Source organism: Pogoniulus pusillus, chromosome 7 (assembly GCF_015220805.1).
Source record: "Pogoniulus pusillus isolate bPogPus1 chromosome 7, bPogPus1.pri, whole genome shotgun sequence".
NCBI lineage: Eukaryota > Metazoa > Chordata > Aves > Piciformes > Lybiidae > Pogoniulus > Pogoniulus pusillus.
Window position 1 is genome coordinate 17,778,732 of NC_087270.1, and position 485,371 is coordinate 18,264,102.

A 485,371-nucleotide genomic window follows, 5' to 3' on the forward strand; every position below is an offset into this window, starting at 1 on the left:
TGGTATTAAGTGACACACAAAATAACCCTGTAAATATTTAACAGTATTTTCATATAGTGAAATCTGTCAGTAATTTCATATATTACACATAAATAAACCCCCTTTTTTATTTTTTACCAACAAAGATGTGTTACTCATGTTTCCCTCTCTCAAATTTACAACAGAGATGACAGGTTTCTTTCTGAGTAGCTGTAGATATAAAATACCTAGCAGCAAAGTGGCTTTTAACTCATTTTTATAGCACTGTAAAGCAGTATCTTCCTAATAGCCTTTTTTCACATCACAGAAATACTACCATTAGAGGTGTGTTGTGGCTGTCTGTATCTCTTAGAATGAAGGAAGACTTCCACAGAGGTTAAGACACTTCATTAGAGTACTCAACTTCATATATTCAACCAAAAAAACTAACTTATATTTCTTAAGCTTTGAGAGGTTTAAAAAAATGATGCAGAAAATCTTCTTGAAGCTACACTGTGGAAGCAGTACAGGCCAAATTCAAATAGCTATTGCATGTTCTACCCAAGTATGAATCTTCCCCTTGTGCCAAAATATCAAGTATCTCCAGATACAACTCCAGTTACCTTAACAGGCATCTTCTTACTTTAAATTGATTTGTGAAACAAGAAAACAAAAAAGCAAGCACTTTGAAAAGGTAACAACTGTGCATTGTTATGACTAAAACACTACCTCCTGGTGACTTTGAGTGTAGCCCTGTCTTCCTTTGTTCACCTTGGAGTACCAGAAGGCAAGGACAATTCACAGTATCACAGTATCACAGTATCATCAGGGTTGGAAGAGACTTCACAGATCATCAAGTCCAACCCTTGACCACAGAGCTCAAGGCCAGACCATGGCACCAAGTGCCACATCCAACCTTGCCTTGAACAGCTCCAGGGACGGCGACTCCACCACCTCCCCGGGCAGCCCATTCCAGTGTCCAATGACTCTCTCAGTGAAGAACTTTCTCCTCACCTCGAGCCTAAATTTCCCCTGGCGTAGCTTGAGGCTGTGTCCTCTTGTTCTGGTGCTGGCCACCTGAGAGAAGAGAGCAACCTCCTCCTGGCCACAACCACCCTTCAGGTAGTTGTAGACAGCAATAAGGTCACCCCTGAGCCTCCTCTTCTCCAGGCTAAACAATCCCAGCTCCCTCAGCCTCTCCTCGTAGGGCTGTGCTCAAGGCCTCTCCCCAGCCTCGTTGCCCTTCTCTGGACATGCTCAAGCATCTCAATGTCCCTCCTAAGCTGGGGGGCCCAGAACTGAACACAGTACTCAAGGTGTGGTCTAACCAGTGCAGAGTACAGGGGCAGAATGACCTCCCTGCTCCTGCTGACCACACCATTCCTGATGCATTCATTTCTGCTGTCACCAAACCTCACTTGTATTTTGAGGCCAAACCAAAATTTTGACAGCAGTGTGCAGAATCCTGAAGAGGATGCGTCTCTCATCTGCTGTAGATTTGCCATGTGTTTCAACAAGGCATGTCTTTTGATCATCAGTCTAATATTTGACGTACATGAATAAGCCTAGCCTTCTGCATGCATGGTTTTAGGTCAAATGGGGTTTTTTTTAGCCACAGGCTCACAGCTGAAGTGGAGCAGAACTGAGCTGAGTGCAGAAGACTATTGCTTTGTCATAAGGAAGTTAATTCCAGCATCTTTCCACTCTGCCTACAGCATGGCCACATAGATTCTGTTTTTTCCACTAGGTCCAGAGAGGTGATAGGTGCAGGCCACAGGTAAGAAGTGGCTGTGGCAAGGGTTAATTGATTCCTCCTAAATGAGAGAGAAATTAAGAACCTATGGATTTTTGTTTAGTTTGGGAATTAGCTGCTAGTGGTTTCTTAAACTAACAGCCTCACAACTGCTCTCAGTTGTGACTTGTTTATTGGTCCATGCTACAGTCCAGGAGACCAGTTTGTTAAGGGCAGAAATGAGTTATAAGAGGCTGGCAAAAGTAGCTGTAATCGACCTGGAAGATTTAAGTATTGCAGAAAGACAAGTAAGTGTTTCTTCTGTTGAAAATTTATGTTTCAAATAATTTGATTTAGAAAGTGAAGAAAAAAAATTGCAGCAAAATGCCTCACAGTCCATGCAGGCACACCTTGGGTTGGACTTGATGATCTGTGAGGTCTCTTCCAACCTCAGTACTGTGATGCTGTGATACCTGTATGCTATAGTCCAAACATAACATTTTTGTGGCTTAATCTAAGTAGGAATATGTGCATGCATAGACAATATCTCTATGTCACTTCTTTTATCCACATGAAAGGAAAAAGCTTATCAATTCCCTTTCTCATACCTCTGAAAATACCTGAAAACTGTGGTTATAGCCAACATTCTTGTTAAAAAAACCAAACAACCCAGTACACTGAGGAAATACTATCCCATTTGTAAAGGCTGTCTGCATGAGAGCAGAGAGTTGGGGAAAAAAATGCTTGGCAACTTAAAAGTTCACAGTCAAGTCTTATTGGAACTGCTATTTTTCTGTGGAGTGAACTACATTTCTTGGATCACTACACTTTTAGCTTTGGTGGAACCATTTAGAAACACACAAGGTATCTAAGAGTACACAACACACTGTCTTGCCAGAAGCAAGCAAAGGATCCTACTGGCAGTTTGCTGCCCAGCTGTCCCAGGCCTTTGTACACAGTGCCTGCAGCCCAGTGTTGTCTAAAGCTTGTTGAACACAGCGCCTACCCACCCAGGGAAGCCAAGTTCCATCTAGCAAGGCATGTGAATACAGTATTTCTCAGTTTGGTACAGAACTGAGGAATAGTGATTTTCTCATCAAATGATAGTGAAAGATTTCAAAGCCCATCAGCTCTTCCAAGGCTAAGTCTGTGGAAATCCATTATCGACCAAAGAAGCTCCAGGAAGGAAAGCAAGAAGACTATGGCACCTGCATATCAGAAGTCAGCCATTTTTTACCAGAGAGTGTAAAATGTTAGGGTATTTATAGAGTATCCTGCTAGGGGCTATATTGAAAACAGTAATTCTTGACTCTTTGCAGTTTTGTTTGAACTTGCTGGTCACAGAATGACAGAAAACATCTGGTTAGAAGAGACCTCAAAGATCATCCAGTCTAGTCTTTGACCCAGCACTGAAGGGTAAATACTAAAACATGTCCCTAAGCACTGGGTCCACATGCTGCTTAATTGCCTCCAGGGACAGTGGCTCCACCGCTGCTCTGGGCAGACCATTCCAGTGTTTGATAACCCTTTCTGTGGTAAATGATTCAGGGCACTCTGTGAAAGTGTTTCTAAAGATCTTTATATTTTTATCCCCACTGCATCCCAATTTTGTGTATATGTCACAGGTTTTATTATTTTATTGCTGCCATTCAGTGAAATGCCTTCTCCACTGCATGTGTTACTCTGATCATGTTTTGTGTTACCTGCTATCCTAACTGTAAGCTTTATATCCAGCTGAGATGTGTGCTGTTAAGGAACACAGCAAAAAAAAAAAATCATTATCTATCCATGAACTTTACAATCGCCACAATAATACTGACATTCAGCTTGTCTTCTCTACAGGTTGCATTACCTTTTCTGTTGACTGTTTTCCATGCTCATACATATAATAACTGGAATTTTTCACCTGTATTAGCAGTCTGGTATTAAAATATTTCTAGTACAGAATGTGATGATCTTATTTATGTCAAGTATTGGAGCATGAGAATGGGATGAGATGTACATCTTCTTCCTCAGTGTAGGAAGGTACTGAAAACCTAAGTGGGGAGATCTTAGGTGCAGACTATCCCCATAGCAGAGACAAAAACACAGAATTGATGCTGAGGGCATAGAACCTGGGGACTAGGTTCCTGACCATCCTTCCCTGTTACATAAGTAAGAGGCCCTGCTATTTCCACAAAATGACTGGAGTGAGAGAGTTTTCTGCTGGGAAAGCAAACTATCCCCAGCCCAATGCTTGCATCTCCACTGCCAACATTTACTGGCTTATGTTTTACTACAGTAAAGCTAGACAATTTTCAAGCACCATTCTATGGTGTGATTAGGTATTAATTACAGCTTGTAAGATGCTTATCAGGTTATACACATGTCCATTTTTTTTAGATCACTTATTTGACGTGGGAGAAGGTCTTCAAAAGAATAATGGTGGACAATGGAAAGAAGCAAGGAGCTCTGACTCTGAAATTCCTACCTCAGAATACAAAGCCTATGGCATACAACTTTGATGTAAATACAGTCATATGTTAGCGTCTTGCATGTCCTATCAGAAATAAATGCCCATCATCTATTTGGCTGTCAAGTGATGGATTTTTAAACAGAAGTTGTCCCTATGCTAGGTGCCTTTTGAGTTCCCATGTCTCATTTCCATCTGTGAAAATCAAATTTCACAAACTGACCCCAAGAAGAAATCAGAACCTACAGGTCTATGGAAATCATTGAAATGCTAAAGAAGATCACTGCTGTGTGTGATCAGACACTTTCATTTGAGGTTCTCTTGAAGCAGGACTGACACTGCTTTGGCTTTGTAGCGATGAGCTCACACCACTGAATTTTTTGTGACTTTGTTTGAAATGCCAATGTATAGGATTAACCCTCCAGGGGGAGTAACCCTGAACCTGACCCTAGGTGGTCTTGACCACTCCCCAGGAGTGGGTCTGAACACCACCAGGTGATGGTTAGCCCACTCCCCCTTCCTGTCCCATAAAAGCAAGGGGACTTGCTGTTTCACTCTCGCTCTGCATTTCTCTGCTCCCTGCACACCAGCATTACCATCAGTTTCTGGTTTCTCTTTGTTTCATCACGTGGCCATCACCCACGAGGTGGACAAAGCCATCACAATCGGGTTGTATTTATACATTTTGTATTTGCTTTCCCTTCCCTAACCTTTTGTAACTTCCCTACCTTGGATACCTTTTTAAGTTATTGTTAAACTTTTCTTTTAAACTTCCAAATCGATTGAGATTGATTTATTTGGGTGTGCTTACCTTCCTCTCTCTCTCTCTACTTCTAATTCCCTTTTTTATGGGAAAGGAGAGGGAAGAGGGAAGGGACCTCTACAAATTGTTATTGGTTCTATCAATTTATCCAAGTCTCTGGAAATTTAAATTAGAACCGAGACAGCCAAGCTGAAGGCACATTTCTGCATTTCTCCTCTGCTCTCTTTTATGCGCTTTTCCTGAACTGGTCTGCAAAGTGACCACGTTTTAATTCAAATACTTCTTCAAGAACAACCACTACTGTGTTAGTTTTCAAATAGTAGCAATGGTTAGAATTGTATTGATACACTTGGTGTCAAATAATATTAAATGCTAACCATCGATTGATGTTTATGTAAAGTTAATCACAAGATCCTTTTCCCCACTCTCTATAACTCTTTTTAATTCTTGCTATTGCATCATATCTGAAACATCTCTGTGTTTTTTTTGTCAGTGCTGTGAGGCTTGTAGAACAGAGAAACAGTGTTTGATGAGGTTTCTTGGAAATTTGGACTCAGTTCTCAGCTTGTCTAAGACTTCTTTTAAGAGTGTGGTCTCTTAGGAGAGCGATAAGACACACTCTCAACACACTTCCTCTCTTTGTCCTTGTTGCTGACTTAGTAATAAACAGTCCTTGTCCAAACAGCTAACAATGTGTATGTGCAAAATGAGGTTATATTCATGGCTGAGTTCTTTGGGTACTACAAGATTTTAAGTAACTTGATATATTCTTAGCACTGTAAAAGCAAATAATGTCTGTTTTTCTTGAGTGTTCTGTTGAATAAACACAAAATACACTTTCTTTAATTGGCATTTACCTGCAAGTTAATTTTGTAAGCAGATAATCTGCATGCAAGATGATCTGTGAAATACTGGCAATTCTGCTGGTGGAAACAGGAATTCAAATTAGTGCACATGCCAGATATTCCCTATGACTATTGCATTGTGTTTAGAGATTTAAGAGTTTTTTTTTAATTATAGCCCATTCTGCTACCTTTTAGATTTGTTTTGCTTGCAGTTCTGTATCTGCTGGCTTCTCTGATACATGAGATTTCTCTATAACAATTGTTTTTCCTTATTTGAAATTACATGACTTTTTATATATTTACAAGACTACTGGGAAAATGAATGTGGAATCCTAAATCAATCACCAGCCATTTCATCAAAACTGTTGCATAATCTCATAAAAAGCTCTTTGCAAGATAGTTTATGTTATTTGTGTTCAAAGGAATTACTTCAGCAATGGATGGAATTACTTCAACCAAGATGTGATTGGACCTTTCCAGTTTGACTTATTCCTTATTCTCCTCATCTCTCTTTTCCTGGAACAAGATGACTTTGGGTATTGTGGAGCTTAATGCCTGATGCAAAATGTGAAGAGAAAATGGAAGTAAGAGGACCAGCACTGTTGGTGATCTTGTATTGCTATGGAATAGACAGTTATTGGCTATTTCTTGCTCTCCCCCAATAGCTATGTTTTGCTCATAAATACCAAGATGTAGTCTCTGGTCTTCTTTAAGAAAGGCATTTTTTTTTCTCCTCTGTTTAACCTCCTACCTTGCCTAACATTGCCTTTATACTTCTAACAACATCTTCTATTTGGGAGGTTGATAAATGTTGTTTCTGATTGCTCAGCAGGCACCCTGTTAGAGCAGATTGCCTCCCAGATAGCCAAGCGGTTTTCCTGTTAGTGTTTTTCCTTGCCATACAGTGATAGTGTCATCAATGAATGATTGAATGGACTTGTATTTCTAGCTTCATAGCTTTTGCCTAAATCCTAGGCCACTGTAGTATCTACTGTTGGCTCATGGTGAAGGGTTCTCTGTTTTTCAAGAGAATGCACTAAATCTTGAAAAAATCTACTAAAATCATTAATGATTAGCAGCAAAACAATTTGGATAGGTCACAGTAGTTTTTGCTTATTTGGTCCAGCTTAGTTTGTCTGACTTTGGAAGTTGTGCTTAGACTGCTAGCTGATTGTTTACTTAACTTGTCCTATCTTCCATTGGATATGTTATTAGTGATCAGAGGGTTTTTTTATTAGTGATGTTAAGTAAGAACTGACTTTCATTTAAATCAGTTTCTCTGAAATGGAACTGGGAGTTGGTTATTTGCCATTAAGTTACAGTTCATTCTAAGAGATACTGTGGTTCAGGATTTACATCACAATAAAATTGCTCCAAGTCTTAGAAATATAGTTGAGAGCAACTGTTTTCAACTACGTAAATGGTGTTCTGTTGCTTTGTGACTAATGTTTTGTCAGTTGTGGAATTTCATCCTTTACAACTGCGAGATCTGTAAAACAGCCAGAATGCAAATCAGAGTCTGTGATGATTCAGAATAGTGTTAATTATAGAAAGACATAAAATTTGAAACAAGCTGCTGCTTTATGTCAAGATAAGGTATATCATTGAAATATTTTTTGCTTTGTTTGTGAAAAGTACTGAAAGACACAACAGCACTTGGGAAATCTAAAATAAACCCCACAAAACTATTGAAATATATCAAATTGCCAATGTGGCAAACTCAACACAAAAATCCTCCTTAACTTTTTATCATCTGAAGGAGCTATATAACTCAATCTATAAATGTTTAATGGCAATGAAGTACACCCACTGGTGCATGGACCCTTCATTTTTAAGCTATGTACCAACACCTTGTGCTATTAGTGATCTCTAGAAATCTAGTCCATGAATATGCTGGGCTACTGGCCTTAACCAACTCAATGTCAAGAGTCATCTAGAAGGACCTGAAAGATTAAGTAATTTATGCGAGTTTAAGGAAAGACTAGGGCACAGCAGAGGACTGAATGAACTTTTTCAGGCTCATGATCTCACATCCTTTCTAAAGACAAACCATCCTGCCTCCAGCCCAATGTATCAGGTTTTCTAAAACTTGAAATCTAAGCCTAAATTCATTGGCTTCCATGGGACAGAACTCCACCGTGGTAATGGGAAGTACAGCTGAAGGCTATTTTCTTTTTTCCTAGAAACAGACTACTGATCTGTCATAGTGATACACATAATTGTTTTGTGGGAATAATGGAGATAAATCCAGAGATTCTCACATTGTGTCTCCAAAAAACTCTGCGAGAGGGTTTCTGCAATTTTAAGGCACTGCAAGAAAAGCATAAACCAGGCAGCCTGCTCTTTGCAGGAAGTGCAGAGGCACCTACTTTTTGGTTTCCATAAATTTGGGGCTTTTTCCAAGGGAATCTCTGCTTTGCAGCCAGTTTAATTGCCTTTTAGTTCAGCTCACAGCTAAACTTGGATCTAAGTAAAATCAGGTGAGACAAGTTGCTCCTATGCAGCTAGTTCTAGTCAAGAACTAGAAGGAAAATAAGGTGGCAAAGGTGCAGACATTCCACTGGTATAGGCAAACACACAGCTTTGAAGTCAGTGACTCTCTGACAGTTTACACTAGCTATGATCTAACAAATCTGGTAGGCCTTAAAGTTAAGAGTTAACTTCATCATTCTTAAACGTGTTGTATATTCTATGGACTGGTTTTAACAATCTGCAAAAATGTATTCTGCTATAAATATAACAAGGAAGCAAAACCAGGTTGCATTAAATGAAAAAGGGTGAATTAGGTTTTTCTAGGGAACACAAAGATGGCCTTCTTGACTTGGGATTCTAACTGTGCAAGTGTTGAATTAATGTAGTGGTCTTCTGGTGATAGTTCTTTTAAATGCAGAGGTTAAGTAAGCAGTGTCAGGACACCACAAAGACTTTGGGTTCTTGTGGTCCCTGTGGCAAACATGCCACAGCCTGTTAGCCCGTGGACTGGGACCAGCTCAGTGGGTCCATAGCTGGCAAGGGCTATGATGGAGCTGAAGACAAGAAAGGCATCCTGCAAAATTATTGGGGTAGGCACTGACAGTCCTGGTGAAAAGCATGTGCACAGAGCTACAGTAACAAGTAATGAATCCTAACATGGCATGAAAAGAATCATGGTGGAGGTCTCAAGTGCCAGAGTGAGGAATTCTGTTCAGCTGCATCTTCTGTCCAATTTATCATGATTTTTTTTAATCCTTCATCATATAGGGTAATGTTTTGGAGAAATGTGAACTGTTCCCTGTGGCACAGAGATACATAGGTGCCTGCTGTGCATCAGGTCAACCTATCCACAGCAAAATACAGGCCCAGAGAGCACAGCAGTGACTGGGTCATTTCTTATACACAAAGACACTATTTGTGTTGTAGTTTCAAAGATTGTGTGTGAATTTTTATTCTCTCTGTGGTTTTGAGATATTTGTGATGCTGATACAAAGACTAAAAAAATTATAATATTCTGACAAGAAGCAGACTTTTCAACAAGATACCCCTCCCTTCCAATTTCTTTTTGTGCAGCAGCTGCTGTTGCCAGGCTTTGTTGCTATGGTGGTGTTTTGTGTGCCAGAATTTTATATTCACTCTTGACGAGTCACCTGATTGAGAGGCTGCGCCACGTAAGTTCTCAGTCTCATTCATAAAGATAAAGGATATATCTAACTGCTGTCATTAAGTACATATGACATCTGGTAAATGGATCAGATTAAGTATAAATCTATTCCAGTGGCCACTGGCTGTGAGTTTATGGAAGTATTAATTCAGTGAATCCTTTTAGTAAATGAGTGACTAAAGTAATTGTGATCTCTCTTGGGACTACTGCGTTTGTTTGGTTTCATTTCTCAACACAACAGTCACACACAAGGCAGTTTCATTACACCTTGTGGCACTTGTTTCTCATTGCTGTCTGCACTCTTTGAAAGATGCTATTCTTGAAATGACTGAGCTTTTGTTAGAAAATCTGATCCTATCTTTCTGTATTTCTTTTCCAGAGAAGTTGTTCTGTAGAACTCAATGATCCTGCTCCCACTGAAATTATGCTATAATTTGGCCCATTTTTACGTAAAGACAATATATTTCTGGCAAAGCTAAGTTTATCTTTAATCTCAAATCCTGCAAACACTGCCTCTTATGTTCAACTCTTAGTACGTTAGGTTCACCTTTGCACTGAAATATTTTCAAGGTTGAGGCTACTGCTTCTTTTCAAAACACTTCCTTATAGCAGGTATCATTGAGATATTTCACATATATTTCTCTGAAATAAATTTTTAAAGTGTAAATTTAATTTTTAATGCATTTTCCCTGACACCTCATGATACAGTCTTTCAGTATAGCTTTTCCCATATGTTCATTTGACCTGACTGTGATTAACAGCATCTGGTACCTATATCACTTATTGCTTCTTTCTCCTATTTGCCTATATACATTGACATGTGTGTATGGAAAATAGATTGTGTATTCCTTCAGGTTATTCCCCTGGAAATAAAATACTGGTACATAAGCATATTATATAAACCATAATGTTTTACAGGTATATTGCATTCAAATAACTGATATTCTTTCTACAACACCATCATTTATCTGTTCAGGCTGATATATTAGAACCTATAAAAGATGAAAACATTCAGAAATCAGTTCCTACAGCAACAGAAGACCAGCATGTATCACATCTGACATGTACAATCTTCAGCGACTAAGTAAGCCCACTGCTGAGTTTCCTTCTGATAGTATATCTTCAATTTCTTGGAACTAAAAGGGCTGAGTCGAGAAGAAATAGAAGATATGCATAATACTTTAATCTAGAAAGGCTTACTTGACATTTGGAGAAAGGTGGCTTGCTCCAACCCTTCACTGATATGATACTCACACTCTTTCTGGATGTATCAGTCTTGCTGACTGCAGTGTTTCCAGGTCACTGATCCCATGCTGTATAGAAAAGAAAGCCTGAATTTAGACAATCACCAAATTCAACCATTTGCAAGATGTACTACGTACCAAGAAACATATTCTTAGCTTGAGCAGATGCTAATTAAGCACTAGTGCTAACACACAAGCTAGCTATCTGGGTTGAAACTCAAACTGCCACTTGTTTCACTGAGCCCAGGACTTCAGCAAAGGCTGAATCATAGGCACTTTCCAGAACTGTGTAAAAGGCACAGTCATAATGCTATTTCCTTTTGTGCTGCTGCTCCTTCCTTTTGAGGCAAAATCCATTAGATATCTGCCATTAAAAAGGCAGGTTTCTCTTCAGCCAAATATCATAGGATTAAAATACTTCAGCTTGAAAAGCCACAAAATGGCTCCAAGCAATACTTGGTATTTGAAATGCCATATAGCAGTATCAGAATCTATACTAATGTACAGGATAACCTCTTCCATGTTCAGACTAACAGCTTGCCTAGGAATCTATGATATCAAGAGGTATCTTCAGGAATTAGGATTGGCTTTCCTCATGAAGCCTGTGAGGAAGGCCAGGCCAAGTGAAAATGCATGATGGACTTGTTGAGAACTGCTACAGTGGTGCCATCATCCAGGAGAGTTCTTCATCTTTCACACTGTTGATTTTAGTAGACTGCTGGATGATGGATTAGTACTGTACCACCGGTGCTCTTTGCTCTTATTTTCTGGGAGATTTTAATATTGTTATTTAACTTTTGTTCTTTTCTATACTATATAATAGGATGAAAAAGCAGTTGTGAAAAATCTCTCTTCCTCACTCCAGCACAGAGCAATCCTGTCCTTACATCAGTGCAGTCAAATCCTGAAATTGTTATTGCTTCTTTAAGCCATGGGAATTGAAGCTCAGCAGTAAGAGAGCAGACTTTCAGCCTGACTGATGTGACACCCACATATGTGTGGAGGTTGATAAGAGTGAAAAATAGATCAGATGTATTAATTTGCCTTGGAAAGTGTATGCTGCCTGCTCTGACTATTGTAAAGGCATAGATTCACCTCCCACTGAAGCCAATGAAAAGTTTCTTATTGAAGGGGAAGAAGTTGGAGTAGGCCCCGAGGAAGAGCTTTAACAACTTTGTGAGAGCAGGAGCAAATCAGGAGTCCAATATGCCAGATTTGTAGCTCTCTAACAAAAAATCCCAACCAACTGACAAAACCCAAACCAAACACCACCACCCCCCCCCCCCGAAAAAAACACCAAAAAACAACAACCAACAAACCAAAACCCCAAACAAACAAAACCTCCCAAAAAAACAAGAAAAAAAAAACAAACCAAGAAGATCTCTCCTCACTCAAGTTGTATATATTTTTGCCTAATATTTTTTGAACCATCTTTCCCCTAAAACTACATCAGTTTTTTCTTCAGATATGTTCTTTCTACATCGTTTGCTTTGTCTGTAGTAGAAGTTTGACCTGCTGCCCCTAAATCATAAGGGTCAGTTGGAAACCTCTCCAGATAAATGAGAAATCTCATGTGCTATGTCATCTGAGGCTTTACCTCTGCTGTGACTGCGCAGGGACTCTATCAAGAGAAGTCATTCGTGGAGCACATTTAACACCGTTCTTCCAAACCTTTTTCTTAAAACCTATGTATTTAGGATTTTGTGGGACGAGAGGACCTTTCGCTATCTTCATGCCTTTTGAGTTCCGTATACCTAAAGCTAAATTAAGGTCATGTGTCTGTGTTCTGAGTAACACTCTTCATCTTTTAAGAGCAGAAGGCTTTGGTAAAGCAATTTCTGTGTAATTAAAGCACGAAACCTTGATGGGAATTGCATTCGCCACTCTCTTTAGGGGTCTTTCCTCTTTTGGCAACTTTTTAATTACTTTCATAAGGGCGGCCAAAGGTCTCCCCCCAGGAAAAGAACTTCAAGCCCTGCGCGTCCGCTCCGCGGCACCCTTTGCTCGGCCCAGCGGCTCATGCCGCTCCAGCTGCCGTCAGCAGATGGCGCCGCAGGCCGCCGGGGCTGTGCTCTGACCTCGGCGCGGGGGAACCTCGGGGGCCGAGCCTGGCGGGGAAGGAGGAGGGGCGGGCGGAGGGGAGCGGAGCGGAGCGGGCAGCGCGGCTCGCGCTGTGCCCCTGCTTGCGTGTGTGTGTGTGAGGGAGAGAGAGCGAGCGAGCGAGACCGGGCGGGCGGGCGTGTACGTGCGTGGCGAGCCGGCTGTATATAGAGGATGTGCCGCGGCACAGCTCGCTCCGGCCGCGGGCGCACCAGGTCCCTCCTCGGGCGCCACTGAAGCCTCTCGCCCTCGCCGCCTGAGCAGCCGCTTCGCTACGGGCTCCGGGCGCACCGAGAGCAGCTGCTGGACTCTCTCCTGGGGCCGTTTCCGGTGCTTCGGCGCCCCTGCTAAGGCGGCCGCCGCCTCGCACAGCTTCTCGGGTCCGGGGGAGAGAGCGTCAATGCGGTGCAAATGGCCGGGGCACAGCCAGGGGTGCATGCTCTCCAGCTCAAGCCTGTCTGCGTCTCCGACACCCTGAAGAAAGGCATAAAATTCGTCAAGTGGGACGATGTAAGTAGCTTCCCCGCCTCGCTCCTCCCTGCTCCCCCTCGCCTTGGCCCACACGGGGCACGGCGGCAGGGGCACGGCCGGGTTATGCAACGCGCAGGGCGGCATCGATCGGGCAGGAGGGCTCAGCACACATGTTGCGGCCGGCCGGGGCTGCGGCTGTACTGGCCCTGCCCTGTGCAGTGGCGGGGAGCCGCGGCGGGCCGGCCCGCGGGCGGAGGGGCAGGTGCGAGGCGGCGGGGTCGTCCCGCGGCGGAGAGGTTGGCGGCCGATCGGGTCCGGTGGCGGTGGCCGCTGTCCCCGCTTTGGGCGGACGGTCGCGTGTGGGGTCTGAGCCGAGAGGAAAGGCGTTGTTAAACCTCCGGTCGTCTGCAGGGCAAACTTTCTCCAGAGGTTCTCCTGGCTGGATTCGCCTGGCCAATTATGAGCTGTTTTGAGCTGGGTGCTCTGGCGAGCCGCATGTTCTGCTGCCCGCCTTGCCTAACTGTGCGCGTTGTCATCTCTCTCGGCGCAACACAGTTGTTTCAACATGTTTCCTATGTGTCTTGTTCCATCCCCTGTTTTATTCTCCGAGCCTCTCTCTCTTTCTGCCTCCTGCCCTTTTCATTGTCTTTTTGGTTACAGTGGGCTTGTCAAGCCCGGGACATGTTCTCCCAGGGCTCGCTGTTTGGGGTATCCCTGCTCATCTTCCTTCCTTCACGGAAGGCACCCTTCTCTCTTGGCCCGTTAGGACTTGAGACTTGCCTCAAAGTAGCATCTTCTTTCTCCTTTTCACTTGCTGCTTTCCAACCCTTTACACTTGTATTGCGTGGCATAGGAGAGGGGTTTGGATTTCACTTCGCTTTTAGTAGTAGCATAGATATTCAGTAGCTGGAATTGCTTTTTTTGCTGGCCGTGCTCTGGGCCATTTGAGAGAAAGGTAGCCTTTTGCAAGTTTAGCTTTCGTCAGTGCCTGAAAGTAAGCCTGATGTGCTGCAGAAAAGGAAAACAGAGCAAGTCCTTTGCTAGACTTGCTCCTCCAGTACATCATGTGTTTGTGTCTAAGTTGTGCATGGAGGAGTGGGTGCCTCAGAAATTCTTGACTGCAGATGGTGTCTGGAGACATAGGAGTGTACTGAGACCTGTGCTGTGGTAGAGGAGTGGTTGGAAAAAAAAGGGAAGCAGTTTGAATGTCAGGACAATTGTTGAGGATAACTTGTTTTGAGAACCTTAATGTAGCTCTTGTCTTTACCACAGTTGAATTCATCGCAACAATACATCCGAAGCAACAACTGGAGGCACAAGTTAGAGAGGAAGGAGTAGTTCATGTATCTTAACAACTGTTCTTGCCTTGTTCCCTATCTCTGTTCTGCCATTGTGTTTAGCCTGTCTAGCAGCCAAATGCTTGAACTTGACCTCTATAAACCTGTGATAAACGCTGTCAAGGAGAGAAAGAACAACAAAACAAACCCTGAACAATTTCTAGTGCGAAATTTTATTTACACAAATAAACTGATACAGTTTTAATAAGCTCAGCAGACTGACCTTGTCTGCAGTAGTAAACATTGGCTTGATACAGTTTATTTATGTTCAGGAACTAACCTTGAATGACTTGAGAAAACGTTTTCCTTCAGTTGCTGTTTTCCTTAGTATAGGGAAAGGCAACATAACCTCAGCCTCGTCACTGCAGTTATTGTTTTATTTTTGGTAAGTTACCAAGAAATTTCCACACTTGTATGCAGAGGTCAAGTTAACAGTGATTTAAGTCACTGAAACTTCAAGCAATTAGGCAGCAGTTCTAAATGCTATTTCCCAAGTAATATATTGTATATACTGAATTTGAAGGAGAAGAGGTGTTCTCCATGCACAGTAGTTGTTCAAGGGCTAACCTGAAGGGCTAACCTGTCTGCTAGAGACTAACTGAAAAAAAAAAAAAGATTATCAGTGTTAAACCTAAATAAAATATGACTAAATTCTGGCAAAAGGTGTACATTTCAGGGTAAAGGTGATACACAGGTATTAACCTGGAATGTGAGACTGAGATGGGGAAGTCCTGTTGTGGTTAGTGAGAGCTTTCATTGGTAATCTTGTGGAAGTTAGTGCATATTTAGCTGCACAGTGTGATGAAAAATACTAGCATTAACCCATTGCTGATCATGCATTGTGTATATACATAGAGAGTTCCCATCTCCCAGTCCCCCTGTCTTGCCTATAGTAATTCTCAGCAGTGACAGCCCCACAAAATGAAAGATTAGTGTGTAGGTTAATCTTCCTCAGTTATGAGGTCTTCAGACAAATGCGTGCACAGTGACTTTGAAAGGTATTTGCCACTAAGTATCCAATAACCACTTCAGGGTCTTTGTTTTCTATCAAATTAATCTGCTTGAAGGGTTATTAAAAGTGATGATTCTTAATGTGAACCTCTGTGGTCTCACATGTAAATAGACACACAGAAACTCTGCAGTGAAACAATAGCCTGTAATGAGAAATAGTAAACTACAAAGTCTGACAGTGAAATAGAATTGACCATAATGAATTTTTTGGCTCTTCTGTGCTAATGGGACTGTTCAGAAAAGTGAGGCTCACAGACTGATGCTTATTGTGCACCATTGTCTATTTACTGTTTCTGAGTGTGAACAAGGGTTCGTGTCTTCCTCAGCTCCTGTGCATTGGGCAGTATTTGTTCCTGTCCGAGGCATACCCTTGTAGCATGCTTTCCTCCTTTGTTTTTCCTATTTGTTTTTCAGTTTAAAGGTGGCTCTGTTGACTTTGCTTCACGTTTCATAAAGCAAGAGAGTGTTTTCAGTGAATTCCTATGACTTGTACCAAGTTTCAGCCCAAAGCAAATTTTTTCCAGCTCAGTTACAAACCACTGCAAAGTAATGTATTTGTTTTATGGAAATGCTGGAAGGATTTAAACCAGAGCATAAGTGTGTAAGGAATTTCATGGTGTCTAGAGTAATAGTTGTTAAAGAATGTATTTGCCATCTTTCAGAAGGATGCTGCAAAGTGATGTGCAGAACAGGCTGACAGGAGCTGATACAGGCTTTAAAAGCAGCCCACCTCTGGGCTTAGCATCCTGAGCAGTTCTGTGTCTAAATACTAATTCTGAAGCTGCTGATAAGCAGATGTGGCAGTAGTGTTACATGGATCTGCTCTCCAAGGAATAGCAGTGCAATCTGCTAAGTGTTGCCCATGAACCTCGTCCAGAACCTATGCCCTGTGCCCCCCTTTGCAATGGTGATCTAGTTTGAAAGAGAAATGCCTTGCCTGAGCTTTGCTAAGCAAAGGGAAAGAAGTTATGCCACAGGCAGGTGGAAGGCAAGCAGCTCAGGAGGCTTGAAATTCCATTTCCTCTGCAGACCATCTTTAGCTTCTAAATTGTGAAAGCATGGGCTTAATTAAAAAGTTGCACTTTTGTGCCTCAGGACTGGATGTAATATCACAACATCCAATCCCTAATACAGTCTATTCACAAATTCCATTTTGGATCAAAATATAAAGCACTGAAATCAAATAGATTATCGTTGTCCTGTAATTTTGCTTTTCCTCACATTGCAGGTAGGGAAAATGAAGTTAGAATTAACTCCTAGTGTTGATGTGTAGATTGGATTGACAAGGCTCTGAGCAGAAAACACTTGATTAGGTGAAGGATAAAAGTGACTGGTTGTTTAGGTGTATGTTTGGTGATTTGTTTTTTTCTTTGGAGTGTTTTTGTGGTTTAAGATGCTAGTTTGCTGAGCACTTGCTTCTTAGAGCTATGTTTCTTCATGCTGCCTTCATCTGGGCCTTTATAACCACTTCCTTGCTACTGGGAAGAGACTTATAGTCTTTTAAGTGCTGGTCTGGTTTTGAGCAGATGCACTGCTCTGTTCCTAGAGAGAAGCAATAGCTGTGAGAGAGGAAAGGCTTAAGGAAGATCTGACTTAATCCACTCTGCTGCAGCGAAACCCAGGTTATAAAACTCTTCATGAGGAGAATTTTAAAACAGTTAAATAGGAAGGATGCAATTAAGTGTGTGAAGTTTTTTTTTGTAGGAGGTTAAACTTAACATATAAGAACACATTGCAAGCTGAGAAGGTTAATGAAACTTGAATGGCAACTTCTCTGCCATCTGAAGAGGTTGAAACCTGCCTTGACTGTTTTTTCCTTCGTTGTTCCCTGGCTTGAAGCAGAAACAAGAGGCATTACTGAGGCTACAAATAGCTCCACAGCTGAACTGATGTTTTCTAAGAGCAGTAATTGGCATACTGAAGCAAGTTAATATGATGGTGTATATTCAAAAATAGATTTGTTTTCAGTTCTTGCTTAGAGGCTTTCTTATCTTCCCTAGTGATAATGTGTACTTTGCATAAAGAATCTGTGGCTAACAGTATTTACTTTCACTTGCAAGTTAATGATATCACTAAAATAATGTAACCCTACCTAAACTGAGGGTCATGATTCCAATTTTATAGACATATTTATGTTTGAAAAATACTTATGCACTGAAGCAAACCTCCTGGCAGGTGATGTTATTTAGTGACTATGGGACTTCACAGGCTATTCTAGAGAGAAGCAAAAATGGATCTGAGTCTTTAAAAGTTCTCTTTTAATGCCTTTCTTTTACAGCGCTTCAGGCTTTATAAAACATTTCTGAGCACAGACAGTGAGCACTGTGTCAAGTTTCCAGGCTCCTTTATTTGTTTAGACTCTTTTAAAGAAGATTATCAAGAGTATGAGGTACATCCCCTTACAAGTAAATATACATCTCTCTTACAAGTAAATATAACATCAGAGTATCTTTATCATGAATAAGCAGAGAATAAACAAATTAAAAACCTGGAAAATTTCAGCAGTGGTTTTAAGATGTTGATGTTCAAGTGACTTGTTTGTTTTCTCCTACTTTTGTTTTCTTTTAAAACCGCACAAGTCTGTCACTGTAGCATATCACTGAGGTGAAAAATGAACAACCGTTGTTCTGTGCCCACAACATTAAATAAACTAAAAGGAGTTTATTTTTTCAGTGTGTTTGAAGTCTGAAGAGAAGAAATTAGTCCAGCATTCTGGAGTTTTTTGTTGATTTGTTTGGGTTTTTTTTGATGTTGTTTATTTGATATGATAGTCTTTATGTAGTAAACAAATATCATCTCTGTGCTATATACATACATTAAAAATGTTGAAATGAGAAGAAGTTGTGGGGTTTTGCAACATAGAGTTATCAAATTGAGTTTAAATTTTCTCAGCAATTGACAATAAAGGGGAAAGCCTGAAGTTGGTTGAGTCAGTTGGAAGGCTCTGGGTAGCTTTAGTTTGGGAGTGAAAAAAAGACTTGTAGCCCTTGCCTGCCTTGGAAGACCTAGTGTGATGGTTTGGATGTTACCTGCCCCTCCCACACTTAAGAAAGTCACCCAGACTAGGCTCAGTCGATCTGGAAATTGAATGAAGCTTTATATTTACAGCTTAGCACAATATACAAGCAGTTATTTACAATATATGCAGAAATATACAAGCTAAAAAGTAATGCAGAAACACAACACCCCTTCCAGAAACCTGAGTCCCCAGGAGGGCCTTCCAACCACCCCTCCACCTTCTCCGCAGCCCTCTACCTTACCCCAGACTTTGCCTTATGTTCAAGGTAGTTTGGAGAGTCGGCCAAGGAGGTTAGGAAGCAGATGGATTAGTCATGCAGCAGGTTAGGTTAGAGAGAAGTTCAGCCCCAAAGACAGAGAGCAAACAGCTGCCTTCTCTATGTTTACATTCTTGTTCCTATACATCTCAACAAGCCTATGAGTGGAGCAGACATAACCATTTTTTCCTTTTCACAGCCTATAATCTAATTCTTCTCACCAAAATATCCCAGCTAGGCTCAAACTAACACACCTAGTGAAGACTTCACATGTGGAAGTCACATACAACATCTGTTTTACTGTAGCACCTGAGACTTTTGGAGTGTTGGGAGATACTGCTTTCTGGTTTTCAGTTTTCCTCGTGCTTAAATGCAGAATGAAAGGGAAGCTAACAGTAAATTTAAAGTGTGCATTGTATGCTTTCTTTGCTTGAATGTTTGAATGCACAAGGTTTTCTTTTAAACAAAGACTGTAATGAAATAGAGAATTAGCTAATCGTTAATGAAGTCTCATCTACTATAAGTAAATTCTTCATAAACACATCTACATTTATTTTCTCAAGACCTGTTAGGTGACAAAATGTATTCCCAGCTGCACTGTTGTAGTTCTAAATAAAGACACCAGCATAAAAAAATAAAATACTTGTTTTTAATCTGTGATTGGATACTTTGGACCTAATTTTGAGACTGCATAACACATACAGATTTTTCAGAATGCCTTCCTGATGACTTCAGATAAATCAAGTCTCAAAATCTTGGAAACTCAGAAAACTAAATGTGGACATAGAGTTCTAATATTTCCTTAAAATCAGAACATGGCATTTATGCTGGTGAACAGACTGATTTTTCTCAGCCTCACAGAATAACTTGCTGTTAGAGATAAAATCTTCTCGGGTGGCATTGGGCTGCTTTTGCTATGAAGTTCTCTCTATTCCTTTCTTATTGCAAGCTTTGCAACATATACAGCAAATAAGGACTCATGCAGACAAATCAAGACTACATGGAGTAAGGCTCTAAGTGCAAGAGTATTGATGTCTGAGAAAGGAGACAGGGTGATAGTCCGCTGTTGAGAAATAAATCAAGATGGCTCCTTGAAACTTGCATTATGATGACCTCTGTCCTGTGGTGCCATCATCAGAGTTTCTGTAATAATGAAGAATATTTTCCTGCATGTTCCTATTGAGGTAGGAATTTCATTTTATAAGCCCTATAAAATTATTTTTCTTTTTTTCTGTGCTGCATCCAGCCTTGAGCACGCGTTTTGACTTATACAACATCTCCTTCTTGCTGTGGGTTCCTTTACACAGCAGATTTGGTTCTTCGTCCCCATTAGAAGACAACCTCTTTACCCTTCTGGATTATTTCAGGGGTTCATTGCAAAACCAGTCGATGGGTGTTCTCTCATAGTCCAACTGTCAGCCTAAAGAAAACTCGGTGGCAATAGCTTGGGTAATATCACTTAGTGCCAGACTGAGTACACCCAGTGTATTACGGAATTTAAGGGCTAATGTATCTGCTGACCGTGTGTAAACTGTGGTTTTGCTAGCCTTTCTACCTTGTTCCTTCTCCAGTGCCCCAACCCTGTAATGCCCCTGGTTTGTGGGGTGGCAAGAAAGCATTTTTGCAGAGACTCACTCCACGTGTTACCACAGCCTTACACCTTTGTTCAACCAAGGCTCAAGCATTTTTCCTCAAGCAGAAGGAAAGTTGCAGAGTATTTTGCCTCTGCCAGAAAAAAATCTGTGCTTTGTGTTTGGAAGCGGTTTGGCAGGAATTTTCCAGGAGAAGGTTCAAGTAAATGAAACAATGATATGTGTAGAAGTTTTTGGGTTGTATTTGGGGATGTTCAATGTCTCTAAATGTCTGAGGCAAACAGAAAACAAGGGTCTGGCTTAATAAGGCGATGCCATGAACCACATCTGTTTTAAGAGCTGAAGATAACAACTGGTCTGCTTTACTTTTTAAAATTTGTTGATGTGAATTTTGACTGCAGCTATTTTTAAGAAGTATCATGATTATCTATATATGATTTATTAAAACCCATAGTCATCTGACTCATGGTCTTGCTAGTTGACAAGGTACATACAGATTTTCATTCCTTTGAAGGTATTTTAAAGATGCATTAGGAACTTTTCACCTGTGCCAGGAGTGGCCTAATATTTGCATTGCAGGCACACTAGTCTTAGTTGGTGATATTCTCTGATCATTTTAACACTGAACTCTGCTTGGCACAAAACACAGTGGCAGTAATGTCACACCCTTGCCTCAATACATAGTGAATAAAGTACAGAAAGTTCTGGGAACAAGGGCCAAAGCCCAGGACATAGGTGACAGAGCAGTGCACCTTTATGTATCCATTCTTTTTCACCTCATGTCTCTTCAGGTTATAGCTGTGACAGGTGAGGAGCAGGGCAGAAGGCTCTGTCCTTCGTGGGTGAGTGCACAGCCTGTTGATTGGGGTGCTCTGAGGATTAGAAAGCATGGGTGTACAATCAGAAAGGAACTAACCCAGGATTTCCACCCTCTTCACTGCTGGGCTTTATATGGTAGTCTCTATTGGTCAGTAACAGTCAAATGGAAGTGACACTTTTTACTTGCTGATGATGGATGTAGTCTGGGGGATGCGCACTTAAAATCAAACTTGGAAATGGTTACCTGTCAGGCACATCAATGTGGATTTGTCCATTGATCTTCTATGTGGTTGGTAAGCTCCCAAAGTTCTCTGTGGCACTTTGTGTGCATAGACTTGAAGCTTCTTGGTTTACAAGTGTAAGATAAAGAATACCGCTAATGCGGGATCTGAGGTTGTACAGCCAATTAGGAGGCAGCTTAATGGAATAAGTGTAGAACAACCACGTTACTCATTTGAGGCTGTGAAGCTGGAGTAAAGTAGAGAATTGGCCCTACACCAACAAATAAAAAGGTGGAAGGCTTTTAAAGATGAAATTAAATGTCCTTTAGGAAAGTTATTCACTTAAGTTTAGACTGGTGTAATACGTGGCACAGCGAGAATGCCATCTTAGGGCCGCTCTTAAGCCTTTCTATTTGAGCAATTTGCAATAGTGGTCTGTCAGAAATCAAGCTGCTGCTTGGCACAGGCATCTTCAGCTGGCATTTAAAAAGCCTGATAAGCCATGATAATTTACATCATTGACTGCTGCACTCTTACTGTTTTTCCTCACTCCGTCCTGGTTACAGCTGATTTTTGCCTTCCTCACCTCCTCCTGCTCGTTTTCTTAAATACTTGGAAGTGTCTCAAGAATCAGGAGTTTCTACTCAAAAGGCTGCTTGCTTTGTTGACATCTAGAGAATTGCAAGAGCTGTGCTCCTACTATATACTTAAATGTTAATTTTCAAACCCATCAACTTTAGAGATGCACACTGACATCTCCCCTCCCCCCACCCCCGGTGTTTAGTTGTCGTGTTCTGTATTTGAGTGGGTTAGAGAACAAATGAACATCTGCTCCCTATTTGTTTGTCCTTCGAGTTTTGTTTGGTTTTCCCTCTGTATCTGTTGTGTCCTGTCCATTACCCTCTTCAGAGTTGTGTGTGGTTGGTAAATCCGCTCAGAGGAGTTACAAGGTAGGTCAGCTCTTGGGTAAAGCAAATGGAATTAATGGACTTCAGGATACTCTTCTGAATTAGTGCAGGTGTGTCTGCTGAGAATTTTATATATATATATGTGTGTGTGTGTGTGTGTGTTCTGTAAATAAATTTTGCAGAATCACAGAACTTTAAGGGTTGGGAGGGACCTCCAGAGATCATCCAGTCCAACTGCCCTGCCGAAGCAGGATCACACAGTAATGCATCCAGACGGGTTTTGAAAGTCTTCAGAGAAGGGGACTCCGTAACCTCTCTGAACAGCCTATTCCAGGGCTCTGCCACTTTCACTGTAAAGAAGTTTCTCCTCACGTTGAGATGAAACCACCTCTGTTCCAGTTTGTAGACCTTGCTCCTTGTCTTATTGCTGCTGACTACTGAAAAGAGCTTGGCCCCAGCCACTTGACACCCCTCAGATATTTATAGACATTGATCAGATCTCCTCTCAGTCTTTTCTCCAGACTAATCAGCCCCAGGTTTCTCAGTCTATCTTGGTAGGGAAGATGCTCAAGTCCCTCAGTCATCTTCCTGGCTCTCTGATGGACTCTTTCCAGCAGGTCCCTGTCTCTCCTGAACTGGAGAGCCCAAAACTGGGCACAGTATTCCAGGTGTGGTCTCACCATGGCAGAGTAGAGGAGGAGAAGGACTTCCCTTGACCTGCTGGCCACATTTTCCTGATGCATCCCAGGATCCCATTGTCTCTCTTGGCCATAAGGGCACATTGCTGCCCTATCCAGAACTTGCTTAGTTATTATATAGAATCATAGAATTGTCTTTTGAAACAAATTTGTATTTCAGAGCCTTGAGCTACTTTTCTTCTTGAACGTATGATGCATAAAGGGGTTTTCACATCTCTTTGGTTGCCCAGATTGATGAGACAAACCTGATTCATGTCACAAAGGACTTTATGTTGATGTGGTGTGGGGACAAGGACTTGCCCAGCCAACTAGGGAAGTTTGTTTCCATTCCTCTACACCCAGAGCTCCAGGGTTTGGCTTTTGGTGGCACAGACTTCAACAAGTTAACTTGTAGAACGTACCAGACATTCTGCACGTGGCTTTTGTTGCTGCTGACTGTGTGCAAGAGTTCCTAAGAGACTTGTTACACAGTTACATGTGCAAAGTTATTCTCAGATCCTGTGTTTCTGTATACAGCTTGACAGCATGGGGTTCTTGTGTTCATCAGCATATTAATTGTGCTGTGCTGAACAGCAGCCCGACATAGTTAATTTAGAAAGGAAGCATAATGCACTACTGCCTTTTTTAGATTAAAAAACACCCAAACAAAACCAACAAGCAAACAACTTCCTGGAGCACAGAGGATCTTAATTAAGATTCATCATTATCCCTGTTATGATGAGGCTTTCTTTTTATGTCACCTAATAGATAATCAAGGCATTTTTCCCTCATCCTCCACTTTCTGAAGTCCGATTGGTGAGCATTTTACAATCTGCAACTACAAGAGTATTACTTTTGTAACTGTATGTCAGCAGCACAGGCAGACAGATCCAACAACTTTTGGGTTGAAGAACTAATACTAATAAGAAATAACTAACCAGCAAAATAGACTAATCTCAGACATAATTGCTTCATGCCTGTGTTTCCCTTCTCTTCTTTCCTGGAGATCTGTTGTAGCTCATCTGGAAGGCAGAAAGACAGTCTTTTCCATATTTATACGCAGGCTCATAGTGAAATAAGCTAAAGAAAGCAGGTTGAATTTTCAGAGCAGAGTTTTTTGGTTTGTTGGTCATTTAATTTTTTTTTACTTCCCCCCCCCATCTCATTTTTGAATGACTGTGATGGTTTGGGTGTTCCCTGCCCCCCGCTCCCCCACTTTGGAAATCACCCAGATGAGACTCACCTGGCTCTGGAAATATGAATGAAGCTTTTATTTACAGCAACACAATATACAAGCAGATATTTACAGTATATACAGTTATATACTGAAATATACAAGGTAAAAATGGTAATACAGAAACACAACTCCCCTCCCAGAAACCTGAGTCCCCAGGAGGGCTCTCAACCACCCCTGCACCTTCCCCCTCCCCCTTTCAACCTTACCCCAGTCCCAAGGAAGAATGGAGGTTCGGTCAGGGGGGTTAGGGAGCAAAGTGGATTAGTCCAAAATGGAGGGTGAGGTTAGAGAGTAAGAAGCAGCTCAGCCAGCAGCCCCAGTGAGAGTGATTATCTGTGTTTGGATTCTTGTTCCTATACATCTCAGCAAGCCTATGAGTGAAGTAGACATCACCATTGTTTTCCTTTTACAGCCTGTAATCTAATTCTTCTCACCAAAACATTCTAGCCTGCTTCAAACTGACACAATGACAGAGGTTTACGAATGCTTCTGTAGGAGCTTGTGGCTACAGAGAGGCAGTCAGCATCCCTTCAGGGCCAGATGTATTTTAAAAATGAATTTGCCTGTTACTCAAACAGTAACTGACTCTCAGGCGCACAAGATGCTGGAAACTATGGAGAACCAGGGAAAAAACCAGAAATGGTACAAATTCTGTATGCCTATTCCCTTAGGGGAGGTGGGCACAACAGAGTTTTCTTGTGCTGAAGAAAAGAAAGGTCTCTAGTGCTGTGTGAAGGGGCTATGATCCCAGCTAGGACACTCCCATAGCACTGCCTGGGTGCAGCCATGCGTGTTCCCACCCTCAGAAAGCTCGTGTGGGTATTGACATACCTGTGGCACAGCTAATGCACAGCTTGGATATTCCAGTTACAACAAGAACTTTTACTCCCATTTAAAGGTTTGGATTTCTTCTTAGTGTAGAACTGGGAATCATAGAATTGTCAGGGCTGGAGGGGACCTCAAGGATCATCTAGTTCCATCCCCCCTGCCATGGGCAAGGACACCTTATACCAGGTCAGATTGCTCAGAGCCCCATCCAGCCTGGCCTTAAAGACCTCCAGAGATAGGGCTTCCACCTTCCTGGGCAACCTATTCCAGTGTGTCACCACCCTCATGCTGAAGAACTTCCTAACATCCCATCTGAACCTACTCACTTCTGCTTTTGCTCCATTCACCCTAGTCCTATCACTATCCAACATCCTAGAAAGTTCCTCACTAGCTTTCCTGTAGGTCCCCTTCAAGTACTGGAAGGTCACAATAAGGTCTCCTTGCAGCCTTCTCTTTCTCCAGACTGAACAGCCCCAACTCTTTCAGCCTGTCTTCATAGGAGAGGTGCTCCAACCCTCTGATCATCTTCATGGCCCTTTTCTGGACACATTCCAGCATGTCCATATCTTTCTTGTAACTGGATGCAGTACTCCAGGTGGGGTCTCACTGGAGTGGAAGAATCACCTCCCTTGACATGCTGGCCACACTTCTTGAAGCAGCCCAGCATACCATTGGCTCTGTGAGCTTCAAGTGCACACTGGTGGTGCTCATGTTGGGCTTCTTGTCCTTCAGCAGCCCAAAGTCCCTTTCCCTAGGGCTGCTCTCAACCCAGTCACTGCCCAGCCTATACTGGTGCTTGGGATTGCTGTGACTCAGATGCAGGACCTTGTTCTTGGTCTTGTTGAACTTCCTGAGGTTGGCTTGGACACATCTCTCCAGCCTGTCAGGGTCCCTCTGGAACTTGCTCTTTTAGTATTTCTCCTGTGCTGACAAAAATATGCTTCACACTTGACTCTGTTTAATCTTATACTTGTTCCCCAACATGCTTGCAACTGGCACCAGGCCTCTCACTCAGCTTCTCTGGGTCTCGTTTTTTCAACCTGTAGATTGGGAATGGTTGAACTTCCCTGTCTCAGGAATGCTTGTTGCTGGGATTTGGGTTACTCTGTCACAAAGGGCTGCACTGGTGACATAATCGTAGATGTGCTGGCTTGCATTGGAAACAGCACTTACAGTTAGTTTGGTTTTATTTATGGTAGTGTCACTTACAGTAACTTTATTTGCACTGAAAAAACCTCCCACAACTAAATACATTTTAATTAAGTGTGAACCTATTAGAGCTCTTATTTTTCCTTACAGGAATGCAGACTAACCTCACATACTGCCTGCCACTTTGGAAACAGGTGAATGCTAAAGCTGTAAAATTCCTGTAACATTTCAACAGAAATATACATCTTTGAGGGCCAGTTCTGTGCCTAACCTGGATTCCTATGGAGATAAGGCTCAGACAGTTTTTCTGTCTGCCTGCCTTTCTCCTCTTTTCTGTGCTTCCTCCATAACTTTTAAATTGAGGTAGAGGTCTCAACAGTGTTTTTACAGATGTAATGAAAAATAGAAAGGAGATACCTTATTTGGATCAGGGTGCATTGATGCCAGTTATTGTTAGGAATCAGGGAATCACAGTGGGTAAGAGATGTAATGAACTCCCACCTGCAGAAAAGATTTTGGTTAGAGCCTGTATCTCCTAAGCCAGATACCTGCTGTCAGTCAGAAGATAAGAACATGTATATGACCAGAGTAATTCATGTACAGTACTTCACAGTATCACCAAGGTTGGAAGAGACCTCATAGATCATAAAGTCCAACCTGTTACCACAGAGCTCAAGGCTAGACCATGGCACCAAGTGCCACGTCCAATCCTGCCTTGAACAGCTCCAGGGACGGTGACTCCACCACCTCCCCGGGCAGCCCATTCCAGTGTCCAATGACTCTCTCAGTGAAGAACTTTCTCCTCACCTCCAGCCTAAATTTCCCCTGGCGTAGCTTGAGGCTGTGTCCTCTTGTTCGGGTGCTTGGTTTGAAATGACCTGAGCTATGGATGTTACCAGAGCAGATTTGAACTGATGTGAAGGTGGGGTGGAATATATGTGCTCCCATTGCTAAAGTCTCCATAGTTTGATTGTACAGAAAAATGCTACTAGGAAGTAACTGATGGAAGTCTTAATGTAGTGGATGGTATTCTAGGCAAAACACCTATATCTGGAGTCTAACTTGGATCAAGGTAGGCAGTGGACTTCTGATGACTATAGTACTTTATTGTGGGGGCTCTAGTTTGACAGTTAGTGTGTTGTGTCTCTTTTGCTTCAACTGCTGCCACCTTCGCTGGAATAACTCTGTGTTGATGAGTCTGGAGTTACTTAGTGCTGTCTTTTCAGTAATGGAAATATGTTATGCCATGAAAGTGGGGATTAGGTGGATGATATTAAATTCTTGTAGTGACATCATGCTGCTGATACCTTCAGGGTAATTCCTAGATGTTGTAGTTCATTAGTATGGTGGCAAAGGAGCTTAGTGCGTAATTATGTGCTCTGAGTGATGACATGGATTCTTTTGTTTGTCTTTTTTTTTCTTCTTCAGGACTCCACTGTTGTGACTCCAATTATTCTCAGAACGGATCCACAGGGATTTTTCTTTTACTGGACAGATCAAAATAAGGTAAGAAAAAAGCTTCCTGTTCCAGAACGATTCTTTGTGTTTTCTTTGGTGTGGCAGGCAAGAATCAGGAGGCTTTGCGTGCCAGTCCTGGCAGAAACAGGCAAGCATTACATCAGCATATGTTACTCTGCTCTTCTGGGGAGCAAATACAAGTGTGGCTGTTCCCTGGTGACAAAATATGGAGAGATAGATGGAAGATTTGGTCATTTCCAGCCATGTTAATGATCTGATGACCAGTGAGGGGTGTTTGTCCTGGTTTATAGACAGAGATCCATTTAGGGGGCTGTTGTGGTTCATAGCTGTCTTATGGTTTCTACGTTTTGCCTTCAGTACATTGAGGATTTTGGCCATGGGGCATAGGGGCAGACATAGAATTCCCAGAGGCCAGAGGTCCCTTTGAATTTTCCTCCTAAACTGCAGCATGTTCCCTGGCCATGCCTGTTGGACCACAACACCAAGTTTCTAGTAATCCTTGCTGGACACTTCTAAAAACATTCCGGTGTGCTGAGGTCACTGCTCTGGCTGGGAAGATGTTGAGAAAGCTCATGGCCTGGTTCACTGTTGTGTTACTCTAGTTTCACATCTGTGTCACCCCTTGAAATCAGTGTTGTCATGTTTCCAACTGTTGGAGACTGTGGAGTTGCTGACTGTGGAGTGACATTCTGAGCAGTTTGGTGCAGATTCATATACCATATCAGACACATAGTAGAAAATTATTATTGAGATTTGTTACAGCAAACTATTCCCTAGCAACTAGCAACTATATGAGCTCTTCCTTTTATTACAGATGAATTTTCAAGTAGTTATAAAGTAGGTGCTTGTACCAGTTTCCCTTTGAGAACTGTGCCAGTACTTGGTACTGCTTGATCTTTGGCCTTCTGTTGGAGTAACTGCCAAAGTGAGTAAATACCTGCTTGTAGTATTATGGCTGTGGAAAAGTGGTTTACCAGTGGCATAGCTGGTTTTTGGAAGTTTCTGTTGATTTTATGGTTAGATACCAGTGAAAAAATTCCTTGAGGAGGTTGCAACCATTATATGTGCAGGCTGCTCACAGCTTGGATGGGTGGATGCTTCACTGGTTCAAAAAGTGGCTGGATGGCCAGGTCCAAAGAATGGTAATTAATGGCAGCTGGTCAGAAGTGATTTTCCCCAGGGCTTAGGTTTGGGGCCAGTTTTCTTTAATATCTGCATGAGGGAATTGAGTACACTCTCTTAAGTTTGTGAATGACTCCAAATTGGATGGGAGCATTGATATATGTGAGGGTAAGAAATTTGGATGGGGCAGATTGATGATCTGAGGTCAGTTGTACGAGTTGTAATGAGGCCAAGTTCTGGGTCTGCACTTTGATCAAAACAACCCCATGCACTGCTACTGGCTTGGGAGAGAGTGGCTGGAAAGCTTCCCAGTAGAAAGGGATCTGGGAGTGCTGGCTGACAGCTGTCTGAACATGAGCCAGCAGCGTGCCCAGGCAGCCAAGAAGGCCGACAGCATCCTCGTCTGTATTGGGACTAGTGTGGCCAGCAGGAGTAGGGAAGTGATTGTGGCCCTGTACTCAGCACTGATGAGACTTGTAATGGGTTGGAAGCTTTTTTCCCCTCCCACTACTTGAAATTACTCAGACTAAATCAGATGGTTTTGGAAGTAAGATGAAGCTATCTTTACAGCACTGCAAAATTTAGAAGCGTGTATATATATATACACACACAATATATACATCTATTTACAATTATAAACAAGATATAAATAATATAGAACTCCTGATTTCCCTCCTGGACAAAAGCAAACTACCCAGAAGTGCTCAAGGCTAACTGGCCTCCCTTGTCTGTTTCCAACTCCTCCTATCTCGGAAACCCACAGATAAACAAAGCGGAAACCTGTAGCTTACATCATTAGATGCTGGAGTCAGAGGTGAGGTGTCAGAGCAGATGAGGGTTAGAAGAAAAGATTATTAGGTCAAGCAATGTAGAGTCCAGACAGAGAAGTGAACCAGGACAATGTCCCAGGAGAAAATAGCTGAACATTATCTAGGTTTTGACTTTTTTATCCCACTCAGCAAACCACTGAATGATACAGACGTCATCATTGTTTTCTTTTTACAACCAATAACCTGATTTCTCTCATTAAAACAGTCAAGTTAGCCTCAAACCAGCACAGTCTGCACCTTGAATGCCACATTCAGTTTTGTAGCCTTCACTGCAAGAAAGACATTGAGTTACTGGAGCGTGTTCAGAGAAGGGCAACAAAGCTGGTGAAGGGCCTAGAGAATAAGTCTTATGTACAGTGACTGAGGGAACTGGGATTGTTTAGTTTGGAGAAAAGGAGGCTGAGAGGAGAGATGTTATTTCTCTCTACCTGACAGGAGATTGTAGTGAGATGAGAGTTGGCCTCTTCTCCCTAGTCTCTCTGGTTAGAGAACTAGATGAAGTGGTCTCAAGTTACATCAGGGTGGGTTTAGACTGGCTATCAGGAAGAGATTCTGTACTGAAGGAGTGGTCAGACATTGGAGTAGGCTGACCAGGGAGGTGGTGGAGTCAGTCATTGAAGGTGTACAGAAACGTGTAGACATGACACTTCAGGATGGTGATGTTAGGTTGACAGCTGGACTCGATCTCAGAGGTCTTTTCCAGCTGAAATGATTCTATGACCAGGCAATTTGCTGTTTATCTTCCTATACTTCATTTTCAGAGGAAATGGAGCACAATTTTGACTTAGTATACTTGGAAATCCTGTTATGGAATTTTAACAAAAATCTTGTCTGAGCTTTTGCTTGTACAAGGTATTGGGGGGCATTAGTACATTCATCTGTTGACAGTTCAAAGTTAGTAAATTACTGCCCAGAGAGGTACAATGAATGCCCTCGGAAGCTGAAGGCTGTGACTGATTTACACAAACCCAGTAGCTATGCTAGAGCACACTGCAGTCTTCTGTTTTGTTCCTTCCCTTTCAGAAACTAATTGTATAAGCCAAAAAATAACAGCTAACCTTATAATAATAAATGGAAACCCAGAGTTGATTGGAGAGTTCTTAATTTTTAATGTTTTGGCACTAAGGCCTCCTTCAGTTTCCTACTGTTGTCTGTAAAAACAATGTCTTAAATCAGCTCTGTGAAGAATAGCTATTTATAGAATTGTTGTTCTCATATTAATGAAAAAATGTATTTAAATGCTCAGAGCATTTTTTGAAAGGTTGGGTATTGGTATAAGAAATGTCTCAGATTTTTAAACTGAAAAATGAAGCTTCTGTAAAGGACAACAAGTTTGGTTTTTTTTGTGGCTTATAATTCAGGACAACTAGGTGAAGCTTGTTTCTAAACTCCATCCTAGCAGTGGCTATTTAAAGAAAGTAAATATATTTCTGCTGGGCTGCTGCTACTGCAAAAAGCAGGAAGGAAATTCCACTTTCTGCTTCTGCAGGGAATGAATGGTTAGGTTCATGTTTATTGTAAAGTTACAAATATATTAAAAAAGGAGGTTTTCTAGGATTGTCTCTTAATTTCCTTCTCTTTGTGTGAAGTGATCCTGTGTTGACAGTGGAACTGTATGAAGAGATGATATCAGGACAGTACAACCTATGTGGTTGCAGTCTCCTTTTCCCCTTAGTTATTAGCTTTTCAGCAAATGCTTTTTTCATAACAAGGGCCTGTTATTTTCTGTGTATGGAAGGACAGAATTTGCTAAACCAAGTGATGAACTGAGAGAAGCCTGCTTGCTAGCATCCTTGGTCAGACACATGGGAGCTGACTACAAATACATGTGGAGATGAGGCATGAGTTTTCTAGCCATTTGACTGTCCTGCTTGCCAGACACTGTGCAAAGTAGCAAATCCCTGCCTGGATAATGGCATGACTTTTAAATTAGCAATCCGACTCCTTTGGATGCTGTTGCCTTATCAGTAAAGTTACACAGAAATTACATGAGTTGTTGAGGGGAAAACAAAACAACCACTCCTTTTGTACTTTGTTCTGAATTTTTATTTAACTTGGAGAACTGGTGGTTGTGGCTCTGCAGCTTTCTTCCCTTCCTTTTCTGTTTCTTCTCTCTTGCAGAGAAAGGAAGATAATATGTGGCATCTGCGGTCTAGCCTTGTAGCTGGGCTGTCTTTTACATTGTTCTCTTTGCAGTTAGATCTCAAAGGATAAAGGTGCCTATTCAGTTTAGCCTTCCATCACTGCTCCCATCTCTGAATGAGCAATCTTCACAGGATTTACAGCTCAGTCAGCAAGTCTGGATAATGCTGGAATCAAGCAGATGATAGGTCAAAAAGGCTGCCAGTGAAGTAATTCTTACCAGAAAGTTTTATATGTGCTGTGTGGCCTCTTAATTTGTTGTACTGTAGTTTTCCTCTGTAACTTTCTAATAAAGAAGCAGATTTCGTAGTTAGCTTGTAGGAACTGTATGCTCCTAATAAATCATTCTAGGTCTGTAGTTCAAGCCCTGTGAAGATCTATGCCACTTATGTTGTGCCACGCAGGAAAGAATCTAAAGGTGGCCATTCTTGTACTATCAGACATCAGTGGCAGCCAGGTTTAGCTAAGCCATCATCTCATTGTTTACTTCTAAGGGCAGGAACACAACTTAGAAGGCAAACTGAAGAGAGAAAGAGCCCCCAGAAGTCTACTTTGCAGCAGTCTCCATATGACAACTTACAGACAAGGTCAACAGTAGACTAATTGCTCAAGACTCCTTCAGTGTAAAAATAAGTATCCACATGCCTTGCTTGATTCTTCATGACTGTATGTGATTTGACCAAATAATTAAGTTTGGGCTGACTCAGATGTCTTCTGCCAGGTACCCATGTCCAGCACAACTGCCTTTGGATGCTAATAAGAGCTTTATTAAAAAGTAATTGATGACACTTACCTGTTTGAATGACTTTCATCAGCAGAGTAAAGCCTGGAATGGAAATGGATGCATGTTCTGACCAGATGCTGTGACTCTGAGTTTTACATGCTTGGTTCACCTTCACTGCCTGTCCTTGTGCAGTCATAGCTGCAGTGAAGTTCTGTTAGACAAGTTCTTTATCTTACAATTTGTTAATAATAATGTGGTATCTCATTTCATTAGACAGCATGAAGTGGTTCCTTGTGATAAGAGGACAGAATTTTTCAGACCTGGAAAGTACTTTTCTCTTTTGTGCCCTAAGGTGAATACGAATTTCTCTGCTTCTGTAAACCTAATACAAATTGCAGAGTGAATGTGTAAAGTGGAGCCCGGGGGCTGTAGGTAGCATTCTATAGGATTAGACTTGACTTCAGCATGTTTGTGAATTCTGTGGCAGTCCCATTGCCCTCATCCAAGTAGAAAAGGATGTGTTTTTGCCGTTGCTGAGGATTCTGGCTCTATCATTTAAGAGTTTTTTGGTGTCAGTTTTGAATTGGGCTTTTAAACAATTGGGTCAATATTTGTACTGACCTTTGGGTCAAAGATCTTTTCATTACATCAGTATAGATTTTACAGTACATTTGACAAGCACACAAAGGCTGAAGGGGAGGAAAAAAGCTAAATAATTCAACCCTTTGAAGAACTGAGATTGTAAATATAACTACTTGAAAAGATGGTGCATGTCTCTCCACTTAAAGCTTTTTTTCATTTTATATGTTAAAATCTGACTCTCCTTCCTCATTTTTTAATCATCTCTTGCTTGTCAGCATTGCTTGCTAATTCTGCTTGATAATTAATATTTGCTATATGGGCCTCTATATCACATAGCTCATTGTATGAATGGATTTGCCTTTTCTTCAGCTGCAAAACACAGTCTTAGATCTGTGTACCATGCTGACGTTCTACAAGGCACTGAAAAGATTTCTGTATTTAGGTAGTGGGGCACTTTTGTTCATGAGCAGCAAGTTGATTTCCCATTGGAATGGGCTGCCCAGGGAGGTGGTGGAGTCACCGTCCCTGGAGGTGTTCAAGAAAAGACTGGATGAGGCACTTAGTGCCATGGTCTAGTTGACTGGCTAGGGCTGGGGGATAGGTTGGACTGGATGATGTTGGAGGTCTCTTCCAACCTGGTTGATTCTATGATTCTAGGTTCTGTCTTACATGGCTTGTGTTCTGAGTGCTCTAGTACTTGTGGTCAGATCCACACCCCCAGGAGGGTTAACCCTTTGCACATGGAAACTGTTCAAGGCCCATTATGGAGATAGTACTACATCAAACACAGAAGATCTATAATATGCATTCCCCACTGCTAAATGTCTCCCTTATTGCTGTAAAAGAGGCTGGAATACAAAATGAGGTTTGGGTTTAATCTGCAGCATAAGTCCAGTTTCTGAAACAAGCCAAAGGAGCTTCAAAAAGGGAGGATGACTCTGGAGTCGGCCAAATTTATGAACTGTTCAGTTCTCAGGTGCTGAGAACAGCTGTAACTTATTTGGGGATATGCAAGTGTATCACCTTTGCTATCTAATTGAAAGTGGTTTGTCACTTTCCTATAGAGATGATAGCGTAGGTTGGTTTTTGCTTAGATGGGCTGAAACTTTGTAAACTTTGACTGTAGGTAGCTGTAAATGTCAGCTGTTAAAAATATTGTAAACTTGAGTTCTTGTGCAAGAGACCTTTACGGTCTGGCTGCTGGAAACTTGTTTCATGGTTAATGTTTTCAGCTTAAATATTTCAGGGAAGGACACTTTTGGCCAATGTATGCTTTTAGGGAACAGCTGGGAGCTGGGGGACCTGGGTGCTTGCTTGTCTTTTCTTGGTTGTGCTTTGCTCAGCAGTGGGCTGCTCTGTTTCCCATCCTACCCTGACCTTTTTTTGAGAAGCCCTCTGTGAGCAGTGCTGCAGCAGGGTCTTCCAGAGTACTCCAGATTCCTTTCTTCTTACCCCCACTGAGGATTTGAGGGGGGAGAAGGAGAAGGCTCGAAAACCTCCCCCACCCTGCAGGCTGGAAGGTGGAGCAGCAGGAGGCACATTTCTGCACGTGTGCCGACCTGTGTGGGAGCCCACGCTGAGGTCAGGCTGGTGATTGACTGGAGAAGGTGAGGGGGTTCCCACCTTGAAAGAGTTGCCATATTGACAGAGTTCCTGACAGGACAGGTTCCTGCTGTGACAGTTCTCCTTTTGGAGTGTCCCTGCTTTTGGACGGCTCTTACCTTTTTACACAGCTCTTGGTTTTACACCGTCCCTGCCTTTGAACTGTTCTCCCCTGCCGCTGCTGAGGCAGTGTTGCTTCTGCAGCTCCCTGTCTTGAGACGTTTCTGAGTTCGGTGGCTTTCCCACTCACCTTGGGCTTCTGCTGCATGCATCCAGACTATTGGATATTGCTTACAGCATCGGCAGGCAGTCGAGCCACAGAGAATTCCAGCAAGGGATCACTGCCAAATACCTATCTCAACTCCGTTGAGTAAAGCCTGATGCTCCCTTAATTTTCTGCTTAGCCTGATTGATAGTGGAGTAAAGCTTAGCTTTCTCTGTTTCCTGTCTTCCTCAATCTCTAAATTTGCCCATAACATCCTTTTGAAGAATTCCCAATCAAATTAGAATCTGTAAATAAACCTAAACTAGCTTTATATAGTTTGGGGGCAGGGTTTTCAATAAAATAAAATAATTTCATTTTTTAAATTCCAAACTTGGCCACATTAATTCCCTGCCTCCATGACATGGGGACAGCCTGGTCCTGCTGAATTAGCACTTAGAATCATAGAATCAACCAGGTTGGAAGAGACCTCCAAGATCATCCAGTCCAATCCATCCCCCAGCCCTATCCAGTCAAGTAGACCATGGCACTAAGTGCCTCATCCAGACTTTTCTTGAAGACCTCCAGGGACGGTGCCTCCACCACCTCCCTGGGCAGCCCATTCCAATGCCAATCACTCTCTCTGGCAAGAAATTCCTCCTAACATCCAGCCTATACCTACCCCGGCACAACTTTAGACTGTGTCCCCTTGTTCTGTTGCTGGTTGCCTGGGAGAAGAGGCCACCCCCCACCTGGCTACAATGTCCCTTCATGTAGTTGTAGACAGCAATGAGGTCACCCCTGAGCCTCCTCTTCTCCAGGTTAAACAACCCCAACTCCCTCATGGAGAGCATGGTTCCGTGCTGCAGCACATGTGCTTTGATGTTGGCAATATTAATGTCTTCTAGCTGAGAAGGGTGTGTTAAATGGAGACAGTGGTGTGTGGTAAGCCAGGCTTCAGTGTCCTTTCTCTCCCTTAATTAAAGTCTCCTGTGTTCATGCCCACAGCTTGTACATATATTTGTTTGAATATGCAGTATTGGCTTTGCTGATTGAACTATTATTAGCATAATTAAAAAATTGGCTTCTAGGACATCAGCTTTCCTGACTGTTGGGAGGATAACTCATCTCTCGATGGGCCTGTCAGATTGCTTCTCCTGATGCAGCCCTGCCAGTTCAGATTCTTCTCTCATATGCTTCCCCTCCCGACTATGTGTTTGGTTGTTTTTACACTCACCCCCACACTCCTGTTTAAGAGATTGTGCTCTGAAAGTGAGGATCTTTAAATAACAGACATTCTGCCTCCGTATATGCTCTCTTCCTGTGTGAGTGTATACAGTCCTTCGTAAGTTACAGGTTTTGTTTTTGTTAAGGAGCTTGAAAAATGTTCTTGAAATACAAGTGACTAGTGATAAATGTCAGTTTTGTACTTATACTGGCTTTTCTTTGCTTTAAGGCTTTTTACCAGTAAAATATATGTTAGTGCATAAGGACAGAAGACACTCTGTAAGGTCTTCTTTTAGAGAATCACCTTTTAGTCCTGCCTTCTTTAATGACAAGTTTCATTATATGTCCCTCTACTGGTAAGAGGCACAATCAACCTCATGCTACAAATCATGCAAGTTTTAGCTTCACTGTGTCTCTGTGGCTGTTACTTTTGTGTGTCTCTGACTATACTGATGCCGTGTACATGGCCAGTCTTCTCCAAATGTTCTGCTGGATTAGAAGGTGTGTAAAATCTGCAGGCATCCCCTACCAGTCGTATGTGTATATTCTCTTCTCTCCAGCCTGGCTTTCCATTTTCCTGGTGTTTTGTGCTGCTGTATCTTCTCAACAGGCAGTGCTTTTGCCACTAAAATTCTGAACAAGATCTAGAAGATATCAGACTCCACCAAAGAGGGGGAAACTGTGTTTGTAGTGGCTATGCCTTGCTGTGTTGCGTACATGTGTGCATGCATGTGCTGTCAGTAGGCAGACCTCCATTTTTGCCTTTTCTGAGTTAGGTGGGAAATGAGTATTCATCTTTGGTGCTTCTCCTAATTAATCTTTCCATGTAGATGTGTTTGTCAGTGTATTGTAAGTTCTTGATGTTGTTGTCCATCCTTCATCTATTAAGACAATAATAACATTTGTCTCTGATACCTAGTGTGATCTTGTGGCTTCACTGATGTGGAATGTCATGCACTTGTCCTGGGTGGGAAGAGTGGGTGCTGCGACATAGAGGATTTAGGTTTCTGTCCTCATTCACGTACCAGGAAAAATAATTACCATTGTCTGAATTTTCCAGAGTAGAGATTGAGCCTGCTTTTAAGACTGTCTCATGCTTTTATCCAAGATGCAGTCTGCATTGCATGAGAGAATCAAGATCTATTATTGTACAAGAAAACTGAAAGGTTGAAGAATGTATTGAAATCCTTTATCTCCAGGGTGTGTTAAACACTGGCTGTTCAGTTAGCCCAGGAAAAAAATTGTCTGTGGAGCTATATGTAACATTTCTGTTTCAAGGCTGCAGTTATACCTCAGAAGTGCCATTCTACCCATGTGCCACATCCCAAAGAACTCTTGTACTGCCTGGGAGCTGGCTATTACTAGAATCTACCTCTGATCTTAAGGCCCGTCACAGTGTGCTTGCAGGGCTTCACTGAGCCTTTTGATGCTGCTGTGGCTGCAGCATCTGTGGGTGCCCTCAGACTCATGGTGTGCTGCTGAGTGCCTAGCAGGACAACCCCGGCAGAATCTACCTTAGAACTGCAGCAGTCCATGGATTCTTTGCCAGTGCTGCACAGCTGTGGTGCCAGCCATTGCAGATAGTGTTTACTGAAAAGGCAGTTTGCAGCTGACCTAGGTGAGTGCTGCCCTGCTGATCACAGTATGTTGAATAAACTGAGTTCTAGTGTATTTACCTGTGCGATATGTCTCACTTAGGAGGACTGTGGATAATACAGACAGGTGGCTTACTATCCATGAAGCTCATAATCTCTGATTAATAAACAGCAGTAAGTGCTGTTTAACAAGAGTAGTAATAAAAATATTGATTAGCAGGGTACAGCTGTCAGGTACTAAATGATGCTCATTCAGGCCTCTGTTAAAATGATAATGAAATTTTGAAGGAAGTTTTTTGTCTTTTATTCTATCTGCTCTGGCTTTATTTGGGATGGTTAGACATAAGGTCTTACTTAATTAAAAAGTACTATGAAGTGGAACACTAATACCTGAAAGTTAGGAATATGGCCAAAAATTATGCAGGGAATGCCATTAGAGAAATGGGTAATTTGTCTTGGGCACTTTCAGCTTTGCAACTGGAAAAAAAATGCTTGTTATTTAAAAGATCTTGAAGAACAATACAGCATCTTACAAAAGGTGGCTTTGTTCTGTGATTTCCATTGAAAGAGAAAAAGGGAAAAAAAATTAGGTGATTTTTCTGCTTTTGATGGAGATTTGCTTGCTAAGTAGTACAAGAAGCATAGGGCTGTGTTGTTAGTGAAGAACATCATTCCAAATGAAGGTAAGACAGGACTTCATGAGCTGTTATTTCCATTGTCATTGAAGCCTGTGTTGCAGTGGTGCATCTCAAATGTCATCAGCCAGTCTGCATACCCAAGTCTTTACTCCACCAGTTCATGCTGTAATTAAAAGTTCCCAGACATGCTTGAAGGGAAGCTGGCATCACACGTGCTGAGCAACAGCAGTGCTGTTCCAAGGATAGTTTGAGTCTTGCAGTTGTCATCCTCTTAGCAGTCACATAGCCCAACATAGCATTAGACTGGATCATTATGTCATAAATGCTTCCTGCACCAGGAAAAATACCTGGTTATGCTTATACTTTTGGGATTTGAAGATAGCTAGAACCTTGCCTTTCAGTTCCCTAGCTCAGGGCTTTTCCTTGAAGTTGAGTTGTCCTTAGATGTGGATCTCCAGTGGCTTTTACTAGCACTGCTTCAGAAGCAATGTAATTGGTCATAATCATACAATGGTCTATAATTCAGTGAGGTGGCTAGTAAGTAACTAGTACTTGGCAGCAAAGAAAAATGCTTTAGCAATTGTTATAACTAATAGATGTCCCTCAGTGCTCTGTAAAAATGATATTCAAAGGAACGTGGCAGTGCAAAGGTATAGGTACGAAGTACATCCTTCTTCAGTGTGTGGTTTAGAGCTGGTTATAAACGACTCATATGCAGAGCAAGTTGTCTTCTTCACATTGAATGTTATCAGTAAGTGTCACGGTCTAAAATTATCTCAGCTAAATCACTGGCTTTGCACTGTACCCTTTGCAGACATACCAGGAGACTGAAGCCATAAGACACTTTTGCTAGTGAAAGCTCTAGGAAGAGCCTGTCAGAGATGCTGCAGTAGTACTCTTGGAGTGTAATGATGTCATACGTACTAGATGGATGAGGTGGAAAGCATCTCTCATTAGACTTGCATACAGTGTATTTTAAAATGTAGAAAATCAGTGTGATAAGTGGCACTGCTGTTCTGTTGCCAGTAGTAGCTTTTCAGTGTACTGACTGCAGATGTATCTTGTCACTGACAGCTCATCCTTTGCATATCAGAGTGTTGCATATCCAGATTTAGATTCCTCTTTAATATATGTTGAACTTCCAATCAATATTTTTACTGAAGTCAACAAAGCTACACAGGAAGGGTGTATAGATAAGGTAAAGGAAGCTGGAGGTCAAGTCAGCCATCCTGACTTGCAGATTGAAATGTTTGTACATGTTTTCGTAGTGTTCCTGCATTTTGCTGACTAAAAAAGAATCATTTTGGCTTCATAGCTTTTGTGTAAGGGGAGAACTATTTACCCTTTGCTGTTACAATGGAGGAGGAAGTATCTTAGCCTCTTCAGAAGTCCTGTTGCAAAGCTGATTGTTGAAACTAGATCTCTTAATTCCTTGAACATGCCTTTTCTCTTAGTTGAGAAGCAGCATAAGTCATTTCATAATGTCATATTTTTTTTCTCCTGACATTTCATTCAGGACTTACTAGGATTCAGGCTAAAATCATGTGTCCTTCACATTTCATTGCTTCTCCTACCTCAGATTCTGCTTTGTGCAGAAGTGATGGGGTCAGTGTACATGATTCTCTCTTGACTTGTATTTGAGTTTCCTGGGCCTCTCCTGTTTTCCTTGCTCATGCAGGATGATGACTTTTGCTGTTTGTTTTTGTTTTGGTTTCTGAATGGACTCTGTCGTACACACAGGCTATGCAGTTCTGATACATTGATATTATGTTAAGAAAGCTTTTCACAGATACCTTTCAGAGCATGTTTAAAATATACAAGAGATTTCTGTGTGGTTGGACTGGCAGTTATAAACACAATTGTATATGACATGTCACTTGTATGTCCCCTTCTTTAGAGTGATCAACACATCTAATATTGTGGGCAAAAATGTGAGCCTAGAAAAAATAGGTCATTAACCACAGCAGTCCATCCAAATCCTTTGGGTTTATGTTGATAGTTTGTCATGGCCACTCAGCAACTTCCCTGAATTTCTTCCAGGAAGATGGCTAATGGAACAGTCTTTTTCTGATCTGTTTAGCTAAATGGCTGTAATAATGTGGGATATTAGAGTAACAGATGCTGTTGACTATCCTGCAGTAGATCAAAGTTTGTATATACAGGAACTATGCACTTCCTTTCAGAGTCATGATTTGGAGCTTCTCATTTGTTGCTATGGTATTATATCATCAGAACAATGAGAAACAGAAGTGGTAATTTTAATGAATTGAGCCAAAAGTGCCAGTTTGCAACAGCCTCAGATTGGAGCCCAAGTAATAGTTATTTTTTTATTAGTTCTGACAGAAAATGGTGCTCTATGGATGACTTGCAAACATTGCTGGCATCCTAGGATTTCAAAGACTTTAAATAAGGGGCCAAACTTGCTAAAACAATTCTGTGTCATAAGACTTAAGAAATGTTTGGCTCACATTACCGGTGCAATTTTGTGTGGCCTCAGATTATAGCTCCTGAATTGCAGATGACCGGGACCTGGAATTGGCATTTGCATCCCAGGCTTCTCAGGCTTGAGTCTGACATTCCATTTTAACTGCACAGTGCAGAGAACGGTGGTGGCTGGCAAGTCACACCACCTGCTTCCAGAGTGGGTTGGGAGGTGAACAGGAAGAGAGATGGAAATGAAGCACCCACCTGCTGACTCGAGCTAGGCTTTGTCCTAGCTTTTGCAAGTGCAGAGCATACTTCAATTTTCCGGTTGTTTAAAATAACTGACCAATATGTGACTGACCAGTATGAGATCCCTCAGAGTCTACAGAGTCTAATGCCCAATCTCACTCTGCTTGATTCAAAAGAGGGATTTGAAGTATGAAGCTTAAATATCTCTATCTGAGATTGGTGAAATTTAGCAGTTTCAGCTGCATCTATTTGAGTTTAGTCTAAGTGATGATGGCACCAATATCTGAATCATGAATGCATTAGAAATTGACAGTAGATTCCTCAGAGACTGAAAAGATGCCAGTTCCATGGATATGACTGAAAGAATAAGATCTAGGGGAATTAAAACACTTCAGACAATCTTAATGAGATATTTCAGAAATTGTAAAATCTGCTGTTGTTATAATACCCTAACATCATTAGATATGTTGTTTAATTGGCTTGGCTTTATGTTCAGAATATAAATTGTTGGGTAGTCTTAATGTTCCTATATTGATATCATTAATAATTTATAGAGTTGGCCTGAGAATGTGTGAACAATCATGTTACTAGCCATAGAGTCATATGCCAAACAAAACAGTCTTGTTTCGAGTTCAGACTCGACCTAAAAAGGCTACTTTGGTCCCACTGTAGGTTTAGTAAATTTCTTGAACAGCTTGTGTCTTGTTGCCTTGTTGCTAGCTCAGTAAAGCCCCTTTGTCTCACATGTGTTTCTTATCTGCAAAGATGGGGAGTTTCCTTGTCACTGGCTGGGCAATGAGCTCATTGTAAACACTGTGCACATACATGAGATATGCTTGAATACACCGGTATATAAGTGTGGTGTATCTAAGGAGAAGTTACCATGCTTTGAAGTTCAGTAACATCTGATAAATGACAAAACTCAATTTAACCTGAGTGTTTCAGCAGAATGGAGACGAGGCTGAGTAGAATTATCCATAAACATCAAGAGAACTTCAGCTAAGGGTCAAGGGAGTTATTACCAGTCAGTTGACTGTTCACTTCAACATCTTGTTTTCTTTTATTCCCCTTCTGCTGGCTTGCAGGAGTTGGCACAGCAGTAAGCTTGTGTGAGTACAGCTCTCAGGGGCAGTGACATGATTGCTTGCTGTCATCCGTTATTGCCCCATAAGTTCTCAAAGAATTTTGCCAGTCAGCCTCTGAGTGTGTTCTGAGGACTGATTGGTGATTAAGGATGCAATGTGCCACAGATGTGGCTTTTGTATTCGTTGTGAAAGACAAACTGTCTGACCTGTCAGCTTGGGCTGGTGTTGTATGGACCAAGCTGCACATGGCCAGAAAATGCACACAGGCTGAGTGGGACTAGACTTGACTTGGTGGTTGTGGTAGGGAGACTATAATTATCCCTCCTTTAATTAAGGGGACCCTGGGGTTATTGTGTTATATACTCCAGAAAGTTGTATGGGCATTAAAGGAGATGGGACAGCTACTTACAGCTCTGACTCTTACCTGCCCTGTTTGGTAGGTCTGTGTGGGAGCTCACTCTTTTTGAGACTGGGTCTCAAAAACAAATATGTGTGCTCATTTAGATAGGGTTTTTTAAAATTACATTTTTTCATACTCGATTCTGTAAGTGATAGAATCACACTCATTAATTTCATTATAAGGAAGCCTCTTCTCACTAAATAGGATGCTTTTGGAACTTCTGAATGTCATGTTTGACTTCAGTTCTAGTCACAGGGAGTAGGAATAGACATTGAATATTGTGTCCAGTTCTGGGCTCCTCCATTCAAGAGAGGTACTGGAATGTGTCCAGAGAAGAGCGACGAGTTGGTGAGAGGCCTGGAACACAGCCCTGTGAGGAGAGGCTGATGGAGCTGGGGTTGTTTAGCCTGGAGAAGAGGAGGCTCAGGGCAGACCTCATTGCTGTCTACAACTACCTGAAGGGAGGCTGTAGCCAGGCAACCAGCAACAGAACAAGGGGACACAGTCTCAAGTTGTGCTGGGGGAGGTATAGGCTGGATGTTAGGAGGAAGTTCTTCCCAGAGAGAGTGATTGGCATTGGAATGGGCTGCCCAGGGAGGTGGTGGAGTCACCGTCCCTGGAGGTGTTGAAGAAAAGCCTGGATGAGGCACTTAGTGCCATGGTCTAGTTGACTGGATAGGGCTGGGGAATAGGTTGGACTGGATGATCTTGGAGGTCTCTTCCCACCTGGTTGATTCTGTGATTAATATCTGCTTGCTGTCATGTGAGGCAAAATGCACAATTCTGATTTAAATCTAGACTTGCTTGTATTTTGTTAAAGACCAATATTGTGATGTAATTTCTATGTACATCTGCACTTTCCCTTGTACTTGGTAATTGAGGTGACATTGCAATACTAACCAGAATTTGGTTGAAAACAGGTAATGTTCTAATATGGATTAATAAAACTATGTTCTGTAAAGTTTGGAGATGTATCCTTTCTTTTGTGTCTAGATGTGCCTTTTTTTCCCCCCAGAGTTTGTATAAAAGGGTATTATGGAGCTTTAAAGGCCACAAACACAGACCTGTGCTGCCTGTACATGTGCTTTTTATTGTTATCTTCACCACCTAGCCCACCTCTAACTCAGAGGTTAATATACCTGTGAAATGAATGATGTCCCAGAGGAGGCTGGTATAATTATGATGGCAGTGTTTGCTCTAGAGGCTCAGTTCCAGTCACACAGCTACTAAGTAATAAACAGTTTCATAAATTAACAAGATAAGAAATCCCACCATATATTGCAAGATCCTGTGTGATCTGGAAGCCTTACTTTTTAACTATGCATTCTATCAAACTGATCATGAAGCGAATGACTTGCATTATTTGATGCACATGAAGAATGTAGAAAAAGCCTTTTGCTATTTAATAAAGTGTCATTTTGACCTCTCTTCTTGAACATCTTCTGCATCACCTACTCCTCTATCTTATCTATAAAGCAAGCGACTTAGTAAATGTGTATAAGAGATGCTTTGGTAAGTCAAAACCACGGTGAAGTTACGAAGTGACAGATGGTGAAGCTTTGGACTGCTGGTCTTGGTCAGAGCGCTGGTATGCAGTGATATTGGGGATGAAGGAGCACTGTGTACCTAGTGTGCTGGTTTAAGGCTCATTGCAACATTCTAGTAAGAGGCAGCAATCTAGTAAGATTCTAGATCATTGGTTGTAAAAGAATAATAATCTGTATCATTCCTTGGTTTGCTAAAACGTATAAAAAAACCGAAGTATAAACAATTCATCCCTCTTTGCTTCTCTCTAATGTCTTCTAACTAGGCTAACCAGATAACATGTAAGCTTTGCTGGTTGTTTTGTCTGAGAGACAGAGGGTAGTATTGGGCTCCTTCTGGGCTGCTTCTTCTGGGAAGGAAGTTTGGATTTCTGTATTGTTTCTAAATTGTATATAATTGTAAATACATGTAAATGTATTGTGTATATATACTTGTAAATTAAGCTTTGTTGTAAATATAGCGTTATTTACTTCCAATCCATCTGAGATGCTCTGGTAAATTTCAACTGAGGGGGGAAGAAGGTTCCTTGACCCACTACATCTAGCAATCTCAGAACTGTAAGCAGATTTCTGGTTTGCATCCATCTGAAACTGTTATGCTGATGATAAAGAGCTTTTGGAATTGAAATCTTAGATCGGGAGGCAAACTAATGAATAATGCATAGAAGTGAAAAAAAACAAACATCAAAAACCAGCCCCAAACCTCCCTACACAAACCACAGAAAGATAGCTTAGAGCATTCTGTTTGAAGTTTAAAAACCACACGTTTTAGCTTGACTACTTAGAAAATAGTCTAATTGAAAAAGATTCTGGTGTTCAGAGTAAGGTCCTTCTCTGAAGTAGGAAAATGTGAAGTAGAAAGATGGTTTTCTTGTTTATTTGGTTTTTTTAAGCAAGAAGTATAAATTCCTGTGCCTCTGAATATTTGAAGTCATGAGTATTTAAGTGAGTTCATGTTGTCAAGATGTCAAGCCAGTTTTAAGGCTTGGTTTTTGAAGCTGGATTGGTTTCCAGAGATTTCTTTGTGTTGTACCCAGAGATTTCTTCTTTGTAAGGGACCTTCTTTATAGAAGGGAATCTAAGTGATAATTCACAAATGTCCACATCATGAACACACATGGGGATAGAAGTCTGTGTCCTTTTGACCTTGGGATTGTTCAGGTTGCTGCATGAAATGAGCAGAGTTATGCTCAGGGGGCTTCTGCCTTTTGCTGAATTTGCAGTGTCCTGGTACATAAGGAATTGTCTTGTTTAGTGGTGGTTGTTTTTTCTAACATGTACGTGGGCTGTCTAGCTTCTAAGTCTTTGTACCTGTATCACATCCTATGAGGTACTGGTCATGAACTGCAAACCCTTCAGTTATAGCTCATCTGTGCAAATTAATTCCCAGGACTCAGGGAAAACCGTTAAATGCTCCTCTGTAGCAGGCTTTGCTTGGACCTCACCTGAGGTCCAAACAACTCCCTACAAACTCATGTAGGTCAGAGGAGAATAGCTTGGGTGATGTTGGCTCTAGAGAAAGTGGCATGTGGGAGCAAGAATGAAACATGGCAGTAGGACAACTGGAGCAGAGCGCTTAGAACACGTCCAGAGAAGGGCAGTGAAGCTGGTGAAGGGTCTAGAGGAGCGGTCGAGAGAATTTGGGTTGTTTAAGCTGGAGAAGTGGAGACTGGTGGGAGTCTTGGTTGCTCTCTAACTACCTGAAAGGAGGTTGTAGTGAGGTGAAGGTCAGTTTCTTCACCAGGTAACAAGTGAGGGGATGAAAGGAAATGACCTAAAGTTGTGCCGGGGGAGGTTTAGGATATTAGGAAAAGCGTCTTCACTTCAAGAGTGGCTAAGCATTGGAACAGGCTGCCCAGGGAAATGGTATTCAAAAAATCATGTAGATGCACATGGATGGTTTAGTGGTGAACTTAGCAATTGATGATCTTGAAGGTCTCTTCCAACTTTTGATTCTATGACTGTGTGTTGCAAAATTGCCATGGCAGTACCCAGAATAAACTAATGGCCACAAGTGGAAAACTGGAACAGCCTTAATTCTGTGGCTGTGTCTAGATGTACAAATATCACATCTGCAAAGGGCATCTAACATAGTTATGACACTATGAGATATGTTAATTTTGTTGTAGATGAAAGTTACAGGCAAGGTGTTGAAAGATTTCCTTAGTGTCAGGTGCTGTTTTTGTGGAGTCTCTTCCAACCTGGTTGATTCTGTGATGCTATGGGTTGTGCCAGGCACTGTTAGGCACACAGGAGCAACGTGTGGGCTCGCTCCGATGCAAAAGCTGGTGCTGGCACCTGGAGCTGGGCTGCAGCAGTAAGCTTTCCTGAGCACCTTTATCTTGATGACAGAAAAAGTAACTAATTCAGTGTGGAGATGTATCTTTAAAACAAGATTCACTGCATTTGGAGAAGGAAAAAGGATTTGCTTTTTAAAATCTTTGGGTTTCTTTTGGTGTGTGTTGGTGGGGTTTTTGTTTTTGTGTTTTTTTTTTTTTTTCCAATCCCACTTCTTTTGGCTTTCCCCCTGAAGCCTGCTTATCAACTGTGTGTGAGCAAGGCAACTCCTGCCTCATCCAGCTGGCTTCCTTGAGATAAGTTCTTCACTGGGATTGATTCTAGCAGCAATGCTTCATTCCTTGTCCACTTAAAAGTCAATTAAAACAGTGCAGATATTGATGCAAATTTCCTCATCACCTGCAGGTGTCTAATTGTGGAGTGACAGGTCAAGTGCTGACCTTCAGTAGTTTGAAGCTCTCAAAGCAGTGGGCTAATCTTTTTTTTTTTTTTTTTCTTCTTCCTTCTCTTCCTCGTAAATCCTGTTGCAGATGTGGGAAAGGGGAGGTCTGATGAGGCAATACAGAGCATACTAAATATTAGTAGCTTTTAAAATGCTGAGTATTTTTTGCTAGGCTGCCTGTTTGATTTTTCTGTAGGTAAATGAAACTTGGCTGTATCTGTCATTTGTCTTTTGGTAGAAGGGTGAGATGGGCCACCAGGCAGCCTGGAACAGAATCTTGAAACCCTCAGACAGAAGCTAAATATAATGGTTTCCTTATGGAAACAGTTTCTGGGAGACAGTGCTTCTCTTCCTTTCTGCAGAGTGAAGGCTTTGCTTTGCTGTCTCTGGGCTGTGCAGGCAGCATTACAGGCTCCTGGGACTGGGAGATCAGGTTTTCCTATCTGAGATGTTGGCACAAAGTAACTCTTCAGTGTCACTGAAGACACCACTGTACTGCTGCTGCAGGAGCAGACGATGTTAAATAGTTTGGAGTGAGCACAGTTGCTTCAAGGGTGGCTGGAGATTCTAGAAGGTGGAAATAACATCTGTGCTTGGGAAAGCAAATAACATCAAACTGTGTGGTCTGGTTGACATGCTGGAGGGAAGGGATGCCATCCAGAGGGAGGTAGACCCAAGTCAACCTCATGAAGTTCAACAAGGCCAAGTGCAGATGGGGCTGGGTGAGGACACCACCTCACCCAGCCCCATTCCTGCACCTGGGTTTGGACAATTCCAAGCACAGATATAGGCTGGGTGAGGAAGAGAGCAGTCTTTAAGAGAAGGATTTGGGAATGTCAATTCATGGAAAAACTCAGCCTGAGCTGGCAATGTGAGCTTGCAGCGCAGAAGGCCAACCATCGACAATATCCTGGAATGCAGCAAAAGAAGTGTGACCAGGATGAGGAAAGTGATTCTCCTTTTCTACTCTGCTCTCACAAGACCTCACCTGGAGTAATGTGTCCAGTTCTGATATCCCTAACATAAGAAGGACATCAAACTGCTGGAGTGTCTTTAGAGGAGGGTCACTAAGATGATCAGAAGGCTGGAGAAAACCTCCCTTGTGGGGACAGACTGCACGAGTTGGAGTTCTTCAGCCTAGAGAGAAGGTGGCTCTGGGGAGACCTTATAGTGGCCTTCCAGTACCTGGAAGGGGCCTACAAGAAAGCCTAGAAGGGACTTTTTACAAGGCCTTGTGGTGATAGGACAAGAGGGAATGGATTTAAGTTTGAGGAGGACAGATTTAGATGACATATTAGAAAAAAAAATCATTACAAAGAGGGTGGTGAGACACTGGAACAGGTTGCCCAGGGGAGATGTGGATGCCTGCTCTCTGGAGGTGTTCAAAGCCAGGTTGGATGAGGCTTTGAGCAACCTGGTCTAGTGTCGCTGCTCATGGCAGAGGGGTTGGAACTAGTTGATCTTTAAGGTCCCTTCCAACCCATTCTGTGATTGTATATGATTCAGACACCAGTCTGCAACCCATTCTGTGATTGTATATGATTCAGACACCAGTCTGAAATGATCCAAGATGTTGATGTTTTCATAAGGGTGTGCCTTGTTTGGTGGAGTATATTTTCTGGCTGTATCACACCTATGTGGGTAATCATTAGCTTTGTGTCTGAATCTTCTCCGAAGGGCATTCTGCATCCTGTTTCTCCAGGGGAATAGAAATGAGGCATAATGTAGCAGAGGAAAGGATTTCTGCCAACTGTATAGAATCCCCACCTGCTATTACCAATGTAATCATTAACTTGGCATTTTAAAGTAACTGGAAATAATTATCAGTGGAGAGGATATTAGGTGCTAACAGAACTTCCAGGCATGTGGACTTCTTTCATAGTGATTTTATGGCTGATTGTGTGTAACCCTTGAGACTTGTTGAAGAGTTTTGTTCTTAATGATGCTGAACTTACCGAGAAGTGTAAAAAGCAAACCGAGAAAACTTGTAATCCAGAAAATTACTTAATCTGGTGCTTTCTATGTAATGATTGCTACCACAACTTTCTCAGCTGCTCAGATCATTTTGTCACACAATTCTTTTGCAGTCGAGGAAACTGCAAAACACACAAATTGCCATTGTGTAAGTGTTGTGGCAGCAAAGTTAAGGAGTTGCACAGATGAGACTGCAGCCACTTGAATAACATACACATGGAGCTGAACTTGATGGTAAATTATGTGCTGAAATTATGCCTTTGAGTCCTCAAAGTAGCGTAGATTCTAATGCTTTGTCCAATGAAGTAATGCTATAGTTAAAACCAAACAAACAAACCCCAGAAACAAACAACTCAGAAGTTTAAAAACAAAACTAGAGCTCTGCTGGAAAACACAGTAACTGTAGCTTTTTTGGTATTGTCATTCCTTGGAGAAACAAAGAGATAGGAATGATTATTTTTTTTCTTTCTTGTTTGACATAAAAGTATTTAAACTTTCTTAAAAAGAGAGAGCAGTCGTAGATTTAAATCTTACTAATGATTGCATGAAGGAAGAGTTACAGAACTGGTGATGTTTGCTACATGACCAAGAACCATTTCTAAAGCTCAGGATGCAGCCCACTGCATTGACTGAAGAAAAATGCTGGAATAAATTAATGAGTATATTCATTTATTTTTAGGATGAATGTCTGGTTATTTGCCTGGGTAAGGAGATTGAGGCTGGGTCCTGGTAAAAGGGAAAGCTGTAAATTGAACTGTAGAGGGTTAGGAGAAGAATCATGTGAACAAGGTAGATCTTGCTGGATTGCTGCTACTTTTTGTCACTTTGGGACAGAATTGTTCTGATAGTCAAATCCTAGTTCTGCTCAATATCCTGACATGTAGGCCTGAATGTGAAATGTTAACGTTGGTGTATTTGGAGGCACTAATTTCTATTTGGAAGTTTCTTAGTAAATTTAGGCCACTGCCTCAATCTACCTTTGGTGACGCAAAGTAAAAATATTAGGTAGAAAAGTTGACTTTCTCCTTTGTGATTGACTGAAGTAATTAATAAAAGTAAATGTCTGTCATTAAAGGTGACAGAAATATAATCTGATGTAGTCAGTTTTGTTGACATACTTTGCAAGAGACTGAAAGTTCTGAGATAAAACTCTGTAATTGTATTCATATGAAACCTACAGCATTTATCTTTAGATCACCCAACAGTGTCTCTGCATGGTTTCTGCTAGCCTCAATATTGTAAGGTGTTTGTATTTATAAGGCAAAGTGTTTGTTTTTTATAGATTCTTAGCTTGGACTTGAAAAAGTGTGAAAATTCATGACCTGTAGCTCAATGATTGAAACTCAGTTCTTCCAAGTGTTCATAGAATACTTGTGGCAGATACTACTGTGTTCTTTTGAACTACAAAAGCTTTTATTGATGTCTGTATAAGAGCTAGGGCAACAATATTTTTTTGCTTTTTGTTTGCATGTTAGTCTGATATTAGCAGGCTCTTCAGTAGTTAGAAAATACTTTGCAGACCTGATACTTGTTCATTCACAATGTTGATGGTCTGATATGGTGTCATGTAGTATGGAATTCCAGCCTTTGTAATGCAGGCCTTGAAAATTCATAGCTAAACTTTACTCAACAGAAATAAGATTGAGCTTGTCCCTAATAGAAGTTCTGTCCTTTAGATGAAATATTAAACCAAGGTTTCTTTTGCTGTGAAGGAACAGTTTCTTTAGAAAGGAGAGGTTATAACTTTGGCAGATGGACCAAGAGTCCCCTTCTGTCAGGTTGCAGTGTTCAAGGCTGCACAACAAGTAGTGTAGTGCTGTTCTCCTGCTCTCTTTCAGTCCCAGCTGTAAGCTAGTTGCATGCTTGGGAGGGCAGGTTCCTAACCTGTAACTGGGCATCTTGTGCCACAGCAGGGTAAGTAATCAGAGGTTTTTTTAAAGCAGTCTCTAGTGTGTTTAATATTTAAAGCCTGAAGCCAAATGTAAAAAGCTTTCTTAAATCGTTGCCAGCTAAATGCTTTTTTGTTGAGGATTATGCTAGTTTTAGCTAGATACAGTGGAAGTGCAGGGGGTGTGGTGCTTTCTGTTATGTTTCTGTTTGTTGTTGTTAATTCTTTAAAATGCCTTTCTGAAAGAAATTAAGTAATTAGTTGGAGGGTGTAGTAGGGTATAGTGTTGGGGAGAAATCTTGGACTTATCCAGCATTTCCATGTAATCATTACCTAAATGATATCCTTTCAAGAAAGCAAACATTTTTCCAGTTCATGCAACATTTTTGCTTTTTGCCTTTTCCTGTATCAGCTCTTCCATTAGACTCAATGCATATTTCTGGTTATAAAGCATGTTATTGCATTTTGCAGAGAAAATCATAGTAAACGAATTACTGTTGCCTTCTGTTATGTATCACCTCCAAAAATTTCAGCTGTTTGAGCCCTCAGCTTGTTTTACTGTATGTATTTGCTTGTGTTGAACGTGTTCCAGCTCTTCATTTCCCAGGGCATATAAAATTGGTGAAATTCCATGGGAAAGGGTTGTTTGGGGTATGTAAACACACTAGTGTTTTTAGAGCTCTGGAAGAGTGAAGTTATGGGAGTCAAACCCATCCATATAGCATGTTCATGCACCTTCCTCTAGGCCATGTGTTGTGTTGGGACGTCAGAGACTTATTTTTTCAGAGATTAAGTCTTCCCTAACAGTATTATTCATGTTGATGTAGTCAGGAGAAAACAACTCTGCTGTTATTTCCTGGACAATATGTATTTACCTCCTAGAAAAGTTGTGCAAGAAATAAAAGGGGATTTGCCCTGGCCAAGTTTGATGGAAAGTTCCAGAGGAAACTGTATGCGGCTGGTGTTCTTGTTGCACTTGCTAAGAAGAGAAGTAGACATGTAAACAAACAAGCTTAGTCAAGCTAAACATAGAGATTTATTTTCCAATTAATTGCATATTTATTATGTAATGTGTAATTAGCAAGTAATTCTTGCATGATAAACAACAGCTATCAAGGGAAACAACACATTTTAAGTGTATTTGCTACTGTGCCAATCATTGCATTTTCCCACATGTGTATTGTCCTTGAGCCAGTAACCAAATAAGATGACATGCTAATTTAAAGAACATGTTTTGTCTTTTTTGTGTTCAGGAGTTCTTCAATTTGGCTGACCCAGACCAAGTTTTTTCTGTGTGCTTTCTGTGTATGGCTATCTAGCCAGTAACTAGACATCAACAGATGTCTGATGGTATATTATTGGGTGTGTTGTACTGGTAGCATCTGCTGGGAAGGATGACTGAAATGGAGTGGGATGAGTGGTCCCCCACTCAGTCACCCGTACATGCATACATTGTGGGCGAGTCTGTCTCTTCGCTGGGACATGGTGAGGAGCTCCACAGAAGTAGCTACTTCCATTGAAGCTCTCAATCCCAATTACTTAAGGAGCAGAGGAGGAAGGATCCCTATGCTCCAAAGGCTGTATCTATAACCAACAAGCAGAAAAATTCAGCCCACTGGCTTTTTTGGGTATTGTGAGGGCTGCCAAATCCCTGCAAGAACAAAGAAAGTTTCTTTTAATTTTGTCTGTGTGGTGGTGGTGACCCCAGTGGCTGTTTGCCTGTTTGCTTTTAATAGTGGTGAAAGGGACATGCAGAAAGGCACTTAGTCTTATGAAACCTGCTTTTGCTGAGAGCCCTGTAAGAAATTGCCATAAAAGTCAGTCTGCTTTTAAGTCCTGCTTCCCACCATCCTGCTGCCACTTTCTTATTTTTAGAAGCCTTTCCCAACAACCTTCTTGCAGTTCCACCCTTAAATGTCTTGTATATGTGAAAGTGCTGGAGAGACAGCACATGCTGCCCAAAGGACAGGGCATTTTGCTGTTTCCAGTCTCTACCGTCCTGGATGAGAGGAGTCTTCTTTTATGATGCTTTTCATAAGCTTTTGGGAAGTTTTGTCCTCACTCATGTCCTTTAATTTTATTTATTTATTTGTTAGTTTTTCAAAAGAATGAACTTTGAGATAAGTGGACCTTGAAATTAAATGATTATCTTTCAGATAGCATGTCTGAAATAGATGTGTCTGTGTTCAGAGAGTAATGCCTCAGATGCTTAACATTTGAAAATGCCATTGTAAATAAACAGTCCTTGAAGTGTTTCCTGGAGATGTCACTGCCAAATTAAGGTATAAAACATGAAACAGGCTGGCTGATTCGACTGACAGGCAGAATGAAGAGATAGACCTTTCTGTGATTTTTTAAAATCATGTTTATTTTTTCCCCCCAGATCTGGAAGACTTTGGTTAGCTCTCAGGCATTTAAAGGTTTTGACTCTGTGTGCCAAAGTACTCACAAGTGGCAAACTTAGTGTATGCTGAGAAGGGGGAAGGAAAAAATAGATAGTCCCTACCTTAGGGATGCTCATCTATTTGCGGTAGGTGGCATGAGCACTTAAACAGGAACTCCTGAGGTACTATTAACAGGGAACTCCTTCTGGACTATTTCCAGAGGGTTTAATAAGGTTGCATGGGGATATTCCCTGGGGGGAGGGGAAAGTAGGATTTTTAACAGGCAGATTAGCTTAAAACAGCAACAAAACATAGTTTGAAAAGGCAGAATGAATGTAAATAAAGCACACATGAACCTGGCATGATCTTTTGAAATGTAATGGGATAGGAAATGCAGCGTGAGAGTCCTGACATTCAAAAGACATCCATGTCTTTGGTTGGCAGCAAATGCTGTCTGATTCGTGAGTGTTTCAGTGGATTTCAGATATTTGTGAATAATTTCAGAAGATATTTTTAAAGCAACCACAGCAATTGAAGGCATAGCTTTTACTAACAGATTTCCAGGTAAATTTTCAAGTCAAAATGGTTAAAGTAATTGTTTATAGTAGCATAAAATTGTTGCTATTTCCTGGGAAGCTTAGTCATGAATATTTTTAGTCATCTGATAGCTCAGGCTAGAAGTGCCAAGGCTTTCAAAGCTCTCTTACCCCTTTGAGTTGTATGTTGTATCGTTTGTATCTATAATCCTCAGCAATGCCAGAATCAAGCTTATAATATACATCTTCAAGTACTTTGAACAGTGAGTTCTTGTTTACTGGAAGAGAAGTGCTTCTTGAGTGTCTACAGATTTGGAATGGATGTGGAGTGCTAGATTTAATGCAGTCTTGTACTAACACTAATATTGCTGCCAGAGTCTCTGCTGTCTTTGGTAAGTCATGTCAGACAGGAGAGGCGCCTGGAGACTGGAGGAAGGCAAAATACCACTCCAGTCTTCCAAAAGGGTAAGGAGGAGGACCCGAGTAACTATAGACTGATCAGCCTCACCTCCATTCCCAGGAAGGTAATTGAACAACTTATCCTCAGCACTGTCCTTAGGCATATCAAAGACAGGAGGGTCATTAGGAGCAGTTTTACCAAGGGGAAGTCATGTTTGACCAACCTTATAGCTTGTAGCCTTTTATGAGGACATAACCAGATGTTTAGATGGTGGTAGAGCAGTGGATGTGGTTTATCTTGATTTTAGTAAAGCATTTGACACTGTTTCCCACAGTATCCTTGCAGCTAAACTGAGGCGGTGTGGTCTGGAAGATAGTGAGGTGGATTTGGAACTGCTTGAAGGAAAGAAGCCAGAGTTGTGGTCGGTGGGATGGAGTCTAGTTGGAGGCTTGTGACTAGTGGGGTCCCACAGGAGTCAGTACTGAGACCAGTTCTGGTCAATATATTCATCAATGATGTGGATGAGGGAACAGAATGCACTGTCAGCAAGTGTGCTGACAGCACAAAGCTGAGTGGAGTGGCTGACATTCACTAAAGGTTGTGTTGCCATTCAACAAGACTTAGCCAGGCTGGAGAGTTGGACAGGGAGAAATTTGATTAAAGTTCAGCAAGGGCAAGTGTAGAGTCTTGCACCTGGGAAAGAACAGCCCCATGTATCAACATAGCTTGTGGACTGACCTGTTCAGAGCAGTGAAAGGGAAAAGGATCTGGGGATCCTAGTGGATGGGAGGTTGACCATGAGCCAGCAGTGTGCTCCGGTGGCCAAGAAGGCCAGTGACATCCTGGGGTGTATTAAATGGGCTGTGGTTAGTAGGATGAGAGAGGTTCTTGTCTCTATCTACTCTGCCCTGGTGAGGCTGCATCTGGGATATTGTGTCCAGTTCTTGGCCTCTCAGGTCAAGGACAGGGAACTGCTGAAAGGCTCCAGCACAGAGCCCCTGGTGAGGCTGCATCTGGGATATTGTGTCCAGTTCTTGGCCTCTCAGGTCAAGGACAGGGAACTGCTTGAAAGGCTCCAGCACAGAGCCACAAGGATGATTAAGGGAGTGGAACATCTTCCTTAGAAGGAGTAACTAAGGGAGCCGGGGCTCTTTGGAAAAGAGGAAACTAAGGGGTGACCTGATAAATGTCTATAAATATGTAAAGGGTGAATGCCAAGAAGATTGAGTCAGGCTCTTCTTGGTGATGCCCATTGACAGGACAAGGGGCAGTGGGTGGAATTTGAGGCAAAAAGGAAGGAAAGAGAAGAACTGGGAAGAGATGTGCAGTATTTTAGCGTCTGTGTGCTCCGAGTGTAGGAAATGGCTACTGTGTCTTAACTGATGAGTTCTTTGTCTTGTGGCATTGGCAATGATACTTTCTAGGTCAGGCTCTATTAGAGCTTCAGTTCATGTTCTAGGTTTATAGCAACTCTTTCACTCAAGGCACAGACAAGTCTTGGCTTTTTAAGACCAGCTGTTTTATCTTTAGAAAGAAAATGTTGTCTTGGTTTGTGTGGAGTTGGTGGGGTTTTTGTGTGTGTGTGTTTGTTGTTTTTTGTTGTCTGTTCTCTTACTTGCCTGATACTTCTGGTCTGTAATTCAGTTCTTTCCTGTTGTAGCAAAAGCAGCCTGGAAGAACATGGGTCATTGCTTTCCGGATGCAGCATCAAATCCTTTGCCCTTGTATGTAACTGTAGTATTAGTAACACACAGTCTTCAAATTGATCAGTGAATCCACTTCCATGATCCCATAATTCTAGATGAGTCTCATGCCCAAAGGGAAGACAAGAGATTTGCAGTTTTGGTGTCCTGCCACGTTTATGGGGATGAAGTAAAAGTGTTTGCATAGCCTGAGCTGCTGTTCTGTGTAAGATTGCATGTATTGTGGATTTCAAAAGGTACTGAAGTGGCTGATCATCAGAGATGGATTTCAGGAGTGTTTTTGAAATGTTTCAAATGCATCTCTGTTAGGTTGTGGCCCTTCTGATCTCTGATTAATTAGAAATGTTGAACTGTTCTGGTTGTCAGCATGTGTCTCTTCCTCTGATAGCCATGTTGCAGTTATTGCCATTGTCCCTGTAACATTTTGGAAAACTCATGCTAATGGAGCTAGACCTCGGAGCCTTTCCTTTCTACTGTCTGATGCATGGTACTTGCCTAGCTATGTAGTAGCAATCACATTCCATGTAGCTCAAGAGGTAAGTAGAATATTAACCATTAATCTAGAACTGTGTTGGAGACATTTATTGTCATCCATGAGGACAATATTGGATACCTCTTTTAAGTGCATTATATACATGTAACACTTTCCTCGTTTGCTCGGAAGGATATTTATCCTGCTGTTACACAGCCTGTGTAGCTGCAAGGACACCGTAAAATCGCATTTTTCAATGTGCTTTATGGTCTTTAAACTCTGTAGCTTGCACATGCAAGCTGTCTTGAAAACTTGCTGTTGAAAGCATCTGCCACACTAAAATTCATTTGTCAATTACATGATTATTAAAATGTCCTGTACAATTAAAGACATTCTGTTCTCAGATCGATGTTACGGACTTTGTAGAAGTAACATTTTGGGTTTGGAGCTGCTTCAAGAGCAAGAAATGTAAGACCAGAGTTGATTTGAGAAGCTGATTTGAGTAATTACTCTTTCCTGTGAAAACTGTATTTATATCCAATAGGCACAATTAAAGCTGCATTTATTGGAATGAACAGCCTCACTGCCATACAGGTATAATACAGCTTATAAAGACATATGTGATATTGTAGTGGAGCCCTTGAGAATGAATGATCTAATCAGTATTAAATCAAATTATCTGGGTGCTGTAATGAGAAGATTCAGATTTGCTTTTATCCCTCCAGCTAACTGGGAAAAGTCTCCACTGCATTTTGCAGTGAAAGGTGGTGCTATCACTTGGAGATCATAATAGCAGCAACAAAGAGAATGTAAGCTATCTCCAATTTATTTTGGCCACTTTGTCCAGCACTTGATGTATCTGATATATTGTTTACACTGTGAAATTAAATATTTCATTTGTTTTGTTTAAATGAAAATAAACATAGCCTAAAATGAGGAAAAAGGCGTGGTAGGTAAATACTTGGGGAAAAATATTGCTCTCTACTTACAACACTTTAATAGAGAAGAAAAGAAATGATGCTTGTAACACATTTTTGTGATGTTTCTTTTGGTTTTTTTTGTTAGCTGCTTTGAAGAGTGAGTTAACACAGTGCTGAATTCTAGAATCCCTGCTGCCTCATGGAGGGAATGAAATACAGCATTTTCTGTGCTCTCAAATGAATTTAGCCTATAGCTGAGAGCCCTATAGCACACAAGAATTGGCCTTTAGAGAGGTAACTGCCAGTCGTACCTCCTGTCTGCCCTGATTTCTTGTGAGCACCATTCTGAGACTGAAGGTTGGGTGCCTTCCATTTGGCTTTGTTTTGGCAGATGAGTCAAGTGGGACGGGAATCCTTAATTGTTGAAGCCACAGTTCTGATTTTTGCTTGTGGCTCTGAACATCTTTCATGCACTGGACAGGTTCTAGGACCTCCTCTTGGCCTGTTCAGCTTCTGTCCTCAGGCAGGGCCATTGATCACACACTATCAGTCCAGTGGGTTGTGTAGCTTTTGCCATGAGCCAGGGCAGAGGGCTATTAATGCTTGCTATTAACTCTGGAAAAACAACAATTTAATGGATATCATTATATGAATATAAAGAGAACTCTGTAAGATTTTAGATGCATGTATTCTTCACAATAATTGCTGCTTTTTAACTTAAAATTCTGAACTATGAGTATTGTAACTTTCAAAAAAGTCTCTTTCCTCCTGAAATACGATTGAGATATTGAACAACATTGAATGAATATGTTTGGGTATGGTATTGTAAAAGGAGAACCCTTCCCTGTTTATTGCAGAGAAAGATATTATACTTCACTCTCATTTGTAACTCGGATAACATTTTTAAGCATGAGGAAACTGAGACTTAACACTTTTATGTATGTTGTGTCAGCAAATGTCATTGTCAGAGCTAGTGACTGCTTTTTCTAATGGTTAGCTCTCTTTCTGTAAGTGTGAATGGTGTTGGTGACAGTTTTTCATCTCTTTCACCAAACACCAAAGCTACTTCAGGGGTCCCAGCAATCCTATTTGGTGTTTTGTCACATCAGACAGAAACACCCGTGGAGGTTGCCTGTAAACACAGTGAAGCTCTACATCTGACATTGTGACATTTTATTCAGACGAACTATTTAATAAGAACTTAACCTGTACCAAGTAAATATTTGTTTTCTGGCTGCATCCAAACCACCTGGGTAGTTCCTCTGCTTAATTATTTGTAATGTTAGAAGCACCTCCAACACCGATGTACATCAAATTCAAAGCTTTCAGTGGGGTTGCCAAAAATGTGATAGTCTTCATCTAACAAACATAGCATGGGAAAAAGTGAATCTGAAACTTGGCAGCTTCAGCTGTTCAGTTGCCAAGTATGTTTCACACGTGGCTTGGGGTATTAGCTTTGCTGAGGAGGATGAAGGAAAAAATTGTGAAGGGATCAAATTAATTTATAGTTCATTGTCTCCTACCATAGACAATATTGAATAGCTTATATTGACTCTGTCACAATGGTATTTGCTTTAGTATTCGTAATGAAAGTGGTTTGCTTGTAGAGGAACACTCTTGGCCCTCTTTCATCTGATGGTTTCTGCTGATCTCTGTTTAAAGAGCTGGGAGGATCTGAAGGTGAGAAGATATAAATTATTTTTAGAAAGCCATCCCACCCTGGCCTCAATGTAACATATTAGCAAAAAAGTATGGATACTGAGATTATATAGATTTAATACTGCAGATTAACTTTTTAAGATAAAATGTTAATATTTTTGGACACACTTGACTTCCTCAGAAGTGGAACTTAAGTAATAAGCTGTGATTAACAAGGCTATACAATTCCAGCTCCTCTATCAAGTCCTCAATTTTATACAGCTTTGACTCTACAGAGAATACTGGCAGTGGCTTCAGCAGGGGGTGTGGGCATGGGTTGAGGTTTTCCTGGTTACTTCAGACATGGCCTAAACCCTCCGAAGCTCCATTTACTAACTCATTTTGCTTTGAAGCCTGCTTGGTTTTCTGCTGCAAAGTTCTTTGCTAGGTTTGGTGGAGTCCTTCATGCCAGGCTTATGGAAGACAGTGTAATTTTATGTAGCAATTTCATTAGTACGTGTCATGTCTTTGAGGTACTGCTGCTGTCCGTAGAACTGTCTTCTTCTCTGAGCAAAAATATGCATGTGGTGTCTTCAGAACCCACATGCCCTCTAAGCTTGGAAATGAATTGCTAGTTGCAGCTATAGGCTTAGCCACTCAGTTACAGGCCTCCCGTGTTACATTTGCCTGCTGAAATACCTGGAGCCAAACCTTCCTAAGTCATTCCAGATTTGTTCCACAGTGAACTTGGCTTACTTTCCTTTCATAATTGATAATGAACTCTTAAAAGAGAATGAAGTGTGTACATTTGATAATTATGGGATGGGTAATTTCTGCAATGCCTATTAATGGGCAGAGTGTACTTAACATCTGACCTTCAGGCTGTGGGATCTGTAAGGCTTCAGTTATGTAGCTGTTTTTTGTATTGATGAGTGTAGCTTCTGGTGCAACTGGGATTTCAGTTCAAAGACTGAAACGTTGCAGTTCAGATCTCCTTTCTGAGAATCTTCAGTAATTCCAGGTGAATTCAAGATTTCCATCATCTTCAAGCACTAGAATTGTTCTCCTGAAGTGCCAATAGAAAAGACAATGAAGGCAAGCCAGGCCTGGTCCTCTGAGCTTGAGAGAAGACTGAAGTATTCCTGTAAGCAGTGCAAATGAACACCTGAAATAAGTTTAATTCTAACTCTCTTGCATTGAGTTTCCAACTATTTCTGAGAAGCTGCTGCTATTCTAACCATTAATATTTTGTGGTGCAGCTCTGATGAGGTAAGTCTGCTCAGTCTTTGGTAAGCTGATCTCAGAAGACTGAAAACATAGGCTGCAGTTGGTCTGTGCTGGACCTGAGCTAATCAGCCTCTCAGAGAGACCATGTACTTGACAGGGTTGGGTACAGTGCTGGCAGAAGAACCTCTTAAAAATTCAGATACATTCTCTGGAGGCTGCATAGGCATCCCTTTAGCACTGACCTCTCAGGAGGGAAGAAGGAACGTGAGGATGTGAGACATCTTTGCACTTCCTGCTCCTCATGTTTAGCAGAACACTTGAGTGGAAATTAATGTTATATTCTGGAAGACCTTAAATGACTTAGCTAAGGATCACACAACTTGGACTATGTCTTCAACTGATTGTGGATCAATTTTATATAAATGTGAACTTTTTTTTAAACATGTGTTTGTTTTCAGCTGACAATTTTAGTTACATTAGTTTCCTTTTGTATGCTTGATGCGTGACTCTTCGTGCTGGAACGTTATTGTTAAGCTGTTTTTGAGGAGGGCTTCTATTGCATATCCACTTGGTTATTGAAATTATTTGTATGGCTTTCTTCTGATCTGACACACTCAATAAATCCCACAAGATGTCCAACAAAACATAGCCTTTAATACTCTGAGGGCACATGGCTTTCATGACTTCAAAACATGCTTACACTGTGAATCTTGATGCTTGTTTTCATGGATCCTGCATTTATTTTGCATTCTTTCCTATATTAATTTGAAGAACTCTGAAAGGCTGCAAAGCAGGCTGCAAATGCATAAGCTGACCCTGTGAATTTTATGGTCTGGAACTCTGTCATTTTTTGCTGTAAGAACAATTAATATGCACATGAAATAACTTTACCTCTAGAAATACCTCAGTGACTGAATGAAAAGATTCAGGTCCATAGATGCTGACTGTTTGATAAGCTTCTTCCCATGTGCAGCTGATAGATTAAAGAATAGTAATTTAACTGCCCAGGCATGAGTGTAATATTTTCTGAGGAACAGTTAGTATTTTAACACAAGATCTAGGAAGGTTTTGGTCTGTGGAGTGAGGCAAGACCTCACACTGGCTAAGAGGCACCACTTGAATAGAAGAAATGAAGGGTGAGAAATGATATGAAGTAAATAAAAGACAAGTGCTGGTAAACTTGATAGTGTAACAGCCTGCGTAACTTTTCTTCAATCTTTTAATGCCTGCAAAAGGGAAGAAAACGAAGACAAGGTCAGAAATGGGCTGTAGCAAGTGAAAGACAGCAGAGCGAGCAAGTGGCGTCTGTGATATCAATGCACATCTTGAACTTGTTTATTTATAGCTCGCATGTCTTGTCTATTTGGAAACAGAAGAACTAATTGGTCACAGTCCTGCAGTAGCACATGCTTGGTTAGGTGGAATAGCTTAGTTGTTTAGAGGTTTAAATTTTCGTTGCTGTTGTTTTTTCCCTCTTTGTTACTACTGGTAGTTTGTGACAATTCATTATTTTGTTTCTTTTGAGTGTATTTCTCTTGAGACTGACAGATACATGCTGTTTTAAAGTCTTATAGACAGCTTTCATCTTAGTTTTAGATCCTAATTGTGGGGTTTCTTTTCTTCTTTGGCAAAGGAATAACCTCTGGACTGCGTTCAGAATCTCAAGATTTTACCATATCTGGATGTCCACTTGCCTGAGTTTGTTTCCTTTTGGCTTTTGTCTTTCAACCGCTTACTGGCAGCAATGCTGAAAGAAACAGCTAATTTTGAGTGGCAGACATGCAGTGTTCTCAGCACGGGCTCCCTGAACAAGCGAGTACAGCTATTCACATCAGAAGTTTAATTTCCTGAATTTGTCTCCTTCACTTGGAGAACAGGAATGATGCTTTAGTGGCTATTCAGCTGATTAAAACTGAGGCCACACAAATTCAGAGATGCAGACAGCTTTCAGTTGCCAACTGAGTTAAAACAGATTGTTAGCCTGCTCTCTGTTGATCTGATTAATGACCTGAATCAGTTGTTCCTTAGCAGTTCTCTGCCAAAGTGCGCTAAACAATGAAAACAGGGAACTTGTGTGTCTTGAATCTCTTTGCTACCATGGTGTCACTAGACATGAAGTGAAGGCTTTGCTGTGTGTGGATAAGAAAAGGATATTTAAAGACTGATTATACGTCTGCCACACCCAGGCCCTGGATGGCTGAGGGATGTGGGAACTGGCAAAGATCTGTAAGGAACCACCTGCTTCCGTGAGATTGCAGGCATATATCTCAGCATTTGCTGTCTGCCCCCACATATGTTTCCTGCTCTTGGGTTTGGGACTGCGAAGAGAGTCTGGCTGTAGAGGAAGGAATTTCAGAGTTGCCCACAGAGCATCTCAGAGTTGCATGTCAAATATGCAGGGCAGCAGCACTTCCTTCTCTTTCTGTTGTGCCAACAGGGAAATAGAAGGGGAATAGAACACAACAGGGAATGTATCCTACTTATGACAGGTACTGGGAGCAAGTAGAAAATAGGAAGATGAGGAAATCATGTTTATTGGTTAGGACTGTACTAGGAAGTTTGTACCAGCTCTTGTGCAGACCTTAACCTGAGAAAGTTTAAAGTTCTTCTTATGCATAATAAGCAAATACACTAAATTAATACATTATTCCTATGTATATATCTAATGGTAAGACAAATAAGTCTGCTTGCTGGTAAGCCAGGACAAATTAATTCACAAAAGAACTGCTCAATATCTTGCTAGAAGTACACTGAGCACTTTCTTTTCCCAGAGGAGCTTTTTTGTGAAACCAGATCCCTGTCAGACCTGCCTGACACCCAGCTTTCCATGCACAGGGTGGTAGCAAGCAGCATAGTGGAGTTATTCATCCCAGTAACAGGTTCCTCCACACTCAGGTGACAATTCCACTTCCAGGGTTTTAAGCAAAATATTCCTCCATTTTAGGTTTTAATAAAATATTTTCTTCTAGTAAGCTTTAATGGTCTTACTGCTAATTTTGTTTTTTCCTCTAAATAAACCAATAGTTTGAATTGATAGTTTACACAGATACATATGGCTGAACCTTTCTTGGTGCTCTTGTAGGAGCTGAGAGCAGACAGGCAGTAAAACAAATTGTACAGGTTCAGGTGGAGAACATTTCCCCACCACCAAACAGATATACTTGCAATTCTCCTGATATGTTATACAGCTGTGTAAATACTCAATTATTATGTGCTGCTGCTTATCTGGTGTGCTTATTTTAGTTCTAAAAATGTTACACTGATCTTCATTCTGTGTGATGTTTCCCTTACCAACTGAAACAACTCTTTTCCCTCAAGTTCATGGTTTTAATTGCGGCTTTAGATCAGCTCAGCTCTTTCCATTTAATGTAAACATTTCTGTCAATCTGGATACCTACCTCAGATGTTGTATTAAGTATGCATCTGTCACATGCTAAACATTCAGTTCGAAAAACTTCTGTAAAGCTGAATTTGCCTCCTGCTTTCAATTCAGTGAGCCAATAAGATTTAAAGAAAGGAGCTAGCAAAACATCAGTTTTGCTTCTACTGTTGTTTTGGGTGTTATAATATTTTTAAACCCACTAGTTTTAGTCTACTTCTTATAAGTGCTTCTAATTTCTATCATACTCCAGAGACCAATTGTCAGAGCACTTAAAATAGCTCACAGATCTGTCTGTTTGATAGTTTAGGCTTGAATGTGGCTATTCTGGGAGCATTTAAAGGAAATGCAGACTTCTGTGATGTACTTAATTATGTGCTGTTGTGCCCCATTTCTTCATGACGCAAAAGCATGTAACCAGTAGATCTTATCACAGTAATAGTGAGCCTAGTCATGTTCTGCTGAGAGCTGGTGTCCTGCTAGAAGCTGTGTCTGGCTTGTTCGGGAGTTCAAGGGCTAGCTGAGAGTACTTCATTGTTACTAGCTCATCTCTGATAAGAAACATAAATGTCTTTAAAACACATAGCATATGGTGCAGTTTGAAACTGACAGATGTGTGCTGTAATAAGGTACTATAAAAATGCATGTGTGTATATATACATGTGTGTATATGTGCCATGCATGTTTAAAATCTGGTTTGTGAAGAGATGTTTCTTTTATAGCTCTACTGTGAGACCTCTCCACCTTCAGTGCAATGGATTCTGCAGCCTTTCTGAGCAAACATGATGGAAGGGAAGGTATTTCACTGAGATTTAAAGTGCTCTAGGAAAAAAAGTAGATGATACTTCTGGAGTGCTAAGAGATTACCTTAACACTCATTCTGGGTTCATCTTCCCTCCTCCTTTCTTTGTCAGCAGAGGTTATAAAATACAGTATCTGCTTGTTTTGTACTCTTGAGATAGTACAAGTCAAGTCATCTTTTCAGCCTTACCTAACTGCCTTGTCTTCTGCCTGGAGCTGTTTGATAGTGATTTATCCATGATTACTTGACTTCCCTTAATTAGTTTGTGTGGAAGACTGCATAGTATGCTGGATGTTGTCTTATAGCTGGAAACATGCTTTGTATTTGTAGCTGTGGAACATGCCAATGAGGTTAGCCTGCTTAAAACAAAAACCTGAAGATATTTCAAACCTCTCTTTCTACCCCATGAAACACCACAATGGATTTTACTTATGAAGTCTTACAAATGGGTGTTTTTGCAGTCCTGTGGTACTGATGTACCACAGCAAAAGTGCTCTGCTTTCTGTAAAGATGGATGACATTTTCAGGGAAAACACTTTAATTTTTAGTGTTTTCTTCACAGTGGAATTGTGTAGCTTGATACAGTGATATTTCAGATGAATAATTTTAAAACTATAACCTTCCTAAAGGGTTTGTGAATGAATGGACACGTGGGATGAATGAAATAGTTTTTAAAGCAGCTTGCTGTACTGCATCAAAACTCTTTGTGTATGCTCTTTTTCACCTTTAAAATGGACTAATTCAATTTAGGTTACTTCACTTCCAAACTTAAGTAGTGAAATCATATTAAAGTCATTGTAATTCTGAAGGAAAGCATCTAGGTAGAGTTTAACTGATCATCTTTAGGTTGTATGTTAAACTAATGCCAGATGACTTCCCTGAGCATCCCTGCAAAGTTGTGCCCTGAGGACTTCTGTGATAACATTATTGCAGATAAAGGTGGCACTATACTGTTATAGTGTGACTAAAATGCAAATATGTCATTAACTTCTGTCCTCTAGATATGCTTGCTGTATCCTAATTTGGCTTAACACTGAGTTAATGAAGCTCTAAGGAAATGTTTGTCAAGTAGTATGTTGTAATAATTTGTTTCATCATTATGCATCCATTTGAAATGAAAATACATCAAAAATATTTAAAGTACATGTGCAGGTGAGGCAGAGTACCTGTTGGTATGTATCATTGGTTTGAATGTTGGTTGCAGTAAAGTAGCTCAAACCCATTTCTGTGATTGAGTTGTATGTTCATATAAATCCCAAACCAACAACACAAATGAAACAGAAGATCAGGCTCTATGTAAGTGCTTATTTCTTTGATTTGCATTATCTGAAGAAGCCAGCAAAATGCTGATGTGTGTTTGCAGGTCACTGGAGCCACTGCATTACTCTAACACACCATCTTCTCAATAGCAGTCAATCACAGCAGGTATTTTATGGAGAGGCTATCACTCAGCTTTCAGAGTATTTTGTATGTTTTGTTGGGAGGGAGGGAGGATGATAAACATGTTGAAAGGTATGAAGGGCTTCATGTAGGGTCCAGAAGATTGTTGTATCCATTGCATAGGTCACTTGGCCATGACTAATCTGCTGAGGAGTGTTAAGCTCTGATCAGTGTACACATCAGTTTTTTCTGTATTGTTTGGCCTGTGGCCAGGGATCACTTGTGGAGATGGGTGCCTGTTGCAGTACTGAAGCAGTGGCTGTGAAGGATGTATAGCAAGGGTCCTTTTACCACTTGACTGCACAGTACGTTCAGTAAAATATCAGCTGAGGTCTTGATACCCAGAAAATGAAAAAAAGGTCAAACCACAAGATACACTGCTTAATAAGTGCATTCATAAGTGTCTTCTGTTGGCAGGTAATGATGTGATCCAATGTGAGATTTTTTTTTTAAGTGTTGGTAGTGATGTCCCAGGACTGGTTAGCAGAGGACAGGCACAAGTTGGTTTGAGAAGTTGTGTGCAAGTGTTAAATTCACTTCAGTCTTTTGCTAAAGACTGAACTTAGAGCTTAACAAAGACTTGATTGACCCCAGCAGTATTTTTGAAACAGACCTCAAACCTCAGAGAAATGCTTGTGTTTCAAGACAATCCAGAAAGAAATAGCTTGAAAACATCTTGGCAGATAACATGTTGGAAGGATGTGAATGAAGCCTTCGAGGCATCCTGCTTAGCACAGCTGCCATTCTGTTTGGCAAGCGGAAATCCAAGGAGATGCTCACCATACTATGTGTGTCCTGATCACAACTGTTTTTGACAGCAGCTTTAGTTGGTCTGTGCTTTTTGGTTTGCATCATCGTGTTTTGCAGTTCCCCACTTCTAGACAAAGCAGTGTTGCAGAAGGTCTTCAGAGGAAAGGGAGGACACTGGATTCCTGTATTCAAAATGTTGACAGGAATGTTGGCTTTGACCTCAGCACCCTGTGATTTGGGATGGTGTTCTTTTAACTTTCTGAGTGTACAGGGTAAATGCTAGCCTAAAAATCAGTAAATTTTGGCCCCTGGTTTTCTGTCTAGGCAGTCTGAAAAACGCTATGGCAAGGAGGTCTTCTGCCTTATTTTATTAGTTAATTTGTGAGCTGAGGAGTTGTTAGCAATAATGAGATACTGTCCTGGAGATTAATCTGTGGATACTGTGTGGCACAGCATTTCCATGGTTTAGAGACAGTCATAGCAGTTGATCTCTGACCTGAGAGGAGAATTTACCACTTACTAGTATGTGCTAATTGCAACCATCAGCAATCACAGCTTCATCCATGGCTGACATGGTGGCCTTGAAAGCTTGAAATGGGTCAAAAGCTGTGTGACATAAAATTGCCTTTGAAAGTGGGAGATTTACCAGGCAAGTGGGATGAAGTTAGCATCTCCTCCTGACTTTCTCTCTACTCTTGCACCTGATCATGTGTTGTAAAAGTCTTTGCTCTTTTAATGGGATGGGTACCTGGCATTCTGGCATGTTCTGTTTACCAGACCCCATCCACTGTAGCCCCATCTGGCAGCTACTTCTGCTGATAGTCTTGTCAACTCTTTGAAGAGGGTATCTATTTCTTGTTATGATGAGGATTCTCCTTCTATCATCCATCCTATCATCATGCTCACCCACTAACAGTATCAAGTCCTGACTGTTTCTGTTTATTTTTAAAAAAAGTTGTTCCAGAGTTGCCAGTGGAGACTTGGCATCTTCTGTCGCATTTCTTGGAGTTGGTCAGTTGTTTCACAGTGTGGATGACCTGATAACAGGGACTCTTTCAAGCCTCCCATTTCTTCCGGTTCTCTTTTCTGTGTGTTGAGCTTGTGGTGTTTGAAATACATGCTTTGTTTCTTTGGGCTAACAGTGCCACTGGCAAAAGTAGATGCCAGTGTGAAACACATTGCCATTAGCACAAAGGTGCATGATACTGGTGTTTTGACTTACTAGGAAGGATGTGTTTCCCCAGAAAATAGTAAAGGGGAAGAATGCTTTGCAAGTGATTTGTCGTTTGTTGAGATGATTATGTGTCATCTCATTATGTATCTTACCTTCAGAATGTCTATCCACTGTGACTGAATGTCATGCATTTCTCTGGATAAAAGAGGGACCTTCCTAAAGTAAAAGGTACAAAACTCAAATTGTGTACCTTTTAAAACTGCACTCTACCAGGTTGTGGTGGTTTTGGGTGTACCCTGCCCCCCCCACACTTTAGATGTACCCAACTAGACTCAGCCAGCTCTGGGAATATAAATGAAGCTAGCTATTTACAGCTAGAGCAATATACAAGCAGATATTTACAGTATATACAGTTATAGACAGAAATATACAAGGTAAAGGTAATACAGAAACACAACTCCCCTCCCAGAAACCTGAGTCCCCAGGAGGGGCTCTCAACCACCCCTGCACCTTCCCCCTGCCCCTCTCAACCTTACCTCAGTCCTAAAGAAGAAAAGAGGTTCAGCCAAGAGGTTAAGAAGCAAAGTTAGAGGAAGGCGAGGTTAGGGAGCTGCAGCTCAGTCCGAAGCCAGAAGCAGAGTGACACAAAATGGCTAGAGTGTTATCTAATATTTTTCTTTCTTGCTTCCATGCATCTCAGCGAGACTGTGAGGGGAGTAGACATCACCATTGTTTTCCTTTCACAGCCTATGATCTACTTTTTCTCACCAAAACATTCTACCCTGCTTCAAACTAGCACACAGTTTGAGTGTGCAAACAGATGAGTTTGGATATTAGGGAAGAAAACAAAACAACAAGAAAAATAAAACAACCAACCAGAATACCCCAAAACCAAACCATGAGAAAAAACATGGTTTAGCCAGTGGCCTTGTTACAAATATAAGGTTGCATATTGCCCTCAGTCCATAGCAAAGCTCCCACTACTTTTCAGAAGCAGAGGTCTGAAGCTGAACATGTCGTCGTATGCCAGTGGAGCACCTGGGTAAAGTGACTCTTTGTTCACCAATGTGGTTAGATGGTCATTCTCCATTTATTTCCGTGTTACAGAGACTTACATGCTTTCTTGCAAGAGGTGTGCACAACTAAGACTGGTTACATGTGGAGGGTGCAGGGTTACATGTATGGCATGGATAGGATGATATACAATAACATTCTACAGAGTCAGCCCCCAGGCTGGCTAACCCAGCCCCCATGGGCTGGCTAACTCTGCCCACATGCAGCTGGCACTCCACCCCCTGCAGCTGCATGTGGGGGGTTCTACCCAGCACCTGGTATCTTAACTCCCAAGACAGACTCAAGGACACTTCCCAGCACGGGTTGCTCATGTTTGTCATTTCATGTCCTGTTAGCAAAAATCTCTCCACAGTCATATTTTCATTTCAACTGCAGAGCTTTGGTTTCACCTTGGCCAATTCACCTTGTCTGTGGTGTTTTTCCCAAGAGTGGAGTGAAAGTAACTTTTTTTTTCCTGATGTAATTTCTAAGCCTTTCCAGACAGGGACTGCTCTTTACCCTGCCCAAGTCATCACTCACTACTTTTGTAAGAGATAGGAGAGCATAAGGTACTTTAACTTTGTTTTTGTCACCTTACCTTGATGAAAGCCCTGATGTAAACTTTGCTGTATCAGCGTAAAGATGTTTTCTTTAGTTTTTCTTGGTATAGCTTGTTTTGTTTTGCTGACTTGGACAAAGCTACATAAATAGTTAAAAGAAGTTTGTTTGTAATATGCATATTTCCTGATGAGGTGTTGTGGCAAAGTTTATTTAATACAGACTTCATCCAAGTGTGTACACAAAGCAGAATGCAATTAAGCTGTGTCATAGACAAAGCCTTATTATAATAACAGATGAAGTCTTGAAGCTGGTCTTGCCTTTAAAATGACACTGCCATGCTGAGCAACAAATAATCCAGTACTTCACTCCAGCTGAGGTGTTTACCCAGCTGTCTTCTCTCCTTCACGAGAAACTTTTTAAGGTAGGTGTGCTTTGTGTTCTGTTGCCAGAATTGATACAAGCAGGAGGTATCCTGTGGCATGAGATGCAGCATTTAGTGGGTTCCCCCCCGGAGCATTCTGCTGGCAGCACACTCTCCCCTCTATGTCACACTGCAGTCCAACTTGCTGACCTTTGGTTTTGCAGACAGGGTTTTAATCACATCTAGACTGGTCCCAGCTTGTTAGATCTCTAAATAGTTGCCTAACAGTTGACTGGAAGTATCGAGATTCAAAAGGAGAAGTTGTTTTTTGCCAATTCAGTAGGATACTGCACTTGCTAAGACACCAACCAGATTGCTGGGAGCTTCTGGGAACAAGACCCTAGGCTCAGGTCAATCTGCACTCCTTCAGTGGTTCCTCAGGCAGCTGTTGCCCAAAAATTAATATGCAGACCTGAAATGAAGACTATTAATATAAATGTTGCTCCCCCATGCTTTGGAAGTCTGGGACAAAGCAAACTCTTGCTATTCTGGAGCATGCAGATAGCATTTGTCATACTGGTAGCAGGCCAAATGTGTGGCAAGTCAGTGTGATATAACTCAGGACTCTTGTTAGAGTCTTCACGCATTTTATTTGTCAGTACTTATGTGGGAGAGGAAAGTACCATAATTTATTCTCCCATATGAGTGAATGTGGAGCAATTCTACAGGCATCCTTAGATTTGCCCCTTTTTTGTGGGTGATGCAGACAAAAAAAGCTGGTTTGGAGGTGTTTAAAATGCTTGGGGTTTGCTTTGTTGCACTCTGAGCTGAAGAGAGAAGCAGCACTGGTTAAGGGGGTGGAAGGCCGTTATTTATGCTGGAAGGACATAAGCAGTATTTCATAGGATTTCAGTACTTTCTGGCTTGTAACTTGTTTTCAACATTGAACTTGCTTACAGCTTACTGGATTCTCCAGCAGAAGTTTGTAAGGGTGCACTTAGGTAGGGATGCTGGTATTTTTATTAGGTAATGTTGTCATCCCTTGCTTACAAAAGTCTATGCTCTTAGTTCTGAATTTTCTGCTGTGCTTATCTACTGCATTTAGCTCACCAGAACAATCCTGTGCTCTCATTTCTAAAACTGGGTTCACTGACACACCTTTGATTTCCTCTGTGTGCTCCACTGTTTGTTGACCTAACACAGAGCCATCCATTCACTGGGAATATTTTCTTTGCAAGTAGAGACCTAATGAGAGCTAATATTTTAATTTTTATAACACACTGACTATAAAACAATGAACAGAAAAGATTGAGGGTGAAGCCTTGGCTGCGTCAAAATGTCCCTTAGAATGAAGTTATTGCCTGGAGCATCTGCTATCTTACTGGAAAGAGCTAGAGTGCTAAATACCCTGAGGCTGTTTAGCAGTCTCCTGAACCCCTTGGCTTTTGGAGGGGCTAGGTTAACCCAATTTGAATAAAAACAATTCCTGACATAGTAACTTGTAAGAAATGCAGTGAGCTGGCTGTCAGATGCCTACCCCAGCATTATGGCATTCTTTCATCTAACTGAACACCTGCCAATGGCCATGCTATGCTGTTTGTTTTAACCCAGTTTGCCTAACACAAATAAGCATAAACTGTCCTAAAGTACTTAAAATTTCTGGGTTTGAGGGGCCAAATAAGGACTTTTGTTTATAACTACAGTGATTGGAAGAGGTGGGTCTGACCATGAGCCTATGAAGTATGCAGGCACTATGGACTGCAGGTGCTGCATTTTTATCACCATGATGTTAACTTTTTGAATGGGACCCTCAAAATGAGGATTATAGTATTTCACAGTCTTTGAAAACTGTTTATGTGGGCTTAAACTTCAAAGTTAAATAGTACTTCTGTAAGCACAATTCATTTGTACAGTAGCTTTAGTTTATTGAGAGTTTTATGCCGGATTTGTAGAAGGACTTTTCCCAGTGACTTAGCAGTAATAATTGAGAAGAATAAATGTCCTAATTTAGTATTTACATAGGTGTCCTACTAATAGGCATCCTACATCCTAATTATATAAGGAAGAAAAATGTCACTGCTGGCACAAGATCATATACACTTGTAGGATAAGAAGCACAGATAGATTCTTTATCCCTTGTTTGCTTCCTTGCATTAACACATGACATGGACAAAATCCATTTTACGATGCATTAAATTACAGCTGTTTCATACACAGTGCAATACTTTGTTAAATAAGAGTCCATTGCCATCATGCTGAGAATTTCTCAGCTACTCTACAGACTGCACTGCTGCCTTCTTCACTCTTCCCCAAGACATTACTGGGGTGATTAGAGAAAATACATATCCACAAAGGATTTGTACTTTATTACACCTAATTTTCCAGCTCCAATATCTGTAGAGTTCTGTTTAATAGCTGATATCATACTTCTAATTATCTTAATTTTACAATCCATAGTTTTAATACTCAGAAAACAGTTGCATCCTGTGTTTATGGATAAAGCAGAAAATAATTAGCTAGATTCTGTTGGGTTTTTATATAGTAATTTTGAGATAAATGGGCCAAATATATGGGAGAACTTGTGAGAGAGGAATGTTACATACTTGAGTGTATTTAAAACCAGTAAATTGGAGGGAGTGAGCATATTTAGGGTTGAAGTGCTAACTGTAGCCAGGCATGAACTTTTGAGTCATTCTTAGCCAGAAGTATTTCAAACTTCATTTGTTGTGCCCATTTCTTGTAGGAAGATATTTTTAAAGGCACAAATGGATGTTTTCTAGGGAGTGTAGGCTGTATAAACGTCCTTTTGTGCCTTTGAAATCTCTGCTGAAGATTTTATGAAACATAAAATAGAGAGAATGCAATAAATTAGTGCAGTCTCTTATTCAGTAGTGAAGAGGAACCGTTAAATGCTTTTAGGGCACTGTGTTATAATAGACAACTATTGTTATTCTTTAATATCAAGCTGACAAATCAGAGAGTACAAGGGCTAATTATGAAGGATGGAAAACATTCACACTTTACAAAGGCTTTATGGCACAAGTTTGCTTGTCAAAGAAGACAGTCTAAAGTAGCTAAATGTTGTAGAATCTCAGGTACTCCAAGTCACGGGTTTTTTTGTGGTTGGGAATTGTTGCTGCTTTATATTTTACATAACTCCTTTAAGTCTCATGTGCTTTAAAATAATTGTCTTTCTTATAAGCAGTTCTCTCTGCTTCACAAGTTAAAGCCCACCCAGTGGTATAGAGCAGCTAAAAGGTTTCCTGCTTTTAAAGAGAATAGACAGAAATTTTAAGGAGGGCAGGATCTTTGTCAGAATAAGGATTGATGATTTGGTTGGCTTTGATTCTCATGTTTTTAGTGACTGTAATGTCCTGATTCAGAAATGCTTTCTAGTGTCATGTTGTAGCATTAGAGTGGAGGTTATATTATATACTTAAGCTGTCCCTGGGTAGGAATGGATGCTGTTGTGTTCATGGATGTTTCCCTGGGTGTAGCTGAGAATGAGTGAAACACAATTTGATTAAGCAGGTCTGGAAAGTAAGATGAATGCACATCATACCTCCTAGTTCAAGTGCTTTTTGCTCGTGGCTAAATTACAATATAAAAAGAATAAGTAATTTCACATGTCATTCTTCAGCAGTAACAGTACTGTGACAGTTGCTTTTTAAAAACTATTTCAATTTGTTTATTTTGAAGGAGCTTTCAGGGTGATAAGAGATCATCAAATATTATTACTTTGTAGCTTATAAGTCTGATGCAGCACCAGCCCTTGTCAGTGCTGAGAGGTGCCTGAACATGTGATAAATGTACTCCTCTGCCATGAATATTTCTAGCATACTTTGACTGCAAGGTTAATACTTTGGGTTGGAGAGGAACCTGAATAATAATAAATGGAAACTGGGTAATGTATAGTTATAGAATCAACCAGGTTGGAAGAGACCTCCAGGATCATCCAGTTCAACCTAGCACCTGGCCCTGTCCAATCAACTAGACTGTGGCACTAAGTGCCTCATCCAGTCTTTTCTTGAAGACCTCCAGGGACGGTGCCTCCACCACCTCCCTGGGCAGCCCATTCCAATGCCAAACACTCTCTCTGTGAAGAACTTCCTCCTAACATCCAGCCTATACCTTCCCCAGCACAACTTGAGACTATGTCCCCTTGTTCTGTTGCTGGTCGCTTGGGAGAAGAGACCAACCCCCACCTGACTAAAACCTCCTTTCAGGTAGTTGTAGACAGCAATGAGGTCTGCCCTGAGCCTCCTCTTCTCCAGGCTAAACAACCCCAGCTCTTTCAGCCTCTCCTCAAAGGGTTTGTGTTCCAGGCCCCTCACCAGCTTTGTCACCCTTCTCTGGACATGTTCCGGCACCTCAACATCTCTCTTGAATTGAGGAGCCCAGAACTGGACACAGCACTCAAGGTGTGGCCTGACCAGTGCTGAGTACAGGGGAAGAATAACCTCCCTCGTCCTATTTGCCACACTGTTCATGATACAAGCCAGGATGCCATTGGCTCTCTTGGCCACCTGGGCACACTGCTGGCTCATCTTCAGCCTACTATCTGTGAGCACCCCTATATCCCTTTCTTCCTGGCTGCTCTCCAGCCACTCTGTCCCCAGCCTGTAGCACTGCTTGGGATTGTTGTGGCCAAAGTGTAGAACCCTGCACTTGGCCTTGTTAGATCTCATCCCATTGGCCTCTGCCCACCCATCCAGCCTGGCAAGGTCCCTCCACAGGGCTCTCATACCCTCCAACAAATTGACACCTGCTCCTAGCTTGGTGTCATCTGCAAACTTACTGCTGCTGGACTCAATCCCCTTGTCCAGGTCATCATTAAAGATATTGAACAGGACTGTATGTGGATGTATTAATGAGAAACTCAGGCCCTATTCATCTTGGTACACAGAGCCTTATGAGCTTAAACCAGGCAGGCTTTTTGTTCTTGACACTGCATGTGTACCTTGATGCGCCAGAACTTTGAGCTGAGACAGGAGTGTTTGTATGTTAAATAATCTGTGACCAGGTGGGACTTTTCATTTTAAAACCGTAGTATAAATATATCATCCATGTCAAAATAAGATCTGAAGGGCACTATTTTTTCATAGAGGAAGAAAATCTTGCACATTCATTCCTAATGTGCATTTCCATTTGATGTTCCCAAGCTGCTCTAACATGTATATACACACTACCTAACACACATAGCCCCTGTGCTGCCAGAGGAGATTAAATCAATGCTGTAGGTCAGCTGAGAAACACTGTTGTTTAAGTGGATTTTTAAAGGTTTCCAATTTAACTTTACATTGTCATGGTAATAGACTCTACACAGAGAGTACTTTTCCTCTCAGGATCTTAAAAGTGCTCCAAAGTAAAGTCTGTGCTGCAATAATCTGTTAGGTTGTATTGGCATGTGCTGACTTTCATGAGAAAAAGTTCCTGCTATAAGAACATCAATTTGCTATAAACTTCACTCCTTTGCGTGGCCATTCCTATGGCACATTACAGATATGGTCACCTATGTTACTGTACTGAGGGCTGGTGGCTCTTATAGTAAAGTCTTCTGTAATTTATGTTGTGCCTTTTTTGAAAACTAAACTCTAAGAGAGAAGAGTAAGAGAAACATTCTGCATCTAGGTTAGGTTAATACAGACTTGCTAGTCATTGGTCCTCGGAGTCAGTGGGACTGTGGCTCAGATAGAGCTCAGCTATGCTCTTTGGCGTGGTGGCTGGAAGAGAAAAAATGTTTTCATGTTTCTCTCTAGGTAATTTTCTCAAAATAATTTTGCCTTTTGAGCCAGCTGTAATCCTACCCTGGACATACCATGAAACGTACTTGCTTGCATGTATATGCATGTATGCACAACACACACACATAGCGTAATGGAGTTGATGTAGCTCCATCAGCATGCACCACATCCCACCACTCCAGGAAGAGCTGCCGACTTTTGTTGCAATATCTGCTAACTAATTCTTGTGAAATGCTGTACTTTTGAAGCCCTTTACTCTGAGGTTACTCCTGTCTTAAGTTGAACTGATAGAACTTGTTCTTTCTGAACATTTGAGATGGTGTATTTGTTTAACAGAGATTGCTTGGTGCATCAGACAGTTTGTTTCAAAGCATTTGTTCTCACGAGAAACATGTGCTTCCACTGGAAGACATGTTCCTTTTTTTTTTTTGGGCCATGGAGACAAAAATGTTTTTCCATTTTCAAGAAGAAAATAATTTTATGTTAAATCTAACAACACTGTTGTTTTTATCAGATTTTTTTGTGAGTAAAACTCTGGCTTGCTTATCAACTCTTTCCCCTAACTCAGGGAAAGAGCTGCTTATGCTGCAGCTTCTCCTGTTATGTGCAGCCTGTCCAGAAATGTAAACGCTTTGAGGCCTGATGAACAGATGGGGATATCCTCCTTTGGCAAACAGATGTGTGCTTTGGTAATGTGATAGCTGGGAAAGGACGGGCTGTTGGGTACCCAGCCTGCTCCATGAATCTGTCCTGTCTGTACTTACAAGAAGGTTTTTCCTTTCCTGCATCCTCCAGTGCAACATCACTATTCCTACAGCAGTGAGGGTGTTGTGATGGTTTGGGTGTGCCCCAACCCCCACACTTTAGAAATACCCAACTAGTCTCAGCCATCTCTGAGAATATAAATGAAGCTATTTATTTACAGCTAGCACAATATACAAGCAGATATTTACAGTATATACAATTATATACAGAAATATACAGGTAAAAGATAATACAGAAACACACAGAAACACAACTCCCCTCCCAGAAACCTGAGTCCCCAGGAGGGGCTCTCAACCACCTCTGCACCTTCCCCCTGCCCCTCTCAACCTTACCCCAGTCCTAAAGAAGAATAGAGGTTCAGCTAAGAGGTTAAGCAAAGGTGAGTGGAAGGTAAGTTTAGGGAGCTGCAGCTCAGTCAGTGCCCAGCCAGAGAGTGACAAAAAATGGTGAGAGTGTTATCTAATGTTTACATTTCTTCTTCAGCAAGACTCTGGAGTAGACATCACCACTGTTTTCCTTTCACAGCCTGTGATCTAATTTTTCTCACCAAAGCATTCTAACCTGCTTCAAACTAGCACAGGTGTGTATCCTTTTTACTGGAAGATAATTGGGAAAAGTTAGTGCTTTATTAAACAAACTGTCTTTGCTTGATTTTTACAAGGCAGTGACTGTATGCTATCTACCTGTGACAGAAAGGAACCTTCCATGGCAGAGAAGACATAATGTGTAGGTGTAAAGCAGGCAGTAAATGACTTGGGAGGTGATATGCTGATGGTGTGGGTGGTGGAGATAGATCTGCAGCACCATTTGGCTGTGCAAGGAATGGGTATAGTTAAAAGCTGCAGTGAAAGCTGTGGCTTGGGTTAGGATGTGTTTGATTTTTATGAAATTCTTGGTTTGATCTTTTGCATTTTCTGGTCTGACATGTCCTTTCTCCTTCCTCTCCCTTTAGAAGGAGCAAGGGAGAGAGAAACCATTTAACATTTTAGATCCAGAAAAATCTGATTGGTTCTTGCTTTGACTTCCTGTTCACTTATTTAAGAAAATAAAAGAGAGAAATTGGCTTGGCAAGTGTGAAACATAGATTATGTTTTTCAGGTGGGTTCGTTTCTGTTGGGTGGTGGTCTTGACAATAGAGACTTGAAACATAGAAATGATTTATTTGAAAACAAAATAGCACTAAAAGTTTTATGCTCTGGACTTCAGTTGACTTTCAAAAGTCTTTTTTAGAGGAGACTTTGTTACCCAGGGTATACTGGTTTGGGCTGCTGAGAGATGAGTGTTGTTGTGAGGGTAAGGCTGGGGCTGATTTTCCAGAAATTTCTGAATTTATATTGTTCACAAGATAGTTACCTGCTCTTGGTATTAGAGTTGCATGGATGGCTGATGGGTATAGAGTAAAGTAAAAGCACTTGGAGCTCATCATAGTAATTCTTTTATGTTTTGCCTATAAATCTAAATATGAATAGGGCAATTGAGTGCTTTTGATGTTTGGTGTAGAGTGAGGGTGTTTTCTCAGTATCTTCAAAAGCTTTTCTTCTGCCAGGAGGGAGGAGGAAGGTCTAAGATGTAGTTCCAGATCTGTGGGGCTGAATATTGATTTTTCTGCTTCTGCTTGCTAGCAGGAAATAGTATTGTCCTTCTTTGTTTTACTCACTGTGGATTACTTTAAACTTACCGTGCTGCTCATTTTGTTGGTTTCAAAGAAGAGGTTCGTGGGTGCATCTGAAGAGCTGATGCAGGGATGCTCTGGCTGGTTCTTGGTATATTGGGCAAGTCCTGCTGATTTGAAAGACTGGGTAGCTGACAGGTGAATTGTATTTTTCGTATTTTCAGGCGAAGTCCCATCTTTTTTTGCTTATGAAACAGTTTATTGAAGCTGTTTATGCAACTAATGTTTTGAAAAACACTCTAATCAAAGAGGAGTTTGGGATTTCTTTCTTGGTTAGGGGAAGTAGTTCCAAAAGGATGGGAAGATGTGGAGACAATGAAACTGGTAGTTGCAGTAATAATGGGGGACTCCTGATGAATATGTGATGAGACCTAAACATTGTGTTCTTGAAAATAGGAATTTCATGGGTGGCTCTCGATTTCTCTGAGAGTTCAAACCCTTTAGTTAACTCAGATGCTTCAAGCCACAACTTGTCAATGAACCACTTTATTGAATGCAACTTTTATCTCCTTAAAATACTAAGTGCCTGATCAAAGTACCGTTATGTCAAGTGTGTAGCTACTTTCTTGTGTTCTCCACTTATTCATACCTTTTACACTGACCTGTTCAAGAGCAGAGAGAGACTGGTAATGAGAGGATCTTTAAGCAGTAATCATGAACTTCCATTCAGCCAGCACCTGTTAAGTTCACTTATTTATTTGTTCTGAAACTGCAGAATTTCAGATTACAGTACTTCTGCCTGTTTTTTTTGTGTCAGTGTTTATTTGCTTTATATGTATTTTTATAGATATATTTGTATTTCTTTTAAATGTACTATAACATTTTTTAAAGAAATGTGAGAGAATTTGAGCAATGAAATTGCTGGAGAGTTTGGAGCTTCTATTAACATGCTCCATCCCACAAATGAGAACATGTGTTCAGCTTCTTGAGTTAAAGTTTTGTCTGGGCATGAGACTTAAGAACTGCTAATTTATGTCCTAATCTTATATCTGATCCTATCTTAAACACAACTAGAGGGTAGGTGATATTCTAGTGTTAACAATCAGCTTCCCCTCCCTCTGCCTTTCTAAGAAGTTGCTGACAAGTCTTTCTGACAGTCTTTTTTAAGCAAATGAGATCAAGTATATTGAAGGCCTTTTGTAGAAACAACCCCTGAGAAAGACTAGACTTTGAAGTAGCGCTCCAGAAGGTATGTTTGCTTATGCTCTCCCTGCAAGAAAGTTGCAGCTTGTGCTGGTCTGTGTGTCCTAATCTTGAGGTACCTGAACTGAAGGAACAGGGATTTGCAGGCTCCATAAATTCCTACTTGCTGTGAGCATTTCCTTTTCCCTGGTTGTGATTTGAATGCAGAAATAGAACCTTCTGTTAATGGACCATGTCTCCTTTACTGCATACATGGCTACACTGTGTGTACCAGTGCTCTCAGGGCTTCATCTTGGTGTTGCACACTCAGCAGCATCACTGATTGAAGACCAGAGTGGGAATGTTTCAGGGCACTTCAGGCACCTAGGAGTGAGCCTGACAGTCTGCTTTGCCATGGCTTGAGATATGCCACAACAGAGAAGGCCAAATATGAGAACATCAAGATCTACTTGGCACTGCCCTCCTTGCTTTATAGATCTTGAATCAGATGAAACTGTGTGTTTCAGGGAAGCCATGACAGAGCTGGCTGTCAATGGTGTCATGGATGGTCAGCAAAACCCAGGGCTCTTGATCTTAAGTCTTGCTCTGGTCCTTTCACTCCATGCATTCTATGGAAATGGATACTATTAATCCACTTTACTGAGAATAAGTTGTGAGGTTTTTAATAAACAAATCCATTTCTGCATAAACCTAGACAGGTTTTCATCTATTCTATTGAAAATCTTTTTTTTTTCTTTTTCCTACTTTGTTGTGATTTTGACTTGTCCTGTGTATAAACTCTTGCATCTGGATTATGTGGATCAGTGATGATGTTCTAGGTCATTTGAAGGATGCAGAAATTAAACCTTTTTCTTTTATTACCAGAACACGAGTCTCTGTTTGACAAAGCTATTTCTTATTGTTTTCATGTTTTTGTGAAGTTACAGCATTTCAATTCCTTAACTCCTTTATATCACTGAAGTTAACATGGGAGTATGCTAGACCACAGTCTGACGCTTAAGTTTATATGCTGTAAAAGTCACATTTACATTACTTTGCGTCATTGATACCTGTCAATTCACAAATAGATGCTGTCCTTGGTAACATAAATTTATTCACCTAACTTAGAACAGTCTGTTTCCTATCTCAGTTCTATCCTGCTGTGCAATTACAAAGGTTCATCTATTCTAAGCCTTCATTTCAGTGTTGTGTGCCAAGACATCAGGAATACCCAGCCAAGAGTAGTGGTACTTGGGTGGACGTTAAGTTAGGTGAACGTTTGTCTTCGCTTCTTCTTTGGCCAACATGGTGATAAAATGCATCAAACCCTGTTACAATTCCATGTCAGGTTTTTCACAGAGCTGATATCCTCTGCCTTCATTCAAACCACCTCAGATTCTCAGTGGTGTGTATTTTAAATTTGGCCAGTTTGTATATGTATACTCTAATGCCATGTAAATGTCCTTATTTACCTGCTGTGAGCCTAGTGGGCAGCGATGAGAAAGCAATTCCTTTCCTGAACTGATTGGCTGGGGAGCCACTGTTTGTCTTTTGCCTTGATTTCTTTTTGAAAGAAATCTGTGGTGACTATATATATACTTCTATAAAAGTACTGGCAAACAAGTCCTCAAATTAAAGTGTGTTTCCTGATATGTAAAATTTGTTTTGTAGGTTTAGAATCCTCAAGGAATTAATAGAAAAGTTCAGAAGTGTTTAAAAGGATTAATTTTAAAATGGCACTTGCATAGCATGGGCATTGACTTAAGCTTTACGAGTGGTGATGCCTGAAAGTCTGCAAAGCATGTTCAGTGCTGTTGGATCATGTCCAGAAGTGACTCTGACTAGGTTAAGGGTTTCCATCCAACCAGAGAAACAAACGTTGCTGACGATACAGAGCAGAGCTCAGAAGCAGTTTTGGATGCACACTGATTTGGCAAGACTAGCTGACCACTTCCAGGTATGCAGCAGCTCCTGAGCAGCTGCCATAACAGATGCATTCCTTGGAGCGTAGAATGTGCCTTTAGCATTCAATGTTTTCGCACACACACACGTACTTTGAACTTGAGTATATCTGCATATATGAAGAAACATCACCCTGTAGGCTTTTATTCTCTGTGTGGTGCACAGGGCAGTAAATGTCTAATTCCTGCTGATTTGGTGGTACATGTAGCAGGTAAGTTGTAGGTTTCAGCACTGCAGCTGTTACTTCACAGCCAGAGTAAATGCTGTGTCCAGACCAACTTGAGGAGGACTTCAAAAGGCCTGCTGTTAGGTCAACAGAGGGTTAAAATTCTATGTTTTCTAAAAGGAGGATATATGCAATTCTTTCTGAGCTATAATGCATTGACACCAGTGAGGCATTTCTCTGACAGGGGCACTGAAACCAAAAGAATATGAGTTTATTTGTTTCTGTCCTCTCAGGCCAAAATAGCTGTGCCTGCCAACTAATGACAATGTTTCAGTTTAGAACTAATTTATATTGATGTAGTTCCAACCTGGCTCTGCAGTTCCCTTGTAAAGCTGAAAAATGTTGTAGAATTCTAAAATGTTACACTTTCATGATGGGTATTGCAGACAATATCTAACACACATTAACTTCTATAATCATTGAGGAGAAACTCACAGCCTCAATTCTGCAGTGGTTCCTGAGAAGGTACCTGCACTTCGGCAATTCCTTGTCAGCTCTCCAGATGAACTTATATCACTGCTGTCATCTGCCTGGTTGCCTTTCCTTTACCTTTAAACCATTTATTCAGTGGGTTTTGCATCGCTCTGTCCCTCAACAAAGATAAACTCATAGAGTCACAGCAGTGCAGCAAGTGAAACATGTACTTTGGGGAGATGATAACGTATTTGCATGTGTGGTGACAGGAGAGGATGGGTCAGAAAAGGGCCAGAAAAGACAATTGAAAAGAAAATTTAACATAGCTTTTTTGTCTAGTTTTTTTTTCCAGCGTACATCTGTGCTCTGTCTTCTATTATAAAAGATGTACTGATTTTGCTGCGTGCAAATGTTGAACTAAAATTCCTGTCATCCTTTTTCACTTGGAAGGAAGTCTGTTTTGTGGCTAAAAGGCTGGGCTGGAAATTACAAGATTTGGACTTGTTTTCCAGGCTAGATAGAGATGTCTTGGGTAAACAAGGAAGGTTCACTTAACCTTGCTTTGCTTCAGGTCTTGATCCCCAGTGTGAGGATTAATAGTACTTCCTTTCTCCCTTAATGTCTTATCTCCATTTATACTTCTTTGAGGCAGCACTTAGATTGATTTAATTTGGGTCTCATGAAGACCTTGTAGTCATAACTTACAACAACAAGAAACCACCACAACCCTTATGTCCAAAAAGCAGAGAAGCCACTGACTGTCTGGGCAAGCAGAATCTGTTAAAAAGTTCATATAAAAAAAAAAACCCAAAACTTTGCAGCTTTTCATAACATGTGGGAGTACCATATGCCAACCCAAAGCTTATCATTTGAGTATGCCAGACAGCATCTTCTAGATTGTGTCTACTTTGTGGATTTTTACTTGTATTTTACACTTCATCAGCTGTTGGCCAGTTGGAGTGAATGCTGCTCAGAGATGCTGACAATTTTCTCCTTGTCTTCTGTTTGCTCGATGCTGCTTGTGCAACTGTTTAAAAATAGTGGCCATCTGAATTTAGCCAGTGGAGTTTTCTGACAGATTCTTCATTGGTTTTGCTACTTTTATTGATATAGTTGAAAATACTTTAAAAATATTATTCTATAAGATCATTGTCCTTCAGTTGATTCTGAAAGGTAGAAAATTGAAGCAGCAGCAAAGCAATTTGCAAATGCTGCTGTGCTCTAAGCAGTGACCACACAGCTGTGGCAGACAGGGCCCTGTGACAGGAACTGGCATGCACTTTGTTGGTGGAAGTTTTGACAGACATTAGTTATCAGTTGTAGTGCAACAGCAACGTTGCCTTCAGTCTAACCTTCAAAACAACCAAGGAACCGTGTTATTGTTACTTTTAGCCACATTGTATTACATCTCCAAGTAATAATATGGCCATGGTTTACTGATAAAACACAGAATGTAGTTCTTAAAAACTGGCTATGGTACTGTGACTAGCTAAGAAGTGATTTGGAATTGATGCTTTTGGTCTGCAAAACCTTTGAAAAAACTTTAGGAAGTTTTAAGGATCTAATGTGGCTAATGCTGGGCTGCAACAGGTCGTGGAGAGCTATGCTAGGAAGAAAGTGAGAGACTTCAATTGCCACTGGTGAGGATTCTGTAGCAAATATTGGCAGCTCACAAAGCAACATAACCTGGGAATATGCAGAGCAGCAAAGTTGTGTATGTTGGCATCCTGTATGGAGAGCAGTGTTGCACCAAGCCTGCACTTGTGACCTCTGCAGCATGCAAAACTGACATTATTATTAAGCTTTCACAGCAAGCTGTGACCATGGCTAGAGTCTGTATGGTGAAGCAGATGGCCAAACCTAGCTTTTATGATGGTAAACTAACTCAGTGATGGCTAATAGTGACATTCTAGCCTGGCTCTGTGTTGATGCTCTAGTTTCAAAGCTTCATTGTGCTGCACTTCTCTCTATATAGAGCTTTCTTGCCTGCAGAGCAAGGTGCGTGGAGTTAACTTGAGATAAGCTTTGCCAGAGACTGCTATCATTGTCGAAAGTCATAATGTGCAAAGGAACAGTCCTGCTTGGTTTAACGTGTGTGGAAAGTGCCTCTGCCCGCAACTGTTCTAAGAAGAATATGGAGCCTCCAGAGGAGGCTCATGAGTAACCATTTACGCTAGCAGGTAATAATAATAGGGTTTGCTGTCAGCTACCCAGCCTGGATTAGCAGTGACTGCCTGCAAGCAAAAAGCTCAGTGATTCACTGTTCATCTCCTGAGCCTTCAAATTCCCTCAAACTGTTCTTTGAAGTTGGTCTTAAATTTAACTATTCATAATTATCTCAGGATCTTTCTTTCTTCTGGAAGCTTTCTTAACTCTGCAAACATAGCAACAACGTTGCCTCTTCAGAATATTATCCAGTTTCTGAATTAAGCTTTTTTTTCTGTAAGAGATTTTGCTACTCAAAGCATTATTTTTCTTTGTAGAGTGTTTTCTTATATCCCTTTGCTGAAACTTAGAAGAATCTGCCCTGTGTTTAATTTTCCTTTCAGTTCTGAATTTGAAGTGAAACTGTTATAAACTAGAATCAATGTGTGTTTGTGTCTGACCTACAAACTAGTCCATCCTGAATTCACTGTGAAATATTCCTTCTCCCCGTTCATCTGGGATAGCACTTCAGGGTCACAGTTAGCAGGTGTGTTAGGCTGCTGTAAGTGAGCCCATCTCAGGAGAGGGGTTAGGTGCCAATAACAAACACTATATTGTAACTAGAAGCCGAACACTGAGCAGGTCAATTCAAGGACAGAGAGGCACTACCAGAAATATTTGAGTTTCCCACAGCTTGCTGAGAACCCCAATTAACTGGGACGTTTGTCAGCCAAGGTAATCCATCTGATCCTGACTTGGCACACTTACCTCCTTCTTTGGGCTCTGTTGAAGTGCTGACTGGCATAATACTTCAAAAATACTTTTTACACTGTGATCAGCAAGTTTAGGAAAAGCTGTCTGCCTTTAGCATTTCTTGTCCTCTTGTGTCCTTTTCCACCTGTCACAAGCAATCAGTGCACTGCAGTATTGAATTCAGGACCAAAGATGCTGAAAGACCTGCTGTACCAATTGTCAAGGAGCAGAGACTGAATAACGTGAATTCTGGCAGGTCGCGCCTGCTGTCATCTCGTGGCTCAACTAAAGCCTTTGTCTTGCACCCTGAGAGAGGTATTTTAATGATTTAGGAATTGAAGCATAACTTTATTTTCTTTCCCCTCCTTTTTCAGTTTAGTCTTTCCCTTTAATTCTGCCTTCATTTGAAACCTGATTTTCTGACAAAGCAATTCTTACTAATTTTTTAGAGTGTACACTACCTTCAGAGGTGATATTTTGTTACAGATTTGCAAAATGAGTTTTTCTTCATATGCTATCAGGTCTTGCTGTTTGCTTCAGGCTAGGGCAGACAATGGATTTGCTGAAAAATCTGCATCAGGTTATGTTTGTTTATGAGTTTGGTTGATGTGTAATGGTACTGAGTCAATACAATAGTTTCTCCATTGTCCACCAATTTGTGTTTAAAAACATTTGGAGCAGACACTGATGGAAACTGTCCAGTAAAGTTGCTAACTGTTCCACATGGTCAGACTACCTTCAGCTGGTGACAGAGGCATTGAGTTACAGGTTGTTACTGAATAGACTTGGGCAGCCGAGTTGCTTCTGGATGTCATGAAGGAGCACTGAGAGGGAGAGCAGAAAAAGCAACAGCAGCCAATGTGTTGTGCTTGGCTCCCTTGTAAATTGCCATACTCCTAGAAATTTGGGAGTAGCATTGCAGGAGCCTCCAGGCTTGCCTTATAAGGTTTAATGAATACCAAACACTTTAGTTTATGTACTCCACGTGGTTTTTCTAGAGAGGACATTTGTGCTGCTTTTTCCTCAGAACTGCTTTTCTCAAAGCTAGAGGGAGCTCCCCTCTCTCAGGGAGGTCCTCACTTGCTTCTGCTGCATTTCCCTGACTTGTAGATGCCTGTAGACACCTTCCTTTGGACTGCTGCATGGGACTTTCTGACAATGCATCTTGCAGTTTTTGAGGGGAAGGAAGGTTGGGAGGCCCGAGATTCACCTCTGCTTTCCCAAGTAGCTTTTCACTTGTGTTTTGTTTTCCTGTTACACCCTCTTGACAACTTTGAAATTAGTCAGATAGTACCACAATCTAATGATTTACGGGTAAAGCCATACTATAATAATAACTGTCTGGCCATCAGCACAGTCACATCTGCTTTCATCTCATGTTCTTCTGTCAGTAGCCTTAACACAGTATCACACAGGCAAGTAGCTCTTCCTCCAGTTGTAGAGATGAGATAAGTTTCTGGTTTGACTGTGATGTGTGACGAGTCCCCAGTACTGTTAATGGAAGCTGACAGTCTAACATCCCACTCCATCTGCTCCCTATTTATACCTTGAGATTTATTGTCTCTTGAGAAGATAAAGACTTGTGAAACAGAATGACAGGTTACTCTAGGGGAAGTGTAGCCTGCCTCCCCTTATGTACTTCCAAAGCCAGAAGGCAGAAGAAATGCATTTTTACATGAAACCAAAGCTCTTTTATGAGGTCTGGTAGAGATGGACAGTAGCCTGTCCATCACTCAGAGTTCATGATTGTAGTTTGTCCAGTGCTTGGCTTCAGGAACAGAGACTTTCAGGTCTCTTCTGTTTCTACACCTTGAACTTGGTAATTTAATTAATTTACAGCCATAAGTGATGAACAAATTATCCGGCCCAGAATGCCAGATGTTCTGGGGGAGACACCAAAGACACACTGCTTTCTCTAGGAATGGTTGAGCCTTGTGGGTAGGGAGCAACATAACCTCATCATTGTCCTTTGTCAGTGAGAAGCCAGTTCCCAGTATTTGGGGCAGTAGGAAAATCCTGCCAGGGTTTCAGATAGGAGATAGCAGCGAGCTAGCTCCCTTCTACCCTGTCTCTTCTCACTTGGGAACCCAGTGCAGCCCAGGCTGAGGACATCACATCAGGAAACTCAGTGGAACCTCAGCAACAAGATGGGTTCCTCAGCAAGCAGTGGTGACTGAGAAAGTTGGAAGCAGCAGCATCTGCTTCCATCTATGGAGCTACCTGTGGGCTGGGGGTCTGAAAGAATTACATGCTATTGTCAAGTTTATACAGCTGTAGGTAACCTAATGCTGGTTCACCTGTGGACTGAAGTCCTCATCTTGCAGCTGTGGCAAGTGCTGGTGAAGTTCTTGTGTGGTGGGCATGAAGGAGTCTTGCTGAGCGGCTCCAAATTCCAGCTTCCAGTTGTGTAGAGGGGAGGGAAAGGCAACATCAGTCACTGAGGACTACAGGGATAACAAATGAAAAGGGATTTGGTATGATAAGGGTAAAGGTGACGTGAGAAAGGTAATTGCCAAAGTTCTGATAAGTATCACCTCCTTATTGGCAGGACTGTGTTTTTGGCAGTTTGATTTGATGTGCATTTCAGAAAGAATAAACAGCTTGAAAGTAAAAACCTATCCAAAGCCAAAAAGAGGGGATGGGGAAATTAGTTAAAATGACCAAGCTAGAATTACCATATGACCAGGGAGGAAAAAATATTCACAAGAGAGGACATATGCTTGTCAAAACTTGTGATTTGTGCAAGTGTCAGATGATTTTAGAAGAACCTGCTGTTTGTATTAGAGCAGTGTGTGTTCACCCCACTTGCATTGCTTGTGTTGTGTGTGTTTGTAGTACTTTACTGCCCGTTATGACAGAATTTAAAGTTTGTCTGTTCTGCTGTTGAAAGTGAGCAAAGTTTCTATAAATGAAATGTTAGCTTTTTTAATGGCAGAACAACTTTGAACTTTATTTTGCTGGAAATGCAAGTTTTAAACGTGCAGATCTGTTTTCAAAACTTAGAACAAAAATCTGCATTAAAAGATATTAAAGATCTTTCCTGGTCCTGACTGGTATCTGGCTTGTAGTTTTTCCCCAGTCTTTGCAGCATCCCAAATGGGCTTATATGTTCAGTATTACTTTGAAAAAAAGAATACTTAGACTTTCTGACTTCATTTATTTTGCAAACACAAGCAGAAACTCTGGAGTCATAACCAGCTTGTTACCTGTCTTCCAATGAGAAAATCAGCCATCTTCTAGTGGTAAAATTAGCCATTACTAATGAGAAAAGTACCTTTAATTTTTTAAGTGAAACTGGGATATTTGCTCTAGAGCACACTTTCTTATCATTAAGCCTTTTTTTTTTAATGATGAGTTTGGAATATAAGGAATATATTACTGATACTTGATATATTATTCCTCTTGTAGATAACCAAGATCATCCCAATTACAATACATGTCCACCAGTAAAATGGGAAGTGAAGAGAGCACTGGGCTTCTGACCAGGCAAATCATTTTTTTTTCATGAGGCTGTCAGATGGGCAGCCCTGAGGCACACAAGTACTCCTGTCTCTCACATCAGTGGATTTCAGAATATGGGACCCTGGGGCTGATAAATGCTGAAATGTCTTTCCTTTCGCTTTGGGGGACATCTGAAATGATCCAGTAGAGAGAGCAAACCAGGAAACTGCTGATTCAAAAAGCCAGATTGGTTGAATAATTGGAACAAGATGCCCAGGGAAGCCTTGGAGTCACCATCCCTGGAGGTGTTAAAAATGGTGCTTTAGGACATGGTTTAGTGGTCATGGTAGTGTTGCATTGACAGGTGGACTAGATGAATTTGGAGATCTTCTCCAACATTAACAATTCTATGATTCTAATTACTTGAAATCTTGCCACTGGTCATTTCACTAAAATTCTATATGGTGTATAAACAGAAATGGTTAGAAGTCTCCTGTAGCAGTTCTGTGATGGTTTGGGAGTTACCCACCCCCAGGCACACGCACTTATGAAATCACCCAGAATAGACCAGGCCAGCTGGAAGTTAAGGAATGAAGCTTTATATTTACAGTTTAGCACAATATACAAGCAGATTTTCATGGTTTGGATGTTACCTGCCCCCCACTCTGATGAAATCACCCAGGCTAGCCTCAGCCAAGCTGGAAATTAGAATGAAGCTTTATATACAGCTTAACACAATATACAAGCAGATATTTACAATATATACAGCTGTATACAGAAATATACAAGTTAAAAAAGTAATACAAAACCACAACACCCCTCCCAGAAACCAGAGTCCCCAAGAGGGGCTCCCAACCACCCTTCCACCTTTCTACCTTGTCCCAGACTTTGCCTTACATTCAAGATGAGTTTGGAGAATTGGCTGGGGGGTTAGGAAGCAGATGGATTAGTTACACAGAAAGCAGGTTAGGGAGTGAAGGGCAGGCAGCCAGAGCCAGGGAGCAACTGTGTTATCTATATTTATGTTCTTGGTTTTATACGTCTCAGCAAGCCTAAGAGTGAAGCAGACATCACCACTGTTTCCTTTTCACAGCCTATAATGTAATTTTTCTCACCAAAATATTCCAGTTGGCCTCAAACTAACACAAGTGCTTAACTGTGTTGTTAGAGAATTTTAGTCAATGGCATGAAGAATGTAACTGAAGTGGCAGCATCACCCTTTTCTTTTGTTTTATGGTGAAAACCTCCCTTTTTTTTGTCTGTTATCCTGATAACTTGGCAGGTTATGATTTTTTAAAAAAGGAGAGAAAGAGGACACTGCCTCATTCACGGAAAGGCAAGTTTTCAAGTGAATGGATGCTCATTAGGGACCAGCCTATGAAAATGCCTAAACTCTCTGAATTTCAGATCTTGGGTCTTCTAAACCATACATATGTGCTTTGGGATTTATCCCTCACACCTTCTCTTGTGGGTAATTCTCAGAAGTTGTGCTGGGCACCCTCTGTGCCATGTACTGTAGCAGTTGGGTTTCTGGGTGTTTGCTGCACAGAAGAGCTTGGACAAATTGTGCCAGAGCACAGCATTTGCTTCCCTGTGTAGTGGTACAGAGCTGGTGTCCGGTGTGGCTGCAGGTTGCACAGTGTGCTGCTTTAGTTTTGAAAAATGTGGTTCTGAGTATTCAAGATGGGTTGTGCTTTTGTGTGCATCTTCCAACTGGGCAGACATCCATGGAGAGTGAGACCTGCCATATCCACCTCAAGTTTTGCTGGAAAAACATCTGGCTGGGCCTTTCCCTGCCTCTTCTCTGTATGCCCAGGGAGGTGTTGAAGAAAAGACTGGATGGGGCACTTAGTGCCATGGTCTAGTTGATGGGATAGGGCTGGGTGCTAGGTTGGACTGGACGATCTTGGAGGTCTCTTCCAACCTGGTTGATTCTATGATTCTGTGTTGCCTTTTTTCCCCCCTCACTTCCTCTATTTTGTTTGCTGCTCTCCCGTTCTGAGCTGATAGCATTCAGCGTTTGCTTTGCAGTGCAGCGAGTGACCAGAAGCAATGCAAGTAAGCAGAGGAGTAGCAATCCCTGAAGTCTTTGGTTAGATGTCACAGGGACCTGCGGGAAAGAGAAGCAGATGTTTGTGTCTGCATGGAGCTAGGGAGGAAGGCTGTCCTGCTTTCTGCCAAGCTCACTAGGGAAGCAGTCGTTTACAATTTGGATACTTCAGTTCCTCCTGGCACTGATTTGGAGCAAGTGGTTTGTTGCTGTTAAAGTTCAGAAGTGCATCAGGAGAAAACACCAGAGCTTCTGTTTCTTTGGGAAACAAAAGGGAAAGAAGACAATATATAGCTGTCTATGTTGTATTGCATTGAAAAGTGTAAAATTGCCATCTGTAGGGAGTAAGTAGGACTGCCTGTCAAAATGAAGTGATAAGGCTGAATCTGACTCTATAAACCCAGACTGCAGGTCATGCCACTGCCCCATTGTTATCTGGCCAAGCAAGTGATAACGTGATAGCTAATGATGAAGCAACAAATTTCTGCCCTGATTTTTTAAATACCATACTGCAGTATTAATGTGAGCTGCTCTGTGCAATGCAGTCTGTTTAAGTAATCCTGCTGACAGCTGTTTTCCTCAGCCCTTGATTCACTGCTCATCTGATGACTGCTGATCTGCCCTTGCTGCCACACTGGCATTTCTCTGTTTCCATGGCGCTGCTTTGCATATGGAAGCAGTATTGCAGTGTACACTTAATGTGTTTTTACTGTTAATTGTTCTCATCTGGGAAAGAGATACCAGGTCAACTGCTTAAATGAAGTTTGTTAGAAATGAGGTATGAATCAGTAACTTCAGTTGCCCAGAAGACTGATGCCAGAGCCTGGAGTCTTGCTGTGGTAGCTTAAAAAAAAAAGTCACAGTATTTTTTTCTTGCTACAAGCTTCTCTTTACTCTTTCCTACAGTTTAGAGATTAATCTGTAAGTTTAGGGTAATATTTTGAAGAATCTTGAAGACTTAGAAAACTAAATTACTATTTGAAAACTGATTTCCCATGCCCTGATAATTTAGTTCTAGGGTTTTATTTCAGGAATCTGCTTGATGGCACAGTACTGCGAGTTTCATCTCGGGTGCTTTGGTGAGAACAGCTGCGGGGCTGGTGAGCACAGGCAGCAGACAAAGAGATTAGAACTTCCCAACTGGAGAGCAGTATTTGCCATAGATGCTTTGTGCCTTCTAACTGTACCCCAGATCTTTCGTGTGAAGAGTGATGGCCTGACAGCTTAGGTACATACACAAAGTCTTTTGAAATACCCTTGCCAGTTAAAAAAAACCAACCCAAACACATGAAACTAAACCCAAAACATTTGAAATTACTTGGAAGATTGTTCAGTCAGTAAGTTAAGAGCTTTGTAACACCTGAATTTGAAGTTTCTTTGAGAACCTCCCAATAGGTTTCTTATGCAAAGAAATTAAGCAGGTAGCAGCCTCCCTTGGTTAAACGGGATCTTTCCTGGGACAGCTCTAGTTGGCAAAGCCTCGAGTGCAAACTGTGCCTGTCAGGTCAGGCAGAGCAGAGACACAGATGTGCTACTGTGAGTTTTAGGGGGCCTAGGAGAAGAAATCTTTAGATTATTAGAGAGACTTTCAAGTAATATCCTCTTCCCCTATCAGAAGTAGAAATTTTACATTAAAATGAAGCAAAAAGGCATTTGAAATGCCTTGTTCTCTGTGTGAGATCACCCCATAGATGTAGTCCACTTAATTGCAATGTGCTTAATTGAGAAAGCCACTTTTACTGGGACATCTCCCAGGGAGCCATCTTAGCCTAATGATTATCAATGCCAATGCCCGTTGCCTAATCAGGTCAGTGCCATAAATCTTGCTTAACAAGAATGCATTCAGAGAGTATCAAGTGATTAAACAGTGTTTAAACAGGTGTTAAATAAGTGCTGGATGCCATAGTTAAACCCAGGGAAAGCCAAAATAGAATGGAAAACAATAAGTGTGAATCTCAAAATAGTGTTATCTTTGTCCTCTCTTTCATTACTATGGAGCTTTCTCTGAGCAGTCTCAAATCTCACTTGGAAATTTTCATCTTTCCTCACAGAGTGAATGGTCCTGTGAACAAAAGCCAGCTGGATGCTTAGGGAATTGGCACTATTCCTAACTGCTCTCATTAGGTTTGCCACTCATGTAGGACCTGACTTCTCAAGGATCCTTAAATACTTCAAGAGTTTGTATATATTCTGGCGTTACACTTTTTCAGGGGATGTGTATGTGTTTAGTGATAGTTGTTACAGCATAACTGTAAAACAGGGAGATATGGTTGCTTTTGGGATAGCTGAATCTTTCTGCTGCTATGGATTGAGGAGTCTTCAGATAATGTGGGAAGTCGTCAGTGTGCAGGGCTGGTATGATACAGTATGGTCTGTGTATTTTACTCTTGTCTGCTTGCTGTGACCACAAACAGCAGTTGGTTTCCGCCTTTGTCCTCCTTTGCAAACGACAAGCTGGCCAGAGGAGATCATCAGACTGAAACCTTGGGAGTGTGGGGAACTTCATGACAACCCTGGGGGCAATTAGTCCTGTCTTCTGATGTCATGCCAGATGCATACAAGTCTCCATGTGCCTCTAAGACAGTTACCCACAGCTGCCTTTCTTCATCTTAGTCTTCTGAGAAACAGGCCACTCTTTTCTGAGCATTTCTATGGCCCTGGTTGCTCTAACATTTTGTTTGTAGACTTCTGGGTTTTCACAGTTGTCTTTCTAGCAACCATGCCAGCTTTGAGTAGTCATTTTGCATTTGTTCAACTGCAGTAGGAAAAGGAATCTTTGGAATTATGAGGGGAAATTTCACTTTTGTCATGAAGTTAGGTCCTGCTGCAAAATGACTTGATGCAACTCCTGTTATTTGTTAGTCAGTGGCTCTAGCTCTGGCCCCTTTGCAAAAGTTTGTTTTGCCTTTGAGTCCAATTTTATTCTCTGTGGTCTTCAATAATGTAGTGACTTTAGAAGATGAGAGAAAATTTCTGTCATTTTCTCCAGAATAATTCTTACGTGTCAAATCTCTCCACTGTAAGTAAGTAAAGTGAAAGTAAGATTCTCTTACTTTCACACAAATGCCATTTGATATTTGATGTAAGGTTTGGCAATTTTTTTTTTCCATTACACTATTGCTCATACTGATACTTGCAAAAACAAACCAAAGCAAACAACACCTTTCCCCACCCACATCCCTCCTCATTCCACAAACTAATTTAATGCATCATTAGAAGGTTTAAATATAAATAGCTCTGTATTTTGTTACATGGCAGCCTTGGTGTCAGAAGATATTTTGGAACTCACAGGAAGCGTGGCTAGCATTACAGCAGCTACTTTATTTTTGCTGTGCTTTTCTAGCTTTGTGGTGCACAGCCACCAAATGCAAAGGGACAGGTTGTGATAAATCTTTTATAAGAGACTTATTTAATATTGCAGAACTAAAAACTTGCGTAGGAATGATTCTGATGCCACATTCACAGCATTGAGGTATGTTCCTGAACTGAGTAAATTTCCATTCTGGTACAAATGGGAAAATTCTGTCATTAAAGTGTTGCTCTTTAATAGTATAGGACTGGGCTACGCAGCTTTTCTGATTTTTTTTTTTTTAAATGTATTTATTTAATTTCTAGTTACAAATTTCCAACCAAGCATATAACTTAGTCCTTAGTCTGGGAAGAAAATGAACAAACAAAACCCCACAAAAAGCAACTCTTACTAAATGACAAATCTGGGACCAAAGAAAGTATTATAATACTGTAAAGGCATATCTGAAGCGCAGTGCAAGTTGGTGGCTGTCCTGATGACTGTCCTACCAGAAGTTTAGTAAAGACAGAAAATGGATGTTTATCTGCTGACCCTTAGTCTGGTGCTGTAAGTGTAAACCTAACTTTCCTTTTTAATAGAAGGGCAGTGGGAATTAAGGATGCAAGTTCTGCAGAAAGTGTTCCCTTGCATGAGCCTGGCACTGCAGCCAGTAATTCCTGTTCAGAATTTACAGATGCAGAAGAGGAGGCCATCAAATTCCATCTATGGGTTTCCATGCAGTTGCCACATGCTTGGAGGCCAGCTGCCATGGCTCATGAGCCAAGCAGACTCTTTACCAGACACTGTCTTTCTTGTTGACAGAAGTGCCACTGAGGTGGGCATGCTTTGCCTTTCTGTCTTTGTGCTAGAGCTCAACATGCCTCAGCCTCCCTGGGAGCGTAGGAAGGACTCTTGCAAAACTTGGCACTATGTACAGGCAGTTGTCTATTTCTCTGTTCTGTTTTCTTAGTACAGTAGCTTCTCCATTCCCACTGTGGTCTAGGTCTTCTCTAGCAGAAAGTCATTCACAGCCTGCTCCAGTGTAATGCTGCTGTTCTTCAAAATACTTCTTTCCCTATTTACACCTGCAGTGTTTGCTTGTAGGAGAAGCAGGCTGAGTTAAACCTATCATTGGTTATGGTCTGATCACTAAGGGCCCATATTATGGGAGAGGTGAGGATGTGGGAAAGACAACACAAATCTATATGAACTCTGTGGTGTTATTTGCAGAAGCCACAAAATAACCTCTTAAAATATGCATAAAGGTCAGTGAGATAATGGAAGAGTTTCATTACCTGGGCACCAGAGGCTGTGTTCCATTAAAAAGGAAGTAAATGGAGAGGTATGTGTGTGCAACTAGCCTTGGCAGGCTTCCAGTGCAGGAGCACATGTGAGCTGGTGAAGGAGTGAGCAGTGCTAGTGATGTGGGGAATAATGACTGAGGATGTGAGACTAGGAGCAAAGCTGCAAAGGAGCTAACAGAAAAGTTTAACCAACTGGATGTTGAGTATACCTGAAAGCTGAGGTCAAATCAGCAAAGTCAAGAGAAGTGCAGAGTAGTAAGAGAAATAAATATTAACACCAAATTCTTCTACATCGAGTGGCTCTCTGCTGGATGTTGAGTTCTTGGGAAAACTGCCTCATTTTTTTTCCCCCAAGTAAGAGCTAACTGTGTTTTTAGAACTTTGGTCCCAGTGTTGGATGTTTTGGAAGTGGTATCCATAAATGGGATCAAAATCCTGTAGTTTATTTCAAGTCCAAATTCTTTCCATGGCAGCAGCCATCCTTTGGACATAACTGACTTGCTGTATTCCTTATAATCATTCTGGTGCAGCCCCCTTTCTGTATTAATATCTGTCTTCCTTTGTAGCTTGTTTTAAGGGCTTTATTGGACTGTTTGATGGTTCCCATCCTGAAGGACTGATGCTTTTCAGTTAATCTAGTCCAGGAGGTTCCTCCAGTACATCCTGGCCTGTATCAGGAACAGTGTGGCCAGTAGGACAAGGGAGGTTATTCCTCCCTTGTACTCAACACTGGTCAGGCCACACCTTGAGTACTGTCTCCAGTTCTGGGCTCCTCCATTCGAGTTGAGATACTGGAACATATCCATAGAAGGGCAACAAGGCTGGTGAGGGGCCTGGAACACAAACCCTACGAGGAGAGGCTGAGGGAGCTGGGGGTGTTTAGCCTGGAGAAGAGAAGGCTCAGGGGTGACCTCATTGCTGTCTACAACTACCTGAAGGGAGGATGTAGCCAGGTGAGGGTTGGTTTCTTCTGTCAGGCAAGCAGCAACAGAACAAGGGGACACAGTCTCAGGTTGTGCTGGAGGAAGTATAGGCTGGATGTTAGGAGAAAGTTCTTGCCAGAGAGAGTGATTGGCATTGGAATGGGCTGCCCGGGGAGGTGGTGGAGTCACCATCCCTGGAGGTGTTCAAGAAAAGACTGGATGAGGCACTTGGTGCCATGGTCTAGTTGACTGGATAGGGCTGGGTACTAGGTTGGACTGGATGATCTTGGAGGTCTCTTCCAACCTGGTTGATTCTATGAAGTGAAGATTGAGGGCAGCCTTGGCCTTAGCGATCATGAGATGGAGTTCAAGATCTCATCTGGCAAGAACAGGCTATCAAGGAGGACTACAACCCTGGATTTCAGGTGGACCAACTTGGGCCTTTTCAAGCAACTGTTTGGTGAAATGTCATGTAACAGGGTACTAGAAAGCAGAGGGGCCCATCATAGTTGGTTAACATTTCAGGACCTTTTCTTCCAAGCTCAAGATCAGTGCATCTCATCAAGTGGGAAATTGGGAATGGAATCCAAGAGACCTGCATGGCTGAGTGAGAAACTGCTAAGCAAACCTAAGTGGAAGAATAGAGGAAGGAGGGGCTGGCCACCTGGGGGGAGTATAGGACTGCTGTCAGAGGGTGTAGGGAACCAACTAGGAAGTCTGAGGTTGACCATGAGGCACAAATGTGCTCTCGTGGCCAGGAGGGGCAATGTCATTCTGGGGTGTATTAGAAGAGGTGTAGCTAGTAGGTAGAGAGAGGTTCTCCTGCCCCTCTACTCTGCTCTGGTGAGACCACAACTGGAGTACTGTGTCCAGTTCTGGGCCTCCCAGTTCAAGAGGAACATATAACTGAGAATGTGCAGTGCAGAGCCACAGAGATAATTAAGGCAATGGAATATCTCTCTTACAAGGAGAGCCTGAGGGAGCTGGGGCTCTTTAGCTTGGAGAAGAGGAGACTGAGGGATGACCTCATCAATGTTTATAAATGTGTAAAGGGTGAGTGCCAAGAGGATGGAGCCAGGCTCTGCTTGGTGATGCCCAATGATAGGACAAGGCACAATGGATGGAAGCTGAGACATAGGAAGTTTCATTTAAATGAGGAGGATTTTTTTTCCCTGTGAAGATGACTGAACACTGGAGCAGGCTGCCCAGGGGAGTTGTGGAATCTCCCTCTCTGGAGATATTCAGAACCTGCCTGGATGCATTCCTGTGTGATCTGGTACAGGTGATCCTGCTCTGGCAGCGAGGTTGGACTAGATCATCTTTTGAGGTCCCTTCCAGCCCCTGACATTCTATGATTCTATGATCCAAAGATTAAGACCTGATTTTGTCTGACTTTTCCCACATATTCTCATTGACAGGAAAGATACAACAATTTCTGCTTTTAGAGCAGGAGAAAGGTGACTGAAGACAAAATCCAAATAAAGTAAGAACAAATCCTCTGGCCTCAAACCTTACTGCATTACAGAGATTTATGTTTTGGGACTGTGTGGATAAGAAAGGGAGGATACTTTTTGAATAAAGGAAAGAACTCAGCGGGCAAAAAAAAGGCAGATAAAAAGGTAGAAGAGGTAAAGAATAGGTGCAATTAATGCATAAAAGAAACAAATAATTGGAACAGGAGGCTAGAACTGCTTGTTGGAAGCAAACACAGAATGAGATGAGACGATAACTCTTCCCTCCAGTTTGATGTGCCATCCAGTCTGTCAGCTGCGTTTCAGAAAACCTGGAAGGTTTTTGGCACCCAAAAATAAGTCTGGATTTCCAGCACTAGTCTCACCTGCATTGCAGATTTGCCTCCATGGCAGCTTCCCTGGTCAGGCTACCAGCAGCAACAGAACATTAAAGAACTTCAGACCAAGAGCTCTCATCTACAGCAGCATTAGGCTGCCATTTGTGTCAGATTAGGTAAGAGATGCTGGGATTTACAAGCTGCACCTGTTAGTGTGCCAAACCAGCATGAAACTCAATACTTTTAGAAGACCTCACTCTGCTAAGGGGGTGGGTCTTTTGAAAATAGTGAGACCTGTGCTGTTTGGATAGTAGCTGGTCAGGATCTTGTTGGATTTGTGTACGTGAAGACCGATCTGGGCAGGTTGTAGGCTCAAAGAAATCTTGGCACAGCTAAGATACTGGGTGATGTTTATGGAAACAGGTATTAGTTACATTCTCTGTGTTCTGAGTCTTGTGTTTATTTACTGGGCTTTTATCTGTAGTTTGTTGAAAATACTTTGAAGTACTTCTGTGCCACTAACACTGTGGAGACTCATCTTCATTGTGTTCTTGGTTTGGTGCCTCCTGGTCAATAGAAATAGAGTGGCAGTTAGCAGTGTAAATTCAGAGGGGTACACAGCCATGAAACTGGGCTGTTCTTTCGTGAAAAGTTTGCTGAGTCAAATGCTGGCTTCAGTCTTCTGGATTCAAACCTTTTCTTCTGTTTTATTAAGAGGAAATTGTTGAGTTGCACTTACAAGTTTAATTGCCTTTGATAGAATAATTGTAGCACTATTTTCTTGCCAGTGTGCCTTTTTTACATAGGCTTTATCCACCAAAAGCTGAGTAAATCAACTGGAGATGTACTGAACACCTCAAGAATAGCAGAATCACACAGGAGGCAAGGCTTATGTGAGAGCAGAGCCAAAGCCTGATCTGCCTGCTGATAGTGCACGTTTGCAGAGAGTTTAGAAAGTGGTGGGAGACAAGGATTTGGGCTAAGAAGAGAAAGTTACTTTCTGGGCTTGTGAAGAGAAGACAGTAGCAGAAAGGCTCAATACTGAAGCTGGTGGCCAGAATCCACATTTGCAAGTCACAGACTCATCTTCGCTGTGTTTTAGTCCAGTTGTTAGATATAACTATGTAGATGAAAGGGAAGAAATAGGGTGAACTGCTACCAGAGATTGGTTGTCTTTCTGGTGGATCCTTGATGTTCTACCTTCCAGAGAGCCTTTTGATATTTCTGATAGCTTATTCTTAGCCATGGAAACCCAGAATTGGGAGTCTGATGTCACCATCTCTGTGTTGTTTTTGTGATTGGTTTCCTACTTTTTCAGATCTGTTTTCGTCCTGTCTGTCACCAAATACTAACTAAAATAATTCTTTGTGAAGTGACAGGCACATGAAGACCTGAAAGAGAAAGCAAGTTTAGAATGAGTGAAGGTGCTGATAAAAGGCAATCAGCTGAAGAGAGAGCGAAGCATGAGGCATCAGGTGTGATCTGTCTGGCATGTGCTTAATTAGCGTGTGCCTTTGGGCGTGCAGCCCGGCAAGAGCTGGCAAGGTCGCTGAGCAAGTTCACTTGGTTCCTCTGCACTGCTTTTTGCAGACAGTGGGGAAAGGTGAAAAAGATATTCCCTAAGGTCAGCAATAGGACCCTGAAAGGTGATGGAGGAAACAAAAAGGCTCAGTTGAAGTATTGAAGCAGATAATATGGTAATTAGAGCTGTGAACAGTTGACAGAGCACTAGACAAAATGAATTGCATCCCCAAATGCTACGGGAGGATGAGTAAGAAACTAGATCAGTGTCTCTGAATGAATTGTCACATAACCTTCGTTAGTGTAACAGGAGTTGCACACATGCCATGAGAAGAGGTTTTGTCCATTTGAAGTACAAGGCTTCCAGACAGCTAGGAAGAAGGTTGGTTATAATGCACTTAGTTTACAAGGAAAATGAGGGAGTAAAAATAACAGAAGATGCCTTTGACCAAAGAGGAAAGCTAAAGAGAGAAGATGTTGCTCTAAGCTGATGACAGAATTTATTTGCCTGGAGTGGTACAGCTGCCATTGAAGTAGTTAAAAGGTCAGCAGTTAGGTAAAAATTATTTTTGTTCAAAATCTATATCCATTTGGCAACTATTAAATTGGCATCACTGCAGTTTGCATTCTTGAGTCTGTCTTGGAGTGTGTTTGTGTTGGACCTAGCCAAAGGCAGCAGTGACCAGGCACTTCTGTGCTACACATAAAAATAATCCTATCCATCCTACCCAGCTTTTCCTGACATAGTTTTGGTCTGAAGCAGCCCTCCCTTCCTGCCTATCACCTTGACATTACTTTGTATAAAAATAAACAAAAACTGCAAAAGAAACTTGGAAAAAAATCACCTGCAGAGATGCTGCACTTGCTGTCCTTAAGGGTAGCATGAGAACTCAAGAGTCCTTTGTTGGAGTCAGAATCCATGCTCTGTTTTTTCCTTCCCTGAAAACAGTTTATGCAGTGGCTTTTACATCATTTGCAGAACTTAAGGTAATAATCAGGTTGTTTCTGTTTGGAAAACGTGAGATAGTTTTCTTTAACTTTTAAAAAATACTGTATTTTATTTTCCTTAAGTACAGAGTATCAACACTGCACATTACTTCTCTGTCAGTATCTCCTGAGGTTTTTCAGGTCATGTTTAAGAAGATGCAATTCATTTATTACGAAGATAACCTTGACGAAAAAGTAAAGTCTGCACTTGCAGCCCAGAAGACAAATTGCATTCTGGGCTGCATCAAAAGATGAGTGGCCAGCAGATCCAGAGAGGTGATTCTGCCACTTCGCTCTGGTGAGGCCTCACTTGGAGTACTGAATCCAGGTCTGGAGCCTTCAATGTAGAAATGACATGGAGCTGATGGAGTGGATCTAGAGGAAGACCACGAAAATGATTAGGGGGTTGGAGCACCTCTGGTCTGAAGACAGGCTGAGGGAGCTGGGTTTGTTCAGCCTGGAAAAGAGGAGGCTCCAGGGAGACCTAACAGCAGACTTCCAGTACCTGAAGGGGGCTTCCAAGAAGGAATGGAGAGACTGTGGTGATAGGACAAGGGGCAACGGCTTCAAACTAGAAAAGAGCAGATTTAGATTGGATGTTACAAACAGGTTCTTTTCTGTGAGAGTGGTGAAACACTGGAACAGGTTGCCCAGGGAGGCAGTTGAGACCTCATCCCTGGAGATACTCAAGGTGAGGCTTGACAGGGCTCTGGGTGACCTGATCTAGTTGAGAATGCCCTTGCTTTCTGCAGAAACGGTCAGACTAAATAATCTTCAGAGGTCACTTCCAACCCAGATCATTCTATGATTCTATCATATTGTCTACTGATCAGATGGAAATGTACTTATCTGTGTGTTTATTTCTTCTGACCTGATACGACTAATTTGTGATGTAGTGAAGTTGCCCTTAGTCTCTTCTGATAAGAACAGATACCTTCTGTGAGGCAGAATGAGTGAAAGGGTTTCTGTTTGAGTGTTAACAAAAGTTGATTCAGCCTCATTAAGATGAATGGAAAGACTCCCATTGATTTCAGTGGAGTTGAATCAGGCTCATATCCTCAATTTAATGAAAAACATTATCCACATGACTCTCATTAACTCTGTTTGCTAAACAGACAGCAAGATATGACTCCAGATTTCTTCTGAGACATACGATGATAATGATGATGACTGCCTTGTAGAGCAGAAAAATATACCTTGTGTTTGGAGGAGGTTAATTTGCTGCCTGAATTTTGCCATTTATTTTCCCCCCATTACACCTGATTTCTTCTTAGGCTTGTTTCATGTGGCAAAGACATCTTTGATGCAGCTGCCATGGAGCACTCACATGAAGGTATGGACGGTGAAGTGTTAATGCAGGTATTGTTTTGAGGGTCAGAGCATCTCCCTGACAAAAGGCTGTGCTGCTGTGGGTTGCGGTAAAAGGCAAATGAGCTTTTAACAGCTTCTTATCAGAAGAGTGACTGATGTGCACTTTGGGGAAAGGGGCTGTAATATACTCTGTTGTGATTTTTTGTTTAGCAGTAGGAAACCTCTTTTCCTTTACACTTTTTTTTAACCTTGAAAACTCGTTTGCAAATTGTGTCTCTCAACAGGAGGGCAAGATGCCAAGGCATAATTGACTAACACAAAAGAAATGGAATTTAGGCAGGCAGTATGAAGAGTTGGGTAGTCCTATGCAAATCAGTGGTGCAATTCTCTTCGTATCAGAGGTGCTGCTTTTTTGACCTTTGACTTCACCTGCCCATTCAGACAGTCATAGATTCTGTGGAATTATGGCCTACACCTCAGCATATTTGGTGGTTTAAGCCCTGATTTCTGCAGTGCTACAATTATGTAAGGTTTTGCTAGTTAGGAGCAAGAAATCTTGCACTTCAGGTGAAAAGGAAATCTATCAGTATTTAAAAGAAATCAGGAACAAATAACAGAGAAGCTTAAATGCAGCGTTCTCAGACTTCTATCATACATTAGCTTGCTTAAAGATTTTCTTGGGCTGCTGGACCCTGCTACAAAATACAGTGTAGTGTAGGCGAAGCCCTGGTGCTGTGTTTTTCTGGTGAGGGGGGGAGACTATCCAAAACATTATTTTTTTGCAGCTAATTTAAATGACATCCTGGAAAGTTTAGAAGAAGTGGCTTGGCAACTTTTAACTACTGAGTTGCAATTCAAACAAGATTAAATCTCTTTGAAGATGACAAAATCAACCAGCACCACAGGTCTGCTGGCCTCAGGTTTTGCAGGCACATTCAAAAGCCTCACTGTTCTGGCTTTTGTTTTTTTATCCTTTGCTGACGCTTCTCTTAAGTGTCACAGGATTCCTCCATTTATTTTTGCAAGGGAGGAGTTATGATGTGGATTGCATGTCTCCGTTTATTATTTGAAGTGGCTGCCAAATGTTCTCTTCAAAGGTGATATATTTTAAGGAATTCCATGTTTGTTTGTTTGATTTGGGATCTTCTGGGGTGTTTGTGTGTGTAAGGAGGAGTAGGTTTGGAGAGGTGGAAGTGGGTTATTTATTTTTCTTTCTTGCTACAGAAAGAAATAACTTCCTCTTCTCTCTTGATAAATAACAATCTATCAAAGGCTGGGAGAAGTTGAAGCTGATACTCCATGACATGAATCATTGGTTCAAACAAACCAGAAGTATTTTTTGATAAATCTTTTTAAACACATGTGAGATTTAAGAGTAACCCACAAAGATTTTGGTTTGCCTGCCCCTGGCAGGACAAAAGGAGGAATTCAAGTACAGAGCCGCATGCTGTCATTTGCTGCACATTACTGAGGGCATGTTCAGAGGCTGATAGCAGCAGATCCATGAGGAAATGCACACTAATTCTGCAAAACAGCAACTGGAAGGAAATGAGCTGCTTTAGGGAAGTGAAAAGGAGAAAACAGGGTTAATTACTTCCTCATAAAGTGGTTGGTCCTTGTTAAAAGATAATGCCCCTCTAAGACCTTAATTTTAAGATAGAAGTCAGCTTTTTTTTCCTTGCCCTTCCTTTTTTCCAAGTGAATGTTCTGAAAATAAGATTATTTCTTCATGCTCCCAAATTGATATAGAAATGGCAGGAGAGGGCAGGTATGGGAGAATGCTTCTCAAAAGCCTTGTCTTTCTGTTTCTTGCTGGGCAGTCAGAAGATTTACTTGCCTCATCTTCATTTGTAATGACATAATAGATAAACCTGAGGTACTTGATTATGTTCAGAGTGAGCATCCTGAGCCTGAAATAACTGTGGGTTTGAGTTTACATGAAGGAGGGAGATATTTTTTTCGCATTGAGGGATCACTTGTGAAATTCTGCCTTGTGCACATGAATCCAGCACAAGCTCTGTGTGGCCAAAATTGCTGGCAGGGAATGTTATTGTGGTGTATCAAGTGACATAAATGGTTGCCAGCAAATCTGTTTGGCTGCTGTAGCTACTTAAAAATGAAATTGAACCTCAGACCATCACTACCCAAATGGAGATTCTACATCTGCTTAAGGGTCTCCTTTTGAAAGAAAAAAAAAACAACAACAAAACACAAACAACCCAAACCACCCCACTGCAGTAGTGTTACTGCTGCAAAGCTTCCCAAAGTCAGCAGAGGTGGGGCAGATGTTGAAAGCTCCCTCTACCGAGGACAGAAGAGCTCTTGCTCCCATGTAGGCATTGTAAGGGATTGCTTCTGGAGTAGGGTCAGCCCAGGAGTAACTTGGACAGGTTAAGGGGTGAAAGCGGTCTCCAGCTGCTGAAGCTGTGGAGCAGATGTGCTGTGCCCTGCTCTCAAAGCTCAGCCTTAGTGGGCATCTTAGCACTCTCCCTGGATAGGAATCTTTTTGACCTTTTGAGCACAGCTATTCCCAGCAATGGGATTGTTAGAAGGAAAGGAAACTACAGAAAGGGAGTGGCAGATAAATGGAAGCAGGAACTCCAGATTGCAAGCGGTAACGTTGTGCACTCCCACACGCTCTGAGCACAGCCGTTATGCTCTGTGGAGCACCAGGCTGTTAATTTTAACAAATGCTTGTTCCTAAAATTCCCGTGTAGCATTTGGAGGGTGTTTAGACCCTATCCATATATAGGCTGGCATAGCATCTGGTATTGAAGTTTGTAAATATGTGCTTATATTATGCTTATGGTTAGTGCTCACTTTTAACAGTTTTAGTGTTTGCTAAGAAGAGAATGGCCCTGAAAGTAACACTTACATTCTGTTGCAGAGCAAATTTGAACAGATATGTGAAGTAGCAGAAACAAAAATTTGGTCTTTAAATTCCTGGTTTTTTCTTGCCTGCTGCATGCTCAGGGCTTTGTAATGTGTTAGCAGTGTACTGAGGGGAAGGTGTTTGTTAGATGAGGCAATTAATAATACAGTAATAACTCATGGCTTTCTCCATAGGAGAGTATGGCTGAAGGTGTTGGCTGAACTGCTTTGAAAGTTCAAACTCAAGGGAATCTGTTGGGAATTAGCATTCTTCTCGCTGCCATTTTTGCACAGTGAAAAAGCTTCTGAATGGTCACTGCATATGAGTGATGAGGTTTACTTGGTACCAGTAAGAATAGCCCATGTACGATGTCTCTGCTCGTGCCTAGGTGACTAAACTTCCATGCAAGCCTTACCTCTGGCTTAATCCTATCCTGTGAGAAGCCATTAGGAAGCTGTGCAAAACCTTCACTTAACTCCCAGAGGCAGCAGCTGAATTCACCCACCAGTGCCACCTGAGGACAGGGGACACTAGGGAGCAGCAGTCAGTAGCTAAGGGAGGAAAAGGACCACCTCCTTCTGCTTCCCACGCCAGCAAGCCAAACTGATGCTACGTGCATCCTGTATGGAAAATCACACGTTTATCTTCTGGCTGCCCATTTGATGTGTTGTAAATGTGACTTTCACAAGAGGTCTCGCTGACACTTCTGTAAATGCATGAGAAACTTGGAATAGACCAGGGCTGGCAGGGTTAGAAAACACCTAAGGAGAAGCTGCCAAGAAAGAAGTTTTCCAGAGGGATGAGAGGAAAGGGACAATGAGGAGTAAGTCAAATCAGAGATGCAGTGAGAGACAAACTACTTCTGCTTGTGGAAGTACAGACATCATCTTAGGAAGGATGCTCTTAACCAGGAGGCAGGTCTGGCAGGGATTATGAAGTTGGGTCAGAATTTCAGCCTTTTTGGCCTTCAGCATTTCCCAAACATTGAGCAACAATCTAGGAGTGACTCTTTTACCTTTAACCTTTCCTGTGTTGTGGTTCAGGCTTTTTTTTGGTTTGGTGGTGGTGTGGAGTTTTTGGTGTAATATCTTTTTTGTGTGTGTGTGGAGTTGTGCTTTTAAAAAAAAACTATTTTCCTTTCCTAGCAAATTCTGACACTTCATTACGGGCAGCAAAAATGAAATGGAGATGATAGGATCTATCATCTCAAATGCCAACAAAAGCCTGCTCAAATGCTTATTTACCCCAGTTGCATAGACTTCTATTTCTCCCATTGGAGTGGAACAGATCATCAGGTTATGTGGCCTGTGGAAGCAGGGACAAGGACTGGTAGGTGCTCTCAGCTGAGCTTGAACGTGTGAGCTTGCAGTCTGTGGAGGTGTGGGAGCTTCTTTCCCAGAGAAGCTGTGAGATAGCTGTCCTGCCTGCCTGAAGTAGGTGTCTTGCAGCCCTATTTAGCAGGAACATCAACCTAGTTCTGCTGTGGCTGGAGGAGCTGCTCAGACTTTGCACCAGTGAAACACACGTGAATAAAGTAGCAGTACATTTCCTTCTATCATCTGCTTAAGTTAGGAGAAGCAGAACTTGCACAGGGTTTGTTGCGGAGCCTGTAGAACTGTGCCAGTCCACTCCCATGCTTGCTGCAGGACAGTTTTTTTTCTCCAGTTTTGATTGTTACAATGCTGCATGAACCCTGCGTGCCAGATGGTGCACTCTGCTGCCACTCTTGATTGTGTAAGCAATGGTAAAGTTATCTGTGTGGTTATGTGTCACCCTGCAATGCTTTGCTCAATTGTTGCAAAAACTGGGCAGTATTTCACTCTTCAACTGTAGAAGGCATGTGCAAAGATAAGTGTTAAAACAGGAATTCAAAGTTACCTTGGGCATTTTGTTAGAAATGTGTTTCAGAACAGGATGCAGACTTGTGCTGTATTTAGTGCACAGCTGAATTTTATTGCTGAAGCCTTTTTTGCTCTGTCATTATTAATTTACGCTAATTTTATTGTGATGCTGGCTTAGAGATGTTCCAAGTGCTGCTTTGCCAAAGCTTCTCTGTCCTCCAAGAGTCCTAGCAAGATAGGTACTTCGTACAAGCTCATGTCACAGAGGAATTATTCTTGGCTGTTTTCCTCCATTAGCACTGTTAGTACTTATACTATTTATTCCAGGGGGAGCTCAGCAACTCCCACGCTCAGTGCATTTGCAGTTCCAGCCTGAAGCTTACTGTTATTACTACCTAGAAGATGCTTGCAAAAAAGAGCATGTCATGAGCGAATGCAAGAGAGGTGTGTTAAGACATGGTTACTTGCAGAGAGCCCTGAAAACATGTACAGACTGAGTGTATTTCGTATTGTGCATTTGATAGTGAAACTGCTTTGGCTTCCACCCCTCCTTTTACCTTGTTGAAGGAGAAGTTTTGACTGTCCCAGGAGCAAAAGAGAGAAACATGGATATTGTTTGGTAATAAATTGTTGTTTGCCTAATCTGCCCTCAGCTAACCAGAGGGAAGGCTGTTAGATGGGTTTGTCATATGACAAGTCATATCATCTTCTTATAAATTTGTCACCCTGCTGAAATGCCCTGTCTAAAATGTGTCAGCTGTAACTCCATAACCTCCTGCTCAGTTGAAAAAGTCAAGCTGAATTTAACTTGTGAACTGTAACTTTTGGAGGAAGCAGATTTGCACTTAGGCCAGGTCCTCTGGTGGCAGAGCCCCTAGCCCTGCTGTTCCTCTCACCCTGGTGCAGAGCATGGCCTTTTTTTCAGGGACTCTTCATTCTAGCAGATGGCCAAGATGCTTTGCTACTCATCATGAGTATATTGCTCTTGGACAACAACAGGTTCATAGGCTTTGTTGTCTTGCTCTGGCAAGGAAAGAGTGGTTTGGCTGTAGGTGTGTGTATCAGTTCTTAAAGGAGTTTGTTTGCCTTCATTCAGATGCCTTGATTTTTTTTAACAAGTAATACCTTGAAATTTATTAACATTAATTAAGGTGAGTTTGTTTTCTCCATTGATGTTTATTTGGGATTTTTCACCAGAAAGGAAGTTCTAAGTAACAAAATAATGTAAGTGTTGACAGTCACTTGGTCCCCTGTCTCTTCCCTGGGGGAATTTGTTTTCTCCTGGTCATTGTTTGTCCCCCAGCCCGGTGTTTTTTCCCAAACCAGGAGTGACTTTTCCTTTCAAGGCACATCAGCTCCTGCAGTGGTGTTCAGTGTGTGTAACAGCACTATCCCATCACTAACACACTCAGAGGAAATACACTGAGAAGGCAGAAAAAAGTTCCCATGTTCTCTCTTCTCTTTTTGAGGTTTCAGATGCTACTTGCAACAGCTCTGCTTAGGACTACAGTTATGTTGTGTTTTTTTCCTAAGCAAGATGTGCAATATCAGTTCTGTGCTAGGTAGTGGCAGTACAAGTGGTATTTTCCAAAAGCAGGTCCAGGTAGCTGCTGGTTGCTATAGATTTGGAAGGCAAATGACATGAAATTGAGGGAAAGATGAAAAGAAGTATTTTGAGCCCACACAGAGGTTTTTTTCAGTGCTAGCTTGTCTGTATTTTCTGCTGGGAGAGAGATACATTACAGAAGTGGTTAGGGATGTAATTTCATACTGACTAGTATTTTTCTCCTGTATGTTGCATCTGCATCACTTACTAAATGAACTTTGAATAATTATATTCAATCCTATCTGGACTTGACAATTAGACAGACATACTGCAGCAGAAGCACACATACACACAAAAGCATAATTGTAAGTAATGGGTATTGGCTATATCTGCCAAAAGTTGCAATAAAAAAGTCTTGCCTGAGGTCAATTGTTCCTGGCATATAGACGGAAAAAAGAAGTCCAGCAATGTGCAGTATAATTTGAGCTGCTGTGCATAATTTGCCAGATAGGCTGTTGAGTTTTGGTTGTGGTGGGTTTTTTTCCCTCCTCTCTTTTTCCCTTCATGGTAGAGCTACTCTATCTGAAAGGCAGAGAGAAGCTTTTGAAAGCATTCAACCACAGATGATAGCCAGCACTTTCATGTTCTGTGGAAGTCCTGCATTTTGCTTACTGTTTCAAATAATACAGTGTGAGGTAATACAGGTAGCCAAGCCAACACTTGCTCTCCATCCTTCTCCTGAAAGGCAGTGCTTTGGGTTTAGTGACTGTAGTTAACAGAGCTTTTTCGTCGCCTGGAAGGTTTGTGTTTAAGCAAAATCAGCAGGTGCAAAGAGGAGGAGCACTCTGTCATATTCTGTGGGAGGTGGGGTAAGGACACTTTCCCCTTTGCATCTCTTTAACCTGCTGCAGTCCTATGACCAGTCTTTTTCCATGACAGCTGCAGCCCGAAGATGTGACTGCTCTCAGCTGCTTAGTGGGGCTTTTGGATCAGAAGCAATCCTGTTATTTCTTAGATGGGAATCAGCACTGGGTATCTGCTCAAGCTCTTGGTGTAGTCAAGGAGGCTAAAAGATCAAAGAGTCTCATTGACTGTATAGGCCACACTGTGGAGTAAGACGGTCATGATCTGGAGGAGGTTTTGCAATTGTTTATGCCAGACCTTGGAGAATAAGTACGACATGAAGATCGTGGTCTGATTTATAGGTCTAATTTCTGTGAGGTACTTCTGTGATGCTGCAGAGCTAATTATAGATAACTATAAATACACTGTTGGGGACCTTTAAAACATCTATTTTAGCACTTTTGAGGAAGCCAATACTAAGTTTAGTAGACTGGTGAATTATTGATCTAACAAATTATAACTGTGGACTACAGTATGGTATTGACATTACAGATTGTACTGCCATCTTCAGAAGACATTACAGCTTTTAATTTGGGGTATAATGAACTTTGAGGTTTAGATTGGGTAGGATATTGACTCTATAATGTACAAGACATATGTTAACCTGAATGCATAGCAGATAATTGTTAAAATGTCTGCCATAAAAGCCATGGAAATGACATAATAAATTAAAATCAGATTTTTGTTTTCCATCTCCTTGTACTCAAGGGGTTGTAGGTGCAGATGTGTGAGGGCCTGTGATGAATGGCAGTTACTACCATAATTCTTAGAAATAAATCTACTATGAGAAACAAGGGCTTGAGGTTTGTTTTTTTAATAAACTTTAGTATTCTGAACACAATTTAATTTTCTGAAATTGGAAGAGAAGAGAAACAGGAATTCGCTATGTACACATAAAAAGGAAGGAATGAAAATTGTGCAGACCGATAAGACACATTTTATTATCAAGTGCCTAGTTGGTTCTTGGACTCCTAAGCAAAGAGAAGCACAGGCTGTGCTTCTTTTAACAGCCTCTGAAGCTGTCCAAAGGAAAGGTTGGGGCATCACAATAAGTCCTATCAGCAGTGAATTGAAGAGCAGTTTGAGATGTACTTCCCTCAGCATGTACCACTCCTGCGCAGGACACACATTGATGTTTCATTTGGGAAAGCTCAGGAGGAATTGCTGCATCTGGTCCTAGAGTGAAACCCTTTTAACAGCAGTGGCCAAATGCAGGAACGTGCTAAGACAGTCCTGGAGAGGGTTTCTGTATTCCAAAGAATCTCTACTACGATTTATGTAGCCAAAGTAAATGGTAATCCTCTGGCTATTTCCAAAGTTTCCCTTCTAAATCCACTCAGGAAATGAGTCTTTCCTGTTCCTTCATACTGCCTGACATTTTGCTTCAGATTCTGAAGGAACCCCCTCAGAAACAAAATCAATCTGGCAGCAGACAATGTTGAGAAATACTCTCTGTGCTGCAGTTGTCTTTCCTTGGGATTTGTTGCTGGGGGGAAAGACGATGTGCAGATTTCTGTCCCTGTATGGCATGTTTAGAAAACACAAAAGTCTTCCATATTTCTGAAACAATGGAGTTGCTGTGCCCAGCCTACAGTTTTATTTAACTCTGAATTTTGGAGAGGGGGAAAATTGCATACCATCAATGGAATAATAGTATTACATCAGTTAGGCTTTTGCTAGCTAATGGATCATTCAAAGTCTTCTGAGACTGAGATGAGCAATAATTTGAAACGATCAAATGTAGATACTATATGCAGGGCAATAAAAGTTGAGATGAATTGATTTATTTGGTGAAGGTTAGACATGCTACTCAAATATTGATAGGATCTTTCTGACACAGAAATTATTTTGTTAAAGGCATAGCAAAAATTGTTTTAAAAGGGAAAAAAACCAGAAATTAAAAAAAAAATCCTACTGTTGCTGAATCAGCTCTGTGACTTTAAATGTTTTGGGCTTTCACAGCATCAGGTGATCTGCATTCCTCCTTCAGGGCCCTAATGGCAAAGATGTGCTGGATTGTGTAAAACACACTGTTGAAAAGTTCTGCCATCTTGGGTACATACTTGTCCCAGAAATTAATCTGAAATTTAATCTGATTTGAGACTGTGTCTTAATTTGGTTTGCTGCTACTGTAATTGACTAAGGTTTGCTTATCCATAAGAATAGTTGCAATTGTAATTTGAGGGCAATTTCAAGTTTAATAGAAACCTCCATCTCCTTATCTTTTTAATAGGCCACATTAGTCTGCTTTCCCTTAATTGAGATGGCAAATAATCCCTTTGGAAAGACTGTGACTACCAAGGGAGATTAAGTCTCTACCAGCTATACATTGTTAGAATTTCCAAAGACCTCCTCTATTGAAGAAGAAAAAGATAAATTCTGATTTGGACAGACATGTAAAGCCCAGTTTTCAGAGGAATTAAAGATGTTTCTGAAGGTCTTTTTGTGACTGGGAAATTCTTTGCATTAGGAAAGGAAATTGGCATGCTAGTACATAGAATCATAAAATCAACCAGGTTGGAAGAGACCTCCAAGATCATCCAGTCCAACCTAGCACCCAGCCCTATCCAGTCATCTAGACCATGGCACTAAATGCCTCATCCAGTCTTCTCTTGAGCACCTCCAGGGATGGTGACTCCACCACCTCCCTGGGCACCCCATTCAATGCCAATCACTCTCTCTGTCAAGAACTTTCTCCTAACATCCAGCCTGTACTTCCTCCAGCACAGCTTGAGACTGTGTCCCCTTGTTCTATTGCTGGTTGCCTGGCAGAAGAGGCCAACCCCCACCTGGCTACAACCTCCCTTCAGGTAGTTGTAGACAGCAATGAGGTCACCCCTGAGCCTCCTCTTCTCCAGGCTAAACAACCTCAGCTCCCTCAGCCTCTCTTCATAGGGTTTGTGTTCCAGGCCCCTCACCAGCTTTGTCGCCCTTCTCTGGACACGTTCCAGCACCTCAACATCTCTCTTTAATGGAGGAGCCCAGAACTGGACACAGCACTCAAGGGATGGCCTGACCAGTGCTGAGTACAGGGGAAGAATAACCTCCCTTGTCCTACTGGCCACACTGTTCCTGATGCAGGCCAGGATGCCATTGGCTCTCTTGTCCACCTGGGTACACTGCTAGCTCATCTTCAGCCTGCTATCCACCAGTACCCCCAGGTGCCTTTCTTCCTGGCTGCTCTCCAGCCACTCAGTCTCCAGCCTGTAGCACTGCTTGGGGTTAATATTCATATACCCAGAGTCCAAGAGCTGTTGGCACACAGATTAGTGTTTAGAGTCATGTTTGGAAGATCTTGGAGATTATAATCCACACACACAAAAAAAATTTACATCATCTTGTAACTATGTGTGGGATTTCCTTTGTCATAGAAGAGGAAGGTTTCATAACAGAAATGCATTTAGAAAATGTGCAAGAAAGAGAGTCAGGAGTCCCTCTGTGGGTTTGTTATTTTTTTTTTTGTTTCCTTGTTTTTAAGAGCATTAATAGGTTTTCAGCAAAGCAAAACTGTTAATATACAGAAGCAATATCAGAAGGAAGTACAAGCCACACTTATGTTAAAAAGTTTGGGTTTGGGTTTTTTGTTTGTGTTTTTTTTTTTTTTATCAAAGAGTCTCAGCCAAGATGTGTGTTTTAGGTTTGGTTCTATGCTAGCTAATTGCTCTGGAAAGCTTTGCATTTGAATTCAGAGTTGCACAGCCTTTTGAAATAATAGTTGTTGGCTTCAGTGAATGAGTGAGATTACTGAACAGCTCATATAAAATGGAGAGACTCCTCCATGGCCACATAGACTTGGATTCCCTTTGTCATATTGACTGACACCCTCAGGTTGGGTTCTGTGAGGCCAAAACCAGGGTTACTGGAACACAACTGTTTCACATACCCTATGATCCTGTCACTGTTTCTGCACCATTTATGTTTGCTCATGACTAAGTAAAACATGTTCTCTGTGGTCACCTTTGACCCTTCTATGAGAAACTTTGTGTATTTGCTAATGGCAATTTCATTTAAAATACAGTGCAGAAACATAAAGAAATATGATGAAATATGTCCTGTACTTACTAGTCCTTACTCATCAGTACCTGGGAAAAGATCATGAAAATCCTAGAGTCTCTTTGGTTTGGCTGGATGAAGTATTTGTCATCGGATGCACATAAAGGCCAGGAGGCACATATCTAAGTGTGTCTCTCTATGTATCACCCTCTGTGTTTAATCCTGTAATTCTCCTACAGAAGAGTGGATTTAGAAATACAGTAATTTAAAAATCACCAAATACAACCCTCAATTTCCCAATTGTCATCATAAAGCTGCGAGAACTTACCACGAAACATACAAATATGACCTTCTAGCAAGTTCCTGTTTATTTGCTGTCTTCCCCACCACGTATCTTTTAACAGCCTTAGTTGTCAGGCCAATTTCTAATTTTGACTATCCTGTCTTGTTTTACAGCCAGCCTAGCTGTGTGTTATGGCAATGCTTTTCAAGCTTCAGTTAAAATTTAATCAGTAAAATGGGTGATTTCACAGTATCACCAAGGTTGGAAGAGACCTCATAGATCATCAAGTCCAACCCTTTACCACAGAGCTCAAGGCTAGACCATGGCACCAAGTGCCACGTCCAATCTTGCCTTGAACAGCTCCAGGGATGGCGACTCCACCACCTCCCCGGGCAGCCCATTCCAGTGTCCAATGACTCTCTCAGTGAAGAACTTTCTCCTCCTCTCGAGCCTAAATTTCCCCTGGCGTAGCTTGAGGCTGTGTCCTCTTTTTCTGGTGCTGGCCACCTGAGAGAAGAGAGCAACCTCCTCCTGGCTACAGCCTCCCCTCAGGTAGTTGTAGACAGCAATAAGGTCACCCCTGAGCCTCCTCCTCTCCAGGCTAAATAATCCCAGCTCTCTCAGCCTCTCCCCGTAGGGCTTGATGTGTGTATGGATAGAGATCATGGTAGGTGATTTCACCGACCCTAGCCTCTATATCAGTTATGTTCTTTTTGTTCTCCTAAGTACGTTTCCCTTCTTTCGTTTGTTGGTTTTCAAACTACTATTTTTTTTTCTTGGAAAAAACCCACGTTGTGCTAATTTTGCTCTGTTTACTTTCCATAACTATAAAAGTTTCTTTGAAGATGTCGACAAAAATAGCTGTTTCCTAATCCATGTAATTACTGGAACAGCTTCCATTTTCTAAGGCTGTGAGGTTTCGTCCCTCCTTCTAGCTAGCAGGCTTTCTGCTGTTCTTCTGGAGACAGCCCAGCCTGCTAGTTAGCATTTGTGAAGAGATTATTGGGCTGCAAACCTAACCATTTAGATGTTATAAAATGCTAGAATAGACTTCATTTTAGTTTCTATAGGCATTTTGAGAATAATAATATCAACTTAGATTTCCCACATTTTTTTGTATTCCTTATGTGCAAACTGAGAGTTTCTGGTGTTCTACTTTGTCCAAACTTAGGTGTATTTTCACAGGTCTAGTAGAAAAGAGGCAACCTGTTTGACTATTAAGATCCAGAGGTATTTTCATGTCAGGAAAGCATCATTTCTCCCCACCTTCAAGAAGCAGTTGGTATTTTAAAGCATGCATAAAATATACTTTCCACACCATTTTGTGTCTCATTCATCTCCTTTGGAGAGATGTGCCTTATTTCAGAAATTGCAGCTTCACTTGAGGAAATTGGTAAAATCACCCTGGCTGCTATTTTAAGAAGAAAAACAACGAATCCACCCCAGCCCAGGCAATCATCCAGCAGGATTATTTCATGCTGAGTGGTTTAAGTTTGGCAAAGAAATGCTGAGCTGACATCCAGCTCATGTAACGGAGAGCACTGGACAAGTGCATATAGTGATGCAGTTATTCTGATAATATGAAATATAAACCTGTGTGCCTGGATGCTAAATGCATTCAAGGTTATAAGTTGGTTGTGCCCATGAAAATGCCCTTGAGGTTTTTTTGGACCCTAATCCTCTGTTGCAGTACCCTCTCAGGGTTGAACACTTTAATACTTTCTTCAGGATGTGTTCCTGTCACCTTCAAGAAGACAAACCATCTTTTGAAAAATCAACAAGTATTGTCATGCTGCTTCTGGGAGAAAGGTACTTAGAATAATTAGACTCTAGAGAACTGAAATGAGAACATTTGTGAGGGAGAGACTAGAAGATTGCTGGAAAAAGAAACATCATTAGACTATAAGACTAGCCTTGGGTTTGCTGCTTTGCGTTTAACTCCACGTAGTAGAATAAAATATAAACAGCAAAGAACAGAGTGCCCTGGCAGGAGAGAAAAATGTCTTTTTTGTGTCTGTGCTGCTAACAAGTGGAGTCAAGACCCCATAACAGCCCCCAAACTCTCAGGTTGAGGCTTTAGTACACCCCAAGTGTCACCAAGTTTTGTGATGAATTAGGATTTGGTTACATGCCGTGTGTGTGCCTTTCATGTTCAGAGCAGCTGGCTCCTGCAGGAAGGAGTAGCTGATAATTGAGGCTTGAGTGCAGTGTAGGGCAAAATATTTTGGGAAACATGGTTTGGCTAGAATTCAAGGTCTCCCAACAAGTTGCTGTTGACTTCGTTTCTGTTGTGTTTGCAGAATGACCCATATTTCCTTATTGAGTATAAATTTCAGTTTCAAGTACAGCTGCCAAGCCAAGAGGAATTTAAGGGATGCACATGCAAATACCTCAATAAAAATAATTACCCAAATCTATCTAGAGATTTATAAAATAATAATGAAGAGTATTATGCATTCAGATTAATAGAAGATAAATGTAAATTTTATCTTTAGATATTCACCCACTGAATCTGATCTGGGGATTCTCTTTTATTTTTGCTTTGATTTTCAATATACACTTAGCCATAAACCCTGGGAGCATGCAGAAATAATAATGATTATGGCTTGTACACAATAAATTAGCAAGAAATTCTTACTCCCCTCTAATTCCCTCATAAATGCCAAACAAATAACTATATCCTGAACTTACTTATATTTACAAGGTAAGCAACAAATTGAGGTAATGAGGGAAATTAAAATATGGCAGCAGCAGGTGAAATTAAATGAGCTAAAAGAGTGTTCTCTGGAATTGTTTGTCTGCCAGTGCAGCACAGTGTGAGCAATGTGGCCACTGAGAGTTACTGCTGAGTCACTACACTAGGAGCTGTGTACATTTGAAGAATTGTAGCATGGTTTGGGTTGGAAGGGACCTCCAAAGGTGAGAGAGGACCCCTGCAAGTAAATGAGAATGTCTTGCACTAGATCAGATTGCCTCTGAGCCTTGTTGAGCCTGATCTTGAATTCATCTCCAGAGATGGAGCCTCAACTGTCTCTCTGGGCAGCCTGTTCCAATGTTCCATCACCCTTGTGGTAAAGAACTTGTTCCTAACGTCCAATCTAAATCTGCTCTAATTTTAAATCATTGCACCTTGTCCTATCACCACAGGCCTTAGCAAACAGTCCCTCTCCAGCCTTCTTGTAGACCCCCTTCAGGTACTGGAAGGCCACTATTAGAAGTCTTCTCTCCCTTAGGCTGAACACCTCCAGCTCCCTTCAGCCTGTCCTCATAGGAGAGATGTTTCAGCCCCTAGTCATTTTTGTGGCCTTCTTCTGGACCTACACCATCAGGTCCATGTCCTGCCTGTGTTGAGGCCTCCAGAGCTGGATGCAGTATACCAGTAAGGTCTCACCAGAGCCAAGTAAAGTGACAGAATCGCCTCTCTTGGTCTGCTGGCAACACATCTTCTGATGCAGCCTAGGATGCAATTTGCCTTCTGGGCTGCAAGTGCACACTGTTGGCTCCATGTCCAGCTTCTCATCCCCAAATCCTTTTCTTCATGGCAACTCTCAAGAAGTAAAATATGATTTGCCTTATGACAGAGTGATGCTTTCTTATACTTGTATTGTGTGCTCACTTAAATGCTTGTCATCCATTTGGCTGTATGTGGACATCTTCACTTGATGCTGTATATGTACTTCATGCTCCTTGAGAGAAGCAAGCTATTGAAGATTTGACTAGGAAAACCTTTTCTGTCTGCATGTGCATGTTTTGCTTTTTTCCTGTTGTTCATGTAAAGAACCTTGAGGAATAAATCTCTGAGATAAGCCTCCACTAAAATTGTTGCAGTATCAAGACCTACAAAATAGGCCAGTTATACACTAGTATTTAATGAATTATTCTCTTATCTGTCTTGTGGTATTTTATCTGTAAAGCTATATGTGATTGGAATGCTGACAAGTCAAGGATTTACTTATAAATAAATATGATGCCTTCAGGTCTTTGCTTTAGAAAAAGGATTTTCAGTGTTAGTTCCCTGGGTTTAGATATTGTTCAGTGCATGTATTTTCATATTCAAAAACATGTCAAACTCCATTTAAAAAGTGATTGATTTTTGCTTTCAGCATCTAAAGAAAAGTAGTCCTAATTTTGCCCATACATACTACAATTTATATAGCTGTGTTCTTATTTCATTCATAGAATCATAGAATCAACCAGGTTGGAAGAGACCTCCAAGCTCATTCAGTCCAACCTATTACCCATCCCTGTCCAATCAACTAGACCATGGCATTAAGTTCCTCCTCCAGTCTTTTCTTGAACACCTCCAGGGACGGTGCCTCCACCACCTCCCAGGGCAGCCCATTCCCATGGGAAATCACTCGGTGAGGAACTTCTTCCTAACATCCAGCCTATACTTCCTCCGGCACAACTTTAGACTGTGTCTCCTTGTTCTAGACTGAATAGCTCCTCTTCCTCTCAACTGACTGTACAATGCATATATTTATAGACAGTGATCATACCTCTCTTGGCCTTCCTTGTGCTGTTCTGTGGAAACCAAGCTTTTTTAGTTTTCTGTAATAAGAGCATTCTTCCAGCTCTCCACACCCAATGACCAGAATCTTGGGTGATATGTCAATTCTGGCTCATGTGTTTATACAGAATTCAGACAGAGAAGACTTTCAAAGCTTTGTGTGCCAAGTGAAAAAATAAAATCAGCTTACAGATGATCTGGATAGCAAGCTTATGTGATCCTTTCCATTTTTGTCTGTTTACTGGTTTTTTTTGTTGTTGTTTTGCCCTCACATTTTTATACTCCTTTCATAATTTGATCTAAAGCTTTCCGTATCTGCCTAATGTGCCTACAGCTGCTGGAATAATTACTCTTCCTTTCCATTTTCTAAGCTGTAGATGTTGTTTTAGATTTTTGTTGTTCTCCAAGTTTAGTAGGCATTAGATTTATGATTACTGATAATAGATTAAAAAAATCCAGTGAGAAATCTACACCTTTTAACACTGACTATGCCAGCAAAATCACTGATCTCAAAGAGACTTTTGTGTCTTGGGGAGAAATCTTGTCACCATGTCTTCTAGTGCTGTTTCGTCTTGAAATGAATGCATCCTAGAAACCAGACCTTGAACCCATAACCCACAGATCATCTTTATTTGCAAAGCATAGTGAGTGAGTTTTTAGTCACTGTCTTTAATCCTTTAATGTCATGTTATAGCTGGAGTCTCCAGTTGGAAGTTGGCCTGAAATGTGGGTTTTCCACTTAAGTAATGCATGCCAGGGCCTCAGCTAGAGGGGCTGACAAGAATATACGTTGCGCTTATGTACACATTTTAGTTTTTATCCTTTTATCCTCCATGGAAGGCACAGGTGTGGAAGTAGGACATTATTGCAATGTTGAACCTGGATCTTGTGATGTATAGAGTGCAATTCCAAGTTGTAAATCTCCCAGATTTGTTAAATTTCCATGCATATTTTTTTTCATTGTTTTGCTATAAAACAATCAAAACCTCTGGGCATTTCTGAAAACAGACTTTCAAAGCTATTGACCTGTTGGCATTCTTTTACATGCATCAAAATTATGCTGCAGGGCTATAAAAGGACTTTATAGATGTTCAGAGATTCTGGTCTTGTTCAATTTTGGAAAAAAATCTGCTTTTCATCACCAGAAGATTTGCCTGAGAAGGAGCTACAGTGTCAGCTGTGGTGGTGTGGAGCAGTAGGTAGCTTTTGAACAGTGGCTTTTCCACCTGGGATGGAAGTCTCTGTTCCAGGAGTTCACTAGTAGGGGGCACTCTACTGAAAATAATACACTTGCTTCAAAAGAAAAAACGTAGTTGGGCTGTGTAGTCTGTCATCCCTTGTCAGCATGAGATAATGGCAGAAGAACATCACACCCAAAATGTGATAGGGCCCTTTCTGGGCAGGTGTCTAATCATCATAATCACACATGGTTATGACTTTATAGCGGAAAAGAGAAGCTTCTTAATACTGCAGTTTAAAAATCTACTGCTTAAAAACCTCAATTCACTGTACTTTCTTGTGACTCTAAAGCTAAAAATTGCCAGGTTTTTCTCAGTTATGTGAATAAAAATCAGTCAGGCACCATTAGGAAGGCTGCCTACAGTATGCATTGTGTTTTCTTTTGAAGCCAGTCCTCCCCCAGCTCTTTGCTCTTTTGAATGTGGCTGTACCTCATCAGTTCTCGTTTTCCTCCTCTTGTTACCCAGTTGTGCAAGTGGGATGAGTAGCTCCACGAGAGCCATTTGAGCAAAATCAAACCAGTTCCATCTGGTACGTTGAAGGTGCTTGTGTCGATGTAACTCCTACTGCTAGTTGCAAGAAACCAAGTTGTATGGTTCTACTATAGATGTACTTTTGATCCAGAGATATGCATGTGTTGCCCAGAACTTGAGAGACAGACTTTTGTTGGTGCAGGATGTCCTGCTGGGTTGTAGCATAGTGCGGTGGGGTGTGTCTTCTGAATGATTCTCAGACAAGCTCCTTGGAACATTTAAAACAAGAATGAAGGCTGCTTGACCACAGCTGACTGGTCATGGTAGGTAGCACACTCTAATGGGAAAGGAAATGACTAAGGACCTGTTTCTAGCTTTCCCAGACATTGATTCCTTATGTGATTTATGGCACATTGCTTGTCTGTGCACACATTTCTCTGGAAAAAATCATGTTCCTGTCACTATAAAGATCTTGCCTCTCTGGTATAAAAAGATTGTAACAAACACTGTCACTCCAGGACACATCACCTTCCTTGGAAAGGTAGAGCACCAGTTTGTAGGGCCCAATGCAAAGGTAGCAGCATGGTAAGGAGATTGCCCACTTAGTAACGTGGAGCTAGGATAGGGGGATACTTCTTCAGCTTTGCCACTCTTTTTATGTGCTGCTGGGAGGTGACTCCACATACCTCGTTTTCGTTTAATCTGCTTATTGTCTTGTGAACGCAGGCTGTGGGATTAAGGATTGTGGATTGGTTTTGTGGAGTATGTAACTGATTTTCTAATGGGAAATAATTATTTTTATATACTATGCTGAGTCTACACCCAATGAAGCACTGGTGACTTTAGACTAGATAGAACTGTAGCTTCAGATGCAGCTGAAGAAATGGCTGACTAAAGCCATATCTGTCTTTTGGAAACTTCCTGTTTGTCCAGAGCATTGCTTTTAAAATCTGAAATGATTGCTGATCATAGCATACTGACTCTTGAGTGTGTCCTTAACCAGTTTGTGCTGGTCAGTTTGCTGTGATGAAGGCAAGTGGCAAATTCTTGCCTCTGACCATTGGTCCTGCTTCCCCACTGCTTGTTTGTGCTAGGATTTGCATTGTGAAATCTCTCCACCAGTTTGTAGACCATTTAGCAACACTATCTGTAAATCCAACTAAATGAAATTTTCCGTAATGAAGCAGCAAAGAACTATATGCATGAAGATTGAAAAGACTTATTCCGCTTTCATTATTAAAAGAATACTTAGCATGTAAATTCCTTCCCATTTTTTTCCCCCTAATAGGCCAGTGCTTCATATAAATGGCAGACTATTTCCCCTGTACTAGGAAATGTTGCTCTTCTTATGTCTCCAGGGATACAACGAGAGGCTGAGCATTATTAAAGTAGTAAAAACTCAGTTTGTGCCTTACCCTTCTATAGCAGTGCTTGCTATGAAGGCCTTTCAGTAAGAATGCCATGTAACTTGGCACTTCAAGAAGAACCTGCAAGCAAACAAACCTTGTAAGGTGTCTGGAGCTCATTCACAGAGCAGTTGAGTCAAATCATAATTACTGTATTAGCCTTGCAGGTTCTGAGGTCTTCCAACTCTTCTTGAGTTAAAAATTGTTAATGATCACTTGATAAAGTGTAGCTCAGGTTCAGATTTGCAGATAATTCAGTTTGGATGGTAAAACCCCATTATGCTCAAGTGATTTTTGACAAATTTCCATTCCCTGTGATACAAACCCCTTCAATTTTTTTGGCTTTGAAAAGATCATCCACCATCCAGTTATAAGAGATTTTAGTTGTGGTTGCCTCATCAGATGCTTTTAACCAAGACAGCTGGAAGGACCATGCGGGGAGCCAGGTAAACCAGGGTCCCAAGTGCATTGCTCTCCTCCTTGTCCAATGAACCATATTTACTGTCTTGCAGAAAGCAGAACAGGAGAGGCTGAGGAAGCAGCCCAGGGAGAGCTAATCCAGAGAGGATTGGCTGGGCAGGTGGAACAATTGGTGTCAAAGCTGTAGTCTGTACTGGGCAAAGCACTGATATTAGCCATTTACTTACCTGATTTGGGGCTGAATGCCATGAACTGTAAAGAGGGTGAGAGTCTGCCTGTACTACTTTGTCACAAATGCTGTTCCAGACCTAAGGATCCTGTGTAGTAGAAGCAGTGTTTAAAACCATCCCTCTGTGTAAGAGAAGCACATGTATGTCCTTCCTTACATCTCCATCACTTCCTGCTTCAGGGAGCACTTTGTAGCACTGTAGGTAGCAGAATAAATGGCAGAACATCTCTACCATCTCCATGGGGAGACCTAGCACTGGTGATGACAAACAATTCCCAACTTACAATAATTCATGAGAGAGAAAGGTCCAGAAACTTAACTTACTCCCCTGTGTGTGAAGGCAGCTGAGTGTTTTCTATTTCACTTCTCAGGAACAGCTGTAGTTCTTGCTGCTTTCTTTCATTTTGAGTGCCAAGGTGGTGGATATGTTTTAGGCTTTGGATTTTGTAGTAGGCATTCAGAAGGCAGAGAATTCAGGAATTGCTTTAACCAAGTTAGAACAAACAAAACTTTTGAATAAACCTTAGAGGTGCCAATGGCTAATCTAGAAATCCATGTTGTCGTGGAGGGCCCATGGGCCCAAAAATAGGCTTATTCATGCCTTGTCTTGCCTGGACATGTTTTTCTGCCCAAACCAGAGGTAAACACATTAAATCATAGATCATAGAATCAACCAGGTTGGAAGAGACCTCCAAGATCATCCAGTTCAACCTAGCACCCAGCCCTATCCAGTCAACTAGACCATGGCACCAAGTGCCTCATCCAGTCTTTTCTTGAACACATCCAGGGACAGTGACTCCACCACCTCCCTGGGCAGCCCATTCCACTGCCAATCACTCTCTCTGCCAACAACTTTCTCCTAACATCCAGCCTATACTTCCTCTGGCACAACAGAGGAATGTCTTCCATAACCGTGTAAGAACAAAATTCAGTGGTTGGGGGTGGCAAGAGTTCAGAATATTGAAATTAATAAATGATATATTTTTACACCAGTTAATTTCTTCCCTCTGCCACAATTGGTCCATTACTTGAATGCCTTGGAATTGCTTCTGCATAAGCTCTTTGAGAAGAGCAGAACCTGCAAGGATCTAGATGAGTTCTGGTTGCTTTGGGCAGGTTGATAAGCTACAGCATTGATTTAATCAACAGCTTGAAGAAGATCTTATAAAAGTGTATAAATATCTAAGGGGTGGAAGTCATTTAGATGGTGCTGGACTCTTCAATCGTGCCCAGTGGTAGGTCAAGGGCCACTGGGTACAAACTAGAACACAGGAGTTTTCACTTCAGGAAAAGCTTCTTCACTTTGAAGGTGATGGAGGAACTGGAACAGGCTGCCCAGAGAGGCTGTGGAGTCTCCTTCTCTAGAGATGTGGTGATTTGGTGGTGACTGAGAACCAAATGCCCACCAAAGCCACTCTATTGCTCCCTTTCTGTTAAAGGTTAACCTTCTGTGATGGTTTGGGCGTTTCCCGCACCCCCCCACTTTGGAAATCACCCAGACTAGACTCAGCCAGCTCTGGAAATATGAATGAGGCTTGTATTTGCAGCTAGCACAATATACAAGCAGATATTTACAGTATATGCAGTTATATACAGAAATATACAAGGTAAAAGGCAGTACAGAAACACAACTCCCCTCCCAGAAACCTGAGTCCCCAGGAGGGGCTCTCAATCCATCCCCTCGCCTTCCCCCTGCCCCTCTCAACCTTACCCCAGTCCCAAGGAAGAATGGAGGTTCGGCCAGGGGGTTAAGAGGCAAAATGAATTAATCAGGGAGACGGCAGAGAGGCTAGAGAGAGAAATGCAGCCCAGAGCTCCCAAGCAGAAGTGCCTTATCTATGTTTGTATTCTTGTTCTTATACCTCTCAGGAAGCCTATGAGTGAAGTAGACATCACCCTTGTTTCTCTTTCACAGCCTGTAATCAAGTTCCTCTCACCAGAACATTCTAGCTAGCTTCAAACTATCACACCCTCTAGGGGTGGTCTTGGCCCTGACCCCATGTCCTCCTGGGGGTGGTCTTGACTCTGACCCCATGTCCTCCTGAGTCATCCCCAGGAGTGGGTCTGAACTCCAGGTGTAATGGTTAGCCCACTCCCACTTTGTGTCTAGCCCCCTATAAAAACAGAGGATGGGTGTATTTTACCTTTTCTTGTCTACATCTAATTCCTTTCTTTCCAAAAGGCGGGAGAAGGGAAGGCATCCTATAATTGTCTTGGTTCTGTTAGCTATATAGGAGTCTTTGGGATATTTAAACTAGAACCAAGACACCTTTTTAGATGAAGAGGGGAGAGGGCTTATAAGAAGATAGGAGCAATTTTAATAATGCAAGGCAAAAGCGAAGGCTGCATGGGGAAGCAAAAGCAAGCAAAGATGTTATTCTCTACTTCCCATCAGCAGATGATGTTTGGTCACTCCTGGGAAGCAGGGCTCTAATACATGTTGCAGTTGCTCTGGGGGACAGACAACATCAATGAATGTCCTCGTACTTCCTTCTTTCATTTGGCTTATACATCTGAGCTGACATCATATGGTGCAGAAGATTCCTTGGGTCAGCTGGCCCGAGTGTGTCCCCTCCCAAGATCTTGCCCACCCCTCAGCATACTCTTAGGTTTGGGGAATGTTGGAAAAGTACAGCCTGGGTGCTTGGTTCAGCAGTAGCCAAAACAGTGGTGTGTTATCAACACCCAGCTACAGCACTGCAGAACACAGCACTAGAAAGGTGCTTTGGTGAGGATGAACTCCAGCTCGGCCAAACCAAATGCAGGAGACTTTCAAAACTCACCTAGACCTGTGCAACCTCATCTAGGCAGACCTGCTCTGGCAGGGGGATTGGACTGGATGATCTCCAGAGGTCCAAATCCTGTAATTCTGTGGTTCTGTTAAAAAGAGTGGGTGGGAAGGCAATACAATATTTTTAACTTGTGAAGAACAACTTTCTGCAGGAAAAGACTTCGCTGTTGTCATGGAGAGTTTTACTGCTGACTTCAGGGTTTGTATGCTACTGTGCTGCTTGCTTTTTGGCACAGCCAATGATTTTGATGCCTGATAATTAAATCATGAGCTGCCAGGAGGAAAGATGGAGACAGTTTATTCAGGGACTGGCTCTCTCTAGTGGGATGCATCTTATGAATTATATAACAGGACTTTTCAGGGAAAAACAACACTACCTTATTTCAGCTCCCATTAATGTCATTGACATTGACATTGCTATTGCTTCTTCTGGCCATCAGCCTCGCTAGCCCTTCACAGGTTTCCTTTGAGATGAGGAGACAAACTGTTGTTTATTTTAATTTATTCTTAATGATAATGGGGGAAAATAGATGTTTTTTTAAAAGAAGGAGTATATGCAACATCTCCTAGCTAGCAGTGAAAGCACCTTTCCTAAATCAGCACTAAATATTCACTTTTATTGCAGAGAGCCTTGATCCTGAGCTTAATCTGAGTGTAGATGATTGACCTGTATGCTCTCAAAGGCTCTGAAACCTGAGCAAGAAGCTTCCTATAAATGGTTATAAATTGCCAAGTTGTGTACATATTTATCTGAATACATACGGTCAGACACTTCTTTAGTGTAACTTGTGATTGTTAATGATCAGATTCAAGTGGTAATTGTACTACTTTCTAATGTGCTGTAAGGAAACTAGTCACTTGTGGCTTTAAGTAACACTTTTAAAATGCAGAATAAAAATGAAAGTAACCCAGAACTGTATAATTTTTTTTGCTTCAAGAAATATTCATTGCTTTCATGTTCAGAAAACATTAAAATGGAGCTTTTCTGTGTTAAAGAAATATTTCATTATAGTTAACTGTTCCCAAGGGAAGATGTTTAAGTCTCCATTTGAAGTTTGTTTGAACAGAATGACCTTTTCCCTTTTGAACATTTTCACCAGATGTTGCCACCCAGTAGCACTAAATGGTGCCTGTTTACAAAACTGCCTGCCTTTGTCGAAGTTTATTTTGCCAGCACTGCGTCAGACAAACTTTGCACGCAGTGTTGTGTCTTCTATTACACTGACTGGCAATATCTAGATGTAAGAATTAAATAAGCTTTCAGGAACACAGTTTCCTTTTCTGATTTGAAACCAGAAGCAGCTGATTTCAAAGCTAAGTGGAAAATGGGTTTGTAGAGTTTAATTAGCTGTGCATCAGTGAGACCATATCCCGAAACAGTAATGGCTACAGCAACATGACCGTGAGAATGTAGTTCCACAGCTGCTGGCAGCATGCAGCAACACTTCATAAATGGGAAAAACAAAACAAACCAAACACACACACAAACAAAACCAACAAAAAGCAAACAACTGACTAAAAGGGACGTGGAAATGGAGGTTGAACAAACCTAGGTCAAAGCAATACTCATGCTTACTCAGCCACAGCAAGTAGTTAGAGCAGTGCAGAATTATTTTTGTTAGGCATATAAGTGAAGTAAGCAGATCTCTGGACCGACTAAACTGTGCAGCTGTTGTAATGGGTACCCACTTTTGCTATCACAGTATCACCAAGGTTGGAAGAGACCTCGTAGATCATCAAGTCCAACCCTTTACCACAGAGCTCAAGGCTAGACCATGGCACCAAGTGCCACGTCCAGTCCTGCCTTGAACAGCCCCAGGGACGGTGACTCCACTACCTCCCTGGGCAGCCCATTCCAGTGTCCAATGACTCTCTCAGTGAAGAACTTTCTCCTCACCTCGAGCCTAAATTTCCCCTGGTGTAGCTTGAGGCTGTGTCCTCTTTTTCTGGTGCTGGCCACCTGAGAGAAGGGAGTAACCTCCTCCTGGCCACAACCACCCCTCAGGTAGTTGTAGACAGCAATAAGGTCACCCCTGAGCCTCCTCCTCTCCTATGTCTCCTTGACCCAGTGTCTATAAAAATCTGCATGACACGTGATCCCACTCTCAAGCTGGTGGGTCTTCAGCAGCATCGATAAGGAATCCTGCTTCATAGATGGGGTTACGTCAGAAGCAAGATCCCAAGGCACTGTGATTCATTTGGCATCATTTTGGGCAGTTTAAAATAGGAGTGAGCCAAATCCTCAACTGGTATAAATTGGTGTTACTATATTAAATTCAGATGGACCTAAATATAAGTACTCTGAGGATTGTGCAATCTCCTGCTTTTGTGTGTGCTCACACACAAGTGAGATTGCACAATCCAGCCCTATATGAATGCATGTCTCTCTCAGCTGTTAATTGAAAACAAACATAGTAGGATTAATAATTTAATTTTCTGGAATTTCTATATTATAAATTAGCAGGGGGATCTACCACTCACATTAAGTGGTATTGCAAGATTAATAAAGACCCAATAGCAGTGGCTGGAAGTCTCTAAACAAGGAAGAGTTGAACTTGCAGAGCAAACTTGGTTGTTTGGGTTTTTTTCCTCTTTTTCCCAGTTCCTCTGGCTTTTGTGCCTCATGCACTATCAAGTGTCTTTTCCAGGCCTGCATGGAGGAATTCAATAGAGAAACTCCTGTTGACTTAAGCAGAGGAGAGCCTGGGCTGTTTTGCTGCACAGGAAATGAGACATTTTTCTGTCCAGTACTTAAGTGTGTTTTCTCTTTACAAAAGTCTGCCCATATTTTGCAATAGGGATATAGGAAATTGTCTTTTCTCTTATTTGGGAGGAAGTTGCTCTCTGTCCTCTTAATTAGTTATTTGAAAGATGAAAGCAAATACCCAGGAGTCAGGGAATTCCAGGAGGTTTGGTATTTTTGAACCAAAACACTTTTAAGAAATGGCATATTAGGAATTACGATTTATCCAAGCCCCAGCCTACAGAGGCTTTTACATGGATGAGTATCCTGCTCCTATCTACTTAATTTGGAGCATAGACTACAGCACCTATGAGGCTATTGCTTCTCTGGGTCTGAATATACATGTGAGAGGTACTTAGGGAATATGGACCCTTCCTTTCTGTTATCTGGCTAAGATTTTGGTCTTTCTGTGGCTTCCATAATTGCCACCTAGCAGAGAATCCCATCCCCCCCCCCCCCCCCAAATTGAATGGCCTTGGCAAATAGGGATCATAGAATTGTAAGATGCTAGGTATTGGAAAGATTGATTCCACCCCGTGTGCCAAAGCATGATCACCTGATCACCTGGACCAGGTCACACAGGAACAGGTCTTGAAAGTCTCTAGAGAAGGAGATGCCTGGACACATTCCTGTGTGACCTGGTATAGGTGATCCTGCTCTGGTATGGGACTTGGACTGGATGATCTTTTGAGGTCCCTTCCAGCCCCTGACATTCTGTGATTCTCTACAGCCCCTCTGGGCAGTCTGTTCCAGAGCTCTGGCACAGTAAAGATTTTCCTCATGTTTAGGTGGAACTTGCCTCAGTTTGTACCTATTTGCCCTGGTCCTATCACAGGACACCATTGAAAAGAAACTGGCCCCTTCTTGACACCCACCCTTCAGATGTTCATAAGCATTAATAAGAACACCTTTGAGTCTTCTCTTTTCCAAGCTCAGCAGCCCAAGGAGAGACACAAGCATTCAGAGTCTTCACAAGACTTTATTTCTAATTACCTTTTGCTGACCATTTTTGTCTCCTCCATAGAGGACCAAGTCACAGGGCAGAAGACAGAGAGGCATAGAACTTACCAACAGGTAGAGAAAGGATTATAGAGATAGTGTTATAAAATCTGTGTTTTGTGTCAGAGAGGTAATAGTGCAGCAAGGCCATATCAGGGTCAGCCTTTCCTACAGCCATGCCTGCTGATCTTGTCAAAGAAGGATGCAGACGTGAGCAGCAGTTCTTCAGCTTCCTTGTACTGTCCTTTAGGGCTCTGGCCCATTTGAAAGGGTCCTTTTATGTTAGAATCAATCTGGTTGCTTTCCTGTAATTAAATAAATTATTAAACCTGTTTGTTCTTTAGTTGGTTTTCACAAAAAAGCTAAAATGCCAGAATCATCCAACTGAAGAAACTTCTGGAATTCTCTCCATGCGTGGCTCAGTGTCTTTGTTGAATATCCACTTTTCTTCAGCATCTTTCATTTCTATCGTGTTTGCTGTCAAAGCCTTTATTTTTAGTGCTTGTTAGTCCTTTCAGTTGGCAAATCTTATTTAATGCCATACTTTTCATGGGCCTGTGGCTCCTGTAGAACATTTTCAAGTGAGCCAGGTGTCAGTATTGTTTGTTGTGGTAAATATAATCCCTGGCCTCTCATCTCAAAGGCCACTTTCTTTACCAAAGCCAGCATACCTAGACATGTCTGCCCTTGCTGACATGGGCCATATCTGAAGTGCTGTCATCTCAGTATTCCACTCTGCATTGTTTACTCTCTGTGGTTTTTGCTGATGGACTTTCAGCCTGTCTTTGCCCTGCCTCAGCTTCCCTTTGCTTGATTCTCTGTGAATATGCTGGCTCTCAGCCCCAGTTTTCTTTTCAGTTTCTTGCCTCTTGCAGTGGCATTGTCTGGTCTCCTCCTTGTAATTATGTTATGACTCTTCTGTCTCCTGCCTTGGTTCTTGCTCTGAGTACAATCAACCCAAGCGTAGCCCTGCCATGCTTCATTATTTCCACTTCTGCCAGTGTCTAAACAGCCACATGAGTTAACTCACAGGTAAGCTCTCCAGTCTGCCATTTCCCTGTTTGATTTAAAATTGCACCTGCAGCCATACCTTCACACATAGTTATTTTATAATCATGTATTTTCTCTTTTCTATGGTTATGTATATCCTTTGTAGCATCTCCACAAGTACTTAAGAGTATTGTGCTATGTTTTGGGTGCAGATGCAGCATGGACTAGATTGCAGAAGAATTAAAATACATGGAGACATTTTTGCACTACTCTGGCAACACTGAGGCTTGAGATGTAAATTCCACAGAGAGAGAAAGGATTATAGAGATAGTGTTATAAAATCTGTGTTTTGTGTCAGAGAGGTAATAGTGCAGTTATGTAAAACCCAGGGACAGATTAGTATTGCTTTTTCACCATGGTAGTCATTCCTTTTGGTGTAGAACTGGCCCTATCCAGGTCTGGAGACCAATCATATTGAGAGATGGAGAGCTACTGCTCACTGTTCTCTACAGTTCTCAGGAGTTCCTCATGCAGCTGTCTCATTGAATAGTGAGAGGTTGCCCAGGCTTTGATGTGTTAAGGGCTTTTCTGCGCTCAGAGTATTGAGCTGTGCCTTAACTCCTGGTGTTGGTTGTGCTCATGTCAGGCAGGGTGAGGATCATTGTAGTTTAGATCTAGAAGCAAGAACAATTTCAAACCGGACCTGAGCAGTTGGTTCACAAACCATCAGGCACTCCTGAGCTGCAACAAGGACAGCTGTAGGCAAGGTTTTATGAGTGGGCAGTCAGCCATCCATGTGAGAGGCTGCAGCACTGTCAGAAGATTGCTTGTGTCCATATGCCTAGTGTATTGGTGCAGTTTGGGTAATTTCTTAAGGAGGTTTGCAAAATGCCACCTTTTATGACCCTGCCCCTACTCCCTGCAGGCTTTGATATCCTTGTCCTCTTTAGGCAAGTAAGGGCAAAAAATGATGACCTTGACAGTGCAAGTTTCCTCTAAACAGGTTAGATAAAGAAGGAAAAAACACTCAGGCAAGTTCAACCAAAGAGACTTGGGACTGATGTGGGGAATGTACAGTCACATGAAAATTTGATGGCAAAGCTTAATGTGTTAGTAGAGAAGAAGGATCTTCAGGAGCCATGCTAGGGCAGGTTCTTTGAAATGAAAGGTGACTTGTGGGAAAATAACCATGAAAAAATTAGTTTTTCACTTTTCTTCTAGGTATTAAAAGCTGAAGTAGTGGCTTTATCCAGCACAGATATTTCAAATTCTCCTCAAAGTATTTGCAATTACTACTGGAAGGCTGAAATGCATATAACTGGTGTAGCTCTAATTGCTGTATGATCACACTCCTGCTGAAGTACTTCCAGGCTATATTTAGTATGTAAATTGAGCTGTGCTTACATGGGCTGTTGGTCCAAATGCTAGTGTAAATGAGGTGGACGTTATTACCATGTGCTCTAAGAATGTCAAGCAATGCTGAATCAGGTCAGATGTTATTGCCCTGTCTTGCAGAGCAGTTGATACTTCTCCTGGCAAAGCACATGCGATGCCACTGGGATGTGCATGCTTACAAGCGAGCTGGCAGCTGGCAGTTGCGCTGCCCCAGTCTCCAGTATGCTTTCCTAATGCTCCCTGCCTGTAAATCTTAAGGCATTCAAGAAAGAACCAACATATGAATGTCTGAAAATACCCTGTTGCAGAATGAGATTGGGGAAAACAACGCTGGCTAATGGCTATAATTTGCTGGATGTTTGGAAGGGTGACTGTTCATTGCTGGTAATACTGGAAGGGTGGGAGCATCCCACAGGGTGACATACCGCAGGCACTTTGGGCTCATTTTAGCCCTAACCCTTCTCATACTGATAGGCACCAGCAGGCAGGGTGGAGACCCAAGACATTAATGGAGTCAGGGTCCAGTATAGTCCCCCTGTAATCCATGAGGAAGAAGTAAGGGACCTGCTGAGCCACTTGGATCCTCACAAGTCCATGGGACCAGATGGGATCCATCCTAGGGTGCTGAGAGAGCTGGCAGATGAGCTGGCCAAGCCACTCCCATCAAGAGTCCTGGCTCACTGGAGAGGTCCCCAAAGACTGGAAGCTGGCCAATGTGATGCCTATCTACAAGAAGGGTCGAAAAGAGGAGCCAGAAAACTACAGACCTGTCAGCCTGACCTCAGTGCCAGGCAAGGTCATGGAACAGGTTATCTTGAGTGCCTTCACAAAGCACCTACAGGATGGCCAAGGGATCAGGCCCAGGCAGCATGGGTTTAGGAAGGGCAGGTCTTGTCTCACCAACCTGATCTCCTTTTATGATCAGGTTACCTGCCTGGTGAATGTGGGGAAGGCTGTGGATATGGTTTACTTGGACTTCAGCAAAGCCTTTTGACACTGTCTGCCACAACAAGCTCCTGGCCAATCTGGCAGGTCATGGCTTGGACAGATTCACTCTGTGCTGGGTCAAGAACTGTCTGGAAGGCAGAGCCCAGAGAGTGGTGGTGAATGGTGCCACATCCAGTTGGCAGCCAGTCACTAGTGGTGTTCCCCAAGGATCAGTGCTGGGCCTAGCCCTGTTGAACATCTTTATTGATGATCTGTACGAGGGGATTGAGTCCAGCATCAGTAAGTTTGCAGATGACAGCAAGCTAGGAGCAGGTGTCAATCTGTTGGAAGGTAGGAGAGCCCTGCAGAGGGACCTTGCCAGGCTGGATGGGTGAGCAGAGGCCAATGGGATGACATTTAACAAGGCCAAGTGCAGGGTTCTGCTACCTGAAGGGAAGCTGTAGCCAGGTGGGGGTTGGTCTCTTCTCCCAGACAACCAGCAACAGAACAAGCGGACACAGTCTCAAGTTGTGCCAGGGGAAGTATAGACTGGATGTTAGGAGGAAGTTCTTGCCAGAGAGAGTGATTGGCATTGGAATGGGCTGCCCAGGGAGATGGTGGAGGCACCGTCCCTGGAGGTGTTGAAGAAAAGCCTGAATGAGGCACTTAGTGCCGTGGTCTAGTTGACTGGCTAGGGCTGGGTGCTAGGTTGGACTGGATGATCTTGGAAGTCTCTTCCAACCTGGTTGATTTTATGATTATTAGTGGGAAGAGATTCTTGATATTGCTGTTACATGTGTCTAGGGCGGGACAGGAATTGGCCTAACAGAGACTGTTTTCCACATGCCAGTTTTGTTCCAAATATGGCATGCACTGTATAACCCACAACTGGAGAGTTAATGTCTGAGCTATGAAATGCTTGTCAGAAGTACATGTTCTCTGTTGAGCAGTAGTCAGTGAAATTGTTGGACCCTCTTGTCATTGTAGATATAACACTTCTTGGGGTTTATGTGCACTTTTCAAAATGCTCTGGCAACAATAAAGTAGTTTTTCTCTGTTGGTAATGTTGCTGTTTTCACATTGTGACTAGCATCAAAATGCTAAAATTGTATTAAAGAGAAAAAATAAAGCAGAGCAGCTGGTATTTAGTGATTCAGAAAATAAGCTTGACTCATGGCTTCTCTGTAGTCTGTATATTGCAGGAGACCTGCGCATTTTGAAGGAAACCAAGTTATGTATCTTAGCATTGCTATTAGAATAGCTGAAGTGCAGCAGAGCTCTAATTGAAACTGTTTTCAGTTTGGACAGGCAACATTGCAGACAGACAAGCCCTTGGCAAATGTGGCAAGTGGGACACTGTTAATATATTCAGTATTTACCTGTCTTGCATTTTTTCCTTCTAGGAGACTGAGCTGCTAGATATCAGCCTTGTCAAAGATGCCAGATGTGGAAAACATGCCAGAGCTCCCAAGGTAGGATTTTTTGCTGTGTGCTTACATGTTACATTGATGACCTAGATAAAACAGAATGGAAATTATGTGGAAGAATGAGTAAGTTCCCCTAGCTAGTAAGAAGTATTTTGTCTGTTCTCTGTTTGATGTTATTTCTGATGAGAGTTGCTGTGATTGTTGAGCTCTTGTCACTTGGCTCCAGATTTAAAATGCTTGGTTGGCAGGAAGGGAACAGAAATCTTAGTTTGCCAAGGTGAACTGACACAAGTTCTTGTCTTCCCTGATGGCAAGGAGCTGATAGCTGCTAGGCCCACGTTGCATTTTGTGCTGTCTGTGCCTCTTGAGGCCAGAAAGAGGTGTTTTTCTTGAACGGTCATCAGAGAGGTCAGGTACCATCTCCCCTAGGTCTGCTCTGATGTAGTGCATAGTCCTTTGCTATCTCTAAAGACAGTGGGTTGTACATATGTGTTCTATCTTGGTTTTTCTTTGGATGGACACTACACATCAGGTAGAAAAGACTGAAGCATTTGGCTCTGGGAGCAAGGTGGTGCCTCAGGGAATCACAGGAGTGATGGGGAAAAAAGGAGATCTCCTTAGGGGCCTGAACGTTTGACCTCACTGTCACTTAGATGCAGTTGAACAAGTGAGGTTGAGGCAGCCTAGAGAAATGCTTCTCTTACCCTCATCTCAGCTGGGTCCAGATGCCTCTCACTGGGCTTCCTCGTCTTTGCACCCAGCTGAGAGTCAGGGCACAGCTTCCTGGGCTCCTCACCCTCTTGAGGCTTACGGGTGGAAAAGATTGTTTCTGTGTGCCAGAATGCAATTGTAGTTATCTCTGAGCAGACTACTCAAATTTGGTTTTCAAAGCTTTCCATGTAGTGCTGGCAGCATTTTAAAGGCTAAGTTATAATTGAAATGCAGCAGAAGTACTTTGACATCCGCATTAATACCAAATGAGTTCACCATGATTAATGGTTCTGTGATGAATAGCAATAAAGTATTAACAATGGCTAGAACATTATTTTAAAATGCTACCCACTTTACAGAGGACATTCATGTTCTTCTAACAAAATGTTTTTAGCTGAAATATATGCATAGCTATTGCCTCGGTGACTTTTATTTATTAGGTTACATAAAGGCTGTTTTTCTTGCAAGATGTAACAGCTTTGACAGCAGTGGCATTAAATGAAGGCTATGAGAAAATCCTGACTTTTAGGGTGGTGAAATGCACCACCTGTGTGAATGAGATTTTTTTTTTTGTCATTGATTTGTGTGTGGGCAGAATGAAAACAGCACCTGGGTTGGCTGTTCATGGGATCTTCAAATGGCATGAAACAAAACACTCCTTTTTGGGGCCAGTCGTGTCAGCTTTACTTTGCTCCATGGTGTAGGGCTCAGCAAAGAAGTATTTACTGCAGGTGAATGAGCCTTGCAGAAGTTCTCTTTGTGTCACATCCACAGCAGATGTAAAATTGACACAAGTGCAGAAAAGCTTGGCTCTAAGTCAAGAAGTAGCAGCTTGTGATTGCAAGAAGGTTTCTAGTACTTGCCAAAGTTAGGAGCTTTTTAGAGGCTCTTTTCCACAGCTGTTTCCAGGTAGGAGCAACCTTTGCACTCAGGTGAACATAAAGAACAAACTATGGTGAGGGTAGTTCCTGTGTGGCAAAGTAAACATCTTTCATGCAGAGTGCAAAGGAATTATTCACAACCTGCTCATTGCACACTAAAAGCATGATGCCCATGATGACTGTTGTGATGGGTCTGAGCTGTATGTAGCAGCTTGGCTCTGGGTGGTTTACTGATACCTGCAGAGCCTCTTGCCCTGTATGTGTTACAGCCTGTGGCTTGAGCTGCAGATATGGAACCTCAGCACCAAATACTTCTTAATGGCATACCACTTAACATGGGTTTATTAGCTGTCCCAGCTGTTAATCTCTTGTGATCTGCTGGGATCTGCACTGGCAGAAAATGTGCTTCCTGTAGGAGCCTTGCCAGGTGGAAAGAACAGCATCCCACACTGTAAGCCAAGACATGTAGGTGATTTTATTCCACCGCGACTCCTCCCTCTGCCCTTAGTCTTAGACAGTTTTTGTACTGCATTAGGGGACTTATGTCAGTTTATGCAAATTTGTATATCTATTTTCAGAAATCTGAGAGTGGATTCTGTCTGTGAGTTGTCATTAAAAACTTCATGGGAATCTTTAAGCTTCATTTAGTGTATTTCTGTTCTGTTACTTCCTTTGGATAGAAAATATAGGGTCATCTTTAATAAGCCTTGGCTGTTCTATTACATTAAAAAAAAAGAGCTTTAATTTTTATTTTAATAGTAAACTAAATTTCAGAGTCATTAATGACACCACAGTAAGCTACCAGAACCTGTCAGGAGTGCTGTTACAGAAGGCCATCAGTAAGTAATGATTTTAGAGGACTACAAGCAGCAATAGTTACCATAAACCTCTTTTGTCCTCATCACCATCTGGAATACAGCCTTCTTCCCCATAGGCTGCCATATCCACCAGCAAGGATGTTTCTTTGGTATCTTAATTAATCTGTGAAGCTCAATCTTTTTGATGTCTAGAAACAGAGTGTATATAGGTTGTCTTTTGTAATGCTTGGCTACGCTGACATAGTTTGTGCTCTGGAGTAAAGTAGTATTAGGCATACCAATGTTTGGTATTACTCCCTAAGCCATAATGTGTGCCAAAACCAAGATATATAAATGCATTTATAGAATCATAGAATGGTTTGGGTTGAAAGTGACCTTCAAAAGTCATCTAGTCCAGTCTACCCTACAGTGAGCAGGGGTATCTTCAACTAGATCAGGTTGCTCAGACTCCTGTCCAATCAGACCCTGAATATTTCCAGAGATGGGGCATTTACCATGTGTCTACATTGTTCATAAGCTCAGAGCTTTTTCTTTCTGATTTCCCCATACAGTTGGTCTGGCTTCTATCTCCATTTCCTGTTATGTTTAGCCTGAAAAGTTCTCTTGGAGGCACAGGTGTGCGGCTCTCATGCTACAGTTGTGACATTAAGACAGAAGGAATAAGTTGAGATCTACTCAAAGGTAGTATGTTGGCACTAGGTTGCAGCTATGAAGGTGGTCAGCTCTATTTGGCACTTTGAGTGCAAAACCACTTCGCTTTCTTCAGCTTCAGGTTCATGACAGTTGATGACTTCTCTTAGAATCTCTCTCCTGTTCTTCCCGTTCCCTGGAGACTTTAGAGCAGAGCACATTAATTCTAACCATGACAGTGGTGTACAGGAGTAGCTCAGAAAGGCATATGCAAAAGAAAGACCTTCCTGAGCAGATCTCAGGTATAGCTTCCTGTAAGAATAGCACAGCACTAGACCACAATCCTAGAGCTTCACAACCTGTGTGTCTTGGTCAGAGAATCAGAACAGTTTTACAGCAAAGGGTGTGGGGCACAAAGACTAAAGGTTAGATCGGATTGCTTAGGCATCTGAAAATGAACCTGTTTCTAGCAGCTTAGGTTTATAATGGCGTAGAAGGGAGACCTGTAGTGGGTACCAAAACACTTGATACTTGGGGGATGAGGACATCATCCTCTAACCCAAAATCAGTAAGTAGTTACTCAGACGTGTTACTGAGAGGCTTCAGCAGCACCTTGTTTTTCCACGTTGTCAGGGATGAGTCCTCCTGTCTTCAGCTGCTATTTTGAGAAATAACAGAGTTTTCCATCCCAATGTAATATACATGCAAAACCTTCCAAAGAATAAGGGCAAGTCTTAGGCAGCACAGAGTGCTGCAACACAGCTTGAAATGAGAAGAAAAATGCAAGTAATGTTCTGAAGAAACCAGAAAAGACTTTTTAATTGTATGTTAGGAAAAGTGCCTGAATTCAAAGTACAATGAAGTTTTTACTGAAGTGAGGGAATTATAGGATGATTATCAGCATTTTGCCTTTTTAGTAAGAATTAAAATCATTTAGGAAGTGAACAGGACACATTTTGAGAACAGGAGGTTAATAGGGAGTCCATTTTTTTCCCTTCAGAAGATGTGACTGCACATAAATTCAGCACAGGCTTTTGGAAGCTTGACATGCCTTTTCTCACAGCTTTCAGGCAGTCGGAGCTGTCGTCTGGTGTTACAGCGTCAGGATGCTCAGGGCTCATGTCATTTGTATTTTGGAATGCTTAGTTGCAATGAAGCAATTATCGATCTGTTTTATTCGTGCATTACCTGGTAGCACTCTGTTGAGCTTTGTTTTGATGTGCAGACTAACAAAGAGTTGTCTTTTCCCTTGTAAAGTTGAGCGAAGAGGTCTGCAAAATAAAACAACACAATGTGCAATGAAAAGAATTGTAGGCTTTTGTACAACCAGGCACAGAAATAGCTCTGAATGTTCACATCCATTCTCAGAAGCACGAAGTGCCACTCAAAGAGCGTCCATAGGGAGATGTAGCTAAAAATGTCACGCAGCAGTAAATACTGGTGAAAGGTTAGATGGTGAAAATTTGGCAGCTGATAGCGTGCTCACAGGACTGGGGAAGTCACACTTTTTACCATCTTGTATTTATGTTAGCCAACAACAGTTTCTATGGAAACTTAAATCTTAATGCAACTGTGGGGTTTTTTTTAGTAGCAAGAAGAAAGATTAGGACGAGTTGGCAGGAACAGAGAAATAACCCCATGGCAAGTGTTCGTACTGAAAACTTTTGATGAGTTTGATCAGTCTGTTTTCCCTCAAAGATACCATAAATCATTCAGCTGGAAATGAATTTCTTGTAATGACATATGCTGTGGAACCTGTAGGAGATGAAATTATGAATGATGGAATACTCTAATGCCAAAATGTTTACAGAATGTAATCCCCAATTTTAAAAACACTTTCAACTCCCTTGCCCCAAATTTTCTCACTTTAATGACAAAGCTCTACAGAGAAAAATAATTGAGCTTTTTTTAATGTCAGGAATTTGCCAAGACCTCAACTACTAGTAATATCTTCCCCAGCCTCTCTGTTTCTAATGGTGCGTGTGTGTGTGTGTTTGTTTTAATGCTCAAAGCAGAGTGAGGAGATTCCAGGACTATCTCAGCTGTAATCTGAAAACTTTACACCTCTTGCTCCCTGTGGAGGGTTTGCTGATTTCTTACACCTCTGTACAGAAAAATCACCATTTCATGAACCAGACAGGCTCAACAACTAAAAGGCAAACTAACAAGGAAAGCCTAAATAATTACTTAATTGAAAACCTGGTATTTTTGGAGAAAGGCAGATATCTGGTTGAATTGTCAGAGTCTTTTGCATCTGCTTCTGTACTCCATTGTGCTGACTTGGAATCAGAAGGACATTACTGACATTTGGGTAACATTTATGCAGAGCAGCCGAAAGTAAGGCTGCTGTTATGTTATTGGTATTACCCAGTTTGCTTCTTCATTTGCAGACTTACTGCCTGAATTTACAAATGCAAGCAAAGAACTCTTTTGAGAGGGTTCTTTTTGAACCCTCTCAAAGCAAGCATAAACAAACAAGTAATAACGTTTGGTTCATTTGCTCTGACTTTTAATTTAAGAGTCCAATGACAAGAGTATGCCAAAATAAATGTAGTTTAGTCATTTGATTTCTTTGTTAGCTGAACTTAACTTCTTTTGCTGGGAAGCCATGATTTCTGTGATCAGGTGGGTGTTTTTTTTTTTTAATCAGGGAAGAAGAAGAGACCTCTGTCACTTCTGAAATACTTGAAAGCCAAGTAGTTATTAATTTCTTTCTCATAAAACCTGGACTGGGACAATTATGTTGTGTTTAGTAGCTATCCTGATTAGATTGTGTGTAGGAATGACAGATTTTTATTTTGTTTTGGTCTGCTCAGTAACTTCCCTGGAACAGTGCCTATGTGGATCACACAGGAAAGCAGCAAGCCTGCCCTTCACAGCACTGACTTCTGTTGCTCTACCTGTCTCAAATGCTGCTATTGCTGTTATTTTTATCTACTGATACATGCATGTTGCTTCCCCTTCAGCAACCTTGATGCCAAATTAGAAACTTTGGTAAATTATGCCTAAGCAGTGTTCAGTTTCTGCCAGAAAGAAATAAAGCTACAATCTGCACACAGCTCACCTTCTTCCCACGCACTGTAGGGACAGCAGTGACATCTGAAACATCCCCTTCAATTTGTTTGTTCTTCTACATGACTGATTTTTTTCATAATAATGATTAAATTGCATAACCATTTCTCTAGGCTGAGTTTTACTTTAATAAACAAGGTTAAGATTAACTTATTTGGATATTTGACCAGTGTTTGTGCAATCGCAGTTGTAAGGATAAAGATGTGCAAGTACTTGAAATGCTGCAAAGAGGATGGGACCTGTCATCACTGTGAGTTTGGCTTTGGACTCTCCTTGGGGGCCAGTAAGCCTTGGTCTGCCCTTCTCTACCCAATTCCCTCCAGCTTGGCATCCTCTCTTTTCCCCAGGTTGCACAGGCTCTTGCAAACTGTGTTCAGAAAAGGTCTGTCCACTGCCCACAGTAACATCCTGTTACTTGTTCAGGGATGAAGGCAAGTTTCTGTATGCCCTAGGATACTTCTGAGTTTTGGTGTTGTATTTTTTTAAACCCATTGGAAGCTAACTTTTTGGGAGAAGATTTTTATCTCCAAAGATAAAGCTGTTGGTGTTGCTATCAGGCAAGCACGCAAGACAGATCTTCACTTCTCCATCACCTAAAGAAATGTCACAGTCCAGAGGCATTATTTGTGCTATTCTGGCAGCAAAGAAAAGCTTCCTGAAAGTGCAAACAAAGCCCTGGGACAATAAGTAGTAGGCACTGTGGCTGTTTTCTTTCTGCTTTAGTGAGTCACAAGTCATGTTTCAAACATGGTGGCTTGCTTAGTGCACTGGATGAGCATAAGTAGTACCTGTGCTCTGAAACCTGCAGAGATCCCTCATCCCTTGTGGCCTGTGGTTCACTTGACTGCTCATGCCTGAGACTGAGGCCACCTCCAACATGATCAGCATCTCTCAGTGCATCGCTGGAATGCCCCAATATTGCTGAAGGTGATTTTATTTACAACTCTCCAATCCTTAGGGAACCAAGATCTTTTCAGAAGCCTGCCTTACAATGCATAACTTAGCTCTGTCTGGATAGTTCGTGGCAGAAAGCACAGGGTTCTGTCCAAGCCTTTCACTAGAAATCATTGCCAGTGAAAGGTTTTTGTTTCTACTTGCTGATGGTTTCAGTTAGCTGTCTGTGCTCCTTGGTTTTATGGTTTCCTTTGTTACATTTATAAAACATACATATTTTTGTTTGTATGCTTTTGTGAGAAGTACATAATACAAAGTGAAAAGAAGTTCTGGATTTTAAGAAGCACAAAGGCATTTTATAAATTTGACTCCAAAACTTGACATTTTATTTGAAAGGATAGATAGTGCTTAATTAAAGATGTGATATTTGAGTTGCTGAGAATGCCAGGGAGTATCGGCAAGGCTGTGCTTTAAATGCTGCTGAAGATGCTTTTGAGTAAACCTGCATACTTTTTTATTTTACATTTCCTTTTGCTCCTTTAGTTTGACTTTTTGTGTGATTTGGAAGAGAAATTGACAGAGCTTTGTGTGCTTTCAGACATGCATAATACTCCAAAACTATTTTAAATCCATACATAAGCCACTCTTGTGAACTTTTGGACTGTAGTGGTGAAGGATTGGAGTAGCAGGAGGACATGGACTCATTGTTTAACTGTGCATGTTTGTGATGCAGATGTGCAGTTCAGTGCTACAGCTGAACTGTGTAGCTGACTCCAATCACCTCCATGGTGTTTCATCTTGAAGATTTAAATTCTCTTCTTGCCTTTCTCTGCTGTGGGATAGGGCACATAGGAGGAGAGACAAGTTCCAAAGTAGCGTCTCTAGGCTGATTTATATTACTTCTGGTGAGCCTCATGGTTGGCAACTGTCACCTGTGTCCTCAGGTACCAAAATTGTGTGCTGTCACTCTCTCACCTCAGTGATGAGGCTATATCCAGCATCAGCAGCCTTTTGACAACGTTTTTGTTGCTGATGAGTATTACGGGACATGGATGCCTTATTCTGGCCTTTGCAACTAATTACATTAATGAGATTGAGAATGCAGGTGGGACAGTGTGTCCAGCCACAGCCATCACATAACCCCACACCCACTGTCCATACTGGTCAAGCTCACTCAATAAATTCTAGGTTTACAGTGGCTGACACAAAAGTTAAACATTGTTGGCACAGTATAAAGCTATTCTGGAGGTGTTTTTTGTAATGCTAAGATGTTAATAGTGCTTATCAATGTCCTACATTATCTGTTTGTTATCTCGTACCCCTGATATGTTCGTATCCACACACTTTTTGGCTGCACTCAGATCATAAAGATCTGGGAAAGTACAGTCCTTTTTTTCCCCAGTGTTGGTACAGTATCTAAAATAGCAAAGTCTTGTATCTTGAGTAGTGTTCCTAAGTGCAATATTAATACAAAAAGTATGAAGTAAAACATTACTTGCCATAAATATAAGAAATGCTGCTTTTGGCCTGTCTCATGAGCACTCTGGGGAGAATTTCCAGATTTTTCTTTGGAAGATGTAAAGGTACTAAATAACTGAATTGTACTTGTCTTTCCTTCTGAGTGGTGATCTCCATCTGGAAATAGCTCATAAATAGTAAAGTATGTATTTAGCAGTAGTGTGGAGCTGCGCATCCAGAGAGAGAGCTGATAGCAATGCAGTACCCTCAAGCTTCAAATGTGGAATCAACAGGCTCGAGTGAAAATGCTAAAGAAGAAACATTTTTCTGTGGTTGTTTGGCACAAATGATTTAAATTTTCCTGTTTATTGGAATCCAACTTGGTGATTTTCCATGGCATCTCTTATCTTGTAAATAACTAGTTGGAGGAAGTGACAACCTTTTAATTAGTAGTGAAGGTTTGATATACTTGTTATTATCTCCATTTAAATGGCTCAATCAGCATCATCTTATGGAACTGAAAGAAACCATTTAGGCTTAGAAAAGAGACTACTGGGAAGTGAAAGGATTAGGTGTGTGTCCTGAGTAATCATGACTGACAAAGATACCAATTTCTTCACAAGAAAGTGAAGATGGCTCCTGTACTCAGCTCTGCAGGGAGAAGCGTTTTGCTGGCAATGGGCTGAAGGGTGCTGAATAGCTAAGGAAAAACAGAGAGTGATGGAGGCCTTGGTAAATTATCAGCTGTGTTGCATAGGGCTGCTCATATGCTGTGATGGGTGTCACACTCTGCCTGGAAACCTCCAGGCAAACGGCAGGAACTGAGTAAATTGTGATTGAGTTTCAGTAAGTATAAACTAACTTTGGTCAGAGTTGTAATTCAAGACATCTAAAAGAGTCATATAAGTAAATTTCCTTTTATTCTGAAGTTATTTAGGCTTGCTCAACCTCCATTGAAATGCTTTTAGCTTCAAAATTTGTTATCTTCCACATTATATTAGGACTTTCCCAATCTCACAGCTAGGGACATTTTGGCTGTAAAACTGCGTAGTGACCTAACATTTGTAAAGTCACTACATGTCTGTTGTCAAGGACCGATGTCTAAGGAAAAATGATGAGAAGAAACTTGGTTTTCTGAGCTAAAACTTTGATCAGAAAATAATTACAATGCCTGCCATAAATAATCTCTTTAATCATTGTGACTTTTTTTGGTCTGCTTTTTTATGTCCCAGGGCATGCCTATGCCAGCCAAACACACCAGTGACTTAATGCCCACAGCAGACAGATGGACTGCTCTGCCTTGGAGTGACCCAAGTGTCCTGCAAAGAAACAGTACCAGTATCACAGGGAAATGTTTTATAAGGAATGTGCAAGTGAGACTTAACAGTCAGCTACAGATAAGGAAGCTGGTGGGGCCAGATAGAAATAACCAAGAGTCTGTGTGCACTATAAAGTAGCAGGAAAATGGCTGTTTCTGATGTAATAATATCAGTATACTCCTGTTAAATCTATGCTACTAATTTCCCAAAGTGTTACACAGAAGTGAGGCTGTTTTCTTTTGCTTTAGTCTGCTCTGGATGTACGGAAAGGTAGAGGCAAGAGCATCCAAATATCTGAGCGGTTGTTTTTTTTCAATACAGTAGACTATTCCTGAAAACAAACCAAATGCCTTTCTTATTTACTGATAAAAATGCCTACTCAGTAGCATAATCCTATGAATACACCATTTTAAAATAAATCCTGAGCAGTATTTGCATGGCAATAACAAAAAAACCCTCACAGCTGTATTGAATGCGAATTGCTTTTCTCTGGTTTTCTCGGCTCCACCATCTCCCAGTCTGATCCTAGTTAAACAAACAAAATTATCAGCTGTTGCCACTGGGGAGCTCAGACACTGTTCAGCTCCTGGGGTGTTAATGACCTGTCCACAGGGATGTTCCTGCAAAATGAATGACATGGTGACACTTGCTGATACGCAACCACGTGCATGTGGGAGCAAAATGTTTATCAGTGATAAAAGAATATTTTCTGAGGGCCAAAGGTTTGCTTCATGAATTTTTCACCTCTTTGTGGTTCACTGGAATAAAGTGCAGCATAGCAATACTGCTGGGCATTAAGGCTGATGCACTGCTATACTTGACCTAGCAAGGTTTTCCAGTGCATTGTGGATACATCCTCTCCAAGAAGATGCATTTCTTGCACTGCAAAGTTGAGTGAGTAAAGTGCCATAGCCCCTCCTTGACAAGTCTCATCTGTGCTAGTGGTGCAAACAGAATTATGGGCTATACTCTGAAAGCAGATATTCTTTTGTATGGTTGTTAGCAGGCATCCATTATCCTTCATATTTTGTCTTTAGATGACAAAACCAGGTCTCTCCAGAAAGTTGAAATCCTGTGCATGGACCTATGTGTCATCTGTGCTGAACAGAAATGATTCTAGGGCATGTGTAGGAAAGTAACTGAATTACACGTTTCTAGAGATTACTCATAAGCTCTTGAGTTCATACCCATGGAGTGTAGATGGATTTTTTGGCCAGCTATAAATGTTAAGGATTGTAATGAAATAGTGACAGTGTATCAGTGCTCTGGGATTGTGGCCTGTCCTAGAAAGAGAGTGTGCAGAAAGGCCACCGAGTGTGCAGAAAGGCAAGCGCTGATCTTGCATGAAGATCCAGTCTAGGTCTATTTTTAGATACTAGAACAATCTTGATTAAATTGCCAAACTAAGTGGGAAAAAATGAGTGTGTAATTGTAAACTACAGCGATCTATTAAAATGCAGCTTTGCTCTTTTGAAGGTGGATTCTATGTGGTTTAGGTTTGTGAGCTACTAAGTTACATTAACTTGGGGAATTTGGATAGAAACCCCCATTAATTTGGATAAAAAAATGTCCTCGGCTAGGAGTTCTTGGTGGTGGTATTTTTCAGTACCTTGTTTCTTTGGAATTTAAATGAAATTGCAAACTGGCCATTGAGGCTATGGTCTAAATGGTACCTGGTATTTTCCCACCCTATTATGCACTGTCTCTGTGTCTGGCTTCATTCCCATCAAGAGAAATACAGATACTAGACCTCCAATGATGGCTTATCACTATAACATTTGTTAAAAGAATGTGTCTTTTCCTTATTTCCAGAATGTGTCTTTTCCTTATTTCCAGGAGGAATCCTAAATCAAGTATCAGTATAATTTACCAGTACTAACATCCTGGAACATGTCCAGAGAAGGGTGACAAAGCTGGTGAGGGGCCTGGAACACAAACCCTATAAGGAGAGGCTGAGGGATCTGGAAAAGAGGAGCCTCAGGGCAGACTTCATTGCTGTCTGCAACTACCTGAAGGGAGGCTGTAGCCAGGTGTGGGTTGGTCTCTTCTCCCAGGCAACCAGCAATAGAACAAGGGGACAGAGTCTCAAGTTGTGCTGGGGGAGGTCTAGGCTGGATGTTAGGAAGAAGTTCTTGCCAGAGAGAGTGATTGGCCATTGGAATGGGCTGCCCAGGGAGGTGGTGGAGGCACCGTCCCTGGAGGTGTTCAAGAAAAGACTGGATGAGGCACATAGTGCCATGGTCTAGTTGATTGGACAGGGATGGTTGATAGGTTGGACTGGATGATCTTGGAGGTCTCTTCCAACCTGGTTGATTCTATGATCCTAATCTGGGCTGCATGAATTCTGCATTATCTCCAATAGTCAGAGTCTGTGCTGAGAGCAGATGTGCAGACAGAATAGTGAGCTGCTAGGATGATGAGCTTGCTTTCCAACAACCTGTGATTCTGGCAAGATTTGGTCCTATGTAAGGGGTCTGGGTTTGAATTTTTTGCTTTTCTTGCAGGTAAGCACCCAGTCCTTGTCCAAGGGTAATCTTTTCTGTTATTACTTATCACAGCTGCTAAATAATTTGGTTTAAAAAAAAAAAAAAAAAGTCAGAGGAAACAAGACCTTTCTGCTGTGTCTAAACACAAATATGGAAAATATCTTTGCCAGCTTAGTGATTGTTGTCACAAATGCTATGATGGAAGGTTCTGGTAGTTTAGGGGAGCTGCAGTGACTTTGCTTGTGGCTTGCAATGCATTCCAAGTGCCTTTTTCCTGTTTTGAAACACATCTAATATTGATAATGCCGTAACTGAAGTTATACAAAGATTTTCTTGTTGTCATTGCTCTGAGTTAACCTTCATCCTCCAAGATTAATGAAATACGGGGGGGAAAATCTATATGAGAAACCGTATGACGTAGTTGAGAATGTTTAGTAGAAATTACTTCAAAATGATGATTGCTAATGAAGCAGCAGAGGCAAGACAGCTGTGCTAGGCAGGGTCACAATATAAGGGGAAAAGGCAGTCACATTCATCTCAGAAATAATGGCAACAATTTGTGTGTCATGAAAATGTTTCCTTTAAAGGAAACAGCAAAATTAAACTGAGGCAGACTAAAAGAGACTTGTTGAACGGTTACCTGCCTGTGGAGACAAACACAAGAAAGTAGTGTGTCAGGATGGTTGATAGAGCCGTGAGAGCCCAGCCCTCCAAGGATAGCGGGAGTTTTGCTTTGGCTTTTGCTGAGAGCCAGGTTCCCTTCATCATGTCAAATAACATGCCCAGCATGGGCTTGTTCCCCGCGGGCTATTTTCAATACGAAGTTTTAAACCACAAAATGGGCGTTTGGCAGTTCAAGAAAGCAAGCTGATTTTAACCAACCTAGTTACTACAGTTTTGCTCTGTCTTTTTCTTAGATAAGGACAAAGGTGGCTTTCTGCCCTTCCTACCAAAGCCAGATCTGGAGAGCTGCCCTGGCTGCTGCCTCCAGGCCCAGAATTAAGTCCTGAGCTGCAGCTCAACCGTTTTTCTCCCTTTCTTTGTGTGTTTACATGCACTTCAGAAAACATTGTGGGTTTATAGCAGAGAATGCCACCACTTTTGCCAGAAATATTTTAATCTGTTTGTTCTTGACACTGGTAGTCTTTTTTTCACAGCCGTGGACTGTTGCTACCAGTGTAAATGCGCTAGTTGCTGCTGGCAGCAGGATGGTGAGGAGAGGTTGTTTATGTCTTAGGATGTGTGTTTGACAAGTCAGTGCAGGAACAACATTTTCAGAACTGCTGCAAAGGTTTGGTTTTGCTTAGGTTTAGCTGAAAGAGAAGTTGTGTTTGTTTTGGAATTGCTTTCATACTGTCCTTCAGAGTGGTCTGCTGCAAACCGGGGTGTTTTGGGAGCTGATGCTACTGGTGGCATAGAAAATCTCTTCTGCTATGGTCACTGCCTACACTTCAGCTTCTCTTCTCGTGGTCTACATGCACATTTTTCTTTTCACCAAACAACTTTGCAGTAGACATGACAGTGTTAGAGTTCACCTAGTATGCGCTAGAGTAGTTTAAGTTAGAAAGGTTTTCATTCCTTCTGGGTCCTATGAGACCTTAAAGCCTTTGCAGATAGTGACTGCTGATTTTCTGTAAGGGGTGAGAGTTGTCCTTGTTTGCAAGTCATCAAAATGGGTGTGTTAATTGCTGTATAATCTTGCCTACTGTCGTCGAAGTGGTGACACTTCAGTGTGTTTTGAAGTAGCTGTTGCTGCTGCAAAATTGTTGTAGGCAACAATGAATATGATGTAGCTCATGTTTAAGACGCTGATACATTTGTGACAGTGTTTCACTTGAGGGAACTTTTTTTGACACGCTATTTTTTTTACATCCTGCTAGAATCAGATTTTCTGCAAATTATGAGAGGACAAGTACGATTAGTCAACTGTTACTTACATAAGAAAAGGAATTTCAAAGCCGCTCTCAGGTCTACTCATATTTTGATGATGTTTGGCTTTTTCTTTAGGCTTATATTTGAAGTGATTTATTCTCTGGAAGCATAATCACTTGATATTGCTAACTGAATTTTTTGCATATGACACTTGCAAATTATGTCATTAAAAGAAACGTGTTACCCTTTTTTAGGTATCAGATACTGACTTGATGAAGAGCACTTAAATGCTCTTAATCAATGTGCTGTGATCTTAATCAGTGTATTGTAAAGGGAGCACCATGTTTTCTACTTTAATTGAAAACTCCTTTGGACAGATTACAAATGATAAGATAATTACCTAAAGCCAATGTAAAACTTACGGGCTGTAAACATATGTTATGCAATCTCTGTTAGCTTTCTGTCACCTGGCAAATCCTGATTACCCTGAGACAGGTTTGCATTCTTTACAACGATTCTGTTCTTGACAGTATGGAAAAATGGATGTTTGTAAGAGACTCACAGCTGACAGTGTTGCTAGGGGAAGTGAAGGTGTGGTGTAGATGATGGCACTTGTTGTGGGCTCTGATGGAGGAGCTAGAAGTTAGCCAGAGGCTTCTGTTTCTGTGTGGACTGAAAAGAGACCTTCTTGTAGATGCTGGGTCTCTGAGCTTCCCTGTCCCCTGCTTCATATCAGGTGCCTGTTGCTGGTGCTACGAATGCCCTCCATGCTGGCTTTAGGAAGTTTTTGTATTCGTAGACTGTTTGAATATTTGGAATAAATACTCTAATTATTTGTTCAGGTATCTGTGTTCCAGCAGTCAGCAAACTGAAGAGTTTGAGTTACTTCATGGAGTCAGGGAGCACTAGCATGAGCACCTCTAGCAATCCTAGACCAGTTTGCTCACCCTTAAGATTTTTCTGACATACAGTACCCACTGTGAACTCACTTTGTGATGAGAGATGACAAGGATAGCTATGGAATTGTTTAAGCTGAACCACACACATCCCATTTATAGGAAATGTGTTGCTGTCCTGTCTGCTTATGGAGCCTGATTCATCAAAGCACTTAGCATATGCTTCAGAAGTCTTGTTGGAAGGAAACCTGTAATGACCAAGTATTTGTTTTGCACATCCAGGAAAGGTGTGATCCCAGGAATGGAGAACTGGGAGACAAAGTGTTGTTTAAAGAGATTTCTGTATTTAGTAGCACGAAATTGAGACGAGCAATGTGAATATTAAAGTGTTGTCAGAAGCTTTCCCCCAAGTAGTAATTGTGCCTGTTAGTCATGCAGTTTATCCTGATGATAAATTCAAAACTATTTGCAGGATTATTTAGACTATGTGATGGTTTGGGTGTTAACCTCCCCACACACACGCTTTGGAAAATCACCCAGGCTAGATTCAGCAGCTCTGGAAATTGAATGAAGCTTTACATGTACAGCTCTAGCACAATATACAAGCAGATATTTACAATTTAAAAAGTAATACAGAAACGCAACAGCCCTCCCAGAAACCTGGGTCCCCAGGAGGGGCTCCCAACCACCCTTACCCTTCCTCACACCCCTCTACCGTACCGAAGACTTTGCCTTACGCTCGGAGTAGTTTGGTGAGTCGGCCAGAGGGTTAGGAAGCCGATGGATTAGTCACACAGATGGCAGGTTAGGTTAGAGAGAAGTTCAGCCCAAAGCCCAGAGAGAGAACTCAAGGAGCGACTCTGTTATCTATCTTTGTCTTCTTGTTCTTATACATCTCAGCAAGCCTATGAGTGAAGTAGACATCACCATTGCTTCCTTTTCACCGTCTATAAGGTAATTTTTCTCACCAAAACATTCTAGTTAGGCCCAAACTAGCACAGACCATAAGAAAAAACAAACAAACAAAACCCCCAAACTTCAGCTGCAAGTAAATTTGTGAGACTTACAATTCTAACCTGCTTATAAACTAGGGGAAAAGCGAAGAGAGAATGCTTTTATTTGTGTGAAAATAGTGGACCATACTGTAGATGCAGATGTATATTTCTCTTTCTTCCCTTGGGTGTACATAGTTGATTGCTTCTGGGAGTGGAGAATTCCATTGCATGCATATATAGTCCAGCCTGACCAGAATGCTGTACAGTTGTTCTACCTGATGAAAATATGGGGACAGAAAATAGGGAAGTAAAGAAATGCATGGCTTTGGGTGCCTTTCTATGTGGGATTATGCTTGAGAATTGCAACACTGCAGGTCAGGGACCCCCATGTATGGGTTGATGTAAGTTTTGTGGTTCAGGAGCATGTACAAAAAACCCCAAAGGGCACAGGGCCAAAGTTCTCATTGAAATCCATGCACCTAGTTTTGGACAGAGGGAGCAGGCTGCTCTGTTGCAGCATGGAGACAGTTGTTTATACAATCAAGTGAGTTTAGAGTGTTATCTCAGGCTTTAAAGCTAGAACTTATATCGATTGCTGCAAATTAGAGTTCTTGGGTAAAGCCAAAGTCTATTTATAGGATGCTTATCAGTATGACACCTGTTTTCCAGTTTTCTTTATGGCAGAGTGAGCCCACCCCCAAGATTGAATAAGGAGTGAAATGCATTTGTGCTGGGACTGTGAGCATAGACAACGAGCACAAGGCTTCCTTAGCTGCCTTCAATTCTTTGCTCTCACGTCAGTGTATGATTGTAGTTTGGCACAGGAATTAATTTTGTTTGGGTTTAGGAAGTAAAGAGCTTAGAAATGTCTCCAGGAAACAAACAGGCAATCAGTGGGCAAATCACCAAAGAGAAAAAAACCACCAACCAACCTGTTTTTTCAGTGTTATTTATTCTTCAGATGTGTGGCAGAGTTCTTTGAAATTCCCATCACCCAGAGGTATTTGATTGGCTTGCTTTTAATTTTGCTTCAAATAATAAATTCTTAGCTTGCAAAGCTGTCTTGAGTGGGCTCTGCACATCCAAGATCACTTCCCGAAGATGCTGTTGATGAACAGATATAACTAAAAGAAACATTGTCACCTTGCAGACAAACAGACTAATTTGTGCTCTTGTTTGTGCCTAAGAGAAAATAAGGCATGAATTAAGAACAAGAGATGTAATAGGTCTGAGGAAGAAATCTGATGGCTTTTTGTGTTTGAGAAGCTTTCTTGACTTGCAGAAATGCGTGATGTGGGCAGCAGCTGACTCTTCACAAACCCTGGGGTGAGAGGGCAGAGCTTAAGCTGGGCACACAGAGTCAAGCCTGTTCTTAATATTTGAACTGATTTTGTTAGTTTTAACCATAATTTGTGGATCTGTTCTGGTTTCATCAGGAGCTTAATTAAAAGTTTCATTTTAATGAACAGCCTAAGTTTTATTTCTAAAGCATGAGATGAGTGAATGAGCAAAAAATTCTTCTGAGAGTTTTTAGTAAACAGCATCAGAAGGGAGACTTGGAGGAAAGGTTCTGTATTTTAGAAGCAATAGCTCTTTAAACTAATTAATATTAATTTGTTGCAAATGTTTCTTTTTATTTGCTCAACTGAAATAGTTGATATCACCTGAAGTCAGCTGTGTTTTGCTAAACTAGAGACCATTTTACCCAAATTTTAGCAATCTTTATTTATTTTCTTTATTATAGGTAGGAGTCTTGTGATAAAGAATGAAGTCTACTGTCTAAAATATATCCCTTTAGAAATGTGGTAAATATTTGGGTTTTTTTTAATGTGCCAGTCTTGTATAAGTGACTTGGTCCTGAGCAGGAGAAGGGAGCAGTGGTGATCACATGAGCACATCTTGTCTGGTAGGAGTAAAGTGTCATCGTCTGATGATAATTATCTTAGCAATGGAACCAAAATACAGTGAGAGGACATTAAATTTTAATGACTAGCAGCTGGGGGGGACTGGGGGTGGGAGGTGAAACATGAAAGCAGCAGTAGTAGGGCCTGATGCAAAGCACTGTGTCAGGGAGCCCCTGGGGTGAGCTGTGTAGGGGAAGATGGAGCTCACTTCTGCTTTAAAACAGAAAGATAGCTCATACTGTTGGGAAGAATACTTTATGAACATTACTCTGCTCGCTAAATGCTCTGCAGTCCCTACAAGATGCAAGAACAAGGGCAGAAGTCTAAACTCCCATTCTGGACATTGTATGTTGAAGTAAGTGGTGCTACTCGAAGCCTCAGAAGCGTTTGTGTACCAAGGGATACTGTGCACTAAGGAGCTTCCAGAGCTGAAAAGCAGATGTGCTTTTCCCCCAAGGGTGGTTGCAGCTGGATTGTTTCCCTGGCTGCTTTTGCCATGCAGCCATACAAGTGTGTGCCTTGGCACAGAGCTCTAGAGAGCCCGCGAGGCTGGGCAGGGAGCAAAGCGGGGAAGTGGGAGAGACAGCTTCTCTGAATAGCGTCTGGCAAAGCCTGGGGAAGATGAAGAGGCAAAATGCACCCTGAGTCCTAGGAGAAATTTAGTTCTTACTGGGAAACAGATAAGCCAGGAACGAGTCCACTTAGCAGCAATTAATAATGCTGGTATAATTTTATAGAGTGGTAATGTACTTGTTTCTCTACTCTTTCTACAACTGTCTTTACTTACTCCTAGCTAGAATCAAAACAGTTTTTACTTTGAAGTGGTTCAAAGTGCTGTCTGAAGCACCTTCAATTACAGATTTCTGTTGATTTCTGTCACTTTACCTGTGCCCAACCCATCAGAGTATTTGGACTTAGTGTGGATGCATTTTTAGTGTATTTCCCTCTTTTAGAAAGTTTGTGTTTAGTCTTGCTTCTTCAAAATCGTATCTGAAATCAGTCTAAAACAGGAGCACAATTCAGTGATAGTCAGCATGCACCACTTGCATGTCTTTGAATAGGGTCATACATTAACCTGTAATCAGTTTAAATACAATTTATAGTGTATTTACAATTCTCTACCTATGACATGTTTCTTGGAAGAAGAAATTATGTTTGACAGTGCACTTCATGTTTGAGAGCTAAAATCCAGTTTGTCTAATCCTAGAAAGCTGGCCTTATGTTTCTATTAATAAAAAACCTCATGGCATCCTACTGTCCAAATTACTCAGCAGGAATGACCACTAACCATCTATTAACCTCTTTCAGCACATGTTCCACAGTTAGAGCACCAGCTAGGCAGCAAGACAGATACAAAGAAACCCCCCTGCTAGTCTGCTCCTTCCCTGTGAAGTACTACAACCTAATTCCAAATACTTTAATCTTTTGCTTGATGTGTTTAAGGGCTAAACCATTTTACTTCTGTAGCTGTATGACTTTTTCTTTACGTTATTTCCGTGATGAAAGAGATGACTTGAAGTAAAAGATCAAGATATGTTATCTGCAGTATTATCAATGTAGTTCTTCTGCTGTGCTTTGTAATAAACTGCAGGTTTCCAGGCATGGCCGAGAGAGTGTTTGCAAATGTGTATCTTGTGCTTCAAAGCCAAGGAGCAGAATAGTTAACATTTGGGAAACTGCCTAATGCAGTTTTCCAGTAGAAACTAATCATACAGTGCCCTCAGTATTTATTTGTTTTTTTTTTTTTACGATGAAGTGGAGATAGTGTGTGGGTATTGTAAAATCAGAAGGAAGCATGGAGAAATAGAAATGCTATTTACAAAAGCATGCATATTCGTTTAACAGGAGTATTTCTTCTCCATTACACTTCACTGACCTTTCAGGCCCCTTTCAAGTTTACATTTCTTCAATTAAATGAATTTTGTTTAAAAAAATAAATTCAAATTTATTCTTTTCCCCAACAACCATAAATTATGAAGTAAAGTACTTGCAGTCTTCTGGGTCAGAACAGTTCTAAAATGTTCTAAAATGACCTGCAGTAGAGCTTAACTGCAGTGATCAGTGCAGAATTTATGCAATTTCACGTCTGTTTCCATAAATCAAGGAGGCAAATCCAGACCACCTCATCACATTTGATAGTTGTGCTATTTTATTTTAATTCCTAACCTGGAATATTTTATTCAGATTGTTCATCTCTGAATCATCTGACATTTTTTTCTTGGAAAAAAGAGGGATTGTTGATAATTATGAAAGCCTAGGAAGTAGGAAGGCCAAAGGTTTGCAAAGCTATGCAGAAGGCATAGTTGTGACTGAACAATCTGTCCTGCTACATACGTACAAGACATGCAGCTGGTGGTTTGTGCGACTCCTTGGCTTTCTGTTCTTGGTTGTTTAATATCCAATGAAGATGTCTGGGAAAGGGTACCAGCAGAAAGGCAGTTTGCAAAGACAGCACCTGACACTCCATGAAATTAATGCTGTTCTCCTTCCATCCTCTGCACTTGAGGGTTTACAGCAGCTGAAGATCAGTAAATGATGCTATGGTTCATGCTACTGCACTGAAGAAATGGGCTTAGTGCAAAGCTTGTATGCCACTTTATCAAGAACGTGAAATGTCCTGGTAGCATATCTTTCCAAACTGCACTTTGCTTGTTACTTAGTTCCTTATTGGGAAGTGTTTTTTATGCTTAAAAAGCAGCTAAAAAGAGACAGCAGTGTTATACATCATTTGGAAAGGAAGCTGAGAGAAACTGAGTGGAGATTAACAGAATAAGAAACCTGAAATCATCAGCCTGTCAAAGTGTCAAGTGTGACACTTACTAATTTTCTTCTCCACTTTCAGCTCAGTCCTCTTTCTTGAACCTCCTTTTCTTAGTAGAGGTCTCTGCACAGCTGTCAAGCAAGTTTCTTCTCCCAGCATTATGGCTAGAGCACTTGTGTGAACGCCCCACCCTTCCTTGTCTGTCAGGGTGATGTTGCCTTTGTATAGAAGGCAGCAGTGTGCTTTTAATAAGCTATTTGACCTGAACTGTAATATTTGAAACAAGATGATGAGGCTGTATCTGGAAGCTAATTAGAAAGAGATGTTACAAAAACTCTCACGTGGAATAGTGGCTGAACATACCCTGCCCTGGGTATAGAGTTACAGGTAAAGTGTTCAGTGGGAAGAGATTCTTCTGCAAACACTTCTCTCTCTCAAATGTCCATGAAGGCGTTTCCTTTTTTGTATCACTGGGTAGCTTTGACTGAGGATGCTGCTCATTCAAGTGAGGCTCCCTATTATGAAAGGATGTGAAACCAAATGCTAATTATGCAGGAAATAGCAGCAATCGAGTGGACTGCATAGAGGGCATGGCATAAGGTTCTACTCACTGGCAAGGACAGAAATTGCCTGCTGCTGAAATTTAAAAACCTGATTAAGTTGTCAGCAAGAAGGTGGGGTCTGAAGGACTACACATAAAGATTTGATTTATAGAGAATGAGGATGGAACAGTAGTTTCTTTTGGAAATGATACCAGCTCTCTGCTTTTGATTATCTGATAAAGAATGTGGAAAGTGCAGCTGCTTGATTCCACTCTCACATACACGCTGTTCAATCACAGGCTGCATAATTCCTCTCAGTTCGGTTACCATTTGTGTGTTTTAAAAGCAAGAGGCATGCAAAACATCAGCAGTTTCAACACAGCTCTGATTTTATCCTTGAATTTTCTTCTGCCACAGTCCTGTCAATGGAGTGTGGTTCTGAAGCTTTTGAGTTTAAATGCCTTTAGTAGTATCTAGAGAGCCAGTTCTGAAGTACTAATAGATTGAAGAAGAGGTTTGGGGTTTTTTTTTCATAATTTCATTCCAAACTGTTTTTTCCTTCCTGATTTTTTATGTTAATAGTTGGTGGCTTAATGAAAAGATCTACAAGCAAGCCCAAGTTTATAATAGAAGTTTGGATAAGTAGCTGAGATACAGACATTAGATAAAATGAATGCTTACCAATCAGCTTCATTTTGTTTCAGAGCCCCTGTGTCAGCCACCAGAATTCTGCTCTTCAGAAATACTTAACAGAAATCAGAGCATGACTAATACCTGGTGGGAAATATTCGTGCAAACAAAAATTGGCTAGAGGAGGGCAGATCCCCAACTAAATACTTTAAAGAATAAACCCCAAAGCTATGCATACATCAAATAACCTTTTTCCCCTAAGGAATAATATCACGGCTTCAGTATAGAAGGGAAGCACAGCCTTTTAGAAAAACATCAGTGACAAAAAAATTCTACGTATTGGAGATACGTATGGCAATGTATATGTTGTTTATCAAAGTATCTTACTCATGCAGGCTTCTTTTTTTCCAGATAGATAAAATCAGACAGCTCTTAAACAGATTATTAAAATGTTGTACAATTAAAGCACATTCTTGGAAGTACAAACAATTAGTTCAATTTTATGTGTTGTCAGTTTTAACCTAGAGCATGTTTACACCTGTGAGGTTATTGTACTTATACAGGCAGTATGCAAAGCCTGGTTCCTGCGAGGAGCCACAACACTGTTAACTTTGCATGGTTCCTGTTGGAACAAGGATTTAATCTGATAGACTGTCTGAAGACGACAATGGATTTCAGGCTACCACAGTTCTCTGGGTGTAGCTGATGATGAGATTAGTTGTGGCCAGTGTATGTCACTATAACCAAATTCATCTGGTGGAAAAAGCCTACCCAAAGCATCTCTGAAATTATGTTTCTCTGTAACCTTGTACATACAAGCTCATGGAAGGAGAGAAAACTCTTCCACGTGAATTTACATTATATACAGGTGTGTGTACAACTCTGGGATTTGTCCAGTTGGGTGTCCCGAGTTAGGGCAGATCCCTCCCCCGGGGAGAAATAAACTCACCACAACACAGATTTTTTTTTTTTGAAAGTCAGGGAAAGATGAAATTGTATTTCTTATAGTATAACAGTGTAAAGAGAGATAACAACTAGAGAAGGAAGAAAAAAAAATACAATAACCTTAAGAGAGATGGGGGAGGGGTCAAGCGGCGGCGAAGCAGCAGAAGCAGCAGCAGCCAAAACAGCAGCTGGAGAAGATAGGCAGGCGCAGCTCAAGCAGCAGAAGCCAGCGGGAGAAGGGGCAGAACAAGCTGTGCTTCTAGACATTAAGCTCTTGATGCTCCAATGAAATTATATTAATTTATCTATTGTTGCCATTATATGGCCTATCCCTGGAGTGTTCATCTTTCCCCTATGTCTGAGCTAGAAAATCAGCTCAAACGGCCACATTGGGTTATAAAAATGTCTCAGTTCTCATTAGTAAACCCCTTTTTGAGGCTATGTGAAGTATAGGATTCTGGTATAAAACAGTGCCAATATAGCTGATTCTTTCCCCTTGATTTTGGTTTTAATATATACAAAAATATAGACCTTGCTTTTGCTGTTGTTTAGGCTCAATGTGTACATGTGCTTATGTTACCATTTCCTCCAAAGGAATTGGTTTAATCTAGGTTTCCTGTGCTTTCAGGACTTTTAACTGTAATATTCCTTTTCCCCACACTATTATTCCTATTGGCTGGAAATTGCAGGATGTATGGCTCCACAGTGAGTCTCCACAAGTAGCTGCACTTGACATCAATGAAGAAGTGTATGTGCTCACACTGTCATATGGCGCTCCTCCAGAAAGGACTTAATACCTCCTTGAGGACATGGAAAAGGAGCTGTGGAGTTATATATTTGCCAAGAGCTTGGGGCTTGTAAAAATTCCTCCTCAGGCTTCCGTAGCTATCAGCCCAATAACTCACCTGAACACAAGGCTCATCAGAAACCAGGAGGTTCATCTACTTCAATTTTAAGAGGTTTCGCTAAAAAAACTTCAGTAGTAGAAGTCCCATTACCAAAACAACCATTGAGGCAAAACAGTTCTTGTCCTGGCAGAAGTTTATTCTTTTCCTGAAACCATAGAATCAACCAACCAGGTTGGAAGGGACCTCCAAGATCATCCAGTCCAACCCATCCCCTGGCCCCATAACTTATTGCTCTCATGAAGCTATGTTTATATCAAGACACCTACTCGTGAAGCTCAAACATACTTAGACATGAGTTTTCGTAGAGAAGAGTCACCTGCAACTGCTGAGTGGCAGGAACTAAGAATTAGTTTCTGATATACAAAATAGGAGCTTGTGATTTATTGTTGCTGTCAGTTAAATGAGGAGGAAAATTCTGCAAGCCAGGCTAATGGAGTTGAGATACTGAAATTAAATTTAGGACTGAAAAATGCCCTGGCCTTAGTTAAATTTAGTGGCTCATCCACTCAGTGGTAATTGTACACTTGCAATTCCTTCATCTGGACTGGACTTAAAATATGTACTTTAGTGATCAAATTAAGCGAAATTTTAACGATCAACTGGGGTTAGACAAAATACTAATTAAACCTAGGGAAGTCTATTAATATAATTAGCCTCAGGGCAAGACAATTCAAGAACTGGAAACAAATTATTTGTAGCATCCTGTCATTTCTTAAGTAAAATATTCAACTCGAAAGAGGAGGGGAGTACTGGTGGACAAAAAGCTGGACATGAGCCAGCAGTGGGCACTTGCAGCCTAGAAGTCCAGTCATGTCCTGGGCTGTGCGGCCAGCAGGCTGAGAGATCATTCTGCCACTCGGCTCTGGTGAGACCTCACCTGGCGTAGCCAGCTCTGGGGCACTCGCACAAGAAGGACGTGGACCTGATGGAGCAGATGCAGAGGAGGGGCACAAAAATGTTCATAGGGCTGGAGCACCTCTCCTACAAAGACAGAGTGAGAAAATTGGGGTTGTTCAACCTGGAGAAAAGAAGGCTTCAGGGAAACCTTATAGTGGCCTTCCAGTACCTGAAGGGGCCTTACAAGAAAGCTGGGGAGGGACTGTAGTGATAGGACAAGGGACAGTGGTTTTAAACTAGAGAAGGGTAGATTTTGATTGTCCATTAGGAAGAAGTTCTTTACTGTAAGGATGCTGGAACACTAGAATAGGTTGCCCGGGAGGTGGTGGAGGCCCTATCCCTAGATATTCAAGGTCAGGTTTGATGGGGCTCTGTGCAACCTGATCGAGTTGGGGGATGCCCTTATTTGCTGCAGGACAGTAGGACAAGATGACCTCTAGATGCCTCCTCCAACACAGTGCATCATGATTCTGTGAAGTGCAGCAGTAAGTTTGTTTGATGGCAGTCTGGCCTAACGTTTGAAAACAGCACCAGAAACTTCCTGGAGATAGTAGAGAGATGTGTTGCAGTGTCAGATAGAGTTGAGGCAAAAAATGGGCACTCAAGGTTTGTGTTTACTTTGCCCTATTTTTAATTCTGCATTTTAGAGAATGTTTAACTTTCAACTGCATGATGAAATTTAAGAGAAGTCATTGAAATCCTGATTTTTTTATTGTTTTGGAGGCATGGCAGAGGATCAGTCTCTTCTCTTTCTGGTTTGCAGTAGTCTCTGGTATTAAACAGACAGATTTAGAGTCATACATGTTGTAACTTTGCAGGCATTTTCCCTGCAGTATCAATACCTCAGTAGAAGAGTTTATGTACCATCTTTAAACCTCTTTAGGGCGTTTTTTTTTGGCTCTTTGCAGCAAAGGACAAATGCATGAGGCATCTTAATCTGATCTATAACAGAAAATTATGAAATGTTTTATTTTAGTGCTGTGAAATGTTATGTCCTTTCACTTATGAATTGTAATTTTGCAGTTACAGTCCCGGGTTTTAAATTTAGATGTTTCAATTTGAAAAATGCCATTTTAGTAGCTTAAGATACAGTATAAAAGGCATCAGAATTGCTTACCCAGTATTCACATTTTTTCAACTGAGCAGAATGTAAAGATCATGGGCATTTTAAATCTCAGGTGTCTTGTCCGAGGATTAGTGTTTCAAATTCAGAACAAAATACCAGTGAGAGCTGCAGCATTTTGCAAATTGAGCTAACATTTAGCTAAATATCTCCATTTGGTCTTGTGAGGTTAATTTCAGAATCCTGGCTTTGTAGAACAGCCCCAAATGTATCTTTTTTAATAAGGACATATAAATGAAAAATGTCTACAGCTGTGTCATAGCCACATAAAAATTAATACAGCTTTTTGGGGACTATTTTTTGGCTGTTGTTCCTGGGCTGGGTTTTCTTTGACCTATAGGTTTGCATTCTGCACTCTAACGGAAAGGAGAAAGTGGATTTTGGTTACTATTACAGACTAACTTCAGACTCTCTGGTCTCTGTAAGCCTTGGCTTTGTCATTAGTTGATGTAGGATTTAAACTACAGAAGAAGAGCAGTTTCGTGGTCATCTGAGGAATAGCATTAGACAGGCAGAACAAAGACCTTTATTTCATCGGGCACTGCAAATAAAGTTGAGACTTGAATATGCTTGATGTGTGGCCAGCTGCCAATTAATTGTTTAAAAGTAATTAAAGTTGAACCTCAAAGATAAGCAGTCTGTTTAGAAAGAGGGCTGAAACAGCCACAGAATCAAACATTCACCAGAAGTTTTCACAACAGAGTGAAAAAATGTGTAACACCAGACTCCTTACTGCCCAAGCTCACCAGGAAACACTTGGTATTTTTTGACTGTTATTAATGAAGTTTATGAAGAACTAAAGTTTAAAACCAAACAGAAAAGTAATAATAAGAGATTTCCTAAATCAAATGTGTGTATATACGTACATTATATATATATAAAATATTTTGCAATTGCTTGCAAAAGAATCCTGAATTTAGAGAGGTTCAGTTCTTAATACAGTAATATTTTCTTAAGTTTGTCCTTTGTGGATAATTTTCCTAAGTGAGTAGGAAAAAAACAAATGACCAAAAATCTCATGCTCATCCTCTTTTGAGTATCAGCAAAAGCACCAGTCAGGTGCTTTTGTTGTCAGCATGTCTGTCTGGACTTGATGTCTTGGTGGCTCACCATTAAAAAAAATATATACACCGACAAGAAACCATGGCATGAATAGGAAAAAAAGCATTTGTTCTGCAGAGACTCTCTGCTGCTCATTGTGATGCTTTGAGTTTCTTTTATTAAGCATGAAGCTTGGGAAGGGTTTCTTATGCTGCTGATCTCCTGAAGATTTGAAGTTGCAGAGAATAATGGTACAAGATTGAAGAAACTGAGTACCAATCAGAAGATTTTTCTTGCTTTATCTTCAAAGCAGTGATTGGCATTTGCAAACACAAAACTTTGTTCTGCAGAAGCAAAACATGTTCAAGACTGAAGCAAACCCACCAGTTTCTCATGCAGGTATAAGTTTACCAACAGGTTAACATAAAAATATTGAGTGATACCAGGATGAGTTTAAACATATCTCTGGAATTAAAGTTGTCATTTTTTCTTATACCAGCGGTAGTGACTTAGATTTTTAAATAGCTAATTTAAAAATATGTCAGAGAGCAGTAGTCTGGAGAAAAATCTAGAGGTTACATTTTTAAAGAATCATGAAATTCTATGTAAATCATAGAATTCTATGTAAATAGTAGATATAAGGTATAAATACACATGTTGTGTGTATGCACACACTTTATGCACTTCAAGTTAAAGAGAATTTGGTGAAGAAATATACAAATTATTAGAGTATTACAATTACTGGCCTGTGCAGCAGCAGGAAATATTGTTTCTCACTTGGCTGAATAATGGACAAGAGATGCACCGGAGCTGGAATTTTTAAAACAAGCTGGAGAAAAACAATATCCTCTCCAACAAAAGGAATTCAAACACACCTTATCTTCCCCTCCTGTTTGCTGGCGGAGAGCAAGCGCCAGCAACTGCAGTCATCAAAGTAGGCAGCTCTTGCTGTGGACAGGATATGGTTGACGAAGCGCTAATTAAATCCTTTTCTCTGGCTGCCTAAGTCTGCTTTCAACACAGATAAAATGTCTTTCCTTTGCAGAAGCTTGAAGTCTTCTAAGTAAAAACAAAACTCTGTCAATGTGAAAGTTTTTTGTGGAAGTTTTTCATGAAATCATTCAGGAAAAGGATTCCAACTCATTCTGATTTCCTCATCCCCAGATTCAGGATGCAATCTCGCTGGTGTTTCTCACAAAGCTTAGTTTGTAACTAGCACACAGGAGCTTCAAGAGAGTCAAAAGGAGACATGTTTTTTTTTCTGCAGGCAAGTTCCCAAAGACCTGAAAGTCACAGTATCACAGTATCACCAAGGTTGGAAGAGACCTCACAGATCATCAAGTCCAACCCTTTACCACAGAGCTCAAGGCTAGACCATGGCACCAAGTGCCACGTCCAATCCTGCCTTGAACAGCTCCAGGGACGGCGACTCCACCACCTCCCTGGGCAGCCCATTCCAGTAGCCAATGACTCTCTCAGTGAAGAACTTTCTCCTTACCTCAAGCCTAAATTTCCCCTGTCGTAGCTTGAGGCTGTGTCCTCTTGTTCTGGTGCTGGCCTTTACACAGATAAGCTTGTTACCTTGACATGCCCCAGTGAGAGGCTCATCCAAGCGAGCTCTTTCCTAACAGTAAGGCCACGCTAGAAAGATAGGTGTTATTTAGGATATTAGAGATGTCCACGTACTGCCCTGGGCTGTGAGCAGCATGAGAAGGTAACATTTGGTTTTGCAGAAATGCAATAAACAAGACAGTTTTTGTATCTGCCACAGTTTTATTTAATTAACAGGCACTACTGCAATCATCAGTTAATTGCCTGAATTTTGGATGGTTCTTCATTGACTCAGACCAGCATAATGCTGTATTTTCTGTTGCAAACATAATGCAAGTTTGTCATCTATTTTATTGTGCAGGACGAATTATGTGTAAAGAACATCAGGCTATGTGCTAAGCTTTCTCCTGACATCTGTCCCAAGAGACTTTCCCTGGTCTGCCTGTCCTAAGTCACTGTAATGTGCTGTGAATTCTCATAGGCCCTGGTTCAGGAAAGCACTCAGGCATGTATATAAGTTGATGATCATTGCTCATTGACATCAGTGGGAATGTTGACATGATGAAGTGCTTGGCTGGGCAGGGGCCTGAGCTAATTCTCCTATGTAAGCAGATTTGGACACAAATTGACACTACATTTCTGTTTTATTTTATTTATTACAGGATTTAAAAGTGAAGGTAATTTAATCTCCCATCAAAGACTTCGGCAAACACAAACATCAGAACAAAACATTGAAATGTAATTATAGTAGAGCTTGTCAAAAACACTTTGCATCATTTGGTTAAGATGTTACTGGACCTAAGCTCTATTAGCTTGAGGTACCAGAGAACTTCAAGGAGTGTTTGAAAATAGATTATTAAATATAAAATAGCATCAGAAGAAAAGGTTTTCTTTCCTATGGTTAATAAACCTAAGGAATAATGTTTCTGTGTGAAGAAGCAAACAGAAGACTTCTTGTCTATTTAGCATAGAGAACAACTTCTTGCTGGTGCTGGGTTTCCTTCTGCTGTTCCTTTTGTTATCTTACTGTAAAAAATTGTTTTCTCCATTGTGTAAGATATGCTATAGCAAAACATCAACAAAGGTAAAGTTAGGAAGAATAGAACATGCTGAATAACTGACAGGTGCACTCAGTGCTGTCCAATGTTTTTGGGGTTTCTTTTGTCAGCCTCTCTGAGCAAAAAGTGTTTCGCTTGTACATTGGTAATCATCTCAGCTGCAGTCTCAGCTTTATGTTCTTTTCCTATACCAGACAATATTTTGTCTCCATATGAAGAGAAATGAATATACAAATATGTATGTGTCTTCTGTGCCCAGGTGGCCAATGGCATCCTGGCCTGGATCAGGAACAGTGTGGTCAGTAGGACAAGGGAGGTTTTTCTGTCCCTGTACTAAGTGCTGACCAGGCCACACCTTCAATACTGTGTCCAGTTCTGGGCCCCTCCATTAAAGAGAGATGTTGAGGTACTGGAACATCTCCAGAGAAGGGCGACAAAGCTGGTGAGGGGCCTGGAACACAAACCCTATGAGGAGAGGCTTAGGGAGCTGGGGTTGTTTAGCCTGGAGAAGAGGAGGCTCAGGGGCAGACCTCATTGCTGTCTACAACTACCTGAAGGGAGGCTGTAGCCAGGTGGGGGTTGGTCTCTTCTCCTAGACAACCAGCAACAGAACAAGAGGACACAATCTCATGTTTATGCTGGGGGAGGCTGGATGTTAGGAGGAAGTTCTTGGCAGAGAGAGTGATTTGCCATTGGAATGGGCTGCCCAGGGAGGTGGTGGAGTCACTGTCCCTAGAGGTGTTCAAGAAAAGACTGGGTGGGGCACTTGGTCTAGTTGACTGGCTAGGTCTGGTTGATAGGTTGGACTGGATGATTTTGGAGGTCTCTTCCAACCTGGTTGATTCTGTGATTCTATGATTCATATGTGTTGTCACATACTTAATACAAATTCCTGTATTCAAGCCATCACCCATCTGCATCATGGCAATTCAGAGCTTTTGGATAATATTTCCTGTGTGAAGAGCAGGTGTAAAACTAATCCACAGCTTTGGCCCACTGCCACTGCCAGCTTTAAACTATCTGTGGGTGTGCTATCTATGAAACTGCTGTATTATATCAAATATTGGTGTTGGAATTCATCTTTGACACCCGTCTTTTGCTCCATACATATTTCAGCAATGCCAAGGTGCTGTTGGTGGAAGAAAGACAGGAGAAGCTGAATGCTGGTGTTTGATTCAGTGCTCCATAAAATGACCACGTTCCTGTGTCTCATTGCTCCACTCAAGGTTATGATTACCTCTGAGGTGCTTGCATTTACTAACTGAGAGTGGGCTTTTGTTTAAAAAAAAGTATCAGAAATGTCTATGAGCAACCCACTTCTCAAGACACATGGGCAGTAATTCTGTACCAAACAAAAGACTGCCATAGCTGATATGGGCAGAAATCCATTACTAGAAAATACCAAGTGAGCTGATTTGCCCTCTTTCAATACTTAAAGGCAGTAGGACTCTACTGGAACTGAACGCTTGCTAAATGATTATTTTTCTCCCTAGCCATTTTTCTTGTTTCATAGATGGTTAGATAAAGAAGAGCTGTATTTGTCTTCACATCATTTTTGTGAAGGTTGTGGTACTCTGTCTTTATGATATTGTCTGAAAACAGAGCAGTCAAGGCTGTGATTTATTTTTAAAGTAAATGTATAAGTTGCCTTTATTCATGATCTCACTTTTTTATTGGTGGTACTTAGAAGTATTAGGTTTTCTTTACGCAATAGCACAAAGTTGTCTGAGTGCACAGAGTAGTTGAAGCTGTGGTGGCGTTACTGTTGCAAGCACCAAACATGTGCCTCGTTTAGGTGTTCGCTTGTTTTGTCCTGCAGACCCTCTGTCTTTTCTGGTAGCTGTTTTCAATCTATTATGAGCAACAGTGAGTTTAGTACACTTAGGCTGATGAGATGACCTGCAACTACTAGAAGTGGTGTTGATTTTTTTTTCCTTGATCATGCTCTTGGAAGGCATGAGAAATATTAACACTTTGTGACTCAGTGCTGTTCATGACTATATATTACTTCGTGGATCTTCTAATGATTTAGTAGTAGCACTTTGTCATACACCACGGGTTTTGGGAGAAGAGGACATTAAATAAAAGTATCTTATTCTCAGTAGTTTTGTAAACAGAATTGTAGAGGTAAGATAAAAGATTTAGACAGTTTCTGTCCTCTGAAATACATTTTTAAGCTCTGTGCCATAGGAGGTTCATGAGATGCAGTTTGGCATCTGCTTTACTACCTCAGGAAAGCTCTCTTTTCCAGAGTTCTATTGAATACATTGATTCTGGTTCACCATGTCAGCCCCAGTTTTGTGGCATGACAAGGTGCATTCAGCTCTTGCAAGTGTCTCAGTGCTATGTGCTTACAAACAAGAGAACCTGGTTGCTGTGGTGTCCTGCCCAGCCGGAGACCTGGAAATTCATCTTGTGATTCCTGTGCAAAACCCACGGTTGAGGTGGGTAAGGGATTTGAAGATTTAATTTGAAACTGCATTACTTCAATAGAAAAATTACCTATCAATATTTAATTGATAGGCCACTCCAGCAAGGAGGGGCTGGTGAGTGAAGTGAAGCTGAAGGGTAGCCTTGGCTGCAGTGACCATGAAATGGTAGAGTTTAAGATCAAGGCACCAAGGAGGGTGCATAGCAAACTCACTGCTCTGGACTTCAACTTCTTCAGGGATCTCCTTGCCAGGGTGCCATGGGGAAAAAAACTCTGGAAGGAAGGGGGGCCCAGGAAAGCTGGTCAATGTTCAAGGATCACCTCCTTCAGGCCCAGAAGCAATGCATCCCAAAAAAGAAGGAGGCAGGTAAGAACCTCAGGAGGCCTGCACGGATTAATAGAGAACTCCTGGACCCACTTAGATGCAAGAAGAAAGCCTACAGAGAGTGGAAGCAAGGACAGGTCACCTGGGACCAGTACAAAGAAACTGTGTAACCAGAGCTCAGGATAGGAAAGCTAAAGCACAGCTAGAATTAAATCTGGCTAAGGACATTAAGGGGAACAAGAAGAACTCCTTCAGGTATATTAGTGAGAAACAGAAGACTAGGGAGAATGTGGGACCCTTCCAGAAGGGAAATGGAGAACAGGTGACGAAGGATATGGATAAGGCTGAGGTGCTCAATGACTTTTTTTACCTCAGTCTTCAACAGCAAGGATTCCAACCACAATGACCAAGTTCCAGAGGGCAAAAGTAAGGACTGGGAGAAGGAAGATCTGCCCACTATAATTGAAGACCACATTCATGAGCACCTAAGGAATCTGAACATGCTCAAGTCCGTGGGGCCTGATGAGATCCACCCACAGGTCCTGAAGGAACTGTCAGATGAAGTTGCTAAAGCACTGTCCATCATATTTGAAAAGTCGTGGCAGACTGGTGAAGTTCCTGCTGACTGGAAAGGGGAAACATAATGCCCATCTTCAAGAAGGGAAAAAAGAATGACCCCAGGAACTACAGAGCAGTCAGTCTCACCTCTGTGCCTGGCATGATCACAGAGCAGGTCTTCCTGAAGACTCTGCTAAGGCAAATGGAAAACAAAGCAGAGGTGATTGCTGGTAACCAGCATGGCTTAACCAAGGGCAAATCGTGCCTGACAGATTTAGTGGCCTTTTATGATGAAGTCACAGCAACAGTGGACAAGGGAAGGGCAACTGACATCATCTACCGGGATCTGAGAAAGGCATTTGACTCTGTCCCACATGACATCCTGGTCCCTGAATGGCTGAGAGCAGCTCTGAGGTAAAGGACCTGGGGGGCTGAGTTGATGAAAAGCTCAACATGAGCCAGCAGTGTGCATGTGCAGCCCAGATAGCAACCATGTCCTGGGCTGCATCAAGAGCAGTGAGGCCAGCAGGGCAAGGAGGGAATTCTCCTCCTTTACTCTACTCTTGTGGGACCCCACCTGGAGTACTGTGTGCAGTTCTGGAGCCTCCAACACAAGAAGGACATCAAACTGTTAGAGCGAGTCCAGAGGAGGGCCACAAAGATGATCAGAGGCCTGGAGCACCTCTGCTATGAGCACAGGCTATGAGAGTTGGGGGTCTTCAGCCCAGAGAAGAAAAGGCTTCAAGGAGACCTTACAGTGGCCTTCCAGTATCTGAAGGGGGCCTGCAGGAAGGCTGAGGAGGGACTATTTACAAGGCCTTGTAATGACAGGATGAGGGGTAATGGGTTTGAACTGGAAGAGGGGAGATTTAAACTAGATGTTAGGAAAGAGTTCTTTACAGTGAGGGTGGTGAGACACTGGCACAGGTTGCCCAGGGAGGTTGTGGCTGCTCCCTCCCTGGAGGTGTTGGATGAGGCCTTGAGTGACCTGTTCTGGTGGAAGGCGTCCCTGTCTATGGCAGGGGGGTTGGAACTGGATGAGCTTTGAGGTTCCTTCAAACCTAAACCATTCTGTTATTCTGTGAAAGCCTTTCAGTCTTTCTACTTGAAGAATGGATCGAATGAATTAGTCACTCTGGTAGTTAATTGCCTGCAGAAACTAAAAGATGTGACCTTTTCTAGCATTTAGTCTAGTTTTGCTTTTCAGGCAGTAGCTTTTGTGTCAGGCTTCTGCTTGGACAGCTCTTGCATTTTGTCCATATTAGCTCCCATCTGGATTGCTGGAAGGAATAAATCAAGATTTGGGAAATGTGAACAGTATTAGTCTTTTGGAGAGGAATGAATAAAGTGAGGTGGTTATGGGTGCAGCTTTACTGTCCAATTTTTCTGTCTATCTCCTGCACTCCAGCAGATGGGAAAAATGAACAGAGAAACCACACATTTTTTCAGGGTGACCTCTAAGACACATTTTTACCCAAATGTGTGAAATTAGTGGTCCTGTGTTCCTGGGACAGGACAGATGTCAGCTCTCCTTCAGTCTAGCAATACTTATTAGTCAAAATATAGCCAGATCCAGAGCTCAGGTCAGGACAAATGGTTTTCATTTTGACATGTGCATATTCCCTTGAGATTTTTTTGATGTTTTGGAATATGTTCTGTGTGTAGCACTGTTCTTTTCCTACATGTGTAATGAAAAAGTGCAAGTAGCCACACTCAGTCAGTGAAATCTTTCTATTCCTTTCTGCTTCTTCAGTAATTTTACCATGGTGTCCTCTCCTAAGCGTTTGAGTTGCTATTGACAGGCAGCAGGACCCAGTGATGGTGTTACTTGGGCAATGCTGGAAATCAGATTCCTTTTTCAAAAACAACCTTTGAAAAAAACCTCACTTTTGGAACTAATGTCAGTACTAGACACAGATTTTGCTTGCCACTTCAATACAGAAGCATTTTCTGTGTTTGCCAGAGGACAAGATGCGTATCAAAGATGACAGCTGATGATTGTGAGGAGGACATCTCCTTTTTAAGGTGGGGTTTTTTATTTTTTTATTTTTTTTCCTGCTGGCAGTAGTATACACTGCCATCACTGGGAAGGGAGGCAGTTTGCCTGAGAAAGACTATCCAGTAAAAGCTTGAATCCCCTCAGGGTCATTTAGAATATTTTACACTATAGCGGTACTGACCCTATGATCAAAGCCTCAGGTTGTACTGACTTTTGCTCATACTGATTAACAGTAGTGCACAGGGGTCAAAATATCAAATTCTGACCTAGTTCTTGAAGAATACGATTAAATTTTCCACCAGCTATGTCCAGGTCAGCTAGATTTTAATGGACAAATATTCCAAAATGGATATGAAGAGATTGTAAGGTGTAAGCTTATGACTTCCCTTCTTTTGAGCGACCTGTTCTAGCGGGAGATGTTCCTGTCTATGGCAGGGGGGTGGAACTAGATGATCTTTGAGGTCCCTACCTACCTCCCTAAGCCATTCTGTGATTCTTTAAAAACTGTCCCGGGTTGAGGCCATAGGGTTAAAAAAGTTTTTCTGGGGACTAGAAGATTGTTATTCAATCCCATAACTCTGCTATCTCTTTATAGACTCACAACAAGGTCAGTTCATTCTCCTTTCCTCCTCCTCCTGCCCTGTGTGTGTGTGTGGGGAGCCACTTTATCGGGAAGAGCGTGTAAGCAGTAGGTCTCTTTGGATGGCAGAGGCGTTGGGGAGGGGGCAGGATTGGAGCAGTGGGTAGTGGAGTTTCAGTTTTTTTGGGATGGGGAAAAAATTCAATGGGGTTTGCCGTGGGTGGGGAAATTGCTTTGTAGTATCTATCTCTGCATTTCTCTCTCTATAATTCTGTATTTTCTCTCCAATTTGATTTGAGAGTTTAATTTCTGTTGGCTCTCTTTAAAAAACATGACAAACCCCCAAGATTTCACATCGTGCCTGAGTTGGGGGCTTTCCAGTACCTAAAATTGGTCTTTTTGTCAGGTACAAAACCTGTTTCATGTTACAGCATGGTTTTGTATGGAAATCGGATATCTGTCTTGTCCTCTGGCATACAGCTCCCTCCTGATTTACAAACAAACCCACAAGCAAACAAAAACTACCACCACCCTTTTTTAAAAATATGGTTGTAATTCTGTTGCAAGACATAGAAAGGTTTTCCTGTGGTTTCTCCTCACCAGCCTTCTGTGTGCTCCTGGTCATGTGGTAGAGGCAGAGGTGGGTACATAGCAATTTACACACTTGTCATTAGGCCATCTAGCTTTGCTGCAAACATGGACAGAGTTTTCTCTGGATGGAGTACAACACTGTCAAATTCTGTACAAACAGCCCTAATGATTGTGAGTCACTTTATTCTTGGAAGTCATTTCTGCTCTGGAAATGGACATAATTATGTGGCTAAACTGAAAGGAGCGAAAATAAAACATCAACCAAGTCCTGCAGGAAGTGATCTGCTAAGAGCCTCACCATTGCTGGCTTGTGGGAAAAGCAAGTACTATCAGGAAGGCGATGGAAAGAAACAAACAAATAAGGATGGTGAAATCTCAGGCAGGCTTGATATGCAGAGACAGCACATAGGAGTAAGTGCTATTGCAGCTGCAATAGTCACGGTGCTTCAGTGTGCAGGATCATAGCTGGGCACCTGCAGTACCCCTTGCACCGCTCAGCCTGAGTGCTTTCTCTTGCCTTCAGCCAAGACGTTGTGCTATGAGGCTCTCCTAGTGATGTGATTCTGCCTTCCACATTGTGGATACTTGCTAGGCGTGTTCTAGGTGGGAAGCCTTGGACGTGGCTGAGACACTTAAAAGCATAAATGCCTTTTGTTGGCTCATTTGCTTTACCTGAACACAAGGCTTGCTTTTTTAATTGCATCGTTGATGGCAGGATGTGCTTTGGAACAGAGGAATTGAGTGCATATAATTTTGCTTTGGGTTTCTGTCTTCCTCTTTCTGTGCAGTGTGTGCTCTGTTTTCAAGTGTGACTCCAGCCTATTTGTGGACCTTGAGAGTGGCATCGCAGTTGCTCAGTGTGAACTGTGGGAGATTTTTAAACCCCTCCATCTACTAATCTGATAAATGCAGGAGGTCAGAGGAAGGTGAAAAAGCAGGGAGAGCTGAAATGCAGCTTAAAAATCACAAGCTTTTCTCAGCGTACAAAGCAAGATCCTGGTTTTGTATTCTAGGGTCATAAGAAAAATGTTGTTCTTTAGAGCAGCCAAGCCCAAGTGTGCCTCTAAACACGCTGTTGAAGTGGACTGTCCTGCTCAGCAGTGTGTGTCTGGTGATTCCGTCCATCAGAAGAGACTTCCGTTGCCAAGTTCCTTCAGTAGCTAAAAGGAGGCGAGGCGGGAGCATGGCATTTGTCCATGCATTTATTTTAGCGTGGCCTCTTTCTTCGTTCCCCCAGATCAACATATTGGCAGCAGCTGTGAGTCATGTTACCCTGAACTGGCACTGGCAGCAGTAGGAGGGCAAAGAGGCGATTGTGCTCCCTCCTTCGCACCAGTTCCTCTGCCAATACGGCATTCAGAGCACTACAATGGGTTATTGTGCTGCCAGGGTTGCGTGCTACTGTTTTGATGGGGTGGGGAAAGGGTCATTATTTTTATACAGTGGGAGCTAGCAATCTGGAACAAACTGCTTTAGAAAGCGCCCAACTTTCCTTTTATTACCAAAATAAGAAATGTATTATGCGGCTGAGGGACTCCATGCTGCTTATGTTGGGGAGGGTTTTTTTTTTTCTTTCTCCACCCTTGTCAGATATTTTTTACCCAGCACAAAAGGCTCAGCAAACGCCTTAAGGGATGTTAGTGTTCAATCTTTTGTGGGGGGACTGATGTGCTAGTAACGGTTTGTAATTGCACTTTTTTTCCTGAGGAAATTCGCAAATCTGACTTCTTTTTCTTTCGGAAGGAAGAAATCCTTTTGTGTGTAGTTAAATGGCTGGCGCTTCAGAGCGAGACTGAAGACGCCTTGTTTTGGAACCAGCGGCTGTGAAAGGTGGCAGGCTAATTACTGAGCTGAGATGCCTCTAGAGACAGATAAGATGCCCATGTCCACGTATGACTTTCGAAGAAAATAAGCCATCAAATTTTTTCTTAGGAAATAAACTCCAGCAACTCCCAGACGCTTTTAATAAAAACAGAGATATCCGAGAGTGAGAAGTTTTAGCAAACAGAAGAGGAAATTCAATGTTGTGTTTTAGGGACACGATCATTGCTAACAGTCAGTCAATAGACATCGGAGCCTGCTGTGTGCAGAAGCTCTGTGCTGCCCGATGCAGGAGAAGCCAGCAAAGGTCAGAGCTGAGTGTACGTGTCCTAGCCATGGGGTATTGAACTTCGGTGGGTGCTCAAGGGAGACTTTTCTCTCTCCTGGTCCTGTAGCCCACATAGTTACAAATTAATTTGACACACAGAGAAAGAAATAGAAATTTAAACAAACAAAACAACCAAACACACACAAACAGCCCTAAACAACAACCAGAAAAGTGTCATTTTGTCATTGTTTTGATATACTACATAAAATAACATGCCTGCGGGAGTTGTCGGATGATAGTTTGTATTTGCTGGTTTTCCTATATTCAGCTCTTGTTGTAAAGTGCAGCTAAAGTGTAATTGAGCACACAGTGATTGCTGTCAGTTGTTCATGAGTCTTTGTGCATTGATGCATTCATTTGCTCATATCTGTAACCCAGCAGGACTACACATGTGCACATACATCAGTTCCCACTACCAGAGTCACCCTTAGCATGAACACTTGCAACAGGCTATTCTTTTCAGAGCTGGTACACATCTCTTTTATGCATGGATAAGGGAACTTGTTGTAACTCCAGGTGTCAGATGTCACTGTTTTTTGGCTAAGGCACCTTCTCAGTGTTGAATTACTGGTCAGCTTTTTATCAGTGCCTTGGTTCAGTGCTCATTCTGTTGTTCTCCACAGTGCTGTCATTGTGTGTCTGACTGCATTAATTTTGCAGCCAACAACCTGTGCCTCACAGGTACGCTTCACTAGCTCCTTTCATGCCCATAGAAGATTTGTGCACGCTAGGTCATTGAAACTGTGCTTCAAAGCAGATCTCCCTTTTCATGTTGCAGAGCACATTCCTTATACACAAACAGGCTGGAAATATCTTAGGAGCTCTGCTCCGGTGCCTACCTAATGTGCTCCCACCATTAGTGGGTGCTCATCTACAATGCTAAAACGTACTCCCTTCTCACCTCTGAAATACATGAGTCAAACATCAGGTTTTCAGCACCAGCAGCATATCTACAGTACACACCTGCTCCAAATATCCTTGCCTCTTGCTAATGTAAAGATAGCCAGGGTTATCTTAAGCTTTTTCCTTCCTGTTTTACATTAAGGCATCCTGTGCTAGACTTCTGCAATAAGTGATGTTAATCTTGCTGATAGAGCCCATTTCTTCTTGCTGACACTATTAGACACATTCAGTTGCCCTGCCTGTTGATAGTAAAGAGGGGCAGATCGTAGGGGCGTCAGTTAACTTTTATGCCATGGGAGGGATTCTGATCTGGCACCCACTGGAGCCATGATGATGACATTGTCTTTTCATGGATTTAAGATGACCTGGTTGAGACTCCCTGGGATAATCATGTAGTCAGTCAAACAAGCCTTCAGAAGTTCCTCCCTGAAGAAGCCCAGCTTCACTCCAAGCAGTTCTGTGAGTTTACCATCCACTTTTGTCTCCTTGTAAATTTGCAGTTTTCCTAGGGGTTTAAAACCACTTTTCTCCTTTCTATTTGCCAGTATGAAACAACAGGATTGTTGCAGGGGGAAAGGAAATGTGTTTTGACACCATTATGTCAGAGTGCCACTTTGAAAGCGATTTGTTTAACTTGGGCTGAGTTCCTGATGACGTTTCTTTTGGGGTTATTATCATTGTGTAAATATTGGAGTGCAGGCTGCAGAGTGACAACTGCTTTGTTTCATGTTAAATAAAAGATAATGGTACAGCCCGTTCACATGTCCTGATCTCCAGTATTGTTTTGCATCTTGGGGACCAGTATCTGCAAAAGACCGAATTTGTAGTAGGGAGCTCTGAGACTCAGGTTGGCAGAGGAATCTCATTCCCTGCAGAATCATGGTTCTGAAACACAATGGTGACAGCACGGCAGCTCCCGAGGCTGCACATGAGCTACAGGAACGCTGGGACAGTTCCTGGTTCTGGGCTTGCTGGCCTCAGACTCTCCTGCCTCCCTGGGAGGATCCAGAGAAGGCAGTGCCGTGCAGTACAGTACACCCTGCTAGAGGGACAAGGCTCCCATGTGAAAGAGGGAGGTCAGTATGTGTCCTTTTGCTGTGTGCTGCACACAGATCATGCACCACTGCATTCATGAGCCTGTTGGGTACCTGCTCAGAGAGCAGAACCGTACTAAGTAACTGAACTTCAAAGGATTTATGAGTTGATATGTTTTCCACGTGCAGGCTTGCCTATCCTATCATAAGGAACAATAGCAGACAGGGGAAGGTTATTTTAGTTCTGGGCTTATAACAACTGTTCCTATTTGTCTTCTTGAGATGGTCAACCATGCAAGCTAGGTGGCCCCTTCCAAAAGCAGGGGAATGTGATGCTCTCTCTTGCCCTCTGTAGTTAGTTGCATGAGGCTGACAGCTTTATATGTGTCATGCTGAATCCAGTGCTTCTGATCGGCGTTGGACTAAGATATGTTACAAGCTGAATAAATTCATTCTGCCTCCCCCTGCTTTATGTCATATAATGGTGACAGAAAAAATGGCATTAGGAAAAGGCAGCTATTGTTAAAATAATTAATCTGGCTGATAGCCTCTTCCTGAAGGGCTCTTGGGAAAGAGTACTGCCAAAAGTAGGCTGCAGGCTGGGTGAATTTGCATAGTGTGAAAGGTGGGACATGTAATAATAAATCTGTATTTGTTATCTTGGCCTTTTACAATAAAATTAAATTATCACCAGCACTTCGATGTCCAGAGTAAATATCCTGCAGTATTAGAGCAAACTAAAATGGATTTTCAAGGGGGAGATAAAATAGAACTGAAAATAAAGAAGCACAAGGCAACAAAACATGAGATTGTGGATAAGCTTGAAATGCTAAAAATTGTGAGTTTCTCTCATTTTTGCTTTCTGGAAGTTTTGAAGCCATTAGCATAAATTTGGTTACATGAAGGTTAAAGGTTATTGTTAATAAAGTGGGGGCAGTGAATCCATCAGAGTATAAATTTTATAATCTGCTTCTGCAGGTTTTCATTGGGTTCATGTTTCCTTGACAGAATTATCTGCTCTGAAGTCCAAATCAGCTTCTTGCACAGATCTTGGGTCTGTCACTGCTTTTTGAACATAGGTGGACTCTTAGAAAGGTACCCAGACTTAGCATAAAGACTCCCACACATTCAGTATTACATTATTTATTACCTGTCAATCCAGGCTTTATCTCTAAATGGCAATTAGTGATTATCTCATATAATTAGAAGTTATTCTTTACCAGTAGTTAGGCCACTAATTTTAATGGCTTTGGTATCTTAACAAGTGACACATTCCAAGCAATGAAGTTTATAGTTTTAAAAGGCAGCATTACCCAGCAAAGTTCATGTGGTTCATAAATGCAAGTACTATGTGACAACTCCGGTCTCCTTTTTTTGTGCAAATGAAGCCACAGGATGGTGGTTGTCAGCAACATATCTGCTATTGGTGTAGGAAAATGTAGGCTTTCAGAATGCAAAGAAATACTGCTTACATGAGTGCTACTAAGAAACACACTTTTCCCCCTCTCTTCTTGTATTCTGAACTTACTGAAACATTACATGTAAAGCTGTAATTTCTTTAAAACTGTAGCTGGCTGCTCTCTCAAGTGCTCTGTCCTATGCATGTGATGATTTTTGAAGCTGCTCTGTTACAGTTTATAAACACCACATCAAGTGCGAGCTTCCTGGCTTTAGTGCCTAACTGTATTGGATTACATTAACAAAGATTATGGGAAAGGCAGGCACAAAACAAACCAATGGCTCAGAGTGACCACTGCCCAGTAAGCAAGTCCAGATCTACAGGATAGTGTGTCCGTTAGTAATAGGGATGGACTGCATGTGGTTTTGGCCCTTGCTGCACAAAAAGTTGTGGACAGACCAGAAGTGTCCAGAGAAGGACCATGAGAATGATCAGAGGAAGGAAGACCTGCCATATGAGGAAAGGCTGGGAGAAAAGGCTTTGTTCAGCCTTGAGAAGTCTTAGGGGAGAGACCTCATTGCCACATACTGGTACATAAAGGATGTCTACCAGAATGATAGAGACTCCCTTTTTACAAGGATTCACATGGTCAAAACATGGGGTAATGTGTACAAGTGACTCTTGGGGAGATTCCAATTGGAATCTAGAAGAAAAGTTGTCACCATGATAACAGTTAGACACTGAATAATCTCCCAAGGGAACTAGTGGATGCTCCTATTTTGGTCAGTTTTAAGACTCAGCTTGGCAGGGTGCTGGGCCTTCTCATTTCAAGTACACTATCACCTGGAAAAGTTGGACTAGATGATCCCTTGTGTCCCTTCCAACCTGGCATTCCATGGTTGCATGTTTTCTAGCCTTCAGCTGGATTGCACAATCTTCAGTGCAGACTGAAGCCAGTCAAGCACAGGATATAGAGCAGGGGGACATGCTATCCAAGTATCAAGAGGGCAGTTTCAGATCTGCTGGCTAGACATGATCCAAGATGCATGTGAAAATTCCTATCTTCAAGTCTTTGTCAGTAACTGTTTTAACCCACTCTTGAGAATAACCATTGTTTTGATTTCAGCAGCGCATTCACAGCTGTTACTGACTGCTGTAGGGAGGAACTGCAGGTACTGACTCAGCCCAGAGGTTTAAGCACAATTTCTACAAAGGATCTGCAGCACAGGGTTTAGAAGAGAGGGTTGTAACACAGATTTCAGTGCCATATCACCGTATGTAGAGAGCTACCAATATTACTGTTCTGCTTGGTATTTTGCTACTGGGACTTTCCTCATCCTTTGCCTGTCTCTCATTGCATGTTGGTTTCCCTGGCCTGCTTCACTGGCAGATTTTTAGGGGCAAATCTTCAATGGGTGAAAACAGAGCTTTGTGCAACAGCCATAGTTTATACCAGCTGAGGATTGGCCACTTGTGCTCAACCTTAAAATACTCATCTCTGACAAGCAATTTGTTACTTATCAGAATAAATGCTCCTAGTCATCTCCTTCTCTTTCATAGTGGAAGTGGTGTTGTATAGTCTGTACTATAGCATGTTCATGAAAGAGCGTTTGGAATATGTATTTTATTTATACTTAAAATATTTTGAGGAAAACACTCTGAATTTTCATAGACTAATAGAATAATTTCAGTTGGAAAAAGACCTTAAAAACCATTGAATCCAACCATTTTGATAGGGGATATGTGCGTGCTTCCTACCTGCCAAATCTTCCTGGTTGAGAAGTATCCTTTTCACATTTTGGCAATATTGCTGGTTTCATTTCTTAAGCTTCGTTCAAGGAAACTTTAAAGAGTGAGAGAAGTTGAGTTTTAATGTTCAGATCAATGCAGACTCCTGATACTGACCTTTATTTAGCTTTGTAGATCTTAAAATGCTTGAATTTGTATACCCCGCAGACTGTGCAGTGGAGTTCCCAGAAATGCCCTAGCTCTATGTTAACTTGTAGTCTACATAACTACAAAATGATCACGTCTTTCTTTTAATACACTGCACAGTCATAGAAAACATTTTTAAAGAAAACCCAACCAACTAAAACAACAACAACAGAAATCCAACAAACAACCCCGCTTCAAAAAAACCCAACAGAACAAGGGCTATTTTAAGTGGGAAAGCTGAAGAGATGGAGACAGGGAGATTTGATACCATTCAGGATGCTGTTATTTCATTAGGTGAAGTCTGGCTTCTTGCATAATGCATTAGAGCTGACAGGCTTGCTGTTCATTCAGAGGCATCTAAATTGCATTGCACTTGCCCCATGAAGACAGGAGAGTTTCCACAAGTGGGCAAAGGTGCCTTGGTTTCCTTACAGTTAATTCTGGGGTTGTCTGGTTTGGTTTTCGTGGGTTTTTGGTTGGTGTTTTTCTTCGGTGTTTTCCATTTTGGTTGGCTTGGTTTCCCAGCAGTGAATTGCATCCCTCCATCAAGAAACAGGAAAAAAATCAAGAACAAATGCAAGCATCTTAATGTGGATGAGAAAGTGAAGCAGCTGATGCTTTCTCAGCATTGTACCTCTGTAGGAATAATATTGTAAGTTCTGAGTACCATCAGTGACAGCTGAACATGACTCTTGTGTTACTTCCTAACTGTTACTGCTTGTCCAACTCATCCCGACCTACTTAATAGTCATATATCATCCTGAAAGATAACTACCCAGGCTATCACAGTATGCAATAGCTGAACTCACGGTGTAAAACTTATCTCTTGAATTCAGATTTAGAATGCAAGTGGAAATCTGTTTCTTTGGTTTAAAAGCTTCCAAGGTTGTTGTTTTGTTTTGTTTTGTTTGTGGTTTTTTTTCTGTTTGTTGGGGTTTTTGGGGGTTGTCTTTTTTTTTTAATGGGGTAAGGGTAATGTACATGCAGCTGTTTTCACACTGTCTTCCCTCCATAGGAAAGTGTGTGCTTTTCCTCTTCTTTTCCTTCCTTCTTAGTCTGACCAGAATTTGCATCTGAGAGGATTTTCTGAAAGAGGTTATCTAACTTTTTTCCAGTGTGTGTGAAATTTTGTTTGTTGGGGGAAGATTGCCTAAAGGCTTTGCTTTGTTGAACTTAGAAGTCTTCTCATTTCTGACTGTGCTTGGACTGCAAAGGAATTGAAAAGAATAGCCCAGGTCTAAATCCTGTCCCTGAGTGCAACACTAGCTTGCGTCAGCAGCCCAAACATTTGCTTTGTGGTCAGGCAAGCGGATTAGAAATCAAGTCATTATGGAGTCACTGCAAGTATAAGTTGTATCTGACAATCCCATCATGGTATTATTTTGCTAGGCATTATTAGCATGCCAGCTGAGAACTTTGAGGCAGATGGAGTGCATTAATGGGTAGGATGCAGTCATCCGGTAAAGTATCAGCAACTTCTGAATGGAAAATGACAACATAAAATCCATTTTGTCTGAGTTGCCCAGCATATGAGAATGTCTGACAGGGTGGTGAATACATGATGTCATTTTCCCTGGAGAAGAGGTTTGCAAAGTGCACTGCATCTTTTGCATTCAGTATCTCTTCTGCTCCTCTGCTAAGTGTTTTTGTTACAGCACCCTCTTAAAGTCAGTTATTTGGCAACATAATTCTGATAACAAGGTAAATTTCAGATACTTAAATGAAAATGGTTTGGTTTGTCTCCCTGGGAATACGTATGGTTGGCTCTAATCAATGCTGAATAGGTCAACCTTTAGGTTTTGGTATACCAGTAAATCTACTAGTGTATCTTTCCTTTTGTGTGTGTATGCATTCATAAATTGGCTGACTAGGCTTATTAGTTTGTAGCTTCAGTATGTGCAGAATCTCACAAGACCAGAGAAATGGGTGGGCTTATACTTTGTGGAGAAGATGTTGAAATTGATGTCTGGGTGTGTATGAAGTTGCCCAATGTGACTTCAGTGTTTTCTATCTGATGGATACTATAAATGATTAGTTGCCCAGAACTAGTTGATGACATGTGATTGGAAATGGATTCTCTAAAGATTAGCAGTTGGTGAAATGTTAGAATTAAAAATTGTGGTTAATACTGTTCTCCTAATTCATTGACATCTGCATTCATCAAGCCTTTGATTCTTGTCCCCAGTTCAGCACCAGTCACGAATGAATATCAGTAAATACCCCCCCAGTTTTATCAGAGTGTGGAGCACATTTTAAATCAAATGGTGACATTTTGTATCAATGCCATGGTTGTTCTTTGAGCTCTGGTGCTCAGTTGGTTTAAAGCTGTGTTATTGAATGTAAAACTACATTTTTTCATCTTGTGAAGTATTGCACAGACAGAACTGACCTGCAGTTGAGATTATGTAACCGGGCATCTGCACCTCATCTTGGCATGGTATCTAAAATGCACTTGTACTGAGAGAGCATGCCCCTTGAAACAATATATTTGCCATAAGTTGCCTGTTGCAGTAAATATGGAAATGCTCTCAAAATGTACTTAACTGCTGTAGTGATTCAAGGACTCAGCCTACAATTTCCTACCGATGGCCAATCTCCCATCCCAGTAAGAAGTCAGGCAAGGTTGGAGAATAAATAATTTGCATGCATTGCAGCTGGTAGTCATGTTCTTGCAAAATGCAGCTTCAAACCTCCACTTGAGATGTGTTAAGCTGATTCCGCCCAGCTCACTGCGGCAGCGTGGCTGTAAAAAAAAAACAAGTGTGTGCTGTGCTATATAGGTTTTAGTTGTTTCCTCTCTATGTTTTACTTATGGCAATGTCACCTGCTGTTGTGGAAATTAATAGTCTGTTATGAATCAGGAATATTAATTTCTGCACGAATATTAATGTTATTATTAATATTTGAAAACCTCTGAAAAAATCGCTGAGATTCTTTGGATTTTCAGTTGACAGGAAGTAGTTGCACAGAATTAAATGGTTTAAACAGTCAGAACTTGGAAAAATAGGAATACAAAACCAGGAAAATTCTAACTATGCTTATGGAGTCTTGGCATTAGCTCCAACATATGTACTCATAATGCTTCCAAAACTCGCAGTAATGATCCCAGGATGAAACACAAAATATTCCAGGCAGAAGGAAGTAGAGAAGAACTGAGCTGCTGCTGCTGCTGAGCTAGTGCAAGGTGCATACAAGTGGCCGCCTTGATTCCCAGTTAAGGAGCAGTGAATGGGGTGCTGCTCCCGATGGAAGGTCAGGGAATAAAGGCTCAGTGCAGAAAGGTGTGGTTTCTAAATTGCCCTCCATTGAAAACATCATTTTGAAAATCAAACTGGCCAATAGGTACTAGCATCATTGTTCTGGCCAACGAGTTCAAAGCTTCATTGACTCATAGTCAAAGCTCTTTTGACTATGCAGGCACGTTGAGGGGCAGCACTAAACACCTGACATGCGGTGCTAAGCCCCTAGCCCTCAAGGGTTTGCTGTGAACAAACCCTTATTGTTTGCTCATCTAACTCCACTCCCAGACCCACAACAGGAGGAGGAGAGCAAGGGTGAAACTGGGCTGGTAGGATTTATGCCCTACCAGGATGCCTACTTGTCTTTTCTGTGCTGTTCTGTGGTTCTACTGACCACTTCCTACTTGCCATTTCACTTCTGAGTCAGGGAATTCTGGCCTGTGACTGCCTCAGCATCAGTAGAAGCTTGTTTTTGACCATCGTCTCCGTTCCCATTCTTTTTGCATTTCCTAGCCACGCATTTGCAAAATGGCTGGAACTTCAGCAGTACCAAGGGCATGGATGCTTCATGGGTTGTTATTGCAACAATTATTGTTTATTTTACAAATAATTGTCTTTTTTTTTCTTTTAGTAACATTTAAACTGCTAACATGTTTCTGGTATTAATAGGCATACAATAAAGCACGTACATGTCTTCAGATTGTTATTTACCAACCACATCTTCTGTGTATTCTATCTCAGTCTTTAATTATTTAATATCTTTATTCCTTCATTTTTTTAGTCAGCTGTGTGCTTTGAATTTCCCCCTTTTCTTTCAGAAGGGAAAACCATTTATTTGCCTTTTGAATGGCAAAAATATGTCTTATGGATTACATAAAAAAGGGAACTTACTGCATTACAACTTTTAAAGTTCCTTCATTTGTGTTGTAGGATTGATATTAAACAGTATCATACATTATAATGCAACCTTTTTTTTTCTTTTCTTGCCCACACAAAGTGTTTAATAAAAGAAAGGAAAATGTCACTGAATCTGTGAAAGTGTCTATATATATACTTGTCAGAAAAATACAGTAGAGTGGCGTGACGTTCGGGCCCCAGTCAGAGTGGTAATTATTCTTTCAGCAATTTAAGACTGTACCTGTTCCCTGCATTTTAAGTGGCTCCTAGAGAACAAGGCACTGCAAATAGACTAAATACTAATTGTGACACTGAAAATTTCTGTCTTGTATTATTTGGCTGCACTAATCCATGACCTGCATTTAAACATCGTGATGCCACTGCTTACGTGTGGTGAAAGCATGCAAGGTGATATTTGATGCCAAATCCTTCTATGACTGTATGGAAAAGTACATTTTTGCCTTTAAGTATGTCTTGAGAAATTGTTCTGTGTTATTTCTGCATGCAAAAATCATGCTGAGGGCAAAGGAAAAATTCTATACTCATGGTTTCAGCTCGCAGCTCAGTGGACTTTTTGTGGACAAAGCTCTGATAGTTTCTTTCATAGAATCAACCAGGTTGGAAGAGACCTCCAAGATCATCCAGTCCAACCTAGCACCCAGCCCTATCCAGTCAACTAGACCATGGCACTAAGTGCCTCATCCAGGCTTTTCTTGAACACCTGCAGGGACAGTGACTCCACCACCTCCCTGGGCAGCCCATTCCAACGGCAAATCACTCTCTCTGGGAAGAACTTCCTCCTGACATCCAGCCTATACCTACCCTGGCACAACTTGATACTGTGTCTCCTTGTTCTATTGCTGGTTGCCTGGGAGAAGAGGCCACCCCCCACCTGACTACAATGTCCCTTCAGGTAGTTGTAGACAGCAATAAGGTCACCCCTGAGCCTCCTTTTCTCTAGGCTAACCAACCCCAGCTCCCTCAGCCTCTCCTCATAGGGTTTGTGTTCAACAGAAGAATATTATTTTAATAAAGAATCTGGGTCAGTGCAAGACTTTCATGATAAAGAATATGTAGATTGTCCAAATATCTCTGCCACCCACATAGCTTTAAGGAGGTTCTGCAAGTGGTCCCTTATTGCCATGAGGGGCTTGGTACAGATACATGGCTCCCCACTATATTGCATTGCAGACAGTGTGCTTTAGGCAGTGTGAGTCCCTGTGGACAGGCAGCTTAGTCCCACAACATGGCTTCTGTCAACCAGCAGCCACGACATTGGGCTGCAAGTGTAATGTTCTCTAGCAGTCCATCACTAAGGCATTCTTCCCAGACTCTCTGAGGGTGTTCTGGATTAATTTTTGATTAGTACTATTCAGAAGTCCACAAAGTGCATATTTAAACTATAGCAATCATTGGTAATCAGCTTACTATGGATTTTAATGAATGGTAATATAGTTTTCACCCTGAGTGCAATAAAAATTACTTCTAATTTGATTTTACCATCAAAAAAGCTTTCCTATGCTTTAGTTTTATTTAGTATATTTTTAATTACTTTCCATTTCAAAGTGCATGATTTTGTGTTAATATACTACTGGGAAACTTGTTCTGTCTTAAAAATATTAGTTGTTTTAATATCAAAGTGTTTCACTTGGTGTTATTTCCACTGCTGGAAATTAAGGTATTTCCCCAGTTCTGGCATGTTTGATACCTTGAAAATATTTACCTCAAGCTATTTTTCCCATGTTGTTTTCTGTCCTGAGGCATTTCTCATGATGAAGGCAGTTCACATTTTGTGAATTTTAAAATATTCTGTGAAGATTTGAGTTTGAAGCTCTGAGATGTTTTCTAACCATAGGACAAATTATAGATGTGTATGTGTGTCAGTGTTTCATACACTTCAGTCTTTCTTATGTTTTGTGTAATAATTATGCAACATAAGGGCACAAGAAGTGCAGAAGTTCTGATACTTCGCAATATCAGCTTCTGAAGTGCCAGCTCTTTTGCTGTGCAATACCTGGCCCTCTTCTTGACCCTGGTATCACCTGTTCTGCAGCCACAGCTCCCTTACCCAAATCATCTCACCAAACTCTTGTTTCCAGTATTCCTCTCATTTCCCTCCATCCCATTCTTCCACCTGGTTAAGCTACTCTTTTAAATGCCATAGTCAAAGTCTTAAAAGCCAGCCCTGTTACCTTGTTTATCATCTGCATTGCCAGTGTCTCACATTTATTCTCCCACTTTATCCCTAGCAATTATTTTGTTCTGAGGCAATGCCTTTATAGCCAACTTACTCTTCTAAAACTAGCACAAAATCCTTAGGTTGTCTGTTCCCCCCCCCCCCCCCCCCCCCCCCCCCCCGCCAATCTAGATGTCTATTTTAAGCCACTTTTAGTTGTCAGTGTCTAAAGCGGAGGATTAAGCATGGAAATGCAAATGCAGAGACATCATTTTCTCAGGTCTGAGTGCTTCCATGTCACAGTTGCATTATGATGATGTTTGGCATGCTGGAAGATAAGGCCCTTTGGACAGACTATATGAAGGAGAGAAGATGACATAATTGGAGGAGAAAGGATGGATGGATTTTCTTCTAATTAGGGAGATTTTTTTTGCCAGGCTTGTGCAGTGGTTTATAACAGCAGAGTGTAGCAGGGAGGAGCACCATGCTGATAGAAAGCTGCAGAGATGGTGGTGGTGTTCTGTTCTGCAGAGGAGAGTGTGAATGAGTTAAGAGAGGAACAAGGAAGTCTTCAAGATGACAGAAGAAAATTTTGCTGTGCCTTCTTACTGCGTAGAAAATGTGTGGTATAAATAGGGACTGGCCCTGTGAGCTTTTCCCTGTTCCTGTATGAGAGATACAGCAGAGTCAGGGCTGGATCCTGAGAGCAGAGTCCAAATACCATGTACATTTGAAATGTTTATACTAAATAACCTGTGTTTCTTGCAACATCATATCTTCCACTGGAAAGGGAGCCAGAATTCCTCTTTGTAAACATTTTTTTATCCTTTTTGTGCTTATTAACTTTTTCCTCTCTTGATCTGTCACCAAAGCAATCCGCAGTGATCACCTATTCATGGCCCATTGCTGTAGTGGTCTTTTTTTCCCCATATTATTAATATAAAGTAGATGTTACATTGATTCATCAACAGCTGGTTAATAGTGATTCACTCCCACTGTTAAAATAGCATTTCCCAAACTTGCTCTGCTTGAATACAGAGTTGAATAGCTGCAAGCAAATTCTTTGCATGTATTTCTCTGAGTTTACCAACTGCTCAGTCATGGCAGCCTGCTCCTCAAAAAAATCTATCTCATTGCTATTAACTAACTACAAAGAACTGTAAATGTTCAAAGTGCTTGGACTGTGAGCCAAGGCAAGGACATGTCATATTAGGCATTACACTGCAAGAAATGGCTATGGATAGATCTGTCCTTTCTTTGTGGATGTTGTCTGGAACTCTGCAGAGGTTTGTGAACATTTCACAAGAGCTGCTGGGTTTTGTACACTACATGACACACATCACCACCACTTCTGCATCTTCATCTTGAAGGTGTGCCTCTACACCAGCAATGCTAGAGTTTTGTTGAGTTTTTCAGCAACAAGAGTTCGTCAGAGACCCTGGTGGAATATGGTAGAATTTAGGGAGAATCAGAGAATATACCTGTTTATGTTCATTGCCGTCTCTAACTTCTCAACTGCCCAGTCCCTGCTGTGCCCTCTGACCAACATCTCCCTGAAGAGTTGGCCTTTCTGGAGCAGTCCTCACAGAGTGTGGAGTAAAGGTGTGAAAAAGGTGATGCCAACTGAGCTCCTGAGATAAAGGGGAGGTATTTATACATTGTACAGCTGGGACATGCAGGACTTGCCTTTTCTATGACTTGATTTGTAATTTCTGTAAATAAAACTCTGTCCAGCTGTCAGCCAGCTTTGCTCATTTCTTCTGATGGATGGCCTCCAGTGTTCAGCTGTCCTAGCTGATCTTGGCACATGGTAGCTGAAGGTTGTTCTGTCATCACTTAGGACCAGCACTTTTCTGTACAAAACCTTAAGGTTTCTTATAAATTACTATTTTGTATGGCTTCTCAGCTGCCAAGTTGTAATCTGTGAAAGTTAACACTCCAGTCGATAACTAAAATGCTGCTTTCTACAATATGATCTTGACAGGTTAGTGGCAGTACTGCAGTCATCACTAAAGCCTTAGTGTAATCCCAGCTGGTACAGGTGAAACAGCTCCAGGTTTAAAACTGAGAAAATAGAATCGGTGGGCTCATTCTTCTTTTTTCATATCACCTCTTTTTTATTAAAGTAAAATTGGTCATTGCCATCCCTTATTTTCACCTATGCAAATAACGGGTTTGTAGTTGTCAGCTGTCTGGGTTTCCCAATTCTGGTACTGGAGCAGCTGCTGAGCTCCATGCAGGGAGACAGATTGGGCATGGCTAACAGGAGAGGAGGCACGACATGCAGGAGAGGGAGTGGGGGAGCAGGATCCAGGCAAAGAACAGTGATTTCTTTTGCAAAGACAGATCTTTAATTCATGTGAAGCAAACAGCTTTAGGGTGCAGAAGTGAGGCTTTATGTTTCACGGATGTTTCTCTGCATTTTGTATTTCTTTGCCTGTTGCTGTTTTTCCATAAATATGGAGTTAAAGTCCATGTTTTTGGGTGTTTTTTAGTACTAGTTAAATATTGAAAGTTGTGTTTCAGATGTGATACAGAGAGGGTGGAAGGGAAGCCAAGCAGTTTTGGACATGACCTTCCTAGTTCTGCATGCTTCACAAGCAAGGGCTCACTGGGGCATCTAGGGGTAAGACCATTCCCAGGGGATGTTGAGTAGCTTCATGGCAATTGGCCACAGTCAAGTTGGGATTTCAACCCTGAGACCAGGCAGGGCTGGAGGCTGCAGTGCAACTGGGCAGGGACTGAGGGCACCAGGCTGACCACAAAATGGAGACAGTGGGTCACAGGTAAAGAAGATGCTGGTTGAAATAACCTGCTTTGCTTCTGCTTTGCCAACCCCCTCACCAAATAGACTAAATAAAAATGAAATTTAAGTCTTGCTGAAACAGGATAGAACTTTTATTAAATATGAACTTGAGAGATTAGTACTCTCAGAAGCTAAGAGCATGAAAATATCAGCAAATAGAAGTGTGGTTTCGGATCCAAATAGGATAATGAATTTGTTCCCATATTGGCTTGTCTTAATGGAACCAAATGGCTTGCCTACTTTGCTTCCTGTATTACAAAGTGTTCATTTTTCTTTGGTTTTGAGGTGGTTATAGCAGACCCTCATCAACTGCCTGCCTAACTATGAGCAGCTTTTATTCTGTCAGTGGGAGGGCCAGTTCGCAGTACTGTAACCTCAGCCCCATCAGGGAGAGAGCCTATTCACATGCAGTCACTGGTTCTCAGTGTGGGATAATGAGTGTACCCTTGTCACTGCTTTTGCTGGCTATGGAATTAGGGATATTGCACAGAAACAACTGTGCTAAACAATCCTTCCTTCACTTGGTTTTCATTCGTTTTCTAACTTTTTTTTTAACACAACCTCTTGAAAAAAATTATGTACAGGAGTAGTCTAAGACTTCCCTCCCCTCCACTCCCCTGGTGCCTACTTCTGCATCTGCTGTAGCACTCTGAAAGCAAGTAATTCCTGGAGGTTTTCTTCTGTCTGCGAAATAAAAAGGAAGTTCTAGCCCCTGTTTGAAACAGATATAAAACTTGTTGTATCATCTATAGGCTAGGCTAAAGTCAGGCAGAAAATGTGCCCCAGTCTGTTCAGGCCAACTGGCTCCTCCACAGATTATCCCTTTTCACTGCTCTGTGGAGAAGAATTATAAATTCACAGAATGTTAGGAGTTGGAAGGGACCTCTAGAGATCATCTAGTCCAACTTCCCTGCCAAAGCAGGATGACCTAGTGCAGGCCACACAGGAATGATCCAGATGGGTTTTGAAAGTCTCCAGAGAAGAAAACTCTACAACCTCTCTGAACAGCCTGTTCCAGTGTTTTGCCACCCTCACAGTAAAGAAGTTTCTCCTTGTGCTGAGGTGGAACCTCCTGTGTTCTGACTCATATCCATTGCTCCTTGTATCACTGGGCACCACCAAAAAGAGACTGGCACCTTCATCTTGACATCCACTCCTCAGATATTTATAGACATTAATAAGATCCCCTCTCAGTCTTCTCTTCTCCAGACTAAGTATCCCCATGTCTCTCAGTATTTCTTAGTAGGAGAGATGTTGAAGTCCTGCAGTTATCTTCATCCTTGTATCCCTTCATTAGAGGAGGCTTCTTGTGTAGATCTGCCCTTGACATACAGCCCTATACAGGTAGGAAGAAGAGGAGCAGTGTCTTTGGTGCAGCCTAGAAGGACATGAAGTGGTTCCAATAAATTTCCTTTTCTATTGGCATATATGGAATAGTGTAAGTTGCAAATTAAAGATTTTTTTTACAATGTTGGTTTACAATTAGTAGTGTTTGCTATGTGTAACATTGAATTGGCCTTACTTTCTGGGCTGATGTTTGTGAATTGTGCTTTAGTGGCTTTATCCTGCAAGCTACTGAGCAAATCTGGCTTTATATCCACTTCTGGACAGGCTCTGGAAGAATAGGGCTGTTCACTTGCTCATAGACAAGCTCTCATGGAGGTGACTTTTTTACCTACTTAAGGCCTAAAAAGGGAGCTGTGCTGTGAAAGTGATTTAGTTACCTCTTGCACCACTCCTTTTCTCTTGCCCAGTTAGAAAGTGTCTCACTGGAGATGGGGATATCTTATATGCTGCTGCTTTTAAAGTTAAACGAATCATCATTACTATTCTTCCTAGCATTTTCTACAGTATCTTTATCATATTACATGTGCAGCTGTCCCAGCATCTAGCGGATAAGAGTCTGGACCAGTGGGGTCTTCATCCTCAAAGCCCTCTTTAACACTGAATTACTTGTCATTTTGCAGTACCTGAGATTATAGCATCAAGTGAGCTATTTGATTAGTTCAGATTTATCTTCCAAATAAACTTAAAACTCAAAGGTTTTATTTCAGGAGAGAGATCACATAAAGTACCTGTCTGAATGCCTTCAGCCAAAGGAGCTGTGTAGCTTATTCCTAGCAAGGACAACTCCAAAGCTTCTTCTGAGGAGCAGCACAAATCTTTGCTTTTGTAGTTTGTGTTCACTCTTTTGTGCTTTGCTTCTCATATGGAGAAAAATTACTTCTGCCTTAATTTCCATTTATTCAGTTTGTTTTGTTTGTTTCTGCTTTTGTCTTTATGTTAACATAAATACCTTTAGTCCCCATCTTCAAGTGCTTATGGGATACACTAATCCAGGTGAGGCTCAAGAAAGGTTGGTGGTTAGTCTTTGTTTTATGAAGGCTGTGGTCCTTCATATATATATATATTCAGGTGTCATCTTTGCAAACATCACAGCATGTTTGGTTCATTATATGTTTAAGCAACCACAAAATATTGAGCCCCCTGTGGTGATGAGGTCCCCGAGAGATGTGAAGTGCAAGAGAAGGACTGCAAGACTTCTGGGAAAGCTGTCTGTGGGCAGTGAAGTGGTTTCAGGTGCTAATCCTTGAGCTCTAGCACCATTGGAGATGCTGAATACCTTCACTCCAGCAGTATAATCAGTTTCAGAGTGGGTAGGCTAGTTGGGCTGTTATGCCTTCATTTGTAGTTGATAATTGGTAAACATACTGTATTTTTTTAAAATCAAAACAAAACCTGAATTTGAAACAAACCTCTGCCTTTTTTTCCTTGCACTGAATCCCTCCTGAACGCCTTTAATGTACAACCTGCTCTGAAAGGGTGGTATTCAGTGCAGCCCTCTTCCAGGCAAGCCTTGGGCCCACATAGCCTCCCTCAACAAGCATGGCATCCTGGGGCTACACAATTAATTCCTCCTCTGCAAACCCTGAGACATGGTTTTGGCACAAGACTCTGAAAGTGGCAACCCAGGGGGAAGAAGAATTGAAATTCAAACTTCCCACAAGGCAATACAGAGTCTTATCACTGAGTCACCAAAGCTGCTTGAAAACATGATTATAATATTTGTTAAAAACATCATTCTGGCCTGGTAAAGCTGAAAAGTGTTCAGGACCCATAAATTCAGTTCCCTTTTAAAGGTGCTCATTTTCAGCCTTCTTTTTCTCGCTGGATTTAAGAGACATATTGTGTCTCTGGTAACATGGTTTCAGCTGGGAGGTGTAACTCCGATGAAAGCGAAAGTTCATTTGTCAGGTCAGATTATATTTTAGATCCAGATGCCTGAGAAGAGTAAGTTCCAAAGGAGAGAAAAAGGCTTTGTTTAACCAAGGAACCCTTAGTGCCAGTGGTCTTTTGAGAAAAATAATTACTAAAGAAAATGTTTTCTTTGTGTCTAAGATGCAGAAGTGTGATGTAGAATATTAATGAGGCAAGATAGGAATTTTTTCACAATTAATATTGTTTATTAATTTTGATATTCAGGACTCTCTCCACCCACCCAGTAGTTTTTAATACTAATAGGTTCTTTGCACGATTGTGAAAAACATTACATAGATGGAAACAGAATCTAGAACACTTAAGAAATAAGTAGCAGTAATACAACAAACATATGATCAGAACAGGAAAGATATTCTTGCTGTCAATTACACCACTTGCCCACTAGATGGACTTGAGAAGCTCCTTTCTCTTAGGACAGAAGGCACTTGGAATTAGAGAATTCTGCAGAGTTTTGCTAAAGAGGCTTTTGAGTATTTACTCACAAAAGTTATTTCCTGACTCCTGAGGCTAACTACATTCTCCAGACAGTACCCAAACACTTGCGGGGAGTTCTGTCAGTGTCTTGATAGCCACTGAGGCTTCTGATCCTTCCCGGGCTCTAACAAGGGTGCTGGGAGAAAGACAGAAGATCTCTGACCTGATCCTGGTTCCTCTTGGCTGCAGACTTGGCACGGAGGCTTGCGGGTGTAGGCAGGACGTCTTGTGGTTGCGTAGACTTGGCACAGTGTCATTCTGACTAAGCAAGATTATCATGTGAAGGCACCTAAAGCCTATTCCTGGTAAACTTAAGACAGTTTCCAGGTAGACAAACCCAAAGCATCAGGGCTTGTTATTATGCAGCAGGGCTAACTTATAGCTTAGCAGACATAACGCTGCAGAGCATGGCAGGATTCAATAAGGCAGTGAGGCGGAACACAGCAGAGCACTGCCAGAAGCAGAGAGCACATTGTCTTTACCTGCTCCTCTCTTTTTATCAATACAGCCCAAGAATAGTGGGCCTTTGTCCACAGATCAGCCAATCAGAATGGCAGTTTGCCAAGCTTAATCATATTAGATGAAGTCAGGGATTACTTATACCTTTTTAGGGCAGAGCACAAACAAGTGTATGAACTTGTGTGGGTACCCTGTAAACAAGTTTGGAAGGGGCATGGAGGAGACTGGAAGGTATCAAGGCCTTTTGCCCTCCTTTCCCGTAGTTGCTTCCCCCATCAGCAGGAGGGAGAGCAAAAAACATGTCTGGGTAAGTCAGGACACATTTAGGCCTAATTTGACCTATTTTGGCCTTCCACAACAAGAAGTCACAAGATATGTTCTACTTCATCCTAGTGTCACTGAATGAATTTCATATAAATCCAAAGGAAACATTTAGATGCTGAATTTTGTTGTCTCAAAAGTTTTTTTCTCAGAGTTTGATTTATTTAGCATGTTGGGTTTGTGTTTTGCTGTAAAGACAAGCTAAAAAATAAATGAGCAGCATCAAGCATTCATGGGTTTTCAGTGGTTTAATTGTGTTGTGTCATAAAATCTGGGGTGGTAATTATTGATAATAGGAGGTCTGTACCAAGCGTCACTTGGGTGTTCTGGAATCAGACAGTGAGCTCTGTGCTCTCTATCAGAAAGCATTCTTGAGTCAACAAGAAAGAAGAACATTAAATTTTGTTTATACATTAATGCAAGCATGGCTGAGAGTCATCTGATACATTATCTGATCTGACTTGAGGATATTGTTAGTGCTGGAAGAGTGACCTTTGGTGGGCTACTAATTATTTAGGCTCCACAGAGGGTTAAATGGGGCACACATGGGCCTCTTGATGTAACCACAACTGTTGGTCATGAGAATGAAAAGCAGCTGAATGCCACTACAGCTTCTGGTAAATGCAGTGCTTGTGGCATTTGGTGCTGCTGCAGCAAAAATGGTCAATGCATTGCTACATTCATAATTAAAATTACTATCATAAATATGTCTATGGGCGGTAAATACTATACTTAAATGTTCACAGGACTGATACTTAAGCTTTTAGGAACAGTTTGTTAATAATATTAATATGTTAATACATATTTTTCAGGTATAGATCTCTGAACAGTAGGATATGTAACACAGGTATTCAGGACACGGTTAAGACCCTGTGCAGCAAATTTTGATGTAGCTTTACAGATTTGCTGTAAGTGTATTATGTAAGTTGGTGTCACCATGCAAATTAAATCAAGCAAGGAAAGAGGGAAGAAAAGGAGTATTTTGACAAAAACCATTGGGTATCAATTTCAGGCTTTGTGTGTTACTACTTTGAAACTATAGTTGCTATTAGTGTCAGCTTTGCTTGCTAGAAAAGCCCTTGTATATTAGTAGAGGGCTTCTTCCTGTTAATTGCTTAGTGAAGTTAATTCTCACTTACATGACTGACCTTTACATCTGAGGACAAAGACATCCTGAATTTGCATTCCACTTAGGACTATATTCATTGAGTCAGACATAGACCTAATTGCACTATGAATTGCAAAATGCAGTCCTCTCTATGAGATGCTTTCAGATTGTGGCCTCTTTATAATAACGTGTTAATGGCACAGTGCATGGAATTGATCTTGGTAATTATGTTTCTGCAACTCCACAGAATCTTGCTGACTTCTGAGGTGATGTAAAGAGAGCTGATACTGAATGCATTTGAACTGTAGAACAGTAATTACATTGTTCTAGTATGCACCTAATATTCGTACTTTATAGTTGAAAATTTGAAGATTTGTGTTATTTTATTCTATCTTTATCCTATGGTTTCATAACATTTTTCATGGCAGTAACAATGGCAATTATATCAGAGAGTCATAAAATAGTAGGGGCTGGAAGGGACCTTGAATCATCATCTAGTCCAACCATCCTGCCAGAACAGAATCACCTGGTGTAGATCACATGGGAATGCATCCAGGCATCCCTGCAGATCCCTGACAATGATCTGTACCTTTCCTTGGTACTGTCTTTTCTGATGTAGATATAAAAATGGTAAGGGAATGTATTAAATAAAGCTTTGCTTCAAATAGCTAAATTTATATTTTAAAAGAAATCAGATTCATATACATTTGTTCCTCTTGATTATAGGAATCATTCTGTTTGACAGATGTAAAAGCAGACAGCTGTTCTGACAGGCTTTGATTTGGTCTGTAACTTGGAAATGTAGAGCAAATTCTTTCCTGTTCCATGTTTTGATAGCTGATCTCCAGAGGAGTGACATCTCTGTGGATTTGCAGATTCTGAATGTGGAGATGACTGGTTTAAAGAGTAATGCCTGAGATTTTCAGAAGCCCTGAGGATTTCATGGGTTGAATTCTGCAGAAATTATGCTGAAAGTTGACTCCCCAAGTCATTAATTCCTTGTTCTCTATGCATTTTGTTAAACAAACAAAAAAGTTAGAGGTCATAAAGTAAGTGTGAAAACTAGAAAGTGTTGTTATTATGTTGCCCATTCAGCTAGGATACTGACATTTTCTCAAAAAGCAAAAGGAACATTATTTGTAGCACTTCATAATTTAACTAAACCTTATTGAAATTCCATGGAAAAGGTGTAATATAAAGAATATCTTATCTCCTATTTAAAGTTTTTTTGCAAGTGACGGAGAGCATCAGTAGCTGGAGTAGATTCCACTGATTTACAAAATAGGCTTTCCCTCAGATTGGGGGAATTTGGCTGTATCTGTAATTCTGCAAGAGACAGCTATGGCAGCACCTAAATCCAAGGGCAACTGCTACTCTGAAAAGTTGCGTCAAACAATTGAAACAGTTGAAATGCGAAGAAGAAAAGCTAGGTCCTGTGTGGCAGTGAATTAATGAAACTTCTGATTTCAGGGCCTGTGTTGTCGTTTATACCATGTGAGGGATTCTAGCCAGTGTTTTTTAGTTAACAAGCTTTGACATTTTCATTATTTGGCTGGTTATGTGATACAATCTTAACCAGGCTCTGCACCAGTGTGTGTGGGTGGAGGGAGTGATCCTTGTAACATGGAGAAGCGGTAGTTGGATTGACTGTAATAGTGTTGCATGCTTGTGTATCTCAAATCTCTTAAAGTAATTGTCCTTTGGATTATAAAATGATGAATTTTCTTTTTCAAGTGTCTGTGCAACAGTGGTTGCTTTTTGTAGGAGATCTTTCCTTTTTGAGAGACAGAAATCAATCTTGCGTTCATTAGGGATTTACTGAGTTAACTATGATTTTATGTTTTCATAGAATCATAGAATCATAGAATCAACCAGGTTGGAAGAGACCTCCAAGATCATCCAGTCCAACCTAGCACCCAGCCCTAACCAATCAACTAGACCATGGCACTAAGTGCCTCATCCAGTCTTTTCTTGAAGACCCCCAGGGATGGTGACTCCACCACCTCCCTGGGCAGCCCATTCCAATGGCAAATCACTCTCTCTGTGAAGAACTTCCTCCTAACATCCAGTCTATACCTACCCTGGCACAACTTGAGACTGTGTCCCCTTGTTCTATTGCTGGTTGCCTGGGAGAAGAGGCGTTCCTTTCCTGAAAACAGGGTTCTCTCCAGAGAAAAATCAGTTAGTGACTGAAACAAACCAGAATTTACCTGGAGCCTGAGCTTTTCTACTTTTACTTTTGTAAGTGTGCTTTCAAACAAAGCTTGTCTTCTGATGGAGAGACTTGTCTGGCATCCCTGATGAAGTGCAGGTGCTGAGATGTCTCTATCCATACAGGGCTGATGGGCAACGTGCTGAGTTCCAAGAAAGGTTTTAGTAGTGTTAGTGTTATTGTTATCTTCCAATGTGTGACACTAGGATCTGCTTGTCCTGAATTATGTCTGAAGTGATTGACAGTAGCACAGTTAATGTGTGTCAGAGGGGAATGAAATACCTAGAAGTTTTTAAGCTAGCAAATAGAATGCATTTTTTTCCCCCAGGAGTTTCCTTGCACGTGTGTAGATTTATGAGTTCAAATCAGTGCATATGTTAAAAAGCTGTAGGTAGCTTGCTTTGGGTGCATTTGCTTAACTCAAGCTGCAATAGGTCATGTTCTTGGCAGGGCAGCTGCTCTGCAAGTGTTTCTATCCACCGTAAATCTTCTGACAGTCTTCAAACATTTTTACAGTGTTCTGCAATTAGTGACATTAATACATGTTTGTCTATCAAATATGAGCATCTGTGAAAGGAAACTCTTTCAGATAAAGTGGGCAATATGCCACAGGGTAAGCTCATGTTACCTCCTTAGCAATTTTTGGATGTATAATGTTTGTATTGGGGAAGGAGTTGTTTAAATGTGCTCAATTTGTTTTGCTTTGTCTTAGCTGTGAGGGTTATTTCTACTGATTTATGTACATGCGAAGGAAAGTATAGTCTGTAAAGATAACCATAAAGACAGCTTTAAAGTGCTCATATTCATAGAGATTAAAAACTTAACATTCACCAACAGAATGGCAACAATCCTTCAAGGCAGAGTGAGAACTGCAAAGCTCAAACCACTGCCAACAAAGGTTATCCTAATAGGAAAGTGCCACTCCTAACACAGGCTAACAATAGTAGAAGCCCTTTGTAGGAAAGCATCAAGAACGCACAGTTGCTGTTCTAAGGCCATGAGGCATCCTGACTGCCATTTTGACTCCTGCCTGTATTTTCTTTTGATACAAGTTTCTTTACTAAGAACAATTAAAGATTCAACCTAGCACTTGGACTCTTGTTTTTCAGTGATACAAACCAAAGTAGATTTGCAGAAGAGGGTGAGACAATACGGTAATTGGGAAGAAATCTTGTAATTGTATGTCTCTTCTGCTTTTATTGTGTGATGTAAATAAATTTACAGTTCTGGCTCCCCTAAAATACCAAAATACTGGTAATGGCAAACAGATGCATCTCGCAGTTTATCAATATGCAGTACTGCATCAAAGGAGCAAATACAAGCTTACCTTTGTTTAGTAACCCTAATTAAATGTTATTAGGAAAAGGAATCAGTGACAATGGAAAAATGAGAATTTCTTTTTAAATTCAGAAAATGAACTGGCAGTCTCTGTTAGGGTACCAAGTGGTATGCAATATAGAACAGTTAAAAATGGGAAGACAATAGTAATTTCTTAAGCAGAGTCATGGCCCCTGTCATGGTAGCTGGAGACCAGATGTATTTTGTTTGAAATCATTTGATAGCTAATTTGTTATTTTGGTTGGGTTTTTTTTGTTTGTTTGTTTGGGTTTTTTTGTTGGGCATTTTAAATGGGTATTGTGCCACTGAACTCTGTTAAACTGCTCTGCTTTAGATCCAGGAAGTTTTATTGGTAACAAAAAATTTTTTTAAGTCATTCATCATATGCTCCTGCACTGCAGTTGCTGATTCAGCTGTCATTTGAGTTTAACATGTATCTTGTTCAGAATGGTCCTTCAATACAGAACCATTGTGAGTAAGTATGTTTTCATCTGACAGTCATGAAATGCAGCAGTAGTCTTCATCTTGGCCCTACAGAATAGGAACATAATTATTTAACTTCTCACATATGCTTATTGTTGTGCTGTGTTCTTTGTGCTGCCTTACTCTTCTGTCTTCTTAAAAATTGCCTGGTCTACTTGTCTGCTTGCTGTAGTTCTAATAATCTATACATCAGCCTTTTAAAAACTCTTTTGTCTCTTCAAAATGACTCCTTCAAGCTGTTTCTGTAGCCATTATAATACACGATTGAAACTGCAAACCTTGAAGAATTAAATGAATCTTCAGTAGTTTTGCGATGGAGAGGAGAATGGTTGGCTGGCAATAAAGGGAAGAAGAATTATCCTGGGTTACTGAAGCTTAAAACCTAAAGTTTTCCCCAAAGTTTCAAAATGTCTCCTCATTTCCTTGTGAAGGAAATTAATTTCTGGACTCTCTCAGCCCATTAAAGTTTAATTTTGAAGGTTGTGAAGGTGTTCGTGTTGATCAGGGATTTTGGCAAGCTGGTGTTTATACGGCATCAGATGGTGCTTTTGTGAGCAGTTTAGAAGCAGGCCTTGCAGAGACATAAATATCAAAGTATGAAGTAGTCAGTCTCCTCCGGGGAAATTACATGGGGGAAAGTAGTTTTCCTGGGTTTGTTAACGTTTGTTTGGGGTAGGATGCCAAATCTGTTAATCATCATTGTAGGATTCTCCTAAGTAGCAGCTGTCACCATATTCATTGATCCAAAATTTCAAGTGCCTGAATTCTGAGTAGATAACAAATTTCCATTTTAGGTATGTCTCAAGCAATGCATTTTCTTTTTCTTTTTCTTTGACATGGTTTATACCTCTACATGATGCAGATTATGATGTGTCTTGTGAAATGTGATGGTTTGGAAGTAGCTTTCTTGCACTTAGATTTCTAATTTGAAGATCTTAATTACAGAAAATAGGGTCATCTCCTGTAAAACATCCTTTTGTGTTTGGGTAAACAGCAACAATGTTGTATTATCTGCCAGCTCTGGTTCTTTTGCCACCTTCAAAATTTACAGTCTGAATTTTAAACTCCTTCTTCTTTTTTTTTTTTTTATTACTACTGGTAGAGCTCAGTGAGTCTTTGGGCTTTCTCCTTCCATCCCAAGCTTTTTACTTTTCATCTCAAAATCAGTGCAGAATCTGTGAAGGAGCTGGAGAAGATGGGTATTTTATTTTTTGAGACCTAGAGCCACTGATACCAGAAGATACAAGAAAGTGTCACTTACCTTGTGTCTATATGCTTCAGTACTGAAAATGCTAGCAGTTTGCAGGTTTTGCTGCTGAAAATACTGCAGACATCTCAACAGGAGAGTTTGCCATTTGTTCTCTTTTATTTTAAACTTTGGCCATGGGCAGGTACCAGAGGTTATGTTGTAAATGGCGTGAAGTGTCAGTATGGTCAAGTAAGTTATGTGAAAATTAATCCTGCATTCTTAATCTCTTTATACTGGAATGTTAGACAGTTTGAAGCTTGTGGGAAACAAAATGACCCAGTGCTCCAAAGAAAGCAGAATTAAGAGGTTTTCAGCATGCTGTTTCTGTATTAATTTTCCAGGTAGATGAGCAGTCATGTAATCAGTGGAGCTGTGTTGAAGATCTGGCCCATGTTGCTTTGGATTTAGTATGTACTGGTGAATACTGTCAGTGTCCACAAAACTCAGAGTGTGCAGCTTTCGGTAACAGGGGTTGGTCTAAAAGTCGTTCTAAAGAATTGCTCAGAGGATAACGTTGTAAATGCAGAGATGCCTACAATATTTAAACATTCTTTGTGGGAAAACTGAACTGCAGATTACAGAGCTCAGTTCAGCTTTACTACAACTTAGGAAAATATTTGCAGTTATTACAGGGCTGCTAAACAGCGATTAAAAGCTAATTGATTGAAATGGTTCAAAGGTTCAGTTTGGCATTAAATTAATCATTGAATTAATTGAGTTCTGGTGGCTGAATAGTTTAAGAGCTTTAAATAATCTTTTGTGGCTAGCAATACTTCCAACCGATATATAGGTTTTTGAGCAGGAGTCTTTACACTTTTACTTGGAAAGAAATTAAGTGAATTTGTTATGATTTTGGCAGATTATTTGAAGGAAGAAATAACTCCCGGGTACTAGAAAGTAGCATTTATGCATTATTAAGGAAACACATGTGGATATTTTAAAGCCAAATAACCAAAGAAGTTGAGCTGTATTTAGATATTCTTAATGTTTTATCCTTCTGGAGAGAAAGCTGTTGCTCAGTGCCATGGTCACAACATGGTTCTTATGAATTGCATCAGTCGTGATACGGAAGGTTGTGGGGAAAAGGGGAAAACAGCAAGATGTTTTCTCTCAGTGCCAGAAGAAGAGATTTCTCCTAGAGCAAGTTGCTTTTCTGCCACGTGAGCAAGTCTAGTGGCAGGCGGCAGGCATCCCTGTGTTTGCACAGAATTGCCCTGGTAGGTACAGTTCAGTCTGTACAGTAGCAAGTATTCCAGTCATGGTGATTTTATGGTGTGCTTCGTCAGGATTTGTCCCCTTCATGGGCACATATGGACACACATACACAGCTTTAGCCTTGGTTTTGTCTTGTCTCTTCTTACCCTCCTTTCTTGATTTCCTACATTTGACAATGCTCTGTATTATCACTTTGAATATTAACCAATAATGAGGCAATTTCTCCCTTTTTGGAAAGCTTAATCATCTAGACACATTTTTGAAGGAATACATTGATGCCACAATGCAAAATGTGCAGTGTCAGAAATTTGTATCTCTTCCAACCACCTCAGTTCTTCTGATAAAACATTTTACTGTCCCTGCAGACCTCACATCTCTCATATCCATCATGCCTATAATTACGTTAAATTTTCACACAATGCAAAAGAAATTAATTCCCTGGTTCCCCAAGGCCCACTCCCCCAGCAAATAAAAAAGCATTTTAAATGCAGTCGTGAATTTGTGTCACCTGAGTCATAAGCTAAATCCTGAACTATAAAAATGTAAAATAAAGCTCATTATACATGATCCAGCTTTTAAGCAGCAGCCTCATGTCAGCCTGGGGCTGTGGACAGCATAGCTGGAGATATGCTGTGTGAATGAAGTGTAAAACTCCCAAGCCATGTTAGTATTTCCTCACAAGAAATGAATGGAATTGTTCTTGCAGATATATTTTCAGTAGTTTCAGTCTGGTTTCTTTTGCAAGCTTTTTAGAAGAGTGGCAGAAAAAGGGAGAGTAGAAGAAATAACATACTTCATAGCAGTTTCATGCACACATTGAATTAGTTTTAAATGTTACTGTATAGACCTGAAAACAAGACACCTTAAAGAATATTTTAAAGAGATCTCTTCAAATAAATGGCATTAAAATTATTTCTGATATTGCATGCATCCTACTTAAAATTCTACCTGTGGTTTCAATTCTGTTGTGTTATTTTCCTTCTCTAAACTGTATCATCATCTGCTATTCCTTTGTGTGCAGCACTATTAATAATGTTTTCTGCGGTGTTATGCTTTAGCTCAGTCTCAGCCCCATGGCATAAAATTGCTGATTGTTTTTCAGAGCATGAAACAAAAACTACTGAGAATTTGTAAGAAATAAATAAAACATGTTGCTCATTCTTGGTTAAATACCTCAGAAAGGCTCTCTGGTAAGCAGAGGGCCAGGGGACTTTATGAAAATTTACTTTGATAAACAAATTGTGGATTTTAATAGCATATGAAGGGGCAGCTTTTCAGTGTGACAGTGATTTCTAGCTTCCCTTTGTTTGTGGATCCCTTAGTATTTTTCAGAGCAGCAGCATCCCACTTTGGAAGCTGCTTAAAATTGGTATTTCTATGTGCTGCTTTTTGGTCATCATTTAGAGACGCTTTGGAGACTGCCTTTAGTGCTATCTTAGTCATACAATCACAAGTAAGAAAGAAAGCAAATCTTTCAGAGAATAGCTCTTCTATAATTCACATTTCCAGAGAGGGAATACATAGTCTAGTGGTTTTCTGTTTCAAATAGAACATTCTTTCTTTATCTAAATAAGTTAGTGGGATTTTACCTACCAGTAAGTCATAGAAAGCACAGAGAAGTTACCTACAGTGATAGAACACTGCTGTGATTTTACTGTTTTGGTAGTCCATCTCTCAACTTCAAAATATTGTTTCTTAAATTCTATAAAGGTCTTTTAAGTTTCTTGAAATGTTGCATGCACTGAATTTTCCCCAGCTTCGTTCCTGTTTCTGCAATTTGCTTGATAGGCAGACTGATACTGCAGGTGGAGGAGGGACTAGAAATTGTTTCCATCTGAGTGTGGTCAGCTCCTGTTAAAATAGGGCACTCTTAATCTACATCTGATCATGCTCTTAGGAACTTCATCAGTGTGGACCTGTCACTTGAAGTCCATTATAGTCAAGTAGTATGAGGCAAGTAGAAGACTTTTACTGACCTGGTTTCTTATCTGTTTTCTCATCCCACTTTGGCCAGAGTATTAAGCACAAAGCAGAGTTCTCCTATTAAGTTGTTTATTCCATCTAATTAACTGTCAATATGTTGGTTTTTTTTTAAACATTTTTTAGTGAGTACTGCTTTGGTGCTCAGGAACCAAGAGTTTGCTCATGCAATTAGTCACATAATTAATTTGGTAAACTATTCTTGTGCTTTCAGATTCCTTATTCTAGAATGCTTTAATTCCAGCTTCTGATATTTTGTTTACAAATTAACACGAGAAATCTAGAAATGCAGTGAATGATCTTCATATTAAATTATGCTCCTTAGAGATGAAAAAATCCCAACAAACAAATTATTTTTACTGGATGATTCTTTAATGAGCTCGTAATAGATACACTACCAGTAATATTAGTGAAATGTCATGTTACACCTTGTAGGTTGGTTTGAGACTGTGGGGCTTGTGGGCTTTTTTGATTTTTGTATTTTGGTGGGGGTTTTGTTGGGTTTTTTTGTTTGTTTTTTTTTTTTTTTGGGGGGGGGGAAGGGGGATGGGAGGTTGTTTAGTTTGTTTTTTCCCCAGTAACTTAACAAGTAATTTTGTTTTCTTTCAGCTTTAACAGTGTCAGTAATGTCCTTGATAAGGCATTTGCCTGAAAGCCCAGGGACTTCTCATGTCTCAGTTTAAGTTTTGGCAGTAGTGCCAAGAGCAATGGGCTTCCCCCAGTCTGCATGATAAAAACACAGCAGACATGGTCTGTGAATTTGAGCAGAACTGTACTTTATAAGAGGTGGAAAATAAATCCAGTTTTTGCAGGGGAAGAAGGATTTACAGCTAGTAAATGCATATTTTATCTCCAAGCTCTTTAAAATGTGCTACAAATGAAGAACCAACCTGCTATTGATGAGGCAGAATTTGACACCAGATACATTTAAGAAATGCTCTATGGGGAGGGACTGCTGCTTTGAGGGACTCATATCCTCTTAATTAAAGTGTCATATCCTGACACTGCCCTGTGATTATTTGCTTTATGCTGCTGTCCCTTTACTATTAGACAATAGAGAGAAATGGTGAGTTGTTGCCCACTCTTCATCTGGCACGTGATGAAGGAACAATGCTAAAGCACATCCGTAGGCTGGAAACTTCTCATCCCCCTAGCTGGTGAAAATCCTTTCACATGCTGCTGTTTGTAACAGAGAGAGATCTTTTCCTGTGTTTTTTTGGACTAAATACCAAGTTCCTGTTAGTGCTTTCTGAGTGTTCAAATCTAGCTGGGTCAGAGTCCTGTCCTCCTGACTACATTTAACTGGCCTGATAATACCTTGACCCTGAGCAGTGATCTGACTTTGCACTCTTAGAAATTATTTTCTGAGAACAGTAACTCTTCCAGGACACAAAACACTCTGAGGTCTTCTGCCAAACTGTTTCCCTTTATTACCATCCAGACCACAGCAGTATGGAACCAGCTAGCTGCAAATTCAGCACAATGCCTTGCAATGATGTTATCTTTTTCCTTAGATATATTAACTTTCTGTATATTTACCTCAGAAAAAGAAGACCAGAACCTATCAAAAAGAGCTAAAAGATTTTACTTTTGACTTAGCTAAGGCAGACTTGAAACAACTATCCTAAAGGAAGATGGGCTTGAGGCTCGTGCATCCTTCAGGCAAGTAGAAGAATTTCATTGACCTAAGTCTTACAACTCCAATTGTCATTTATTTTCTAGCATTGCCAGTGGAGGATGTTTTAGGAGCTTTGTATTTCAGTAGAAACTCCAGGTATTCACACACTCTACTTAGATACATGATGAATGGGGTGATTCAGAGTACCTAATTTTGGAAAGATTAGTTGTCCGTATGTCAAACAGTGCATGTAAGCTAGGGACAGTCTAGGTTCTGTGCCTAAAACCAAGGCAGGAAGAGTTATTCCACATCAGTACAGAAGCTCAGAAATGCATTTATTGTTCTTTACTTATTTGGTTGCTTAGGGGGTTAACAGAACTTGTACACATCTATACCTGAAAAATATTGCCAACAAGTTCAGGGGGTTTTAAAGCAGTTTCTGTTTGAATGCTTTGCCTTTGCAATCTTTTAAAACTATTTTTCAAAGATCTGTTTGGAAAGAAAAACAGCAACACCAAAACCTCCCCTTAAATGCTAATCAGATAAAAGCTTTACGGTCCTTATAAATAACATCTTTCACAGAAGCAGTGCTCTGCTTAAGTGTGAACAGCAGATCTCTTCTACTCCTGAAGTGGTACACAGAGAAAGCAGGCACAGAGGAGAGAAGAAATATATTAAAAGAAAATAAAAAAAGTTATAGGAATAGCAACAACTACAGTCAGTTGTGGGCTAGGAGAGTACTTCAAAGCTTTGGTGCAGAACTATTTATTATCAGGTTGCAGTAGCATAGCAGCAGCTGAGAAGGTTTTGCTGAGAGCATTTTGAGTAAAGGGAGGAAGAGGGAAGAGAAAGATCTATAGGGATGTTTGGCAGCCAAACAAGAGCTCTTAATTGTTTTTGCCAATTGATCTAACAGGATTTTGGAAAGGTTGTTGGGGAAAAGGAAAAAGACTTTTAACTGTGGGAGTAGCCGTGAGTAGGACTCAGCTTCTCACAGTTTAGAGGCTGAACTCAGGGCTGGGAATGGGACTCTCTGAAGGATATTGCTGCAGAGTGCTGCAACAAAGAAGCAACCTCTGAAACACTGAGTGTGAGAATCAGTGTAGTGTAACAGGATGAGGAAAGAAAGCTGAGTTCACCTGTCCTTTTTTTTTTTTTTGGCAGGCTGCATTGAGATGGCATAGACACAGAGAGCTTTGCGCTCGGAGTGTTCTCTTCCCTAATCATTGCTTTTCCCACTGCGACGACTCTCTTCTACCTAGAGCTAGAGCCTGTACCATATTTGTGATGCAGTGATATTCTCTTGGAGCATACCATGTTTGGAAATGATGTCTATCAAAAGCCTATCATATTCATACCGCTCTTAGCATTTTTATTCCTTCATATGTTTTCTGTCTGACTCCAGTGTAATTGAAAATGTCAAGAACATTCCCAGTATTGCTGTACATTGCCCTTGCAGGTGTGAGGGACTGGGGGAAGGAGAGGAGAGTGGGATGTTGAGATGTGTGCTTTTATAAAACTAGTCCTTGGGAGGTGCTGAAGCCCTTCCTTGATGAGCATCCCTTATGTACATGAGAAGAAACCAAAATGCAGACCTTGGACAGAGCCGGCAGATACAGTTCAGCACAGCAGACAGTGAGGGTGCCTAACCTCTTGGCTCTTGTGCCCTCGTCTGATTTTCTGCACTGTTTCCCTGGTAGGAGTTTGATGCTGTGCTATTAAGGAGCAAGAGAAGGAAGGCTTACAGTGTGCTGACAGATATGCAGTGCCTGATGGCGGGTAGGCTGCTTCCTTCTGCCTTAAATGCTTTTAATAACCTTCCAACATGAGGTCGTTAGCTGCAGGGAGGAGAGACGCACCAGTGACTGCGTTCTTGTGGATCACTTCAGTGGCACATATGGCACAAAGAGTTTTAGAAAAAAAACCACATGGGTATCATTAGCACAAGCTTTAGAAATACCTTCGGCAGCCTGCAGCTCTGCAGGGTATTTCACTGAGGCTGTGCGCAGCAAAACTCTTCTACTGATTGTCACCAACTGTCAGAAGGTTGCTGGCGAGGAGAGAAGGTACAATTCACCCTCACCCAGCCAGGTTGCACTGCTGACTTCTTCCTGGCAGGAGGCAGAGACATCCTATTCCCTTTCCAGCCATCACAAAGTGACAGCTAAAGCCATGTGAGAAGCAAAGGATTGTATTTAGTGGCAATTTTCTGTAGAGTGACGTTGTGCAAGACTTGCTTTATATCTTTCTTTGGGAGATAAAGAACTTCCATTTTTTAAAGGTGTCTATATTAATAGCATTTATTTTTTGTTTCGACAACATTGCATCCTGCAGCTTCAATATTACCACTTTGTGGCACTTCCTTGGTAGTTTCCACTGCTTCTAACCACTGGCAACTATAATGCTTTCAATATATAATAACTAAGCAAGGTAGTTCTCTAAAAGAAAATAAGCAGATGTCAAGGTTACAGTTGATCTTGGGATGACAAGTGGTTGGTAATAAGCACTTTGTTCAAAAAGACACACTCAGTAGTTCTGCAGGAAATTTTAGCATTAAGGCTTCTGTCATGAGTCACTAAAGCTATTGTTTTATTGGAGGCAGCCAATCTCCAAGCCAGGTTGTTGTCAGGGCACATCACTAGTCGACTGTGGTTTATCTGAGATTTTCAGGCTCAGTGCAGGTGAGAGGGCTGAGGACTCCTAAAGGATGTCATTCCCATCTCCCATCATCAGTGCATTTTTGATGTGCCATATCTCCTTGTCCCTTGCACTGAACTCTCGTTCATGTAAACTAGTGTGATTATTGTAGATTTCTTTCCTTCCTTTTTTTTTAGTGTCTTGTGGAAGTTGCTGTTACTGTTGCATTCAGAAGTTCCCAGGCTAGCATTTGGAGGCTATATGCATGCACACTCAGAGCTGGGAAAGCTTTCACCTCCTCTGCAGTTCAGAAGCAAGACAGAGGCTTTCCACAGTTACCTTGGAAAAGCCTTCTCACTGTCTCCATCTCTTCCCACATGTTCACCCATGATCTGCCTCCTCTCTGTGTCTTCATCCCACTTCCAGCCCAGAAAATTTGTCATGCCATGTGCATCTGAACTCCCACACAGGCACAGCTGTCAGCTCCATATCCTCTTGCCCTGCCAGTGACAGCATCCCATCCTTCCCCAGCTTCCAGAGCAGGATCATTCCCTTGTAAATGGAGGGACTTCTGCTAGCTACAAGCTGTGCAGCCTCCCGCCATCCAAACACACTAATGCTGGGAGATATAGTTTGTTGGGATATTTGTGAAGTTTGTTTGATTTATCAGAATTAAAAAGAAACGTGAAACAAGCATTATTTGGCTTCTTAGGAAACATGTACCAAACATTTTCATGTTTTCAAAATGAACATTTAACAAGACAGTTTGTTTTGCTTATTTGATTTTAATGAAGAATCAAAGCATATAAATCCAATGGAAACTGTATACACACAGGGGGGTGGGGACAAAACACAGAACCCAAAAAAACACATAAGGAAACCACTGAAAACAAAAGCCAAAACAAACACACACAGTAGGACCTTTTTTTTTTCATTTGGATAATGTTTTGACAAAGAATTTCCACCAGTGACAGTAGCTCGCTCTTTAGTAAAGCTCCCCTGTAGTTGTATCCATCCTTTAACTTCAGCATCGGATTCTCATTTGTTCTGTGAATGGTGTGAGTCCAGAGGAAAATCTGGATGTAATTGGATTTGCTTTGGATGTAATCAGTGTAATGGGAAGCTGTTGGACTCGTGTCACAAGATAACAATTTGCCTCTTCTACCTTTTTCTTCTTCTTCCTCTGAATATTTCTAAACCAAACTTCTAGTGAAAATCCTCATTCACATATCCCTAAAGAAACTTTTCCTGAAGATTCCACCTTTCTCTGTGAGCATTTCTCTGTGTTTTGCTGTCCATACCGTGGCTTTTTCCCTAGTGCCCTGAAAAATGTGCTATTCCTTCCTCTCTGTTACATAATTTTTTGCTGTGTAGTCCAGAGACTTGAAGTTACCTCAGTTTTCCTTTACAGACTATGTCTTTTGTACCTTGGTTCAATTCTTCATTTTGTGCTTGGGACTATCTTCACTTGGTCCCCATCTCATTTTGAAGGCAATTCCCAAAGGTGGATGCAGGTCTCCAGCCAGCTTCTTTAATAGAGCTGAGTGGTATCAGAGCCTACAGTTGCAAAGGGCATGCTTATGCACACTAAAATATACAAAGAGATATTGTCTGTCTTTTCACAGCAGTACTATTACCTCTGATTTTCTGATCCACTTCCCCCCCCCCATTCATAAACGAGTCTAAATTTATTACTTTTCCAGTGCCCTTTGAGTTGCACTCTGTCCCTTCAGACCATTTGCCCAGTTCCTAAGGATGGGTTTGAGTGTGCTGCATGCCTCGGGGTGCTCACCGTTCCTTTGGGCTTTGTAGCATTTACAAATCAAATAAACATATTCAGTATTCCACAGTCCACATCATTAGGAGGTGGTTGTTTCTTAACAGTAGCAAAACATGCCTCTGAAGGAAGAGGACATGTGAAAAATTTAAAAACAAACAGGCAACACAGTCTGTTCAGAGGAGAGCAGATTCATCATCAACTCTGCTGGTTTAGGAAAACATTTTGAGGAAATCACTCTCAAATTCTGCTATCCTTTTATTTCCAGCAATTTGCTATAGATTACCTGTGGCAGATGAAGTGTGAGAAAACGGGATTAGGATTGCCTTCTAAAATTAGTCAAATACCAGAATTGCTATTCTGTGGGGAGTCAGGCAAACGTGATTTTCTTTCCATCATGACTGGAGGAAAACTGTAAGAATACATATATTGAATTTCCATGTAGAAAGTTGAACTACTTTGTCTTTGCAGTCTCAGTTCATTGTCTAGATTGTTTCACCATTGACTGATCTGAACTGGGAGTTTGTCTGCTAAAATGAGTAAACTGTGTAAACCTAATTTCTTATGAAATTATACCTTAGGAAAAAAAGAGTTTCTGGAGCCATAGTTGCAGTGATGTCAGAAGTTACCAGCATGTTCTTAGATAATAACATAAAATTATTCATTCTGAGTTTCTTCAGCTATTGAGGCTAAGTAACAGCACTGGTATAACCCTGCTTTCCACACAGATGAGTTTATGTATTTGAGATTTCCTGCAAAGTCCACTGAATGAAATAGACGTCTTTGGAGATAAGTAGTCTTGAGAGTAGACACTCTGGTCTAAAACGTCGATGCCTTAAGGAAGTTCAGATTTATGTGATTGTGAGTGTTTATGATGGGAAAAGGCTGGATCCAGCACTTCTTTTCCCCTCAGTTTTGTTCCTCTGATTCAGATTTCAAAATAAAATTGATGAGAGAGGGAGAAGGTAAGAAACTGCCCTTGAACGCAGCTTTGTTGCATGGTTTAACATCTGGTTGTTCTTTTGTCCACGGTGCCATTCATCTAAGATGCTGTCAACAACAAAATGCTGAGAGGCTAGCGAGAAGTAATTGTTTTGGCAGTGCAAAGATTGGGAAGGTTAGTTCTGCAGAAAGCCTCCAGTATGCAAAACCAGGAGTAATTGCTCATTTTCCAGCTGAATTCACAATATGCTGTTGCTGCATTAGCTCTTTTAAAGAGCTGCCCGCGCCTAAGAAGGTACCACCATCTGCTTTATTTCCTGTGAACCCATGAACACGGTGCCTTCATTGTAACAGTATCAGATGTATTATGGACTAGCCAATGCCTAGTGCTTATACTGATTACTGCAACTGGTGAGCAAGAGCAGGTTTGCGCTTAATTGCTGGCCGTGCGGAGCTGCGATGCACTGGGGAAGCTGGTACGCTCCCTGCCCACGAACCGAGGTGACCGAAATACTCTTCTCATTTAGCACTATGTCCCCCCACTGACTGCTTTCCCACCTACAAAGGGCCTTGAGTGCTTCCTACGTTCCTCTGAATAGATTATTTTGCTGATTTGACAGGAGAAGAACAGGCAGTGGGAATGCTTTCCATCAGTAATAATTTTAATTATGTTGGCAGAACTTTTCTGTGTTTAATAACAGATTATACAACATAGTTGGCTGGGCTATGTAGTGATGTTTTAAATTCTGAGCTATACTTAAATTTCCCCTGCCTATAAGCAGCCAGTAAATGTGTTAGATTGTTTCTGGCTCATGTGAATATTAAGCTTAGTGCTTTGTGTACATCAAAAACATACTAAAACGGGTTAGCTTCTCTTCTGTGAAGGAGGGTTTTGAATCTGGGTTAGGAGTGAATTGTAATGAGGTTGATGTTTAAAAAAAAAATAAATAATTTATTAATTATACAAAGAAAACTTCCCCAAACTTATTTACAATTAACACAGAGAGATTCTATGATGCAGTTGGTAATACTCTTTTGCAGAATGTATATGTAGAGAGTCAAATGGTTTAGGAAGAATCTTTAGAAACGTTTCTAACTAGAGAGCCTTGCAGCACAAACTGCCGCTGAAAGGTTAGGCATAAACCTTTACAAACCTGAGTAAAGAGAGTTGGCTACTCACTAGTCAGAAGGCTCAAGATTTGCGCTCCAAAAGCACAAGCAGGAAAATACACCTAGTGGAAGCAGGTGCTGGACTGCACCTGGTAATGCTGCGATGGGGCTGTGCTGCTTGTTCAGTCCAACCTGAGCACGCCGCCTGCGAAAGCCCACGGACACCAGAGAGGTCTTCCGTGGCTCTCAGGAGGCCATCGGGTGGTCAGCAGCCACCTGGGCAAAGCAGGGCGCAGGTTTGCGGGCTGGGGCAGTCCCACTGAGTGCTGTGTAGAGCAAGGAGCGGGGCCTCGGGCTGGAGCGGCAGAGCGGCAAGTCCCAGCGTCGAAGCTCGTTGCTCGGTCGCTGCTGGGTCGTTACCTGTGTTCGGGCTCGAGCGGGCAGGGTCCGGCTGCGGTCGCAGGCAGGTCCCCGCTTAGGCGCGATGCAGAGCCTGGTGGCACACAGAGGCGTAAGGCACACAGGTAGCGAACGAAACAAAAGCAGCAGCAGCAGCAAACAAGCAGTTTGCTAGGGTTTGAAGCATTTGGGCCAACAGCAACAGGTAAACCCAGCCCTAGAACCAGCCCTGGATTATGTCTCCAAAACAGGAAGATGCACAGGCCTAGGATCTGACCTGTGCTTATCACAGAACAAAGCAAGCTGCAAAACAAGGCCCAATATGGGGCCTGTGAGAGACGGAGAGGCGCCAAAGCTTTTGTCTGCTTTCCTGCTTCTTCCACCCGGGAAGAAGAAGCGGGAAGGAGGGGGCAAACTGAGTATTTGGGCAGGTGTTTAGGGCATGTGATGGATATGTGTTCTAGGCATAATTTGCACCTTCCACCACATCTTCTTACATGCAGTTTATTTTGAAGTTGGCAAGCCACAGTTTTAGGTAAAGTTACATTTACCCCACTAGAGCTTTTCATTGCTAAGTGAAGAGTGTGCCAATCTTGCTGACCTTCATCAGCCAGATTTAGGATGTAAAGGATGTAAACGTTGTTGCCTTTTGTGTTGCCTAATCATTGCATTTGATGGAAATACAATGATGAGTTAGTTTTGCAAAGCTATCAATTGTGTGCTTACACATGAAGGAATCTGTGAGCACTGAAGTCATGAAGCTTTACCTGGACAAATATTGCAGTTCATGCTTTCTCTGGGCTATCCTGGGACAATTTCACTATCGTTTTCACTGTCTGCTTATAGCAGTGGGACATGTGATGCATTGCCACTGTTAGGAATTGAGAGATAAAGAATTTGATTTTGAATCTTACTGAGGTGTGCTTGCAAGTTTGAAATAGTTATTGATTAATTTATGCACTGAAACTGGAGAGTTGAACTTATTTGCATTATCTGATGAAGCGAAAAGATAATCCTGGTTCCCACTTCAGATGAAAACCGTAAAATACCTACTGTCTAGACTTCCAAGTTTCTGCATGAATCAACTTTTACTCTGTCAACTTTCTGAACAAAACTTGAGATGTCTTAATGGGGCCTCAGGGTTTCAAACAGATCTTTGGTCTTTAGGTGATGTATAGATATCACAGCTCAAAAGTTCTGCTGGCAAGAGTTACACAACTCAATTAAAATCAGGCTTTTTCTCTTGAGGGTTTCATGTTATGCCAATTAGTTGAGACGAAGTTCTCTGTATAGAGCATATGGGGGAGTTGCACAGTCAGTAGGAACACATTTTGCAATCTGAAAAACTCTCTTAGCATGCTAAAATCTAGGTATATCCTATTGCTCTTCAGTGAAAAATAGCCTTCTCATTTCTCCTGTTTGTTGCTGTACCTTCTAACACCTGCTGCACATTTATCTGTGGTTTACCAGTGGACTGTTTGTTAAACCTTGAGTCATTTGTGATAGTATTCCTACCTCAGATTGTGTTTGGTCTTATTTTAACTCTGTGTGAAGTAAATTCTTGGAGAAGCTGGTAGGATGCAAGTGAGCAGTATGCAGGTTTTGTTTAGTTGTTTTAGGTACTTTCTTATAGGTACATTTTATGAGTGAAACTAATTGTAATTGATTTTCTAAAGAACTTGAATTTGAAGTGCAGAAGTCAAGTTACTGTGTCTGATACATAATTTAACTATTTTTTTGTCTTACTGTCTGAACTCTGATGCATGGCATGGCATTTCAACGGGTGGTAAGATGTAAGACAAAAAGTGTCATCAGTCTGTCTTCAGCAATATCAAAAGCAAGGTGAAAAATGCAGTTAGTAAGAAGAGGTTAATGTGCATCAAAGATCAGCCTACTCCTGGCCACCCTGCTTTGCTCCACAGGCAGAAGATTCAACCAAAGGCAGCAGAAAGCAGTGCAGCAACATATATAGAAGACTGGGTCTCATTGCATGGTCAGAAGAGGTTTGAATAGTCCTGGAAGGAGACAGGCCAGGTTTGCTGTGTATTCAGGGATGTTTTATCCATGAAAAGTGGTGCTAGATCCAGAGATGTTGTGATATTAGCTTGTGGTGGCATGGTTGTCTGCAGTGAAGCTCTCACACCAACATTGTAATTCTGCGCCTCTCCAATTCCCAGGTTTCATTTATTCTAACAGAAGTGACACAACTGTAATGTAACTTTAAGTAACTTCAAAAAGTATTTTCAAGACTTCTTAATGACACAGTAGAACTTATTTAATGCTCCAGTTACAGAGGAGTTACTATAATAAGAACTCTTCAAATATGATTGTGTTCTGTGAAGTATCATCCCTCTTAAATAAGTGGTGTTATTATGGAAAAGGCTTGTTCACAAACCCAGTACATTATTGAAAATTGCCTTTATAATTCAGGTTCTGAATAAGTTGAATAGCATTGGAGAAAATTACTGCAAATCTCCTGGTCATAAACACCAGAAAGAAGTAGGATTTAGGTATTTATGGTAAAATTATATTCAGCTCACCTGCCTAGTTCTGTAGAGGTTTATGGAATTACTTGGGTAGGTAAACAGAAAAATATTTGATACCGAAGCTTTCAATACTCTCTTAGAAATGCCCAACTTTGCTAACCTTGTCATGTGGTCTAAGCTGTCTGTCAATATTATTGATAGATCAAGTAAAGAAAGTAGAACACATCTTCTAATTTGTATTTATTGCCCAGAACTTAGATGTCAGAACTACAGTCATACAGCTGAGTGTTGTTTTGTGTGTCTAAAAATCCTGCTACCAGTGATGGTGGGACCAAACCATCACCATCTCATGTAAAACAGCCATGCTGCTGTGTGTTACTGTGTGCAAGCTGTTCAAGTGCTGCTTTTCACTGTCTCATACTAGGGTTGTGTTCCTGTATGTCACAACATTGTAAAAGTTACTCCTCTGGTTTACTTGCAAGTCAGCTTTTCTCATATCACTCTTTACTGCCTTGCCCTCCAGACAAACATACACCTTTTGCTACAGTTACCTTTCCTGCCTTTCCATGTCCGTGATACTACATGCTGCCTTTGAGAAAATTCCTGGTTGGAATTGAAAGGCAGTAGACTTATCTACAACAACCATCATAGAAATTCTCTTGTTATGTTACTTTTTTTCCTTGTTTGTCTCATTTGAAAAGATAATTATATCTCTTTCCTTCAGTAAATCTGCTCTGATTTCATAAGATGTTGCTGCTGACCCTGCCAAGATGGGCTATTAGTTTAACAGTGTAGAATAGCCTGTAGTAGCTGTGTAGCGATACCCAGATCTTCTTGAGTCAGACAGCAGCTATGCACAAAGAGCTATTTGCCAAACAGAGCTCCAGGGCACGTTTGCAGGACTTCCTTCAATGCCTTTATCAGATGCTACCCCCCCATCCCCCCGTTACATTCCCAGTTATTTGATGAGACAGGCCAGAATTGTTTCATTTCAGTATTTTATTTTGCCTGTCCTTTAGTTGTTTGTGATCTGTGGGGCTGTAATTTCACATGACTTCTGCAATTAAACTTTCCATGTATCCACTTAATTTGGATGAAATTTACTATAAGAGCATTACTGTGATTGACACTTTATGATGGGACCTGTTATTTTTGGTTTATCTTGAGAAGAGTAAGGAAAAGGATATTGTAGTAGATTGGGCCAGGTGCCCTTAAGAAGACCACCAGTCCTGGGTAGCTCATGGCCCTAAACTGGGACAAATATCATCTGTCCTCAGGCTTCACTTGGATAAGTGTTAATCCTCGTTTCTAACTCATGAATAAATAGATGTATTTTGATGATGTTGTGTAGGGCACACAGGATTATTTGAGCCATGGTATTAACTTGGAGGGCATTGTCATTTGTCAGTGATGTGTGGTACATGGGTGTTATATCTATCATGAATTTTGACAGTGAAGCCTGTGCAGGCCATGAAGAAGTTAGCTTTTGTCAACAACTGCCAGGAAGTAGTCTGAAGGGAAAGAAAGAAATTGTGATTTTAAGTAGGAGCTAGCTGTGGTATTTTGTAATTTACCAAAAGCTGTCCTCCATGTTTCTGGGATTTTTTCTCTGTTATGCTCAGAAATGCATCAGAAAACAATCAATAGGTAAGCATAGGGCCCACTTCTCCAATTAGAATCATCTTTGAGATGTGTTTAAGACACATTTCCTCCTCACAAAAAAAACTTAGAAACTCCAGGTTTGAAGTGGATTTCTGTTTGCCTTTTAATTTACAGAAGACCTGGAAGTACAAGGTAAGGTCATCTTGTACAAAGATTAATGAGGGTCATGCCATTTAATAATGAGGCAAATGTTTTTTGTATGCATTGCTGAAGGTTTGATTTTTGTACACTTTACATGATGGAAACTTCTGGAAATAAACAGTTATAATTGATATTGCAGAGATTTGAGAGAGACATAAGCCCCACAGTGTTAACACAGCTGTAAGAGACAAGATAAACTTCTTAGTAATACAACAAACTATCATTTGATTGTCTGATTGGCTTCATCGTTAGGACTATTTATTTCCCATGACATATTTAAATTGTTTACTTCTTTGCTAAAATGTCTTTAACTTGATAGCTCTCAAGGTCAGTATGACCTTTTACATCAGGCTTAATCCTTTATTCATAGCCAAGCAGTCAAAGATTCAATTATAAATGCATTAAGCTCATTGGGTGGACATTAAATTACACAAACAACTGTACTGACAATAAAAACTCCAATTGTCACTGTACAAAAGAGTTCCTCCCATGTGTTATGATGGGGCTTTACTGTTTGATTGAAAAGTTATTGGTCAATCTTTGTGTTTCAGACATTATAGTAAATGCATCATTTACGTAGATGAGTTAGGCTGGGCTGGTGGCAGGGCAGTCCAGTTAAATGGCACCCTGAGGGAAAATAACCTGGTAGTATAAGTAAGGCATTAGGGAAGGAGGAGGAGATAGGTTGTGCTTTGCTTCTGCTCAGGCCGATGTAAAGCCTTCATTGATTTTGCGGGACCCAAATAAATGACTCAGTTCCTCATCAGACAGTGCAGCTACCTGAGTTGATGTGTTTGGTGTAGCTTCAGCAGTAGCTTCTTTTATCACAACAAAGGTTTCTGTAGCCTCTGGTGGGTTTCATTGTCTGAAGAATGGCAAGAATGAAAATAAACCAAGTAAAAAAGGAAGTTCACTAGGAGGTGTCGAAAAAGAGAAGAGAAAAACTGCTAGTGTGAGCTGGATGTAGGAGATGATCTGCCTAGGTATGTTGTAAGAGGGGACTTCAGTAGAACATGTAAATGTGGTCCCAAAGCAGCAGGAAAAGAGAAAAGTGACACATCAATGCAATAGTGAAAGAAAGTGTTTTAGAAAAGTGTTGAGATGTTTTAGAATGTCCCACAACAAAGTGAATATATACATCCTTCCCCCCCCCCCCCCCCCCCCCCCGTTTCTTTTAACATGGAATGTCAAGGAAAAGAACAGTTTGCTTGGTAACAGCAGCACAGTTGCTGCTATTTTTTTGTACCACCACTGTCCTTTTTTTTGTCAGGGTACAAAACCAGAGCTGAGCTGCACAGGGTCAGAGAGGAGAGAATGAAAAAGTTCACTTGCCTTACCCAATATACTCCCTTCAAGCATCACATTTTGAAAGATGATGAAATACCATTTAATTGGCTTTGCTTTCTTGTGTATTTCCCAAAACAATTCTTATGCTCTTCCAGCTCAAATAAAATTGATCACATGAAAAAGGATGAAGTAAAATAGCTTCTTCTTTTACTAATTTGTGGATTAAAAAAAAAAAATGCTAAGAGCAACCAAATATTAGATTAAATTTTTATTTATGTTTCTTCTCAGCCTGGTATTATTTACAGGAGTTGTGATGTTCCTTTCTGTTTGTTCTGGTAGCTATTACGCTGAAGGATCATGGACCTCAATTAATATTTGCAAATTCCTGCTAGAAGGTAAAAATAGCCAAAAGATATTACTGTCTTTGAAAAACAAGGTTATTGACGTCAATAAAATATCTAATAACATTATCCAGGAGAAATATAATGTTCCATGGGCAGAATGTCAGTAGTGTGAGCAACCACCACGTGTGAACAGTAGGTTAAGCACATGCCCACACAAAATTAATTGGTGTAATAGTTCTTAAGGCTGGAAACATCTATCAGAAAGAGGTTAAACTGGATTAGAATGATGGTAGCAGTTGCATTTTTTAAATACATTTTTCTTTTTATGCAGAAAAAGTAAATGTTCTCAATCATTTTAATAAATGAATTCCTACACTAAAAAACTGCCCTTGTGAATGTTGGCCTGGTGTAACCAGACCTCCTCCTTCTGGAAAATGACCACTCTGGTTTTCATATTTGTAGCCAGATTTTCACAGTAATTCCCTGCAAACTCAGTGACTTTAAAATCCTTTGTGACTTTGTGACCTGGACTGCTTTTAAATCCACTCCTGTTGTGCTTCCTCTGTAGGCTGCCACATATATCTGTGAAGTCATCCAACTTCTCTAAGTCCTTTGCTACAAGAATAGGGGTTTCAGAATGGGATTCAGAGAATCTTGTTTATTGCTGTAGCCCAAGAAAGATTGCTTTTTTATTCCTGCTCAAATTCAGCTTTTACAGGAGAGCTACAGAGGTTATCTAAAACCACTCTACTTTGCTAAGTGATTTCTCTAGATCTCTCCAACTAACACTGGGATTGGTGACATGAGATAAACCATCTCTAAGAAAGCTCAACAGTCTTACAGTTACGTTAGGCAAAGTGTTTCCCAAATCACAGGATAAATTGATACAGTTTGCATTTGCAACATGAAAATGGAAAAGAAAGGCTTCACAGGATGTATTTATACACTACTGTTGGATAGCATGGAGTTGCAATATGTTGCCTTGGACCCCTATCTTACTTGGTGAGTTAGTGCTTTTTCTTTTTTTGCTTCCCATTTTTATTTTCTATTTTCAGTATGACTGACACTCCTATATTTTTAGGTGAATAAAACCCATTTGTTTGATATTTATTAAGCTGTAGCAGTTTATCTACTCCGATAGCTGAATTCTGTCTTGTATGTCAGAATTTCTTACACCACTTTTTGTTTCTGTTGGGCTTTCATGGCACAGTCTTTTACATTTGGCAGGTTCTCACTTTTTCTTTTAGGGAAACAACCATATGCGAATTGACATTTGTTACTAACAAGTACATAGTAGCCTTTCCCACAGAGTAGTTCCTTTGTTCTTTTTCTTATTTCCATCAGTTTATGTGTTTTAATGTCTGGATGTGTCTTTACAGAGATGTAAGCTCTTAATTCCAGCTGTTACACATATACGAAGCTATATATTATTTTGTCAGTATGCGAATGGTTTTTAGCCTGTTCAATATACAGAGCTGTAGAGCGTCCCTAATTACAGTGATTAGCTGCAGGTTCAGTCATGCATCTTTCTTCAGGACACTGTGTTGAAAAGTAAGGAGAGGGCCAATTAAGCCTCTCCTCTGCTCCCCAAATTTGTGGGTACTGACATGAATTTATCCCAGGGACACATTTAACCATAGAGACACTCTTCAAGGAATCATTTTCCATGCAGCATTGAAATACCATGTGTGTCTTCAATGCTGTCTTCATCCTTTCATGGGATATGTTGAGGTTTGAAGTACGGTGATCACTTGAGCATTGCCAATTTATAACACAAATTCCTTTGAATATTTTTCTGCTTTTATGGATGAAACACATGATGAAGAGGAAGACATATCTCTGGCTGTGGAGAACAGTGCAGCCACTATCAAGGTGCAGCAGGAAACAGAGCATTTCATGATTCGTATTGGTGTCACAGGAGCATCCCTTAACCTTCTGGCATTTGATAGACCAGTAGCAAGATGGTCTTTCAGAGAGGAATTCATGTTTGCTTACCAGCCACACAGCTGCAGAGTTTATCTCCTATTTAAAAACACATTGTGGGTAGGATTTTGTTGCTAGGTGCCTGCTTGCCCAAGCGCTAGTTTCTAAGTGTGCTTTTATATTTAACTAACCCCTGCACAGCTTGCAAGCGATTTTGCCCCCACGAGTTCTAATTTTCTCTTTGCCATTTGTGATATTTTTTTTTCTGTAAGGAGAATTCCTTCTTTCTACTCAAATTTAATAAAGATAATGTCTCCCAACTAAATACAGGAGATGGCATTTTCTCCTTGCAACTAGAGAAATTGTGTGCAAAACTAGTACAGCTAGATTGGTGCTGCTGTCAGAAGGAGCCATTGGAAAAAAAATCAAATTAACCATTGTCTTATTTTTAGCTCTACTTTTTTTTTTTTTTTTGCATCACAACTTTTCTTTTCTTGTGTGTTTTTGTTTTTGTTGTTTAAAGAAAGAAGTTCTCTCTTCTTCGTAATTGTTACAAACAACTTCCAGAGAGATTTAAGGGAAAACAGAGGACAAAAGTCTGGGTTCCCAAGATCTAAGGCCATGCACCTTCCCATTTATTTAAAAGAAGCAAGAGTTAAACTAGAAGTTCCTTTAAGATGTTAAACTAACCTTCCTAGCAGAGCTCATGCTTAGGGGAGTTGTTAATTTGGGAATGTGTCTCTGCTAGTACACAGGGTGCAAATTGATGCTGAGACCCTGTGCAGGTGAAATGATGATGGTTGCGTAGTAGACATGCAGATCTATGCTGGGGAAGCCCTGACCTAGTCTAGGGCAGTCTCATTTGGAGAGAGATAGGCACTTTTTCAGATGCATTGCCTCCTTTCCACATTGGTTTTGGATTTTGTTTTGGTTTGGGGCTTTTTTGTTGGAGGGGCAAGATGTCCATACGTGGCAATTCTTGTTGTAGAGGTTAAAGACAAGGCAAAAATGTGGACAAAATACTGGCATGCTACTCTAATATTGCCTAAAAGCTTTCGGACTTTTCCCATCAAGTTGTATGTGTGACACATAAAGTGAAGCTCTGGATCCCTCTGCCCTTTGAGTTGATGCACATCACTTAATTGACCAGATAATATTTCCAGAATCTAATGAGTGATCAGACAAATCTGTTCATATGCAGTACTGTACTAAAAACAAGACTATTTTGTTCTTGTACTGTAAATGGGAAAATGTTTTAACAAGGGAGAAGAAAATTAAGAGATTACACTTTGCTATGTGGGATTATCATGAAATGTAGGTTTCATTTCCCCCAACAGTGCTTATTTAATAAAATCAGGATGAAAAGTCAGTTGCCATTACCATAGCAGGAGCAGTCTGAACAAATGGTTTTAGTAAAATTATACTAAAATAATTTTCAGTAAAACCAGACATTTACGCACTGGAGTTTATTGTGGCAAAATTCTTGTTTAAGGGTAAAAAGCTCTGTGGAGGATCCATCTGCCTGACTGTCAATGTGATGTGCTCTGGAAATGTTCACCAGGGTGTCTCAAGTTATAAATACTGCAGGCAACTCATTTTTATGCATTACTGTATGTAACATTGCAACAAAACTTACCGTTTCCCTATGCTGGTCCAAATCAGAGAGATCAAACTGCAGCCTCTCTATTATTAAATGTGAGCACAGACTGAAAATGAGTTGACATTTTCTTCTGTCTCTCCTGGTTGTGATACAGTATGGGAAGCTAGAGTTGATTTTCTGGTTGTGTTACAACGGTTTCTGTGACATTTTATGGAGACAGGCTGATTTAGACTAGCTCAGAATTATCTTTTAAGATCAGTTCCTTGCATTTGTCTTTGAAAGCTTATGCTTCTTCTCTGTCTCTCTTCTATTATTATAATTTCTAACCTTTAACTCTTTCTGATGAAATTATAAGATACAAACAAAAGGATGTAGCTCACTGACATCTCATGTACTGCTCTGGAAGAGAAATTTACTGTTCAGAGTGGGATATATATCACAATAATTATAATGTCTTTTATTTTCTGTCAGGCTGCTCTTATATTTTAAGGTATGACCATGCTTCCATGATATTTTCTTTTGTTCATAATCAGAATTTTTTTTTCTGTGGGTAATAAAGTGAAGTCTGGGCCTCGGTGATGGCAGCAGCCTACTTTAGCTGGCCTAAGTAGGATGGAGATTTTACCTTAATGAGCTGCTTTGGTAGGTTGTAGCCAAGTGAGGGTTGGTCTCTTCTCCCAGGCAACCAGTGACAGAGACAGTCTCAAGCTGCACCAGGGGAGGTTTAGGCTGGGTATTAGGAAGAAGTTCTTTGCAGAAAGAGTGATTGGCCACCGGAATGGGCTGCCCAGGTGGTTGGTGGAGTCACTGTCCCTGAGGTGTTTAAAAAGAGACTGGATGTGGCACTTGGTGCTATGGTTTAGTTGATTAGATGGTGTTGGTGATAGGTTGAATTTGATGATCTCAAAGGTCTTTTCCAACCTGATGAATTCTGTGGTTCTGTGATTCTGATTTTGTGATACTTGCCTGCTGTTATATTTGACCAGCCAGTGTCAACAGTTCATAAGTATACTTTATCAGCTTAGCCAAAAACTGTATGAAATGAACAATGGGGAGCTATGGAAGAAGAGAAAACCTTTTAAAATGCTGCAGCTTTTGTAACTTGAATAATTTTTTTTAATTGGGATGCTAGTTTTAACAGTTCCTTGCTTCTCTTGCCATTTCTGAGGACAGTTTTTTTTCCCTCAGCTTTGACGAAAGTAAGGCCATGAGCTCTGCAGTGTTAAAACTGGAAAATGTTTGAGGCTGTGAATACATGAAAATTCTGGATTTAGCCAATAGGTTCCTGGGTCCTGCTTCAAAGCATGTGCTGCTTATGCATTTCTACAGCCATGGTGGCAATGGTCTCGGCTGTGGCTGTGCACCACAGAGCTCCCAGATCTTTCTCACACTGGAGCCTGGACGAAGACCACCTTCACCAAAGCCATTACAAAGTTTTGCCTGCCATTTCTCTTAAAAGTCGGGAACATGTCTAGAAATGTCAATGCATTTAACTCTGTAGCCTTTAATCATGCAATAGTCACATTCTTTCTGAGATTAAAATAACGTTTTGGAAAGAGAGGGAAAGCTTTTCATGAGTCTGTGTGCCAACTAGAACACTGAAGCCAAGTCCCTCAGCAACGTAATGTGAAGCTGAAATCAGCTGAGTTCCCTTTTACTAGAAGAATATTTGGCAAATTTCTCTGTGTTTCCCAAGGTCTTAGCTGCAGGGATTAACTCATATTATGATTTTGCACTTTGGCCCTTGCTCAGCTCCGGTTCATGCATAAAAATGCTTAACTTGGGAGGGCAAAGTGTGAGATAACCTGTGTGAAAGTGGATTGCCTGCTTCTTTTGTTCAAGATGTTAACAAGGACATGGGATGTTTAGAGAATTGTGCTGCACAAAAAAATTGTTCTGCCTTATCCTTACCTGCTGCTGACTATAGCCCTCCAAACACATTTGGCAGACATGAGGCAAAACCTTTAACTTGCCAAAAGGGAACAAGGATTTTCTTCTCATTCTTTCACCTGTTTGTGTATTAGAAAGGCTTTCTTGGATTCCCTTTGAGCATTTCATAGCATTCTTTTTGAGGATCAGGTGCTACTGTCTAGACAAATTTTACCTGAAAGACTGTAACAACTGAGCACACATAATGAGTTAGTAGAGGCCCATCTAAAACCTAATCTCTCAATCACAGTTACATACTGTATTGCTACCTAAGTAGTGCAGCATGCTTTCCAACTTGTATCACTCTTCTGTGTTTAAGCTGTGGAGACTTTGGCATTGAGAATAATAGCAATAGGAGGAAGTCATATAAGACCATAGCAACAGACAGCAGCTCTTGATAGGCAAAGGCTCCATCACCTTCACTTACTCCTGACAAAGCTGCAATATGTTCATAGAGGGTTAGAATTTAATTTCTCATATTTCCCAAGACTTATATCCTTCCAGAACTTTTAGCTGTACTAACTACTTGTAAAGTATTAGGAAAAATGAAATTTTACATTTGAAGCAACTTGAATGGAGAGAAAAAGAGATATTATTATTTGTCACTGTAAAATAATTCTCAGTTTTAGCTGGTTGCAAGAACTGTTTTCACGTGTAAAGCAGAATAAGATGAGTTTTAGACTCTGATTTCTCTTCTGCTGCTGTATGCTGCTGACAGTAGATAGAAGAACTGCTTGTATCCACTCTGCTTAAGAACTCCAACTGTTAATCATCAAAATAAAACTTTTTTGTCACAGCAGGTAAGAGGAATTTTTTAGCAAGTCATACTTGCATGTCTGTACAGTCGCCTGGAATGCTAGTTGCTATGATGACATACATATGCTCTATTTTCATGTTAAGTGGGTAACACAGATGCATTTTTCTTTCTTTCTCAATGTCACAGATGCTGTAGAGTGGCCCAGTGCTGGGAAGCAGGGATATTTATTTGGCTTTAAGTATTCCTATCTCCAGACAGATAGCATTCTATGATGAATTTGATTCAGCATGGAGCTACACTCTTGGTCTCATGAAATATTCATGAGGCTTTTGTATTGGTTGACAAATACAGAAAGATAAAGCATATGATGTGGTGTTACAAGGTGGGTAGGTGCCCTTCCAGTAGTAATGAAATAAAAATATATTTAGCATGCAAAGGGCTTTCCCTGAGACAGTTGTAAGCAGACAAACTGATTTCCAGCCTTACCAGATACAGTGTTCGTATCTGATTCACATGCGTGGCTCGATTTTTTTGCTTTGGTAATTTCAATTCTGTAGCCCAGGAATTGTTTCCACAATACATTTTGATAAAATCAAAATGTAGATCTCATATGATTGTGGTTCAGCATGTTGCTCTACACTTTCTGAGTTTTTAGGGGGTTGTTTTAAGGATAGCTCAAATAGGACTCGAAGTAGTGCTAAGGTAATTTTTTTTGTAGTGATACATATGACATGAGAGGCAATACAGGCGAGCTGCTCCTAACATGACTTGATTCAGCTAATGCATAGGAAATAGTAATGCCATCTACAGCAGAACTAGCAGAAGGCTGAGCTTTCATCTCTCTTCAGAACACAGATTCTGCTGAGTCTGTTCAACAGCTGCTTGTTGTTTTCACTCCAGTAAGGCACAGCCATTTCCTTTAAAATGTTCTGTATATAAAAGGGTGGCTCGGCTAGATGGTGGAGAGCTCACCTTGCAAATTCAGCAAGACTGATCAGGATTAAATGTATTTTAATCTCTTAAATTAGACAAACATACTGCTTATTAGAAGAAGCTTCATCAAACTTAAAGTATGGATTGTAGTTTTGAACCAAAATGGTTCTGTGTTCACAACGTGCTTCCTTCACTCTTTGCCTGAGATGTTAAGCCATAAAAGAGTCCAAGATAATGGAATCTTTCTTCTATTCCTTTGAACATTTTAATGCTCTTCTTTGTTTGCTGTCATGTCTCTGCAGTCAGGCAATGGATCAGAACTACAAGATTGCACCTTGAAATGCATACATACTTATTATTTTCTGTCCAGGATTACTGTCAAACAAGACAGAGCTGTCATATTTCTTGATTCTACAGCTGTTCAAACTCAAATGGAGAATGAGAGAGGCAGATAGTCTTGAAAGGCTGTTGAGATGCAAAACCTACCTAGAGCCATACATCTGGTTGGCCTTCATAATGGTATGTTTATCAGATATATCATGATCCTGACTTCCAAGAGGAAAAGAATTTGAGAGGAATGGAAAAGTGAAGTGCAGGGGAGAGATGTTGTGATGAGGGATGGATAGTAACTCAGTCTGGTCTTTTTGCACATAGGCACTGCCTCAGTGTGGTGGTGATGATGTGCTCCAACCCAGAACCATTAGAGATAACACAAAGCAGTTGAACCATGGCATCTAGCAACACAAAATAATGGAAGAGGCAATAGTCAAGCAACTTACTCTGTCTTTCTTCCAAGCTCATGCCTGAGAAAAACAAGACATCATCTTTCCGCTGCCCTCCTGGTCTCTTTTCTCTGTGCGATGTGTGGCTGTCTTCAGCATAAAAACTGCTGTCACAGTAGCACACTAACCCAGTTCAGACTCAGGTTCTTTTCATTCATGTAGGGGGGAAAACCTGCACGCATTTTTAAAAGTATATTGCTGCAAAGGGGACTAGATCTGAGCCTGTGTGCATGTAGTCCTTGCTGAGAGGATTGCCCTTTAAAAATGTTAAATATATGGAACAGGATATTGCTAGTCACAAAGGTAAATTTTCTGGCTTTCCTCTAAGGCTTTGCAAGCCTTTTACTGTATTTGCCTCTGAAAATCTTGTGCACAATTATTCGGACTTTGTAACTATACATTTTTTTGTGCCTGCTATCTACACTGGATTACTTTTGCACAGCATAAAGGTATTTCCATATTTCTAAAGAGATGGCACCTCCATGAAGCCTAACCTAGACACACCTTAAAGTCTTGTCTTCAGTAGGTGATTTTTCAGCTTGAAGTAAAATCTCAGTGGAGCCAAGGCTGTTTGTAGACTGAGCATGTGATTGCTATTCAAAATAAACTGCTAAGCTTGTCCCGTACTACAGAAGAGATTAAAGATGTGAAGAGTAGAAGCTTTCTTACCTTCATTAGACTTTGATGTTCAATCGATAACCATATATTAGTTAGCTATGTGAAATGTTCCTTTTAGTGCAGATACTTGTTCAGTTTCCTGGGGTTTATGATTTGCTCTGGGAATCACTAAACCAGGTACTTAAATCAGTACTTTACTTAAACAAATTAAAAATAGGAAACAGAACGAAACTGTTAATAATCAAAAAGTAATTCCTCAAAGGTGTAGCAAAAGCAGAACTAAGGTATGTGCCTGCATATCACAGGCAACACGAGACAGTAAGAAATAGACCATGTGTGATCTGGTGTATGCTTTCCCTCATGCTTTGTCAGTGTGGTACTTTTTACCTCACTCAACAAGAAGCAGCACTGCTTTTCCCCTTGCTTTGCTAACGTGATGCTTTTTACTTCAGTCATGAAGCAGCACCGCTAAAATTATTCACCCCTTGTTAGCAAGTTCAGATTGATATCTTCCAAAGATTTACTGCAGAAACAGCTAGAAGGTGAAGGCTTGCAAAGCTCTAATTTACTGCAGAAAGAGCTAGAAGGTGAACCCAAACAAAATAGACTAAGACTAAAATCCCAAGCACTAGTTAACAAGTGCAGTGGGTTTGACATGATGACACCAGTGTTACAGTCTTGAGGAGTCTCCAGAGGTGGCACATTTGAATGCAGGTTTGCTTGGGAAGGACTGTCTTTGTACTCAAGAGAATTTGGACACTTTTTCTCCTATGTGATGCCTTCCTCCATAGTTCTTGTTTCTCTCTCAGAGTGACGGGATGTAAACCTTTGTTGGAAGTTCAGGCTTGCGAAATCTCTCATACCTTCTAAAACTCTAAGACTGTTGCCTCAACAGGAGAAACACAAGGCTGTTGTTAAATCAACAGCGAGGCCTCTGGCAAGCATCAAGATACTTGGGAAGTCCGTGGTTTTGTGTTTAGGTACTATTTCTTCCCTGTTATGTCCTGTCATTCCAGAGAAGATCAGTTCTGATTTAACAGATATTACTGGAGTAATGTCAGTCCTCTGAAGGTTTTAGCAGACATTACAGTCCTCTGAAGTTTTAGCATTTTTAGAGAAGCGTAAATGAATTGCTGACTTGACACTCCTTCAACAATTTATTCTTCTGAACAAGAAAATCTTGTCTGGGAGGGAAAATCTTTAATTTCCTTCCAATTCATAGTATCATAGAATCAGCCAGGTTGGAAGAGACCTCCAAGATCATCCAGTCCAACCTATCAACCAGCCCTGTCCAGTCAACTAGACCATGGCACGAAGTGTCCCATCCAGTCTTTTCTTGAACACCTCCAGGGACAGTTATTCCACCACCTCCCTGGGCAGCCCATTCCAATGGCAAATCACTCTCTCTGGAAACAACTTCCTCCTAACATCCAGCATATACCTCCTCCGGCACAACTTGAGACTGTGTCCCCTTGTTCTGTTGCTGGTTGCCTGGCAGAAGAGACCACCCCCCCAGCTACAGCCTCCCTTTAGGTAGTTGTAGACAGTAATGAGGTCACCCCTGAGCCTCCTCCAGGCTGCACACCTCCAGCTCCCTCAGCCTCTCCTCATAGGGTTTGTGTTCCAGGCCCCTCATCAGCTTCATCACTCTTCTCTGGACACGTTCCAGCACCTCAACATCTCTCTTGAATTGAGGAGCCCAGAACTAGACACAGTACTCAAGGTGTGGCCTGACCAGTGCTGAGTATAGGGGAAGAATAACCTCCCTTTTCCTACTGGCCACACTGTTCCTGATGCAGGCCAGGATGCCATTGGCTCTCTTGGCCACCTGGGCACACTGCTGGCTCATCTTCAGCCTACTATCTACCAGTACCCCCAGGTCCCTCTCTGTCTTGCAGCTATCCAGCCACTCAGTCCCCAGCCTGTAGTGCTGCTTGGGGTTGTGGCTGAAGTATAGAGCTCTGTACTTGGCCTTGTTAAATTTCATCCCATTGGCCTCTGCCCACCCATCCAGCCTGTCCAGGTCCCTCTGCAGGGCTCTCCTATCCTCCAACAGATTGACACCTGCTCCTAGCTTGGTGTCATCTGCAAACTTACTGATGATGGACTCAATCCTCTCATCCAGATCATTGATAAACATATTGAACAGGACTGGTCCCAGCACTGATCCTTGAGGGACCTCGCTAGTGACTGGCTAATTCAGATTACCTGATTCAGATCCCTTAGAAATGTGTCAGCTAGAAAAATTGTCTTGTTTTCTCTGCCATGTGTTTGGTTGATCATATGTAGCTGTCTGTATGTGCGTAGTTTTAACTGGTTTTTAAGCCACCATGATATTCACTTGAGTGTAGAGAAATCATATAAGCTTCATATTAGGGCTGTTCTTCCACCTTCTCCTTACTGCCTTTCTAGATTACCTTGTTCTTTCATTATATGAGTTTTTAATTGTAATTTTGAGGGTTTTGGGTTGCATCTGACTATGCAATATTCTTTCTGTAGCCACTTCTTGAGTAACTCCAACCTCGGACTGCAGGTTTTCTGCTTTGAGCTATATCGTGTTGTGTAAGGAGATGCAGTATAATAATAATAATACATGAGACTGCACTGTGATGTGGATTACAGAGGTAAAATTGAATGAATTATGCACAGGACATTCTTATTTCAGTAAGTACCTGACCAGCTACATCTGTTTTTGTAACACAGAATCTATTTCAGAGCTCTTCTTGCTGACAGTTTCTCCACTGGTTAATTGCTTGAGTTTGCATTGCGATTGCAACCAGGGCAGGAGACATCTAACACACCATGTCTTGTTGAAAAAGGAAAACTGAATTTTCCTCCAAAAAGTACAGTGGGGAGCTATGTAATGTATTTCACACTTAGCTTTAACGCTGGTCAAGAAGTCAAAGCTTGTCATCCTCTTAAGTGGAAAGGCAAGTTGACGTGCACTTAGCATAGGTGTTTTTTCCTTGCTAGATGTGTTTATGTAGGAACAGTGGAAGAAGTGACTACGTGCAGCACATATGCTGTTTCCTTCAGGTGGGTGGTTTTTTATGTTTGGCTCTATTATGCCGATAAACATTTCCAGATCAAAATGCTTTTATTCAGAAAAGAAGCTAAGGGACTCAGAACTTGAGTAAATGCAGGTTCAGTGTTCTTACACTGATCCAATGCTTTCAAATTCCTATGAATTTTGCTGGAGTTTTTCCCCACTTCATTTGGCTTCAGATATCTTTTTGAACATATCTATTCATCAGCATTGAATAAAAAGCTTGGCAGCTATTTCTTGATTGAATAATTATTCCCAAACTAATAAACATCACAGCAGGATTTAATTAATATATGTCAGTCATTGGGATGCTGCCTTTTTTTTTTTCCTTTTCTTCTTTCTCTAAAAATACAGTGCTCTGAAATGACTACCTGAAGGGAAAAGGTGTGGATTTTTTTTCTGCAGTGAGCTATGGGAAAGGCAATTACAGAGTATGTTGGCTGCGTCCACTTCTGTTTCTGTTTAGGCAAGGATGCCTCATTTTCAAAAGCAGTATAAAACTGATGTCAGAGCATGTCAGGAGGCAACTAGGAAAGCTAAAGCCTCCATGGAAGTAAACCTTTCAGGAGAAGTCAAGGACAGCAGAAAAGGCTTCTTTAAATACACTGCAGACAAAACTAACACTAGAGACAGTACAGGCCCTCTGCTGAATGAGATGGGTGCACTGGTGACAGAGGATAGAAAGAAGAACAAGTGTAGAATCTTATATCAGAGAAAGAACAGTGCCATGGACCATTATAGGTTGTAGCCTGATCTGTTGGAAAGCAGCTCTGGGGAAAAGGACCTGGGAGTCCTGGTGGACAGCAGGATGATCATGGGCCAGCAAGATGCCTTTGTGGCTAAGAAGGCCAATGGCATCCTTGGGTGTATTAGAAAGAATGTGATTAGTAGGCAAAGAGAGGTTCTCCTCTCTCTCAGTTCTGCCCTGGTGAGGCTGCATCTGGAATATTGTGTCCAGTTCTGGGCCCTGCAGTTCAATAAGGACAGGGAACTGCTTGAAAGAGTCCAGCAGAGAGCCACAAAGATGCAGGACGGAGTGGAATATCTCCCTTATGAGGAAAGGCTGAGGGATCCAGGCCCTCTTTACCTTGGAGAGGTGACCTCATTAATGTTTATAAATATGTGAAGGGCAAGTGTTGGAAGGATGAAGCCAGGCTCTTCTCAGTGACGGGCAATGATAGGACAAGGGGCAACAGGTGAAAGCTGGAGCATAGGAGGTTCCATGTAAACATAAGGAAAACCTTTTTCACTGTGAGGGTGGCAGAACTCTCAGAATAGGCTGCCTAGAGAGGCTGTGGAGTCTCCTTCTTTGGAAACAATCCCAGATGCATTCCTGTGTGACTTACTCTAGGTCTCTGACAGGGGAGTTAGACTAGATAATCTTTTGAGGTCACTTCCAACCCCTAATACTCTGTGATTCTGTGACTTTACTGTTTATGTTATTTGTTAGCCTCACTGTATGACAGCTTGGCTGCTTAATTCTGCTGCTTGATAAGCCTCGGAAGATGATATTTGCTAGGAGATAAGGTTCAGACATTTGAAAATTATGATGAAATTGGTATCTCTTTAGGATAGGATATGTTGCTGATGATTTATATGTTCAGCCTGGTCTGACCTTTCCTCTTCCCCCATGTGGTATCATACTGTGGTTGGTTTTCCTCAGGGCTGTAGGAAGTGGGATTTGCTTGAGTGGTCTGGGAGGAGAAACTCTCTGCTCCTCCAACAAAAGACTTCCACTAGCAACTTGCTTTTGTTATCCATCTCCTAGATCAGAACTCGTGCTGGCATTTGTTCAGTGTTAAAGATACAACTTACAGTTTAGAAATATTAAACTCCAAAGTATTACACAAGATTGCATGTTCTGTAGTTATACATTCAAAGCATCTGAGAAACTCTGAACATGCTGCCTAAGGGTGTCACGTGTTAGCCATACAGGTGTGAGGAAGCCATGCCAATATATTTGACCTTAGATGAGATAATAGCAGTTAAGACACATACTCCATTATCTTTATATTTCAGTTTTCTCTTTGGCATTTTCAATAGTGAATCCCCCTATATGCATGAGCTTCAAATTAACTTTAGCTGCTGGGTGAAAAGTTAAGTTTTAATGTGAAAGAAAATCAGACCAAAAAATCCTTAAATTAGTCTAGAGGATTCAAGTGCAGTTCCATACCTAACAGCCCAGGATTTTTACAATGTTCTTCATGTTCACACTAAACACAGACTTATGGAGCAGTACAAAGAAATCAGGTTTTAAAGTGAGGAAGCAGTCAAGTGTATCTCATTGCATGACCTTGATGCAATGACTATTACTAATGTGCAGAAGGGCTGCATAACTGTTACTGTATTTTGCACAAAGTACAGTATGCTTTGAAGTTGGGAGAATCTTTTCCTGGGAACTTTGTAGGATTAGGCTCTCCACATGAACAAAATTGCTTCCTTTGAGGGAATGTATTTCCAGATGGAGTGATACTTGACTGAGATCTAGAATGACTTCAAACAACCATGAGATATAATGAGAACTGATATTATTCATAGCCTCATTAAGAATTACATTCATGGAGATCATGGAATAACCTCATCTTTTATTTTAACAGTGTCATATACTTTATCTGTACCACGGGCCCATGTGAAACAGTGTCTGCCCTGAGAAGGGCAACAAGGCTCGTGAAGGGCCTGGAAGACATGACCTATGTGTAGTGGCTGGGGGAACTGGGGTTGTTCAGTCTGGAGAGGAGGAGGCTGAGGGGAAACCTCATCGCTCTCTGCAACTTTTTTGAACTAGAAGGCCAGCCTCTTCTTGCTGTCAAGTGACAGGACCAGAGGAAATGGTGTGAAGCTGCACCAGGGGAGATTTAAGCTGAATATTAGGAAATATTTCTTCACAGAAAAGGTTATGAAACATTGGAATGGTCTGCCGAGGACAGCAGTGGAGTCACCAACCCGGAGGTGTTTAGGCAGTGTGCAAACCTGGCTCTTACGGACATGGTTTAGTGTTGACCCTTCAGTGCTGGGTTGAGGATTGGACTGGATGATCTTTGAGATCTCTTCCAGCCAGATGTATTCTGCAAACTGATTAACTTATTTTAGGATGGCATAATTACTTCCATTCCTGTAAGTATTTTTAGGTATGTACATAACTTTGCACTTAAGTGATCCCTTAGAAGGGAATGGGATGAATTATTATTTCATTTTGACCAAAAAATAGTATTCGTAAAAGATTTGGAATTTAATCTTACTCTGCAGCTTCCTTGGTTACCAAGTCCTGCCTTCACTGTAGCCTTTCTTTCATCTTTCATTTAGATGGCTAATATTTGAAGGAGGGGAAAAATCCCTTGGCGTTCTCTGTACACTTCACTTTACATAAATGATCAGTTTTTATATTTACAGCTTTTATGCTTAATTGACTACCTAATTAACAGCAAGTGTTCAGAAAACATTACATTCATTTCCACAAGGAAAGTCATCTAAGGCTTTTTAAGAAGGCTGAGATTCCCATCTCCTGTTGAGTATGTATTTCCAAGCATCCTGCATGGTTGTTTGATGCGTTTTTAAATGAATACATATGCTTTGTGACAAATAGAGAAAAGTCTAACAAACTCTGTCAAACAAAGGGGGCACTGATAAAATCCCCACACTCATGCCAAGCTGCCAACCTGCTGTGATGGTTTGGGCTCTTACCCGCCCCCCCACACTTTGTATTTGCCCCAGCTAACTCAGACGGACCCTGGGAATATAGATGAAGCAATTTATTTACAGCTAGCAGAATTTATAAGCAGCTATTTACAATATATACAGTTATATACAATTATATACAGAAATATACAAAAGGATAAACAATACAAAAGCACAACTCCCCTCCCAGAAACCTGAGTCCCCAGGAGGGGCTTTCAAACCACCCCAACACCTCCCCTTGCTCTCTCAACCTTACCCCAATCCTGAGAAAGGAATAAAGGTGCAGCCAAGAGGGTAAGAAGCAGAGTAAGGAAGCAGTGATGTTAGAAAGATGTGTCTCGGTCTAAGGCAAAAGCAAGAGTGAGAAACAAAAATGGAGAAAGTTTACTTCTTCTTCCCATCGTTCTCAGCGTGACTGTGAGCGAAGTTGACATCGATTGTTTTTCATTTCACTGCCCGTTATCTAGTTCTTTTACCAAAACATTCTAGCTTGCTTCAAACTAGCACACCTGCACAATGTGCTGTACCACCAGGAAAGCATCTGGGCTGCAGTGATCCCAGCATGACTGGCTGTGGTGTGTGCTCTCTGCTGCTTGGAGGAACCTTGGTACCTTCCTGTGCTGAGGAGGAATCTCTGAGCCAGCTCTAGAGCAGTCTGGCTACAGAGGAGTCACTGGCTGTTTTGGGTGCCATATTCTTTCTTGCAAGAGGGTTTTCAACCCTCCACATTGTTTCTTACACGTTGCTGGGAGTCTCAGGTAGGTTCTTTCCTCTCATTGTTGCCAATTAAATTTTATGCCCCCTTATCACACCAGAACAGATGTCTACGAGCATTGTTACCTGGTAGTTCCAGGACTTGGGAAACAGGATAGTTCAACAACTATTCACACAGAGCAAGCAGTTTGGTTTCAGTGGAAAACAAGAGGCTGACTACTCCCTAGAAAGACCAAGGGCTTGTTTGCTTTACAGCAGCAAGGCATATGTTGTCTTCTCCACATGCAGTTTTCAGTGGGAGATTCCTGAGCACTTTCAAGTAATCTAATGCTGTGATGAAGTCAGTGGTCAAGAATACCCTCACTGGGCTGTGCTGAAGGTTCCACTGTGGAGACCTTTGAGGTTTACTTATGAAGCTTATTAACTGCAGGGCCACATAAAGGAGAAGTTGTGTCTGGATTTTTTAGATTGAGTGTTTCTAGGTCAACTGAACAAAGGAAGGCATGCTGCAGCTGTAATTCACCACAGAAAAATCTGGGAGGCTGTTACCAAGCGTGAAATTGGGAGTAAGTGGAGATGCAGGGGAGCAATGTTCAAGCTTACAAACCACAGGACTAGAGTGCTAGAGCACTCTCTGCCCCGCAGGCTCAGCTGAGGAGCTGCAGCTTGTGCTCAGTCTGCCGTGGGTATTTCCAGGCAGGGCTGCACACGTAGCTGTTTGTATGAATGAACTGATCCCCAGGGAAATCTGAAGAAGCTGAGGTCTTGCTCAGCCCCAATGCCTTCCCTTGCAGGAGAGAATAAATTCCTCCCTGCTAAACGCAGCATCATTCTGCATGTGGTCAAGATAAACGGCATACTCCATAGGAAAGCAGACAATAGGGTGAGGACTCAAGAGATCCATAAGCCTGTTATTCCTGGTCTGAATTCTGTGGTAAAATGTTTCTTGGATTCACCATACACAGTTTTCAGCATCTCTTTGCTGGTGGAGGTATGAATTGGGCTGAATGTCTCAAGCTCTTGAAGCTTGAGTAGATAAAAATGTTTGTATTGATCTGAGATTGTAGCTCATGTCTTGATGAGCAATCTCATGATCCTGCAAAGAGATTGCACCTGCACATTTGGATATTGTTCACTGTGGGTGACTGTCCCCAGCTGCATTCAGCATCAGCCATTGCTGTTTAGTATTGGGAAAAGTCCAGCCTGATTCTCAGAGATGTGCAGCAGCAGTTTTCTTTTGCTGTAGCCACTTACCTGTGTAACATTAGAAAAAATTCTCCAGGGTAGATTGTGTTAAAGCAATGTGAAACCCATTGAGTCTGGTCCTTCACAAAGTATAAAAATAAATCCAGCTCTACAAGCAGAGCACTTTTTCCTAGCAGAGATGGAGGTGAAATGTGAGGGACCTACACTGCAAAACGTTTTGGATGGTGCTTAATGTCCAACAGTTGTCCTTGTGCTAGTCTGCTTCTAGGAATAGTTCCAGTTATTCTGGAATTGCACAGATTGATTTTATTTTGTTTCCTCTGCTATCTGTCAGGCTGCTGCTTAATATCAGCTGGCAGGTGAGAGCTTTCTGGGATGGGAGGTAGCAGAAGTGAATATGCCACTGGGAGGAGAGACAAATGTGTGATCACCATGTCAAGTTGAGGACAGGTGAGGAAGAAGGTGTCGTGTATCAAATGCCATTAACTTTAGAAGTATTTTCTATTCTACAGATTAATCTGGATGTTTTCATTATGTCTCAGATAATGGGTTGGGTAGACTGCATGATATAAAACATTTGAGAATACTTTAAAACATTGTCTGATAGAAGTCCTTCCAAATAAACAGATGCAAAGAGCATTTCTATAAGCCATTCTTCATTAAAGAAAAATAACATTTGCCTTTGTTAAGAACCAGAGGGGAGAGCACTCTATTTTCTCTTTGCTGATGGGAATTGTCTAGTGTAAAACTATGCCTGTTTTTTTCAAAACCAGCAGTAGGTTATCCAGAGAAGTAATTAGCAAACCTTCCCTGCCCAAAGCCAGACATTGAGTGAAATGTGGAAGGGACGTTTTTCTGAATTGTCATTTCCAGTTACTATTTTATTAAGAATTTAAATGTTAGTGTTAATTTCTTTTATTGTGTTTTATTAGAAATCAACCAGATTGTCATCTAGGAATAAATGAATAGACATAAAACCTTAAGAACATCAAAAACATACTATGGTGATATAGAGCAAGCCGTAGCAGTGTCATACCTTGCACTCTCTGGAGTTTGTACATGCAAATATTGATGTACATCTGCAATTTGTATTCAGTTGTGTTCAACATCTTTATTGATGACCTGGACGAGGGGATTGAGTCCAGCATCACTAAGTTTGCAGATGACACCAAGCTAGGAGCAGGTGTTGATCTGTTGGAAGGTAGGAGAGCCCTGCAGAGGGACCTGGACAGGCTGGATGGGTGGGCAGAGGCCAATGGGATGAGATTTAACAAGGCCAAGTGCAGGGTTCGGCACTTTGGCCACAACAACCCCAAGCAGCGCTACAGGCTGGGGACAGAGTGGCTGGAGAGCAGTCAGACAGAAAGAGACCTGGGGGTACTGGTACATAATATCTGAACATGAGCCAGCAGTGTGCCCAGGTGGCCAAGAGAGCCAATGGCATCCTGGCCTGCATCAGGAACAGTGTGGCCAGTAGGACAAGGGAGGTTATTCTTCCCCTATACTCAGCACTGGTCAGGCCACACCTTGAGTCCTGTGTCCAATTCTGGGCCCCTCAATTCAAGAGAGATATTGAGGTGCTGGAATGTGTCCAGAGAAGGGCAACAAAGCTGGTGAGGGGCCTGGAACACAAACCCTATGAGGAGAGGCTGAGGAGCTGGGGTTGTTTAGCCTGGAGAAGAGGAGGCTCAGGGGGGACCTCATTGCTGTCTACAACTACCTGAAGGGACATTGTAGCCAGGTGGGGGTTGGTCTCTTCTCCCAGGCAACCAGCAATAGAACAAGGGCACTCAGTCTCAGGTTGTGCTGGGGAAAGTATAGGCTGGGTGTTAGGAGGAAGTTCTTGGCAGAGAGAGTGATTGGCATTGGAATGGGCTGCCCAGGGAGGTGGTGGAGGCACCGTCCTTGGAGGTGTTCAAGAAAAGCCTGGCTGAGACACTTGGTGCCGTTGTCTAGTTGACTGGCTAGGGCTAGTTGATAGGTTGGACTGGCTGATCTTGGAAGTCTCTTCCAACCTGATTGATTCTATGATTCTAAGTAAAATAGACTTGTCCTTGCACAGGAGGAAAAAGAAAAGGGAGGGGTGTGTATTTGTTCTCAAAACTTTACTTACAAAAACAATGGGAGCTAAAACTATTATCTGGCTTCTTGTCACTGAAAGATACTACTAGATTTTACTTTGTGACTAGAAACTGGTGTCAGTTGAAGTCAGGGGAAAAAAGGAGTTAGCAGGACTGATGTAGGTGAAGTTCCCATTCACCATATGTAGGTTCTGGGATCCAGTCCATGAGTACGTCTGGAATCAGCAGTTACACATGCGGCTGTGGCAGGTGACTGGGTATGGTTAAGTGTCCCTGGAGCAGAAAGTACTGGGAACATGAGCATCAAGAAGTTACTTCATACTCAGTTGTGAAATGCAGCTTTTCTAAATTTGAGTGTTGGATGGCACAGACTGAAATTAGCTGCATTATGTAATGCTAAAATAAGAGGGCAGGTTGAAGTTAGAGTTGAGAATCCTGCCACCCCCACAACGTAGGTGTCTACAAGTCTGGGGTTGCATCTGAATCAGATGATCAGAGCCTTGAAGTTTTCAAGAATATCAGAAATCTCAGTACCAAAATTAAATGAAACCACATAAAAAGGCCTAAGCTAAACATTGTGGGAGACATAACCCTGGAAACTGCCTTCCAGCTTCTGCCCAATGTGAAGATTGAAGAAGAGATCTGTAAAGATACTTACGTGGTAAAGGGAGCAGGTACTTGCAAGAGTGTCATTGGGAACCTGTAGGCAGATACATACTTTTGAAAAGTGACCAAAAGCCACTTCAGGAAACATTCTTTTATTTTATAACTTAGAAATAAGTACCTGCATATGAAGTGTCTGTCTGATCTGTCGTTAGAATTTTAGTGCATAAACTCACACAAATGGGAAAGAAAAAAAGGGGGAAATGTGGTAAATAAAAGATGGAGAAATGTAGCTAGGCTTTATTCTTTTGACTGGGACTTGGTTTGGTTTCCCTCAGGTTGCTCTTTTTTTCTCTTAATTGATATCCCACTTTCATTAACTCATGGAAATGCAAATGCATGTTACACAGAATGAAGATGTTTTACCAACAAGCTTAATTAATTACTGAGACAGCCAGTTAATAGCACTGACTAGTGTTCTTAAAGTCAAGCACACAGTGCAAGAAATGTGCTGTGTAGGATTAAATTGAAGCACCTTATCCCAAATCAGAAACACAAAAGTGAAACCTGTGTCCTGCAGCTAGGCCATTCCAAAGCAGCAGCAGCAGGTGTGACTGCTGTTCAGAGGAGATGCACAAGAACAAACTCGTAATGCCAGCTCCACCTTGGAAAAAGGCCAGACCCCCATATATTCCTTTCCTGTTGCATTTACTTATGTGTCTACTTTTGCCTTTAGCTGCAGTTTTCTGTGGTAAGGTACAAATTCTTTCAAATGTTATTGTGGCTGCCTGAGTAATGAAATGATATTTTTTCCTGCCTTGGAGCAATTCCTGCACTGTTCTTCTGGAGTCAGTAGCTACCTCCTCCTGTTCCTTGAGTGTTCAATCCTGAACATTGAGTGAAGCCAGACTTTCAGGTCTTAATCCCTCCTTTCAGCTTTGCTGGTGCTGAGGTTCTACAGGTGGCAGTTGGTACTCTTGGATCTCATGCTCCCAAAGCATGGCAGCAGTTCAGGCTCACATTCTAGTCCTCTTTCTGGTAGAGAAGGTCTTGACTCTGTCTTCAGCCTGTTTAAAACATATCAGTTCCTCCATACCTCTTGGGGAGTCCACACAGTGCTGGATGGGATGAGCGTTGCATCTGCAATGTGGCTGAATTTCCTTGTGACTGAAATCTTCAGGCATTGCTGCCAGTGTCAGGGTACTTCCTCATTACTTTGATTTCCAGTCAACAGTGAGATTTTACTTAACCATAAAACTTCAGCATTGCTTGATATTTATGCCTTTAATGTGACTAAATATTGAAGTGATATTTTACACATCACTACAAGTTGCTGTGGATCAGAATTGCACCTCATTAATATAATTTCATATACCAGAACAACTGTAGGTATAAGAAATAATTTAAATATGCAGAAAGTTCATTGGGAGTAAAAGCTCATTTTCCATGTTACAAAATAATTCAGCACTGTCATTGCATTGTTGTTTACATGTACTCATGAACTTCCATCACATATTTATATTGGCCTAATTCAGAGCTGACATTCAGAAGTCTTCACTAATTTACAGTAATGATGCCAGGTAAATAGTTCTAATCTAGTTGTATGAAAGCTCATCTCTGTGATTAAGTATCACTTTTGCTCAAATTGTTGTTGCAAATTGCAGCTTGGATGCCCGCCTCGTTTTACTGTCTTTTCCCTTTCCTAAGAAACGTGGGGAGCATGCCATTGCCAGCTCCATGCATGTCCAGCACCACTCTCTGTTTATAATTACACTCTAATTTTCATTTCTGTGAGCTGCTCCAGGTGTGTCTGTAGGCCCTGAAGATGTGTTTTAAGGGAGGAAAGAAAAACATTTTCTTCAGAATGCCACTTGGTAGATTTATAGCATGCTCTCCAGTCTACCTGCCAGCTTGGAGTATAGAAAACTGCCACATTGTTATGCTACTAAATAGTTATATACTTAGTTATGTTCCAAGTGAGACTAAATTCCAAGAAAGAAGTGGAAGATAACTTGAAAGATTGGATGTTTGCTCTTTAAGCCTTACTACTGGTTGGACTCAAAAAGCAAAAACCTTTCTGTAGTTGGATCTAACTTGTAGGAGTCAGGAGGACATCATAGCTCTCCACAGGAGACCAGAGATGCATCTTCAGGTCTTAGATTTTGCTGACCAGAAACCAAGGCATGTGTGCAGAGGGAGCCACTCATTGCTACATGACATTGGGAAATGTCCTGCAGTTTGCTGATAGCCTGGCTGGCACCCAGTTCCCCTTGTTCACCTAAGACACAAAGGGCCATGGGTGCCAGAGCTGGGTGCTTGGCACCTCCAGGATGCTATACTCTGAATGCAGTGTCCCTCTGGAGAGGTCCATCAGCAACCACTGCAGCGAGAGCAGGGCTGGAGCTACCATCTCAAGCATTGATTTTGGAGACTTTGAAATTCATTGGGTTTGTTGGTGTGCCTGTTAGTTGCAAAACACTTTGCTCTGGTTCTCTTGGGGCTCTGTGCTCCTTATCATTCCTGTTCCCATTTGTCTTCCGCTATTAATTAATCTTTGTCAAGTGAAGCCACAAAATGCTTGCCGGATCAGTGATTTGATTTCACCTGCTCTCCCTTGGGCTTTCACTAAGAAAGGATATCGCTTGCCCTGGGTGGATTACCAGAGTGGATTAGACTATTGTGGGTGTTTACTCTGCTTTATTCTGCCACCACAAGTTAAGGCAAGCTTGATCTGACAGCTGCAGGTCAGTACATACTTCACACAAAGCTATAGGTAATGAAATGAGTTGCTAAAAGAGATGATTGAGTTTGTGAGCTAAACAGGAGTTTAAAAAGCATCTTAAGTTCAAAGTGCTGACCTGAACACTGTGATTGTGTGGGATTACAAAAAGTAGGAAAGGTATTGAAGGAGCTATAAATATGTGTTTGTGGAGGCAGGAGCATGCTTTTCTGTAATATATGTCATAGCTGCTGCTGGAGGTGGCTGGTGCAGCTGAAATGCTGGAGTGCACAGAGGTCTTAAGTTATGTTTCCTTTTTCCTCTGTTGCTTTATGTTCATCGTTTTTCTCCCTGCATTTACATAAATGCATAGTATGTTTCCTTCCTTTGTTATGTTGTAATCCATTTTAGTAGAGTCCAGTGAAGTTTAAGCAGAGGAAATAAAACTGCCCAGCTTTGATGGGTTCCCTGGTGTCAGGTGCTTAGAAGCGGCATGATTATTGTCAGCACTCGGGAGACAGACAACCAGCAGAACTGCTGTGAAGTGCATACAGATGTGCCATTGACGTAGTTCTGATAGACCAGGGCTGGGACATGAAAGGCAGCACATTTGCTGCTTTTGAGGAGGTAGAATATGAATAAGATTGGGGTCATAATTTAAACATCACTGAATAAACATAGTTCTATTGTTGTGCGCTTTTTAGGTGTCTGTTAAGGCCTCGTCAAGCTTGGGAAGTAGATGCTCAGCATATTGAATTTATTACATTGGAGTTTGCTGAATTTCATTGGAATTTTTTTTGGTGATGTAATGTCATGACCGTGCTTGTCATGTGCAGCTGGCTGCTGTACACAGGTTTTCTGTGCAGCAGCAAATAAACACATCCTTGTGGTTTGGAAGTGTTAATAACTAGAGATACTCTGAGCAGACAATGGACAAGATACTGGCCTCAAACCTACTTTTTGGTTTTTCCCAAACTACACTTGAAAGTCTGGATTAATTTAGATCTGAAAACATAAATGCATCTGAAGTGTTTTCCTTGCAGTTACCAGCAGTCTGCAGCGTGTCTTTTCCTGACCCCTGTCATTAGGTACATGTACCCTTCTTCTTCCACCTCCCCTCAGATGTTGTCACTTTCCATCCAACAGCATTTTCTTTACAGAAAGCCCTTGGCTGAGCAGTGTTATATAAATTCTTACTATTTCTGATACGCTATGACTGAACATGTTCTAGCTCAATCTTTTGGGCTTTGAAGCTTGTGCAACATATTCTGGGAGGTAGTGATGATAAGGGACACTTTAGATGGTGATTGAACTAAAAGCTGGGTTCAGGGTTAGCTGGCTTTAGGGAACAGCACTTGTTCTACAAAGTCACAAAATCATAGAATAGTTTGAATTAGAAGAGACCTTTAAACGTCATCTAGTCCGACCCCCAGGCCAGTTGGAGACTGTACCCTCACAAAGCAACCATGGGCACAAGCTGTGGTGCGTGTTCCCTCTTGTGGCAGATGCACACAAGGTATCAGGCAGCAGTAGAGATGAAATTTCATTGTGGCCATCTCTGGAGTTGCTTAGTTCAGTCTTACTTTGAGCAAAGTCACCGTCTGCGGCCAAAGCACAAATCTCTGCAGGTTCTGCGCTGTGCACTGAGCAGGAGTCTATGAGATGGCCATGGCCACCAGGGAGAGCTCACACAGCAGCATGTCCAGGATACTTGTGGCCACTAGGGAAAGCAAAGTCTTTCCTAGCCTATGTTACAGAATGAGTGGTGAGAGCAGGTCCTCTGGTGAAGAACAACCTGATAATCTCCCTCTTGACATTTGTGCATGGGAGAAGGCATTGCTGACTACTGGGCATGTTCCATCCATATCCACTTGGGAAATATCTGCTTTTCTTCAAGAGGCCCTTGTGGTTATAGTGGTTGTAGAGACATGTTATCTGGGCAGAGAAGTGCAGAGCAAGTGTGCTGCATGCCGGAGTAAAACCCCAGCCATCCATGATATAGATACCAGTTGATGTATCTTTTGTCTTGTGGCGTTATCTTGTGGAGCAGTTAGGCAAACCTGGAGCTGCTGAGACAAATATAACCATGTTTTGGTTGCCAAGTCATATTGCCACTTTGACATTTCTAAGCCCCCCCAAAATACGATTGAGCCAGTTTTGCTAATCTTGTTTTAGACAGGAGATTACTTGACATGGCAGCAGCAATTGATGTGTTATGAAACTGTGTCAGAGAAAGATTCAATCCTGAAAGCTCCACAGAGGATGTTAGCCTTGCCTGTTTGCAACTGGTCCCATCTAATTTTCCCTACTACAATGAAGGAAATTGCCCAAGATAAAAAGCAACATAAGTTTTAGCCTGAAAATTATACTAATCCCAACTCCAGTCTGGAATTCAGCTGCGCCTAAACATTTATCTTCAGAAAGAGCTGAAGCAAAACACATTAGAGCAAACAAGGAAAAAAAGAATGGAGATTGCAGAGGACATCCAAGGACTCAGATTCAGCACGCTGGGGTTTGTTCATGTTATTTGTAGCAATCCAGACCAGTATTGCCCCACAGGAGGATAACTTGGTTTGCATTTATTACTTTGAGGGCTCTGTCTGAAAGTATCAACAGTATTTTGGAAAGCTGTGAAAGCTTTGTTGCTATTGTTGACTTTAATCATTGCAGCATAAATGTGTAGTCCCTAGGGAGGAATTTCTATCCAATATCTTTCTGTACTTACTGCTAAAAAAAAACAGACTCTCAGGTTACAGGTTATTATTTCTGTCTTAGGCACTCACTGTAGGATGGAGCTGGAGGTAATTTTAGCAAAGTCTTGTCTTAGAAGTGTAATGAAAGCATCTCTACTAGATTTTATTAACCTTTCCCTGTAATTAAAAAGGTAATAGCAATGAGATCTGAAAGTGAGGTTGGTTCATGAAACTCACCTTTCTGACATACAGTGTTTAGGTAGTTTGTTCTGACTGGGTTTAAATTTCTCAACAGGTATTTGTAGGATGTTTATTTACAAGGACGGACAGCCTCAGCAGAGATATTTATTTAGTCCTGGTTTTACTTCTCTGCTGCACTACTTGCTTCTTGGATTTCTGAGAGCTTTTTTTAACTTTGAAAATAAATATATTCCATTTAGTTTCTTCATGTTGCCAGCTCTTCTAGATTTCTCATGAATCTTAAGTTCTTGATACTTGCTAAATTAGTGTGTTTATTTTGTAATACTTTTGATTGGCATTTCCAGGTTTTTCCCCAGGAGAAGTTCAGTTTAGTGACATGAGTTTGTAGCACATGAGTTGTAGGAGTTGTTAAAGCCTGTCTGGTTGCGATTCAAATTGCTTCTGTTGACATCAAATATTGATATCTGCGGTTGTTAATGCTTCAGTTTAATCTAACAATATCTCCTTAAGACCTGCTTGATTCCTTTTCTAATCCAAAGAGGTTTCTGTTGCCAGTCGTGAGTTGGAGTTTCAAATCTTTTCTTTCCCAATTAAAATGATAATGCACATTTTGGAAGGAATTCAGAGTTTCAAAGGTCTGTACATTTTCAAAGCCAGTACCTTTTTAGTATTTAGAAGCTACAGAGTCTCTTGGTGAGAAGCTTCCAAAGCTCTAATGCTTTAACTAGCACCTATTTTATGTGCCAAGCCTCCATTCAGAAGTCCTGCATGCAGAGCACTTCTGCAGCTGAGCCATAGCACTGCAAAAAATGCTGTTAAGCATAAGTGCCAAGACAGTATTTGAGAGAAGGTTCTCCTGCTTGCAGAAAACATTTTTTTTTCCATACATTTTCTTTCTTTTCATCCTTGCACTCAACCATTATTCCTTGGGAAGTTGACAGTCTGTTTTGTAACCATGGGGGCAACTGCAGCTGAATTGGGATTTAGTCACTGAAAGTGAAGGGAAGCAGAATGGAACACTAACCAGTGCAAAGACAAATAAACCTTATTCTCTGTGTGGGAAGTCAGGGTCTGTGAAAAACGTCTTTACTGAGTGAGTCTTCCAGATGGCCATGGTTACTGCTTTGCTGAGTCTCACAGTAGCAGCTTTGAGAGCCTCCTGAATAGCTGGAGCATTAACAACCTGGAGAAAGCTTGGACTGTGGGATCAGGCCCACTGCATATGAAAGACTGGTCCCTGCTGATGTTTGTGCTTTATGCATTGAAGCCTCTAGTTGTAGGAACAAACGTTTTAGAGAGTTTCCTTTAACCACATGATTAAAAGACACTCAGAAACTGTTTTTATACTTTCAGCTCACTGAGGCAGAGCTGTGATCCCTTCAGCCCAGTGCCAAGACTCTATATGCTGGGCAGTGTTTGGGTTCGGTCTGCACCACATACATTTTGTGGTGCTGTTACATCACATAAAGCAACTTCTGATCCCAGTGCTGAATGTTGTTAGCCCTGGGACTACTGTGTGAGGCATAGGTGTTCATAGAATCATAGAATCAACCAGGTTAGAAGAGACCTCCAAGATCATCCAGTTCAACCTAGCACCCAGCCCTATCCAGTCAACTAGACCATGGCACTAAGTGCCTCATCCAGTCTTTTCTTGAACACCTCCAGGGACGGTGCCTCCACCACCTCCCTGGGCAGCCCATTCCAATGCCAATCACTCTCTCTGTCAAAAACTTCCTCCTAATATCCAGCCTATACCTACCCTGGCACAACTTGAGACTGTGTCCCCTTGTTCTATTGCTGGTTGCCTGGCAGAAGAGACCAACCCACACCTGGCTACAATCACCCTTCAGGTAGTTGTAGACAGCAATGAGGTCCCCCCTGAGCCTCCTCCAGGCTAAACAACCCCAGCTCCCTCAGCCTCTCCTCATAGGGTTTGTGTTCCAGGCCCCTCACCAGCTTTGTTGCCCTTCTCTGGACATGTTCCAGCACCTCAACATCTCTCATGAATTGAGGGGCCCAGAACTGGACACAGGACTCAAGGTGTGGCCTGACCAGTGCTGAGTACAGGGGAAGAATACACTCCCTTGTCCTACTGGCCACACTATTCCTGATACAGGCCAGGATGACATTGGCTCTCTTGGCCACCTGAGCACACTGCTGGCTCATCTTCAGCTTACTATCTTTCAGTATCCCCAGGTCCCTCTCCTCCTGTCTGCTCTCCAGCCACTCAGTCCCCAGCCTATAGCACTGCTTGGGGTTGTTGTGGCCAAAGTGCAGAACCCTGCACTTGGCCTTGTTAAATCTCATCCCATTGTCCTCTGCCCACCCATCCAGCCTGTCCAGGTCCCTCTGTAGGGGTCTCCTACCTTCCAACAGATCAACACCTGCTCCCAGATTGGTGTCATCTGCAAACTTAGTGATGCTGAACTCAATCCCCTCATCCAGGTCATCAATAAAGATGCTGAACAGGACTGATGTGGCTGCTGGCTGCTGCACCCTCTGTGTACAGCTCAGGTGTTGGGTTAGACAGGAGAACTGACTTCTGCTATACTCATTGATTCACAGGACACGTTCCAACTCCCGTTACACCTTGGGAGTCCTGTTTGGAGTGCCTGCTTCACCTTATCAGTCTCTAGAAGGAAACAGTTTGCTTTTTCTTTAAAATGTATTAGAAAAAATAAAGTTCTCTAATTGATCTATGTGCTAAGGCACAATTGTCATACTGACTTAGCTGCAAAGTTTTCAGAAATAACATCTTGACATTTTTATTGCTCTTTGTATTGCTTTAAAGTGCCTGATTTGTGGCCAGTGGACAGTTTTATTGCCTTCTGTGAGCTTTGTTTCTGAGGCAGAATGGTTTTATTATTTAATGGATACCGTTGATTTGGGGGAAGAACCTCCCTTGGATATTGTTCCCTGAAAAGAAAACAATTGTTTAAAACAACACAAGACTCTTATCTCTTGACCTTTCAGATTTTGACTGCAGCATGTCTATCCTTCACTGTGGGGTACAGGAGTGCCCAGGGACTTAGGCCACTGGTCAGTGCCATGCTGGGAATATTTTGTCTCAGATCTGAACATATTAAAGGCACTCAGTCTCTAGGGAGCTATAAGTAAGTGTGATATTGCTGAGAAGGTTATTGGCTTTTTCTGCCTTTCTCATCTCAACCTTAGATGTAACTTGAGTAAAGGCATAAAGAGCTTTTTCTGGGTAGTTCCAGATGCTTTCAGTGCTCTTGTGTAGGTCACCATCAGTCTGTAGCATCTCCATAGTTGACAGCCAAACTATTGAGAAAAGCTGAGTCTTAAAGTAATCCAAGACCAGAGTTTAGTCAGGTATTACATAGGTTATGCTCAGTTCTTGTTCCTGTGCTTTAATTGTCTTTTGACTTACCTAAACCCTAGACAGCTGGCCAAATTGCATCTATTTGCTCCAGTAGCAGCCACCTCCTTCTAGAAGAGCCTGTCTCTCTCCTGTGACCACAAATGGATTTAGACAGTGAGTTTAGGCAAAATGCCTAACTTCTGATTTTGTGAAAGTTTGGTGAGGTGAAGCCACACAGTGGAATTTCATCATGCTTTTCCATATCATGTCCCAGTTACTGTTCCCTTGCTCTTTGTTTTCCACAACCAAATCACTATTTAAATAGACCTTGATCCTTTCTAATAAGCCAGGCAAATTTGTTCCTCTATCTTTTCATTCTTGCCTCATTACTTTTGAACAATGCCTGCTCTAGCTAGACCTTTTCTTCTCCAACCTACCCAGGTCTTTACTATAAAGGAAAATGTCTTCCTTTCTGTGTAATAGCTAGAGAAACTTGACTTGTGTTTCTGTGAAAACTCAATCTGGAAAGCTTAAGTCCACGTGAGTCTCTGTTGTTTTGCAAGTACATCTTGACAGAAGAGATCTATCTTCAAGCACTTCTTGTAGTGGTGCAACATGCAGTGAAATACACTTGCTGGCTGTGTTACCTGGCATATGCAAGTCTGCCTGCATTTATTTTACGTGCCTTTTTCTCTGGGCAATTGCTTAACACTGAGCTCATAGAAATATGAGAGCAAATAACTGATGGCACAATGAGGGAGGTCTTTCACGTCTGGCCTCCTACCTCGGTTATTTTTATGCTGTAACATCACAAATATTAAGGGGCTTTTTTATCTGCTGGAAACCATCTTCAGTAGGGATCATCTTCTGTGATTCTTCGTTATTTACAATACACCTCACTAAACTATGATTAGAATGTAAATGGATTACTTTATTCCAGTCAGCTACTGTAATGGCACATGGTGCAGCCCTGGTGCTATTGCTCATCGTATTTGAGGGTCAAGACACTGAGAAATTATCTCACTACACCTTTTCTCTGGTAGCTTTAATTAGCTTGGATGTTATACCCTATGCTGAGCTAGCTGGACTATCAGTTAGTAAACCCATCAGAATGAATAAAAAGCAGCTTGGAAATCTGGCAAAGCAGTAAGTGTGGAGCCCTGAGCTTCATGTATCATGGGAACATCATGCTACTGCTAAATCCAGGGACAAAGCCTGGGATATAAAAATCCTTATGAGGCAATTTCTGCATTCAGTTAAGATGCCAGCATGTTTTACTGCGTTTTACAGCATGTGCCATTGAAGCAAAATGAGCATAAATGTGAATTAAGTCCTAAAATTGAACTAGAAGTGGGTTTGTGAGCTTGGAAAAAGGAGAAATAAACTGCAGTGAGAAAGAGAAGTGATACCAGGATTGTCACGTCAATCTTCACAGCCATGAATGCCATGTAAGACTTTAAATGTGTTTTTAGATGGACTATTAGGAGTATACTTGTAGGAGCAGAAGTGTTATTTTTGCATAGCGTGGGGATGTGGAGTGACCATCCAAGGGCAGAGCCAATATGTAGAGCGCTGCAGGTTGTCTCTTGGATTCCTGAGTGGGCTAAGCATGTGTTAGACCCAAAAACTTTACAGATCTTACTTGCTGAGAAAACCATCTGATATATTCAGCTTGGTTTAATGGGTAAGGACTGGAATTATTGGTAAGAAAGGAAAGGCTGGTTTTGCTGTTACTGTAGGCTAGTAGCAAACCTGATTTTGTTTTTAACTCTAAAGCCTCTTCTTGTCCAGATCAGTGTTACATTAATTCAGGAGATACTGTGATCCAAAAATAGTGAAATTCTTCAATGGTAGATGTCCTTGTCATTTAAAATGTCATTGGTATAATAACAGATTTGAATGTGATCATGCTACAGGAGTATTACTGCGTTTGTTTGTTTTTAAATAAATAATAAAACCAAATAAAGATGTTCTGAATTAATGAAAACTTTCAAACCAGATACTGCAAATGTGGATTCATTTTCACACAGATCAAAAACTTTTACATACTTTGCTGAAAAAAAAAACAAGTATTTTCTGGGGTTTTTTGTATCTCCAGAAGGATGCTAACCAGCTGTGAATTGGGGATTATCTGATGCTAACCAGCGGTGAATTGGGGATTATCTGATAGAGGAGATACCTCTCTAGGTGGACCGGATTGCCAGAAGTGGGGTGTTGTGGATGAGTTATAAAGGATGGCTCACTGACTTTAGGTGACAGAAGTGCATTAGTGACAGGAAATTGTGTATGAACAAGTACAGACTTTATCATCAGGCATTAGTTTTCCATGCTAGTCATCTCATCATTGTGCCAGATGGGTTTTTCATTATGTATCATTTGCACTGCTCACATTTATCACATCACTGATGGCTGAAATATCCTTTAGCGCTATGTGTGTATGAGAGACTTTGCAAGATGCTAAGAAAAATGCTCTTTCAATCCATGAACAACCGAAACACTTACTAAAATGTGATTTCTTTTGGAAGTTGAAGGGGCTTGGGTGTTTGTGTGCTTGTTTTGGGTTTGTTGTTTTGTTGAGGTTTTTCTGTGTCAGCAAGACTTCTGGTAGCAAGGAGTCATGACCTGGAAGTTGTGGGGAAAAAAAATCATAGCTGGGGCATTTGTAACTTCATGGATTAAAAAGCAAGTGATTTTGGTGGAAATGTTTCAGGTGTTGTTGCTCAGTGCCTGCTTTGTTGACACCTTGGTCTCAAGCCAGGAGAAGCCACTTGGAAGCAAAGGTACATGTTATGCTCTTAAAGGTCTGAGTCTTTGTGCAGACGTGCCGGTGCGTGGACAGATGTACAGGGACTTTGGCTGGACTGGGCTTTAAAACCTGCCAGGTAGTTCATGCTTGATACTGTGGCAGGCTGCAAAGATCAGGAACACAGAAATAACACAAACTTAAACACTGCCAGGGAAGTCATGGCATTCTCAACAATAACATCAAATCAGAGTTACCATTACAGCGTGCTACACAAAAACGGCAAATAGTCCAGTGGGAATTGCAGTGAGACAGTTGAGCTACCAGTGCTGCAGCAGCAGTAAGTACTTCAAGGTTACTTAACATGCCAGAGTGCTCTCCTGCATCTGCAGGAATCCAGAAAGGGAACCAGAAGCAGACGCAGCAGCAGCTTGAAGAGCTGTACCCACTTTTATATTTGCATTGGAATTAGTGTGAGCAGCTCAATATGGAAACCTTCTGAAGAGTGCACTATTACCCTTTAGGAGAGACATTGCCATCCTGCTGATGCAGTGAGGCTAAGACTGCAGTTTTAGGATTTATGAGGTGTTATACAGGCTTTGTGTGGGAAATGCTTGTGAGTGAAATAGTCGTGAGGGTTATCAATGCTGAGATGGTTAGAGCAGAAAAAACATCAGAACCAAGAGCAGAAGAAAATGCTACAATCAAATTTCCATAGGTTTTGGGTGCATAACACATTCCTGTTTTCTAGCAAATGTGAGATTTTAAATGCTTTGCTTTCATCGTGAAATGTAGGTTTTTTTCTCTTTCTCATTTGCCTCAGGAATGTGTTTAGCAATATCAGGACAGACTGTTTGATATTTGAAAAATAGCAATCAGATGCAGAGGCATCCTGCCAGAGGGAAGGGAGGCAACATGAAGGCTCTGCAGAAAACCTTTTCACCATTCATCAGGTTAAATGTACTCTTGCAGTTTGATCTCAGGGTATGACAGCATGTTAACGTGAGAACAATGTTGTATCCCGGAGAAGGATTCCTGTGCTGTTCACTGGGGCATTTTTGATGGCAAAATAATTCCAAGTCAGCTTTTGCCTATTTGTAAAAGAACAGCCTGTGCTATACCAGGTGCTGATGAGAAGTTAATCAGCTTTTTGTATGGATACATTCATTCCTAAAAATAGGAAATTAGACTACAATGGAGGTATAATTGGTATGCTGGGTAAAAAAAGCATAAGGACTGTACCTTGTATAATTTGGTGGCAGGCCAGATATTTTTGGGGCATGTGGTTTACTGTTTTAAAAGTTTGCTCGTGCTTATGGGTTGTCTAATGAGAAATTACACTGCTTATCTTTAGTATTATTTGGTACACTGGAGAAACCTCTGAATTTCCTATAAGACTAGGTTACACAATTTTTGTTATTTACTACGTATCTGCTGTTGCACAGAGAGAAAAAAGTAACATTTCTATAAGTTGTTAAAAGCAGCTGCAAAATGGGCAGAGTTTGGGAACAGATCTCCAGATGTCTCTATGCAGAATCTGAACAGCAAGTTAGAGCAGTAAATTGCTGGGAAGAGTGATTGTTGTGTTGTCCTGGAAGTATGTATTACTTGACCCGTTCTTATTTGGTGTTCATGTTTGGCTTTCCTGTTCAGTGTTTTCAGTCAGTAGGGGCAAAATTGTGCAGGTATGTCCATATTTCTGATTTGCAGATCAATCCTACTGAGTCAGGCTCTTTTGTGTGTTCAAGTTCCTGAGGTCATTAAACATTTGAAAGCCTCGGTTGCTATCCATACTGCTTGGTGAAAACAAGTTAATTTCCCATAATTTTAGCTACCCAGCAGCTAAATATTGAGCCCAAAGTAGTCACGCAGGATCTTTCAATAACAGCAACAACAATAATACATCTCCTGCATTTTTAGTAGCAGCTTTCTTTGAAAAGGAGGTGACTCACAGCTTTTGAATAGTTGGTTTGACAGTGTTGTGAATGTGGAGCTATAGTAGTATTAAACAAAGACAGAGGTGTGCTAGCGTGGATAAATACTAATATCTGACATTCTAACAACTTGGTACACTTTGAAGTATGTAAAATTCATGTTCTCATTTTAGAATTTCAATAAATACACTAATTTAATCTGATAGTGACTAGAAGCACTTAGCTGCTGAACCCTTCTTGTTTCTACTTAGTAGCTGTACACATAACTCCTTTGGCTTTTATTTTTATGTATTTCTGTTTTGCAGAGCTGAACAAACACTGCATTATTTTATCAGAAACAATTACAAGCCTGTTAACAGCAAATAAAGGCCAAGCTATTATACCCTAACAGTTACCGTAAAGGAACACATGTAGGCTGATTAAATGTGTATATTTAATTTTCCTTTCAACCAAAGAAAGTCAAGGATGTCAGCTGCTGAAATTCACAGAATATAGTAAAAGCCACATGAAACAGTCATCAAGGCAAATGAAGTATGTGGTGGCTCTTAAAAGAAATTTAAAAAAATAACTAAAGCACAATATTGAAAAGGAGATTCTTAGGAGGTGAGGGAAGAGAGAGAGAAAAAATACCACCCTGAAAGGTCTAACATTTTAGTGCTTATGTCTATAGTAGCACAGATGATGATATCCAAGATGCTACCATTTTCTCACATAAAACTAATTTAAAAGTCAAAACCTTTTGACACATGTTGGTGTTTTAAATCTCAACTATGCGATATCATCTTTAGTCATAGGCACTTTCCTTATGTATATAAATGCTGCTGTACCTGCAAATAAACCAGTGCCAGAGCTAGTAACAAAAGCCTCCCTACAGCTGCATGGCAAGCATATTCCTCATCCTTCATGAAAGCCCAGAGATCTGGCTATAACTGTATTTGATGTGAGCTGGCTCTCCTGGGATTTCCTATTACAGCTTTCCCTGAGCGTGCAGATAGTATTGGTTCAAATATATGAACATAAAGTCAACAATACAAAGAGACTAAATGAGGCAATGCTGTAAGCTGATCAGATGAGCTATCAAAGTATATGCCAAGAAGTACTGATATGGAGAGAGTAGCAGCTGCTGCTTTGGGTAGGTGTTGAAACCCTGATAAAATCCCAGTGATTGCAGAGAAAAGGTTCCCCTTTTCTTTCATAGAGTCTTACTGAGCCTGAAGATCAATGGAAGTCCACAGAGACAGGTCCTGCCCTGCTAAGCTCATTTTTTTCCAAGAAGTCAGAGCTTGTATTGGTATTTTGCAGTACTGAGACATGAAAGGGAATGAATTAGGGATACAGGTTCAGACCCACCGTTCTTATTTTCTGCAAACCCTTCCATTAGCATTCCTTCTACTCAGTGGTATCTTGAAAGTAATCTTGTTTTCTTTATGCTGGACAAATTCTGGAATCTTAGTGGAGAGATCAGTTCTTCTATAAGAAATAACCTTTCTTAAACATTGTTTCTCTTATTCTTGCAAATGGTCTGTATTATTTCCAAGAACAAGCCCCAGCTGAGAAAGGGTCTGCGTCATGGCTTTATCTGAATCACATTATAAGTCTATTTAAAAACATTACACTTGAAAAATATCTCAGATGCACAAAAAATGTCGCAGGTCTGTGAGCCATCCTCCTCATCCTCTTTTCCACTGCTTTCTCACCAGGCAGTGTGTGGGTTAACAGCCAACAGTGTGCCCAGGTGGCCAAGAGAGCCAGTGGCATCCTGGCCTGCATCAGGAATGGTGTGGCCAGCAGGAGCAGGGAGGTCATTCTGCCCCTGTACTCTGCACTGGTTAGACCTCACCTTGAGTCCTGTGTTCAGTTCTGGGCCCCCCAGTTTAGGAGGGACATTGAGATGCTTGAGCATGTCTAGAGAAGGGCAATGAGGCTGGGGAGAGACCTGGAGCACAAGCCCTATGGGGAGAGGCTGAGGGAGCTGGGATTGTTTAGCCTGGAGAAGAGGAGGCTCAGGGGAGACCTTATTGCTGTCTACAACTACCTGAGGGGAGGTTGTGGCCAGGAGGAGGTTGCTCTCTTCTCTCAGGTGGCCAGCACCAGAATGAGAGGACACAGCCTCAAGCTACACCAGGGGAAATTTAGGCTGGAGGTGAGGAGAAAGTTCTTCACTGAGAGAGTCATTGGACACTGGAATGGGCTGCCCGGGGAGGTGGTGGAGTCGCCGTCCCTGGAGCTGTTCAAGGCAGGATTGGACGTGGCACTTGGTGCCATGGTCTAGCCTTGAGCTCTGTGGTAAAGGGTTGGACTTGATGATCTATGAGGTCTCTTCCAACCTTGGTGATACTGTGATACTGTGACTGTGAAAACCTTTCTGATTCTATTGTGAAATAATTAATTCCTCGTGTCTAAAACCAGAAAGGTTCCTTGCTACTTTCAGATCTGAATATTGAAAATAAAGCTTGCAAAGGGAGAAGCAAGTGACGCTGTCATAGGTATCGGAGCCACTCACTCGGTTCTTCTGTTGCCTGAAAAATAGTCAGTTTTCTCAGTATGGTTGGACCTGAGCAATATAATTCTTCAAAGATTTTAAAAGCTTCTTTTCAGCTCCTTTCAAATTGGAGCTCTTCAAAAAATGTATACCCATCTCTAAATAGCATTACTTTTTTCAGAAACCCAAGTTGAAATGTCACACCTTTGAAAAAGAAATAGGAACAAGTACACTGAAACAAGAAAAACCAACAACCCTGGATTTCTTTATATGAGAGGCCATTCAAGCCACACTGTAATGGATAGAGTTCTTACAGGAAATGTAAATGTAATTGAAGCACTTTCAAAAACAAACCCCCAAAGCTAAATTCTTGAGCCTGTGAACCTGCAGTACTCTGATTTTAACAGGTGCTTCAATTAAGCATCTCTCTGTGTTTTGGTGGACTGGACAGGCCTGGATGTCTGCACAGGTCCCAGGTCCCACCATCAACAGGAGACAGACCAGAAATTTAGGCATAAACTGCAACTCGTAATACTTCTCTCTCACCTTGTTCTGGACTCATTCTCCTGTTCTATAAAGCTCCCACTACAGATCATGAGAGAAATCAGCACCATTCAAGAAAGAAGAGAGAGAGAAGTCTTTTATTGCTTTATGGCTTGATTTACTCTTGTGTTGGTGGGAAGCCACTGCCCCGTGACTATTATATTCTACGAACACCAGATTAAAGCAACCCACACCTACCTAACTCTTGTATTCCGTGGACATCTGCTTCTCTTTGTCATGTGAGCGTGGGACTTACCCAGTCAGGCTTTCATGTTCAAATCAATGGGATTGTTCACAAAAGCAAGTGTTAATACAGTTTATTCCCTATGGTACAGCTTCTGTTCTGAAAGAGGAGTAGTGTAGTTCATCCCCAATGCTCTTTTATTCTCCAAGTCCATTAGTCACTACACTGAAGTCCCGAACACAGCCCTTCCTGTTCACTAGATAGGCTGGCACAATTGTATATCCAACACTTGATGTCACTAAAACTGGTGTCCTAAAGCCATGCTAATTTCACACAACACCCATGTACTTCACAGTTATGTTCCCTGTGGCAGCAAGGTGAAATTTACGAGTCTGTATTTGCTTTGAAAGCAGACTAAACCTGTAGGCAAAGCGAAACCCAGGGCTGTCCTTCAGTGCTTGCTAAATGCATATTGATACTTCAGCCACATCATATAGTAATGTTGAGCTACTTTTGAGCAAAGCTTTATGTTAATATTGTATTCTGCAGTTTTGCTTCATTACCTTGTAAATATTTTATACCACTTTGATCAAGACACAGCAGAATGAACCAGAAAGTAGGTGCATGTGGTTCAGTGTGAGCTGCTCACATTGCAGGCAGTCAGCAAATCCCAAGGCTGTGTTTGTATGTTATATGCAGCATCTCACCTACACCTACAACTATCTGAAGGGAGGTTGTAGCCAGATGAAGTTGGTCTCTTCTCCCAGGTACCGTAACAGAACAGGAGGACACAGCCTTGAGCTGTGCCAGGGCAGGTTTTGACTGGATGTTAGGAAGAAATTCTTCATGGAGAGAGTGATTGGCATTGGAATGGGCTGCCTGGGGAGTGGTGGAGTCACCATCTCTGGAGGTGTTTAAGAGGAGACTGGATGAGGCACTTAGTGCCATGGTTTAGTTAATTAGAAGGGTTAGGAGATAGGTTGGACTCGATGATCCTAGAGGTCTTTTCCAACCTGGGTGATTCTGTGTGATTCTGTGTGTATTAAGTACTTCTATCAATGGCATTTATTTAGTATTTGGACGGATTTTTAAAACAAACATCACATAAATGCACCTAGAAAAGTTCTTCATATTTTGCTTTTTTACCTTTTTTACCCTTTTTGTGTGTGGCTGTGGGATTTTAAAGTCAAAATTGAGTTTGCCTGACGTTTGATTTAATAAAATATGCTGTGGTCAGGTATTTTCTCAACTGCTGCTGACACTTGATCTGAAAGGGTAAAGCATGTTGCGCTGCTCTGAGCTTTTGAAAAATGGGACCTTGTTTTCCAGTGGAAATTTGTTTTCCTTTGAAACAGTAGGCATACTTCATATCAGGAATGGATCTCGAGGGAGATCTCAAGAGAAGCAGCAGAAAAACTCATTGATTTGTCTAAGACTTCTCTGTATTTCTTCAAGATGCAAAATTTCTGTTTTCTCCTTATCACAGAATTAACTGAGAGTACTTCATTGGTTTCTCTTCCTTGTTCACAACATCAACAGGCATCCTTCTGAAGCAGCTTGCTGGTCTCAAAGGCACTGGTTTTGTGTATCAGTAGAAGCTGTACTGAGTGCAGTAAAAAGCAAATAAGTTCATTGTGCTCCATGCTTTCTTCATCCATCCATCCATCCAATTCCTTTCACTGGAGCATGAACTTGCATTTCTAGGTTTCTGAAAGAAGGTGCATTATCTCTATGTGTGGCACAACACATGGGTCTCATCTGAACTACTCTCCTGCCTCCAATGGGATGTCCAGGGAATTTAAGAGTGTTAGAGTATAACCACATAATACTGCATAACTCATCAGGGAGAACTGTCTCTCTGGTAATCTCTCTGAAGTTGCATGTGTAGCATGGGTTGTATGAGTACTCCCCTCCAGTCTTAGAATAAGCATGGCCAACAGCTAAGAACTATGTCATGACTCTTTTGACTTCTGAGAAGAACGATGTAAATAGATGTAGAATAATGTAAATCATGTAGATGTTAAGTCCGTGCTTTTAACAAGAAAAAATTGCATCAGCTGATCTTGAGGTCCCTTCCAAGCCAGAATTTTATGATTCTCTGGTGTGTTTTACCAAGCCTCATAAAGTCTGAGTACATTCTAAAGAAATGAAAAGAGAATATGTCAAGGAGATGGAGGAGGATATTATTAGATATATATGCCCTTCAGATTATGTCAGAAGGATGGAACTTTGCATTGAGAGGTACCAAAAGAATCAAGAGCTTAGGCAGCACTTTCCTGCTTTGTAGATCACAAGACCCTTGACAAGACATGGGTATAATTAAACGTGTTTCCCAGACAGAAGAAACAAGGCAAACTTCAAATGGCTTGTATAATGGCAGCAGGAAAGAGTCAGACACTGGGGCGAAGGCTGACCCAAGACTCTTCTCAAAAATGTCATAGAATAAGTCAGGGTTGGAAGAGGCCACAAGGATCATCTAGTTCCAAACCCCCCTGCCATGGGCAGAGGCACCAGAGCCCCATCCAACCTGGCCTTAAACACCTTCAGGAATGGGGCTTCAACCACCTCCCTGGGCAACCCATTCCAGCCTCTCACCACGCTCATGCTCAACAACTTCCTTCTCACATCCAGCCTGAACCTACCCACCTCCAGCTTCACTCCATTCTCCCTAGTCCTGTCACTCCCTGATATCCCAAAAAGACCCTTCCTAGCTTTTCTGTAGGCCCCCTTCAGATACTGAAAGGCCACAAGAAGGTCACCTTGGAGCTTTCTGTTCTCCAGACTGAACAGCCCCAACTCTTTCAGTCTGTCCTCATAGCAGAGGTGCTGCAGCCCTCTGAGCATCCCAGTGGCCTTTCTCTGGACATGCTCCAGCATGTCCCCATCCTTCTTGTAATGGGGGCTCCAGAACTGGACACAGTACTCCAGATGGGGGTCTCAGCAGAGCTGAGTAGAGGGGAAGAATCACCTCCCTCACCCTGCTGGCCACACTTCTCCTGATGCAGCCCAGGATCTGGTTGGCCCTTCAGGCTGCAGGTGCAAACTGCTGGCTCCTGTTGAGCTTCTTATCCACCAGCACCCTCAAGTGCCTCTCCTCACGGCTGCTCTCCAGCCACTCACTGCCCAGCCTGGATTTGTGCTTGGGATTGCCTCGACCCAGATGCAGGACACTGCACTTGGTCTTGTTGAACCTCATGAGGCTGGCTTGTGCCCACCTCTCCAGCCTGTCCAAGTCCCTCTGGATGGCATCCCTTCCCTCATTTTGGATTGCTGGAGACTTACCATTTGCAAGTGTTTTGGGTTTTTTTGTGTTGTTTTTAATAAATAGAAATGTTGCACTAAAGGTTTTCAAACATATTTTCATATTTATTCCAGCATACTATTAAATTTTGATTTCTTTTTTCCCCCTCTGTATCATTCCTTATTCTGTGAGACCATGCAGTCAGGCACTGGAGTGGATTTACAGATTGTAGTGGGAGTTCATCCTGCAGTTGCTGTGAGGAGTGATGTTGGCATTGGATGCAATTGCTCTTTGAACAGACTCTCTGGACTATACTTCTTCCCAGGGAATGACAAGCCAAGCTTGGTATCAAAATATAAAGATCAAGCTTTCAGAATTTGAAGGGTGAGCAACAATAAAATGAAAAACGTGGAAATTCCATTTTATTTATAGCTGGCAGAGAAAAGCTGTGTCAGATTAGGCTATAACCTGCAATGGTGGTTCTAAATGGCAGAAAATGTCAAGAAACTAAATGTGTGACATTCAGATGTGTTGGCTAAAGTGTCCAGCAAAAGAAGAGCTTGTAGAAAACTAGTTTGGAGGATGTAGTCAGTCATTCTAACTTTCAATAATTTGAATTTTCTCCATTATAAATTACATATCTCATTTCTTTTGAACAAAAAAATACCAGGAACAGTTGTTTGGAGTGGATTTCTTCTTTGATTGCGTGTTGGTTTTCTTTTTTAATCCATCTGAAACATTATTACAGTTTTGATTTTGGGCAACCTACTGTAGTATCTCATTAGAAATACAGTTAAAGGACTCAGTAGGTCAATCCATTGTGGTCTGAAAGTTTATCTCCATAGTGCATTTCATACCATTAAAGAGAATTGCACCTATTCAGTAGCCTGCTTTAAAAGACAGATCAGGAACTTGATAAGCCAAAACCAGATTTCTTCTGGGAATTCTGCCCAGAATTTTGCTCAAACATGCTTACACTCATCAGCTGTTTTATTGGGCATGGTAATTTTCCAGGGGAAGGTGTAAGGCTGTACTTTCTTGCTGTCTAAATAGTAAGCTTCCCAGTGTTATATTTGTGGGAATTTTTTATTGTTTGGGTTTTTTGAAAAAAGCCAACCAAGAAAATAAAAACCAAATCCCAACCTATTTAAGTATCTAAATAGTACAGAAAATATGGGAAAGAGAAGAAAGGTCCTAGATCACTTTAAGCCTAAATTCATGCTGTGTAGTCTCAGGTTGGTGTCAGTGTGTGCCACATGGACTTGTATTACTGCTGTTTTGAGGAGTCATTAATTTAATAGCTTGCAGGCTGACTTCAGGTACCATTTATCTCTGTGTTTATAAGGTCCTCTATCACACACAAGAGTCTTATCTGTAAAGGGATTGGTTTGTTCATGGGTAAAGTCCCATGTTTGGCATGTGTGCTTAGGAGTCTCTGTCATGGAATTATAGAGTCATAGAATCATTAAGGTTGGAAATGACCTGCAAGATTCTTGAGTGCAGCTGTTAACCTAATGCTGCCATGTCCAGTGGAATCATAGAATCGTTACGTTACATGTTGTTCCAGATAGGACTGTCAGCAAGGCTGCTGAAAGCATCCGATATCACAGATTTCTTTAGAAGAGCTTTTCAAAGTACTATTGGGATTCAGTTTTCTTTAAGGAGTCTGCCTTGAAGAGTTACATTTGACTGAAAATTAGTGAAAGCCTCCAGAGACATTTCATAGATAAAAAAAAAATCAAACACCACACCAAAAAAAAACCCTCAGGTTTTTCTTATGCAGTATAAACCAGCAGGGCCATGCTGTATACACATACACGTTGGAAAGAAGAGCTAATGCAGTGCATGGCAATAGCTCTCAGGATCTTGTTTGTGTACAAGACTAAGGCTAGAGCAGAGTGGTTCAAGTGTGCAATTCAGTAATGAAATGGTATGAGGCTCTGAGCTGGGGCATGCAGCTGCCTTTATTTCACACCAGCAAAACATTTGCTCCTTAGTTTTCTATACAGACCATTTTGGCAGCTCCACAAGTCTCCACAGAATTGAAATAGTCACATTCATAAATCTTCAAAGGGTACTTAAATGTTTTGCAAACCTGAGAGATGTTACTTCTGCCAGAGCAGAGATATATGTGTCACCTCTGTGCCATCTTTGGAGATATTGTATGTTGAGATCTAAAAAGGAATAATATATTAACATCTCAACAGATAAGAAAATAGTGGCAATGCTGGAAAGCAAGGCTGTACTGGAGAAAGAGGAGGGAATAAAGAAATGTGTATATAAAAATGTGTATATGAACATTACACACCACCCTCATGACTGCTTGGTGAGGGGCGATTAAGCAGCAGCATCCCTTCCTGAACTCCTTGCATGACAGTGGTGTCCTGGGTTAACAGAGTCCACACTCACAAACCTCCCCCCAGCTAACACAGGAGGAGAAGTAACACAAAACCCCTATTTTGAGGTAAGGAGTATAATGGTATTATAAGCTGCACAATTACCTTGGCCATCTTCACCGAAAAGCACAGCAAAATGCAGAATCATAGAATCATAGAATCAACCAGGTTGGAAGAGACCTCCAAGATCATCCAGTCCAACCTAGCACCCAGCCCTAGCCAGTCAACTAGACCATGGCACTAAGTGCCTCATCCAGTTTTTTCTTGAACACCTCCAGGGACGGTGCCTCCACCACCTCCCTGGGCAGCCTATTCCAATGGCAAATCACTCTCTCTGTGAAGAACTTCCTCCTAACATCCAGCCTATACCTACCCTGGCACAACTTGAGACTGTGTCCCCTTGTTCTATTGCTGGTTGCCTGGGAGAAGAGGCCACCCCCCACCTGGCTACCAGCAAGTGTCGTCCCCCCCCCAGCAGAAAAGACCAACTCCCCAAAACCAGAAACTGGAAGCAGTAACCAAGCAGTAATCTGAACTTCAAGCCCCATGATACTTTCCTCCAGACAGCATTTTAATTTTGAAGCTGGCATGACAGCAGCATGGTATTGATACACAGCAGCAGATTCAACTCAACCCATGACAAAGGCATCCTTCGATGTGGTCCTTGGATGTGAGGAGCATTACCATGCTGACAGAATTATTAGCCAGATGCACCATGATGCATTTAAGTTCTGGGAGGTACAGATACAAATGAGAATGGAATCCTCTGAGTTTTTGAAGCAGTGTCCTCAGCTGCACAGTCATATAAGAAAAGGAAAATCTTAACTGTTGTTATTAATGCAGTGAGTTTATGTGCCTCATCAGAGTCTGTTTAGATGTGTAAGTATGAAGCATATATTTATTTATCTGGAAATTATTTAAAGGGGAAAAAAAGGCTTCTTCTGTGTTAACACTTTCAGTGAGCCAAGAACTGCTGATGAAAATGATACTCAGTAGACTTCAAGAGAAGCAAAAGAGAAGAACTCAATTTACTGAGGGAGGAAATGATGACACTGAAATTCTGTATTTTTGACCTCTGTTATCACAGGAGATGTCTGGGGTTTGTACTTGTTTCCTTAGCTGCTGTTAATAGATAGTGGGGAGAAAAAGGAGAAACAGAAAGAAAAAAAAAAAACAAGAAATGAAGATATGAACACATTATAGTAATGTGTGCTGTAAGCAATAAGAACTGTATAGTAGAGCTGAATTACAATTACTGTCAGAGGTCAGGGTCAAGTTGTGTTTGCTTGAACATAAAGCCTGTTTCACAGGGAATGAGTTGTGTGTGTTTCTGCATAACCAGTTTTAGCAAGTTGAAGCATCAGGGATTTAACCATACATCTGATTCCCTGGTGGTGTGTGGAATCCAGACCCCTTAAATCCTTTCAGCTTTAGACTAACCCTGGCTTCATCAATCTTTCTACATAGCTGCACTTTCAGCTGATCTTCCTGTCTCTTGCTTCTTGTTGGCAGTTGATCATTGTTCAAATTGGCTTTGCACTGTGAATGCAGCAGCTCCCCAGCTTAGCTGGAGAGACAAAAGAGTGTTTCAGAAACACAGAAGTCTTCCAAAGCAAAGGCCACATCTTACATGATTCATTATTGTTAAATACCATGTTAAATCATCTATAGACTGGTATTCATGTTGCGAGTGTGGTCTGATACTGCACCTCACTGGTTCACCATGGTGAAAGGACCATTTGCCTTTCAATAATGTTTTCTGTGGGTGAACACCTCATACACTTTGATTTGTCTGAGAAGGCTGAATGAAAAAGAAAGAAGGACCCTAACTATTAGGCTGCTATTTTAAAATAGCTGAAAATCTATCTCCAGCCACAGAAATACTTCAGAGAAGCTGTTAATTTCTGCCTTGAAGTTAGTGTGCAATTAAGATATATCTTCATGCAAAATATACTTCAAAACCCATGATATTTTGGGGAGGGTATTCTCTCATTTGCAGAATATTTCATTCCAAATTTCATTAATTGTAAATATTTGTTTTTCCAAGGATATGTTGGGAAGGATCCAACTGGATAAAGTATACCCTCTGTGCCACAATCTTACATGCAAAAACTGTCTTTAATTCCCTTTTCAGAAAGCATTGGATTTTCTAACCTCTCAGAAGTATTTTGGTCAAACCCTGCAGTGCATAGTTTTACTCAAATACTCCACTGGGGATCCTTGGGAAATACAGCAAAGGGGGAGCACAAAGTGTGGCCTGGAGTTTTTGCAGGACTTTCCAGCCTTGTGTGCTCTCTTCTGGTCTGCAGCCTCCAACTCAAGCCAATTTACTCCAATTCCCCAGGTGAAATGTGATTTTTAGAATTAACTAACTGCTTGGGTAGTTATAGACATCAGAATGTGTTTTATTTTCCGCTGCCTTGAGGGCTGTTTTATCCCTTAAGTTGGAAAGCCTCTTATCTAAATGAAACAGCCTTAAATTGTTGGATGTAGTTCATTAAATACTTGGATAACTAGAAGTCTCTCTGGCACTTAGCAAGTGATATTAGGAAGAGAAGTGCTGATCTTCTGAATGTAAGAAATTGAATTCTTTGCAAGCTGCCATGGTTTGTACAAGGCACATTTGAAAATAATTAATAACTGTTAAACTTCCTCTGCCAAGTTTTACCCTTTGTCAACTACTGTAAACCCAGGCTAACCACTCTACTTGAGGAGAGTTGTTAAGGGTGTGAGTTAATGCAGAATTCCACTTATCTCTCTGTTTCAATGCATCAGCTGATGTTGGTACTTGGACAAGGGGTTTCAAATTCACAGAAATGTGCGAGGGTTTGAGGTGGCAAATATCATTTGGCTCCTCACACTTTACCAAAGTGTTGTTTAATTATTTCTGCCATGGGAAAGAGCTAGTGATGGATACCAAGGATGCAGTTATGTCTTCAGCTGAGGAACTTTCAACCCTGTTGGTTATCTTATAAAGTTTGCAGATGACACTAAGCTGGGGGCAGATGTGACTGAGTTGGAAGGCAGAAGGGCTCTGCAGCGGGACCTTGACCGCCTGTACAGATGGGCAGAGTCCAATGGGATGGGATTCAATAGCTCCAAGTGCAGGGTGCTGCACTTTGGCTACAACAACCCCATGGAGAGATACAGGCTAGGGTCGGAGTGGCTAAAGAGCAGCCAGACAGAGAGGGATCTGGGGGTACTGATTGATACCCGCCTGAACATGAGCCAGCAGAGTGCCCAGGTGGCCAAGAGAGCCAGTGGCATCCTGGCCTGCATCAGGAATGGTGTGGTCAGCAGGAGCAGGGAGGTCATTCTGCCCCTGTACTCTGCACTGGTTAGACCTCACCTTGAGTACTGTGTCCAGTTCTGGGCTCCCCAGTTTAAAAGGGACGTTGAGATGCTTGAGCGTGTCCAGAGAAGGGCGACGAGGCTGGTGAGAGGCCTTGAGCACAGGCCCTATGAGGAGAGGCTGAGGGAGCTGGGATTGTTTAGCCTGGAGAAGAGGAGGCTCAGGGCTGACCTTATTGTTGTCTACAACTACCTGAGGGGTGGTTGTGGCCAGGAGGAGGTTGCTCTCTTCTCTCAGGTGGCCAGCGCCAGAACAAGAGGACACAGCCTTAGGCTGCGCCAGGGGAGGTTTAGGCTGGAGGTGAGGAGAAAGTTCTTCACTGAGAGAGTCATTGGACACTGGAATGGGCTGCCCGGGGAGGTGGTGGAGTCGCCATCCCTGGAGCTGTTCAAGGCAGGATTGGACGTGGCACTTGGTGCCATGGTCTAGCCTTGAACTCTGTGGTAAAGGGTTGGACTCGATGATCTGTGAGGTCTCTTCCAACCCTGATGATACTGTGATACTATGATACTATGATAAACTGGAAGGAAAATTAATAGAAATGGAGAAGCTTGAATGACCAAGTGGGATATTAGTGCTGACTGCTTCTAAAGCTAGTCATTTTCCTATCAACAGGTTTATAGACAGAAACACACATTTGGGCTCTATAAAACATGTGAATAATTCAGATACACAGTGTTGCTTACTGCACCAAATGACTGCATCTGATTTTCTCTTCATGTGAATCTTATGCCATATAGCCAGCTTTCTTTTGGGACTACTTCAAATCACTTTCTTCGACCGATTTTTCCATCACCCGTGTTTTGGTGTCCTCACGTTGTTTGGCTTCTCAGAAGTGTGTGGTACTTGGGATTTCCATCAGAACTGTTCTCCAAGATGACGTGTTATGTTCTTCTTTGAGTTTCATCTCAAACTGATATAGCCACTCTTTTTATATCCCCTTCATTGATTATTTATCAAAACCATAGAATACCAAACCAACTGCATCCCTTGAAGAATTCTTTCTCCATGCAGTTGCTTGTCAAAGACATCAGCATTTGGATGTTCTTTTTCCCAGCAACAACTGAACACATTTCCTGTACTTTTACAGATAGTAAAATGAATATGTTGTAGAGCCACCCAAATCCACTTTCTGCATTTATTCATTGTTTTCTCTCCCTCCTTAGCCAGAAAATCATATTTGTAGTTCTTACTCACGCTCCTTGTAGATTTTACTTGTTTTTTTGTCAGCAGTCATGTTCAGTCTTCTCAAACAACAATCTGTTCCTAGACTTTTTCTGTTTGGTATTTATATAAAAAGTTAAAATGTACTTTGAAAATCCCCTCTGGAGTGAGCTAAAGCTGACCAGCTTATAAAAAGCAATCTTAAATAATCTGTTTTGATCACACATTACCTTGTCTCTTCTAAGTTTACTATTTAAAGCAATGGCATCTGCTATATGGTTTTGTCATGTGGTGTTTTAGCTGATTCTGTGGTTTTAGTTGTGCTTTCAAAGTGAAAGTATTGTTCAGCTAAGGAGTAATTGCTTGCCTTTGTGGTACCCTGGCTCTAGCTGCCATTGAGCTGGACAAGCATGAGCCAGGACAACTCTGTTGAGATCTGCAGGAAGTAAGTTCATCTGTGCTGGCTAATTTTGCATCAATTTTCAAATCTCAAGAGTGTAAATGCATTTCTTTTTCTGAGTTACTCTCACTGATATGTGATACGAAAGTTTTGTGACAGTGTTGTTGGCAGTCAGTAGTTAGAAGGAGGTGCCCTTTAGAGTCTGTTGCAAGCTTGCGGTCTGAATTGCAGGCTCCGAATATCTGTTGCAGTCCAAGAAGGAAAAAGTCATGCCTGTTGCAGCATCACCATTGAAATGGTCTGATTTTTCTTTGCTATACTGCAAATGTGTTGCCTAGAATTAAGTACTTAGGGATAATGGGAGTAGTGAGTGTTTGCAATAATTAAAATCAGGTCAATAGAAACTTTTGGCAGTAAGCATTCCATGTGACTTAGTTATTGAAAAAAATATAGCAAAACATGCATTCCAAACAGGTAAGACAGCATAAAATAACACTAGCATGGCCAAACAGGATCTCTCTCCTTTTTTTTTTTTCCCCTTCTTCTTCTCCTGGTGAGTGCATCTGAAATATTGCAACAATAAACAGCTCGTTAGTCAGATGCTTTCAATTATAGCTTTCTGTGTTTCATCTGTTATTTTTATACCGGTTGGATAGTTGATGCACTCAGCATTACAGACCGTCTGGTTGTACATGCTTCCAGCAGCTAAAAAAATGCATTAAAATACAAGTGATCCTAGTCCTGCCCTTAAGGAGCACTCAAAGAAGCAGAGTGGGCATTCGTGCAATTCCTCCTGTTCAGCTCATTGAAAGCATCTTGGAATTCTACAAATGATGTATAAATGAATAACTGATCATCCCTCAACCTCTGAAGTAACCCTATTAAATTAACTCCGTGCAGCAACTTGGAATTGGAAGAGCAATGCATACAAGATGTATAGATAAGTGAAAATTAAGATGCTGTTCCAGTTATTCCTGCCCTTATGCTGTGCAACAGCCTGTAGAAATCATTTAGTTCTAAGACTTTTTGTAGTTCAAATAATTCCATACAGACCAAAGAAAATCAGTTAATAAAAGTAACATGAAATTGTGAGAAGCTTCTTTTCTCTCCTATCTTCCTTTAAAACTATAATGAAAAAAAACCCTCAATGTATCTTGAGAAAGAAAAAGCAGAGAAAGGAAATGTATATGCTTAAAATTCATCTTTAAAATATTGAACCATCTGCAGCTAATAAAACCAGATTAAAATGTTCCTGAGTTAGAAAACTCCTAGAGGAAGATAGTGCATGGCTGTAGCTTCTAGGTGTTTAACCTTTAGCAAATTGTCATTTAAATTAAGATTTACATTGTGAGATATAAAGTACTTTTCTATTAATCACAGCCACATCCAAAAGGACTGAAAAAATAACACATTCGATCTGTTTTTACTGAGCTGGTTTATCCTGACACTTCATTTTGTTAAAATGCACAATACTGCAATTAATTAAAGACTTTAATACTATAAACCCTAAAAAAATCTGACAAATACAGACATGAAGAAGAACTAGACAAATACACAGGCAGAATATTTGCTTAAAGCTCTGTCATCAGAATAAAAGAGACCCAAAGAAGCTGGATTTGGATCAACTGAACTATGAGAAAGGTCAGAAAAAGAGGAATAAGGTAGCCCTGTTTTGTCCATGAGCTTTTCCTTAGCACAGATCATTCATTCTGTTTTATGTAAAATCCTGTTTTGGCCAAAGATGGCATTCCATTTGGCATTATTTGGATATGTCTCTCTCTTTCCCTGAGAAAGCAGTCTGATTTTGTACTGTAAGGAGAAACAGTATCTTTGACAATGCTGGTGCTGGATATCACAGTATCATCAGGGTTGGAAGAGACCTCACAGATCATCAAGTCCAACCCTTTACCACAAAGCTCAAGGCTAGACCATGGCACCAAGTGCCACGTCCAATCCTGCCTTGAACAGCCCCAGGGACGGTGACTCCACCACCTCCCTGGGCAGCCCATTCCAGTAGCCAATGACTCTCTCAGTGAAGAACTTTCTCCTCACCTCCAGCCTAAATTTCCCCTGGCGCAGCCTGAGGCTGTGTCCTCTTGTTCTGGTGCTGGCCACCTGAGAGAAGAGAGCAACCTCCCCCTGGCCACAACCTCCCCTCAGGTAGTTGTAGACAACAATAAGGTCAGCCCTGAGCCTCCTCTTCTCCAGGCTAAACAATCCCAGCTCCCTCAGCCTCTCCTACCAGTAAGTGTATAGTGTTGTCTCTAGTAACTCCCTGTGACACGAGATGGTCACATCTGGTAGAGAAATAATGCTGTGCTGTCGTAGAAAACGGTAGGCTGGAAGGGACTTACCGACCTTGTTCTATAGCACATCAGCTGCTCCCTCCAGCTTGGTGTCACCTGTGAGCTTACTAAGGGTGCATTCTGTTCCCTTGACCTGGTTACTGACATAGTTTTCTTGGTGTGCCCACAAATATAAAAACACCTATTAATAATGTTTAATGTTTTAAAATATCCCATGTCTGGCAATGTAGCTACTGCAGAAAGTCAGCATGAATTCTCTGAGTTCATCCCACATTTCAGAACTCAGAATTACAATTGCAAATATGTATTCACATGGTTCTCTTCTTTCCAAAGATAAATATTTATACAGATATAGGTTTGCTTATCTCTTGTTTTTCTGCTTAAGAGTGATACATTCTATGTGGGCATGTGTTCTCTCTCCCTCAACAGTTTTATGTCATAGAAAAAGTAGCTCTACTGTTCTTCATAGTCTGTCCCAGGTAAACTTAGTGTATTGATGCTCTTACTTCAAGCAAGGAATTGAATTAAGCTATTTCAGGAAGAGCAACTGTTGTTCTGGAGTAAGTGTTTCACAGACAGAGTTAATCGGGATTGAGTATTTGATGTGATTCAGGATACCCTTTCATCCCCCGTGATTTCTGTGGCAAGAGTAGCCCTTGGATTGTAGCTGCATCTGAGGCATTCACTATTGCTGAAAGTCCCAGGCAAGATCTCTCACACAAGTCAGGTCTCCTTCAGAGTCTAACTCTTTGTTTAAAGCATTTCTGATTCCTTTTACCTCATACTGTGTTGTACTCTAGAAACAGTCCACTGTAGTAACTGACCAGATGTCAATTTAAGACCACCTGAGATTATGTAGAGTAACTTTTTAAAAGAAAAATATTTTTCTTTTGTACACACTGACTTAGCACAAAAATGGTGTCTGGGTGACCTGAGTGTTTAAACAAGATGCCAACTCTATTTCTGTGCATGGCTAGTTATGGCGATATGCTAGTTTGGTGTCCATTCTGAAACCCTGGAAATGAGAAGATTTCAAAGAAGTATTTCAAGTGTTTTGGTTACATATCAATCTGATAAACTTTCTGTAAGCCCATGAATAGATATTTGTGTGAAAACTTGAGTGTCTTTTTGATCTTTGTTGGGCTAAATGTATTTATAGTTTAATGTTAATGAATTTAGCAAGCATGACTTGATATAAATGAATATATTTAAATAGCAAGCTTCCTGTGAATTCTGTGTAACGATGGAAAAGAGAGTTTGGAGAACACTGTTTTGAGTGTCTTTGATGTAGTAATTGGAGTATATTCATTTCACATGACTGTCATTAAGGAGGACAGTTTTGTAGGTGTGATTCCCATGTACGGACATTCTCTTTAATCAGTGAAAGGGATAGCTGGAAGACAAACCCGATAGTCTGTATTTTGGTGTTACAAAGGAAGCCGAGAGAAAACAAAGGCACCTGTCTTTGAAAGATGAGTCTGTCAATCCGCTTGATGGGAAGTTCTTAGTCCTCTACTGTTGCTAGGTGATGTGTGACGGAAAGGGTATTTGAACCAGCTTTGAAGTCTGTGTTGAAATTGTTAACAGTAAATTTAAGGTGGTTAGCAGGAGCATTTTGTTTGAAGGTTACCCTGGTGCACTGCAGACTGATGGTCCCTTTGCAAAGAGAGATTTGGGTTGTGACCTTTTCTGTTAGATTGTCTCATGTCCAGAAGATAGACATCTCCTGTAAGGGGCTTGCACTGCACCTCATAAACTCACCAGGCGCAGAACAGACTGTCAGGTGGGTACTTCATTCCAATCTGACACAGGTGGGGAAATGCCTGCCTGGGGAGGTGCTTCACTTCTCACTGGGCTGTGGATGAAATGACTGGGCAAGTCTGGACATTTAACCTGTAGAGGCAAAGATAAGAAGCAACTATTAAGTATCATCGTGGACCCACAAAGTCTTGCAGACCACAGTTGTATGCTTTAGCTGCCACAGGTGGGACAAAATTATTCTACAGAGTCTTAGAAAATTACTGTAACCTGTAATTGGTTGCTGGGCAGCTTGCACTGAAGGCTTCATTTGGATTACTTCAGTGGAGCTGAGGCTTGGGAAGGCTGCTGAAGCCCTTGGCCGCAGGGGTAAGTGGTATAATTTTAAAAGACTCTCAGTGTTTCTTACTTTTTATGGCCCTACAGGAGCAACTTACACGGTGCTCAAAGTGTTAAATTTTGATATTTTTGAAACCTGGGTCAAATATATGAAATGTACATGCCATAGATGTATGTGTATATATTTTTGTTGATAAACATTCTGTGATAAGGTATTCTTGAGGATAAGATGTTGCTGTAGTTGGAGAAAATCTGTGGGAGTTTTGCTTTCAACAGTCACAATGTAAAATCCTATTTTAGCAAGTTCTTCATTTAATTTAAACACAACCTTGAGTGTTTCCTGTAAAACTCTTTGCATATGTAGCTAGCTGCTTTAGCCAGCATCTCCCCTCTCCTGGGATGTACAAAGAGCTAGAAAAGTACAAATACAATTTTGAATGCTTGGAAATCTTATCCCGATGAGCATGAAACTAAGATGAAAGTCAGTTTACATTTTTGTTTCAAATCTCTCCTGAAGTTATCATGACTCAAATATAACAATTTAGGGTTAAGATGTAGTCTAGGTAATTCTGAAGTACCTTTGTAGCTATATTATATAGCTTTAAAATCTGTAGCAAAGTGTATAACTATTTGCAACTCTAATGAAAGATATTTCATTATATTTAAAGTAAGGAATAGGGCCTGTTTAGTACCAGAAACAGAAGAGATCTGGAAATCATAAGTTGGACTGACAGAAGCAATTAAAATACTGAGGATGGGGTGTGTGTAATTTGGGGTTTGGGTTTTTTTTCTGAGGCATCTGCTTTTTCAAGATCCTCTTCAAGGACCTGTTCGGTGCTTGTAGGTTAAAGCAGGATTCATGTATTTGATTGACATGTAAAGGAGGCAATGTTTTCTGATTTAAATGTGTGAGAAAACGTCTGTGGAGAGCTGTTAGGAGGCAGCATAAGGCATTGTGTATGCACCAAAGTGAATGTTGTATAGATAACACTCTTATGTAGTCTATGCACACAGTATACACTGTAATTAATCCTTTAGATTATTTGCATAGTAAATTAGTATCTTCAAACACACACAAAATGAAAGCAGAAAAACCCCAAAATCTCTATTTTAATTGCACAACTCTTCTAGCAACCCGGGAATTCTGGCCGTCAGGTCACTTTGACCATCACAATGTCTGCAGCTATAATGCCCCAAGGAAAATCTTTACCGTGGGACAGGTTCTTCTACCATTGAGGCAGGATGAGAAACAGCTGTGCTGACAGGTGGTGCTGCAGCTTTGAGAACTTACTAACAAAAGGTGGTGCGTTACGTCTGAGGTGAAACCGGGGCTGACCCACTGCCCTGGGTATGCTTAAATCAGTGTTTCAGTTTTGCTGAGCTGCACGACAGCCTTTTATATATATCTATATGGCAATGTATTACAAACCCAGAACATCTTCACAAACAGATGGCGTTTTGCAGGCAGAAGTTAAAGGGCTGGAGATACTATTAAAACACCTTAGAGCAGTTACTGTGAAGTGTGGAGCACACACTAATTGGGAGTTCAGAGCTAAATTTCAGTAACACCAACTGCAGCTAAAAGCAGTCTTCCTGGGGATGGCCTTCATATGGCTCAGCAGCCTCTTGGAGTTCACATTATTTTAATGATTTCCAGTGAAAGGGAAATACAACAGGAGAAAGCCTTGACATACTTTTGTGGCGAATAGTCCCAAAGGGCAATAAATGGGCTTGAGCATGCCCTGTCTTGTCCGGACATATTTACCTGCCTGTCTGCATGGCAGCCAGAGGCGGGAAAACTGGACAAAGAAACCCAGGCAACCCAGTCTGGTTTAATCTGGTTGCCTGAGAGGGGTTTCATAAGGCCCACGCCCCGTGTGTGCAAGGCATATGTGCCCCCCAACTTTGGAAGGCAACAGCCTGTGGGTTCTGCCATTTTTGGGTCTGCTTGGGTGATTGCCAGAGGTGACAGGGTGATTGTGTGGCCAATGAGACCGTTAGCCTCGGCCATTGCCCTATAAATGGGGGTGAAGAGGGGAATAAGCTGCTTGCTGCTCACCTGTTCCTTGCTTGCCTGCCGCTCACCCGCCCGACACCTCAGCCACCTCAGCCAGCAGCAGATTCCACTTTGCAGCCCCTGTGGAATTCGCCACAGGACTTCTATTGAATATATTCCTGCGCCTGTTTTGGGCTGCAGATATTAATACTGAGGACTAGTGAGTATTCTTAAGTCTTTATTCAAGTTGCTAAAGGAATTTAGTCAACCTCACAAGTGGTGATTGAAGCCGCCAGACTCTCTATCAAAGACACTTCTGAAACCTTTCAAAATTCCATTGTATAGAGACATCCTGTGAAATAGTTCTGCTAACTGCATCCAAGAACTTGTGTGGAGAGTTGGAAATAAGTTTGGGGGAATTATTTTGTGTATATTAATAAATCATGTAATAACCTTTGAATCGGCCTCATTGCATTTCGCCCCAAACTCAGATTTCAACTAGTCCCTTCATAACAACTTTATCTGAGTTTTAATGAATTCTAAAGCTGTTTGTGCTGCCAAATACCATCCTTGTCACCTTTCCTGTGCTTGCCTACTCAAAATTTGCATCTCCAGCCAAGAATCTGTTTGCTTTCTGATCTCAGGGATGTCCTATCAGAAACACTGGCTTTCTTAACCTGGTTTCAGGGCAAATCTTCAGGCAGCTCCAGTCCTTGCATTGAAGCTCCTGATAGACTTTAGTGGAAGGGGAAAAGCAAGCTGACAACTTGACCTTTTGAGTAGAAGAGGCAAAAGGATGATTCTTTGTCAGAAAACATCAAAGTAGACTTAAATAGTTGTGCAACAGAGGAAACCTTGAGTTCCACGGGCATTTTCAGTTAGCTGCTGTTTATTGATGGCCATATTTCCTAACATGATAGAACTTCAGTAGATCAAAAACTGACTATAACTCACATTCCAGAGGTATAATTCTTCTGAGTATCTCTCAAAGAGCTCAATATGTTCATAATAAGACCCCAGTGTAGCAAAGAGCTTAAGTCAAAAAACAATCTATCCACTCATGAGCCAGTATATCAAATGCAGCTCTGAACAGCAGAAGGCTTTCAGTCTCATTCCTCAAAATGGAATTAGCAAAATCAAAATAATCTGATTTACATAAAAGAAGCTAAATTTGGTCTTGCTATTTGTTTTTTTTTCCCCATGTGCTTTCCTATCATAGCCACAGGAAAACTTGGTGACATTTTAAAATGGTCTTTGATTCATAGAGCTTCGATAGTCTTCAAGATGTTGATATTTTGCTCATCTCCTTAGTCGTGTTGGCAGCTAAGTGTGGTAATAAGGAAGCAGAGCTATTCATGAGGACTGTGAAAAACCCAAAGCGTGCTTTGGTATCTAAATTTGAGAACTTGAGAGCTAAGGACTAAATACAACCTACCTAAGGGCTAAGTCATCACTGACAAGTGGAGTTGCATCTGTCACCTTTAAAGGACAAATACACCCCTGGCAGGGGTCAAAAAGAGGCCATGAATCCTGTTAGTATCAAAATTATTCTTTTTCACTGAACTTACAGTAAAAATAACTCTTTTAAGTCTGTGGAGCACATTGCAGGTTATACCTGTGTAGCACAGGATATGCAATGTGTGGTCTTCATTAACAGGTGCTGGATGGCAGCGGGGAAATGCATTGCTGCAAGGGACTGTGTGCTTCAAAGTGTGTTAGATAAGTCTTAAATAGGAGAGAAGAATTCAGCATTTCACTCACCCAAACCAATAACCCAAAGAAGACGGTCCATCTTTCTTGCCTTTAAAACCTGGAAGACCAAACTCATACTCCCATTACCTAGCTGGCCATTAAGTCTGTGCTTACTCAGCCAGTCTCTCAGATTATGTTTCTTTCAGTGGATTTGCTTTGAGTAAAAGTTGCCATTTTAAATATGTTTATTCTCTATTTTGCTATTCGTGGCTAATTCCTAGTATAGTTGAGCTAGAGTATGATCCATCATAGAGACATCTTATAGCTTGCTATAAATACAAAGGCAAAAGCTTTTCTTCTTCTTTTGTTGATATGATTTCAGTTCATCACCAAGAATGAAACCGTGAGCAAGAAGTTCAGCCAGGAATAGGCAGAAAGGAATGACAACTAAGTGAAAGGGAATAAAACCAGATAGATAGTCCTGGTCAGTTAGCATTCAGAGGGAATGATGCTCTTGCCAGACAGGCCCTTCAGCAGAAACATTTATCAGTCTGATGTTAGGTATAAACTGTTAGGGAGTAAAAAGCAGATGAGTTCTCATCTCCCAGAGAGATTAAACAGAACTTTGTAACATTCAGTCTGTAAATAAAAGAGAAAATAGCCCTTCTAATAGCACACCATCACTAGCTTAGTATTTTCAGGAGTTTTCTCTGGATGTTCGTAGAATCAAAGTGTTTTGATTGGAAAAGACCTCTAAGATCATTGAGTCCAACCATCAGTCTAAGACTACCATGGCCATTAAACCAGGTCCTTCGGGCTTCTCAAGGGGCTCTGTTGACCGGTCTCTGAAACAGGCCAAAGTCTGCTCACTGGAATTCCAAGGTGGCAGTGATGACTATGTCCAAGATGGCTCCCAACTGTTACATTACCCAGAAGACCACCTCTGTTCACAAATGGCAGGATCAGCAAGGCACCTTCCCTAGTTGTGTCAGGAAGTTGTCCACACACTTTAGGAACCTCTGAGACTGCTCCCTCTCTGCTATGTTTTATTTCCAGCAGATGCTGAGGAAGTTGAGGTTCCCCATGAGAACCAGAGCCAGTGATAGTGAGACGACTTCAAGATGTCTAAAGAATCTTTTAACTTTCTCTTCATCCTGGTTGGGTGATCTATAACAGACCCCCACCAGGATATCTGCCTTGTTGACCTTCCCCCTGATTCTTAGCCAATAAACACTTGACTGTGTTGTCATGATCATTAATCTCAGTACATTCAAAACACTCCCTGACATGCAGGGTCACACCACTGCCTCCCCTGTCTTTCCTATTGCTTCTGGAGAGCTTGTAGCACTCCAGTCATGTGAGACATCCCACCATGTTTTTGTGATTGCCAGTGTATTGTAGTTTTCCTGATACACAATGGTTTCTCCTGGATGTAAATTATATTATTTGTCTTTCTCCTTCAAATCCTCCCCTCTGGAATGCAACTATTTTTAGGCCATTCTTTTTTTCTCTTATGTGACAGTCTGTCATTAACTTGTTTACCATTAAATCATTTTTGTCTCAGAGCAGTCATATTCCTTCTTTATAGAGGCCTCAAATAGGATTATTCTCTCCATTTTCCTGCTGCACTTGGCCATCATACCAAATTTTTAACAAGGCTCAACATTTTGAGATAGACTGCCTTGTACTTTCTTTCCAGGTAATACAGTGTACTTCAATATGTGCTCCTAGACCTTCTCAATATGTGCTCCTAGACCTTCTCAAGTATTTAGTGAACATAACTCTATTGCCTACCAGCAAATATGATGCCAATCAGGAGATGCCCTTTAGACTGCAGTCTCGTTGCTGTAGGACTTCCTGCAAGATCTGTGAAGAATGGCCCTTTCTGTCCTCTTAAGCTTATCATCCTGTTACATTAAATTTAATTTGTGTCAGTCAGTGAAGATTATTCAGAAGTTATGAAGTACTAAGAAGTACCGTAAACACTAAACGTGCAGATGGGCGAAGAAAGTTCATGTGAGTGAAATACAAACTGCAGTATGTGTTTATGTCGGTTTTCAAATCATTTGGTCTCTACATGGAATTTGTCATTCCCATAGTGCTACTGTCTGCTGGCCATTTTTTTAGTGTTTGTTGTAGACTGAAAAATGTTTGCTTTTTAGGAAACCCAAGCTTCAGATTATACTGACCCTCTTCACAGAATTGCATTCAGCCATGTGGGGCTTCCTTTCATCTGTCTTTGGCTTTATAAACTTCATCTTGAAGTCAAGCACCAAACAGTTTTTGTAGTTTGGAAAACACTGATTGTCTTTCTTGGAAATGCTGCAGCCACATAATAACTGAGAGAGTTACAAAATAACCTGTCATTGTTTGGGTTTATTTTGGTTTTGCATGTTTGGTTTGGTTTGAGTTTGATTTGGTTTTTTTTTGCTTTTGTCTGGCGGAGCTCGTGTTGGGTTTTTTTGTTTGTTTTAGTTTTTTGGAGGCTTGGGGTGGGGGGGTAGGGTGGTTCTCACATGCTTATGATACCAGTGAAGCTGAGGATCAGGCTATTATTAGCTCTTTTTAAAAGTTGAATCTCTCTTTCACAGAAGTGTCATGTAGTCATTTCTTTATTAAGCACTGGAACAGACTGCTCAGGGAAGTGACTGAATCATTATCCCTGGAAGTATTTACAAGACATGTAGACATGGTGCCGAGGGACATAGTTTAGTGGTGACTTGGCATTGTTAGGTTAACAGTTGGACTTGATCTTCAAGATCTTTTCCAACCTAAACAATTGGATATAAACCTGAAAAAAATGCTGTAACCAAAATATAAAGCAGCTATATCTTATACTAAAAAAAAAACCAACAACCTTTTCAACATGAAGAAAGAGGAAGTCATTGTCAGAATTCCATTATTCATTTCACAGTCTTTAAGGTAGTTAATTCTGGGCAGTGTTCTTAATTCCTTAGGAAGAAATCAGTTCCCATTTGGAGCTCTGTCTAAAATCCGTTAAAGTCATTGGAGATCTCTCTGCTGAGGCCAGTAGCCTTTGGACAGATTGTGTTATTTTGACAGTCAAAGCAATTTGTGTATGAGGCAAAATAAGTGAAAATAAGAATGTGCAGCCATCAGCTGGACAGCTTTTACTCTATAGTGTGGAAATACAGAGCTTAAAAGCTTTGATGGATTTTCAGTGGTTATTTCCATTTTCTTCTGCGATAATAGCTTTTAATATTTTAATATCAGAACCTAGTTTCATCATATTGAAAGTGTTCAAAATAGCAGAAGTTTTCAAATTTTAAGTATTTGCAAAATAATCACCTCTTTTAATGTAGTTGCAAAGAAAGATTTTAAGCTATTTGGTAATGTATTTACCTGCAGGATCCAAAACTGCGTGAACTGCTGGATGCTGGGAACCTAGGAGGTCGACTTGAAAATCGAATGATAACTGTTGTCTATGGTCCAGACCTGGTCAATATATCGTACTTGAACTTGGTGGCATTCCAAGAGGATATAGCAAAGGTAATGTAACTTTCATTCATGTCATATAAAATTAATGTTTTTGAAGTATTGTTTGGAGATATAGGTCAATAAGGTAAGTGGAGATTCCTGTGTAATGAACCTCAGTTCTGCTGTAGTGCTGTGCCACTCTGTACCCAAGGAGACATGTGCCGTCATGTTTTACTTTTTCCTTCAGAGAGTTTATTCAGCAAAGTTTATGCCCCAGGAACATTGCTTGCAAAGCCCAGATAAGCATTGTGAGAACCAGGTTACAAATTTTTACTCTGTTATAAAATGTGTTCTGTGACTCTGCAAACAGTAGCCAGGTGGGGGTTGGTCTCTTCTGCCAGGCAACCAGCAACAGAACGAGAGGACAGAGTCTGAAGTTGTGCCAGGGGAGGTATAGGCTGGATGTTAGGAGGAAGTTGTTGCCAGAGAGAGAGTGATTGGCACTGGAATGGGCTGCCCAGGGAGGTGGTGGAGTCACCATCCCTGGAGGTGTTCAAGCCAAGCCTGGATGAGGCATTTAGTGCCATGGTCTAGTTGATTGAACAGGGCTGGGTGCTAGGTTGGACAGGATGATCTTGGAGGTTTCTTCCAACCTGGTTGATTCTATGATATTTCAGTAGTTACCATTTTATGTTCGCCCTAATTATGTGCAAATTATTGATCATCTGTGAGAGCAACGTTTGTAAATGTTTGGCATTTCAAGGTTGGCCTGTATAAGACTATCAGGAATCTACAGCTCTACCTTGTATACCAAGAATGTTGGCAATCAGACACCTTGTTTAACTCACAGACATGAATGTTGCTGTTCATGTTAAAAGGTCAATTTTAAGCATTGCATTTTGCTTACTGATAGCCCTTGATAAGAACTGGGGAGTCAGCATCATTACTTTTTCCATGTGGGTATACAGTCCCTTCATTTCTGTTCAACAAATCACACAAAACAGTTGTGTGTGCCAAGCAAGTTATAATTGATATCAGTACGTCTGGGGGATTGTATTTTGGTTAGGAGTTTTTTTTCTCCCAGTTTCTGTATGACTCAGTTTTGTTTAGTGAAGTAGGAGCTCTTTGCTTTATCTATTCCAAACTGACATTCAAAAGCTACTCCTTTTTCCACTTCCATTCATAAGGGTGGTCTCTTAACAGCCTCCAGATCATCAATGGCAGAACACTTTTCATACAGCTTGCATGCTCAAATCCACTGAATTGCAGATTTGCTAAATTCTTTGTTATTGAATTAACAGTAAGGAGTTCTGTCACCTCATAGACAGTAAAGGTGGTCAGAGCAGGTGAGTAAAAGTCATAGGATGAAAGGCTTAAGTCAAGAAGATAAACTTTTTCTTCTGTCTCTACTAATGTTCATTAGCTGATTGGCCAGCTTGCAGAAACACTATTTCTACTGTTTTCTTTGATATGAAAGAATAAAACCCAAAATGAGTACAAATTCACTGGAGAACTCCATGGTCTGCTGAGTGGGAAGTGCTGTCTTCAAACTTGAAAATGCACAGATATGCTCCACAGGGCTGGTTTAGATATCTCAACACTGCAAAAGTGAAAGCAATCACAGCAACTCTTCAGGAACAAAGAAGCCCTAAGCATATGATTGAAAACTAGGTGTGCTAAAGCTATTCCAGCAAAAAATCTTGCACTTAACCAAGGGAGAAAGTCACCCAAATCAGAAGCATATGTCCTTCTTTATCTCTTTCTTATCTAGCCAGCAATCAATGAATCACAATCTATTTGCAGAAACACTGCAGAAATCAGTGATTTAGGACATTTTCTGTTTGGTAATGGAACCTGAAAAATACTGTAGATCAAATCACATTTTAGAAAAACTTGGCTGCTTTTAAATTCTGAGTAAGTCCTACAATCTGAGTAGCTAAGAATCTCAGTTTTTCTTTTTATTCGTAAATGCAGTAGACCAAATAAATTCATATTTTATCAGTCAGGCTCTGTAGCTTGGGGATGGCATTTTGAAAGCATTGAAGATTTGCCATAGAATCATAGAATCAACCAGGTTGGAAGAGCCCTCCAAGATCATCCAGTCCAACCTATCAACCAGCCCTGTCCAGTCAACAAGACCATAGCACTAAATGCCTCATCCAGTCTCTTCTTGATCATCTCCAGGGACGGTGACTCCACCACCTCTCTGGGCAGCCCATTCCAATGACAATCACTCTCTCTGTCAAGAACTTCCTCCTAACATCCAGCCTGTACTTCCCCTGGCACAACTTGAGACTGTGTCCCCTTGTTCTGTCGCTGGTTGCCTGGGAGAAGAGACCAACCCCCACCTGGCTACAGCCTCCCTTCTGGTAGTTGTAGACAGCAGTGAGGTCCACCTGAACCTCCTCTTCCCCAGGCTAAACACCCCCAGCTCCCTCAGCCTCTCCTCATAGGGTTTGTGTTCCAGGCCCTTCATCAGCTTCATCGCCCTTCTCTGGAAACGTTCCAACACCTCAACATCTCTCTTGAATTGAGGGGCCCAGAACTGGACACAGTACTCAAAGTGTGGCCTGAAATGGTACTAAATACCCTGGTTGTTTCAAGAAAAGCAGAGTTTGATCACTTGTGAATGCATCCAGATTTTCTTCCTCCTTAACATGTTTACCAACTCCATGTGAGCCAGATCAGAGATTCTAGTCCTTATCTCCATGACTGATGTAGTGATTCAGAGTTGTTGTTACAAATAAGCGCCTCAAGGAGCTCTGAGGAGGCATGTAAATACAAGATATTTTCAATGTCACAGTCAAAATTTGACCATTCTTTTCACTCATGTTCCAGGGAAAGCAAGTGCCAATGAAAACCTCCCCTGCCTTCTCCTTTCCAGTGCGTGACTGGTTTTTTCATTAACCCTTCATTCACCATACTTTATTTTTCAGGTTGTGTGGCAAGTATCAGTCCTCCTTTAAGGGGAAAGGCAAAATAAGCTGTAACAGTCTTAGTGAGGCAGTTGAAATTATTTAATTGTGTGGTTTTCTTCACTTGCAGAAGGCTTCCTTTACTTCTACTGACTGTGTTCATCACATCCACTGGTCAGGTTGTTGAAAAATTACAAAAATATGAGCCTTGGGCTATTCAGGTCAATCTAAATGCACTAAATAAAGAGCCAGAAAAGGTGATAAAGACACACTGTTTTATGTGCATTCCTCCAGGAGAAAGTAACTCATGTTTTGAAGTACATTAGTGATGAGCAAAAGGGCACTGAACAGCTGCTTTGTGCAAAGAATGCAGTTTGAAATTCACTGGGTAATGGTATAAAAGGCAGATTGCAGAACATGTCTACAGAATTTCATTCTCGTCATAAATCCAGTAACTTCAGAAGTGAGTATCCCATCTTCTCCATTTCTTTCCTCCCACCTTTTTGTGCCTCCCATGCCAACTCTGTTCTCGCCACCCTAGCCCATCCTGGCCATAAAGACCTCATCCAGAGCCCAAGGAATTCTGTTTCTCCTCAGTTTGATGGGCTTTGGATCAGATCCATCACTAAGAGCTGATGAATGCCTCCCTAAGTAAAATGACATAGTCAAAGGTGATTCATAAGTTGTGTTATACTATGCTTTCCAGCATACGTCTTAATTTTTCCAGCTGCTTTGGCTTGTTTAAGAGCTTAATCAGTATAATAAAATGGTAAAACAAACCATATAAATTAGTTTGCTACATGTAAAAAAATAAAATTCCTGAGGCTGCTGAAAGCATGAAAGCAGCTTGCTTTGTTAACCTCCCACCAGAAACAAATGTGCGAGAAACATTGCTTTCACACACAGACAGTTCTGATTGGAAGGAAGTGTTTTCAAGAACGTGTGCTGTCTTTCCTTATGAACAATGTCTCTGCTCTTCTGTTGAGATAAATGCCTCCTGGTATATATCCTGATGGCATGTAATAGAGGAGAGGAATTACTTTGCTGAACGACAGATATCCAAATGAACTGCAGGTTGTACACTACCTGCCAAAGCACAGAACAGCTAAATAATTTGTTAGTGAAGCTCGCAGGAGTGATATAAATACGAATTAGTGTAAGAGGACCTAGCCAAAAAGAAAGTAGGTTCAGGGAGCTCTTCTCATGATGGATGTGTTTTCCCTGGAGTTGACTGTGTCGGCAGGCTGAGTTCTGCTACCAAGCAGAATCAGAGGCTCCCAGTCTACAAACAAATTGACATCAGTACAGTCCTATTAAAAAATACCTGGATTTATATATTCCTTTTGTATTGCATCTGTACAGGAGCCTGCAGCTACAAAGGTGATTCAGAGGCTGTTATAACCTTTCCACAGTAGGCCATTTTCTTTCTGCACATAACAGCTTTCTACCCCACAGAGCACTTTGACCAAGCACTGCCTGCTGGAATCACTGCTGCTAGTAAGGACAGCTGCAGAGTGCACCATGCTTGGGCTTTACCTTGTACTATGCAGCAAGCCCAAGGAAACAGAGCCATTTGGTAGCTAAAGCATAGAGACACATCTTGACTCGCAGCTTGATGAAAAGCCATCAAAGTCCACCCAAAGTATCTCCTTTATTTCTTTGGGCTTGTGCTCAGGGCTGTTGTTTCTCTTCCTCCCGCTGACGATTCAGACCAGTAACTGGAACAATGATGTGATCCTTGGCATATTTTCTGGTCTTGATTTTTTGGCTGTGGCCCCGTGGTGTCTGGAATGTGAGATGCAGTGAGCAGATATTGCTTGTGACTTGTTGACTTGGCACCTACATCATTAGAAATGGCTCAGCCTGCAGGTAGCCCTTAAAACATTTGGCAAGAGTGATATGATCACTTTGAAAAGCTAGGAAAGGAACGTGAAAGACTGTTTATATGCATAATCCTTGTGACAGGCACATAATTGTTGCAGGCCGTGTTGCCTGCTCTCACTGCTTGCCGGTGGGCACCAATGGTAAACACGCCCATAAACCAATACGGTTTGGGCAAGCCGCCTGAGTCCTCAGAAAGATTCAATATGAATTATGCTGAAGCTGTTTGTTGATCATGACAGCCCAAATTTATACACTCAGCCAGTAGAGCACACACTTACATATTAGCATAATCAGTCAGAGATGACCCACCACATCTGCATAAGTACACGCCCTGTTATTCTCATTTATGAAGGTCTGTTATCTACCCTTTCTGAGATAAGGTGGTCAGCTGCATGTGAGAACCAAGGTCTGTTATTACAAGGATCTGCCTGTTGTCTCTTCTCTTTGCTCCGTTCCTACAGCAGTCCTGCACCTGCACCCCACAGCTCTTGTGCATTCTGCATTCTCACACATAGTAACTGATTTCCCTTTATATTCCTGTGGGCAAGCAGTTGGACAAAGAGAAGGAGGAGCTGGAGTGTGGGAAATGCCCTACTTCTCTTTTCTACAAAATATTTCTACTTTAAGGCCAGTAAAAACAGTGAGATCACAATAAATTCTATCAAGATCTGTTAAAAGGCAACATATTTTCTATATCTAAATAATTCTTTGGTGCTATTAATCTCTGCAGCCGTTAGTGTCAAAGGGAGAAGTTTTTACTACTGTTATTGGTGCCTTAGCAAAGCAGTGTATACAAGATGAGCCTATTTTGAGCCTGGAGAAATGAGTTGCCAAGAAGAAAAACAGATGCTGCACTTAATGCGCTTTCTATTCCAAGAGTCACAGCAAAGCAATTGTGTTGCTTAGGGAGCTGACTCCTTCTCTTTTTCTTTCTCACACCCCTGTTTTCTTCAAATTAGACCTAAGAAGGAAAAACAATTAAAGAAGAGAAATGGAAATGGTCATAAGAGGTGAAGGGAAGGACTAACTCAGCAACAGTGTTTTACCTCCAGAACAGCAAGTCCAAGGAGGAAGGTTTCTCTGCCAGATATAGCTGTCACAGGACAGATGTGGTGTCTCAGCTGCTTAGGGGTGAGGTTGTAAATAGGCTGACTTAAGGGTCTGATACCTGAAGAATAGCAAAGGCCTATACTATAGCAGATATGTAGGTAGCCTTTTCTCTTACTCCTTGAGAATTGCTGAACAAGACTGTTTCAGGAATAAGATTTGGTAATCTCAGGGGGAAAAAAAAGAAACACTTTAGCACATTAATAGAAAAAACACAACCTCTCTCAAATCAGTGACCTGTTCTTGCAGAACTTGAGACTTTTAAAGTAAAAAAAGCTTATAAGCTTCAAAATGGTGTGGCATTAATTATTTAATTGAAAGCTCAATGGTACTTTTCATCATCATCAATTTTTGTCAGATTGAAATCCCCATTTTTAGTATTTCTCCTGAAAAAAAAAAAAAAGAGCCAAGGAGAGGGAATACCTCTCAAAGACTGTACAGTTGAAAGGCTGGAATAGGGATTTTGGATCTGGACTGATATGAAGGGAAACTCAGTTGCAAAGAAAACTCAGAAAACTTCATCAAGTAAAAAGTAAAGTATCACATTTTTCGCAAAGGCATTCTTTGTTTTTGCATCTTTCTTTTTTAAAGGGGTGAAACAGCTGTGATTAAAACAGATTGCAATTAAGGAGTGTAAATAAGTGCCAAATTATCAAGGGAAAATGGGCTGAAGTTGTCAATGAAAAGCTGCAGGAGAGACCTGCAAGGGAGAAGAGAAACAGAACAAGCAGTGAGAGTCCAAATTTCAGTTTGTAACCATGGATAAGCTTTGCTGGGAACACTGAAAAGTTTGAAGACCTGATGGAAAGATGGATGCATAGAAATTGGAAAAATAAGTCAGGAAAACTGAGTGAGGTTCCTGGGAAGACCAGTGCCTGTAGGCAGGGATGGAAGGTTTCCCGTGGACAGCTGGAGGACCTCGCTCCCCTGTGTCAGGGTAGCAGGAGGGAAAAATAATTTAGCAAGGCATAAGACCACAGTGTAAGGATGTACCATAGGGAAAAGAAGTTTCTCTACTTGGAGTTAATTTTCTTCCTTCTGTATTAGCATAATCCTATATATATAAAACTCCTATATATTTTTGGTGGTTTAAACTTTATAAGTGTGTTTTATAATTGTGCCTAGTAAGATCTTTGAGTCAGTATTTATAGAATGGAATAGAATCAACCAGGTTGGAAGAGATCTCCAAGATCATCCTGTCCAACCTAGCACCCAGCCTTGTCCAATCAACTAGACCATGCCACTAAATGCCTCATTCAGTCTCTTCTTGAACACCTCCAGGGATGATGACTCCACCACCTCCCTGGGCAGCCCATTCCAATGGCAAATCACTCTCTCTGTCAAGAACTTCATCCTAACATCCAGCATATACCTCCCCTGACACAACTTGAGACTGTGTGCCTTTGTTCTGCTGCTATTTGCCTGGCAGAAGAGACTAACCCCCACCTGGCTACAACCTCCCTCTGGTAGTTGTAGACAGCAATGAGGTCACCCCTGAGCCTCCTCTTCTCCAGGCTAAACAACCCCAGTTCCCTCAGCCTCTTAATTTGATATACACTATAAAAGTTATCTGAATTCCTTCAGGATCTGTAGAGAGTGTGACTCAAGAACAAGTTTTTACAAGAGGAGATTTGGTGAAGTGGGCAAAATGGCTGAATTTGATGATCTCAGAATTAGTTTCTGGCCTGGATGACTCTGTGATTCTGTGAGACATTAGTGCCAAGGACCTGCTCTGGTATGGTCTGTATCCCACCTTGTGAGGTCTGTATGCAGAGGAATTTAAGCCCATTTCAGCTTTATTTTGTGAGAGTGATGATAGAGAGGATCCTTTATTTTAGAGTGTCAACAAGAACAGGGGTAAACACAAAAGGATATGTCTTTGGGTGAGGGCATCTATTCCACATCTTCCAGAAATGTGAATCTGTTTTGCGTCAGATATTTATCCACGTGATTTTTCTAATAATTATTATTTGTTTGATTTTGGTGAATTAAGGTATCTTTGGGGAAAAAAAAGAAAAAGAAAAAATCTTCATTTTTTTCAGCATGAGAAAATCACATCTCACAGATGAGGAAGGAAGCTGTGACTGGAAAAAATCAAGCTCAGATTTAATTAGGCACTCTTTACAAACGATATAATTTTCAGAAATGTTTTGTATTGTGTGAGTAAACATCTAAACTCAACCTCATTTAATCATTTTTTTCTTTGATCTGCAGGAGTGGTCAGATGAAGTGTTCAGTTTGGCAACAAATTTGTTGGCACAGAATATGTCAAGGGATGCGTTTCTGGAAAAAGCGTGAGTAGCCCTCGCGGTTAATGCCATGGGTGTTTGTTGCTTTCTCCTCCTACGTCATTTTCCTCCTTGCTTGTTAGTCACTTTGTCATCTATTGTTTCTGCTTTGATGAGTTGTCACTTTTGTATACACAGGCTGTCCTTTCTCATGGCTTTAAAAAGCCTGTTACCTAAACGTCTTTTTAGCAGAAATCTTGTTTGGGTTCTTGCAAGCTACCAAGTCATAGCAAAAAGTCAAAATTAAAGGCTGTCTTCCACCTGTGTGCCAAAGGAGTAGCTTCAGCTGTGGCCTGAAGTTCTCCATTTAAACTGAAACTATATTCTGGACCAAAGTGATTCTGGTTATTTTCCTTTTTATCTGTTATTGATGTAAGAATGAGATTTCAGGAAGTCTGTTTTCCTCTTTGTAGTCTCTCTGGTTCTCTTATGAGTCAAAGGGAAGCTCTGCAATCATTCACCCTAACTGCTTTGCAAAGTGCACAGGTTTTGAGTTGCTTTCAGTGATGTAGAAAAGCTGCTTATAAGAATATTTGGGATATAAAAACACACCTGCAAAAGGCGAGAGAACTAAACCTGAGATTAGCAATTCTCAGTTGGCTGGTGAGTGTACATGCTGAGGGAGTTTTGTGTAAGTGATAGCATTGAGAACAGCATGGCACAGGCTCCCAGACAGTGATGGCAGTGAACTGGGCTTCTTGCTGGGCTTCTGGGTTTCCAAAAGAGGAGATACACCCACCCCAGCCTACAAGCTGGCAAGTTAAATTCAGCTTTGTGTCCCTGCCAAACACCTTGGAATTTCTGCTCACAGTCAGAGGCTCATTCCAGCTAAATACCAAGCTGGGGCTTAGATTCCTAAGAGTTGCCTCCATCCAAGAAGCAAGTTAATCTGATCTTTTTATGGACTTGCTAAAGCTGTGCATGCCTAATGTTACCAGATGCACCCACATTTAGTCAGAAGGTTCCTGGCTGCTTGAATTTAATCCCATGTACATCTTCGTAGGTACCTGATCTGGTAAGGAGGCAGAGAAGGTGTTTACTTGTCAGAGGGTTGGTTGTGGTGCCGATGAAGTCAACAGAAATTCTTGAAGAAACTTTCAGTGTTAGATGTTGTAGAGGCTAGAACTTTGTCTGATAATGCTGTGCTGGGACAGAAATGATACGTTAAACAAATGGATGGAAACATTTAACATTTCATTTTGGCTCTTCGTGTTGACAGTGGAAAAACCTGAGCAGATGCAGGTGTGAGAGCACAAGAAACAGTGACTTCCTTCAGCTCCATAGGTTGTGGATGTGAAAATTCTATTTCCATGTTCCTTTACTCAGATCCCTATGTGGACAGTGGTCTTGAATGCCAGATCTCTAATGAGGTGGATTGTGGCTGTACTTCATGGACGTTTGCATATCAGATGCAAAGGAGAAACAGTTATCACACAGTATAGTTGAGCCTGTCTTATTTGGAGGCATTTTTTGGTAGTTGTTCAAGCAGCATTAATTAAAGATGAAGTCACTGTGTGTGGATTCAGTGGAAGGCAAGCATGGCATTCCTGTGTCTTTTTCTTTTCCACTAATTAATAAATCACTTGGAAACTGTAAGATTTCCAGGGTCCTCTCTCCAGATGCCAAATCAGAGTCATGTAAGCAATCTTTTGACTTGGAATTTTTAAAATATTTCCCCATTATAATTACTAAGAAAAGAGTTGGTTGCAGTCCTATCAGAACCTGTTTGTTGAATGCAAATTGCATTAGAGCAGAATTAAGTTGGTTCTCTTCTTTGTGCCATTCAGTCCCTTACAGCATTAAAAGAACAACAGTAAACAGCTTGAGCAGCTGTCTTGTGATTTGGTCAGATGAGAAAAACGAGGCTAACTTGGGAGGAAGGGTGGTTAATGAAACCTGCCATTTTGGTTATAGTGTGCACGTTCCTCTGTTGTAACCATGCATTAAATGTTTGTGTTGAGGTGCAAAAATTATTACTGAAGAACTGATCAGTACAGCAATGAGATTAGCAGCGCCATGGAAACCTTGGGTCAGTGTTATGTCCAGAGTCTGTTCTCACAGCCAGCACTAGACTACTCAAAGCAGTCCATGGGTATATGTCCAGGCAAGCTTTATAGCATGTTTGGGTTTTTTAGGTGGGTAGAAAATAGCTGCAGGGAGGGAAATAGAGTCCCACATGTAGCGAAGAACTTGGGAGGAAAAAAGGTGGCAAATACAGGTGGCGTTGACTGTCCTTCAGACATGCTTTTAGTTTCCTTTAACTGAAGCTCAGAATTTATTTTGTCTTTCTCCATTTTATTTCTAGCTTTTTTGCCTGTAGAAGAAAATATGAATGTGATCAGAATGTACTCAAAGTTGTTTTGGTTTTGTTTTTAATAGAAGGCAAATTAAACCTTTTATTATTACTACTAACCACAGTGAGCTTTTTTTCCCCTTCTTTCTAGCTCAGTGCTGGCAAATGGGTCGAAGGGGGTAATATCTTTGTTTGGTGACACAGTAGCAGAGATTTTAGTTTCCAGAAGATGCATGTGAGAAGAAAGGATTTGTGAAAATGCTGCTATCCTAGTTAGGGATACTTTGCTTTTGAAGTGGTTGCTAATAGCATTTTTTTTTTTGTCAAGAAGAAAAGGAACATTTAGAAGCATGAAGTTTTTTCTTTTGATAGGCCAATAGGCAAAGCAAAAAAGGTGACTTGGTGGTCTTTAACAACTTAAATACTTAAGAGTTGCCACATTCTTTCACCAGATTACTGCAAAACTCGTTTATAATTTTAATTAGATGTAAGTGGAAGAACTCAAGAAGCTGCACTCTGCCCAGGCTGCTGTTGGCAGGTATTTTGCCGGTAACCAGTAGCTCTGGCATGCCGGGAGGATCATCAGGTATCAGCTGTATGCCCAGCTGCATCTCATTAAAGCTGCTGGATGCCTCCTGTTCCAGTAGGCTATGAATCAGTATGTTAAAAGATTTGGACAAAGAAAGATACATCCTCATCCCACTGCCTTAATGAGCATGGGAGAGAAGTCACAGGTCCTGAGATACTGAGATCCTCTAAATATTTGGCTGAAAAGCTGGATAATTGCCTGTTGATAAATGGTTTCAGCCTGTAATTTTTATATTGCCTCATACTGGAAATGTCTTGGGCTTGCCCAGGGCTGCTGAATATACTAATGCTCTTTCTAGTGTGGAGACATTGCAGTTGCCAGCAAAACAACTTACTTCCAGCAGATGAAGGACACTATTTAGGGTCAAATGGAGAAATCTTCATAGATGTGTTATGAAGGGGGCTTGGGAAGTCAGGGATTTTAGTGTACAATATCCAATGACAATTTCAGCATCTGGAGGAGGAGTACAGCCACATTTCTGATCAGGTTGTGGCCTGTGTTCCGCAGTTCAGTCTGCTGATAGTCTGCAGGCAGCTTGGGTGACAAGGAAGAAATTTGGGTGAGATGGCAGGGGGCATTGATAAATTTCTGTATTAACAGGATTTGCAGTGTCCCATTGCAAGGCAGCCAGTATTTGACACCACGAGTGCTTTACTGTTGAAAGAAAAAGTATTTACTTACTAATGGTACCCCAACATGTTTTTTATTGGGCAAAATTGCTAAATGGAAGTTGCCACATGATCAGAGCACCAGTACTGAGCTATAAAGTTGGTGGAGAGGTACTTGAAACTGCTGTAAAAATAAACCAGGATGCTTCTATCTCCGCAGTTACACAAAACTTAAGCTGCAGGTGACTCCAGAAGGGCGCATTCCTCTGAAGAAGTAAGTTCTCTTCCTCTTCCTTACCTTGTAGTCTCTTCTGACTTTTTGGTGTTCAATATATGTTTGGGATAAACATGGGATCCCTTTGCCTAGAATAACAATTTTATCATCTGATTGTAATACATATTGCATGAAAGAGTGGCCAGTGCTACTAGGGATGTCTCTGTTAAAACACCCTTTGGACATAGGTTGCCTTTTGTGATCTTGAGCGAGACATTTGTCTTCTCTGCTTTAGCTTGTTCCATTTGTGGAAAACAAAACAAAACAAACAAACAAAACCAAATAAAAAAACCCCACTATCCTATTTGTTTTTACTTTAGAGACATGTTGTGAGGATAAATATATTCAAATTGCATGTTGCCAGGGTACCATGAAGAGAGCAGTGGCTTTCTCAAGTAGCTATCTGCTGTAATATGGGCTTGTGTGGGGTAGAGTGTAATCGTTCAGTGCAAGGACTAACCTGCCTGCTTCCCCGACACAGGGGGTGGGGGAAAACACTCAGGGTTGAGATAAAGAGATAAGAGCTTACTATAACCTAAGCTATCACAATGCATAATTACCTTAGATAATAATCTACTCAATCTAATAATACAATGCATGGTTACCTTATCTTAGCCTATTTGTGGAAGAGACACAGTGAAATGCAGAGGAAAAAAAAAACAGCATGAAACAGAAAACTAAAACCTGTGCTACCCAACTCCTACCCATTCCACTGCCATGCATGCAGAAAAGAGCCAACACCTAAGAACTTGGAGCCCAGAAGCAGCAGCTGGAACAGGAAGCTTCCCATGTTGCAATCTGAACTTCAAGACCCATTATACTTTGCTCTAGTTAGCACTTCTGTTTTCTGGAGATGACATGGCTAGAGCATGGTATGAATAACAGCATCAGGTTCAACTCAATCCGTGACTTAGAGTTACACTCATCCTGGGCACCATTAAACTCACTTGTGTGACTGAGAAGCCAGCAAATGAAAATAAATACTGAAAGATAGGATAGTCTCAAAGGCAATACTAAGCCTGTAGGCCACATGGACAATCAAGGCAAGATTTTAAGTCAATCCCTTCTGTTTTGTCTTCATTTTGTAGCATATACCGCTTGTTTTCCGCTGACAGAAAACGGGTAGAGACCGCATTAGAAGCTTGCAATCTCCCATCTTCCAGGGTAAGCATCTGATTTTGTTCCTGGCCCTCACAAAGTGTTGCTTGTATTTGGCAATGTTTACTCTCTACTGAGTTAAGAACAGTTTGTTCATGGCTGATAGTGCTGTGCTGGCTTGGCTGCTGGATAGGTCCTCAGCAGCAGGTCTTTTTTCTGACACAGAACTTCTGATAACCATCTGCAAATCTTAGTACCTTTGCTTTGAAATTGCTCAGGGACTAGAAGCACCTGGAATAATTGTGAGTGGATTAAAGGAAAGGGCAGGGGTTCATGTGACCTGTCCTGGAGAAATTGTATGACAGTATGTTAAGAATTGGTGGCTGTTGCACAGTTTTCAGGACATGATTTCAGAGCAGTAGTCTGTTTCTTTCTCACAAAAATAATTATCTAGATCTCGAGTTAAGTGACAATTTAAAGTCACCGTAGCTTGTCTAAAAGGTAAATGGAATAAATACTGAAATGCTGTGGTGTCAAAGGTGTTAATGCTGTAGGGATGCAGCCATTGTAGGTTGCTGATCCAGGAGCTCAGCTCAACCCAGAACATTTAGAGGATGGTACCTCACTCCCAAGAAGGCTTTTTTCAAGAGGCATGAGCTCAAACAGGTGATTCTAGTTAATGCTGGAGTGAAGACATCCTTAGTCTTTCATCCCAGGTGGAGATTCTCCTCCAAGAAATTTCTTGCAGGATAATTCCTACTTTTGGAGGTCAGGCAGAACCTGTCTGTAGCAGAGGAAAGAGATCTCCTGATCTCTGGCTCTTACAGAAAACTGTACAGAGATATTTGCTCAACATTTCCTTTCTCAGTAGTTTAATAGCACCAATTTGTACAGCTCCAGGAAAACAATGGAGCAAAATTTTCACGAGACAGATCTCAGATACCTCTTACTAATGAGCATAAAATTCCAAGGAAAGTGAAGTAGGTATAAAATGTTGTAGTAATCTTATCTAAAGTAAGGTTGTAAGGTTAGAAATGTGGAAAGAATAATTTTTAAAATGGGTTTTCATGTCACTGTTAGCAAACAAGAAAAGATGCATAGAAAGACTCCAAAGCACTACTTCTAAATCAGTTGATTTATTACTTCTCCTTGCTATGTGTCTCTGAAAACAAACACTCAAACAGTGGAGTCCTTGAAATAAACTGCAACATTTTTATGCTATGTAAGTAGAGCAGATTTTACATACATATTGCTGGGTACTTGTTGCTGGGATACCATCTTGAAAATTATTCATATCAAAAAGTAGATCCTTTCTTTGTTTGGGACAAAAGAGAAATACACTTCATGCCACCAAGAAAACTGTTGATCGTCTTCGAAAAACTATTTTAGAATCTATGCTTAAAGAGCATGAAACTCTTGAGTCTCATAGAGGTAACGAAGAAAAATAAGTATTTCAGCTACAGCTCTTTTCCTTTGTGTTCCTGTTTATTTAAACAAGTGAAATTCTCAGCTTCAGCTTCCAGCTTTTCTGCCCAGATGTACTGAAGGATAAGTGGTGTTCCTGTAAAGCCTTTGAAGAGCACTGGACTCCAGCAGCGTGCAAGGCACAAGTATTAGGGAATCTTGCCCAGCAAAATCACAGCAAATCATTCAGAGAATTCATGAAAGACTCTCATAGATGTGAACAGCTTAGGTATTTTGGGTTGAAAACCACCACGTAAAGATCCCTCTAAAGATTTTCTCCCCAGGTTTACATACCTCTCATTACTCTGAAAAGATACAGGGCTCGCTGGTCGTGAGTTTCACGTGATGTTTGCCTGCATTTCTCAGAACCTTTGCATGACACTAAAACACAAAATGAAATTCACATTCATGGGGAAGAGAATCCCAAGTAAGCATTCAACGTTCTCTCTTAATTTATAGTTTCAAAACTGTAACAGTCCCTCATGAATGCTACACAGTGACCCGAGCATAGGGCATCCCTTGTTAAGGGATGGATTATGTGCAGCACTGAGCACTCCAGCTTCAGATTCAGCCAAGCAGTTGAGCATGACTGCAGTGGAATGGCCTGTGGACTTCAAGTCAAGCTCATTTTTAAAGCTTAGATTCATTTGTTTATGTATTTCTGGGTCAAACCTGGCATGTGTAGAATCTTGCAGGACTAAGCCCTGTGCAATCTGATTTTCAGCAGCGTTTGTAGAGGAATGTTTAAATTAATGTTTAAATGAAGTTTTTAAATATGCCAATGAGTTTTAGAATCTGGCATCTGATTACCTATCATTTTTGATTATTATTTTTAATATTGGCTTCTTTTGGGGAAGGAGGGATACTTTTTGTTACTGTTGGGTATTTTTATTTCTTTGGGTTTTAGTCAAAGGTGCCATAAATAGGATTTGAAGAGCTTTATTTTAGCTGCCTGTTTGGCTGTGAAGACTCTTTTCTGCCTTCCAGTTAATGTAGAGGTTCACAATGAAGCACCAGTGAGCTTAAAATAAAACAACCAGCTATTGAATCCTGTCTGTCCAATAATCCAAATTAGCTGGTGTGTTGCCAAATATATAACAGAATGGATACAGATGTTATAAAAGCAGGCAGGTCAGTAGGCAACTCATAAATCAGCAGTACTTGAAATTAGTAGAGAGTCTGGATCACAGAATAAAATTGCATGTCAATATTCAGCAAAACTGAGGGATGCTCCCATATGCTACTCAAACTTTGTGATTATTTTTTTTTCATTAGTGTCAAAAGAAGAGGGGAGTGCATAAGGTATGTGGGTGTTTTCACTGTTGTGTGGATGGCTGAGACCAGGCTGAAGAAAGGGACAGTGTATTTTAAGCCCCTTTGGTTTGGCAGTCAGGCTTTTGGAATTCAAACACAGTTATCTGAGGTTGTGCCTGGTGTGGCAAATACTTACAGTAAGGCTTTTGTCTCCCATCTACATCTTTGTGTTCTATAGCCCACCAATTACACTACTGGTAGGAAATAATTACTAAAAGGTTCTGCACCTAAACAGACTTCTGTTGGTTATCCTCTTTGGAGGCAAGCTTTTGGAGATGGGTGTTGAGAAACTGACATCTATTTTCTTAAGTGGCAACTAAAAACCTGGTTTTCAGGTTACTAGAAAAAACCCAGGAGGGATCAAGGGATGTCTGTGGGGTTTGGTTTTTAGGGTTTGGGGTTTTTTTTTGTTGGTTTTTGGTTTCTTGGATTTTTTTTTAACCTAAAGCAGGAATAATATGGAAAAGTTCCTTCTATGTAACAAAGGCTTGAATTGACACTTATGGTTCCCTTGGTAACGGCATTAAACAGGCAGAATAAATAAAAGCAATGATTTCCTCTATGAACAGCTTACTTCTGAGACAACCAGGTTCAAGAGCATTTAAAAGCAAAAAGCTTTGTGTCCAAGTTACAATTTTCCTCCTCCAGGTCATCAGATGTGGTCCAGGTCATCAGGTGTGGGTATTATTTTGGAGCCACAGGGAAGTGTCATGTGGGTCTACGGTGCTCCTGGAGACTATGTGTTACAGCTTTTGATAAAGGTAGCTTGTCTGGAGGAAACTCAAAAATGAGATTTTCAGTATTTGCATTTCACAGAGTTCATGCTCTCCTTCTTCTTGTTCCTTTATAAGGCTTCCTATGTGCAGAATACGTGCTTCTCTGCTATTTTCTTTTCTCGGTGCACTGATGAAAAGGCAAAAGCCACTGACCACACCATTACTGCTTTGTGCAGATAAAAGCTTTGGACCTTTTGTGGGGTTCTCATCTCTTCCCAGTCCAGCTAAAAATCACCTCCTGCTGTCTTCAGCAAAAACACCAGAACTTGAAGGCAGTGTGACAATGATTCTGTGTGCTAGTGGGACAAGGGCTCTGGAGCTTCATTCAAATGGCTCTTTTCTTTATCCAGCCCAATAGTTCCCTCCAGTTAAAAGCATTAACTCCTTTCTGGTTTTTTTTTCCCATCCAGCAGGTGTAATGGGTGCGTTGAAAGTGTTTAATCCTAGAAGCAGGATTAAATGTAAATTGTTCTAAATTGTAGAAAATGTAAGGAAAAAAGGATGATATCTCTTCAATAGGAGAGCATATTTATCAATGCCTGTAAAAGCAATCTGGCTGCCAAATGCATTGCAGTGCATGTTTAGGACAAAGATATATGGAAAAGCTACATTGTGTGAGTTTTGCCCAGAATAATGGGATCTTGATCATGTGTCCTCAGGAGGGAAATGAAACATTTCAGCTGCTGTCACAGAACAGGTGTATTAATAATGACTCAGTGACCCAGTTTGTTCCCTGGTTCTTTGAAAGCTTTGGAAAGATGAACGATGTGTTTGTCATCTGTAATGCTGCCATTTTGCTCGCTGAGACACTTGAGCTCATCACTAGTGGCCAGCTGCCCTGCTGGGAGCAGGCTCAGAGGCTGCACTGAGATTCACATACCTGTTCATGATAGGGGTGCAGATCAGGAGTTGTAATTCCCTTCCTTCTGTCCATCCTTCCTTCCTGCACAGGTGCTCAGAGAAAGAGAAAACTTTGCCTCGTGGAAACCAAGATTATAGATGTATTTGTTTGGGGTTATTATTTGTTATAGATTTGCTCTTTAAGCTGCTCTGTTATTCAGTGGAGTTTATTATTCTGCAGAACCTAGGCTTCTCTAGGTTGCAGGATGTAAATCCAAAGGAGTGCAGTAGTGAGTGATCTGTTTACAGGGAATGTATAAAAGTACTGTATCACTCTTTCACTATTGTCTTCCCCATTTCACAGAATGATTCAATCCCTCAAGATGACTTCACGCCAGACGTGTACAGGGTGTTCTTAAACAACCTCTGCCCCCGGCCTGAGATCGACCACATCTTTTCTGAATTGTAAGAAAAGACACTTTTTCCCCCTTTTTTTCCCCTCTCCTTTTCACTGATTTTCTGAGCTGAGGATGGAAAAGTAGGTTATTTAGACTGGAGCAGCATTCATCGATTGCCAAGAACAGATTTCAGTGTTAAGCAGGGCTGTTATTTAACCTTGGATCAAGGGTTCCATCTCTCCCAAGATTTTGTCTCCATTTCTAATGGTGAGTTTTAAAGTAATTTGTTCCTAGAGAAGCAGAACTGTCAGATCTTGTTTCTCTAGGTGGTTTGGGATAGTTTGGGCTTCCATGAAAGGAAGAAAAGTAATAAGCAGTATCAACATGCAGTAGACATGAGAATATGTATAATCACCCCCAAATGCTTAATTAGGAGCTGAAAACTTACAAAAACTTGTAGGATTCATGAATTCAGACTGTGAAATTACGTAAGCAGCCAGCTACAACTGATCTTATACATTCAGTTACAAGCTATAAACGTGTGTTACTTCTACCCCTTGCAGCAAGCCATTGAATTTCCCAGTTTTATCAGGGCCTGATCAATGGACTCAGAACATGAAGCAATATGAAAGTGAAGTGATTTCCAAAATACATCCCAAGATCACTAAAGCAATTAGTGAGCTTGTCTTTTCAAAGCGAGAGTGCTCACATACTCTTCTTGTGCTTATTTCCTCTTAAGGCTGAGATTTCAGAGGAATGTGACCTTGCCCTAGTTTGCACCCATTGAACCTGTGGATAAACTTCCCATTGCCCTGTCACAGAGCAGAAGTAGGCCAGTATTGGGTGTTCTAGACAACACTGAGCACGTCACTTGGCTGAGAAGCTTCCTGGATCTCCCATCTGGATACAAATTGTACCCAAACTCTGCTCTTCTTGCTAATTCTAAGTAGACATCTCCTCGCATAGTGCCTAGCATTTTGTAGCAGGTTTATTTGAAAAACAACTAAAGCCAATGCTAGGATAATGAAAGAGGGCTGCTGTTACACAGCAAATCGTAGGTCCAACAATGCCAGCAGAGTGTTTGTGGCAAGCTCAGGATTGAATTCCACGTTGTTTTCTCTTTTATGTTTTTAAATTGCTACGTTCCAGGAAATAAGATGAATGAAAACCTTTTAGCATTGCTCTAACTCTTCCCATTGATGTCATTAGTGCTGAATGCATCTGAAAAGTCTCACTCCTAGATGTTAGACAAGGAATGTTTGTCATTGCATGCTGGCAAAGTAAATTAGTCTGCAGACCCAGTGGGACAATGTTTTTGTTGTATGATAGTTTGAATCTCATTTTGGTTTGCCTGGGAAGTTACAGAATATTGAACAAGATTTGAAGGAAATATGTTTTAATGGCCTTGCTTTAATTTTTCTCTAGCGGTGCCAAGAGCAAACCATACCTTACTGTTGATCAGATGATGGAATTTATAAATTTAAAGCAACGTGATCCACGATTAAATGAAATCCTTTATCCACCCTTAAAGCAAGAACAAGTTCAAGTTCTGATTGAGAAGTATGAGCCCAACAGCAATCTAGCAAAGAAAGGTCAGTGGTTTTATGTTTTTGCTGTACTCAGTTTCTGATTTGAATCAATGGCTCAATTACCCTTACAGCGCATGCTAAAGCAGAATTTGGTTCAGAATCAAATTGCATTTCTAACTGTCTGCTTTTGGATCATACAAGCCTGTGAGACATCGTGTGGTGCATTTATGAATGCGTCTAGCTGGGATCAATTTAGGAAGGATGGGGCTGGTTTCAGTATTTACATTTCAGTACATGGAATCGATAGTTCAGTAGAGTTGCTCTGGTCTGTAACGTTCACAGAAACCTTAGCGTCACAACTATTTACCAGTGCTGGAAATACGAAACTAAAGAAAAAGGCAGTGATGATAAAAGTAAGATGATGATAGTTCTGTCATTTAATAGTAATAGGTCTGGCCCTCTGCTTTCCGATAAAGTGCCACACAAAGTCAGATCTGAGAGTAGCTGAGAGTGTTTCGTGCTGTAATCAAAGAAAATTTCCCTTTTGAAAATCTCAAGTGTTGTCAGGGCTTAACTGGGCATTTCGCCAAAACCAGCAAGAGAACTCCTGCTCAAATCTCTGCAGACTTTTGCTACAATGACAGATCTTAAAATAGCATTGATTTTTGTGTCTGCACCCTGGTTTATTCTAATCCACAAATCCTAATGATTATCCCAGCTTTTAATGTGTTTATACCTTAGAAATTTAGAGGCATGGGAATATCCTGAAAAAAACCAGATCTAATATGAAAAAAATATTTTCGTCCAGAGATCTTTAGATCCAGAGGAAACACAAAAGCATCTCTCCTAATTGTCCACAGGTTAACTGAAGGCACTCTTGCCCCTCTCCCTGAAGCATTCTTCTGACTTAGATGTCGTCCTAGAAAAAGCCTGTGGCCCTCAAAGCCATGATCAATATTGTCAAAAGGCAACACTCTTCTAATTTTTCTCATAAGATCTACTATTATTTAGAGCTTCCAGACGTTTTGATAGATGGTTAAATTCTGCTTATTTATCATGCCTTATGCATTCAGAGGGAATACTGCATGAGTAGATGAAAATGCTTTGTGACCTCTTCTCATCCGTGCAAATATTACTATATTGCTCTGCGCTTACCTTATTTCATATCAGCAGCAGAAAAGTCTGGTACCTTAAAGATCATTCTTACTACCCAAATATTGGCACTCCATATAAGCCAGATAAAGGATTTATTAGAAAGAGGTGTCCTGGTGTGCTAAGAGAGTTAAATCCCCTCTGAGGAGGAAGCATGAAACAAACCTTGTAAAGAGCAGTGTTGTGGTTATGTTTGCTAGCACCCTCCAAGCAGGACTTGTGGGACACCTCCAGCTTATCCTGATGGACACTGATACATGAATTTTATGCAGATGTTTGCTCCTTTGTAGGTCTCTCTTCCTGAATACAATTTATATTGCTCTTACAGAAACAGACCTCACAGAAAATGCTGACTTTGTCAAGGGAAAGGCAGGTCATAGGGAGTTAATTCCTTATGCTCCAGTGCAAATCTCAAGCTTAGAATTACAGGAAGTGGCTAATGAGGAAGGACATGGGGACATGGTGTTTTCTGTACATCTGCTTCGAGTTGGGAATGCAGTTCACTGTATATTAAGTGTAGGTGTGCACTCAATCCTACACTCACAGAATAATTGCAAACAAATGCTGCATGTCTTTAAAATGTCGCCAAAATACAGCAGTGCATATTCAAAATAATGATTTAACCTTTTAATGTGACGTTTTGTAAAAGGGATTGTCACTCAGGCTCTCTGCTGCCTGAAGGGACTCTTAGAGGCTGGACTACAGGGGTGGCAAACTGAAAGGACACATTTCAGTGATACCTTCCCTGCCCCTGGAACTATACTTACTTGGGCCACTGAGCCCATGTTATTTTCAGTAGACCTGTGGATATTCAGACCAGATAGATGTGGTCCATTGTTATACACCGGTAAACTTATTGGCCTTCAGTGTCCCATCTCTGCTGTTCAGCTATTCCATTATAGTTCTAGTGGTGGCATTGCTTATGTCCCCTTACTTGTCAGGGCCAAAGCCAGTTGAGACACAAGGATAAAAGTACCTGTTTGGCCTGACTCCAGTCCTGTCAGTAAGAGCAGGCAAAAACATTAGAGCACCCAGACCAGCAGTTAAAATAGGTAGGAAGGTTGAAGAAACCTTCATCCAGCATAGTACTCAAGAGAGCAGGACCCAGTAGATTCATGAAGAGAGGTGGGATTAGAGTTGTTGTCTATGTGCTGCTTTATACCCCACATTTCAAAGTGAACTGGAAGAGGTCCCAGCTAAACAACACCAAAACCCAGAAATGCAGCATAGAGAAGAGGGGATTAACATAGCAAGGCACAGGAACCAGAGGTTCATGTGAGAGGATTATAGCAGGATGGAAAATGGACATACAGGTGGCTTAAGGATGACTTCATCCTGTTGTGCCAGACCAGTGCAACTAAATAATTGGACTTTTGGACCTGTTCTGAAGAGTTTTGGTTCAAGAAGCAAGCCAGAAGATCTGACAACAAGGTTTATGTATTTGTTCTGTCTTGGCAATGAAACATGACTCCTTTGAAGTAAATCACTGATATGGGTCCAGAACAGTAGAAAATATCATAAAGAAATGTAAAGGTTGTGATTAAGCACTTATTGTGAGTAATGCATGCTTTGAAGTACTTTGTAGTGGTAGGAATTTTATAGACTTCTTTGCAAGAATTAGGTGGTATAAATGGGCAGCCCTTGTTCCAGTTAAATCCTTTTTCCTCAGGTTGCATTAGAGTTTGAACACTTGCCGTTATTCAGTTTGTGTGTGTTTGTGCACACATCTAGACACAGGTATTTTGTTTCTATAAGCTGCTTTTCTGAGCAGCTCCATTCGTTATCTTGTTTCATTTTTATGACATCAGATTGCAGAGAGTTTAGGGACAAGTACAGATAAATGGTGAAGATTGGTCCAATTTCATATTTGTTTCTGTAGTTATTTCTGTGTTTAATTATTTCTTTTAAGTATATCCAATCCTCAGATGTTCTTCTGAAATAAAGATATTCATGTTCAGCCTCCTCATCAAAGAAGCTGATCTCTTCAGTTTAAATTGATCTTTAAGGTCTGTATAGTCCCTGTTTAAACTAGCAGGGAGAATTACTTTTGCAAAAGCCTGAAACAAAGTTAGTGGCAAATATCCTTATCTTTCAGGTGTTCCGTAAGGCCCCGAGGCCTTTATTCTTTAATTCCCATGCACAGTAGCAGACGTGTTCAGATGCAAAATTAAACTGAATGACTGCAGTGCACAAGGATTAAAAGCATTTGCTGAAAGCATTTATGCCGAGGGAGTACGATTTCATGGGTGCAGCATGCACAGTGTCCTGGCATTTGCTTGAGTGTGTGTGGTGCGGGAAGAGAGTACATAATATGAAAACCTCTTGTGCTCCATTCCCTGGAGCACTGTATTATTTCTTTATTGAAGCTCAATTCCCAAGGTTGTTGAAGTGAAATTTCTGAGCAGAAACCATCCAGAACCATGAACACAGGTATCTGAGCAACTTCTGAAAGTGTGATGCATGGGGTTCTTAGCAAATAAAATCACATGATTTGAAAATAGAATTTTCTGGTAAATAGAATTAGGATTTATTTTCTTCTTGAAATCTTAAATGCAAATTAATAAAGCAGAAACTCTGTGCCTTTGTATAGCAGCCTGACTCTTTGCTTCCAGTGCCTTGTTTGGACAGTTGTAGACCTTCACTTGCCTTCTAATTTCCCATCTACCTGTATTCATTATCTGAACATCCAGTGCACAACAATATTGACTTTTAATTCTTCCCTCAGGGATAATTAATTTCTAGAGAATTATTGGCATGTCTCTCAACTTAGACAGCACTGGTCAAAACACCTTTGACATCTCTACCTCTCTGATCACCGTTACAGCCTGTTTTTGCACCTGTTGCAGCTGACCTACAGTACTTTGAACACAGTAGCAAGGGCTGTCTATAATATTTTAAACTATTACAACGTGACTCTTCAGGTACCTGGTAAAATCAAATGCCATTGTTCTTAGTGGACAAGGACCTTAAGTTGCAGAGCGTTGAGTTAAAAGTCTGCCTGCCTTGAATGCTGCTCATCAGTGACATATTTTTTTGGTATTGTATTGCTGGGATGCAATGAAGCTCTTGCAACATCAGCAGATACACGGGCTTGACATCTACATAGGTTTAGCATCTGGAGAAACATTTTATTGTGATTGAAGCAAGCTGTTGTGATTAACGCTTTGTGTCATCCAGTGAAGGAGATTAATGCAATATGTATAGCATGCTTCCTTATCAGGTGGAAACAGAAGGAAGTTCCTGGTACTGCTAAGCACTCTCTTGCTGTCAGCAAAAGCACACTGGGGGGCTGTGAGGCCTGCTTAAAGAGCATCTTGTACTTTGGTGATTTCAGGCTGTAAATCACTTGCACTGGGTGGCTGACATAACTGCTAAATATATTCCCTAAATATATTCCCTTGCCAGGGAATCGATTGGGAATTTCCTTATTGCCTTTTATTTTTTCCAAAAAGACTTCTGTAAAAGTCAGTTGTTCAGGATCTCATTACATTATTGAGGGGAGATGGGTGATTGATGCTGAATTTCAGGTGTTTCTTCTGGCAGTGTCAAGGATCCTGGGAGCAGTAGTCTGGGTTTCTGCAGTTATGACATTTACCACATGAAATTGGTGCAAGTTCTGCAGAAACATGCTGGTCTTTCCTGATTTAATGATGCAAATTGTGAAAGTTTCTAAGTTGGAAAAGGCTATGGAGCTTTGAGAGCTCAAATCATATTGTCTTTTGAAAACCACTGAGTGATAGTCTTGGCTATCTGAGATTCTTTGGTGTCTCTTAAAGACTCTAAGCATGCAAGAACAGCTGTACCAAGGCCTGCAAGGGAAAATAGATGTGAAAAAACAACGATAAAATTGCCTCCTCCCACTCGTGATGATTGGAGCAAGACAAGGGTTAAGTTATTATTAGACATTCTTTTTGGAGTTGTTTTTTTTGTTGAAAGAGATGGTCTGGGCTGTAGTATAAGTTATAAAAAATAAAGTCTGAAAATGCTTTGGAGATTTTCCTTGGCCAATGCACGTGTAGTTGTACCTATTTGGAAATGCTGTATGTCAGTTTCAGTTAAACGTGGATCTAGAGGAACTCTAGAGGAGCTGGTTCCACTATTGTCTTAGAATTCAGGTATTCTGTTTTGCTAGTGCACATTTATTGATAATTGTTGCTCTGGGCTTTTCTTGGGTAATAAAATAGTTTAAGCAATTAACACTAGATTAATTTTATACAGCATTTACTACGTGTACTTTTTTTCGTGGCAGCCTTAACACCAGGCAGCATTCACATCAGCACAAATGTCTTTTTTCCTCCTTTAAACATCAACACGTTTTAAAAAAATTAATCTCACCACATTAAATTCACCTTTTATTAACTGCTTAAGAATAATTACACATTGGAGCTTTTCGATGGCAGAAGGGGGTCATTTCCTAGGCAACAGATTTTAGTGGTAAAAACAAGTGCCTTTCAAACATGTCCACACTTTTAAGACATACCTCATAATATTTAAAGCTTAAATTTTCCTCTATAAATCATTCAGGCAAATGGTGATATTTTCTGGCACTGAAACATTTGTAGGTGTTATTACAAAATCATAGAATTTATGTTAGATTCTATGACAATAGAATGATCAATGATGATAAATAGATACATTGATAGAAAAGATAAATCCTTCATCCTCCTAACTGTAATAGCGGAGATTAAATACTTAGAAAAGAAAAAGCCACTGACTTTGGGGGGTTTTCAGTGCTTTCCAGCATTCCAGTTGCAAAAGAGAAGAGCTCTCAGCATTGTTTCTCATTCTTAAAAAACAACAGAGCAATACATCCCAGTAACAATTTATTGTTCTTTAAAATTTATAAGCTACACAAAGGTTGTAGCCTATTCTGTGTTGTCAGCAGCAAGTGCTAAGTTAGGTAGCCTGCCAGAAATCCTTTTAAAATTTACTTTAAAATATCTATATGCAGCAACTGTTAATATGAATAATACATCATCAAAAATAAATTAATGGATGCTACACTTACCAGAATGAGGTTTTGAAATATGTTTGTGTAATGAACAGTATTTTCTTTTTACTTGCTCAGATTTAGCAATTAGTCAAACTAAAATTAATTTCAGACTTTGATTCTCAAGTAAAAGACTAAAGGTCTTTATAAAAGTATTTTTAAATGGAAAATCCTCAGTTATGAGGATTTTTGCATCTGATTGATAAGTGAAGTGCTTCGTCGTTCCAGCTTTAACAACTTGATAACAAAATGAATCAGTGGATGTGGACTAGTAGATTTTGCAACAGTGAACAAAGACATCAATATCTGGCTTGGTAAAAAATCAAATTGTTTTACCTTTTATCCCTTGGTTGCATAAGCATAGAGACTGGCTTATAGCTGAGACCCATGTGCTTATGTACAGAGTTAGGTTTTGCTGTTGGCATGAGAATTAGTGAAAATACCAGAAATGCATTTAGTGTTCCAGGGAGGGCAAGTTTTCTGATCTTCTGTGTGTAGTAGGGATACTTTGAAAGAAGGACAAAATTTGTAGAAGCACATTTCTGGACTGTTATCTGGTATCAGGAATAACTCCATTGATATCAGTGTAACTCTGCTGAATGTATAATACAGACTTATTATGGAATTTGTATCTTCAGAGCTTCATAATATAGTGATAATGTGAGTCAGGCTAAATTTGTGCTAACAAATATAGAAGCTGACCATATCTGTAACTCTAATCCAACCACTTGGAAACCTGATAGAGTAGCTGATAGACCCCAGACTCAAACCCTAGAGGCAGACTTAAACTCTGTCGTACCACTGCAGAAATATTACAGAACCTGGGGTGACAGGACTGTAGAGCAAGCATGAGTAGAGGTTTCAGAATACACATAGGGGCTGCATCATTCCCTTCTGCTGGAGCTTTTGCTCAGAGATTAGTAAAGGAAGTCTTACATCAGCACTGTATTTTAAGGGTTATGTAGACATGTTGTTTTTTTTTTTCACTTCTGCCTGCCTGAGTTGTGTTTGCCTCAGCCTCAGACTATCAGAGCCCAAAAATAGAAAACTTACTCTGAAAGTCAAACGACTTCTTTGTGCTTGTTGCTGTCTGACTCTCTTTAATGGAACCCTGGGAGGTATTTATTATTTGAAGATGAATATCAGATGAAGTTTACTTCTGAAAACAAAGCAGCATGGACTCAAGTGCTGAAGGATACAAATGTGGATAAACTTTGAATAAACAGTGTGAGGTTTGCTTCTTCATTATGACTGCTTCGAATGTAATATTCTGCAGCTGTGAGGACAGAGGGAGACTGCTGTAATCCAGTGGGTGACATCTAGAACTGGTGGCAGAAAAGTGTGATTTTCTTGGCTTTCCCACAAGTGAGCTCACTGACATTTGGCCGTCGCATTTTGTGTGCCTTTTTGGTTTTTACCTTATCGTTTGGTTGCCTCAACTAAATAGACAGCCATTCTGTGCCTTGGGGAGCTAGCAGTGATCCCTAAGTCTTTTGATATGTATGGTATCTGTCACAACAGGGCTTTTAACATAGTTAGAGTGTGTGCTCTACAATGACCATATGAAGAAGTTTCACTCATAATGTCAGATGTAATCATCTAACAATATCCTTTATCTGGAATATGATGGTTGCCTATAAATACATCAGGGTTAAACACTGGGGAGACAGAAAGAAGTGGTAAACTAGAGGATAATGTTGGCAGAAGAACACAGATGTATCATGTGACCTTGAATAAATTTAGGCTGGAAATAAAGAGGAGTTTCCTAGCAATATGGTTCTGACTCACCCTACCAGACATAGTAAAGAGAGGGTGGGGAAAAAAGAGCAATTGTTATTCAGATAGACCTCGATTTGTTTATGAAAGAAATTGCCAAATGCCGTGCCTACAGTAGAAGAACCAAGTTTAAAGAGTGAATAAGGAAATCCCTTTAAAGGAACTGAAATACCTTTTTAGTTTGTGTGAACTGTCTCCACAGAGCCACACAGTGTTTTTTTGTTTTTGTTTTGTTTGTTTTTTCCACTTCTCTTGAATATTATTCTTTTCTTCAAGTGGAGGAGTTTCTGGAAGTAAAAATAGTAGCCACGATGAAGACTTTTCCTATTTTTTTCCCTCCTATAGCATGCTCACACTCTACCATTATCTCTCCCCACTACACTTCCACAACAGTCTTTTTTTGCTACTGTATTATTGTGTAAAGTATCACCTAATAGGAAAAACAAGTACATATTTACTGCATGTCTTTTAATGCAACATGACAATTGGAAATAAGCCAACATTTAAGATGATTACATCTCCCAGGGTCACTCTGAGGCATTCTACACAGGGTGTTCTGCAGAGGTTTGGGAAGACAGTGGCATATTCCAGCAGTGGCCTTCTTTCAACCTGTCAGAAATAACTGTAGTGTGGCTGGGATTAGTGGTATTTTTATCTGTCTGTTTTAAAATCTTTCCACTTACCTAGTTGTCTGCCTGTCTTAGAAATCTGTCATGTTGTAAAATGTTCATTTCACTGCTAGCTAGGAACTAGTGTGAAGGTGGTTTTATGTTTTTATAGCTTTAATTGGATCTAAACTATTGGTCGTCTTGTATCCTGTCAGAAACAATTTCTTACTACATCTGTGCTGGAAGTCAAGAACATCTAGAGAATAGTTTCATATCTGTAAAACTCTGCAACACCACAGACTTTCTGTCCACAATCTTTTTCATAGATGACTGCAATTTGGGCTGAAAGTGTTCAGAAATACCAAATGTAAGATGTCTGCTGGGTATATCTCATTGTGTTTGCATAGTTTGTCCAGATGTAATGAATGAGACCTGCTCAGGTTCTAGGAGCCTTAACACAGCTCATGGATCATAGAATTAAGCAGGTTGGAAGAGACCTCCAGGATCATGCAGTCCAACATGTTTCAGACCTCAATTGAAGGCCACAGCAGCAGGTATATTTGCGTGTAAACAGCAGCTGTGGTGGAAAAGTGTGTCTTGAGGACAGAGTTCCTTGACACTCCAAGAAAATCTTTTACTTCACTGAGTTGCTCCCCATTGTCTTGCAACATGAGGTGAAATCATTGAGATGTAGCTTCATTGGAGTTTTTAGTAACCAAGATTCCTTCTTGGATGAGAACCTGGAACAGTAAATTCTGCGCAAATGAGACCAGCCATTTTAAACAAAATTGAATTTGAACAGAGGATTAAAGGGGGGGGAAAGTGGGACAGAAAAGGAAATGCCTGGCAAGGAATAGATTGCTGTCACATGTGGTTCTCCAGCTGACTTGAGATGTAGCATTTCTTTACAATTCATCTTGGAGTTGATGCTAATCACTCTGCTTTAGCCTTGAGTCTTAGCCAAGATTGCTGATCTGCACCAGATTGGGATTTCCCCCCACATCTTAAAAATTACCAAATGCATATATACATATATATGTATGTCTGCTAATGTTTTAGAAACTGTTTTGGTTTGCATAACTTGCTATCTATGATTGAGAAGAGGATGTTAACCAGTAAAAAACTTCTGGTTACCTCATATAGGAATCTGGTTAAATGTGAACTCTGACACAAACATGCTTGATTCAAGATGCTGGAAATTTGTGTTTGTCAACTATTGTAGGCTTATGCTTTATATACATATACACATACACTGTTTTCTTGATAACACAGTGCTTTGCAGTAAACAGGGGCCAAGAACTGTGCTCCTCAATGCAAGGAGCTTACCAGAATCTCAGAATAGTGGCCATGCTTTCTTACAGTAGAGGTTTTTAAAATGCTGTGGAGATTTAGATGATCAATACCCATTAAAACAAATGTGTTTCCAACTTTTATATTTTGAGGATGAGAAAATGTTGAGTGTTTAAAACCTTCCTTGCCTGTATGTGTGTCTTTTTCTAGTACTATTACAGAAAAGTAGCTACCTTTCACAGGTATGAGCTAGAGCTCTTCTTTCTTGGGTGTTTGGAAAGTGCTGAAAGAAATTGTGAGCTGTAAAAAAATAAATAAAGAGCATGCTAAACATTGCACAGTGACTTTAAGATCTTGTTAAAATGGTTGGCTTATGCCAACAGACCCAAATGAGATTTGGAAACTTTTGTTTCTTCTCAGGTGACATACATCTTCCTTTCCTTTTTGAGATGGCAGTGTCCTTGGAATGGTCTCAAAGTTCTGATTGTGATTGCTCTGTATTGTAATGTGGGTTTTGTTATTTGGCATGGCTTGCCTAGAAGCTTATAGAAAATATTTTCTCCTTGAAGTGAACTAAGTGTCTTGAGCCACAGTACCTCTTCTGAAAGCCATCAGAAAAGTTATTTCCTGTTTACAAATATTTTCTCTCCAAAAGCCCCCACTTGTATCCAATGTCAGTTTTCTCTGTGCACTTGTACAGGTGATAAAATCCACATGATAGCTTCATTAGAATGACAAGCACTTCTGATTCAGTAATACTGAATTCTGCTTTACTTGGTTGATGATCCTTATTTTGCAAAGTACTGTGGATCTCTGTGTCGTTGGCCATGTGATATTTCCTCATGGGTTAACTGATACTGAACAAGGTCTTCTATGTACTCTACTTGAGCACAACATGTTCACCTTTCCACATTTTCCTTTGACGGCTGCTTGTCATTCGTTAAGCACTTAGATTGGATTTTGTATAGACATTATGATTCTCTGTTTATATTTTATTTCTGTGTATTCTATTACAATATATCCCCACTCAATGGCAGAGCAATAACTTTTGTTCTATTCTTATAGAATAAGTTTTATGTTTCTTTTTCAAGAACATGTTGCTGAAGAAAGCATGGTTTGGTTTGTGGCCACGTGACTGTTTAATTACACAAAGTAGGTGACCGAGTATAACTGAGGGCAGAATTGGATCCACTATGTTTTTCTTCAAGCTTAGAAATCTGAAATGAGATTTGAACACAGCAAGGTACTCTGGTTTGATTTTAAAGGATTTAAACAATGAGACATCCACTAAATCCACTGTAAGACTGTCTTCTGGCACAATCAGTTGCAGTATTGCCAAGCTTTTTCAGACACTTACCCCAAGTTTTGTGTTGCTTATTCCCATGGCTCTGCCTTTGGCCACTATAACTGTTCTTCCTCACCCTTACCATTCACACTTAAAACATTTGCTGACCATTATACTGTTGCCACTTCAGCAGTATGAGTTTGATCTTTTTTGTTTTGACATATGTTATATGTGTAAATAATCTGTATATAAACACATTTCTGATACTAAGCTGACAAAAATTGGAGTTGTGGGACTGAGTACAATGTCACTGGTGCCATTAATACCTTCAGTGTTGTGAGTAGTTAAGCACAACTTGTCTCCATTAAGTCTGTAGGACTGCCTATGTGGTTAGGGTTAGTTCTTCATATGCATGCTGATAACATTTAATGTCATGCGTGTTCACCTTTTTCATCAATGACTTGATAGTAAAATGTGCTGCCAAACTCATTCTTTTCCCAACCATCTTTTTTAATGTAGCTACATAGAGGTGCATTGCTCTTCTCCGCACTTCATCTGCTTTTCAGGATAATGGATTTCTAGACATCTTCTTCCCAGTTCAGCTCTGTATTGTGCATGTTTCTTTGCTTGAATGATTTGCTACCTAGCTTGAATTATTTGTGTGTTCTCATTTGATTTCTGTCCTATTTGCCTGGTTCATTACAGCTGTCTGTTCTTTAAACCAGGCATTGTTGATTCCAGTTTTTCAAATTATTAAGGACTGTATGAAATCAAACTTGCTGGTGCTCACTGTGACATTCTCCAGACCTCCTTCATGCAGTTTGACTTTCCAATTCAAAGAAACCCTGACCTCCATTTATTTCTGTCTGTGCTTTCTGTGGATTGGTTTTTTTCAATAACAAAAAATGTGAATTTAGAAACTCTATTAAATGCTTCACTGATATTCAGGTGTATTGCCCTTCCTCTCCTTACTTAGTAATTTGATCAAGCTGCCTGCCAAGTATGAATGTTTCCTCTTGCTGATCTTTGAGAAAATTGCTAAAATACAGGAGTTACTGGCAACTTCTGCTTGTAGTGTGTAAATAGTGCTTGGTTGCTAGATATTCTGAAGTATCTGCACATCTTAACCTGAGGCCTGAAAGTCTTTTCTGTTCTCAGTGGTTTTTTTCCAGAACAGATCACCACTGATGTTCCTGGAGTAAATTCCAGTAACCCAGTTTTAGGGCTGTACCTTTTTCAGTCTGAGCTAAAGTACCATATTTTCCCCTTCTGATGACTTTGCTGTTAAGAAGCTATTGGTTGGACAATAAAGTCCTGTCCATCCTGTTTCACAAAGCTGAATACAGGCAGAAGTTCCAGACACAGCACCAAAATGTCTGGAAAGCTGTACAAGTTTCAGCCTCACTTCCCAAATCACTTGAATGCAAATGCTGCAAGTGTTACCAGAGTGGCTCTGGTGCATTGTGTCCCACTCAGTGTGAATTTTATGTAAATTCTTTGTTGTGAACCTCTCTGCTGGCTCACAAAGCTAGAAAGCATCAAGAAACTAATGTGTGCCCAGTGTCAAGAGAGACATGGGGGGTATATGCATCCTGCTCTTCACTGTGCACGAAAATGTTAATGCCCAATGAGCTGTAAATTGCAGTGATGGTTTATGAAATAGAATTCCCAGTGGGGCACATTGTACAGATCTCTCAGAGGATTATAAAATATCTCCTCTACTTGGTGGTGAGAGGACTGCTCAGTTGTTATATGGGATTACAGTGAATGCTGGTTATGCAGATTGGGAGTGATGAAATAATGTACAGGAGTACAAAAGCAATCAGAAAAGACTTCAGGGCCTTGGGGAGATTACTTGAGGGTTCAGGAGCACAAGTGGTGATTTCCTCAATCCCTCCAGTGACAGCAAGTGATATTGAAGGGAAAATCCATGCAATTAATACATGGCTTAGAGGATGGTGCCATCTGCAGAACTTTGGGGGTTTTTACCACAGGGAAGTGCTATTGGCACCAGATCTACTGGCAACAAATGGAGTTCATCTGTCCCATTAGTTTGAGTAAAAGGAGGCTGAGAGCAGACCTCACTGCTGTCTACAACTACCTGAAGGGATGTTGTGAAGAGGTTGCTGCTGGTCTCTTCTCACAGGCAATTGGAGACAGAACAAGGGGGAATGGCCTCAAGCTGAGACTGGGTATGTTTAGACTGGACATTAGGAAAGAGTTTTTCAGGGAGAGAATGGTCAGGCACTGGAATGAGCTGCCCAGGGAGGTTATGGAGTCAGCAACCCTGGATGTATTTAAGGGTCATTTGGATGTGGTGCTTAGGAATATGGTTTAAGGTGAATCTTGTAGAGTAAGGTTATGGGTTGGACTTGGTGATTCTAAGGGTCTTTTCCAACCTGGTTGTTTCTGTGACTTATGTTACAGATGCTATTGAAATAGAGACCTGATTTTGCTGTCATACAGAATACTGATGAAATTCTTTGTTGTTTGCTGGGAGATATAAGGTGCCAGTTAATTGTCTTTTTTTGCCTTTTTTGTTTATTTTCTTCTTTATCTTAATAATCTCTTGGCACAATTGTGCCATCTTGCTGCATTAACTCCATGGATAACAGCATGGGCATAAACAACTGCAAGGCTCTGTTAAGATTGCAAATATATGGAAAAAAAATGTTTAAATTCCATTCATCCAAACTCGTTGACTGCTTACAAGCAAATGCTCATTTTAATTGTCAGGCAAAATGTCCACAGATTTTAAGAGACAAGCAAAGGCTGGTGTTAAAGTTGCAAGACTGAAGTTCTAAGAAAGGATGTAGATAGTGGTGTTTTCTGCTGTGAGTTGTGCCTCTGCTGTGAGTTGTGCCTCTCCTGTGGTCTGTCCTCTGCCCAAAGGACTGGAAGGTTCCTGGTGGCAGGCTAGGTAGACCTGAGGAAAATCAAGCAGCAATCAAGTAGCTGTGCATGCAGTTTACTTGCTGAAATAAGCAGGACAAAGTATAGATTAAGCAGTTGTGTTGAGAAATTTTGAGGACTATCTTTAATTTTAAATTTCCTCCAGACTACAACACTCTTGAGGTTTTGGCCTTTATCCTGGGCTTCTGCGGAAGGAACTGAACTGGTGAAAAAGCTGCTAAAAGAAGCTCAGGCCTGCTTTGAACATTCAGATCTCTTATCTTGTGCTTGGCACAGTGCTGCAAGTGTTGAGTGAGCAGGGGTTTGTTTACATCTTCAAGCTGTTGAGCTGACAAGCTCCCAGGGACCCACAAGCATTTCCACATCCAGAATGATGTGCAGGTCATGCTGGCACACCAAAGTGGTTGGGAAAGCAGGAACTTGTCAAGTTACCTAGATGCCATTAAGCATCAGGAGAAGGATTGTTGTGTTGAAAACAACCCATACTATTGCCAGCCCTGGAAACTAGGAACAGTTTTACATGAGGATGTTACCTATGTTTGCACTTGCACAGGAAACTGCAGAGTGCCTGGCCCAGCACAAGGACTGTCACAGACCCTGATGAGAAAAATGAGGAAGGTTCTCTAGATCTAGTCAGAGAGGATTATGAAGAGCCTTGTGGTAACACAGTAAGTCTTCAAGTAAAGAAGCCTCTGAGAAATATATTCACAATGTACAGTCTTAGCCTATAAACCAGTTCAACTAACTATCTGGAATTCCTTTTCCATGGAAAATCTGCTAACACTGTCTTCCAGGAATGGGAATATTCCAGATCTCATAACTTGCCAGAGAGAACATTTTGATTGATTAGTGTTGACAGTATCTAAGAAACCCAGCAGAGAAGATTCACTTCATTATCCATATATATTCTGTGAATTTTAAGTAGGTCCTTTGCCAGCAGCATGCCACCTACCTGAAGACAGCTTCCAGGAAAAAGAGTTTGAGATGATGAAAGTTACTTCTGTTGTCTGTTGGAACTGACAAATGTTGACCACAAAGGAGCCCTGTTTCTTATGGGCAAAGTAACAGTCACAATTTTATGTGCTTTTCTTTAAACTGCCATCCAGGGACATTTATGTCTTTGATCCAATGTAATAGGTCTTGAGCAGTGTGGAATCGTGTAACTAATAAGGAGATTGTGAGCTGCGCAGAACTTGCCACTTCACTTGTGGGTTTTTTGGTTTTGGTTTGTTTTTTTCCTCATGTAACTGTGTTGGAGCAATCAGGTGGAGTCAGGGATGCACAAAAAGATCAAGCTGCTGCACAAACACTTCCCATGTTTTATATAATGAAGCTGAACACAGTCTGAGAAATTCAATAAAATCTTTCAGCATCTCCATTACATCTATTACCCTTCTAGTAGGAAACTACATCTTCTAACAAATTCTGGTGAAAAAAAATATCAGATTTGACTGACTTCACTTGAGTGTTGATCTAGCAGTGGCTCTTTGATCTCTGCAGAAATTTCACCATTGAACAGCTGTTTGAGGCGTCCTGTGGAACCTCTTGCTTATGGACTGCTCCACACTTTCCTGCAGTGCTGGGGGGCATTTTTTGAGTCCTCTGTATAGGCTTCCTCTTTCTTTCTGCAATAAACAATAATGAATGTCATTTGAAGGCAGCAGGTGAAACAATTGCTGACAAAACTCCTTGCCAAGCAACTGGCAGATGAAATTCAGCTTCTAAATTAAAACTGTAGGAGAGAAGTAGATTGTGGGCACACTGCAAAAGGACTGCTGGCAAACACACCTATATTACAAGGAGAACTTCAATCTGCAGTGCAGGAAAGTAGCTGGGGATAAAGCCAGAACGTGATTCAAATAAGTCTGTCTAAGTTTGGACTAGTTTTGTCTTGTGAAAAGATGGTATGGGTACCTCAGAGGGTGAATAACAGCTGGCATGGGCAAGTGAGCAGTCCTGACTGTGAGGGTACTTTGCCATGCAAGTTAAGGTTAGGTAATGACTGAAATGGAAGATAATAGAATGTTCAGGAGACATGAAGGAATCAAGATTCTTGTTGTGAAGAAGCTTCTTTTCGCTTTGGAGAAATTACTTTGGAAGTTAAGTAGCTGTATCAGTTTGGAGAGAGGCATGTAAAGGAATTTCCAGGCTTTCCAGTGACTCTAGCCCCTGAAAGTTTTTAAGTCAATTTTGTTCTTGGATCTACATAAAAATTTGTATGATTCATAATTTATAGACAAGTGTTCAGCTACCCATTTATCATTTTGAGACATTGGGAATGCCTGTAATTAAGAACACATTAAATGCTCTAATTTTTTCTCCTCAGTATTTCCATGTTTATGCTGCAGCCCTTTTCCCTTTCACAACAAAAACATTAACATTGATCTGCTACTTATTTTGCTTGTAGAAAACTTTAGCCAGTTGCTTGTGCGTGCTTTGACAATCAAATACCCTGCAGCTGACATTCATCACAGATTTCTTCAGTCCAGAGAGGGCAAAAATTATCCACGTTAATCATCAAATACAGCATCTAAGCATCTTTTGTTCCACGCAGGAGCTGGGTGGATTTGACAAACTTCGCAAGTCATCCAGCTGTGGTTCATTATGCAGTCTCCCCTTGGGCAGAGGTGCTGAGGCAGCACTTGTCCTGTGAGCAGAAGTGGATTTGTATTGAGCTGAAAAAGGAACAATTGATTAGACTTTCCTTTATTTTCCCTTTGACACTGAGTTGCCTGTTGGTGCCTGTGGCAGAGGGGGGTTCTCAGTGCCTGTGCCTGTTTGGTGGAGGGGAGAAATTAATTGGGGCAATACAAATTTTATATAAAAATATAGATTTATTAAATTCAATATTTGAACTCTTGCCACCCCCAACCACTGTATAATAATATGTTCGTACATGGTTATGAAAACAATTTAGGATAAAATATGTACAGGAATTTGTTATTTAACTAGCAAACATTCAAACTGTAAACAGAGAGAGGAGTTTTCCCTGCAGCTTAATGCCACTTGGGGTCACATGCTATTTGCCCAACAGAGCAGGCTGAAACTCCTTCTGCTCTATGGCTGAGGCAACTTATATTTACAGAGGTATTAAAGCTTTTACTCACAACTCTTTATCAATTATTAATCACCCTTCGGGGCTGCGTCACAGCCTGTGCCTAGTGTCTAATTCTCCAGGGTCTCTGCCTGTGCACTTGGAGGCTGGAATCTTCCCGGCTTGAGGGGAAAAGATGAATCTTCCCAGGCTCTGGGGAAATACTGGTTTTCTCTAACCTTTTCTCCTGGCGAAGGATGTGGTCTCTGCCTTGGTGCTGCTGGCTCCTTCTGGATGCTGTGTCCAGGGATTGTCAGCTGGCAGGGTTTTGGGAGCAGGGGAAGAATATTGGTGCTGTCTCTGGCTTCAGGCCTTGTGTGCAGACAATCCAGAGTCTGCTTCCTGGTTCTCTCAGCGGCAGTGGCTGTTACCAGGCCATGGTAGGCAGCGGGCATGCAAAGTGTGTGCAGCTGCTGGGAGTCTGAGCTCCGTAGGTAAATCATTGCAGGATCTGGTCCTGATAGCAATAGCATGCAGATGTGCACAGCTGGCTTAGGAGGCTATAGGCTCCTTATGTATATATATGTATGTGCAGGCTTAAATGAGCTCTGCAAGAAAGGTACACAGGCAGGTGAGCTGCAAGTGAGGGTCAGAGCTGTGTGTGAGCCGTGCAGGTGAGTCAGAGCTGAGCTGAGCTGCGGGTAGGGTCTGAGCACGTTGTTTACCTGTGCACCCCTATTTATTGACTGTGAGCCGAGATGAATGGCCTCTTTGGCCACTAGAATCACCAATCAGGTTGGCAGTCAGCCAAACCTTACCATAATAGGCAGAAGCTCTTGCCTGGACTTTCCCAAATATGGGGATCACATGGATTTGCCCCAGGGAGACACCAGCTGGGTGTGTGTGGCTTACACAACCTTTTTTACACCCAGGGGTCCTGGCAGGAAAACATGTCCAGGCAAGGCGTAGGCAAGCCTCTTTTCGGGCCTACAGGCCCTCCACGACAGTGCCCAAGCGCTGGCAGTGAGGCCTGTGAGGCCTTGGTGAGGAGAGGCCGGAGGCCGGGGCCAGTTTCAGGCAGTTCTGGGTGCCTCTGGCAGCCCTGCCACAGGGCACCTTGAGGGAGTGGGGTTTAAGAAGGGGCAAAAAGCTGCTGGCATCAGGGAGTGATGGGAAAAGTGTGAGGGGAAAAAGTGTGAGGAGCAGTCCTGAGAGCCAGGAGGAGGAGGAGGAGGAGGAAGAGAGCCACAGGCCCTGTTGAGGCGGGGACATGCCTCTGGCACTGTGGGGAAGAGTTAAGTGTCGGACGTTTTAACAAGCACCACAGGAAAAAGGAGGCAGTGTTGTGTTTGTGCTGTTCAAGTGTAACTCCATGGGGAAATTCTAATTAATCAGGTAAATTAGAGAGTAAATATTCAAGGGGAAAAAAGATAAATAAATTTCTGGTGCTGGTAAACTCCAAACCACACAGAGGAAAAGATCACCCAGTAGATGTTGACATAGCTTCTGTTATGGTTACATCTGTGTTTGCTTTTCTGTTGGCTGACTTTGCCAACAGAGCTAAAAGAGAGCCATCCAGAGTCATGTCTTTCCTTGCACTTAATTTAAGATTATATAATAGTGTTTTGAACCAAATATTATGGAAGTTGATAGCAGTATTTCAACAAACACTCATGAGCTTTGGATCTGTCTCTCTCCTAATAAATGACATCAGGTCAAATTTACCACAGCAATGGTGAGTGAAAAAGGCTACTATTTTAAGTATAGAAAGCACACTGGTTATGTTTGAAGTTTCATCAAAGACCTAGGGTTCAGAACATTTTAAGGCAATTATGTGTGAGCAGAACAAAAAGGAAAATATTGTTAATCTGTCTTGTCCTTCTGTTTTGGCCTGGCATATTTCTACTCCCATTTTATATCTAACTGTGTAATTAAATCTTCCTAGTACATACATGGAGATAAAAGGTGGCAGAACTGATCACAGGTTTGGGTTTTGTTTTTTTTTCCTTGGTAACGTTTGTGGCAAATTTGTAATATGCAAAAGAAAATAGAGAACAAAGCTTACAAATAAATTGAAGCCATTTAATTTTGGATGACTCTCCACTGAGGATTGTCCTCTCTGCAGTTGACCTCAGAATATCTTTGGTATTGGTCACAATCAATCTACTCTTTAATATCCAAAATAGAAAGTCCCTTTGACATCTGCCATCTCCATTCCACAGTGAAACTCTCACTGGTGCAATATTGTCTGTAATTGAACTTGTAAATTGCTTCACTTTCTGAAAGGCCGACTGCTTAATTATGATGTGTAAAATAACATTCTACAGCCATAAACTCAAATCACTGTGCAACTTAGGAACTATGTAATTACACGTTTGACTAATATTTGCTCTGATTTATGTTAATATCAATGGCAAAATGCAGGACCACTCTGCCGACCTTGTCTTCAGCGTGGGAAAGAGTAAAGAATGGGAATAAGCCACAAAACAGGGAGAAGGAAGGAAGTGCAGGCCTGAGCCTTGCTTTTTTTTGTCCCAAAAGTGTTCAGGTTCATCCAAACAGGCCTCATGAGATTGTGCAGTTGAACGCCCAGTTTAACCAACAGGTTTACCATGAGATGTTGTTCAGTTAGTTCATTTATCCTCAGTTTCAGGTCTCCATACAGAAAACAAGGACTACAACAACCCATCTATACTCTGAGTGTTAAACACAGAGATCATTTGAGATGTTTGAATACTATGTCTACGTGAGTCAGCCTGAGTTTCTGTACAAGAAAATGGAAACCTTTCTTTTGGAGTGGTGTGTAATTATGATGTGGATGAGATTTATGTAGGAACTATATGTATGAAAACTAGTAGGTTTCTTCTACTCTAGAATAGGAATGACAAAGCAGCTTTCAGCCTCCTAGAATGACTGAAATGAGTGCATTCAAAACCACACTGAAATACTGAAGATGACTCTGGATGAGCTGTTTGTAATGTATCTCTGGTAGATTCATGCAGCAGATAGGATCTTCATAAAGCTTTCGTTTCTGAAAAAAACTCAGTGATGTTTTTTTCCTAACTTTTCTCCATCCTACATTTTTTGTTGTAAAAAGGAAGTATGTAGGCCTCTCAAATTATGCCGAGGAAAGTATCGGCTGGATGTTAGGAGGAAATTATTTCCCATTGGAATGGGCTGCCCAGGGAGGTGGTGGAGGCACCGTCCCTGGAGGTGTTCAAGAAAAGACTGGATGAGGCACTTAGTGCCATGGTCTAGTTGATTGGACAGGGCTGGGTGCTAGGTTGGACAGGATGATCTTGGAGGTCTCTTCCAGCCTGCATAAAAAATATAAACAAAATAATACAGACATAAAAAAAAACTTTACGCAGGAGGCTTGGAAGAGAAATTAATCCTGGTGTAATAACCATAGCTCTACTAAGATCAATAGTGACATTTAAGTTGATGATAGGATTCAGCTTTCTAATTTACCACCAGCATATGAAATGGTAATTTATGCTGGCACTCCAGTGAGATATTATTTGGAAGACATACAAAAATTATGTAGCAAAGCTTAGTTTTCACTTGAATGGTGGTTTATTTAGTTTGCTTTGCAGTGTGGTTGAGTTCATATGCACACCCTGAATTGTATAATTGTATCCAATAGAGGTCAGTTATGCATTTATTTGTGTGGTTCTCTGTTTTTTCTTGGTTTCCTCTGGAAAACTTGCTTTTTTTTTTTGTACCCATAAGACCCCTTTCCCTGATAGGCTTTGATTTATTTTTTCTATTCTTACCACTCACTGTAATTCTGATTCCCCTGTGCTTTTGATTATCTGTAGACACTTATTATGAAATTATTTATCCTTAGTACAGGTAAAAGATCACAGAATCACAGATTATTAGGGGTTGGAAGGGACCTCCAGAAATCTTTGAGTCTAACCCCCCCATGAAAACACAATTACTTAAGGCAGACTGCAGAGGAACACATCCTGGCAGGTTTTGAAAGTCTCCAGAGAAGGAGACTCCGTAACCTTTCTGTGCAACCTGTTCCAAGTGCTCTGTCACCTTCACCTTGAAGAAGTTCCCACTTGTGTTGAGGTGGAACCTCCTGTGTTCTAGCTTGTACCCACTGCTCCGTGTTCTACCACTGGACACCAACAAAAAAAAGACTGGCACCTTTGTCTTAATGCCCACCCCTCAGATATTTATAGGCATTGATAAGATCTCCTCTCAGCTTTCTCTTCTCAAAACTGAACAGCCCCAGTTCTCTGACTTTCTTCATAGGAGAGATGTACAAGTTCTGCAGTCACTCTCTTAGCCCTCTGTTGGACTGTTTCCAGCAGATCTCTGTCTTTCTTGAATTGAGGACCCTAAAACTGGACAGAGTATTCCAGGTGTGATCTCACCCGGGCAGAGTAGAGGGAGAGGAGAACCTCCCTAGATATGCTGGACACACTTTTCATAATGCACACCAGGATGCCAGCAGCCCTCTTGGGCACAGGGGCACATTGCTGTCCCGTGGAGAACTTGCTGTCCGCTAGGACTCCAAGATCTTTCTCCATGGAGATGCTTTCCAGCAGGGCAACCACAAGTCTGTACTGGTGCCTGGTGTTACTCCTCCTGAAATGGGGGACTCTGCCCTTGTCTGCATTGAACTTCATGAGGTTTGCCTTCACCCAGCTCTCCAGCCTGTCTAGATCATGTTGGATGGCAGAACAGATGTGTATTACCTACACCTTCTATTCAGCTGAAAATTTTCAGGCTAAAAATGAAGTAATAGTAGCAACCGAATATATGAATAACTAGGTGAAGGCAGGTCTGATGATGATATAATCTTTCACCTGTGTGTAAGTGTATATTGAAGATAATGCCTGTCTGTGACCAAATCTGCTTGAAATTAATCGGTGCTCTCGCTGGATCTGTGTTTCTCTCAGGACAGATATCAGTGGATGGATTCATGCGGTATCTGAGTGGAGAAGAAAACGGCGTTGTTCCACCTGAGAAATTGGACTTAAATGAAGATATGTCTCAACCACTGTCACACTATTTCATCAATTCCTCACACAACACCTACCTCACAGGTATAGTGTTGGAGGGATTTGAGTTTTTAACCTACAAAAATTCATATCATATTTGCGTTGATAGCAGAAAATATACTAAAAGCATCAGCAGTAAATGACAAAGGTGCTTGGTCTTCAGTGAAGCAAGGGTAGCACTTGGTGCCTGTTCTAGCTGCCACACACATACATCAATTATACTGTAATTAACAAGTAAGTAATAGTTGTGTTGTTCTCGTAAGGTCTAGTCTGAAGCCCAGTGTAGTCTCTGGAAAGTTTCCCTCAATTTAGAAAGGATTCCTGGTTAAGGTACTTATTTAGGGAGGAGGGGGAACAGGGTTCTTTTCTTGACAGCCAAGGATAGTCAAATATACAAAGCAGACTGTGGGAAACAGCTCTGTAGCTAATAAATTTGCCTCTGTACATTAGATCTGATAGTTTGTTTGACTCGTGAAATTTGCACTGATTGAGAGATTAGAGGTGCTCTAAAATGGCACATAGCTTTCTTACACACCTTTCATAACTGCAAGGAATCAAAATCTGGTCTTTATCTCTAAAGTCTGAGCTAGAATTTTTAGGTGCAGTCATGTTTTTAAAAAGGCTGAGCATCCAGAAGTTCCTGCTAATTTGAATTAGAGTTAGAGTCTGTGTCTGTTGTTTGCACAACAATGTCAACAGTGCTTTAAGACCAAAAAAAACCCAACAAACTAATGCAGTTTAGGAATGCAGCTTTTGGCATTCAATTTCAGGTCTAAGGTGCTATTAACTTGTGGGAAATCATTGTAAATTTACTATTTTAGTTTATTTTATGTCGGTAAAACATTTTTGACAAGCAGATATGCACAGGAAGTTCTTTGGTATTTGATTTGATGTTTGCTTTGTCTTACGATGTTTGCTAAGGACTTAGCATTATGTTAAAAAAAAGTAATGCTACAGCATGTGCTAAAACTGTGGCTCATGGATAACATTGGATTGTTTATGTTATTAACAGACTTTCTTTAATTGAGTTCTTTAGATTGTGGGTATTGTGAGAACATAGAACTATTCAGTGGTGATACCAAATTTAAATAGACCATGTGGTAGTTACTTTGGTCTGTTTAGTGTTTGTTACAGCACTTTCTACAGAACCTCCTAGTGTTTTTATGAAGTGAATGAACTGTCATTGTTTCCATTAGACTTTATTTTTCAGTGGTTTATGCCTTGACTATAAATTCTATTTTGTGCTAAAGCTTGTCATATCAGTATGTCTGGTCTTGACACCTCTTCTGTTTCTTTGAGTTAAAAGAAGTGACAGTCAGTGTGGCCACTTCTAAGTTGTGATTCCCAGTGTGCAGAAATGTATGCTCTTTGCAGAGTGCAGACAAGTCCAAAGCAAAAGCAGTTTTTAATTATGATATTTTGCAGGCCTGTTACCTCCAGTATGGACTTTATTCTGTCAGTGACGATTAGGACCTACTTAAGCCAATTTCTGCAGCTTTACAGATTTTCTGAAAGAAAATGATAAACCTCTTGCACAAATGTGGGAAGCACAGGCCCACAAGAAGGACAGACAGTGTAGTTTAGAATTGCTCTGAAGAGATAAAATACTGCTCTCCCCAGTACCAGCATGAATTTATAGTCAGTATCATACCACAGATTTTTATCAGGCCTGATCAGGACAGAGTCACGTTCTAAAGGTCTAGAAGCACAGAAGCCAAAGAACAAAGAATTAAGGATGGAAATTCATGATTAGTCCCAACTTATTCTGCCTTTTTTAATTGCACCACAAGTAGCCTAACATACCAAATTATTTTCAGGGAAAGAAAGTTTACCTTGAAAATTTCCAAATTTGCTTTGACTTTTGTGAAAATCATAGAATCATAGAATCAACCAGGTTGGGAGAGACCTCCAAGATCATCCACTCCAACCTAGCACCCAGCCCTAGCCAGTCAACTAGACCATGGCACTAAGTGCCTCATCCAGTCTTTTCTTGAACACCTCCAGGGACAGTGCCTCCACCACCTCCCTGGGCAGCCCATTCCAATGCCAATCACTCTCTCTGGGAAGAACTTCCTCCTAACATCCAGCCTATACCTACCCCGGCTCAACCTGAGACTGTGTCCCCTTGTTCTGTTGCTGGTTGCCTGGCAGAAGAAGCCAATCCCCACCTGGCTACAACCTCCCTTCAGGTAGTTGTAGACAGCAATGAGGTCACCCCTGAGCCTCCTCTTCTCCAAGCTAAACAACCCCAGCTCCCTCAGCCTCTCCTCATAGGGTTTGTGTTCCAGGCCCTTCACCAGCTTTGTTGCCCTTCTCTGGACACTTTCCAACACCTCAGCATCTCTCTTGAATGGTGGAGTTCAGAACTGGACACAGTACTCAAGGTGTGGCCTGACCAGTGCTGAGTAGAGGGGAAGAATAACCTCCCTTGTCCTACTGGCCACACTATTCCTGATGCAGGCCAGGATGCCATTGGCTCTCTTGGCCACACGACATCTACATATTTCTTTGCCTGAATTTCTAAATAATTTCAGAAGCTGCATTTGGAGGTATAGATTCTCAATCTTAATTTAGCATAATATTCCTAAGTAAACTGGGAGAATAAATCAGAGTAAACTCTGGGGGAAAGTGCAAAATACATTGGAATCTCTTCAAATTCCACTTCATAGTGTGCATTTTCACATTTACAGCACAAAATACATACCCTTCCTTTTTAGTAGGTTCATTATGTTCAGTAAATGTGTGGCAGCTGGCCAATGATGAGATTTATGATTTGATTTTTATCTGCGTATTACAAAAACTGACAGCCTTAGACTTTGCTTCGAGGCTAAACCAGATACAGCAATCACATTGCCATTTGCTTTCTTCCAGCAAGGACTAAGCAAAATTAATTAAATTAATGGTGACAGGCTACACTTTTTCCCAAGATTTCGAACCGTCCCCTCAAGTATTCATAGCTTTGGAAAGGAAGCTTTGTTAGCACCTCTGCCCTCTCTGGAGCTATGAAATAGCAACTAGTTGTGTAATAATTACTAGGACAGTTAAAACATTATTTGGTCTAGCGATACTTTATGATTACTATTCTTAATGCCCAGTTATCTCTCCTTTTGTGGATTTCTTTTAAGCCCAGAAAAAGCACACAAAGAAAAAAAAAAAGTTAGCATAAAAAGAAACATGTGCACACTCTGAATTTATTTTTAATTAGCACTGATCATTTTCGTAGCCTTTAGTAGAAACCCTTGGCAGTACATCAAGTCCTGATTATTTATTTAGAAATGCTACTGCTTTCTTTTTCTGAAGGAAATGTAATTTTTGAGAACAAAGGTAAATAGTCCATGAAGAAAGAAGTGATTTAGAGTGAACCTAGGATAGATTAAAGAAATGTCATCGTTTGGTAACTTTTTTTTACTCTTTCTCATATCTTTTTGTCTCACTGGTATTATATTTATTTATTTACTCATTTGAACCTTTAATGTGTAATCCTCTTTTTTTCTGGTGTGATGGTTTGGGTGTTCTCCACCCCCATACACTTTAGAAATACCCAGACTAGACTCAGCCGGCTCTGGGAATATAAATGAAGCTATTTATTTACAGCAGCACAATATACAAGCAGCTATTTACAGTATATACAGTTATATACAGAAATATACAAGGTAAAAGGTAATACAGAAACACAACTCCCCTCTCAGAAACCTGAGTCCCCAGGAGAGGCTCTCAACCACCCCTGCACCTCCCCCCTGCCCCTCTCAACCTTACCCCAATCCCAAGGAAGAATAGAGGTTCAGCCAAGAGGTTAAGAAGCAAAGGTGCATTAGGCCAAGTGGAAGATGAGGTTAGTGAGATGCAGCTCAGTCAGCAGCCCAAGGCAGAGTGAGTGACAAAATGGCGAGAGTGTTATCTAATGTTCTCGTTTCTTCTTCAGCAAGACTCTGAGGGGAGTAGACATCACCATTGTTTTCCTTTCACAGCCTATGATCTAGTTCTTCTCACCAAAACAGTCTAGCTAGCTTCAAACTAGCACATCTGGTTTCTCACCATTCTCACCTCTTATCACAGTGGAGGGTGGCTTTGCAACATTTCTGTCAGCAGCACCCAAAGTCAAAGAGAAATGAGTCTGTGTCACTATCATCATTGCACACTGTGAACGCTGTGCAACTCAGTATTGTGTGTGTGAAATGTAAAATACGAAAATCACAAGCCTTTAATGTGTGTTTTGTCTTTGGCTAAAAGAAAAAATAGCATCAATAAGCTGCAGAGCTATCAGTTCAACATGTGTAGCCAACACAGGACCATCCCATTCACCTTCAGGATCTGCTTCCCAGCTTATGGTCTAGTACTTTTGGTTGTTCCTAGAAAAAATATCTCATGAGGGGCATATTTCCTTCTTTGTTGCTGCTCTGGCCTCTCCTCTACTGTCCTCTGGCTTATCTGTTCTCAGTGATTCCTTAGTCCTGTTATTGCTTATTATCAATGTTCAACACTTCCTTGAATCCTTCTACTTCATAGCCTCCAAATCAGTGTCTTCACTGTTTCCAAGATGACACCACAATATGGAAGGCAAGGAAGGCTGAATGATGCCTACCCTGTGCATGAGTTTGTCAAGCCACTGAGCAGTTTTTGACTGACTGATGTGTTTTGCTCATTTGATTGGCTAGTGAGACCCAAGATTCTGCTGTCTTATAGCTCCACCCACCCTGTTCTTCTTCATGGACTAGAGGATGGAGAAGCTCAGAGACAAATGCAGTAGAGAGGAACTGAGCTGAGGAGGAGCTACAGCCTTCTTTTTACTAGCAGACCCAGCTAATCATGTCCACCAATTTAAGACAGCTAAATGAGGTTCTTCCTGGAACTGGAGTCACACTTTTTCTTAGAACAAGAGCTACTGGGTAAAAAGAAGTGTTTGCTGTGCATCTCTTCCATCTGTCAGCAGTGTACAGGGGTATGTTTTTACCTTCCAGCTGTCATTCTATTTCATGGTACCACCTCAGAATATATTAAAACCTTTTGTAATTCTGAGAAGGGCTTAGTCTTCAGAGATTAAGTTAACACAAACATGATGACTAAATCTCTCAGGAAGGAAGCTACAGACCATTATCTGGGCCCTGTGTCCTGTTCAGTGCAAACATGGAAGCTGTTTTCACAGTTACATTGTTGAGTTGACTATAGGCATTTTAAAAAATCAGCAAAGGGAAAGCTGTTTTGCTTCACAAAGGGGAAAGATGGTCTGTGTGGAAGGTCTTAGGTGGACTTTTGTGAGACACCAGTTTGATGCCCTGCTCTCAGAAAACAAAAAATCCTGTCCTTCAATGAAATAATGATTCTCCTCTGCCTAACTTCCTTTCATCTTTGCTGTTTGGCTTTTGTGGAGAGCCAACTGTGCAGTTAAGCAGACTGAGTAAAATTTCCTTTGGTCTCTTGGTCTGTCATGTTTTTCCATGACATCTCTAATTTTGACAGGTCTTGTCTTACATGTTATCTGCCCTCCCAGAACAGCTTCACCCATGCCAGTTCCCTCTTGAGCCATGCGCTAAGTGAGGGACTTTTCTACTTTTAAAAGTGAGTGGAAACCTTGGAAAAGGGAGGTAAATAAATCATACAGACTATACCCTCAAAGCAAATGAATTATTCTAATGCATATCAAAACCAGACACTAAAATTTCTAGAGAAAGCTTGCCTCAAGTACCTGAAGTGGTGAATGTGAAGAGTTTATAGAAGATATTCATAGAATCATTAAGGTTGGCAAAGACATTTAAGATCATCGAGTCCAACTGTAACCCAGCTACCAGGACCACTAACTATATCCTGAAGCACCACATCTACACATGTCTTGAACACCTCCAGGGATGGCAACTCCACCACCTCCCTGGGTGGCCTGTTCCAAAGCCTCACACCTCTTTCATTAAAGAATTTTTTCATAATACCCAGTCTAATACCTAGCACAAGTTAAGTCTGTATTATTCAGCCTGATTTGAGATAACTGGATTCTCAAGAAGAAGAAAAGATCATGAGAGTGGTTTGTTTCCTTTCAGTATTACTTTATTCACTAACTCTTAGTGAGTTTTCAGGATCCTCTGTGCCTTTTCTTACTTTCCTCTTTAGGCCAACCAGTTGAAGCATATTGAAGTAAAATGTAAAATCCCTTCTTTAAAGAAGATGAAACTGTATTGAGGATTGGATAACCTCTGACTCCAATAGCAGCATTTGAAGATCTTCAGATAACTGAAATCTGTCAGACAAAGATTTGGAATGACAGCAGCAGGGGAAGAGTTTAAGTAGGCCTCACTCCCTCACTGCAGTTGGAGAGACTTATCTGGTCATGCAGTGTGTCTTTTCCAAGTGTGTTCTACAGCTAGGACGAAGGTTACCCTATGCAACTCATGCTAGGAGGTGTCCTGGCTGCTGCACTGGTAGTGGCAGATCTGAAATGCAGACTCAGAGGCTGGCCAGCATCAGCCCTCCTGGTGTATACAAGTGTTGCACCTTCTGCTTGGATGGGCCTCAGTCAGTGCCTTGACAGCAAGTGCATTCCTGCTCCTGGCCAGAGGAAGCCCAGCTACACATCCTGCTGTGGTCTAGTGTTAGATGTTGAAAGTAACAGCCACAGGGTGAAAACCTTAGTTTGATTTACATACAAACAGTAGCAGAATATGTCACAGTATGGAGTCCAACTCACTTGTTCTGTGAATGGCAAAGTACCTTGGAAGGAAAATACATTCAGACAAATGTACGGTCTCTAAAAAAACCCTTCACTGCCAGTACCTTCTGTTACTGCTGGGGTCAAGAGCCAAACTTGCAGTAGTACAGGGCTCTGAGTTTGCATGTTGCAAAACTACATCACATAATCCAGAACACTAATTACTTTTCCAGGACTTGTCTGAAGAGATGAGGTTTGGCAACTCATGTTTGTGCACAGTGAAGGGTGTATGCAGACACTTCATCATTCCAGGAGGAGGTGGTGCCATGGGTGGGGGAAGTGAAAGCAGCAAAGACTAAGGTTGCCCCAAATACTTGGATCCAGATACCTTCCAGTTTTGGAAGGATGAATGTCTATAAATGGTAACCAAATTCTAAGCCAATGTATTACACATAACTTGCATGTGGAAAGTGCTGAATGAACACAACAAAAATGCACTTGCTAAGAAACTTGCCGAAGTGTGGAATTGGTTTGTAAGGGAAAACATGGGCCATATATTGCTTCCTGTATCATGCTCATATCATTTAGCATAGGCTCGTTTTGCATATTGTCCCATCAGGTATGGTTTGACCAATTATATTCTTCAGAAAGGCAAGCTTTTGTCAAAATCTGTTTTTCCTTGTCCAGTATGAGGTGATGGAATACAAATACTATGGTATTACTGTAGATGCTGTGTGTGTTATAGAAAGGAATATATAATTAGTTTCCAGTATAAAAAAGCTATCTGTGCTCAAGATATTAAAAACACCATACTGGATATGATCCTGTTAGGTGCATTCTGAAATGGACTAACACCGACACTGTTAAAGGGATAGTTTCAAATAGATGCAAATAGAGTTTCACACAAGAGAAATGTATTAATAATATATCCAGAAAACATGAAGAAACATTCCTGATGTTCCATACTTCAGAAAAATAGGATGTTGAGATTATTAAACTGTTTGCTAGCATTTTGCACTCTGACTGGGAGTCTTTCTGAAGACTAAATGTTTTGGAGGTTTAATACCCTCTTACCCTTAGCAGGAATCCTTCCAAAATATCTGAGCCTTATTAATAAGTCTCATATGGCAAGTAATGCATGTCATGATTTACTTCTGTGCTTCTGAAGGTTAGGAATCTTGTAGTCCAAAATGGTTAGCAATAATAGCAGCCTGTAGTCTCTCAGAAAATATGTGTTGTTAGTCATAAAACAATTCTTAATCCAAATTCAATATGCTTTGAGGGAAAAGAAAAATAATGTGTAAACAGTTTTCTAAGTGAATGTAGCTTGTTAGGCAGTAGACTTCAGTGGACAGCAAAGTTTTCATAGGCAGATGCTTAGGGATGAGTACACAGAAATATATGCTGTTGTACCCTGACCCATGCTCACAGTTGTTTGCATCCTGCAAATAAAGAGAGATGCCTTTTACCTCAGACATTGGAAATGCAGCAGAAAAGTTTTTGAGGGAGTAAAGATAACTTTCCATAATCAGAGGAGAAGCACAGGAAAAAGTTCCATTAGGAAAAAAAAATTGAAAACCAGCACCACTCTCTAGGCCAGGCCCAGAGAGTGGTGGTGAATGGTGCCACATCCAGCTGGCAGCCAGTCACTAGTGGTGTTCCCCAAGGATCAGTGCTGGGCCCAGTCCTGTTCAATACCTGTTGATGATCTGGACAAGGGGATTGAGTCCAGCATCAGTAAGTTTGCAGATGACACCAAGCTAGGAGCAGGTGTCAAACTGTTCGAGGGTAGGAGAGACTGCAGAGGTACCTTGACAGATTGGATGGGTGGGCAGAGGCCAATGGGATGAGATTTAACAAGGCCAAGTGCAGGGTCCTACACTTTGGCCACAACAACCCCAAGCAGCACTACAGGCTGGGGACAGAGTGGCTGGAGAGCAGCCAGGAAGAAAGAGACATGGAGAGTACTGGTAAATAGTAGCTGAACACGAGCTAGCATTGTGCCCAGGTAGCCAAGAGAGCCAGTGATATCCTGGCTTGGATCAGGAACAATGTGGCCAGTAGGACAAGGGAGGTTATTCTTCCCCTGTACTCAGCACTGGTCAGGCCACACCTTGAGTACTGTGTCCAGTCCTGAGCTCCACCATTCAAGAGAGATGTTGAGGTGCTGGAATGTGTCCAGAGAAGGGCGATGAAGCTGGTGAAGGGCCTGGAACACAAACCCTATGAGGAGAGGCTGAGGGAGCTGAGGTTGTTTAGCCTGGAGAAGAGGAGGCTCAGGGGTGACCTCATTGCTGTCTACAACTACCTGAAGGGACATTGTAGCCAGGTGGGGATTGGTCTCTTCTGCCAGGCAACCAGCAACAGAACAAGGGGACACAGTCTCAAGTTGTGCTGGGCGTAGGTCTAGGCTGGATGTTAGGAGGAAGTTGTTTCCAGAGAGAGTGATTTGTCATTGGAATGGGCTGCCCAGGGAGGTGGTGGAGTCACCATCCCTGGAGGTGTTCAAGAAAAGACTGGATGGGGCACTTAGTGCCATGGTGTAGTTGACTGGATAGGGCTGGGTGCTAGGTTGGAGTGGATGATCTTGGAGGTCTCTTCCAACCTGGTTGATTCTATGATTATCACTTCACTGACTCCATTTGAATTTTGAGAACCATCCAGCACAGGCCAAGTTCTTGTTATTAATACATATTTTTCCATTGGTTCAAACAGGGATGAAAAATCTTACAGACTTCAGTAGGACTGATGTTATTATCACCAGCTCATATATCAGATCCAAATCATAAACGGGAGTATTCAAATAGAAGGGATATCTTGTTACAGTGGAAGGTGAAAAGACAGAGAGAGCAGACAGTGTTCTTTACTGTAGTTCCCAGTGTAAACCTAAACATAGAAATGGAGACAATATTCCAGTCTTGGTGAATTATTTATATGTCCCTCAGCAGTGAAATATGTTTACTATAAATGAAGTCACTGTTCCTTTAAAAAGCAAATTATTTCCCTTCAAGAGATCCAGGAAGGTCTTCTCAGGAAGTATACTAGAAAGGAGGAAATTGTATCCATTTTCTTCACATCTAAAACAAGCACTAAGCCATTCTTTCATTATCTTTACCACTCTGCTGCAAGAAATTTGTATTCATGTGACTGGAATCAGACCTGTGCAGGAGATGAAGACTCTATGCCTAAATATCCTTCCCTGAATGTGTCTGAATTTTCTTGTGGGTTTTGTTTTGATTGATTTTAATGCTTCCTGCGTTTAGAAAAAGCCAAATTTCCTTTACTTTTAGATTTATATCATTGTTAGAAACTGGTAGTTCAATTAAATATCTCCCCACATCAGGAAGTTTAACTAACTGATGCAGTGCACTGATTGGTGTATTAAATATTGATGTGAGATGGAGAAATGGTACCATTAGTGACTGTTCAGGAGGTTTGGTTTATCTTGATGTTGCTGTCCTGAATCCCTCCACTCGGCTTCACAGTGCTTATCAAAGAATAAGTCTTTTAGAACTAAGCCATTTTATTGTATTTATTTGATACTGTCAGAAGTTTTTGAGTTTGGCTAGTTCTCCTTGCTCACAGCAATTTCACTGAGGGCAGAATACAAACCATGACATTGACTCTGCCTGAGTTATTTCCATTACTTTCTTGTGCTTTCTGTATGCCTTTGAGTGTTATTCCTCTCAGCCGAGGGTGAAAGATGCTGTTAAGTCTAACTTTTATTAGATTATTTGTATTTATTCCTGAGGCTCAAAATCAGTTCCCTTTTTTTCATGTTCTTGTGCTGTCACAGCTGGCCAGCTGGCCGGTAACTCATCGGTGGAGATGTACCGGCAAGTGCTCCTGTCAGGCTGCCGCTGTGTGGAGCTGGACTGCTGGAAAGGACGCACAGCCGAAGAGGAGCCTGTCATCACACATGGATTCACTATGACAACCGAAATATCCTTCAAGGTACAGCAAGGCAGCACACTGCTGTAGTTTTCTACACCTGGGGCAGTTTCCTTCAAGTGAAATGCATCACAAATACATTACTAGAACATTACTGCATAGGTTGAAGAGAAATGGGAGGCCAAAAGTTGTTTTAAGAGATTTGAGAGGACCTGAAGAATCATTGGAAGGGAAGAATTGCAGTATTTGGACCTTTCAGGGAAAAGGCTTGTTGGGCATCATGACGGACAGAGGAGAAGGAATGATTTGATGTGATAGTCCATTGCATTTGGGGTCTGGACTTGGTCCCTGGGTCCGGGTCCGTGATTTTGTGCCTATCCCTGCAGCAGATCTCACAGAGAGAGAGACAGAATAGACTACAGACATATCTGAAAGATGAGATATTTTGCCACCACAGCTGGCTCTACATAGTGTCAAACAGGTCTGTGAATGCATCTAGAAGCAAGAGGATGGGGAGGAAGGACTGGTTTGTGTTAACAGCTCCATAGCATATGGCAGGGGAGAACTGAGATGAAGGCCACAAGGATTTGAACTGCAGTAAGCAGTGTAGTCCTTTTCTTTGCCTGCTAAGTGGAAGTAGGAGACGAAAGTACTCAACTGAATCAGGAAACAACAGCTAAAAAATGAGTGACAGTATGTGCTGGTGTGGGTACTCGGGATCAAATCCAGAGCGCTGGAGGATGAAAAAGAAAAATTAGTATCTTTGGAGATTGTGAAGGGAGTGTTTGTGACATTCAAACCCTAAACTGGTAATCTTTACTTCTCAATTTCATCTTCCATTTTCATTTTCTATAAAAGGTAGCTACTATGCCCTTAGAAATAACCTTCAGTTGTTATTGTCTTGTCATTCTTAAAGGTGTGTTCGATCTAAGCTGTTGGAGGGGCAGAATTGAAGAGTTTTACTACAGTATTAATATTGGTAGTCAGCACAGCTTGTAATGATACATCAGGACATCATTTGTGAAGTGTGAAAAAATAATTATTTTTCATCTGAGACACTAACTCACCACAGAAATATGTTTCTAGACTTACCTGTCCACCAGAAACGTGGAATGAAATCCATTACTGAACTCGGTTGTGTTGCATGTGATAGGTGTGGCTTCTCTACTAGCTACAGCTTTGAAGCATGTACCTTACGAGCTGTTGGAATCATAGAATCATAGAATCAACCAGGTTAGAAGAGACCTCCAAGATCATCCAGTTCAACCTAGCACCCAGCCCTAGCCAGTCAACTTCACCATGGCACTGAGTGCCTCATCCAGTCTTTTCTTGAACACCTCCAGGGACAGTGCCTTCACCACCTCCCTGGGCAGCCCATTCCAATGACAAATCACTCTCTCTGGAAACAACTTCCTCCTAACATCCAGCCTATACTTTCCCCAGCACAACTTGAGACTGTGTCCCCTTGTTCTGTTGCTGGTTGCCTGGCAGAAGAGACCAACCCGCACCTGGCTACAATCACCCTTCAGGTAGTTGTAGACAGCAATGAGGTCACCCCTGAGCCTCCAGGCTAAACAACCTCAGCTCCCTCAGCCTCTCCTCATGGGGTTTGCGTTCCAGACCTTTCACCAGCTTTGTTGTCTTTCTCTGGACACGTTCCAGCACCTCAACATCTCTATTGAATTGAGGGGTCCAGAACTGGACACAGTGCTCAAGGTGTGGCCTGACCAGTGCTGAGTACAGGGGAAGAATAACCTCCCTTGTCCTACTGGCCACACTGTTCCTGATCCAGACCTGGATGCCATTGGCTCTCTTGGCCACCTGGGCACACTGCTGGCTCATTTTCAGCCTACTATCTATCAGTACCCCCAGGTCCCTTTCCTCCTGGCTGCTCTCAGCCACTCTGGCCCCAGCCTGTAGCACTGCTTGGGGTTGTTGCGGACGAAGTGCAGAACCGTGCACTTGGCCTTGTTAAATCTCATCCCATTGGCCTCTGCTTTCCTTTAGGAATAAAGCAAACAACGCTGACACTCAGACAAACCACCAAATTGCACTTACACCAGAGCACCCCTTTCTTTTTTCGTTTTGTTTTCTCTCTTTCTTCATTGATTAAGTTAATCACAGAAAAATGTAAAAGAACCTTCTTACACATTTGTTACTAGCTTTATAGTTACGTTTATGTGAAGCCAATTATGTTTATAGGCATAGAGTTTGATTGCTGGGAGTCCTTTGTTTAAGGGAGATAAGTTCTTTGGTCATGAGCAGGAATTTAAAATAAAGTTGATCTGATTCTTAGAGGAATCTTTAGAAGAAATGAGAATTATCCCTGGCTGTTTAGATGTTCAACTCTAGGCATTGTGTTTTCAGGAAAGGTGTTGGAAGGTAATCAGGAATTTAAGGGCAATTATTTTTCTCTATACAGAAAAAATATATCAACTGCTTATTTCTTTTCGTCATTCAAAGCTTGGCTGAGGAGGAGCAAGATGATTGTGAAACAATGTGTCAGAAGTGTGTGAATCAATTCAGAGCAATCACTTTCTCTTATGCTGAATCATTTATCAGCTCATGCTTTTGGCGTGACCGTGGCCCACAACACTTCTGTTCAGTCTGTCAGTTTTTCCTGCTTCAGATAGACTTCCTGAAGTACATAGACAGAAGCAATATATACTCACAGTCCTTATCTTGCTGGAGGGTTTGTGGAGGGGTTTCTTGCTCTTTGCCTTGCTTAATGACACACAGAAATTAGTAAGAATTTTGGCCTGTGGATTGTGAGCTGCTGCCAGGGTGAGATCTTACAGGAAACCAACAATACTCTTCATGTCATAGCCAGGAATCTATGCATGTGTACTTTGTACATACGTAAGTCTTGGAGATTTGTTACATTTGAAGTATGGAATTCACCACATGGTTCCTCTCTTAACACAGAAAATTGCAATTGCATTTGAATGCAATGTGAGACTGAATCACCAGCATACTTGTTTTTCCACTGAACCAATGCCTGAACTTCTCATGCTTGGATTTCATCTGTGTAATCCTGATTTTACTCTTTCAGATTATTTTTTCCTAATAATGCTGTATTTCATCCCTTTGCAGTTGAAAATAAATTCATGGATTTACACCACAGCTTGAGCACTGTGTAGGATCAAGAAAGGCTCTTATATTCAGCCTTAAATGATTTTAAGCCCTGAATAATGACCTGTAACTAACCAAGGGGAGGGTGCAGGTGGGTGGAGACCAAGCTAGTGCTAAGGACTTGAGTGGAGAACATCCAGTCTGCATTTGTAACCCAATTCTTGTCACTACTATTCAATTCTAATGGCAAAATTGCCTCAGTAGCAACACATGGTGATTTTCTGGAGCTGGAAAGAAAGTGTGCAGTGGGAATCACTCCATTCCACACTCCCCTGTGGGAGAACTGCTGCTGTGAAACTGCAGCTTCCTACCTATATTCACCTAGCATTCTCCACCATTTACTCTTCTTCCAGTAAATGCTTTGACTTTCTACTGTCTTTAAAGGGTAGAAGTGGTCTTAGACACTGGGTTGATATTTACTTTCATTTCAACCCACATCAGAAGAATGTACCAGAATATCAGCTTTCATTTTAGGAAATGTATTTCTTACTGTTATGCTTCTGAGCTGAGCCTTTAAACATACAATTAATGAACAAAAGAAATAATCAGAGGAGACTTGTTTAAAATAAATAAATACATTGCAGTGTAGCCATCCTTATGATCTGGGACGGAGCAGGCTTGTGGGTTCTTACAAGCTCCAGATTTTGACAGCTGTGCATATGGAAAGTTCTTTTGGGAAAAAAAAAGATTTGTCTTCCAATAAAACTCTGAATAGTTTGCAACATTACTATATTGTGCACCCCACTAAAATCTGTATTATCCCATAATCTCTCTGTTAGATTTACAGTTGCCATTGTCCTTCACAGATGAAAAGAAGCTTCTACAGAAGTTTCAGTATCTGAGCCTGCTGTTTGGTGATTACTAGGCAGCCAGTTGTTTTGAGTAATGTCTTTTTTTTCTTTCTTTTGCCTTAAAGACATTTCTTTCATTAAAAAAAAAAAAAGAGAGAGAACTTTAGAGTCAGAGTGACTAAGGATTTTATGGATGCATGCTTGTGCTGGTGATGTTTGGAAGGTATGCATTTGTCAGAGCATGTTTATTATTATGCAGAATGGTTTGTGATAATCATAGCTTTAGGCATGGAACAACTCTGTACAAAGGCCAAGTTTTACATTTAAACTATTGATTTAGGCAGACATGAGTAATTTCTTAAGAAATGCTGCGCTTGAGGCTTATCAGGCATTTAGAAGATTTGATTACAGTTCAGGTTGAAAAATACAGTTGCTGCAATAGCACCTCCAGAGCTTTTTGGGATGTTTGGAATGGAAGGTCCGATTTCAGTTGGTTTGGGTATGGTTTAAGACCACTTCATGCCTTTTCTGTCTTCAAATGCTGTTTCTTTGGAGGCATAAATTTGTAACTCTATATATTTTGATTTTTAGGAAGTAATAGAAGCTATTGCTGAGTGTGCGTTCAAGACATCACCCTTTCCAATCCTCCTTTCCTTTGAAAATCATGTGGATTCGTAAGTAATTACCAAGTTTTCCTGTATGACGTTAGATATTTTAATAAGGTCTGAGCATAGAATTAGATATGTATTTATGGCAGTTTTATTGTGTGATACAATCATCAGCTCTTACCCGAAACACTCTTGTATCAGCCCAGGTAACCAAGATGATCAGACTGAATTGAGCTTGTTCTTAAAAGCCTTTGCATGAAAGATAGAATTTGAATAGCTGTGAGACAAGTTGAGTTAACCTACACTCTCAGCATGTTTAGATGTAGTGTAGTGGCAGTTCATCAAAAAAAAAAGAAACAGTATCGGACCCACTTATGATCCTTCTGCCCTATAAGTATGTTCTGTGCACAGAATTTGATCCTTCTCTTGCCTTCATTTCTATGGCCAAAACCATAGCCTATCAGGACTGCAAAGTAGATAATATGGATGGCCAAGAACTGTTCATTTTCTGCCAAAAAACACCAGTTTGCCTGAGCTGTTTTCTTTTATATTTTTGTTATGTAAAGAGCACATATTTTCTGTACAAGAGAATAAAAAATTAAGTGAGAACACTTCTAAATTTGTCCCAATGTTCTATCTTATTACTATTATTATTTTAGTTACAGTTTTTCTTTTAAGTTTGACATTAACTTTGTTTTTGAACATAGAGACCGCATGGTTCATAGAGGGGTGATAGTCACACCTAACATTTATCTCAACTTCAGTTTACATTTTCTCTTTTTGCTTTCTTCTGCGAAAACATTTTCAACCCTTCTGGGACCAGTTTAGACTGGGAAACTTTTTTTTTTAATGTGAATGAAAAAATAATCTTTGGGACAGTTGTGAATGATTTAACACGAATCAGAATGGGTGTTGGCACTTTTGCTTCTTCAAGAGGGATAAAGAGCGAGGGCTAACTGCTTTTCCATTGTTTTAGGGAGAACATTCTCATCATAAGGGAAGAAACTGGTAGAAGAAGCTATGTAAGAATGTTTTTAAGAACACATGACAATACTGATCAGATGAAAAATTATGTAGGTAGAAAAATACAAAACCTGAGAGCTTCCCTACACTACCTGTGTACCATAGAGTATGACTTTACACTGCCTCTTGTGGGCAAATAACATGCTTGCTCAGTGCACATTTAAAGGCCACATGGTTATGATTCAAACAGCAACCTGTAAATCCCACACAGTTATTTCAATCTTCCTCTGAGAGACCACACAGGCACTGTGTTTAATTTCTTTCTCCAACTGGTACCCTCGCACCTTTCTTTTTCATATAAGTTATATCACTTTGGACTTGTTTATTCTCACCTGCTGCCGTAGGGTTTAACTCACAGTGCTTTACTCAGTGCTTCCAAGTGCAGCCTGTCATCTTTAGAAAGATCTCAAGAAAGATTCTGCAGTGCGTTATAGTTTGTATTCATTCCTCTGTATTTGTTAAAATACACATTCACTGTGTTGCTATAAAACAGAGAAAAATTAACATCCAGTTTATTTTAATCAGAAGAATTACATTTTTCTTCCTTTAAAGTAATTGAGACTTAAATCTTTGACTCATCCAAGGTGATCTATTCTTTTTAAGGGAAATAAAGAAGTAAATAATTTGACAATATGAATTCCTGTCAGATATAACTTATGTAAAAAAGTGGCTTAAAAACTACCAGATGAAACATTGCCAAAATGAAAGGTGGTGTGATGTCTGAAAGGGAACAGAGTTACGACTCTGATACTCCAGTAATGAGAATTTGCTCCCTAGAAATCATTGAACCTTCTCTTCAGAAAACTCCAATCATGTAGTAGTAAACCATCCCTAAGTGTGTTATTTGATGTCCTTTTCCATGCATTGCTATGTCATAGGTTTGTAGCAGAGCAAGTCAGCAAAAACAGTATCAAATATCTTCTCTTTCTGAGGCTTTATTGATTTTTTTCCCTGCAGTAAATCATCAGACTTAATGTGTGATTTCTAAGTTTGACTTGGCAGAAAATAATTCCTACTTATTTTACTGACTGCTACAATTATCTCTTCATTTCTTCACTACTTGCTAGAGAAATCTGAAATTAGTCATGCCACTCATAGAAAATCTCACCTAATTTCATGGAGTGCTCCTTTTGTCTTTTCATGTGCTTAGAAAGTTGTTTTTCTCCTTGATCTCAAATGATGGGCTTTGCTCTGAGTATTATATAGACACTTAGCATTTTTTGTTAAAACTACTGTCAAACAAATAAACTGACATCAGTTCTTACTTTTCTGTAGTCAAAATACACTCCATAGTCTATTTCTTCTTGCCTCTTTTTATACAATGAATAATTTAATAAGAGGTGAGCATATGGATTTTTGTAATATATCAAACATTACATAGACCTTAATTTGTTTTGAAGTAAAAGCATGCAGACTGAAAAAAGACTGCATTAAGAAAAGCTGTGATTCTATAAAAAAAATAGAAAAGTGTGAAATGAAAATGTTGAAAGGACCTCAAGAAGACCTTGACGTTTGAAACTGGGCTTGCAAGAAGATAAGCAATCTGCAAGCAGACACTCTATAATTAGAAATACACTGATGACATAGCAAAAAGGTTAAGTGATCCTTGAGCAGTATCCATATAAGATTGCTTCCAAGATTAAATTTAATTACAGTTACTCATATTGCTGTTTTTTTGCTGGAATTGTTATTTCAAATATTAACAGGATTTTTATCACTTTTTCTTCCTGCACTTTAAATTATTTTAGACTTTTCTGGGAAGCAGTTGGGTCTTTTGTCTTTGCAGAAGAACAATCTCTGCAGAAGTGATAATAAAATAATGTTAGGAGAGGTAGTCGTGCAGCAGTGCCAGAGAGCCTCTGTGACTGACCTTCATAACAGGCATAATGCTCACACAGTAAAACAAAGTGCAAGCAGTACAGTCAAAGTAATGAAAAAAAAATCTTAATAATCTTTGTGTTTCCATATCTCCAGGTATCGTGTTCCCACTTTAACTTCCCTTGCCCTGGCACATTTAGGGGGCATATATAATTAGTCTGTATGCTACCTGTGCATGTCTGCACAGTGAAAATCATAAAGCAGATAAAGTCAGCTCTTTTCAGGCAATCGCTTTTCATTACAATGCATGAGAGCTGAGAGAGTTTCCAATAACAGTAGTGGTGGATCAGGAAGTACCTGCTTTTTTGTTTCCTAACGCAAATAGGGAAAAAGACTGGTGTAAAAAAAGTTGGTATTTCAGACTGTTGGTCTGGTTCATAATTTTGAAAGAAGGGAAAACAAAAAGAAACTGGTATTCCAACTTTTTAAATACTGTAGTAGTAATCATAGAATCAACCAGGTTGGAAGAGACCTCCAAGATCATCCAGTCCAACCTAGCACCCAGCCCTAGCCAGTCAACTAGACCATGGCACTAAGTGCCTCATCCAGTCTTTTCTTCAACACCTCCAGAGACAGCGACTCCACCACCTCCCTGGGCAGCCCATTCCAATGCCAATCACTCTCTCTGTGAAGAACTTCCTCCTAACATTCAGCCTATACCTACCCTGGCACAACTTGAGACTGTGTCCCCTTGTTCTGTTGCTGGTTGCCTGGGAGAAGAGACCAAACCCCACCTGGCTACAACCTCCTTTCAGGTAGTTGTAGACAGCAATGAGGTCACATCTGAGCCTCCTTTTCTCCAGGCTAAGCAACCCCAGCTCCCTCAGCCTCTCCTCATAGGGTTTGTGTTCCAGGCCTTTCGTCAGCCTTGTCGCCCTTCTTTGTATGCATGCACACACACATATATACATAAAAGAGAGAGAACACAAGAAAACTGTCATTTGGTTCACAAGAGCCTAAATATTTTTGTTATTCTGTCCTAGGAGCTTTTTAAAATACCTGTACATATAGTCCAGTTTACAAAGACAAATATTTTTTTTTCACATCAGCATTTTCATATTTCAGCCGTGTCAACTATTGCATAACTTTTTAATATTATTAAAAGCCATTCATTTTTCACATAATTTTCCTTCCTTTTGCCTCTGGGGTGCTGTGACATTGAAATTTATGCTCTCAAATAATGTCACATTACATTTTTCTCTTTTGCAAAAATGAAAGTTCTTTCTGTGCTCTCTTTGAAGTAAACATGTAATTAAACACAGAAGATCAGAAGAATTTGTTCTAGCTGTGGTGATAGTTTGAATTTTGTTAGATTTAACTCTTGCCTTTTTTCTTGGGTGTTTTTATTCCTGTTGAGTTCTTTTTGGAGTTAATGTGGCCATTTAAAAGTACTGCTGACATATCTAATTCTTACTCTTGTGACTTAAAGAGATGGCTCTTGAACTTTCTGCGGTTTAAGAGTGTGGGTCTATTCAGGTGATACACAGGTAATGACCCCCAGAACTATAGAGTATAAATGGTCTGCTTGCTAGAGTGAGATACCTTCCTTTTCCTTGGTAGCTGCTGTAGCTACCACACTTGTAGCTTCCCATAGTGCTCTCCCTTGTGGGTTCTTAATTCACTGCTTTTCTTGTCTTCATCTTAATTTTCCATCTTCAGGTAAAAGTGACTTGTAGCTTTTTTTGCAAAATTGGTTGCATGCAATGAAAGCATTAATGAAATGCTGCAGTGATTTAAACTGCATGCAGCACCTATGAAGCTTTGTGGAATAGTTTAAAGCCTCCTCACAATATATTTTGTTAGTGACTGAGGTAATGATCAGGTCACCCTGTATTGGTTTCAAGGGGCATCCAAGAATGCTGATGTCAGGGAAATTACATTTTCCAATTCAAATGCCACCCAGCGTTTATCTGAGCTCTGGTTTGGCTTTGCTGACCCCAGGAAGAGCTGGTGTGCCAGGTGCTCAGTTGGTAGCTAATGACAAACCAGGCAGAGAGGCTGGTTTAGTTACAGTTTGCAAGAGAAAAATGAGCACTTCTTTTTTTCTCTATACCCAGCACTATTTTGTCCTGAAAAATAGCTCCATGGTAACATAACCACTTATAGCATTTGTGTATCTTCCATGATATGCAGATCATAATTACAGTAGTTAAGCAAGTGATGTTAAGCAATATAAGCTTGTCCTTTAATCAAGTCTTCTCAACCAAGTATCAAAAAAGGAAACTTTTAAAGATCCCTGAGCTCAGATGATAGAGGTTTTAAACAGGCACATAAACCAAAATTTCACAGTTGTCTAAAATTAGCAAGAGAGTGACTGTTGCACTGAGCTGCATTCTAAGAGGGTTTTAAATATTTTTGAGCAGTCCTAAAACTTTCATCATTGACATGCAGGAATTATTTCATTCTTTGGTTACACTTTGGGAAAAGTACAGTTTACTGAGGTTACATGTACTTCTACAAGATGGTATGAAAACACCTGAAGTAATTTACTATGGTAAAATTTGAAACTCTAACTGAATTTAAATTCCCTGTACTCAGCACTGGTCAGGCCACACTTTGAGTCCTGTGTCCAGTTCTGGGCCTCTCAATTCATGAGAGAATTTGAGGTACAGGAACATGTCCATAGATGGGTGACGAATCTGGTGAGGGGCCTGGAACACAAGGTCCTGAGAGCAGTGCAGAAATTTTAGTGCAAACCCAGTCTGAGAGCTGTGTGGACTGGTCTGTGCTTTGTTGTGAAGTGCAGTGCAGAGGGGCAACTGCAGCTCCAAGCAGGACTGTGTCTGGATGGACTGCCAGGCTGCACATGCACATCACCCATCTCACCCAGTCTCACAAACAGGATGGGAAAGTGAGCTACATTTTAGCAGGAAATCTGCAGCAAAACTAACTGCATTTTAGAAGTCTACATTAAAACTAGTGCTTCTCTAGTAGTGCTTATAAATGATGCAGCTTTGCTGGTTTTGAGACCCAGGTAATATCTTCTGCTTCTTCTATATGGCAGAGTTGCTGAGTGAGGTGACAGGTACCCCTGGTTTGAGAAATTGAATAGAGATACCTGCACAGGCAATTGCTTTCTGTGTAACTGGTCTTTATGCCTTAGGTCAGGTATGACAAAAAGAGGACAAAATCCAAATGGAATTGGAGAGGGTATGTGAGAAGAATGTGAAGCATGTCTTCAAGTAACAAAAGCAGAAAAATATGTAAACTTGGAATAAAAATATTGCCTGAAAGAGACAAATTCATGTAATGATTTTTTCCCTCAAGGTAACAACTGACAGTGTCAAGTTTTTTATTGTCTCAGTGCATGGGAGTGTTAGCAGATCAATTTCTCTAATATTCAATTGGCTAGGGCCTTTACTTCACGTGCAGTCCTTTTGATACGTTCTATCACAGAAATCAGAGCGATTGTGTGATATATCTAGGTCCCTGTAAAATTCACAGCAATTGCATCAGGAAATGATACCTAGTTTAGGGATATTAGTTGCTCCATTACTGCTGCTCTTATTCTATAGCTTTAGTAGGACTCATTTCTTTCTTTCTTTTCTCCCCTTTAGCCCTAAACAACAGGCAAAAATGGCAGAGTACTGCAGATTAATATTTGGAGATGCATTGCTTATGGATCCATTGGAAAAATACCCGGTAATATGAGTTGGTATTTATCAGATCACAAATGTTTGTGTGAATTTTTATTTAGGCATTTCAGTCCTGTGTCATTCACAGCTAACCTTTCAAAACAGTGTCTAAAGCAGGGTGTGTTACATAATGAGAGCTGTTATTGATGTAAGCCTGTCATTTCTGATGCAGAGATTGTCCTGTTACAGTGAATTGTAATCTTCTAAATGAAACTGACTCTCATAGCTGCCATTTTGGAATGTAGGTATTCATATATGAACTAATACTTCAATTATGACTGTAGACAATTCATTTTAACAGCATTTATAGAGGTTACAAAATAATCTTGCACCATATGTGCCTGAAGAAATTCCCATAAGCTCATTTTTCTTTTTGTTGTAACAAATTTCTCATCCTTTTCTTCAAGCTTGAACCTGGGGTTCCTCTCCCAAGCCCTATGGATTTAATGTACAAAATTCTGGTGAAGAATAAAAAGAAGTCACATAAGTCTGCAGATGGAAGTGCAAAGAAGAAGCTCTCAGAGCAAGCTTCCAACACATGCAGTGATACATCTAGTATGTTTGAACCTTCCTCCCCTGGTGCAGGTATGAACTGAATTCACAGATTTATTTGTCCCTAAATCACAAATGCTTAATTACAGCTGTAATGTATTTACATTGCTCTGGCAAGGTAGAGGTACACCAGTGTGGGCCTGCTCAGTAGGGAACATTGATGCAGGAATCTTTGAAGGCTCATGGTATGTACTAACATCTATCATTTACCTTAGGAAGCAGTGCTAGCTATCGACTCCTCCACCCTTCTTTACCTTTTCCATCTGGCAAGCCCAATACCAAATAGAAATGGTTGGGTTTTTTCTATTGCTCCTGAGACATGCCAACATTTTGTGCCTTTTGGGGCTTAACCTACTGCACAAGAGAATTGCAGTGGTTCTGCAATGTCTTAAAATAGAAGGTATTTGTGAATGAGGTGTCTGTTCCTTCATGCAGGCAAGGGTCAACCCTGTGCTGTCTTGCCTTAAGTGGGAACACCTCACAGATCTCCATGTAGTGTCCAATAAGATGTTTTTCTGTTTCAGAGATAGAAACAGGCAAAAATAATACAGCAAACAAATACTGGTTACCATTAGGAATTGTAGGGAATGTAGCCAGTGGAAATCAGTGTGTTACATTTAATTTGTTCATAATTAGCAGAATTTTTAAAGTCAAAACCTAAATAGAAAAGTTACTATCATGTAATGCATATATTTTGGTGCTGGATACAAATCTGCAGGGGATTGGTATGCAAAAATGAGTAAAAGATGGTCTTTGACCTGAAGAGCTTAAAGCCTAACAAGAAAAGACAAAGAGAAATGCAGAGAAATATGATAAACTAAGGATTGCTTAAACTATAGGAGCAGATTAGCAGCAGGACAAACAACAAAATGTGTGTATCCCAATTTTCAGCCCAGTGTCTGTTCTCTGCACTGTTCTTTCTATTAAGACTGAGATTTTTGCTCACTAAAAGCATAGACTTTATTCTGCACTAGTAGAATACTTACAGAGCAAATTGAGAGCTCCACTGGAATGTAAGTTCATTACCATTTGCTATTAAAAAACTTTTCCATTGTTTGTAATTTTTTTCTATACTTTGATTAATTGAGCTGAAAATTCTCCTGCTGGCATCTTGCCTCAAGCCATATTTAAAAATCCTGCTGTATTTCTGGATAATATTGTTTATCCTATTAAGAAGCAAAGAAAGACTTTTCAACTATTGTGTTAAGAAACTTTGAAAAGAGCATGTTTTGGAGTAGGGCTTGTATTTCAAAGGAAGATTCGTAGTGGTGTCAGGAGTAATTTAATATTGTTTTCTTGATTTGCTTTAGACAAATCCCAGGCAACAGAAGAATAACTATACGTATGCCAACTGACTCCTTTTCAACACTTGAAATCAACCCTAGATTCCTAACTACATTTTTGTACCAGCACAGAGCGAGCACTCACTGGCAAAATATATGTCTTTTGCTGTATGATGTGAATGGAGGGAAACAGCTTTGTCTCTATGAGCTTTTATAGGAAGAGACTTGGGCTGTGAATCTAGATGTTGACAATGATAAAAGGCAGGGAGGTCAGTCCCTTAAGTGGGTGTGTAATTGTAGAAATTAACTATGATTATTATGCCTGTATATAACAGCCTCTTTTAACTGCGGTTTGTGAAGATGCGTACTTAAAAAAGTCTAGAACTGAGACTGCAAAATCGATGCAGTCACTTGGTTCATCTGCGACTGCCAAAACGTATTACTTATAATCCTTCTGTCAGCCACTGTTTCTCCTTTAGGACGTCTGTCACTTTTGGAAGATGCAATTAGTCAATATTTTTTCTCTGTCATTCAATAATTGATCCTAAATGTAGCATCCTCATCTTGTAGTGAAATTCCGTGGGGGTAGCCAGCCTGCTTATGAGCACTTAGTCAAGGAGCACTGAATTGATCCGAACAATACCTGTGGGAAATGAGGTAACATTAAGCCACTTCTAGGGCCATCTGAGTCTGAGAGAGCTTAAGAACAGCTTAGGGGTGGCTGACAAAGAATATCCAAGATGTGATTTTTCAAGAATACTTTGAATTTTTAAGTATTCAGAGCACAGCTCTAGAAATTTCAGCTACAAGTTTTGTGTGTGTGTATGCCGCAGCATTTCTGCAAGTCAGATACCAGATCTTTGTGAGCATTTAGAAGAACAACTCTTCCCTATTTTATAAGACGTCTGTGGCAAGACCCAGTGAAGAGAGGGGCAGTGCTCAGTAGTTCCCTGTGACAGCCTTCTTTCACTGCCTCCTTCTCTATGTGCATCTCATTATTGGCAATGTGCAGTGCCAGAGCACTGCAAGCATTATGCTTCTCTGTACCAATACCAGTTTATTTCAAGAGCATGAGAGGAGCAATGCAATTAAAAACTCACTAAAGGAGGACTAATCCTTAAAATTTCTTAACACAAAGTGTTTCAGTACTCAAACCTTAATCTAATCTTTACAATTAGCTAGTTGGGCGTATTATTCAAGGAACTCATGTTGTATCATATAGCTCCTGTCAAAATTACTGCCGATCTGCAAGAGAAAGTTGTGCTTATTAAGCCTTCCTGAGAGTCTAAATGAGCTTTTACACAGCAGTGCAAAAAATATGGAGATTCATAGTTCAGTTGATAGCAAGCTTCACTGTGTCTTACACTGCTCGAGGTAAGATTTAAAGCAAAATAAGCCACTCTTTCAGTATGTTTATAAAGCATATCATGTAAAAGCGAGGTGGTGGTGATATAGTAGCAATAATTAGAAAGAAAATATCTGAAATGAGTTTTGCAGAATGACTTGCAAGATGTTGATGAAACTGATGTAAAAAGTAATTTCAGTGGGGTGTAATATCTGTCAGTGGAAAAACCTTTGCCTAAAGGTACAGCAAAGCAGAAAAAGAATTTCTGAGAGAACACTCATGAGATAGATTGTAATTTTGGTAAACAAATATTAGACCTGGCTGTTCCAGCAGAAGGAACAGAAGTAAACAAGCAAGATTTTGAAAGCTGTTAGATTACACTGCAAAAGGAACAGTGGCAGTTCTGCAGGTACCTACGTTTTGCTGAAAGTAGGCTTATATTTGAAGTAGCCAAAACTTGCTCACTGAACAGCATTTAAATATTTGAGCAAATTTGTTAATTTTTCACCAATACAATGAAGATTTTTCTGAGTGTTAGATGCTGCTAGGAAAGATTCACAGAGGAAGACAGAGAGGGTAGAAATGGCTCCATCATTTCATGGTGACTACATAGAGAACAGGAGAAGTTTTAAGCTCAGCATATGTAAATACATTGGTGCGTTGCTGCTGTGTGCCAGCTGAGGCCATGGCCTACTACTACAAAGTAAAATGTTGCAGCAAACTGAATAAAGTTAGTTTTTTTCCTTTTTAAAAATCAGCAAGTGCTGGTGTCCAGCCTGAGTGGGGACAGCACACTGAATTTTCTGTCCTCAAGAACCTGATGGCTGCCTAAACATTGTGGAGCTAACAAGCTGCACCAGCAAGAACCACATTTATAGTCCATTCTGGCTGTAATTTTAAAGGGGTCTAAAGAAAACAGATTACTGTGTTTCAGGCAATGTATAACCTTTTATTTTATTAGGCTCTCAGTTCTGCTGCACTCCTGCAGCATGGTGAAAATGGATCATATTTAGCACTCTGTTTCCTCAACCTTTGGTAATGGGGATTGGGCTCATCATTCCTAGCTCTCCTCTCCTGATAATCTTCCATTCAGTATTACTGTCTCAAACCTCCTCTACCCATCAGATGAAATTCAGCCTCTGTTGTCCATTTGTTAACATTGCCCAATGAACACTTCTGTGCCTTGTTCGTGCTGCTCCATGCTAGTATTAGGGGCATCTCCCTCAAAGCATCCTTGAAACTGCCCCATTACTCCACAGAGACTGTTCCTGAGCCCTTCTATTTATGAGCAGTTGACAATATCTGCATTCTAACTTATTGTGACAGAAAACATCTTAGTTCTTGGGCATGGGCAGGCTTTTTTCGTGTACTTGGAGGGCAAGGCCTTAGAGCAAACCTGGATATGTAGTCCATTTAAATGCAAGTAATAATGATACTCTTAGAGCTTGTTGTACCTTAGACAAGCTCATGTGTACATAACGTGTACATGCAGCACAACAGCTTATGCCAGCCCATATGTATCTATATTACACTGTTCTGGGAGGAGATGGGAGTGATGCCTTGGGGCTGACCCCACCACCACTGTGGGAGGGTGAGCAGGAAGGCATCTGCAGCACATGCATCTCAGTCTGGTGTGAGCTTGTTCTGATTTTATGTCCCAGCAGTGTAACAGGAAAAGAAGATTGGACTTGAGGATAGAATTGTGGTGCTGGGTGAAAGACTATGCAGATGTTGCCATACTTTCTAAAACACTAATTCTTATTCTGTCTTGGCAATTCTGCATTCCTGTCTTGGGTTTGGTGTCTGATGAAGATGAGCTCTGATCTCCTTGGGAGTTTTCCTGTTAAATATTTTTAGATAAATTAGTAAAGCATTGCATATTTTTCTCCCTGGACACTTCGAGCAAGAGCGAGCTATTGTCTACCTGGTATCTCAGCAGTGCAAGTATTGCTCACATTCCTTACTTTGTGCACTGTATAGAGTGTTATTTGCCAGCCGTATAGAGTGTTATTTTGCCAGTCTGGTTAAATCAGTTGAGAGCTTCCCATCCAAGGATTGTCAGTGCAAATCCTGAGAGAGCTCGGCTGGCTCTTTGCAATGTGTAGAGGTTCCCTGAGCCACCCCTCGAGCCTGTTGAGCAATCATGTTATTTTCTTCAATGAAATGTTCAGGAAGAAATGTGTTGAATAAAAGCCTGACATTTCAACATCTGCATCTGGAAGGAAATGCAGCCTGGGTAGTCATCATTTGGTTGTGAAAGACACTCTCATTATTTAATTCATCTGTGCTCTCCATGTTCAGAAGGGGCCCACTGGGCATGATTCAAGGTCTGCTGGAACAAAGAGGAGCTTTTTTTATTGACTCAGTGGGCTTTGGATTAGACCCTACATTGACAGGAGGAACTAAGACTGAATTACCATTCTCTGGAGAGTTTAGGAATGCTGCACAATGGTTAGATGTTTGTGCTGCCAAATTAAAATTGCCACTGATGAAGAAAGCTTGAGAGATTTGTGGAATAAATCTTTAGGAACACTTATCAGTCTTAAAGGTGTGGATAGATGACTGCAGTGTAACTTAAACCCTTTTTTCTTCTTAAGATGCAAGGTGTATACTTTATAGTATCCAGACCCATGGGAGGAGTTAAGAGAAGTTTAGGTTGATGTTCCTCAGTGTTTTAATTTCTGGTGCAGCCGAATCAAAACATTTTGGAGGTGGGGGAGGCAATTGTTAATTAACAATAAAGAATCCATGTCTTGCCCAAAGGAGTATGATGAGTGCTTTGCAACCGGGAGAAAGGCATTTAATGTGTTGCATTTGGTCCCTTTTAGTCCGTCGGTACATTTTCAGGGAATGGATGAGGCTTATGCGTCTTGGCATTATTTGATTTGCACTGCCCTCAGCCGGTGCGTTTGAGCTATGGCACCAGAGTCCTGACAGGCTCATCAAAGCGTTCTGTGAAGGCAATTGAAGTCAAGCTATTGCAGTTACGTGCCGCTGCCAGATTATCTCAGCTGTGCTACCTCAGTACATATATTGTGATACGTTCAAAAGAGATGCGGTTTGCCAGCCAGCCCTTGACAGCACATGAGTTTATGTAGGATCTCTTCACCCCATGCATCCTCTTACACATGCGCTTCCCAGACAAAGACATCACTGAAGGTCCTTCAGGGATTCTGCAGCAGAAGGGGAGTTTGAACTCACGTTTTCCAAACCCCAAGGCCGTGTCCCAAATACGGGAATATCTCTTGGTAGTATTTGTATTCCTACACCCATACACTTCACACACTCCACACCACATAATGCTTTTCTCAGTGCCGATAACCTACCTCATGGTGTTCAAACATGAGCATCCAGCAGCTGCAAAGGAAGCAATTTTGTTTGGTTGTGCGATAAGAACTTATCAGTGCTGAAGATGGATGAATCTCTCCAGGCAGTGTATTTGATTAGAGCTGTGACTAAAAGCAAATATGTGATACAGTCTCTTTTAAGCAGTGCCACTTGCACATCTTCCTCCGATTTATTGGTGGTAATTATAACTCTTGCTTCAGATAGTAATTATCTTGTGCTTAAAACTTTTCAGGAGAAGCAGACATTGAGAGCGATGATGATGATGACTATGATGATGACTGTAAAAAGTCGTCGATGGATGAAGTAAGGGAGTAGATACGTTCTATGGTGATGGGTCGGTTCCAGCAGTTGTGGGCTGGTGTGTGTTATCAGGAGTGGGACTACCATCTAGTGGAGAAAGGGTGGCAGAGCACTGGGAAACACCGGCTTTCTGAAGTTGGTGCTTAACCATTTGGCACTTTCTTCCCCTTTATTTATATTTTTATTCGTTGATGAATAATAATTAATCGCACCATGGCTGATTCATTTTAGGTAGCAGCTAGTGGTCTGTTCTGCATTGTTGTAATTAAAACCTGACATAAACTCAAAGCTGTATTTATTATTTATCCAAAGTACTGATAAATGGGCTCAGCACTGTGCGTGTGTAAAGGTAATGCAGTCCCTTCCCTAGGAACCACTTAAAGAGAATGAACACAGCAGCAGTTTAACTAGACATTTAAATTTTATAGCAAATTTTGTTCTCTACTGTGTGAAGTTCTTTATGTGAGGCATTGACTTCACTAAGCCAGGATTAGTGAAAGATACCACAGTTGACACAAAACTGGGCTTTCGTATTTGTGGCCTCTGATGGCTGCCATGTACAGGTCAAAACTGCAACGTTTTCCATTCTCTGTCTTAGGGTACTGCTGGAAGTGAGGCTATGGCCACGGAAGAGATGTCTAACCTGGTGAACTACATTCAGCCTGTAAAGTTTGAGTCATTTGAAGTATCAAAAAGTAAGTAAGCCAAGCATGAACATCTTATACTGGAAATTACCTAGCAAGTGGTTGGAAGAAAGTTCTGGAGATCTGCTACTTAGCTGTCTCTCAGTTAGATACAGGCACACAAACAGAAAATGCTCCCTTGGTATCCAGCCAAATAAATCCATACTTACTTGGAAATCTGTTTTAATCTGAATATCAAACTTAGCCAACAGTAAATGTGCTGCCATTTCAAAAACGTTTTTGAAAATGTTTTACTTAGATTGTCTTTGTTGTCCATGACCAAAGAGTAACTTAAACAGTTTGAGAAAGATGGTCTTAAATATTCCTACAAATTGAGCAAGTGCTTTATATTTTACCTCTGCTACTTTATTATAGAGGATTCAGGGTAAGCAGTCTGCCCTTCTCCATATGCAAAGTCACTGGATATTGTATAAGAAAGGCCATCATTTCACCACCTGCTGGCTTTTACAGTGCTAGGAATGCACTCAGTGGCATCTTCAGTAAACACTGAAGTATCTTTTCCTTTCTTGGTGCAGAACCCCCTGTTGTTTGTCCTTTTTCACTTTGTTTTGACAAGTTTCATTATGCTTTTGAAGCTTTTTAGTTTAAAGAGTGTAGAGCATTTTCATTTATAATGGACTTGCAGAGGCCTTGGCAAAGGACAGGTAATTGGTGCCTAAGCCCACATGTGTGCAAGATTTTGTATTTACTTATGACAAATAAAAAGCATGTAAGGAATTATCTACCTGATCATTTGTATGTGGGCATTTATGCAGACACACACTCAGAGATCTATGCTTGTTCCTTATGGTAGTGTCTCTTTGGATGTTTATAATCTTCTAGCTCAAAGGAGAGTTACAGGAACACAGTGGGAAGGAGGTGTTTTTTTCTGGAAAGGAAGCCATATGAATTCTAGCAGAATGCAACCATGTTCCTTTCCAAGTTTTGTCTTTTGTAAATGCCCAGGTTTTTTATCCTAAATCTTGATGTGACCTTTGATCAATCATACTACTTATGTGAACTCCTGATGTTAAGATATTGATATTTCTGCTGTTTGTGTTGAAAAGACTGTTACATGGTAAATGTGGCCAGTTGTTAAAGCAGTGGCCTTACATAGGTTTGTTGACTGGTTGAAACAGTGGGGACTACAGAATAGCTTGTGGGTTCTGGTCTTAGTCCTGGACTCACTGCTGGACCTTCCATAAATTCAGCAAACGTGAGCGGAATAAAGAAGGAGTTAGATGAGGATTGGTTTTTAATTTGCTGCCTATCCAGTTGTTGCCTGGGTTTTTTCTTTGTTCACCTGACTCCATACTTGTGTTTTATACAGTTATCTTGTTACAGCATTTTTCTAATTTAATATTTCCTAATTCAGAATCTGTTTTGATTTGTGACTGTGACCTACACAGTGGTAGCAGAGCCTCACTGCTTCTGTCATCCACACACTTTAAAAATGCATTTTCTGGTCTTGCACCCAACTTATTAACAGAAGCATTTAATAGCACTGGATCTGTAAGGATCCCTTGATTGCCTTCACTAGAAGTGTTCCCTCTCTCTGACAGCAAGTGGCTGTATTTTCTCAAGTTATCTTTTTGATTGAGTTGTTTGTCCACTCCACAGTGACTTTCTCCTGATAAGACAGCACAGTGTAGTGTCTCTCCTGCACAATCATTTCTTCAAAGACCAGGTTTCTTAATCCTCTCCTGACACTACAAGGAAATAATTGTTCCTGTTCTAATTAGGAGTTTGATTAAGCCCTGAACATTTATTAACCAAATTATTTAACAACTACCAGTTCTGGTTTCCTGCAGAAGCTCTGCTTTAAGATAAGCATTTTATTGCAACAGTTTCTATTCTATTCTAAATAGAATAAACCTTCCATGTGTGTGCATTGCTCATCCCATTAGTAAGGGTGGGGGATGGAATAAGAATAGTTTCAGTGCCTCTGGCAGGAGCTGAAATGGAGGTGAGCTGTCTGCAACAGAGTATGCAGAGAGGCTTTTTCTTGTTGGGAAGGAAGAAGAGTACAGAGCAGGCTCAAGGGAATGGCAGGAATCTTTCACCATTAGGAGATAGCTTTGAAAAACGGCAGGAGCTTGATGATTGCTAATTAGTAATAGGTACCATGATAAAGCCTGAGTCCTAGCTCTCCTAAAGGGAAAGAATCACTTTGGTACACTGTGGTCGTCCTCTGGCTCTTTAGCATTCACTGAGAACAGTTTGTAGGCTGGCAGCACATTTAGCTCTTATGTTGGCCCAAACAACCTAGCTTATTTCTTTGGATCCACTGCTTCCTTTTTGGCTTCCTGTTAGAAGAGTGCCCACCTGTTTCTGTCCTGCTTCTCTCAGCAAGACAACTGCTTTTGTTCAGTTTTATCCCTCTCCTGCAGCTTCACAGTTTGATTTCCAGGAGCTGGCCAGGCTGGCCTCTTGGCCATCCCTGGATTACTGCAGCACAATTATTTCTAAAACCAGATGAGGGCAAGTCTTTTTTTTTGCCTTGTTGTTTGCTTTCAGTAAAGTTGTGAGACTAGAGAGCTCATGCTTCAAAACAAGCACTGTTTCCTCTCATTTTTAAGGGTACCATTGCCGAGATACCTAATGGATAGGACCTGCCAGGACAGTGGTCACCTCTAAGCAATCTGCACAGCTGATTGTGATGAAATAGGAAGCAGTTACTTTGCAGGAGTCATTACTCTCTGTACAAAATTTTAAAGGAAAAAATAATGAAACCAGAAGGGTCTTGATTTAGGCTCTCTGCTCTAGCATGGGCACATTGAAAGGCTGGTACACACATCAGACAAAGGTGAATAACAAATGATACACAAATTAATGTTTAATACTACAAAGTTAAAAGCTTATGAGGACTTTTTCACCAACTGTTAGGTCAGAAAGGCTGGCCAAATTAAAGAGGTCATAGAAGCTACATATAATGTCAGAGTTAGGTCTGCAGACCTGCTGAGACACAGGAATGTACCTTCAGGCTTGATTAGGTAGCAGTGTGTCATGGCTGTTTGAGACAGATGTGACTTTACTCTGACATACTGAAGATAATGAGAACCACCGCAGGCACAGATAGCACTTAATCTGATATGGACATTAGTTATTATAGCTTCAGATTGGCTCAAAGCCATTGCATCTGTCTGCAAAGATAATCTAGAGATCCAGCAGGGCCCTTCATGTTCCCCACAGAAGCTGTTACAGTACCTCTGTGTTACACCTGTCAGCTTTGGGCTTTACCTCTCAAACACATCAGCATGGTATTTTGAAAGCAAACAGATGAGATCTCTGCCCATGTACAGATTTTCTGTTGCCTGCATTTAGCACAGCAACAATCTCAGGCAGTATCAGCACCCTTAATTTGGGCAGTTCTAGATGGAATTGTTGAGTATGTGTCAGTGAGCTCACTGCTGTCAGCAAATGATTGTATATGTAAATTGTTCAAGGTGAAAATGAGCTGGTGAACAGTTGATGGGATAAGGGGATGAGACTAAACCAGGTGCTTGCAGCTCCTGTATTGCATGGGATTTTGTACTCTAATGTGTCACTTTTTATTTCTCCTTTAAACTTTTAGAACGCAACAAAAGTTTTGAAATGTCTTCCTTTGTGGAAACCAAAGGACTCGAGCAACTTACAAAGTCTCCTGTGGAATTCGTGGAGTATCCTTCATTTTCAGAAAGCTGCTTTCTTAACCTTCCCATATCTGAGATCTGTTACAGGGCTTCATCAAAAATTTCAGACAGGAGCAGGGGAAATTTGTAGATATGACTGTCGTCCTAAATTAATTAATTGGCCCAAGTTCTGATGAGCTAATTTAAAAGTTGGCACAAGTCCCCATGCTGAGGGCGAGAGCTAAGGAGAATATACATAAAGTACTTACTGAAGACCTGAGACTTTGTATTCTCGTTGTTAAATTTAACATCCTGCATGAGGTGGTAGGAGTTAAGGTGAGCAAATTATCAAAATGTGGCTGGCTGTTTTTCACGAGTCACGTCAGAAAGTTGGCTTTCCCATCATACTTTGGATTCTAAGAGCACTGACCTGTTTTATTGCCACATAATTCTTTAATTTATTTTTTTTAATAACTTAGGGAAAAGCTAAAGAACATTCTGTTTAGACCTTTGGTTGTTTTTCAGTATCTCACATCATGATCATGGCTGCAGTTAAGAATGAATGGTCAAGATAAAATAGCGCCTTAAAGAAGATTAATGGAAGTTATTTCCACAGATAACCTGCAGCAAGTTCTCATCTCTAAGATCTGTAGACTCAACTGTAAGAAGTTGCTCACTCATCATTTCTGTCTGCCCATAGAGGCCAATTCTAACACTTATCCAGAAGACTACTTTTTAACTGAGCACCTCTTTCCACTTCACAGGAAGATTTGCTGTTTACAGCAATCTTAGAAAATGTCAGCTTAGTAACCATAATGGTAAATGAAGTTTTGTGAAAGCTGTCTTCTTTTTGTGCGTGTGCTTGTTCTGAGTGCTCCGTACAGCGACAAACCAGCATTTTTAATTACCCCCTGTTCATCATATCTCCTACAAAACTGTGGATGTCTGGAAGCTTTATGGTTGCATAAATCAAATAAGGAACCCACTGCCATGTTTTACAGAACGCCTGCATTTAAATATTGCAGTTGCTTCTCTCTGCAGAGTGATTTTAGTCACATGTGCTGTATCTTAACTACTTGCCATTTAGATACAACAAAATGCAGCTAAGCCGTATTTACCCAAAGGGAACACGTGTGGATTCTTCCAACTACATGCCACAGGTCTTCTGGAATGCTGGCTGCCAGATGGTTGCTCTGAACTTCCAGACTGTAGGTAAGTTCTCTTGGTCCCTAGATTGTGTAAGCTATACAGTTCCACTTCTCTGGTACAGTTTCTGGAAGACTTCATGCATCAAAAGATGTCTAATGATTAAATAGTACTACAGAGCTGGTAGTTGACATTTTTAACAACAGCTTCTTGTTTGGAGTGTTTTGTTTTTTTAAGGAGAAATATTCATAATTACTGTGCTGTACCTAGTATAATGTGTATACCTAATGCTTTCCATATTGTCATCATTTCTAGGTGGTTACCATTGAGCAGCATCTCAGATTTGGCAGGATTTTTTTCCTATGTCTTCCAAAATTTCATTGTATCAAAATATAAGTGACTTAGCAAATTCCACTTTAAAAGTGAGGTTTTTAGAAACAAAGACAAGTCTCTTGTGTACAAGTCTTCCAAGGCTATGTCTGTTCTGATGGATGCAAATATTTCCATCTACTGCATCTCAGGGCATATCTTGGGCATTTTCTTTCTCTGGGCATGTAGCACCAGGAGGTGAAACCTGTGGTTTCATTCTCCTTTTCCCTTCCAGTTGTTCCCATGTACACACTGCCTTTCCATGGAAAGCAAAACCCCACACAGACTGGGAGCCTGCAGAGTAATTAAAAACTTCTTTGGACCGGTTTCTACCAAGTATCAGGCATCCAGTGTCTCTGATATTAGAAGAGGCTACAGATGTAAATATGCTGCTGAGTGGGGTGCAACAGTACAATCCATACAACACTGAGGGACTCCAAATCTACCTGTCAAGGCTTCTTTTAAAATATGAAAACATTGAGTAGTCTTTGAAAGGTGTCTTACAGATGTCTTTTTCTTGTCAAAACAATTCAAGAGGGTGGCCACAATCACATCTGAAGCCTCTAAGATAGCAGTGAGCTGTAAATAGCTGTTTGCAGTACAGCCAGATGGAAATTATGTAACTGCTAGTATTTGATTGCTTTTTAAAACTACTGTCTATCCACAACATAATTCTTATCAGTATTTTTTTGACACCTAGATTTGTCTATGCAAATAAACATGGGAATGTACGAGTACAATGGAAAAAGTGGATACAGGTTAAAGCCAGAATTCATGAGAAGACCAGACAAACACTTTGACCCATTTACAGAAGGTATAGTGGATGGAATAGTGGCTAACACCTTGTCTGTCAAGGTACGTGTGCAGCCAGTGAAAATGCTCTCATGACATCCTCAGAGCATGGATATATTTCTTCTGTGTGGTAGCCTAGCAAAAGACTTTACCAAGTTAAGAAAATGAAATGCATTTCATTTCATGGAGTGATACTTAATTTTAACTTCTGTCTAACATTTCTTACTGTAGAATAAATAGATGTATTTTTATTGTATGTATTCTTTTCCTTAAAAGTAGCTGGGAAGTGAATAGATTTAAGAGTAGTTTGGCTGTGATTTTAGTAACAAAGGGCTGAATTTAAATCATAGTGTTCTGAAGCAATAGGCTGGAATAGTTAGAGCACTACAAAATTTGGTGTAAATAAATTTTCTGGTTTCCTACAAGTTTTCCAGCAGAATTGTGGAACCATAAATGTCAGCTGCAATTCATTACCAACTTGCTTTTTTTTTGTGTGTGTTCCTTTTAAAGGACCTCTAATGAAGTTCAAGGACTGCCAGGAATCTGCAAATTGAGAGCTACTTGTGTGATTTTCGGAGGGATAGATTGCACTGGCTATGACAGAATCACAAATTCACACTTGATATGTCTCTAGTTAAAAAATACAAACTTTCTGAAATCCTGTTAGTCCTTTAATGGACTTGGCCATTAAACCAGCATCCATATGATACAACCCACCTGGAAAATATCCGTCTGTTTTTGTTGAGAGGACACAAGTACTTCTTCTCAGACTGCAGACACAAGAGTAGCAGAGTTGTGATGGGAGGGATATGAATAAAGTAGTAGTACAGATGCATGGTAAAAATAAGATGACTCTGAGGGAATAACCTTTTGTGGTGACCTGTAATTATGGAAGCTTTCAGTTCATCCTGTGGGTTTAGAAGCACTTTGTCCTACAATGGTAGTAAATGAAGGTGGAAGGCATTCAACAGATATTAGGAGATGCACAGCATTTTTAACAGGAATGAGCATCCAGGAGTCTTGAGACAGCTGTCAGAAGTCAACTGTTTCTGCCTGCTTGGTGAAGATTCTGCTGGTTATAGTGTCAGTATCAATAATGTCAGAACAAGATGCAGCTGAGAAGGGTTTAAGATTTGCTTTAGGCAAGCCTCAGTTTGTTAGAGTACGGTGACATTGCAATGTATTCCTGTGCCTCTTCAGTTTTCTAAAGTAATTGCAGACCTTTCTTCAACTTTTTAAAACTGAGTTGTGTTTCCTATTCAAAATGAGAACTAGAAAAGACCAGCTACTTTATACTTGTTTTGCTTTCATAGTGAAACTTCTCACTCTCAGTGGACAGCTTTTTACCAACGTTTTAGCTTGCGTTCTCCCTTGTGGTTAAAGGAATATTTTAAGCATCATTTCTCTGCTGCTTATACCTCTTTTGTTATAGCACTTTTTTTAACCTGTTGTTGAAACTGAACAGAAATTAGTTTCACATGTTGTGGAAATAGGCAGCCAGACTGAGGATGAGACCCAAATGAGTATTCCTGCTGAGGGAAGGGCAGCAGCATGATGTCAACCACATTATTGCTCACAGGGGAATTCAGGACCACAGTGTCACAGGAAAGCAGGCCTTCTAAGTTGTTTATTCTGTGTCTGCAATATTAAACAGTGGTTTCTTGTTTATTGTGGTTTGGGTTCTGTTCTGATTTTATTTTAAATGCATACTCTCTGATCGTTAGTGAGAATTATCCATCTGCATTTCAGCCACTCATTTCCTAATCCACGAGAGCTGTCTCCAGTGATTTTTCTTTGTCTTCATTTTAGATAATTTCAGGTCAGTTTCTTTCTGATAAAAAAGTTGGTACCTATGTAGAAGTTGACATGTTTGGCCTGCCTGTGGATACAAGAAGAAAAGCTCTGAAGACCAAGACCTCTCAAGGCAATGCAGTTAATCCTGTCTGGGAAGAGGAAGCTATAGTGTTTAAGAAGGTTGGTGTAACACCTGCTTCCCAAACACACATTGTGATTGTTTTATCACTGTCCAGCAGAGTACTTCTGTGTTTTACCAAAACTTGGATTTGTTAGAAGGAGGAAAAAGAGATTCTCAGTAGTTACTTGTTGAACTGTTAATTTTTATCTAGTTTTGCTGTAGTCGTGCTATGCTAATCATGCCAGCTCCTGCTAAAATAGTTGAGTTTAAAGTCACCTTGATTGTTTCACTGACCCAGCTGGAAGCAGCAGGCGTGTTGATAGACTCCTCTGTGTGGCATGGTGCAATGATGAAGGAGTAGGAGCAGGCCCCAGCAGCAAGCTGGACTGAATTACCATGTCATTCCACCTTGGCTGGACAGCCTGCCTGCTAACCTGCAAGCAGAGCAATAAGAATGCAACTGTGACAACCTGGCTGTCCAAGCTAGCACATTCAAAGCAATCTCTTCTCCCTGCTTAGTGCTAGATGGTGCTGTATAGAATTACAGAATTAACCAGGTTGGAAAAGACCTCTAAGATCATCCAGTCCAACCTATCACCTAACCCTTCTAATTAATTAAACCATGGCACTAAGTGCCTCATCCAGCCTCCTTTTATACACCTCCAGGTATGGTGACTCCACCACCTCCCCAGGCAACCCATTCCAATGGGCAATCACTCTTTCCATGAAGAATTTCTTCCTAATGTCCAGCCTAAACCTTCCCTGGCACGGTTTGAGACTGTGTCCTCTTGTATAAACACAACCTAAGTGATGAAGCCACATAAATCCCATCCATTTGAAACGAGACATGGGCTCCCAAGGTTAACCCGTGCAATTTGAACAATATTACTCAGACTCAATTCTCTAAAGTTTGGGGGAGCACAAAATACGGAGTATGTTTTAGGATCCTACAATGTGAAAGTCTTGCTGCTCTTGCAGCTTGCTTTGTAATAGAATCTATAGGGTTTGCTTAGTGGACACTGCAGGTAATTGGATCCTGAGTCGAGGTATTTGTAAAACAATTTCTTTCATGTTTCTCTCAGCAAATGTAGTTCAGAGAAGTGTATGCCGTTGGTACTGGCAGCCCTGCTTTCTGGGGAGCACAGCCCTTTTCCCTGAATATTTGGCCTTCTGAATGACTTTCTCTTGGCAGCCTGCCAGAGCTGGAAACATCACTGGCATTTTTCTTCTGTGATGAACTTCTAATTAGTGTACTTCGCTTCTCTATTTAGTTAGCAATTCTGTGCCTGACTGCCTTTGTGCTCAGAGAAGCATAGGTTGCTATATTTAGTAATGTAGACAATAAATTAAAGAAGCTCCTGGGTTTGGATTATTGTCATTGTCAAATACATTTGAGCATATGTTCTGAAGAAATGCCTGTCTGTGCCCTGGTTAAAATGTAATACATGTATTTGTATGTATGTTTGCATTACATGTGAAAGCATAATTAATTATGCTACACATATTTTTAAATTAATATTAAAGGGGTTTTTTTCTAGTAGGGTAGTTTAAACCTTTTCAATTCTATGTTCTTTTTTTTTCACTGTTTGGCCTTCTTTCTTGTGTGCCAAGAAAGCGTCCAATGCTATTAAACATCCTGATTGATTAATCATCTTTGGCCTTGCCAGTGAGTGTGCTATCACACTGGAAAATTTTGCTAGGGTTAACATTGTTCATGTAATTCATACATTCACATCCTGCAAAACAGGTTGTATGCCTATCAGTGACTTTTCTTAGAAGTAAGTAATCCCACTGGCACAAACACAAAGGGAAAAAAACACGTATAGCTGTGAGAAAGAAGCAGGAAATGAAGTGGCATTTGAGTGTGGGATGAGTTGAACTCAATGTACTGCTCCCACCTCAAGTTTTTTGATTGAAAAGTGTTTCTATAAGAAAGATGCATATACCATGACCTCTTACTTTCTGTGGATGTGTTACTGTCTTCTAGACTGACCTTTTTCTGTCTGGAAGGAGAAGCTAATAATTCAACAATTTTGCCTTGTAGGTCGTCTTACCTTCCCTGGCATGTTTGAGGCTAGCAGTGTATGAAGAAGGAGGGAAATTTATTGGTCATCGGATATTACCAGTCTCAGCAATTCGGCCCGGTAAACATTTTTCTCTAGCAAGTGGGGATTTGAACAATCTGTTTCAACTTTGGAAACTAAAATGTCATATTTCGTCAGACACATTTGTAACAAACCAGGAAAATCAGCAGAATTAAGCATCAGAAGCATGGTTGGCACTTACTGATCTTCAGCAGTTCACCTGCATGTTCACATATCTATACTAAATAGTGCAGTTGTACACTTGAAAGAGGTCAGCCACAGCCAATTTTAAGAATCATAGAATCAACCAGGTTGGAAGAGACCTCCAAGATCATCCAGTCCAACCTAGCACCCAGCCCTAACTAGCCCATGGCACTAAGTGCCTCATCCAGTCTTTTCTTGAACATCTCCAGGGACGATGCCTCCACCACCTCTCTGGGCAGCCCATTCCAATGCCAATCACTCTCTCTGACAACAGTTCCCTCCTAACATGCAGCCTAAACCTGCCCTGCCACTTGAGACTGTGTCCCCTTGTTCTGTTGCTGGTTGCCTGGGAGAAGAGACCAACCCCCACCTGGCCACAATGTCCCTTCAGGTCATGTTTTTGAGAATAGGAGATTGCTGGGAATGAAAGTAAAATATACTCCTCTAACGTAATTTTTATAAGCATGCAAGAACTGGCCTACATGGAAACTGTTATATATCTTTACTAAAGCTTTAAATCATCCCCCAAATACTTCTGTCCTTATTGGTGAAAATGAAAAAAAGTCATTTCTGTTGTCTTCCAAATCATATAATTATTTCTGTTATTATTAGTGGGCACTTAACTAAAAATTATCTTGTGTGATAACTCGGGCCTAGTGTTCTAGGCCAGAGACTTGTTAAGAGATGATGTTTCAGAAAGGTGTGGTAACACTGGCATTTTGAGCAGGAGTCTAACTCCAGCTTTGCCATTGAGGGGAGAGGAAGTGCTAAAGTATGTCAAGCGTATAGCCATAAAATGCTCCCAACTTGACTCACAGTGGAAAAAGGGTAATATCTGTGTCTGCCCTGTGCCCTAACTAGCTAGTCCCTGTCCTGTCACATGTTCCTGCATCTAATAGTTGTTGTCCATATTATTCCTGGAGACCTGATCTCAGGTAATATAGAAATCTGCCTCTTCTCCTGAGGCTAGTGATAACCAGGGCTCTTGTAGAGAAGAGCTCCAAGCACTTTTGTCTTAGCTGGTGTGGTTCTTCAGGCATCACTGCAAGCACAAACAGGCTGGCCATGGTAGGTGGTTACTGGACATGTCACTGCTCCAGGATTTCCTCACCAGTTGTCACTTCTCTTTCCCTTCTCCTTCCCTTCTCTTTACCTTGCTTTTGCCTATGCATCCCTGTCCATTCTGCTGTGCCAGATGTGCTCGTCTCCACAGCTTTTTTTGTGAGCCAGCTTGGTTTATCAGTCTATCAGAAACTCTCTACTGTTTCCTGCTGGCTCAGTGGATATAGTCACCTCACAAGCTCCAGAGGAAGAGAGGTGATAGGAGAGGAGAGAAGGGGAAGTGAAGGATTTCCCTCTTCTGGTGGAAGTGAGCTTTAGCCATGGCTGATCCCCTTTCATGGCACTCACAGCGTTCACTGAGCAGAGCACTGAATCATTACCTGCTTTTAAGTCTGTGCTTTTAGAATAAAGGCCTCTGTGTTAAATCATCCAAGGACTTTGAGAACATTTACCAACAAGCCTATCTTCTATCCTTTTGACTCCAGTAATCATTACTTTACAGCATGTGATGGAGACCAGCATGTTGATTGCAGTTTGTGTACATGCTGAAAATTTGCTGGAGGAGCTCAAGAGAACTGAGAAAGCTTTGTAATATGCAATTTCTCTCTTTTCTGAGACGTTATTGAAAAACATGTGATACTATCACACAAATCCACAGATTTATCATTATTCCCAAAGCAAGGATGTAGCTGTTACTTGGAGAGGGAGTTGTTCACATCAGCTAAGTGAGGCAGATAATTGCATCCTGCTCATGACTTGTATCTTGACACTATCCATGTGTACTACTCTGTAATCACAACTCAGAAGAAAAACTTCGCCCATGGTATGAGAAGCACCAATTTATGAGGCAGAGGGTGCAGCTCTGCAGCACTGTCATGCTGTAAGAGTTTGTAGCTCTGTAAGTCTTTTGTTCCTTCCTGTGCGCTTTTATCACTGTCTTTAAACTGGCCTTAATACATGTGAACTTATAGAAAGGTACTTCAGAGAGCTAAATTGATAGAAAGCTTTTTGCAGTTGCTGAAGGTTGCTCTTTCTGGACTTTGGGTTACTGAGAAGCTTATCAAAGTCAGAAAACTGTCACCGAACATGAGGAAGAGCATGAGATGGTGGTAGGAGGCTGGGTGAAAGGGTTCAGAGCTACCCCATCTGTGGTGTCTTGCCATTAACTTAGCTAAGCTGCACTTTGTTTTGTGCCCCAGCTCTTAGAAGAGAGTGAGCTTTCATGAGTCTTTGTTCAGATATGTCTCCAAGGTTGGTCATGTTGTGGGATCCATATATATACACACAGGCTTTGTAAACATAATGCCACATTGCCAACATTTTAAATCCTATACCCTGTTGTAGATGTACTGCTGCATCTCAGCTTTGCTTGGTGTAGTTCTGAGTACTACAAGGGTCACTTTTGAGCATAAAGTATTAGTCACAAAAATTTAAGAAAAACAAACAAAAAAAAGAGAATTAAAATAGAATACATCAAGAATTACCTAAGTGTCAATTCTTAACATTATTCACAGATATAAAAATAGAGGAAACTCTTTTTAAGCTGCAGTGCCACACACCTTTCCAACAGTGCCTTGTCTGTGTATGTATCTCTGAAACCCTTCAGGTAAATCTTTCCCTGCCAGAAGTTCATGGGGTTGCTTGCTCAGTTGGAGCCACACTATAAATAGCGAATGACAACACAATTACATTGAAAAGGCCTATGGAATAGTTCATGCTCTGAACTGGTTGTTTATTATTTTGCAGGCTATCACTACATCTGTTTGAGGAATGAGAGGAACCAACCTTTGACACTGCCAGCTCTCTTTGTGTACATAGAGGTAAAAGACTATGTACCTGATACTTATGCAGGTAATTCTGAGACATTTTCATATTGGGAAATACAAAGGTTAATTGAAACACAAAATGAGCATCTGTAGTTGATTTGCCATATTGGGCCAGCAGTCCTGTGACAAACCTCTGCATCTGATGTATCATTATGTCTTGTCACTCCTATAGGATGGCCTGATTTATAGCAGTGTGCCTGAGATTTAGGATCAGGGCCAACTCTTTATTTTCATCAGACCTTGTATGACTCTAAAGGAGAGAATACCCCAGGCATTTGCCATTGAAGCACAAATGAAACTTTGCTTACATGAATAATAGTATGCAATTGTCTCCTAAGCAAAGTGCCATGCCTAATTAGAGCATTGCGTTTTGGAATTGGCTCTAATTGGTTCAAAGACAATACTGTGCATCTTTGGTGAAAAACAACGTATGAACCCCTCCATATTTAGCTTTTTTTTTTTTTAACCAAGATTTTTGTGAACCCCGGTGCCTCATGTGAGGCAAGATCCTAACTAGCTGATGCTGTAAGCTTTGAAGTTCCATCATAAAACACTGTGCTGAAAATGTGCATCCAGATGACCCAAACAAATTCAGAGGATTAGTATTAGAATATTTGTGTATGGTGTGCTCCTCATCACTGTTGTTTCTAGGACCTAGCAGTACCTATCAGCATTTTTTTTTCCAAACAGAACAGAACTATCTCTTTCTTAAAGCATGAGGAGCACTGGAACCATAGCATAAGGGATTTAAAACTGATGTATTTGCATTATTTCCAGATGTGATCGAGGCCTTATCCAATCCAATCAGATATGTAAACTTGATGGAGCAGAGAGCTAAGCAGCTGGCTGCACTGACTCTGGAAGATGAAGAAGAGGTAAAGAAAGAGGTAAGGGAGGTTTTGGAGTCTCTGCAAATTACATTACGTTATTTAAACACACCTACTGTGCTTAGAAAGACAAGTACTGAATGTCCCTGGGAACTGCTTGTCTTAATTACTCAAAAACCTGTAAACATCTCCCCCATAATGAGACTAGGGTATATTACAGCTGAGAAGCAATGCACTATGTGGTTTCACTGAAGGCAGCCTGTTGTGCATGGAGTATGTCACTGTTCAGAAGTAGAAAGACACCAAAAGCTGAATGAAATCCCCTGTTATGTGTTTGCTGATTTGCAGCTTTGCTAGGTAGTAAATGAAATCTTCCTGCGTCATTACCTATTGTTTTCAGTGTGATGCTGAAGTTCCCCTTACAAAAACAAAGAGGCACCTCTGTGTCAGTAGCTTTTTTTGTTACAAGTTTTCCAGAATTTCAGGCTCTGTTTCTGGAGAGGTTATTGTGTTCAGAAACATTTATGTATCTCAGTTATGATGTCTCTACACATTCACCACAAGCAAATGTGCCCTAAAGAGAACCACTCTTATCACACATAATTTAGATGGGAAAAGGCCTTTGAAGGTCAGTTGATCCAAGCCATCACAGATTGCCGCAATGAAGGGACGGGGCAACGGCTTGATGCAAGCCAAAAATCCACTTTATTAGAAAAATAGGCAGGTATATATTGTATCAGAAGGGCTAGCATGTTACTCACTAATTGGATAGAATTACAGTAAAAGTTAGTAACTACTATATGATTGGCTGATACTCTGCTCAGGCCGAAGACGCTGTTTCTACTTTCTTCTCTGCTCCTTGATATAAGTTGCTATGCAACTATCTGAGCAGTCCTGACCGCAGGATCTTACTTATCTTACTCTTCTGAGGTCTGTCTGACCCACACATTACATGCCCAAGGTCTATACTATGTTTTGTTTCATCTTGGGCAGCTGTTCCCTGCTAACAGGCCATTCCCCTATTCCTACAACAGATCTTAGAAAGATAGATGAAAAGGGAAAAGACCACAGAGTAAATAAGTGTTCAGACCTGTTCCAGCTTATCTGAAAGGTGTAGGAGCCACATTCTCAGCAAGTAGGTGCCTGTTTGGGTATATGTGGTTACCTGTGGACTAAATTGTAAACCCCATTTTCCTGCATAATCAGGTCTGTATATGAACGCAGTGCTATTATCTTGAGCATCATTGAGAGTTTGGCTTTGTTTTCTAAAAAACTCTATACACATTCAAACATTCAGTCTCTTCTTCAGACATGGTCATTGGGACATCTTCTAGCAGCATTCAAAAATATCAAACTCATCTTTCAAAGATTGCTCGTGTCACTTAGGCACATCCTGTGCATCAAAAGGCACTCGATACAGGTCTCTAGTGAAGACAGAGAAATGCTTTATAGTCCTAAACTGTCCTCAAGTCTAGTGCCTGTCTTCTTCAATTCTCAGATGTGCAAAACCTTATTGAACTAGATTTTGTAACCAAGAATACATTCCCAAAGCAGACCAAATGAGTGAAAGTCATTACAATTCAGTGGCCAACAATTTACTCTATGTGCAGTGTCTCAAGTTCAGCTGAATGAGGACACTGTGAAATGCTCTATAGTACCTTAGACGTTTATCTAGGACACTCCGCACATGAGATTCTATTTTAATAGCAAAACCTTTTTTTTTTTTAACCTTTAAATACCTTAGAGGTCATTTTTACTTTTCAAAAAGTACAGATTTTCCTAGTCTGCACAGGTTTATTATTTGTTAGTTAGAAAAATTCTGTCACAGACTATCTTCTAAAGCAAGTGGAAAGAAGGAAAGATGAATTGCAGTGCTCAGGTAGTGCTACCCGACGTCATGAAGCTTGAAAGCTCATAAGATTAAAGGAATTTGCTTTGGAGTAGTAGCAAAATCTATTATAAAATAAAGCCACACTGACTGCAGTGGTGAATTTGCTAACTATGTACAGGCATTCAGTTAGACACACTAGCAAGGGACAAGTACAAAATCAACACTCTCGGTGACAATCTAAATACAGCATCATTACCTTCTACTTATAAACTCCCATTCTAGGTAAGATATTTGGCAGATGGGCTGTACTCAGAAATCTTGAATTGCCTGAGCATGCTATATGATGCTAACGTTTTCTTCATCAGCTTGGTTTGTTCACTTGTTCATTGGCCTGAAAGAATCACACCAATTAATAATTGTAAGTACGTTCACTGGCAACACAGTTAAATAAACCCAAGTATGTTTGCCAGAATTGTGCACCTAAGTGCACTTGGATTCAATTTTCCTACATACAGTTTTAAATTTAAACACTATAAAGGTTTGTGTGCAAAGCTGGGCTTATTTCCTAGCACAGATTCCACCTTCCCACTCATCCTTCTCTCCCCTCACGTGTATCTATTTATGTGAGCCACTGTCACAGGAAAACTGGGAGGTTTTCCCTTTGCTGTTTAGAAGTTTAAACTGTATCTTGGTGAGAAGTTCCTCAGGCTTCTTGCAAAACAGCAGTCAGATAAGCTACCTAATAGTGAATTTTAAAAGCCTGATTTATCTGTTTTGAAGGAATAAATTAGCCCTTCTCTAGGCTTCAAAGCATACCAAATAACCATGTAACAAAGACTGCTGAAGAACTGACAAAATTTGCAGTTCCTTTTCTGTATTTATTTGAAATACTCCCTCCAGGAGAGGAAGGTGATTTCCTATCCTTAGCTTTATTGCCAGTTCTTGCTTTCCAGCCTGACCTTAGAACAGCTGTTCTAGCATAACAAAGTGTTGCAGTACCTGCCATGTGGGTTTTGCACCTTATAAACCTGGATGAATATAAAGGTAGTGATGTTTGCCTTCTCCTCCCTGCCTGGTGTCCTTTACAGACAGGAGAACAAGCCATAGAAATTTCCTGAGGCTTAGCTAATTCATGCATTTTCAGCTCCCCAGTCATGGGATCAAAATTGCTGTAGGAGTCTAGGAAAAGCCATCCAGAGTAAACTGCATTTTGGCTGTACCTGATACTGTACTGTCCCTGGTGCTGCATCTTAATTCCTGCTACAGAATCAGGAAGTTAAGGAGGCCTTACTGGCTCATTGTTGTGTTGACATGGAAGCAGCAAAGCGTCCAACCTGTTGTTTCTACCCATAAATTAGTGTTGAAATGGCAGCAATTGTTTTGCATGCCTGGATATAAATCAAATTAAACCATTGGCTTCTCTGGTTAAATAAGATTTTGATAAGGAAAGCAAACAAAAACATCTCTAGGCGAGCAACTGCACTTAACATATCTGATACTGCTATTTAAAGTGAAAATTCAGGCATAAATTTGCAAAACAATGGTCACACCAACTTACAGTAATGGAAATTAAGTTGTCTGACGCTTCCTATAGGGAGACCTTTCTAATGCTTATATTTACCGAGAAGGATAGAGGCAAAGTGACTTAAGAACTGCCCAACTGATCTAAAACTGCAGCACAAAGGAGATTGCCCAACCCCAAGACACTTCAACTGTGGAAATTTTTCCGTGGAAATAAAAATAGCCCATATATTTGTGTACCTATATGGGTTAAGTATCTTTCTACTTAGTAAAAATACTGTCTTGCAAAAGCCCTGGCAACATGGGGAATACAAACCATTTTTTGTGAACTTTAAAACTTCAAATTATAAGCCTGTTTTCAAAACAGCCTAAAATACTCTCCATTAAGGAAAAATCATGTTTCCTTCAGCATTCTGTGTGATGAATTATGAGAGGAGAAAGTGCTTTTTAATGAGATTAGATTGCTTGATGCAGTGAAAATTAGTCTTTATTCACTTCCTGATCCTGTCTCACATTTCTGCTTTAGTTCCTGCGAACACATGTTTTATGTCCAAAACTGACAGGCTATATTAATAGTTTCCAAAAGAGCTGAGATGCAGCATTTCCTACCACATATAAAAGTGTTGCCAAAAATTAAAGATAACCCCCACTATGTCACTGTGCAGTGACCTTTGGAGCACAGACTTGCCAGACATTAGGAACTGTAGCTTTATTTGTGTTATGGGTTGATGAGCTATACAGCAGATAACTTTTTATTGACATAATGAACCACACTGAATGAGGAGTATGTTTTAAGTAGAACTGAGAGGTTAACCATGTCTCTGTGTGTTTGTCAAGGCTACAGCATTTACCAGTCACACTTCTACTGCCATAAATGTTGTCCAGGTCAATATTTTTACTTATTTTATTGCAGTCATTCCTGTTTGATATAAATTAAATTCCTGGTGTGGGTTTTCAATTGAATCATGTTTTTGGCTACAGTATCTCCCTCCTATAATTTTGGTAGAAATAGTTGCCAAGAAAGAAATCCTTTCTTTTTCAAAATCCAATATGTTGCCAGGGCTAAGATGAAGGAAATCAGCAGCAGGAGCAGCATGAAAATGTATTTTGCCTCTGTTAGTGCAGTTCAGGCTGATATTTTGCAAACTTGGAGTAATCAAGAGGGGAAAACCTACAACAGTGGGGCCCTGCATTTGTGTGTAATGTGAAATGGAGGCAGCTGAAGGAACAGATCCAAAACTACCCTGAAACACCATGGCAACTGGCCCCTCACCGGGACAGCAGGAAGTTGGGCTTGGCCATTTCAAAATCAAAATTGCTTTGAATGACCTTCTCTTTGCTGAGTGCTGGGTACTTGCTTTTAAAACCTGATGGTCACAAGGAAAATGCTAAAGTGTGCAGTGCATAGTACAACCTGTGTTGTAAGCATAAGCCTGAGCCTGTAGGAAACTGGAGAGAAATAAAAGATTGTGGAAAATGCTTAAATATTTGGATACCACGGATGTATTTATGCAACAGGATGGAGGTAATGTTTGTATATCATCCTTGGAGTGCAATTGCAAGAATGTAAGAAGATCTTGGGTATCAGAAGCATGTCTCTGTTCTTTTAGAAGGGTGAATAATGATAGTGCTGCATGTATCTATGAAATTTAAAAGTAATTTTATGTACGTGTTTTGTTTGCAGCGGGGATTTGAGTAAGATTTTCATGCCAGCATATTTCTCAAAAGGTTTTATGGTAGACAAAAATGCTTTTCAATAAAGTACAGGTTTCACATCTGGTGCAGCTAATATATGCTGTGCTGAAAAATGTCCCTGGTGAGATATATCCACTTAAAATAAAAATACTTTTTCAGAATATTACATGCTCTATTTCTGCATGAGATTTACACTGCAGAAAGTAGCTGCCTGGATTGCCATGGCTCTTAAGGATATATTCTTGGTTGCTTTGTCTTCTTTTAAAATTGTTTATATAACACTTAAAGAATTTTATATCTTAAAAAAAGAGACTAAAGTAGACTTGCAAGTAAATAATTTTAAGCCTGTTAGCTAAGAAGAGTAATGTAACTCATGATTTGTTTTCAGATTGACCATGGAGATGCACCATCTGAAGCTAAGAGTGAACCTAGGCCAACACCAGCAGAAAATGGTGTAAATTACACTGCCTCTCTTACACCAAAACCAGCAACTCAAGTTGTCCACAGCCAACCAGCACCAGGTGAAAAAAACACAACAAAGGAAAAGAAAGTCCTATCTTTTCAAAGCCATATGCTCTGCATTTAAAGAACAAAGCAGCAAAGGGAGGAGACCTTTTTTTTTATTTTGTTCTTATGAAAGAGGTATAAATTTCCCCACTCCTTTTGTCTGCTCTTGAAGGCAAATATATTCAACAGTTGCTTTTGTGGAGGAACTTCAGTTCCATACAAGCAAGAAAATTTGCTGGGTTCCTTGGCTGTTGTTGCTGCAAGTGCAGCAATCTTTAAATTGTTTTTACAACTATACTTAGCTTATACATGTAGTTAAATCTTACACACAAAATACAAGCTTAGATACTTACCTATTTTGTGTTGACATATTTCCCATAACATATCCTCGTTAAACCCCTAGTGTTCATAATTTTGTGACTGCAGTCTTCACTGACTTCCATGGAGCTGAATTCATATTCTGTACAGAAATTTTGCACTGACATCATAACATAGGGCAGTTATACTGTCAGCCTAATGCCACTTAAATGACTTATATGAGTGGTGTCAGTTCAATAAACATCCTTCTCATAAGCAAAACAGCAAAGCTCAGGTGGGTTTCTGTAAGGTTACTTTTCCGTGATGGTTCATATTTTCTATGTCGCCACTCTTCTTGAGAGATGTGTTTTCTCAAATGATTAGTAAATGCCTATGCCAGTGTATCTCTTGCCTCACCTGCCCTGTTTGAATACACAATCAGGCAGCACAATAACTGCTGTTATTTTAAAAGAATTAGAGTTACTAATCTCTTTCACCTCTAGGTTCGGTGAAGGCACCTGCAAAGACAGAAGATCTTATCCAGAGTGTCCTCACAGGTAATAAACAGTTTAGGCTGTATGACTGATAGATACTTTTGTCAAGAGGAACATATTTTTTATGAAACAAACCATCTGGCTTAGACATTTCTGTGAGTGATTAGAACTGCAGCAACTCACAGAAAATGTACATGCTGTGTTTTCTTTCTCAGCTTTGAACTTATTAAACGTTTGAAAGTGTTTCATGAGATAGGTATTGGGTGCCAACTGGGGATTTTTTAAAATATCCCATTGTTGTCATTTCACAAGCATAATGTTACCATCTACTGCAGTCAGAAGACCAGCATTGTTATGAGAATAGAAGCTAAATTTGCTCTGAATATTTGGAATACTAGTAAAACTTTCCTGTCTTTATTACCCTTCCAGTGTTCCCATTGCTCCTACAAAATTGAAATTACCATTACATTAAGCCAACTGGACTGTCAGATAATGCCCAGCTGTTCAGTTGGTAGTTGTGTCCTCTAGCTCAGAGTTAGTTTAGATAACTCATAACTCAGTTTGTTTTGTAGTCGTTCTACATTAGAATCCACTCCATATCCAAACATCGTGTAGGCCTGCATTTAAGTGTGGAAAGCAGAGAAGACACAGTAAATTCTGCATGTTAATTGCCTCTTATTCACTCAACTGCAGGAGAAAGAGTCTGGTCTAGATTGTGGGAATACCTGCTGGCCTCATACAATCACTCTGTTGTCTGGGAAGGGGTCTTCAGTCTGGCTTTTCTAGAGCTGTGACCCCTGACCCCAGATGGTGCAAGTCATCATTCCTTCCAGATGGTTTGTTGGGTTTGGGGAATTTTTCAATTACTGTTTTGGGATGAGTTCTTGCAGGTTTGGCTACCTGATACTGAGCTTGAGCTGTAATCTGGGTTCACAGAGCTGGACATCCTTGATTGCTGCTGTTGGAGTGACAGCACTGAAGTGAAGTTTGCAGCATTTAGCTACTGATCCTTTGCTGGACTGGCAATCAAATGGACATGACTGCTCTGAAGCAGTGTCTATCAAGATAGGAGTGAGGTCTAACCTGAGATGCCATTATGATACCAGGACAGATGGTTCCAGCCAGTGCCCAGGTCAAGGCATGAGAGCAGACAGCTGAAATGCTGTTTGTGAAAGGAGTTTAGGCATCTGCATGTTATGTCTAGCCCATCTGGAGAGAAGGTGGGCTTGTAGTGTTCATACACTGGGGACATCTATGTAAAATCAGAGAATGGAAGGGGTTGGAAGGGGCCTTTGGAAGTCGTCCAGTTCACACCCCCTGCTAGTGCAGCTGGGCCTAGATCAGGTTGCACAAGAATGTGTCCAGGCAAGTTGTAAGTCTCCAGAGAAGACTCCACAACCTCTCTGGGCAGCCTTTTCCAGTGCTCTAATCATCCTCAAAATAAAGAAGTCAAGTTGAGCTGATGGGAATCTTTCACATCTGAAAGGAGTTGAGGAAAGTAAAGTATATGTTATTGTTTTACTACACATCTTAATGTTCTACATTTTCATCTTGCTTATTATTCCTTTAAAACTAAGTTTGCCACAGTATTTTCTAGCTGGTTAGCTTATTTCCAGATAAGTTTGCTCAGTTTGTTTAAGTTATAACACTTCACTTACCTGCAGTAAACAAGTATGCTTTGTTTCTTTCCTGCTAGTGTCAATTCCTGAGTTATCTTATTGAAATCATACATTACTAGAAAACTGAACCAACTTTTGTTATCATTGTAGAAGTGGAAGCACAGACTATTGAGGAGCTAAAACAACAGAAGTCTTTTGTTAAGCTTCAGAAGAAGCACTACAAGGAAATGAAAGACCTTGTAAAGAGGCATCACAAGAAAACCACTGACCTTATCAAAGAGCACACTGCAAAGTATAACGAAATCCAAAATGACTATCTGAGACGAAGAGCAGTTTTAGAAAAAACAGCAAAAAGAGACAGTAAGAAAAGGTATGTTCAACACAGTTTTCCTGTTCTTGGTATTGGAGATCTTTCCTCAAGTCATCTTTCACAGCAGACTGTTAATATGGAGGTAACATTAGAGCACAGAAGAAAAAAAAAAAGGCAAAAGCAGAAGGATTTCTAAGTAAAATTGAGTCAGGCCTTTGATAAGGAAATAATCAGAAAAAGTCCTCTCTGCGAGTTGCTACTTTACTGCTCAAAGCCAGGAAAGTTCCCTTTTCCTGTAAATGAGGGCAGATAATATTTATCTTGGGACTTTCCCTAGACGACTGGTACGGGTAGGTAGCTCAGCTGGACTGGCAACAGCCGCCAGTAGTTAGGTAGTGGTCTTAATCACCAGCTAGGAGAGGGAGTGTCCCCTACATGCTGGGACAGTTTGAGGATCAGACTGTGATGAGAAACAACTCAAATGTATCTGTATAAAGTGGTTTTCTTTCCTACTCAGGCCAGCCGCAGCATATTTTATCAGACCACTCCGTCTTCTCCCATGCTGACCTTCTTTAGGAGAAGGAGTATCAGTCTCACATTTAATAATACAACATTGTAATTTGGCTCCATTATCAAGCAATGAGATTTTGAAGCCAGCATAAATGGTCACTCTGCCCATATTAAGCAGTTGGTTCTTGCTGGGCCACTGCAATGTGTTGTCTAGTGGCAGAATCAGAATGTTAGAGACCTTGGAAGATCTAGTCCAATCACCCTGCCAGAGCAGGATCACTGAGAGTAGGTCACACATGAATAATTTTTTTGCTTTAGAATTAAAAAAACAAAACAACAAAAAAAAAGAAATCATAAAGAAAAAAAAATTTGCTTTAGAATTTAGAAAAACCCTGTAGCATTGGTATCTAGTGAGCAATTAGGATTTCAAATGAAAATAGGGGCTGCAACTGTTGATAATCTATGCAAATATAGTATATAGAAAGTATGCTTACTACTGTAATGACAAATTGCTCGGTGACCTCCACAGTATTCTACTGTAAGGATTTGATTTTCAATTTCAAGATTACTTGTGATCTGCTTTGTTTTGTACAGAAAGCATGTAACTGACTTTATGCACATCTTTTTTGATTTTTCTTTTAGGCCTGCCTTTCCTTTCTTGTGTCTTATTAAGTAGGAAGAAATTCTAGCAAAGCCAGTGAAAGTAGCCCTCAAAAATGTGATAAAGAATTGATTGGAATCAGAGCTTTAATGTTTAAATTTGCCTTAAAAAATATGAATGTAGATTTTTCAGACCTTACACTAAGAAACCTGTCCTTTGCCAAATGCCAAACCTCTAGCATTATTTAGAATCATAGCATCATTAAAGTTGGAAAAGACCTCTCAACTCATCAGATCCAACCTTCTACCCAATACCTCCATGACCACTAGGCTGAAGTGCCTTCTCATTAGTATAGGTTAACTCAGGAACAGAAGAGTCACTGTTTTGACCTGCTGATCTAATTGCTGCACCAAGAATATGAATTAATGCTCTAGAGTGAAAAAAAACCACATCCTTTTAATTCTGCTGGATGATGGCTAAATCCTGTATGATTTTGCAACCTTAATAGGATAAGATGCAACAATATACCCCTTTCAAAATTACCCCTTCTTTTTTTCCCCTTTTAGGCTGTTTTAAATAAAGTAGTAAACATTTAGGAGTAGCTGGGATTAAGTCCACTTGCTATTAGTAAGACCTTTGCTAAATAATGTGATATGAATCTTTTTGACATCCCAAATTGCTTGGGAGGTTTAGAGCACTGGTTTTCAGAGCTTTTTGCACTTTTGCACTAACTTTGCAAATAAGCTGTGTTCTTAATGCTGCTTTGGGAGTGTCACATTTCACAGGTAATCTTTTAAAAGATGTAAAAACCCAAATCTCTCTATTCACTTCTTTCTTCAAAACTAACATAATTCAGAGAATTCTAGCTACTTCAGCTAGGTCTAGAATGTAAATTTTCTCAAAGGATCTTGACAAGGAAATAAGTTCAGTGCTATGATATCATCACAGAATGTGAAGAGAGCCAGCTGTCAAAATGGCAACAGAACTTTGTCCTCTTTTGTGCTGCATATGGATAGAAGAGACACTCTGAATTTGAGGCCGAAGAGCATTGCCTCCAAGTTAGAACCCTGGAAAAAATTCATGCCAGAATAGAAGGCAGCAGATGTATATTTAAATGACAGAAACACTTGGAAATTACTAACATCTGACCACTGGTTAAGTTATTGATCCAGACCACTTGATGATCTCTCATTGATTGCTTGGCTTTGCCTGTGCATGCACACCCCTTCTGTGCAACGTCCCTTTCTAAATCTTGCATTCTCCTCTCTCTTTGCGCATGCTGGTGCAATTTGTATATTGTTTCTCCAGGTCGCAATAAAAAAGGAGAGTCACATTTATCATTATCAATTTGAAATGCAAGGACTGTTAAGACATTAATCTTTCCACAGTTGCTGCCTGGTTCATATCTTAGTAAAGATCAATTCTTAACTCCTGGCAAAACATGTAAAGACATAGGTACAATTAGTGTCCAGTTGGACACTGCCAGATACTGTTATAATTGAATTTCTATTTCTCCAAATCTTGTTTTAACACAATTTATCTTTTAAAGTAGTTAGAGAAGCACAAAAGTCTTTTAACTTTTACCTAAAATTAATTTAGCTGCAGTTCTTGAATATTAAGACATTGGATGAACACTTAAAAAAGGCAAACAAACAACTTTACTCTTTGGTGGGAGGTCATCAAAGGTAAAACCTGCAAGTGTGCTCTGGCTGCCAACCTTAGTGATAGTGCCTCTAAATGTTAGTGATTGGGACTAGGCCACAACTTGCTCTTACCAAGGAGCTTATTCAGTGATGTTTGCCTGACAATAGAATGTCATTTGCCTTAATAAGACCTTAACACTTGTAACACATCTGTGTTCATCTGGCCTTAACTGTTGCCAGTTTTCAGGCTTCAGGGCTTTACACTTGATTTTAACAAAATGTTTTAATGACTGGTTGTCAAGTGCACACACAGTGATATTTAATTCACTGCATCTTCTGTCATTTGTGTGTGACGGTTGCAAGCAAACCAATGTCATCTTTCTAGCACAGCTTATTAAAATTTAAGCAGAAAATCAAACTGAATAAATAAAATTATCTATTTATGAGTAAAAAGGTTTGCTGGGTTTTATGTTGTTTTCTTTTTCATTATGATCTGAGCATAAGTCATTCATGATATCAGGCAATAAAACTTTGCAGTCGGTTTACATGGAGCTTTCACTCATTTTGGAGATGTGAAGTTTTATGTGAGATTACACAGAAATCTGAAGGTTGAAAAGAATCTGGGTTTGAATTTTTGAAAAACAGGAATATATTTTTAAGGATTTTCAAACTTACAAGTACATATTGTCTTCTTCTAATAGACTTCTAATAATATACCTCATTGCAAAGGAAAAGGCATTTTTTATAATTTAAAATCATTACTGAGTCTTTTTGCCTGTAGCACAAAGTATGAATTACTGCTTTGTCAGGAGTCCCAGTATCAGATAGCTGTAAAAATGTGTTGTCTCTGCTCAGAAGCAATCCCTGTTACATACCCTTGCCTAAAACTGGGCAAGGGTTCAGCAAAGCCGTTTTCTGTAGGAAGTCTGAAGTCCTTACAAAACAGGCACAAGTGCTTTGCTGGTGGTGTTGTGAAATTTCTTTGATGATCACGCCCCTTAAAGACAATCAGTATTTTAGCCAGCATTTAGGAATAGGCTTTATTATTGTTTCACAAAAATACAGAGGAAATAGCCGGTTTGAAATGTATGGTGTAATGGAACGATTGAGTAGTCATTAATGCTGTCTTCCGGCTCTGTATTTAAGTTGTCCTCAGTGGTCCTACTGTGTACCACTTAACCTCTTAGCAGAATGTTCAAATACAATACAAATACAAGAAATAGAAAGAGGCTACCTTGGAGTCTGTATTCTCAGACCAACGAGAGCAGCTTCATGGTGTTTCAGTTGAAATACCTTGAACCAAGAAGCAATAGCACCAGCAGACTTCAATCTGGGAGAGAAGAGAGGCATCCAGTGTAGCAACCTCTGTGCATTGTAATCTCCACAAATTGTTGAGTAGCAAACTAATTTTTCTCACAGTTTCAACTTTCTCTGTTCAAGGGTTTACTGTTTTGTCCATCTCGGGCCCTGTTCTGAGGTTTCCCAGGCAACACTTGAGGACAGCAGTACATGCAGCAGCAGAGCAGAGACGCAGCATAATTTTATGTTTTTACTGAATTGTTTTTTAACTTGTGTGTAGTGCTGGCCTGAGAGTGTTTTCGCTCCCTGTATTTTCCTTGAGCAGTGTAGTGTCATCATGTCTCATTTCACGGCGACATCTATCCTTCCCTTCATTTTCAGAAAACAAAAACATATATTTATTTTTTAAATTCCAACCTGTTCCTCGTTCTTTTTCTTTGCTCCCACGTGCTGCCTGAGTTTCACTCCCCACTGCGGGGTTAACTTTCCTCCTAAAGCCGGCAGTCCAAAGAGCAGTTCCTCTGTGTGTGCTATGCATGGCATTTCCTGAAGGGGGAAGAAAATACCAAATAAAAGGATTTTCCTACCATTTTAAGCATTTTCTAAGTGTAGATATAAAGTCATGCTCTTAAATTCATTGCAAAGTGCCTGCAAGGATGACTTGAATGACTTGGTTTTCAGAATACTTAGCGTTCACTATTTCTGCTGAGGACTGTGCGACTGTGAAGTTCAAGTTACATCTCTGGTTGTTAATTAAAAAGTTCCCTGGGCATCTGTTTATGGGAAATCTCAGCAGTTGCGTTTATAGCTCATTTATACAAAGTCTGGTTCACACAACCATGATGAGAGTGAAGTGAGGTTTAAACTCCAAGTCCATTCCGTTAATAAACTGCTAACAGTGGAGTTTTCCTAAAAGTTTAAAATATTGGAGTTAATGGTGCAAAAATCATCTTCTGGCCCTCTATGTGTTGTTGAGAAACTTCTTAATGGGATACATGTAACTAATTGCCTTTAAAAAACGAGGCAGAGAATACACACCAAGTGACAGACCTTGGCGGTGCATCTCTTTGCAGGTCTGACACAGGCAGCCCAGACCACAGCTCTTCAACTATTGAGCAGGAGTTAGCTGCGCTTGACTCTGAAATGACCCAGAAGCTGGTCGAGCTGAAGGAGAAGCAACAGCAGCAGCTGCTAAATCTCCGCCAGGAGCAGTATTACAGTGAGAAGTACCAGAAACGAGAGCACATTAAGTTGGTACGTTTGTTATGTTGTCTGCTTTTCTTTAGCAGTCTCAGGGTGAGTAATGAGAGAATCACAACAACATCAAAAGTGGGTCTTCCTCTTACTTGGAGTCCATTTCAGAGCTTGATTTTCCTATGGTCTGCTGCAGCTTTGAGGGGTTGTTGTGTCACTGTCACTAACTCTTCTAACAACTTGGAAGACTTCGGATGAAAGGCAGAAAGGCAACAGGATTATTACCAGTGCTAACAGAGTCCTTAGCTCTAGTTACATAAATTTGAGTTTACTGCAGCTTTTGGATGATGTTCCTGTTTTGTTCTGCCACTTTTTTAAACATACAACACTCAGGGAAGTAGGATTAGCTGGATAATAAAAATAAATAAATGAAAATAGACTCAAACATTCTCCAGGGCACAGAGTTGTGTCAAACAGTTCTCCTGTTACAGATAGGTTTTTTAAGGGTATGCAGGACATAATCTGTATATAGTGAAGAAACATTTTTTCATCCTAAGCTAGCCTGTGTTTTTACAGCTGGAGTTTGGCTGACAGCTACAGCAAGACCATAGGCCATCAGAGCTGAAATGGAGGAGCTTGAGCAGATGGCAGCTGATGCTGATGGATATTCTCAAGAAGATAAAATAATAATTTTTAAAGGGTATTAATGGGAACCTAAACCTTTACAACTCCAGACCATCCTCTCTCACAATTTTATTCTATGATGTTGTGCCTCATTTCCGTTGGGTGAAATTATTTCCCTACTTGGCCTTCCAGAATGCTGTGACCTTGCAGGTCAGAGGTGTGATATGCGTGGATCCCACACAGCAAGGCCTTTTCACAAATTCATTCCCATGGATCACAGCACAGAACTGTGGTAACAAGTGGTGCCCTATTTGTCACCAGTGTGGAAGTGGTTAGCTGTGTCACAGCAAGAGAGTACAAATTCAAGAAGCAGTTACTGGCTGCATCTCAGATTTTAGTTTTTGTAAACACCATTTTGGACCTGTGTCACTTGGCTTATGTTGTTAGCTATGTTATTTTAATATGAGAAATAGCATTTTTTCAAAGCAAATTTACATTCTCAGTATTGTCCAGTCAGGTCATGTCAATATAAATTCATTTTTAGACAGCTCAGTTTTCCCCCTGAGCTGTGTGGGAGTTAATATCCCAATTAAAAGCGGCATTGCATGTATCACAGTATCACAGTGAGTGATTCTGTCTGTCTGTGAGAGGAGGCCCTATTGTCAGTGTATTTATTCTTTCATCTAAGGCATGAAAAGCTGGAATACACTAGGCATTACTCTACATTCTCTGGTTCATCATCCTCAGAGGATTATTTGACAGAATTGGACTTAAACTAGAGGAAATGGTCAAACCAAACTGGTCCCATTTCCCACTTAAATTCACCATTCATTTAACTTGCATGCATGTCCATGTGTCCTCTCCTGTCAGCATCACCACCACAATAAGTTTCAGTGGGAATGAGATTGGACCCAGCAGACTGCAAACTGGCAATCAGATATTTTGAATCCACGATTATGCAATCAAATTGTAGGCTGTGCTCATCTATGCTTAGCTTTCTTAGCTATCAAGCATGAATTTTCAGTATCCACCTGACCACTTTGAAATCCAAGCTGTTCCACATAATGATGCTCAAAGCAAGAGTAATGTTCAGTGCTTGCAGAAAACCTTGAATATTCAGTGACACAGGAATTCAGTTTGTAATTTATGTCATGTAAATTTGTTTTGTAATCATCTCTGACTTACCATAGGCATTTTAATTCCTAGAAAAGCAAAAATACACAAAATGCATTTGGGTTTTACCTTTAATATCTGAAGCTATATCACCTTGAAGTATAGAGAAGTAGCAATTTCTGTGTAAGTTGGACATACACTAGTCTGACTCAACCTCTGGAAGTTAAGAATGAATTTACACTGATAATATTTACTGGCTTTTTGATCATTGCCATTTAATCAGAGAATGGTGTTAACACTTTCCTATCTGCTGCAGACTATTGAGGGGATTTAGAAGCATGTATGATGTGTAGCTGCAAATATGTATTTTTGTTTCTTGGGATATTTTATGTTTTTTTTTCTAGCTTATTCAGAAGCTGACAGATGTTGCAGAGGAGTGTCAGAACAGCCAGCTAAAGAAACTGAAAGAAACATGTGAAAAGTAAGGTTCTGTTCCCTTTATCATTGATTGCTACTCGCTGTGGGCTTTGTTTAGATACATTCTGAACTTGCCTTTCTTTTTTACACTTTAGAGAAAAGAAAGAGTTGAAGAAGAAAATGGACAAGAAGAGGCAGGAGAAGATCACAGAAGCAAAGTCCAAGGATAAAAATCAAATGGAAGAGTAAGTATATCCCTAGATCCATATACTTACAAATTATGAAACAAGATTTTTCACAACTGGGAAAAAAAAGAAAGGTTTCACCCGCAAACAGAAGGCAACTTTTAGTTAGACTGTAATACTTCACCAGAGTGGTGGAGTCTTTCTCACTTCTGCTGATACTAATGCAATTTCCTGAGGCTAATCTAATCTCCTGTTCTGCAAGCACTGAGAGTCTGGGTCAGCTGCAAAGATGGGGACATGCTTGTAAGTGGCATTACAGAGTGATTCCCCAAAATGCTGTTAAACCAGACACTCTCTGAGTAAAACAGACTTCTTGTGGCTTTGGTTCCTGCAGGGTTTGATTTCACCTTAACTGGTCAGAGAACATGCAAGTTATATTAGAAAAAAAGTAGAATAATAGAATCAACCAGGTTGGAAGAGACCTCCAAGATCATACAGTACAACCTAGCACACAGCCCTAGTTAGTCATTACAAAAATGCTATAGCAATAAATACCAATTGTGATAGGAAATGATTTGCTGAGAGCTTAATGAGATGCTAGTGACAAAAGCTCAGAAAAAGACAAGTATAAATTTGGTTTGTTTTTTTTTCTTTTACTCTTTTCTCGTTTTTCCCAAGGGCTCTCCTTTGCCAGGCTTTTTCAAGAGCTCTTGGGAAACTTGAGATGGACTTTACATGGGAAACACATTTTTCTTCTGTCAGTGGATGTGGTTTGTCCTCCCCATCACACTAGGATAGAAAGTAGCAAGACCTTCTGCTGAACTGCATTTGAGTCACCCAGGTTAGGTTGTTTATTTAAAGATTTTACACAAATTTGGGAAGGAATATTACACACATACTACATTGTGTTAATTTTTCTCTACTTAATTTTTCTACTTTCTACATGCACTCAGAGTTTGTGTAACTTGCTAAAACCACCAGATTTTAGGGCCACCTGAACAGTGATATACTGTTCTTCACAAGACTTGCGAAGGGACTATAGGGAAGGTCTTATGAGGAGAGGCTGAAGGAGCTGGGGTTGTTTAGCCTGGAGAACAGAAGACTCATGGGGTACCCTATCACACTCTACAACTACCTGAAGGGAAGTTGTAGTAAGGTGTGGGAGAGGGCGGTTAGGCTCTTCTCCCAGGCAACTTGTGACAAGACGAGAGGGCACGGTCTGAAGCTGCACATGGGGAGGTTTAGGTTGGATGTTAGGAAGCACTTCCTCATGGAAAGGGTAATTAGACACTGGAACAGACTGCCCAGGTTGATGATAGAGTTACTGTCCTTGGAGATATTTAAGGAAAAATTGGATGTGGCACTTAGTGACATGGTCTAGTCAATGTGGTGGTGGTAGATCATAGGCTGGACTTGATGATCTCACAGGTCTATTCCAGCCTCCGTAATGCTGTGATTCTGTGACTTGGGTTTTAGAGTACTGTCCTGAATCTGGTCAATTCAAGTACCCACAAGTTGTTGTTTTATATGTGTTAATCACTTTGGATCTTATCTTCAGCCTTAGACCTGTGGAACTTTGCCATTGCTTCTGAGATGTCACCAACAGTAGCTACTTCCCAGCAGAGGCTCTCTGCTATATAATCACAAAATCACAGAACTTCAGAGGTTGGAAGGGACCTCCAGAGATCATTGAGTCCAACTTCCTTGCCAAGGCAGGATCACCTAAAGTAGTTTTCTCAGGAATGCATCCAGGTGGGTTTTGAAAGTCTCCAGAGAAGGAGACTCCACAACCACTCTGGACAGCCTGTTCCAGTGTTCTGTCACCTTTACTGTAAAGAAGTTTCTCCTCATGTTGAGGTGAAACTTTCTATGTTCCAATTTGTAGCTGTTGCTCCTTGTCTTCTTTCTGCTGACCAGCAAAAAGAGATTGTCCCCATCCACTTGACACTCACCCCTCAAATATCTCATCTCACTGATGAGATCTCCTCTCAGTTTTTTCTTCTCCAGATTAAACAGTCTCAGGTTTCTCAGTTTCTCTTTGTAGAGGAGATGCTCCAGTCCCCCAGTTATCCTCATGGCTCTCTACTGGAGTCTTTCCAGCAGGTCCCTGCCTCTCTCGAACTGGGGAGCCCAAAACTGGACACAGTATTCCAGATGTGATCTCACCAGGGCAGAGTAGAGGGACCTACCTAGACCTGCTGGACACACTTTTTGTGATGCACTCCAGGATCCCATTGGCTCTCTTGGCCACAAGAGCACACTGCTGGTCCATGCAGAACTTGCTGTCCACCAGGACTCCAAGGTCTTTCTCCACAGAGCCGTTTTCCGGCAGGGCAGCCCCCTGTACCGGTGCCTGTTGTTATTCCTCCCTAGATGCAGGACCCTGCACTTGTCCTTATTGGACTTCATAAGGCTTGCCTTCACCCAGCTCTCCAGCCTGTCCAGATCTCATTGGATGGCAGCACAGCCTGACAGGCTGTCGGCCACCCCACAGTTTTGTATCATCAGCAAACTTGCTGAGGGCACACTCAATGCCCTCATTTAGGTCACTGATAAAGACATTGAACAAAACTGGACCCACTACTGATCCCTGGGGAACACCACTGGCTACAGCTACTGATGTGCCACGAAGTGTCAGTGTGCGTTTGCTCATGTAGTGTGCCCTCCTAGACTGATGTTTGAGCCTTAAGAAACACCACCACCACCACTTCAAAGATATGTCAGCACCCTATGAAAAAGGCCTGATGTGAAAGAGGAGAGAGTTTGATATAGGCCGTAGGAAAGTCTGAGCCTTTTTTACAACAAAGATACAGCTTGTTATGAAAGGTGCCTCCAGGAAGTGGATAAAAATTAAGTAGGCAGATCCCTACAGCCGAAAGACAGCCTTGCTTATTTGGTAAATAATTGCAGGAGATGTGATCTTACTGACTGCCATAACTTGTTGGTTGCTTCTTCCCAGAGAGAAGACCGAAATGATCCGATCATATATCCAGGAGGTGGTGCAGTACATAAAACGGGTATGTTGGGCCACAGCTTTGGTTTTCCTTTTGGGGGTAAAATGTCAGCTTTCATTCCTTAGGTCATATTAAGCAGCAGATTTTGAGTTTTGGCACAAAGAATCTACAAATGCCTCTTTTTAGCACGTGTCATGTGCACTTTTTTCCCCATTCCAGTTAAAGGAAAACTGGAATTTCAGGCAGGAATTTGTTAACTGATAATCATTGTTTGGGGAATGGTGCTGAGAGGGGCAGATTTTAATATGGTTATGATTTAGTCTTTGAATATGCTGTGTTTGTTTAGAGAAAATGTACCAATGTTTTTAATTGGCTACCTGTTCTCTTGAATGCAAGGCTTGCATGAGGAGCTGTGAAAGTCAATAAACATTTAATTTCAGAGTATATTTTCACCTTAATTACATTTGTACAGTTAATGAAATGCAAAAAAAAAACATTCTCTGAGCTGGTGGTAGCTTTTCTGAGGCTATAATGGTTTACACTGGACTGAAAGTGTGCACCCGAGCGTTCTGATGTGTGAGGTCTCTATGAAACATTGAATTCTCTCTGCATTTCAGTGCAGAGATGCTTTAGTTCAAAGGTTGGTCCATTTTTGTTCACAGAGGCCTTGTTTCAGGAAACAAAGAATGAGCAAATTAAGCATACTTAGTTCCTGTTGGAGTCAGACACGTGTCCAAGCACGTTATTAAATAAGGCCAAATATTTATCAGCATGTTAATTTAGGACTCTAAGATGCAAATCCTTCTTTTCTGGGAACAGGCTCCACCTCACACACTTGTACAATAAAAGATAAAGCAAAATTACATGATTTTTTTAAAAATGCACTAGAAGTTATTGTATAATAACTGCTTTAGACATTTATGATTCTAAATCCCATGAGTGAAATCTGAGATACGTTGTTCACACACAACAATTAGAGCAGTTGTGTTCAGGGACGCTTGTGACAATGTGTGTAAGTTTATGTTAGAATTATCTGTAGTTTTGATTTTGATGAATGAAATATGTGCTGGGGCAGAGATGGGGCAGTAAGGATGTGCAATCTCTGAAAAAAGATTCTCTGTTATTTTCTTACAGCTAGAAGATGCTCAGAGTAAAAGACAGGAGAAACTTGTAGAAAAACACAAGGAAATACGTCAACAAATACTGGATGAGAAACCTAAGGTAAAGAGTTTCTTAACACAGGTTACACTGCTAAAAAATGTCCTTCGGGAAAGAAGATGTTCTTACAACAGGTAGGCTGCTGTTTAAACATGAGAAAGTCCACTCATAGATGTTGTCTCTAATGTTCACGATGAAAAAAGTCAAGAAGCAGCCTCGTATGGAGCACCACTTGAAGTCCAGATCTCATGTAATGAGGTTTATTTTTCAGTGCTCACAGTTAAAAAGCTGTTGTTGTAAGTGGCGCTTCTGACCAGCAGAGTGTGCCCTTCACTCCGTTGTGCTTCAGCAGTGTGAAAACAAAACACGGTTTACAGTAAAAGAAAAAGAGATATCTTTTTAGCATGCTTGCCGCAGATCTTTGTGATAATTGCAGAGGATATGTTTTTGTGAACAACAATGAGCGTTTTTTTGCAGTAATAGTGCTTAATATTCTGCACTGCTTGCTCGGTATCCTCTGTTTTAATTTGTATGCTGCATCTACATGTGATTTTCTGAAATACAGTTTTTGATCCTAAAGATTATGGACTGACTCTTGCTCCTGGTGAAACTGGTGGTAGTTTTGCCATTGACTTCAGTATAGAAGGTTCACAGTCCTCCACTGGTACACGATTTTCCTGTAGGAAGACCTAGGTAATGATATAATCAGACTCCTGTACAAAGGGAGACTTGTTTTCAGCAGAGTTCATATCTAGGTATGATTCTTCACAGCCCATTGTGCCATGTGTGCTTACATTTTTTCTGCACTTGCTCAAATGTGTGTTCTAGGCTTTACTTCTCATTTCTTGTCTGTATCCATGGCTCTGATGTTTCCATGCTTGTGTCACAACTTTGGGTGGTGTCAGCTAATCAGTGCTGTCATGTCGTTTCTGTGAAATACCCAGAGAATACATCAGGCTAAGGTCCAAATAGGTAGACGTATACAATGGTTTGGAAACATAAAAATGCTTGCATTTCTAGTTCTCTACTCATCTTTTTTAAATCCTGTTTATAAATTAGCTGGAACTTCCTGATGCCTTGGGCACCTGGATATAAAGACCTTACATAATATTTTGCTTAATATTTGGTGCAGTGGGATCACGAGTTTCTCAGGCACATAAACTAAAAGACTGCAATTTAAATGGTGAAGTTAGACATTTCAAAGAATAATCTAACCTCTAACAATGGCTTTTCACAAATACTTGGGCATTTGATTACTTCTCTTTGTCTGTGTCCTCTTTTTTATTGGTTTACTGAGAAGTAGCATAAAGCACTGAAAATTTGTCAGTGAGGACTTGGGCTGCATTCTGAAAGGTTGTGCTGAACTGGTGCTGTTCCACTCTTCCTTCAACTGTCCATTTGCCAAGCGTTAGGTCATGGCACAGAGCAGCTCCAGACCCCTCGCCTTCCCCTGCATCTGGCCATCAGTTAAAGCACTGCAGTAATCAGCACTCTGTCAGTGCTCTCAATTTCTCCTGAGAAAACCCTCTGCAGTAGTGTGCTTCACAGGGCCTGGCTACAGGATTTTTTTGCTTCACACATGCTGAAATGTGCAGACTTTGCTGAATTTATGATGGTATGTGTCTCTTGCTGGCATGAGAGGATTTAGGCAAAGCATATTTGCTCATTTTATTAAGTCATCTCCTATGTTTTGTTTCATGTTCATATTTCATATCCATATTTGCTTCCTTAGTGACAGGGCTTATGATATAAAATAGATTAAATGATTTCCCAGCTGAAAACCACTGATGTATTTTATGCGAACAGCAGCTTTCTTAACAAGGTAGTCTCTTGTGCTTCAGACGCCCCCTAAAATTTATGCTAGCTGTGTTAAAAGCTGTTTTCTGGCAGTATCAACTCAACCCCTAAATAAAGAATTCATTATATTTAGAGGGAAAGGATTTTTAGTATTCTTAGCAACAGAGACAGATCCTTACCAACTAGTGACAGATTTGCCATCATCAATCACTGTCTTGTGGTTATTTATTAATGACTCACAGTTTGTTGTGTTATGACTGTGCACAGAGCTTTGCCATAGCCAGGGAGAGGATTGTTTCACAAAGGGCTGCCAACAGACTGCCACACCAGTTGAGTTGTGTCCTGTTTTTTTAAAGTATGAGTTTGCAGTTTCCTCTGTTGCAGAAGGACATTTGCCTTTAAGTGCTGACATTTTGGATAACAGCTTTTAGTAGATGTGTAAACTGGATGCAAATTAGTTCCCTGCACTGGAAGCAGAGGACTTGCCTTGTGTTTAAAATGCCATGTTTAGATGAAAGTACTTAACTCAGGACTGATTTACACCCTTCAGCTCTGCTTTGCTTCAGATATGTAATTTCTTTTTGCATTTGGGTATGAGACTGTTTTTCAGCTTTCATTTGCAGGGCTATTGTATAGCAAAAAGCTTTTTTTTCACCTGTAAGAGCTGGAAACTTACTTCCCGAACTGATACTTTTAGGCAAAATATTTGAAAGAGTTCTTCAGCTTCTTGTGGTCTTGCTGAAGTCAGTTGCAGGTACTGGATTTAATAAGCCCGAAATGTCATACTTTGTAAGTAATGAGGACATGTTTGTGACAAACCAATCTCTGATGCTGTAGAAACTAGAAATAGAGTATTACCATTAAGTATCTGTGTATGTCTGGAAACAGGCCAGCCACTCCCATAGCATGTTTTGAAAAGAAACAATTTGGGCATTACCTGCCCCCGCCACTGTAATGAAATCACCCAGACAAGACTCAGCCAAACTGGAAGTTAAGGAATGGAGCCTTAGATTTACGGCTTAGCACTACATACAGGCAGATACTTACAATATTTACAGCTACATACAGAAATATACAAGTTAAAGTTAATACAGAAACACCCCTCCCAGAAATTAGAGTCCCCAGAGAGGGCTCCCAATCACCCTTCCACCTTCTTTCCACCCCTCTACCTTATCCCGGACTTTGCTTTACATGCAAGGTGAGCTGTGAGGATCGGTAGGGGAGTTAGAGAGCAGAAGGATTAGTTACACAGAAAATAGCCCAGGGAGATAGCACAGGCTCCCAGAGACACACACCGACAGACAGAGACACCATGTCTTATCTGTATTTGTGATCTTGGTTTTATACATTTCAGCAAGCCTATGAATGAAGTAGACATCACCACTGTTTCCTTTTCACAGCCTGTAATCTAATTTCATAGAATCATAGAATCCACCAGGTTGGAAGAGGCCTCCAAGATCATGCACTCCAACCTAGCACCCAGCCCTATCCAGTCAACTAGACCATGGCACTAAGTGCCCCATCCAGTCTTTTCTTGAACACCTCCAGGGATGGTGACTCCACCACCTCCCTGGGCAGCCCATTCCAATGCCAATCACTCTCTCTGCCAACAACTTCCTCCTAACATCCAGCCTGTACTTTCCCTGTCACAACTTGAGACTGTGTCCCCTTGTTCTGTTGCTGGTTGTCTGGGAGAAGAGACCAACCCCCACCTGGCTACAACCTCCCTTCAGATAGCTGTAGACAGTAATGTGGTCACCCCTGAGCCTCCTCTCCTCTAGGCTAAACAACCCCAGCTCCCTCAGCCTCTCCTCATAGGGTTTGTGTTCCAGGCCCTTCACCAGCCTTGTTGCCCTTCTCGGGACATGTTCCAGCACCTCAACATCTCTCTTGAATTGAGGAGCCCAGAACTGGACACAGAACTCAAGGTGTGGCCTGACCAGCACTGAGTACAGGGGAAGAATAACCTCCCGTGTCCTACTGGCCACATTGTTCCTGATGCAGGCCAGGATGCCATTGGCTCTCTTGACCACCTGGGCACACTGCTGGCTCATCTTCAGCCTACTATCTATCAGTACCCCCAGGTCCCTTTCTTCCTGGCTGCTCTCCAGCCACTCAGTCCCCAGCTTGTAGTGATGCTTGGGGTTGTTGTGGCCAAAGTGCAGTCTCATCCCATTGGCCTCTGCCCACCTATCCAGCCTGTCTAGGTCCCTCTGCAGGGCTCTCCTACCTTCCAACAGATCACACTAGCACGAGCACCTAATTAAAAAGTCAAAAACCAATGGACTTTTGGTCAAAAATTTTCTGGCAGAGTGGAAACAGAAGTTCAAGTGTTCTGCTGCTGTCTTTTTCCTAACAACATCATTACTGAGCAAGGCTATTTGTATTTTCTTTTCTCTCCTTTTCTTTTTTTCCCCTTGTGTCTTTATCTGCTGGCAGCATTATTATCAGCAACGGCTTGTATATTTTTCCCCCCAACTCTACCAACTCTACTTCTTCATCTACTTCTCTTAGTCACTGATACACACAAGTTTGTCCTCTCCTTATCATCTTCCCCTTGAGCATCTCTTCTGCATGCCATGGAGGCTGCTGTAGAAAGACAGCTCTGTACACCACAGTGCTGAATTCTGTGCATTAGAGCAGTGTGTGATTTTAGCTTCTCTGCCACAGCATGTGTCTGGCACTCCGTCTAAGCACAGAGGAGTGCATTGAGGATGGGCATGGTTATTGCATCTCAGTTTCTTTGTCCTTGACACCTAGGACAACAAAATAAATACAAATCAAGGACACTTCCTTCCCCTGTATGCTTGCCTTCATTTTTATTGTAATTACAATAATCAATACACATGAGACGCGACAAGAAATTAATTATTTTTGTGAGACTCGGCTAGGTTACAGTAAACAGACCCAATCCTCCTCTAACTGAAATCAATTAGACTTTTGTTACACATGCTTATGCATCAGACTTAGTTACACTTACACCTCAGTGTAAGAGCTGAAACTCCTGTGCCCTTGCAGTCATCTGCTCTCAGGCAAGGTAACTGGACTCTTTCGGCTTCAGTGGGCCATACTCACACGGCATCAGCTGTCATGGAAGATGTAACTCCTGTGGTTCTTCATTTTGTAGGTCTTGTTAATGTTGCTGCTCACACCTCCTCTACTGTTCACTGCCCCAGCTTATCCAAGGCCTGCCAGATGGTTTGGCCACCTGCAGAGGTATGGAAAATGGTGCTGTTCAGGGTGAGGCTTTATTTGTGGGAAAATATCCAAGACATCTACAGAGGCACCACAAGCTATGCAGACTTGCTTCTAGATGTTGCTTCTCTGTAGTCCGTAAAATAAATTAAGAGTATAAAATACATAAAATTCCTTTTTCTCCTCAGAAAGTATCATGAAAGTCATTTTTTAAAATTGTAACTCACTTCTTGACAAGAGAAAATAGAAGTGTCTGATGCATGCTAGCTTACTTTCTGAGAACATATATTTATTATCTCCCAACTTGACATGCGTTATTAACTGCACCCGATGGGAGTCAACACTTCTACATCCAATCAATAATAGTAGCACTGTACCTGAAAAATTTATGGGGACATTAAACAATACATATTCAAATTACAGAACAAATTAACAGGAGGCTGATCCTTTTCAGCAGTAAACCTCTCATATCTCAGTGTCTTCTTTCCATTACACAGTGCTGCAATGGAGCTCCAGTCTCTCTTCTCAGAGCTAGACGCTCTTACGATTAACCTCATATCTTATAAGCCTATTAAGAGAACAGTGCTGGACAACAACTCAGTCCTTTTGAGTGTTAGGTAAACAAAACTAACTGAAAACCTAGTGAGTTATTTTGTAGATTTCAAATTGATGCTTTCAGTCTTTAAAGAAATAAAACCACATTGAAGGTTAAACCTTTGTGAAGGTTATAGCTTGTCATGTGTGCATTAGGTAAGGCTTTGTGGTTATCTTCATGCAAATAACGTTGAGTTAAATGGAGCAGTTACTGACAAGAGGGTCAGCACTATCACCACTCTCACTTTAGAAAGAAGTTGGATTCAGCAAATGTATTTTACAGCACTTTTAGACTTTATTTCAGTTAACCTCAGAGCCACTCTGTTAGCTCATCTGGAATAGAGCAGCTCTTAGAAACTTTGATGACTATTCCAGTGTCCTTTCATCTCACTGTATAATTCACAACAACAATGCATTGTACACCACAATCCCTTTTTTATCCTTTGCAACTCTTTAGGAAGCTAAACTGTCTTTTGGGGTAACTCCACTTAATTCAAACACTTTCAAATGCATTCCAGTACAGCCACAGGCAACTTTTCAAGAATTTTGGAGAAGGTTATTTCAGTTTACTGAGTTTCATGGAATTTTGCTTTGCATGGATTTGGATTGAATGGGAGAAAGTTCCCCTCCTGAAGTAACGTTCAGACTTATTGCATAAAGACATCAAATAACTGAGTGGGTAGCCAGTGTAATATTTGAAAAGGTCTTGTTTTATTTTCTCCTTATGTATATAAAAAATACTGCTTTTGTTAGTTCATTTGGTTTAAACATTTACATAGTTTAAAAAGAAATCTCTTTTGAATCTGTGGCTGCTAAGCTAAAATGACTTATGGCTTTATCTGTCAAAAAAAGCAGAGACTTAAGAGGATTGAAATAATTTATTCTGTGTTTGAGTTTGCACTGTTTGGGGTTTGGTGCTTGTATGTTCATCAGGGTGAACAATAAATGGGCAGCAGCATGGAAAAATTAGTGCTTAGCTCCAGTGAACAAGTATTTTAAAGCAATGTTTCTTAAAAAATAGAAAGCAAAAGTTTAGACTTAGATTTCCATATTCCCATATGCAATTTGATCTTGCATCTTCCCACTTCTGGATCAGGGTTTGCCTTTATATTGAAGGATGCAGTTTTCTTGGACTATTCACTTGAAGATCTTGGCACTTTGCTCAGCACCTCTCAGCATCAAGTCCTAAGTGAAAATTAACTTAATTATCTAATAAGCTTTGAGTATCTTAAGCCCTGATGCTTTTTTAAATGTTGTATTAGTGCGATTGCTAAGCAGTTCCCAGTTTCAGAGTTGGGTTTTTTTTTTAGAAACTAAGATTATTTATCTTTTTTAATGTTTCTTCCAATGGATAAACACTGCAGAATGCACTTTCAGTCTGTAAATTGAGTAGTAAATAATCTCACTGTACTCGTTAAAATGAAATAGGTTGACCTTTATTCTATGCCAGTTTTATACCAGTAAAACTCCCTTAAATTCCATGAAGTGACTAGCTCATCACTAAGTCTGAGACTAAAAGACTTCACTCCAAATAACAGGATCCTCAAGATTTATTTCAATTAAGATTGTGCTTGCTTGCTTGCTTACACTTTTTCTTCACAAGTCCACGTTTTAAGTAATTGTTTATTTTTCCAGCAGAATAAATATTACTGTGAGAAATGGGCATCAGGTCACAGAAGATACATCTAACAATTTGAGGCAATATTTATTGTGTTAATTAAATGTCTTCCAGTGATCTTGACCATGTGTTTTGGTAACACTAACTTTCAAGTCAACAGCATCATATTTCCAGCATACAGATGCAAAATGCTTTTGAAATTAATTTTAATTGATTCTGATATAATTTACTTTTAAAATGTCACAAACTCTTTGTAGGAAGAATATAAACATTAAAAAATTACCTTAATGAGTGGGACATGAGGAAAAACACTAGAAAATTAAGTTTGAGCTTAGTGACAGAGGTTGACACTTTTTGTACATGGGTCATTCTATTGAAAGTCAGAGAAAATATTTGGTTTAATCAGGAGCTGCAAAAAGTAAATAATTTGAAAATAAAAGCTTTTTTTCCCAGTTTTGCAGTAATGTAAACCAAAAGGAACATTATGGAGTTAGTACAATCACTAGTGATTTAAAGTGATACTAGTGAAAGCAAGAATATAGTCTATGATGGAGGTCATGTGGAAGATAGATTTGATTTGTGAAATTTAGTGAGATTTTCCTATCTACCATGCTAATAAATAAGAGTTATGAGGGGTGAGTTAAGAAAAGTGATTTCAGAATCCAGCTACCATCTATGGTGCAGAAAATTAGGTTTGGTTAATTATTTAATTACCCTTGCCGTTACATATAAGAAAGACAAAATGCAAAACAGAATTCAGGCTATCCTGTGTTTCCAGCTGTTCCTCACTGGTGTCCATCTTCTTGTGACACAGCCCAACACTGAAGAGAGGTCCTCACCACTCAGAAATTCCCACTTGGCTTTGAGGGAAGCAAAATGAAGTATATAACCTAAATTCAGAGGCAGTGTCTTCCAGATTCTCTCCTTTCCTCAGCAGCAAGTGCAGCTGCATCCAAAACAGTCCACTCTTGGGACAGCACGGAGATACCTGTTTGGGAGATCTCTCTGGCTTTCAGAGAAGATGTCCAGCTTCGTGTCCAACAACAGCCACAGCAACCTGGGCCAACATATGGCATCCATCCTCCTTGGCTTCTGCAGTATCATGGAGGCGTTGTGAGGACAGATAAGCCCAACTGCATATAAAGAATAAATGTGTCATTGTTTACCATTATGCAGATAGAAATGCACATGTCTGCAGTTCATACTGATTCACTGGCATCATCTATCAAAACGACATTACAGACTATGGTTTTCTCAAGTTGGGGCTGCTGTTTCAGAACACCATTACCATGTGCCAACAAACTCACTTGTTAAAAGCAAGAAAATGAGTTGCATTTGCATGGTGATTGATTTTACAACTGCATTGTTACTCTAATTCTCTTGCATGCTCAATTTGACTTAGAAAGCAGTTCAGTTAAAGGGAGAAAAAGGAAGTAGTAAATCATCAGTTAAATGATCAGCCGTGTAGTTAACACAGAAAGTAAAAACTCTCTTTTCTTGCTTTGTACCATAATTGCTAAAGTAGACCTAACTTCTGTTTTTAACATTTGTGAATAGTTAACCCTTCTCAAAGTAAGTGAGCTTCTTATGCCAAGAAGAGAAAAATGGGAAAGGGATGTGAAAAATTAATATCTAGCTTCTTCATGTGAAGTTGAGTTTAGGATATTAACAGCCTAGAGAGAGCACATTGCCTCTGCAGAAGGTACTCCTCTGTGTTCTGTAGGCAGCTAAGGATGACAAGAAAATACCCACCAGAGAAGGTAGTGCAATATTGTAAATCCCCTTCATCTGTTGTCTGTAGCTTCTCAAAACACTTTGATCTACACTATCCTATTCTCTGCTCAGCTGTAGAGCAGGTCTCTTGGGGTTAAAGCAAAGTGCCAGTTGTCATTCAGTAACCTGTGCCCCTGTGACACACTCCAGCACTGACTGTGGTTCAGCAGTTACTGCTGTCCACAGAAAAAAATCTCCCAAAGTGTGGACAGATGGGGCCAGCAAGCTGCAAGGTAGCAACTGCCCCTGAGAAAAAAAAAGAGCACAGCATTAACTGGTGTGTTAACATTGTTACCTCTAAAGGAAAAAATAACTGAAAGTGGTGTGAAAAAGTTTGAGGCCAAGTACTGCAAATGTTTTGTCTCAGGATATTTATGCGTGCTAAATCTTCAAGAGAACAATAGAGTATCAACAAGCTGTGGCTGGGTAGGTTTAGACTAGATATCAGGAGAACTTTTTTCAGCGAAAGAGTGGTCAGGCATTGGAACAGGCTGCCCAGGGAGGTGGTTGAGTCATCAACCCTGGGTGTGTTTAAAGGTTATTTGGATGTGGTGCTTGAGAATATGGTTTAGGGTCAACCTTGTGGAGTAGAGTTACTGGTTGCATTTGGTTGTCTTGAAAGTCTTTGCCAACCTGAATGTTTCTGTGATTCTGTGAATCTGTTGACTCCCCTTCACCTTTTCATGAGTTGGTGTAGTACTCTATGAAAAGACGCCATAAAACATAAGCTAAATTATGCATGGTGTGTACACAGATAGTGTGTAGAGATGCATGGCAGCACACACAAACAGTTCAGATATAGTGCATATATGGTAACTTACATGTTCATCTCTCTAAGGCAGAGTTGAATTAAACAGCAAACACCAGAAAGGCAGGACTACATGCTCATGTACAACTGCATTCATCATTAAGCCACAGCAGCGGCATATTTGCTAATTATCAGACTTCACTGCAACATGACAAATGACAAGAGATTTGGTTTGACACAGCTAATGGAAAAATGTTAAAAGAAATATTAATGCTCATTAGAGAGATGTTTTAAAATGCATGAAGTGGGGAGAAAATGTGTTCCTTAATGAGCAGAGAAATAAAGTCACAGGCTCTGCAAAGATTGTGGTGTATGAACAGGTCTGAATATACAAGTTATTTGTTAAGACAGTGTTTATTTCTTTGTGCATAATCAGTCTGCAAAGCAGAGCCCCTAGTGAAAACCATACTGCATTTCTGTGCATGAGGTAGTAATGCACATTGCAGTACACCTTAACGGTGCAGGGCACTTTTGTCAGTACACTCATGACAAGATGGGTGCTGAGTTTATTTTCATTACAGGGAGATACTTCAGAATTATAACTATAATAGTAGAAAGGGTAACAGAATTAACAAAAGTAGTATGAGAGTATACTTGGGTTAAAAAGTATATTTCAAATTATGAAGGAAATCCTAATTGGGGAAGAGGAGGTTGGGTTTTTAGAAACAACAATTTCTGCAACAAGAAAACATTGTTGTTCTGATGTGCAGTATTCGTCCCAGCAGTTTTAAGTGTACTGATCTCGATAGGGGAAGAAAGTCCTGTACATCCAGAAGAGAGAGAAAGTGCACTCTCATCTGTGGTGACAGGAGAACCAGCACCTGAGCCATGTATGCTTCCTGAGCAATGTAGATGCAGCCTTTGAGGTTCTGACAGTCCTCTTCAGACAGTAGCATAATAGCTGGGAAAATAGGACTTTTCATTAAATTTATTCTGTGTTCAATTTCCAACAAATCAGCATTTTCTGACAGTAGTTGCATATAATTGCAGTGCCTGCATAATACAGTAGGGTGATGGTAGTGCATGCATTTGACTATAATGACTCAATAAGTTTCCTATTACTCAGAAGGTGTCTTAAAGGAGGTTCTTACCAAAGGATTGTGGAGTGTGACTAAGCACATAAACTGCAGTTATGTACCTGTAAATTATCTCTTTTATGGACTCTGCAGATTTGTAAGTTTTGTGTGAAACAAGTGGATGTGCCCCAGAGAAAGGAAGCCTACTCTGCATATGGTTAGATACAGAGCTCAGCTCAAGGATGGTTATGGCGAGGTTTTAAATGCTTGTAAAATTGACTTTTCCAAGTGACTACTGGATCCAGAGATTGTTTGCAGGAAATTCCTGATCATGGTGAAAATTCACAATTTTTACTTCTTTTTTCTCCCTCTAGAAAAGTTAAAAAAACAAAACAGAGTTTTGATGTTCACCTGGTAGAAATTCTTTCTTTTCCAACCTGCTGAGTACAAAACACTCGAGGTTGGCCCCTGGCTTATACAAATCACAGTATCACAGTATCACAGCATCAACAAGGTTGGAAGAGACCTCATAGATCATCAAGTCCAACCCTTTACTACAATTCTCAAGGCTAGACTATGGCACCAAGTGCCACGTCCAATCTTGCCTTGAACAGCCCCAGGGATGGTGACTCCACCACCTCCCCGGGCAGCCCATTCCAGTGTCCAATGACTCTCTCAGTGAAGAACTTTCTCCTCACCTTGAGCCTAAACCTCCCCTGGCGTAGCTTGAGGCTGTGTCCTCTCATTCTGGTGCTGGCCACCTGAGAGAAGAGAGCAACCTCCTCCTGGCCACAACCACCCCTCAGGTAGTTGTGGACAGCAATAAGGTCACCCCTGAGCCTCCTCTTCTCCAGGCTAAACAATCCCAGCTCCCTCAGCCTCTCCTCATAGGGCTGTGCTCAAGGCCTCTCACCAGCCTCGTCACCCTTCTCTGGACACTCTCAAGCATCTCATTGTCCTTCCTAAACTGGGGGGCCCAGAACTGAACACAGTACTCAAGGTGAGGTCTAACCAGTGCAGAGTGCAGGGGCAGAATGACCTCCCTGCTCCTGCTGACCACACCATTCCTGATGCAGGCCAGGATGCCACTGGCTCTCTTGGCCACCTGGGCACACTGCTGGCTCATGTTCAGGTGGGTATCAATCAGCACCCCCAGATCCCTCTCTGTCTGGCTGCTCTCCAGCCACTCCGACCCCAGCCTGTATCTCTGCATGGGGCTGTTGTAGCCACAGTGCAGCACCCTGCACTTGGAGCTATTGAATGCCATCCCAATTGGACTCTGCCCATCTGTGCAGGCGGTCAAGGTCCCGCTGCAGAGCCCTTCTGCCCTCCCACCCAGCCACATCTGGCCCCAGCTTAGTGTCATCTGCAAACTTGCTGATGACTGACTCCATGCCCTCATCCAGATCATCTATGAAGATGTTAAAGAGGATGGGGCCCAGCACTGATCCCTGAGGGACACCACTAGTGACAGCTGCCAGCTGGATGTGGCACCATTCACCACCACTCTCTGGGCTCAGCCTTCCAGCCAGTTCCTAACTTTATTCCTAATGAATAAAGACATTCACTAAAGAGCAAAGCGTTATCAGGCATACCATGCTCTACTGAGAATGCAAGGTGTTTTCTCAGCATTTTTTTTCTGCCATCCTTTTATTTCTCCACTTTCTCCACTTCCATGGTTTTAACCACTCTCCTGCTTCTCCTTCTACATCTTGCAGTGAGGTTCTTTTCACATTATGCCATTTCTTTGTAATACCCTTTCCATAGACTTTCTTTTCTAATATACTTTCTTCATTCTTCCTCTTCGCCTTCACTTGCTCCTGTTGAATCACAGAGGGTATCTACAAGTACTTGTAGGAAGTGTTTGTCTCCGACTAAGATGTATTTAAAGAAGCAGGCTGAAGGGAAGAGCTGTTAAAAAGCATGTGTTTGAGCTTGTCTGCCTATGTGGAATATGTTCCAAAGTCTTCAATGAGGTGAAAGATATGAGACACAGGTTCCAATGATACATGAAGAAAAGTATTGTTCAGTAACACCCCAAAACAAATTAAATAGGAAGAGTAATATTTTAAAATTGTTCCTTTGGGTCAAACAATTAAAGATATGTTGAAAACAATGAAAAAAATCAACTGAAACTATAATAAGACAACAGAAAAAATGTGATGGTGAGCCTAAAGTATTTATGTTCAAAATTGAGAACTAGTGAAGACTTAAGGAAGAAAATGAGAAACACTTCACTGGGAAGTGAAGTATAGATTCTTGGCTCATTTAGTCCAGCACATTAGAAATGCAATGGAATTGCGTTTATCCAAGTGCCATTCTTGAATAGAGGAAATCTTGAATGAATCTTGACAGTCTGATAGGCTTTATTCTGACAAGCAGTTTAATAATTCCATGTTCACGCAACAGTGTCCAACCTGTACACTGCTGTGTCTTACAGCTGCTTCTGGAGTTGTGACTGATAATGTTCCACTGGGATTGTTACAGTTGTGTAATGAGCAAGTATGCAGTCTTGCTTTGGAGATAAGGCCAAGGACTAGTGGAGGATTAGATGTGGATTGCTTAGCACTTCTGATAACTGCTGTCCCTGACATTGAGATTAGTGACAGGTTTTGTATAAGGAGAGGGACTGCTGGAACGTGCAGCATGTAGGTGGACCTAAGCAGCATCGGAATAATAACAGGGAGCTGGGCAGCAATGCACTCAGTGTGCTTTGCATGTCTAACTAGTATGAGATATTAGCAATAATTTGTTGGTTATTCAGGATTCTCTGTTGCATTCAGCCCACTTTGTCAAGTGGTGTGTCCATCATTAGGCATTTCCAGTGCTGGAGCAAATGCAGAGGAAAATATTAGTGAACTGAAAAGGTAGTTCCAGAGCAAGTTGGAAGGGCAGGTACATTCTGTTTTGCTGAGCAGCCAGGTGGTGTGGAAATAAGGTAAATTATGTGTTTCCCTCTAGAGAATGTCAGACCAATACATCCAGAATTTGAATTTTCAAAGTAGTGTCTCATGGTGCAGGGGGAAGCGATCCACTTACATCTGTGCCCTTATATTTTTCCTCTTTGTCTCTTTAAATATTCCAGTTGCAGAGGAACAGTACTAGCTCCAGAGATACTGAGCTACTAAATCACCCCATGTCAGAGGGGCTGGACCGTTTTCCCAGTGCATTAGGCACTGCTGCATGTCCTGAGTACAGTGGTGGTGGTGAAAGGCTTGTAGCACATATTTCCCTCATTGCCTTGTGAATAGCCCACGCCGCATCTCCATTGCTGTGCTTGCGTTTGAAAGGGCCAAACAGACACAAAGATGTGGGGTTAAAGATTGAATTTCACTGAATAAAAAATGACAACTTTTTAAGTTAAATTTTCAGTATGAATAAATCTAACCATTTTTACATCAAAATCCTCCCCTATGTGTTTGGTTGGGTTTGGTTTGTTGGTTTTGTTGGGTTTTATTTCTTTTTGGTTCCTGACTAGCTATTCACACAGTCCTATTCATTGTTCAAAGACAATTTCTAGTAATATTCTGCATTTCCTTTGATTTCTTTCACTCCTTCCTTAAAGCAAAGGTGACTGCTGATAAGCAATTATACACGAGCTTTAGCGAGGCAAATGCCCTTGATTTATAAATCAAAGAAGCCTTCTAAACCTTGCTTGGCAACAGAAACAGACCTCAATTATGATGAGATAAAACCAGGAAAGCTAATTTCTGTGACATAATAATACTGCCTGCTTTCATTTTTTTGCAAAATAGGCTCTGCAAATGCCTATCATAGGACAAACAAAATATGTATAGGTAATGGACACATACCCTACAGCAGAATACTACAGTGATATGTCACAATGAATCTGATAGCCAATTGCATTGAGATTCACATCTTCAAAGCCCTGGGCATATGGAGATAATATCATAACTGTAGGTAGCTGACATACAACTTAAAAAGATGTAAATTCTCCCAAGTGATGATGTGGTTGGAGGAGACTGAGCCCTGAGGTACTGAGAGGGTGTGTGATCAGACTGGGATTCCTTGTCTGCTACAGGGAAGATCAGATTGGCTGCACCATGCATCTTCTGGAGATAAATAAATCATAGAACCATGGAATCAACCAGGTTAGAAGAGACCTCCAAGATCATCCAGGCCAACCCATCACCCAGCCCTGTCCAGTCAACTAGACCATGGCACTAAGTGCCTCATCCAGTCTTTTTTTGAACACCTCCAGGGATGGCAACTCCACCACCTCCCTGGGCAGCCCATTCCAAAGCAAAACACTCCCTCTGTGAAGAACTTCCTCCTAACATCCAGCCTATACCTCCCCCAGCACAACTTGAGACCCTGTCCCCTTGTTCTGTTGCTGGTTGCTTGGGAGAGGAGACCAACCCCCACCTGGCTACAGGCTCCCTTCAGATAGTTGTAGACAGCAATGAGGTCCCCCCTGAGCCTCCTCTTCTCCAGGCTAAACAACCCCAGCTCCTTCAGCCTCTCCTCATAGGGTTCGTGTTCCAGGCCCCTCACCAGCTTTGCCGCCCTTCTCTGGACATGCTCCAGTATCTCAACATCTCTCTTGAATTGAGGAGCCCAGAACTGGACACAGCACTCAAGGTGTGGCCTGACCAGTGCTGAGTACAAGGGAAGAATAACCTCCCTTTGTCCTACTGGTCACACTGTTCCTGATACAGGCCAGGATACCACTGGCTCTCCTGGCCACCTGGGCACACTGCTGGCTCATCTTCAGCCTACTATGCTTGTGAGCAATCTCACTAATCCCCTCCTGGCCCGCATGAAATTTAGTCAAAGGGAAATTATAAGGAAATTGTACATGAAATAGACATAGTCCTTTTGTTTATATTGACAGATACATGTGTTTGTGTATATCTGATAGTCACTATCTGATTATGTATCCATACACATGTATGCTTACTACATTTATTAAGAACATGCAAATGCCCTGTTTGCAGTGATTAGTTTGATCTACACATTTTGGATGCATCTGTTAAGTACAGATATTCAGTGCCTTGTACACTGCAAAATCTGTTATGATAAAATTATGTTAGTGATTTTAAACTGCTGTGTTCACATTTCTGTTAAATGCACTCTGATTCAACCTCTATTTTTTTTTAATCCCTGTCCTGAAAAATTGCCTTCTTAATATTCTGGTTCCCTTCTGGAAAGACAATAAATGGGGAAAGAATTTTCTCTCTGCAGTGGGAGCTTTCCTTGGCAGCAGCTACAGCAAACTGGCATGGAGAAAGTAACCTCAGGCAGTAATTTGATATAAGTTAAAGGTGCAATGCCACACTGATCTGCTTTGATGAACCCAAGAGAAGACAACACACAGCCCTGCACATCAGTGCCTGCTTTTCACAACGTAGGAAGGAGCATGTGATTGAATGTGTTCAGAGTAGCAGCTGATTAGCAATTCAGAGGACCCATCTCCTTCCTTCCACTCTGTAGAAAACAGAATTCTAACCTATGAGCTTCAGTGCCTAAGCTAGACACCATAAATTACTGTAATCCCCATTTATCTACAGAAAACTTCCCAAATGCTCCTGAATTATATTAGAGATTTGTTAGGTTAAGCACATTCGAGACTATGAAGTGTTTAGATAATAAGGGGTATATAAATGCAAATTAGATAGTAAATATAAGAGAAAGTCATGAACAGAGGGTTTCACTGAGAATTAGCTGCTAGATAGGTTCTCTTTTCAGCAATCTCTGTGTAAACTGCAGTGACTGTTCACTCTGGGGAGAGAGCGTTTGCAGGGCTTAAGCAAGTACCTGTTTCTGAATGCTCTCATACCGAAAGAGCTGAAACATGTTTAGATACTCATCCCAAAGATTAATACATTGTGAATAATGGCAGACTGCAAACCAAAGAGATGGAGTGGCAGGGGAGAAGACAAGTGAGGCATTGAAATGTCATCACGCATTCATTATGTGCATGACTTCCCAATTGGTGTGTAGACTCTCCTGTTAATGGAACAAATCTGTACCTCTAGAGCTACATAAACCATACTGCCTCACTCTAGCTGTTTAATGTGAATGCCTGGTTTGACAGCTCAAAAACAAATGTTACCTTTCTTCCAATCACTTTCTTTTCCTATTTTTCTAATTGTGAATGGTATGTTTTCATTTCCTTGGGTGTTTGTTAATCTGGCATTCTTGCCTTCAGGGATTATCTAGATGCCTTCATCTCTTTATCTGCCGCATCTGGTGTGGGAGACAGGAAAAGCTCTTTTCACTGAGAACTTCTTATAACAAAGTTCAGGTTAATACTGATGAACTATGAAATTATGATGTTGATATTTACAGTAATGAAATGCATTTTCTGTTTCAACATGGAGATGTTTTTCTGCTGTATTCTGATAGCCCATTTTTGTTTATGCAGACAAGGTAATTATCTTGTAATTACTATAATTCCACCATAACTTACTCGGTCACCTAACTGTGTTAAGTACATTTACAGATGAGCTGAGATCTTTTAGTGATCTGAACTCCTGCTTTTTATTTTGATTTTTCAGCTTTTGCTGAAGGGTTGCTATGCCCTAACATTTTAAAATCTTCTTTATGTGCAAAGTACAAAAGCTTTGTGATGATTACCTTGACTGCTAATGCTGTCATCAGTGCTTGCCTAGTTAGCCCCTTCCCAAGCCCATTTCAGTCAGATTCATTTGCAGGTTGTTGTAATATAAAAAATGTTACTTTCTAGCTCACAGAAATACAGCAAATTGTTGTATTTAGAGTTGATAACATATTGTGAAAAAATTCTCCATCATCTCGTGTTGGTTTGTTGAATTTATTGTCTGCAGAACTACTCACTATGCAGAGGGCACTTATGAATGTCCTTTCTGTGGTGATTTACTGATTGTCTTCCTGATGGTAAATGGCTTTGCACAGCTTCCACTAAAAGTAATGTTCTCCAGTAAGTTTTACGATGGCTTTTCAGGTCAAGGCTTCTGCTTCTCCTTCAGATATCTGTGCAGAGTTATTATCTGATGCATAAGCCTATGACAACATGCAATATTAATAATACAGCCTGTAAAATTCTAAGTCTATTATTCACTTATGTGAATAATAACTTAGCCTTCAGTTCCATATGAAAAGCTGCCTTCAGAGCATTAATTGATCCCATTTCATCTATAGCCTTACCAGATTTATGTTTCCCTGAGGAAGTATCTTGGTTAGGATCACCTGTATGGAATATACTATTGTTCTCGCATAGGAACCGCTAATTACCCTTATTTAATACTCAGGCTTCCTATCAGTAGACACAGGAGTCCTCAGTATTCCTTAGCTGGCCCTCTCAAACCTGCTTTCAGCTATTCAGGCTCTTTCTGTCTTTTCTGTCACTCACACTTGAGCCCTTCATACATAAAACTTAGCATCATTCTTGTAAGAGTGCATGTGCAGGCTGCAGTACTGGGTCATTCACTGCTACAAGTGTGGCTCTTGAGACACCAGCTATCAGGGGAGGCTTCCCACAGCACAGACCATATAGCTCTTGTCAGGGTTCTTGTCACAGCTTGTGAGGAAGGCAAGCAATATCTGGCAGCAGTTGCACATTATGTATTTCGTGCTCATTTCACATAATAGCTTTTTAAAATGTTTTTAATACCTAGCAGCTATCATTTTAGTTCTGGATGCTTTTAATATGCAGTTATATACAGGCTTTTGAGGCATTCTTTTCTCTTACAAACATGTGAATTTGTAAAGAAACAAAATCTCGAACTATCTTTTAGCTGCCTCTTAACCAGCTTTAACCCATCGTTTAATTATGCCTCCCCCCCCCCCCCCCTTCTTTCTCTACATGTCTGCTGCACTTCCCTCTTTGTTTGATGCTATATTAGAGGACACACCTCAACACTGTCCTTGATCTCTCTGACTCCTTAATTCCACTGAAATTGCTTACTTGCTGTTGTGTTTGGGTTGTTTGGGGTTTTTTTTGTTGTTGTTATTGTTACCTAACTGTAAAAAAAATAACATTCCATTTCTTGCAAGTGACATTTGGGGGTTATTTCTGTGGAGCTGTGTTCAGTTATGGCATTAATCCACAAAACTGTTGTATGTTAGTATTTGTGAGCAGTTTGTGGCCTGAATAGAAATCAGGCTTTTGGGGGAGCTACCAACTGAACAAACTGAACGGTTCTCTTTGTCCTTGCTTTACCTGCTCCACAGACATTTCTTCTTTTCCAGTGCATTTTCTGTTCCTGGCTTGCACTTTCTCAGAACATTCAGTGAGAGGCATCAGACAGTCATGGCGCAGCAGAGAAGCTCAGCATTGCTCTTTGTGTATCTCCATCTGGTTCACAGAGCTTGAATCAGTCTGAGCTTTACCTGGATCTTAGCCCATCAGATGAAGTGATTTCTCTGCTGCCAGAAGTCAGGCTTTCCCAGTTTCCACTTTTTCCTTGTTCTTCCCCAATTTGTACTTTTTTCCTTGCCAAATTCTCTTGGCAACTCAAAACTGTGCAGTTGAATAGCCTTTTTCTGCTGTTACAAAAGTCAGTTTTCCCTCTGTCACAATTTAGCAGCAGAAAAAAAAATAAAGAATTTTCAGGGTGTTCTTGGTGATTGCAGGTGGTGCTCTGTGCTACCCAGGAGGCATCTGTACAGGTGGTGCTAGTTTCTCAAACAATGGTCCCAGGGACTCAGGCACACACGAGGTGTCTGCAGAATGAGTAGTGTGAATAGCAAAAGCTGCTGGTGCAAGACAACTTGGATAAACAGCTCTGAAGGGGTGACATTTTCTCTTGATTTTTTCCATCTTTACAGAGCATAGTAGATTGGTGGGTTTTTTATGTCTTTGGAGACAGAAGATTTTGTTATTTTACTAGAAATCACTGATTAAGATCAGTAACTTCCAAGCTGGTATCTTCTCTTTTTAATATACTGAATTTCCATATTTATGGTGTGGGGCTACTATACTTCAAGAAACATCCAATGCATCAAATCAGGGTTGGTCGGCTTTTTTTAAGAACAGTTGGATAGTTTGGCTTATTCTGACAATCTGATTTTTCCACACCATGTGCTTAAGAGTATGATGTACAGTTCACCACATAGAGCATTATGTGGTGAGAAGACTGCATACTGCACTTCATTTTCCTGAGGAATCGATCATAGCATAGGGAACTTTGGAGATAAAGGTAAAGTCCTAAACACAAATGCCATCTTTGAAGTACTTACATGAGTTATGGCCTTTTGCAAATGTTACCTATAATGACATTCAGATGTCTACATGTAGCCCATATATCTTGACAGATGTCAGATCTCCCTTTATACAGTTTAAAATTCCTCTGGTGCCATAAACAGTAGACACAGTAGACAACTGTGGGCTGTAATCTCTCCATTCTGCATATCTAAAAGGTTTTATTTCATTTCCTGTAGTGGCTGAATCACACCATCCTCTTTTTCCTTTTTGTTCTTTTTTTCTTTTTTTGCATTCCTCTTTACTGGGGAATTGATCAACATCAGCAGTGTATTTGATGAAAATTATTGCTACTGAGCTTGGGGGATTCTCTGTACCAGTGATTCTTTCAGCATGCTTTCTTGAAAACAGTTGCTGTTAGGTCATTAGAGACAGATTAAATTTCAATTCAAGCTGAATAAAGGTAGTATTTCACTTCTTCATGATTTTTTGGGTCTCAGTCTATACACATACATGGAATTGCAGTGTACTCTGCAGATCCTTTGTTAAAATTTAATGTTGCTGCTGTCTAGCAGCACAAGAGGTTTATTACCCAAGGAATATTTCATCCCTCTCACCTTTCCCTCATTTTGTGTGAATTTGTTCAAACACAATGAATAACTGTTTGAGAACTGACTAAAAGGGATGCTCTAGAATCATAGAATCGTTAATGTTGGAAAAGAGACCTCTAAGGTCAGCAAGTCCAACCATCAACCCATCACTACTATCATCACTAAACCATGCCCTGAAATGCCATGTCTGCTCTAATTGCATTTCCTTGTTTCGAAGTCTTTCCACATTGCTACACTGTTTTAATTGAGTTAAAATAGATTACATGTCTTAAAACTCTAAAAAAAGTTAACGCATTAAAGGGACCATGATGTAATATAACATCGTTGAGAAGAGGAAATGCCCTGAAACTGTGCCAGGGGAGGTTTTGGTTGTATATTAGGAAGATTCATTTACAGAAAGAGTGGTCAGGTGCATTGGAATCAGCTGTCCAGGAAGGTGGTGGAGTCACCATCCATAGAGGTGTTAAAGAAACATGTAGACATGGCACTTTCGGATGTGGTTTAGTGGCCATAGCGGTGTTAGGTCAATGCTTGGACTCAGTGATCTTAAAGGTCTAACCAAACCAATTCTGTGATTCTAACAGAAAAATTCTTCATAGGCAACAGGTACAAAACTGGAGGCAAGATTATTCTCACCTGAATTTAGATCACCACAAGAAACCTGTGTTCTTGTACAAGTCCTCAAGTCCTTCAAGAGAACAAAATTGTACTAGGAAGCAATTAACATAAGCTATTTTATATGCCTGCTCTGCAAGAAAAAATAACATAGTACTCCCAAAGATTTCAGTAGCACCTGTGATGTATAGTTTGATTAAAAATTGTATTGACTGTGTGGGTTTCAAATAGTGTCAGCAAAACCAGCTCAGACCTCTAATTAAGGAGACAGGCATTACATTTCTAATGCAGAGGATTAATTGAGATTAACTCCTCTGATACCTGTGGAAGTCTGTTGATGTATGCAAAGATGAGTATGAGATGTCCTCAAAATTACTGCACCTACTTTTTCTCTGCAAAATGAATCTTTTTAGAAGAACACTTCTTAGGTTTTAGACGAGCTGTTAAGATTTTTAAATGGTGTTTTTAAAATGAGGAAGTGATTTCTCTTGGCTGTTTTTCTGTAAATTAATTCAGTAACACTAAATTGCACTACTTTCAAACTTTTCCATAAACCCCACCAAAGTCTTGTACAAAGGTTCTCTGGTCCCTTCTGTCCTCTTCCTAAATGGCTATCTCTACCTACCCCCAGACTTTGAATGAGGCACAACGTGTGCCCACAGGGAATTTCCTTTCTTTCCAAATGGACACACAGCAAGCAAGTGAAACTACAGCTTCTAGCTTCTTTGCTCAGGCAGCTTAAGGGTTTCATCCTAAGAAATGAAGAAAGGCTAACATTAAAAAAACTATGTAAGTAGTGCTGTTAGAACATACACTTCAGTTTCCAGAGAAAATGATACATCAAGAATAGAAGGAAGAAAAGTCAGAAGAATACCAGAGAGCAAGGATGTGGACAAATTGTAGGTGGCGGTGTGGAAAGGAATGCTTAGAGATTCAGGAAGAAGATGAAATTTGAGAGGTTTATTTAAGCTGTTTTGTTGCCTGGCAATATAAAGCAGTGCTATTATACTCTTGAGTATTTTATGCTGTTTCAGAGCAACTTCAGTTGCCCCAAACCTCTGCTGGCGAATCCTAAGAGTTAAATAGGGTTTATGACTTACATTGCATGCCTTCAAATCAAAAGGAATCGTAATTAATGCCACTGTGTTTGAATTTTCTCTTTTTATGTTTACATACAGCATATTTGATAACATGAAACAGAGAAGAATGGTAAATTTAGATTTAATGTTAAGATTAAATGTTTTACACTTGAATTTCATTAATCTTGGACTTTTGTCTGAAAAAAAGTAGATTTTTTTTTAAAAGAGGAATCCAGACCTTAAGCATGATCTTAAGGTCAATTCTGTTACAGTGTGAAATTTGACATTCTAGTAACCACTCATCTCTATAAACAAGAAGTAAATTTTGCACTGCATACCATCAGCTGAAATTGTTTTATTTTCTAAGGCTTAGTATGGGAAGAATTATTCCATTGCAGAAAAAGCTCTTTGATATACTGATATTCATCTTAATGGACAGCCAGAGGCTTGTGCTACAAACGTACAATTTGTCTGTCCACATCTGAGTTGTACTGACAGCCATTTCTGTTAGCATGGTGCAGCTTAGAGTTTGGATCAGTCAGATCACTCATTGCCTTCCAAATAAAACAAAGATTTTTCTGTCCATGAAATTTGAAGAGTGACTATTTAAGTCATGCTTAGGTGTGTGGAATTTGTTGTCCAGAAGAAAGTTATGTATTATTCTATCTTTTTCTTCTGTGAACAACTTAAGGCATACATCTGAGTTTTTCTTTCCAGCATTTAATGCCAGTAAGTACAAAAGATCAATTTCTGGAATCTATTTAGCCACCAAAACTGGTCAAAGAAGTTTTTACTTGGAAAAAAAAGAACTGAGAAATTCCATCTGCCACTGCTGCTCATCCACGGAAAATTAGGCAGCATTGCTTTACTGACAAAGCAAAGAAAAACACTGGGGCATAGAAGTGTAAAATGGCACATTCTCTAGAAACTTTGTCATAGTCTGAGAGAGCAATGAGAGTTTCAGTTTCCAGGCAGAATAAGGCCACCCTTGGGAAAAGCTGACAGAGAGATGCTCAGTGAGGAGCCACACAGAGACCCCACAATACATACATGGCACAGATGCCTCCCATGATCTGCTCCTGGCCATGTTTTAGGGCACAAATTAAGGTTATTCTTCTTTGCTTATGAAGGTGAATGTTAACTGCTTCCCTGAGTCGAATTTCACAGAGATGGTGCTTCACCCCAGATCACAGCTGATGTTAAATGACAAGGTATGAAAGGGGAGGGAAGTGTTTTATAGCTGACTGATTCAAGTGAAATCTGCCTGGCACTTGAACTTCTAGGGACACAGCCACAGTGCTTTCAAGTCCCCAGGAAGAGCTTCTCAGGCAGTGGAAGAGACAAAGTGAGAAACCTTAAGGTAGTGCTTATGACTTAAAATAAATCTTACAGCGATGAAAATACATGGTAGACAGACCATGGTTTTTAATTCTGCAATTTATTCTGTAGCCATTTTGGAGGGAGGAAAAAACTCTCAGCTTTCCAGGGTTTTCTTGGGGAGGTTGTAGACTCACTGAACTGTGTTTTTCTCCAAGCATATATTTCTGGAGGCTGATTTTTATTTTCAACCTTTTCAGGTTGGGAACTGTTTGAAATTCCTTCTTCTTGGCTATGGGACTTCGGGCAACATTTTTTTTTTTCTTCCCCATTTTGGCTTATTCTTCATTATAACCCCAAAAGCACATCTATCCTTGTGCTTAAGAGTGCAGTTCTCAACAGAGCTGGCATCAGGCTTGACAGTTTTGAAGCAGCTGATTGAGTTAATAATTGGTGAACAGTTCTGTTAAGCTCCAGTATGATTAACAAGGTGATGCCATGGAGTATATGCCCAAGCTACAGTTTTGGATACCATAAATGTTTTCGGTCCTGTGACTTAATTTAGACATGCTGTGTGGCACTTAAAAATAAATTCTCCAGTGTACCATTATGAAAGCAGAGTTTCTCTTAGTCTTTGCCCAATATTATTTCAAGTGATCACTTTTAAGGGCATCTGTTGTAGCCACTGCCTAGAAAAATTATGTCAGCTATAACAGATTGGTTGTTTACACTTTTGACAAAACTTTAAGTATTTATACTTTCTAATTTATGATGTGTGTTCTCATCCTAGCTATCCTGAATACAACCAGTTTTACTCCTTGTAAAAACCTAAAGCAGAGCACTAACTCAAACAAAACTGTTCAATTGTGTTACTATTCCTTGTTTAGCACAGTTCCATGCTATTTGACACTCCTCCCTTTCATGATTGCTTAGTGATTGTCTCAAACCACAGCTGAGTGATAAAACTAATGATATTTTCTAACATGCTCTGTGCCTTTGAGAGCATCATTAAAATATGTCTATGCCCACCAAGTGACTTCATATTATCACTGTTGTCCTTATTCTGAACTCAAATATAGCAGAACAAAGCATAGAAAAACAATCAAAATTTGCTTTTGAATCCTAAATTCAGATGGGGTTGCAAGTATAAAATATTAGTTTTTGCACCAGGTCTACAGCCAACAGTTTCCCATAGCTTTGTTAAAGATCATTAGAAAGTACTCAAGTCTACTGCTTCAGTGTTGCCATTATCTCCTATAAGTCACTGAGGCAAAATGAAAACATTTGGAAATATTGATTCCATTCCTTTCAATTCAGTAATTGTTTCTTTAATCTCCTTCCTTTATCTTCTCCGTGATTAAATTTGAAATATTCCGTAATTGCTAAATGTGTGAAGAACATAAAGAGGGTGTATATTCTGGGGAAACACAACAGAGATTTCTTTCTCCTGTGCTCTTTAAACCAAGGCACCACACTGACAGACGCTTTGTGCACTAGTAGTAATTGGAGTGAGGGAATAATTGAGCTTTGTTCATAATTCCTTCATAGTTTGTAGGCTTTCTTTTTTGTGATGCTGGGCACCTGCAACATCTCCACACATTCATGAGCCCCTTCCTGCTGCATCTTGTCAAAGGGTGGCAGAAACTACTGAGACCTGTGCTACTGTACTTGGCTGGTTACAGCCATTGCTCTTGTTCCCTGTAAATGTGTCAGCATAGTCCATATATAAACATAAAGCTACAGTGCGCAAAAACTCATTGCAGACTACAGTCTGAAAGATCTAAAGGGCTAACAAGTATGACTTTTACTAAATTTATCATCTCAAATACAGACTTGCCCTAAGAAACCCTTTTTCTTCAAAGTATTGTTACCATAACAACTTGCACCTTCAATGAAAGATAATTAATTTTTAGGTTGAGCTGTAGAGAAAAAAAAATCAGTGGACTTGACGGCAAGTCCCTGATCCATCCACTTGATGGATCAGGGGATGCAAATTTCAATGAAGCATCTTTCTTTACTTTGTTCTCATTTAAGGAATTGTCTCTTCAATTTTGTTTCTATGCCATGTTGCTTAAAAAATTGCAGGCTGTACCAAGAGCAAACAATATCCTAGCACAAGGTAGTGTCATAGACACCTTTGCCTCTCTCCCACGCAACAGCAAATTAAACAGACACTTTGCCCCCTTCACAAACCTTTGAGTCACAAAATAATCCAACCTAGCAGAAGTGGAGGATGCTCTCTGGTAAGCAGCCCTGAGAAAGAACTGGGTCAACTCAGTGTGTGCAACAAGGGCTAGGATGCATTTATTATTCCATTGCTCAGTCCTTGTGGACACAAGACTCTGGAAGTTTTAATCAGATGTGGCCAAGTTTTATCCCGGTTGTATTATCGTATTTGGTGTCCAGCAACTGGAAAAAAAATAGCACGTGCTTATTATGAGCACTGTTGTTGCATGAAGATCAGGTCACCTCCTGGTTCTTTGGACAGAATGCACAGCTGTGAGAGCTTTGCTGTGGGTTGAGGGCAGTATGCAACCTTAAATTGGTAACAGACTCACTGGCTAAAACAATCTTTCTGCTATGTATTTTGTGCCTGTAATTGAAGACATTCTATATAAATAAGTTTGCAAAGAACAGAAGCATCAGGTCTACCAGATACAACACAGTCACAGGGCTTGTGCCATAAGGATTTGCTTTTGCTGGAGTATGAGTCTGAGGTACATCTCTGGAGATGCTTAGGTTTTTTATGATATAGTAATTATAATAGTTACATTATACTTCCTGCAAATACTTAATAAGTGTGTGGGGTCTTAAAACAAGTTATTGTTCTATGGCTACTGAAAGTTACAAATTGAAGATTTGGCTTAAAATTTAGGTTTGGGTTTTCTTTGATTTAAAAGGATAAAGGGATTTCTCTGATTTTTCTTCTTAAAGGAGTGCCTGACTTTTTTTTCCAGAACCCTATTCTTTCCTCAATAATAACATAAATACTAATTATTTGCTGACACATTTGGAGTCTGGATTTAGCACACTTTGGCCTAATTTAGTGTCTACCTTTAAACAATATTCAGCAGGAGAACTCAAGAATGCTAAATCCTGTACTGATATATCCTGGGTGTAACTCTTTACATCTTTAGTCAATAATAAAATATTTGGTTCACCAATAGAGTTTTATTTTAGTCAATATTCCTCCCAATTATTTTCATTTACTCTGGTATCTGTAATCACCTCATTAGTGCCATCTGCATTATGATACAACTGCTTCTTCTTCTGTTTGCTTTTCCCTTTCAATCTTCCTCTAAGTAAATGATATCAATAGGTGATGGAACAATTTCCTGCTCCTTGCCTTCTCCTCAATTTATAGTATAACATTAGACTGACTTCTCTACAGGCCTTTTAGTTTCTGCTTTCCTTCCTCATAGTCTTTTTTTTAAAGCATTCTGATTTCATTTAGAGCAACTGAGTGATACATGCCAAGTTTGATATACTGTGTTTATCTATATCTGCTCTTTTACCTTTGTACAGCATCTGGTACTAGACAACGGCAGAGGCATAGTGCAGGTCTTAAGTGAGCCTTGGGTCTGATTCACTCTGGTAATTACTATGTTCCAAAGCCCCGAGCAGTCTGGGGAATCTGGCCTTCAATGACCAAATGTCACTTCTAGTATTCTTGCATATCTTCAAATTGTAGTCTAGGCAGAAATTTTGTTGTCCTACTTACCCAGTATGTGAGAAGACTCTGAGAACAGATGGGGAGTTTCTCCCTGACTTTCCATATAATTTATTAGAAACCCTACATGAATTTCATATATAGTGGGTCTTGATTCCTCTTTTCTAGAGCTGGCATATTGCTGTCATCATTATTTCTTTATGTGGTGCCAGAGTGAGAGTGTTTGGCTCTTCATTAGTTGTCCGTATGTAAACCAATAACTTGTAATTACATTTGAGAGTGCCTTCAGGAAATAAGAAAGTGACACTTACACATTCATATGCCCTGTTTTAGAAAGAAGTTGGGAGGCATCATGCTACTGCCCTGTTGGAAGAGATGTGTCTGGTATGCAAAATGTACATGCCACATGTGGGCTAACTATGAAACAGCAATATTAAAATTTTAATCAAAGTCTCCATGCATTTCCCAAGTATTAAAGAGCAGATTGTTAGGCGTGTAAGTAGGTCACACGTTGTGTTGAGCGATTGTGCTTTGTCCTTAGCCATCTGGCAACATGAATCAACGTCAGCTGGATGCAAATATAACCCTGCAAAGGTGACCTTGGTAACAGGATTGGTCCACTGAGCAGAGACTACAGGAGAGTTACCTGCAAGCACAGGAGTACTTTAAGGCAGAAGCTAAAAGTAAGGTTTCTCGACTGTAAGAAATGTTGCTGGCCACCACGGCCACTTCAGCAGTCTGCTGTTTGTCAGTGGTAGCTACGTTCAGTTTCAAGACATCAGGAATTACTGCAATCACTTACATGTGTGCTTGCATTTCAGTGAATGATTGAGAATTCACTGAAATTCAAAGCAGGTATAAATGAGGTGGAAGACACCAAATAAAAGTGCTGCTAAAAGGATAAAATCTGGGTAGTATCCCAGGAAGTCTTTTTTGAGGAAACTTAGCTTTTAAATAATTGTTTTTAAAAGGCTCCAAAGCTTAACCAGAAAATAAAATTACTTGTAGCCCAATGGCAATGACACTATTAAGACAAATTTGGCCATTAGTTTTTAATCTGTGGGTCTGAAACCTAAAATGAATAGAAAATTCCAAAAGGAAAACAATGCTTAATAAAACTTCCCTCTGTTGTTCCCAACTCAAAACTGCACAGCATTGTTTGTGTATTAAAGGCTTTGCCAGAGCACGTAGTTAACATTTTGCTGCCTTACTTTAGGTGTCAGTGTTTGAGATTTTTTTTTGCTTAAGCATCTTTCAGAGTGTCATGTCCCATGACAGGCTTAGAATTCAGTTCTGGTTTGAAACCACTAATCCCACAAAGAAGTTTTGTGGTCTACTGAAGTTTTCCTAGTTAACTGCATTAACAATGAAGTCAGAGTTTCCCTTGTACAGAAAACAAAAAAGGGGAAAAGCAGATTTTATGCATTTGCAGGTTCTGTGCTATCTACAAAATAGATATAGCATGCCAGAACTACATCAAAGCTCACTCTTACATTGTCCTGAACAGAAGAAACATTTTTCTTCTTAAACAGAGGAAATACTGTCAAGTGTGGAAGCCATCAGGTTTCTTCAGTCTGCTTCCCCGTGTTATGACTCACGCGGTTAGAAACACCACTACAAATGAGAATACAATGCTCTCGTCTGCACACAAGCATGCTAATTTAAAATGTGTGTTTGCATACTGTGAACTATTTGTCTTCAAAATTCAGAGGTATTTAGTTTCTTCAGTTACAGCCAAGCATTAATATAGCTTCCAGCTTTTACCGTCCTTATTAGTACTACTATTGCTATTCTGAATGCTAAAAACATTTTATGGGAATACAGAATCTACTCTTCTTGCACAGCAAATGTATCAAACCACATTTGTTTTCATTTCTCTAGTACTAAGGCAAAGAAAAGTAGTGTGAACCTGTTGTAAGAGGGTCAGGATGAGAGTTAGTCTATGCCTGTCTGCAATAAAGGGTGTCACAGGTCAACATTTAGGTGAGGATTTAAGAAGTTGTATTACGTTCAATTGACTGACCAGCGTGCGTTTGAGGATGAGATTCACTTTGCTGAAAGCCAGTTGGCATTACAGAAACAGAAGCAGCAAATGTTGAAGCACAATACACATTCTTATAGTCTGAGGTTATTAGGGTCCTCTGAGGATCACTTTTTCAACATATGGGAAAAAGTCTGGTTAAGTACCAAGACATATCAACTAAATTACTGTCTCTCAGGGAAAGTTTGCAACTCACAATTGTAGTTGCCCACAATGGATATATGAAAATTGTGATGTCCAATTTTACTTGAAGCTAATTTTCTTCTTTATTTTACATAAATATTATAAATTGACCTATGACTATGGGCTACCTTGGGTATATCTAGATTTGCAGTCAGTGTACAGCGTAAGTTATTTGTAGACGTGATATATCCCTACATCCATGAAGAGGGTGGCTATTTGCTTGGTATAAAGTCACTAGGGAAATAAGTAATTTTAGTGCTTTTAAATGGTTTGCAATCATCTTTTCTCACTTTATTGAATTTAAGTATTTTTTCCAGTGCTTGTGAACTGTTCAGTTGGATGCATCTGTTTCTGTGGATGCATCTGTTTCTAATTGGTCACCGAGTCAGACATAGCAATATGATCTCTAGATTCCTATTCATGAGTCTGGTTTAATTTCAAAGATGTCATTTGGAAGACTTGTGCTAGCTTCATTATGGATTTCATTGGGCCTAAGATGAACTCATGGTCCCTCCCAAGACTGTGAGTTCTTAGAGTGATTTCTAAAGATCTTGGTCTGAATGGCAGATGTTTGCAGCAGTGCAGCACTATTTCCTAGGGTAGCTAACCCAGTAGGGCGCTAGCACAAGTTCATGAAGTTGGATCTCTTCAGAGACTCTTGTTACAGATTAATATACAGAGCAGAACTTAAAATTCGTGAAAGCTAGTAGTTTTAAGTGCATACTTCATAGAAGGGCTTGCACTGTCTGGCAGAAACCTACAGGAACAATAACTCTATAGCAATGTTAGAAGTTTTTTGAGCAAATGAAATTGCAGGCAAAAATGAGCAGACATTCAAAATGCCAGACAACATCTGTAATACCTAGAGATTGAAATTGGGGAACATTTGTGATCATTCTTCTGTAGATGTATTCTCAACCATCTCCCAGAATCTATGAATTTTGTGAGTTTAGATAATCCTATTTGCAAACCAATTGAGTCAAACTTTTTAATTAAGAAAGCTAATTGGAAAATGGCCTTAGAAATTAGGCTTCTCCCTTGACATACTGTAAATAAATAAGTCATGTTGGAAAACAAAATGAAAATAAATGAAGAACTGTTTCAAGTGTTCAAAGAACAGGAACTGTTTAGTCCTCTCAACAACAAAGGTACAGCTTTGCAACATCTGCATTAATATTGCTATTCATTTTATCTTTATTAATTCGATTTTATTCTTCTAATAAGCACAGATAAAATCAATCCTATTGCAAATATTTGCTTGCATTCATATCGCCTCCCATTATTTCTGCATGTCAGTGGCGAATGCTGTGCAGCAACATCAAAACCAACCCCAGCTGAGGCAGCCCCTCAGAGCCCTGAGAAAGCTGTCATTTAAACAGCAGCAGAGTTGCAGCCCCTTCTCCTGGCAGAGTTGGGATATGTCCTGGGGGGAGGTAATTGCCCACTATCACTTTACAGTTCACTTTCCAAGGAGTATCAGCACTGCTGGTTTTATTGGTTTGCTGAGTGTGTTGGACTACTCAAACAAATGAGGTTGAAAGGAAGCAAAGCATTGGTGTTGATCCCACTTCACAGGCAATGTATAGATTCTCACTCCATCATCACTTTAAGAACCATGTGCTGAGTCAGCCGAGATAAGTAACCTCCAACTTTCTTTCTTATTTATGGTCCTGCCTGTTAATGTACATTCCAATTGGCAACAGATTGCATTAATGCACTTAATTAATTTAGCTACAGCAACTAGCAAGGAGATACAGAATTTGCTCAACCATGCCTGCAAGAATGGCATCATTTTCAGGAAAGAAAAGGATTACTTAGGATATTATCTGCTTTGGGTACACCAATTTATATTATCCACTATTTTTAATTTAAGCCCTCCTGGAAAAGGTCTGGAGCCTGAGTAAATTTGAAACACAACAGGAGTACTTGAAGCTACTTTTATTTTTGCCTATGTATGAGACTTCCATCTGTTTGACAAATGATAGCATTCATGAACTTGAGATGGCTCAGTAAAGGAAGAGAGACTCTAAAATGCTTGATTCTGTATGGGCCTCTCACAGAAGGGCAGTCCCTGCCCTAGTTGCTTCCTGAACACAGTTTTCAAACAAATGAATTACATAACACTTGTGTTATGAAAAACAATTGAAGGATTTGAGGTTGCTCAACCTGGTGCAGTGGAAGGTGTCCCTGCCCATGGCAAGGCAGTTGAAACTTGCCTTCCAACCCAAACTATTTTGTGATTCTACTTCTTTCATATTATACTCAGTGAATATATATTTAGCATGACTATTACATCATGGTTTTGCAATGTGATTAATACCTCCAAACTCTGGTTTGTTTGGTTTTTTTGGTTGTTTGTTTTTTTTAACTAAGAAATTAGTAAGGGACATACTGGGATAGCAGTTTGAATTTATGGAGATGCAAAGAAAATGCTAGGAACAAAGGTGGACACTTAAAATCCAATTTCTTCTGATGCTGTAAATCCACATATAGTATTAAGAGTTTGTTCATTTGTTTGATTGTTTGCCTTTAAGGTCATGTGAGACTCAGTACAACATTTTAGAACCTCACAGCAGCCTAGAACCAGCCATTGCAGTCAGTCCGGCCTTGTGAATAAGAGTTTTTGCACTTATTTCTGGTTTCAGAATTTTATCTATTTGCCCACAATTGGTACAGCTTTGGTCTGGATCTTCTTAAAGTTACTTTGGAATGATACTGTTCTGAGGAGAGCCTCACCATAGCTTTTGAGAATTCAGAATCCTCCAGAACATTGCTGTTGCTAATATTAGTGCTAATGTTTGAGTTAAACTATAGAATTTATCCATGTGTACAGTGCTCAGATACAGAAAATGAAAGCTTTTAGAGAAGGCTTTATAGAAGTATCTGTGTCTCACTACCATTTTGCTGACTTGGTGCAAATAAAGAAACATTTGTTCATACCTGATTTGCCAAAAGCTCTGAAGACATCCCTGTTCTGAAGTCTGCAGGGCTCATTTTTACATCACTTTTGGCATAGCATTCTAAAATAGACTTCATGGTGGAAGTCAGACTGCTGCAATTAGATTGCCCTAGGATGAGTATCTATGCAGTTTTTAGCTTTTTGTGTTGAGAATGAGGCAAAGAAGGGAAAAAAATCATTCACTAGTAAGCAAAAGTGCTGCACACTCTTCTTGTAATTGCATCTTCTTTCAGTTTATGCAGTTTAGCAAATAAAAGGCTGGGGTTACACTGTCCACCTCCTTATCCTCTGGAAGTCTGGTATCATGATGGAGTCCTGAGGGCTGCAAATGCTGCAGTTCAGATACAGACTCAAATCTCAGGAACATGAATGCTCAGGAGCAATGTACTGAATGCACTTAATGGAATATTCCACAATTCAGGACCACACCAGTATGTTCTTAGCTGTTCCCATGCTTGTGTTCTTTCCTGACATACTATGTCCCAGAAGTGAAAGAATTGAACTGTATCTACAGACCACAATCAGTTGAAAACATTTTTGTATAGACCTGACAACAGAAGTGTGGGTGGATAAGGTCAAACCCAGATGCCACCTGCAGATATCCCCTTGGCGTGCAGCTAGAGTATTATTCTCTTCAAGGCCGGAAAGGGCTGGAATTGAGACAGAAAGGCTGGGTGGTCCTCAAATTTCATGTGCCAAGAAAGAGTTACAGGCTACTGTGTTCTTGGCTCCTTGGGCTGAAGATAAAAACCACAGTTGAGACATTCTGCTTTCCATAATGTCAAGAAGGCAAATCTCACTGAATGTCTCCTGATTTTCTTTCATCACCTGACCTCACTTTGGCCTTTTTGTCATTGCTTAGAGCAGCTGTTTTTATAAACCTTGGAATTAGGTGGTAAGTCTAGATATAGTTCACCAGCTGAGTCAATAACACATGGAGTTTGTAGCTAATTTTTCTGGGTTAGATGATATTTAGAACAGGAAATCCATGATTTTAATTAGCTATAAATAGGAAATAGTCTGCTGTGAATTGATCTTAAACAGGTACTGCTGTACTGAATTAGTTCAAAATAAGCAGGATTTTCCACTGAGCAAATTGATATTAAGGCATTTTGAGTTTATTAGCAATAGCAAATAGCAATCTGTCTGAGGCTAGCTTTGGTTCAAGAAGAGTGAAAATGAAAATCAGTTCTTAGATACAAATGAATGTTTTATCATACAGAATGGAGCACAGGGGCAGAAGGGACTTCCCCCATGCAGTTATTTGAAGAATTAATTGACATATGCATTGCATATTACAAAATAAATAGAACTAATAACAATTTGTCAAACCCCAGTATTTTTGTTTATTTCACAATCATTTAATGAAATTTTGAGACATGACATTTTCTCAATGTAGTGTTTGTGTAACAGATTATTTTATCTAACACTTCATTAGGAAAAGGATTTGAATGTTGGCCATTCTGTGGAAATAAATCTCCCTTTACTGCAGGGAGAGCTGTGTGATCTGCTATATTTAACACAGAGAAGAACCTAAAATTGCTTAAGCTGTCTAGCTAGGTCTATAAGACAGGGCTATGCTATTGCTTTCAGATTCTAGGAGTATTAACATTTTAAATAATAACTTTACATTTCATACAGTTTTGCAGATTTGAGACCTTAGCAGTGAAAGGACTTATGGAAAGTAGCAAAGGAAATCAGTTTGTCAGATAAGATAACTGAACTATTTGATTTGTGTGAGGCATTGAATCAATGAGACATCATTTACCTGATGTTCATCTCAGTTTCACTGGCATTTGCTCATAATCATTTCAGGGATGTTATTGGTATCACTTCGAATATGTACTAGTGTGATTTGAATTATGATTTTGGGAAAGGAGATTAATTTTCCATAATTTGTGTTCTCCCAAATTTGTGTATTGTTTATGGAAAAGCAATTTGTGTCTCACCACCAAGATCAGAGAACTTGGTCCTTTACAGCTGCTGAAGATAATTTGCTTACAAAATCCATGTATTAGTACTTTGCACTTTAAAACAATCAAATAATGTGGTACACTTGCTAAAGTGGAGCAGCAAGTATATTTCACCAGAAAGATTCCAGGCTTTACTCTTTCTGACTTGTTTACTCTAAGGACAGAGGGAAGACTGAGCCATCACCAAGTACTGCTGCAGGCTGTGTTCTTACAGAAATAACTAGGTTAGCTGATTCTTAACTAGGCATCAGACAAGTAGTTCCAGTTTTAGGCACTATATACACCTGATTTTAAAATTATACATGGGTAGAAAGACTGTTTTTAAGGTGGACCCAAGCTGATTTCTCATATAGTTTTCTGATTCACCTCCAAGAACAAAAGTTGCTTTTACAAATATATATGTACACCTATATGTGTGTGTGTGTGTAGATAGATAGATACCTTTGTATTGCTTGAGTTTTGAAGGATGAGTGAGGTTTCAGTATTGCTTAACAAGAATTCCTGAAATACTGAATCTGTATCAAAGCAATATTTGAATGTGTGATCTAAACAAAGTCTTTATAAGAGGAAACGTGTCCCCAGTAACAGCATTTCTTGCATAAAACCTTTGACAGCTTCATACTCTCCTGTGATACAACAGATTTTGTGACCATCAGTTGATCTTTCTGCCTAATAAAAATACAATACACTTCTGTATTTCTTCTCTTTGTTTATCCCTCTCCCAATGGTAATCTAAGGCTCTCTGATTTTTTCGTTCACTGTAACTGACCAGCATTTTAGAACTGCTGGTGAGCCCCAAAATAATCCCTTGCTAACCTGCCCTTCTGGATTAGTCATAGCAATACTGACTCCTTAGCATTCTCTTCACTTCTACAGTGATTTTGACTTTCTGATGAGTGATTGATTCACAGGGCTTGTCTGACTACCTCTCAAACTAAGGCAATTTGCTAAATGCTTCCAGGGAGCAGGGAGTGAACTTTTCATGCACTCTGACTGATGCCAATAGTAAAATTCAGACTGACTTCAGTGGAGCAAGGCTATGTCCTAAATGACAAGGTTCTTGGGACTCTCAGTTCAAGTCATCCACCCAGACATTCATAGAATCTTTTCAGTCTCGTTACTGCAGTGTGTTAAGTCTTCCTACTTGGCCAGAGGAACATGGAACTATGGATTAAAGCGTCCCAGATTGGACTTCTTTTGTCTAACATTCATTATATTAATGGATATATGTTTCTAAGAAATAAATTCCATTCCTTTGGTCTTTAGCTTGCAAGTTAGTAAACATTATTATACATATGGTCAGGAATTTCAGTGATACCCTGCCTGGGCTTTTTACTGAGCTTTGGAGTATTAGTTTTGGATTTTTTTGAGATGGAAAATATGTATTCTGACTTGATTTTCTGGCATTTATAGAGTTGTTGTGTAATAGTATTTGTTTTTTTTTATAAAAGATGATAATAAAAGTAATCAATAGGAATCAGGAATGGAAATGTACTTTAGTTGCCCAGGATAAGAACCAGGAGTGCGAGTGCATATCAAGGCTATTCTTGCTGGACTTGGATTGTGTATGTGTATATGAAGAGTGAAATTGTGAGTTGTCAGGTTTCAGTCACATCATTGTTAAAGCAGTTATTTTCACTGGCATGAAGTAAAATTAATCAGAATTGATGTGACTGAGTGAGATCAAAGCCAGAACCATTTTACTCTTCCTGCATTTCTTCCTTGATTTGTCTACTTTAAAGTCAGTCTAAGATCAATTAATAAGCAAACTGTGACTGTTTTGGTGTTACCTGCCCCCTCACTCTTATGATATCAACCAGACTAGACTCAGCTGAGCTGAAAGTTAAGGAATGAAGGTTTATATTTACAGCTTAGCACAATATACAAGCAGATATTTACAATATTTACAGATATTTACAATATTTACAGCTATAGACAGAAATAGGCAAGTCAAAGGTAATACAGAAATACAACACCCCTCCCAGAAACCAGAGGCCCCAGGAGGTGCTCCCAACCACCCTGCCACCTTTTCTTCACCCCTCTACCTTGCCCCAGAGTATACCTTACATGCAAGGTGAGTTTGGAGGATCAGCAAGGGGAGTTACAAAGCAGAAGGGTTAGCTACACAGAAGCAGCCCAAGGAGACAGCACAGACACCAGCTGCAACAGAGACCCACTGTGTTATCTATGTTTTGTATTCTTGTTTTTATACATCTCAGCAAGCCTATGAATGAAGTAGACATCACCACTGTTTCTTTTTCACAACCTATAATTAATTTTTCTCACTAAAATATTCCTGCTAGCCTTAAACTAGCACAATCCACCCCTCTCTATTTCATTCAGAGTTTTGCTGAGAACTATCTGTCTAATCTAAACCAATAGTTACAATAATGGATATTATGAATTCAGTTTATGTTTTCTTCTGGCTAGCTTAGATACAAGTGATTCAAAATCTCAGAAAACAGCAGTCCCTCTCCTCACAGATGAGACGAGAACAGGGACTCTCAGGTGAAATTGGGTTCGTGCTCATATAGTGTAGATTCTGTCTTATTGGACGCCAGGTAATACCTAAACCAGAAAACTCCTAACAGTTTGTATTATACACTCTGAATTTAAACTCTCTCAGCTAAGGTTAAATTTCTCTGTGGAATACACTGGAATTCACCATTCTGCATTACCCAGTATGTATGACCAGAACCTTCAACAGAAACCACTCCTTAGACATGGTTCCCTTTACTCGAAGGAGAAAATACCCAAACAATTTTTCCTAACAAGATTCTTTTCATGTACAACAGGAACTTTATCACCATCTACTGTTAGTACCAAATCTGATTGTGCAGGTCCTGCTCTGTCTACTGAATCCCTACTGTTTATCAACCAGGTTGCTTGTGCTAAATGCTTGTCCCAGTGTGATGGTTTGGGTGTTGCCTGCTACCCCCCACTTTAGAAATCACCCAGACTAGACTCAGCCAGCTCTGGAAATATGAATGAAGCTATTTATTTACAGCAGCACAATATACAAGCAGATATTTACAGTATATACAGTTATAGACAGAAATATACAAGGTAAAAAGGTAATACAGAAACACAGCTCCCCTCCCAGAAACCTGAGTCCCCAAGAGGGGCTCTCAACCACCCCTTCACCTTCTCCCTACCCCTCTCAACCTTACCCCAGTCCTAAGGAAGAGTAGCCTAAATTGGAGGGTGAGGTTAGAGAGTAAGATGTAGCTCAGCCAGCAGCCCCAGCGAGAGTGAATGCTGAGTGTGTTATCAAATGTTTTTATTTCTTGTTCCTATACTTCTCAGCAAGTCTGTGAGTGAAGTAGACATCACCATTGTTTTCTTTCCACAGCCTATGATCTAGTTCTTCTCACCACAACATTCTAGCCTGCTTCAAACTAGCACACCCAGTTTTTCAAAGTTCCAACCCTCCTTGGTTTTTAGGGTGGTTTTCAGCAAACCATTGTAGCGTTCAATGTTTCCTGAAGCTGGTGCATAGTAGGGTATGTGTTAGATCCACACAATACCATGCTCTTTGGCCCAGTTTCTCACAAGATTGTTCTTGAAATGAGTGCCATTGTCTGACTCGATTCTCTCTGGAGTTCCATGTCTCCACAAGATCTGTCTCTACAAGCCAAGAATGGTGTTCCGTGCAGTAGCATGTGGAACTGGATAGGTTTCCAACCATCCAGTGCTGGCCTCTACCATCATCAGCACATACTGCTTGCCAGAACGAGATCGAGGTAAAGTGATGTAGTCAATCTGCCAGGCTTCACCATACTTGTACTTTGACCATCTCTCACCATACCATAAGGGCTTGATTCGCTTAGCCTGCTTAATAGCAGCACAAATGTCACAGTCATAGATGACTTGGGTGATAGCATCCATGGACAAGTCAATTGACCTATCACGAGCCCATCGGTATGTTCCATCTCTGCCTTGATGTCCAGATGAGTCATGGGCCCACCGAGCTAAGAACAGTTCACCTCGGTGTTTCCAATCAAGGTCAAGATCTGAGTTTGTATCAACTTGAGAAATCTTAGCAGCTTGGTCTGCCTGCTGGTTGTGTCTGTGTTCCTCAGTGGCTCTGCTCTTAGGCATGTGTGTATCTTCATGCTGCACCTTCACTGGAATTCTCTCCAGCCATGCAATCAGTGTCCTGCCATAGATCAGCACACCAAATAGGCTTTCCTTTCCTCTGCCAGCCATTCTTTTTCCAGTCTTTTAGCCAACCCCATAGAGCATTGGCTACCATCCACGAGTCGGTGTAGAGGTAAAGGATAGGCCAATTCTCACGTTCAGCCACATCAAGAGCAAGTTGAACAGCTTTTACCTCAGCAAACTGACTGGATTCTCCTTCTCCATCTCTCGCTTCGGTAACTCTCCTGGTAGGACTCCAGACTGCTGACTTCCATCTTTGCTTGTTCCCAACATGACAACAGGAACCATCTGTGAACAAAGCATAGTTCTTTTCCTGATCAGAGAGATCACCATAGGGAGGAGCTTCTTCAGCACAGGTTACTTTCTCCTCTGGAGGTTTGGTACAGTCTGTGCCTTCCAGCCAGTTGGTGATCACCTCCACCAGACCAGTGCTGCGATGAAGAGACGGGGAGGCAGCTTGATGCAAGCTAAGTTCCAACTTTATTAGGCAACATACAGGATTTATATACTTTGTCAGAAGGCATCAGAAGGCTTAACATTTTTACATATTGATTAGTCATTTTATCACATGCAAACCCATCTTTTCTTCCAATCTAAATTCTTGTCTGCCACATCTGCTTCCCCGTGGGGCACTCTTAAACTTCTCAGAGCCATCCTCCATCTTGGCAGCCAATCTCACAAAGCTCCTCTCGTCAGAGTATTGAGATCTGAGTATATTGGTCAAATCTCTAAGGCTTTATTTCTCCTCTTCTTTCTCTTGTGTACCAGAGGTCCCCTCTCCTAAATCCTCTCTTGAATCACTCTCTACCAAATGTTTCATCTTAGCTCTAGCTTTTGTGGGAGCAAGAAAGGTTGGAGCCAGAAAGGCTTTGGAAGTGCCTTCTAGTGGGTCTGAATCATTGAGGGTCTGATGCCTGTAAGATTGAATCTGGTTTAGGGTTAGAGGCTGCTGCCTGAGGATTTGAACTAGGTGAAAAGACAGCAGAGACTTGAACAGCTGGACCTGTCCTTTGGCTGCCTGCCACATTATTTTCAACAACAGAAACTTTGGCAGTTGTCCCAAAACCTGTGGGAGGAGGTGCAGCAGTGGACATGGTGGCCCACTCTCCCTCTGAACAGAAATTGTTTTGGTTGTCTCCAGGCCTTATATCTAATTCTGTTTGCAAGGAAACCTGTCTCTTTCCTTTTCTTAAAGCAACCACATTCGAATTTCTCATGCACAATGCTAATGTTAATGCTTAAACCAGAATTATTAGGGCTAAGAGCACACATGATAAGTATGCCATTGTATTACATGTTTAAAACGTGCCACGGGGATTTGGCAGGTCAGTTTTAGACAGAATTACTTGCATCAGAGAATATTTTTCAGCTGTTGTAATATTTCCTGACTTATTAAAAACAGAGTTGCTAATGGTTTAAGTAATATTAAAGCCTACGCTGCCGAGGAGATACTGTGCAAAATCCAAAAACATCCTTTTAATCTTTCTCCATAATAGATCAAACAGGAGGGCACCAATTTTGTCTGTTGGGTAATGATTAAAACAAAACAAAACAAAAAAAAAAAAATACCAACAGAGAAATAAAGCCCAAATAATAGAGAAAAAAAGGCAAAACAACTTCATCTTAACTTCCAGACTTAATTAGGAATCAATCAAATTTAATTAGCCCCACACTGGGAACCAAAATAAGGATGTGACAGTTTGGGAGTTAACTCACTTATGAAATGAACCAGACTAGACTCAGCTGAGCTGAAAGTTAAGGAATGAAGGTTTATATTTACAGCTTAGCACAATATACAAGCAGATATTTACAATATTTACAGATATTTACAATATTTACAGATATAGACAGAAATAGACAAGTCAAAGGTAATACAGAAATACAACACCCCTCCCAGAAACCAGAGGCCCCAGGAGGCGCTCCCAACCACCCTGCCACCTTTTCTTCACTCCTCTACCTTGCCCCAGAGTATACCTTACATGCAAGGTGAGTTTGGAGGATCAGCAAGGGGAGTTACAAAGCAGAAGGATTAACTACACAGAAGCAGCCCAGGGAGACAGCACAGACACCAGCTGCAACAGAGACCCACTGTGTTATCTATGTTTTGTGTTCTTGTTTTTATACATCTCAGCAAGCCTATGAGTGAAGTAGACATCACCACTGTTTCCTTTTCACAGCCTATAATCTAATTTTTCTCACTAAAATATTCCAGCTATCCTCAGACTAGCACACAAACCTCCATGTGCATTGTCTTTTCTCATCCAAGGTATATAACAAGAATATAACAAGATTTCACAACTTGCAAATTATTAATACAAGTCACTAACTTAAATGGTATGTTTTGTTTCTGTGTTGCCATGAGATAGATTTTGTCCTCAATGTCTCTTTGTGCAACCTTGCTGTAAATTGCATCCTTCTGTTCCTTTTTTCCTTTGGCTTTGCAAGTCAGTCATCTGTTTGTATACACCTGTGTAAAGAACACTTTTATCTGAAACACATCTGGCATGTTATTTTGAAGATGAACTCTGCAACACACAACACAACTGGAAACAAGTTTTGAAAAGAAGTCATGTCTTAGTAGTTTAGTCCAGAGTTTCCTTCATAAAGATGAAGAAACTTGCTTGGTCCATTGATTAAATAATGGCCATCATAGACTGTTTTCCAGATGGCTTGTTTTTTTCCTCTCAGTTTAGTCACCAGTGAGCACTATTTGCTTCTTAGCTAGATGGAGTTTCATCAGAAGTACATCTCTCCAATTGTCACCACAGAAGTATCCTTTAGCTAGCTTAAAACCCTTGGTAAGAGTAATATAGTACAGAAAGAGGAGAAAAAGCTAGGCATGAATGTTTTAATTCTAAAAGTCTTAAGTCACTTGAGCTGCACCATTGCTTGAAACTTTCCCATTTCCACTCAATCTGCCTTTAAAAATCTTTTGTTCTTTCTTTAACATGGTGATTTTGTGATCTCAGAAAATACTGTACGGGTATGCTAGAAGCAGAGCCAACAGCAACACATGTGAGTTGCTGAATAACTGAGAGAGATATGAATTATTAAGAGAACTAAAAGATGTGCTGTGAGGTAGCTCTCTTGGAGAGGCAGCATTCTCTTTGGACTACACTTGTCTTCGTTGTATTTTTAAAGACTCATGAAAGATAGTTGTGAAAATTAATAATATTAATATTTACTGCAAGTGCTGCAGTCAGCACAATTAGTTGTGGTGAATGATGAGACTCTGTGCCACATTTCCTTGCACTAGCAAAAATGTAAATCTGGGCTAATTGTGCCAGTAGTTTTTTATAGTAAGGTCACAATAAATAGGAGAACACAATACCATGCAGTTTATTTAATGGTCCTTTGTACAAGTGAGGACACATTCAGGATCATCAGATAAACCAGATTATATTCAATTTCAATATTTTAAAAGCTTAAACTTGTACTGATTGATTTCTGGGTTCTTGGTGTCTGATGTCTCCAGAAAACTGCATTAGGTAGATATTGACTCTGAAGATCAGATTGTGTCTTAACACTTTCCCCTGTCAGTTGTGTTCTTTTACATTCTACTTCCCATCTGTGTCTTCTGTAAAATGTTGGTCTCAGCACTAATAAAAGTAGTAGGTAATGGGCTGCTTAGGAATGATTTGGGGAATTATACCTATTTTCTATGCTATATTATCTCTGCATAAGAGATTTCACAAAAAGTTGCTTGCTTAATGTCTGTACATACAGAAGGATACTTCTCACACTAGAATCATGAAGCTCGTCCGGGATTTTAAAGACCAGGTAATCATGACAACTATGGTCACAACTACCAAAATAGAAAAGAGCTTGAAATCTGGTGTTTGTTTTAATCCTAGTGTTTCTCTCTGACTTTCCTACGCTACAAGGCAATGCCTGGAGCTCCAAAACTAGTAAGCACCCTGTAGTAAATATGTGTGCACAATATATAATACACATCTGCTACACTAGTGTTGTTTGGGTCAATTGTATCCTAATGGTGCAAGGGCACAGGCTGCATTATTACAAACTCAGTCAACAACACTGTTTTGGAGTGGTGTGTACCCTGCTTACAGCTAAGTAGTCATATCTCCTAACCTGGTAACTTTCTATTGCTGTGGAATTCATGCTATCCAGATATCTCTGTTACTTTTCAGTGGACTGTGTTTTGGTAAATAATCAAATGGAAAGTCCTGAGCTTGCTGAAGTAGAGTGGGTGTTTTCTTATCATGTTTGGATATTGCCTTTTTTGAAATGTTTACTCCATTTGAGCCTAATGTTCATCCTCCAGGTAGGTGAAGTCTGCAGACTGGCAAATGAATGCCTGCTTTGCACACCCTGGTCCTGGTGTGTGAGCACCAGCTAATACATACCTGCAGTCAGCCACATGCAAAGTAGACACACCCTTTCACAACCCAAGATGTGTCCTTTGATGAGGAAACTGGCTTAGAAATGGTGCCAAAAATAAGGGAAAGTAATCACATTGAACAAAGCAAGGAGTTTAGCAAGAGGATGCTCAGTAGTGTTTTTCAAGACTGGTTTTAAGTGAGTTTCTAATCAAACCTTGACCTGCCTTCACTAGCTTCAAGCCTCATTGAAGTAACTAGGCCACCAGCCACTGTAACAAAATGTGTGCTGCAAACATAGGTAATTTTGTAAAAACTGCCAATTTTAAGTAAAGCACTTTATCAGATTTGTCTGTCAGTGGGAGCACAAAACCAGAGAGGCATACAGATCAAAGGGATAGAAAAGTGAAGTGCATCAGAAGTGATAAGGAACTATGCAAAACAAAGCAGCTTTGTTTTTTTCACTTTACATTTCACCTTCTTGCTGCTACATTTTTCTGCTACAAACTGTCACCTTTTGCTTTCTCAGCTAATAGTTTAGATTCATTTTGCATGTCAAAATGGTGCAAGCCACCGCAAATCACTGGCACCTATTTCCTGACCATCTTATACCAAACACGTATAAACCATTCGTGTCAGTGTTAATGCAGTGACTTTACAGCCCACTGCTACCAAGATGAGAGAGAGTTCAAGGTGAAAGTAAATAAAATGGTTTTGTTCATTTGTTTCAACACAGTTTGAGAAGGTGACATAAGTTCCCTTACACAGAATTTCAGTCAAATCCAGCCACATTGTTAGCTAATGATATTTTTTTTGCCTGCCATTGTGACTCAATTAGAAGGCATTTATGAATCTGCATGGAAGTAAAATGAGGACACAATGCTCAAATGTATTGTTCTGCTTCTTCACCCATGACCAAGGAAGTGACTCAATAATTATATTCAGTTTAAGAAAATGGTTTGAGAGGAAATGTTTTGTAATAAAGTATTACTTCAGTTATTAATCTATTTAATCCTTAAATATTAAATGAGAAACTTTATTTTGTGCTACTGTCTGTTTCTATTTCTTTTTAAAGGTTTCAATTTTCAGTTTCATTTGTAGCAAACCTGACAGCTAAGGCAAAATACAGTTTACCCCAGTGAACCTGCAATTATTCCATGGCTGACTAGGATCACCATGTTACATTGGGTGCCATGAATACCTGATAGAGTGTAAAGTAAACGATGTGGGAAGTGTCAAGGTTTTAGTGGCACCAACTGTACCAGAAAAGAGCTGTGAATGAAATTCTCCAAACAGAACCAAATTCGACAATAAACTCAGGAAATTATTATCTATGCAAAGCAGTATAGCACTTAATGCTGAAATAACACTTACTTTATAGTAAAACAAGGCAATTCCCACAATAATTTAGCACAGCAGAGAATCAAACATACTGCAGCCACTTGGAAACAGCATGGAAAATGCACTTAGCAAGAACCAAGAAATCACCCTTTTTTTTCAGTTCTTGACTATAATTTCGTAGCCATCTTCTAGTAACTGTACAAAGTCAGAAACCTGGGTCTTCCTGGTTACTGTTGGATTACCTCCAGGACTACTTTGACACAAAACTTAGACCTCTTTAAGAAAGAGAGTTTTAAGTTAAGGTGCTCAGAGTGGTAGTGTGTGATGGAGTGTCAGCTCAGAGTAGCACATACCTGCCTGCAGGACATCAGGGTCTTTTAAGTAGATGAGACAGACTGACAACCCTGCTGTTCTTTTGACCTATCAAAGAGAAGTTTCAGCAATAGCGATAAACACCAACTCAAGAGGAAGGCAAATGAGCAAGTAGATACACTTCCAACAGCAGCATGTCCCACACGTTCTCCTGCTCAGGCACTCATGCAAGACTGATTCAAAAGGAAAAGGCTGGCTGGTGAAGGAGCAGCACCACTCTTATAAGCACTTGGTGATGTCCTTGAAGCATTTCCGTTCAAACTGCACTGAGTTAGTGGGATTAAGCACAATTGCTATCTAAGGCCTTCTTGCTGCAATGGCCAGAGATACTTCTGCAAGCTTATACTTCAAGTGGCATGGCCAGTGCTCATTCTTTCCTTCAGAGACAGGTCTCTTTCCCTCTCCCAGAAAAAAAAAAGTGACTTCTTGCAATGTGCATAAACTGCAACTTCAACTGACCCTGATTCTCCCACGTAACACAGTTGAAATAATGTCCTCTTTTATTATGGAGTGACAAGTTGTGATAAATAGACTGGTTTCTCTGACTAATGTGTACCTAGTCAAATATTAATGAGCCAGCACACAGAAGCATGAAGTAATCTTTTGTTTTTCATTAAGTGCATAGATTAAAGAGATGTTATTTTACTGTAATGCACAGAATTATGTCATTTCAGCTTAGAGTTACTGTTAATCACAACAAACTGAAATGATCCTTGGTTTTGTTTTAAAGAGCATAGAAGAACAAGAAGTAGAGGAAAAACAGAAGTAGAAATGGAATATGAGACTATAGTGAAAGTGAGTGAAACATTCCCCTTTTTATCTAGTAATGCTAATGTTGTTTTCTTTTTATATGTCAAAACTAAGTCAGGAGCGTCCACGACTTACTGCCTGGTGGTTCTGAAATCTTGGAGCAATTACAGCTCTGATTATTATCTGCTAGTGCATAACATATGCTGCCACTGACCATTACATCCCTTTTATACTGTGAAAGCGATTTGTGGCTTCTCCAAATCATACCTCACCCCATTGTCTCCCTGCCTGTTTTATTTATTGCTGCTTTTGCCCCACTTAAGTGCAGCGGTCAGGGGCTGTGTGTAACAGCATGACTGTACAAGCTTTCTTTCCACAGCCCATTGGGCCATCAGAATATCCTCTGTTCTCTGCTGACAGTAGCTGCAGTACTCTCAGATCAGAAAACTAGGCTCTATGAAATGTCTCTTGAAGAGGTAAAGAAGGTTGATAAGCGGATAGTGGGTATACAGGGGTAGGAATTTAAAGGATCTGAATGTAAAGTATAAGATAGGAGAGGGTATTGAAGGTAGGGATTGTGGGTACTTCTGAAGATTTTTACCAAGTAGATAAATTAAGGATTTGTCATCTGGGACTAGAGTATGGGATAAAGAAAGGATTAACCAGAGTATCAGAACAGGAGGAAAAACTGGGGGACAAAGAGAAAGAATTTATTAATATGAATCAGTAAAACAGGATTAGCGAAGCTGAAAGGAGATTTAGAGGCAAGAGAGGAAGGAAGGAAGGAGGAGGAAAGAAACAGAAGACAATTGAGGCAGGACAGGCAAATCCTGGAAGAAAGATGAAAGTAGACTGAAGTAAAAGAGGTTTTTTCATTGCTTTATGGAAAGGCTGATGATTAGAACGTGCTGATAGAAATGAAGTATCATTTCAGGGGGATTTGCTGTCAGGAGATACAATTATGTATAAGCAAGCTTCATGAAACCTTTGTAAATGCAGCCGTACTAGAAAATCTCAAGCTTTCACTGTCAAACGGTAGCAGCAAGCCACACACCTCTGCCACTGAATCAGTGACTCCTGCTTACTTTGTATTTTTATTTCATATTGTACCTTTTACTGCTTTCTTCTGGATTGCTCTGATATGCTTTGCTTGTCTTTGAGGAGAGACATTCCATGTCTTCTCAGGAAGGACTCTGTGGTAACAAAACCTGCCTTCATGCTGCAGTTACCTGGTTGCAAAGGATTTTGATTGATTGCCAGGCAGGCAGTATTTGCTTTTCAGTGGCCTCAGGCTCAGCTCACATGTATGCAGGAGTAAGGGGAGCTTTCTCAAGAGAGCTCCAGCTCCTCCTTTCTTTGGAACATTCTTTTATGGCTTTTCACCATCCCACACAAGGTCTTAACAGTAGTTCTGTAATTCATAGTCCTTCCTAGTGACAACCAAGGCTCAGATCTGGGGCTAACTCTCTGCCAGTCTCTGTGGGGTCAGTACGAGTGTTAAGCATTGGTGAAGGCAGAGGTTTGCTGTGAACACTGTTCTGCTCCCTGGCCAGCATCAGTGTGGTGGTTCCCTGTGCTTTGTGCCCAGATGCATTTTAGGGTTTTTGTTTGGGATTTTTAAAATCCTTATAATGTGCATTTGTGTACTGGCAAGAACGACGGAAACAACTGACTCTCTGTGTTTGATCTGTGCCTTGCATGTCATCAGATGACTTCTATATTTTCCTGAAAGGCAAATGCTAAGTTTAGTGCTTTATAAAATGTGGCTGTAACTTGATTTCTCAGGCTTTGTTACCGTAAATCACCTGTCTTTGCCCACACGGGCAGCAGCGTATTCTTCCTATATCTGTATGTTACATCATTACATGCTTATGGCTTCTTTAATGGGTTTTCTTTTCAAGCACTTGTTAAAAATAATACAATTCTACATATATTGTTTCTATCTCTGATGTGGTAAGGTTAGAGATTTAAACTCCTAGGTGGGGTCTTGATTTTGTGAATGTTCTTTTCCTCTTGGAAACCGTCAAGGCAACTAAAAGGGTACATTTCCTGAACACAGTATCACAGTATCAACAAGGTTGGAAAAGACCTCACAGATCATCAAGTCCAACCCTTTACCACAATTCTCAAGGCCAGACCATGGCACCAAGTGCCACGTCCAATCTTGCCTTGAACAGCCCCAGGGACGGCGACTCCACCACCTCCCCGGGCAGCCCATTCCAGTGTCCAATGACTCTCTCAGTGAAGAACTTTCTCCTCACCTCCAGCCTAAATTTCCCCTGGTGTAGCTTGAGGCTGTGTCCTCTTGTTCTGGTGCTGGCCACCTGAGAGAAGAAAGCAACCTCCCCCTGGCCACAACCACCCCTCAGGTAGTTGTAGACAACAATAAGGTCACCCCTGAGCCTCCTCTTCTCCAGGCTAAACAATCCCAGCTCCCTCAGCCTCTCCTTGTAGGGCTTGTGCTCCAGGCCTCTCACCAGCCTCATCGCCCTTCTCTGGACACACTCAAGCATCTCAATGTCCTTCTTAAACTAGGGGGCCCAGAACTGAACACAGTACTCAAGGTGAGGTCTAACCAGTGCAGAGTACAGGGGCAGAATGACCTCCCTGCTCCTGCTGACCACACCATTCCTGATGCAGGCCAGGATGCCACTGGCTCTCTTGGCCACCTGGGCACACTGCTGGCTCATGTTCAGGTGGGTATCAGTCAGCACCCCCAGATCCCTCTCTGTTTGGCTGCTCTCCAGCCACTCCGACCCCAGCCTGTATCTCTGCATGGGGTTGCTGTGGCCAAAGTGCAGCACCAGCACTTGGAGCTATTGAATGCCATCCCCTTGGACTCTGCCCATCTGTGCAGGCGGTCAAGGTCCCGCTGCAGAGCCCTTCTGCCCTCCCACCCAGCCACATCTGCCCCCAGCTTAGTGTCATCTGCAAACTTGCTAATTGTCACAAAAGAAAGCAGAGCCCATAATGAATATGTTGGCACCCTGACAGGATTCAAGTGACTTACCAAAGATGGCAAAATTAAATTGGCAATTGCTCACTAGGGAACTGGGATTTCTTTGTTGTTTGTGTTTAAGTGTCACAAGAATATTGATTTCTCTTCCTGAGGGATGTTTTGTCTTCCTTTCCTGAAAAGCAAGAAGATAGGAATAAAGTAGTTACCTTGAAGCTACTCAGTGAACACTGACAAAACCAGAAATACTTTGTTTTAACTCTGTTCTCATCACACATCATATACATTTTAAATAATAGGAGGCCTACCTCATACCACCTGCCTGGGTCAAATTAGGATATCTTGGGAGGATGGTGGGAACCTGAGCAAATCCAGTTGCTCTTGCACAGTTGGAGGGACATCAGATCCCAGAGAACAACCTCCTGTGGCATTATGTCACCACTTAAGACACCACTGGAGTTCTTTCCTTTGCTTTGTCCTGCTCTCAGGACTTCAGCCTCATACACTGTGTAAGGAGAATGGTATAGTGGAAGCTTTTATGCATTGTGGAATTACCATTCGGTGTACCATATCTGTGGGCACCATATCTGTGGGTAGACTGAGCACTGAATACACAGGGAGCTCCAAACTGAGAAACGGGAATCCATCACCTTAAGGTTTACCTTGTTCCAAAGCAAATATGAGAATGATGGGAGGAGACCTTATTTTTCTGACACTCTTTTTTATCCTCCTGCATCCAAAAGAATTTTGAATGCTTTGAAGTACCTGGACAGGAGAAGGGCAGGCTGTGCAGAAGGAAAGAGTCCATTTTGCCTGCAGGCCAAAAGCAAGCGTCTCTGCTCTTGCTCTCAAGTAAGAAACCACTGGATTTGGATTGATAAAAAACCCTAATGACCTTAGAGATTATTTCTACACAGGGAAGATTTATAATCCTTCTAAGCTATGATAATAGCTGTCTGCAAATACAGAGCATTTACCCCAGTTTACAACTTTATTCAGGGTCTATCTGAATCCATTAGTGACTAAATGTAAGTCATCTGCAAGGGAAATTTCATTTAGTTAACAGTTACGTTTGTCAACAGGAGGAACCTAAGGTAACATTTTTTGAGCACAAAAAAAAGAGAATGTAGATGTGCATGTCTGGTCTGAACATGCAACTCTTCTTATTCCATGCAAAATATCTTTCCCCCACCCCGAACATTTTGGCCAGATAGGGATGACTTATGAGACCTCTAAAATGTAGGACCTAGAAGCCTCTGATACAGTTTCCTCATCCTGTAAGTTGTGTTTCAAGTGAACATCTAAGTGCATGATAGAATTTTTCAGTGGGGCTCCAACAATATGTAGGTGGTGCCCAGAATCAAGCTGGCATTTTTTTCTGAAGCTGGATTTTTGTAAGTCTTTTGACAGCTGTTATACACAAGCAGAATTCTTCACAGTGCAATGTCAGCCTCTGTGTTTAATTACTGTATGGCCCTCGGGAATTAAATTGCATGTGGTAACTCACATTCTGATAGCTTTATTTTCACAAAGCAGGTGTTAAAGCCTGAATAAAACATACACTGCCATGCTCAGGCATAGGGCAAGTTATTTCACAACCTGATGAGATTGATGATAGGTATTTCTAGAAACTATTTGTCTATACCATAGCTTATCTGTGGTCTTTCTTGAGATTATTTATATTAGTATATTTAGAAGTGCCTGTTTGGATCAGTTTTATTTTGCAAGACCTTATATAGGTCAGTGTAGTACATCTGCTTTTCAAATGCTCCTTTCTGCTGAAGATTGTGCAGCTTCAGTTTTCAAGGCAGAGACTGGTTTCAGGAACCAGTGTATTTCTGACACTATCAGTGGCCCTGGCAGCAATTAAATTCTTGCCTGTTCTTTTAGTAATACACTTTATACCACATAGTTCAGATGCTGCCAGAGCTGAGATGTGATAGATATACAAGACATTTATGCTGAGTAATATAGAGATTGTAGAAGCTCCTGAGAATGACAACTCACTGTCAGTCTTTTTCGTAGGGAGTCATTGTCATCTGAACAGGGGCTCACACTCTCCATGGCACAAAGTAATGAATTCTGCGGTAACTTCTCCCCAGTTCCATGTCAGTGTTAACATCTCCTCTTGGCCTGGAGTACTTTTCATTCCCATTTGTATTCATGCAGACACTACTGTGATTCCCACTTGAAAATTAATTCAGTTTTTAAAAATTGTTATTTAGGTTTTTTACTTTCTAAGTTTTAGTTTTGGTGGGTTTTTTTTAAGACTAGGGTTAATTTTTTCTCATATCTGCTGCCCTTTTATGGTTGCAACACACTGTTAAGCAGCTCCAGTTCAGTGACATAAAGCATGTTTGAGGATGTAATATAGGCCAAGATCCTCTCTGCTGGCTGCTGGTGGAACTGACAGAATGCGACAAAGCATTAAGTCCAGCCACAGGTCCAGATCTTGTGCAGTGTCTGGTTTCCCATCCAATCACCAGTAAAGCAGAGGATACATATTCTAAGATGCCTGCTAAGAGGTTGAAGTATTCTGTGCCCTGCTGTATTCCTGCTTTAAAAAAAATTCTGAGCAGGTAAGTAAGCTTCCTCACCCAGTCTTCCCAGTGTGATCATCTGTTACAGGTGCCCACCATGACAGTGGCTGGTTTCACATCTCATTCTGTCACTATCCAGAGACTTTCAACAGATACTTCTCTTACAATATGCTGGAGATAAAAAAGGGGGGAAAAGCTTTGATAAATATCTCACCTAAAGAAACTGTGTCTGAATATTTCAGATTTGTTTAGATGTAACTTGTCTATGAGTATTTCAGTAATGTGAACTTTTATACAAAATCTGTTTATGCCAATGAACGCTTTATTTTGATTAACTTAAACATAACCAGATGCCTTCTTTGTTCCCCCTGTTTTCTGAGTATATGCATTAACAAGCACACAGACATGTCATAAGAGGATTTGGGTCAGTTTTACCCTTCTACCCCTCTAGAACCATTTATTAGTATCAGTAGGAGCACTTTTTAATAAGCATGCATAAAATAAAGAACAGGCTTTAGTGTCTTGAGTCATATATTGAATGCAGGATACCGACATCAGGAAATCTTACAGCGGCTAGGGTGAATGTTATAAAGGGATCTCTTGTGCACAGGAGTGTAAACTGCTGTTGTCTCAGGATGAAAACAGCTGTATTACATGCAGAAAGTTGGCTGTCCAATGCGCTGTCTTTCCTTATTTAAAAATACAGTTAAATGTAGGATCCAGGAGACAGTAAGGTGGATGAGCTCTGTAAGTGCTAGGGTAGCATGCAGAGAAGACCAGCAGCAAGCTGCTGTAGTTTGATTTTACAGCAGCATTCCTCCTAAGTGTGAGTACCTCCATCAGGTGTGCTTTTCATCAAAAATATTTCAGCTGCTTTTTTAAACTCATTTCTGTAGCCAGAAGACACCATTCCCAAGGCCTATTTGAACCAACTGAATGTTATCTCTGGCTCCTTATTCAGGCTGCAGGCACAGAGGGTTTGGAGTAAACCACCTGTAATTTAATGGCTGCACTTTCAAAAAGCACCCCTCTTCCCCTCCTTGGTGCCACTGAGGACAGTGGCTGCAGTCAGCAGCTGTGACAGATGTGGCTGTCCATGCCATGTGCCTCTGACAAATGCCAGCATGAACCAGCCATAATGGTACAAATGCCACATTATAGTTTCAGTGGATTAGTAAAGCAATATTTGACCAGACAAGAAAAAGTCAGTTGTCCTAAGATATGTTCTGCGAAGACTGAAACATTTCAAAGAGTGAGTTGAAGCCTTCTTTGAAAGCCTAGAGCTGTAACAGCAGTAGAGAGAGGCACTAAGAATAGTGTCTTCTCCTAATAGATTAGACCAGATGTTCCTCTGCAACCAGCCTCTAACGTCTAAAAGTGTAACTAAACTATTTCAATTTCCCATTCACATTTACCTTGCATTTGTCAGTGATTCTGTGGCTGAATCTTCTTAATCAGGTTATGCATAATCTTCAGGTTATACATGTCACTGTTCTTCCTTTGCATTAATCACGAGTTCTGGTCAGCTTTGCCTGAAAGCAGTCATACCATGCCATCAGAAAATGAATGCACTGAAAATGCAACACTGCAAATTAAACACGTGGGTAACGGCCTGTGGCTTCACCAGTGTGTGTTAACATGTCATGAGACAGAACAGTAAACTGAGAAACAGTTCTCCTGTGAATTCAGTGCCCCCATTATCTCTCCTCTCTTATTCAAAGGGCTGAGGAAACCTTTTTTTTTTGTTAGCCAAGACAGCTTCATGCTTTGGCTTAATTTTCCTTGCATAATTTTAAATACAGATCATGTCTACAGTGCTGCAATTAATGGATAGCCTAAAGTCTTATTATTTCAAACTAATTGATGTGTAAGAGAGTTTAAATAACATAAGTGATAAGAAATTTTTAGGAGTAACTTCTGTAACTGACTCAGAATGATCTTTTTGCTGTTATATCGAGTAGCAGATGACTTAATTATTTGCTCTCCATCACTAAATCTAACTCCTGTCCATATCTCTGTAATTCTACATACATTTCCATGAAATGGGGAAAAGATGAGATTTTACAATCATTGTTCTAAAAGGCTTTTTGGCTAGTTAATAATCTTACTCATTTCTGATACTGGTCTAGCATAATTTGGAATGCTCTCAGAATTCAAGATAAATTGCTATTATCCTCCACAAAATTGCATAGTCTATGTATCCATTAAATATAGCTTTAAATCAAGAAACCAATGTATTTAAAGTACTCTTTTGAATCCTTAAATGACTTGATCACTTATGAAAGACCTTTGTTTTCCCAATGCCTAGTAAACTAATCTTAACTAGATTGTAATCAGCATCGACATCTGAGAATATGCAGTAAAGCTGTTAGATCTTTGGAATTTGGAAGATATCAAGGACTGAAGCAATGATAAAACACTGATAGAGCATTAAAAAGATAAGGTTTTGTTCTACTGCCAATTTTTTTTTCCTTAAATAAGGTTTGGCATGGTACAAAACTTTTCCAAGATAGAAGCTACCAATAGTGATACTCAAAAATGAAATCAGATTAAAAACAAATTGGAGCTCTAAGGAGATCATCTTATATATCTTGATGGCATTCCTCTCAGTGGGAAAAACAGCAGAAGACTTAGTGAAGTACCATGAAATTAATCTCAGTTCAGGCTTGTCCCTCTGGTGAACTAAATTTCAGTGAACTGTGTTAACATCAGAAGGAGAAAAGCCAGGGACCAAATCCAGCACACTCTAATGTCAATAGAAAAGCTCACCCTTCCTGTAGCAAGCTTGAGATTTGGATGAGACCTCAGCATGACCACTGACACTGGTGAGGAAGGGAGCTACCGATGGAACTGATTATTTAAGTAGTTTCAATTTTAGTATCTCTTATTTTCCTTTATCTGCTGACATCTCTGGAATTTGCATATCCCTTTTTCTGGCAACAGGAAAGTCTGACTACAGAACTGAATGTGCTATTAGCAATATCATTAAGAGGATCTGTTCAAGAGAACTGCGCAGCAAGGGGAAAAGCATGCTGTAGTGCAAACTTAAACACACAAGCACTATGACATGGGTGTTTTCTTTTATCATATGTCACAAAACTACACTTGAGAAGAGCTGACTTTTGGATCTGTGCTGGCTGATCAGGCTGCATCATTACCAGGCTGGTAGTCCTTCACCCATAATAATCATTAAAGGGGCAGAACTCTTGTCCTCATGGAGTTCAGATACCCAACAGAAACCCAGATCAAGTTCTGTGCAGAGAGAGAGAGAGAAAAGTGGTCAGGCCTGGACAAGAGAATAGTGTCTGACTTTCTCTGTGGGACTCTACCTGTCAGCTGAAGCAGGCTTGGATTTTAAGCAGCAACCTAGTCCTGTTTCCTACACCCAATCTGCACTTTGCAGTTTCCTTAAATTGCTAAGATGTGATAGCTGAAATTCGTGAACCTCTGAAACATAGCTTTTGCCCTTCCCCTTTGGGAGTGAGACCACCTTCTCTCACCTGCTGGGGAAGCAGTATACACTTTATTTTATTTCACCTGGTTAGGTTGTGCCTGTGCCTGTGCTTATATGGTTGCTACTACTGTAGATCCCAAACCCATCAAAGTCAGTCACTGTCTTCTTGTAGACTTAAGTGGACTTTGGGTATCTTTAGTAGTCAAGCTCCTCTGCACAGCAGTGTGTCAGGCTTTGACTTGTTACCTAACCTCATGAAGTTAACTTGTATGTCACTTTTTGCATAGTGGAATGCTTACTGAACATCACTGAAACAGGCTTCCTGCACGGTTGATTTGAACTTGATGGGCAATTAGAGAATTGTCTGAGTTTTCACTAGTCGGTGTTAATGCAGCCTTTGGAAGAAAATGTTTAAATGAAAACCAACTGAACTGAAATATTAATCCCTTGACCTTAATCACGAGGATGGCTCCATTAACCTCCCATTGCATAGTACTGCTTAATCCAGTAACAACAGTAGAGGCAAGAAGAGGAGGGGTTTTTTTCCTTTTAAGTTCATAGTAGTATGAGGAAGTGAAAACTTCCAGGCTGTTTTTAATTAGGTTGAAGCTCTAGGCAGTGCACTATAAAGTCTTTAAGAGTTGCAGCTGAAATTGCACACAATTTTTGCTTGTCAAGTTTGTTGTGTAATACAATACAAAACAAGGTGTGACGGATGTACAGATAAAACACTGGTGAAAGTGGAGAAAAGTGAGGATAGCAGCAATATTTAAACACAGAACAGCCATAAGCAGTGTCAGGCACTGAAGCCTTAGTAGGAGTACTACATCTCCATTGGATGTTTGTTATATATAATCATGATCATATGCATCACTATATAAATTTGAATTGAGTCCCAGAGTTTTGTTATTGTTAAACTCAGCCTCAAAACTTCCATAATGCTTGGAAGTGCATTCTCTACAACTACCTGAAAGGAAGTTGTAGCCAGGTGAGGGTTGGTCTCTTCTCACAGGCACCCAGTGACAGACAAGAGGACAGTCGCAAACTGTGCCAGGGCAGGTTTAGGCTGGATTCTATGAAGAATTTCTTCACAGAAAGAGTGACTGGCTATTGGAATGGGCTGTCCAGGGAGATGGTGGAGTCACCATCCCTGGAGGTATTTAAAAGGAGGCTGGATGAGGCACTTAGTGCCATGGTTTAGTTAATAAGAAGAGTTAGATGATAGGATGGACTCGATCTCAGAGGTCTTTTCCAACCTGTTTAATTCTGTGATTCTGTGAAGTAAAAAAGCCAAAAGACTGAACTATCATTTCCAGAAGATGGGAAATGAAGGACAATATTTCTGTCTCGTCTGTTAAACTTCTGCCAGGTTTGGATGGATTTCTTTTCTGTAGCTTGTTGTATTAGAAAAGAACATGTTAGTCACTAAATTGGCTCATCCTCTGGGGAGAGTCAATGCACATCTCTGCTAATAGCACAGAGGAAGCCAGATTCATGTTGTTAATGAGTTAGGAAATATTTTGGAATAGGCTTCATTGTTAGAAGGCATTACAAAACTGCAACTGATGAAAAGATTTTCAGAGAAATTTCTACAGCTTTGATCTTTATTCCAAGTGTGCTTTCTTTCTAGTCTAAAAGTGTTCATTTTTAACAGAATATTAGCAGAAGGAGTATCTGCTCAGTAATTTTCCAAGCAGACTTTTCAGTGAGGCTCCATCCTGCAGAGACTTTCTGATGTGAAGAGGTATAGTCAGTGCAAGGTAAACTTCAAAGTGCAGCATAAGACTTCATCAGCGTGATTATGTTTTGAACTTCTGATGACTGACTTCTAAACCTCTGTGCAGTTCCCTGACAATTATCAATGACATGGAAATTATAGTGAGCATGTACCTTAAGAAACCTGCCATCTTGAGACACACAGACCTCAGTGTATGTTAGGAGATCTTCTATTGCTTGAAACAGGCTTGAGATTCTGGGCTGAGTAGGAAAGGTAGAGCAGTGAAAGGAGGTGTCAGACTTAATCACAGGATGACTCTGCTCCTTTTCCATTAAGTAGCACTCCAATTCCACTTGAAAGAGAGAGAAATAGATTATTTCCTTTTCATTGTCGTATTTGAGAACAAATCTGTGCTCAGAAGGAAGTTTCTGCAATAGCAATGGGACCTGTTAGAGATGTCCTGCCAAGAGTCAGGCACAGGCAACAATAATTATTTGTTATCAGGGTGGAAGCCACTTTGTTAAACCATCTTCAGAGTTCAGGTTAGGTGAGTTTCACCACATTTTTTTTCAGATATGTGCCTCACCAGCTCCTGAGCCAGCAGGAAGCCTTAAGAACCTGAAGCTTTCTTTTCTTGTCCCTCTCCTCTTTCAAAACCAGCCAGAATCTCACACTTCTCAGGACAGCACCACTTGTAGGCAAAATAGATTATACATAAAGTGACCCCGCAGATTCCAGGGCCCCACTGGAGACATCCTGCTCAGCTGCTGTGCTGCATAGCTCCCAGAGCCCTGCATTCTCTAGTCCACCCGGGATTTGAAATATCTCTGGAATATACTGTTGTTGTTACAACCTCAGGATGTCATTTAAAAGGAGTTTCCAAGGGACTGTTATGACCTTGTGAGCTAAGAGTTGCAATACTGCCACTCCTTCGAACTCTCTGCTGTTGGACCTGCCAGTTTACAGGTACCCTGGAGGCTTCGTAGAAGTGGAAAAAGAATCACTTGTCAGAAGGTAATGGATTAACTTATGTTTGTTTGTTTGTTTTGAAGACAGTATCCAAAATATGGACTGCACTTTATAAAAGGAGCACTTAAGAAGCTCTAGTTGAACTATGTCGCTTGAGTTATTTACCTTGGATCCACCCCAGTAAGCTAAGGGCAGTATGTGATTATAGATGAGACTTGAGTGGAGTTTCTCTGCATTGAAACTGAGCAGACTCTTTTGCTTACAATGATGCTACCTTATTCCAGTGATAATGAAAAAGAACAAAATATAGCCTTAAAGTCTTATACATGCCAATAGGGGATTTTTTCCCATTCATACTAGCTTAAATTATCTTTATTCATGTGCCACATAAGATGCATAGGTCACGTATTTATAGACTCATCAAAAAAAAACCACTTGACAGCTTAAGAAAGCATTTTATCCACAAAAGGAAACCATTACACAAAATAGTCACCAGAAAGAATAATGATTCCAAGTATGCAGCTTACAAGGCACAGAGCAGGGCTTTGCATGACAGTAATCTGCTGTAGTGATGAAGAAATGGTAAACAGAAGTCATTGTGAAGAAACTCCTTCCACAGAGTTCAGTACAAGCTATCTCTTGAAACAAAATGCAAGAGATCTGAAATTAGCACTAATAATACAACTGCCAGTTCAGCCCCAACCTTTTCAAGCTCTCTGGGCTCAATGGTAGATGAAGTGTTTGGTGAGGGTGCAGCAGCAACCAGCACTAGAGGGTTTGGGTTTGATGGTACCAGTAACAACACAGCATTGTTTGGCATGCTAGCAAACCACTGACATTTGGATCAGTGTCACAACAAGGGATCAGTCTTGGTACACAAAGCAGTGGATGCTTACCTTTGGGGACAGGTGGAGGAGGGTTTGGGTTTGGATCATCTAACACATCTTCCTCTGCATTTAATGCATGGAGGAGCTAGAACATCCTGAACTCTCTCCTGCATTCGTGAGTCAATTACACAATCCGTACCATCAGTTTAGGCTTTTGCTGTAAGGGCCTTCTCTAACTCAAAAGTTTTCATCAGAGGAACAATCCAGGCATGTGCATATAGAATACATGTATAACCTGAGCAACACTAAAGAGCATCTCATCACTCAAACATTTCTTTTTGAATGAGCTCTTGGAGCAGATGTGGCTTTACAATACAGAAAGTAGATGCAAATTTCTTTACGAGCTTTTAAAATCTAGGAGCCTCAGTCCCAGGTTTCTTCACAGCCCCATTGTTTTAATTGAGGTTGCAGTTAATAAAGATGGAAATGGAGACTGATGAAGGTCCTAAGGTTCCAGACTAATGCTTTGAGCCAGCAGGTATTAAAGGACTCATTTGTATGGTGATATTAGGGAGGCACAGCAAATCACCTTTGCTTTAATAGGAATACAAACAGAGCTGAAACATGGAAGGTAACATGGGAGGTCAAAGAGGAAGTATATGAGTAAGGGAAGCAAACAGAGTATGCCGTTTCTGGACTCCCTGTCTTGTGACCTGCTTCAGGTGTTTTTCAGGGTTTTTCAAACCCACTTGCAGGCAGTTTCTGAGGGGGTGTGTCTGTACTGCACAACCTGCCAACAAGGGAAGGCAGGAGCAGCAGTAGTGGATCAGTCAAAAATACTCCTGAGCCAAGTGCCCCTGTGCTCTTAGGAATATGTTGGACATTGTGTGTTAGATCTTGTGTGAAGGACTAAGGGAACTTCATTTGGGAGAAAAAAAAGTGTGAGGTGGGGCTGGCAGAGAAAAAGTCCTGGAGTTCGTGTCTGTCATGGTCTGAAAAGTAACCATTATTTGAAAACACAGTGATAGGCATGCACTGAGACTGAGATGTCCTTGTCTGAGGACATGAATCATTTCCAGTTAGTGTAAAGACATTTCCCACACCAGCTGTCACTCACCTTGTGCAGTGCTGTTCCTGTGCTGTCTCTGATACCTTTAGGTTTTCTTTAACAATTCTGCACTCCAGCATCTTTTGACATAAAACCTCTGCTACCTGAACAGTCTTGTCTCATGCATAGCTGTATTGTCTGTGAGTAGCTATGATAAGCCCAGATGTTAATACAGTGGCACATTCTTTTATGCACTCGCTTGCATTTGCTGGGAGAAAAAGAGAGCATTTAGGTGCTCTCTGAGCATCTGGAGTTGTTAACTCTTTTCCCAGGCCTGGATAGACAGCTTCCCAAGAAACTGCATTTCCTAGCTGCTTTCTTGCACTATTCTTTCAGATGGCCGAGGTGGCTATTATCTCTTTTGGAAAGGTCCTGCAGAGGAGTCCCAGGTCTCCTCAAACCCATCATCCTCACCTGAAGTCATCATCTTCTGCAGCCCCCATAGCATGATGAGTGCTGCAGAGAGATTCTGGCCATCAGGCACAAAGACAACTAAGCAGTGGTTAGTGCCCTGCCTTCCCAGCAGAAATCTGCTTAGTGGAGGGAATAACGCGGTCGGTCCTTAATAAGAAACTCCTTCTGTTTCAAATTAAACAAAAATTGCTGCTTATAAATCACTTGATCCCTGAGCTTTGTTTCTCAATTTCACTCTCCCTGCTATTGAGCTTCCATCTGCTTTTAACAATTTTTGCTACTCGTATGTCTCTTAATGCTGTATCCCTTCAGAATGGCTTTCTAATTAAGTAAGCTCTGAAAATGAAAAGCAGCAGAGCAGCAGCTTGCCTGCTCTCTGTACCCTTAATCTGGCAGTCCTCTATGTGCTATTTTGGAAGCTAAATTGAGGTCACTGACATTATGCATATTTGTTGTCTGATGCAGTCTTAAAAGCCCCAAATCCTCTATTCAAAATGATCCTTAGGCACATGGGTCAAACGTTTGCAGGAAGGAAAATAAGTGTTTGGAGCTTTAGCAGATTCAGAGCACCAGGAGAGGAGCGAGGAAGGGCCCACAGTCTCAGACCAGTATTTCATTTGCAATAGGCTTTCACTGACCAGTGAAAAGATCACTGTTGTTAACAAAATAAACATTTCCAGTGGCATGTGAAGAGGGAAGATGAGAGCTCTGCTAGACAGAAATACCCTGTAGAGGTTGCAGTTGCCCTTCTGTCACAAGTTGTGTAGAGACCAGTTACTGCCTCTTGTCAAAATGTGTTCTGGCTGAAATTGCAGAGAAGAAATTAATGCACTTGAGTTCCTCATCAGTAAAACAAAACAAACGAACAAACAAAAGGCAGGTACTGTTTATATGGACTTAAATATTATACTGCATGTGGGTAATGCAACACCTTGAAATTTTGGTGCCCTCTGCCTCAAGGGGAAATAACACAATTTTTTTAACATTTATATCAGAACTTAACAATTGTGAAAATCTTTTCTGAAACCTTGCGAATAAAAATTTTTTTGTTGAAATTTCCAAGATTGCTGGAGAAATCAAACTGTTTATATTCAGAGTGCATTTTTACTTGAATTGTTGAGCCAGGATTATTTTTCATTCATAATTGACTGCATCATTCAGAGGAAGAAAGAGTCTGATCAGGTAAACAAAGTATTTCTGAATAATGCAAAAGAAGAGCAATTTTAAAAGAGAGGTAGAAGAAACACAAAACTAAAAGGACCAGCATTACAGAAAAATTGCAAGTAGAATGAAAAATCTGAGACTTCAGAAAAGGTATTTGGAGTCGTAACAGATTTTTGCAGTAGGACTGCTGGAGGGCAGCCAGGAAGAAAGGGACCTGGGGGTACTGGTAGATAGTAAGCTGAAGATGAGCCAGCAGTGTGCCTAGGTGGCCAAGAGAGCCAATGGCATCCTGGCCTGCATCAGGAACGGTGTGGCCAGTAGGACAAGGGAGGTTATTCTTCCCCTGTACTCAGCACTGCTCAGGCCACACCTTGAGTACTGTGTCCAATTCTGGGCCACTCAATTCAATAGAGATGTTGAGGTGCTGGAAGGTGTCCAGAGAAGGACAACAAGGATGGTGAAAGGCCTGGAACACAAACCTTATGAGGAGAGGCTGAGGGAGCTGGGGTTGTTTAGCCTGGAGAAGAGGAGGCTCAGGGGTGACCTCATTGCTGTCTGCAACTACCTGAAGGGACATTGTAGCCAGGTGGGGGTTGGTCTCTTCTCCCAGGCAACCAGCAACAGAACAAGGGGACACAGTCTCAAGTTGTGCTGGGGGAGGTATAGGCTGGATGTTAGGAGGAAGTTCTTGCCAGAGAGAGTGATTGCCATTGGAATGGGCTGCCCAGGGAGGTGGTGGAGTCACTGTCCCTGGAGGTGTTCAAGAAAAGCCTGGATGAGGCACTTAGTGCCATGGTCTAGTTGACTGGATAGGACTGGGTGATAGGTTGGACTGGTTGATCTTGGAGGTCTCTTCCAACCTGGTTGATTCTATGGTTCTGTGACTTCGTCAAAACAAATATGGCCATAAGCAATGTTTCTGATTAAATTGCATTTTGGTGGGATGTTTTCACCAAAACATGTAAGTAGTTGTATTTCATACGTCACTTTCTCAAAATATTTTTGCCTAAAGATTAGTTCTTTAGATGCCTTTTAAGTAGTGACTCTTCCATTATTTTTGAGTTGGAAACATATTTTTAAAAACCATGTGAGTTGGAATGAATCCCAGTCCATGTGGAAGTGGGTTGGTTTTGCATCAGATAACTGCCTCTGGCATGGGATCTTACAACAGGAGAATGATGCTACGAAGGTCACACCGATGTGCAAACCAAGCATGCAGTATCCCAAGCTGTATGGGGAAGGAAGAGAGGGGAGTATTGTTTGGAAAACACTTTCATTATTAACTTCCAAAATGCCGCTTTTAAGGTACAATGGGAAAGAGCAGCAGTGTTCACATTAACAGCTTCAAAGGTGGCAGGAAGGGAGATGGGTTGGACATGTTTTCCCCCACAATTTCCCTTTCCCTTGGGCTGCCAAAGTGAGGGGGAGGAGGTGAGATGGACGTAGTACTGTGTATCGGCCAGCTGTGTATCTGCCTTTTGTCTTCAAGCCACGGGAGCTGGATGAGGTAGCAGACCTTCACAAGACTATCAACAGCACCAGCCCTCAGAGGAGTTCCTAAGTTTTCTATGTGTGTCATAGGGTCACGGCTTAGTTTGCTTGTGTTTTTTAGTGCACATGGTAAGATCTTTGCTGCTGATGCCTGAGGTCCTAGGTGTGGTTGCCATTTGTTTGTGCAGACACCTAATTCCCATGGCTTGAGCTACTGCAAAACTTATCTTTCCTCTACATCTGAAACTTCTGGTAGCTCATTATTCAATTCTTACACCTCATTATCCCAGCTTGTTTGCTTTGCCACAGTTACCTTAAAACAATCCCGACCTGGGAGGGAAAAAAAAAAAGGGAAAAAAACAAACCCAGCAGCCAACTCTGCAGTAGAAAAGAGGGATGAGATGCAGTAGAGCTACTTAAAATATTGAAAAGGAGAGGAACTTAAATTCAGGCACAAGATAATATAAAACATGGTAAATTTGGAATAATGAAAGATTAAGGAATTTAATTTATTTTTTTTTAGCCTAAGCATTCCATGTGATCTTTAGCCCTCCTGGTAACTTGTGTTGGCAGCACATTGCATTTTTCATGTGATCATTTTATTTTTGTGCTGGGTAGAAACAGAAGTTTGTTAGATCACTTGACAAGTACGCAAAAGCCTACAGGGGCTTGATCAAGATAGTCTAAACCCACAATTACTGCTTCTGTAATTCTTTATTCATCACAGTTACTGGTTTTACTGCTCTGGTCACTGTTTTAATGCTGCGCTATGTTATGTTGTTTTGGTGGGTATGATAACCACAGCTAGGTGTAAGTGCAATGAATAGTTTTAATAATACCATCCATTTCCTTTTCTGAGTGCATTTTCCTTGCTTTAAGCTGAACAACCATATTCAGTTTCCCTTTCTGCATTCCATGGAAGGGTTCCTGAGGCCTTTCCCTGAATGGTGACCCTTTTTGGAAAGCGGTGGTAGCTAAGGAACACTTTGAATTGAGAGGGAATGTGAACTGATCAGCTGGGGAGCTGACTGGATTCCTGCCAGGAGCTCTGGTCGTGTAAAGTCTGACTCATTTACTGTCCCAACAGCAAGAGGCTGTATTGGTTATAGCTGAGGACCAATGGTTATGGTGGTGTTTATTCAAGATATGAGGATGCATGAGCCTGAGCCCTCAGTCACTGACACTGCCTGACAGGAAATAAAAGGGGACCCACAGCTTCCTTGTGGGAACTCTTGTTGGGTGTAGCTAACAGAGGCAGGACAATTACAATCCAAACCTCACCATGGTTGATTCTATGATAGCTGTTGTTATTTTGAGCAGGACAACTTGGCAGCTCAGTGGTCCATAGCCTGTTCCAAGCCTGTGCTGGCATATGTGTAGTTTGATAAGTGATCATATAAATGGAGTGGAGGAGAGCCCCTTCAAACTACATACAGCTTGAGGATAGCATCTCCTGAGCTTTGGTCCCCACCTAACCTTAATGTCTCCCCTTCTTCTGTAATTGGGGATAATAATACTGGTAGTTACTCATTTCAAAAAGCTGATGTATTAGCTGATGTTTTTTAACCAGCAGTGTTGGGTAAAAATTAAAGTGTAGGTAGATCGAAGCATACATTCAAGAGTTAGGTCTTCTAGCCTCAGCCAACAAGAGTTACTAACTTGTTCGTCTCCTGTCCCCAGGGACCCCATCACAAACAGTTAAAGACAGCTCCATATTTTGAAGTGTTAACACATTGCCTGTAAGTCAAGTTCATGGGGGTGTGATTCACCTGAACAAGAAATAATGTTTCCAACCCCATGTGGGATACTAAAGCCACACAGAAGTGGCATTAATAAATATTTTTTCTTTGAGGTTAAAGAGAGGACAGAAGATCAGTAAGAGGGCAGATGGTGAGATAACAGAAGGAAGAAGGTTGTTATGTGTTTATGGGAACAGTGGTCCAGATAATGATCATCAATCTGATTCCCCAAATCCTAAAAGTAAGTGTAGGTCACCCAGTTTAGTAACTGGAGAGCAGAGAAATCAGGGTTGGTGGGCTTGTGATGAGAAGCAACACAAGGTGACAGCAGACTGACTGGTAAGGCCACAGAGGGCTGGAGTCTGGTGGGGTGCTGGTTGTGCAGAGAGATGTTTAATTCAATCCACACTCCGACGCTTTCTTGTGGCACCAGCAAGCCAAAGAAAATATGTGCATGGCTCCTGCTCCTAATAGTAGGACAGCTTTCCATTAGGGACTGGAGGGTAATGTCCCTGTAAAGCCACAGAGTGTGTTTGTCATTGTCTGATAGAATAGTGTGGCTTTTAAAAGAAAAACAGCCAGGTTTTTGAGCCAGCTGGTTTTAAACCAACAACTTCTTTAACCTTGACCTACAGTTGTTTGCCAGTGTTGTGATGGTTGTGTGGGGAGAAACACAGCCAATGCACTATGAGACTGCTGGGGGTTTGCCAAGCCCCAGGCTTGCTGAGAAGGACCTCAGTGAGAGTTCAGGTCTGGCAGTGGGATGGCTGTGTTGTGCCCAGGTGCACTCATTGTGCTCTTCATTGCAGATGGAGTCCTGTATGATAGCTTGGGGGTTATGGGATGGGCTCAAAGGTGCTCACCTGAAGCCAAGCACAGGGAAGGACTGGCAGTGCCTTTGAAATCAAAAAGAGAACTAGATTTTACACACGATTGCAGTTCTAATCAACCCTCCTTGTCTACCGCCTGCTCCTTCTCAACTAACTTCAACCTTCTTATGATTATATATCTATATAGACTGTCTCTGGAGACACTAAAGAGAAAAGTGGTTCCAGATTCATGACATTTATATTAAACACTTGACTTAGGGGGGATTATCCACTGGATGCACTTTAAGTGGTGAATATTTGACACAATTGCTATCTGACAACATGCTTATGGTTGCACTGGGTTCAAGTGACATTGAGTTTCTCAGGGATTTCAACTGTTTCTAGTGCTCTTAAACCTAATTAAGCAAATCAAGGTTCTGAAGGAAGTTAAGAGCCAGGAGACTTTCTCTGAGTTTTGATTTTACATACCTCCTTCTATACTTTAGGTGTCCAAAATTTACAAATTCAGTAATTCTGTGTATGACAACAAGGTGAGGAAATGCAGAAGCCTATCTCTGGCTCAAGACAGTCCTATATAAAGAAATTAATGTCACTACATTAATTTCTATCTCGACTTCCAGTGCTCCTTCCCACAATTCATAGATTTATAAAAACTACCATATGACAAGCTGCCTATCCCTGCCCAAACTTGTGGGGTGCTTGAACACTGTTGCAGACCTGCGTTGGCAGCCCAGAGCCCAGCTGCAAACATTCCTGAACAGGAAAAGACAGTGGCATTTGGCGTGCGTGGTGCACAGCGTGCTCAGAGACCGCTGGCAGGCATTGCCTCTGCTATTGCTGCTCTTTCAGATTAACCCAAGGAATGTTCTGTCTCATGTTTGGCATAAATCTGCCTCTAACTGTGACAGCATCTTTGGGTAATTGTCATAAATAAACAGGATAACTTGTCTTCCCCTCGCTCCCTCTTGTCGTGTGACTGTTTAGTAGTGAACTATAACTAAAAGCATGATCGCTCCATGGTGACAGACCTTTTACCTAGAACATATTTGGTTTTGCAGCATGACCTACATGAGTGTCACACTGCCACCACTGTGGAGAGACCAGGGCAGATGTGGCCTTTCAGTGCTTGAGGAGCTTTCTGGGTAGCAGGCGTGGAGTTCTGGGGCTGCAGGGCCTCAGTGGTGAGCTGGGCAGTGAGGGACTGCCCAGATCATTCATGGGTTTTTCCTGACCACCACACTAGGGCTGTGTTCCTCTGATAATATGTGTGCTCTTGGAAGAGTTATCAAAATGGAGATGAGAAAAAAAAATATATCTAAACAGAAAGCCAGAAAGCAAGGGAGGGTCAGGAAAAAGACAAAGAAGCTACAGCATGACAGGACTGTTATGGTAGTGACTGTCTGACTGCCACAAATATGTATCTTAGAGGTAGGGTGCATTTAATGCAGACCTGGTACTTGCCAGCACTGTGACACTGAGGTAGGAAACTGAGGCTAGAAAAACAGGAAAACTGCCAGAAACAAGACAGGAAAAGAGATTTAGCAGGAGAACCAAAAGGAAAAAGACAGATCTTAGATTCTAAGGTAGAAATGCTGCAAAATTTGTCTAATTAAGGAATATAGAACTAGACCGGGTGAGTTAAGGACGTTGATTTGCACATCAGGAAAAAAGGAGAAGAGGCCTCACAAAAATAAAGTCAGAGATGCAGGATGAAAACCAGGACAGAAGCATGGGGAATGGGATTGGAAGGGCTCAGAGGGAGGGGTGGTAAAGTCACATGCTGTGGACAGGTCAAGGATGGTAAGACTAGTATAGGTCTTCATGTTCAAGTGAAAATTTGTATTACCTGTTGAGAACTGTTCAACTGAGCAAAGGAGACTTGAAACTAGGTAACATAGGCTCAAGCATAGAGCTGAAGGATCAGAATTCATAGCACCTTTATGCATCCTGAAAAAAGTATACAACTCAAAATATAATTGCCTAAGAAACCTTGGATAAACTGCTGCAGCTACAGTTAGCAGAACCTGACTCCCTCTTTTTAAGAAGGTGGGTGGGTGGATGGATGGATGGTTGGTTTGATGCATGGACAGATGGAGCTGGTTTGGTTTTGGAACTCACCCCTTTTGCTTCCTGCCATGCTTGTATTGGTCATGGTGAAAATTTTGGCTTTGTCTTCAGCTGAAACCTTCATACACGTTAATGTTTTTAAATAAGGGATTGTGCAGATCCTAACATGGGCGCTGAAAACAAAGGCTGTACAAATAAATACTGGGAAAGGACCCACAGCTTCCTGAAGATTGATGGCCAGATTTCTTTCTGCATGCTCTGCATCCTGTTGATGATATGACACTTTTTTCCCCAGTAATGTCCAAGACACATACTGCATTAATCAGATAATGTAACTTTCCATGATCTAGCCCTAAGAAACGTTATTTAATTTCTTTCCCCTCCCTCTTTGCCTCCTTTTGACAACTGACTTTTTCCTCATGGTTTCTCCAACACAAGAAATCTGGCAAAAGTTGTGATATTGTTCTCAGAGCAATGTTTGTGGCGTGATTACTGTGTGATTAGCTACCCGAAGCTTAATAAAAAGCCTTTTCTCTTTCAAAGGCTTATCTGTGATCCATACTGCACTTGAATAGGGTCTTGTGAAAACCAGTGGGAGTATGGACACAAATGCAGTTAAATCCATAAATATTTTCAGGATTTGGGTACCCAAGGGTAGTACCCAAAACCAGCCTTATGCACACTGACCGCACGTTCCTTCAGCTTTGCAATGACTGCATGGAAATTGTATTGGATATGTGGCGCTGATGTGAAACAGAAGGGAATATATTCTGGAGTCATGCAAAAACACATGATTAGTTCCCTTCCCCTGCCTTGTGTGGTGCCTTCCCCATACTGTAGCACTAGTCATATTAGATACACCTGAAGACATCTTCTCTCTTTTGTTGTAGTTGCAGGTGGAGCTTGATCAAGAATATCAAGACAAATTCAAAAGACTGCCTTTGGAAATTTTGGAGTTTGTACAGGAAGCCATGAAAGGGAAAATCAGCGAAGATGGAGACCACAGTTCTGCCCCTTCTTCCCTGGCATCTGACAGTGGAAAATCAAATCATAAACCCCTGCAAAGTGAAGAGGAATTGGAAGAAGATAATCCAGAAAAGGTGTTTGATACTACTTTTTAACTGCCCAAGAAACAATTGGTGTGGCAGGGCACACCATTCCCCAGCTGCCCATCTCTGCTCTCCCAGTGTGAGCTGCTGCTGAAGTGCTTCGGGAGACAGGAGGAATCTGCATTCAAAATGCACATTTTCCAAAAGGAACGTTTTATAAAAAGTACCATGCAAAGGTCTTCATTCTCATTCTTCATCTTATTATTATTCTGAAGCTTAGTGCAGCTGTAATGGGAAAATTAATGTTAACCATTCTCTCCTCTTTTTATTTTCTCTCTCTCTTTTTTTTTCCCTTTTGGCCAATTTACAATGGGTAATTTTCTGGCCCTGTTCACTGTTAAGAATGTTTAATGAAGACCAGTGTATTTTACAGAGACAAAATACGTGCAGATTTCCTTTTGAAGTGCCAGTGCAAAGTGCTCCAAACTAATAGAGAACCTAGTGATTATTGTAACAGTAGTTAATCATATTTGTTTCCTTCTTTATAACTGCACCTTGACAGCTGTGCCATCATTTTACAGTTGCACTGAAACATTTAACCCTTTTTTGCTTCGCAAGCACTGGTGGCTTGCTGTTTTGATATTATGTTTATCACATGGAAAGAAATATATTTGCTGCTGAAAATTCCTGGAACTGTGGGGACAAGAGGAAAACAAAGAGAAGAACTCCACCTGGAGATTGTCAATGTCTCTGTATGTCTGTGTTGGTTACACTGTGTGAGTGCATATATGTTTGTGTGTGTATATATATATATCTATGTGTGTGTGTGTATATATGTGCACACACATCTGTCTATATACACACAAAGCATGTTTCTATTAGAAGCTGGTGTGGTCTCTTGGCTAAATGAAATGTTTCAGGGCTACGTGAATAGAGAGAATCTTGTTGAAAGCTAACATCTGAGTTAGACTGCTAGAAAACAGTCATCCAACCATAAAATTCCTTTTGTGGTGTTAGTGTTGTAAATCAAAGTAGTTTTAGAATGTAAATTTGATATATATTTTGCAGACTCAAAAGTATTGATTTTAAGTATCATATTTTAAGCTTACTGAATTTGATAGAATAATAAAATGTTTAGGACTACAGTATTTGAAAATTAACAGAATCTTCCATTATTTTTAAGTTTGAGGTTCAGTTTTAGTAAGGTCTGAAATTTAAAAGCAAAATATAAAGAACTGATCACTGTTATTTAAAAATGTATATTAATCTGTTTAACTGTCTTCTTAAAATAAGAACAATCAACGTTAGTGTGCTGTATGTTCTGCATGAGAGAAGTAACAACACATTTTGAGCAAACTCTGTCGGAGGATGTAGAAACCGTGTGAAAGTCAGTATACTCGAAAAGGTAAAGAAATGCTGTTCTCTGGATTCCCATGCTAACAGAAATAGCAATTATGGAATGTTACGGAGGGATTCGTACTTGCACCCATTCCAATGCTAAAGGTCTATCCTCAGCCGTGGGGTGAAGAGGCATTTTGGGGCAAGGCATAAACTAGCTCAGAAGATACAGATTTGTGTTGAAAGGCTTGATCCTGCAAATTCACCTTTCCCTGCGCACCACCAGGCTGAGCACAGCCGTGCTGGGGAACAGCATTCATACATGCGTTTGCAAGGTCAGGGCCTTGATGGTAAATAGCCAAGGGAGAAAGCAGTTAGTTCTGTAGGGAGGCATTCTAATACATTGTAACAGTTACTTTACTTCCATTCCCTCAGGATTTTAGTACTTTAGTAACTTATTTTATTTAAATTTAAGCAATAAAATAGAAATCAAGCTTAACTTTTCAGTTAAATATTAGTATGTGTATATATCTAAGTTCAAATCTTGGAAAACAAACAGTATTTTGATGTTTCTTTTTTAAACTTAGAGCAGAAAGAAGGAAAATTGCACATTGTTTGGAGATCATATTTTGGATTAAGCTGTTCTGGTTTATGATGATGAAATTAACGAATGTGTACTTAAAAGAATCCAACTTTGATCTTAATGCTAGGAAGGGGGAATCCTCTGTTGATCCTTGTTTTGCACTTTGAAATCGATCGTCGTCACTCATTCAAAACTTAGAGAGTCAAGTTGTAATGCTGCATTTTATAAAGTAAAAATTACATATTGCCTAAATGATTACAAGAGTAACACACTAGCAGTGTTCACAGTAAAATCGAAGGTTATTGTACAGTGCAGGCTCTGCTGTAAAATCTTGGCTTCTTGGAATTTCAGCGCCAAGTTCCCATGGACGTTAGCAGAGCCAGGACATCACTGCAGTCTTCAAAGGGCAAATGGTAATTAACATTTTGTTTATATTTAAAAATCGATAAATATACCAGTTGAATTAAGATCCTATCAGCTGTAGTCATTTTACAGTACATTTGTATCTGACCATTTCCTGTACTCCCATTTTTTTATATCTGTACAGTGCCACTTTCTGCAGGTGTAGGTTAGCGTGTAACACTGTACATCTTGCATCCTTCAAACTATTTCAGTGAAACAGATATTGTTTAATATTGATATTACTTGAACTAGAGTAAGATAATGAAAAAAGGGTCTTTATGATGTGCAAGTCTCGTGCCTTTTATGTATTTGCCTTGTTCTGTGTTGAATGTGTGGAAATGCTGTATCGTGGGTTTTCTGCTGTATAGAATAGAGCTGTCTATATTAAACTAGGTCGTGCACTTCAGATATCTTTACACTACTGAAAATAGCTTGGGTTTGGCAGTATAAACGGAATGGAAAAACTTCTAATGAAGGCCAGACACTTTAGATTTAACATGTTCATAATTATGTTAATTAATGCTCATGTATTAGCTAAACATTCACTGAAAGATAACTAAAGGGACATCATTGCTTGCCTTTCTTTGAAATCAGTGTTTCTATTGTACATGGTATTAATAGTGTCTGTGATTGATTAGTCCTTGATGATTTGCTCTCAAAGTAGGATAAAATAGTTCAGTTAACATGTACATACTTTCAGTTCCTCAACCTATGATTGTTTCAGAGGCATAATTCACATTTTTGTAAAAATTCTATGCAATTTTGTGGCATGATGTTTCTTCCACTTGTAATTTTATGTGCTCACATTACAGATCCAAAGGACAAATAAAAATTTCTTAACGCAAGGCGGTTGTTTACTCCGTTCCTTGACTCAAAAGCCACAGTTCACCCAGGAGACCTTACTGACCTGAAAGACCTTGTCTTAACCCCTGTGCTCCTGGGAAGGGCAGTGCCACAAGGAGTCAGTGAAGTTTCCCTGCAGGCTCTTGCGTTCACAACAAGAACAAGAATTCACGCGTGCCTGAGCATCCATCCCCCATCCCTCCCAGCAAATTGCATGCTTGCTGGCGCTCTGAAACAACAGGAAATGAAACCAAGTACACAGCAGCCCAGGAACTAGTAGGACTTACTGGTTTACAGGATGGACTTTTGTAGAACAGAAGTTACTTGGTTTCCAGCCATACTGGTAAACCACCTCAGCAAAGGCCTGCTTCTCTTGCACTGACCGAGCCGTTCCACTGATCGCCTATGCAACTGCGTATGTGCTGTGAAACATCCCTTTGCAGGGGCTATCCACTCAGAGCCCTGAAAAATAGATCTGTCATTGGCTTCTGATTTGCCTTTCCCTATTTAATTTACGACAGAAAAAATTATCTCTGGGAAAAGAGGTAAGCAAGTGTATTAATCCAGCATACTAAGGGATATGCCTATTAAAATAAATAATCTCCAGGGCAGATAGACTCACACTGCTCCCTAGAAGAGGTGTGGGGAAATGGGGTCTGACAATAGCATACAAGAAGCAAGGAACAGAGGAACAGAGCTGAAAATTGAGCCCATGAATTTGTCAGAGAGGAATAAGGCAAGGACAGAAATAGAGGAGAGGGAAAGCAAAAGAAAAGGAGCATGTTTCCTTCCCAAAGGAGGAACAGTGGAGTGTGACATCAAGAACAGGGTTTGCCGAGGCCCCATCAGCAAGCTACCCATCACGTAGCGACGCAGACGAGGGGGGGCAGATGGGGCCACAGCACAGTGGCAAGAATTTCAAGAGAACAAGGGGGAGATGGTGACAGCAAGCACAGAGGGAATAGCCAGAAGGCCATGGGAAGGATTGGGAAACAACCTTCAGCTCACACAGAGTTCAGAAAGGATTGTCACAGCTGGCTGAGCAGACAACCTCAGTGCTCATGCTTCGGCCACAGGAGACTGATTTGGCTGCTGAGGAGAGATGGCAACAGACTGGGATGTGTGGAAGAGCTATCTGGAGGCCAAACAAGGGGAAGATGTCATCACAGAGGCCAGGCACTGGGACCAGAACTGCTGTGCAAAGCAGTCCTATTGGACTGCCGAAGCTTCAAGTAGTTTCTGCAAGTGCACCTGGTGGTGACTAGAAGAAAACCAGTCCCACCACAGCAGCAGAAGTCTGCCATTGCAAGCTGGAGAAGGTGACCAAGGACTTTATTTTGCCTTCAGTGTGGATGCATGTATAACTAGTACCACTGCCGTGTTCCACCACAAGTAACTGAACGTTCATAAGCCTTACATCATTTCCTTCACAATGATGCAGCTTCCAGACAAGGGCTGGAGGGTGTCTGGATCCAACTGAGATGCTAGGGTGCCCAGTGGGGAGTCTCAGTGACCAGAGCAGGAAGAGTTCAGAGGAGGTGTGAAGGCTGAAGGACTCCAGGCCTCCTAAAAGCCAGGCATGCACTAAAACACTAGGAAATCATTTTGAGCAGCTGTACTTCAAAAGATAGGAATGGGGGTTGAAACCCACAAGGACTACATCACACCATTGAACTTTGGGAGAGCTCTAAGTGCAGGAGCTGCACAAGTAATGTCTGCCAGGCCTCACTGAAGCACCCAACTCCTGAAGCCACTAAGTTTCAGCTACAAAATTCAGGTCAGCACCTTTTATTGATACATTCACTTCAGTGATGGCATTTTAGTTGTTTGGGCACTCCTTCAAAGACCACATTAGCACCAGTAACAGCAGAGGGAGTAGAAGGATCTAACTCTAAATCTGAATTTTACCTCTCACATCAGGCATCAAGGTGCTAGGTAGTTTCTGGCTATAATAGCATTATTTAATGTGAAAACAGCTATGTCTTCTCTTGGATTTAGCCAGAAGACACCTGAATGCCAGGTGAGACCACTGCCATGACCCTGACATTTCCCATGGAGTTGAAACAATTAATACTGATCTACCCCTCCATCTCTGCCTGGAAAGGGAGCTTCCCTATATATACACAGTAGGATTCATTTGTCCATCATCAGACCTAGTTCCTCTTCAGAGTAATGGCCCTGCCCGTACTGTTCTCTTCTTTAAGGGTTCAGTAGGATAAAGAAGAGTCCCTGTCCAGTGAAAAAAAGAACTACTAAGCAAAAGGGCCAGGACAGGAAATTGAAACCACAAGCATCAGGTGATGGTCACTAGTGAAGTTAAGGAAACTAACTGCACAAACATGTTCTGGGGTTAAAAAGGTCCTCTAACAAGATGCTGTCTTGTTAGCTGTTTTCACATTAAGTAATGCCACATAGTTACCCTTTACTTCTAAGCAGTGGGTTTAAAGGTCCAGTTCATGGGTTCCTTGTGATGATTACAATGGGGGTCGCATGCTAGAAAGGAGGATCTGAGGGGGGAAAAAGCGCTTAAGAAATAGAAATTCCAAGTGTGTCATCTTGGAGATGGTAAAGAAGAAAACACTGCAGGTAACTCATTAGCTACTGTATAATGATACAGTTTTAAAGAGCATGGGGTTCTGGAATGGGAGGTTGCAAAACGTGGTGAGTAGACCATGCTGTGGTGAGGGGTGCTAATTGTTTTGGCTGGATCCAAACCAGGGCAGGTAGAAGGTCTTTAAGAAGCACTGGAGGAACTAAGCTCTAATTAGGGACAAATTGAAGGCAACTTGGCAAATGTGAAAAAAAGAGAAATTTAAAACCTACTGCTGTATCAGTGGAGGAAGCCTCACTAATGAGCAGGAGAGCTCGGCAACTTCCATCACCGGGAACTCTGATGTAATTAGTGTTACTGAGCTGTGGTGGGATAACTGGCCAGTTCAGGTAGTCATTGCAACCTGAGTAATGGGGATCAAAACGTTTGAAAAGAGAAACAAAGCGGGGAGGGAGGGTATACTTTTTTTTTTTTTTTCTGTTTTTGGGTAAGATGAAGTTTAGCTGCTAAATGCCACTGCACTGATCTTATCTACCAATGACAGCCCCTGTGAGCTGGGCTTGCACTCAGCTTGGGAAGGAGGTTACAAAATAATGTGAAGTACTCTGTCCTGGGCTTGTACCAGCTTTTTCAGGAAGAAACAGATCAAAACTGGCTCTGTATGCTCCCTGAGCTATCGACTGATGAATGAAAACTGATCTTCACAGAAAAACCAAAGGCTGGTGGAAAGGCATAACACCAGCTGGGAACTGGAGGCATCAGCATAACCTAAGTACCAACAGAGCAAGTGGATGATATACTGCATGAGATGATGCCCCATCACGTTACTCATGCCATGCAGAAAATGTGGATGGAGCAGAGAGCAATGTTAAATCAGGCCAGATGATCTCACAGTGTCTCCTGGCCTTAATGTTCATTAATCTTATCACAGTGTTTTTCTCTTGGAAGTCTTGGTTTTGCCCTCAAGAGGGCACTTTCAAATGTGATCACCCCAGAGGCTGTGATTCCCTTTGAAAAGGCTTTGTAACATCCTCTTAATTGCCAGTGTCAGTAAAGTGGTCATTGTATCTCAGCCTCATGAGATGTCTCTGAGAAAATGAGCCACCTCTCTTCCAAGGGTATAAATCAGTAAAATGTAGCATCCCAAGGGCCCTCAGCAACAGACTCAACCCAAGTGCTCTCACAGCTTGCCACCAGCTGAGCAGATGAACTCCCTGGCTGGAAGCTAACCCAAGCCATAAAGTCTGCAGTAAGACTAGTCTCTGACTCATCCAGTGCTGCCTGTTGGCCTCAGAGAAACAGCTGGAGCCAGAGCCCCATCGAGGAGGAGCACCAAGGAGCAGTAGCAAGCTGGTTCTACAGTTTCTATTCCAGGGTGCAATGATCTCAGAAGAGAGCTTAGTTCCTTGAGCTTCCCTCTCTATCTGGAGGAGAAGCCTCTCTAGGTAAGAAAAGACTTCTATAAGTAGAAAACCACTGTATTCCTTCCCTTCTGTATGTTAAGTACTATGGCCTGCTTTCACTTCGCTGCTGCACAATGCTTCCCCTGATCGTTAAGCCCGAGATGGCAGCCTGACCATCAGCAGAGCTGTTAGCTGCTGTGATTTATGGGCTGAAGGAGACTACAGAGACCCCTTAGTGCTGTTCTTGCAGTCTATGCCTTGCTCAGAAACTCACAGGCAGATTCCAGGCCCAGCTGGAAAGGGAGGGAAAGGAAAATACCTCCCTGCTCCCCAGGAGGTATTTTCCTCCACCTAAGGAAATACTGGGTGGGCAACAGGGCTGGGGGTGGTGCAAGTTGTTTTGAGTGGCATGTGCTGTCCTGCATCGCCTGGGTTTGCACCACAGATTGAGTGATTCCATGAAATGCTGCTGTGCCATGGGAGCCTGGGTAGAGCAGGCACTACAGCAGCTCTGCACCCTGCCTCTCTTGTGCAGGATGCAATGTAGCCCAGTGATTTGGAGCGTTCACCAGTGAGCATCTCCTAGATCTGCTGCTATTAGCTGCTTTAATCATGTTAGGATACCACAAATCAGAAGAAAACACCTGGTATCACCTTGACAGCAACTAAATAATTGCTCAAGGAAATCCAGCTTTGGCCACATGCTCCCCATTTGCTCTGCAGTTTTACATGAAAAGCAACTATTTTCTATTCCCATAAATTAAAACCTTCATCTGGCCTTAGAAATTACTATTCCCTCAGCTCACTGGGAGACTGGGGAGCTGTGATAACTTTCTTGTGTCGAAGTCACTAATGAGAAGGAAATTTTCTGTCTCTCTATGTGAATGCTGCTGTTCTCAACTCTTTGTGGGATGCCTCAGGTCTGCAAACCAATACCACAATGTACTGTGTGATGGCTGTGGACCAGGAGTGCAGTGGTAGAGCACAGGGACAGGCATCTGCTGATATTACACGTAGTGGTAAAAATCTTGAGGTTTTACTGGACCTGCTTTACTACGGGGTTAAGGTGAATTTGAATACAATTACTATAGATTGCTTCACGGAGTTAATACAGGTAAATATTTATTGTGTGTATTACAAACTCTTAGAAGCGCTTGAGGTAGTCACAACAAAGTACTATTTGACTATGCTACCTTAAGAGCTGTATGAAACCCAGCACAGGACGGGCATGTGAAATAAGGAGCTGGTTTTTACACATTCCTCGGGCAAGTTCCTGCACTTCTCCTGGGTCACACTTTCATTTTCCAAACCTTTCCCATCAGTTGGCACTAGCTGATGCTCTGCAGCAGACTTAGCAGAAACCCAGCCTGGAGAAGGGGCAGCCTCACTGTCACTGGCAGAAGATAACCTTCAGGCAGGACCAGGCAGACCAGTGGGATCTTTTGCTGCTGCTGCTCTGCTGAGAGGCAGCGTATCACACCTTTGCACGCTGCCTGACTCACTAGTTTGCAGCCTCTCATCACAAAGTACCTGAAAACTGTACAATGTTTGATCTAATATATTTGCAATGCCAATGTGCAGTGAATGTCCTATTTCTTCTCCATTCACTTGGTTTCTGAACACCCTAGAGCATCACCAGAAATAAAGAACCAGCTCTATAATTTTTTATTCCGTAAGGTGCTTTCTTCCACATTTCTTAAAGAAAGAGGGCACTTCTTGAGCAGCCTGTCTAATCTTATTCAGAGAGCAAGGGGATTCAAACCACCTTCAGATGCAAAAAAAACACCCACCGTCCTTCTCTCCTAGCTCTGGCCATTATGTGTCATGCCTGCTGTTTCCCCCCAACAGCAGGACCTCAGCCATCCGCAGCCACCCTTCTGACCAGGATCAGGTGCTCCTATTCTCTGTCTTGTTTATTCTGGGTTGTGGTGAGGCATTCATGGAAGAACATGGGAGCCTTGGCCTGTCTGCTTGCCAACAGGCAGCAACACCAAAGGAGCATCACTGCAGCATCACCTCCTCATAGTGTGCTCTCACTTCCCTTCAAAGCAATTAGCGTACAGCGTTGTGAGCTCTCTGGGCTTCAAACTCCTTTAAATCTGAGAACTTACTAGCCAGATATTAATATTGATTTTTAGCCTATCTGGAATATAGAGTGAGAAATCCAGTACTGGTTTTCGTGAAGGGCTGTTTTGTACTTTCATAATAGATGTCAGAAAATTCCATCAATTACTGGGGTCTCTTCAGGGGAACTAATTATTGCACTATGCATACCTAGTCTGAAAACTTAATAATATCTCCAGATGCTGCCAAATGTCCTTTGGAGGTCTTACAGTCCACCAGGGAACCCTCTGCTCTGCTTTTTTTCATTTATTTTCTGTTTCAAATGAACCATCAAGTGTTCTGGGAGAGAACCAGGTGAGAATCCCTGCATTCACATGAATTCAAGATGGTATTGTTCCTTTCTGGAGAGGAAAGAGGACAGTTTTTTGTATCTTTTTATACCTAGATTATTGTAGATTTGCCTTAGGCCAACTGTTGCATGGTGACTGCCCATGGCCACATACTCAGGGAACTGCAGATAGATCCCTCCTGTGGGAGGTGTTCTGGCTCTAGCAAATAACATGGGGTGGGGGTATCTTTGGTGGGGAGGTTATCCTAGCATTAGGTAGATGACAAAGGCCAACAGAAGTAAAACTGTCCTAGTGACTTCTTGCATTAATGCAACAAGATCCTGAGGGATTGCTAATGCATTTTCACATTGACTGGTTGGCAAATGCCCACCCTGCATAAAAACATCTTGCATGACTACAATTATATCGGGTGAAATGTTATTGCAGTATTTCCTTTCTTTTAGAGCTCCAAGTACCAAGGGCTGTTGCAGTCTACGGCAATGTGTATCAGAAATGAATAGTAGTATAAGCCCACAGCAGAAAAGGCATCATGCAGCCCTTTGCAAAAGCCACAGGTGATGTTACTGCCCACGAGAAGACAAACCAAAGTCATGAAACATGCTCCCATCTTTTCCCATTTTCACATCCAGATGGTGGTTATGCAACAAGGAGTCATGAAGTATGTGCCTGAGTCTGTCTCAGATGGCAAAACCATGCTGGTGGATCATGCTAATCCTTTCATCCAAGAGGACCTTAAATCCTCTTGGGTGCATTACTCATCCCTAGCTCTCCAAAGAACTAGATTTTTCTTTAGATGTTTGATTTTGCTGAAAGATCTGAGAAGGGCTCAAGGACATAAATTATTCTGTCTGTAGCCTCTGATAATGTATGATCCTTAAACTGCCACCAGATCTGTCTCCTTCAGACATGAAAATAACATTGTGCTCACCCCAAGCCAAGATGAGAATCTGGTCCAGACCACACTGGTTTCAACAGTCCAGCAGCAACATGGATAAAGATGGTATGAATGCCTGGAGACATGCAAGTAGTGGAGGACCAGAACTCAGTGTCAGACACTTAAATTAGTTTCTTGCAACAGTTCTCAGAACTGAGGCCAGGCTTGTAAGGATGTAAATCAGTATGGTATAGATCAGTGTGGTTTGTACATGGTGATGAACCAGAAGCGTCAAGCAGGGCAGGAGCTGGTTTATTCCTCAATACTACCACCCACTCAAAAGAACAAACTGGGACGTTCATGGAGCTTTACTTAAATAAAGAATTAATCTTAGTTTGTAATTATAAGAATTATCCCTAGTAACACTGTTGGTGCTTACCGCACTTACAGGTTGCACACTTGCACCTTCCCTGGGAAGCAGCAGAAGTGGGACCATTCCTGAGCTGTGAAATGGAAACCTTTTTCAGAGGACTTTAGGAGATGATACTTAAACCCAGTCTGCAGTCAAATCAGAGTTGGCAATTCTAAACCAGTGGAGGACACAAAACCACTAAGAGAGGGAGCTTCAGAAACAGGTAATTGATTAAAAGCATGCAGTATTAATATAAATGGCAGGAGGAGGGGGAAGGGAGGATGTTTCTATACTGTCATTTTTGCCTATCTGGTCAGCTCTCCTTGCCACAGCAGAAACACAAGCATCAGCCAACAGCGCCTGATCCTGCTTTCCCTGGCGAAATTGCAATCTGCCACCAGTTACAGCAGCAGCGGGACTCATCTCACAATAAATCACATCAATTTACCAGGCAGCTTTCCATGGGAGCCACACTGTGGCTTTGATTGCAGATGAAGCCTATTCAGGCATGCTGACAGCCAGGCACTCACAATCGTGGTGGCTGGATTCAAGCTAAATCTCTGCTTTTCCTACAGGAGACTTGCCAGGCAAGAAGCACACACTGCTCAGGCACAGGTCTGCCAGGACCTCTCCTATTGCCACAAAGGTATGTATGCCACGTATTAGTTATAAAACATATCAGTTTAATAATGAGATAGTGATTGCACCATCCTCTTTACTGTAACCAATGAAAAGGCTGTAATGCAAAGCATTGTGCAAAGTTCCTTGTTCTAGCCAATATTTTGGCACATTACATTCCTGTGTGGCAGCTTTTGATTATTAATCATTTCAAGTGTTTTGAGAGATGGATTTCAGTGGATTTTAACTATTGGATTGACAAGGATATTAAATATCGAGACCAAATTTCGATGTGATGATGATGATGGTGGTGATCTTACACCATTACTTCTGACTGTAGGCGGCTGCAGAGATTGGCAGCAAAGACTGCACATGCGAAAAACCCTCTTCTGAAGTGTGTATCCATATGGGATAAGCCTCGTGGGTTCAATTTTGTAATTGCTTCCTAGTCAAGGGCTTAAATTAAAACAAAAGAAAAGCTTCTGCTTTTCCCACATTTGCTTTTAGAGGTTTGAGATATGCCTACTATTCACAAGACATTATTGTTGGTAGCAAAGTAGAAGATACAACTGGAAATGCAGAGAGCTCTGGGTTCAACACTAGATGATATCAATAGCGTCAGTTAATAAGAAATGAGTTTTGATGTCAGTCAGACAGGTGTCCATACCATGACACTGTGGTTAACCAGAGAATAATACATCCATGTTACCCTGGGATCAGAAGAGTTTGCATTGACTATAGCCTGAACTAACTGTCAAAGCTGAACAACGTGAGCTCTAGCAACTACTGCTAGCTTATGACCATTTCAAAAGAGAAAGATTTTATGAGTCTCTTGTATGTGCATTAATACTGAGCTCTCTGGAAAATTTCAAATTGCCATTTTTCAATGGGTTCCCCATGACAGGACACCCCCCATGAGAAAGAATGAGAGGGGAGAACACTGCTCAGCAAAGCTGACAGTTAAACATCTCCAGAGAAAAATATAACTAAGGGAATTATTTTTTTATAAGTTCTGAATTTGGGGGAGGAGTTTAAGCTTGTTTGTTTTTTTTTTTAAGTAGAAAAGATGAATTTCAATTGTGCATCTCACTTTTCAACTATTGAAACAGTTGGAAGTGACCACTTTCAAAAGATGCCTTGGTCCTGTGTACAGTACAGCCAAATGACTTAGGCTGTCAACTCTGGGATTTTAATGTGTATGAGTGTATGTTGTGAGGAAGAAAAGAGACTTATCTACAGAGAGTTGGAACATTTGGGGCAAGTGTTCCAAATTAAGAATGAAAACATTCCATGATTTACGTCAAAACTATAAAAATAAGCACTTTGCCGAGCTCATGCCCTGACTGAAGTCAGCATCTCTCATCCAAAACATGCAAAAATTACTTTTTATTACTCCAACTCAAGACAAATGAAGCTTCCCTTGGTGTTCCACTGCTAAATTATCTGTCCCATCTTGACTTTTCTTGTAGCCATTCCCAGATGCAAGAGATGCTGTATAAACATTTAAAATAATGTGATACCCATGGAAAAAGACACGGGAAAGAGAGATGGGAAAGAAAGTGAAAGGCCTTATTTGTAGCTTTTGCTATATTAACATTGTGCAAGCCTCCCACAAAGCCCTGACTAACCCCTTGGCCTCAGCAGACTGAGGACTGCCTTAAAAATATGCAGACAATAAAGGCAAGCAATAGGAAAGGGCTCCATTTCTGTGGGAGTGGAAGCCTGCCTCTCCGTTATTGGCAAACTGCACAAAGGTAGTGTAGACAGAGTGGAGAGTTAAAAAAATCATTGAGTTGCTGCACTTCCCAGCTGAGCAGAGATACTGTGCTTCAGGAAAAGCATTTTCTCTTCCCACAGTCCACATTTGCACCAGCATAACAATGCTACCTGCTCTACAGGTAAGATTTTCTCACACCTCTGATGCTCAGAAAGTGTGCTGTAGTCCTCTATGGGGTTTGGCTGAAGTCCTCTCCTCCCCAGTACTCCAAAACAACCCTTAGGACAGGACAACCCTCCCCAGGAGCAGGAGTCAGGCCTCCCCTGAGGCTCCCCACAGGAGGTTAAACCTTGAGCTGTCCTGTGAAGAGCATGTAGGCTGAGTTTGCTCCTTAGCAAAGCCATAGCTTTCTTGAGGGCTCCAAAGAAAGCAAAGTTGGGAAGCAAAGAATTAGGGTTTACTACAGGTACACAAAGGGTTTGAAGAAGTAAACTCTGAGAATAAAAGTGCTATTTTTTTGGCACTCTAAAACATGGAAGGCACTTTGATGTGGTGATATCAACTGAGGTTGGCATCAGCACTTGAAAGTGTGTTGTTAGAGGTGAGATGATAATGTCACTGTAAACATGCTGCTTAAGCACAGCAGAAGCTATCAGTACAACTCCACTAGCTGTATAGTGTGGGCTCAAAAGTGGGCACAGAGCTTCATTTGTTAGCAGACCTGCTTTAAGAGCAAAATTAGAGTTTTCTGCCTGAGAGACATACACCTTTTCAGTGTTGCATATCAGCATCTGTGTGTCATGTAACAGCACAGGACAATCCAAACAAGCAGCAGTTTCACAGCCAAAGCACAGTTCCTGGTGGGATGAAGTTGCTGGCAGCTCTGCAGACCTGGCACACACTTGCAGGAGTGCAATAGAAGCACTAAGCCTGGTGTGACTGGAAATGTCAGGATTTCAAATGCTCCAGAAGGAGCAAGTGGCAGGATGAGGGCAGTGGGAAGGCATGTACTCTTGGCACATGTGTTAGTAGACCATGAAGAGCCAACACATATCTACAAGAAGATTCTGAAGCCACCAAGTGTAGGAGACAAGGGAGAATTGTGATGGGACTCAGGTGGGACACAGGGGAGGGACTGACCTTTATCAGCTCCAGATGAGTGCAAAAAGGCAGTTCCAAAGCTAGGATGTGATCAGGATCTTAATGAGAGTTTGGGTTGTTTTGCAGGGGACATCATTTGTCCTCCAGGGCACCATGAAAACTCCTGGCTATGCAGTCTGGATATCAGCATCACAGATGTGGTTTTGGCTGTGTTTGAATAAGTTAGTGAGAGTACAAATGAAAGAAATCATGTTTTGATTCAAATTGAAATCATCTTCTGCTGGCACACAGGTGGGTACAGCAGGGTACAATGAGATTTCTTACATTTGAGTCTATGCAACCTGATGTTCTTGGGAAGTGTTTGATGGTGTCATCAACTGGTAAGTGGAAAAAAGATTAACTATTACATGAGTTGGTGCAGTAATTAATGCCTGTCTAAGTTGTTAGTGAGGATGCCTCCTGCTAGCAGCACTCAGATTTTGCTCTGTAGGTTGAAAACTGTTCTTTTTGCTGCAAGTGTCCCTTCACAAGAAGTCTCAGGTGCAGAGCAAGGACCTTGAAGGCATTCTCTTGACAGAAGGGAGATGCTGATTGAGCCTCCTTCAACTTCTGGAATGCAATATCAATTTTCAGTGTATTGCCTAAGACAAAAAGCATTTCACTTGGGAGAATAATTTCCAATAATAAGGGTTGAAATCTAAACTTTGCAGGATATCTCTTGTCAAAGATGTACCAAAGTCAAAGTGAATATCTGGAGTACCTGATAGGCATTTCTCCTGGGTAGGGCTCCTTAACACACACCTGCCTTGCAAGCAATTTGCTATGCCTTACAATCCCTGTTGAGTAAATGCCATCAGAAGCTGGAAGGGAGTGTGACTGAAGCCTTTCCATCAGCACTCCTGCTGCTTTCCTTCCCCAAGGTAGGAAGAATGGTAAATATAAGAAAACTGTGTATGTCTCTGGAGAATGCCAGAGGCAGTACAAATGAGTAAGCATGCTTCATCACAAGCATGATGATAACCCATTGGTTATCAGATGGTGTTGCTACAAAGTATGACTTAGAGGAGATAGAAAAGGAAAAAAAAAAGAATTAAATACTGAATTACTTCTGTTAAGGTGCCTGGCTATAGCTCCTCCCAGAATGTCACAGGTGTGCAGGGCAAAGAGCTCTTCTGATGGTCAGTCCCTCCAGACCATACTACAGGCTTCCAAAGCAGTGATGGGAGCATATGGTACCTTGCTGCAGCCATGCACTGGGATGAGTGGGTTGCTTTATTTACTATTACAGAGGTGGCTCCAGGCTGTATCACACTCCTTTGAGTTTAGCTATGTTTTCATACAAGAAGCCTTGGTCTATACAGGATGTGACACTGTTATTAGAGCAGGAAATGCAGCCCCTTTCACAAAACCCCTCACCCAAGTTCTAGCATGGACATGCATAGCATACATCAGCATATAAGGACTTGGTGTCGATGACATTCAGGACAACAAATCATTATGGTATCTGTCCTAAGCTGTAGTATTTATTGTGGATGCAGAGTTGAAAATCAACTCAGAACAAGGCTAGGATGAGCATGCCTGGCTTATTTTCCAAGAAAAGTTTGTCAGGAAAAGACTGCTGATCTTCTCCCCTCAACTAGGGTTGAGGTCTTCATGCTAACATGAAAAATGTTTATTCTTCTAGGGGCAAAAGCTTCCATGAAAATAAACAGGAGACAGGTTAAGCAGAAAAAAAAGTAAGAGTTTAAAATGGTGATTTGCAGGTTGCCAGCAACCACCTATGGCCAAAGAAAAAAGTCAAAGGAAGAAGTCATTGTGCATCTCCTCTCTGGCATCTAGTCCTGCTCCCCAGTGAAAACTGACATATTGTAGAACAGATGATTTCCCTGACTTTCTTTACAGTGCTTTACACTTCACAGGAGTTGTTTCTATATGACTGTAATAGAGCTGTCAAAATAACAGCTTGTGGTAGAGGATGCGATCACACCTCTCAGTTCTATGCTGCACCCACCTCCTGCAGCGCTTGCTTCTAATAAAAGGCTTGAGCATGGGGCCAAATCAAGGTGACACTGCCTGTGAGTACAGGGTGCATCTTGGTGCTCATTTCAATTTGACTGATCTCAGCAGAGCCTTGAGTTCCTTCTAATTTCTCTTTGCTAAAAGTTGACAAGCCTGGTCACACCTATGGTCTCTCTGACCTGAACAAGGTCTTTTGCATTCAACAGTCTTACCCTTCTGCATCTTGCTCTTCCTGTCCAGCATTTTTGAGCTCACCACACTGTACAGACAATGCATAGGGAATGGCTGCAGCAGCAGCTGGCTAATGGTGTAGTATTTTAACAAATAAAGACTCTTCCAATGCAATCTGACAAGACAATGAGAGCAGGGATGGGATGAAGACTTGGTCCTCATGCACTGCAAAATGGGTGTCGAGTAGATTGTTGAGTATATCTTCAGGAGGTATTGCCTTAGGGCCATTTGCCATCCTGCAGGGAGGTAGCATCTTGGTACTGAGTTACCCCACTATGGGGCAGTCTGTGAATAATTGCGTAAAGTCAAATGAGCGGCAACATCAGAGTAAAATATTAATGAACAGATTGGACTCACCATCTGTCAATGTCTATTAGCATTTGCTTGGAGGCATCAGCTTTTTCCTCTCTCTTATCAGACATCTTAAGTAACCTACAGGTTCCTGCTTGCAAGGTCAGCATTTCCTAAGCGTGACAGCAGTATCTCTTGCACACTGAAGCTGTAGGCTGTGTAGGTCCAATGTACCAGCTCAATCAGATGTTTAAGTATCACTGCAGGAATGATCACTGTCATTTAATTTGCTGATTAGTGTTGTCATATCTATTTGTAGACTACAGTATAATTTATGGTGAGATCTCTGGAGGATCTTCAGCAAATGCTACAAGTAATTGAATATGCTGATTTCTAAATGTCAGGTGGAAACTGAGCATTATAATAACACAAGTTATCTGATGATGACACCAGGTAGCTTTCCATTTCAAATGTAAAAAGTTCCTATTTACTGATTATTGCTCTATACCACCACTGTGGAAGCTGAGTGAATAATAAAATCAAGAAGCATGCTGAGGAAAATCTGAGGCAAGTTTTCAGCTGTGTCAGTAAAACCAACGTAATTTTTGAGGAGAGAAGTTAAAAGAGACTTGCACTACAGTTTTTCAGGCCAAAGAGAGAAGAGAAGAATTTCTGAGAGAGACAATTCGGGAACCGTTGGGATATTGTTTGGGCTATTTTATTGAAGAAGTGGCTCACTAATGAACTCTGAGGTTGAGTGCTGATATTTCCAGTCCTGGCTGTGCACGATACCCTGAGTTGGCATGTCCGCTTCCCATCTCTCTTCTACCAAACAAGTGGATTTCTCTTATCAGCAAAATTAATTTTTTTCTGGTTGGCAGGTTATAAAAATGAAGTCTTCTAATTTGGTTTGTACAGAGTTCATTTATGTGGGAAAGAGGCAGAAACAGAAGGAATGGAGTCTGACAAGGAGTGGAGATGATTAACTTTTAGGGTACCAGACTACAGCAGCTTACTGAAGAAATGGCTTGCCCAAAGAACAAGGCTGATGGAGGATATCAGTTAATGCAAGGCTCAATCTAGGGTGCTGGCTTGTCTGCACCAAAAAGTCTGCTTGCTGATAGTAAGTTGAAATTTCTTCAGACTACAACCAAACTTTTTCTTGTTTTAAAGAAAAGTACCTTTTGAGAAATTAGGTTTTTTGCTGCCAAACTTGTCCAGTTTCTTTAGAAACCTTTCCAGCCTTCTGAAATACCAAAGGCACTCAGATGCTTCTTGTAAAGTAACTTCTCATGACAAAGTCAATAGAGATTTAAACAAACAGGCAAAAAAACCCAAAACCAACAAACCAAACAAAAACAACAACAAAAACAGCTTGGCATAAATCAAATCTGCAAGACAAGGAGTGGCTTAAAGCAATAACTAAATTCTGGAGAACCTATCTATAAGGTTGCCATTAGCTCTAGTCCCCTGAATGGTTTCTAGTAGGCATTTATAGAGCATGTACCACTGACTTCTGGGGAAACTCCTGGTTATTTGTGCTTTGCATGGGGAAAAATTGTCCCAAGTTCCTAAGTTTTGTGACCAAAGTGCCTAATCAAAAGGGTAGATGCATGTTTGCTTGAAAAAAAGCCCTGTGCAGGACAGATCAAGCATTACTCTTTGCCTTTTCACTGCAGAAATACATGCATGATGCAAACTTTCTTTTGTAGCTGTTCTGTAAATCATCAACCTAGAGCACTGCAGGACACATAACGACTGCCTGAGCTGCCAGAACAATAAACTGAAGCTTTAAGACCACAAAATACTTAAATATGCACCTTACTTTACACAGCCTGGTGACAGCAATCTAAATGTGCCCAAGGCTGAGTGCGTGTTCCAGTGCTCCGATGGATCAGGGCCTAAATACACATGGACACTTCAAACAGAGGCATCTGTCAGCAAAAACTTCCTCTCCTCGGGAGGAGGCTTTGCTCACAGCTCCCACACAGGAGCCGGGGCACATAAATCCCCCAGACTTTGTTCTGCTGCCAGCAAGCAGGAAGAGAGCAGTAAAAACTTGCCAGGTCAGTTAGAAACCAGCTGAGTGACAATGCTGCAAAAGAGCCACCTGAAAATAAACATGTGAACAATAAAAGACAGGAATGGGCTCCTGAGGAAAAGTCAGAAGGCAGCCCAGCTCTCTGGCTGCGTGTACACTGCAACGGTTCTGCAGCCGCAGATGCTACCTCCCGCTTTCCTGCATCCCTCCTGTGTACAAATCCTAGGATTTTGGCAGAGAAGGGTATCCCATGACCCAGTGTCACACTGGACCTCTGCCATGCGGAGAGAGGGGACACCACAGCACAGACCCCACAGTACCAACATGTGAACCTCTTCTTTATGTCCCCAGCATCATTCCCTTAGGGTGAGGGCAGGTACTGCTGGGCACAAGGATGTGCAATGGCCCACATGTATCAAATGGGGATCTGTTAGGTTATTTTAGTGCTCTCTGGGGAAAAAGTGAGGGTGCGCAAACACTGATAAATAACCGCTCCCAGTTCTGGGTCTCTTACATAAGGTGATGATTATAGAAACTGTGGTGTATGAGGAGGTGGGAAGAAATGCAAATATCAGACTTTTTAAAGGAAAGTAGGTCTGGGTATTTTGGGGGGAAATGGAAATTACCAGCTTTCCCTGAAGTTTGATAAACTTTAAGAAGAGGGTGCTGTATTGTACTGGTGTCTTGGCTGCAGGACAAGATGTAAGAGTCCTGAGCTAGGGAAGCAGCACTCAAAGAATTTTATATAGGTCTCTTCAGAGATGAGCTGATGTATGGTACTGTCAGCTGAGCACAGTACTGGGAATACATGATTTAATAGCATAAATGTCTTCTAAAGGGAGCTAGATGAGTATTGTCCTGGAGTATCCAACTATTCATGTTCCTTCCCAAGAACAAATGTTACTTGAATTATCACAGTAGCGAAGAAAGCACTTCTGTGACCATCCTGGTTAGTTAAGGCTTTTTGCTGTTTATTTTCTTTTCCTCCCTGCTAATCTTACTGAAGAGTGCAAGAGTAATACTCAGGATACTTCAAAACCTAATCAGAAAGACACTGCTTATAAACTAAGCTTGGGAATCTGTGTTGAGTTTGGACTTGATTGAGACAGGCTGCTATTCTATTTTATGCATAACTGTTTAGGGTTTCACAATGTAATGCACTTTCAGTGCAAAGCACTGTTACATGCAGTTATTTGCCATCTACTCCTTTTATAAGTAACAGAATGCAACTTGCCAGCTCCCTACGCTGCAATTTGTTTTCTTATAGCCAGTCTGTGAAAACCACGGGGATGGAAGTGCTGTGTTGTTCTAACTTGTGTCACAAGTACTGAGCTATCTGTGTGTTTGGCCTAATTGTAGCAGAAATCTGCATTTATGGATTCAGTGGTGAACATCTAGAGGTTGCACTCTGCTGTATGCTATTTGTGATCTGATCAGTGTAATTCACTAAAAAGTAGACAAGTTACAGCACTGCAATTCTGATTTACATTTCCTAAGCTGCATTTCTCTCTCTGACTTTCTGATTGCTGTATCAGAAACAGAATTGCAAAAGTAGGCTTTTGATTCATGGTCAGTAAAAAGACTCCTTTGGAAAAAATGTGCTAGTGTAAGATGCTAGGTTGAAGGGCCCCTCAATTCAAGAGAGATGTTGAGGTGCTGGAACATAGCCAGAGAATGGCGACAAAGTTGGTGAAGGGCCTGGAACACAAATCCTAAGAGGAGAGGCTGAGGGAGCTGGGGTTGTTTAGCCTGGAGAAGAGGAGGCTCAGGGGTGACCTCATTGCTGTCTACAACTACCTGAAGGGACATTGTAGCCAGGTGGGGGTTGGTCTCTTCTCCCAGGCAACCAGCAACAGAACAAGGGGACACAGTATCAGGTTGTGCCAGGGGAGGTCTAGGCTGGATATTAGAAGGAAGCTCTTCACAGAGAGAGTGATTTGCCATTGGAATGGGCTGCCCAGGGAGGTGGTGGAGGCACCGTCCCTGGAGGTGTTCAAGAAAAGACTGGATGAGGCACTTAGTGCCATGGTCTAGTTGACTGGATAGGGCTGGGTGCTAGGTTGGAGTGGATGATCTTGGAGGTCTCTTCCAACCTGGTTGGTTCTATGATTTGAATTCTATGATACTATATAGCAGTGGAATGGATATAGAAAAATATATATAACCAATATATATAAAATAACCAATATGTTGGATGATAGGTATATTGCCTGGATGCCATCAGTCCTTCTGTATCGCTCATTTCTGTTGTTGGATAGTACTCTATAGGTAAATTCACACAGGGACACGATTTTTGCCTTGCAAATAATCTTCAGTGCTTTTAGTACATCTCTTCCTTGGGGCCAAACCTGCTCTCACTGCAGTTAGCAATTGTGTATAAGCCCTGGGCCGCTGAACAGTATCCCTGACCCCAGTGAGGCTCCTTGTGGGCCTAAATTAGGCCTGTAATTTGTCAGTGGGTCAGCGCCCACTAGGATGCTGGCAAGTAAGACCTACTCAGTCTATAGACATGTTATTATGGATCACCCCAACGACCTCCCCTGATGTGCACTATCAGTGGGAGCCCTCCAACTCAGACCAGATCCAGAAGATCGCCTGGCTTTGCCCAAGCTGTGCAATAGGCCTTAATCATGGGTATAAGTCTAAGAGGTGTTCCTGATCCCAGCTGCACCATACAGTGAATAAGAGATGAACCCATGTCTAAGGCACAGCATTTCAATAAGGCAAGACTCATGAGATGCAAAAGCACAGTGGGGGAATGGGTAAAGCTGTACTGACAGAGGTTTTACAGGCTATGGGGTTTGAAGACTGATTTTTCTCCTGTCTCTATTGCAAGGCTCCAAAAGGAAGAACTAAGGCAACAAATTCTGCTTTTGTTTTGAGTTCTTGTGCTTGCTAACAGGCTGTTATGTGAAAATCCTGGCAGGCAGGAAAACAGTGTGTCTGTGAGAGTTTATATAAATTTCTGTTTACTTAGCAATTACTTGTGTCCTTGTTTGCTCTTTCTCACAAGGTGTGTGAATGGAGACCATTGTATGTTCCCTGGAGGTGTTCAACAAAAGACTGGATGAGGCACTTAGTGCCATAGTCTAGTTAACTGGCAGGTCTCTTCCAACCTGGTTGATTCTATGGTTCTATTCTATGTAAGGACATGCAGTTGTGCTCAGGTAGATAGGAAAGAACATTTGTGCAGTGGCAGGTGAACCACAGAAATGGTAGGATTAGGTGCCCTGTCTACATTTTAAAGGAAAAAGGAGTATGTTTTGTTGAATAAGTCAAGACTTTCTTAGATAGGCCACATTATTCCTGCAAGGAATCTGTAGGAAGGATTTATATTACATGTTCTTGATGACAACGGTACTGTTAAAATAGAACACAGAATGTTATGCCATCTAAATCTTGATAGCCCATTCCTTAAACTCAGAAATGCCAATTCAAGGTATTTCTTGTACTCCACGCTTTATGGCAGCTCCTAGTTATTTCCTTTTTCCACAACACATTTCTTTGTTCACTGGTGCTATATGGTGTAATTAGGAAAATAAAAAGAGATGCCAGAAAGATTTATGACTTGATTTTTCAGAGATGGGTAGGGCAACCAACATGTGGTAATGACTTAATGAGAAACCACGTATACTCAGACCAGAGCAGCACTTCTCAATATCTGCTTCAGAAACATTGCCCTCGATGGAGTGATTTAAAAAAAAACTTAGTGGATAAATAGGCAAAATTTCAAAACTGGCTGTTTTGGTTTTTCTTTTCCAAACAGGAAGATATGCTTAGATTATCTAGGACATCAGTAAGATCTGGCTCATATGGAAAGTCCTACCCAGTGTTTTAATCCAGCCTTCAGAAAATGTGCCATAACTTCACTTGATCTAGAAGCACTGCTTCACTGAAACTGGTGCCAAAAGCATTGTTAAATTTAACATAAATATATATATATATATATATATATATATATATATATTGAAATCATGGAATCCCCTATAAATGAATCATATGCAAATATCTAGCTAGTTTGAACTACCTTGCTTTCAAAAGTACAATTAAACACACTTTGAGCTTTTTAACTATTCCAAACAGAAATGCAACTACTTAGATGTCAATCTTTTGGGCTGGGTTTGTGATACTTCTTGAGATAAGCCTTTGGCTTCAAAGGGGTGGCAAGCTGCTTCCTTCCTATCCCTGGGCTGTTAAGTCTGAAGTCTAATTATGCCACTTTCATACTTCCCAATTGTTCATTGCTTTATTGCTGATAAATTTAGCAAAAAACTTCCAACAGTGCTGAGACTTGTGGAAGCAGTTGAGGCTTGGAGCTTGAAGAGCATGTAGCCTTTTATTTTCTGCTCGGAAACTATGCCAATTACATGCATTTGTTTTCCACCGTGGGCTGTTCTAATGGGGGCTTTCACTTCAGCAGATGAAATTTGAACAAACAATTTTAAGCTGGTAACTTTAATCAATAGAATTTTAAAAAAAGCACCCAGCTTTTTCAATATCACTTCAAATTCAACACTAGTTAAATTCTGTTAATTTCCTAGAAAATATCTGCTATTGCTTAAATCAGAAGGGCAAAGACAAATATAATGTAATGAGAACTTGTCTACCAAACATGTGGTACATGCAAATGAGTGACTCAGTCAAACTTTAAATGTAACTTAACTCCCATCATTCTTGGAACTATGTGAAAGAAAGATCTGCACAAAGACTGAGGCTCCAGATTGAAGCCAATTGCAATGAGAGTCAAGTATTGTTATATAGCTCTGAAGCTGAGTTCCTATTGATTTTTTTTTTAATATATATTTATTAATAGCAACAACATGAATCCTTTATTTTGATGCAGCTTGGAGGACTTAGCTGTCACTGTCACGTGCTACCCAAGGCTATAACCAGACTGTAGGATCAGGTAGTATCTCTCCGTTTCAGGATCCAAGTGAACCACTTGATCTCTCCCTAGCATGAATGCTCTACCTAGCCCTTGCCCAGCCTTACATCCCAAATCCTGGGGCACCACCACCATGAGGTGTGCCAACACACCTCTGCCTCGCAGTCTAGGCACTACTGTAACAATTTCTGTGGTTTATACGTACTTTTTAAAGATAAATATAATCACTATCAGCTCCTGGATTGAGAGGGTAGCACAGGTGAGTGCTACGGAGAGCCCTGTACATCTCACTTCACTCCCAGTTCAGCTCTTTGTGGGCAAATAGGTGTTAAACAGAACTTTAATGTGCTGGCAATGAACATCTCATTACACAGCTCTGCCTCAGGGCTAGACAAGTGTGCATACCACCTTGTGTCCGGGTGAAATTTGGGCTTCTGTGTGAGGATTTATGAGGAAGCAGACAATTCATGCTTTCTGCTGATTGCCAACAGTACTTATGTATAGGTACAGAGTTTGAAGCTCTGCTGTCTGCAAGTACTGTTCTTGCTGGGGTGAGCACTACCTGGAGGATATTTCTGTTTGAAGGGAAAAGTGATGGGGAGGAAGGAAAAAATAGAAATTTTGGTCCCCTAGAATGTGCACACAGCAAATGTACCAGATGCTTGCACTACAAACTGGTGGCCTTTCTGCCAACTCTGTTTACATCCCTTGGTTATCAATTTGAGAGGAAGATACAAGGGACACAAATCTTTCCTTTTGTTGCTTTTATCAGCTTATTTCCTTCTGTTGCCCAAGTTAGCCAGAAGTGCTGTTAGAGACAGCAGCACCACGCTTATTTCTATGACCAGGGCCTTGGGGCTTTCTGTTCCTTGAAGAAAGGCATGAGATACACCAAGTTTATTAGATATGGATAGATTGTGGCTCTCTCACTCCCATCCTTTCCCCAGAGCTCCCCAGCTTTATTAGTAATCTAGCCACAAACTTCTGTCTCTCCCCTTGTTCTACATTTTCACACATTCCTAATGTGTCTGCTACCTCTCTCATTCATAAAGCCTCTCACTTCAACTCATTTTTGCAAAATAACTTCTGGCATGGTGCTGGTAAGAAAATCTTTTTTACCTATTTAGTATGTCTATTACCAGTGCAAGTGTGGGACAACTGATGTTTATATGGAAAGGGATAAGGGGAAAAAATAGTATAATGAAGTGTTTCTGTCAAAGCTCCCTTAAAAGCAACTGCCAAAGATGTTGTAGAAGTGATTTTCTGCACACACTTAAAAAAAATTCTATTAAGTTTGTCAACAACATTTTAATGAAAGCCTTTATTACTCAGTGCTTCATTAGAAATGAAGCTGATACTTTCGTTGATTATTTTCTCTTTCAGAAGATTTACAAGTGATGCTATATAAATGTTTTTCTCCAAAGGGGTCATTTTGGGAGAAAACAAAAAGGATCTAACACTGTGAAATCAATCATGCAGAGGTGGGATGACTTAATGAATTTTGTTCACTAAGTGAGCCTAATTTGTGGTCATGGCAATTCTGGTATATCGATCTCTAGCCCCACACTTGCCTGGTAAACAAGATCTTGTCACAGTTTGTGGTTTGTGTCAGTAAGTTATTTCCTCTTAGGCAAATCAAGTATTTTAATCTATAGATCTTGACAGTTTCCATACACAATTGTATGCAACTCACTACATGAAGAAGCTCAGATCCGTGAGGGCAGAGAAGCTGCAGAGAAGGTGCTCTCATCCTCATTAATGCCAGTGGTTCCTTATTGCAGACTATGACAGCTGCTTGCATCTGTAGGGCTCCACCCTTTCCACTGGGACAGCATGAGCTTGCATTGCAGCCACATGAGTGACTGGGCTGTCATATAGAGGTGCCTGGCCACAGCAGCAGAGAGCTCAATGCAGGCCAGTATTTGTTTGGGTACCCAAGCTGCTGCAAAGGCTGGCTCCCATATCTGCAGCTTATTCTGCACTCACACATAGACCATCACGTTCACGCAGTTTTAGTGTTTGCTTCTTCACAACATCCTCTCCGACAGAAGACTTTATGTATAATTTTCAGATATAGTTATGAAGCCACCAAGAAACTAAATTCAAAATTTTAAATCTGAGTCTGTAGGTGAATTCCAAGTACAAACTGAATGCCTTTTCTCAGCTGCTTCTGGATTTAGATTGCCATGTTTAGGCATTTGCCTTTGCAGGTTACTCACACAGAAACATAAGCTATTAAAAAAACTTTGTGTGACTTCAAAAATAAGAATAAGCTCATATTTCCCCCAGTTTAGGGTACTAGCCCACTGCTCTTGTGGACAGATATCCCAATGATTGTAGTAAGCATACTGTAGAAATGCAGCTGTCTCATCTGTAAGTAGCACCCAGTAAGGAGCACTGTATATATTTAAAGCCTGTAAGTACCCAGTAGATGCTGTGTCAAAATTCAGATGTAACATTTTTATGCCTATCTGAGATCTTTTCCTTGGAGGATTTGTTCTTGAGAGTTGTATAACACCTTTTCTTTTGCATTGACCTCTGAGATAATGTGCATCAGGAATATTGTATTATCAAGAGATCCAAGCAATAGCTTGGGAGTTGGTACAAGGGCACATGAATAATGGCATTATTTCCTATCAGAAAATTGCTAATTTTAAGTCTGTTGCTGAATCCAACAGAACACTCTGCAGCTTGGCACTTTGTGGAGAGTGTGCAGCTCCATAAAATCGTGTTGATAACAGGAAACAATGAGAATTGAAGAGACAGCTCGAAAAAACCCTCCATGAGCATGTGGAAGGGGATACTAAATGCTTAGTGATCTTTTTTGTAGTTGATCTCTTGATTTCAGAGTACTTTTTAATCTAAATATCCTTCCTCAACAAAGTGAAATGGTAGGCTACAACCTGAAAAATACCAGAGACAGAAAAATTTATTTCCAGGTTTGAGCTAGTTTTGCCTTCATATGGGGCAGGGTGAGCTGCTTACACCTGCTACCTATCCATAGTGTTATCCACAGCAAAGAAGGGCCAGACACTGTGCTAAATTTAAAACTACCTCAAGTGAGGCTATTGGTGGCAGAATGTAGAGCCATTGTGTACAGCGGAACATGTAAGTCCTTAAAACAATCTCTACTCACACATGTTTGACTGCTGTAGCAAGTACTGTCAACAAAGAAAAAGGCTTTGAGCTGGGATGGGTTCCTGCTTTCAGCATTTATGTGCCCAAATGTGGCATCACTGGACCTGTTGTAAGCAGGCTTGTTTTTACCAGTAAGGTACGGTGCTGTCTGCACCTATGAACACAGAGGTTTCACCTGCAGAATTAAGATGGTGCAAATACAATTCTAACATTTCACAGGAGTGTCTGGCTTTGTGACTTCAGCAGTACTGATATAAGGCAGGATTTTTTTTTTTTTTTTGTAAGAGGTTTGCTTCAGCATTTACAATCAGGAAGTTCTGAAACTAATGATGCTAATTCACCACCACCAAAAAAAACCCCAAAAAAAACAACAGAGGCTTTCCTATCCAAACAGCAGGAAGATGAGCCAAAACTAATAATGTCAGTGGTGATTCCTGTCTTATGTTTACATGGTTAAAAACAGGAAACTGCCTGACATTGATAAAACTGCTCTTGAAAAGTTGTCACTAAAAGTCTAAATTATTCATTTGAATGCATATTGCTAAACACATACTGAACAGGAAACATGCACTTAAAAGAACAGCTAAAAAAATACTGGGTTTGCTTGTTTTCTTTAAGTGTTTTTTTGTTGTTGTTGTTGTTTGGGGTTTTTTTGTGTTTCAGTGGAGAGACAAATAATCATGTACTGTTTTTTATGCTGTATTAACTAATTATAGGCATTAAAGATGAAAACAACCTGTTTTGTTTAAATCTTCCCTTAGCTATTATCACAGCAGACAAATCCAGTTCTTTTTAAACACAGTTTTGCAAACTGCTCTTTGTACACACAGAGCAAAAAATACCATAAAATAATCAACAACATAATTGCCTTACCTGTTTATGCTGTATCCTCCCAACTTCAAAGGTCACCTCTTGGAGTTGAGAGATCCACCTTGAGTAAAGCTTGTTTATTCTGAGCATAGTTTTCTTTCACTCTTGTCTGCAAGTCTATCTCCATAAGGCATCTCTTATAGTGCCTGCAAAACACAATGCATATAGCATGATCACATGCTATGTTTGAAAGGTGGAACTACCTGGATCTTATTAAAAGATGAATCAAAGTAGCCTCACAGTGACAGAGCTCCACACGCATGAGTGTTTTTACTTCTGTACTTTATACGCTGTACAATTATTGCTGAGAGGAAGAAAAAGGTAGTATATTTTTCACCCTCATGACTGGAGGTTTAGCTCCAAAGGGAAATGGAGCAAAAAGTAGGCTAGAAGTTGTCACTCATTGCATGAAGGATATGGAGTAAACTACTCCAAATACTTAACCACATCATTAAGAAAAGGCTATGTACTAAGATCAAAAGAGGCTTTGACCTCAGCCGTAGGCTGGTGAATGGACATGAGAATGAGTCTTGCTAAATTTCCATGAGTGTCAATATGTGCCTGGTTATACATTCTAAGGGCACCTATGCCCTATCACATTACCTGCATGCATTTACAGCTTCCTTGAGATATCAGGACGAGCTTGTGAGCACCAAGGTAGCCCCAGACAGTGAGGAAAGCGGTCTCTCAGACTGAGGACTTAAAAACCCTACTGAAAGTAGGATGATACTAAGTCTTCAGTTTCTCCTCTTCCAGTCACAGATGTGTTTCTTTTTAAGGGTCAGCAATATTCTAAGACCACCTCAGACCAAAGATCTAAGATGACAGCTCCCTTAGCCTGGGGAGCCAGTTTTGCCTTTCTGTGAAGTCAATATCTCTTGGATCCATCATCTTGGGTAAGAAAGGACTGAGATTCATCTTGTAACTCAAGAACCTGACTGCTAGCATCAGGACTGTGAAGTAGGAAGCACATACAGAAAGCTTAAATAAATGCAGACAGGCTGTTCCACTTTGACAAGGAACAGAAATCTCCTGCACCTGAGGTTCCTGGAAATACTTCTTGAAACTCTTTACTTGGGCAAGCATGTGGTTGCTTAAGTGAAGATGACACATCAAAGCCTAATTTTTGTCAGTTCTTGACTTCTTAGTACTTAATAACCCATGATGAGTTAATAATGCAAGAGAGGAATATGACTTCTGCAATTCCCCCTGTGTTTCATTACGTTAGCATAGCATTCAAATAAATAAGTTTCTGGGTTTAGTTTTGATTTTAGGTGTACTCCCTTGTTCCCATGTAAATGTAAGGCAGAATTTCACCATTTAATAGTTAAGAAAATAAGAAAGGCAACAGCAAGAAAGCTGATTTCTCACCTATGTCTTATTGCCTGGAGTTTGAAATTAATTATCCCTCTTAAGGGAAAATGGATGATGAACAGGGAATAAGATACAGCTGTTGAGTAGAGCATAAATAGGAAAAGGCTTTAGAAGAAAGAAAAAAAACCCAAAACATTAAAAGAACCTAGTGTGCTTTGAGTGAGAAAGACATGTAAGGCAGTATTGCTCTTGGATTTTGACTGTTGGATTAATTCAGCACTCATACAGTGAATTTATTAAGGTTTGGGAGTGGCAGTTTGTCTGTCCTTGCATTGATAATAAATCTTGGGGGAAGAGCCAATTCTGAAGGTGCCTGAGCGGAGAGGGCAGTGAGTCAGGATGCTAGGGGATGCCACAGGACACCCTCACTCTGCAGTCCGTGGGATTTCTGACACAGCATGTGGGATTTCTGAGAGCAATCACATGGATTTCATCCTGTGCTCAAGTTATCTTGAGGTGCCATAAATACTAATCTACCTAATCTTGGAACACCAGAGCCTGCCTGTGGTAGTCAGCCTATGTAGACAGCAGTATCATATGTATAGCAGGTGTGCATTTGCATGCATACTTCATTTCTGATTTTGTACAATGACTACCTTAAATACAAGAGTAAAAGCAGTGATGAATGTATTGCTCTATCATAAGTAGTATTCAACGGTGTTTAAAGGGTGTGCTTATAGGTAGGTAGATGATAACCTGGTTTTCACACTGTCTTTACCTGCCCTGTGTCTATACAAGGGGTAGGTCCCATTATATCCCATTTAAGCATATCTGTGTGTTTAGACAGACCATTGCTTTGGCCATAACCCTTCTAGTACTCCACTGCTCTTGTTCAAGCTGAGGCAGCGCCAACCTCTGAAAAGTCAGTATTAGTCAGCTGAACTGAACTAAAACAGTCCTGTGCAGACAAATCCTGATGATTTAGAGCAGTTCAAGTGGTGTTGAGTGTCTCTAGGCAGGGTGGAGTGGCACCTGGGATATTACTGCCCCTTTTTTCATTCTGTGAAAATATTTTTTTTCGCTTCATGTATCACTGGTCATAGCATCTGAACGATTGCACAGAAAGAGAATCAAAATGTCAGCAAAATGATTACACAAGCAAATAATGCTGGATTCTTCAATTTTTCATTCCCCAGGTATGAAAAAAGGAGAGTGGACATCTCAAACAGTGAAAATGATACATTTTTATCATGTAAAGTTGAAAAAAAAAAATCTTGCAAGGTTTAAAATAGAGTTTTCTACTAACTTCTGAAGCAAGTGGTCAAAGTTTTCAAGACTAGAAAAGTTCACATACAAGTGCCTTCTTTCCTCTCTGCCTCTCCCATAAGTGCTAATCTATTACCCACCTTAAAGAAAGCTTTATGTCACTCCCTGGAGTCTAAGCAGAAAATCAATTAATTACAGTATTAATGAGGCCTGATTACAGTTTGTTCTCTGCCTGTTGTTTTCACCTCCTTTTCCACATGCACAAAAAATCTATTTTGTCAAACACTGTGACTGGAGTTCCTGCTTGTATGACTCTCCTGATAAAAACTATTTCAGAGTGTTTGGAACAGGACAGAATTTCATTCTAGCATTTTTGGTTCTCATAGGTGATGATGCATAATTATTTGTGCCACAGTTAAATTCTAGATTTGGGGCTACTTCTTCCATATCAACATAAAAAACATCATCTGTGATATTCCTTTGTAGGATATGTGAAGGAGGAAGATGAGGTTTCTCACCTTTCACAGCAGAAGGAGTATCTTAGAGTGTTGTCTCTGGCACAACTCAAAAGTATTCTTCTGGGGTCAGCTGTCCAAGTTGTTCCTTTACTCAATAACATGGTAGTATCGTTTTCCTTTTTCAATTCCAGGTTAGGAGACAAGGTCTAAACCTCTTCACTGCCTGTGAGGGATTTCATTTCTTCAGGGAGCTGATCTCTTTAGGGAGCTCCCTAACCACAGTAAATTATACTGGAGTGTGCAGAACTTGTTCTCAATTTTTGCTGGAACAGTGAATGAGAGCATCTTCAGAAGCTGATGCTTGTGGTACCTCTCTGGGAGGAGGATGCCCACAGTTGTAGCCTGTGCTTGGGCTAACAGTTTCATATCTCCATCTACTTCAGGCTTTCACTGATCAGATGCAGCCAAATTAAATTCCTGGCTCTCGAGGTGTACATATCACTTCTTTGCCTCAGGTCTGGCATCTGTATAGTAAACTGTCTCTATGTATAATGTAATATTGACATGATTTGAGTTATCTGCCCCAATATACAAGTTCCAGTCCAACTAGTATGAATTGTCTCTGTTATGTCCCTGGCAGCTTTTCTTCTGCTGAAGGCACAGTATGGTGCCAGTAGATCTAACCAGGCTGATCATTAAAGGCTTTTAGTACATGAACAAGATCCAGAGAAAGGAAGGAGAGCATTTCCATTCTTCCAAAGTTAGTGCGTGGAGCCAGATCTTTGACCAGAAAACTGATAAAGCCTGGACTAACAGCAGGAGATATTAGCACAGATTTGGACTCCCTGGAAGAGCTGACTGTAGCATGAAAAGCAGGCATGGGGACAGAAAGGAGGCAGAATGCCTACTGGGACATGAGGATTTGGGACTGCTGTGTGGGCTACTCCCCAGGCTGGTCTGGCTGAACACTCCTCCTGCTATCATTCCTGAATTGTGAGATGAAAACTTATAGTATGTGTAAGGCCTTAATGCTGGAAAATGATGGCTACAGAAACAATGATAAAACTAAAACAATGTGAACAGTGTTATTCTGTTTGGGACAGGGAAGGAGTTCAAGGCTGTAACACCATCTGTGTACAAGAGAAGCAGAGGGCAGGGATGAGATTTTACACAACTCCAAGCAGCACTACAGGCTGGGGACAGAGTGGCTGGAGAGCAGCCAGGCAGAGAGGGAGCTGGGGGTGCTGGTAGATAGCAGGCTGAACATGAGCCAGTAGTATGCCCAGGTAGCCAAGAGAGCCAGTGGCATCCTGGGCTGCATCAGGAACAGTGTGGCCAGTAGGATGAGGGAGGTTATTCTTCCCCTGTACTCAGCACTGGTCAGGCCACACCTTTAGTACTGTGTCCAGTTCTGGGCTCCTCAATTCAAGAGAGATGTTGAGGTGCTGGAACATATCCAGAGAATGGCAACAAAGCTGGTGAAAGGCCTGGAACACAAACCCTATGAGGAGAGGCTGAGGGAGCTGGGGTTGTTTAGCCTGGAGGAGGCACAGGGGTGACCTCATTGCTGTCTACAACTACCTGAAGGGAGGCTGTAACCAGGTGGGGTTGGTCTCTTCTCCCAGGCAACCAGCAACAGAACAAGGGGACACAGTCTCAAGTTGTGCCGGGGGAGGTCTAGGCTGGATATTAGAAGGAAGCTCTTCACAGAGAGAGTGATTTCCCATTGGAATGGGCTGCCCAGGGAGGTGGTGGAGTCACTGTCCCTGCAGGTGTTCAAGATAAGCCTGGATGAGGCACTTAGTGCCATGGTCTAGTTGACTGGCTAGGGCTGGGTGCTAGGTTGGAGTGGATGATCTTGGAGGTCTCTTCCAACCTGGTTGATTCTATGACTATGAAAACAGGAATGTGCCTGAGTCTAGGGATGCTGGAGGAGGGTGAGCTCTGATGCCGTGAGACTGCAGCAGAAGGCCCTGAGAGCTCATCCTGGGCAGGAACACCACCACATCCACTCACTTCTAAAGAAAATAAACACAACTGCAATCACCCATGAATGCATGCATTTTTTTTTTCATGGTATAAAGGCCCTTTGTGTAAATCTTTAATTTAAACCGGTGAAATTGGAGCAACATAAAATTAATTTCTCTGGGTCCTATTCTGTAAGCATCAATTATAATGTCTAATCTACATGAAGTGCTGCTAAGTTTAGTAACCAGCTCTTTATTATGCAGCACCCAAAAGCATTCAAATACATTCACATTAAGATGTAAGATCATACAAATGTTAATTGTAGAATTATCCAAATGTTAACAGTTGTTTTTTGCCTCCTAAGGCTATAAACAGCTATTTTGATTAGGTTGCCATGTTCCACTAAAATACATTTTCAAAGAGAAATTTCTCAATTGGAGCTTTGCTTGACAGCAGGCACAAAACAATGTGCTAACAGAAAGTAGAGAAAACATAGAGGACTAGCCTTTACTTACAACAATGACACTGGAATTCAAGATTTGATACTTGCTGAAAAAAAAATCACTGTTGGTAGAGGAAGGAGGAATGCACTGCTATGAACATGTAAATCATTTATGCTCTCAATTAAAAATTTACTCAACACCTACAGGTTTTGAATGAGATACGGTTGGGGAAAAAAACAAGCCTGAAAACTACTGCTGCCTCTTCCAAGGTCAAATATCCTGCCATTTAAAGGAATACTCAATTTGTTCTATATTTGACATTTTATGGTCTCTTAATCATTTTTGGAATACAATTCTGTATTCTTTTCCCTTCCTTTTCATTTTGCTCAGGAAGTCCAATGACTTTCTTTTTTGTATAGCAGATCGTGTAGCTTTTGCTTTGTGTTACACTTTTGCCACCTTTTATCTTTTTCTGCATCTTCTCTTTCATTCTCATCATTACTGTTTCTTCTGTGCCCTTCCAGTCTTCTGCTTGCACTGTTAATCTTTCCATAACAGTTGTCTTAGCTGTCATAGCTCACTTGTTAGCCTCTCTCCTTCTCCACTTCAATTTGGGTTCTGACTTTATTTTCTCATTTAGATGCCTCAAATAGACCACTCAAATAAGCAAATAGGAAAACAAACACCAGACAGAAAATATGGCAAATAATTAGGACAACAGACCATTCTAGTTATGGAGAACATTAGTATTCAAATTTTCCAGAGGTTGAACAGAAAGGCAATCGGACTGGAAACTAAGAACCACTTACTGACTTTTCCCACCACTAATTATTAGGTTAACTTGTTAGGTTATCTAGTTGCTATAAGGAAGAGGTCTTTTAATTATCTTTTTCTCCACTTTCTCTCATTTTCTGGAAAACCTCATTGGGTACAAAGGTGGAGGATATCCATTTGTCCCCATGAGTACTGAGTGCAAGGACCTGCAGCAGACAGAGCCTTCTCTTGCACCTATGAGCAGAAGGCACATAGTGTTGGCAACAGCTGGATAGCATATAGAGCATAAGTTCTTCAACTTAACCACTTCAATTAATGGTGATAAGGATCATATTTGAGGTACTAGACATAACAAGTATTATCAGTATGAAAAATACCATGCCATTCTAGTTAAGGTAATATTAAGACACATCTCATAAGAAATATCAAAGTTGTGTTTTACTTCTAAAAATGCTGCTTCTCAGACATCAATATGATATGGATATTCTTGTGATTTTATCTAACAAACAGCAGCACTGAGAAGCAATCCACCCCACAGGTGCTGCTTCTGATCTGCTGCTTAGGACTTTGTCCACCGTTTCCAATGGTGGCAGGACTCACTGTGCAGATTCCCTGCACAGTGCAAATGGGAGTGTGAGAAGGGGATAGGACTATGAAAAAACACAAAGTATTTTTTGAGATCAAAGCACAGTCTACAAATCTATTTTTCACTCTGATTTCTTTTTCTGTAAATAGAATTAGGCAACATCCATGACTTGTATCAAGAAATGAGTAATGTAGTATCTAAACTCCTGTCAGATTTTTTATTCCTTTCATGTTCACACCTTTTTAGTCTAATCACTTATTTAAAGCAGTTTTGATTTTGTATACACGTAGAGGTGGCACATATTGTAATCCATAATGTAGCACCTGGGCTGGGTTTATGGCATATTCCACGGGATGTTAGGAATTTTGTGTCATCTCTTCTTTTTCTTGATGATTTGACCAGTAATATTTTTAATAGCTCATGGCTGGAAGGCTGCTTCTGTATCTTCCTTTGTACCCTAAATTTGAGACTCTACTCCTTGCTTACAAACCAGAAGGCAGGAGAAAAAGGATGATACAAGAAACCATTGTGCAAAGAACATTAGGATGAAGTAATGGTTGTAAGGATATGGATTGTACCTTGGCATAACCACAAGTCTTATTAATCATATGGGAATCATCTACCTTTTGTAGTGGTGAATTATCCCTGAATGAATTGGGCTGTCATGTATTAAACTCGTGCTGTAACCTAAAAAATTTAAAATTAAATAACTAAATTACACTCACATCACTGCAACAGCTGAATTGCAAGCAAACAAACAAGAATTAAAAAAAAAAAAACCAGACTCCAAAGCTTTCCAGATGGCTAGTTCCCACTGATGTACAGTCTTTTCTCTGGAGCTTCAAAACATGTTTAAATTATGAAATTTGGTATGACTACAAGAACTTGGCAAGGACTCATTAAGGTTTTAGTTGAAGGAGTGATAGTACAGAGTTAGAGAACTGGAGATGAGCAATCATGGAGTTTCAGGGCTGCACTCCTACTGCTTCCTTGGGCTAAATCCATCCTTAGCAGAGCTGGTAAAACTGGTGAAATTGCATCAGTAATTTGATTGATTTCTTTTGATCAAAACTTCTTGTGTAGCATCTCCTGCATTTTGTCTCCAGCCTCTGCTGAGGCCAGATGACTTGGTACATGTTTTCTCTGCTCCTGGCAGTGCTTGGATAAGTGAGGCAGCAAGAGAGTACCTGGGTTTCCTGATGCAAATAGTTTTGTGCTGCTGGGGCAAACTTACTGCTTCACAGGCAGAGCCCTTTCCTTTACTGCGCCAGCAGAACAGGGGGGAAGGCTTGTGGTGGGTGAACTGGAATGGGAGGTGGCTGTACTAACAGGTAGTGGGAAGGAGGAGTGGAAGATGACAAAAGGGGAACCACACAAACAGTACTTTTTACTATTTATTTGGAATATATTCTTAAGTGGGCCATGCCGAGTTTTCAGTTCAGACAGTGTCTCACACCCTCTATTCAACCGGGGGTTAAGCTGGCAAGCAGGAAAAGGTCTTGTACCACAAGAGAAGGTGACGCATGTCCCACTGGGGCAGTGGTGGCAGACGAAGATTTGATATGTGCCTCTAATAGCAGATTTGTACTTGAGAGAAGTGGGAACCTTCCTTTGTGTTATTTCCATGAGAACCTTCCTTTGTGTTATTTCCATGATTCTATGATTTGCATCTCAGCTCTTCCCAGCTCCAATCACAAAGGCCTTTTTCCAGCTCCTTCAAGCCCATCCACTGTCAGCTCTTTAGGGCCAGGGTATAAAACCCTGTTACACTGTCTGAGGAGAATGCCAAAGCCTTCCTATTGCACTGAGTGATCAAGGCTGCTAGTAAGACACTATCTTTTTTTTATTCTGATGCACCTTGTTATACAGCTGATGGTTGAAAGAACTTTTCTTCATTGATCTGATGACAGAGACTGCTCCCTACTCTGCTGCAAGGTCATGGGTCAGGTCGGTTACTGATGCCTCAAGATATGGGGTTAAGGGAGTATTAACACAGAGGAGGAAGGGGAAAAAAAAGCCCCACCCCAACCACTGGTGACCTTATAGTAAAAATGTTAGCCCTGGAGTAGAGGAAGAACATTAGACTGTTCTGTGGTGCTGCAGTGAGCCAACCTTTGCTTAACACCAGACAATAGACAAATCACTCTGAATTATTCATCTATAGCTTAATTATTCAAAAAGAGGATGTGGCAACTATTCATGTTAATGAGCTGGATAAGTGCAGTTCCCTTACACCAACCCAGTGCACTGCAGGTTACCCACTAGCTGTCCATATGATGTTAATGTTAAAGGGATGCCTCTAAAAGGACCTCCTGTAATCCCCACTTCATTGGTCTCTAGGGAATGACCCTGCCATGGGTGTTTGCACAGATGTCACATTCTTGCTGAGTAACATACCCTGCAGAATGCACATAAGCATTCAAGTGACCAACCTGTTCTGTACCTACTACCAAAGTGGTTTGCTGTCTGCTCTTCATATTTATTGCCAAAAACCAGTTCCTCTGGGGTGCAGTCAGCTGCTATCTTATGCATTTGTGGACCCCTGCCATGTGTCACTGCCAGGATATGAACTAAAAACAAATGCTAAAAGAAAGGTGAAGAGATAAATAACAGCATAGCAGGAGAACATGCACTTAAGTCCATGCAGTGGACATGGTGTGACTCCTTTCTAATAACTCACTGCCTGTCAAATCACTATCATGTGTAATAACCTGCAGATGGCTCAGCAGTAGGTGGCATTAATATACTTGGGCCCCTCTGGCATGCAAGTGCTCTGCACTGTCCTTACCACCCTCTTTTTTTCACTAGCAGCCAGCCTTGTGCCCTTCTGCTGACTGCCAGGTGAAGTGAGCAACACACATTCACTGTTACACAAAACACATTTGGCTGGCTCTCAGGGAGCTAGTACACTTCCCTCGGGTGGGGGAGGAGACACAGGTGAGTTTGCCTGATGTCACTGACTTTTTGCAGTGGTACCAGAGGAGAGAAGTGACAAGCAGCAGCAGAACTGATATATCATGAAGATTCAGACAGTTTGCTGATATGACATTTTTGTTTAGTCACTATGCTACACAAAAGCAGTCTGATTACACAGAACACCACTTTCAACAGACTCCTCTGATGTCACAGTATGGAAAGCACTGCCCTGCACCAGGATGTGTATTGAACAAATGCATATACAGACTCAGATGGAATCTCAATGCATACTGCACTTTAGAAAGATCAGTGACATCATGCAACAATTTTCCAGGTATGTTTAGAAAAAGGAAATTATTTAAGTGCTGGAAAAGGAAAATAGGAAAGTATGTCTGTAGAATGAGTATACAGGGTAATGCTATTTGCCAAGTTACTTTTTCTGGAAGACCTAAAGAGAAATAGAGAAGCAGATTCAGAAAATGTTTACACAGAACTGAAAAGAACCTTCAACTGCAAGCATTGTGTCATATAATCCATGATAAAAACATAAAACCTGTAAACTGAAGAGTCTCTAAACTTCACTGTTTACATTTAAGGACTACTTCCAAAAGATGCTAATAATGTTAGAGAGCCTCTTTGGATTTCCAAATTAAATTTATTCATGGTGAATTTACCTTCAGGATTATAACCCAATCGCAAGTGTTGTGTGATACTAGGAAAATGGGTGTGGAATAACATCTTAGAGGACTGAAAATGAAGGGCAGTCAACTGCTAAGCTTAAAGTCACACAGTAAGATGCAAGGGTTGGACCGCTTTATCTTGTCTTAAGGATTGAAGTCTTTCTTTAGACTGAAAAATCCTAGGATGAAAAATCCTTGCATTTTGCACTAATTAAAGCAGAGTGCTTCCAAATGAGCACGGACTTGTTACAGTTGATTAAGAAGCCTTCCTTTATGACTTCCAATGAGCAGTTTTTACATAATCTGCTTGTCTTTCAATATATCATTTACAATACTGAATATCGTGGTTTCAGCTGCAGTTGTATTGATACTCTTGCAAGCAATGCCAAACCCCTCCAGCTTATGTGAACACTTAGGCAAAAGTCAACTCGATTTGCACCTCTGCAGAGATATAGTAAGCTGAGAGGGGGGAGCACAAGCAGGTTGGAGAGCTCAGCAGGAAATATTAGCCTCATTAGCAATGCATAAATACAGGAAGGGAAGATAGGAGGTGAAATGCACTCTGTTATACCTGTTTGGGGCCAGTGGGGCTTTGCTCTTCTTGAGATGGTAATGAAAAATGATCCTCAAAAGTGAGAAATGAGCCCCAGGGCTACCTTGGGTTGCTGCCCCTAGCACATAGTAAAGTTCAACAGCAACAAATCTTGCTCCATTCAGGTATGAGGGGATGGGAATGCTGATGAAGGACAAAGCTCCTACTCTCACACACATAAAAACTGACTGTGTCAGTGTCCAAAAGGTTTAATTGGTGATATTTTAGATGCTGATGACTTCCTCTCTGGAGATATTCAAGAACTGTCTGTATGTGTTCCAGTGTGATCTGCTCTAGGTGATCCTGCTCTGGCAGGGGGACTGGATCAGATGATCTTTTGCGGTCTCTTCCAGCCCCTGACATTCTATGACTTTTTTTTCTTTTGAAGGTGGAGCCACTGGTACCTTAAAACATTCAAAAATTATTGTTCAATGCTAAATGTAATTTCTTGTCATTGAACAAGGCAAAGAAACTCAGTCCCTTCCTTCTAATGTCCAAACGGAAAAACACAATCTTATTAGCACCATTATGCTGAAAGCTCTGTTTTCCTCCCTGCTGCATTATCCAGCTTCTGGCGGGACTCTTCTTCAGCCCCACGCTTCTGTCCTACTGCGTTCAGAAGACCTGAAACACAAGCCTGAAGAAAAACACATCCCAGTACAATGAGGAGACTATTTAGTATCCCAAAGAGATCTGCTATCACACTATTGAGTAGTAATTTTCTGTCTTTTTAATATGAAACATCTCAAAAATAATGCCTGTCATAAATACTATATTTTAGGCAGAGGAGAAACATTGCCTTTGTTCTCATTCATTCCTATTATGTGCATCTTTGTGTGTTTGTAGCTTCCTGAAAAGCTGAGGAAGAAACTAACAATCTTTCTGAAAAATTACCAGAAGTAATTTTCTCTTATAATAAATCAAGTCTATGATACTGGAAGAAATTTTGCTTACAAAGAGAGCTCATGCTTAAAAAGGTAACCTCAGTTTCACTGAATACAAGCATTTGATGGGACATGGATCCCCTATATAAAGATATCACAGCTGATAGTAATGTTTTGGACCATGAACAGTCTGGAACAGGACAGCATTTACAGGTGTGGAAATGACCTTGTGAAAAAAACCTGCAAAAAAGGAAAGCTTCAAGAAGAAAATATCTTCCATTTAACTGTGTCCTGTATAACCAGAATATCTGTGTAGCTAAGCTTTCTGCAAGGGAGTTCTGGTAGATACCTCCACAGTTAAAACTGCCAAGATAAGAAGCAGCTACAAATTGGAGGCTCTCTGATTCACTCCTAACTCATTCCTAACTGTCCAAGGCACAATGACTGCTGATGTCTGGAGGAAATCAGTGGAGAAACAATGATGAAAGCATGAATGGCCTTACTTTCTACAACTAAACAACTTTGAATATGAAGTCCTCCTGATGTTAAAACCAACATTGCGAGCACCTCTAGCTATCTTGCAGAGCCATGGTGCTGACAACTGTTCCTTTGATAACTACTCTTCTTTCAATAAACAAATCAGGTCACAAAGCTGACACTGGAAAGGGAAAGACTGAAAAAACAAAGAGTGGATTTTTCTAAAGAAACTGTACTTAATTGATTCTGAGATGCCACTACTTCTTTGTATTTCATGCTGTTACCCAAAGATTTTGCTAAAACTGTTTTAAGAACTACAATAATAAAGAAAATAGGCCTGAATTTTTTTCTGCAACAAAACCACACAGGCAAAGCACATGGCTTCTTGTCATGTAGAAGGCATTTTTGAAGAGAAGGAGATAAGAAATTATGGGAAAAGCCAACCAGTCTTATGGACCAGAGTAGCAGCATCCATGCTTCTAAGCAGCGCAAGCTCTACAGGTCTGAACACAGACCACTCTGGGATTTCTAGGGAGAGTTCAGTACTCTTTGCTAGCAAGTAAGCCAGTGTGCCCAACTGGAATTAAGATATTTTTTGTTACTACTTTTATAATAATTTTCTTAACATACATGCAGCCTGATGAAAAGAAAATCAAAAACAACCAAACAAAAAACCTCTGAAAAACCATAGGAAAAAAAAAATCTCAAAACCCAAACCCAAATGGATTGAAAAAAACAGAGCACTTCATTTATATACCCACAAATGTGTCAGTTTCATTCATCTAGAAACAAACACTTCCAGAACTGCAAACAAAAATCTCTCCACTAGCCCCGTGTCTATTTCACATTCAAGCCAATGCCCTCCATTTTTAATAGCTGTAATTGCTGTGCCTACATCCTTTGTGTTAACTCGATCCCTTTAGCCTTGCCAGTGATACTGGCCTTCATCCAGCTCATGTGCTTCTCATGCAGATTCCTTCGTAATTTCCTCCCCACACCTCCTTTTGCATGATAAATCCACCCTGAGCCTGAATTTCTAAAGACCTACCTCTACCTCCATACCCACAAGGAATTTCTAGTGGAACAGACAGGCAAATATGAACATCTACATAAAATAACACTTGCCTCAATTGCAGGCACCTTTAAGTCTGCTGTGTTGACAGGCTGTCCATGAAATCATGCACCATTGTTGCTGTTGTTCTCAGTTACCCCTCTGCCTACTTCTCCGTGGCAGCTCCAGGAGCACTGTGTCAGCTCTTGAAGGCGGAGTAATTCTTGTCGCACCCTGGTACAACACCTGGAGCCAGAAGAGAGCTTCATTCCAAGCAGGACTTCTACAGTTTATGGTATAAGTAACAGAGAATGCTTTGGCCACTACCAGGATGAGTAGTTTGTGGAAATGCAACACCTTATTATGACTGTCTAGGAGAACGACTTTGATTTTCCTCCACTGCTTCCTCAGCTCACCCTAGACAACTTCTTCAGATGTAGTTTGCTGTGTATCTACTTGTCAGTGCAGTCAACAGCTTTTGGTTCCTGTGTCACTTCAAGGTGGTCAGGCTTTAGGCCTCAGTTGACCAAACTCAGCAGTTCACTAACTGACTCCAAGAGGACTGTAAGAGAAAAGCG

At 40.9% G+C, this 485,371-nt stretch overlaps 1 protein-coding gene and 1 long non-coding RNA gene across 4 annotated transcripts; both read left to right on the forward strand.

The window, feature by feature from the left end:
- Positions 1-12,804: 12,804 nt before the first annotated feature.
- On the forward strand, positions 12,805-446,821 carry PLCB1 (phospholipase C beta 1). Of its 3 annotated transcripts, none has more exons than XR_010302819.1 (33): positions 12,805-13,241; positions 27,685-27,762; positions 131,885-131,953; positions 271,548-271,688; positions 279,737-279,816; positions 283,521-283,574; positions 284,663-284,738; positions 289,431-289,531; positions 290,890-291,056; positions 312,958-313,104; positions 323,490-323,647; positions 328,099-328,181; positions 334,574-334,658; positions 335,059-335,236; positions 341,412-341,482; positions 342,078-342,174; positions 345,737-345,821; positions 346,861-346,985; positions 347,989-348,143; positions 349,890-350,054; positions 352,040-352,139; positions 355,092-355,196; positions 355,949-356,058; positions 361,434-361,566; positions 362,353-362,406; positions 364,113-364,332; positions 369,399-369,579; positions 371,661-371,737; positions 371,829-371,918; positions 374,818-374,875; positions 375,947-376,104; positions 421,309-421,373; positions 443,495-443,528. XR_010302819.1 is itself a non-coding variant. In XM_064146106.1 (33 exons), the coding sequence occupies exons 1-32, from the start codon at positions 13,143-13,145 to the stop codon at positions 421,345-421,347; spliced, it is 3,468 nt and encodes a 1,155-aa protein (XP_064002176.1). In that variant the 5' UTR covers positions 12,806-13,142; the 3' UTR covers positions 421,348-421,373; positions 443,495-443,585. The 3 variants fall into 3 exon arrangements, 2 of the variants coding, with proteins under 2 accessions (XP_064002176.1, XP_064002174.1); XM_064146106.1 differs by having other exon boundaries at positions 12,806-13,241; positions 375,947-376,033; positions 443,495-443,585; XM_064146104.1 differs by lacking the exon at positions 421,309-421,373 and having other exon boundaries at positions 12,807-13,241; positions 375,947-376,033; positions 443,495-446,821.
- A 7,818-nt stretch (positions 446,822-454,639) lies between these two features.
- On the forward strand, positions 454,640-483,514 carry LOC135176774 (uncharacterized). The gene is made up of 3 exons (XR_010302820.1): positions 454,640-454,696; positions 455,049-455,119; positions 483,228-483,514. It is a non-coding gene; the product is annotated as an uncharacterized LOC135176774 (long non-coding RNA).
- Positions 483,515-485,371: the final 1,857 nt, after the last annotated feature.

Coding starts and splice junctions, on each gene's coding strand:
- PLCB1 (XM_064146104.1), top strand. CDS start 13,143: ATGGCCGGGGCACAGCCAGGGGTGCATGCTCTCCAGCTCAAGCCTGTC. Junction 341,483..342,077: donor AAAAGTCGTCGATGGATGAA/GTAAGGGAGTAG, acceptor TCTCTGTCTTAG/GGTACTGCTGGAAGTGAGGC. Junction 376,034..443,494: donor TACTGGATGAGAAACCTAAG/GTAAAGAGTTTC, acceptor CTTTTGTTGTAG/TTGCAGGTGGAGCTTGATCA.